The following is a 544,037-nucleotide window of genomic DNA, read 5'->3' as shown; positions in this document are numbered from 1 at the left end:
TGGCCCAGCCCAGGCAGTTATCGGGTTCTAGAACAACAGATTTTCAGGCTGCTGGGAGCCGCTGGGGAAGCCGTGTGTCTACCCTCCCTCCCAGGCCCCCAGGGCCCCTCCCCCTCCCCAGACCACACTCCCAGGCCCCCAGGGCCCCTCCTCGAAGTCTGGGGAGAGAGCAGACAGGTGGGACCTCTCCGAAGCAGGATCTCTCAGGCAGGATCAGGGCTAAGAAATTCAGCCCAGGGGCCCCGCTGGTCTCTCTGGACTGTTAAGGGCCAGCGACTGGCCTCCCCTTGCAGCAGAGCCTGGGCTCAGGTCCTACCCTGGGGCCCTGGGCCCCCCAAACAGGCCTCCTCTGACAGCATCCCCGTCTGCCTCGACCTTGGGTGCAGAAAGAGAAGTTTGCCAGGGAGAAGGAGGGCACGGTGCCCTGGGAAACCACCTCCCTCTGGCGCAGGACCGAGTCACCGTCAGGACTCGGCGGCCACGTGGGCAGGGGTAGGGGTCCCCGGGATGTTGCCCCCTCCTCCTCCCCGCCCCCGCCGCCCCAGCCAACACAGGCTCCCTAGAAGCTCAAGCAGAGTCCAGGAGGCCAAGGCTGACATCTGCCTCACCTCCGTTCACACCAGGTGGGGCCTTGGCCCAGGCCCAGTTTCACAGCCGGAGGCGACTCTCCCCACACCTTGGGGCAGGGGCAGGAGGCGGGAACAGCCCCACACAGCCTGAGGGACGGGTGCCACCTGCCGTCGTCCCCTGCCCCCTTCCTCCCACGGCTTCGGGATGCACGTGAGTGTGGGCGTGGGGATCCGGGAAAGCAGGACGGACGCCCGCTTCCCTGCACCATCACACAGTGAAGCAGGGGGCTGCCAGCGAGGACAAGAAGCACACAGGGCAGCAGGACTGCGACGCCATGTGCGCGCCTGTGCAGAGCAGTTTGTCTGTAAATAAAGGCCAGAGTGATCGCAGCAGAGACAGGGAAAGGGCACGAGAGGCCGGGGAGGCAGGCGGATTTCAGATCCCACAGGGCCCCCTGAGCTGGGGTACAGAGCTCGGACTCGACCCCGGGGACCAGGACAGCTGTCGGAGGCTGGAGTGGGATCCCCAGCACCAGATCTGCAGGTTTGAAAGACCCCCTGGCTGCAGCGAGAGGGGAGGGTGGGACGCAGACCTGCAAAAACATTTTGGGAGTGAAGGGAGAGACGGGTGCCTCCGGAGAAGCCCAAATGCCCGTGTAGTTCTCACTATGAAGATGCTGGAAGCCAAACTCCGACCAAGTGGAGGGCCCACAGGGTTTTTAAACTGTTTTTGAAAAGGGGGTCTTCATAGTCCAAAAGGCTGAGGCAGCCTCCAGCTACAGGGTAAATTGCAAACCTTGGAGACGCTGCGGGTTGGGTTCCAGACCACTGCGATAAAGCAAATATCGCAATAGAGCGAGACACACGCAGGTTTTGGTTTCCCAGGGCCTCTAAAAGTTATGTTTACACTATCCTGTGCTCTATTAAGTGTGCATTACGTCTACAAAAACAATGTACACACTTAAATAAGAATACTTTCTTGTTAAAAAAAAAACACTAACCATCATCTGACAACGTAGGGCTGCCACAAACCTTCAATTTGTAAACAACGCAGTGTCCGTGAAGCATCGTGAGGGAAAGCACAGCGCATGAGGGATGCTGGTCCCCACCCGCCTCCCCGTCCTCAACCCCCGTCCCCCGCCTCCGGGGGACCCGGTGCCCCGACACCTCGGTCAGTACTCTGTCCCGCTGCCTGGGATGTCCCCTCCCCACTCCCGGGTCTCGCTCCACCCCTGGCGCAGGGCCTGGCGCAGGCAAACGCTCGGTCAGGTGTTTGCTTTACACACGGCGGAGTCCCCCGCGCCCTCTTGCACACCCTGCCCCAGCGGGGCTCACACATCCCCGCACCCAGCACCCGGCTTGCTCTGCGATGCCCTGTTTACCCAGGAGGGAGGGCTGCCAATGGGCCTTTCTCACTGCCCCGCACACAGTAGGTACTCAATGCTGGTGAGAGGTCGAGTGACACTCTGAAGCCCTCGCCGTCCCTTTGAGTGACCAGAGCGCGATGACGCTCCTCTCTGACCTCCACCCCGTGCTTCCGCGCCGGGGGTCACTCCAGGGCCCAAGCCCTGGCTGCATGGTCACCGACAGCCTGGCTGCCCCTGCAGCCAGCCTCCGTCTGTCTCCACCCAGGAAAGTGAGGGCAAAAACAGCACGAGTTCCACCCGGGAAACGGGGGCGCACGGTCAGGGCTCTCACCGCGAGAGCTTGGCAAACGCCGAGTACATGGGAGCTGTGCTGTGCTGGCCCCACCCAGCGTTCTCGGCCCCGGACCCTAAGTCCGCCGTCCAGCACCTCGAAAGCCTTGCTCTTATGGGGATGAGGCATCCCAGCAGTCAAAGAACAAGAAGATCCGAAGTGAAGATAGCATTTTTTTAAATTTATAAAACGGAGGGATGAGGAAAGCAAAAGGGAGGGGAGGGAAGGCAGGCTGGGGTGGTGACGGGGGGGAGCACCGGTGTGCTCTGGTGTGGCCGGGCCACCCATCAGGGCCACTGCTGGCCCGGGCCAGCCCGGCTCAGGACGGCTCCTCCAGCCCCGCTAGACGGTGCCCCCCCCACCCCGCCCCTGGGGCCTCCTTCCTAGCTCCCCAGCAAGCCTGCCATGAACGTTCTGGAGCTGCCCTGCAGTTGGGGATGGGGTCCCTCGGAGGAAAAGGACAGACTGTCCTCAGGAACTCGGACTGACCATCTAGCAAAGTATGGGGCTGCGTAGGTCCCAGAGTTCCCTACATGCAGGTTGGGGCAGCCACAGCTGAGGCACAGAATTCAGGGACTGAATGAGGGCTTGTTAAGGTCATTGATTATCCAAATGGCGATGCACCTGAGGTTGAAAGGGGGCGGTCACACCGGGACAGCAGGGTAGACACTGGGAGGGGGTCCACCAGTGTCCTCAGAATGCTGGAAGTTTCCAAGTGCTTTACCTTGTTTGGTCTTCAAAGCAGAGAGAATTACCTCCTTTGCACGTGGATCTCCACCACTTTATAGGTGAATAAATCAAGACAGGGAGTGCTAACGAGGGGCCAGTAGTGTGCGCGGCATATGGCATGTGTCACAGGCCCCCTCGGCCTGGGTCACAGCTATCACCTCCCTTCCTTGTCAAGCCCTCCCACAACGATCCCCCAGAGCCAGCGCCTTAGCCCTCCTGACTGACCACCGGGGGGAAGTGTGGCTTAGGCCAGCTTGTGCCAAGGGCTCCCACTGCTCTGCTTCTGGCTGGGCAGAGAGGCGTCCAGCCCCGAACCCCATCTCATCCCCTGCTTCTTGGACCACTCCCGACCGAGTTCCCTGGAAGCAGACGCTGACACCGAGCTGGAGTATAGCGAATTGATCAGGGATTGACCCTTCTGGATAGAAGGGAGGGGACACAGGACCGGGCCCGGGGAAGCCAGGTGCCAGCGGACAGCTCTGGAGGAGAACCGCCCGTCAGGTTGGCCCACTTCGGGCCAAGATGCCAGGTGCTTGCACCTCCACCCCTCTCAGTCCCCAGATCCGGATCCGGGCTCCCCTGGGAAGGGTGTGACCCGGGCTCTCTGCCACCAGGGCAGACCACAGAGCTGACACCCTGGGGCAGCCTGGTGACCTCACTCCCCATGTCCAGGTGGCTGGCTCTTCTGAAAGGGGCTGGGCAGTTTAACAGTCCTTCATTCAGCAAACATTGCCGAGAAGCACCGTTGCAGGCGCTGCAGGTACACAGAGCAGAGAGTCAGGTCTGACAGCAGATCATCAGCTCGGGGCCATGCAGCCGCGGGTCCGCTGTACAGTGCAAGGACTGGGGCCCTGCGTAGCGTGCTCTTGACAATTACCTTCCTAAACCGCCTCACTGAGCTGTGGCTCCCATACCATGCAGTCACCCATTTAACGCATACAATTCAATGCTTTTTAATATATTCGTAGAATGATGTGACCATCCCCATGATCAAGTTTAGAACATTTTCATCACCCCAGAAAGAAAGCCCATGCAGATTAGCCGTCACTCCCCATTTTCCAACCACACAACCCAGGCCTGGGCAACCACTAATCAGTCCACCTCCTGTCTCTGTGCATTTGCCTGTTCTGGACTTTTCCTATCCGTGGAATCACACAACACGTGGTCTTCTATGACTGACTTCTTTCACTTAGCTTAATGCTTTCAAAGTTCGTCCGCGGGACTTCCCTGGCAGTTCAGTGGTTAAGACTTCTCCTTCCAATGCAGGGGGTGCAGGTTTGATCCCTGCTCGGGGAACTAAGATCCCACATGCATCACGGCCAAAAAACCAAACATAAAACAGAAGCAATACGGTAACAAATTCAATAAAGACTTTAAAAATGGTCCACATCAAAGAAATCTTAAAAAAAAAAGAAAAGAAAAGTTTCGTCCATGTTGTAGCATGGACTATTATCCATTTTAATGCCTGAATAATATTCCATTGTATGGATAGATCACATTTTGTTTATCCATTTATCGACTGAAGGAGTTTTTCCTATTATGAATAATGCAGCTATGAACATTCATGCACAAGGTTTTGTGTGAACATATGTTTTCAATTCTCTTGTCTGAGAGTGGAATTGCTGGGTCATGTAATCACGCGACCTTTAGCATTTTGAGGAACTCTCTTTGAGGAGACTCTCTTCCAAACTGGCTGCACCCTTTTACAGTCCCCCCCAGCATTGCATGAGGGTTCCAATGTCTCCACATCCTGGCCAATGCTTGTTGTTGTCATCTGTCTTTTTTTTTTTTTGTATTGTTTTATCTTTTCTTTTTTTCTTCGCTGTGCCATGAGGCTTGTGGGATTTTAATCCCCTTACCAGGGATTGAACCCAGGCCCTCAGCAGTGAAAACGCTGAGTCCTAACCACTGAACTGCCAGGGAATTCCCTGTCTTTTTTATTATAGCCATCCTGGTGGGTGTAAAGTTGTGGTTTTGATTTGCATCTCCCTACCTGCTAATGATGTCGGCATCTTTCAGGTGCTAATCAACAGCCTTATTAATCTTAGTTCAGAATTAAAATAATCCAGTGTAGGAGTTTTCACACTTGCTTGAGCCTTAGAACTCTTAGATGAGAGTTTACAGTAGGAAAGTCTAATACACAAAACAAAGAGACCCAGAGCTGGGGTTGGGGCGGGTGACAGGGCGAGAATGGACCCGGGCTCGAGCCGCCCTGCCCAGTGTCTCCCCAGAGCCTCCCCCTGATGGCAATGGCCCTGAAACAACTAGAACTTTATCAAGCATAGTTTGAAAACCACTGACTAGGGCAACATCACAAGATAACTGAGAAGACAGGGCAGTAAATAATAGGGGGTGACAGATCATCCAATGAACAGGACTGAGCGACCGTATTGTCTAAACGAAACAGAGCAACAGGATCTGAAAGCAGAACATCAGAAAATCCTGTCTTCATTCAACAAATATTAATCAAGTGCCTTTCCTGTGCCGGATTTTCTAGGTCCTGGGGATTACAGCCCCGGTCTCGTGGGATCTACATTTCCTCGGGTGGAGGCAGACAACAGACAAAACAACAAGAACATCGGACGGTCACTAGGGCGCAGCAGCGGCTGGGATCCCTGACGGGGACTGGTGGCTACTTCACAGGAGGAGGTCAGGAACCCCTGAGAAGGGGCCATTTAAACTGAGAGGGAAAGACTAGCAGGCAGAGGAAACAGTCGATGCGACGCCCCCGCTGGACCCGGTGTGACCTGCACAGGAGCCCCAGGAAAACTGGAATCGGTGGCCTCTTTGGGCCAGGCTAAAGGATTCAGATTTCAAGTGTGATCGGAAGTTGTGGGGCTATTAAACTGAAAGGGATATCGCTGGCTTCCCTTCCATTTTTTGGAATAAACTTTCGTCTAGGAGTGGCATTTAGAATAATTTTAACTTTCTAGAAAGACTGGGAGATAATACGGAGCTCCCATGTACCCGGCGTGCAGTGTCGCCCCTTGTTATTAACATCTTACGTTGGTACATTTCTCACCGTGAATGAGCCAATCCTGCTACAGGATTACTGACTCAAGTCCATACTGTAGGCAGATGCCCTTAGTTTTTACCTAATGTCCATTTTCTGTTTCTAGATCCTGTCCAGGGACCACGTGAAGTTCAATTGTCACATCTTCTCAGGCTCCCCTTGGTTATAACATTTTCTCAGGCTTTCCTTGTTTTTGATGACCTTGACAGTTTGAGGACTGCTGGTTAGATATTTTGGAAAATGTTGGGATTCGTCTGATGTTTCTCATACTATTACAAACGGGTTTGGAAGGCAGGGCTGGGGGTCAAGATCCATCCAATGGGACAAGCATTGATTTATTTCAGAATAGATGTGTGGATACTTGCTGTATACACTGGGTTATGCTCTAATCCTACTTTATTTATTTGTTGTTCAGGTCGTCCCAGCCTTGGCCATTGGGAGTTCTTTCAGCTGGTTCCTGTGTGCTAAGACAGCAGCGGGAAAGCCCAGAAGCAGCCCAACTTACAAGAACACAACGTGGTAAATGCATCTTCCAGCCCCATCAAGCCTCCAGCCAACATCTAGACTGAAACCTTATGAGAGACCTCAACCCTGAGCCTACTTATCCAAGCCCCACCAGGATTCCACAACCCCTAGAAACTGTGAGACAATAAAGTTTATTGTTCTTTTATTTATTTGTTTGTTTGTTTGTTTATTTTAAATTTATTTTTGGCTGCATTGGGTCTTGGTTGCTGTGCGCAGGATTTCTCTACTTGTGGCAAGTACTCTTTGTTGCAGTGCGCGGCCTTCTCGTTGCAGAGCACGGCTCTAGGAGTGCGGGCTCCAGTAGTTGTAGCTCACAGGCTCAATAGTTGTGGCTTGCAGGCTCTAGAGCACAGGCTCAGTAGTTGAGGCGCACTGGCTTAGTTGCTCCGCAGCATGTGGGATCTTCGCAGATCAGGGCTCGAACCCGTGTCCCCTGCATTGGCAGGCGGATTCTTAACCGCTGCACCACCAGGGAAGCCCCTATTGCTCTTTTAAATTTCTAAGTTTTGGAGTAGTTTGTTATGTAGCAATAGAAAATTTTCTTGGAAATTATACACATGAAAGCAGAAATAATAAACTCAATAGACAGAAAATAAAGTTCAGAGAATCTTCCAGAAAGTAGAGCTAAAAGGCAATGAAATAGAATATACAAGAGAAAAAATAAGAAAATTAGGGAATTAGTCCTGGCGAGTTAAACTTCTAAAAAACAGGGGTTCTTGGAAGAGAGAAGAGAGGAAATAGGAGTAAGAAAATCATCACTGAAACAATCCAAGAAAACTTCCCAAAACTGAATTGAAATATCCTTCAGTTTCCAAGTTCAAAGGGCACAGCAAGTGCCCAGGACAGTGTTTGAAAATAGAAATACACAAAGGCACGGCATAACTAAGTTTCAGAAGGTCAGGTATAAGGAGACCCTGCCAGTTTCTCTAATGTACAGAGAAAGGGGTCACATTCAAATGACCAGGAACCAAAACGGGTTCAGACCCTCCCTGGTGGGGCAGGTCTCTGAGAAAGAAAATGTGCAGGGTAACTTTTTTTTAGATTATTAAAAACTGAAAATATATATCCCACTCTCACACTTGGTGAATTGTTGGGCTAGGTATAGAATTCTATGCAGGAGATTTTTTCCTTCAAGAGACTTTTATATTTACCAAACAGAAACAGACTCACAGACATAGAAAACAAACTTATAGTTACCAAAGCTGGGGTGCGGAGGGGGGCACAAAGGAGGAGTATGGAGTTAACAGACACAAACCACGATACATAGAACAGATAAGCCACAAGGACTTACTGTGTAGCACAGGGAACTATAGTCAGTATCTTATAATAACCTATAATGGAAAAGAATATGAAAAGAATACATATATATATATAACTGAATCACTCTGCTGTACACCTGAAGCTAACACAATTTGTAAATTAGCTCTGCGTCAATAACTAAATACAAGCACTGTGGCTGCTCTGAAGAATGTTCGCGGGGGGAGGGGGGACGGGACTCCAGTCGAAGGGCTGAGTTAGTAGTGCAGGCGGGGGATGAGCGTGGCCAAGGCTGGGGTGTGAGGGGCGAAGACAGAGAGAACTGGGTACATTTGGAATAGTTCTGAAGCCTGATAAAAGTTTCTAGTGGATTAATATGAGGTGTGAGGGGTACAGAAGAATCAAGGGTAATTCCTTGAATTTGGGCCGCAGCAAGCAGGTGGACTTGCTGGCTCCTGAGGCGGGGAGATGCCTGTCCACCCCCACTCTGTCCCTGAGGGCAGAAGGCTGAGACCAGGGGAGCAGCGCCCCCAGGGCTGGGCCTAGCCAGAGGGTTTGTGGGGGGGACAGGGAGTCACAGGAGGGTAGAGGTGACCAGAGCAAATAAGGATAAATGGTAGGGGTGGGCTCGGCCACAGCAGGCCCAGTCCCGGTGCAGCCGGCAGGGAGATGGCTGCTCCCGAGACTGTCGCTCCTGACGGAGCCTCTGAAGCTCACCCTGCGCTCCCTTCTCAGGAAATGGCCCGTCCTCTGGATGCAATTCTTCTACTAAGGCAACATCTGCCTTCTAGCGACCTCCTCCCTGGTCCCTGACGTGTCCACTGCTCAACCGCGGTGCAGAGAACCCGCTTCCAGGCTTCCTCGCCCCACTTCAAGCATCAGAAGTTTTCCCTGATGAGCCAAGGCAAGGACAGCTCCACAGGCCACGGTGAGAAGGGCCAGTTCTGCAGTGGGTCCCAAAGACTGGGGTTCACAGCACTCTGGCCACCACAGAGCCCTTCAGCTAATCCACCACCGGAAAGCCTTGTAGACTTTTCCTCTCTGTTCTTGGGCCCCTTTCGCCAGCAGGACCGAACAGTTCTCCTCTTGGAACTCCCCTAGCTCTACTCATTCATTTGTTTTCTTTTTTTTTTTTCTTTTTTTTTTTGGCCACGCCTCATGGCTTGCGGGATCTAGATCCCCCAACCCAAGATTGAACCCAGGCCAAGGCAGTGAAAGCTCGGAATCCTAACCACTAGGCAACTAGGGAACTCCCTGCTTGTTCATTTTAATGTTAATGTTTATTGAGCAACGGCTATGCTCCAGACTCTGAGATTTAATGGTGAACAAGAGACACAAAACACCTCTGATGGCACTTATCTCACAGTGTGTCATATTATAGTCAATTGTGCTTTTATTTATTCATTCAACAAACTTTTACTGAGCACTTACTTACTTAGCCAGGCCATGTACTAATTGCTGAGTACACAATCTCTGACTGCTTTTGGAGGAGGAGACAGGACATCAACCCACAATGCTGAGTCAGTGTGGTAAGGGCTCTGATAAATGCATGGATGGGTGGATGGGTGGGTGGGTGGGTGGATGGGCGGGTGGATGGATGGGTGGGTGTATGAGTGGTTAGGTGGGTGGATGGATGGATGGATGGGTGGTGGATGGGTGGGTGGGTGGATGGATGGATGGATGGGTGGTGGATGGGTGGGTGGGTGGTGGATCAGGAGGAAGAGTAGAGAGAGAGCAGTTGAGAGGAGCTATAGGAACCGGCTGTGAAGGAATCAATCGCCCGCAGCTTAATTTCACTGGACTCTAAGCTCCCTAGCACAGAATCCGTGCCTGATCCAGCTTTGTCTTACACATATGTAAGTGCCGCCCAGGATTTTATTGAGTGACTACAAACTTGTCCCTGGTTGTGTTCAGATGCCACAGGTTCTGTGTTCAGCCTGCCCTCCACTCCCCAGCTGAGGCAGACCAGACATTGGGGTCTGACTTCCCTGTGTCGGAGCCTGCAACCTTCAGAATGGGGGGCTCCTCCCAAAGCCCCCGGTCCCGACCATCAGCCCCTCTGCACATTAACCCCTTGTGGGTGTAGCAGAGCCTATCTCTCCAGATGAAGGGCTGCAGGGAAGGAAACCAGAAAAGGCAGTTTTACCAGCTCCCCACCCACCTGCATTGCCCCAGTGTATGTTTCCAGGGAGAATCACAGGGTCCCCAGGCCACCCACACTCATCTTGTTCATCTGTCCTCCTGTCTCCCGGGATAACCCTGACTGGACCAGAGGGGGGCCACCCTGACTGGACCAGAGGGGGGCCACCCGGTCAGCGCAGTGTGACCAGCCCCACCCTCCACGGTTGCAGTGGCCCTGGGTGCTGCGCCAGGTGATAGCCCAGCTGAGCCCCACTGGGTGCGTGACTGGAGTTTGTTTGCAGAGCAGCACCCAGCTGAGCGCCAGCAGAGCGGCTGTCCTGCCCCCAACTCTGGCCCCAGGCCACACAGCCACGCCGCCCACACACAGGGTGCTCAGGTTACACCAGTGCCCATGGTCACCGGGCGGCCAAGGACAGGGAGGGAGAGCCATGCCCCAGCCCCCAGGTAGCCCAGGAGGCTGGGGAGCGAGGAAGGCCCCGTCCCAGGTCACCAGGACAGTCAGGCTGCAGCCCTGGTTGTTATGGATACAGAAGCCTGGGCAGCCTCACTTTCCCTTTCCCAGGACTCGCTGTCTGAGGCCTCATCCAGCCACTCAGGGCTTGTCCTCACTTGCCGGGCGCACCTGAGCCTGGCCTCAGTGCCAGCCCCAGCCCTTCTGATCTGGACCCCCTGGGATGGGAAAGCGTTGCAGGTAACAGCACAGCAGCAGTGACCACGGTGGCTGGGCTGCGCCCCCCCCACCCCCATGTTACCTCTCAGCCAACAGCTGACAGTTTCCTGGGCCTCACATCACATCAGCAAACCTTGTTCAGCTCTGCCACCAAAACAGTCCTGATCTGCTCCTTTGTCACGTCTCCACGGCTCTACCCTGGTCCACAGCACCGTCCCCTCCACCCTGGACCATTGCCACGGTCCCATCTGTGTCCCCTAGACCCTCACTCCCACCTGTGCTCTCCACGTGGCCACCAGAGTGAGCTTTGCAAGCATACATGGGCTGGGTTATCCCGCAGTTTAAAGAGATGGCTTCCCGTCTGCCTTAGGACCCCCCAGCTCCTCACTCGGCCTGCAGGACCCCGTGCCCCCAGGCACCCAGCAGCTTTAGTGCACCGCTTCTCTGCTTCTCAAAAACCCCACTGTGCTCTGGCCTTGAGGCCCACCTCCCCCTCTTGGGGCTCACAGCTCCCCAGACAGGTCTTGGCTCAAATCTCTCCCCTGCAGAGATGCCTCTACCCAACACGTCCCAGTCTGCCCTGCCATCCTGTCTGCAGGGCACTGAAATGATCTAGTGTCTCTCTTCGCCTGTTTATTACACAACTCTTTCTGCCTTGACTACAAGGCACCATGTGTTCACGTGTGCCTTTCCAACATGTCACACAACATACGCTCAGTAGAAACACTTTTGAGACACGAGTGATGCTGACAATTTAGGTACCTTCCCCACGTTTATGCCAAAGTCAAGGCCTGCTGGGCTTTGTAAAATATTTGTAACAATAGCAGATGGTTGCAATATTACTCAATACTGCAATAAATAATAAAATAGGAATATAATAGAATAGGAAATAATAAAAAGGAATGAAGGGACTTCCCTGGTGGCACAGTGGTTGAGAGTCCGCCTGCCGATGCAGGGGACACGGGTTCGTGCCCCGGTCTGGGAAGATCCCACATGCCGCAGAGCGGCTGGGCCCGTGAGCCATGGCCGCTGAGCCTGCTCATCCGGAGCCTGTGCTCCGCAACGGAAGAGGCCACAACAGTGAGAGGCCTGCGTACCGCAAAAAAAAAAAAAAAAAAAAAAGGAATGAAGTATATACAAGGAGTTGGATAAACCTTGAAAACATTATGCTAAATGAAAGAAGCCAGTCACAAAGGCCACATTGAAGGAAATGTCCAGAATAGGCAAATTCACACAAACAGAGGGCAGGGCAGCAGTCACCAGGGAAAGGGGGGGGGGGCAGTGGGGAGTGACAGCTGGTGGCACCAGATTTCTTTTTGGACAAAATGTCCTGAAACTAGATGGTGGTGATGGTTGCACAACTGTGTGAAAATACTAAAAGACACTCTACCTTGGGACTTCCCTAGTGGCGCAGTGGTTAAGAATCTGCCTGCCATTTCAGGGGACGCTGGTTTGAGCCCTGGTCTGGGAAGATCCCACATGCCGTGGAGCAACTAATCCCATGCGCCACAACTACTGAGCCTGCGCTCTAGAGCCCAAGAGCCACAACGACTGAGCCCACGTGCCACAACTCCTGAAGCCCGCACGCCTAGAGCCCGTGCTCCGCAACAAGAGAAGCCACGACAATGAGAAGCCTGCGCACCGCAACAAGAGAAAGCCCACACGCAGCAACAAAGACCAAATGCAGCCAAAAAACAAACAAACAAAAAACACGGCCTTGTCTAGTTCAAAAGGGTGAATTTTATGGTCTGTGAATTAAATCTCAATAGAACTGTTATTTTTACAAAGTAGTATATGGTTACTGTATGTGTCAAACTGTGCCGAGAGAGGAAAAAGAAGTGAAAAATCATCTTAAATCTCACCCCTGGAGGTAACGGCCGTTGACCCACTGGTGAGGTCGGTCCAGACATTACTTGGCGCCTACATGGGGGTGTCCGGTCCCTCACAGCCTTTTCTGAGACTGTTACTTTGTCCCTCAGGACCCCGGCTCACGTCAGGGAAGTCCGACCGCAAGCTTCCTCTGCTGGGGGGTCGGCTCAGGACTGTGACGAGAGGAGGGGACGCCCTGTGGTTTGTGGAGGGGCCCTCCCGCCCCTGCACCACAGGGCGTCTCCGACACAGCAAAGAACCAGTGGAGACCCTACAAAAACGGCACCAAGTTACAGACGCTCTGCTGGAACCTGCTTGCTTCTGTCTTTTCCTCCCAGCCCTGCACCCCAGACACCTCACCTCATGTTACCTCATGTAACACCTCATGTTACCACGGGGGGCTCCACCCAGCTCGGGTACCACCTGCATGACCCTCCAATGTGTGGGTGCCGCATGATTCACCCGACAGTCCCCCTGAGAGGCCACCTCTTCCAGGAAGACTTGGGGGTCCCCCGCACCAACCCACCAAGCTCCAGGGGGAGAACCGGGTGACCTGGGAACTCCCGATGGGGGGGCCTGTGCACCGCTGCCTTTGCTTCCTCGCCAGACTGCAGGGCCCCAGCGGAGAGCACACGCCAGCAGGTAAATCCTTATTAAATGAGCAAAGGAAGGATGAATTAATAAATACACCGAGGAGTGAAATTAAAGAGTTCATCGGAGCCTGGGACAGCTCTCAGGGGGTCTCTGAGGTTGTGAAAAACCACCTTCCCTCAACCCTTGGGTAATTTTCGAATTTATAAAGCATTTTCCTGCACATACCTTTTTCTTGTTTTTTTAAACATCTCTTGAATGTCAGCAGACAAGAAGGCATTATCTGCCCCATTTCTGCGTTGACTGAGCTGAAGTTCAGAGAAGTCGCAGGTCTGACCTGCCGTCCCCAGGTCCCCAGGGGTGAGCCCCCGCCTGCCCCCCACCACTGGGCTCACTCCAGAGCTGAAGAGTGAAGGTGGGTCTTCCCAGCCAGGGGGCCGCAGGCAGCTAAGTCCAGCAGGTGTGTCCTAACACCAGCCTGATTATCTGGGCTCCACCCATCACGCCCCAGAAACTGAAGAGTGCGTAATTTAAAATCCGGGTGTTCCAGTGTTTTACCATCGCCACTCCCGCTTCCCCGGGGGACTCCAAGTCCCCCTCCCAAGGTGCAGGGCTGAGCCGGGAGCCTCCCCCTCCCCCATCAAGAGGTCATTCCTGAGGACGCAACTCCGAGGAAGGTCACCCAGGGTCACCTTCTTCGTGCAGCCTGGGATGTGGTGCAGAGACCAGAGCTGACCCATGTCTAGAAATGTTTACGGCAGTTTGACAAATAACTTTCTGTTGACAGAACGAGAGCAGCAACAGAAAGGGCTTGTAATTGGTAGGTCTCTTTTCTTCCTCCTCATTTTTCCAGTCATTCATTTTTATTACGTTTTGCAAGAGCATGAGATTTGAAAATCAAATCAAAACGTAACAAAGCAAAAGCAAACTGGTCCCTCAGCACAACTAGCTGGAGAGGCTGGGGGTGACAATTCAGCCTGAGGGGACTGACCACGAGACCTCCAGCTCCCTCAGCCGACGGTAGGACTTGCTCACGGGATGGTAGCAGAGCTACATAAGATCTCGGGGGGAGCGGCTCCCCAGTCCCCACCCCTGCCACCGGTCCCTTCTGCCGTTTCTAGGACCATCGACTCTGACCACCAGAGAACCCAGGGGCGGACAGAGAAGGGGCCACAGCGGCTGGGCACCTGGGGGGGTGGGCAGAGTCGGGGGCAGCAGGGGGGCTGGAGAGCCCTGGTGGAGGGGCGTGCGGAGGGGCCCGCCTCCCAGGGAGCCCGTTCAGGAAGACTGTGCATCTGTTAGACCCTGAGCTGCCGGGGCAAGGCGGGGGGTGGCAGCCCGAGGTCCCACGTCCAGCAGCTGGTCCTTTGCAGGGAGCTTCCTGGGGTCCCTGTGGGAATCCTGCCATGTGCTTGGTAGCTGCCAGGCCACTGAGGCACCAAGGAGGGGGGGGCGTGGACGGAGGGGTGGGAGGGAGAGCCGTCGAACCTGTGGAGCAGCCGCTGCAGCTGTGGCCCGAGCACAGGCGAGACGGGGGCTGGAGTCGGGGGCCGCAGGGCAGCGACAAGGCTGCTTTCCCAGGTCCGGGCACTTGTTCCACTGGCCTTTGGCCCTGTGGGCCCCCGGGAAGTGGCCGTGGGCCGTGGGCGTGGAGGACACAAACGGGGAACAGAGAGCAGAAACAAGGTCTCGGAGAGACGATGGGAACAGCGGACCGGAGACCCGGGGACACGAGCCTGACCCTCCCAGGCGGCGGGGACCCCTTCGCCGGGGCCGCTGAGGAGACCCCAGAGCCTCGTCCCCACGCCCAAAGAAGGAAGCCCGAGAGGGGCGCTCCAGGGCCCTGCTGAGGAAGCCCCGCCCCCAGCACGCAAAGGCTCCTGGCAAAGGCGCGGGGAGCGTGAAATCAGGGTGCTGCGCCCCGGGGTGCCGGGGTGGGGAGGGGCCGCGGGGCTCGGTGCACAGCGTCAGCTGCTGGGCCGCCCAGGGGTCCCCAGTGGCGGGCGCGGCGGGACCCCTGCCCTGAGCCCCGCGATCCTGCAGCCTCTGTGCGCTGACCGCCCCTTCTGAGAAGCTGAGCCGGGAGGAGGGGGTGGGAGCAGATTCGGACAGGAAAGGGAAGGGGGTCCTGCTGGTCATCCCGACTCTTGTGGGGCGGACTGTTGAGGGGAAGGGGGTGCTGGAGGCCAGCCCCCAGGGGACGGATGCCGTGGGCCGTGGCGTCCCCAGCGGACACCGCCGGGATCCCACCGGCCGCAGTCAGTCCATGCTTGGCGACAGTCTGCTCGTCGTGGTCCCGGGAGACAACGCGGAAGGGCATCTGCCGTGAACGGGGCAGTCGGTCCCTTGGAGGAGGAAACTTCTCTTCCGACTGAGTCACAGCTCCCGAGGCCCTGACCCTCCCTCCCCTGCAGCCAGAGATAGCCCCGGGCTGGACACCCCGAGTCTCCTTCCTGGGAGGACGGTCTCCCCCCGGTGCTCCACCGGACGGGCCTCCCCACGCCCGCGCCCTCCCCTCGCTGCTTCTCCAGGTGTGACCTGTTGCTCGCCTCGCCCAGGGCACCCGGCTCTGCGGGGCCTCGCATTGGGGGCCGGCGGCTCTCACGTGGTTTCTACGCCCCACCCGACTCTGCCTCTCCCGGACCTCGGTTCCTCCGGGAAACGCCCACTGAGGGTGAAGAGTCTCTGGGGATTTGGACGTGACTCCCCGGCCCAGGCAGACCCCCTCGTCCTCTTGGACTCAGCTGAGAATCCCTGGCCCAGGGCGGTGGGAGCTGTACCGTGGTGGCCTGAAAAGGAGCCGAGCACGCTCCCCAAGGGCCTGAATCACCGCCAGTCCTGCGGCCCTCGCCCCACCCCCAAGGTCTCTGCCCAACCTGTCCTACAGGTGTGCCTGGCTCCGGGCCAGCAGGCCAGGGCCCAGCCACTTACGGGAAGGAAGGACGTAAACAGGGGACAAGGGGCAGGTGGAGGACAAAGGCGACCTGGGTCTTTGTCCCTCACTTGGCCCTAGGGCTGCCCACATCGCACCCAGGGGGCTGGCACCCGGGGACCTGGGGACCCTCTCCCCACTGAGGGGCACCACACCGAGCCTCGGGCTGTCCCCGTGGCTCCCATGGATCTACCTTCCCCTCCCCTGGGGCTGCCCCCGGCCCACCTGTGCCCCTCACGACCAGGGTCCCGGCCTCAGGCAAGGCCATCCAGCTCAGCCTGTGGCCAGGACACAGCTGGAGAGACAGCTGCTGAGTCACTGGCCAGACCTGGCTGTGGGGCTACTCAGGGGAGAGGAGGGGCTGTAGGTTTCGTGTCCCCACTTCCAGGAGCCGGGAGGGGGTAGACGGCGGGAGACCGAGGGCGTCTAAAAGGGCCTCAGCAACGTTGGCCAGGACCCAGGTAGGATGAGAAAGTAGTACCACCTTTACCGCCTGGCGGGGCTACTGCAGGTAACATGCTTGTGAGTGCTTGGGCCACAGGAAATAAAGCATTGCTGCAGTCGGTGAAGATGCAGCGACCCTTCTAGGTCCTGCCTGCCCCCCTCCTCCATCCCAGCCGGAGGACAGACCCTGGACCAGAGGAATGCGTCCACACGCTGTGCATCTGACACTGCGTGGGGGTGGGGGGGTGGGCGTGCCAGGGCGGCCTCTGCAGAGAGGTCATCTAGTAAAGACAAGGCAGGGAGGGAGCCGCCTGGGGGCATCTCGAGGGGGGTCTGCGGGCAGAGCAAACAGGACACACAAGGCCTCGAGCCAGGAGATAGCTAGGAGGCCAGCGAGTGAGTCAGCACCCGGGGCCTCATGGGGGCCCGCCAGAGAGGAGCCTTGGAGGGTCTGAGCAGAGGAGAGTCAAGAGCTGACGTAGGAGTTCCCTGGACCACTCAGGCTGCTGGTTAGGGATACAAGTGTATACTTACATGTGATGACATATTCTTATCTATAGTATATTATATATTAATACATAATTATTACGTTATTAGTTTTAACTTTTTTCAAATTGTGGTACAATATACATAGTATAAAATTCACCATTTTCATCATTTTTAGTGCACCGTCCAGTGGCATGAAGTGCCACAGTGATCTCCAGGATGGTTCCTCCTGAGCTGAAGCTCTGCCCCCATTAAACACCAACTCCCACCCCCCGCCCAGCCCCTGGCATCCCCATTCTACTTTCCGTCTCTGTTAATTGGACCTCACGTGGAAGGAATTTAGAGCGCTTGTCCTTCTGTGTCTGCTCACTTCCCTGAGTTGGTTTCTTATTCTTCCGCTCCAAGGGGATAACAATACTGCCACGACCACCGCGGGGTCATCCTGTGAAGACCCGAGCAGGTGATGGATGTGCAGACGCTCTGTAAACAGCAAAACCCAACCCGAGGGTCAGGACGGCTGTTGTCATCCTCCCGCATCAGGTCTGCCCAGCTGGAGGTGGGGTCGTGTGCTCACTTGTATCGGAGGGAGTCCTGAGCTTCCTTCCAGACACTGAAGGGACAGCAGGGGGGTCACCAAGTGCTGGGTGACTGCTGTCCCTGGGTCAGCTGGTTGGAATAGTCCCTCGGTTCCCCGCTGCCCTTGGCTGGGGTGGGGGCCTGGTGTGTGGACCCTGGGAGACCTCGGAGCCACCTGCTGCTGCTCACTGCACACCCGCCATGGTGTGGTGCAACAGGGCTGCCTCTGCTCACCCCGAGTCTGCTGTTCACTCTGGGGCCAACCCAGGTAGATCCCTGTGAGCAACTGCATGCAGCAGCCTTTACCCTTCACTGCTGCCAAACACAGTGTCACAATGGGGCATTCCCAAGGAATTTGGGGAACACAGAGGAGGACCTAACCCAGTCTGGGCAGTGGAGGAGGCAGTCAAGGAAGGCTCCCTGGAGGAGGTGACCAAATACCATTTCACCCTCTGCTCAATAATAACAGCAGGGAGGACAGGAATAAAGATGCAGACCTAGAGCAGATGTAGAGAATGGACTTGAGGACATGGGGAAGGGGAAGGGGAAGCTGGGACGAAGTGAGAGAGTGGCATGGACATATATACACTACCAAACGTAAAATAGATAGCTAGTGGGAAGCCCGTGCTCTGCAACAAGAGAAGCCACCGCAATGAGAAGCCCGTGCACCACAAAGAAGAGTAGCCCCCACTCGCCACAACTAGAGAGAGCCCGCGTGAAGCAACGAAGACACAATGCAGCCAAAAATAAATTAATTAATTAATTAAATAATAATAATAATAACAGCAGAAGAGGCTTAAGTGGAGCTGCTGTGTGCTGTGCTGTGTGCCTTACATGCCCGACATCAATTAATCCTCTCACTAGTCCCATGAGGTAGGAACCCTTAGCATCTCCACTTTACAGCGAAGGAAACTAAGGCTCAGAGAGGTTCAGCCACTCACTCGAGGTTATACAGCTCATAAACGGAAGCATCAGAATGGGATGTGAGGCTTCCAACGTCTGTCCCCTTGTACCCCAGGCTGCCTCTTGAAGGGCAGGGTACCCTGAGGTGTGGGCAAGCGTGCTGCCGGGATGGCTCACAGCTGTTCACAAGAGGGACCGAGGTGGTACACAGACAAACATTTGGTACACAGACAAACATTTCTAAACGTTTCGAAACGTTAACCCCTAGGAAAATGGTACATAGCACAGCAAACCCTTGATGACACAGAGATGTAAGGTTTCCTTTTGAATTAAATTTAAGTAAAAGGGGAGTCTTTTTGTAAGGTCTCAATACACGTCTAATTAAATTCTTCCAAGTGTCACATAAAAATATTATGTTTGGGCTTCCCTGGTGGCACAGTGGTTGAGAGTCCGCCTGCCGATGCAGGGGACACGGGTTCGTGCCCCGGTCCGGGAAGATCCCCCATGCCGCGGAGCGGCTGGGCCCGTGAGCCATGGCCGCTGAGCCTGCGCGTCCGGAGCCTGTGTTCCGCAATGGGAGAGGCCACAGCAGTGAGAGGCCCGTGTACCGCAAAAAAAAAAAAAAAAAAAAAAAATTATGTTTGGGGCTTCCCTGGTGGTGCAGTGGTTGAGAATCTGCCTGCCGATGCAGGGGACACGGGTTCGAGCCCCGGTCTGGGAAGATCCCACATGCTGTGGAGCAACTAGGCCCGTGAGCCACAACGACTGAGCCTGCGCATCTGGAGCCTGTGCTCCGCAACAAGAGAGGCCGCGACAGTGAGAGGCCCGCGCACCGCGATGAAGAGTGGCCCCCGCTCGCCGCAACTGGAGAAAGCCCACGTGCAGCAACAAAGACCCAACACAGCCAAAAATAAATAAATAAATAAATAAATTAAAAAAATATTATGTTTATCAGCTGGGTTTTTTTTTTCAATTCTGGTTAAAATATATCAATACATAAAATGACATCAACAATTTTGAAGAGTACGGTTCAGTGACATCAAGTCCATTCACATTGTTGCACAACCACCACCACCAAGTTCTCCAGAACATTTTCATCTTCCCAGACTGAAACCCTGTCCCCATCAAACCCTCACTCCTTTCCCCCTCCCCTCTCCGGGTCCCCACCCTTCTACTTTCTGTCTCTATGAGCTTGACTCCTCTAGGGACCTCACATGAGTGGAATCCTTCCGTATTTGTCATTTTGTGTCTGGCGTATTACACTTATCTCAAGGGGAGCCTATTTACAGGGGAAAACATTAGAAGAAATCACAGTTGAGGAGGTTTGCCGGTGTGGCAATGGCTCGGGGGTGACTAAAGGTAGGAAATCGTCAGATGGAGACAGCCGAGGACTAGCTCACCCCGCCTGCTAAGGACAAGCCCGGAGCTGGACCTGCTTTGCCGGGAAACGCAGGAAACGTGCTGGAACAGGAGGAAGAGGATGCAGGGGAGCAGGAGGAGGGCGCCACGCAGGGAATCAACCAGAAGGTGCCTGGCTGCCCAGGGAGACCTTGTGCTCCCAGCGTGTGGGGTGGGGCTGGTCGTCCACTCTGTGAGCAGCTGCCTGAGGGCTCATCTACATGCTACCCCCCACCAAGGCCCCAATTTCTCCCACCTGTCTCAAGGGGTGGCACCCAAGCCTGGGCTCCAAACTGCTTGGACTCAGACACGGCTAAGAAGCAAGCAGAAACCAGTGGTTGATGCTCCATATCGCAAGGATCTGAGTCAGTGAAGGAGATAAGCCCAGGGCAGGATTCGAGCAGACAGAAGACTGAGGCTGGGACATGCCTGGGGGCTGAGCTTCTGGGGTTGGAACATTGCAGGCATCTCCAGAAGGAGAGGGAGCATCCTCCCCGGCGGTGGGAGGTGCAGGCAGAGTCCAGAACCATGGCCAGAGTAGGCCAGCTCCTGACACCACGACCCAACGGGCCAGAAATGTCGACATGTGAGATTTCATATATATTCTATGTAAAGATATATAGCATAAGTATATATATAATATATATAATGACAGTATATATGTCATGTATATATAATGCATGTGTATACACATATAGTTTATTAAATTTATATATATTTTTTGGGGGGGGTTAAAAATAAATTTATTTATTTTATTTATTTTTGGCTGCGTTGGGTCTTCGTTGCTGCGCATGGGCATTCTCTAGTTGCGGCAAGAGGGGGCTACTCTTCGTTGTGGTGCGCGGGCTTCTCATTGCGGTGGCTTCTCTTGTTGCGGAGCACAGGCTCTAGGCGCACGGGCTTCAGTACTTGTGGCTTGCGGGCTCTCTAGAGCGCAGGCTCAGTAGTTGTGGCGCACGGGCTTAGTTGCTCCGTGGCATGTGGGAACTTCCCAGACCAGGGTTCAAACCTGTGTCCCCTGCCTTGGCAAGCGGATTCTTAACCACTGTGCCGCCAGGGAAGCCCTGTATATATGTTTTTTAAGTCCAGAACCTTGTGATATTTCTAGAGAAAAATATTAGCTTTCTAACACATAATTTGCATTTGCATTGCTAGAGGACCCTTTACCAATTTCTACGGTCAGTACATCTATTTCTGAAGACAGAATATTTACACAAGAGCTACAAGTGTCTTAAAAAGTGGTTCCGTTTTAAAATTCACAACAATCACAAGGAATCTTCTTTTGAAAAAGGACACAATTCTAATGTGAATGAACTCATCATGGAAAAAAAAAGAGCTCCAGCCGAATTCTTTTCTCTGCAACATTGCCCGGGGTGGGGGGAACATCATCTCTTAATGAGAAGAATTCTATTTCTTCCCCCAGCTGAGAACTTTCTGCTTCAAGTTGCTAATACCGTTTCAATATTTTACTTCAATTCCTGGGTCTGCTCTGGGGTGCGAAGTCTTTTCTGTGTCATGTAAAACCTAAAGGGGACAGAGAGGGCTGCGATCTTAAGTGGTAAAAAGTATTTTAAAAATATTTATCCTCCATCTTGTTTCAGATGCAAACATACTTTTTGAACAAGGTTAGATGAATAAACGTCCATGTAAGTTCATGTGAAACGTAGAACGTGCTTTGCCGTCAGGAAGTTGCCTTAGCAGCTGTACAGTCATATACACACAGATTTGTACAAGACTCATGAGCGGAGCTGCAGAGAATGAAGCAGGGGCCACCCCAAACCCTGGCCCTGGCCCGGGGGCCCCCTCTGTCCCCCACCGTGCCTCCCAGCCGTGCGCTCTGGCCACGGGCCCTGGCTTGGGCTGGTGAATGATCTCGCTGCTCTCCGGGCAAGGTCATCAGCTCCCTGGGAGGGCGAGGCCCTGCGGGGGAAACCAGCCGGGCCTGCACCGCAGGGCTGACGTCACCCACCCTGCAGGGTCTGCTGCCTGCCAGGCCAGTGGGCTCAAGCGAAGGGCACATTCCTGGCTGAAGTCCCCTCCCTCGCCGGCTGGTGGAAAGCCCTGGCCAGCCCTGGGGCCCCGGTACAGCAGGAAGGGCGGAGGCCTGGTCGGAGGGGCACTGGCGGGGACGGGCTGCGTGGCCGGAGAACTGACCGCTGATGGAGAAAACACAGGAAATGCTGTGCAGAAAGCCTTAAACTGGGAGTCTGCCAACCTCAGTCCTGGCTCTGCCGTACACACCCCTGGCCCTGTGCGGTGGCCCCAGCCCCCTTCCCCAAATGAGGACAGACCATCAGTTCCTTGGTCCCTTCTCTCTGGCTCTAAGCCCCTACCATGCGCCAGCTGCTCTCCGTGGAGGACCCTATTTAATCTGCAGAACAAGCCCAGACAGTGGGCAGGGGTGTGAGCCACATCTGAGAGACAAGGAAAGGGGGGCAGGGAGCCAGGAGTACCCAGCCCGGGCCCCCCACCCTGGAGGGCTGGCTCCAGCACAGGACCAAGATGCCATCCTGCCTGGTGCCCACATCCCTCCCTACGTCTCCCCCACCCGCCCAACCCCCAGCATCCCATACCTTCCCTCCCTCTGCCTTTTTGTACCCGTTCCTTGCAAACCCCAGGCCCTGTTGGTTCTCAGGGAGGAAGGCCTGTGATGAGCTGATTCACACACGCATCTCATCCAGCCCAAGAGTACAAAGAAGAAAATCTGTCAGGAGCAGAGAGGCCAACCTTTTACCCACTGGTTAGAGCTAAAGGTCTTCAGCCATGCCAGAGGTCACCAGTCAGGGGGGTCAAAGGTGATAACTAATGGCCATTAATTTCTTTAAGAAGTGTGAGGTGAGACATTCATTTGCTTGATAAATTGTGGATTGCAGGTGTGCCGTGCGACGGGCGTTGGGCGCAAAATTGGCAAAGTGCTGCTCCCTCACGGAGCTTACGCGTTCGTTCGTGGGGAGATAGACAGTTACCAACAAGATACCAAACGGCTCACACGGCATGTCTGATGGGGTCAGGACAAAGGAGAGAAATCAAACTGGAAGAGAGGATGAGGAGTGCTTGCAGGGCTGGGTGCAGAATGGGCTGCGACTTTCACTAAGGAGGTGGGAGGCCATCCCAGAGGACGTGACATTTAAACAGAGAGTCGGAGGAGGTGCGGGGTGACTGCTTGGGCACAGCGAGGGCTCCGGGGGGGAAAGAAGTGTCGGTTCACCGCCCGAGGCAGCGAGGAGGTGTCGGAGGGCAGAGCGGAGCAGTCAGGGGGGTGACCCCAGAGGTGGGGGGCCCCAGCTTTCCCCCCGAGGAGAAGGACGTGCAGAGGGTTTGGGGGATGCCGGGGTAAGAGAGCAGGTCCAGAGGGCGGAGGTGGCTGAAGTTGTTGGATTCGGGGTGTCCTTTGGTCCTAAGGCCCACGGGCCTTGCTTCCGGATAGAACAGAGAGTGAGAGAAAGGGGGGCAGTCTAGGCTGCCTCTTTGGCTTGATCAACTTTGCAGAAGGAAGACGTTTGCATTTATTCCACGGGGCTGGATGCTGGCGGCCGTCAACGCTTCAGTGGCATTTACTGCTGAGCCGAGTGACATCCCGATGAGAGGTGTGAGGACAGAGAGCGGCCACTCCCCAGCTCTGGGCGCTCAGCCCTGTGACCAGGGGAAGCAGTCAGGAGGGGAGGCCCCGAGGGGTGGCCCGCAGGCCAGCAAGCAGCATCTCAAGGAGGAGGGCTATCACGTCTCCCACCAGATCAGAGACGGAGCGAGGCCTGAGACCAGCCACCACTCAGCGTGCGAGCCGGAGTGGCCGCTGGCACTGAAGCAGCGGTGTCGCCGGAGGGGGCCAGCGTCTGGTGGGTCTAGGAGACCACAGGTACCCTAGGGGAGGGGGGAAATGGGCGGTCCTGGAAGGGGACGGGGCGGGGGCGGCGAGAGACCGCCTGGGGGTTCTTTTAAGATGGAAGAAATTAAAAGAGGAAATCTATGCCTGTGGGACTAAGCAAGTAAAAGGGGAAATTTCAAGGGCGGGAGAGAGAACTGCAGGACGTCTGTCCTTGAACAGGCACGTGGCGGGGGAGGGGAGTCATGCACAGGCGGTGGGGGTTGGGGGCGGTGCTCATCTGGGCCTGGAGGGGTGAAGGCGGCGGGCACGGGGTGGATGTCGGTGAGTGAAGGATGCCGTAGTCTGAGGTTCCGAGAGGTCTCTTCTGATTCTTCCATTTTCTCAGGGAAACGGGGAGCAGGGTCCTTGGCTGAGCGCGGAGGGGAGGGGATGGGACGAGGGGAGGGGTGAAACGATCCTCTAAGAGCCCCGGAGAGGTCAACTGGGGAAAGGCAGCCCTGAGGCCACAGGAATTTAAACCAGTGGCTCAATTTCAGTTCACTGGCATTTTAGGCTGGTAGGTCTTTGCTGTGGGGGCACTCCTGTATTTTATAGGCGCCTCTGCCCCCAGTGAAACCACTGCTCACCCCATTTTCAAACCATAAGCATTTTGCTGATGAAATGTTACCTAAGCTCCCTTCACTTTTTTTTTTTTTTTTTTTTTTTTTTTTTTCCGGTACGCGGGCCTCTCACTGTTGTGGCCTCTCCCGTTGCGGAGCACAGGCTCCGGACGCGCAGGCTCAGCGGCCATGGCTCACGGGCCCAGCCGCTCCGCAGCATGTGGGATCCTCCTGGACCGGGGCACGAACCCGTGTCCCCTGCATCGGCAGGCAGACTCCCAACCACTGCGCCACCAGGGAAGCGCTCCCTCCACTTTTGAAGTGTGCACTCCTCCCGCCTCGGGGACACCCTCCTCTCCTGGTCCGGCTTTCTTCCTACCTCATGGATCCCACTGTCTCCTCCTCCAACTGTCCTTGGACCCCCTCCCCTCTATTTTCTACACATTTTCCCTGAGTGATATCCAGACCTTAGCTTTAACTATCGTGTGTGTGTGCCTGATGACCCTCAAACCTGTATTTTGGGCCCATATCTCCCTCCTGAGCATCCCAAGCCCTCAAATCCAACAAGGCGAGCAGTCAGGTCGGCAGTCCTTTCTCCTGAAGAACGGTACCCACCTCCCTACGCCTTCAGTCAGGACCTTTGGGTGGTCCGGACTCTGGCCCCAGGTCCCAGCGCTGAGTTCCGTGAGGTGGACTCCCGTGGCTGCCTGGCCCTGTGCCCGCCCGCCCCAATCTCCACTGCCATCACTTTGCCCGGGTCCTCACCCCTCTCGCTGGGAACCGTAGCAGCCTTCTGGTTGCTGTCCCTGTCTTCAGTTTTACCCCATCCATCTCCCGCTGCTCCGCCTTCAGCAGGATGTTTCCAGAAAGCAATTATGACCCTGTCCCCCTGTTGCAAGCACCTTAACCATTACCCTCAGGATCTACACACCTCACAGCCTCATTTCTTGCCACTCCTGCCTGGAAGGCTGGGCTCCAATCCTACCCAATTTCTCACCTGTCTCTGTATAAACGGGACCAATTCTTGCATCTTCACCTTTGCACATGATGTTCTTTCCATCTGGATGCCTCCATCTCTGTGCCCAGCTAGTTCCCACTCACCTTCCCTGAGCCCACCCACTCCTGCTTCCAGGAGCTGTGCTCGGCTCTGTGGTTTCAATGTCACTTTGTAAGTACTTTCATCACATGAGTCGTCCAGTGTGTCTAAACACCTGCTCACTCATGAGCTCACGAGGGGAGAGTCCTCATCTTGGCTTCCTTTGTATCATCAATGCCTGGCACAGAGATTCTTAAATGAATCACCATTTTCAATAAGGCATAGTATTCTAGATTATAAATAGATGAGTCATACTGAAGTTAACCTATCCCAAATATTGGATGTATTGCTTGTTTCACATTTTTTGGAATTACTAATGTTTATTTTTCAAAATGGAGAAAACATTTGTCCTCTTTTTTATTTTAAGAACAGTACAAACTCTTTGTAAAAGAAAATTCAGGCAATATAGAAAGGCGTAAAAATCATGCATAAGCCCTCCATCCACAGATGGCCTTTGTCATCAAGCTGATGTATATCTTTGCAAACTGTTTTCTATGCATTCAGTTACCTCTACATTTAAAAACTAAAATTGAGACATATTGTACATGCTGCTTTATAAGCAGCTTAACAGTGTCTCATGAACATTCCATGTCATTAGATATTCATGTATCATTTTTTAATGATTGCATAGTGTCTTTCTGTATGCATATGGCAATTCATTTAATAAATCCCCTCTCTTTGGATGTTCTGGTTGTTATCAAGATGCCATGAGTCTCCTTGTGGATATGTTTTTGTACTCTTATCTAATTATTTGCTTAAAATATAATCCTTGACATAGAGAATAGACTTGTGGTTGCCAAGGGAGAGGGATGGAGTGGGAGGTTGGGGTCAGCAGATGCAAACTATTATATAGAGGATGGATAAGCAACAAGGTCCTACTGTGTAGCACAGAGAACTATATTCAATATCCTGTGATAAACCATAATGGAAAAGAATATTTAAAAAAGATTGTATATATATGTATAACTGAATCACTTTGCTGTACAGCAGACATTAACACAACATTGTACATCAACTCTACTTCAATAAAGAAAATTAAAGCTGAAAAAAATATATAGTCCTTGAAGTTGAATTGTCGGGTTGGATGCTTGCACATTTTTAATGCTTTGGCCCAGTTGTTCTCCAGGATGGTTGTTATACTTTTTTTTTTTTTTTTTTTTGCGGTACACGGGCCTCTCACTGTTGTGGCCTCTCCCGTTGCGGAGCACAGGCTCCGGACGCGCAGGCTCAGCGGCCATGGCTCACTGGCCCAGTCGCTCCGTGGCATGTGGGATCTTCCCGGACCAGGGCACGAACCCGTGTCCCCTGCATCGGCAGGTGGACTCTCAACCACTGCGCCACCAGGGAAGCCCTGTTATACTTCTAAGAGCAACATAAGGCACACCAATCCCCCCCACCAAGACCCATATTGGGTATTACCATGTGTTTCCTCTTTGTCAACCCTGGACGGGGGGAAATGTTTATGTTTCTATTCTCTTGGAGAATATTGAACATCTTTGAGGCCAGCAACTCTCAGATAATCACATGGTAGATGTTTAATAAGTATTTTATGAACGATTGATGGGTGAGTGAAGACAAGTGCACGAAGGGTACATAGCATCTGGGATACTGGACTTCGGTCAAAGATGCTGGATTTAAGTCCTGGTTCTGGGAACTCCCTGGTTGTCCAGTGGTTAGGACTTGGTGCTTTCACTGCCTAGGGCCCAGTTTCCATCCCTGGTTGGGGAACTAAGATCCCACAAGCCAAGGGGCCAAAAAACAAAACAAAAAAAAGCATACAACCCCCCCCCCCCAAAATCCTGGTTCCATGGTTTGTGCAATCACAGACAAGTCACTAAACTTGATTAAACCTCAGTTTACTCAGTTGTGAATTGGAGATCGTAATTCCTACTTCATATAATTACTGTGAAGTTAATGAGATATTGTCCTTTAAAACAATGCAAAAAGCATTTTGAAAGTAATACTTATATGTGGTAAAATGTTCAAACAGTACAGCAAGTTATACTGTAAAAAGTCTCCTTCTCACCCACCTTGACTCCCTCTCCTATTCCAGAAATAACAGGGGTTTATTTTGTGTCCTCCCAGAGACACACAGGATAACTAATTAGATACATTGTTATGTAGCTGCTTTTTCCACTTAATCTATTTTGGAGACTGGTCCACACACATTTACATGTAGCTACCTCATTAGTTTGAATTCACTGTAGTTTATTTAAACACTTTTTCGTGAGTAGACATTTAGACATCATGCTTAAGGGCATAAGATCTGGAATCAAACTGCTCGAGTCCAAGTACAATTTCAAACTTACCAGCTGTGAAACCTTGAGTAATTGGCCTTAGTTCTCTGTGCCTTGGTTTGCTCATCAATAAAATGGGGGTGATATAGACCCACCTCAAAAGGCATTGTGAAGATTTAGAGTTTGCATATGTAAAATACCATCAACATCCAGCATATAGGAACCGCTCAATAAAGTGACTTACTTTTTTGTTTCCAGTTTTTTATTATTTTCCAAAAAGTCCACAATGATTATCCTTGTACCACCCTGTCAAAAACCAATATGCACATTATACAATAGAGGGTGACCTTGATATGGATACAGAATGAATGGAGGGTGTGTTTCCACTCAGGACTAAGAAAGCTCAGGCCCTAATAACAAAAAAAAGTGAGATAAACTACAGTATCAGAAAGCTGAGTTCGGACTTCCCTGGTGGCGCAATGGTTAAGAATGTGCCTGCCAATGCAGGGGACATGGGTTCGAGCCCTGGTCTGAGAAGATCTCACATGCCGCGGAGCAACTAAGCCCGTGCGCCACAACTACCGAGCCTGCGCACCTAGAGCCCGTGCTCCGGAACAAGAGAAGCCACTACAGTGAGAAGCCCGTGCACCACAATGAAGAGTAGCCCCAGCTCGCCGTAACTAGAAAGCCCGCACGCAGCAACAAAGACCCAACACGGCCCTAAATAAATAATTAATTAATTGGGGGAGGAAAAAAAAAAAAAAAAAGAAAAGAAAGCAAGCTGAGGTCACAGAGCAACTAGGTAACCTAGAGCCCAGGGACAGATGGGCCCCTCCAAGGAGAGATGGGATGAGAACGGCTCACATGAGGCAGAGTGGGGGGCAGACAGCCCAGGGGATGAGAGTTTTGCTATAACGTATTTAACAAATTGCTAAGGGCGGAGGGAGGCTCTCCTCCACAGGCCTCCTCAGGGATCAGGAGAAAGATAGGGCGGGTGGGAGAGTTTAGAGAGCCCCCCCCCCCGGGGGGGAAAGGCAGGAGCCCCACCTAGACCCGCCCCTAGAAGAAGCAGGAAAAGGAGGAGGAGGAGAGAGGGATGGGCACAGAAGGGGACCTAGAACCTTCAGGTGCTGGGGAGGAGGGGCAGAAAACAGCTGAGGGTCTGCGGGGTCTGGGCAATTTGCCCCCAGGGACATTTGGCAAAGTCTAGAGACATTTTTGGTCTACAGAGCTGGGAGGACAGAGTGCACTGAGGGTTTTTGGTGGGTGGAGGTCAGAGATGCTGCCGAACTTCTACAAAGCCCAGGACATGCCCACAGCAAAGAGTCAGACAGCCCCAAATGCCAACAGGTAAGGAAGCCTGCGTGACAGGCCTGCAAGGTCTTCTCCACACAAGTCCTGCCACAGACGGTAGGGTCATTGCAAAGTTCCTACCCTGGAGGCCCAGGCACATGGGGCCGGCCCAAGAGGAGCCTGGACCAGGACAAGGGGACCTCCTGACCCCCAGCACTGTGCCACCGGGACAGCAGGCACCAAGCAACAACCATCTACGCAGAGGACAGCATGGACAGAACACCTTCCATGACACAAGTGCAGAGGGACGTAGGTGCTGAAGGCCCAGGGTGCAGCAGGGACACAGAGAAAGCCCAGCACCAAGGGAGGGGCAGCCAACCATCACCATCACAAAGCTCAGACTGACCTGAGCTCCTGCCCAGCTCGACTCAACGTTCCTGGACACACACACACACACACACACATACACACACCCGATCTAGCAGAAGAGGCACACCCATTCCCAGCCACATGCTGTTTATCTCATCCTCTACTGTTCTACACAGATGTCCAGCACTTAATAAAAAATTATGAGACACGCAAAAAAAAAAAAAAAAAAAAAAAAAGGAAAAAATCTCATTGTCAAAAAACAAAGTTACCAACAGAACCAGATTCATGTATAACTCAGATGTTAAAGGTTCTAGTGGAAAAAGTGGACAACAAGCAGGAACAGATGTAGAATTTCAGCAGACACGAAAACTGTAGAAGTCACACAGGGATGCTAGAGATAAAAAAGGACACTGAGGGGCTCCCCTGGCGGCGCAGTGGTTGAGAGTCTGCCTGCCGATGCAGGGGACGCGGGTTCGTGCCCCAGTCCGGGAAGATCCCACATGCCACGGAGCGACGGGGCCCGTGAGCCATGGCCGCTGAGCCTGCGCGTCCGGAGCCTGTGCTCTGCAACGGGAGAGGCCACAACAGTGAGAGGCTCACGTACTGCAAAAAAAAAAAAAGGACACTGAGAGGAGAATGGCTTCCATGGGATCATCGTGGAGGAAAGAAAGAAGAAATAAAAACACCGGAATTTGTTGTGAATCTCTGGACAAAGTCCTAACCTCTCAGAGCCAAAGGCGTCTCATCAAATTGAAAGGACTGATTCTTACCTCTGAGTGATTGAAAGGAAGAAAGGCGGGGAGGCAGTCGGTGTAAATAACAGCCTTTGGAAATTTCTTCTCACCCACTGATACCTAAAGTTGGTCTTGTGTATGTGTGTGTGTCTTGTTTCAAAATGGGAAATAGTTTAGTTCTTTTATAGTAATATTCACAGAATCTTTTTTTAAAGAAAATATAGTTATTTTCCATGATTCTGCCCAGAGATAACCACTAACATTTTTACAAAAGTGTATCATTCGACACACGGTGAATGCAAATCCACTTTCTTCCCACTTAATGGTACATCATGGACAGCTGCACATGTCGGTAAATAGAGGTGCCCAACCTCACTTTATGGGTTGCCTGGGAGGTGAGTAAATATCTCTACTGCAGCGAGTTTCGCAGCCCCCTTTGGGTGACACTCAGGTCGCTACCATTTGTCTCCGGTTACACCACCGCCACAGAGGGAGCCCTGGTACATGTATCTTTGTGCACCTACCCAATTATTTTCTTTGGAAAGAAGTGCTCAGATGTGAAATTGCTAGGGAAAAGTCATGCATGCTTTTCAAGGTTTTTAGACAGCTTGTCAAATTGTTCTTCGGAAAGTGTCTCCTAATTCCCACCTAGACCAACGGTTTATGCAGGCTTGAGTTTCTTCACATCCTCACCAGCCTAGACACCAGGGGTGTTCTTTTTACTCTTTGCCAATTTGATATATGAGAGGTGGTGTCTCTCCTAATCTTAAGCTGCTTGCATGTCAGACGATGCTACGGAAGAGTGTACATGCTCTGTCTGCATCCTCCAAACCCCAGCATTTGCACTGACTTTCCTCACGGCTAGAAATCAGCCAGGGCACCAAGCCTGCAATATAAGGACTATAAATCCCAGCATGCCCTGCAAACCCATGGGGTAGATAAGGATAGACCAAGGGATGTTGGGACTTTCCCCTCCTGCTGTGGCCTGGGTCACTGAGGCTGGCAGGTGTGGAGGTGGGCAGGTGAAACTGAGTCATTCGGGACACTGGGTGTGGTTTCCTGGATCAGCTCCAGAGTTGACACGAAGGTTCCAGTAACGGGGGGCTGAGCTGGACTAATTGCTGATGGTGCTGCCCCAGCCCAGCCCTGCACGTAGCAGGAGGAGAGGAGGGAGAGGAGGGAGGGGGAGGGGAGGAGGGGGAAGGGAGGAGGGGGAGGGGAGTAGATGGGGGAGGGGAGTAGATGGGGGAGGGGAGTAGGTGAGGGAGGAGGAAGAGAGGGGGAGGAGAAGGGAGGAGGAGGAGGGGAGAAGGGAGGGGGAGGGGAGGAGGGCAAGGAGGGAGGGGGAGGGGAGAAGGGAAGAGGAGGAGGAGGGGAGGGGAGGAGGGAGAGGAGGGAGAGGGAGGGGAGGAGGGGGAGGGGAGTAGATGGGGGAGGGGAGTAGGTGAGGGAGGAGGAAGAGAGGGGGAGGAGAAGGGAGGACGAGGAGGGGAGAAGGGAGGGGGAGGGGAGGAGGGGGAGGGGAGGAGGGCAAGGAGGGAGGGGGAGGGGAGGGGGCGGGGAGGGGAGAAGGGAAGAGGAGGAGGAGGGGAGGGGAGGAGGGAGAGGAGGGAGGGGAAGGGGAGAAGGGAAGAGGAGGAGGAGGGGAGGGGAGGAGGGAGAGGAGGGAGGGGAAAGGGAGGAGGGGGAGGGGAGTAGATGGGGAGGGGAGTAGGTGAGGGAGGGGGAAGAGAGGGGGAGGAGAAGGGAGGAGGAGGAGGGGAGGAGGGAGGGGGAGGGGAGGAGGGGGAGCGGGAGTCGGGACAAGAATGAGGAGGCTACTGTGAGTGCCTCAAAAACGGCACCTCGCTCTCCATCCTCCCACAGGGTCACTGGGAAGCATCCTGAAACCTACTCTGATGGAGCCTCCACCCCAGGCGCTTCTCAAACTGTGCATCTGGCAGTGGGGTTTCAGGCGGAGTCCGGAATCCATGGTGGGGCTGAGGAAAGAGGCGCAGGAAGCCAGGCTCCAGATCCTGATCTCAGGCCCTTATGGGCTGTGTCTTCACCCTGCACAGCCTCGGTTTCCCTGCCTGGGAGACGAGGGCCCATCCTGCCTCACAGGCCTGCTGGGAGGCTGACGGGGGTTTGTTCTTTGAGATCTCGTGGGCTCCACAGTCCTGGGTGGCCCTTCCCTCCTGGGCCCCCGCACACAGCCCGGTGGCAAGGCAGATGCTCAGTGAGAGGAGGGATGAGTGACCCCTCACCCAGTAGGTGCTGCTTAGGAGGCAGCTGTCGACACTGAGCTCACATTCTCACCGCAAGCTGTGTGCCTTTGAGCAAGTCACTTGCCTCCTCTGAGCCTCAGTTTCCCCATCTATGAAATGGGGCTTGTTCACCTGGGTCTAGTGTCCTGTTCCACAGTCATTGGGATTTGGTTACAATGCAGGGCTCACTGACTCACCTAGGGACACTGTTTTTCCTGAAAAGAGGTCAGTTTCGGGAAGACTCTGTGAAGAGGTGTTGCACAGATGAATCCCTCCACAGGGAGAGGGGCCGGGCCGGGACAAGGCTGCCAGGCAAGGGCGGCTCTTTGGCACCCGGGGTTAATCAGCTATGCCCAGTGCAGAGGGCACCCATATTCCAGGGTGTATGTGTGCCCTTGATATGTTGTGCACCAACTGGGCTAAAAGAGGTCTTGAGGTGAGAAAATTTGATGCTCCCAAGTACATATCAGGGGGCTCTGGTCCCCAGGCCCTCATAGTGGAGGCGGCTGGCAGGAATCCACATCCAGGTATGACCCCCCCATCACCTGTTTACTGATTGACAGCCTCAATGAGCCATCGTTTTGCAGGTGGAGGGCCTGCAGGACGAGCTCCTAGTCCGGGAGCAGTAGGTGGGGGGCAGACACAGATACTTCCACCCAGGCTGAGGACTTCCTGCTTACGGGTCACAGGGCCCTGCACGGCAGTGACGATGGTGGCTGCGGGGACCCACGGTTCTGCCTCCGCAGACTGTGGTCCAGTGGGGAGCTGGCTCAGCACAGCCAGATCTTCTGGTTAAAGAGAAGCCACCATCCCGTTATTGTGTGAAAATTGTTCTGATTTTAAATTTACTTATTTATTTTTGGCTGCGTTGGGTCTTCATTGCTGTGTGCCGGCTTTCTCTAGTTGCGGCGAGCGGGGGCTACTCTCCTTTGTGGTGCGTGGGCTTCTCATTGCGGTGGCTTCTCTTGTTGTGGAGCACGGGCTGTAGGCGCGGGCTTCAGTAGTTATGGCACATGGGCTTCCGTAGTTGTGGCACGTGGGCTCAGTAGTTGTGGCTCACGGGCTCTAGAGCGCAGGCTCAGTAATTGTGGCACATGGGCTTCAGTAATTGTGGCACGCGGGCTCAGTAGTTGTGGCTCACGGGCTTAGTTGCTCCGTGGCATGTGGGATCTTCCCGGACCAGGGCTCGAACCCATGTCCCCTGCGTTGGCAGGCGGATTCCCAACCACTGCGCCACCAGGGAAGCCCAATTGTTCTGATTTTAAAGAGTTGGCCACGTATTCCTGGTTTTCTGCAGCTGCAGATGCACCTGTAGCAGGAGGCATAGTGGGCGGCTCAGCGGCTCTGACGGGCAGGGGTGCTGTCCTCAGGAGTCCCTCAGGGCCCCGTGAATGCCCAGCTCTGCTGTCGCCACCTGGGAGTGGTTGATAATTTTTAACAGCTGGGCTGAATTTTCATTTTGCACTGGGCCCGACTTGGGGGCAGGCCGGAGCCCACCTGGCGGGGAGAAGGGGAGCAGAACCGCTTCAGAGAGGGGGGAGGGGGTGAGCTGATAGCTCAGGGGCTGGGGGTTTCGTCCACTGCAGGGGGCGCGCTGAGGCTGTGTGTGTGTGTGTGTGTGTGTGTGTGTGTGTGTGTGTGTGTGTGGCTGTGTGCGAGTGTGAGGCTGGGGGGCCTGAGTGCGTGTGTGCCCAGGGGGAGGGGGCGGCCGGGCAGGGAGAGGCAGGGAGAGGCACAGGGCAGCCAAGCAAATATTTATCGAGCGCCTTCTCTGTGCCAGGCGCTGCGGAGGCACTGAGATGAGTAAGCCCGGCCTTGCCCGGAGGCCCCACAGCTCCTGAGGGTGAAAGGGTGTAAACAGAGCGAAAAGAATGGAAGACAGGGAAAGCTCGGCTCCCCCGCGTGCGGGAGGGCAGCTGAAGAGGCGGAGCCGCCCCTCCCCCGCAGGCACGCCCCGAGGGGCTCCCGCACCTGCCCAGCAGCCCCCCGACCCCACAGGGGCAGTAAGAGGTGGGGACTCACGCCCCTGAGTCCAGCCGGAGGGGACCGGGGGACGGGCACGGCTGCCGGGCCCTGCAGTGTCCTGGGGCGGGGGGCGGGGCGGCAGTGTTGGGCGGAGACACTGAGGACCACGCCCCCTAGGAGGGAGCGAGGCCCCGCCCCCTGTCGCCCCCAAGCGCCGGCAGGAGTCCAGGCTCCGCCGACCTTGGACCAGCCTCCTGCCCCAGCCGGGACGCGGGGACGCCCAGTCCCCTCCGAGGGCTGTGGTGCGGAAGGAATGAGATAAAGGATGAGGAAAGCACCTCATAAACTGCAAACGGCAGGACAAAGGTCAGCGCGCCGTGCGGGCACTGCTGCCTAGGGCCCTTTGGCACGGGATGAAGGGCTGGGCCGCGGGCAGCTCTCCTCCCCAGCACACCCCCCGGGCCGCGTCTCACCGCCGGTGCCTCCTTCGGGGCTGAAGAAGCTGATGGAGGCGGAGGGTCCTGGGCGAGCTTGGGGTCCCGGAGGTGTGCTCTGGTCCCGGGGCTCCTGCCCACTCTCAGAAGGGACTCAGGCAACGTGGGTGACCCTCTGGGGGCGCGAGGACCCCAGATAACGCGGGCGGAGAGGTGAGCACAGCGCCCGCACTTGGTCATTTTCAAGAAATGAGGCGACTCTTAGGCCGGGACCCCCGATAAAGCAGCCGCGGGGAAGTGGAGACTGCTGGAGACTAAACCCCAGCGCTCACCCGGTACCCACTTTCGCAAGGAAACTTCTTCCCCAAGGGCTCCAGAGGACTCCAGCTTCTTTCATGACTCCATCCCCTCCTGAGCGACCTCCCCACCCTCCTAGCCCCCAGGCCCTGTCCTCCTGAGTGAGCCCCATGCACACACGTGCACAGGCACACACCAGCATACACCTGTTTTTCTCAGATCCCTTTCTTACCCGCATCCCTTTGGTGAATAATCTGATATTTCTAAGACAGCTAAACAGCCTTTCAAACGCACAAAATGGCTTTTTAAAGTGCTCCCCGAAACTCGAGGCCTCAGACTTAAGGAACTCCGCTCTGGGAGACGTTCTTCACGAGGACCCCCCACCTACAGCCCCACCTGAACCCAGATGTGTCATTTTGTGCAGACAGAGCAGCACCTTCTGAACTCTGCTGAGGACACCGTCAGAGGAGCCCCAACCCCGGAGAAGCCTCTGGGGAGACGGCAGGGAGCACGACTGCGTCCCCGGGGCCCCCTCCCTCTGCGTCTGTGACCCGGGCTGTCAGTCTCCTGCGTGGGGAGGGGGCCGCGCGGTGGCAGCGGTGTCCACGGTGCTACGTCGACCGGGCCAGGCATTCCTCCGCCCCCGAGTCCTCCTCAAGCACTCATCTCGCTTTGTTTGTTTTTCCCTCCGCAAGATCATAACTCCGATTCCACGTCCGACAACGAAAGCTTGGATTCATCTTACAGATATTCAGCTCGCAGCCAGCTTGGCTGGAATGCACACCACCTACTCCACAAGGCCAGACACGCAATCCCAGACTCCTTAGTGGATGCCAGGGCACAGCGGCCTGACAGCGGGCTGCAGAGGCCTGGCTCGGCCCAGGTCACCCCGCAGGTGCCTCGTGGCGGCAGGACAGCCCAAGCTGTGGGGAAGGATCACCCGTCCCCTCACTCTCCCCCAGCCTCAGCCTCCACCTTCACCTGCAGCCGGCAGACCCCTGCCCTGGTCCCCTCTCCCAACCCCATGGCCCACATCCGGGCCAGAGCTCCAGACTTTAGTATACAGGTAGCTAAGACAAAGGTTAGAAAAAGTCCACAAGGCACTTTATTGGAGGTCTCTGCCCCCATTCACAGGAGGAGGGAGCCAGGAGCCCCGTCCCAGGGGTCCCGGCATCGCCCTGCTCCTCACTGGTCCAGCAGAGGGCCTAGAACAGTCAATGTGGCCACCAGCACCTGGTGAGGGAGGGGCAGGAGGGGAATGTCTTAGAAAAAATAGATCTCTATGTACATGTCTGTATTTATAGCACATAAATTACGGGGTGCTCTGACCCCCGCCCGCGGAGCCCAAGCGCTGAGCGGGGAGGGGGAAGCCAGCCCAGAAAGAGGGGGCCCTTCTCAGGGCCCAGGGCCCCCAGCCTTCTCAGCCCGCTCCGGCCTCTGTCGGAGGGAGGTGTCCGCCACTGGGGTCCGATCGGGTCTGACGCGGCCCAGACAGAAGGAGCCGTGAGCGCAGCTACAGCCGGCGCACAAGTGGCCTCAAACACCAGGCTTGTAATTCCAAGAGGAGGACAGACAGCAGAGGCCACCTGCCCGTATGCCAGGACGACGGCCGACAGGAGCCAGAGCCTCAGCTTCTCTCCACGGCGCAGGGCGCACGCCCAGGCGTCCTGGGGGTCCCCTCCGGGGGTGCAGCCTCAGGTCCGAGCTTCGGTCGCAGGCCGGTCCGACCCTCAGTTCCTATGCCCGGCCACCTCCTCCTCCTTCCAGCCACTGGAGTTTTTGCCGAACTTGTAGACAAGCCGCCGGCCGTCCACCCGCTCCAGGATCTCCCGTTTGTAGTAGTACCTGAGGGGAGAAGGGTGGTCAGAGGTGCCCAGGCAGGGGCCCGCCTGCCAGGAATCCTCAGCTGACCTGCCCCGCTGGGCTGCAGCCCGGCCGGCCTGGGCCTGAGCCTGAGCCAGCTGCTGCACGGAGGAGTCTCTGCTCCTTCGCCCTGCTCTGTCCCGAGCACCGGGCCGCGCCCTGGCTTCCGTGTGGCTTTCGCCTCTGTCCTGGGCCCATCATGAAGCCACGTGATTTTAGGGTTGAGGAAACCTTAGCGATGGTCTGCGAGGAAACCAAGGTCCAGAGACGGGCAGCTTAATGGCTTCGATGGTGTGGGCCTTGGCTACTGCCCTTTTTACCACCAAGTGCCTTTCTCAGGACGAGCCTTGCAGGCGATACAAAGAAATGCTGCCACACCAAGTTCAGTGTGTGCTGCAGGCCGGCCAGCCACCTGCCAGGCTCCCACTCAGCCCACGAGGCGGCCAGACCGCGCGGTTCCTCGCTGCACGGGACTCACACCCGTCGGAAGGGGGAGGGTTCTGACGGTGCCAACGGCCGCCCCCGCCGGGCAGCGAGGCCCGCTCACCTCATGGCCCTGCTCAGCTTCTCATAGGTCATGCTGCTGTTCTTCTTCTTCTGGCCCCAGAGCTGGGCCACAGCCTCCGAGCGCAGGAACTTGAAGACGCCCTCTTGCCGGTTCTCCCACTTCATGAGGCCCTCGTTGAGCTCCGGGTGGATGAGGATGTCACGGATGAACTCCCACAGGTGGGTGCCTCTGGGGGCTACAAGGCCAGGCTCCATTAGTCAGTGGCCCAGGGTACCCCTGACCCCCACGACGGCTGCCCATCCCAGCGCACAGCCTACTGACGGCTGCCTCCCTCCTGGCCTCCCCCACTGGACAGCCGGGGAAGCTCCAGGAAGACCACGTCTCACACGGCACAGAGGTTTAACTCGCTCAGATACTGATCAAATGTCTGGCTGGGATGCAAGAGCGGTTGAGACACGGTACCGCATTGAGGGGCTCACAGTTTCGAGGGGTCACGGTAAAAAAGCAGATACAGGGCTTCCCTGGTAGCGCAGTGGTTGAGAGTCCGCCTGCCGATGCAGGGGACATGGGTTCGTGCCCCGGTCCGGGAAGATCCCACATGCCGCAGAGCGGCTGGGCCCGTGAGCCACGGCCGCTGAGCCTGCGCGTCCGGAGCCTGTGCTCCGCAGCGGGAGAGGCCGCAACAGTGAGAGGCCCGCGTACCGCAAAAAAAAAAAAAAAAAAAAAAGCAGATACAGCAAAAGGTGGTGAGAGCTCAGCAGGTGCAGGACCACAGAGCTGGCCCCGGCCTGGGGGACAAGGGGACAGCTTCCTGGGAAGAATGACCCCAAGAAGCAAACAGGCCCACTGCGTGTGGGAGGGGTTGCATGTGCGGATGAGAAAGAGCTGCGGGGGCCCTGCCGGTGGCTCTGGTGGCAGGATCCCACTCAAGGGCCAAGGCCAGGGGGCAGGGACTTGGTGGGTGGAAGGGCCACCCCTGCACGGCCCTCGGTGGATGGGCCGTCCAGCGACTGAGCCACTGTCCCTGCCTGAGCCTGCCCAGCACCCGCCAGCAAGTGTGCCCCTCAGGCAGGACGAGGGGTGGGCAGGAAGCCTGGACCCCAGCCCCATCCTTCCTGCAGCCCCCCTGGCTCCACGGCCACACGCACCATGAAGGACCAGCCAGGCCCTGCCACCCGGCAGTGACCATGTGCACCCTGGCCCCGTACGCAGGAACATGTGGAGGGCCCAGCTCAGGAGAGAGGACCCACCGGCCCCACCACGGCCCCCAGCCGTGCAGGGCCCCCCAACCGTACAGGGACCCAAGCCGCGCAGGGCCCCCTCTCACCACGCAGGGCCCCCTCTCACCGTGCTTGCTCTTCTTGCCCTCAAGACACTCCCGGGAGTCTTTACTCAGCTTTCGGGGCCGGCCCCGTTTCCGCTTCCCGTGCTTAAGGTCCTCCTTCTTATAGTCGGGAAAGCCGTCTGTGGGGAGAGGTGGAAGGTCAGGAGAGGGAGGGACGGGGGCTGCTGGGGGACAACCCCCCTCCAGGAAAACCCTGAGGGGGTGGGGCAGGGGGCCAGCCCCTGGCAGTGCTCAGCGGGACACCCACGGGGACCAGGAGGTTCCCTCCACTCACCCCCAGAGAAGAGCTTGCTGTCTGGGGCGTCCAGGTCCACGTCGCTTCCACCGGAGTCTGAGGCCTGGGGGCTCTGAGAAGCGCCAGTCCCTGGAGGGGCGGGTCAGAGTGAGCCCCTTCCGGTCCTCCCAGAAAGCCTGGGCTCTAGTGCGGGGCGCCAGCGCTCAGGGCATCTGGGGAGGGGAGGCTGTGGGCAGATGCCCGAGGGCTCACCTGCGGTGGAGACATCAGAGCTGCCCGGGGAGGGGGCCCCCGTGCCGAAGCTGCCTGGGTAGAAGGGGCTGGCCTGTCTGCAGTCCTCAAGCATCTCCTGGGCAAAGGGGCTTCCCTGGTCTGGGGGGATGTGAGAGTTCAGAGGGGGCCCTGACTCTCCCAGCTGGGGGTGTGGGGCAGAGAGGGGACAGGACAGGCTGGGAGGGGTTGAGAGAAGGGGGCTCTCACCAAAGGGGCCCTGGTCCCCCAGGGGCTGCTGAAGTGCCATGCTGTCCTTCTCCAGAAGCTCCATGATCCAGCTGAGCTCGTCGGGGAAGCTGGAAGCTGATGAGAAGGGGGTCAGAGCCCAGGGGTCTCCCCTCCCCTCCCTGGGGCTCTCTCCCTGGTGGTGCCCTTGGGCCAGTCCCCAGACCAGCCTCCCTAACTGAGGAGGGGGCGGGGCAGGAGGCGGCCTCCCCTCCAGGACTCACTGAGGTCCCACAGCTGGGAGTACAGCTGGTCCCCCAGGGGCCCAAAGACCAGGCGCAGCTCCTCAGGGGCGCAGCGGCAGAGCGCGGCCCCGTCCATGTCACAGCGCGAGAGGTCGATGGTGCTGGCGTCGTACTTGTGCTTCTCCACTTGGTAGCTGATCCAGTCCAGGACCTGGGCCTTGGACCAGAGCTGGGGCTGCTCCCCCAACCAGCTGGCCTTCTCTGCAAGGTGCCGGCACGGCAACGGGTCAGCCCCTTTCTGGAGCCAGCTGGGGATTCCGGGGGTCCCGCCTGGACTCTCAGAGCACGCAGCCAGGAGCAGGGCGGGCGGTGGTGCTCACAACACCCTGGCCAGCACCCCCGCCAGGCAGGCGCAGCCCCCAAATCCCAACACCCCAGCTTCTTACAGCTCACCCCAGCCCTCCCCCCTGCCCTTTCCCCCACTTGTCCCAGGCTCTTAGGTGGTTGTCTCCCTCTCCCCAAACGTCCAGCCCCTCCTGAGACCCACCTGTGCCCTCCAGGGACATCTGCGGGCTGCTGAGCGCCAGCACCAGGTCATCAGCCCCGAAGGCGGCGGCAGGGGGAACAGAGGCCAGATTGGGGTCCTCCGAGCTGTACATCGTACTGAAGTAGTTGCTAAAAACGTTGCTAATCTCACAGGTTGCAGCCATGAGGCTACCTGGGAAGGGAGGGCAAGGCTGGTGAGAGCCAGGGGCCCAAGGGCGTGAAGGTCAACATCTCTTAGGACACCCTCTCCTCAAGAAGGGCTCCAGGGTCTCAGAGCCCGGGGGACGGAGGGTGTGCTGGTGGGGGGGCACAAGGCCTCCCGCTGGGCTCCCTCCTCTGCCCTCCTGGGCCCACGAGTGGGACCGGCAGTCATATGGCCACTCTGTCCTTTGCAGGGACAGGCTCTCGGGCCCTCAGGACACCGCCCAGCCCTGCAACTCCTGCTTGGGTAGGCTCAGAACCAAGCTCCACCGGCCCCTCCCCAATCCCCGCGGGGCCAGGCGGGGGAATGTGACAGGCAGGGGTCCTACCTTGGCGGCCAAGGGTGTGGCAGGCAGGCTTAGGGGCAGCAGGCGGAGGAAATCCAGGGGGAAAGCTCCGCCAGGTAGCACTGACGCGCAGGCGGCGCTCCCACCGCGCTAAGTAGAAGCTCCGAGCTCCGCCTGCACCCGGGCCTTTATAGGTCCCCGCGGTAACCCGAGCTGGTGGTTCATTGGTCGAGGGGATTTCCTGGCCTTTAGACTGGGCTCCTGGCCCCAGGTGATTTGCATATTTTGTGCCACTTGGCCGGGATCCAGGCCGGCGGTGCTGGGAAATCAGGCCCGGCTGGTTTAATGATTGTCAGGGTCTGTCATCCCGCACCCTCTGGGGTTGGGCACAGGGCAGTGGCCTGGGCGGGTGGCAGGTGGACGCTGGGTGGGCATCTGCACTTTCGGCCACCCTCTGGCTCAGGAAATTCCTCTGGGGGGCCAGGCCAGGGATGGGCTGAAGCGGGGAGGGGTGAGGAATCTGGGTCAGAACTGGGTCAGGAAGGCTTCTGGCCCCCAAACGTCTGCAGGTCTGAGGACAAGGGGGCCTAGCAGGGAGGGAAGATACGGAGGTTTGGGGATCTTTCCCACGACGCCCGGGATTCAGGCTGGAATGTTCACGGCCTGCCAGCCTTGCCCAGGGCCCCAGCGTCCGCAGCATCCGCAGGCACAGGGCCACCGCTGGCACCCACTTAGCTGTGCCTGCCGGACGCCCTCCAAGCATCAGTCGCTGCAGCCCCTCTGGAGGACCTGGCTCTGCCCCGAAGAACTCACCTGGCCCCTGGCGGAGCCCACCGCGTGGGGCTGCCGAGGGAGGGGCCGGACCCACGTGGACGTGTTTACCCCTCTATCTGGCCTCCATCTAATCGCCACGCACACGGCTCAGCGGCACCTACCTGCTGCCCTCTAGCGTCAGAGGCCCGGCTACCTGGGCCGGCTCAGCGCTCATCAGGGGCCAGGCCGTGTTAGCAGGGCTCCGTCTAACCCTTACGAGAATCGTCAGGATGCGTGGTGGCAGCTTGAGGGTTGAAGACTTGCCCAGGCCACGCGGAGCTAGTTAAGTGGGGTTGAGGTTTAAATCCCCCAACTGGCGCTCCTTCCAGAGGCCCTCGCCCTCCCTGTGGGCAAGGCAACCCCTCCTACCCGGGTCCCCTCCACTAACTCAGCCCTAACCACAAGGGCCGTGTCCCGCAGACCACAGAGACCTGCGTAGGGACGGCACAGGCTGGTGAGGGGGCACAGACGGGTCCTGGGGCCTCTTCCGTTTCCCATCCGTGAAGACAAGGCCCTTTGGACTTACTTATCCCTCAGATCTTTACGCATCAAAGATGCAGCATCTGAGCATCTCTTTCCCCTCCTCCTTGGTTAATGCCAAGGTCCTGGGAGGCCCGGCCTCAAGTGAAAGGCCACGCCCCAGCCCCCCTTCCTTTAGCCCTCTGTAGGACTAAGAGGTTTGTCTCAGGAATCTGCCTCTCCTCCGGTCTCTGACACTGCTGGGTGCTGGGTGCCCCGCAGAGCAGAGGGCATTAAGGTCCAGGGTCCCTCCCACGGGCCACGGTGGGGAGCCGAGCTCTGGGGCAGCAGCTCCCTAGCCCTTCAGGGGCCTCCCCCACAGCCCGAGGCACGCCCTCTACCCTGTCCCTCGCCCTGGAATGTGGGAGAACCGGCTCCAGCTCCAGACGGCTCACGTGCTCTCCGCCAGCCCTCCGAGAGCCCTCCGAGAGCGCCTGGCTGGGAGAGGGCTGTGGAGGGGGCAGGAGAGGCGCTGTCGCAGGCCCACCTGGCGGGACAGCGGGGGACACAGCTCAGGACGCCTGGCTGTGAAGCTGCACTCAGGCTCCGGCTGCGGAAGGGGTCCCCCGGGGCTCCTCGGCGCCCCAGGGTCTGCACGGAACCAGGAAGGACACCGCTGGGCGCAGAGCTGAGCGGCTGGACACCGAGCAGGGTGCGGGAGGCGTCTGGTCGGCCCCCGGTTGTCTCTGCCTGTGACGGCGGCCAGGAGCGGCCAGGAGCCAGCGCCCGCGTCCTCGCTCCCACGGTGCAGGGCGCGCTGGGAGGTCTGTGCCGCCCGCCCACCCGGCAGCCAGCCACCAGGGAGACCCTGGATCTAGGAAAACAACTTCAAGATCCTGAAATACTTCTGTGCGACCCTCCCCTCGCCCCACACCCCACCCCAAGTCGCTAACTGCCTAGATCCCCACGTGGAAATCAGAGCTTAGTGCCAGGTTCTGAACAGACTACTGCAGACCACACGGAGCCCGTTACCCAGGACCAGGGAGGGCGAGGCCCCGCGAGGCCCACGGAGGGCGAGGGGCTGCAGGAACAGCACTCCAGTGCGCACGTATTAGCAGCAGCGGTAAAGAGGGAGGGCCGGGCGGGGCGCTGCACGGAGGGATGCGGCTCACGTGCAGGGCCTTCCCGAAGAGGCCGCCTCAGTGCCTGCTGTTTTTCACCTGCTCCTGTGGGAGCCCCACCTCCTCCAGCCCAGGCTCCTTAAGGACAGGGAGCAGGCGTCCTGCTCTGGGTCTCCCCCTGACCTGCTCAGAGCAGAGGGCGGGGCCTGGGAGAAGGGATTTCACAGTCACCAAGATACTTTTCACTTAAAAATATTTATTAAAATAATGATTAAACCTGAAAAAGGAATCACCAGAAATCAGCCCTTTGCACAGTACTTCTTCAAGAATCAGCAAAAAAGAAAAGAGAGAGAGACAAGAAAATCCTTCCTGCTTTTCCCAAGACCCAGGCGGGGAGGGCGAAGCCTGCCGCCCACCCAGCCCAGGGAGCATGGAGGTTCCTGGTCGCACGACGGGTCCAGAGCCGTCCAGTCAGAGCAGAAGCCCAGAGTCCCAAACACCAAGCCCAGAGAACAGGTTACCCCACGGGGACGGGAACTTGGGAAGCTGATGAGAACTGGAATTGGCAGCCTGCAGACGCAGAGGCCACGGTGGGAGCCTCTAGCTGCCCAGGGGCGCCACGATCTGCTGGACGTAGCGGACCACGTTGCTGTGCAGCTGGGGGGCTGTGGCCGCGAAGGTCTCCTTGGCGAGGGTCTGGGCGGCCTCACTGCCCCCCATCATAGCGTGGTACAGCGGGAGGGTGTACTTCTGCTTCCCCTGCAAGAGACGCGCGTGCTCGAGGCCTGTCAGCCTGCTCGGTGGTCTGCAGCCCCCAGCCCCTGCCCTGGGCCCATCTGACAGCCTCGTGATCAGGGGCCAAAAGGGATACGGGTATCATTGCTGGAATGAGGGGCTTCCCAGACACGAGGGCTTGTGTTCCAGAATCTTCTTGGCGGCCAAAGATCCACGCGGCTAGGTCTCGGTATTCACCCTCCTGGAGATGTCTACACTCAACAAAACCGAGTAGGGCGTTGGCACATGGGAGACTCCAAACTTTCAGAGCTCTAAGTGGTCAGGCACCGAGGCAACAGCTCACGGCAAAGGCTGCAGAGCCTAAACCTAAACCAGGACCCCAGAAGGACCACCTGCAGCCAAGCAGAAGGAAACCCGCACCTTCACGTCAGCAAGAGACGGCCACACCTGACACCCAGAGGCTGGGAAGCCTTCAGGGGCTCGAGAACCTGCCAGCAGATACCTGCCAACAGGTGAGGGAGTCTGCGCATGGCTTGTCCACAGCCCGGGTCTGGAATCTTGTGGAATGGCTCATCCTGAGAGCCGTGGGCCCCTCCGCGGCAGGGCAGCGCTCCCGGGTGACCTGGGTCCAGCAGGCCTCTGGACTCTCCCAGGCCACCGGCTTCCCCCGGGAGGAGGAGCCTACAATCTCACCTTCACTCACCTCTCCTGGCCTCCGGCCTCTCCCTGAGACCAGCCACGCTGATGCATGACCGTTCCTGCCTCGGGTCAGTGCTGGCTGGCTCTTTCCCTGCAGGCCTCCCCGGCTGACCTGCAGGAGCTCCCGGCCCGGGGCTTCTCCCCCAGGGCGGCACCACAGCCTGCTCACAGGACCCCGCCAGGCCCTTCAGCCCTGCTCCCAAGAGGGCGGTCCGAGAGGCCCTGCCTGCCTTGTGCGCGAGGGGGACAGTCAGGAGGTGGTCACGCACCTGGCTGTGCAGGAAATTGCTCACTTTCCAGAAATCCTCCTGGTGGTCGTTCTTGAGGACAATCTGGCCCCATCGCAGCCGCAGCTCCGCGTTCTGGGCATTTGAGATCTTCGGGTACGTCTCTCCAAGCTTTTTCACATTCCCTGGAGAAAAGAAACAGGTCGTTAGTGACTTCGCCAGCAGACCATGAGCTGAGGTGGCCACGTGTGTGCCCGAGGCCCTCCGAGGGCACCGGGAGGAGCTTCACGGGGGCTGCCGCCCGCCCGCTCTTCCTGCTTCCTCAGGCCCGAGGTGGTCACGCCTCGTCCTGACTTTGCTGTAATTCCCACGGCTCTTCCTCCAACCTTCCCTTAATACGGACTTCCTGGGGTCGCCCCACCTTCCTTCCCGGACTACAGCCTGCGCGCCTGCCTCAAATACCCCACCGCCAGCCTGCTAAACGTCAGTTTGCTCTGTTTTTCTGAGTTAACAGCCCTTGGCGAATACTACTTCTGGCTGAGCAGCAACAAAGCATGTGTGCTGAAGAGCTGCGGCCCAGCAGGTCCAGACCCCAGCCCCACGTCTACTGGCTGTGGGATGTGTTTGTGCCTCGGGTTCGTTCCCCAGTCCCTGGGGTCACAGAGCAGCGACGAGGGTTAGATGGCGTCATAGCCGGGGGAGCTTGGAAGAACGACCCGCACAAGCTGAGGACCCCACGAGCGCCAGGCTTCACGGTTTCCCGCCCCCCGGCACTCGTGCGGGCGCCTGCATCCCTCTGCCGACGCGCTCCTCGCCCTGGGCTTCTGTCCACCCGCCACCCTCCCTCCCATGCCCCGCAGCCACCTGGGACGAGCATCACAAGTCTCCCCCCAACCTTGAGCATCTCAAGTCTGTCTCCCTGCAACCTTGAAGGAACAACCCACTTTTTCTCACCGGGAGGGAGAGGAGATTTCTGGAGGATCTTATCCAGGAAATAAACCAGCTGGTAGGTCTTCCAGGCAGAGGTGGACACGGCCTCAATGGCCTTCATGTCCAGCTCCCCGGCCGCCCACAGCTGGGCCAGCTCCTCAGCTGGCCTCATGAGGGAGTCCCCGGGGGAGAGGTCAGGGAGGTAGGGGGGCCAGCCCGGGGTGTTCAGCCAGCGATCAAATTCAAATCCTGTTTGGCAGAAGTGGAGAAGATACCGTCAGAATTCCCCAGCAGCATCACGGTCCACCTGCCCAGGCAGCTCCCGAGACCTCGAGCCTCCGTCCGTCCCAAACTCTTCCCCCAACGCTGGCACCACTGCTCTGCACGATCACCCGCTCCACAGGGTCCCAGCCAGCGTGATGCCTAGACACTGTCTCATGGACCTGGCCGCCCCTTTCCACGTGAGCGTGTTCTGTGCTGCAAATCAGCCGTCAGAGCCACGTGCACAGGCAAGGCCCAGCCCCCACGACTAGAACGGCCGTGCTGATGCTCCTGGGCTCCGGAGCCAGCTGCCTGGGGTCCTGCCCGGCCCCACCCTCACTAGCTGGCAGGCAGGTGGCTGGACGGCGCCCAGCACGGAGCAGGAAGTGGGGACACATCTAACGAGCTGCCTGGCCCGCGACGGGCCACGCTCGCCCTCTCTTAGGAAGCAGGCCTCTCACACGCTCCCCAGGCAGGGCCGCTGCCCCATTCCTGCCCTGGGAGCCTGTCGGGGCGGGGGCAGCCTGGGCAGAGCTAAGGGTCTGACTACATGTGTCCAGGGACGGGGAGACCAGAGGACGGAGAGGGCAGAAGAGCGAAGTGGGGAAAGGGGGCCAGGGGGTGAGCGAGCTCCTCCGGTGGGACGGAGCCCCGGGGTCGGGCCCAAAACGCCGCCCCCAGGGGGCGCACCTCAGCCCCCCAAGGCGTGGACCAGACCCCACCCCCCACGACCACCTAGAAGCGGTGGGCCGGCTCTGCTCACCCGGGATGGAATCCACCCTCCTCCTCTTCAGCTCAGGGAAATAGTCCAAGAAGAATTCCAGAAAGTCATCCGCTAGGACACTTTGGAACTTAAACTCATCCACGTAGGCCTGCGAGGAGGGAGGGAGGGAGGAAGGCACAGTCGGTCACCCAGAGCCCCCGGCAGCAGGGCCCCCGCTTGTCTCCCCTCACCTCAGAGCTGATGTACCTTGAGGAAATCGTCAAACTGGTCCTGGTCACCCACCAGGTGGGCTAGGTAGGAGACAAAGCAGAAGCCTTTCTCGTAGGGGGTCTCGTTGTAAGTATCGTCTGGGTCGACACCTGCAGAGAAAGCTCTGGATTCAAAGAGCAGCCATGGAAGGGACCGGAATTCAGCTTCCCAGGAACAGCAAGGCCACGAATGTTCCGGGTCCATCCTGGCCTCTCTCGAGGGACTTGAAGATGGACCCAATGGGAGGACAAAGAGAGCAGGCCCAGGGGGATCGCGGCTGCCCCCTGCCCGGGGTTCTGTGCTCGGGGGGTCCTTCCACCAACGCCTTCCCAGCCCCACGGGTCACCCACACGCGCTGCGCCTGCCCAGACCAGGGCGGGGTGGGTTCTGTGCATGTTCTGGAGTAAACAGAACTGACTGCCCATTTACAGGAAGTTCATGGTCAGAGTCAGAGGCATCGAGGAACATGAGCTTCAACTGCACAGAAAGGTTTAAGTTAGTCACACGTGGAACTGAAGAAAAATCTTAGGAAACAAAAACCCATGACCTCAGAGCAGTCACGAGCTTTCGGGTGCTGGGTCACGCCCTCGGTGAGGCGAGGGTGACCTCGCTCTAGAAACGCTGCGGGGCTGACCTGACCGTGGACAAGGGGCGGCAAAGGGACAAGTAAATGACAGGGACCCAGACCCACAGAGCATCTCGAAGTCACTCAGGAGCGGCCCGGGGGCTCCTCCCTCCCGAGGGGGGCTGGGCGGTGGGCGGAGCGGCCCCAACCTGGCTCGATCGTCACGCGCAGCTTGTTCAGCGGGTGCCCCTCGCCCGTGACGTCCATGTGCTGCCGAAGCAGAGACCGCCCGGTGGCGGCTTCCAAGCAGGTGTAGGCGGGTCCTGCACGACAGGAAAGCGGCTGGCACCCCCCGCGGTGCCCACGAGGCCCCAAGCCCGGGGGTGGCACTCCCCAGGAACAGCAGGCAGCGGGGGCTATGGACAGCTGACTCCTGAGCCTGCCCCACCCACACTGCCCTGCTGACAGTGAGTGACCTTTCCCTTCAGCGTGCTGTTATTTGTGGAGACGGAAATTTGATCTCCCACGAAAACAGAATCTCCTCATCTGACTGTTCTGTCGGACAGGAGAAACTGTCACCCAAGATTTGTCTAGCATCTGAGTCTCCTTCTGGCTCTAAAGACGACTGAGGGAGGGAGTTCCCGGCGGTCCAGTGGTTAGGACTCCGCGCTTTCACTGCGGAGGGCCCGGGTTCAATCCCTAGTCGGGGAACTAAGATCCCACATGCCGTGGGAAAAAAAGAACAAAAACTGAGGGGACGGTGTTGGGGAGGGCCTGGGTGTGTACCAGCCACCGCCGCCGCTCGTGAGGTGCTCTGATCTGGGCCAGTGACCCCCCCAGCTCCCCAGCCTCAGTGTCCTCAGACGCACGGTGCACACGAACAGCTGCGTGCAGGAGTCCTAGCGGCCAGTACACTACTGCATTACATACTCTGGATGAAAGTGTAAACTTGGGAAGCAGGAGACAATATATGTTAAACAAAACAAAACAAAAAAGCCTTTAAAATGTTCAGGTCCTGAAATTATGTTTCTAGAAATTTATGTTTACTGAAATCATCTGAGATGCACGTGAACCTATGTAAAGATGTTTGTCAGAATATTATTTCGTTTGAAAATTGAAAACAGCCTAACAACTGCAGGTTGATTGAATAAATTATGAAGCCTCCACACTCTAGAGCTGTAGAAGAAAATTTAATGACTTGGGAAAATGTTTAACTTTATTATATTAAAAAAAGCAGTTCTAAAACCACGTACAGTCTCATGATCCACACACACACACACACACACACATACACACACACACACAGAAAAATGTTTGAAAGGATAACCATCGATTATCTCTGAACAGTGAGATTAGAGATAAGTATTTTTGTGTGTGCTTTTCCACAGGTGCCAAAATAGATTTTGATCAGAGAAATAATAAAAATAACAAAAGCACCTGATACACCATGGGTTTTCAACATGGAGGTTGTGTTGATAATGTATTTTACTTTATTTTATTTTATTTTATTTTTTGGCTGTGCTACGTGGCTTTCGGGATCTTAGTTCCCTGACCAGGGATCGAACCCATGGCCTCGGCAGTGAAAGCGCGGAGTCCTAACCACTGGACCACCAGGGAATTCCGAGAATGTATTTGAAAAGCACGGCTGGGCTCAATTTGAGGGTCTGCCCTCACCTACTAAGTGGCTGAGGGACATTTCCTATCCTCTCTTGAGTTGCAGTGAACTCACATGTAAAATGGGAATAACAGTATCTCCATGCAGCTGCTGGGAAGGTGGCACGTGACAGATCTGGTACAAAACAGGTGTTCAATACAAGGTGACGATGACAGTGATCTGACGACTCGCTCATTAAGCAAACTGGTACCTGGGCGACCAGCCCGGGCCACTCTCCCCCGGGGGACGCCGGCTTAGGGAGGACAGCGCACAGGGCAGCTCCAGCCCCAGCGGGAGGCACGTCCACCGCTACTTCATCCCGCCGTGTGTCAGTTTCGAGACTCCCTCTGCCCCCAGCCCCTGCTGATGCGTGACATGCAGTGAGGTGGGCACAGCTGCTTACACGTAACTTTGTCTCGAGTTGCCCGCCCTGGCTGTCACGGGCTCCCTGCACTACCCCCTCCTCCCTTCACTCCCAGGACCGGAGGCAGGTCCTCGGGGGCGGCTCACCGAACAGGACGGTGGAAATCCTCCTCTGGGCGTACATGGTGAAGCCTTCGTTCAGCCAGAACTCCCCCCAGTTGGCGTTGGTGACCAGGTTCCCGAACCAGCTGTGGGCGATCTCGTGGATGATGACGTCGGCCAAGGAGCGGTCCCCCGCCAGCAGGCAGGGGGTGACGAAGGTCAGGCAGGGGTTCTCCATCCCTCCAAATGGGAAGGACGGGGGCATGAAGAGCACGTCGTACCTGCCGGAGGCAGCTGTCGTGAGGGGCCCAGCTGCACCCCGGCCGCTGATGGGGGTGGCGGCACAGGACCGCGAGCCGGTCCTCAGTCCTGCCCCCACCCCTGGCCCACTGGGCCTCCCTCTCCCAGTGGGCACGCGCTTGGCTCCATCACACCCAGCTCCCCAGAGGCCCACACAGACCTAACGGAGCCTCTTATCTAGGGGACCTCAAGTCTGAAGATGACAAAGAAAAAGTGGGTACGGAGCTGCTCCCAGCAACAGGAAAGGCAAGTCAGCCGCGTCCCCGACAGCACATCCCCATCTCCAGCCCGGCAACTGTGGGCACGGGCACGCCTCTGTCACCGCAGTGCCTGCCCTCCCAGGCCCCTCCTCGGCCACAGCGGATGAGGCCTGGCTTATCTGCTCCCTGCTCCCCCACCCCCCCTGGATCAGGGCGGGGAGGGGGGAGGGCCGGCTCACTGTAACAACAGAGACATGAGAGTCCACAGGATACCACACCTTCCCCAAACGTAGGGTCCGAAAAGCTTCTCTCCCGTTGCCAAGAACTCTTCTATGACCCCGTCATACTCCTCCTTGGCAGCTGCGATGAGGCAAGGCTCGGCCCACACGCAGCTCCTGGAGACAAGGGCGCAGAGAAGGGAGCACTGTGCTCAGGGGCCACGGCGGGGCCCGTCCCGAAAGCACCTGCACCAACTGGGGTGAGGGCTGGGGGGGGCTCCTGCAGGTGACAGGCTCTCCCCCGGCCGAGCCTCAGTCCCCATCTGCAAGGTACGTGGTAAGGAGACGAGATGGGTGTGAAGGCCCTTCATACAGTGGCTCAGGTAGGAAATGCTGGTGTACCTCCGGAGAGATTAGAAAGGATTCTCAGAATCGAATCTTTGGAATTGAAAGAAACTTTAGAGATAAACCAATTCACATTAACAGAAAAGTGGTAACTGTCTTCACTCTTCGGACGGGCAGGCTGATCTACTTACTTTTAAATGGTCTAGCAACCCCCCCCCCCCCCCCCGCAAATCCACACGAAAGCAAACCTAGTACAGCAGCATGGATGGGCAGACAGGTGTTCAATGCATCATTCCTTCAATTTCCTGCAGGAATTTTCAATTATGAAATTTTCACAGTAAAAAGATGAGGAAACAGAGGTAAGGGGGGAAAAGAAATCAAGAAGATCCAGTCCGAAGGAAAGCCAAGGCTGAAAGGGGATGGGAAGGACCGAGACCATTCTCGGGATTCAAGGACGAGCTGACCCCAAGTTCAGGGGCCCTGCAGCCGAAGCCTGTGTCAAGGCCCCTCGATGCTCCATGGAGCGTTCCCTACACGGACATCCTCAGTCGAGGGACAGACGGCCAAGTGGGTGGGTGCGAGGCCAGGACAAAGAGAGCTTCCTTTCGGCAGAACTTCGGGGACTGTTCTAGCAGGAGGGGGAGTGGGGCGACCCGCGTCGGGGGTCCCAGCAGCAAAAGCAGGAGCCTCGTAGCGGGAAGGAAGCTGCACACGCAGGCGAGGAACCACCAGGGTCTGGGGTGACCAGAGTCCAAGGTCTGATGGGGGTAGGTTGGGGGTGGGAGAGGCCCCAAGCTCGGGGCACAAAGGGCTTCAGATGCCACGTGACACAGCTGCCCCTGCGGTCACACCGTCAGGCTGTGTCTAGGGAGCTGTGGACACAGGAAACATGCTCAGTACGAGGGGGCGTGAGCTTTCCCAGGCACAGCCGGGGGCGAGGACCGAACCTGCGGCACCTGCGCCCAGGGCAGCCAGACCCACAAGAAGCCCAGTGAGGACCGGCCAGGAGGGCCCGGGATCGGGAAGCGGAGGCCAAGGGCATGTCCTCGAGTCCCTGCACCTTCCACGCTGAGCAACGGCCTCTTACCCCAGGAGCTTCAGCGAGTTTAGGGGACTGGACTCCAGGCGTGGAGAAGAAAGAGCCAGTTGGCCAGCTGGGGGTGGAGGCCGCAGGTCTGAAGACAGGACTAACTGATGAAGCAAAGCCCAGAGGGTGGGGGTGGGGGTGAGTCAACGGGTCAGATGAAGATTGGCTTTAACAAAGAAAGGACCTGTCGTCGGGGTCCAGACGGACGAATGGGGGGATGAGAGCAGACAGAGGGACCCTGGACGTGCAGGGCACAATCGCACCCGACAGACCAAACGTCTCCACAAAGCAGGGCCGAGACCCTGTGCTTGGAGGGAGGGGCCGGCGTCTGAAGGGAGAACTGGGGAGACGGTTTAGGGGGCGCGAGGTGCAAAGGTGAGTGAAGGACGGCTGAGCGCATGGCAACCTCTCAGACGCCGGCGTCACCTTTTCTCTCGTTCCAGCTTCTCACCAAGAAACCAGAAATGTGAACGGGTACCACGCACAGCTTCATTATCTTCTCCATCTCTCAAAAGAGAGAGACGCTGAGTGGAGAAAGGGGATGGCAGGAGCCTAGGCCGGACGGGCAGCAGCAGGACACGCCAGAGGGCCTGGGTGTGGGCGAGAGATGACCGGTCACCACCCGGGCGGGAGAGAAGTCCCACCAGGAGAGGCTGGCGGCCCGGGAGCGAGCGCAGCCCTTCAGGGCGAGGCGCAGGCACAGCGGGACATGGTAGGAGTGAGGGTCCCAGAGGGTGAAGGTCCGCAGGAGGGGCAGAGAGTGAAGGCGGCCGCGCTGTGGGAAGTTTCTGATCCCGCCCCATTCACAGCGATGCCCGAGTCCAGGCCTGGGATGCGGGGTGCGGCCGTGAGTGGGAATGGGGGTCGGGGGGTGGGGGGAGAAGGCAGAGGAGGTAGAGAAGCCCTCAGGCCACCCTCAACCCAGGAGAAACCCACGTGGAGAAAAAGGGCACCGGGCTGAGAATAAGACCCCAGCACAGAGTCCAAGTCCCCAGGCACGACTCTGAACTGCTCCATCACCAGCCGGGGCACCACAACTAACAAAGACCTCCGGCCCTGTCCTCAGCGACAACGGGCTAGGCCGCGGACGCCCGCGACATTTCCGCCAGCACACAGATTTCTGTCAAAGAAATCAGGATGCTCTCAGTCAAGCTGGATCTCATCACCAGGATTCTAGGGATAAGAAGCACGGGATCTGCAACAGAAACCTTTGCACCTGGATTCCAGTTCTACCAACCACGTGACTGCACAAGGCTCTTTACCAAAGCCACAGTTTCTCAACTGCAAACTGGAGACAGCGATACGTCCCTCAGCATTGCTTGTAAGGGTTAGAAGGGACCATACGTAAAGGGGCCCCTGGGGACGTCCACCAGTCTCTCCTGCCCGGGCCTTCCCCCTGCGGTAACGGGGACTAGATGGAAGAGCCTCCTACTAGACAGACTCCCTCAAGACCCTCCGACGGGACCCAGGAGGCAAGGACTGTCCACGTGACGGGGGACAGGAGTAAGTCATCAGCACCAGTAAAACGGGTTCCGTCACCTGCATTAACGTACCGTGTCGTCACTTCAGTACAGCGGGTTCAAAAAACCCCCGCAATCCAGTGTGTTTAGAACAGACTGTTCTCTCATTTCCCTTAGTAGCTCCTACTCTTACTAACACAACCTCAGCAAGAGTAAACACCCTAAAAGATGCTCCTCCCCTTGTCTACTTTCCATGCTCGGAGGTCACCTACTGCCCTGTCCACCAGGAAGCGACCCCTCGTCTCTCAGGGCTGGTGCTGTCCTGAGCATGTGGCCGGAAGCAGACGCCAACGGGGCCCCCACCCATCTCTCCCTCTGATCTCACAGCCCTGGCGCCACTGCTGAGCCCAGTTGCGAAGCCCGAGGCGTGTAGCCAATCCAGCACCTCCAGGGGCTGAGGGCCTGGCAGAGAGATGGACAGCAGCGGGGCCAGGAAGAGCCACGGTTTCACATCCAAACCGACCCTCTCACTTCAGGACTATGCTCCGCTGGTGGGTGAGATGACAGCCAGGAAAAACCTGGGCTCCTGGTCAAATTTCTCTTTCAGGAAACCTTACAAAATCCTTATTTATCTCCACTAAACACATCTCACTTCACGGAGGCCCCTCTGCCAACACAGGTCCAGGCCTGTGTGTCTGGAGCAGACAGACAAGCAGCTTCCCCGGGCCTCTCGGAGGGAGACAGAGAGATCAAGGCCACACATTTCCAGGACTTAAGCGCCAGAGAAAATGGGGAGATTTGCTACAAAGATAAAAAAAGCAAATATGGTAGCAAGAAGGTAATTTAGACCTTAAAGATGCTAATAAAGATCATCTTCTAAAACTGCTGCTGGAGCTCCCGTCTCCCTCTGAAGGTGGCCCAGGACCACAGCCACTGCAGGACTGATGGTCTCAGCGCAGACACGGGAGGAAGACAGGAGGGAGGGGGAGGAAAGGGCACATCCTCTGGCCATTCAGGCCGCACCCTGTGCCGCAGAAAGGTCCCGGGCTTGGGAGGCTCCAACGTGACCCCAAGAGCCACCCCAGGAGGTCAGCTCGCTGGTCAGAGGCCTCCCTGCTCAGAAGTCGGTGCCATGTTGCCTGCGGGGTCTTGGTCTCCTACCTGGGTCCGACTTCAGCCGAAACCAGATCTCCGACAGCCAAAGCTATCAGATAGGACGGGATGGGCTGATACATCTGGAAGAAGAACTTATGTGGACCTCTCTTCTCCCGGGTGTTAGCACTCATCACAGCTGTGAAGCCATCGGGGACCTGACGAGAGAGAAAGCTTAGGAGAGTTCACCTGGACAGAGTCTGCTCTGGATCAGCTAGAGGGCGGCATGACCAGCAACCTGCATGGTGATGACAGTGGCCTGGGGTCCACCTTGAGAAGCACAGAGGCTTCAAAAAACTAAACTTGTGCCAAACTGATGGGATTTAGCACAGATAAAATTTCTGCAGGTGGAGGAGTTTTTCAGAGGTACCCCCCAATGGATGACCTGATAGAAATGAACTTTTCAATGCCAAGGGCAGGTACATTTGCCCTCAGCCTGCTCACCTCAATAAGAGCGGAGTATGTGCATTTCACCGCAGGAGTGTCGAAGCAGGGGAAGAAGGCGCGGTTCAGGACAGCCTGACCCTGCGTGTAGACGAAGGGCTTCCTCTTTCCTGCCGTCTGCTCCGGAGCCAACCAGCAAACCTAAGGGGAGGCAAGAACCTTTCGGAACTGACATCCTGCACAAGCGCAGCGCACGGCCAGGGCGGAGCTGGCCGGAGGGGAGGCTTAAGGTAATCCTCACGATCCTCCGCCCGCCAGTCCAGCTCAGACTGCGATGCTCTCTCCCCCAGTGTATTTAATCCCCCTGGAGTCCAGGCCAAGGTCTGACGTCCACTTCCCAGGGTGGACACCACCAAAGGGCCGCCCCTCAGTGTGTCCCATGGGCCATCTCAAGCGTTCCTGAGGTGGCCTCCGGCCCCCTGGTCCTGCCTCCCTCCTCTGTCCCCCCCCCCCCCCCCCGCCGTAGTAACTTCTCACCGAAAAACAAATACTGGAGAAGCTGTTCTTGAACTTGTGATAAAAGACAGAAAAGCAGAAGCTAATAGCAAGGAGTCTGATTGATGTGTGCTCTCCATCCCTCCAAGCTACCCTTTCAGAATAAACGTGTTTTACATTATAGGCATTGGCTATGATTCTTAACTTGTCTTCTGTCAGCCCTTAATCAAGAGCACATTTGAACGACTTTTACAAACCCAAATCCTGCCCACAGCGAAGAGGAGTTCCCCTGTAACACAGATGCCACCGCGGGGGGTGAGGAGGGTGTGTCAGCACCCACACCACGGAGAGGTTAGAACAGGGTCAGGTGACTTCAGGAGGGTTTCATAGGGGAAGCAAAACTCCCTGGCTGGACCTTCCAAAGTGGGCAGGATTTAGACGGCAGGAAGGAAGGGAGGAGAGTCCCTCCAGGAGGTGGGCAGCAGCGTGAGGACGGCGCGGGGGAGTGCAGCTTCCGGCGGAGGTGGGCACCCAGCCGGCAGCTGTGATGAAGGGCTTTGAGCACAGAGGCACTTGAGACCAATATCTTCCCCCCGGGAACGAGACTCAAGGACGAGAACATTCCCTGAGGTGTCTCTTGTTCTTTTTTAAAATTAATTATTTATTAATTTGGCTGCGTGGGGTCTTAGTTGCGGCACGCGGGCTTCCCTCTAGTTGTGGCCCATGGGCTTAGTTGCTCTGCGGCATGTGGGATCTCAGTTCCCCGACCAGGGATGGAACCCACATCCCCTGCACTGGAAGGCAGATTCGTAACTACCGGACCACCAGGGAAGTCCTGAGACCAATTTTTAAGAGGCACAAGGGAGACACAATGGGATGCTGGGGTTTTCTTTGCTTGAGAATGTGTGTGTGTGTGTGTGTGTGTGTGTGTGTGTGTGTCTGTGTGTGTGTGTGTCTGTGTGTGTGTGTGTCGTTCCAGAGTCCAGCACAGACGGAAGCAGGGGAGAGAGGGGAACGTCCTGGTGCAGAAACCCAGCAAGCTCCGCCTCAGCCCGGTGACTGGAGGTACGTTTGCACAGCAGCCATAAATCCTGTCAGTACTGTTGCCCTCAATACGACGTTACAGAAATGACACCTTATCTCTGTGAACTTCTGCTCAGTTTTGCTGCAAAACCGAAACTGTTCTAAAAAATAGTCTATGAAAAACAAACAAACCCCCGTAACCCCAGTCTAATCATGAGAAAAACAACAGACAAATTCCAATAGAGGGTATCACACTCCTCCAAACTATCAAGGTCACCACAACAGGAACGTCTGAGAAACTGTCACAGCCAACAGGAGCCAAAGAAGACATGACAGCGGAACACACAGTGGATTTCTGGATGGGACCCTGGAGCAGAAAAAGACACATTAAAAACTAAGGTTGTGGACTTCCCTGGCGGTCCAGTTGTTATAACTCCGTGTGTCCACTGCAGGGGGTGAGGGTTCCATCCCTGGTTGGGGACCTATGCTGGTTGGGGACGCATGGCATGCCGTGCGGCCAAAAAAATAAAATGAAATAAATTTTTAAAAAATTTCACAATTTGTATGGAAACACAAAAGACCCCGAATAGCCAAAGCAATCTTGAGAACAAAAAATGGAGCTGGAGGAATCAGGCTCCCTGACTTCAGACTATACTACAAAGCTAGAGTAATCAAGACAGTATGGTACTGGCACAAAAACAGAAAGATAGATCAATGGAACGGGATAGAAAGCCCAGAGCTAAACCCATGCACATATGGTCACCTTATCTTTGATAAAGGAGGCAGGAATGTACAGTGGAGAAAGGACAGTCTCTTCAATAAGTGGTGCTGGGAAAACTGGACAGGGACATGTGAAAGTATGAGATTAGATCACTCCCTAACACCATACACAAAAATAAGCTCAAAATGGATTAAAGACTTAAATGTAAGGCCAGACACTATCAAACTCTTAGAGGAAAACATAGGCAGAACACTCTATGACATAAATCACAGCAAGATCCTTTTTGACTCACCTCCTAGAGAAATGGAAATAAAAACAGAAATCAACAAATGGGACCTAATGAAACTTAAAAGCTTCTGCACAGCAAACGAAACCATAAATAAGACCAAAAGACAACCCTCAGAATGGGAGAAAATATTTGCAAATGAAGCAACTGACAAAGGATTAATCTCCAAAATTTATAAGCAGCTCATGCAGCTCAATACCAAAAAAAAAACAACCCAATCCAAAAATGGGCAGAAGACCTAAATAGACATTTCTCCACAGAAGATATACAGACTGCCAACAAACACATGAAAGAATGCTCAACATCTTTAATCATTAGAGAAATGCAAATGAAAACTACAATGAGATATCATCTCACACCAGTCAGAATGGCCATCATCAAAAAATCTAGAAACAATAAATGCTGGAGAGGATGTGGAGAAAAGGGAACACTCTTGCACTGCTGGTGGGAATGTGAATTGGTACAGCCTCTATGGAGAACAGTATGGAGATTCCTTAAAAAACTACAAATAGAACTACCATATGACCCAGCAATCCAACTACTGGGGATATACCCTGAGAAAACCATAACTCAAAAAGAGTCATGTACCAAAATGTTCATAGCAGCCCTATTTACAATAGCCCAGAGATGGAAACAACCTAAGTGTCCATCATCGGATGAATGGATAAAGAAGATGTGGCACGTATATACAATGGAATATTACTCGGCCATAAAAAGAAACGAAATTGAGCTATTTGTAATGAGTTGGATGGACCTAGAGTCTGTCATACAGAGTGAAGTCAGTCAGAAAGAGAAAGACAAATACTGTATGCTGACACATATATATGGAATTTAAGAAAAAAATGTCATGAAGAACGTAGGGGTAAGACAGGAATAAAGACACAGACCTACTTGAGAATGGACTTGAGGATATGGGGAGGGGGAAGGGTAAGCTGTGACAAAGCGAGAGAGTGGCATGGACATATATACAGTACCAAACATAAGGTAGATAGATAGTGGGAAGCAGCTGCAGAGCACAGGGAGATCAGCTCGGTGCTTTGTGAGCACCTGGAGGGGTGGGATAGGGAGGGTGAGAGGGAGACGCAAGAGGGAGGGGATTAAAAAAAAAAAAACAGCTAAGGTTGCTGTACACCTGAAACTTACACAACATTGTAAATCAACTATCCTCCAATATAAAATAAAAATTAAAAAACCACTAATAATACCTTGTACATGAAAGTTGCTCAATAAATATGTTATTATTTTTTAAAAAAACTAAGGAAATCTGGAAGAACTGTGGACCCCAGTTTATAATAAAGTATCGATACTGTCTCATTAACTGTAACCAATGTATCCGACTTGTAAAACACTAGTAAAGGGTAAACAGTGTGTGTGTGGAAGCGGCTTATGGATACTCTGTACTACCTGCTCAGTTTTCCTGGTAATCTAGACATCTATCTATCTATCTATTTAGGCTGCACCAGGTCTTAGTTGCAGCATGCAGGATCTTCATTGTGGCTTGTGGGATCTTTGGTTGCGACATGCAGGTGGGATCTAGCTCCCTGACCAGGGATCGAACCCAGGCCGCCTGCATTGGCAGCATGGAGTCTTAGCCACTGGACCACCAGGGGAGTCCTCCACACAGCTTTTTAAAAAATAAATTCTATTAATGAAAACAACTGTAATGAGTTGGCAGGAAGAGGCACCAGGCACAGTATTAGGACTTATATAAAGACAACTCATGTAACTATTGTCAGGCTTAGCTCAACAAACACTATCATCCCCTCAACCACAATTCCTTCTCGTCATCTTCGCTTGAGTTTTCTTTGGTTCTCGGCTTTGTTTTATTGACACGAAGAGAAGAAAATGAAGGAGGCTGGCAGGACACACACTATAGAGTCCAAGTCAGGGAGATGCTGCGACCCACGGTGTCCAAGGTGAGAGCCCTCCCTGGGACAGTGGCAATGAGAGGAAGGAACAGGCACAGTGCCACCAGTGGAGACCTTCACAGGGCAAAGAATAGTTCTTCGTCAAGCGTGTATCTCTGCCACCACGTCTTAAATGAAAGCTATCTAGTTCTGATATTTAATTTGGGGTGCCACTTTTGTTAGGCTCACCCAGGAGGGCCTAATTTTTCCACTCATCCTATTTAATTTCTGCCCCAAACCAGGAACCAAAATATACTAGAGCAACCAAACACATTTCCAGATGGCATGTTATCCCTAGAGGTCCCTGGGTTTCTCCTCTGACCTTAGAGGTCAGTCTACATTGCTTTGGACTTTAACTTTTTAAACAAGTTCTATCATAAGGTTCATTTACTGCCCGAATGGTGAAAGATGGAAACAGAACTGCCCTTGGAGCGAGTTGCAACAGCAAAAGGGGAAGCGCAACCAAATAAGCAAGCTTCCCTGGTAGGCAGGCAGCCAGCTGAGACTTGTAGCACACCCCATCCAAGAAAGGACTGGCAGCCACGCCCGGACATTCACAGATGTGGACACATGACCTTCCCCTTTCTGATAGCCAACATTTGCCGCCCCCTGCCCCCCAGTTAAGATTTGAGTCAACCAACAGTGAGAAAGCCAAGTTATTCCAAAGCCTGGTACACCCTAATTCTGGTTCTCACTTTTACTCAGATTTCTTTTTTGGGGGGGGGCGGGTACGCGGGCCTCTCACTGCTGTGACCTCTCCCGTTGCGGAGCACAGGCTCCGGACGCGCAGGCTCAGCGGCCATGGCTCACGGGCCCAGCCGCTCCGCGGCATGGGGGATCCTCCCGGACCGGGGCACGAACCCGTGTCCCCTGCATCGGCAGGCGGACTCTCAACCACTGCGCCACCAGGGAAGCCCTACTCAGAGTTTTTTGTTCATCAAATCCAGGACTTCGCAGGAGGAAACAGTACTAACTGCCCCGAGGCGTTAGGAGGGCACCTGGAACAAAGGACTGAGTCGGCAGCGGGTAAGCAGCCGGCACTGTCAGGCCGCCCTGGAGGAGAGCGGAGCAGCTCATCACCAGGGCCTAGCCTAGGCCGAGCGCAGCGACAACCCTGAGTTCTGTTCGTGAACCGTCTGCTGTCCAGCCTGGAGGAGGTGACCTCCTCGGGCAGATGTAGACTAGAGACAGCGGTGCCGTGGGAGGGAAGGTGGGGGGGAGCATCTGCATGAAGATGGGCGGGAGCGAAGGGATGGGAGGGGGGGTGGGAGGGGATGGGGGTGTCATCTGGATGAGGAGGGGGCGGAGGTATGGGAGGGGAGGTGGGAGGGGATGAGGGGGGTGCATCTGCACGATGAGGGGCGGGAGGAGGGGCCGGCGCGGAGCTGAGGCACTCACCCCGGGTCCCTCGCCGACGCGGTAGGTGAGCTGCACCCGCAGGCGCTCGCCGGCGATGCAGGGCTGCGGGAAGCGCACGCACAGGGCCTGGCCGTAGTGCGAGAAGGGCCGCGTGCACACCGGCACCGGCTCCGGCTCCGGCTCCGGCTGCCCCGCGTCCGGCCGCTCCCGCCGCAGAGCCGCCGCCGTCACCTCCACGCACGGGTGCGAGTCCAGCCGCAGCTCCGCGGCGCCGCCGGGCTCCAGGCAGCGCAAGTCCAGCACCGCCGAGCCGCTCAGCCCGCGGCTGCCCGGGCCCGGCCCCGGAGGCCCGAACTCGGCCCGCAGGTCCAAGTGCAGGTGCAGCAGCTCGAAGGCGCGGAAGTTGGAGGCCGATGCCACGTCCTCGGCCTGCGCTGAGTGCAGCACCCGCCCGCCGGCCCCATGCCCGCTGCCCGCCATGGCCCCTAGCCGCCGCTGGACCGGGCCGCCGCAGGCCCCGCCCCACCGCGCAGGCCCCGCCCCGCCGCTTGTCGTAGTCCCCGGCGCTTCTGCAGCGCACCCGAGTGGGCCCCGACAGGCAGCGCTGGGCTCGCCCCGGCACTCAGCATGGCCACGCCCCAAAGCTCAGACTACGCCCCGCCGTTCGCCATGGCCCCCGTGCACTAGTGCAGGCCCCGCTCCACAGACCACGCCCGGAACCGGCATGACCAAGCCACAAAGCTCAGACCACGCCCCGCAGCGCTGACCGCGCCCCGCCGATTGCCAAGGCCCCGGTACAGCCGCACCCGGACCCTGCCGCCGGCCCCGCCCCACCGTGCAGAACCCGCCCCGGAACGCGGCCGGGCCACGCCTCTCTTCTTGACTTTCCCCAACTCCCAGCTCTGCACCGGCGTCTCAGGACTTCCGACAGGCGTGCGGGGGGAGGGGGTACAATTTGATCCACCTTGGCCCGAATTCATCCCACTGGGATGTTCCCCAGTCCCTTCTCTACTGAGGTTTCCCGTGTCCTACTCCTCCAGGCAGGCCGCACTGAGCCCGATTGCAAGGGTCCGGGTTAGAGGTCGCAAGCTCGACGCTCGCCCAGTTATTAGGGCCGTGTCATCCTGGGCAAACCTCTCCCAAGAAAGGGGACTCTTTCCAAGTCTTCTTGTGCACCTGTAAAACAGGAGGAATTATAGCATCTCTCGAGCTAGCTGTGAGAGCTCAATCGAAAACAGCACGGGATTCCACGCCGATGGGGGTCCTCCCGGGACTCCGGGCGCGCGAGTCCTTTGTCCTTCCGCCAAGGGATAGGGACAAGCACAGCACCTTTAAGGCTGGGCGTCTGCTGTGCCGCTTGTCCCCTCCTCCTGAATGGGACAGCTCTTTGAGCCAGGTACACACACTTCCTGCTGTGTTTCTCTCCTGTACCAGCGGTTGCAGTAGCCCTTCTGTGACTAGGAGCCACTCGACGGTGAGATTTTTATGGATCAGCTAGGAAATGAAATTTTAAGAGACAATGTAGGGAGTTTTTCATAAAAGGAAATAGTATCCTAGTATGTTCTTCCTAGTTTTACACTGTTAAAATACATTTTATCTCATGAAATGCTTATAGTAGATATTTTTAAATTCCATATAAGGTCAATGTTAGTTTTCTTTTTTTTTTTTTTTAACTTACTGCCTAGTGAAATCCAAAAACTTTGGAAAACCACTTTTCTGTGGCATTGAGCACAGTACTTGGTACTTATTAGTCATTCAATATATCTACCCTCAAATTATTCATTCCCTTATGCAATGCGGGTTTGGTTGAGCATCTGCATACACCATCCACTGGGCTGGGTGCTGAGGATACAATTGAAGCAAGCCTGGCACCGTCCCTGTCCTGGTGGTGCTCACGGGCGAGCTAACAACTTAACCTAAAGACAAGGAAAAAGGTCACGACAACTCCATGTGCTGTGCTGTGACCTGGGAAGAACAGGAGGCTAGGGGAAGCAATGTTTCCAGGTAAGTTGCTGGAGGAGAGGGCCTTTTATCCTTTTTTTTTTTTTCCCCATAAATTTATTTATTTATTTATTTTTGGCTGTGTGGGTTCTTCACTGCTGCGCGTGGGCTTTCTCTAGTTGCGGCAAGCAGGGACTACTCTTCACTGTGGTACACGGGCTTCTCATTGCGGTGGCTTCTCTTGGTGCGAAGCACGGGCTCTAGGCACGGGCTTCAGTAGTTGTGGCACACAGGGCTTAGTTGCTCCACGGCATGTGGGATCTTCCCGGACCAGGGCTCGAACCTGTGTCCCCTGCATTGGCAAGCTGATTCTTAACCACTGCACCACCAAGGAAGTCCTGAGGGCCTTTTATCCTTGGTTGTAGAGTCAAACATCTGTGAAACTATGCTGTTTCTCCTTTCAGCGGTAACTTCTCCCTGGGGATAAGAGCAATCTCATCCCATCCATTCTCCTTCCTTCCTTCCTCTTCTCCTTCCCTCACTTTTGAATGCTTAGAATGCAACGTATCTTGGACATTTTGAAATAATGGCTGAAAATCTTCTAGAATCGATTAAAGTGTGATTCTAAGGATTTAAAAGTTACAAAAACTGCAAGCAAAAATATAAAAATAAATCTACACCTAGACATGTTTTAGTTAAACTGAGGAAGACCAAGACATAAAGGTCTTAAGAATACCCAAAGAAAAAAAGACAGGTTACTTATAAAAAAGCGACAAATGGAAATTGGACCAAGGGCAGACCTCTCATTAGCAACAAGAGGCCAGAAGGCATTATCTTCAAAACACTGAGGGAAAAAAGCCTGTCAACTTAGAACTGTATACCCAACTAAACTATCATCCAAGAATGAAGGCAGATAAATTTTTTGATGACAAAAATTCAGTGTTCACCATCAATAGACTCCTACTAAAGAACTTCTAAAGGAATTACTTCAAGAAGGAAAATTAGATGAAAAAAGGAATGGTGAGCAAAAAAAGTGGGAAAATTTAAACACTGTATAAAGCAACAATAATAAATATATATCAATAATGTTTGCATGAGGGAATCAGAATAAAATGAAAATATTAGACTAAATGTATATAAGAAGAGGGGGTGATTGAAGTCGAAGCATTCTAAACTCCTTGGATTATCAGGCGGAGAGGGAGAGGGATAAATGTGAGATTTTCTTCTTAGGTATGTGTTTTAAGATTTTAAAGAAAATCACTTAAGGAATGTAAAATGAATATAACTCACAAGCCAACAAATGGGAAAATATGTAGTATGATTTTTAAAAATCAAGGAAAAAAAGGAAATGAGCTGGGCAGGGGAGTACTCACCCCAGGCTGGGAGAAGCAGAGCTCATAAATCCCCAGATGTAGACTACTCGTCAGTTCTAGCTCACATATTGGGGATGTACCTAACAGCACAGCCTCAAACTATAGAAAGTCGAAGGTAACAGAATTACAAGGGGAATGGGCAAATCCGCCAACAGACAGGTTTACGTACCTCTCCCAGTAACTAACAGATCACACAGACAAAAGTCATACAGACATATAAGATCTGTACAAAAATGTCACCATCTTGACCTAATCAACACACACCAAACTTTGCACCTAACTATTAGAGAAAACACACAAAACTAACCATACATAGGCCATGAAAAACTCCCAACAAATACAAGAATCGATGGCACACAGAACAACATTCCTTTAACCACAATGCAATTAAGTTAAAACCAACGTTGGGAGCCAATTCTCCACGGATCACGTGCGCTTCTGCACATATTGCAAAAATGAGCCGCTGAGTGTCCTTTGTTCTGGACCATCTGGTCGAGGATGCTTGTATAGAGAGCCACTCTGAAAGACAGATGGTGACTTCCTCTGGAACAAAGGGTGAGTCTGCTTATCATAATGGTTCTTAACCAGGGCCGGTTTTGCCCACTAGGAGATATCTGACAACATCTAAAGACACATTTGGTGGTGCTGCTGGCACCCAGTGGGCAGAGGCCAGGGATCCTACATCCTACATTGCACAGGACAGGTCCCCACAACTGATTATCCAGCCCTAAACGTCCACAGTGGTAAGGCTGGTAAACTGGCTTACACCCTTCCAAGACAGAGACAGGGTCTTGCTTTGGAGCAAAGGGAAGTCACGCTCACTATCTAGTATAATAAAGGTAATGTCTCCCTCAGAGGCAAAAGCAGGAATGCTACTGCCCACTATAAAAGCTCAGGGCATAAGGAGCTTTTTATAAAAGCTCCTCTCCCATAATGCCACCCACTATATCCCTAGGCATCCATCTGGATCCACCCATATAATCCTACCCTATAAGAGATGTTAGAGGACGCTCTTGAGACGGAAGGACTATGATACCAGAGAGGAACTTGGGTCCACACAAAGAAAAGGAGCGCTAGAAATGGAATCAGTTAGATAAAATAAATCTTTTTATTTTTAATTGCTCTAAAACAGAGGTCAGCCATTTTTTTTCTCTAAAGGGCAAACATCTCAGGAGTTGTGTGGCCGCTTAACTCTGCTGTGTCGTATGAGGGCAGTCGCTCATAAAACGTGAAGACTTGGTATGGCTGTGCACCCATAGAACTGTCTTTATGGACACCAAACTTCATTTCGTGTCCTTTCCATGTGCCATGAAACGTTTTTCTTCTTCCGATTTTCTTTCCACCATTAGAAACATTTTGAATCCACTCTTCACTCACAGGCCTTACAAAACGAGGCAGCAAGGTAAATGTGGCCCCTGAGCCTTCGGTGGCTGACGTTTGCTCTCAACGATAACGTACTCTACAAAGCAAAACCAGCAGCAAAGTATCGTGTGTTCTAAAACTAATGCACCACAGGGTGGCGCTGTGACCACGCCGTCACAATCTGCAGACATTGCACCTAAGAAAACAGATGGGCTTTCAACAGATGCAGCTGTAACCCACGTGTTCCAACCCTGACTCAGAAATTCACTATTTCAGGCCAATTTCACACGAAGTGTTCAGATACTAAGGAAAAAAGGGAGAAGCAGATGGGATCTTTCTGATGAGCATTGCAACCTTGAAACTGAGGAAACCACTCCATTATTCCAGAAAAAGACCTAGGGAAAAATTCCTTCCTGTCTGCTTGTTTCTGCATTTACCTTGGTAATTAAAACCATTTTCGTGATTTTACCTTTTATTCTGGGTTCTTGTACACCAAAATTAGTTTTAGAATATGTATTAAACATTTCAAATAGGTATTTTAAGATATTTATTAGAATCTAAACTACCTGGTTTCTAGTATTTGCTAAACTTAAAAAAAAATCAATGTATAACTGATTCATTTTACTGCACACCTGAAACTAACACATTGTAAATCAACTATACTCCAATAAAAATTTTTTTAATCACATCTTATAAAGCTTATCAACGGATTTCATAAATTTCTATTTTATTAGGAAACAGGTGGTATGTGAACAGGTACACAATGGTAAAGTATTGTGAAGTTAATCATAGAATCTAGGTGATGGGTATATGTATGTTCACTGTGAACCTCAACTTTACAGGTTTGATATTTTCATTGAAAAAATGTTGGGGAAAAAGGTGGGGGAGAGGAGAGAAAACAAAACAAAACAAACCGCTCAGCATCTCCTCCTGCTGTGCAGTGACAACAGGACACGGAGAGGGGACGGGAAGCTGCAGGGGCGCTTGAGCTGGTCCCCAGACCACCAGGAACCAGCCCACTGGACAAACGGGGGAAGGCAGAGGACACAGCACACGAGGACGTTCTTGGGCGGTTATGAAACACCTGTGCCCGGAAACGCAGATGGCACGAGGCTTCCAGTAGAAAATCAGAGGCATGAAGTTTGCTTTCCCCTTTCCCTCTCCTCACCAGCCCCCCATCTCCACACTAGACACATAACGGAGACGGAGCCACTCGGCTCAGGCCAAGCCCCAGCAGGTAGGTGGGCAGCCAGGCTTTCCCCGGGAGCAGCAGCTCTCCTAAGTGCGGGACAGAGGAAGGGGGCATCCACCAAGGAGGAGAGGGGCAAGAAGCAGGGAAACAACTGGAAAGGTTTTCAGGGTTTCTACCTGCCGTCCCACATATTGTGGAATTAAATGTCAAGTTCGTCAAAAAGAACTGGCTTTCCATCTTTTTCAAGCTTCTTCTCTTCCCCCCCACCCCTCGTTCCAGAAAATTCATCTGTAGCCAAGGATTGCTTCAGATATGCTGAGTTAACCAATAAAATGGCAAAAACACGCCAGCATCACATACACACACCCGTCAGAGACTCTGAATTCACAAGAAAGAAACTTACTTTCCAAACCAATACGCCATCTAAGAGAAGTTCAGGAGACCTTAAGAAATGTAAAGCATTTTATCTGCGATTCAACATGCCCTCAGCTTTGAACTGTTCTGATAACATCTCCTTACATTCACTCCTGGAAGTCAAAAGGGCTACAGACTGAAAGAGAAATCCCAAGTACTCACAAATGGCCAATAAGCGCAGTACGTTTGTTACCAGGAGAACACAAATCAGAACCACAATGAGATACGTCACACATACTAGACTGGCTATAATGTTTTTATTTAAAGGAAAATAAAAGTGTTGGCAAGGATGTGGAAAAATGGGAACCTTCGTGCACTGCTGCTGGAAATGTCAAATGGTGCAGCGCTGTGGAAAAGTTTGGTGCTTCTTCCAAAAGTTAAACATAGAACTACCACATGCCCCAGCAACGCCACTCCTAGGTCTACACCCAAAGGAACTGAAAGCAGGGACTCAGATATTTGTATGCCCATGTTATTCACAAGAGTCATACGGTGTAAACAGCCCAAGTGTCCATCAATAGATGAACGGAGAAATAAAATGTGATCTCTGCATACCGTGCAATGTTACTCAGCCATCGAAAGGCACGAAGTGCTGGTTTATGCTGCACCACAGAGGGACCTTAAAACACGATGCTCCATGAAATAAGAGCGACACAGAAGGACGAATATCGTACGGTTCCACTTATACGAGGTACCCAGAATAGGCAAACTCAGAGACAGCAAGCAGACCTGTGGTTACCAGGAGCTGGGGGAAGGTGGGATGGGGAGTTTCTGTTGGTGACGATGAGGAAGTTTTGGGATACACAATGGTGACTGTTACACTGTACTTAAATTCCACTGAACTGTACACTTACAAATGGTTAAAATGATAAATATGATTTCCTGTATATTTTACCACACAAAGAAAGATCAAACCAGCACCAGTAAATTAAATCCTTACTATGCACGTGGCATTGGGCCAAAATACGCGTGTGCTCACCACGCCCACACGGATTTGCTCTCCGTTTCACAGAGGCAGGCAAATGGGGAGTAACAGCCTGCCTCCTGTAAGGCCGCACGGCATCTCCACCACAGCCAGTAAAATGGCCTATTCTGAAATGCTAATCCATTTTACAGGCCCCGCCAGACCCCAGAACACACCCTCCACGAAGATCAGCTTCAGGGGACTTGCAACACATTAAAAATAGCATGCATTTTACTTTCCAGCACCCCATAAACACCAAGCTTTTCCAGGGCTATTATGCCCTCCAGGCACCTTCTCATACAGCACTGGGTACACCAGAAGGAAGCTTTTCTGATGATCAAGAATCAAGACACAGTAGCCTCAGAGGTGAAGAGAGTTTTGTATCCGACACCCTCAAAACCAAGACGTGGCCTATTTTTTTACTTGCAAGGAGAAGGCTAAGCACTTTCCCGCAGGCTTCCAGCCCGGAAGTGTTTGCTGTGGACCAATCCTTGGTGACTGTACCACGTGCAACTTTCAATGCACTCTGCATTATTTGAATTCAAGGATGAAAAGTAGAACTCTGCAACTTATCTTAACAGAAAGAGCAATCACCTGGCGTTTTTTATTGTTTCACTAATAGAACAAAACCAGGCAGAGAGGTCCCCGAGGAAATGCTGGTCATGCTTCGTTGCTGTTTGCCATGGGTCCTTCATCTTCCAAGCACTTACTGTTTTTCCTTCTAAAGATTTCAGACATTTTGATCACAAACGCAATCCAAGTGTGAATAAATAAATGTATTATCTTTTAAGACCCTCCCCCGCCCCCCACATTCCTTTAAGTAGAAAAATGTGCTCAATGTCTCGTCACAGCCTATTTGGCCGTAGTTGTCCCACCTACAGTTTTAAAAACAGACTGAATTTGATCTTCTGAAATCCTTCCTTGAACCGCAGCTCATTCTGTTAAAGAAGTCCTGGGAGAGAGGTCCTACTGGTATTGTTGATAGTCCCCGAAAGGTGAGGATGGTAACTGGGCTGAAGGCAACTGGGAGGGGTCTTCAGCAAACGGAGGACCTGCAATTAAGAGGGAATTTAAACACCACCTGAATATTATGTAATTTAAAGGGACAAGTCTCTGTAAAGAGCAAACCAGTCGACTCAGAAAACAAAGCGCTACCTCAGAGCTGTAACCTGAATTTCTTTGTCGAGCTGCCCGATTCCCACGGGAGCGCCGTGTTAACGTACGGCAGCCGGCGGCCCTCCCGCTCCAGAGTGAGCAGCTCTCAAACGCTACACCAGCGAAGTCAGATGGAGTAATTACAGCAAGAAACAACATGCCAGTTTTAAAGCAACTGCTGAACAAGCTGCCATATCAGGACTGGATGAACCTCTCACACCTCCTGATGTATTTTTCAGTAGCTATTTAAAATTATTTTCACAAAGTTTAAGTACCTTAGTCATGTTTCAAGAGAACTCAGTAATACAATTTATACAACTAAGTAAGGAATGGGTCCTGAAATGGGAAGACACCGCCATCCCCTAGCTTGCACAGAACTAAGTGTTGTAGTATTTGCTTTCAAAGGATGGGACGGCCTGTGACCTAAGAAAAAATGTGGCTCTTTAAAAAGACTTTAATGGGAATAAGCACTTCTCTTTTTTTTAGGGAAACTGAGGCAGACTAAAAAACATCTGGAAGGAACAGAGAAAGAGGACAGTGGTAAAGAGGGCTTTCTTTCCAACACTTTACTCCAGTGATTTTTTTTTATATTCTAAAAATATCTGTTCATTACAGAAAGCTGGAGAAGACACTGGGTGAAAAAGATAAACCAAAAATAACCATTGTTACCGTTTCGATACAGTTTTATCTCATCTTTCTGTTTTAAGAACTCTTTCATGTAAGTTAACTGGAAAAATATGATTAACTTTTCGAAGATTTTTGCCCCCGCATAGCCTTTCAGAAACACTCCTCCTGTCTAAAATAAAAAGCACTTCTTTTAGTGAACTCCTTCTGAGGAAAGAAGCCTAAACCCAAGCAAACAAGGCTAAACCCTACAAGACAGTGTGACTGAGTTACTGTTCTATCAATTTCTGAATTTCTGCAAACATGGAACTTTTCTCACATCTTATATGAAGTCTTTCACACTAAAGTGCTAAACTAAAAAGCAAATTAAGAAAGTGGCCATCACGACAGAGTATTCAGTGAGAAATGAGGATTGAAAGCAGAAGCGAGGACCGAGGGCCCAGGAGCCACCCGGGTCATCCACTGGCCACGGGGAGGAGGCCTCAGAACCACGCCAAGACACCGAATCCCTCGCCTGGTGCCTCAGGGAAATCAAATAGAATTGGGAGCTGTGACCTGTCCCTAACTCTATGCCGAATCCTTTCCAAGCTCCAAAAATAACTTCCAACCAGTCTCACGGTTGTGCGTATTTCCTTCCCCAAACGCCAGGTCAGCTCTTCCCCGCAATGATCCTCGGTGTCTTTCTGCTCCCTTCCAATGCCAAGAAATAGTCCCATTTAGACACCTCACGTTTTCTAAGTTACAAGGATCTGCACACACTGGCCGCGGAGCAGACATTCCCTGGCCACGTCGTGATCACCTGTGGACTGCTAACCACTCACCATCTCACCTTCCCTGCACCAGCAAGAGCAAGAGGAGCAACGCATTACATCACCAGCGTCTCAGAAGAACTCTCCTTCCAGCCCTAAGTGACCCCCCCACCCACGGGTCACCTTCTCCCGCTACTTCACTTTCCTCAAGGAAGCAGCACAACCAGCTGACCTCACCTATCTGTGAGCATGTCAGCCTGACGCTCCCACTGCCCCCGGCAGCTACAGCGCCGCCCCACACACAGGCAGTAATAAGTTGGCGACCGACGGCCATCATTGCTCCACGTCTGCAGGGACCTTTCTTCCCGCACCGCTGAAATGATCGGCAATTTCTTAGAATGAGCAAGTGAGCACTGATAAAACCTAAGAACTCTAAGGAAAGAGCGACAGCAAGTCGTCTAGCCAAAGCATTCTGTGACTGAGATTAAACACAATTAACTGCACCCACAGCCGTGCAGAGCCGCGGCCTATTACCAGAACCCTCACGAAGCACGGCGTATTCACATGTGATGCAGAGATGTCAAACCACCACATTTTAGCAGACGTTGGGAACCCATGTCAAACGTCTGAGCCGTGGTGTTAGGCAGAAAGACGACTCACCGTTGGGAAACTGGGCAGAGGCGAACCTTGTCAACAAGATACCAGCTCCTTCGATGAGGGCTAGCAGAATGCCACCCATCGCGGCTGACCCGACCATGGCCACCGGTCCGTCTGAGCACGTTGAGAACAGAGAGATTACTTTAACAGAAATCCAGGTTAATGTAAGATACCATAAAGCGAAGACCTGTCCATAGGGCTCCATGCTACCCCCCGTTCCCAAACACCCTTTCTCGCTGACCGAGACCGGGGTCAGCAAACTGTGGCCCGCAGGTCAAATCCAGCCCACGGCCTGCTCGTGTAAATAAAGTTGTACTGGGACAGCATGCGCGTCCATTCACGTATCGTCTAGGCTGCGCTCATGACAGCAGAGCTGAGGACAAGTGACGGAGGCCCTCACAACCCACGAGGCCCACACATTTACTACCTGGCCCTTCACAGAAAAGGGTGCTGACTCCTGGGCCCACCCACCACGCCCAGAGGAACTCTAGGTCGCTCTGTGTCCCGAAGACCAGAAGGTGGATCTAAGCTCTTCACTCACAACAGTGCTGTGTGACAGGTACAGTGACTAATTCCAGAGGCTGAGGAGAGAAACCGCCCAGTCACACAGCTGTAAGTGGCAGAACCAGAACTTGAACTGCTCTTAACCACGGTTACCGGTTAGAGCCCCAGGCTCTCTCGTTCTCAACACTCCAAGTTAAGATGTCCTTTTACTCTTCCCCCCAAATCACCATATACCCTCACACTATACCAAGTTACCCGATGCTCAGTTTATCTATTACAGACGTCCCTAAACTCGGGCAGAGGCTGGTTGCAATGTGTGTGTCTATGACTGCTTACTTCTTGCTGCCAGGATGGCTCCTGTTAAGGCACCACTCGTGATGGAGTTCCAGGGATCTTCCTTCCCTCTGACTTGAACCATACTGCAGTCAATCATGGAAAACAGACCTCCCCAAACGGCAAAGCTACCTGTTTTATTTAAAAACAAAACAAATAAATTTCATTTTTTATATTTTAGTCTTTAAATGTAATAGTCAAAAACAAGCTTAAATAACAACACTCACTATATTCTTAAAACTCTCACAAACACATGCAAACAAGTTTGAATAAGCACCGAACAGGAGTCAGAATACTTATCTTTTTAATAAAGCTTGGTTTGTATTACATCAGCAGGGAAATCAGCAATGGCCCAAAGCCTAAAAGAAATAAGCCAGGCCTAAAAGAGTTGGGCTAAACCCAGTCAAACCCCCTTTCAGAAGAGTGTGTATCTGTTTAAAAAGTGTCCTCCTTCCTGCTTTCCTTTTACTAAAGCTTCACCTTACCTCTATTTTTCTTTTCTTCAGTCAGTGCCACTGAGCACCTGCTCTACGAAAATCACTGATGTGAACACAAAAGAAACCGGGCTATTTTGGGATGTACTCTAGGCATTAAGCCAATACACATAAAGGGCAAAAGGGTGATACAAACAGTTTGAATTATGGAACCTCGAGGGAATGGGAATTACCTTTCCTCTCTCATTTCTATTCTTTATTCCTCAAGCATGAAACTAAAAGCAACCCTAAGTCAGATTACTTTGCACTTTAAACTCTTCCTAAACACAGTGACTATTCTGTAAAATAAAAAACAAACACCCACACATACACGTGTATAAGTACACACAAAACATAGAAAGGCAACACCAAGATTTTAATTGTCAGCATCTCTGGGTGACAGATGATAACAGACGACTTCACTGCTTTGTGCTTTTATTTTCCAAATCTTCTAAAATGAATACACGTGACTTACACTCTATGAAGAGTTCTTACATTAAGATTAAAGAAAGAAGAAAAACTGCACTGAGGAGCCCGTGTCAGGTTATCCTTCACCCTCTGAAACCTCACAGAAGCAGGGGTGTATTAATAAGGACAATAAACTGGGTTCTGCCAACTGTGTGAACCAGACCATCACCAGCACCCTTCCCCAGAGCTCACCCTGTGAGTTAAATCCAGCAGATACAACCAGTTAAAGTATGCACGAGGGACTTCCCTGGGGGTCCAGTGGTTAAGACTCCACGCTCCCAATGCAGGGGGCGCAGGTTTGATCCCTGGTCAGGGGACTAGATCCCGCACACATGCCGCAACTAAAGATCCCACATAATGGCAACAAAGATCCCGCGTGCCACAACTAAAAAAAAGATCCCACATGCTGCAACTAAAAAGATCCCGCGTGCCGCAACTAAAGATCCCACGTGCCGCAACTGAAGATCCCACATGTAACTAAAAGAGCCCACATGCCACAACTAAAGATCCAGCATGTGGCAACAAAGATCCCGTGTGCTGCAACTAAAAAAAAGATCCCGGGCTTCCCTGGTGGCGCAGTGGCTGAGAATCTGCCTGCTAATGCAGGGGACACAGGTTCGAGCCCTGGTTTGGGAGGATCCCACATGCCGTGGAGTAACTAGGCCCATGAGCCACAACTACTGAGCCTGAGCGTCTGGAGCCTGTGCTCCGCAACAAGAGAGGCCACAATAGTGAGAGGCCCACGCACCGTGATGAAGAGTGGCCCCTGCTTGCCACAACTAGAGAAAGCCCTCACTCAGAAACGAAGACCCAACACAGCCAAAAATAAATAAATAAATTTAAAAAAATAAAATAAAAAATAAAAAAAAGATCCCGCATGCCGCAACTAAAAAGATCCTGCGTGCCATAACGAAGATCCCATGTGCCGCAACTGAGACCTGGAGGAGCCAAATAAATATGTTTTAAAAATAATAATAAACTATGCATGAGCCTCCTCATTTTCGGTCCAACACTAAATACCACATGCTACATACAGATGAAATAGTCCGTCCTAACTCAGTGGCTCTGTGCCCTGGGAGAGAGATATGTCCAGGTATATTAGAATTACCTCACCAAATTCCTCAAGCAAGGCTCTCCCACTCCCTCCCAAGGGTCTGATATCTCCCCACCCCAAGAATGACTGCCAGAGTAAGCTATGGTGGCTGATGAGAGTGGAGACTGAGTCCACACAAAAGTCTGGCCCCGTGTGGCAGCCACAGCCAGAGCAGGGCGAGGAAGTGTCCGCAGGAAGGACACTCCCAAGCATGGAGATCAGCGTGCCCATGTGGAAGGGGGGCCTGTTACGGGGTGCCCTAGCCCAAGTCAGGCAAGGAGGAAAGTATTCATATGAAAAGAGAAAGAAGAATGAACCTGTGGGGCTGGACTGGAGTTAGAGGTATCAGTGTGAACCCATGATTCCTAATACGTATAGATATAGAGAAACATAGATATAAACTTGTGTGTGTATGTGTATATGGTTAGTATGTGTTCATATATATACAGTACATTCCTAAGAAGGCCTGGGAACAGCAATGTCCCACAGCAATGATACACTTAGTGCCCAGATTTTGGCTTCTAAGTACCATTCTCAACTAGAAGGAAGCAGGGCTCCTTGGGGACGGCTGACTCCACACTCAGTCAGGGAAAGTACAAGATGAGCCTGGAACATCTTGTTCCAAAATACAAGGAAGGGCTGGAAGCATAATGGGGACACATCAAAAGCATGTCTCATTTCCACTATGAAAATACAAGACCTTTCAGGACACACCTATGACTTTCCCACACTGCCTTTTTCCCAGGATCTTAACTGGAAGAGCTCAGTAAATGCTCACTGAATTAAACTGGAAGTGCCATCCCAGTACTTTTAAAACTCAAGACTCCATAAAGATTCCTCAGTAGTTTCCTTAAAAAGGCTGATCCCAATTCACCCACACCACAACACACTCTTCCTCTATTTCACCCTGATTGTTTTTTAACCAAACCTTTATTCTTAGACTAGTTTCAGAGTCACAGCAAAGCTGTGAAGATGGTACAGCTCCCACGTACCCCACACCCAGTTTCCCCAGCATCTAACATCAGCACCGTGCGTTTGTCACACAACCCAATACTGACACATTATGAACTGACGTCCATACTTAATTTAGATTTCCTTAGTTTTTATGTCCTTCTTCTGTTCCAGGACCCCTCATAACGTTTAGTAGTCATACCTCCTTAGGCTCTTCTTGACTGTGACAGTTACCTGATGGTTTTTTTTATTCACTGAAAATGCATGGGATAGAAACAGCCTCTCAAGAAACCTGTTAAAACCTGTATGACTTCTGCATTTATCGAAGGTTCAGGGTTTGGTGTGTACTTTTTTCTTTTTTCTTTTTTTTTTTTTTTACTACTTATCACTCTTAAACAACACGGTAACCATTAAAACAAAGGAAAATTAGTCACTGTTTACTTTCCAGGGTGTACAATTATTACAAGGAGAAAAACAGGAAACAGATACACCATCACTTCAACCCTCGGAGCCTCAATTTCCTCATCTGGAAAATGGAGATAATAGTACTCACCTCCTATGTTGCTGTGAGGACTAAATAAAATAATCCTGTAAAACACCTGGAGTGCCTGGCACATGGCAGGCACTCAATAAACAACAGACATTGGCTACTATCTTCTAAAGAAAACAAATGCTATAAAAACAAAGAGGAGATTATTTCTTCTGATGCACAAAATCACTAAGCAACGACTGAAAGTGCTAAGTCCATTTCACGTGTTATACGTGGCCTCTTCAGCCTGACTGTACCTTTGCAAGCAAACATAAGCTCCGAGATTTCTTATTCTCTCTTCTCCCAGCTTCTGAATTACCAAACTTAAAGAGTGTGATGGACAGAATCGTTCTCCACCTTTGCACTGACCTCGGCACAATGTCCAAAAGCTAAGCCTGGAGGGAGTCCCATCAGTTCCATCAACCCCTCTCACACACCCTGATCCTTCCATTCACATCTTCTTCAGTTTCATGCTAAGCCAGAAGCTATCACTCCTGACCCTCACAAACCTAAGCTGTAGACACACTGTCTGGATAAGAGGGGAAAATCAAATGAAACCAGGCAAAAACAAAACCCCACTGAGCTTTTGAAGGACAGATTTTCAAATGGATGCAACAATTCAAGTTAACTTGCCAAATAAATCATAAATCAAGAATTCGCATAGATACTAACTTGTGACAAGCTGTTATTTAGACCAAACTAAAATCACTAACTGGTATAATGTAAAAAAGAAGAAAAAACCCCAGAATTTCACCTTCAAAAAAACAGGGAAAAAACCATCTGAAGTACAAATGGAAACACTCTGCTTACCTCCCAACTGTGGAGCCCTGGTTCTAACAGCTGTCAGACTCCCTCGTAGTCTGTGGTTTACTCCCTATAAGAAAACAAAAGGAAGCAACCAAAAATACATTAGGAGCGTAACACATTTCCAATCCACTGATGGGGCCCAAGTGACATTAGCAAACGGGTCTCAAGCAACGATGATATGAGACCATCCACCCACTTACCACCGGAGAATTGCGAAAACCTTTGATGGCTTGAAAGATCCCACCACCTATGGTTCCCATCGTAAAGGCCCCACCACAGTCGTCCACAATGCGCCAGGGGCTAAGAACAGGAAAGAGAAAAAAAAAAAAATGAGCGTATTTCTCATTTATAAACCATAAAACCCTCTTTGTTAATAAGGGATATACAACAGATTCCAGGGCAGGGCTCACTGCAACCAGTAACATCTGGCCCATAAAATACAGACCAAGATTAAGGATTCTAAACAGATCCACATCTATTCAGCCCAAGTCTTCTAAGCTACGGGCAATGGAACTGGCTTCAACTCCCTACTGCTCACAGCACGTTATTCATTCGCTCAACTACTAGTGCATCTATTCTAAGGCACCGTGAAAAGCAAATAAACAAGCATTAGGAAACTACACTATAATCAACGGTGACCCAGTCGCCTGGAGATCAAGGAAAGCTCTCCAGCTGTAGCGAAATTTAAAGCTGAGACCCAAGGAATAAAATTTCAACAGGCGCAGAAGAAGACACATTATTTAAATTTTTAAAAAATTATTTATTTTTGGCTGTGTTGGGTCTTCGTTTCTGTGCGAGGGCTTTCTCTAGTTGCGGCGAGCGGGGGCCACTCTTCATCGCGGTGAGCGGGCCTCTCACTATCGCGGCCTCTCTTGTTGCGGAGCACAGGCTCCAGACGCGCAGGCTCAGTCGTTGTGGCTCACGGGCCTAGCTGCTCCGTGGCATGTGGGATCTTCCCAGACCAGGGCTCAAACCTGTGTCCCCTGCATTGGCAGGCGGATTCTCAACCACTGCGCCACCAGGGAAGCTCACATTATTTAAATTTTAAAACTTCTTTTTGGGTTTACTGAGTCCAAGTTAGCATTTGGAACTTAACTTTGCATCAGATCCACTTAACACATTAGTAACCTCTAACATCTGATAATTAGAGGTTAAATGTGTAAACCCGGCTTCCAAATGCAGCACCCCAACTCATGGTGCACAATGACATGAGTGATCTGATCAGTAGAACAGAACCACTATTCTAGGAATCTGGCTTATTAAAAAGTCTGTGAATGGGAATTCCCTGGCAGCCCAGTGGTTAGGGCTCGGCACTTTCACTTGTGGTGGCCCGGGTTCGATCCTTGGTTGGGGAACTAAGATCCCACAAGCTGCGTGCTGCGGCCAAAAAAAAAAAAAAAAGTAAAAAGGAAAGACAAAGGAGAGTCACTAACTCTAAATGATCGAACCTAAATGATCCTATCATCAGTTAGAATGAAAATGAGTATTTAAAAAAATCAGTGAAGAATAGCAGGATTCAGAAGTATTCCAAGAGAGGACGTCCAAAACAACGGCAAGATGGAAACAGTTCCTGAAATAAGTCTGGCTAAATCAAGGTTCCTGCAGGGAAGCGACAGATACACAAAAGGAAGGTTGAAGCCAGACTCTAAATGTAAATGCCAGACAAATACAGGGCAACAGGGAACCAATAACTAACCACAAGATTAAAGTTATCATTTATTAAGTATCAACTATGTTTTAGGTGCCTTAGAGTGCAAATAACCTGATTTCAAGGAAGCTACCTTACTTTCTTATAGACTCCCTCATCTTTTAACTTTGCAGAAGAGTATTCCTGTCTCCTCTCCATTTTACAGATGAACAGAGGCTCAGATTAAGTACCTTGCCCAAGGTCATATAGGTAATAACTGGTAGACCCAATTTAAATACAAAATCTAGTACGCCAAAGGCCCCAAATTCTTTCCACTATATCCTACAGACTAGGGCTTCTGAAAACAAAACACATGATTAAAAAGTATTTAGGGGCTTCCCTGGTGGCGCAGTGGTTGAGAGTCCGCCTGCCGATGCAGGGGACACGGGTTCGTGCTCCCGTCCGGGAAGATCCCACGTGCCACGGAGCGGCTGGGCCCGTGAGCCATGGCCGCTGGGCCTGTGCGTCTGGAGCCTGTGCTCCACAACGGAAGAGGCCACAACAGTGAGAGGCCCGCGTACCACCAAAAAAAAAGTATTTAGGACGATTAAGTACCTATGATGTATTAAAAAGGACTGAACAGGAGGAAAGCAATTAGGAAACTACTGTAAAAGGCATTAAGGATGCCAGGCAAGATCCTGACAACAGGAAATGAAAGGTGGCAGGTGTGAAAGAATTCAGGCTGCCTATGGCGTTGGGGCAGGTGCAGAGGGAGGAGAAAGATGCTTATAGTTGGAGCTCGGATGACTTCACGAAACAGGCTAGTCCAGAAGATCAACGCAGTTTTGAGTATAAAACCAACCAGACAACTGACTGTACTGCTTCAGGACATATGAGAAAGCAAAGGGGCCACCTAATTTAGTAGTAGATGAAAATTTATGATTCCCATAACATCCTTAACCCAAGAAAGTCAAGTATTTTCCCCTCATGCCAACCTGTTTCACGATATCATACCCAAGAGCAGGTGACAAGAGCATGCTGAGTCCTGCACACCTGAGCACAACCCAGGAAGGGGGACCACTACCTTTGGAGAAGGTAAATTTAAAGAGGTGGGAGGCACTGAAACATACACTCTGTATCTTATTTCAGGGAAGAAAAAAAGCACAAAGCAGGCAACATGGCTAATGCTGGCAAGGTCAGAATGTAAAGCCCTGGGCCCTTTCACACAGCTGGAGAACACCTTGGTTCTTGCTCTTACAAAAAAAAACCACAGGTGATTAACCGAAAAATCAAGATGTGATTTTTCACTCATGACCTCCGAAGCCTTAAACTGTGTGCGTGCCTGACTCCTCTGTGCTTTCATTCCTGGGACCGACCGAGCGCGGGGCACAGACCACCCCACCTCGCTAAATGCCGAATGAACGGACCCCCGTCGCCGGCTTTTCGAGAACACACGCTACTCTCCCCGTTTTCCCGACCGCGCCGGCCCTCCCCCACGGGGAAACCCCAGCCCGGACCGCGGCCGCCGCGCCCACGCGGACCCTCCCCGGGCACCGCCCCCTCCCCACGCAGGCCGAGCCGCCCGAGCGCAAGGACGAGCCCAAGGTCGCCGGCGGGCAGAGGGGCTGCTCCCGACCCGCGGGCCGGGCAGGGTCCGGGGCCACACAGCCGAGCCGGGGCGCCCTCGAGTTGCCGCAAGGTCACCCGGCGCGGCCCCGCGGCCCCGCTGACTAGCCGGCTGTTCACGCCAGGGTGCCCACAGCCCCCGGCGCCGCCGAGCCCGCGGCTGAGAGCGGCCTCGCTTCGGGGGCCGGGCAGTGGCAGAGGGGCTGGCGGCGGGCAGCGGGCAGGCTCACCAAGGCTCGCGCGCGTACTCCTCCATCTTGACTCCGCCGCTCCGCGATGCCGGGCGAGCGGGGCGGGGCGTGGCCCGGCGGCGGAAGTGATCCCAGGCGGAGGGCGTTAGAGTGTGCGGGGATTGGCTCGCCGCCTCCTCCCGCAGCCAATGGGAGCCGGGAATAGGGCTGCGGGGCGGAAGGCGGGGCTCCGGGCGGAAGGCAAGCCTCCTGGCGGGGGCGGGACGCCCGGGGCGCCCAGGTGTGGTGAGGTACTCGTCACTGAAGCCGCGGGGCAGGCCGAAGACAAAACTGGTATTGCTCCGCTAGGGTTACCAGAACTCCCGAACACTTTTCTTTGTTCTAGTACCTGGCTGTCAAGTGTGGATTAAATGCTGACTACTTCGTCAGAGTTGGTGAAGCCCCACCGACTACCCGGAGCTCCTTTAGGGCGGGCAGTGCCCGAGTCCTTTAGAGTCTCGGGGCCGGACTGTAGTGGATGTTCCATAAATGTTTGTGAACATCTGGAGCGCCGTGTCCCGTGGGGGCCCTCGACGTGAGGGACAGAGACAACGAAGCCTCTTTCAGACCTCACTCCAAATGATCACCGGGAGACGTGAGGGGTGTTTAGCTCAGAGAAGAGGTAGCAAAAGGCTGGGGACCCCGGGCCCTTTGAGCTTGCAGCCAGCAAAACCTGTCATGTGACAGCTGCTACGGGACCCCTTCCCCACCCTGCACTTTTGAGGTTGACTTTAAAACTTGTATATGTTTTTTTCCTGGGAAAGTGAGTGTGATAAATAATAGGAAACTGCAAGGAAGAGTGACGTTCTCTCCAAAATCTTGGAAATAAGGTGAGCAAATAAACTGAATCCTCCGTAGAACCAAATGAAGACTGTCAGTAAAATGTGTCTCATACTGAAAAGAACAGTTCCAACCAGTCCTGTGGCTTGGATGCCTAAGTCCAAGAGGGCTTATTTGGAATGTGACTGTGATTAAGAACGCTTCAATCTAATTAATTGACAGCCTGAAGAGAATGTGGGAGACGGGCAACCAGGGACCTGGAAAGAGTCACCAGGCAGCAAGGGTCCTAGTGGGCATAAGTATTTCAGTAACTAGAGATATGCGTTCTCATGAGGTTCTGGTCTCACCAGGACCCAGAGGAACTATCCCTTAGCTCCTATTCCATATTCATTATGCAGTCTTCTGATTGTTATTTGGTTTCTGAATGGCTTTTCCTTTAAGAGAGAATGCTCATAACTATTCCTGTCCACTCGGTGTTTATATTGGTTTATGCATTCACCTCTTGTGAGGTTGGTTCCCTTGAATCAAATCAGTCACCAGGAGCGGTGATCATACCAAGTTGCTGAGTTTGCAAAGCTGACAGACTCTAGGCTGTGGTTACCCGGCTCACTTCATCCCAACAGTCCCTCTCCTGGAGCAGCCTACATTTCTAGAGGGCACTGTTCACGTGGCCAGCAAGCATTCTTGGACTTCTCACCTTCTGTTTTCTGTAACTGCAGCAGGTAACAGGGTGGAGCAGACAGTTGGGTCTGGGCAAGGCCTAGGACTTGGCCTTTGGCTAGAGAAGGAAGCTACCCCCATGCCCCCCACACCCCCGGAAGATATCCCCATCCATCTTGGAAGAAAAGAGCGTAGTGAGTCTTCGAGAAGTCTGCAGAGCTGGACGGTCAGTGACATGAAGGAATGACATCAAGACCAACAGAGGAAAGGAGAGGGGTCCTTGAGAGGGACCTGGCCTGAGGGGAGGGGAGTCTGAGATGGTGACCCAACACCCCTGGGCACGTTTGGTGACAGTCGGTGTGCTGGGCCCAGTGTGAGGCTGCGCTAGAACCCTGCGACCCAGGTCCTCCGGGTGTTGCTTTGGGGAAAGCAGCTCCCTGTGTGGACTGAAAGAGCTGCGACCTGGGGCCCGTTTTGCTATGAGATTCCCCCAACCGAACAAAGTGAAGGAAGGAAGCTCCTCCCTCAGAAACCACGCGGAGCGACGTGAGGTGGTCCAGCAGTGACTCTGATGCCTTTGCCCACCCCGTCCGTCCCTCACCCCACAATGAGCTTCCATTCGCCTTCTGCTCTTGGACAAGTAGAACTTGTCTTTTTTCTTGGGGAAGGACCACTTTCAGAGGCTAGGGTTGGGGACAGGGCCGTTTGATAGATATTAAGGGTGCAAAGGTTGTGCTGACCCGAGGAAGGAACAAGAGGGATTGGTAATCCCAAGTCAACTGTAAGACCCTCCCCTGTGCTCAGAGCTGCCTTAGTGTAAGGACTGGGGTGGAGAGAATACTAAAAATATCCACGTGGTTCCTACCCTCGGGGTCTTCAAAAGTACTTGGAGAGAAAGAATAAACACTTGAGAGATAGCTGTTGGGTCAAAATTATAAAATGCCAGCATGTGACAGAGAACGTGCTAAATGCTAGAGGCATTCGGAGAGGAGAGAGCCCTGGGGGCTGGCGTGTGCTTGCAAAAGGGTCCTGGGGGAATGGCAGTCAAGCTGGAGCCTGAAGATTGGGAGGATTCTGCTGGGTGAGGGGGGTCGGAGGGAGAGGGGATGCCAGCGACAAGGCACAGGAGCAGGAAGGACTCAGCGTTGTCACCAGGTGGGCTGCTGGTCCCACTGGGAGGGTAGGAAACACGAGAAGCCGGAGAATGAGGCTTTCTCAGGGGATAAAGTTCCCGGCCATGGAGGTGGGGAATTTGAGCCAGAGGGAGGGTCTGCTGTGTGTTGGGAGACAGTTCTCCACAGACCTCTCCCATTTCTACACATCCGAGCATCAGAAGCTCACCTCTGTCCGAGAGCGTTGCTGTAAGCAGGTCGCCTGGGACGGCTCCAGACGTGACTTCCTCTGGAGCAGGTGTATTTATGCTACAGGATGGTGAAGGGTCAGCTCTCTCCCTCCCCTCCCTGGAGCTGACTGTCTACCTTCCAGGTAATAATGATGAATTAAAGTTTTATCTACTTTATTCAAGTAGCTGAGGGAGTTCCTTCCAGAAGGATGCTGTCCTTTCGGTAGACGGTGAGTTCGGGAGAAGAACAGGCTGGAAGCAGCTTGGGTGAGGGGCGCGAGGGAGGAACCCTTCTCTCCACCCAGACCCCACCCTCGGAGAGGGGTGGACGTTTTCAGAACCCGCCTGCCACTTAGGGGGTCCTGGCCCCCAGTGGGTTGGGCTCCACTGAGCCAGAGGTTTGGGGACCTCAAGCGCTCCACGCAGCAGGAGGTCACAGGCCATGTATGTGGCTCCAGACCCCCAGCCCCACCTGGCCCGTCAGATTGCCATGGACAAGTGAGGCTGGCTCCACAGCCAGCTCTGGGTCTGGGGTTGCAGTCTGTGACTGGGGCCTGTTTGGGGTTTTAGCCGGGCGGGGGCGCCGTGGTGGGGGGAGGAGGCAGTCTCTTGTCTCTCTTCTGCCCTCTTTCCTCCCCCTGCCCTCCTTGCAGGAAGACATGTGTCCGGCCTGTGGTTTGTCTCCGAGCTCTCCTCTGGCCACTTCTGCCCATCCCAGGCGCGCGGGGCCAGGCCGGCGGCTTGCTTCAGAGACAAAGTCTGCTACTCCAGAGAAACTTCCAGGCTCCCTGAAAAGGAGAAAGCCGGTGTGGTCATATACTGAGCGTGAACAGACTGAGTGCTTACAGCGTCTGACGCTCTGCCGCACGCTTTGTGCGCATCACCTTGTTTGATGTTTAATACCTTCACAACCCTGTGCAGTATGTTTTTTTCTCAAGGTACTTTTAAGATTCTCGTTTTCCATTTCCTGCAGCTCAGAGAGGTTAAATAACTTACACAAAGTCACACATCTCAGATTTGAGCCCATGTCATTCGACTCCTGAGCCCGTGGCCTAATCTGCTACACTATACTGCCACCCTGTATTCCTGAAAATGTGACTTTCCTGGGGTCACTCGGCCCAGCTGAGAGCCACCCTAAGCATTAGTTAATTGCTTCTGGTCTCTGTCCCCTGACATGTACACAGGTTTTGGCCAGAGTTTGGGGTCCCTTTCCCTTCCTCCGTCTGGCACAGCAGTACTGGGTTTTCTCTGGAGACTAGGCCATCCCATAATCCCGATACTCAAGATGAATTTGTTTTGGGTGGATGGAAGTGGATTCTGAACTTGGATAACCATTGCCCCTGGAGAGTGCGTGGGGCGGTGGCCCCTCGCCGCAGGGGCCCAAGTCCTCCAGCCCCACAGGTGATGCCTTTTGGCTTTCAGGGTCTGCGGGCCGGCGCCCGGAGCCCGGGTTCTAGGAGCAAGAGGCTTTGGACCGAGTCACACCAGGAGAGCCAGCTGTTTGGCATTGTGGGACCGAAGCAGAGAACATGCTGGGCTTCCGTGCAGAAACCTTTGGTTAGGAGGCCGGGAGTCCTGCCTGGAAGTGTGGAAGCTCTGGCTTTGTTTTCTGAGTTTAGAACCAGCGGGGAGGAGAGGGCTGCTGAAACCAGGTGGCCCGGGGCTGAGTGACTTGGCTTTGGGAGGAGAAGGGAGAGTCGCGGGGGGCAGGAAAGAGCCGCTGTCAGCTGGTGAGGTCGAGAGGTTGGCTGGGGTGGCCCCAGAGATCAGGCCTCTTCTGGGCGGAAGTGAGAGCAGCGGCCGACAGACGTGAGGGGCTGGGGGGAGACGGTTCTGTCCACGCGCCCTGGAGCCCCAGGCCAGCCCAAGGCCTCGGCGTGCCCACTGGCGTGTCTCCCTCGGGCTCTAGGCAGTTGCTTCCTGCTCTCCTGGTTCACCTTGCCTTCTAGTACATGGAGTTTTCTACCTCAATAGAGGACACATTTAAAAGAGAACGACCACACTAATTATTCTTGCGTCTCTCTCCCTATAGCGCCTGGCCGGGTGGGAAGTAAACATAGCACCCTTGAATGAATGAATGAGTGAATGATGAGAACGAGGTGAGGAGAGGAGTGTGCATACACACGCGTGTGCGCGCCTGCGTGCGTGCGTGTGTGTGGAAGGTGGTTTCTGCTGAAGGACGGAGAGACAAAGATGAGCGAGGAGGTGGGGTGTGGAGAACAGAGCCTGGGCCAGGAGAGAAAGTGAGGGCTTACGACGCCTACAGACAGGGATCGTGTGCCCGCTGCCCGTCAGGCGTATCAGCCGCGTGGCTCACGTGTAACGCTCACAGCCATTCTCCGAGCCTGGCACCAGCGCTGTCCTTATTTTATAGGTGATGAAGCTGGCTCTCAGAGAAGGAGGTGGCTGGGCCAGAACCCCACGTCGGCTGAGCAGGGAGCCCAGAACCTAAGCCTGTCGGCCGCCCAGGGAGCCCGAGCTTGAGCCGTGAAGCCAGCCTCCCTGTTGTGCTCCCCGCGGCCCCTGCACTTCTCGTTTGAGGCATTTTGTATACTCTTTTTTTTTTTCATAAACTGTTTGAAATTACTTGTTTATTAACTGTCTTCACTGATAGACTGTAAGCTCCAGGAAGGCAGGGACCACATGGATTTTCTATCCTTAGTTTCATCCCTTGCTCTTGGCCCGGTGCCTGCCACGTGGTCTGTGCTCATCAGTATATGCTCACGACTCGCCCACAGACGCCCCGCCTCTGAAAAGAAACAACCCCAGGAGCCCCCCAAGCCCCTCCTCCCCCTTCCCCGCGGCCCGCCTGCTCGCCTCTGCCCTCCAGTCCCACCAGCCAGCCCCAGCTCCTCCCGGCCTTATCCTGAAGCGGGACCAGCCAGCCGTCAACGCCAGGGCCAAGTTTTTCTCCCAGACCATCCCTGGCGTCAGCAAGTGCCAATGGGTGACTCTCTCTGGCTTAGGGTGGACCGACGCCAGGAAAGATCGAAGCCGCTACGCAGTGGGTTACAGCAGAGCTTCTGGAGAGATTTTGTGGCAGGAGATTGAATGTCCCTGCGCCTTGTACAGGGCAGCAAGAGAGATGAGCAGTGAAAGCCCTTTCACGAAACCTGCCAGACCCATTGCAGTAGGGTCTCTCACGACAGCCCAGAGTTATATTTCCCTGGATTTGCACATGGTGGGGTCCTGCTGCCCCTCCTGATGCCCCCACGGAGGTGCCCCGGCAGAGGAAGGAGCCGATGGGATGGAGGGAGGTGGGAACCCTCTTCCCAAGAGCTCGTGGAGGCCGACCGCCCTGTCAGAGTTCCCTGACTTCTGCACCTCACACTTTCTTGCCCAAACAGCCTGCCAGTTTTTGGTCTAGGAGCACAGTGAGGATTTATTTTCCCTCTCTCTCTCTCTCTCTCCCTCTCTCTCTCTCTCTCTCTCTCTCTCTCTCTCTCTTGCTCGCAAGAAGTGGCCACGGCAGGCAGGGGCCTCTGATGCTGGGCCCTCCTCGGCAGGAGAGAACGGGCGGGTGGCTCGGGGCTTCTGGAATCGAATTCCTTCCTGGGGCTGTAGACACTGGGGAGTCCCCAGCACACTACCAAATACAGTAGAAAGGAGTCAGTGGAGCACGTGCTGACCACAGCGCCGTCCACCCCGGGTGGAGGCGTCACGTGTGCACTTGAACAGGGCAGGCCTGGGGCTGGCCGCTCGTGAAGCCCGCGTCCCGTCTGCTTGCTTTTCTGGCTCTCCGTGGCTCTTGCTTGCTTCTGCCAGCCTCTGCATTTTTGTATTATATCTTTTTCTCATTGCGTGGCCCCCTTGTCTTTAAAAGGCTAAATGCTCTGTGCTAAATTTGGTCACACAGCGCTCCAAGATTCCCTGGAATGTCCTCAAGTTTCAAACAGCTCTGACAGCGAGGCAAGCCCGCCCCCGCCCGGGGATTGGCCTCTCCTTTCAGGGCCGGGCCGTCCTGGGGCCTTATTGGCTGCTGGCTGGACCAGCCCGGGTCCACTAGCCCTGGGACTGGGGAGGTTGCTGCCCCCGTTCACACTTGGGCACCTGCAGCAGGCAGGGCAGGGAGCCGAGGTCCTCGACCAGCTGGGGGTCTGCTCCATCCAGATCGGCTCGCACCCCGTCCCGGCCCACCAGGACCTCCCCGCAGCCCTCGCAAGAGCAGCAGCCCACTTTGCCAAGATGTCCAAGGTAGCCAAGTATCGCCGGCAGGTGAGCGAGGACCCCGACATCGACAGCCTGCTGTCCACCCTGTCTCCTGAGGAGATGGCGGAGCTGGAGAAGGAGCTGGACGTGGTGGACCCAGATGGGAGCGTCCCCGTGGGGCTGCGCCAGAGGAACCAGACGGAGAAGCCGTCCACAGGCGTGTACAACCGGGAGGCCATGCTCAACTTCTGTGAAAAGGAGACCAAGAAACTCATCCAGAGGGAGATGTCCATGGATGTGAGTGGGGGGGGGGGGGCGGGGGGGAAGGGAGAAGAGGGGGAGGGGGAGGGAGGGGGAGGGAGGGGGAGGGGGGAGACCCCGACGCCACGATGAGGATGCTCTTTCCTTAGAAGAAGAGTTCTCGCTGGCAAAGGATTTAATGTTTCAGAACCGATTGTCACCCCCTGAACTGGCCGTGTGAGCTCCTTACCCCTATTTGCTGTCTCATGAAGCAGAGGTCGGATGTGTTGGGGGGACCTGCACCCACGTATCACGCGGGGCTGCTAGCAACTTGGAAGCTTGAGGGGACGCCCTTGGGGTGGTCACTGTCGGGCTGACCCCACCCGGACGCCCACACCTGGCTTTTTTCCTTCCCATTCATCCCACCCTCCTGGCAGGAAGAGAGACTGGGCTTGCAGTCTCCTGCCAGCCTCTCCTTGTGCAGAACAGCTCTCTTTCAAGGCCTCTGGGCATCTCGTGGCATGTGGACCATGTGAGGCAGCTGGTCAGATGGGCTTCCCAGGGCAGTGGAGACAGGCCAGGGTCTGTGCCTTCACCCACAGCTTCCGTCCGTCTCATTCCCAGGGGAGGTGGGGTCTGCACTTTCTGGAGGAGCCTCTTGAGGGAGCAGCCCCCCTTTTGGGGGTAAGGCCCCTTGGCTGGGGGATGAAGCTCTTTCCCAGCCACCAGGTGTTTTGCCACCAGAAGGGGACAGAGGAGGGGCAGGGGTGACCGCTAGGGAAGCGTCTGCGCACATCTAGGCTGAGCTTAAGCAAAGTGGCGTTCTGGGTTTTTCCCGGGTTTCCGCCGTGTGCTCATATGTGGGTTTTCTTGGGACAAAGTAGCCTGGCCTCGGCCGGAGGACGACTTCGCAGACACCCTTCCTCCAGGTCAGGAGTGTCTGCTGGGGAGACTGTTCTGCTGTGTGCTGCCTGCCCACCCCCCCGCCTGGACCTCGCCGGCCACCTCCCTGTGCGCCATCACCTGAAACTCCTGCGAGGTGTCCGGCGGGGACACTAGCCACAGTGCCCGCCAGTGGGCATGCATGGCCCCTCGAGGATGGGGAGCAACAGCAGAGGGGCAGAGGCTGGGGCAAGTGGGGGAGCTGGCGCCCGGCTATGCCCCTGCCACCCCGGCCTGTGTTTAAAGCTTTGCCAAAACACTGGTAGGGTAGGGGTCGTTTTGTAACACACAGAAATATCAAATCACCATGCTGTGCACTGGGAACTAACATAGCGGTAGCATTTTAGGTCAGTTATAGTTTATTAGCCTGTGGGCACGGTCCAGGTGCAGCTCTGACGTGCTGGGTAGATCCTACCACCTGGATGGGAAATGAGAGGATGCGGGGACTTGCTGTTGGGACACACAGGGAAGGGAGCAAGCCGCTCCCCGGGGGCTGGCCCACTGGACCCCTGGCACCCAGGCCCCAGGCTCTGAGCCCACAGCTGCGAAGGTCCCCGGAGGTGAAAGACAAGCAGGAAACGCTCCTGATCCCAAAGCAAGGAGTTTGGGCCGCAGAGCATGTGAGGGGCTTACCGTCCCAGGCCTCCCTCCCGGCTGGCCGGTTAGCACCAGGTGGACACTTGTCTCGCAGGCAGAGCCCGAGTCAGGGGACACAGTGACGGCTGTGGGGAAGGCACCCCAAGGCCTTTTCCCTTGGGCAGAGGCTGTCGGTCCTCCACACCCCACACCGCTTCCTCCCCCAGGCCGGGGGCCCATGCAGCTCGGCAGCTCCCGGGCCATGGGCAGAGTCACCTGTGTTACCTGGGGAGGGGGCACAGACCCGGGGACGCGGCTTTGTCAGCACCCTTAGCAAAACTCGAGCCTGGTACGAACTCTGCTTTGAAACACATGGTCTGAGGACCAGTGTCCCGCACTGTGACCTGCCTTGGTCTCCTCATCCCCACAGTGAGGGCTGGAGCATCCACCTCATCGACTTCATCGGGCTGGTGCGAAGCGAAAACTGCAGCTCCAACGTGTCGGCTCTCTGGGTCAAGAAGCCCAGGAGCCATGGGGCTGGGAGGGCGGTACTGGAGCGGCCTCTAAGCAGAGAGTAAGGGGCCGGCGTCACCTGACTTGATCACGGTGTTGTGGGCGCACTTTTTTCTTTTTTTGTATTTATTTAATTAATTTATTTATCTGGGCTGTGTTGGGTCTTCGTTGCTGCGCGCAGGCTTTCTCTAGTCGTGGTTAGCGGGGGCTACTCTTCGTTGCGGTGTGTGGGCTTCTCATTGCGGTGGCTTCTCTTGTTGCGCAGCACAGGCTCTAGGCGCGCGGACTTCGGTAGTTACGGCACGTGGGCTCAGTCGTTGTGGCTCGAGGGCTGTAGCGCGCAGGCTCAGTCATTGTGGCGCACGGGCTTAGTTGCTGCACAGCATGTGGGCTCTTCCCAGACCAGGGCTTGAACCCGTGTCCCCTGCATTGGCAAGCGGATTCTTAACCACTGCGCCACCAGGGAAGCCCGTGGACATACTTGTTAAAGGATCCTTATCTTTTAGATGCGGACACTAAAACACTTATGGGAAAAAAACTGCTAGGATTAGGGAATTTGCTTTAAAGTACTGTGGCCGGGGGGGGGGGAGTGGGCAGGGTATAGATGACATGAGACTGCCCGCTGGTAGACAGTTGCTGACGTGTTGAAGCTGGTGGTGAGTCCGCACTGTGCTATTCTACTCATCTCTCTACTTCTGTGTATATGTTTCAGATCTTCCACAGTAAAATGTTGTTTGTCTTTTTATTTAATACATAGAGACCAAGAGTGGAAGGCAGGCCCAGTTTGGGTCCTAAACTCTGGCTCTTCTTGGGGCGGGGTCCCCAAGGTTCATATGCAGACTGGGTGGGCCTCGCTGTGGAAGGGACCTCGCTCTGCTTCTCCCCCACCCCCTGCTGCCTCCAGGTCAGCTCCTATCTGTCCTTGGGTCTCAGGTACCACTTCCTCCAGGGAGTCTTCCCTGACTTTCCCTGCCCCTGGCAGTGTCCGGCACCTGGCCTGATCTGAGCGCTCCAACGCTACCTGTGCCAACCCACCCCGACCCCTCCTGTCCTCCCGTCACAGTGTTGCCGAGTCTGCTTTCTTGTGCAGCTGCTGTGGTTCTGGAGAACACGTGCTAGCCCGGCCCGGTGAGCAGGGGGTCGGGGTGGGCTTGACAGAGCTGACCCCTGGCTCCCCTCCCTCCCCCTAAAGGGGCAGAGCCCTAGCCAGTGTGTGCCTTCCCGGTCCTCCCGCCCAGGTGGAAGACGGCCCTGGCAGGTGTGTAGCCCAGGGTTCAGTGAAACCCTCGTCCTGGCTCAGGTTTCAGGAACCGGATCCCAGCGGGTCAGCTGTGTGTTCTCTTTCCTTCCCAAGTGGGAAAGAAGACCTGCTGCCTGCCTCCCCGTCCTCCTCCCTGGTCTGCCGGGGGCTGGGATTAGCACCTGCGCCCAGGCAGGAGCAGGGGCAGCTCAGTCGGGGTGGAGGAAGCCCTTCTGGGTTCTCCCTCGGGGAAAACTCGAGAACCTCCACAAGCCAGTAGCTGCTGGGCCCAAGCCTCTGAGCTCCCCGTGGCCCCTGCCCCCGCAGCCTCAGCTCCCGGCCCAGCATCCGTGGTCTCCCTGCAGGGACGGGAAAACGGAAGAGCCCAACAGCACCAGCAGGTCCCATTGCCCTTTGCTGTGTGCACTGGGCGGCATGGCTCCTTGCTTAAGGAGATTAACCCCAGTGGGTACACAACCAGAATAACCCCGGAGGCCGGGTGGAGGGGGCAGGAGAGGTGATGGGGAGGCACCAGCGGGCACCAGCGATGGCCCGGCCAGCTCAGAATCCCACCCTGGATCTGAAAGCTGCCTCTGTCCATCCGGAGTGTTAAAAAGCACACTTCTTTTTTGCGGTACGCGGGCCTCTCACTGTTGTGGCCTCTCCCGTTGCGGAGCACAGGCTCCGGACGCGCAGGCTCAGCGGCCATGGCTCATGGGCCCAGCCGCTCCACGGCATGTGGGATCTTCCCGGACCGGGGCACAAACCCGTGTCCCCTGCATCGGCAGGCGGACTCTCAACCACTGCGCCACCAGGGAAGCCCAAGCACACTTTTTAAACTAGGTGGTGGGATCCACGTGTGTTTGTCTTAGTTGCTGTTCTTACTCATGTATTATATAGGTTCTTCTGTATGTATAGAATGTTCAGTTTGATGAATTTTCAGCAAGTGAAGCTCCTGCTGCCAGCCTTGGGCTGCCCCTGAGCGCTTGCCTTCTCCTCAGTGAGTCAGCAGGGACGCAGCTTGGCTCGATGGGCCGGGCGGACAGGGAGGCAGGACCATGGCGACCTGAACACGCAGAAAGCGCAGCAGTGCTGGGGGATGCGGGTGGGCGGGGCTGGGATGAGCATCCCACTGACCAAGGGGAGGTTGCTACCGGATCAGGTAGGCTGGGGGCTCGGGGTCCCCAGGCTGAGGCAGGAAGGGGCAAGGGTGGGGCCAGAGCCCGCACCCACCATCTGCTGCCATCAGCCTCTCCCTCCACCCAAGAGACTGGAGCATCTGTGTCAGACATCTGGGGTGGGGGGGTAGTTGATATTCGATGCCTGCCAAGTCGGATAAACAGGAATAGCCTTTCCAGACCAGCCTGAGCTTGTTTACCAGACCTCTCCTGGCATAACGGGAGAAGGAAGCCGGGTCTGGATTCAGGGTCTGTCCCCCCAGGGCTTGCTGGCCCAGGACATGGGAGTGGGGGGAGCCCCCGGTGTCTGGAGCCCGAGGTGTCCAGGTGTGACCCAGCTCCTGTCCCTTACGAGCTAGAGAACTCGGCGAGTCCCCTCAGGAAGGAAGCACACTCACGGTGCTGAGGACCTTCTGGACCAAAGGCCTCGTTAACGTGGCTTCCTGAGTCGACCCCGTTACCTGTCAGGTGACCTTGGAGTGTTACTGTGAGGTTGAATTGGACCAGGTGCTGAAAGTGGCACAGGGACCTTCCCTCCTCTCCCTGAATCCTGCAGACTTCATGCCTGCGTATTCGCTAAATCGACTTCTTCTTAATCTCTCATGAGGTTAAAAACTACTGCGGGTGGCGGTGAGGACTTGATGGACGCGGGAGAGTGGCCCGGAGTTCAGTAAAGAGGGAGGCAGGGGTGGGGTGGGGGGTGGGGTTAACTACTTCCGGCCCCACCCCCATCCTGTGGCCTGGTTTCTTCCAGCCTCTGCCTAATTATTTTACCCCCAGGTTCAAGGGCTGAGGCGCAGGGCTGGACGCTGCTGGGGGAAGGGAGATGGGGGAGGTTTCGGGCCTGTGAACCCTCCTGGTCTCTGGGGTCCAGGGCAGAGAAGACCAGCTGGTCGTCCGGATGCTGTTTACAAACAGGAATAGAATGGCCTCCTGCCCCGCACCCTCTCCCTCCCACCCACCTCTTGCCTCCCCCAGGAGGGTCCACACCCGTCCTGACCTGAAAAGTGGAACATCCCGGGCGCAGAAGGTAGCAAGTCTGGAGGCCAGAACAGGGTCTCCAGAGGCAGCTGGACCTGGATTCAGACCCCGTCCCTTTGCCTTTCTGAGCCTGAGATGCCCATCCTCAAGATGGAAGTAAAGCCCACCATAGGGCAGTTGTGAGGTTTAGGCAAAATAGGGCACGGAAGGCATGTGGCAGGGAGATTTCCCTGACCCTGACGGTCCAGGAGTTAAGGCTCCGAGCTTCCACTGCTGGGGGCACAGGTTCAATCCTTGGTCGGGGAACTAGGATCCTGCATGCCGTGCCGTGCAGCGCGGCCAAAAAAAAGAAGGCGCTTGGCAGGCTGGGGGCTGGGGGCCTGGAGGTGGGGCCTGGAGCTTTGTCCCGCCTTCACTCTTTTTAGGCAGGGTTCATGGATCATGTTTGTGTTCCTAAGTAAGGATTCCACTAAATCATTGACTCTCCAGCTATTTCGTGAGTCCCCAACAGGCACTTTCGAAGCGCTAGGCGACAGTGGTAAGACGGAGAGGCCCTTGGCCCTGAGCTCACATTCTAGTGGGTGAGACAGATAATACTCATGGAGACCATATGCACACATCACATGTAACATCTCTTTGTTACAAAGAAGAATAACCTAGTTTCAGGAAAGAGTGTATAACCAACAGCCTCGGTGGGGGGAGATTCCTGCCAGGGGTCGGGGAAAACACTGCCCAGAGGCGACGTGGGAGCAGGCCTGGGAGGGACTGAGGGATCAGCCACGGGACGGTCTAGAAGGAACAGCAAACACAAGGCCTGTGGTGCTAGCAGGTGTAGCCTGTCAGAGGGCGAGCCAGGCCCTGTAACCGGAGCAGTCGAGGGGGGGATGAGTCCAGGAGTAGGCTGGGTTCAGGTGAAGCGGGGCGGGTTCAGGTGATATGGAGCGGGGTTCAGGTGATACGGGGCGGGTTCAGGTGATATGGGGCGGGTTCAAGTGATGCGGGGGCAGGTTCAGGTGATATGGGGGCGGGTTCCAGTGATGCGGGGGCGGGTTCAGGTGATGCGGGGGCGGGTTCAGGTGATACGGGGTGGTTTTCAGGTGATATGGGGGCGGGTTCCGGTGATGCGGGGGCGGGTTCAGGTGATATGGTGGTGGGTTCAGGTGATACGGGGCGGGTTCAGGTGATATGGGGGCGGGTTCTGGTGATGCGGGGGCGGGTTCAGGTGATACGGTGGTGGGTTCAGGTGATACGGGGTGGTTTTCAGGTGATATGGGGGCGGGTTCAGGTGATGCGGGGCGGGTTCAGGTGATATGGGGGCGGGTTCAGGTGATACGGGGTGGTTTTCAGGTGATATGGGGGCGGGTTCAGGTGATGCGGGGCGCGTTCAGGTGATGCGGGGGCGGGTTCAGGTGATACGGGGCGGGTTCAGGTGATGCGGGGTGGTTTTCAGAGGCTATGGGGGTGGGTTCAGGTGATATGGGGGTGGGTTCAGGTGATATGGGGGCGGGTTCAGGTGATAGGGGGCGGGTTCAGGTGATGCGTGGCGGGTTCAGGCGATGCGGGGTGGTTTTCAGGTGATGTGGGGGCGGGTTCAGGTGATACGGGGCGGGGTTCAGGTGATGCGGGGTGGTTTTCAGGTGATGCGGGGCCTTACAGGGCAGCAGTGGGAGCCTGGAGTTTTATTCCAAGTGGGGTGGGATGGCATTGGAGGGTTTTGAGCAGGGGAGAGATGTGGTCTGATCTCCATTTTCAAAAGGCAATGTACACACTGCTATATTTAAAATAAAATGCCTTTCCATGAAAAATAAAATGAAAGGATCCATTGCTCTGCCAGCTGTGGGATGCACAGAGGGCAGGAGGGCAGGACTGGAGGAGGAGGGCTGGGCAAGAGCTCAAGGATGTTTCAGGGAGAAGTGGTCAGATTCAGGAAATACTTCACAGTAGCACAGCCAGGACTGGCTGACATTTTGGGGGAAAGAGAGGTGTGAGGTGACCCGTCCTGCCTGAGCTACGGGTATATCTGGTGCCGCTTACTGACGTGAGGAGGGGATTTGAGCAGATGAAGAATGCTTGTGGAGCTTAGCAGCCCCCAAGGGGAGTGCTGGGTTGCAGGTGCGAGTCTGGAGCTCAGTGGGGAGAGCCCGTTTGGGAGCCCGAAGTGTAGAGGTGATGCTGAAGACCCTGAGCCGGGAAGAGGCACTTGGGGAGCGAGTGCCGGGGAAGAGCCAGGGCCGAGGACCACGTCTCCGCCCCTCCCAATGCTTCAGGCGCTGGAGAAGGGGGAGGAGCCCTGAAGGAGGCGCGGAGCCGTTTCTTAGAAGCAGGTGAAAGGGGCTCAGTTGGGGGGGCGCTGCCACGTCTGTTCCTGCTGAGAGATTCCGTAAGGTAAGCCTCGAGGATGGCGGGTCCGGCAGATGGAGCACACAGACACGGCTCTCTGTTTTTTCTGCATTTTGTTCTAATGGGAAGCAGCTGGAGGTAAACACGGATCACGAGAGGAGGTTTAAAAAGATGGGCTATGACAGCGTGTTCGGTGCTGCTGGGGAGGGTCAGTAGAGAGGGAGACCTGGATGGCGGGACGCACTACGGTGGGGCCTCACCTCCCACACTGGGGGAGGCGCGGAGGGGGGCACGATGCGTCAGGAAGGCGAGTGGGGGAGGGGGAGGGGAGCTTGGCCTCTCACATGGGGCCAGGTACCCGGGCTGCTCTGGGAAGACACGGCGCGGCCAAGCGGGGGTGGATTGAAGGGGAGAAGCTGGGAGGCTGGGGTCAGAGGTCAGAGGTCAGAGGTTATGCCTCAGGTCCCAAGAGAAATGCTCAGTGCTTCCTGGTGAGGTAGGGACACACAAGACGCCCCAGACATGAAACCCGGCCTTGAACATCAGCAGCAACAGCTGCCAGAGCTGTTCCAAGACCCAGTAGACGGTCACTCCGGGACATTGATCCTTTGTCCCCAAGGCCATCGTGCCCAGCGGGAGGTGGGGGGCTCCGGGCCTCTCGGCATGGCTGGTGGTGGGGCGAGCCCTGGGCTGCAGGCCAAGCAGGGGCCCCGGGCTCCTTTCCCGGCCAGACGGTTCACCAACCGCGCAGCCTCAGGTGAGCTCCGAACGTTTGCCAGCTTTACTTTCTTTCATTTTATTCTTCAGTGTTTTACCTGTATCTCATTGACAAGAGTGGATGTTTTTTCTAGCACACGTCTTTATTGAAATATAAAATACATACAGAAAAGTGTACAAAACACAAATACAGACTTTCCCATATTCCCACAAAGTGAACAAGAACTGGAGCGTTGGCGGCACCGCCCCATGTTCCTCCCCATCGCCACTCCCGTGCCCTCCCCATGGGAACCCCACCCTGACTTCTAACCCCGGGCTTAGTCTTGCCTGTTTAAAATCATATATTTAGAGTCACAGTGTGTGTCCTGTCACTCGTCTTTATGTTTGTGAGATCCATCCGTGTTGTCTGTAGCTTTGTTTGTTGCTGTTGTTTACTTTCACCGCTATGTAGTAACCTCTTGTATAAATATGCCATAATTTATTTATCGTTTCACTGTTAGTAGACCTATGGGTTGTTTCCAGTTTGGGGGATATTACAAACCATGCTGTTATGAACACTTTTGGGTGCACTTATGATTTAATTTCTGTTGGGGATGTGCCTGTGAGTGGAATTGCTGCCACACAGAAAACGCATAATGAAGTTTCCATTTCTTTGCCTGTGAATAGAGGTGATCCTATCTAATTTGGAGTCTGTATCAGGGTGGGGCACACAAGTTTGCAGAATGTCTAACATAGCAATTTGCAAACAGTAGGCACTTAATTAAGTGATAGCCACCGTTGTCATTTCTCCTGGGGCCCATCCGTGAGGGCAGCCGCCTGCCTTCACGTCCTGGGACACACCCTGCCCTCCCACACGCCCACCAGGCTCTCTGTTCAGACCTGGATGCCGCAGTGAGGCCCGGGTCAGGGCTCTCCACCCCGAGACTATAACTTTCCCAGAAACTGTGGCCCCTTCCATCCTTGGCCCCAGCGTAGACAGACGTCTCATCAGTGTTTGGAGCCTTTCCGGCTTTGCTCATTTGCCCCTTTAGCTTCCGTCTTACTCGGTCATTCTCAGCATGACCCTGGGTTCCCATGCTTCGGCCCCCACCTTCATCACCGGGCCGGCAGGAGACTAACCCTCTGGCATATGTGCCCCGCCCCACAGCTGCGCCCCAGACCTGGAGAGAATGACGTAGCGGGTACGTCGTCGGTGCCCGCGGCCAGGCCCTCAGGCTGCCTGGAAAACCTCCGCACCTCCCTCTCTTCTTCCAGAAGTCAGCCTTCCTCTAGGAACCCTCTTGTCCCAGCTCTTTTTTCACCCTCAGCAGATGACCTAGCGCCAGGTTTCACTGAGAAACTTGAGGGCTTCGGGTGAGAATACCTTCAAATTCCTCTTCTGCTACCTGAAAACTTGTAGGCGTCCATGTATGTAATCTACCCCCTTCCCTCTCATCTCAGCACGGAAAAGATGGCCCTCCTCTGGACCAGGCACTGTTCGGATTCTGTTCTCTCCTGTGTCCTCTGCAACCTTTGCTCCCTTAAACACCGGTTTTCTCTCAGTCAGTCTCTCTCTGTCTCTGTCTCCCTCTCTCTGTCTCTCTCTCTCTGTGTCTCTCTGTCTGTCTGTGTCTGTGTCCCACCCTCTGTGTCTCTCTGTCTCTCTGTGTCTCTCTGTGTCTGTCCGTCTCTGTCTCTGTCCCTCCCTCTGTGTCTCTCTGTCTCTCTGTGTCTGTCTGTCTGTGTCCCACCCTCTGTGTCTCTCTGTCTCTCTGTGTCTCTCTGTGTCTGTCTCTCTGTCTCTGTGTCTCTCTGTCCGTCTCTGTCTGTCCCTCCCTCTGTGTCTCTCTCTGTCTGTCTGTCCGTCTCTGTCTCTGTCCGTCTCTCCTCAGCCTCCCTCCCTGCTCTCTCTCTGGCCCCATCGCTCCTCCTTCACAACAAAACTACAGGAAGCAGCCCCACAGTCACCATCTCACCGCAGCTCCCTGGCCCCTCCACATTCAGCTTTGGGGGGCTGGCTTCTTAGTCCTCGTCCCGTGTGCCTCCTCTGTGCCATCTGACGCCACCTCGGTCCCTTGACACCCTGACCAGCGCGCTGCTTTCCTTCCCTCCCCAGCTGCCCCCTTCCCATCTTCCCCTGGTGTCCAGGCAGCGCTGTGGCCAGGGCTCTGGCCGCAGCCCCTGTGCCCACCCACTCCCTCTGGCCTAGATCTCCATTCTGAGTCTAGAGCATTCACTTGCCTCTTGTGCTCCTCGAGTGTCTCAAGTTCAACTAGTCCAAAAATAAATGAACCATCGCCCCACTCCGGGCCCGCCTTTCCTCCTCCTCTGTACTTTGGTGAGCAGGGGGGCCGCCTAGCCCCTCTGCCCGTGTCCCGGGTTCTCTTGGCGACAGAACCCTGATGCGCCGTCCTCCCCTGCGGTCCACCTCCCTGTCGCCCAGATCACGCGTCAGGACCTCGCTGCCCACCCCCTCCTCTGCCTGTGGAATCCGTCCTCCCCGAGCTGCCAGCGTCTTATCATAGAACGCAACCTTGACCCCGACGCTGTCCTGCGTGAGACCCCCTTGCTCCGCACGGCTTCCACCACCAACCCACACTCTGTGGCGGCCCAGGGCGCCCTGGGGAAGCCGGCACCTCCCTGACCCCGGCTACTAATGCTCCTCCCCTTGACTTTCACCCTTTGCCATGTCTGCACTTGACGGTGGCCCACACAGGGGCTTCCTGTCCTTCCTCTGTGCCTGTGCTGACCTGCCAGCCCAGATAATCCTCCTCCCTGGAGGCTCGGCTCCGGTGACATCCGTGACTTTCCCACACACGTGGAACGCCGTGTTCCCGCATCGCCTGTGTCCGTGTTTCCCCGCACATCTAGAGGGCGAGGCCTGACCCTCACCCAGCCCCGCGCCCCAGCAGTGAGTGCAGGGCCCCGCTCAGAACACATCTGAACGTTGAATGAACAGAGGACGGATAGTTGGCAAATACCATTCTCGTCCTACTTGACTGGACCTGCAGAAGTTATTTATTCATCTAGGCTCTTCGGAGACTACTGGAAAGTATGATTTTGTGTCCAGATCCTCAAATGGAGAGAGATTTGGCAGTGATTCCTTTTTTCCAGTTTCTGTAAACAGCCACTGAAATCGGTCCACAAGTTTACACCCTGCGGCCCCAGCGCTGGGAGAGGTCACAGCCGTATTTCCCCCTCAGTTTGTTCGGGACAGATTGAGACTCAAGGACTCATTTTTAACTTGTTCCATTTTTCTTCCTTCTCTGGATCTTCTCTTTGCTGGCTCTCCAGGGACCTGAGATCACAGGCTGACATTTTTAGCCTGACCCAGTCAAGTTCGCCTGTATCTTGGGGGCCATTGATACACCCTAAAGAGCATATTAATGATTAGCTCCAGACCCAGCCAGCTGGGGCTGTCAGGACCCACCATGTGGTTTCTCCCCTAAAATATCTGGAGAAGTTTGCGGCTTTGCCTCTTGATCCAGAGAAAGTGACGTGGCTCCTGCGGAGAACTGGCTCCACGCAGGTCTCCCCTTGGAGCGGGAGCGAAGGCCCGGTCACGGTGGCGCAGGCCCACCTGTGGGGAGGCTGGGGGTCTGAACACGGGGTGTGATAACCGGGAAGGTTGTGGATGGGCCAGTTCTGACCCAGGTAGACGCACACCGGCCCTCCTGAAGCCAGGACTGTGAGGCCAGAGCAGAGCTGGGAGCAGGTCCTTGTAGTTAAACGGTCAGCTTTTCTCCCCAGGGCTCTGCAGGGAACCAAGCCCTGCAGAAAACTGAGTGACGCTTTCCTCAGTTCCCCCAAAGATGCTAAATAGCTGGTCCCATTCTAAATACAGAGGAAAGAAATTCAGTACATACAGTGGACGCCTCAGGGCATTCTCCTGGAATCCCCTTCGACAAGGGCTGACTTCAGGCCATTTCCTCGGACCAAGTGTCCCCAGGATGGGTCACCTCCCCTACTCCAACAGTAGAGTCTTCTGCCTGCCTATCCCTGTGTATTATTTAGAAAGAATGTATTTCTAAATCACCGGGAAAGTGTCTACTGATGACCCAGATGCTGAAGACGCCAGTGTCCCAATGGTCAGGGTTCCTTCAGGTCAGGGGTCAGAGAGACTTTCTGTTTTACTCTCCGTCCCTGTAATCCTTGCCTTAAAGGCAGGAGGACACAGTGGTACCCAGAGCACGGAGGTGCTGTTTCTTCAAACAATAATTTATAATTGTAATGTCATAAGGCTCTATAGGCAATATCAAAACATAGGGGAAAAAGAGAAAATAGGGCTTCCCTGGTGGTGCAGTGGTTGAGAGTCCGCCTGCCGATGCAGGGGACACGGGTTCGTGCCCCGGTCCGGGAAGATCCCACATGCCGCGGAGCGGCTGGGCCCGTGAGCCATGGCCGCTGAGCCTGCGCGTCCGGAGCCTGTGCTCGGCAACGGGAGAGGCCACAACAGTGAGAGGCCCGCGTACCGCAAAAAAAAAAAAAACAGAGAAAATAACCAATAATTCTTTGTCTTATTAGCTAAAGGTGTCAGCCATGGTCACATTTCCTGAGTGCAGGCGTGTGTACACACTTTTCCTTTTGTAGCTGAGATAACTCTATGCACAAACACACATATTCACATACATTCTGTCTCCTGCTTTTTATTATTATTTGCTTATCATATTATAGTAGTCATTTTCCCATGTCACTAAAAATTCTTCCTGAGCATCGTTTTCAGAGGGTATTATGGTCCATCGTATGGCTGGGTTAAGCCATTTGCCTATATTTGGACACTTACATGGTTTCCAATAAATATACTTTCCAAGTCCCCAAGTGGATCCCCAGACGCAGGCTCCTTCCCCTGGCCTTTGGCGCCTGTCCCCAGAGAGACTGAGCCAAACCCCATGATAAACAGAGCCGCTGATACACTTCCCGACCGAGACTCGTGGCCAGATGGGCGAGGCCGACTAGGAAAGGGGAGAAAAGACTCCCTGATGGTTACTCCCGGGACAGGGACACGCGAGGCTACCCGTGCTCCTTCTCGAGGCTCAGGTTCCTGATGTTGGCACATCTGCCAGGCAGGGCAGCCCTCCATCCCCCCAGGAGCAGTCACCTGCGTGCACTGTGGCAGAACTGGTGTGCCTGGCTTCCCTTGGACTTGGGAGGAAAGAGTCGTTCCTACTGACAAAGAGAATCAAGTCTCCAGCCTGGGAAATTGCAGGTGTGGGCAGGATGTCAAGGAGGCGAGGGCACTGTCCAACCTCCTGCTTCCGAGGCCCTGCCCCAAAGGCATCCCAAGGTACCACGTCCTCGTGGTACCGGTTCCCTCCCCCAGAAAAGCAGAGGAAGGGTGTCTCGGCTCAGCTGATCCAGGTGAGCACTCAGTTGCTGTCCTGGGAAATCCGCTCACGAGCCCCAGCTGTCCAGGCTCCAAAGGGGAACCTCACACTTGCTGGCCTGTCCAGGCTTGTGGGTTCCCGCAGGCGCCGTCTGATTTCCCCTCCCGTCAGCCTTGCAGTGTAGATGGGATAGACAGGCTTTAACCTGCTTGACAGACAAAGGAGCTGGGGCTGAGGAGGTCACCCTGCTGGTGACCAGGGACGCTCTCCAACGCCTCCTTCTGACTTCAAGTTCACAGAAAAAGAGTCTGTCTCTCAGCCTCCTTTCTGAGCCCCCCATCGAGTGGCGGATGCCTGCCGTGCACCCGCCTGGGGCAGGTGCTATGCCTGGAAGCCCTCTGCGCTCTAGGGAGGGAGCTGGCCCGGCCCACCCTGCCCTCGGTGGTCCCAGGATGGCTTCTCCCTGATGCAGACCCAGGGCTCGCTCACCCAGCCTGCGGCCCCGGAATCACCACCCCGCACCCCCTCCACCCCAGGTCCTGCAGCCGCTGCGGAGGAGGCTGTGGTCTCTCCACTCGCCCCCTCCCGGGACGCTGGGTCACTAAGAGTCTTTGTGGATCACAGGAGCCCTTATTATTTAGGACTTTTATTGCTCGTCACAAGTGGGAATAAACAGAGGGAAGCAAGTGGCCCACACGGGAAGTGCAGTCACTCTGGATCCTGTACGGGGACCCCTCCACATGGGGCTGACGAGCTGGAGGTGGGGCCGCTGGGAGCCAAGTGTGAGCCACACAGACTCCCCAGACCTATCGGGAAGAATAAAGTAGCTCACTAGTAATTTTACATTGATCACATGTGGAAATCATTTTCAGATGGGCTCAAAACATGTATTTTTTATTTAAAAAAACAGGATTTGTTAGGAAATCATGTCATCAACCCTTCCTGCGTGTGTCCCGAATGCATATCTTCACAGAGGGAAGTCTGACGTGGCGTTGGGTGTGTGTGCACATGTGTGTGTGCATGTGTGTGTGCACACGTGAGCATATTCTTGGGATGCTGGGAAAGGGAAGGCTGTGATGGGTTCAAGGTCAAGTTTAGTCAGCGCTTAGACATTCCATCTGCAGGGTTAGTGACTCAGCCCCTTCTAATTCAAGGGCACTGAAACTTCAACAAACACATTATTATTATTATTTTTTTTTTTCTTTTTGCGGTATGCGGGCCTCTCACTGTTGTGGCCTCTCCCGTTGCGGAGCACAGGCTCCGGATGCGCAGGCCCAGCGGCCATGGCTCACGGGCCCAGCCGCTCCGCGGCATATGGGATCCTCCCAGACCGGGGCACGAACCCGCATCCCCTGCATCGGCAGGCGGACTCTTAACCACTGCGCCACCAGGGAGGCCCAACAAACACATTATTAAAATTCATTTCACTTGTTTCTTTTTCCTTTGTATTAATGTGGCTACTAGACCATTTAAAATTGCTGGTAGAACTCGCATTATGATTATGATAACTGATTATCATAATTAACTGATTATGATAATTATCATAATTAATTATAACTAACATAATTAACTGATAACTGATATGATTATGATAACTCCCCCCACTAGATTTTTTTTTCTTTTTAATATTTATTTATTTATTTGGTTGCACCGGGTCTTAGTTGCAGCAGGCTGGCTCCTTAGCTGCGGCTCGCCACCTCCTTAGTTGCAGCGCACGGGCACTTTAGTTGTGGCATGCAAACTCTTAGTGGTGGCATGTCGGATCTAGTTCCCTGACCGGGGATCGAAGCTGGGCCCCCTGCACTGGAAGCGTGGAGTCTTACCCACTGCGCCACCAGGGAAGTCCCCCCTGCCCCTGCAGCTAGATCTCGACTTCTCTCGCTGCAGTGGAAGGACTAGCCCCACCTCCCAGCTGTCCTGGGGCTTTAAGACTCAGCTCAGTGCTCAGGCTGGTCCCCAGCTCTGACCCTCCCCCCACCAGCGTGTCTCAAACGGGAAGACCCAGCCTTTTCACTCTACTACAAGGGGGTCCCGGTTCCCTTGCAGCTCCTTGGCCTCGACTGCGGGAAAGGAGCTGCCTCTGGGAGTCGTGACGACCCCGCAGCACAAAAGAGGGAACTTTCCAGAACGACCTGCAGGCGCCCAAGGCCTGAGAAATGGAGGCTCGGGTGTGGCATTTTCCTGGGGTAAAATCTGCAGGAAGGGTCAGCAGCCGGGGAAGTGGCACTGAAGCCAGCAGTCCCTCATCCCCATGGTCCCGTCGCGTCCAGAGGCATCGGGAGACCCCTCACGGTGGCTCGGCGCCCAGGATGGCACACGTGGCCTGGAACGTGGGGGTCCCCAAGGCCAGCAGGGCTGTCATCCGTTCTGCCCTGTCCTGTGGGCATGGGGGTCTGGGAGGCACATCCACCAGACCTGTGGATTATCTGAGGCCCAGAGGGAGCGTGAACTTGAAAACAGCGGAGCCAGGATCCACAAAGTTCTGGTCAGACTGGGATGACGGGCCCAGTATAACAGGTGGAAAGAGCCCTCAGAGGAGGGGACCTTGCTCCATGGGACCCTGGGGGTGGGACCAGAGGGCTTTCGGCCATAGCGTCAGCTTGAAAAAGAAAAAAAAAAAACAAAGGCTTGGCTTCCTCAGGAAGAACTGAGCTCTCTGTCCTTGGAACCTACGTGGTGGGGACATTATAGGTAAGGTTGGAATATTTCATTGCATCCCAGCAAGCATTTGTTACACGCAAAGCACTCGGCCAGGCCAGATGCTGGGGACAGAAATAAAGGGCCGGTCCTGCCCTCAAGCCGCTCACCATCTAGTCCCAGGACAGCGCAGAGAGGGCTACAGGGCAGCCACCCAGGAGGGGCTCCCGGGCCAGGGCGTGGGCTGCATGTTGATGGACCATTCAGAGGAATTAACTATTATTAACCTTTTAAGGAAGAGAACAGTATCGTAGCTCTCTTTCTCAAAAGTTGCCATCTTTTAGAGATACATACTGATTCGTTTATGCATGAAGCGATATACCTGGGATTTGCCCTGAAATAATGTGAGGGTGAGAGAAACACAGGTGGGCAGACAGTGATGACTGGGCTGCCAAGAGGTCATTATGCTCTAGTTTTGTGAACTGTTGAAGTTTCCCCAAATAAACAGTTAAAAAGAAGGAGGAGGGGACTTCCCTGGCGGTCCAGTGGTTAAGAATCCGCCTTCCAATGCAGGGGACGGGGGTTCCATCCCTGGTCAGGGAACTAAGATCCCACGTGCCGCAGGGCAACTAAGCCTGCGTGCCGCAACTACTGAGCCTGCACACCACAATAAAAGAGACTGTGTGCGGCAACAAAGATCCTGAGTGTCGCAACTGAGACCTGATGCAGCCAAATAAATAAAAATAAATATTTTAAAAAAAAATTTAAATTAAAACAAAAATGAAGAATGAGGCAGAGGAGGAGAGGGAGAAGGGTGGGGGAAGGACGAGGACAGTCAGGCAGGCAGGGGGGGACGGGACACTGGGCGGCATGAACAGCACCTCGAAGGCAGCCAGGCCCCGTGTCCTGCACGGAGACCGGAGTGCGGGCAGGAGGGGGCGGGGCACAGACGCGGGCAGCGGCCACGTCACAAGGGCCTGTGGGCCTGCTCAGGGGTCTGGGTCTCATCCCAAAAGCCAGGACCCATTGACCAGGTGACATTTCCGAGAGATGGCCCCGGCTGCAGGTGCAGGTGGCTTGGAGAGGGCAGTGAGGCGGGCAGGGGCCCAGTTGTGGCCCCAGCACAGCGGTGCCGAGGGTGCTGAGGTGTCAGGGAGGCAGGTGAAGGAGCAGGGTCCCGGGTCCGCTCCGGGGACGTGGTGTCTGCCGCCCCATCCTCCCTCCTCTTTCCCTATTCGGCCCGGCACTGGCTCCAGAATCTTCAGGACCCAGTGCAGAACCGAAGTGTGAGGCCCCTTGTCCAGGAATTAAGCCTTTCAAGATGGTGACTGGAAGCCTGAAGCCAGGCTCGGGGCCTGGGGCAGGGCAGAGTCCAGGCCTGTGTCCAGAGCAGGCGGGAGGGGCTGTGGGAGAGCCAGGCCCCCTCTCACAACTGGGCAAGAGGATGGCGTGTCCCTCCTGCCACCCCTGGGACCTCCGTGGGACCCAGGGACGTTACAATGACCTGTCAAAATACTATGTAGGGCTTCCCTGGTGGCGCAGTGGTTGAGAGTCCGCCTGCCGATGCAGGGGACACGGGTTCGGGCCCCGGTCCGGGAGGATCCCACATGCCGCGGAGCGGCTGGGCCCGTGAGCCATGGCCACTGAGCCTGCGCGTCTGGAGCCTGTGCTCCACAACGGGAGAGGCCACAGCAGTGAGAGGCCCATGTACCGCAAAAAAAAAAAAAAAAAAAAAAATACTATGTAAAATTGAGTTGCCACGGAAAGTTGGAATATGAACCCTAGATAACTGGGAGAGAGCAATGTCAAAATTGAAGGAAACGTTGGTCTCTTCTAATAGTCATAAGTACTAAAATTGAGACAAGCTCCTTAAAAATTACTAAACTGCTCATCTCACTCCCTGGGTCCCACTGAGGTCCCAGGGGTGGCAGGAGGGACAGGAGGGAAACGCTCCCATCTAAGCGGCGCTTTACAGCCTTCTCCAGACTCGCTGGCTTGCGTCTGCCTGGGACAAATTGCAGGCGCTCAGGGCAGCCCAGCCCGGCGGACAGCAGAGGGCCAAAGTGACTTGTTTGTTTCTACCGTGTTCTTTCCCAGTTTCTCCAAAAATGGGGTTTGCTACAAGCTTCCCACCCTGAGTCACCAGACCCAGCGGCCAGAGACAGGTCCCTTAGGTCCACAGAGACACTGCCGCTGAGCCTTTGGGGCAGAGAAGATCCACCACGGGACCCTTCCTTCCTCCCTGGAGGTGGCTCCTTCCAGCTTCACACAGCCCACGGGGGCCTGGCCAGGGCAGGCCCAGTGCAGCCGCGACCCACCCCTGACCTGGTGCCCCCTTCCCTGCAGGGAAATGCCGGTGGCCGCAGACAGGCCCCTCCCTTCTTTGGGTGGCTCTTGGAGCTCGTAGGAGGGGGCAAGGGCCCCAGAGTCACCCCCGTCCCCGCTGGCAGGTATCCTTCCCCTGGGCAGCACTTCACGTCTCTTTCACACGCAGTCCTTGCCCTCGAGGACCGCAAGCAGCCACGGGGCAGAGTTTGGTGAGGTGTTCGGTGCAGGGGCTGGACAACCGAGTCTCCACGTCACCCGCTTTCCAGAAGACGCCGGCCCTCCCTCCCTCCACGCACAGGGCAAAGCGGACACAGAGGCAGCCTGGCCTCGCGCTGGATGCCAGCAGAAAGTGCGCTGTGTCCCGGGTTCACAAAGCAGCCCCCACCCCGGGAGGTAAAGATGAACTGTTTACACTGGGGTGGAAGGCGGCGCCTGAGCCCCCCTGCCCTCTGTGCAGCCCTCATATTTATCACTGTGCTGACCTCATAGTTGCTGGAACGAGACCGGGCAAGGGTCAGGCTCCGTGGTGGGTCCTGGCACAGCGCCGCTGGGCTGCGTGATGGGGAGTCACCGCCCGTCTCTGTCTCTATCTGTCCCTGCTACCTGCTGCTGACCTGAAAGGTCTTGGTTTTTTGTTTTGTTTTTCTTTTTCCTTTTTTTTGCTATGAAACTGAAATATTTAAGGACAATTTTCTCTCCTTTTCTTTTTCTGCAACAACTTTTGTTTTTTCTTATCATAAAAGTAATCCAGACATTAGATAACTCAGACATTAGTTTGGGGGAAAAGTTAGATTGCTACCTCCTAACATACTCCAAAATAAATCCCAGCTGATTTAAAGATCTAAGCTAAGATCCCTCAAGGTTAAAAATTAGGGTAAGAATTTACCAGGAAAAAGGAGGAATAGCTTTCCAAGCAGTGAGAACATCGTTGCAAAAGCCCAGTCTGGGTCCCTGGAAGGCGAAGGCAAAGGTGGGGCTGGCGGGAAGGAATGCAAGTTGGGGTGAGGTCTTGGGAGTCAAGGCTTACCCTGGGGGACTGGGGAGCCACCAGAAGGTTTCAGGGAAGGGAGTGAGTTGGCAAATCTGTACTCCAGAAAGGTCCCGATGCTGCAGCGGGAAGAGTGTCCTGGCAGAGAGCAGGCCAGTGAGAAGGTCTGCAGTGACCCGGGTGAGAGGTGGCGGGGCCTGGACCAGAGGTGCATTGGTGAGGATGCAGAAGGTGGTGTGGAGGATGCAGAAGGTGGTGTGGCGGATGCAGAAGGTGGTGTGGCGGATGCAGAAGGTGGTGTGGAGGATGCAGGAGGTGGTGTGGAGGATGCAGGAGGTGGTGTGGAGGATGCAGGAGGTGGTGTGGAGGATGCAGGAGGTGGTGTGGAAGATGCAGAAGGAGGTGTGGCGGATGCAGAAGGTGGTGTGGAGGATGCAGAAGGTAGTGTGGAGGATGCGGCCTCATCTGCCTGTGGGAGAAGGTGTGTGTGTATAAAGCTGTCTTTTGTAAAATAGGTCGATTTCACAGCCTCCCCCTGACTCCCTTGGGGTGGGGAGCAGGGGCAGAGGGGTCCACGCCGCTCCCACGTGCTGCTCCACCCCTTGTCATCAGGATGGACTCGGGGACCCACCCACCAAGATGGAGCAGGTGTGGTGGCGGGGAGGGAAGAGGAGTTTGGGGGTGCATTGGGGCTCGTAAGCTGAGATGTTCATTAGACAGTTGGATCCTAGGGTCCGAACCTCCATAGGGGGTTCTGGCCCGGAAGTACAGCTTCAAGAGACACCAGGACATAGAACCCAGCTGATGCCATCAGAGTGGACCCAGGGAGAGTCTAAAAGAGCAAATGAAGGAGGCTTCAAGGGAAACCTTGAAAACACCCACGTTTAAGGGGCAGGCAGAGGAGGATGGCCTGGGGACTGAGAAGGAGCTGCCAGAGGGCCAGGAGGTGGCTCGATGGGGCAGGGAAGGGCTGGTCCAGAGTGTCACATGTTTTCCAAGCAACTAAGCAAGATAAGGAATAAAAGGCCTAAATCCGATTTAGCAACAAGGTCAGCGATGATCTGGGTGAGACATTTCCATGGAATGTTGGGGGTTGAGGCAAAACTGTGTTGGATCCAGAGATGAACAGGGATTTACAAAGAACTCTTTGGGGGAGGCTGGGGTAAAAGGATAGAGACAGAGGGCACCTGGGCGGGATGGTGGGCTTGAGGCAGGATCTGGTTGTCCTGGGAGAGGTGTGAGCACTTTTACAAGGCGATGGGAGGGGCCGGGGAAGGGAAGAGGTTAGGGCTCTGGGAGGCGGAGGTGCAGGGAGTGGGGCTGAGCCAGAGCCCCAGGCAGGGGAGCCCCGGACGGGAGGAGGGAGCGGAGCCACAGTGGGAGGGGGAGGATTCCCACAGTCGGTTTCTATTTCTATTTATTCCGGGACTTTAGTGGAGGAGGCTTCTGCTGAGACTGGGGGTGGGGCGGGTCAGGGGCCAGGTTTATATGGAGGAGGGCAGGAGGGGCTGTAGACTGGGCACATGCGCTCGGTGAGGACGCCTGTCTTTACCGGGAGCTCCTGTGCTGCGCCGCCGGGCACTGTTACAGCTTCATGCAAATTCGTTGAAGCCACTGGACAGCCCGGGAAGGACTGTGGTCCCCAAGTTCACGTGAGAGCAAAGGCTGGACCTGGGCATTCTGCCGTCAGAGCTGGGGCTCAGGAGGGGGTGTGTCCAGCAGCCTTGATGGAGAGCAGCACAGACGTGCAGTGGGCGAGAGTCGGGCGGGGCTTGCACAGTGGCTGTGACCACAGCAGAGGGTTTTATAAGGATGTGATTGACACACTCGGTACAAGGAGGGCTGGGTGGTGAAGCAGTCAAGGCAGCAGGTGTAGAGAAGCCAGAGCCTGGGTTTCGCTCCAGGGATGCTGCTTCTGGGTACAGATCCAAAAGGATTGAAAGCAAGGGGACTTCCCCGACGGTCCAGTGGTTAAGACTCTGCCTTCCCATGCAGGGGACGCAGGTTCGATCCTTGGTCGGGGAACTAAGATCCCACATGCTGCGGGGCAACTAAGCCCACATCCTGCAACTAATGAGCCCACACTCTAGAACCCGTACGTCACAATTAGAGAGAAGTCCGTGCGCCACAACAAAGAGCTCATGCGCCGCAACCAAAACTCCCGCGTGCTGCAACTAAGACCCGACACAGCCAAATAAGTAAATAATAAATTAATTTAAAAGAAAAAGAAAAAAAATGCACAACCTAAAAGTTGAGGACTGGGCTTCCCTGGTGGCGCAGTGGTTGAGAGACCACCTGCTGGTGCAGGGGACGCAGGTTCGTGCCCCGGTCCGGGAAGATCCCACATGCCGCGGAGTGGCTGGGCCCGTGAGCCATGGCCGCTGAGCCTGCGCGTCCAGAGCCTGTGCTCCGCAACGGGAGGGGCCGCAACAGTGAGAGGCCCGCGTACCGCAAAAAAAAAAAAAAAAAAAAAAAAAATTGAGGACTATTTTTTAAAATAAATAAATAATAAAGTATGTGAAAAGGATTTTTTAAAAAAAGGATTGAAAGCGGGGACTCAAGACACACCCCTGCCCAGCCATGCTCAGCAGCTGATTCACGCAGCCAAAAGGCAGAAGCAACCCAAGGGTCCATCCGAGGATGAGTGCATAGACAAGATGTGGTCTGCACACATAATGGGATGTTAGCCTTAAAAAGGAAGAAATTCTGAATTTGAGCTTTTCGAGGGTCCCTGTCCGGCAGGTGACCCCTCCATTTAGCAGGACCTCGTCTCACTCTCACCCACGCACCTTCCTCAGCAACAAGAGGGTCCGCGGTGATCGGGGTGAGAACTGAGTAGTCAGTGGGGGGCTCCAGCCTTGTCCTGAAGGACCACGTTCCAAGTGGTGGCCCAGAGGGAAGCCACTGGGGAAGCAGCCGGAAACTAGCCCATGGGTGCCAGTCCTGGGGGTCAGGTCTTGGCCTGAATGTAACCGGTCTCTGGTTTGGAAAAGCAAACGCAGCCTCTCCCCAGCTGCTCCGTCCTTTGGGATAAAGCGGTAGAGGTGGAGAGTGAAGCCATAAAGGTGGAATAAAGTGGCTGTCAGTGGCCCCCGCCCCGAGCCTCCCACCTTGGTCCCCAGGGCCGGCTCCCTATTTACCGCCTTCCTTCAAGAGCCATCCTTGGGGGCAGGCTCTGGTGCTGGCCGGCTTGTCTTGCTGCCTCTTGGCTCCCACCTCCCTCCCCAGCTCCGGACATCCTCGAGGCTGGGGGCCTAAGCAGACTCCCCAAGGGCCTCTGGGCCCCGTCTCGGGCTTGGCCTCCTCAGGAGAGGCTGTGGGGAGCGTAGAAGTGCTCCCCGCTGGCCCTGCTGGAAGGCAGAGCCTGGGCCGTCTTTCCAGGGGACAAGGGGTCACCTGCGTCCTCCCCCAGCAGCCCGGGCCTCACACTGCCCCGCCGGTCTGACCGGGCTCAGCGGTCTGCCTGAGCGGATCTGGGCTGCAGGGCTGGGGCTGGGCGGGAAGGCAGGTCAGGGTCCTCAGGACTGACTTCCAAGCCTCCGTCTATTTCATTTCTGGCCCTTGTCAAGCACACAGGCCCTCTGAATTTCAGTCTCGGTGTCAAGTAATGTGGGAAAACCAACACGGGAAGTAGAGGCCCGGGGTTGCAGACGCTGAGTCCTTCAGCATCTAAATAAGAAGTGCCCCCAGGTGCACACGTCCCCACGAGCCCTGAGCAGGTGGGAGCCTTCCTCTTTTGACCTTCATTCCCACGAGGCTGTTTCCCCACCAGCCTGCCAGCCTAGATGTGAGATCCAGGGGAACCAGGGAATGCTGGCTGCCCACCCCACCCCAGTCCCGGGCTCCTGGGGGATTCCCGCCCTGCCCTCTCTGCACCCCAGGGGCCAAGCCCGGTGCAGAGCTGTCCGTCTGTGTGTGCCAACGAGCAGGCACCCAGGGGACGAACGTCAGGTGTGCTCCATGTGCTTTACCAGGAGCTCCTGGTGGGGGTGGCACCCACTCCTCGGATGACAGGAAGGGCACTGAAGAGCCCGGGAGACCCGAGCTTGACCTCCAGCCTCTCACCTCCCCCGACACGCCGTCCGCAGAGCCAGGAAAACGTTAGCCCTGGCCACCGGCCCACGCGCTCCCCTCCCACACTCTGCCCAACGGCGGTGGGTTTTCCGTGTTTGTTTCCAAGATACTCTGACGGCGTGATAAAGGCTTGTAGGGACAGCGAAAGGCAGCCCGTGAGACACCAGGGAAGGTCATCGCGGGTGAGGCCCTCACCCCCACGTCCCCAAGCTTCCTCCTGCTAAGCCCGGAGCTCAGCTCGCTCTGCCTGCTTGGATGGATGGATGGACGGACGGATGGTCAGGAGTAACAGGAGGGATGGCTCAAGCCAAGCCCTCAGCGCAGCGTTCCAGTGAAACCCAGGACGGTGGGCTGTGGAGGAAACGGTTCAGACCCCCGAGCTGGAAGCCCGGCCTCCTCGGGGGCAGCTGTGCGGCCTTGGGTTTCAGTTTCGTCCTCTGTGAAATGGGGACGATGTCAGCCCCGCAGAGCACCGCACTGGGGCTGAGGGTTCCGGGAGGGGCGGCGGGCGTGGTGCCCTCTCCAGACGCTGCCAAAGCTGGGAAATGACTGGTTTCCTCACTGGGCAGGACAGGGGGTGCCTCGCCGTCCCTGGTGTGCGGTCCCCGGGATGGGCTGGAGCCCGGGTGTCCGGGCTGGCTCCTCTTAACCTCTTGACCTTGGCCCCTGGGCCCAGGGCCCACCAGGCACACACGTCCCCGGGTGTCCTGAGCAGGCAGGAGGCTTTCTTTTGGGGGTCGAGCGGCACAGCCTCCAGCACAGCTTGTTGTGTTCGCGGGCGCGGACGGGTGCTAACCCTATCCACCCATGGGGCTCCAGCCTGGGAGCACGGAGGGCCCTGAGCCTGGGCCTGTCCTCGCCTGGCATGGCCATCGTCCCAACAGGCACTGACCACTTGCAGGCCTTGTGCTGGGAGCTGCAGAGCTGGGAGCAGCGTCCTGGGCCTCAGAGAGTGCGAGAAGCCACCATGCTGCCCTCACAGTGAGTGGTCCAGACCCCAGCCCAGCAATGGGAATTCCACTCCCAGCCCCCGTTCTCAGGGGACTAACCAGGCACCAGTTATGGGCAGGAGCTGAGTGTCTGTATGAGCCCTGAACACCCCCAAAAAGTATGTTTCCGGGAATGTTAACCAAGGGGTGTCAAAGCCCTATGCCCCCTCCTTCCGTGCCCCCTCCCCCTCCCCCAGCTCCAAGCCACTCTCTGGGTCTCGGTTTCCTGCCAGCTGCCTGCAAAGCCAATGAACGCCCATGCAACTATAGGCAGAATTTTCCTGAACAATCCCAGTTTCCAGACAGCCCTGGAGGGAACCGGTAGCTTTCTAGGGGATGATCAGTTGTTACAGACCTGAAGCTCCGTCCAATGAGCTGGCCTAAGCCTCAGTAGAGGCTCCTGCCCACGAACCACCAAGGGAAATGGGCACCGCCGTCCCTCCCAGGACTGCCAGCCCCAGGAATACCGCGTCCCCTGAAAGGCAACGGACTCTGCTGAAACTTCTCGTTGGGAGAATCTAGACTCTTTCTTCTTGGTGGAAAACAGGGAGAGAGCTGGCCCTCCGTGCAGCAGGAGGCTGGCGGGAGTGAGCTCTCCGGGCCCCCGTGAACCCTGGCCCTGCCGCTGTGCTGCCCTCATGCCTGCCAGCCCTGTAAGGGAGCTGCCCTCCCAGGGGAACTTCGGGCGCCCCCAGCCCATGGCCGGCTCCTCCCTGCTCTCCCTTGTGGACAGACGGCCCTGACAGCTGCACTGCCTGACATCAGAGGTCACCAGGTGCCTGGAGAGAGCGGGGGCCAGGGCCCCAGCCCTCGGCCAGCCGGCTTCAGGGGAGAAGCAGGGGGGTGCGAGCTGGGCTGTGAGACACGGAGGGGCTGGTGGGAAGTGCAGGTGCAGGACAGGAAGGAGAGATGTTTGGGGGGCGCTCTGAGCACGGGAGCAGGACATGCCCCCTGATGCTTTCCTGGGAAATGGAACCTTGACCAGCAGCCCCAGCCAAGGCCAAGGGGAAATGCTGTCTCCTAGGGGCTCCGCTCCACACCTTTGAGGCTGTCAGCGCCCCCAGAACTTCAGTGAAGTCTGGGGAGAGAGTTCTGGCAGCCACGTCCCTGCCCCCAGCCCGGACACTCCAGACGCAGACCTTCAGGGGCCTCGCCACGCAGCCCTGGGGACACAGAACCCTCTGGGTGGGCATCGCCCTGCTCTTGCTGTGGGGAAGGAGCAAATGCACCTGAACTCAAGGCCGTGGCCGCCCCGCCCCCTTCGCTCCGCCCCCTCCTAGGCTCGCCGGTCTGTTCTGCACTCCCTCCCCTTTTGAGGCGTTTCCCAGGCTCCACCTGCCCTCTGGGGGTCTGTGACCCCTTCTTGCAGATGCCTCGGGCCAGGATTACTCTTCCTCAGGTGATGGGTCACAGGAAGGACAGAGAGGACCTCGGTGGCAGTCAGCGTGAGCTCGCAGGGCAGTGGTGGCCCGGGGGCTCAGTGCAGCACACCAGGCGGGGAGGGGGTCCTCATTTTTAGGGACTTCCTGACAGGCACGCACTTCCTTCCCTCTCCTGCTTTGGCAGCAGAAGTGGGAAGTGCTCCCCCCTGTCCAATCAGACGAGACTTCCTGGGGAAGTAGTGCAAGGCCCAAGGTGGGGAAAGACACTGCATCCTGCTGTCCACACCCGCCAAAGACGCGTCACCTGGATCCTGACCGTGTGAAGGTACACAGCAAAGTCATGAGGCCAAATGGCCTGGAGGGGCCGGGGGCTGGGAGCTGCTGCTTTCCCTGACCCTGACCCCGGACTCACGGCAGGTCCCTGCCACGTGTCGCAGGTCCTGAGAGATTGTCCGAGGTCATCCTTTCCACTCCCCTGCATCTACGAGGAAGTCCCAGACCACGCCTGTGTCTTCCCCTGACCTGAAAGCTTTTCCCAAAGGAAGAAAATAACTCTGCTTAGTCTCATCCAGAGGCCTGCAGACCGTTGCTCCATGGAGGTCCCTAGTTCAACTCAACCTAAACCCTCTTCGTCGAGGGGCCTAGAGACAGGAGCACAGAGTCACCCCCAGAGGTCACCAGGATGCAGCCCCAGTTCCAGCAGCAGAAGTCAGCCTGGCGTCCGCGTCACACAAGCAAGGAGTCGGCGTGCTCTGGGCCGAGGAACTTGGCTCCACGGAAGCCCGGCCCCGGGACGACGCTGGGCTGCTTCTCCTTTTAAGGCAACGTCTGAGCTCTCGGCCCCAGCCCCACTCATTCCTGGCTATTTGGAGGCAACGATGATTACTCAGCGCCACCCCGCACCCCCCCACCCCCGGCCTGTTTTTCATTAGGTTCTTTTTAAAGGGCTGGCGCCCCCCCTGTAGAGCAGACACGTGGCCGATCCCGGCCCACTAGGAGCCGGTGCGGGGAGCGCGTGGGGTCGGGGGAGAATCCCGGTGAAGACAACGCGGGGGCAGAGAGAGGGCTAGGATGTTGGAAAACAGTCCTGAGAGGCTGGGTGCGGGTGTGCAGGTTCTGCGGGCAGCAGGGGGTGGTGCCTTTGCCCATTCCCCCCACAGCCCCACGGGGGCGCTAGTGAGACAGGTCTGAAGTCGGGTTCTGGCGAATGCTGGCTGAAGCTGGCTAAGTTATCATCCCTCTGGATCCCCAGTTTCCCTCCAAGCGAGGCCTGCGAGCGGCATGGGAACTCTGCAGAGGGCAGCGGGACCGTGTGCCATGGGCACGGCCGGGGGCCTGACCTCCGTCTGGGGGGTGGGCCATGGCCCCAGCTCACCCACAGCTCCTTGAGGGGCCGGCATCTGTGATGGAACCACTCTGAACCCGGGGGGACAGGGAGGGGGAGAGGGGCTCCCTGGCCAGACGGTGGGTGGGTTCTTACAAATGTCCTAAAAGGGCTGAGCCACCGGGCCCCTCACTGGCCTCGTACCTGCAAGTTCCTCTCTCCCTTTCAAATCAAGGCACGGTCACCACCCCTCCTGGCCCAGCCCTGGAAGGTGCTCTGAAGGGTCACCCCAGTGCCGGGAGCCGGTGTGAGTGGGAGAGGGCTCTGTGCCCCATGAGCCCCGACCTGGGCCTGCGAGGCAGGAGGAGGGAAGTGGTGCCTTGCAAGGCCCTGGCTCACCAGGCCCCGTGCCCTGGTGGCTGCCTGATGGGATTCTGGCAGCGGAGCTGAATGAACCCTGGGGCTGGTCCCCGAGGGCATGTGTTTGTGGTCCAGGTGCACACTGTTTCCACAGGGCCAACCGGCACCCCGCTCCCTCCGCGACACACGTGAGGAAGGGCCACGTAGGCCGAGTGGGCTTCTGTCCCCAGAGCCACCTGGCTCCCGAGAGACAGAACAGCTCCCACCACTCAGACCACAGCCTCCTCCTCTTAAGAACCTTCAGAAGGACAGCGGGGCTGTCCCCGTCCAACCCAATCACAGTTGGACAGGGTTAAATCTCACATCGCATCTTAGGCAATTCAGCTGCTCCCGTGGCTCTCAGAATAAGGGGCAGGCTTCACGCCCCAGCCTCTAGCTCAACGCAGCATCCTCGCCACCGCCCCGCCGCCGCAGCAGGGGTCCAGCTCTCCCGAGGTCAGCTGACCTGGCGGGTCCCGGGCTCCTCACAGAGAGGGCTGGGCCTTAGCAAAGTGCTTACTAAAAAATAAGGGAAATAATGTGGACTTTTCCAAAAGCCACATGTATTTGATGCAAAGGTATGTCCTTTATTCTGTCTACTTTCCCTCTTTATTGTTGTCTCCTTCTTATTTCAATGAGATGAGGATGGTAGACAGAATTTACAAATACTCCTAAGTGATAAAATAAAACAGAAGCAGTCCTTTGTTGGTCCCTCCAACCTTTTTTTCCTCTAAAAAGCTCTCGGCTGTAAAAACCCCAGGACCTGAGTGAGAATCACTGACCTACTCCTGGAGGCCAGGGCGAGGCCCTGAGGCTCCCGCCCGGAGCACAGGAGGCAAGGGGAGCCCAGGAGCCCAGAGATCAGGACAAGTAATGTTTTAACGAATACTGTCAAAAATCAAATTTAACACAAAGCAAGCAATATGGACAAAAATCTAAAATTTTAAACAAAGACACGACCACTTCTAGGGATGTTCCAGCAAGGCTCAGCAGGGTCCACCTTCCCAGTCACCCACGACAGAGGAGGGCACTTCAGGCTCTGAGATCCTCTGGGGAGGAAGGGCCACAGCCGCCCAGGAATCCCCTTTGGGGCCTCACGACCCTGACGTTCTGTGAGTCCGACGTCAGCTCGGTCTCTGCACGTGACCCCAGGCCCCCGCACGGCGTCCTCAACGGAGGCTCCAGGCGGCTACATAAGTGACCCCCACGCTGTCCCCAGGCTCATTCCTCTGCCTCCGAGGCCAGCTCTTCATGTTTATTTTTCTTTCCTGAATTCTTAGGAGGGCAAGCAAGTGGAGACCAAGACAGATGCCAAGAAGGGAGAGGAAAGGGGCAGAGATGCCAGCAAAAAGCCCCTGGGCCCCAGACGGGATTCAGACCTGGGGAAGGAGCCAAAGAGGGGCGATTTGAAGAAAAGCTTCTCAAGAGACAAGGACGAAGCTGAATGCAAAGGCGCAGAGAGGCCCAAGGAGGAGAAGCTCATCAGGGGCCTCGAGAAGGGCCGGGTCAGGGCCGCGGTGGACAAGAAGGAGGCCGGGAAGGAGGGGCGGGCGCAGGAGGGGACGGCAGCCCCCAGGAAGGACGAGGAGAAGCAGGGCAGTGCGAGCGGAGACAAGGGGAGGAAGGGAGAGAGGAAGGAAGCAAGCCAGAGAGACGAGGCCGAGGAGGTGACGGGGCACAGGAAGGACGCGGACGCCCGGACGGAGGGCCAGGAAGTGGAGAGAGGGAGCAGGGACAGCGGTGCCAGGCCGGAGGACGAGAAGGCCAGAAAGGGGGAGCCCCGCCGTGCAGCGGCCCCCCGCGAAGAGAGCAAGAGTCCGGCGCCAGAGAGATCAGCCCCTGGAGCCCCCGCCGAGCCCGCCGCCGGGCCCGCCCAGGCTGAGGAGGAGGCGGCCCCCAGCGTCTTTGACGAGCCCCTGGAGAGGGTGAAGAGCAACGACCCGGAGGTGACCGAGGTCAACGTGAACAACTCCGACTGCATCACCACCGAGATCCTGGTGCGCTTCGCCGAGGCGCTGGAGTTCAACACGGCCGTCAAGGTGTTCGCCTTGGCCAACACGCGGGCGGACGACCACGTGGCGTTTGCCATCGCCATCATGCTCAAGGCCAACAAGACCATCACCAGCCTGAACCTGGACTCCAACCACATCACCGGCAAGGGCATCCTGGCCATCTTCCGGGCCCTCCTGCAGAACAGCTCGCTGACCGAGCTCCGCTTCCACAACCAGCGCCACATCTGTGGTGGCAAGACCGAGATGGAGATGGCCAAGCTGCTCAAGGAGAACACCACGCTGCTCAAGCTGGGCTACCACTTCGAGCTGGCCGGGCCCCGCATGACCGTCACCAACCTGCTCAGCCGCAACATGGACCGGCAGCGGCAGAAGCGGCTGCAGGAGCGCCAGCAGGCGCAGGAGGCCCGCGGGGCGGAGGCGCTGCTGGAGGGGCCCCGCGCCGGGGCCCCCGCCCGGGTCTCCCCCAGACCCTCCCCGCAGCGGTCCCCCAGGGCCGCCCCCAAGAACTCCCCGGGTAGAGGGGGCGCCCCGGCCGCGCCCCCCCCACCGCCGCCGCCCCTGGCCCCCCCACTCCTCATGGAGAACCTGAAGAACTCGCTCTCGCCGGCCACCCAGCGGAAGATGGGCGACAAGGTCCTCCCCGCCCAGGAGAAGAACTCCCGGGACCAGCTGCTGGCCGCCATCCGCTCTAGCAACCTCAAGCAGCTCAAGAAGGTGAGGGGGCGCGCTCAGCCGCAGCGCAGCGGGGGGCTGGGAGGGGGCTGGCTCATCCCACCGCGCTCTGCCCCAGGCTGGCCGCCCCGCCTCGCCCGCGAGGGAGCCTGGCCTTCCTCTGGGGGCTCCCTTTGGCCCCTCACCCTGCAGTGAAACCCGTTTCTCCCAGAAATGGAGAAGCAGCTCCAGACCCTTCCTCCCTCCCCCCATTCCCCAAACCCAAATGGTCTTTGTTTTCCTAATTCCCTCTCAGGACCAGCCAAGTCCTACAGGTCCGTTTATTCCAAAGGTCTTTGGGAAGCACTCCGTCCCTGGAGACCTTGCTTCTCAAGGCTCGGCCTCCCTGGGCGGTGGAGTCTCGGTCCTCTGCCCGGCTGACCCCAGCCCTACACGGTCACTCCTGAGACACCGCACAGCCTCGACTGTAATTCCAGGGTCATTCGATGGCCTCGGGTTTTCACAGAAAAGGGGAAGGGCCCCCTCTGTCCACACGTCAGCTCCTCCTGAGCCCAGCAGGAAAGGAGAGGGATTCCAGAGGCCCCCGCTGGGTTCCCTCCTCTAAACCGGCTCTGCTCTGCCCGGACAGGTGGAGGTGCCCAAGCTGCTGCAGTAGGACCGGGCTGCAGGCGCCATCCGCGACGCCACGCCTGCCCAGGCCCCGCTTCCCAGGGCCGCACAGACCCCGCCCGCCACGCCGGCTGACCTGCTCTGGACGTCCCTGCCCTGCCGTGGGAGAGCTGGAGGCCTGGGCCAGCTCCGGGAAGGATGCCTTCTCTCCTTGCTTTCCTTTTCTTGTCTCTGAGGCTCTCCACAAATGTCTCACACCTGGAGTTGAGGTTTCTAGACAAGAAGAGTCCTTTCGGCACGTGACCGACAAGACGGCACGCCTGGGGCCCATGTAGCTGGCAAGCTGCCAAAGTCCTAGGCTCCAGGAACGATGTCTCCCAGGGACCACGTGACCCGCCCGGGCCCCACTGCCCCGCTAGGGCCAGGATTCAGGCCTCTGAGGAGCCCTTGGGGCAAGGCCGCTGGGCTGCTGGCTCTGTGTGTGGGGCAAGCCTGGAGCACTGGAGGCCCAAGGGCCCAGGGAAGAGGGAGGAGGGGCTGAGGACACCCCCAAGCCCCTCCCAGCTAATCAGAGCACATGGCAGGGGCAGCGAGCCTGGGGGGGAGTGGGCTCCAGACAGGAGGAGAGGACACACAGCAGCTGGACCTGAAGGTTTGATGCCAAAGCAGACATTTCCTCACACCCACCTGCTGCTGTATAAATAGCTGTGTATCTGTTTTTCCATAAGATTTTGATAATATATACGAGCCTTTAGCTGTGCCTGGCTGTGCTCACCTCTGTGCTGTCCCGATGCTTACCTGGGCTCCCGGGAGGGCTCCAGGAGCTCAGGTTCCCTGCCATGCCCCCCCCCCCAGGTTGCCACACACAAGCTCCCATCCGCAGAAAGCAGAGTGTGGGGGAAAGACTCAGACAGAGGGGAGGGCTCCCGCTGGCCCGGCTGCCCGGGTCCTGGGGTCGTTGGGCAGAGCCGCGTCGGGGTGGCAGGCAGAGCGCAGCGCAGGGCGCTGGGATGACTATATTAGGTGTGTCCTGGATGCTCCTCCGCGACGCCTCCTCACCGCACGCTCCAGCATCTCCTCCCAGCAGCCCCAGGCCACTGGGGAGCAGTGCCCGCACCGCTGTGCCCCCTCTGCCCCACGCCCTCCATCCCCGATATAGCAAAAGCATCTCTCTGGTTTGATCCGCTCAAGGAGCTGCACCCCTGTCGCTGTGGAACTGCCACCTGGGTGTGGGTTCAGCTTCCCGTCTGCAGGGCGGAGGTGGGGCGTCCCTGCGCCGAAGCGGGACCCCTGAGCTAGGTCTGGCCAGAAACAGAGCGCAGCCTGGTCCCGGAAGCAGAGAGCTCAGATCCCAGGGCGCACCCTGCCCCCTCCCCCCACCCACGCGCCTGTCCCCCAGAAACCCAACCAAGGCCGGGCCGGAGGGGGACATACTGCCGCCCCCAAGCTAAGCGCAGCAAGTCTGCGGGCCGAGGCTGCAGCTCTGTGAGCCGGACCGACATCACCTCCGCGTCGCAGACAAAGCCTGGCCCAGAGTGTGACACAGGCCGCCACCACTCAACTCATCAGGAGCCCGAGCTCCGCCCCCGAGCTGCTCCTGGTGACGCCCCCTCCGGCACCGACAAGGGCAGGTGAAGGGGCTCAGGTGGCCTGAGCGACCCCGCCCGCCGGGGTCCAGATCCTAGAGCTCCAGCTGGACCTGTCGTTTTAGGACGTGACATACTTAACTCAAGATGAGCCGACAGAAAACCACCTTCTGCTGTTCCTGGGCCACCAGGGGCACCGCCCTCCCCCCTCCGCTGTGGCCTCCGCAGGCCGATGACGTCATCCCCTCCGAGCCTGGGGTGGGGGCGCAGCGCCACCTGGCGGACACCGCGGCCCCGGGCCTTCTGCCGCTCAGCGTTCCGAGCCCGGAGGGTGGGCAGCTGGACCTGGCGCGGCCCAACTGCGGGGAGGCCTGGGGGCGTGAGGTGGGGGGGGGGATCGGGAGCGTCCTCGGGGCGCGGGTGCTCTGGGATCAGCTGAATTGAGGGGAGGGGTTGCAAGGCGGGGCAAACGACCTGACAGCTGATGGATCCGGATTCAAACCCAGGTTTCCTGCCGACTTGGGCCAGGAGGCTCCCCCAGGGCCCTCCGGCCGCCGCACCCCGACCCCGTCCAGGGGTCCATCTGAGACTCTGGCCCCAGGCCCCGCCCGCAGGAAAAGTGCCCCCCCTCCCCCCTCCCCTCCCCGTCCCTTCGCCGGGCCTGGGGGTTGTGTGTACAAGCTGGGGCCCAGGCCCTGGAGGCACCGGGCCTGCAGGGCTATTGGGCCCACTTCCTGTCGTAGGAGGCCCAGGCCGGGCGTCGGAACCAAGGCCACTCAGGTGGCTTCTGTAAGAAGTGTAAGATCCGAACGCGGGTCACCCACCAAGATCACCCAGCCTGGATAGGCATGTGCCAGCTGCCTGCTGGGGAGGGGGACAGGCTGCTGGCCTGGGGAGGTCCCCCTCAGCCGCCTTGCCCGTGCTCTACCTGCCCTACCTGGCCGCGCACCTTCCTCCCACCCCTCGGCCCCCTTCTGCAGGCCTCACCCCCTCCTTTATCCCACCCGCCCTCCAGCTTTCCCCTTGCCCCACCAGCACTCCCCTTTCCTGATGACCTCTGGCTCCTGGCCTGAGTGTATTCCAAGTACCTGGGCCCTAGCCCTCTCCCCGTCTGCCTGCGCTGGGCTCAGCATGCCAACACCACAGCATCCCCCGCTGCGCCCACAGTGCAGGCCGGCGGGCTTCGTGTAAGACGCCACCCTTCCCCATCTCGGCTTCCCAGACCTCCCCTCAGGGTCCCCGCCGGTCCCTCCCAGCCTAGCAGGACCCCCCTTTCGCCCGATCCCTGAGGATCACGGCTCCTCCCACCCCACCCCCACGTTGTAGGGTGTCTGCCGGTTTTCCGGGGTGCTGGTGCAGGAGCAGCTGTGCCCCGTCCCCTGGTGAGGAGCTGGGCCACAGAGGACGTGGCCCTTTTGGAGACAGGGTGCTGTCTTGTTCTAAAAACTAGAGAACGTCAAGGGCCCTCCTCTCTGCTCCCCACGTGTGGAAGCCGCCCTCTGCCACCGTCTCCCCTTTTCTGAGAATTCTCTTATTTTCAGAGCTCTGCAGAGTTAATTGACTGGAAGTGTTGGGGGCAGCGTCGCGGGAGGCAGCTCATTGGGATAAACTTGACTCCCCTCCCAGACTACAGAGCAATTTTTAATTGGCCCCAGGCTGTTGACATAAGTATGATTAGTTCTGACCGGCACAGCCTTGCGTTCATTTACACGTCATTTCTTAGGGAAACTCAGAAATTTTATCTTGCAAACCTCCTCCACCTCCCAGCTTCAGGAGAGAGAGAGGGGGGGACGGCCCGAACCCTGGAGTGACCTGGTGAGTTCCTCTCCCAGCGTCTGCGGCCGGAAGCCAAGACACTCGAGGCCCCTGGCGCCTCTCGGCCCCATCCTCAAGGAAAAGGTGGACTTGCAGCTGTAGTCCCAGCTCTGGCCCCAGCAGCCCTAGCTTCCCCTCCATCTGGGTCAGGTCCAGGGACAGAGGTCTGACCCTGGCCCCAAGGCAGCTGGCCCAGGAGCTCCCCGCCTGGACTGTGTGATGAGAGCCTCCAGTGGGCCCCGGGCATGGTTAGCACAATGGCCATCCAGACGAGGCTGCCAGGGCCCAGAGGCCTGAGGAAACCGAAGGGCAAGCAGGTTGCAGTGGGGCTGGAGGACCACGGATGGAGGGGAGGGGGCTGAGCTGAGGGGCTTGGTAAGGGGGAGATGGCGGATTAGGTGGCTTTCCAAGCTGAGTTGGCACTTTTCCCGCTTGTATTAAAAACTGGCCCACGTCCTCGGCAGGCGAGGTCAGGGGGGCGGGGGAGGGGACCTGCCTGGCCCAGTAGAGACACAGAATTGGGCCTGGGGGCCTCGTGCCTTGGGTTCCCCTGGTGCTCCAAGGCAGCTGACAGCACCTGCCCAGCCTGGCTCCTCTGATGGCGAAGGGCAGACCTGACCAAGCTTCCTGTACCCGGTTCACCCTCAGGACAGTCCTGAGGCAACGTCTGCATTCTACAGATGAGGAAGCTGAGACCTGGCAACCTTGGGAGACATGGACACACCCGGGTCCGACGGGGGAGGGGCCCCTGGGCGGCCTCACTCGCCGGCTCCTCACGGGGAATGTGTAACCAACGAGCCCCCTCTTCCCTGCAGTGGCAAGATCCGCCTCCCCGGCTCTGGGAACCAGCCCGAGGAGCCCTCAGCCTGGGGGCTTCTGCCTGTGCTCCAGCCCTGGCACCCGCCCCCCCTGCTTCAGGGCTGTGGGGCTGCCGGCAGAGCCAGGAAGCTGTGCGTGGCCCAATGACACAACCCACATGACATGTCATTACAGCTTTAATCCAGCAGCCGGGGCACGGCCCGTGGGGGCGCCAGGAGGAGGGCTTCTGCCCACGGCCGGTGGAGCCCCCTCAGCCCACGGTGGGCAAACAGGAGCGGCCCAGCCTTCCCGGCTGGGGCCCTGGGAGAAGGACTAAAAGAAAGCAGGGGCTGTGACCCAGGCTTTCCTGTCCTTCCCCCGCCCCGGATAAAAATAGTCCACGCATCCCAGGCCCTCCCCACCCACCCCTCATTCACGGCCAAGTTCCAGCTCAGCTCCTGTTGCTCGCCCTGGGGCTCTGCTCGCAGAAGGTCTCAGGGCGTGGCTTGGTCTGGGCCTGGCGAGAAGAGGACCCTGCCCACCCCCGGGCCGGATGGAGGTTCAGGAGGGGGCATCCCTGAGGGACGGCGGAGGCAGAGACGCAGCTGGCTGCTCAGGCTCCCGGGTAGGAGGGCTGGGGTGGCATATATGGGGGAGGAGCTGCAAGCCAAGGAGACAGGATGAGGGTCACGGCGGCACGGGAGGGCGCAAAGGAACCCCTGACCGCAGGGCCACGCAGGACCCACGGGGCCAAGGCAGCCTGGAGGTCTGGGAGAAGGACTCCGGTTGTGAGGGGGCGGGGGTGGGCAGGTGGGAGCAAAGGGCTCACTTACCTGCAGGGTTGTAGACGGGGGGCCCCGCCGGGTAGAGTGGATACTGGGGTGCAGGACCACTGGGTGGGTACATGAAGCCAGGCTGTGGGGCTGCAGGGCCTGCTTTGGGGTCCTGGGGGTACGGGTACACCGGCTGCACTGGGATGCCTGTCATTGGGATCTCCTGGCCTAGATGGGGGACGAGGACCAGCACTCAGGGCCCTGCCTCCACGGGAAGCCACCCCCTCCGGCCCGGGAGGCCTTGCTGCCTCTGCTCCCAGACCCTGCTCGGCCGAGTCCAGCAGAAAGCCTGCGGGTGGCCCTGGCTGGTCAGTCTGGGTTCAGCAGTTTGCTCCCTCAGGGGGTTTCAGAGACCTCCTGGGCCAGAGAGCGCAGCCTGGGGAACGTCTTACCTGGGCAAGGAGATGGCCGCTGTGGGGCTGGAATCTTGCAGCCTAGCAGAGCTGCCCCCAACGGGGGTCCCCCCACACTGATCCCCTGCCCGGGAGTCACCGTTCCCACGCCCACCAGTCTGGGCTTATGTGCAGTCAGGCACACGCCAAGTCAGGCACACGTCCTTCGAGCACGGAGCGCACCGATGATGCTCACACTCCAGGCCCCACCCCAAGAGCTTCCTAAAAGCCAAGAGCATGCACAAACCCAGGGCATACACACTGATGCCGGCAAATGGCGCAGGCGCATTCGTGTATACCAGTCCAGCACTCACATATGCCCCTGCACGCTCCTGCTTCTGGGGTTACACGCTGGAAGCCCACGCTGCTGCAGAACCCCACCCCCTTGACCTCTGGTACCCACCGTGGGTCTCAGCCTGGCCCGGCTCAGGCTCCCCTGGCCCGTCCCACACGGACGCACCTTCAAACGGGCTCTGCAGCTGCTGGCGCCGGCGGTACAGGTAGCAGCAGGAACAGAGGAAGCAGCAGATGGTGGTGGCGACCACGGCCACGAAGAGAATCACGGCGGAGGCGATGCCCGCTATGGTCTTGGGACTTAGACAAAGAACAGGTCCCCTCACCTTCCAACCTCACCACGCCGACAGTAACACTGGGCTCGGACCCCTGGCCAGCAGGGGGCCACCACAAACCGAGATGTGGGTCTCCTGGTGGGGCTGTGCCCGACCGGTGTGGGTAGATCTTAGGGGGCCACTCTTCCCGGAAGGCCAGGCGGCCTGCTGGTCAGAGAGCGGCCGGCGGGAATGTGGAGTGTGTGCCCCCGTCCATGACTTAACTGGTTAGACTCCAGCACGGGAGCCCTGAAAGCCCCCTGGGAAATGATCCAGAGCTGTTTTCTCAGATCCCACTTTCATCACAGCCTCCCTATACCTGTTCTATATGTCAGCGTCCCCTCCAATAAGAAGTTTGAAAACCACTCATTGTGTCCCCCCTTTTTCATGGAGAGGAAACAGTGACCCACCCGGGACATGTCCTCCCCAAGATCATGCAGCTGGTGAGCAGAAGACCTGGGAATCAGACCCCCGTCTCCCACCTTCCGGCCAGAGCTCCACTGCGCCCAGAGCTCCACTGCGCCCGGGTGCGCAGGCCCGGAGCGAGGGGAGGGCTCAGCCCAGCCAGCGGTGACCACATGACGGTAACTAGCCGGCCCCTCCTGGAACTCCCCAGCCCCGGCGCTACAGCCCCGCTTCGTGCCCAAGCCGGAGCCCTGGGTGTGGGCTAAGAATGTGGAGGCGGACAAGGAGGGGAGGGGCCGGAGCCCACCTGAAGGCCAGGCAGTGCTTCTGCTGCCTCTCGGTGATGAGCAAGGTCAGGTCCCGGCAGCAGTACCGCTGGTAGCAGGTCCCGCAGCAGAAGGTGAAGAACTCGCAGTTGAAGCCCGGATGCCAGGAGCCATTCCGGTCCAGGTACCACAGGCAGTCCTCGCCGGCCAGCGCTGCGGGCACGGACGGGGGTACCCAGTGGCCGCCCAGCCCCACTCCCACTCCCCGGAGCTCCACCCTGGTCCCTGCGCCCAGAGGCCTCTGCCCGGAGCGGCCCCTGGGGTCGGCCCCACGCCCGGCACCCGCCGCCCTCCCCTCCCGCGGACCCCGCAACGCCGGGGCGCGGGGATCCCCCAGGGTCTCCGGGACCGCGCGCAGAGACCTCCCCCGCGCCCCCGGCCCCCGGCCCTTACCCAGGGGCGCCCCCAGCACCAGGAGCGCGATCGCGGCGAGCGGCGCGGCCCCGCGGAGCCCGGCGGGCGGCATGGCGGGGCGCGGGGAGCGGCGCGGGGCGCGCAGGACGACGCCGGCCGCCCAGCTCCGCGGGGCCAGCGCGCCCGCCGGCTCCTCTCCGCCTACTCTGGGCGGGGCTCGGCCGGTCGGCGCTGACCCTGCCCCCGCGCCCCGCCCGTCCGGGCTCCGCCCAGGACACGCCCCGGGCACGCCCCGAGCGGGCTCCTCCTTCCAAGTCCCCCCGGGACCAGTGGCTGCTGGGTGCTGCGGCCGGCCGGGCCCGCCCCCTGCCTCGGCCCAATCGGCGTCCCGGCCCCCAGAAGCCCGGATCCTGGTGCCACCTCCGAGTGCTCAGGCGCAGCGGCCAACTCTGACCTTCCCTGTGCGGGACCTCCTCTGCCCCAGTGTCCAGCCCGGGACATCCTGCGGCGGCGGGAGGAGACCGAGGAGGCGGGGGTCACCCCGCCCCCACCTCAGAACACAGGCGCCCATTGAGAGGCAGCTCAGAGCAGCTTTGTCCCCGCCGGGCCCACAGGCCTGGACCCTGCCAGCTGCGCTGGCTCCCTGAGTGGCCCCTTCCCCCTCCGAGTGGACAGCCCTGGCATGCGCCAGCCTATGGCCTCACCAGTCCGGATGGCAGGCAGCTGGGGCCACCTGGAGACCATCCAGTCCGACACCCTTGACAGTGAAAACCCCTTTCTTCACAAAGCAGCCCCGCTGAGATACTGCAGTAGCCAGAGGGCATAGGGAGGCCCTGCCCCCCACTCCCATAGTGGGTCATCAATCTCCTTGCAAATTTGTACCGAGTATTGCTAGCTGTGCCCCTGCTCCAGGGGCTCCCTGACCAGGAACATGCAGGGGACCAAGCTGTGGAGAAAATCCAAAGCTTCTCTTAGCCCCTCTGTGTGCATCCTTCAGGGCACTCAGACAGGCCCCTCATTTGGGGCTCCCCGGAATCCCACGAGCGAAACTAAGCTCACTGGTTGTATCAGTCCGTTTTACAGACAGAGATTTCTAGGACTCAAGGGTGTTGAAGGGATTGTTCAAGGTAATAGAGCCAGTAAGTGGCAGAGGCATTCTAAATCCAGCTGGCTTTGCCTACCGAGTGGGAGAAGGTATTTGCAAATGATATATCTGATAAGGGTCAAAATCCAAAATATACAAAGAGCTCATACAACTCAACATAAAAAAAATAGATTAAAAAAAATGGGCAGAGGACCTGAATAGACATTTTTCCAAAGAAGACATACAGATGGCCAACAGGCACATGAAAAGATGCTCAACATCATTAATCATCAGAGAAATACAATTCAAAACCACAGTGAGATGTCACCTCATACCTGCCAGAATGACTGTCATCAAAAATACAACAAATAACAAATTTGTTGGTGAGGATGCGGAGAAAAGGGAACAGTTGTACACTGTTGGTGGGAATGAAAATTGGTGCGGCCACTGTGGAAAACAGTATGGAGATTCCAAAAAATAAAAAATAGAACTACCATACGATTCAGCAATTCCATTCCTGGGTATTTACCTGAAGAAAATGAAAACACTAATTTGAAAAGATTTATGCATCCTCATGTTCATTGCAGCATTATTCACAACAGCCAAGATATGGAAGCAACCTAAGTGTCCATCGACAGATGAATGGATAAAGAAGATGTGGTGTATTCTTACAATGGAATACTCCTCAGCCATAAAAAAGAATGGAATTTTGCCATTTACAACAACATGGCTGGACCTGGAGGGTATTATCCTAAGTTAAATAAGTCAGACAGAGAAAGACAAATACTGTATGATATCCCATATGTGGAATCTAAAGAAACAAAACAAATGAACAAACATAAAACAAAAACAGAGTTATAGATACAGAGAACAAACAGGTGGTTGCCAGAGGGGAGGGTGCTTGGGGAGAGGAAAGAAAGAGGTAAGGGAGATTAGGAGGCACAAACTTCCAGTTACAGAATAAATGAATCATGGGGATGAGGAATATGGTGTGAGAAATATAGTCAACAGCTATGTAATATCTTGGTATGGTAACAGATGTAACTAGACTTATCATGGTGATCATTTTGGAACGTATAGAAATATTGAATCAGGACTTCCCTGGTGGCGCAGTGGTTAAGAATCCACCTGCCAATGCAGGGGACACGGGTTCGAGCCCTGCTCCGGGAAGATCCCACATGCCGCAGAGCAACTAAGCCCGTGTGCCACAACTACTGAGCCTGCGTGCTGCAACTACTGAAGCCCACGCGCCTAGAGCCCGTGCTCTGCCACGAGAGGCCACCTCAATGAGAAGTCCGCACACGGCAATGAAGAGTAGCCCCTGCTCGCCACAACTAGAGAAAGCCCGTGCACAGCAATGAAGACCCAATGCAGCCAAAAATAATTAACTTAAAAATAATGCTTAAAAAAAAAGAAATATTGAATCACTATGCTGTGAACAGGAACTAACATAGTGAGTGTTGTGGGTCAATTACAGACAACCAAACAAACTCATAGAAAAAAGAGATCAGATCTGTGGTCACCAGGGGAGGGGGGGAGTTGGATGAAGGCAGTCAAAGGGTACAAACGCCCAGCTGTAAGATGATAAGCACTAGGGCTGTAATGTACAGCATGATCAATATAACGAACACGGCTGTAAGTTATATAAGAAAGTTGTCGAGAGGCTAAAGTCTGAGTTCTCATCACAAGGGTCCATCAGTCCAGCAATCCAGGTGGCTCCCATGCCCAACAGCAGACAGCGAGTCTCTCCAGTGTCCCAGGTGTGGAAGACCCAACAGAATCTAAACAGGTTAGGGAAGGGCGGCCAAAGAAGGCGCTGCCCCGTCCTGGGCCCCTGTGGGCGCTGGCACCCCACCAGGAGAATGGAAGTGAGGACCAGGAAGCGGCTGGTAGTCTGATGGGGGCGGGGTGGGGGGCAGCGTACATCTGTCCTGACGCAGAAGCCGTGAAAAATGCCACAAAGACGGATGTATGGAGAGAGTTCCCAGGTCCCCACGCCTGACGGTGTGTCCATTCCCAGACCACAGGCTCTGTGAGTGCGGGGACCCTAGGGCCCTGTGCTCCCTGAGACCCCACAGCCCTCACTGCGGGGGCTCCCCCGTGGTTGCCGAGCGACTCTCCGATGAAGGGCTGCCCCGTTCCTGCCCCGGCTGCGCGCCCACGTGCTCTCAGAGCGCATCTGCTGGAGCCCCTCTTCCGCATCCCCTCTTTCCGTGTCTTTAGTTCTTCCTTCCTTAGGAAACAAAATTTTAAATCTCTCCTATTAAAACGAAATAAAGCAAAGCAAAACAAAACCTGTTTCCCGAAACTCATCCCTTTCTAGCTATTTTCCTGCTTTTCTCCTTTTTTCTCCAAGTAGTTCTCTTCAAACTTTACACCCCTGGTTCCTGCTCATCAGGACACCCAGCTCTCAGCAACATCAGTGATTTTTGTTTTTTTTCAATTTTTACTTTTTAGCTGCGTTGGGTCGTTGCTGCGCGCGGGCTTCTCACTGCGGTGGCTTCTCTTGTTGTGGAGCATGGGCTCTAGGTGCGCAGGCTCAGTAGTTGTGGCTCACGGGTTTAGTTGCTCTGCGGCACACAGGATCTTCCCGGACCAGGGCTCAAACCCGTGTCCCCTGCATTGGCAGGCGGATTCTTAACCACCGTGCCATCAGGGAAGTCCAACATCAGTGATTTTCTAATTGCAAAATTCTAGGAAAACTTTTCAGTGCAGGTGATGGGAGGTGATTGGACAAAGGCAGAGAGTGAGGAGGGGGCCGCGGGCAGGCCAGAGGCAGGCGAGAACAGGCAGCCATGGGAGGGCTGGCGCTTCTCAGCAGGGGATGCTGGAGCCTGGAGGCAGGGAGCTAAGGCCGGCTCTGTGGCCGTGACCGACCGGGACCTGTGTGCTGAGCCAGGCCTCCGGGCTGGGAGGGAGTGAGGGAGAGGCTTGGGTGGGAAAGCTGGGGGCCCTGGAAGGTAGATATTTAGGCCTGGAGGGGCTTCCCCAGACCTTCTGCAGGCAAGAGCACACGGGAGCATGGTCCCCTCAACAAGCTGGCCTCCCGGCCCCCAGTGAGCGGGACAGACACTTTCCTGGACCAGAGGAGGCAGAGTGCGTTGAGTGTGATAATCATGGCGATACTAACAGCTAACTCTGCACGTGAGTTTGAAACCGTGCACCTCAGACTGGGACTCGAACCCACGTGCCGGGACTCGAACCCGGCCAAAACCCACAGTCTTCCAACTGAGATCACACACCTGGTTTTACAACTTAATGAAGCTCAGGTTCTTGATGTCTCGTTGCAGAAAGAATTCAGTGAGAGAGAAAGTGATAGGTAAGAAGTGGATTTATTTAGAGAGAAGCGCACTCCACAGAAAGAGAGTGGGCCATCTCAGAAGGTGAGAAAGGCACCAGGGTATGGGGCTGTCAGCTTTTATAGGGGTGGGTAAGTTCATAGGCTAATGAGTGGGAGGAGTATTCCAGTTATTTGGGGAAGGGGCGGGGATTTCCAGGAAGTGGACCACCGCCCACTTTTCAATCCTTATGGTCAGCCTTGGAACTGTCATGGCACCTGTGGGTGTGTCATTCAGCTTGCTGATGTGTTACAGTGAGCAAATCCTGAGGCTCAAGGTCTAGTGGAAGTCGACTCGTCCGCCATCTTGGACCCACTTGGTTCTAATCAGTTTATGTCATGTCCTCAGGCTCTGTCAACCACTTTCAGAGGTTGTGCCCTGCCCCCTTCCCTCCTGTTTCAAGTTTGTCCCATTGTACCGACGCGGAAACTTGGGTTGGAAGAAGTTAATTTTCCCAGCTCACGGGGGGCTGGGATTTAGAATTGACTTCTGTGACTTCAAAGCCCAGGCCTTTCCACTTCACCTCCTGCTTCTCCTTGAACATGTGTAAGATGCTCCGCGCTGGGCCAGAGCAGTATTTGGGGAGACCTTGGTGCGCAGCCCTTATCCCCAGCAGTACTCTGTGTGGGAAGCAGGGGCAGCGGGGGGGTGGGGGTGGGTGGAGAGGGCAGGGCAAGCCCGTGACCCAGTTTGGGCTTGGCCCGGGGCTGTGGCAGTACTCTGCTGAGTCATCCCACAGTGGGGCAATGACCAGGGCCTCCTCCCTGCTGCCTGACGCTCCTCTTCAAATCAGAGCAGACTGGCCTGGGCATCCCTGAGGCCCCCCTTACCTCCCCAGGCCCCGGGGCACTGGGGCCTCCACTCCAGAGGTTCCTGCCCCTCCCGACCGCCTGGCCCATGGTCCAAGCTGAGCCATCTAGAGACCAGAGTGACTCCCTTCCCTCCTTCCCTCGCCTCTGGGCAGTCAGGCTCTCCTTCAGGAGAGCCCTGCAGGCACTGGGCCCTCCTCCACCCCACGGGCCTCTGTCCACCCAGCTCCTCCAGAGAGGTCATTACACCCTTTCCTCTGCCTGATACAATCTCATTGCACTGAAGGAACAGGGTCTTCTGGCTCCCCCTGCCCCAGGATAAACACACATTTCTCCTTCATCAGGTTTTTCCTGGTGTCTAGCTTGACTCTTTATTTTTTAAATTAATTAATTATTTTTGGGTGCACTGGGTCTTCATTGCGGTGCACGGGCTTCTCACTGCGGTGGCTTCTCTTGTTGTGGAGCACAGGCTCTAGGCATGCGGGCTTCAGTAGTTGTGGCTCGCGGGCTCTAGAGTGCAGGCTCAGTAGTTGTGGCATGCAGGCTTCGGTAGTTGTGGCGTGTGGGCTCGCAGGCTCTCAAGAACAGGCTCAGTAGTTGTGGCGCATGGGCTTAGTTGCTCCACGGCATGTGGGATCCTCCCGGACCAGGGCTCGAACCCGTGTCCCCAGCCTTGGCAGGCGGATTCTTAACCACTGCGCCACCAGGGAAGACCCAGGCTTGACTCTTTCTTGCTGTGAACGGAATGCTGTCTCCTGTGTTCATCCTCTCGGTGGGGGAGGGATGTGTGTGTGTGCAGGGGGAATGGGGACGGGCCTCACCGCTGCTCCAGCTCCAGGTAGGAAGGAGCGCTCTTCTCTAGGGGACTTTTGTCACTGCCTTTGCAGGATTACCTCTCCCAGAGTCCCAGGACAGTCTAGGCAGCACTTGGGCGGCCGGGGTCTCAGGAAAGCAGGCTGGGGTAGCCAGCCTGCCCTGCGTGGCTGGAGGAGCAGCAGAGGTCCAGGTCCGGCCAGCGGGCCAGACGGGTAGAGCCGGGTTGTCTTTAAATGGCACCTTGCTCAGCCTGCAGCCCTGCCAGCTGGGCAGGGTGGGGCAGACAAGTGCTATTTTGGGAGTGAGGGTAAGAGAGGAAGAAGGCTCCGCTGACAGGTCCCCTGTCTGTCCCCACTCCCTCTCTGGGGAGGCTTCACGGACCCTTCCTGAAAACAGACCCCAGGTGGTCTTCAGCCTGACCCCGTGTGAACCATCTGCGCAGATGCAAGCGGCCGGTCTTCCTCGGCAAGACCGGCTGTGTAAGGGCGGCTCCAGGTGCTGAGAACACCACTGGGCTCAGGATTAGACTAATCATGGCCCCCACAGTACCAGCGGTGAGGCAGCCCCGCAGTCAGAATCGCTGCAGGCCTTCCTCGGACCGGGAGGTGGCAGCTGGGGATTCAGCAGCTCGTCCAAAGCGGCCCCAGGGGATGAACGGCGGAGCTGGGATGCAGGATGCAGGGTCCCCGCTCCGAACCACCGGCCAGGGCAGGGGCCCCGCTCTGCCACTTCCTGGCTCTGCGAACTGGAGAAACTGCCCAGCCCCTCTGGCCTCGGCTTCCACGCTGTAAACGGACTAGGGTTCAGTCAGACCCACCAGAACCGCAGGTCAGCCGGCAGAGGCACTCCGGTCCTCCTCTCTCTCTCTCTCTTCAATGGAAAAAGGATTTGCTGGAGGTCACTGGCAGGTCACAGGCAGGGCCTGGGCGGAACTGGCCCTCCTGCCGCAGCCGGTGAGCGCAGGGGAGCCAGGCTGGGAACCAGGGGTGCAAGAAGGCCATGCTTCTTTCTTTCAGCCCAATGAGATCAGACTGAGTCTCTATCCTGCCAGCTGGTGGGGAGTTCAGTCTGTTGTCTCTATGGTTTGCTCCCCTTGCCAGGATCCTGAAAAGGTCCCGGGACCTCACACAGTGCAAACACGGGGGCGGGCTCTGCAGATGTGAGTTCGGGGGGCCTGCATGTCCAGCGGCCTCGACTTACACGGCCCAGGCACGGGGACCTTCCTGGGAGCCCCGGCGCCCCGCGTCCAGCCCTCACATCTCCAGGTGCTCCGCCAGGATCAGGGCAGGGTCCTCACGACTCACAGACCCGCGGACTTCTAGAAGTTCCCTTCCTGTCTTCTGGGACCCCTCCCCCTCTCTTCCTCCAAGATCCTGGGCCTAATCTCAGTTGATGCAACCCTTCAATCAAGGATCCAGAAGCCGCTTATCCTCAAACAGTTCTGCCTTCCCCGTGCAAAAGCAACTAAGGCAAGGAAAGTGCAAAAACTCGGCTATGTTCCTGGAATAAGTGGAGGGAAAAACACCTAGTGAAAGCAGATTAATACATCGATATAATGTCACGCAGACCAACATGGAAAAGCTCTGCTTAGCAGGTGGTAGGCAGGAGCCGCCGCCGCCGCCTCCGTTTCTGTCCCCCGCGCCCACGGCAGGACCCTCACAGAGCTGTCTTCCCAAAGGCTCACCAAGGCCCTAATTTAGCATCAGCATCTGTGAAACTGAGTCACTCTAACCCAGTGAGTCAGGGAGACGGCCGAACACAGCTCCCAGCGCCTGCGACTGTAGGGTGGGGAGGCAAGGAGCAGGCGCGCCCCCGCCCAAGCCCAAGGGTCTTCAAGCCGGTCCTCCTTACATGTAACCACAGCCCTGAGGCAGGGGTCAGTTCCCCGTTTCACAGAGAAGGAAACCGAGGACCGGAGGCTGTCGCTTGTCTCAGCCTGTTTCATCCGCCTGTAAACGGGGTGGACACAGCACCTACTCTGTAAGGTTAGAGCTGACCCTTGAACATGGGTCTGAATCGTGTGGGGTGCGGGTCCGCTACGATGTGAGTTTTTCCAACAGTAACTACTACAGGATCACCCTGTCCCTGGTTGGTTGAATCGCAAATATGGAGAACCGAGGGCCTCCTGTAAGTCCTAAGTGGGCTTCCAACTGCCCCGAACACCCTCCCCCCGAGCCACGGTCAAGGATCCACGGCAGAGGGTCTAAACGAGATCAACAGGTGACACGTAGAGCAGCCCTGCATTTTGTGCTTCTGAAACATCGGCAGCTGTCAGCCACCCTACAAGGGCGGCCTCCTCCATCGCCATTAGCCGTTCCCTTCGGGCAGTGGGCACTCAACCCAGAATTTCTCTCATAACATCCCCAGAGCCACCGCACTGTTTCTCATCCCCTACTAGACTGGCTCCTTGGGGAAGGGGCCAAGCCCCTCGAACCCCGCAATGGCCTTGCATGTGAGAGAGGCTTGATGTTTGCTGAAACACAATGCAAACAGAGGAGCCAGGAATCGGCTGTGTTACCATCTCCTCAGTGGTGACGGGTCCGCCGGGTTAGTGTCTTCCACGGGACAGGCCTTTAACCTTCCGGAGCGATGTCCTGTCTGCGCAAGTCCCCCAGCCCCTCCAGCTTCTTTCCTCGACACGATCCTGGTCCTCCAGCTGGCCTTCCCCTTGCAGATGGGCCCCCTGTGTCACGGAGTCCTCGTTGGGCACCAGACGGGACTGAGCACTGCAGGCCCGCTGCCAGGCACAGGAAGGTTGAGGTGGCCGTACGTGACGCTCGGGACGCTGCGCTGCGACCCCAGCCCTCGTCTATACTGGGGTTTTGCAGAGACGCGTGAACAGCTCCTGGCATCGCACTCAGTACTGGCACGGGATTGTGCAACAGCGGTGCTTTGGAATGCTTGGCTTTTTTCATGGATGCGCTTGTCAATCCGCATCTTTTGAGAACCTTACACAGAGATTCTGCCCACTTTTTGCAGCTTGTAGAGATGTTTGGACCCTATCTGAGAATAGGATCAGTGCCTCCCCCGCCCTTGCCTAGTACCTATTTCTTCTGTAAATGGCCTCAAACCCTCTTCTGGAAGGTAAGGCATAAAAAACCCTCATCAGCCACTTACATCAAAGGAGGGCTGAGGACAGTGCCCTGGGGCGCACCGTAAACCACCCGATGGGTTAACCTGCAGAGAGCTGGTGGACAGGTACCCACTCTTGCTTTCCTAATGCTTTTGCTTTGACCGTGTCCAGATGTCCTGTGGTGTGTTATTAAAATTAGACACTGAGGCCAGTTTGGCGTCACTCGTTCTTTCGCACTTCATCGTGCTCCCCGAGCAGCGGCGCTCGAAGGCCAGGCGTGCGCTCCTCGGCTTCCCTTCCCGCCTGTGCGCTGTTGTACCCGTGCCCTTCTGTCCACCGAGAGCTCTGTGAAGCCCTGGGCGAGGCCCTGGTGTCCTGGCCGCTGTCCTTCAGGGTCAGGGGGCCGGAAGGATCTCAGAGCAGCCACGGGCTCTTGCTCTCCAGCGGTCTGACCTTGAACTCCAGCCTTGCAGACAGGCAGCCTCACCCTTCCACACTGGAGCTGGCTCTCTGTGGCCAGAAAGACAGACACAAAGGAGGAGCGAGAGTGACTTTCTGTCAGTTCCCCGGGCCTCCGGCAGGCCTTTTTCACGTCCTGCCCTGACAACGGATGCAGTCTCTGAACTCTCTTCCTCAAGGATAGAATGGAAACGTCTAGGGGAACCAGCTGTCAGGTAAACGGGATGACGTGTGTGAACACGCTCCGGAAGCACGAGGAAGGGCCTGCACGCCGGGGGCTGCCTCGGCTCTCGCCCCCAGCATGAAGTCTGCGGGGCAGGGGTAGCCCCCTAAAGGCTGCTGCGACCCTTTCCTTCAGGACTCGAGTTCTGAGGCGGGAGGCCCGGTCCTCCCCAGAACCAGCGAGCGGAGAGCAGGAGGAAAGGACCTCGCTGGAGGGTCGCTGCGGCACTGGGTGCAGGCGATCTTCCTGGAGCAGGCCCGGCCAGTGTGAGCGCCCCACGCCTCCCACGCTGCGGGCACGAGACCACACCTTTGTGCCTAGCCGGGACATCCCGGCCTGGTGGACCATCAGCACCAAGCCCTGCCTCAGACCGACAGCCGTGGGCGAGCCTCCGAGCACCAGTGGCCAGACCTGCCGTCCTCTCGCCAGAACCACGGGGGGATGAGCAGTGGTCAGAGGCGGCATGAGCTCAGGGCCTGGCTGGCAGCCCCGGGCACACAAACACTACCCCCCTCCCAGGCCTTCCACTGCAGGTAGGGGGCAGTGACCAGCAGGGGCACCTAGTGGCGACGAGTCCCAAGGCTCCCAAGGCAGCCCCACAGAATCCGTGCCCGTGGGGGGTGGTCTTTCCTTCAGAGAGTTAGATTCCGTTTATATTCTATTTCCCGCTGAGACCACCACCCTAAAGGAATACTCTGCAGCTATTAAAGATGGGGCGCTGGGTGTGGGCAGTACCAAAAAAGGGGCTGCCGGGCTAATTCACCTTCCTCCCCCTGATTTCTTCTCCTCATTCACTTTGGAACCCACCACAGACAATTCCCAACTAGGAGAATCCATCATTTCCTCTAGGTCAGCTAAAACATACAAGGGTGTCTACTACACGGCTCTACCTAAGGCTTTCCCCTCATTTTAATTTTCCTTCTAAAAGGAATAGAAGGCAGAGGTGCTGAGACACCTTATACCATGCAGACTAAATTCATTTGTAAAGATTACTTTACTCTCCTAGAAAAATACACATTGCAAATTTGAGGGCTACAACTTACCCACCTTAGAGAATTCCTGAGGGAGAGGGGGAGCCTCTGGATATCAGACTGTGTGGGGATGCGTGTGAGAGGCATGTTAAATACGGTTGGGTCAGGTGGACTTCTTTAAAAAATCTGTTTTTCCCCCATTTTTTTTTTTTTTTCTAAAAAAGGAAAAACAAATTGCCAACTGACTGGCTTATCCCGTGTGCGTGCACGTATACAGAGGAACAGCGTCGGGGAGGGGCTGTGTCATGCAACGAGGCAAAACCAAGATGACCTCCTTCGACGGGGAGTCTCAGTGTCGCAGGAGGAACGGGGTCCCTGGCGCGGCTTCCCCTCGCTCCTACGAGGCCCAGCGCGTCTGCGGCGGGGGGCAGAAAACACCATTCTCTCCCGAGGGTATTCCTATCTGAACACGTCAGATGTCCTGCGAAAGGAAACAGGTCCACTTTAGAATATAACGGTCGTGACTTCCGGTGCTCCTCGGGTGAGGCCATGTACACATAACCCTTCTGGGCACTATGTTTCTGGCCCGGCCAGCAGAGGACTCTAGGAGCAGAGGCGGGCACAGCTGGGGACAAAAAGGTTCCAGAGACGGGCCTCTTCAGTGTACTTTGGGAAATGTCCTGTGCTCCAGCGTTCCTAGGTGATGGCCCTGGTGAGCCTGGTCTGTACTGTGAGCGTCACTCTGCAGAGGCCGCTCCCGGCTGAGAAGGAAGTGCATCTCAAGGCCAGTGAGGGCCGCAAGACGGTGTGCGTCGGGGCGGGAGGAGGACCGGTTCAGATGCCAATGGTCTGCAGAACCCGCCTCTCGTGGTCGTTGAGGTGGCCTGAGAACACCACGTAGCAGGGCTGCTGAGCAAACTGGCAGAGGAAGTCCGTGAGGTACGCCTAGAGGGAACGAGGGGGGAGGCGTCCCTGAGGGCGGGAACCACTGGCCTTCACACTAGTGCCGGCGCCCCGAGGGATGCTTGCCCGTCCTGTCCTTGGCTCTAGGGAAGGTTCAACCCAGAGACTGAATTCCACAGGGATTTCCCAAGACCACACCTTGCAATCCACCCCTAGGACTTCGACTACACAGCCCCAGGAAGCTGGATTCCAGCACGCGCAGAGGCGGGAAGCCCCTGGGAGCAGAGAGCCTGCCCTCCCCCAGCCCTGCCCACCGGGCAAGACGAGGTCAACCCGGAATGGTGCCGAGCCCTGCTGCTGGCGAGATGTGTCTCTGGACACCCTCACCTGCAGATCGATCTGATAGAGAGGGTCCTTCAGGGCATCAGGGTCGTCTTCCTCGTCATCTTCGTAGTAATCCTCCTCTGGAGAGACACCAAGCCAGGGAGGGTCAGGGCACAGGCACGGGGGGCAGGCAGCACCCACATGGCTGAGGTCAAGGGGTACACAAGCCCAAGGGACGTCCCTCGCGGTCCCACCGCTCGCCCTTCCCTGGGCGCCCCGTTCTCGGTGCTGGCGTGCGCAGGGCTGGCCTCGACGCTCACCGTATTTACTCGTGGCAAGAATATCGGACAAGAGCTGGCCCGCCAGGCCGTCCTCCTCCTCGTCGTCGTCCTCCTCCTGGTCCTCCCACATGTCGCTGGAGTCATCTGCACGGGGCCGAAAAGCAGCTGTAGCACACGCACGCGTCTCCCTCCCACACCCAGACCGGCCAGGACACGAAAGCCCTGTGGGCCCCAGTGGTGGAGGACCAGGCCAGATCCCCCCACCAAGTCCGACTGGAAAAACTGAGCGTGCTGGTGGGGAGAGAACAGGCCGAGAGGCTCTTCAGAGTAATCAGAGCCGGAAGGGCTGGCCTCCCGGCCACCCCCGAGGTGCTGCAGGCAGACCCTGGAGATCAGCACACCCAGTCGGCAACCCGCAAGCCCGGGGCCCGGCTGCTGGCTCGGTCTCCAGGGAGGGCGGGCACCTTGGCTCCACTCTGCAGGGGCGGCCTGGCGGGCGGCGTTGGCCTCCATGACGCTGGACAGCTCGTTGATGATCAGCTTCAGGATCTTGACCAGCAGAGGAATGTTTGTCCAGCGCTCAGGGTCTGCGAAGGAGAGAGGAGGCTCCACGTCCCACTGTCCCTGGGCCGCTCCCCCCAACCCACACCGCAAGGCTGCTCACCAGACACAGTGCACCGCCCCCTGGCTCTCCACTGCCCAGACCACACCCAGCCCTGAGGCACAACGGAAAATTAAATAACTTCATTCTGTGCCATGTTACAGGAGTTTAGAAGTCAGGAGAGATGAGAGATTTCAGGGACTAGAGGAGACAGGTTTTGCTGGTAAAAAAGCCTGGAAACCACGGACCTGCATAGGGTGGAGCACTCCAGGCCCTGGGAATTGCAGTTAGAGAAACAGCACAGGTGAGTGTAAACCTGCAGTTAAAGAAGGCAGCTCTAGGGCTTCCCTGGTGGCACAGTGGTTAAGAATCCGCCTGCCAATGCAGGGGACATGGGTTCGAGCCCTGGTCCGGGAAGATCCCACATGCCGCGGAGCAACTAAGCCCCTGCGCCACAACTACTGAGCCTGCGCTCTAGAGCCTCTGAGCCACAACTACTGAGCCTGCGCTCTGCAACAAGAGAAACCACCGCAGTGAGAAGCCTGTGCACTCCGCAACCAGAGAAAGCCTGTGTGAAGCAACGAAGACCCAATGCAGAAAAAATAAATTAAAATTAAAAAAAAAAAAGGTTAAGATGGTAAATTAAAAAAAAAAAGAAGGCAGCTCTGTGCTCTGCCCACACATCACCGGAGTCATGGGCCAAAGGCAATCAGACACAAAGGCACTAGAAGTGGGTATCCGATTCCCAGAATGAAGCTGGACGCTGGGGATCCTGTACCTGGGACTCCTGTCCACTTTCAGCAGCAGCAGGACCCACACGCTCCGCTCCACTGTTCACCTGGGGTTTTCTGCCGCTTCTTATCAAACCCACCACTAACAATCATGTCTGAACCACCTCCCAGCCCAGGTGTCCTGAGGCCCGGGGGTGGGGGCGGTGTGTGTGTAAGGGGAGCAGCGTCACCCACTCTTGGCCGCCTTGGAGCGGGTGCGGGTGCCCTCGTCCAGGCCGTAGATCTCCTCCCCCTTCACGCGGATGTCCTGCAGCCGCTTGTCATCCGCGTTGATGCCGTGCTGGAGCAGCTTACACAGCGCCACAGAGCTGGCGAGGAAGAGACAGAAAGGGCCGATCAGCTGCCCCCTTGGAGTTCACTCCAAGGAGACCAGCAGTTATGTCCCGACACGTGGAGGGTGAGGGTGCTTTCACAACTAATTAGGGGACAGAAGAGAGTCTGGCTGAAAAGGGGATCTCGTGTTCTTAAGGACGGTCAGATGAGAGCTGTCCCTGAACACAGCCGGAGTGGGTGAGCAGCACAGTGGTGTCCGCACCAGAAGGAGTGTGGGGCGATGAGACGCCGCGGATCAAGTCCAGGATAAAAAGTCAGAAAGCTGGGTTTATGGAGAAGAGGAAGCCGCCAGCAGCACTTGGCTGGGTGAAGGTGCAGGCAGGGGAGGGTCTCTAGCCAGCAGAGATCAAAAACACACACTCTACCTGCAACGACGATCTTTTGGGAATTTCAAGATGGCAGCTACTTGAATATACAGTTTAGCCAGAAAGAAACAGAGGGAAAAGGAATGCAACGGGCAGCTGGGTAGGTCAAGTCAGGGAAAGAGGCAGAACGCCCAGAGGAGGAGGAGGAGGAGGCCCCACCTGACTTTGCCCTCGTACTGCCCGTAGAAGAGGTGCTGCCGGCTGGTCCACTCGGCCATCACAAACTCCAGGGCAGGCTTGCCGGTGGGCCCCGGGAGGCTGCACAGGAACTCCAGGAGGGGCTCCAGCTGGGTGTGCACCAGGTGGGCGAACACCATGATCAGGGACTGGGGGGACAGGAGGACACCTGCTTCAGGGACTCAGGCAGCCAGGCAGGAAACAGAGGGCGGCGTGGCCGCTCCCTCGCCAGCGTCTCTGGGGCTGGGGCCGTCCTACCTGCATGACGCTGAGCGTCTCCGCCTGCTGCATCTTGCTGAGGATGGCACGGAGAATCTGGTCCAGGCTCTCCCCCAGCTCCCGCCCTGCCTTGGAGATAAGGGTGGACACGAGGCGGCCCACGAAGGCGGCGGTGAACTCGGAGGTGCGGGGGTCCAGAAGCTGGCTCACCACCTGCATCACGTACCACAGCCCGTTGTGGCCCTGCTCGTCGCGCCACCGGGCCACCTGCTCCAGCGTCACCGACACGTAGGCCCGCAGGCACTCACCGCCATTCTGGGAGACAACGGAGGGGATTAGGTCAGCCGCGGGCACACGAGCCCTCCATCTGCAGGGTCTGGGGGGCTCATCCCGCTGGAGTTGGAGCCACGCCATTGCAGACACAGGCGTGCACCACCCTGTCTCTGCCATGCCACAGTGGCTGGCTCAGAAACGCGCGCTTCTCATCAAAGGGAGAATGGACACGCACACGGAGTTCCAACCGTAAAGCTCTACCTCTGGTACTGAGCAAACAGAGCTAAGACACAGCAGTAACTGGGGGGACTGCAGGTCTTTGTGAGAATAAAGCAGACCTCACACCAACCACGCTGCCTACAGATTTCCAAAGGCTGATCCCTTTGCTGACTTCATTAGTCTGCACGTCTATAATCTCTTCCGCCGCAGCAACACCCAGACACAGACAGTAGGATGGCTGGCACTCACACCTTTGAGACGCACAGGACGTCTTGGTTTTAGCAGTCGGAACCCTTCCTGGGTCCTCTGGGTAAATACGGATTTGAGGGGTTTCTATCTCAAAGGCAGGAAATGGTGTCCGACTTCTCAGCCTGCTGCACACGCACCGCGGCTCAGACACCTGCGTGGTGATACCTGCACGGAGATACCTGCATGGTGGCGTTGTCGTCCGTGTGGAGGGTGCACTGGGCCACAGCAGGGAAAGCCTGGCAGATAAGCAGCTGGGAGAGGGGGGGCTTCGTGTTCCGCACGACGGTGGTCAGGATGTCAATGGCCGTCTGCAGGAGAGAAGTCGGGCTTGCCTCCGGGGTGGGCGGAGGGGGCCCAACAACAAGATCCTCACTGTGAGGAGCCCACCCACCAACCCAGAGACACTCATCATGAAAGGCACGTTTCTGGAAAAAGAAGACAGCAGAGGGTACTCTCAGTCTCCTGGCGGCAGCTCATCACTTGAGAAGCCACAGGGGTGGGCGGGGGCGGAGGCTGACTGGACAGCCAGTGACAGTGTCATCACGGGACTGTCCAATCACCGAGGGCACCTTGGGAACAAGAGCTCCCTTCTGAAAGCCTCGAGAACCACCCACTGTCCTTGTGGGTGAAGTAGCCCAGGAACATCACCCCACGAACGTATCACGCTGCTGGTCGGCGTCAGCGGGGTGGGATCTCGGGGGGCTCGTGCGGGGCTCGCTCGCGCTCTCTCATCCCCACCCTGGCCCCGTAACGACTGCCATACCGCACAGAGCCCCGCAGGGATCTTGTCTGCTGGTGCCTGCATGATGCTGACCAGGGTGGGAATCAGCCTCATCTGCATGGGGCCCTGGCAGGCTTCAATCTGGGACAGCTCCTTGAAGATGTCCTGAGCCAGCGAGGCGACCACAGGATCTGAAGTGGAGAAGGCAACACGAGTCCCCCCGCCTGGTGGTCTGTGTGTGCTTCTGCCTTAATGCTGCCTGTTGTTTGGCCCTAACCGAAGTGAACAACTCCTGCTTTTTTTTTTTTTTAGAAATTTCATGTAATGTCTGAAACATTTATATTAACATATTTCCATACAAATAACCCAAAGAGAGTTTAGTATTAGTTATTTTTTGTTTGTTTGTTTGTTTTTTTATACTGCAGGTTCTTATTAGTCATCAGTTTTATACATTTCAGTGTATACATGTCAATCCCAATCACCCAGTTCAGCACACCACCATCCCCGCCCCACCACGGTTTTCCCCCCTTGGTGTCCATACGTTTACAACTTCTGCTTTGATTACACATCACTGACCCGGGACCTACTGGGGCCACCTGAGTAACCTGAAAAGCAGGGAGAGCTGCTAGCTGTCTGGGAGACAGCATGTGTGTGATCACACGAAGTCAGGGACGAGTCAGCAACAGCTATTCCTAAAACAAAACCTGCCTCTTTTTCTGGGACAAATCTTTAACGTCTGTATTCTTGTGAAACTTGGACTGATTATGAAAACAAATGCTTAAGGGGAAAAAAAAGCCCCCACTGATACTGTGTTAAGACGACATCAGTCTCAGAAACTGCCCAAGCATTGCCTCGTCCCAGGTTCCCACGTGTCGACGAGGACCACGTACATCTCCTGGGGGTGGTCACCATGCCCGAGAACTCCCACAGCCATTGGAGGGCAAGAGGTAAAGCCTTCCAAAAGCAGAGCCTCGTGAAGAAATGCAACTTCAGCTCGACCTGCTTTGTGTAAGAAAAATACAAATGCCCTCCTCTATCTAGCATGAGACAACGTATGCAGTGTGCAGGGTACTAAGACACACATTAAAAGTTCACTGCAGCATTGTCCATAATAGACAAAAACTGTAAACAACCCAGAGGGCCATGAACAGAATGGGTAAATAAATGATGATATTTATGGAATAAATACTACGTGATGGGCAGAGAAAATGAGGACTATCTTAAGAGTGCAGTGTGGAACCCTCCTTAGGACACATTTTTAAGTGAAAAAACGAATTGAATAAAATGTTTAGTACGACATCACGTTACATAACCAACCCCCTTCCAAGCTTCAATACTCGCTCTTCAGATACAAATGTCCTTAATATTTCTAATACACACTCACTGCAGAAAAACTTAAAATGCAGAGAAGTATTAAAGGAAAAAATACACCTGTAATTCCACCACCTAGAGATAACTACTCTTAACATTCTGATGCATTTTCTTCTGGTGTTTTTTCTATATACATAACCACACAGACATCCTTTTCTAAAGCAAAACCAAAACTTGGGGTTATATTCTACGCATTTTGGAAAACAATCTATTCACTTACTACAAGGTGAGCGCTTCCTCGTGGCTTTAACAATTCCTTTGAGGTTTGATTATTAACGGCTGCAAAGCATTCCATTTTATGGACATAATTAATTAACCTCTCATTATTTCCAAATTTTTGCTACTATAAAAAACACGCAATGAACACCTTATTCATAAACCTTTGCATGTGTCTCCTCCTTCACTTTTCCTTTTCTAGTTAGAGTTCTAGGCCGCTTCTTTTAGGAAGCTTTTGATTTAGCTGCTCAATTCCCTTACTTTCCTGTCAAAGTCCTAGGTTATGCATATCTTGCTGGTTAGCTTTCTTCCCAGTCATGACCAGACGGCGACTGTTACAGGCACAGGTTCTCTGCTGTTTGTGCTGCTGGATCTACAGCGCGACCCTACTCTCGCTGACTCAAAGTCACACTCTTCGCTTCTACTGCTGAGACCACCAGAGCCAGGGCAGGGCTCGCGCGCCCCGCCCCCTGCCCCCTGCCCCCCGCCGCCGCGCGCGTACCGTTGCTGTACTTCAGGAAGATGGCGATGGTGAACGGGCAGATCCTGCTCTCCATGCTCGCCGTGAACTCTGGGTCCACCGTACACACGATGCACAGGGTCTCCATCACCAGGTTGAGGACCTCGGAGCTGAACTGAGCCGCCAGGTGCATTAAGCCATCCAGGATGCTGGGGAGGAAAGGCTGCAGCACGTGGGTGCTCTCCGAGACCTTCAGCTGGTCACAGTAACTGGAGGGCAAGAAAGAAGCAAGCACGGCTCACCAGTGGGTCCCTCAGTTCCTGGTGTTTCCAGTCAGCATCACGTGTGACGGCATTTACATGGGAAGCTTTATGAAGCTACTCCTAGAGCCCATTAAGTTTTTACATCTTTCTGTGGCTTTTTTTTTTTAGAACTATCACCACCACCATTTCTATGTTTTCTAATTTATTTCTGCTTTGGTCTTTGTTATTTCCTTTAAAATTTCTTTCATCCCTCTATTTCGTTTTGAAGCAAATCCCAGTCATGGTTACATCCAAATTATTAAGATATTAAGTCAAATGACTTATGATTCCTCAGACTATTGTTTTAGTCACATTCCTAAGATATATATATATATATATATATATATATATAATATATATTATATATATATATAATTTTCCAAACAGTGTTTTTAAATCTTTTCCAATACAACTGTTACTTAGTAAGAGACTATTTTTTAACTTCCATGTTATAAAGATTTTATACTTTTTGGAGTTTTTTTGCATCCTAAGATGAGATCAATGTATATAAACATTTTACACATACTCACAAAACTGGTGTACTATTTGCAGGGTTTAAAAGTTTGTTTTCAAAACAGAAACAGACTCACTGACTTAAGAGTACGAACTTCTGGTTACGGGGGGGTGGGAGGGATACACTGGGAGTTTGGGATTGACATGTACACACTGTTATATTTAAAATCGATAACCAACAACGACCTACTGTATGGCACAGGGAACTCTGCTCAATACTCTTTAATACCCAAGATGGGAAAAGAATTTGAAAAACAATAGATACATGTAGATGTATAACTGGATCACTTTGCTGTACACCTGAAACCAACACAACATTGTTAATCAACAACTATTCTCCAATACAAAATAAAAATTTTTAAATTTTAAAAAAGGAAATTTTATTTCTTAAAAAAAAGTTTGTTTTCTATTCATAGTTCTATCTTATTCGCCTCTTATTCAATCAATAAATATTTACTGGGTGCTGCTTACCATGTTCAATGGGATACAATTATTAAAAATATATCATCTAAGTCTTTACTTCTGTTATTTTCAGAACAGTAATAAAAGTCAATAAAAACATTGTTTCTCTATGTTAAAAAAACCTGGTGCAGAAACAAGGCCCCCCGACCCCAGGTTCTCAATAAATGGTTTTTCTTAACTTAATTTTTAAGTGTCTTACAACCATATTATTTGTGTCAGCTGCTGGGTTCAAAGATCCACAGTGACTAGTAAACCTGTGGGCTTAGATCTCAGATTTGTTCAGATTCTTTGTTTTTTGGTCCATAACATCTTTTTTTTTTTTTTTTTTTTCTTTTTGCGGTATGTGGGCCTCTCACTGTTGCGGCCTCTCCCGTTGCGGAGCACAGGCTCCGGACGCGCAGGCCCAGCGGCCATGGCTCACGGGCCCAGCCGCTCCGCGGCATATGGGATCCTCCCAGACCGGGGCACGAACCCGTATCCCCTGCATCGGCAGGCGGACTCTTAACCACTGCGCCACCAGGGAGGCCCCATAACATCTTTTTTTTTAAGCCACACTGCGCGGCTTGTGGGATCTTAGCTCCCCAACCAGGGATTGAACCCAGGCCCTTGGCAGTGGAAGTGCCAAGTCCTAACCGCTGGATTGTCAGGGAGTCCCTCATCTCTAACATCTCTGTGTTCAATGCCACCGTGCTCTAACCTAACTCCTCCTTAAGGGCTGGCCCAGCATCTGGCCGTGGGCAGCTCTTGGCTCGTCAGACTGGATTCTGCATCTGCCTCCACTGGGACTGGGCTGTGCCCTACCTCTTCCCGTGGCTTCTCATTTTAAGGGTTTACAGAGTCCGGGAGACCACAGAGTGCATCATCTGGCCAGATCATATGGGATCTTCTATGCCAAGCTAAGGAGGTTAGACTTTATCCTGGAAGCCAGTGTATATCAAAGTTTTTTTTTTTTTTTTTTTTTTTTTACAAATTACTCCTAACACCTAATGTCTTCTTTGCCCTACCCCACAGTCTTCAGGGAAAACCGACATCCCAGGAAAATGCTCTATATTTCTCCTGTGGCCTCATGGACCGTCCGGTATACTCTGACTTTCTTCTGGGTACCTGTATCCCAGAGTTCGAAGAGCACAACCAGAGCCATGAGTTTTAATTTTCAGGCACAAGAAGCTGAGCACACGAGCCAGGGCAGCCACAGTGGGAGAGGGAGGAAGGGAGGAGAGGCGAAGGAACCAAGCCCTGGCAGAGAGCTGGCATCTCCGGGAGTACAGACCTCTGTCTTTAGGTATAAGATCTAAAGGTACAAGATCTGTACTTTTACTATCACAGGGACTACAGGTAGGGTAGGCCTGGAGGTGGTAAACAGTAGGCTCCGTAGTGGATGTGTTAGTTTTCAGGTGCTTGTAAGATACCCATCCTGGCATAGCCGGTAAGCACATACATTAATTTGGAGCTCTGGAGAAAGGCTGGCATAAATATGATTAGAGAAAGGAGACACAAGTGGAAGTATCTGTCCATAAATATCTTGTTTTAGAAATGGTTTAAGGCAGTTTGCAATAATACATGCACCACGGCATGAATGAATATATTAAAACTGGGGTAAAAGAAAGAAAAGCCAAGGTGGTACGATGACCAGGAAAGGGTTGCTGGCGGCATGAGAATGAGCAGTTTCAATGGCATGATGAGAATATAAGCCAGATTGAAACTGGCTGGAAAACTGAAGAGGGAAATGGCCAAATGGAGAATCCTGGCTGTGAAAGAAAGCACAGCTAGCACCCCTTCACAGGAAGCTCTCAGCCTGGGGTCCACTCTTCCACACATGATGTAAAATTTTATAAACAGGTATGAGTGTCCATTTCTTTGCTGTGCATGTTCATGGCTTTTGTCACTTTTCCAGAGACACAGCTATTACACCTTTCCAGAAAACCAATAGTCAGAGAACTGAAAACTATTAAAAAAAAAGAGAGAGTTCTCTTCACATATTTTTTCTGATTATAAGAGTAATATAAAATTTAAACTAAATTTAAATTCTTTTCAGCTTTATTGCGGCGTGACCGACCTATAAAATGGTTAGCTATGTCCACTGAGGTGACTGGACGTACATGCACAGCGTGAAAGATTTCCCACGTCCAGGTCATTGACGGTCCATCATCTCAGATTTACCTTCTTCTGGGTGAGAACACTAATTTCTAGGTCCCGTTAAACGATGCAGTCACCATATCTCACGTTAGATCCTCAGCTCTTGGTCATCTGACCAACGACAGCGTGTACCCTTTTATCAATCTCTCCATGTTCCCCACCCTCAGCAACCACCTTCCTGCTCTCCTTTACAATGAGTTAGGCTTTTTATTATTTATTTATTTATTTATTTTTGCGGTACGCGGGCCTCTCACTGTTGTGGCCTCTCCCGTTGCGGAGCACGGGCTCCGGACGCGCAGGCTCAGCGGCCATGGCTCACGGGCCCAGCCGCTCCACGGGATGTGGGATCTTCCCGGACCGGGGCACGAACCCGTGTCCCCTGCATTGGCAGGCGGACTCTCAACCACTGCGCCACCAGGGAAGCCCTGAGTTAGGCTTTTTAAAAGATTCCACATATAAGTGATACCATGCAGTATTTGTCTTCCTCTGTGAGGCTTATTTCACTCAGCACCGTGCCCTCAAGGTAGATCCAAGATGCTGCAAATGGCAGGCTTTCCCTCGTTCTCGCAGCTGAGTTATATTATGGTCCACTGAACATGCACACATCTCCTTCATCCACTCAACCACCAATGCACACTCAGGTTGTTTCCATATCTCGGCCACTGTGCATACTACTACAATAAACACAGGAGTGCAGACACCTCTTCGAGATCCTGTTTTCATTTCGTTTGGATATATACCCAGAAATGGGACTGCTGGATCAAATGGTAGTTCTATTTTTAAATTTTTTTAGGACCCTCCATACTGTTTTCCACAGTGGCTGCACCAATTTACAATCCCACCAGCAGTGCACAAGGGCTCCCTTTTCTCCACACCCTCACCAACCTTGTTATTTCTTGTCTTTTTGACGATAGCCATTCTAACACGTTTGAGGTGGTAGCTCATTGTGGTTATGATGTGCATTTTCCTGATAACTAGTGATGTTGAGCACCCTTTCATGTACCTGTTGGCTATCTGTATGTCTTCTTTCGAAAAAGTATCTATTCAAGTCCTCTGCCATTTAAAAAAATCAGATTATTTGCTATTGAGTTGTATGAGTTTTTCATATATTTTGCATATTAACTGCTTATCAGATAAATGGTTTGCAAATATTTTCTCCCATTCAGTAGGTTGCCTTTTCATTTGGTTGATGGTTTCCTTTGCTGAGCTTTTTTAGTTTGATGTAGTCCCACTTGTTTACTTTTGCTTTTGTTGCCAAATACAAAAAAGCATTGCCAAGACAAATGTCAAGGAGTTTAACTTTTATGTTTTTCTCCAGGAGTCTTATGGTTTCAGGTCTTAGGTTCAAGTCTTTCATTTATTTTGAGTTGACCTAAGTACATGGTGTAAGATAAGGGTCCAGTTTTCCGAACACCATTTATTGAAGAGACTGTCCTTCCCCCACTGTATATTCTTGGCTCCTCTGTCATAAAATAACTGACCATATAAGTGTGGGTTTATAGCTGGGCTCTCTGTTCTGCTCCACTGATCTGTGTCTGTTTTTATGCCAATACCACACTGTTTAGATTACTGTAGCTTTGTAATATAGTTTAAAATCAGGACGTCTGATGCCTCCAGCTTTGTTTACCTTTCTCAAGATTGCTTTGGCTATTCAGCGTCTCTTGTGATTCCACACAAATGTTCGAATTGTTTGTTCTTCTATGAAAAATGCCACTGGAATTTTGATAGGGTTGCACTGAATCTGTACATTGCTTTGGGTAGTTTGGACATCTGAAAAATATTCATTATTCCAATCCATGAACATGAAACATCTTTCTATTTGTGTCTTCTTCAATCTTTCATTGATGTCTTATAGTTTTCTGTGTATAGATCTTTCCCCATCTTGGTTAAATTTATGCTTAGGCATTTTATTGTTTTTGATGCAATTGTACAGGAGATTGTTTTTTAAATTTCTCTTTGTGATAGTTCATTACTTCTTCTTTTCTCTTCTAATTGCTCTGGCTGGGACTTCCAGTACTATGTTGAATAGGAGTGGTAAGAGTGGCTACCCTTACCTTGTTCTTCATCTTAGAGAAAAAGCTTTCTTTCAGCCTTTCACTGTTGAATATGATGTTAGCTGGGGGGGTTGTCATATATGGCCTTTATTGTGTTGGGATATGTTCCTTCTATACACTTTGTTGAAAGTTTTTGTCATGAATGAGTATTGAATGTTGTCAAATGCTTTTTCTGCATCTATTAAGATATTCATGTGATTTTTTATTTTTCATTCTATTAACAGGTGTGTGACATTTATTGATTTATGTATGTTGAACCATCCTTGCATCCCAGGGATAAATCCCACTTGATAGTGGTGTGTGATCCTCTTACTGTGTTGTTGAATTCAGTCTGCTAGTATTGTGTTGAAAATCTCTGCGTCTATATTCATCAGGCATACTGGCCTGTAGTTTTCTTTTCCTGTAGTGTCCTTGTATGGCTTTGTTATCAGGGAATGCTGGCCTAGTAAAATGAGTTTGGAAATGTTCCCACCTCTTCAATTTTTTGGAAAGAGTTTGAGAAGGACTGGTATTAATTCTTCTTTAAATGTTTGTAGAACTTACCAGTGAAACCATCTGGTCCTGGACTTTTCTCTTATGGGAGGTTTTTGATTACTGACTCGCTCTCCTTGTTAGTTATTGGTCTGTTCAGATTTTCAATTTCTTTATGATTCAGTTTTGTTAGGCTGTATGTTTCTAGGAATTTATACATTTCTTTTAGGTTATCCAATTTGTTGGCATACACCTGTTCACAGTCGTCTCTTATGAACCTTTGTCTTTCTGTGTTATCAGTTGTACAGTTTCCCTTTTCATTTCTGATTCTGTACTTGAGTCTTCTCTCTCTTCTTTTTAGTCTGGCTAAAGTCTGTCAATTTTGTTTATCTTTTCAAAAACCAGCTCTTAGTCTCACTAAATTTTTCTAATATTTTTCTGCTCTTTATTTTATTTGTTGCTGCTCTCATCTTCCTACTGCTACCTTTGGGCTTAGTTTGTTCTCTAATTCCTGAGGTATAAAGTTAGGTTGTTTGAGATCTTTCTTTTTTCTCAATGTAGGTGTTTTTATCTATAAACTTCCTTCTTAAAACTCCTTTTGCTGCATCCCATAAGTTTTGGTATTTGTATTTTCCATTTTCGTGTGTTTTAGAATATCTTTTATTATTTTTTAAAATCATTTATTTATTTATTTATTTATCTATTTTTGGTTGTGTTGGGTCTTCACTGCTGTGCACGGCCTCTCTCTAGTTGCAGTGAGTGGGGGCTACTCTTCATTGCAGTGTGTGGGCTTCTCATTGCAGTGGCTTCTCTTGTTGTGGAGCACGGGCTCTAGGCGCACAGGCTTCAGTAGCTGTGGCTCATGGGCCTACGTGCTCTGCAGCTTGTGGGATCTTCCCAGACCAGGGCTCGAACCCGTGTCCCCTGCATTGGCAGGCAGATTCTTAACTGCTGCGCCACCAGGGAAGTCCCTCAGAATATCCTTAGATCACTCTTTTGAGTTCTTTGATCCACGGGTTATTTAGAAGTGTGTTGTTTAATTTCCATATATTTGTGATTTTTCCAGTTTTCCTACTGTAATTGATTTCTAGTTTCATCTCAACGTGATCAGAAAAGATACTTGGTATTATTTTAATCTTAAATTCACTAAAACCTGCTTCATGACTTATCCTGGAGAATGCTCCCTGCATGCTTGGGAAGGATGTATGTTCTGCTGCTGTTGGATGGAATGTTCTGTATGTCTATTGGGTCCATTTGGTTGAAAGTATAGTTTAAGTCCAATGTTCCCCTATTGATTTTCTGTTTGGATGAGCATATCCATTGTTAAGGGTGGGATATAAATCTCCTGCTATTATTGTATTGTTGTCTATTTCTCCTTTCAGATATTGATATCTGCTTAATATGTTTAGGTGCTCTAATGGCAGGTGCACATATATTTATAATTGTTGTATCTTCCTGATGAATTAACCCCCTTATCATATAATGACCTTTGTTTCTTGTTACAGCTTTTGAATTAAAGTCTACTTTGTCGGATAAAAGTATAGATACCCTCACTCTCTTTTGGTTTCTACTTACACGGAATATCTTTTTCCATCCCTTTACTTTGAGCCTATGTGTGTACTAAAACCCATAGTCTCTTTTAGGCAGCATATAGTTGGGTCTTCTTTTTCAATCCATTCAGCTACTTTGACTTTTTTTTTTTCAAATTTTTTTATTTTATTTTATTTTATTTTATTTTATTTTATTTTTTCGGTACGCGGGCCTCTCACTGTTGTGGCCTCTCCCATTGTGGAGCACAGGCTCCGGACGCGCAGGCCCAGCGGCCATGGCTCACGGGCCCAGCCGCTCCACGGCATGTGGGATCCTCCCGGACCAGGGCATGAACCCACGTCCCCTGCATTGGCAGGCGGACTCTCAACCACTGCGCCACCAGGGAAGCCCTACTTTGACTTTTAATTGGAGAATTTAATCCATTTAAAGTAATTTTTGATAAGTGAGCCCATTTTATTAACTGCCATTTTATTGTTTTCTGGCTCTCCTGTAGTCCCCTGTTCCCCCGACCTTTCTCTCTGGCTGTCTTCCTTTGTGAATGGTGATCTTCCATGGTGGAATGCTTTGACTCCTTTATCTTTATCTTTTGTGCGTCTATCATAGATGTTTGCTTTGTGGCTACCATAAGACATTTTATAGATATGATAGTCTATTTCACACTGACAACTTAACTTTGGCTGCATACAAAAATTCTACCCCTTTATTCTCTTCCTTTAATGTTTCTGATGTCATGATTTAACTCCTTTTATACTGTGTATTCATAATAATAATCACAAAGTATTTAGCTAGTTTTTATTTATTTATTTATTTATTTTTGCAGTACGCAGGCGTCTCACTGTTGTGGCCTCTCCCATTGTGGAGCACAGGCTCCGGACGCGCAGGCTCAGCGGCCATGGCTCATGGGCCCAGCCGCTCCGCGGCATGTGGGATCTTCCCGGACTGGGGCACGAACCCGTGTCCCCTGCATCGGCAGGCGGACTCTCAACCACTGAGCCACCAGGGAAGCCCTTTAGCTAGTTATTTTTAACACTTTCATGCTTTAACCTTTATACTAAAGTGGTTAACACACCACCATATTACAGTATCAGAGTATTCCGAATCGATTGTATACTCAGCTGTACCAGTGTGTTATATATTTTCACATTATTAATTAGCACCCTTACATTTCAGCTTGAAGAACTCCTCTTAGCATTTCTTGTAAGGCAGGTCTAGTGGTGAAGAACCCCTTCAGCTTTGTTGTCTGGGAAAGTCTTTATCTTGTCTTCAGTTCTGAAGGACAACTTTCCTAGCTAAAGCACTCTTGGTTGGCAGTTTTTTCTTTCAGCACCTAGAACATATCATCCCATTGTCTCCTGGCCTGCAAAGTTTCTGCTGAGAAATCTGTTTCTAGCTTTATGGGAGTTCCCTTGTATGAGAGAAAAGTTTTTTCCTCTTGCTGCTTTGAAAATTCCCTCTTTGTCTTTGATTTTAGATAGTTTTTACTACATTTTGTCTTGGAGATTACCCTGGATTGAAATTTTGGGGTGATATATTAGCTTTATAACTAGGAGGTAAAATCTCTCCTCAGATTTGGAAAGTTCTCAGACATTATTTCTTTAAAAAGCTTTTTGCCCCTTCTCCCTCTCTTCTCCTGGGACTCCAATAATTTGTAGACTGCTTCTCCTGAAGATATCCCATAGTTCACATATTCTTCCTTCTTTTTCATTCTTTATTCTCTATCCTCCTCTGACTGGATAATTTTGAAGGTTCCGTCTTCTACTTCACAGGCTTTTTCTTCTGCCTGATCCATTCTGCTACTGATGCTCTCTACTGCATTTTCTATTTCATTCTCTGTATCCTTCAGCTCCAGAATTTGTTTGGTTCTTTTTTTTTTTTTTTTTTGCGGTACGTCAGCCTCTCACTGTTGTGGCCTCTCCCGTTGCGGAGCACAGGCTCCGGACGCGCAGGCTCAGCGGCCATGGCTCACGGGCCCAGCCGCTCCGCGGCATGTGGGATCTTCCCGGACCGGGGCACGAACCCGTGTCCCCTGCATTGGCAGGCGGACTCTCAACCACTGTGCCACCAGGGAAGCCCTGTTTGGTTCTTTTTTTATAATTTCTCTCTTTGTTGAACTTCTCATTTTGTCTGTGAGTTGTTTTTCTGATTTCATGGAATTGTCTTTCTGTGTCTTCTTGTAGCTCACTGAGCTCCTTAAAAATGGCTGTTTTGAAATTCTTTATCAGATAAATCACAGATCTCCACGTCTTTGGGGTTGGTTACTGGAACATTATTGTGTTTCTTTTGTGATGTCATGCTTCCTTGGTTTTTCATGTTCCTTTATGTCTTGCACTGCTGTCTGCACATCTGAAGTAGCAGTCGCCTCCTCCAGGCTTTACTGACTGACCTCTTCCAAGTGTCCAATCTTGGATTTTTTTTTGCTCCAGTGGTGTGCTAGAACTTCTCCACTGGGCTTTGGACTTCGACAAAGGCTCTCTCATCTGTGGGTAACTGTCTCAGTCAGTGTTCTCCAGGAGGTCCTGGACCACGTCAAGATCCACAGCTGGGACCGAGGTCTGTGTTTCTATTATCTGACATACAGGTGGGTGAGATTCCCCCTGGGTCCCTTGGTGTACCGTGCCGATGACAGAACCAAAGCCAAATGGGGCTGTAGCCGGGACTATGGTCGGAAGTCAGTGGCTGGGATGTGGGACTGTCTTCTCAAAACAGCTCTCCTTGTCCTTAGATGGCACTGAGTTTGACAATCTCTTCACTTGGACAGATGCCAAATTGTTGTTGTGGGAGGGATAAGAGCGAGGGACATCTTATTCAGACATCTTGCCGACACGCCCCCCCACCCCCGCTCCCCCCACCCAGCAATGGTTTCTAAAGACACATAGTAATGCCAGCACCTCAATCTCTGCTTCAAAAGGTAAGGAGGTAGCGCAGGCAGGTGGAAGGTGAACTCTGCGTTTTTAGGGTTTCAAGCAATTCTTAGGATTCAACTGAGACTCTGTAAGTTTGGACTTGAAAACATCAATAGTCCCTGTGGTCTGAGAAGGAATATACATAAAGAACTACTAGACCCACTAGTACACTAGCTGTCACAAAGAGAGGTAAACTTGGGAAAAAATACGCAGCGTTTCCAGGCTACATTATCCCAAATGTGGTTTCCAATACAGAGACAATCAATCAACCAAATGACTCTAAGCCTGCTTCTAAGACCCTCTGCTGTGCCACCCTAGGCAAGTTAGTTCTCTCTCGGAGCCTCAGGTTCTGCTTCTCTGTAAGACAGAGAGTTGGTCTACATGATTCCAGAGCTGGAGTGAATTGAAAAGGAACGAGGAGTAAAAGGGGACAGGATGTATCCGGGACTCACAGAAGCCATGTTTCTGGTATGGTTTCTTTCCCTGTCCTTCCAACACCCATTCTGCAGGAGATCTTCAGAAATTTCCAAGCAACATAATCCACTGGACAACTGCTGTTTGGGACTTCTACCCTGAGCAACTTTCTCTTAGAACAGTTTCCATTGTCCTAAGGTGGCGTACTCACCCCCAGATGGCTCTCACTGCAGAAATTCGAACTGATGGGGGTTGTGTCTCATGAAGACCACTAACTGTTGCCTGAAGAAACTGCTGGATCAATTCAGGGGACATAGCAACAGTGAACCGACTGGCAGCCCAAAGGGCCCGGCCCAAGAGGAAAGGAGACACTGGGAGGAAGAGAGAGCAGTTAGGGGCTGGATAATACAAGTTTCTGCTACTGCCCGCCCTCCTCCCCACCTCTATTCCTCAGTTAGTTGCAGTAACTGGATACCACCTAACATACATAACGTAATGGAGAGAAAAAGCATGATCTTGAAAGATAAAAGCAAATGTATGACTTATGGCACAGAATCATTTCCCTAGTTTCACTTTTCACTACTTTCAAAGTACATTTTGAATATTCCTAGACTACAAAGCCCCCCACCCTTGTTCCCACCACAGCTCTCACCACCCCTTACCACACTGCTAGTCAGTCCTCTAGATGTCTTCTTCACTGCCAGTTTTTTCCTACTCTTGGACCACTATTGGAATACTATAAATTATAGCTCTGTCATGCTTTTATTTAAAATGTCAGCAAATTCCATAGCCTACCAAATAAAGCCCATCCAAATTCGCATGGCATTCGAGGCCCCCTCAGATCAGTGACTCTAGCATTACCTCTCATTTCCCTTTGTGCCTTCCAAACTCAGGCACACACCCCTCCCTAGGAAGTCAACATCTTACTTTGCCATTTCTGTGCTTTGTTTATAAGCCAACACACTCACCTCTCCTTGCATTATCTAACCGATCTCTTGGGCTGAAGTAATCCTAACTATCTCTGCCACTTTAAGCCCATGTCTTTAGCTTTCTAACATGATACAAATATATTTTTTGATATTCTAGGCACTGGTGTAAGGATTACTACCCCCTGCCTATTATAAGATGCTTGAGGACAGAGACTATACTTATTCAGCTGTCATAGGGCTTAACTTAGTTACCTGTACAATAAACATTTAGTTGATGGGACCTATTCAACAGAACCCAGCAAACGGTGCCAAATAACTACATACTAATTCATATAATGGAGAGTACCATCCAGGAACGCCTGGAAGTCCCAAAAGTTAAAACTATTTTCATAGCAATACCGAGACATTATTTGTCTTTTTTCATTCTCATTCCTTCTCGAGTATACAGTGGAATTTTCCAGAGGTTACTGATGTGTGACACCATGGTTCTGACAGCTAATGGAACGTATGCTTGTATTTCGTGTATTTTGAAAGCTTCTCAGTTTTAATTTCTATTATGTTAAATACTGCTACATGTGACTCACAAAAAAATCTCCTTGGGATCACTGATCATTTTTTAAAGTGTAAAGGGGTCCTGAGACTAAAAAGTTTGAGAATGGCTTGTACAGAAAAGCTTTGCTAGGGCAAGTTCTACAAAAAATATGCTGGTGAGTTTGAGAAATTCCAACACTGTCATTTACCACGTCATTACACTATGTCCATTAGGTGCCAGGCACTGTGGGGCAAAAGGACATATTAGACATGGCTTGTACTCAAATATCTTACATTCTAGTAGGAGAAAGAAAACATATTTGTCAACCACAACATAATGCAGCACGTGGTAAATGCAGAATAAATAGGAACATGCTCAGTGGGTCCTGAGCTCTGGACGCTCAACCATTTTAATTCTGTGACTCAGGCCTGAGATGCCCTATAACAGCTGGCCTAAGGAGAGGTGGAGGACATTTTCCAATGGCTTAAGCTACCCAGAGGGCATCCTATGGAGAGGAAGCAGTGAGTGGACTGACACGGCATCGACGACGCAGGGGTCCCACGACTTCAGTACTCAGGGAGGAAGCAGAGACAGCACTGTGGGCTCTGAGGGTGAGAACAAGGCACGGAGACCGTCGCACAGGGACAACGCCGTCTCTCGGCCGCTGGCCTGCGCTGCTGAGGAATCAGGCTCACGTAGTCGAGGCTACTTTTTAAGGCTGGTAGTGAACGTGGACATGAGAACGGAAACTTTAATCATGTCGACAGAAGAGCTTGAGAAAACTGACAAGAAGCACACAGAAAGGATGAGCCACACACAGGCTGCCTGAGGGCATGGGGATTTTGCAATGACAGAGCTTGCACCAGAGGTCTCAAGGCAGAGCAGCCAAATCTGCACTCTATTCAGACGCCAGAAAACATCCAGGACTCGAGCGCTGACTGGGAGAACAGTGTGAGAGAACAGCATGGAAGAACTATGAACGAGGCAATCCTGGTCTCTCAGCTGGTGAAGCTTGAGTCAAGGTCTCTGGGCAGTTTAGAGGTTCAGACGAGCTCAAGCTCTAGGGTGGAAGAAGAATGTTCACCCCGAGGTTTACCTGCCTAAGTGAACAACAGAACTGAGCTGATGGTGGGCCTATGCACGGTGCTGAAACCTACCTGAGAGGTTGAGGTCTGCAAGCACAACGTTGGTCAGGAAGCCATGCATGTCGAAGGGGATCCTGCCATTCTTCACGCTGTCGGTGATGATGGACTTCACCGAGCCGAGGGCCAACATGCACGCCTCATGGATCTTCCACCTGCCAAAGGGACACCACAGCCTGGTCACACAGACCCACGGTCAAAGAGACAGACGCTTGAGGGAAGCCAATTCAGGAAAGGGCATTTCAGCACAGCCTGACCCCAAAGTGCATTGAGCTGCTCTTCCGATCTAAACCTATAACTGAAAACAGTGTAATTTAATAATAACAGGTTTTCCTAATTAAAAACAAAGCAAGAGTCCTTCCTTTCAAACCTTTTTAAAACGGGGTAAAATAAAAGCATCTTAGCCAACTGTTTTAAGGATGGGAAGAAGTGCTTTAAAACAGATAATGCAAAGCAAGGACGCGCCTGCCTCCGACCTGATGCCCAGAGCCCGTCCCTCAGCGGGACGCCCGCTGCCCACTCTCACCAGTGTCCGGTGCTGCCATTCTTGGTGTGCTCAGCTTCCTGTAAATGCCGAGTTGCTGCGGCGGCCAGGGCTGCTGCGCTCTCATTCTGGAAATCAGTGGCCACAGCCTGGTGGGAGGAGAGGCGCTAACAAATGTTTCTGTGCAAATTAAACTGCAAGCTTCATTGCACACTGAATGGTTCCAACTCCTTCACATACACACGGCTAAGCCCAATTAGGTACATTCAAAATACAGCCCCTAATTGTATTAAGGTCTCTATGTTAAAGTAGTATCCATATTTCCGCAGTGCCCAAGCACTGTGAAGCTCACAAAATGGACAGCTCCCTTTGGCTACATTCAGCAGAGCCTAAGGGGTCAATGAGAGATTCAGCTTTGAATGGCAGGGGACCAGATATTTATTCTCTGGGAGCCTGACTGTGGAAATACAAGGCTCATCTACTAGCTGAAACTTGGTGTGGTCTTTCCTAGGTGCCTTAGGAACACCGCAGGATAACAAGGAGTGCTCACCAACAAGGAAACAACAAGAACAAGCCTCGCCCCTGACAGGCGGCAGGTGGCAGCTTCTTCACAGACCCTCAGCCTAGAGACAGTCCTGGGCTCCAGTCAGAGCCAAAGGAACATGAGCAGCCATCTGGGTGTTCAACCTCTCAGCCATCTAAGTTTTTTAAATTTGCCAACCTCTAGTTGGTGGTACAGCTTCTTGCTGAAGAGTGAATTAAACTGAGAAGTCCCTGATTCAACCACCCTTACCCATTAGAACACTATCCTCTGCACAATTCTTACACCTGATATTTACACGTAAATAAGAACCAGGAGCAGTGACTTTGGAGCTCCGGAGTCTCAGACGTCACTCGAGATGCTCTTCTTATCCCCCAAAAGCCTAAGACAAAGTCACCCAACAACACTGCTCAGCTTGGGTTAGAGATCTAGAAAGAAGAGGAATAGCTCAGGATCATTTGGCTGAAGTATCAAGGTGGCCCTCTTACCAGCAACAAGTCTTGGGCTGCGATCCTAACAGTATAGGAGAAAGTGTCATCATCTTCATCTTCCACAAACTGCTGGGGGTTGGCTGTCCACACTTTAATCTGAAAGGATGAGGAAGTCAGGTCTCTCTGAGGCTCCCATTTGCTCCGTATGTTCCCTCTTTTCATCCACACACTGGAATGGTTCAGCCTTTTGTTTTTATCTTGAACAGAATGCTATTCTTTTTGGTGCAGAGAAGTGAACCCTTTAACAAGCTGAGCAGCAAAGGCCGCTGCAGAAGGTGGCTGACTGCTGGCCCCTCCTACTGTAGTTGGCTGTTACCCCCAGATACGTCAATTTGCTGAGTCTAGTAGGTCTGATGGGTATTTAATGGAAAATCATGTCCATTCTTGTGTTGTTCACACGAGACAGGCATTATCATATTTTTTAATGCTCTTTTCTGGTCTAATGATTCACCACCAGGCTAATGATCTAAACTCTATTATATCTCACTACTTATAGAGAAAGGTAGGCTCTTCTGGATATCTGGGCCTTTGGTTGGCGGTCCTATAGATGTAAAAGTATTAGTACTCTGAAAGCCCAATTACCTAGTACAGGAGTTGATAAAACCCCAACACCCAGGGATTCGGCAACATAATGACATCAAAGCTTTCTAGAACTTCCCATGAAGTTACTCTTCAGGTGTCTCTTTTTCAAAATCAGTTGGTCACCTGACTTAGACCCCACATGCAGGCTGCACTCTCTGAATGCAAGCCGGTCACTGTCTCCCACAGGCTGTTACCTGCTCCTCGGTGATCTGCATGTATAGGATGAGATAGTAAATCAACTCAGGCAAGGCCTTCTTGACAGTGCTTTTGAATTTGCTGTTTTCTAGGAGAGCATGGACAAATTCAAAAATGCTAAAGACGAGATTTTCAAAGCCCAGGACTTCGCCTACAGGAAACACACAAGAGAAGCTTTTAATGACAAGAAAGCAAAAGGAAAGCACAGATGCTGGAAAGGAACTACGTCATCTCTGTAAGTTAATGAATAGTTAAAGCACTTGCTAATTATTATTCTCCAGGGAATGGAAGAAGGGGCTGAGGAGTCAAAGAAAGGGACTTGAGGCCATTAAGGACTCTTTGGTTTTTCAAGTAAAAGAATCAGGGAATGCCCTGGTGGTCCAGTGGTTAGGACTCAGCGCTTTCACTGCCGAGGGCATGGGTTCAATCCCTGGTCGGGGAACTAAGATCCCAAAAGCCGTGCAGCGAGGCACACACCCCCCCCCCCCCCAGCCCCCGCCAAAAAAAAAAGGAATCAGAAACACTGAACATATTTTCTACTCAGAAATTCTACGATTCATGAGACTCACGCAAATGCCTATGAGGAACAGTTCAGTGATTTTCCACTTCTCATTTCCCCACATCTAATACACTCAGAGGAAACTCGGTGAGAACACTCTCTTAAGAGCATGAAGCCTCTGAGTTCCCGCCTCTGTTCTGTCTTTTCCTGGCTCCCTTTCCCACTAAGGGGTACACCTGTCGAGATGAGACACGCCACGTACCATCAGAATCCACAGGGTCTTCTACTTCCTCTGTGTAGTTTACTTCTGTCCTCACATAAGTACAATGAAGAGTAAAGAAACAGAATCTGGAGGCTGCTCTAGACACGCTCTACAAGGGCATATGCCGTACACACCCCAACACCAGGAGCAGGCGTTTTAAGAAAGTGGAACCACGTGAACGTTAAGACCCAAGGCTAGATTCCCAACTATGGGGGTGGCAGGCCCCTTCGACCTTCTGGAAAGGATATAAAGCTGCACTTTCAGTGAGGGTGTTCCAAACAATAGGCAGAATTTGCTGCATGGAGGACACCATGTGCTTTGGGAAGTTTTTCACCAGGGCTGTCACTGCCTGAGAAGTTAAAGAGAGAAAACCCCAAGAGTTACAAGTGATAGGGGAGAAAAATCACTGATTTCAGACCACTCTTCAAACCCCCAGCATCTCCATCACAGTAAATATTTACCTTCAGGACTTCCATCTTAAACCCGCTGTCAGACGTGGGGCCGTCTGGTATCTGGAGGGCCTGGACGAAGGCCTCTGTGAACTGCTGCACCACAGGGAAGATCAGGACTTTGGCCGCACCCTGGCAGCAGAAACCAAAGTCAGTACTGGACGCAGCCCGAATCAAGGGCTCAGTGCACGCACCAAACACCGAGACCCACGCTGTCTCCAGACCCCTTCAGGCTCGGGCCTCAATCAGAAGGGTGTGGCCACAAGGTCACTGGAGGTGTCCCCAAGGCCTGCTGTGTCCTTATCCAACACTGGCAGCTCCTCACCAGGAGCTTCTTCGAAGCTATTACATAAGACCAGCTTCTCAATCCCAGGGACTGGTATTTTTCAGCTAGGCTGGCTCCACATGGGAGAGAGGTAAAAGAGCAGTGAAGTTCTGGGTGATGACTAGCGTGAAAAAGATGCAGGAGGAGGTGTTAGAAAAAATAAGGCTCAGACGAAAGGAAACTAAGCTACACGCAGATGAGGAATTTAACCAGAACATTCACTGCATCCACAACACGGCGAGTGTCCAACCTGGCATTGCTGTGCCGAAGACCTCTAGGCAGGCCATCTGTTACCAACCTAAAGGCTCACTCACCTTCTCCAGCTCCTCCATGTTACAGATCATATGGGCACAAGTGGTAAAAATCTCCACGGCTCGGGAACGGGTTCGAATACCATACACCTGGAAACAAGTTACAGTGTCGCTATGAGACTGGTGGGTGTGCATTCGTGCGTGCGTGCGTGCGCGCGCTTGTGTGACTAAACTGTGATTACTCAATCCTGACATGGGACTGGATCCCCTAAAGAGACAGGAAATGTCAATCACTCATGTCCAGGAGACAGACTTCTTCCATAATCCAGAGAATGGAAGGCAACACGATGTTAGAACTTATTAGAATCAGCCTTACATAGAGGCCTCTGTGGGTTAATTTGACAAAAATATGAAGCTGGGTACTGCCTGAAATCCCAACACAGTCAACGTATTTCTTTCAAAACACAGTCCTTGGCTGGGGCCAGAGAGGAGTAGGGAGGTTAACCAAACACATACAGAGTAAAGTAAGGGCTTATCAGGCACAGTGCAGGGATAGAATTGTTCCCAAGTACTCGGCTGAGGCGAGCAAGCTCGGGTGGACTGCCCCGTGCGAGGCCAAGGCAGCACCAAGGCAGCAGGGCTGAGATGTGAGGGGAGACTGCAGCTACTTCACTCTCTCATCACAGGCTTGTCCTCGCAGTTGTAAGTGAACGCCTAAGCATCATCCCAACTCAGCCTTTGTCAGTTCTTGTCTTCAGGTTTGGGGATCAGCAGCCAGCACACGGGCTCCCCCTGAGTGGGGCGGCTGGCCAGAGCCCGAGCAGCTCTGCCTGCTGGATGGCGCGGCTGAGACCCATACCTCGGCCATGGTGAAGATCTTGTACATCTCTGGGAGGATGACAGGAGCAACCAGCGGCATCTGGGTGTCCGTGACTTCCCGAGTGAATTCTACGAGAAGAAAGCCCTGCTTTAAAAAGACATTCCGTGTGAAAACTGTTGAACTGCTTCTAGGCAGCACACAGGGAGAGACGCTGGTTGGGAGACGTACCTGGGCGTACGGAAGCAGTGCCAATTATTGGTCAGAAGGGAAAGAGACCACAGAGATAAAGGAGAATACACGAGATTAAGAAAGAAAACCTGTAACGGAACTGTGTAAAAATCCCTGTGAGGCTGCCTTAGGAAAATTCGGAATTAATCTAGTCTGTGCCCACTGTCACCATCCAGGTGCACCTGGAGGCGTCTCACCTTTGTCCCACTTTCAATACCCTGCCCAAGAAGCTGTTCTGACGCACACAGTAAAGTCTGTGCAGGCTTACCTGGCTTGAGCTCCACCCTGCAGATGGGCACGGGGTCTACTGACCTAGAGGTCAGGCCACTGCTCAGAGGAAGAGAAGGGGGTTTATACCGCATGAAGGCGGCAAAGAGCACCCTGGCTGCGGAATGAGACTTGAGGAAGGTGAGGCAAATGTGGGCCCTGGCTTTCCCTTCACTTCCAAAACCTCACGAGGCACCGAGACAGCAAGCAGGGCTCTGGACGGTGTCACTGAGCATGGACTACAGTCCTCGAGCCTCAGTGTCCTCTCGTCTATCTGCTGCTTTACTCTCATGATCACTCTGGATAGTCTCAATTTATCAACACTTTACAAGCTTAAGTCCAAAGTAAGTTTTCTGAAGTCACTCATTAGGTCAGAAAAAGCACGGGATGCCAGCGACATCAGTCTCCAAAGTTCTTTGAAAGCGAAGAGAAAGCTGAGGCTCATGGATCACTCATTTCAACCCCTGGCGGCTGTGTTTGCATTTCCTTCACACCATTAGCCTTGGCTGTCATTTATAAACAGCGAAGTTTAATGGGAAGCCTTATTAAATTGGAGAGACTGGGACAGCACCTTAAACAGCCCTGACGAGAGTCAGACCTGCTCTCCTGCCGGGCTCCTGCCCCCACACCAGTGCCCTGCTCCCCGCACGCACACCTGAGCTGTAGCTGCCGGAGCGCGGCCCAGCCTCAAGTGAAGGCGTGTCAAGCAGCTATTTGGGAGTGCAGGCTGGCAGCGACCCACTTGCAGAAGAACACACACTTCCCCTAGCTCTTTCCCTGTGGCCGACAGAAAAGTCATCTCACTGAACAATGATTTCCTTAGTCAAACACAACAAGGGCTCTTGAGCAAGCCAACTGTATATACAAATGTACAACTATTCTTTTCTCCAGGCTTTTAAAAAAGAAGCTGAACTTTGTGTTGGAAGACTGGAAGGGAATAGGCTTCCTTTCCTTAGTAGAAAATAGGTCTGTTAATTGATATTTTGGCATCATGAGCTTGTAAAGAATCCTAGAAGGCTCATTCCACGGAGAGGGGTAGGAGGAGTCACCTGAATAATATGCCGTACAAGAGAAACAAGGGCGATAAGCAGGGCAGGGAACATCTGAGCAAGGAGCGTTTGACCTTTTCAGTAGGTCAGCTCTATGCCCTGAGCACCTGTCACATGTAATCAATAAAAATACACTGGGTGGTGCAAAAAGGCAGCTGAGGCACGGGAAGAGGGGGTTTGAAACAAAAGGAGGGGTGATTTGCTTTTGGACATAGAACTGGTATTATCTACTATCAATATTAGATGGACTAGTAAAATTGGGCCCAAATGCCAAGTTTAGTAAACTGACTGACACCCAGAAAAGGTTGAAACAGCATTCCTAACGATGTAAGAATACCTTTCAGGTAAGCTAGCAGATCACGGAGAAGGAGGTAAGACAGGGGTGAGACTTTCGCAAACTCATATAAACAGAAAGCAATGTGGTTTCTAACAGATCAGTACGATGGAGGTGACAGCTGGGAGGAGCAGCAGGGAGGGTGACACGTGGGGTGCAGGGGGCAAAACCAGGGCATGGTCTCCAATACCTGTAAGCACTCGCATGGCGCCGTGGACTGCGTTTAAGTCTCCGCTCACCAGCATCCCCATGAGCAGGTTGAAGAGCTGGGGCCAGGCTTCGGGCCAGTCCCAGTGAGCAATGGCTGACACCGCATAGGCCACGCTGGAGCGCACCTTGCTTATCGACTCTCTTAAGCCATTGGGCAATAGCTCCCGGATGACGATTTTTGCCTGGAGAGGAGAAAAGCCCACCTGCCATTAGACCAGGTTATAAGTGAGTGGCAGAGTCCTATCCAGTTCATGTGCTGGAAAAGCAATGTGTACAAGACACCACATATCTATGGAAAACTCCAATACGCCAACTGGACAAGTAATTCATCCAGAGAGTCTAACTATGGTCTCTAAACTTACGCTGTCCATTATGGTAGCCACCAGCTACATGCAGCCATTTCAATGTAAATTAATTAAAATTAAATGAAGTTAAAAATTCAGCTCATCAGTTGCCCTAGCCACATTCTAAGTGCTCAGCACCCATACGTGACTAGCGGCTGTACTGGACAGCACGGACACAGAACGTTTGCATAACGGCAGGAAGCTCCAATGGACAGGGCTGCTCTAGACCTTATACCTCAAAATTTCCTGGGGGCCCAGCATGGTTGCACAGCACTGGACTAACTAGAAATATTATTTCATGTAACCCTCAAACAACTCTTTAAAGTTGGAATTTTAGATATTTAGGAAACTGAAGCTTAGAAGTTAAAATATTTTTTGAGTATTTCATAGCCAGTAAAAGGCACACTGGCATCTGCACCCAGGTCCGCCTGGCACTCGAGCTCTCTCATCTGTAGCATGGCTCCCGCAATGCCAGCTACCAGTCACCCCACGGCCTTCTGATAGCTCCTTGTGGTCAGAGAACAGCCCTCACATCTCCACAGGCAGACAAGTCGAGTACCTCTCCTCACCCTTTCTGTGGTCTCAGGAGGCCTGAACCTCTCCGACTGGGCACACCAGTGAGTCTCCACGTACTGCTTCAAGATGACTGATGCCAGCTGTGAAAAGAGTAAGCCAAGTAGCACAGCAAGAAAAAGACTCTCTTCCCACATACAAACCATACACACTGCCCGATATATTCATCTGAAGTCTATCTAAATCTGGTATAAAATTCTAAGTTATTTATAAAGTGGCCTTATTCTTTCACTTTCCCATAAGAAAGTTTCACCACCAAGTACAGGGAAATTACTTATAAACTGGGCCAATCAGTCTCGACTTACCTGACGGATTGCCAACGCCCCCTGGGGATCTACGGTCAGCTCTGCCAGGTGAACACCAAATTCTGGAAGGGAAAAGTCTACTGTGAGTCCAAGGGCTCCCAGGAAAGCCATAACGGTTTACTGAGCTCTAACCCTGATGCCACAGGAAAGACTTCAGAGGAGCCTGATTCAGTGGCTGCAAGAGCGGCGATGGCTGCTCAGACCGGCTCCTCCAAGCAGGAGGCGCGGGGCAGGGCTGCTCGCGAGGCATGGTCCAGCACCTCGCACTTCCTCCAATCGCTGCACAGCCGTCTTGCCTCCCGTAGTATCTAACCGAACACCGCTGCTATCTAACCCCAAAGGAAAATTAAAAGGTGAGACTTCAGGAGTTGTCCAGATATACACCACCAGAGAAGAGATGATGAAGTCTAAGGAAATCTGGCTTCACAGGCTTAGTCCTAAAAATGCAACTGTTACAAGTGAGCAGTTTCTAACAAGCAACAAATGCATACTGGGAGGCTACAAACAACTCCGACTCCCAAATTAAAATTTAGATCCTTCAATGCAATCCCTATCAAAATCCCAATGACATCTTTTTGCAGAAACAGAAAAACTCATCCTGAAATTCATATGGAATCTCAAGGGACCCCAAATAGCCAAAATAATCTTGAAAAAGAAGACCAGAACTGGAGGACTCACACAAATCTACAGCAATCAATACAGTGCAGTACTGACATAAAGACGGTCATATAGATCAATGGAACAGATCACTCAATGCGGAAAGAACAGTCTTTTCAACAAATGGTGCTGGGACAACTGGATATCCATGTGCGAAAGGAGAAAGTTGGACCCTTACCTCACACCATAACAAAAATTAACTCAAAATGGGTCAAGGACCTAATAAGGCCTAAAACAATGAAACTCTTAGAAGAAAACATAGGACAAAAGCTTCGTGACATCATGACATTAGATATGGCAATCATTTCTTGGATGTGACGCCAAAGGCATGGGTAACAAAAGAAAAACTAGACAAATTAGACTTCATCAAAATTAAAAAATGTTGGGCCTCCCTGGTGGCGCAGTGGTTGAGAGTCCGCCTGCCGATGCAGGGGACACGGGTTCATGCCCCGATCCCGGAGGATCCCACATGCCGCGGAGCGGCTGGGCCCGCGAGCCATGGCCGCGGGGCCTGTGTGTCCGGAGCCTGTGCTCCGCAACGGGAGAGGCCACAGCAGTGAGAGGCCCGCGTACAGCAAAAAAAAAAAAAAAAAAAAAAAAAAAAAAAAATTAAAAAATGTTGTGCATCACAGGACACTATCACAGAGTAAAAGCAGCTACCCACAGAAGGGGAAAACTTGCAAATAGGTATGTAATAAGTCATTAACATCCAGTTACATAAAGAAATTTACCACTCAACAACAACCAAATGACCCAATTAAATGATGGGCATAAGACTTGAACAGACATTTCTCCAAAGATACATGAAGGCCAATAAGCACATGAAACGATGCTCAACATCACTAATCATTAGGGAAATGAAAAGCAAAACTGAGGTACCACCTCACATACGTTAGGATGGCTACCATCCAAAAAACAGAAAACTGCCGTCGGAGAGGATGTGGAGAAACTGGAACCCTTGTGCACTGTTAGTGAGAATGCAAGAGGGTACAGCCGCTGTGGAGAACAGTAGAGTGGTGGCTCCTTAAAATTTTTTAAATAGAATTACCATATGATCCAGCAAATTCCACTTATGGGTATATACCCAAAAGATAGGCAAGCAGTGTCTTGAAGAGATATTTATTTGTACGCCATGTTCACGGCAGCATATTTCATAATAGCTAAAATGTGGAAGCAACCCAAGTGACCATCGACAGATGAATGGATAAGCAAAATGTGGTCTATATGTACAATGGAATACTACTCAGCCTTTAAAAGGAAGGAAATTCTGCAATAGGCTAAAACAACTGCTATGATGGATGAACCCTGAGGACAGTACACGAAGTGGAACAAGCCAGTCACAAAAAGACAAGTACGTACGTACCCACTTCCATGAGGTACGTACAGTAGTGAAAATCATAAAGACAGAGAGTAGAATGGTGACTGCCAGAGGCTGGGGGACAGGGAATTGGAAAGTTACTATTTAACGAGTATAGAGTTTCAGTTTTACAAGAAGAAATGGGGATAGTTGGCAGCGAGGGCTGTACAACAATGTGAATGTATTTAATACCACTGAACTATGCACTTCAAGAAGGTTAAGATGATAAATTTTATATTAAGTGTATTTTACCACAAGAAAAAAAGTTTGAATTTAGATCTAATTTATACTTGCAAAGAAGTAAATTATCAAATATATATTTGTGAAAAGAGGAAGCAGAATGTAAGACCGAGAGCGCACCCTAATTTTCGCATCTTGCCTTCCAGGGCTGCGTGATCCAATATGGCAGCCATCAGCTACAAGTGGCTACTGAGGACCTGAAATGCGGCCTCCAAGAACTGATATGTGCTGGAAATGTAAGACTTGCACCAGACTGCAAACGCAGTATGAAACCAAATTCTGTGGAATATTTTAGTAAAGTTTATATCGATTACATATTGAAATAATACACTGAATACATTTGGTTAAATGATTACAGTATTAAAAATGAATTTTACCTGTTTCTTTTTTACCCTTTAGCTACTAGATGATTAAAACGTTCATGTGACTCACATTCTTCCTACTGGACAGCACTTTTTTGAGAACAGACAGCAGCTTTCAGAACTGCTTGGTCATGGCAGGTGCACAGGTTACAACAGGCTCACCATCCCACTTGAGAGCTGTGATCAGTGGGGTTAAAGCCTGGGCCCTGAGCTGCCGTGGCAATCCCTATCCAAATTCCAATGGCGTTTTCCACAGAAACAAAACAAACAATTCTAAAATCAGCACGAGGGAAGGGATGTGGGAACAGATGTATATGTATGACTGATTCACTTTGTTATAAAGAAGAAACTAATAAAAATAAATAAATAAATAACGTCTCCCATCAGGGCAACAGACTACTAATTTTGAAGTGGGACGATGAGGTCAGGCTGCTTCAGTTAGAAAGCTGGTTTTGCCCCTCACTAACCATGTCACAAATCCTCTACGTCATTTTTCTCATTTGTATATCATCTGTAGTAGTATCTACTGCAGAATTGGTATGAGATTATGTGAGCTAATATATATACTAACAAGAGTGTTTGATACATAGCAAGCAATCGATAAATGCTTTTTATGGTTGTGTACAGCCAAATTGTTCCTATAAATATTGTGACTATTTACAATTTTACCATTACCTTAAAAATTCCCACTTCTAAAAAAAAATTTAAAAAATAAAAAATAAAATCAGCATGGAACCACAAATGACCCAAACAGGCAAAGCAATCCTGAGAAAGAATAAAGTTAGAGGCACCATGCTCCCTGATTTTAAATTGTATTACAAAACTGTAGTAATCAAAACAGTGTAGTATTGGCATAGAAACAGACATACAGATCAATGGAAGAGAATAGAGAGCGTAAAAATAAACCCACACATACATAGTCAATTAATTTATGACAAAGGAGCCAAAAATATACAATGGGGAAAGGAGAGACTCTTCAACAAATGGTGCTGAAAAACTGAACAGCCACATGTAAAAGAATGAAACTGGACCACTATCTCACACCATACACAAAAATCAATTCAAAATAGATTAAAGATTTGAATGTAAAAGACCTGAAATCATAAAACTCCTTGAAGGAACCATAGGCAGTAAGTTACTTGACATTGGTTTTGGTGATTTTTTTTTCATTTGACACCAAGATTAAAGGCAACAAAAACAAAAACAAGTGGGACCACATCAAACTAAAAAGCTCTGCACAACAAAGGAAACCATCAACCAAAAACAAAGGCAACCTACCGAATGGGAGAACGTATCTGCAAATCATGTATCTGTTAAGGGTTTAATATACAAAATATATGAAGAACTCATACAATTCAATAGCAAATAAAACAACTGGATTTTAAATGGGCAGAGGACCTGAATATACACTGTTCTAAAGACCTAGAGATGGCCAACAGACACATGAAAAAGATGCTGAACAACACTAATTATCAGGGAAATGCAAATCAAAATCACAATGAGATAAACTCACACCTGTCACAATGGCTATTATCAAAAAGATAAGCAATAACGGGACTTCCGTGAAGGTGCAGGGGATAAGACAGGGGGTGCGGGTTCGATCCCTGGTCAGGGAACTAGATCCCACATGCATGCCATAACTAAGAGTTCGCATGCCACAACTAAGTAGCCCTGGAGCCACAACTAAGGAGCCTGCTTGCCACAACTAACACCCAGCACAACCAAATAAGTAAATAAGTATTAAAAAAAAAAAAAAAAGGATTAAGCGATAACAAGTGTTGACAAGAATGTGGAGAAAAGGGAACCTTTGTGCATTGTTGACGGAAATGCAAAATGGTGCAGCCACTATGGAAAACAGTATGGAGGTTCCTCAAAAAATTAAAAATAGAGCTCCCATTTAAGGCAGCAATTCCACTTCTGGGTGTTTATCCAAAGAAAATGAAAACACTAACTCAAAAAGATATATCCAACTCATGTTCATCGCAGTACTATTTATAATAGCCAAGATGTGGAAACAACCCAAGTGTCCACCGATAGGTGAATGGATAAAGAATACGTACGTGGTATGTATGTATATGTATGAGTACAGATACACACACACACACACAAAATAGGATATTAGTCAACCATAAAGCAGAATGAAATCTTGCCACTTACAACACTACGGATGGACCTTGAGGGCATTATGCTAAGTAAAGTAAGTCAGACAGAGAAAGAGGAATACCATATGATCTCACTTATACGTGGAATTTAAGCTCACAGACGAAGAGAACACACTGGTGGTTGCCAGAAGCTGGAGATGGGGGGTGGGCAAAATGGGTGAAGAGAGTCAAAAGGTATAAATTTCCAGTTATAAAATAAATAAGTCATGGGGAAGTAACGTGCAGCATGTCAACTACAGCTAATAATACCGTGTCCCATATTTGAAAAGTTGCTGAGACTAGATCTTAAAAGTTTTCATCACAAGAAAAACAAAAATTCCGTAAAAAAAAAAAATCAGTTGTTGTGCTATTATTTTTATTGCCCATCATGAGTACATTGTTCCATCATGAGTACATTGTTTGGCTTTCTTATCGATGTAACTAAAGTTACTTTCCATGGTAAGTGCTAACTATCACAACTAGATTCCACTGAAATAGCCATCCAAAGGGTATTTATGCAATACAAAAGCTTAATATCAGGAAAAAGTTGTTCCAGGCAATGTTCCATGTTCAAGGCTTATCCAGGTAAGCAGGTGAAAAACTACTGAAAATAATCTATGCCTTTTAAAATAATTAATTAATTAATTAATTTTTGGCTGCGTTGGGTCTTCATTGCTGCGTGCGGGCTTTCTCTAGTTGCGGCGAGAGGAGGCTACTCTTCATTGCAATGCAGAGGCTTCTCACTGTGGTGGCTTCTCTTGTTGTGGAGCACGGGCTCTAAGCACACGGATTTCAGTAGTTGTGGCACACGGGCTCAGTAGTTATGGCTCATGGGCTCTAGAGCACAGGCTCAGTAGTTGTGGTGCACGGGCTTAGTTGCTCTGTGGCACGTGGGATCTTCCCGGAACAGGGCTCAAACCCGTGTGCCCTGCATTGGCAGGCAGATTCTTAACCACTGCGCCACCAGGGAAATCCCTATGCCTATTTTTTTTAATGTTTAATTTTGAAATAATTTTTAGACTTAAAGTAGTTTCCTCCAATGCGTGACAGTCTTATTCTTTCCTTGTTTTTTATGACCCGACCACTTTTGATAAGTAATGGTCAGTATTTTGTAGAACACATCTTGATGTTCATTCAACTGACGTCTCCTCATGATCAGATTGAGGTCATTCATTTTCGGCAAGAATATCAGGGAAGTGATGCTGTGTCTTTAGCGTATCATAATGTTGATAAATTTTCTTATTGGTAATGTTAACCATGACCACTTGGTAATGTGGGGTCTGCTGGATTTTCCACTATAAAGGTACTGTCTCTCCCTTTACAAATGACAAAAATCTTCAGAGAGATACTTTGAGATTATGTTCATATCCTGTTTCTCTTCAGACACTCAACTGATTGATTTTAGCATCTATCTGTGGATCCTGCCTGCAACAATTATTACTGTGTTGTTTGTCCTGTGGTGCTTTTGTATTTCTTATTCTCTTTACACTTACTACTTACTTCCAATTCTTTTGTAAGGAAGCACTGTCCTGTCTCCTTCATTTATTTCGACCCATGTGGACCCATGCTTGTTCATTTCACTCCATGAGTTTTTTTTTTTTTGGCAGTACGCGGGCCTCTCACTGTTGCGGCCTCGCCTGTTGCGGAGCACAGGCTCCGGACGCACAGGCTCAGCAGCCATAGCTCACGGGCCCAGCCGCTCCACAGCATGAGGGACCTTCCCGGACCGGGGCACGAACCTGTGTCCCCTGCATCGGCAGGCGGACTCCCAACCACTGCGCCACCAGGGAAGCCCCACTCCATGAGTTTTAACCCAACACTCTCATTATTTGTTCTGTTGCCCAGCTGTTCCACTGTGGCCACCAGCACACCTTCTTACAGGCCTTTCCACATGTTCCCATCGTTTTTCAAGCCCTTCCTTACATGCTGTTATCACAGGATATTCTAGGCTCACCCTGTATTTTCTCTGCCTAAACCCTGGAATCAACTATTCCTCCAAGGAGCCCTGGTGCTTTTTAGTGGAGAATGCTATTTAGAGATCAAGATCTGGGCGCTACGTGTGCTCACTGCTTCTGGGATGTCACTGCTCCTAGGCCCTCTCAGAGAACAGCACTACGACATATATGTATGCATACTAACCTACGCTTACACATACATCTGTCCGTCCATCCGCCTGCCAATCCATCCATCTATCTACTGATAACACAAATGCCAATCCAATATCTCAAGATTCACCCTGCTTGTCCTCCTTATTTGTAATGCTTTCTCTGATAGTGATAAATCTGGCTCTCATTATCTACAGTAAAATTACTTATTTGTTCAATCTTAGTATACACAGAAGCTAATTACAGAACTATTAACACTCCTGTGAAAAACAGATATATTAACTGGAGTACAATTTTTGTGTACAGTCCTTTTTGACTTGAGTCTTACATTATGCAGTCAAAATACTATTTTCCAGGGACTTCCCTGGTGGTGCAGTGGTTAAGAATCCACCTGCCAATGCAGGGTACACGGGTTCGAGCCCTGGTCCAGGAAGATCCCACATGCCGCGGAGCAGCTAAGCCCGTGCATCATAACTACTGAGCCTGTGCGTTGCAACTCCTGAAGCCTGTGCACCTAGAGCCCGTGCTCTGCAACAAGAGAAGCCACCGCAATGAGAAGCCCAGACACTGTAATGAAGAATAGCCCCTGTTCACAACTAGAGGAAGCCCATGAGCAGTAACGAAGACCCAACGCAGCCAAAGATAAAGAAAATTTTAAAAACCAAAAACCAAAATACTGTTTTCCACAGTTACTTAGGTTAGTTCTTTCCTCCCACAACGCCTAGTAGTAGTTACACTGTTCATCTGTAATACAGTTAGGTTCATTTGTTACTAATTGCACCCTTCCATTGTTTGGTTTTAATTATTTACTTATTTTGGGGGGTATGTAAAACTTTATTATGATTCCAGAGTTAAAGCTACACAAAAAGGCATATGCTCCCTCCTCATCCCTACTAACTTCCTTCCATCCTTTCCCCAGCAGCTCCACGTAGGTGACCAATCAGTTTCTGGTTTATCTTTTCTGTATTTCTTTTGCATACAAGCAGATACATGTGTATTTTCTTGTATCCTCTTGTTTACATGAAAAGTAGTATATTACACTCTTTTGCACTTTGCTTTTTTTCAGTTAACATTATAATCTGGGGGCTTCCACGGTGGCGCAGTGGTTGAGAGTCCGCCTGTCGATGCAGGGGACACGGGTTCATGCCCTGGTCTGGGAAGATCCCACATGCCGCGGAGCGGCTGGGCCCGTGAGCCATGGCCGCTGAGCCTGCGCGTCCGGAGCCTGTGCTCCGCAACGGGAGAGGCCAGGACAGTGAGAGGCCCATGTACCGCAAAAAAAAAAAAAAACAAAGAAAACAAAAAAACATTATAATCTGGAAACCATTCCAAAACAGTTCCTCAAGATTCCTTATTCTTTTTTACGGCTGCATAATATACCACTGTATGGATACACATACTTTTTTCAGCCATCTTCCTATATATGGGCAATTGGATTGCTTCCAATTATTTTGCTTTTATAAACAATGTTGCAGTAAATAATAGTGTTCAGTATGTATTTTTATATTGTTAAATGTGTATCTTCAGGGTATTTTCCCAGAAGTGGGACTGCTGGGTCAAAAGTAAGTGCATTTGTAGTGTTGTCAGGTGTGGCCAAATTTCCCTCCAGAAGGACTGCACCAATGTGCATTCCCGCTAGCACTGTTAAAGAGTGTTTCTCCAGGACTTCCCTGGTGGCGCATTGGTTAAGAATCTGCCTGCCAATGCAGGTGACACAGGTTCGAGCCCTGGTCCGGGAAGATCCCACATGCCGTGGAGCAACTAAGCCTGTGTGCCACAACTACTGAGCCTGAACTCCAGAGCCTGCAAGCCACAGCTACTGAAGCCTGCACGCCTAGAGCCCATACTCTGCAACAAAGAGAAGCCACTGCGATGAGAAGCCCACGCACTGCAATGAAGAGTAGCCCCGGCTCGCCGCAACTAAGAGAAAGCCCGCACGCAGCAACGAAGACCCAACGCAGCCAAAAATAAATAAGTTTAAAAAAGAAAAAAAAGTGTTTCTCCACCACCTCACCAACAGAACATGCTTTAAAAATTTTGCCAGTCTGATGGAGGAGAAATGATATCTTGATGTTGTTTAATTTGTATTTCTCTAAATCCTGAGGGACTTTACACTATTTGTGTGTGTTTGATGCCTTCTTAATGACACTTAGGAGGAGGGGTGAGTTCTCTGTCCATGCCCCACCCCTTCATTGTTCTATTGAGGTTTTGGTCCTTTGTTTCTCAATTTTTAAGAGTTCTTTATATATTAAGGATATTATCCTTTTGTCTGTGGTATATGCTGTGAAAATCTCTCACTTTGTCAGCTGTCTTCTGACTGAAAAAAATTTCATCTCTATTTCTTCTGAGCTTGTTTTGAGATCCAAGTTTCTAATGTATAATTTCCCTTCTCTCTCAGGAACTCCTGTTCACATCTCTTGCAGGGCAGGTCTGCTAGTAATGAAGTCCCTCAATTTTTGTTTGCCTGAGAAAGTCTTCAGTTTTGAAGGCTGATTTCAGAGGATACAGAATTCTAGGTGGTAATATTTTTCTATCATCACTTGAGATATCTCACTCTACTCTTCTCTCGCTTATATGGCTTCTGAAGAGCGGTCCAATGTAATTGTTAATTCTTGTTCCTCTATGGGTAAGGTACTATTTTCCTCTGACTTCTTTCAAGATACTCTCTTTGTCTTTGGTCTTCTGCAGTTTGAATATGATAGGCCTAGGTATAATTTTGTTTGTTGGTACTGACTTTTTATATGGTGTTTTTTGTCACGAAAATTAAAATTTTAATGTAGTCAAATTTACCAATCTTTTACTGCCTCCGGATTTTGAGTCATAGATAGAGAGCATTTCTTTATGCCAAGGATAAAGAAAAATTCACCCATACTTTCTTCTAAAACTTTTATGGTTTCATGTTTTAAATATTTAGATTCCTAATCATTTGAAGCTTTTTTTTTTTTTTTTTTTTTTTTTTTTTTTTTTGCGGTACGCGGGCCTCTCACTGTTGTGGCCTTTCCCGTTGCGGAGCACAAGCTCCAGACGCGCAGGCTCAGCAGCCATGGCTCACGGGCCCAGCCGCTCCGCGGCATGTGGGATCTTCCCGGACCAGGGCACGAACCCGTGTCCCCTGCACCAGCAGGCGGACTTTCAACCACTGCGCCACCAGGGAAGCCCTGAAGCTAATTTTTTTGTATGGTGTGAGATACTGATCTAATTCCAAACGGCTACCCAATTGTCCCAGCACCTTTATTAAAAGGTCCATCTTTACCCCAATGATTTGAGATGCCACCTTTATCAATACTGCATTTCCATAGTTACTCGTGTCTACTTCTGGACTTTCTATTTTATTCCACAGTTCTATCTGCCTATTTGTGTGCCAGTGCCGCACTGCTTATTTTAATTATAGAGGCTTTACATAACGGTTTAATGTCTGGTAGAACTAGTCCCTCCTCACAGTTTTCCTTTTTTGGTGTTTTTGGAGCTATTTCTTCCAAGCTTATTTCTCTATGAACTTCAGAATCAACCTTTCTCACTCATCTAGAAGGCTGAGTTGTCCTATCCAAGGACAGCGCACACCTTTCCATTTCATGTCTGCTTTTAAGGCTTTCAGGAATGTTTAAAAAGATTCCCCTAATAGGTTTTTGCACGTTTCCTGTTAATTTTGTTCCTAAGTATTTAATCTTTTTGTTGCTATTGTAAACGGTTTTTAAAAAACCACCATTATATTCTCTAACCTTTCACTGTTTGTGTATATGAAGGCTATTGTTTTTTATATTTTAATTTTTTGTATTTTTAATTTATGCTACCTTACTGAATTCTTAAGATTCTTAACTCTTTCTTATTACACCCTTATTTTAAGCTTCAGTTACTGATACAACCTTACGGCACCTATCATGTCACTCAGCAAAGGAGAATTTTCGCAAGACCACCGAAAAAGCCGCCACATTCTTTCTAAAGCATTTATTAAGTGATTAAATCACAAGCAAACACTTCACACCTGCAGAATTACCTCTAAAGATACTGAAATCCATTCTAATTCTTAGGGTTAATCTGGCTACTTCAGCCTCTGGTAAGTCTAAAAAACCCATTTTTAACAGAATAAACAGTAGGTGCCTACAACCCAAAGATATGGGAATCAACTTTCCAAATGGACTAAAACACAGATGAGTCAGACATAATTTAGGAAGACCTCTTGGATACCAACCAATGTTCAAGTTTAATGGAAAAAAGCACTCTAAAATGCATGTGTGGGGTTTTCCCTGGCGGTCCAGTGGTTAAGACTCCGAGTTTCCACTACAGGGGGCATGGGTTTCATCCCTGGTCAGGGAACTAAGATCCCAGCATGTCGTGGCCAAAAAAAAAAAAAAAAAAAACCCAAAAAAACAGAGAGAGAGAAAGAGCACTTGTAATGCTCTGTAAGGCTCCCAGACTTCCTTTGACTTCAGATACTTGATGTGACAATGGATGCTAACTTTATGGCCCTAAGTCTGCTAAGAATGTCACTGTCTACCCAGCCTCAGCTCCCTGGGTACTGTCAACCAATTCTGGTGAGCCTATATGAGGTCCTTCAGAATGACTATAAACATATTCACAAATTACCTAGGCCACGCGGTGTTTTCTTTTACAGCACTGTTTCAATAATTTTTGCATGGAGCACTCTGATGTGCATTTTTAATGTTCCTGCCAAGAGTACAATTTCTGGATCATCACTACAGGGACAAAGTAATGAGATCAAGATAAACAAAATCTTTAATCATAAGGTGCGAAAAAGATACTGAGGTATAAAATAGGACTTTTTTGAGGAGGGTTTGAAACATGAGTGGAAACTATAAAGCTTAAACCAATCTGAATAATTTCCTCCCAATAAGCACAGATGCTGCTGTCGGGTCCACGCCGAGGCTCACAGAAGGGAGAAGGAAGCAGGCCTTCTCCATCAGTCCACACTCCCACCGACCAGAGGAGTCATTACAGCAGGAAGACCGGGCAAACTCTACACAGGGGTCCTTTCTCATCAACCTGAGAAGTTCAAGTTCACTCTTTTTAAAGAAAAGCTTAGTGTGAATACGTGTTTTCCATCTGAGCGCCAGGAGGTGGTCATGCTCTGGTGAGGATCTCACAATAACTGGGAGCTCTTCATTCTATAACATAATGTTTAAATTCCTCTTGTCAGGAACCTATCAGAGATCACACCCCAATTTCCACCAATCACCGTGCTTCACACACACATCTCTGAGACTGTAAAAGATGGTGAGAGGGAGAGATCATCAGAAGATTAAGATCCATGTGGGAGCCCAGAAACCTAAGTCAGCCAGGGGATTCATACCCACAACAAGCATTACAGAATGGATTTTCTCTGAAAGTTTATTTCCTCCACGTAGGAAACTAGAAGGTCGAAAGTTCGAAAAACATGATTCTCTGTTCAAAAGCTTTAATGGGAAAGAAAACCTTCAAAGAGTATCATCTAAAGACAAATTTTTAAAACAGAATGGATAAACAGAATAGATTTTCTTCCCTACAGGCTCCCGGAGTTTCAAAAACAGTGACATGATCAACTCTGGGTTGGAAACCCCCCCAATTCAAAGACAAAGAGCTCATGTGCATTAGGTTATAGAGAGATATGAGGGAAAATATCAATTATTATTTTGTTTAACCTAATTTAGTCTGTCCAGACCATATACCCATTAGAAATACAGGATATCAGTCGCCATGAAAGAGTTTCATATCATAAAATTTAATTTTGTTTTTAGTTCGTTTACTTTTAATTTACGTAAAAGCCATATGAAGCATCACTGACAAGACGTGACAGTGCGGGTGATGAACTCTGGGCTCTATAACACTCACAGGGTGAAAAGCCAGAAAAACCCCTCAAGTTCTCTGACGTACTTTACCTCTGATCAACACCACTGCCTTATGCACTGATGACTTCTGTGAAGGAGGAAAAATCCTATATACAGATATTCACTTAACAGAGATCATACAATATTGTTTGATGAAGTATAACTAAGTCTATCCATAAAGAAAAAAGTACTTATATTTTAGTGTGTGTTGGGGGATTTCCAGTTTTTCTGAAATTAACAATTTCTTTAGAAAGCATTAGAAAGAACAGCTGAATAACTTACTTTGGGATGATTAAGGGAGGGAAAATACAAGAGACATAGACAGACAGAGCTGTTTTATTCTGTCTTGCTTGAAAAGGACCAATTCCAGATTAAACTAAGATTCAATCTATGAAGTTAGGCCAAAGGGGGACATTCTCAAGTGGGCTGTATGAAGTTAGCTTTCTAAAGCCATTTTCGTTAAGAAATTTAATTTCTCTAGTTCCCTTTCCCAAGGTGAATAAAGACAGACCTGTTCGATTTGTACCCTGTACCCTGGGTTTGTACCCTGACTCTAAGTGGTTCTGGATTCACCTTTAATCCAACCCAAAATGGTAGCCTCTGACTTCCTAAGGAATCTTTTGCCTGTCTCCTTAATCATTCTCTGGCCTTTTAGTCTCTGCCGCCTCTCTGGTTTTCCTCGCTCCTCTTTCTCTCATTTCACCCCACTTGGCAAAAACACGATCCTTCTATAACTTGGCTGGGAAGGGAAGATCCAAAGGAGAGCATGGAGGAGAAAGGATAAGCTGAGAAATACATGCTCCTGGTCTTAAGGGTCGACTGGAGACATGAGGCTTGGACAGTCAGGAAGGCTCCTACTAGGAAGAACTGGGGACAGGGACTGGCTGGGAAGGAGGGAGTTCTGAGGAGAGCTCTGGAGAAGTCCCCCTTTCTCACAGGGTTTTTCACAAAACCACAGCTGAAAGGAAAAAGAAAACTGCACCACTGGCCTTTTTCCGAGCGTGGCCGCCTTCCGCTCGGCTCAGTGCCCGCCACACGCCCAGGAGTGCGTCTGGATCCTGGAGGGCTCCCTTCGCAGGTGACAGTGCTTACGCTACACTGGAAGAGAGCCAGAAAAGCGCCCATGAGAACCAGAAAGCAAACTTCCACCAGCAGGATCGTCTCTCTAGGCACCTAAGATGGGGGATCAACACAGGTATCTCGGCAGCGTCGGATGTCAGGAAAAGCGAGGGAGAGATAATCCCCCCTCCCCAGCTCAATATAATGGTGGTGGGAGGAAAGAAAAGATGTATCTTCTGTGACATATATGCTGGGAGCAAGACAGAAAAGACTAAGTCAAGGCCAAATGTCTTCACTTCTAACACACAAAAGAAATAACTAAAAGAAGAAAATGACCTAGAGTCTAAACCTAGTCATATAAGAAAGTCTCTGCTACACTGGCTGGCCTGGAGAATTAAAGCTTCAGAACGAAAGCAACACATCCCACCACTCCGGTGATGCTGCTCTCAGAGGACAGCAAACAGAGAAGAAAAAAAAGGAAATAACTTCATTCTAAGATATAAAAAAGTCAAGCATAAATACTCCAAAAAAAAAAAAAGAGCTGACATTGTCAAAAATCATGATCTTGTAATAAGTCACCAAAAAAGAGCTCATAAAGCTGAGTAGAGAACATTAGACTTTGACGTAAGAGACCTTCGGCAGTTCACAAACTATCCTCTTTAATTACCGTGTTTATAAGATGCTGGATATGATCCCACCTACTAAATAAAATGGAATTAGAAGAATGCTCTAACACATCAAAAAGACCAATTCTTACTTTACTGAGGTAGAACTAAACTCCTACAAACCCTGTTGATAAAACTCAAAATCTCAGTCTTCCTAAGGAAACAAAAGGGTACCAATTATCTGTTGGAAAACTGTATAGCAGAGGAACCTCCAACTTTCAAGTAATAAGTTTCTCAGTTCAGGATGTGAGTGCTGTCTGAAGAAGGTGGCTAGTGGCACCATCTCCTCTGCCACTTAGCCCTGTGAAATAGGCTTTCACTAGTCAGAAAGGTTTGCTGGGTTTCCCTCAGATTCCACGTGACTAGGGAAAACAGCAAGCACAGGGACTTAAGAAAACCATCCCAGGACACCAGGCTGGTGGGCATAGCCTATCTTCATCCTTTCAGAATTAGCCCACTATACGAGTCAGATGGATCTCTGACATACACACCGTTTCTTGGCTTAAGAGGACAGGTTCCCATTCTGGAAAACATGGTAACTGACAATGGGCAAGTTATTTCCCGGAAAATACCAGCTGGCAGACCGAATGACCCGGATGTCCTTTGGGCTCCAGCACCTCAGTTTTCTAAGATAACTGCTTCTTAAAATCTCCCCTACTCCAGAATCTGGTCAGAGCACGGCAACCTCTCTTATCTGTCCACTTAACAGAGAGTTGACAGCCGACCTGTGTCTTTCCCCCCAAATTAAATTAGAAATTGTTCCCTTTGTCAAAGGGAATAGACGGGTTAATGTGAAGGATCGGTTGGGACCAGGCTCCCACGCGAGGCAATAATAAGGCTCATAAAGACAGTGTGGTTATTTGAGGAGACAGAGGGACTAGAAACAACCAGATCTGGTTGTCATCCAATCTTGGGCCTCTCGGAACCAAAAAAGGATGGAAAGAACACACATACTAACAGACACCAACTCCCAGATTCCCCATCAACTCCAAGTTTTAAGGAAGTGTGTTTCCTAGGACCAGAAAGCAAGGTTTCTTCTACTAGGATAAAAGGAAAACACGAAGCAACTCCAAAGGAGTGGAAAAGATTCATTCACTTGCAAGAACGGCTGCTCGCCTAGGCCTGCAGGGTGTTCTAACAGTGGGAGCAATGCCCTGCGTGCTTCCTCAGGCCAGACTGCTGGCGAAAGCCGGGCTGGGGAGGCACGTGCTCTGCTTTCATTAAAGGAGAAGAAACGGGCCGCGCAAAGGGAATGTGTGACATTCAGACTGAAGAGAAGACAGGAGGTACTCTGGACCCCATGGCAAAAAACAACTTGTGAAAGGCCACAAGAAGAGGACAGGAGAGAAGCAAGGTACTGTATCTGAGGAACGGATCACCGTCCACCATCTCAAAAAGAGGTTACTGAAAGGGGTGGATTTCTATAGTTTTTCAATAAACAAAAGAAATTAGACCATTTAAAAACACAAACAACCCCCAAAGGGTCCAAAGTACCACATTCAACTCCACAGACTTGATTCAACCCTGCACATCACATCCCAAACCTGTGAGTCACGTGCCTTCCTACTGGGTCACCAACAGCAGGCTGCTGTGTCAAAGTCTCTCCACGGCTCACAGCACACTGGTAGCAGGTTCCCGGTAAGGTATGGGGTGTGTGTGTGGGGGGTGTGTGTCTGTGTGTGAGAGGGAGAGAGAGAATCTATTCCCATCAGTGGCCTAGATCAAATGCAAAATTCTGTACTTCTGTTTACTTTCTTATTTTGAGACCCAAAAAGATGAAGCAGGAGAGTAGAACTTCAAGAAGATCTCAAGAAGATGATAACTGACTTTGCCTAGATGAGACCATGGTGTTGGCTAGCGTCAAAGGGATCAGAGCCCAATCGGAGCTGCTGCTGGACAGTTGAAACACGAGCGAAGGTTCACCTTTTGTAGGAAAGCACCGGACCTATGCCTGGGGCACCGGGAACCCTGGGTGTCACTCAGGGAAGGTAACGGACCTTCAACTTTATTCTAGTAGCAACTTGAATGTGATGAGGTTCCTCTGCTCTGTCAGCCTGGCTCCTTCACACCCAAGGGCGGCAGGGACGGTAGCGTGAATAAAGGAATTTCACCTAGTCGGCTGTAATAACTCCTACAGGTCAATCTGCGCACAGCTCCTCTTATAGGATCTGACATTTCACAAGACAATGACAAGTACAACTGGGCCTTCACAATGGTCCTTAACCCGCTAGAGCCCAAATCTCAACGTATTTCCAATAGAGATAATTTAGTTCTTCAGGAACTCTCTCATGCTGCGGGAGAATATAAAATTAAATTTAAGTGAGCTTTGTCTTAAGTTCTTTTCAATAAAAACCCTCAGTCCATAGGCGGGCCAAGTCCTACGGACACTCTGAGAGGTGGTGGGACCGTCCTGCTGAGCTGGAGGAGTCCGCAGGTTTGGAGTTCTGCCAGCGAAGCCCCGACAGGCCAGACGTATTCCTGACATAAACCCCGAGCGGATTTCCCTCCTCCTGTTTCAGGATCTAATGCTCTTCGGAGCGTGGCTGCCCTGGGCCTGGAGAAAGGCCCGCTCGGCAGGAACTGAAGGACAACCTCAAGCCAACGGCTTGTTTTCTCCTCCATCACTTTCAAGCTTCCAATAGGAGGAGGGGGACAAAGACACAAAGACAAAGGACGATCGGCTCCTCCGAACAGTGCCGGCCGCTCCGAAAACCGGCGGGGACGCGGCGGGGAGGGGAGGCAGACGCACAGGCGTGATTGATTCCCGGGGAAACGTGCGGAGGCCCCGCCAGGCCCCCAGCTGACAGCCTCGCCCAGGCCCGCCGTCCGGCGGAGAACGCGCCCCCGCCTCAGCCCCCGCCCCCACTCCGGCCTCGCGCCCCGGCCCGGCGCCCCCGGCCCCGCGCTCCGCCCGGCCGGGCCCCAGCGGCCCCAGGCCTCCCCGGCCCCCGACCTCCCCGGGTCCAGCCTCCAGCCGAAGCGCGGCCAGTGGTCAGCGCGGCCCAGACCCGCCGCCCTCGCGACGGCCCGCCTCACTCACCCTCCGTCACCTCCAGCACCTTAATCTGCTCCTCGGCGGCCGCCCGCACCTCCTGCACCGGGGACAGGATCCCGGTGAGCGTGTCCACCAATGCCTCCTTCAGCCCCTGGGCCACCGGCCCCGGCAGCCCGGAGGCCGCACCAGCTGCCGCCGCCGCCGCCATCTTGCTCCGCGCCGCGCGCCAGCCCCGCGGCCCAACCCGCCGCCGCCGGACGGCTCCTGCGCGCGGCCAATCCGCGAGGCCGTGCCTGCGCACTGGCCGGGCAAGCGCGCGAGGGCGGGGCCGCGGCCCGAGCCTCCGGAGACAGCGCCACCTGCCGCGGGGACGAGAACTGCACCGTCTCCGCAGGAACCTGGCCGGGGGGCCAGGAGGTGGGGTTTCTCCTGCGGCTTAACGGCGGCTGGGCAGCCTTGCCGGGAGCGCAGCTCGTGACCTGTGACTCCATATACACGGGTCCTTCACGCGTAAGGTACCAAGTCAGGAGAGGGTGGGATGGGGATGGGTGGACGAGGCTTTAAGGAGAGGGTCGGAATTAGCTCCTCTTTCAAACCAACCGCTCTTGCCCCGAAACAAGTGAGAGTCTTCATCTCTTAGCCTCAGGAATCCAAAGGTCGGGAGAAGGAATCTGCGTGGACTGGGCAGTGGGGAGTCCATTGGTTTTTCAGGTGGATGAACCCAACCTCAAGGTTGGACTGTGGCTGGCCAGGAGAGAGCAGCGTGGGAAAGGGAATTCCATCCAGAGTAAGTGCTTACAAGTCCTATTGAGAATAAGTCCTACTAGCTGAGAAAGTATAAAGTTTTTTTTCCAGGGAAATTATGGCTGGACCTTACAGGGTGGAGGGATAAGTAGTTAATATGGCCATCCTGGGCTGCTCGGGGACATGGCTCAAGGTGCAGAGGCACTCCTAAAGCCTGGAGCAAGCGGAGAGGATTGTTGAGAGGGGTTAGCAGTGCAGGGCAGGGCCAAGCACGTGGCAGCACAGGGATGGGGCTGTCGTTGGAGTGCCAGGGTCAGAGCAAATTTCTTAGTAAGCTGTTCAGATTAAGTGCCTTGAAAACGTTTCTAAGAACCATAACTCCTTCCCAAGTGGCAAAGAAAACCAGTTAGCAATTCCTAGCCCAGTTCTAAGACTTCAGAGGCTAAGCTGGCCACAGGAATTAAGTCACCTCGCCTGAGTATTCTTGCGAAAGAATGATTCCTCGATTATTTATTTTGAGGAGAGCTCTAAACCCACTTGCCACCTCTTACTAGAGGGCAGAGGTGGCTTGTGTCACCACAATTTCATAGGGGAAAGATGCCCTTTTGGACGCCACAGTTCCACAGTAGGGCAGAGTAGGACTTCCTATTTTCCTTCTTTCAGTGGCCAGGAGAAGCAGAACTCTATTAGAACAGCTTCTTTTCTCAGAGGTTTAGTCACTTTTACCCCAAGAAGAAAACTTAGGCAAGTCCAGAGGGTGGTATGTTTTCAAACATCGAGGCAGTGGATGGAGGATTCAAAGAGCCCCGAGGTCTGGGCTGGACGTTTCGAGTTCTGGTGAAGGAGGCTGCATCCAGTCTGCAAGCAGGACCCCACCCCACCCTCAACCAAAGGGGCCGAGAGGGTCCTACTTAGGGCTGAGGATCAGATATTCAGGCAGGTGGCTCTTACCTCTGGGTTCGGCAAATGACCTTCCCGATCAAGGCACAGGCCAGAAGATAAATGGAAACAGAAACCAGACAGAGGGAGCTGGAGAGAGCTATAGGACAACACAGAAGATAGCTTTATTGAAATGCAAATGGCATCAAACAGGTGACTGTTGGTGGGAGGAGACATGCCTGATGGACAGAGGGCCCAGGTGAGGGGCCTCCGGCAGTGATGGAGGAAGGCCTCTTCTGCGGCCCCGGCATGGATTTAACTTTCAACCACTTTGTTATTTAAGATTAATCACCGAGGGCACGGCCCAGCTCTCTTTATGATTGTTACCGCAACTATGTACAACGGCTCACTTTCTCTACATCAGATATAAAGGGGGGGTAGGTTGAAAGACGGAGGGCCAGTGATAGAAACCATAAACACACAGACACACACATATCCAGGTTTGGGGGTTTGTGCACAATAAATTAAAAAAAAAAAAAGGGTTGCAAAGATTCCTGCCCACCTTCCACCTGAGGATCGCCATGCGTTTGAGAAACAAGATTCCATCACACAAACAGCGCTGCCTAAAACAGGACGGGTGCGTTAGGGACAAGGAAAGGAACCCAGCAGGGGCTGGAATTCATTTGAGAAAAAGATTGTTCTGTTAAAAAAAAAAAACACCAAAAACCAAAAAACAGCAAGTGGGAGGCCCTCGCACAGCAGTGGCCCAGAGACGGGCTGGGATGGGACTGGGATGGGAACCCCTGCCTTCCCATCCACATCTTCTGTCTGGAGACACAAGCCATGGCGTGGATGCGGGGAGACCCCACAGGAGCTGGACGAAGGGCCCGGGGTGACTTTAGTGCAGCGCTTCACTGGCCTTCTCATCCTCCTCCAGCTGCTTGGTCCCTGAGCCCAGGAGGCCCAATGCCAGATGGTTCTTCGTCTTCCACCCACAAGTGCTCTCATGAGGAAAACGGACAAACTTGAAACAAAACCAGTTGTACGCACCTCATCTCCCACACGGCCCCACCAGCGGGGGTCTGTGAGTTTGGAAAGATATGAAGCTCCTTTCAGATTAAAAAAAAATTTATTTATTCTATCGCCATGAGAAGTTGTGTGTCCCGGTGCTGGGAAAGGATGGACGACCCCGACGACTTGGTGCTCCACTGCCTCAACCTTTCTCCTGCGGACTGAGCAGGGCCGGGGTGTGTGTGTGTGTCGGGGGCAGGAGGTTCTGGCAGGTTCTCAGACCTGGCAGTGCCCTTTAGAACTGGGGCAAGGGCGAGGGATGCTGCTAAGAGAACAAGTTTTCATGGAAATGCAAGTCACATTTTTAAACCGTTCTCATCCTATTACATCACCAGAAAAAGGCTGAGTAGACACGTCACCCAGCAGAAGAGCTACCTGGAAGAGCTCTCCCACTGCGTCCCCCTGGGAAGCCCCTAGGAATCTCAGAGCCATGACATTTTTCTCTGAAGGTTGTGTTTGACTAGGAGATGCAAGCATTCCCCCCTAACTTCTACCCAAAGGCACACATACCCGTCCTTTCTGTTAAATGAAAGGAAAAACAGAATCATGAGGAAGCATGAGAACACTGTGAAACTAGTGTTAAAGTCTGAATTATAACCTAGGACCTTATTTTTGGTCCTAAAGCCCCAGTGTGGGGACTCTGACCCTTGGCTTTCCCTAACACAGTGAGCTGCAAACTGTAGTGTGCAGCAGAATTACCTAGAGGTTCGTTAAAACACGAATCACTGGGGCTTCCCTGGTGGCGCAGTGGTTGAGAGTCCGCCTGCCGGTGCAGGGGACACGGGTTCGTGCCCAGGTCCGGGAAGATCCCACATACCACGGAGTGGCTGGGCCCGTGAGCCATGGCCACTGAGCCTGCGCGTCCGGAGCCTGTGCTCCGCAATGGGGGAGGCCACAACAGTGAGAGGCCCACATACCGCAAAAAAACCCAAAAACAAACAAACACACGAATCACTGGGCCTTCTCCCCAGTTTCTGATTCAACAGGTCCGGGATGGGTTCTGAGAACTTCATTTCTATCAAGTCCTCAGATGCTGCCAACACTGCTGGTCTGGAAACATATGTAAGAACATATTAAGAAATGAAAGAGGTGGGCGTCAGCTCCCAGTTCCGATGCAGAAAATATAGCAGCACAAAATATGTTGTTTTGGCAGAAAGCTATGAATTTGAGTAGGGAATGTCTGTCACGGGGGCCTATCCAATTAACTCACTTTTGTCGAGAAATAAGAATAAATAGTTGAGAGGAGGCAAAAAAAAAAAAAAAAAAAGAAAGAGGTGGGAATTCCCTGGCGGTCCAGTGGTTAGGACTCGGCGCTTTCACTACTGTGGCCTGGGTTCAATCCCTGGTCAGGGAACTAAGATCCTGCAAGCCGAGGGGCACAGCCAAAAAAAAAAAAAAAGAGAGAGAGAGAGAGATGAATCAAGGGACCAAGTGTTCACTTACTTCCATGACCATGCCTATCACAGAAAACTCTCCATGGCATAACCACTAAGAAAGAACCAAAACACCAAACTGGGAGGATTCAGTACACATAGGCTTAATTTTCCACTGTGTTGGTATTTCTGCAGCTTCCAAATTTCTCTTGGTGTCCTCACGTTCAGACTATGCCGTCTCTCGCAGGGTCTGTGGCTGGAGCACTTGCTCCAGGCTGGGCTGAGCTGACACACACACATGGACCCTCAGCAGTGGGCAAGCCAAGGTGGTGGCCCCCTATATCCCTGATCAGGTTGACTGAGACATCATGAATACATAAAACGGATTCAATTATAAAGGGCATCCTCAGGCTTTGGCCTTCTGGGAACACCGTGTCCCTAAGACCATTTTCTTATGGCCTCTTTGGACCATAAGTGGGGGCCATGGACCAGAACTCACTAGTAGTTATCAGTCATCATAGGAGAGTACTGGGGTTCCACTAGTGAACCCTCTGGAAGAGCACATTTCAGCCCATCAGTTGAGGGGGGCTGCTTACTAGTAGACTAGAGTCTACTTACTAGCTTCAGCTTAGGTAAGGCCCAGGATTAAGGAAAGGGAAAAAAGTATGATGAGAAGTTACATCTGGTGGCCCAGATGACTTTAGCCCTAGAAAGAATGCCTCGTTAAATGTGTGATTACGACAGGCGCAACTTCCTCTCCCAAACGCCTTGCAATAAAGGGTCCCTAAAGTAGCATGGAGGCTCGCCCTGATCCCAGCTTACAGGGCCAAGCCCCACTCATGTAGGCAACTTTCACCCCTGTGCAGGGTTGGTGTGTGTGAGGTGCTGGTGGGAAGGTGCAGGTCACCACTGCTTTCTTCCTCCTCTTGGAAAAGTACAGGAAATAAAGGGACCTCAGAGATTGAAGAGTGCCCCTCTGAAGACTGGGAGTCTTGTCTCAGGGAGCTAGGAGTGAAGAAACGGTGAGATGAGGCCCAAACCAGGAAAACCAGAAAGCAAGAAATAAAAAATTTTTTAAAAACCACTATTTTGTCTTGGGTCCTTAAGGAGTATGGATAGATGAGTGAGAAAGTTGGTAATTCAGAACCAAAGCTTAGCCTGTCAACCACTAAGGACTCTGCAGTAGGGGCTCCCCAGGACCTCAGGAAACCCCACTTCCCTGCAGCTTCCCGAGGCTTTGACCACGTGACAAAGGTGCTGGGATGACACTCAACGCACACAGAGATAAGCACCGAAGAGCTGCCTCAAAGCAGAGGTTTTAAAAAATACTCGATGAAGCTCAGAAGATAGGAAACGGCAGCAGTCAACTGCTCTTGTGAGAGAGACACACACAAGACATCGGGTCCTCTGCTGGCCTCCGTCACCTAGTACTTTATTTTTCGTGCCTAGGCAGGGGCTGAGGACAAATACACTGGACAAAATGCGTTGGTCTCCTTCATCCAGGAACGAGGGGCCGCGGCCGCACCTCTGCCCTGAAGCGGGGCTGGGCGTTGAGCCACGTGGTCTGCTCGCTGGCTTTGGTGAGGAAAGGAGTTGGGGGCTGGGGGTGGGGGAGGGCACACACTCCAGTCCTGGAGAGGCCGGATTCTTCTCAAGGTGCTGGGCGTTGAGAGTTTAGCCCTGGGACCCAGCTTTTCTTTTTTGAGGGATCCCAGTGGTCTCGACCAAGAAGCAGGGGTGTAGGTGGCAGAGAATGCTGTGGATCTGCACGTGCCACTCATCCAGGGTGGAGGCTGTGGGGCTCGGGTTTCAGCTCCAGAGGACTCTGGAGGAGCGCCCCGAGGGTCCTAGCACCGTGAGGAGTTTCGGCCTGCCCCAGTCGCCATGTCACCGTGATTCCTGGGGGATGATCCACGCCCACAGCCGGGGACCCCGGTGGACAAGTGGAAACGGGCCCAGGCTCCAGAGGGAAAGCGGAGGGGCAGTGCCACTTCGCCAGATGGGATCCCGCTTTCTGGAGGCAAGTGGCTGGAGACCCGGGCTAGACGCAGCAGCCAGCCGAGAGCAGAGCGGTGGATCCGGGAACGGAGATGAAACGCCGGAACCTGAGGCCTCCAGAGCCAGCCTGCTGAGGATCCACGTAAACTTCGCGGTGGTATCCACGGTGACCAGGGAAGCGGGAATCGCTTTGGGGGTCTGAGGCAGTTGGAATGGAGGAAGAGGGTCACCCCTTTCCTTTTTCTCAAGTAGCCAGTTAACGCCCATGACCGAAGGCACTGGCTGGGCAGCACCGAGAACAGAGAAAGGCTCAGCCCCCGGGTGGAGACGGCGCTGGGAGCCTGAGCCCGGCCACGGGGCTGCAGCCGGGGAGGGGCCACGAGAGGCCAGAGCCCAGAGGAGGCCCGCTCGGGTGTCTCCCCGTCCTTCCAAGCTCGAACGCCCAGCTCCGGGGCTTTCCTCCTCCTGCACGGCAGAGACCTTAAGGCACTGATGTCAGCACCATCCTTGGACAAACAGCCTCTTCCCGCTCAGAATTGCATATTTTCCGGCTGAGGTGGGGGTCTCCACGGCTCTAGCAGCATCAGCAGACATCGTCTCCAGCAGAGACGAGCCCGTCACCCATGGCAGCCACCAGGTGAATGCAGAAGCTTTTGAAGGGAGCAATCTGGACCACCTTTTGGACCTAAATGAATGTGAGTCTTCTGATGTGAAGGTTCAGATGCAGCTGCTCCTTGGTTTGGCGGGACAGAGCGATCCTGGTGAGTGATGAGCGTGCCTGTAGGTTCTGATAAGGTCTTGTGCTACTTGGGGGTCTGAAGAGCAAACACTTGGGCCCAGGCTCATCACACATCCCTGGTCTGCAGAGCCCCAATCCGCAGCCTCACCAGGCAACCCAGTGCGCTGGACAGCTGATCACGGGCTTCTCGCTGGCTGCCTCCTGGGGTTTTGGCTCCATTTCTCAGGTGATCCTGAAGGTCCAGAAAACAAGGGGATGTATGCATTTAATGGAAGTTAACATTTCCTACTAGAGTATGAACGTAAGGGCCCACGGCTTTTTTTTTTTTTTTTTTAACCTAGTGACTTGTACACAGTAAGCGCCCTACAAGTGCTTGTCCAATGAAGGAATTAGGACTGCCGAAACTTCAGGGCAACTTCTGCAAAAAGTGGATCCCCTTGGAAGGCAGATCTCTGCCACCAAATCAAACTCCTTATATTCTGATTGGGAGCATCTCACGTGGATGTCCGCTCTTAAGGGACTAGTCACTTGTTCTAAACCAACAGTAAAGGCCGGCTGGGTATTTTGGATTCAGTTGGGCAAAGCGGTCGCCATCAGAATAGTGCAGTGAGGGGCTCCACAGGCCACAGGACAGAGAGATTTCCAGTTTCCGGTTTTCCTCCAGTCCACGGGGAAGCTCAGATTAGATCTTGTATCAGGGTGAGGCGATGCGCTCTCCTCCAGAGGCTGGCCGCCGGGCTCCAGGCAGAGCGTGTGTTTTCTCAAAAGGGACCTCGACGTCCCTCTTGTCCCACTGCTGAGCCAATGCTACATGTCCCATGTGAGCCCCAAGGGTGGCAGACACAGTGGCATGGCAGGTGTCTAGCTGGTGCCAATCAGGTGGCATTGGGCTCTCCAAAGAGCGACTTGGAAAAGCAACGTGAGCATCTCGTGGACGTGGGAGGAAATGGGAAAAAACAAACCAAAAAAAAGAGGAGGAGAATAAATAGGCAAATGGGAGGGGGAAACGGAAACAAAACAAAAAACAAAAATAAAAAGTAAAAAAAGTAGGGTTTATTGACTCATGCGTGTTAAATTAGAGGCTGAGACGGAGCCGGCGGTGCTTCTCTGAAGGCTGTGGTGGCACCTCTGGGGTCTGGCAACTTCTCAGATCACAGCCGTCTCGTCGGTGCCCCCATGTGGTCCAGAGGGCAGGGCGGGCGGCACGCTCTCTGCCCAGGCAAACGGATTTCCTCCCTCCAGCTTCAGCTTTTTTTTTTTTTTTTTTTTAAACCCTTTACAGATTGATTTCAACGTTTTTAAATCACATGCTTCTTTTTCTGGGCTGCAGCCAAATCTCGGGGTGTGGGGAGAGCTGTTGGCAGTGGCGATGGAACTGGGCAGGGTCCGCGGGAAGGTCTGGGGAGCTGCCGCCTCCCCCAGCAGATTCCCCCACGGCGCTGTGTCTCTGAGTTGTCTGTGAGCATCAGTTAGGAACTACTGCAGGCTTGTTTGATGTCTTCTGAACCCCTCCCCAGAAAGCTCAGGAATTTGTAATTGAGACAAGAAACCAAGGAAAAAGACCCAGGATCATCTTTTCCCCAAAGTCACAAGAGGAGGCCAGGAAATGTACCTGGGGCACAGGTCCACCCACCAGTCCCACCGGGAGTTCTTGAAGGTGCAGCACCAGGAAGCCGCCCCCTCCTTCCACCTCCCCCTTCCTGTCCTCGTGGCCAGAGAGCCAGCGCCCAGGAGGAAGCGGGGAAGAGGAGGCTGCACGCAGCAGTGTCCGCGTCCTGCTGTCCTGTGACTGGCCGCCGGGCCCTCAGAGCGTGGCCTGGAGGTTGGGGTCCAGGATGCTTTCTCGGTCTGGAGACTCGATGTAATTGGCAGCCTCCTGAAGTTTCAGCAGCATGGCCATCTAAAGAGGGGCGGAGAGACAGTTACGGAGAGTTGGGACTTTGGGAAACACAGAAAATCAGACTGTGGGTCTGGTCCTGGGTCTGCAAGGGGCTGAGAGCCCAGAGAGTTTGCGGCTGGTTCAGGAAGAGGCCAAGATGACTGCTTCCACCCTGTGTGTAAGCTCGAATGCGGGGACCAGCCCTCGGGAGTGCAGGGCAGGTAGGGTGCTGCTCTGGCCGTGATGTGCGGGGAAGGCCAGAGGGCAGAGCCACCTCCGCCTTGCAAGGTGCCAGCACTCCCTGGCCAGTCCCAGGAGGAGGTGGGAAGGGCCCAAAGACCGTCTAACAGCTCTCCTTGCAACAGACCATGGCCCAGCGGCTGCACCCAGTGCCCTTAGGACCTGCTTCTCCCTAGCTCCCACCCCATTGCTTCAGCAGGGCCTGAGCTGTGCCGCGCGGCACGTGGGATCTTAGTTCCCCGACCAGGGATCGAACCCGCACCCCTTACACTGGAAGTGCGGAGTCTTAACCACTGGACCGCTGGGGAAGTCCCACCTCCCGCCCTTCTTCCCTCAGTTTCCCTCAACACTTCACGACTCTGACTCTCCATTCAGCGAAGGAAGCCTCATTGCCTCTCTATGGCTCTGCCTTCCAGCCTCTGTTTCCATGATATTAGCACCCTCCCGATTTAAAAGCCTTTTGACACAGAGGACATCTGTTTTCTACAAGGTCAAAATTTAAATAAAATGTCTTGGGACTAAAGTAGAGGAATCTCCTACTCGAAAAGGTAAAATTGCAAGGTCCTGGAGTTTGTGCACCTTAAGTTTTTCAGGCCATCTGCCAAATCATCCTCCAAAACAGTGACTGACAAATGCCCCCACCAGCAGAACGAAGGTCCGAGCTTCCCCACACACACAATTCTGCAAATGTGAAACAGTTATCTCCTTGTTGTAATACACGTCTCCTCAGTGATTAAAGAGGGGAAGGGTCTTTTTCTGTTTTTATTGGCCCTTTTTTTAAATAGTATTTTTAAAATTAACTTATTTATTTATTTATTTTTGGCGGCATTGGGTCTTCGTTGCTGCGCACGGGCTTTCTCTAGTTGCGGTGAGCGGGGGCTACTCTTTGTTGCGGTGCGCGGGCTTCTCAATGTCGTGGCTTCTCTTGTTGTGGAGCACGGGCTCTAGGCGCGCGGGCTTCAGTAGTTGTGGCTCGCGGGCTCTAGAGCGCAGGCTCAGCAATTGTGGCGCACGGGCTTAGTTGCTCCGCGGCATGTGGGATCTTCCCGGACCAGGGCTTGAACCCGTGTCCCCTGCATTGACAGGTGGATTCTTAACCACTGCGCCACCAGGGAAGTCCCTTTATTGGCCCTTTGCATTTCCTCTAGTCAACGCCTGCCCCTTGCCTCCTTTGCCCATTGCTGTTCTGCGTGGCAGTTTTGGGGGGAAGGGTCACGTGTTCTGGGTGTCAATCCTCTCTTGGTTACAAGCACTGCAGATATTTCCCCTAGTTTGTCACTTGTCTCAGCTTACTTTCTAAGGGCTCCTGAAGTCCCTGGACCGCAGCAGCCCGCAGGACGGCACCAGGTAGCAGAAGCAGCAGCAGGGCAAGCACCCATGGGTCCCACCGCTCTCCAGCTCTGGCCGCCGTTCCCACCTGCGCTCTGCCTGGACCCGGGTCTTTGCTAGAGGACACACACCTTGCTGGTGGGTGACACTGTGTAGCTTAGCCCAGGGCTCTGATGGCCAGAGTTTCCCACCCCCTGGCCTCATGCTTGTCCTGGCCTCCGGGTCCCAGCGGGCTGTGGACGAGGGTTCAGTTCTGTGACACTCTGACTTTTGCCTTAGAGCAGCCTCTACTCACCAGCGGGTCAGAGTCCAGGGAGCTGGGGGTGCTGTCCTTGACCGTCCTGTCCTCAGGGGGCGAAGCAATGCTGTGAGGGCCCACGGTGGGTGGGGGCAGGTGGTACAGCTTTGACTGGTCTTGTTGGGCTGACGGCCAGGGAAGAGTGTCCCGGACCCACTCGACGGGGTCCTCCCAGGCGGCTTTCTGCCCGTGAACCTGGAGAGAAGGAGAAATGAGATCACTGGGTGAGGAACCCGCAGATGACAGGCTTGGTCGTGGGGTCTCCTGATGGTGCGTGTACTTCCTCAAACGTAAAGCTTGAGGCTCTGATCCCTGTGGGATTTCCTTTGAGTTTCCCAACAAGGGAAGTAAAATAAATTGGCATAAATTGGTAGAAACCATTTTGGAGGATAATTTGGCAGACTGCATTAAAACTTAACATGGACAAATCTTACGACCCCACGATTTTATTTTCCAAGTAAGAAATTCTTTCAGTTTAGTAATACCTTTTGAAAGAAATTTCACCTTTGTTGAAATGAGATATTATCTGTGTAAAAATGATGTAAGTCGGGGGACTTCCCTGGTGGCGCAGTGGTTAAGAATCCACCTGCCAAGGCAGGGGACACGGGTTCAAGCCCTGGCCCGGGAAGATCCCACGTGCTGCAGAGCAACTAAGCCCGTGCACCACAACTACTGAGCCTGCACTCTAGAGCCCGCGAGCCACAACTACTGAAGCCCGCGTGCCTAGAGCCCGTGCTCCTCAACAAGAGAAGCCACTGCAATGAGAAGCCCCTGCACTGCAATGAAGAGCAGCCCCCACTTGCCACAACTAGAGAAAGCCCGTGCGCAGCAACAAAGACCCAACTCAGCCAAAATTAAATTAATTAATTAATTAAAAAAACACAAAAGAGCTTTAAAAAATGATGTAAGTTGGAAAACTATTAAGAATAATGCAAATTAAATGAAATAATGATACACTGCATCTCTAGAAATCTACCATATCATCAGGCAGTGTCTATCACAGTGACACATTACTTCTATGGATAATACATGACCAGTAGGGTCTAGTCACCACATCACAGGTCATTGGATCATGCCCTAATTAACAGGTGAGAAAACTAAGCAGGTTTTAAAAAAAATGACATTTTCTTTTCACACCAAGTTCTTATTCTAACTTTTACTTTTACAAGTGTTTTCACGTATTTCATTTGCCTTCACAACACTGCCAGTGATTTAGGCAGAACAGAATTTATACCACCTCCTTTTTTACACATGAGGATATTAAACAGTTTAAGTAACTTGGCCAGAGTAACATTTTTGTTAGTAGTTAGTAATGAGCTAAGGCTGTAATAGGGTTTTACTTAATTCTTTGCTCGATTATTTCTCTATCTGCCCTGATCCCTAGAGCAGAGCCAGAAGTCCTAGGGCTGGACACACGGCCCCAGGGTCAGTGGTCATTTAACGATTCGCTGAACGCTGGCCGAAGGCAGGAAAGCAGCGTGGCCTGTCCAGTGCCTCAGCCGACCTGTCAGGAGGAGACCCTAAAGATCTCCGTGGCCCCGTGTCTAACCCTGTTTCCGCTCTGTGAGGTGGGCCAGCCTGGAGTCTGGGCTGAGCGGAGTCGAGGGCGGGCTCACCTTGATGCCATCCTTGGCCCCTTCCTGCAGGTAGGGAATGATGGAGTTGTTCCATAGGTCAATGAACCAGGTCCGGAAGTCCTCAATGCCAATGGGGCAGGACAGAAAGAAGCAGGGGCCTGGGAAGAGGATGGGGCCGTGAAGACGGCTGAGAACCTTGCTCTCCCTGGTCATCTGCCCCCTGGACTCCTTTACACCAGGCAGAGGGTCTCATAACCACAGGGTCGAGAGAAGCGCAGGGCTGGGCTACACTGAGACTGAGGTCAGGACGGGCGGGAGCTGAGAGCCTGGCTGTAGCCTCGTGAACGATGCCTCCCTGGGTGGACGGGAGGTGGGGGAGCGAGGGGAAGCTTTAAACTCCCCCGAGATCCCTTCCCCCTTCTTCCCAGTAATCGTGGGGAAATGAGGGCGAGGGGTCAGCTCTCTGATGGCTGACTCAGGGTGCGGAGTGCGCCGGGGGCGCCTGCGTGGTGACTCGGGCACGGGGTCGGTGACTCTGTGCACTGAAGACGTGAGAAGGAAAGGGAGTGCCCCCGACCCCGGCCCCCAGGTGTGGCGCGGGAGGCCTTGGCAGGGCGGGCCATACCGATGAGGAAGTCCGAGGTGCTGTGCTTCTCCAGGAAGGTGTGCAGGTGGTACCACAGCTTGGGCACCCAGTCCAGCACCCGCAGCAGCTCTTCCCTGTTGGCGTTGACGTCGCAGTCCGACTCCACCAGCTTCCTCCTCAGGTAGCGAACCAGGAAGCCGTTGGCGGGCTCCACGTTGTTGGAGAAGGTCAGCATCCTGCGGCCAGGGATGCGAAGGGTGGGGCGGAGTGCGCGGGGGCGTGTCCGGCTCATCCCCCCTTCCTCCCACCAACGCCCGTGGGGTCCGCTGAACTCAGGGCCGCGGCAGAGCTGACTCAGATCGGTGACCCCCCTCAGGTAACCATCTGACCTCACTGGCCTGGACAAGGGGCGTGCGGGCACAGAACCTGAACCTCAGCCACGAAGCCGCACCTCTCAGTTTTACAGTCCTTTCCTGTCTCAGGGGTCCGTCTCCCCCTGCACTGCCACAGCACACACACCTGCTCTCTCCCCAGCCCACAGGGCTGCACTACTTCTCTTTCCTTCTGCTGCTCCTCTGGCCACATCCTGGATTGAGCTGGTTTACAGACTCGGGTAGGGTTGGAAGGCTCATCCAGGGCCACAGTCCTTACCTGAAGCTCAGATGCAAGCCGTGGTTGGGTGTCATTTTCACCGGCTGATTAGTGGTGCCTATAATATAGGGACTGTGGGAAGAGAGAGAAAAGATTTGCTTAGACTTGTCTGAACACTTGCTTTCTGCCACGTACCCTCCCCCGACGCCCATGGAAAGCTCATGGCTTGGGCTGGACCGGGCTCTCCTGCTGCCCACTGTGATGAAGCTAGTCCTGACTCCAGCTTACCACTTGTGATACTTGCAGGTCAGGGCCCCGTTGACCAGCTCGCTGATGGAGCCTGCTTCACTCAGGTCATCCAGTAGGATCACCAGGGGGACGTCCCCAATTCCTGTTTCCCGGTCTATCTGGTTAGCCAGGTTGGAGAGATACAGCTGCAGATCCTGAAATGAAAAAAAGGCAGTGGGTGAACACTCGGTAGCAGTGAGCCCCTGGATGAGCCTTGAAGAGAAGGGTTTCAGAGAAGCTGAGCTGGCTCTGGAGGCCCTGGGGCCTTGGTCCCCGTTTGACGCGCTTGGACCTGGAACTACGGAAGACACCACCCCAGACTGATCAGCAGTGGCCCCTAGAGCCCACAGGGTTGGGGAACACACGCTTTTCTTCAATGGATATTACACCAGGAACCACGCCTAATGGACGTGCCTCCCCGTGGGGCGGAGACGGGGGCCAAGGTGTGACGCCACGGCACAGCGTCGGGGGGAACTGGGGAGGCAACAGGACCTGGCAGGGGACAACACAGTAGTGACAGTTCTGAGTGCTTCCCTAAAGGGAGCCCACAGTCAGAGACAAATCCTAGAGAGAAGGGAAATGAAAGAGAAGGGGGGCACTGACGAGGCGGGCAGAGGGCCACTGGGACATGAGGGGATGGAGTGTGGACCCCGGTCCCTGCTGGGGTGGGAGCTCCCGGAGGCCCGGGGAGGGAGGAGGCTGGAGCAGGGCTGAGACGGGAAAGGGGGTCACCGAGGGGCAGGGAGGTCGAGGCGGAGGCGAGGAGGGGAGGGAGGACGGGCAGGCTGGGGGGCGGCCACCTTGCAGGACTGCTGGTGCATGTTGAAGGTGCTGACGATGCCGTCGGTGACCTCGCGGCCGGAGCGCTCTACCAGGTACTCGGCCAGGCGGTTGGTCAGGTAGGTCTTGCCGGTGCCACTGGGGCCGGAGAGGACAAGGCGCCGGTGCTTGAGCAGGAGGCCAATGTAGTGCTGCATCATGGGCTTGGGGATGAGCGTCTCAAACACCAGGCTGTCCACACACTTCTCCTTGAGACCTGGACCGCAGCCCCCGACGGTGTGAGCCTGGGCGGGGCCCTGAGGCTCGCCTTCCTCACCCAGGGACCCCGCGGGAACCCCCAGGCCTGGCTCTGGAGACGTGGGGCAGGCCGTGCGCTACGGGGGTGGGCAGAGGGGAAGCCCAGGCCGGGCAGAAATGTCCTGCAAACAACATCCCTGGAACAGGTCGGGACCGGGCTCGTTCATCTTGCACCTCACGGCGACCTTCACCCTATAGCCCCTCAACCAGTTCTTGCTCAAGGAACGCATGACGGACCACCCGATGGTCTCCACCCCCCAATCCTCAGCCCCACACCCAGAAGCAGGGACTAACCTTTGAGGGAGACTGCTATGTTGTTGACCCCTCGGCGGCAGGGGGGCAGCTCCGGGGGCTCCGCATCCAGGAGCCGTTTCACGTGGCTGACACTGTAGCCGTGGATGGACTCGGTGCTTAGTCCCAGCGTCGAGGCTGGGTCCATCTTAGAAATGTAGTCCTGACGGGACAGGAGGGAGAGAAAGGAGATGCACAGGACACACACACAGACGTGAAGGCCACGAGGAAGGTAGTGCTACAGGGCACAGAAGTCAATGGGGAAGGGGAGGCGCGATGTCTGTCCCGCTGAGCACTCCTGCACAAACCTCAGAGGACCCCAGACCCCAGTGTCATCAGAGGACCAGCACACCCTCCGAGTTCTCGCATCCCTTACCTTGAACACCTGGAAAACAGCGTCATCCAGCAGCTTCCAGTCAACCTTCCCGCTGACCTTGCTGCACCCCAGGAAGAACTCCTGCTGCTTCAAGTCCTGTGAGGCCAGGGTGGACGCACGTGAGCCCAGGGCAGACGGCTCCAAGGAGGGGAGAACGTAAAAGGCCTTGGGAGCTGAGTGCTGTGGGTTCGGGGGTCCTTAGAGCCCAGATGTCCTTGGGTAGAAACGACAGTGTCACCGCCCGCCCCGAAGTTCCTTACCCCTTTGATGATGTGCTGTGGGGGCATCCTCACCACCACCCGAAGAGTCACTTCCTCCTTTGGACCAGAGGTGCTGATACCATCCATGGGAGACAGGTCTGGAAGTGAGAAAGAGGACTGTTGGTTTGGGGGTATCCACAGGCGTTCCTACATCTTCCTGCCACTAGCCTTTCCAGGTAAGTTTTTATCTAACCCACAATTGAAACTGGAGACCAAGCCTGAACAGTAATTAAGGTCTTAGGACCACAACCACCCGCGGTGTCTCAGGACACCGGCAGCGGCTTGGCGGTACGTCCCGGAGCCAAGGAAGCCGCACCAGAGCGAGCGGGGCGAACCCTTTCCTTCTCTCCCGCCGCCCAGGGCCTTATCCCCAACAGGTACCTGTATCTGCGAGGCTCGGGCTGAAGGGATGGGTGAGCGCCAGGCCCAGGGAGCGGCGAGGGGATGGCAGAGCCGAAGATCCCGGGGCCTGCCCTGGAGCGGAGCTCGCCGAGGGTCCCGGGGCCACCTTCAGCCGGTCGTTCTCAGCTTTCAGCAGGTCCACCTCCAACTGCGGCAAGAATGGGGGTGTGTGGGGGTGTCGTCTGGAGCCTCGGCCGCCGAGTCCCGCGGCCCCGCCCCGTCCAGGAGCCCCTCCCCGCCCCGCGGCCCCGCCCGGGACTGACCTGCATGTTGTGCATGGTCTCCCGCAGCTGGTCCAGCTGGTGGGCCGAGTTAAGGGCTTCCAGGCGGATGTCCGTGAGCTTCATCTCCTTCTCCCATAGCTCGGAGCGCAGCTCGGACACCTCCTTCTTCTCCGGCTCCTCCTCCTCGCTGCCCTGGAACAGCCGGGCGTGGGGGGCCGGGGGAGCGGGGCCCCTGGAAGGAGGCAGGGAGCGGCGGGCGTTAGCCGCTGAGCCCACGGGTGGCGGTAACCGGTCCCACTGCCCGGGGAGAGGGCGCTGCAGTGGGGGTCACTCACTCGGGGGCGTCGGTGCCCGCGGAGGACGAGGCGGAGGACTTGATGGAGGGCGAGGCAGTCTCCGTAGCCTGGTGCTGCAGTTTGGGGGACGAGGGGGCCGAGGAGTCGGGCGTGGCGATCTCCTCGATGTCAGAGTAGGAGGAAGCGGACTTCGGCCCCTTCTTTATGCTGAAAGCTTTGTTGAAGGAACTTCGGAGCTAGAACAAAGCAGATCCGGGGAGAGAGCAGTCAGGGCTCCGCGCTGGAGACGGTGAGGGCGGAGGGGCTTCTGAGGCAGAGGCCAGAGGCAGGGATGTGTCGGTAAGCAGGCCCCCCCCAAAGGCTTCACTGGCTTCATGGAATACGGACGGGAGACTCGCCTAGGAATTCGGGCTGAGAGAGTGGGACTGGCTGCTGTGCTATGGGAACTTTCTAGGTCTTCCCTCCCCCGTGGGGGAGCCGCACCCGTGAAAGGACGGAGGGGAGGCCCCGGGACACAAGGCGTGTCTCTCGGCGACCCCATCCCACCTCCCGCAGACCAGCAACTGCTCCGTCTGCAGCCTGGCTCACCTGGGCCTCAGGACCCACCTCTGAGCAGGGCTCATGGGATCAGAATCTACCCGCCAGAAACTTACACTACGATTCTGTGCAATCAACAGAAGGGAGCGGAACCAAGCTTCTTTTAGTGCCTCCTGTGCTCCGCACATTACAGGATGGTGAAAACAACCAGATACAAGTGCTTTTGACTATTTCCACTCAAATGTCCCAGAATAAGGGACACCTCCCAGCATTTCCTCCAAGTACGCAGGGGATTATAATCTGACCGTAACTGGCTTGGTCTTGGGTGTTGATGAGCTGGGTGTTAGGGATGAGGGAGGGAAACCAGGGTTCTGTCCCACACCCGTCACATGCATCCATTTAGCATGCGCACACACACAGGGAGACGGAGCGGCAGCCGGACACAGAGAGTAAAGGAGGGGTCAAAGCAAACCAGATCGCTGGGACAGCAAGAGAAGGGAGTGCAAATCTGAGGGCACTCTTCCCATGTGTGTCTCCTGGAGCCTGGGAAAGCTGCAGGTGGTGGCTGGCGCAGGCGGGGCGTGTCAGGGTCTCTACCAGGCGGGACGTAGGAAGACCCATCTGGTGATGGGGATGTGAGGAAGGGAGTGTGTGCAGGGGACATGCCAACACGTGGCTCAGAGTGTCAGGAAGCACCGTTCTCTGCAGAGGTGGAGACCTGGGACTAGGACTCGGGCTTCCTGATTTTCAACCCGATGAAGACTTCTCTAGCCCCTGCCTCCCGGGAAGCCGTGCATGCTTGTGTGTGTATGAGTGTATATGTGTGTACCAGTGTGTACGAATGTGTTTGTGTGTATGAGTGTATATGTGTGTACCAGTGTGTACGAATGTGTTTGTGTATGAATGAGTTAGTGTGTGTGTGTGAGCTGTATGTGTGTGTGTACGTGTGTGTGCGCATGCAGGAACAGGTCCCGTGACACCCGTCTGCCGGGAGCACCCACCCTCTAAGATCACCGAGATCCTAAGTGGAAACAGTGCTCTGCGTGGTTCCGTGTCCCCAAAGCAGAACTGCTGGGCAGTGCATTGTGTGGTGTGAGGTGGTGAAGGATTCCGTGGTCAAATGAGTTCCGGAAACAGTGGATCCAGCGAAATGAACCGGGACTCTGTCCTGAGATACGTGCGTGTAGAAGGCAGCGTTCCTCAGATCCGAGCATCTTGAAGGGCTGGTGTGGAACTCACCTGGGGCGATGCTGCACTAAGACTCAAGTCTCAGTAACCCCCTGCATTCAGATCCTTCCTCCCTGTGCCCCTCGGTCAGGTTCTGGGGGAGGGAACTGCTCCCTGCCTGCCGCCCCTTCTGACCAGGGTCTGCAGGAAGCTCCGCATACCCCTTTCTGCCCATCACGATCCCACCTCCCTAGCTTTAGTCCCCTGGGGCCTGCCTTCCGGAACGGGTCTCTCGTCTGTGAGCTCCCTGAGCCTCACTCACTGAATTAAGCATTTGACACTGCTGGATTGTTACCAGTTTTATATGGGCAGTATTTTTGTCTCCCTGGCAATTCTGCAGACTCCTTGAGCTCACAGACTCCATGTTTCCTGTCCTCACAACACCCAGCACAATGTTGGGAGAGGGTTTGAGTGGACCTTAATGTGTCTGGTTTGTCATGGAAATTCTGGGTTCACTTTCTGTTTGTCTTAGGCTTTTATACCCTAATCCCCGAAAGGTCTTTGGAAACCCCATGGCTGCTCAGAGGGCTTCAGGCTTTAGAGTAACCTGAGGTCCAGTGCTCACCTCTCTCTGGTTCATCTCACTCCAGAGCTAAATCTTGAGGCTACCCCCAAACTGAACTGGCCTCTGGCAATCTCTTCCATTTGGGGCTTCTAGGGTTTGATGGATCAAAAGATCAGGGCGCTAGCTTTCCGGACAGGCGGAGCGTGGTCTGACTGCTTTTATAACAGGTGGACTTTGGAACGGGGTCGGGGCGGGCAGGGGGCAGAGCCTTCCCGCTCGACGCCCGGCCAGACCTCTCCTCTGTCCTCGTGGGGCGGCCGTGGATGGACATGCGGGGGGGGGGGCGTTAGGGGCTCGGCGGAGATGGTCACAGTTAGTTTCGTGAGTGGCCGTCTCTATTTAGGGGGAGGGGCTTGCTCTGGAGATGGGGAGGGTATGGCAAAGGCAAAGAGAAAACGGAGAGGAGTGAGTGTCTTACCTCGTAGACCTGGAAAAAAATAGGGATTTGAAGTCAGCATTTTGAAGGAAAAAAAAAAAAAAAGAAGCAACACTTAATCACTCGTTTCACACGGTGGGCCCTGTCTGGACTACACAAAGGTCTGTGGGGGGGCTCATCACACGGGGACAGCGGGTGGCACATGCCCTCGTGGGGCCCCCCTCCTCCACATGGGCAGCAGAGGGGCTGGAGATGTTCTCCATCTGCCTCGAGAGTGTCAGAAAGGGCATCCCAAGTCGGTTTAGGGTTATCTGGGAAACAAACAACCAACCAAAACAACACTCTCTGGACCGGTCAGGTAATACAAAGGTTCCTTTTGAGGTAATCTGGAAAGTTCCACAAATACCTCTCCAAAAAATTGAAGAAATGACCTCCAGGAGCATCTAGAATGAGTGGCTTTGTTCCTAAAATCTTCTGTCCACAGTATGGGAGTGGGTGGAGACAGATGGGGCGTCCCCTTCTGAATGTATCCTTCTGTTGCCCATCAGATGTGTGCAGGGCTGGAGGGGATGGCTGGCGGGGGGAGGGGGCAGGCAGCTGCGGCAGACCTTGCTCTGGGCAGACGCCACCAGGGGCTCCTATCGGATGGGACTCATCGTGGTGAGTTCTGGAAGGCTGGCTCCCGTGCTGAGGCGGTGTGGTCCCCCAGCGTCCCATGCGGCTCCCCCAAACCTTCACCTACCCAGCTCTTCTTCTTCTTCTTCTTGGCATCGGCCTCCTTGCTGCTGCCGATGCTGGAGTGACTGGTGATGCTGTTGAGGCTCGAGATGCTGTCCGAGGAGTTCTGCCTCTTGATCCGGAGTTCTAGGGGCCAAGCACAGGGTGCGAACACAGACACGGTGGGTTTAAAGGAGACGGCGTGAGGCTTAGGGCAAGTCTCGTCACAGGAGAAAGAGGAGGAACCACCACCTCCTCGTCCACACTCTTCATGTTTTTGGATCATCTTCTCAACAAGCCTTTATTGACTGCCAATCACGTTTCAACATCAACAAAGGTTAAGGGATAAAAAAAAAAAACAAGTAGGAAATGATCCCCGTCCTCAAGAGGCTCCCAGTCTAGTAGGAGAAAAAGCAGCACAGAATCCAGTGCACTCGGCTTGAGCAGGTGTGACAAGGGGCAGCCCAGGCCAGGCGTCCACAGTCCTATGGAGACGGGGACCTGACACCCTCAGGACTTTCTCCAGGAATATTGGCTGGGGGGTCCAAGGCCAAGTGCCCCACATTTAACCCAAAAAGCTTTAGTTTCCTCATCTGATGGGCAGAAAAGTTTTTCAGCTCTCTAAGAAGGTCTGCAATGGCACCAAACTGACGCCCTTTTCTACTACGGAGAAGGAAAGGGTTAATAAAGGAGAAGGCCTCTGAGTGTTGAAAGAACCAAAGCTCTTCAGGCGGGAACACTGGAAAATGATTTTAGGGCTGGAAAACGGTCCCTGCAAAGGCTGTGCAGGGAGCTGGTTGTGCGCTGGGGCTCCTCAGGCTGGGTAGCAGGGCCGGGGAGGGGGCATCAGCGAGGGGGATGCTGGAGGACAAGCCCGGCGGGGCGAGCCCTGGGGGCCCCTCGAAGGAAGTCTGCCTTGTGCCGAGAGGACTGGAGTTTTAAAACCTTATTATGAAATCATTAGAGGTTCACAGGAAATTGGACAGAAATGGGTGGGGAGGTCCCCCACGTGCACCTTTGACCCAGCCTCCTCCAGGGTTAGCATCTTGGGTGACTATGCGCAATGTCTCACAAAAACAAGGAGAAAGGCAAAGTGGCAGGACCTAGCCCAGAAGGACGGGGCTAGAGGTGCCTGTCTGCAGCTGTTCCCCTGTTCAGTGCAGGAGACGTGGCTGGTTCTTTTCTCGCCTCTCCTTGACCAGCAATGGATGTTTCAACTCTAGTTTTCCCTTCATACCACAGGGAAAACAAGATCCTAGGATCCGAGGAAGGAATCACCACGCTCCCAAAGCACATGGAAAACGCTTCGCTCCATGACCATCAAACCAAGTTTTGCTGTAACCTAGCGTGCCTCCAGTTTTTTTAAAAGGTATGCAAACTTCTCAAGGGAATATGCTTAACTGAAGTAAAGAATTTTTCGTTTGTATAAAAATGGAGCTATGGGGCTTCCCTGGTGGCACAGTGGTTGAGAGTCCGCCTGTCGATGCAGGGGACACGGGTTCGTGCCCCAGTCTGGGAAGATCCCACATGCCACGGAGCGGCTAGGTCTGTGAGCCATGGCCGCTGAGCCTGCGCGTCCGGAGCCTGTGCTCCGCAACAGGAGAGGCCACAACAGTGAGAGGCCTGCGTACCGCAAAAAAAAAAAAACAGGTAGTGAGCCAGATTTGGCCAATGGGCCAGGATTTGCCAATCCCTAGTTCACATTTTCCTCCAGAACGTGTACTGCTTTTGTGATAAATTTAATTTACAATTAGTTACTTAACAACAAAATGAAAGGCAGCAAAACAAGTATCTATCATCTGTTACTTGGGGGTCCAACTAGCTGTGAGCCTGTCAATTAGATTTTTCAAATATGCTATACGGTACTTTTAAGAGCAAAGGACGTGCTTTAGAATCAAACAATCTTCAAAAAGTTAAGAAATCTTTTGTGCATTTAAAATTTTGTGCCATGTACATTACCTACTTACAAGCAAAGTAAAGTAGGCATCATTGCTTTAAGCACGAGTTCTTTGACGGCCAAGTTGAACCTGGGTCAAGAAGAATGAGGGAAACATGAAAGCAAAGGACAGGATTCACTTATCCATTCAACACACATATAGCTGAAGAATCAGGTGTACTTGGGAAACTAGAAATAGCTCAATGTCCCAGAGCCATCGCTTAGGAGCTGTGTTTGAGCCAGTGACTGGTCTTCTCTGATCTTATTCTCAACTGTAAAATATATTTTATAGGGTTGTTACCTGCAATAAACGAGTTAACGTAAGTACAATGCTCAGAGCAGTGCCTGGCGTACTGGAGGTGCTCAACAAAGGCTGGCTGTTCCTGTGGTGGAAGCTGGGGCAGAGCCCGCAGGAGAAGTGATGGGAGGTGTGGATGCGGCCAGAGAGAAAGCGCATCCTAGACCAGGAGGAGGGCGGTGCTCCTGCTGCAGGGTTTGCATGTGTTCTCTTTCCCTTGAACTTGCTTTTCTGAAACGTTTCCAACTCACAGAAACACTTAAAGCACAGTACAAAGGAGGACACCCACAGGCCCTCCCCACCCTATAACAACTGTGATGTTTTACTTGTGCCAGGGCACAGTCTCTCTGCATACAGACATGTGCACACACATACGCACACCCACACACAGAACATTTTCCTGAACAATTTGAAAGCAAGTTGCAGACGTGACCCTTTACCACTAAACACTTCTAAGAATAAGGGCGTTATCTCACAGCATCAGCATTACACCTAAGCAAATTCAAATTGCAATGATTTCTGATGTTAACTGATGTGGCTGGATCACTCTGAGGGCAGAGTGACAGGAGGACGGTAGCAACACAAGACTAGTTAGGAAATTACTGTGATAACCCAGAAGAAGAGTGACAGCCTAAGCCAGGGGAGTGACAAGACAGCGGAGGACAGACAGACAGATCTATGTGTGAGTTATTATGTGTAGCAGCTAACTGACCACACAGGGTGAACAGGGAGACGTAAAGGATGACGCTCCTATCGGTGGGCTCAGTGACCAGGCAGGTGTTTATACCTGAAGTGGGCAAAAGTGCAGAAGGGAGAGCGTTAAGCAGTTGGAAATAGAGGTATGGAATTCAGGAGCGTGACACAGATTAAGAAATGGGACGTACAGACGAAGAAGTTGTAAAACCCGTTGAGTTAATAAATGAACTCAGCAAGTTTGCAGCATTCAAGATGAACATACAAGAAAATCAACTGTATTTCTCTATACTAGTGATGACTAATCTGAAAATGAAATTAAGAAAACAATTCTATTTACCACAGGATCAATCATTAAATTCAGCAAAAGAAATGCAAGACGTATACGGAAGGCTGCAAAACACTACTGAAAGAAATTAAAGTGTATCTAAATAAATGGAAAGGCATGCCATGGTCATGGAAGACAGCATTGTGAAGACGACAATACTTTCCAAATTCACATACTGAGCCCATACAATCTCTACACCAAAATCCCAGCCAGATAATTTGCAGAGATTGACAAAGTGACCCTAAGATTCACATGGGAAAACAAAGGGCACAGAGTAGCCAAAACCATCTTGAAAAAGATCAAATTTGGAGGACCCACACTTCTGATTTCAAAACCTACTACAAAGCTATAGTAATCAAGGCAGGGTGGTACCTGCTAAGGATAGACATAAGAATGAATTAATGGCATAAAACTGAGAATCCAGAAATAAACCCATATATTTATGGTTGACTGATTTCCTGCAAGACTGCCAAGATAAGTGAATGGGGAAAATAGTCTTCTCAACAAATGGTGCTGGGACAACAGGACAGCCACTTATAAAAGAATGAAGTTGGACCTCTACCTCACACCATATAGGAAAAGTAACTCAAAATGGACCAAAGATCTAAATGAAACAGCTAAAACTACATAAAACTTTTAGAAGCTAACACAGGAATAAATCTTCATGACCTTGGATCAGGCAACAGTTTTTTAGATACAACACCTAAAGCGCACACACACACACACACACACACACACGCACACAAATCGAAGAAAAGAACACATCAATTACACTTCATCAAAATGGAAAGCTTTGCTTCTTCAAGGTGAAATGGAGCAGGACCCTGTGGTCCTTGCCACCCCCATGTCCTCACCCTGCCTTCTGTCTGTGGAAAAACTTTAGCCAAAGAATAAGTTTAATGAGAGAAGTGAGAAAATGCAGAAACAAAGGAAAACGGTCAAAGGAGACCAAATAATAATAGTTTAGTCCTTAAGCATGGTCAAGGACATTCAGTCCCTCCTCAAGGGCTATAGATAATATTCTGAGCCGTACCCTGTGAGCTGTCTTATAGACGCTGAAACCCTGACCAGGTGGAAGAAGTTAACTACACGATGAGCAGGCTGTAGCCATGAGATAAGCTGCCACAATTCCAAGAACTGCCATCAAGGAAATGGGAACAAACAGACCCTGGAACTGAAGATTAACTGTACGTAAAAGAATCAAGATGACGCTGGTCAGACCACCGATGACCAATTTCAAGATGACCATCAGAGCTGACTGTGCTGTTTCTGCATGGAGCCCCCTCCCCCTGCCTGTAAAAGCTATTGCCCACTGACTGTTGGTGGGGGGAGTCGGCCTTTGGACAGGGGTCCGTCCTCTTCACCGGACCGCCGGCATCCAAAGTAAAGTAAACTTTCCTTTCCACCAACCTGGCCTCTTTATTGGCTTTTGAGCAGCGAGTAGCCGGACCCCACTTTTGGTTACAAAGGGACAGTATAAGAAAGTAAAGACAACTCACAGAATTGGAGAAAATATTTGCAAATCATATACCTGATAAGGGGCTAGCATTCAGAATATATTAAAAACTCTTAAAACTCAACAGTAAAAAGAAAACCTGATTGAAGAAGAGGCCAAGGATTTAAACAGACATTTCTCCATAAAGAGATACAAATGGCCAATAAGCACGTGAAAAAATGCCCATGATATCCTTAGCCACTGAGGAAATTATAACCCAAATCATAAGGAGATACCACTTCACCTCCACTAGGATGGCTATAACAGAAAAGGACAACAGCAGATGTTGGCAAGGATGTGGAGAAACTGAAGCCCTCACGTTGCGGGGCAGAAGGACGAGGGTGCGGCTGTCTTGACGAAGGTTGGCAGTGACTCAAGACGTTGACAGAGCTACCACAGGACCCCGCAGTTCCACGGCTGGTTACACACTAAGAGAACTGAACACATACGTTCACACAAAAACTTGTGCATGGATGTTCATGGTCGTGTTATTCGTAACAGGCAAAAAGTGAAAACAGCCCAGTGTCCACCAACCGATGATGGATAAACAACATGTGGTCCATCCATACAATGGAGTATTATTCAGCCCTAAAAAGGAAGGAAGTCCTGACACATGGTACAACATGGATGGAGCTTGAAAACATTAAACTAAATGAAAGAAGCCAGCCACAAAACACCACATACTGCATGATTCCATTTACATGAAATGTCCAGAATAGGCAAATGCACAGAGACAGAAAACAGATTAGAGGATGCCGGGGCTGAGAGGAGGGAGGAAGAGGGAGTGACGGCTAAGGGGTTCAGGGTTTCTTTGTGGGGTGATCAAAATGTTCTGGATTTAGGGCTTCCCTGGTGGCGCAGTGGTTGAGAGTCTGCCTGCCGATGCGGGGGACACGGGTTCATGCCCCAGTCCGGGAAGATCCCACATGCCGCGGAGCGGCTGGGCCCGTGAGCCATGGCCGCTGAGCCTGTGCGTCCGGAGCCTGTGCTCCACAACGGGAGAGGCCACAGCAGTGAGAGGCCCACATACCGCAAAAAAAAAGAAAAAAAAAAAAAAAGTTCTGGATTTAGATAGTGGTGATGGTTGTAAATACAACCTTATGAATATTCTAAAACCCACTGAATTGCACGTGTTAAAAAGGTGTGAATTATATCTCAATTTAAAAGAAAAAGAGATTACAGAAGCTACCGGATAGACGTGAACACTAGGGAGAGTGTGCACAGTCAGAAGAAAAAGCTGAGGCTGGAGCCCTGGACAAGGTGTTTTCCTTGTGATGAGAAAACTCTTAGGATTTACTCTCAACCGCTTTCATGCAGCTGTCTGTGTTAATTGTATTAATCACGTGGCACCTTGCATTCTTAGTACTTATTTATCTCCTACCGGAAGGCTGCACCTTGTGACCACCTGCATCCACCCCCAGCCCCCCGCCCAGATCACCCCTCATCCTGACTTTCTCTAGCAAAGCTTGACTGGCTGTTACATCCCAGGCTAACCCGTCACTTGAGCCCCACGGAATCCATGTGATCTCTGTCTCATTTGAAGAGTCGATTCATTCCCCTCGGAGAACCGAAGTGAGGATCAAATGGGGTTATACACATGTCTGCACACGCACATGTTTATGTCAAAGCGGAAAGTGCTAGTGTTTTAGACTACTTGCTAGGGCACTTTTAGGTTCATGGCAAGTTTGAGCAGAAGGTACAGAGATGCCCCACTACCCCCTGCCCCTCTACACGTACGGCCCCCCCCAACTATCAACATCCCCACCAGAAGCTACATTTGCTACAATCGATGGACCTGCACTGACACGTCACCATCCCCTGGAGCCCAGAGTTTACACTGGGCTTCGCTCTTGGTGGTACATACTGTGGGTCTGGACAAACGAATAAGGACACATATCCCCCATCACCGTAGGCTACAGAGTGCTGTCACCGCCCTGCAAATCCTCTGCCTGCCCACCGCCGTTCCCCGCCCCCAGCCCCGAAAGCCACAACCCCATCACTGTCCCCAGAGTCTCCGTCTCTCCCGGAATGTCACACCGTCGGAATCACACAACACGCAGCCCTTCCTGACTGGCTCTTTCAGTCAGCAGGGTGCCCTTATCACGGTCAGCACCTTCTCGTAGTTTGATAACTCGTTTCTTTATAATGCTGAGTGACATTTCGTGGTCTGGCTATGGCACAGTTTATTCATCCTTTCCCCTACCGCAGGACATCGGGGTTGCTTCCGAGTTTTGCTGACTGTGAATAAAGCTGCTGTAAACATCCATGTTTAGGTTTTTGTGGGGACATAACATTTCAGCTCCTTTGGGCAGATACCAAGGAGCGTGACCGCTGGGCTGTACAGCAGGAGTACCTTGCGTTTGTGAGAGGAAAGTGCTACGTTAACGACTGTCTTCGACAGTCACTTGAGGTCAGAGGTGAGGACCCTCTCCTCTCCCTCACCGTCTGGGGTGGTGGGGTCGTGCCCCGCTGCTATCCACTGACCGTCCGAGGGCCCTCCCCTTCTAGAAACCTGAGGTGGAGAGAAATCCTGCAGTAAGCCTCTTTCTAGCCCAGCCCTGTGGCCGGAGGGCCTACCTTTGGGTGTGGCTTCTGAGGCATTGAGGGCCCCCTGAATGACGGCCTGGGCCTCAGAGTTCTTCTTCTTCAGAAAGTCTATGGTTTCCCGTAAGTCCAGTAGCTCAGTGTCCTGAGAGAGAAGCGAAGTGGTGTCACGGGTGGGGCTTGGGGACACCTGCTCTGTGCCCGGCCAGGGGCTGGGCTCGGGACTCTCCAGACCCGATGGGGAGGGCCGGGAATCGGGGCAGGTGGAGGACCCAGGGCGGCAGGAGGGAGGGCGCCGGCCTGGCCTGGCCGTCCCCCAACCCGGGCTCTCACCTTCTCCTCGGCTGTCTCTGCCAGGTGCCGCAGACGGCATGTCATGCTCACCAGGCTCTGCTCAAAAGCCGCCACCAGGTTGGCCTGAAACAAACACGTACGGGGGTTCCCCAGGTGCCTGGGTTTGGGGAAGGGAGGGGACGTCTGTGGGAGGCGGCTAAGCTGACTGCGGGTCTCCGAGCGGACCAACCGCGTAGCGGCTCTTACACCTTGCTTCCCTTTCTGGCCCGAAGAACATTCCTGGGGGGCCCGGCTCCTTGAATGATGAAGCGGCACAGACAGCGTCAGGGTGGGGCAGGTCTTTGGAGGCGTCTAGAGATGCGACACCTACTGCTTGCAGAGGTGGGACTGTCCCCTGCTTCCAGGGGGGCGTCACCTCAGGGCCCGTCGCTTTATCCTGGTGTAACTCCTCCCCCAGGGCCCCATCACTCCCAGAGAACGGGTTTGGGACAGCTTCCCAGCCCCGCGCCCAGGGGGCCTCCATTCTTCGGCTCTGGCTGCTCTTTGCCTGATCCTGGGGCTGGAGCGGTAGCTTGGGCCACCTCGCGGCAATTCCAGAGTCTGGCCACTAGGTGTCGGGCCGGCTCCGCGAGGGGCCCCCAAGGACCTGGTGGGGGGCAGCAGGGGGAGAGGCAGGAACTCCAGCTCTGCCAGCAGGAAGGCCTGCAGGGAAGGGGGGCGTGCTGAGGCTGGGACCAGAGAGGGGGACGCTCGCCCCGGGAGAGGAACGGCCGTGGTTGCGGGGGAGTAAACTGTGGCCCTTCGAGGGACGGGCGCACTCCACACAGAGCTCTGGGGGCCGGTAACCCCCGCTTCCCGTCGGCCAGTGGTTCTGCCTCCCTGGGGGTCGACCCCAGTGTTCGCCCCCTGTCCCTGACACAGGCTGGAGGCCTCTCTGGTCCGGGCCGGGCTCCTTGGCAGGTCTGTGCCACGATGGGGTTACCTCCACCTGCTGGACCGGGAGCTCCTGCCTTCCTGGCCTTGGGTCGCCTCTTGTTTGGTCCCTACATCCCTGCCCGTCTGTGAGCACACGCCTCCTCGTGACCCCGGCTCCTCGGGGCTTTTCCGTGCCGGCCTCTTCCCGTCTGGGGCTCCCCCTCCTCTGGGGGGGCTGCCGCCCCGCATCCTGTCCCTCCTCTGAGCCTCCCTCACCCCCAGCCCCACGAGGGAGCCTGTATGCCCTCAGGGCTCAACCGGGGGTCTGAAGAAAGGCTGGCATGTGGGAGGGGGAAGGCGTCCAGGCTGTGCCCAGCGTGGGCAGCTGGGGAGTCCCGGTGAACAGGACACAAGGTCTGGAATTGGGAGACCCTGAGAACAGCAGAGAACCTTCCAGAATCCAGGACTCTGACCCTCGGCGAAAGCCTGTCTCCAAAATTCAGGACCGTCGTGTCTGAGCGTTTAGTTTGTCCTCTCAGCCAAAGGGAACTTCCTGTTCTAAGAGAGTCACCTTCTACATTCATTCTCTTGGCTCTGGCCCAGACTGGACAGCACGACACTGACAGGGTGTAAATGAGCCAGACGAGCTCGTGCTCTCTGACACCCCTCCCCCGCTGCCGGCTCCCAGACATGAATTTCCTGGGCTCTGCCAGATGTGATGGCCTTGGGTGAGGCGCCAGGGACAGACGAGATGGGTCTTGTTCCTATTAGGATTCTTGTGGGTCCCCAGTTGTGGGGAAAAGGCTTGATACGAGCTTCGTGCAAGCCACTAAGAATACAGCGGACCAACTGAGAGTTTGGGAAAGAGAATAAAGAGAACAAAGAGAACCACCAGCGTGGTGAGGACCCCGCTGCCCGAATGTACTGGAAACACGCAAAACCGCGGTGCAGGGTCTTCTACCTGATTCCAGTGAGATCCAGGCCTGACAGCTGGGCTCCCCAGAGAGGAAGGGAAGAGAAAAAAACCAGCAAGGACTGCGGAAATTGCAGACATGGTTACTTTGTGCAAACACTTGGAAAGCTCCGCAGATCCGGCTCAGCTGTTGTTTACAGCTTTGGGGGAAAATGGCTCTTATGTTCTCTGTTTGCAGCTCGGTCGCTGGGGAGAGGCTTCTGCGGCCTAGTTTGGGGGGCAGCTTCATTTCTCCCCATCTCACAGGGTGGAAAAACCGAGGCCACAAGAAACGCATTCTAAGCGGAAGTACTCTGGGCAGGGTGAGGGCGGCGACAAGAATGCGGGCTCCCCAGCTAAGCTCAGGGGCCCAAGAAGCCAAGGCAGCCGTGGCCGCGGAGCCGGAGCCCGGGCTGGCCTCCTAACAGCGTTGCCGTTCCCAGGTGGGGTCCCACTACCCAGCCGCGTGCCTGCCCGGCGACGGCGTGAACAAAGACACGGGCAAAGGCAGAGGGTTTCCAGGGATCTATGATTCTAATCCGTGACTATTTCTGTCCATGGCCAGTGGCAAGGCTGTTCCCACCTGCACGCAGAACCACTGATATAAACCCTTTTCTCTTTCTCTAGGGGCTTCACAGACCGTCGGACGGGCGCTCGTCCACACCTATGAATTAGGGTGGGGGTGCAAATGGCTCCTCAGAGACATCTCGACTCGGAGGAGGAGACCAGTCCCCAGATCCTCCGCTGCCTGGAATCAAAGCCCATGGGACACCTTATGAGACAGTTCTCCTGGGGCTGAACTCATCTAGTTTGGGCCCAGACAGCTGCCCGGCTGTCCCCTCCCCGGCACTCACGTTGGCGGAGAGCTGCGATGTCAAGGTGGCTACTTTCTCCTGGGACGACTCCAGTGCCCTGCGAAGCTTCCGGATTTGCTGTGAAGGAGAGGGAGATGCACTTACGGTGGCAGGAGAGGTGTAAGGCTCGCAAGGAAGTGGGGTGCAGGGGTGTTAGGAGGCCAGGCGAAGGCTGGGGACCCTACCTCAGACTGCATCCTCTCCTCGGCCTGGTGAAGGAGCACAGAAGTGGGGTCGGAGGGAGAGAGAGACAGAGACAGAGACACAGAGAGAGAGAGAGAAAGGCCATTACTACGGAGGCAAAGGCAGCGCGCAGAACTCGAGGAAGCGAGACGCAGAAGTGCCAAGAGGCTGAAGCCCTGTGGCCGGGCCTGGCTCTTCACCAGGTGGGCTCAGACCCCAGACCACGGTTCCATAAAACAGACCTCTGGAGCAGAGGTCACAGCCACCTCTGCCATTGCCAAGAAGGCTAGGAAATGAAACTGCTGATCTGAGGACTAACCCTGTCGCCACCAACTCAAAGAAGTAAAGCATTAGGGGCAGAACGAACCTGAGGACCAGCTTACGCCTCACGGGCTGACGCGGGCCCAGGGCCCACGAGGAACATGCGGCAGATTCTGCACACAGCGAGGGTTCTGGGGTCCCTGAGCGCGGCCCACCCTCCCGGGCACAGAACGCCTCCAAGACCGGGGGATTCTCCGCATTACAAAGGAGGTACAAAAGGCGCCAGGGTCGCTCAGGGATTGGCGGTGAGGCCGGAAGGACCACCAAGGTCTAGAAGGGCCCATTTCGTGCCCTAAGCTCCAGGGGCCCCCACCCCGCCCCGCCCCGCCCCCAGGAGGGTCCAGGGCGCAATTTGGTGCTGGGGGGAGAAGCGAGGCTCTTACTGAGGAGTAGGTAGAAGAGGCACTGGAGGCCAAGGACAGCACTGAGCCGTGAACTGCAAGAGAAGCAGAACGCAAAGGGTTAGCAGAGCGCTCGGCCGGGGAACCGGGGGAGGGTTCCCGGGAGGAGCGCTAAGGCGGGGGTTCGGGCTCTGATCCTGGAGCAGAGAGGGAGAACAGAACAGAGGACGCGGCTGGCTGCCCCGCCGAGGACTCGAGCTCCGGGCAGAGCTGGCCTGCCCACTCCGGCCCGTGCTCTCCGATAGCCGGGCCAAGGGCCCCGTGCTTGGCCTGCTCCTCTGAGGGCGCAGGGGTCCGGGAGAGAAGATGCTCCCGGGCACGGGTCCCCACCTCCCCCATCAGGAAAAAGCAGTGTCGCTGCTGAGGAAGAGGCAGTTCTCGTCAGAGCTGCTCAGGACGAAACGCTGCTGCCTGTGCTTCCTCTTGGCAGCGGGGGCCGTTCAGATGAGAAAAGTCTCCAAGTGCAAGACACTCATTCTGATTCTTCATGAACGACAGCCCTACTGAGAGAACCGGAGCGTGTCGGCAAGGAAGGCCCCCGGGATGAGCATCCTGAAGTCACCAAGTGTCACCCCCAGAAAGCCGGGCTCCAGCTCTGACCACCATGCCCAGAGGGCCGCCCTGAAGCTGGTCTTCGGAACGTTCTTGAAAGAGGAATGAGATGCCTAATTCTCGTAAGGCTTTAAGAGCTACCTCTGCGTCCCCGTAAGCGGTCCTGTCCTCTGATGACTGGGGGGATGGGAGGACGGTGGCGGCGTGCTCCGAGGGCGCCGTCTAAATAAGCCTTCCACGCTGCCTCCCCTCCCCCGCCCCCAGGAGAGGCTCCATCCCAAAGCCCCAGGGCTAGACGGTGCCACCCAAGGTTTCTGGGCCCCCAGACCCTTCAAAGGGATGGGAAGGAAGAGCTGAAATGGCCCAACTGGATGTTCTGGGAAGCAGACATGTGCACGCTGGCGGCAGCGGTGGGCGAGGGGACCCAGCAGAGCTGGAATGAGCGTGAACCGCGCTGGCATGAAGTCTCACCGTCGTCCGTGGGGTCTCGGAAGGATCCTGACCGGATCATCCCCTTGGGTCTCTCGGCCAGGGACAGGGTGCTCCCCATTTGGGAGCCGCTGTACAGCGCGAAGGCCGCCTCGTGGGTGGGGATGCTGTTGGAGCGGGTGATTCTTGGCGTGGTGGCCGCAGTGGGACTCACTGGAAGGACAGAGGGGGGGACAGGAGAGGGAGGGGAGGGCAGGAGAAGAGGCAGGGGCATCAGCTTTGGGTCCCGGGGGCGGGGCGCCAGGAGCAGAGGCGGATGGAGGGGCAGAGAGGAGGCCGGCGGGCGGCGGGTGTGCAGGCGGCCGTGCCTGGGAGAGCAAGCCCTACGAGGAGGACCCTGCCGCTGAACCAGGGGCGAAGCGCGTGTTTGAACGCCCTTCCCTCGGGCCTGTCTGCCCCGGAGAGGTCGCTTTCGAAGGTCAGGCTGGGGGCCTGGCAGCTTTTCTGAAACCTTCGCATCACTTGGATGTGCCGATGAAAATGGGGTGTCGTGTTTCTCTAACACACAACTGGCTGCCGGGGAGGCCTGAGAGTTCAGAGCAAGACTCAGATCCGAGTGACGAAGAGAACCAACGAGATACAGGGGTCAGGCTGTGGGGCGCACGGCCGGGCACCACGGAGGGGAGCGGGACGCCCCATAAAGCACGCCGCTCTGGGCGCATTCACCAGAAACACGGCCGGTGCCCAGCATTACCCTGGCTGGAAGGCCAGAGCCGGCGAGTGTGTCCGGGAGGCTGTACAGCCCTGCTGGCCCACAGCCCCGCCCCCCCGGCCCCTGCCTCTCGGCGTGCATACTTGGGGTGTGGGGGGGCTCCTTGGACACTCCGTGGACGTCCAGTCTCCAGGAAGACCCGGGAAGAAGACAACCCCACCTCTCTTGGGGCCCTTTGGCCTGTGTGAGGTGATGATCGTGGCTTGGCCCGGCCCCTCATCCCCCTGTGTGGTCTCCATGGAGACGGACAGCAAGCTGGCCCCGCCTTCGTTTTAATGGCTCTCAGGGACCAGATGACCTTCCCTTTAGCACCGCGCCCTTCTCTAGCAAGACGACCCCGACTCCTAGTTTTCTCAGATTCCCCAGTCGTCCCACAGGTGTGTCACAGGTCCTCAGGTTTTGCTTACTGCCTTCCTTCGCTCCGCTGAAAGAGGCAGTGGATTTGGAGCCGCAGGAAGGAAGCAACAGGCCGGCCCGGGCACTGTCCTCAAGGGCCCCCGGCACTCGGCCCCCTAGGAAGCAGGGCCGTGAGCCCCAGCCTTCGCCCCTCCCGTCTCTGAAGCACAGTCGCCTCCTCCTCACAAGCTTCCCCTTCTCCTCAGACACCAGGAAGGGAGAGGCCAGCGCGGGTCTCCCTCAGCCCTGCCTCCAGGACTGGACGGTCCTGGCTTTGGGGCAGACCCACCTCTGCACTCGACCGCTCACCCCCACACTGTGTCGCGGCGCTGGGAGCGGCGGCTCCCTTCTGGCTGCACCGGGTTTTGCTGTGGGCCTCCCTTACGGCTCTTCCACGCCAACAGGCAGACTCTCTGATGCTGCGAGGACCCCACAGCCTGGGCCCAGGGGCCACGTCTCAGGTCAGGGTCTAGGCGCACTCGGCCGTGCGTCTCATGATGGATGGATGAACTGAGACCCGTGAATAGGCCGCCACGGCGCAAACCAAGTGTGAGGTGAAACCCAAGGCCCCGCTGCCCTGCCTGCCCCCGGCACGGCGGTGACTGCGGACACTGACCTATGGTGGTGAGCTGGCCCTTGGCGCCCAGGGACATGGACAGCGCAGGGGGCGATGGCAGCTCCGGCTGGTCGTCGGACGCAGGCGGCCCCCCGGTGCTGTGGGAATGTCGCCACTCCTTGGCCTCCTCCTGGGGCTGCAGCTGGTACCTGCGGGCGGCGGGCGGCAGCTTGGTCTGGGCTTCTACCCCCTGAGCTCAGAGGTGGGCTCCAAAAGCAGGACGAGGAGGTGGGAGCCGTCGGGGCTGGGTGTTGGGGGGGAGCAGCATCCTCCCGGACCTTGGGAGGGGCGGAAGGGCTGGGGACATCCCTGCGGGGCTGCCCGAGCTGGGCCGAGATGACGGAGGCCCGGGACAGAGCTCGGTGTTCGAACCTCCCAGCAGCAGGAATCACCGGACTGCAGGACCTACTGCCCACCTGAGTGGCCAGAGGTGGCCCGCTCTCCCTCAGGCTTGGAGGGGGGGGTTCTGGCGGGACTGGGGCAGACGCCACAGGCTGGTGCAGGGAAGTGCGTGAGTCCCATGTGCAAGCCCGTCTCTCCTCTGTCACCAGAGCCCCAGCTACAAGGTGACGCACACACCACAGTGAGCCTGGGTGGGCGCCTGGGAGGAGGTACGGGAACCAGGTACACGTGACCGGCCCAAAGGGGCACCGCATGCATGACTGGAGCCTGGGACAGGGCGAGTTATGGTTTTTCATACCAGGAGCCCCAGGTATAGGAGAGAAAAACACACGTAAGGGGTATTACCTGAGCCCCTTCTTGGGAAGAGTATTCCGATCCCGTTGATTACTGTGGAGGAAAAAAAGAGAAGCATGTGGGGGGGCTTCCCTGGTGGCGCAGTGGTTGGGAGTCCGCCTGCCGATGCAGGGGACGCAGGTTCGTGCCCCAGTCCGGGAAGATCCCACATGCCGCGGAGCGGCTGGGCCCGTGAGCCATGGCCGCTGAGCCTGCGCATCCGGAGCCTGTGCTCCGCAACTGGAGAGGCCACAACAGTGAGAGGTCCGCGTACCACAAAAAAAAAAAAAAAAAGAGAAGCATGTGGGTCCATCTTAGGAGCTAGAGTTTGGGACCGGAGGTTTGACGGATGCAACACTGGGACCCAGGGCATCCGACTGTGAGTCCCCCGTCTCCATAAACAAAGGGGAGGTCAGCCACAGCCGCCTCTGGGCTCACAATTTGAGAAATTTATCTGAGATGTTTGATGTTTTTCTCTGATTAGCTTCCCACTCCCCCTCCTCCCCTCCCCTCCCCGGCACCGCTTCCCGACAACCAAGGATTGAACCCGGGCCCCGGGCAGTGAAAGCGTGGAGTCCTAACCACTGGACCGCCAGGGAATTCCCTCTCATTAGCTTTTTTTTTTTTTTTTTTTTTTTTTTTGCTGTACGCGGGCCTCTCACTGCTGTGGCCTCTCCCGTTGCGGAGCACAGGCTCCGGACACACAGGCTCCGCGGCCATGGCTCGCGGGCCCAGCCGCTCCGCGGCATGTGGGATCTTCCGGGATCGGGGCACGAACCCGTGTCCCCTGCATCGGCAGGCGGACTCTCAACCACTGCGCCACCAGGGAAGCCCTCTCATTAGCTTTTTAAAGATCATACTATGGTAGATGAAAACCAGGATGTGACATAATAGGGATGATCTGGGGCCAATGATGGGGAAGCAGAAGCCTCGGACGGCAGGTTAAACCAGTCACGAGGGCTTGGGGAAGTCACTGAACGTCTGGGTACTGGTTCCTCACATAGCAGGTGAGAATCAGCATTTATTTATTTATTTATTTAAATTTTATTTTATTTTATTTTATTTATTTTTAATTAATTAATTAAATAATTAATTTTTGCTGTGTTGGGTCTTCGTTTCTGTGCGAGGGCTTTCTCTAGTTGTGGCAAGCGGGGGCCACTCTTCATCGCAGTGCGCGGGCCTCTCACTATCGCGGCCTCTCTTGTTGCGGAGCACAGGCTCCAGACGCGCAGGCTCAGGCGTTGTGGCTCACGGGCCTAGTTGCTCCGCGGCATGTGGGATCCTCCCAGCCCAGGGCTCGAACCCGTGTCCCCTGCATTAGCAGGCAGATTCTCAACCACTGCGCCACCAGGGAAGCCCGAGAATCAGCATTTAAACACAGAAACGAAATCCTGTTTCATAAGAGCTGCTGAGAAGCAGAGGTTACTTAACGTGCACACAAGTGTTGAAGGTCACAGAGCAGCAGTCAAACACACCCGGAGGCAGGGGTGGGCTCATCAGGCTCGGCCCTGCCCACCTACCTGTCCAGCTGCCCGGTCCTGGGGCTTCCGCTCCAGGTCAGCTCTTCAGTGTCCTCCTCTGCGGGGGCGGCGGGGGGCGCGGGGGCCGCGGGGACGGGGGCGCTGCTGGGGAAGGCGCCGGGCAGGCTCATGGGCATCTGGAGGGACTCCATGCTCCTGTGCAGGCCTGAGAGCTTGGGGTACATGCGGGTCTCTTTGGGGACAGCGAAACTGCTCATGAGCTCCAGGCCCTGGGAGAAGCTGGCGGAGTTGATGTTGAGGATGGGGGCTGGGCTGGGGCTGAAGCAAGAAGGGAGGGGGCCCCCGGCGGCCGGGCCCGGAGTGTGCACATCTGGGAGCTTCGGCGCGTGGGCGTCAGTGGACGCAGGCAGATCCAGGCTGTTGGAGTTGACCTTGTCCAGATTGGCTAGGGAGGGTGGCTTGACAAAGCTCTTAGCCGTGGCCCTGAGAGAAGTGACGATAAAACAGGACATTTAGGATCACGGAGTTAGAGAAACAACAGGCAGGTGGGATCTCAGCCAAATCCTGGTCCTGTTTCCTCGCTTTCGGGCTCTTTGCAAAGCACGGGGGGCTTCTCTCAATGCCATTGGGAAATACGGGGGAGGAAATCTGACCTGGGTACCATCAAGTCTTAACGAGGGGGCAGCACATGCGAAAGGGAGACAAGGGTGGGTTTACGCCCAAATGGATTGTGTGTGTGAGAAAATAAAGCAGCAAAACCACCCGGGCAAGAGCTCCAAGAGGCTCACAGCACATCGGGGGTTACTGAGAACAGCTCCGAAAGACGGAAGAGGCGCCCGGCACCCGGGGAGCATGGGGGAGGCCCAGGGGCAGCAGGGGACAGGCCGCCCCGTCTAAGGAGCGCCAGAACCCTGGGAGGATGCCGGGCGGGCAGACAGGAGGAAGCGCCCAGCCTGGGTACCTGAGGGGGGTTGGCGGCAGCTCTGCCGACTTGGGGGCCGGGGAGTGGCTCGCGTGGCCCTTGGGCGTGCTCTCCGGGGAGCCCACGCTTTTCAGGGACACGCTGTCGGGGTCCAGGGCCACGGCCTTGGCCTTGGCCTTCTCCTTCTCCCGGTCCGTCTGGTTGACGGGGGCTGGGGTGGCCCGCCCGCCGGCCCCCTTGGAGGGCTCCTTCAGCCTGGAGGGCGTCAGGCTGCCCTGCCTGGTGCTGAGGAGACTGGGGTCGATGCTGCTGCTCACGGGCCGGGGGCCAGCCCGCCCACCGGTCACGCTCATGGAGCTGGATTTGGCCGGCCGGGGCAGGCTGCGGTACTGGATGTTGGAACGGGCGCCTGGAGCCAGGAAGCCGGGCTCCGCGCTGTTGGGCACGTCCAGGCTGGTCTTGCGTCCGTTCGCCGGCTTGACAGGGATGCCCGAGGACTTCTGGACCTTGCCGAGTGTGGCTGAGCCCCCGGTCTGCACGACGGTGGCCGTGCCTGTGGCGGGAGGGGGCTTCTTGTAGCCGAAGGACCCCGACGTGGATGGGCGCGCGATGCCCGAGGGAGGCTTCTTGGCGTCACCCAGGCGGTCACGGCCGGCGTCCGAGGAGGAGCGCTGCAGGCCGGCGCTCTTCACCGCCAGCTTGCCCTTGTCGGCGGCCTTGCCCTCGGGTTTGCCTGCGGAGGGCAGACAGGAGTGAGCTGAGGCCACCATCTCCGGCCCTGGGAGGAGGGGCGCCATGGGCGGGTGAGCGGGAGCCCGCAGGCTGAGGACCCTTCTCGCCAGAAGGGAGGGGACTCTGGGCGGGACTGGCCTCCGACTGATTGTTTTGTTCTTTGTTGTTTTCCACCCCCAGGGTAGGGTGTCCCATTCTGGTTGAAATGGCAAAGGCGATCACAAAGATGATCAAGAAGGAATGCCGTCGAACACTGGTCCAGGGAGAGAAGGGGTGGGGGAAGCAAATGGACGGGACTCAGCTGTGTCTGCCGGTGGTTAGGGACTAGAGGGGGCCCGACCGAGGCCGCGGGTCACCACGGGGCCACTCTGGGAGCGGCATGATTCTGACCCGGCCAGGACCTCCCTGGGATGGCAAACAAGCCCTCAGGAAGACAAGTGCATCACCCGCATGTCCCAGGAGAGGAGAGGGAACCACTGGACAGTGTGAGGCAGGTCAGGCCAGGCTCCCCCCTCCTCTACATCTGGGCCTAGGCTTTAAGCACGTGGCATTTGTATGCCCACACCTGCACGACGGACATCGTGCTGCCCGTCTTCCCTGACTCGGGACGGCCTGGAGACTAGGGTGGACAGCACGTGGAAGCAGCGTGTGGGCTGGCCGTCTCCCAAGGGTTAATGGCTATGAGGAAGCCAGGGAAGCAGGACTTGGCCCTGGGCCCCCCGGTCCCTTGTCACTCGGCTCACCTGCGACCTTGAGGGCGCTCTGGGCCGTGTGAGTGATGGGGGAGGTGACGGCCACCGGCGGGGTCTTGCCCTTCTTCAGGGACCCGGGGTGCCCCAGGGTGACGGGCTTCTTCAGTTCCCCAACCTTGGATGGGTCGTCGCAGCTCTCGGGCCGCTCCCGCCGCCACTTGGCCGCCCCAGGCTCCATCTTCAGGCTGCCGCTGTCGTACTCCAGCTTTCTGGGGGCCTTTTCCTCCGACTCACTGAACCAGTTCAGCGCGCTCTCTGCCAGCGAGCGCTTCTCGGAGTCCGTGCGCAGCTGGAGACGAGAGAAGGCAGAGTGGACGCTCAGGTGGGGACGGGGGGACTGGGCCGAGGGAGGGACTTTGGCTGCCGGGTGGCCTGACTCTTCCAGAGCAGACAGTGAACCAGCCTTCCGCCCGCACCTCCAGGCTGCCAGAGGACAGCACACAGATCCCGGGCTCCTCTTCCTCTCCAGGTGGGACAGCACTTACGGGCATCCCTCCGAACTGGCATGGGCGCTCGATAGAGGCCCGCCCGCCAGGAAAGCAGCTCACGCCTTAGGTGACTGCCCGGCAGCTAGGGATTTCTTTCCACCAGCTCAAGAAGGACTTGGCCAAGGGCACGTGGGAGCCAATCCCACAGAGCAGGTGAGCGGACGTGCCACCGCGCGCACAGGCACGGCGCGGTCTGCCCTGTGGTTCTCCTGCAGAAGGGGGCCTAGGCATGCGCGCTCCCACGTACCACTATAGTCGAGTTCCTGCGAGAGGCTGTCGGCGTGGAGGGCAGGGAGTTGAGTGAGGAGCTGGCGTTGAAGTCTTCCGAGCTGAGGTTGTCAGAGGCATCGCTGAGCCCACTGCTGATGGAGCTGCTCTCATCCCAGCTACAGGACAGGAGAGAAAGGTTAGCAGTCAAGGCGGAAGCCACGGCGAGAAATACAGTTACCATGAGGGCAGAATGGCTGCACTCCAGCATACAGACCGGCCAGGAGGGGAAAAGCTTGGGGGTTAGTCCTGCGTTTGCCAGCAACGCAAAGAGTGATGTAAACTTCCCTGTAATTTGGTGATGTCCTTTCATAAAAGGAGGGGACTACACAGGGAGCTCTACTCAACACTCTGTAATAACCTATGTGGGAAAAGAACAGGAAAAAGAAAAGATATATGTGTTAGACATACACTGAATGAAGTTGCCCTACAGCTAAAACAAGAACAACATTGTAAATCCACTATACTCCAATAAATATTAAATTTAAATTAAAAGAAGGGACTAGCTTTATCTGGTCAAGGAAGATGTTAAATCTCCTTAACAGAAAGGTGTATTATAGAGACAAGGTAATTCTTGGATCGATCTAATCACACAAACCCATTTCCCGTCCCTATAAAGAGCCTCCATTCTTAGAATTACTATATCTTTATTTCTAGATGTGTTCTCTAGGTATTTCCCCTCCCTTTTCTACATTTTTCCACACCTGATAACCAGGGCCGGAAAAAGACTGATCTTTTCTAGAGCCGCTTAGACCTATCACTTCTCACCGCCCCCCTCTTTATCAGGTTCACCCCATCCTGGGACAGGGTCCTGCTTCTTAAGAGCATGTACTGCTCTTCTGGTAAGTGACCCACTTTAGGTGCCGTGGCCAAGCAGAGGGGCCAAATGTGTGCTGAATGGTTTCATTTCTCTGCCAATTGCTTGGAATATCAGACTTGTGGTACCCGGGAGAGATGTCGTTAAACATCTGTCTGTACGTCTTCATATCGAGAACCCTGGTCCGTATATTCAGAGAGGCTGACACAGCCTCGGTCATTCTCCCACAGTCACTTGGCTATTGATTTTTGTTTGACGAGTTTCACAGTCAGAACGTTTATTCTTTTTTTTTTTTTTTTTTTTTTTTTTTTTTTGCGGTATGCGGGCCTCTCACTGTTGTGGCCTCCCCCGTTGCGGAGCACAGGCTCCGGACGCGCAGGCTCCGGACGCGCAGGCTCAGCGGCCATGGCTCACGGGCCCAGCCGCTCCGCGGCATATGGGATCCTCCCAGACCGGGGCACGAACCCGTATCCCCTGCATCGGCAGGCGGACTCTCAACCACTTGCGCCACCAGGGAGGCCCAGAACGTTTATTCTTAACATCTGAACGAAACGCCTCCTCCTCTACCGTTCATACCAATCTCCTCTTGGACCATCCGCGCTTGCTATCACAAGTTTCTTGTTGTTCACATATTATTTTCAAAGCTCAAATTCCATCTCCTACAACCTTTTTTCAAAGGTCCCATTTCCCAAGCCTTTCCCCATTTCTGTTTCTTCCTTCTGGACCTATTTCTTCCTTCTGGACCCTAAAAAGTTCTTCAGAAATTCCGTGTTCAGTTTTAGAGCCTCAAACTGAACATAGGACTTTAGTAAGACTTTACTAATTCCGTGGGAATTATCTCTAAACCGTCACATCTCCGTCCACAGTGAGTTTGCTCATCAGCTTCACGTGTGTGCCGAAGAGGCTTAAGATGTTTTCCGTGAATGAGCTGGTATCTGGGAAACTTCTCCCTTTAGATTTATTTTGAGTTTCATATCATGGAACAAAAATCAGACACACAAGTCATCTAAGTGCTTGGCCCAGATTTCAGCTGGCCTCCGTCTGATTTATTTGCTGGGAATAGGAAAGTGGGTGGTTGGGACTTTTGGCTTGTTGCTCTGCAGGGATTAATCCAAATACATTGAGAAAGAGCAAAGAAAGCACGGGGATTAGACCACACTACAGAGCGAGCTGGACTTTATTACTAGGAAATACGGCCATTATTAAATGACAACCCACCTCTTCTCCCCCCCACTTGTGACATATATTAAATCTCACATTTGTCCTGGGCTAAAATAACACCTCCCCTGAACCCCATATTGTAGAGAACACATACTGAGCAGGAAAGATCAATTCTGGTTTTAGGATCCTATCACCCTATCAGCTCTCCTGGGTCAAGATAAGATCTCTGGCAAACAAACAAGTTCCAGCGGTCAGACACACAAGAAGCCTGTCCTTGCACAGAGATTAATTATGGGTAATCGAGGCCTTGGGGCAGAGAAAACTCCTATGGACAAAGAGGATTTTGCAGTCCACCAACCCCAAAGAATCCCTTCCTTTGCTCTGCATTGACAGAAAGCCCAAAGCTAAGACGGGGGAGGGGTGTTTATCTTCTCAGAGACTCAGTTCCTCCTGGCCACAATGACCTCCTCTCCCAACTCACAGACTTTCTTCTGTAGTAAGAAAGTTCCAGCCTAATTACTGGGCAAGGTTGGCTACAGGATTTGAAGGTTTCCTTCCATTTTTCCACGGACTGGGGGCAGGGCAGGGGCATGGCTCAGGAAGTAATGGGGAGCAGCAGGTGAAGCTCTGCTCAATCACCTCCTGCTGTGCGTACCGGTCCTCAGCCCCAGGGGTTGGGGACCCCTGACCTAGAGAAATTCCTTTGCAGGCCCTGAACAAAAGGAAAATTCTGCTGTCATGACTGAAGGATTAAGCGTGTCCATTGGAGTGAGCATATTTTCTTTCTTAAAAGAAAAATTAGACAAGTAATAAATGCTCTAGTCAAGACTCAAACATTATGTAACAATATAAAGGGAAAAAGGAAAATCGCCCCTTTTCTGCCCTCCCACTTTGACTTCTAGGGTAACCACGGGTAACGGTTTTTGTGCTTCCTTCAAGAGCACCCCCATGCGGCCCCCTGTCCACAGCTGTCTGCGCTCTGCATCCGGGACCACACCCCACCCTCTGGAGGCTCTTAAGCTGGAACCTCGGGCCTCCTCTTTGTTGGTTTACATTCTTGTTTTAGTGAAGTACCTCTTCCAGTAGGCTCCTGGAGAAGGGTGCTTGGGAAGCAAACTTGATAAGATCTGACACATTATAAAATGTCATTATGCTATTTCACGTGTGAGATTTTGGCCAGGCATTGAATCCGAGCTGAAAATAGTATCCTTTCAGAATGCAAAAGCATTGCTCCATTGCCTAGCCTCTACTGTTGCCATTCGGATTCCTTGTCCCTAGAATATGACCTGTTTCTTTGTTTCCTTTCTGGAAACGTTTAGCATCTTCCCCGGTGTTATGAAGTATCATTAATGATGGGGCTTGGTGTGGGCTGTGTTTACTCATTGAGTTGGATACCCTCCTGGGCCCTTTAAATCTAGACGCTCATGCCCTTCAGCTCTGGGAACTTTTCTCTGATTATTTCTTTGATGGTTTTCTCCTCTCCATTTTTCAGTGCTCTCTTCTAGACTGTCAGTTATTTTAGATGATAGATTTTGAGGTTGATATTCTGATTTTCTCTTATTTTCCAGCACTACACACACACACACACACACACACACACACACACACACACACTCTATTTTTTGGGCAGTGGCCTCAATTTTATCTTCCATTGCCTCCATTTCTGCTACCATTTTTCATTTCCAAGGGTAATTTTGAAAACACCATATCAGTCTTTCTCTCAAGGACACAACCTCTTCTTTTAACTCTCAGAGACATTCATTCACTCATCCATTCGGAGGGGCAGGTTTACAATCTCTGCCTAGTTTCTAGCTCCAAGTTGCTTTTTTCTGTTTGTATTGGTGAGACTTCTGTGTTACAGACCTTCTCGGATCTCTGACGACCCTTGGCTGTTTCCTCATCTGTAAGACTGGGACCCTCATCATAAGTTCCTTGGAAGCTCTGTGTACACAGGTAGGACTTGTCAGCGATGGCGTCGGTATAGGGAGATGCAACGGGACTGATTCATGTAAGTTTCTTCTCTGGGGCTGCTCAGATGTCCTAGAGATGAATCTCCCACCCTCCTGCCTGGAGGGGATAAGACCTGTGTTCTGAGAGCTGAGCTGGGGAAGGTCCTGGGGGCCTCAACATGCAGTATGCGAAGTTTCACTCAATACTGGCTCAAAATCTAAGCCTTCACTGTGCCAGGAGCCCACAAGTGCAGAGACTCCTGTTCTATTCTCTCCAGAGTTTCCGGTCTTCCGTCGACTAGGGGAACGGCTGTAGCCTTCCTAGGAGGAGGGGATCTGAGAGTCTGAGGGTTTCTTACATAAATTTCCAACCAGTCCTCCTGTTTTTAGTTTCACCTCTTCCCCCTCTAAAGGTACCTGATGTCACCAAGTCAGCAAGCTTTTTAAGGGTCCTGGGATACAAACAGAGGTGCTGCACAGTTGTCCCCACTGTGGGCTCAGGACTCACCTTCGAGCTGATAAATCAGTTCACACCTGCCATTCTGATTCCAGCTTCCCCAGATGTGGCTAGTCTCTCCCTTCTAGTCTTTGTCCCTGTGGTTTATGATTAAAAAAAAAAAACCCAAACCCTTTATGGTCATTTTACTCTTGGGGGTAGTTGTGAAATACATTAAACGAATTTTATCACAGCAGCAAAATTCCCCTAAATGAGCTCGATCTTTTGGATTTGATGTTCTGACGGCTAGACTTTGAGTGGAGCGAGGAGAGGAGATATTGGTGTTGGAATCAGGAAGAGGCAGAAGGGAATTCCCTGGCAGTCCAGTGGTTAGGACTCGGCGCTTCCACTGCCGAGGGCTTGGGTTCAAACCCTGGTCAGGGAACTAAGATCCCTCAAGCCTTGCGGTGTGGCCAAAAGAAAAAGAAAAAAAGAAGGAACCATCTAGATGAGTGTCTGGGTTTTTAAAAAGTGTTTATTTATTTATTTATTTATTTAATATTTATTTATTTATTTATTTATTTATTTATGGCTGCGTCGGGTCTTAGTTGTGGTACTCGGGATCTTTCGTTGTGGCACACGGGCTTCTCTCTAGTTGTGGCACGTGGGCTCAGTAGTTGCGGCACGTGGACTTAGTTGCCTCGTGGCATATGGGATCTTAGTTCCCCGACCAGGGATCGAACCCAGGGCCCCTGCAGTGGGATCGCGAAGTTCTAACCGCTGGACCACCACGGAAGTCCTGAGCTGAGTTTTTGAAGAATCAAGAGCCGTGGGAGAGAAGAGGCTGGGTGGACCCTGTCTCTCCTGAAACATGGCTGTTTAAGGTGTAAGAACAGAAAGTCTTTAGAAGAGTTTAAAAAATCTACCAGCTAGTGAGTCAGAGGACCATGGAGTACCTGCCTGGCCAATCAAGACAGCGGTGGGGGGAAGGAAAGCGGCTTAAATACAGCGCCAAAAGGAACAGACAAAGTGGAGTCAGGGCCCGCCCGAGCTCCGGAGGGCTGTCATGTACCACAAAGAATCTCTGCTCACTCTAAGCTGGGTTTTGCTCTCTTCCTTCTGTTTCTCTCTGAATGTGTTTCTCACATAGATCTCAGGTGGAGAAAAGAGGGCTGGGCAGCAACAATCTAGGTCTAAATTTACTAGCACATAAGAAAAACAGAACGCAGAGAACTTAATATTCTTTTATAATCCAATCTATTTATAAGTCCAAACAACAATCACTAACGGGTAACTGATGTATAAGAGAAATGTTCTTTTGAGCATTTACACCATTTTACACAATTTACTTTGAATGGTGTACAAGTTTTCATTCTGGGACGGTTACTATAAGAACAATGACACTTCCTCGTTTTCACCCACCCTCGGAATAGAAGATGAAAAGAGTCTGAATAAGCACCCGAGAGACTGAGTCACATACAAATAACAAAAACATCCCTTGTCAGGGGATGTTTCTAACGTGCTCGACAGGGGAGAAGGTAAATTAGGGCATTTTCTCTGCAGGGTGTTTATTTCCCCGCCTCCTCGTGCCCCTTAATCCTCACTCCAAGTCTCAAACTTCTCATTTCCTGTTTCCGCTAGAAGTATGACTTTTTCCTGTCATCCGACCAAAACCTTCGATGCGTCTTCAACGCCTTTTTTTCGCCTCCCTCCTTGAGCACCCCATCCTCCCGCTCCCCACTGCGTTATTGGGCTGGCCAAAAAGTTCATTCAGGGGCTTCCCTGGTGGCGCAGTGGTTGAGAGTCCGCCTGCCGATGCAGGGGACATGGGTTCGTGCCCCGGTTCGGGAAGATCCCACATGCCGCGGAGTGGCTGGGCCCGTGAGCCATGGCCGCTGAGCCTGCGCGTCTGGAGCCTGTGCTCCGCAACGGGAGAGGCCACAACAGTGAGAGGCCCACGTACCGCAAAAAAAAAAGAAAGTTTGTTCAGGATTTTCCGTAACATCTTATGGAAAAACCTGAATGAACTTCTTGGACAGCCTAATGCTACCGGCCTGTCCATCTTTTCTTCCTTTACGCTTCTCCTGCTTTTGCTCTGGTTCAGAGCCTAACGACCTCTCAGCTGAAGCTCTGTGAAAGGCTTCCATCCCCCCCACTGTCGACAGAGCTTCCCCTCCATCCAGTACACACTGAATATCATCAGAAGCCCGACCCAGCGCTTCCCCAAACCTTCATTAGCTCCTCACTGCTGAGACAATCGAATCAAAACTCTACATCCCGCTGCCGCAGACCGTCCGTGAGCCATCGCGAGCGTAGCGTATGACAGAGCACGGATAGATGCTGTAGCCAGGCCCTCCGAACTCAAGTCCTGTAAACTCTGCTTGGGGTTAAGCTCGCTGTCGACGTGGCAAACATCCACCGAGCTGACATTTACAGGGTGGCGTCAGCTGTGTGGACACTTGACAATGACTGTCCAGAACAAAGAGGGGAAAAGATGTAAATGAAACATGAAATCGGAAGCACAGACCACAGACACGAGAGGACTCAGAGTAAGGGGTGACTTCATTCTTGGACCAAATCCAGAAATACGGTCCCGCCGTGTAGGACGCGGGTCAGCACGGTGCTCAGCCCCTAGTCTCTGCTCCTGATTCCTAGTCCCTGCAGATTCCACCTCGGTGGCCGGCGGGCTCCCCTCATGTCTTTTCAGAAGCACAGGCCTGCAACGCGGAGCTGCTCCCCTCACCGCTGTGCGATGGTCTGTGTCTGCGGAAGATTCTGGAGCCCTGGCATCATCACGGCACTCGACAGGGATGCACATAGACCCGATCTGCCTCGGTGGGCTTCCCCCCAGCTCTGCATCTTGAAATCAAGGCCCACACCAAACACCCAGTTTTCTCTGAGGCTTTCCGTGATCCTCCTCGTCAGGAGAAATCACATCCTCTTTTATGTCTTCTTAAACTCACCTCTAGCTCCATTAGAGCATTCTGCCTTTAGGTAGTTATGTCTGTGAATCCCTTTGCTGGACTACCTCTCCCTGAGGGGTAGGACTGTGCCCCTCATGAACAGTGTCTGTACATGGCGGGCAGACTTGAATTCCTGGCTTGTGAAAGCAGGGATGCATAAACTCAGAGAATGGGTTACGGTTTGGAAATGCTTCACAGCTGTTCTCTAAGAATGACCGGTAGTTTATTTCCAAAGAATGCTCACTTCAGTGGGAATTGATAAAATTTCTTTGTAGAACTTTTAGATCTCTGCTTAAATTCTCTGTCTATTCAAGAATGTAATCCACCTTTTCTACCAGATCCTTAAAAATACCTATTAGAAATATTTGACAGGGACTTCCCTAGTGGTCCAGTGGTAAAGAATCCACCTTCCAATGCAGGGGACGCAGGTTGAATCCCTGGTCAGGGAACTAAGATCCCACATGCCGCGGGGCAACTAAGCCCGTGCGCCACCACCACTGAGCTCGCGCACCTCAACTAGAGCCCACGTGCTGCCAACTACAGAGCCCATGCACCCTGGAGCCTGTGCACCACAACTAGAGAAGAGAAAAAAAAAAAAAAAACCCTGCATGCCACAACTAGAGAGAAGCCCGCAACCAAGACCTGATGCAGGCCAAAATAAATAAATAAACATCTTAAAAAAAATATTTGACAATCCTTGTCTGCTAATTCCAACAACAGAGTCATCTGTTGGTCTGCTTCTATTGACTATTTTTCTGCCAGTGATATTTTCCCGTTTCTTCACAGGTCTCATAACTGCTTATTCTATGCCATGTGTTTAGTGGATGGCAACATGCCCACCTAGAAAACGACGTGCCCCTTCCTCTGTCAGGCTGCTAGGCCTGAGGGCCGAGTCGGTCTCATCTGCGGTAGAGCTAGGTCCGGGTTTTGTTGTCACGTTGGTTAAAGTTGGTTCCAAACGTCCTGGGGGCAGGATCAAGGCTGTCCTTCCTATGGGGCTTGGGACGTGACCATGGTTAAGACCCCAGAGGTCTCTCCACGCTTTACAGCCCAGCTGCCAGCTTGCAGGACCACCGAGTTCTCTTAGCTGGTGGTGGCCACCTCTGTGCACTCAGAGAAGGGCCCTGTGCCTTGCAGGGGGTCTCCTCCCCGCTCCTGCCCTGCTCTTAGCTTCCTCTGGGCTGTGCTGCTTCCGGCTGCTCCGTGAATGCCCCGTGCACCCCAGATGGGGAAGCGGTGTCTGTCCCATCTTTCTGCCCTGCCCTCGGTCATTGGCTCACGTCCGCTGTGTGCTCTCAGGGAAGGCCCTGGGGGAAAGAATTAAGGGTGGGTGGGGACGTACTTGCTCTGTGACTAAGTCTCCTTGTAGCCAGTTCGCATGTAGACTTTGAAAGTTTGTACAAAGTCCAGCTGTTTTCTCCTTATCCTCATCTCCGGCGGGTTAACCCTCTGCCTCCCGCCGGGGCCCTCAGATGAAAGCAGCCGAGCATTCTTTCTCTCCCAGGAAGGGTTCATCCTCTCTGGAATTGAGTTTACTTAGAATACTTTGCATCTTTAGATACTTATTTTTTTCTTTCCTAAGTTATGTATGTCACTTCTCCAGCTCCTTCTTGCTGTCAGGTGGGAGTGGCAGTGTGTGGTGACCTTGTACCATTCCTTCAATAAATTTCTAAGCCCTCCGTCTAGGGCTGTAAGTGAGCCAGCTGATCCCTCTGCTGTTCCCTTGCCCACTTCCTAGCACCGGGGTACGTGGGTGCAACCATCTCCTCTGTGGGGCGAGAACAAGGACCGTGGCGGGGGCGGGCAGCTCAACTGGACGCTCCCTGTTTGTGTCTGTGCCGGCCCAGGGCAGTGCACAGGGTGGGGCGCACCCTCCCCCTGGGAATAGCACCAGCACTCGTGTAGCTCTTGGCCGCCCCTCCCAGACGTCTTCCCGCAGAACTCAAGTGGCCAAGGGAGTCAGAGGGCCAAGGGTGTGGGCTAGCGGATGGGAAGGGCGGGCCGGCTTGTGATGCACAGGAAAATTCCTTAGTTCTCCCCAGCCCAGCACGGTCCTCGGAAGGCAGACCCGAACACTGAATCGGCATTCCTCTGGTCCAGAACATACGTGCCTGGTGAAGCAGCAGACACACCTCTCTGGTTATTTACCACTTTATGGCTCCTTTACTACTTTAAGGTTTCAGAGCTCTGAAACCTTATTTTCTCCTCTGAGAAATATCCGCCATACAATAGGCTGGTTATAAGAGTTGGGCTGTTTTTTTTTGTTTGTTTTTTGTTTTCTTTTGGAATCATTTTTTAATCGCAGGTAAAGTTTACGGAATTGGGAGCCTGATGTTACAACCCCAGCAGACGCCGAGGCCTTCCCGCTCTCCATCTTGGTATCACTGCCATCTGAACGGAAACATGCCCCAGGACAGCAGGAAGCTCTCTGACCACACAGTGGACCCGATTTCCAGAAACTGAATTCCCAGATGCTTGTAAAAAGAAGCCGGAGTCAGACCCGGGAGGCTTTCAGTGCCCATCGCTGAACCAACGAGGGCGACTCTATACCATGAAACCTACAAACATCGGGCGAGCCAAGAGTCACCAACACACGACCCTTGCCACGTCCCCCTGGCTGGGGCTAGTAGTCGGCTGCCCAGGCCAGGCAGTTAAGCAAGCAGCAGTGAGTGGTGGTGAGTCAGCATAAATCAGGCCCAGGGTGGAGGCAACCCGACAGCCAGGGTGTGCGAGCGTGATGCGCTGGCTCCAGGGCCCCGGGGCCTGCATGGCTGCGGCTCAAGACAAAAGGAACATCTTACTAAGCAAGTGCCTTAGGTGATGCCCCCGGACGGCTCTGCAGCCCCACAACTCAAACTGCTGTACTTCAGGGAACCAGAAAGGAGGACATGGAGTTTGGTCCAGGACCAGCCCTGTGGGAATAAATACGTAAAGAGACTCCAAGTTACCCTGTCCTCTTGGGGAGGCTGCCCGGAGGGCTGGGAGTGGATATCCTGATCCTTGCTCTAGTTTGGAAACATCCACGGTTTCCCTGGGAGGACAGCACTTAGAGTTAGGATACAGCTTTCCCTGCTCACCATCTAGGATGGAAGGTAACGGGCTGAACCACATGACACCGCCAAGTTTGTAGGTAGAAGATGGGTGACCGGGGGCACGTCCATCTGGTTCAACATCACACGTGTTTCCTTTTGAGTCTGGCCTGGGCTGCAGCACTTGTTGGCTACAGAAGTGCGGTAGTGGGTTCTGAACTCTTAACAAGAGGAAGATGCCGAGTTCTGGGATCAAACGACAGAGGTGACAACCTGTCCTGGCTGAGGCCTAGTTCGGTGCCTCTGTAAACAAGGGAACACACCTTGGACTCCCCTCAGTCCAACGTTCCAAAGAGATCCCACTCTTCACTGTCTTTGATCCTTTCTCCTCCAGGCATTTTCCTGGAGGTGAGCCACTCGGGTGACAGCCAGCCCAGGGCCTCCCCAGAGCTCATTCACAGCCACGGCGATGCCTCCTAACAAGGCATCTGGTTGGTGATGCTCCCTGTCTGGCCCCTTCAGCAAGTGACCCTCCTGCCCCTTTGGTTACCAGGTGGTCACCTCCTAGGTCTGTGTAATATGGTAGCCACTGGCCACGTGCAGATACACACTGAGCACCTGAAATGTAGCCAGTCCAATGATGTGAGATGTGCGGTACGATTTCAAAGACTTAGTACCAGATTCCAAAGACTTAGTGTGACAAAAGAATGCACTATATCTTATTAATAATTTTATATTACATACTTAAATGATAATGTTTTAGATATACTGGATTAAATAAATCATGTTATTGTAATTAACTCCACCTGTTTTACTTTTTTAAAATGTGTTTACTATGACATTTAAAATTATATATGTGACTTGCACCATGTTTCTACTGGAAAGCGCTGTCCTGGAGGAAACTCTTGGTCAGTGGAAAGTCAGCTTCGCAGAGCTGGGGTTCATTAGCCGCTACAGTGGTTACAGTTGGTCCATGACCTGAAAAAGCTGTGGTTTGCAGTTAAACGCCAATGGTGCTTCTCTCGATGGCACCAGATGTGGCAGAATTGCTGGGCACATAGACTGAAATATTGGCCACAGTCCTGAGCATTCAAAAGGTTAAAGAGGATAAGTGATTTAAAACGGAAGAAAAAGAAGACAAGATCACAGAGGAGTCAGAGTGAAATTGAGCAACGGTGTGATGTTCAGTTTTGAAAATGAATCAAGGCCACGTAGAGAGACCGACGTTCTGCTCAGGCACCGGCAAAGCTCTCACCCACCCGCGTGGCCTCAGCTCTCCAGGGCGAGCGCAGCACAGCGCCTGCTTCATTACATGTCTGTGGTTTGGCCGAGGCCACGGCAAGCCAGCCTGGTCTGGCCAACAAGGATGAACTGCACACAGAGAGATTTAGAAGAAGAGGGGGTGGGGCAGAGAAGAAGCCAACGTAAACGTCTGGAGCTCACGGTCTGCCGAGTCTTAAGGGTAAAGATCACCAAGCAGAAGGAACTCTACAGCACCAGGTACCCAGGGTCCGATAGGAAACTGGAGGATGTGCACGATTAGGGAGATTTATTTGGCCCCCTTGATATTTTGGCAGCTTAGCTCATACCTCTACCCCAGTCCCTACGAAAACTGATGGTTTCAGCAACCTGTTAAAGACACTTCCTGAACTCCAGTTTGAGGAATTCTGTTCAACTCTCGAATGCTGAGGCTAACTTTGTGAATGATGATGGCTGGGGACCCTAAAATTCAGATTTCATCTCTACAGACGGGTTACCCGGCACTACCAGCACAGACGAGAAATGAGAGAAAACAGGCACCACCGTTTAGGAGCCCATCACTGTCGGAGATCTGGTGCAACACCTCCGTGATGAATTCTTACGCAGACCCAGCAGGGAAGAGTACAAGGAGGAGCATCACAAATTCAGAAAATATTTCCTGGAGATCAAACCCAGCTCAAGTGAAAGCCGAGAAAATTAGACCCCATGCCCTACTGTACCTTGATCATCCTACCAAATTGTGAAGCCACCCATTTCCACTGTTGCCCTTGTCTGTTAAGTCCCTCAGTGAGGGCCAAAGTTCCCCGTGCCATCTAGACAGGGTCTGGTGTAAATACACACAGACTGCTATGCCACCGAGAGTGTAGAATGGCTCCTCCTGTGCTTTACTGGGAGGGGACTTCTATCCACTGGGTCCCAGTTGTAGCTCCCCTCACCCCTTCTTTGCCAAGTCAACCACCGTCAACACGGCCAGTGAAGTGCACTCTCCTCTCCTAGAAGGTCGACGTGTTTTCAGTGGGGGCAGTGGGATCACAGGCCCGTCCTCAGCAGAACCCCGTTCAGTCAAGCTAAAGCCTGTGTCTGAATCTGAAGAGATGCCATCTCAGCAGCAGCAAAAGAATGACTTAGCCTGCTAGCTTGGAGTACTTAATTGTTCTGGAGAACTGGGTGCTCCTGTACTTAATATACAAAATTCTAGGCGTATGTGCAACGTTGTGTTGTCTGATCATACCTTTGGATTCTCAAATGTCTATGACCCGGAAAAAATTTTTAAAAAATTATCATCTTGGCTTCTAACACCCTGCTTCAAGCATTGCTTTCTTGGTTCTGGCATTTAATCTCTGCCCTAAGGTTAAGACAGTTTCTCACTCTTAGACCATCGTTATAGATGGAAATGTGTCCCCCCCAAATCCTTATGTTGAAGCCATAACCCCCAGTGGTTATATTTGGAGATAGGACCTTTAGGGAGGTAATTAAGGTTAAATGAGGTCACAGGGATGGGGCCCTAATCCAATATGATTGGTGTCCTGAGAAGAGTAGGAGACACCCGAGCTCTTTCTCTCCACGGGAGGACACGGAGAGAAGCCAGAAGACAGGTCTCACCAGGAACCAACCCTGACGGCCCCCTGATCTTGGAATTTTAGCCTCCAGGACTGTGAGGGAATTAATTTCTATTGTTTAAGCCACCCAGCCTTTGGTATTTGGGTATAATTAGCTTATTTTTTATTTATACATTAAAACAGTGGACCCTGACCACCTCCATGATTCAGGCAGTTTTCCATTCAGGGATTTACTAACACGAGGCTTTTGATCGTGATACCATAGGTCATTGCAGCTGAAATAAAATACCCAAGTCCATCAGCCGGGCTCAGTAGAAGAAGCTACGGGTTGAGAAAAGCAAGGAGGCAAGCAGAGTGGAAGGAATGATCATTGCTGCTTTGACTTGGCAGGGGTACAATCCTGGAGAAATGTCATCTTTTTACGATGAAACCAGGCTCTACATGTGCTCCCCTAATGACACGCTACGCAAGTATTCAGTCCTGCAAACAGCTTGGCTAGCACTTTGTGGGACAAAATGGATGCAACTGGATTAGAGGAATCAATATATTTTAATGGGATCTTAATGTGGGAAAGGGTCATTGCAGGGTGGTGGGCGAGACAGAGAAGTGAGAAGACAGGGAGTAATGAGAGACCGTTTCCGAGGTGTGGGTTTAAGCTTTGCCATGTCAGCTGGCAGGGCTCCGCACAGGACAGCAGAGCAGACAGTCGAGCTGTTTAACGGGTCTCCCTGATGAGGACCAACTGCGGGTGAGAATGCTGACTCGGCTGGCCGAAGTTTGTTTGAGTTCTCTCCTGTTTCAGAGATCTCCCTTTTCGCCTGCCCCAAGCCGTCCCCCTCCTCTCCTACTTTCACAGGGGCAGGAATGAAAAAAAAAGGCACCTTTCTCTCTTTCAGACGTTTCCAAGTGAGGAAATGTAAATCCTACAGAGTCAAAAATAACTGGGAATCTGAAGAAAAGGGAAAATCCTCCCGGGATGCCATTCAATTCACCTCGGGAGGATGAACGGCAGCCCTTGGGGGCAGACTCTGGAATGCTGACCCTGCACTGTCCCCACTGCGCTTAACTCCCAGAGCTGAATTCGCTTACTTGTCTTGGCCTCAATTTCCCCAGGTGTGAATAGGTCATTCCACACCTACGAAGTGAAATGTTTGGGAAGTCGAACATCTGGGAAGATAATTTTGATTCTTAACTTGGGCAAAGCAAATGCTGACAAGAACGAAAGAGTCACAACATTAAGGTGTCAACTGGTGAAAAGTGATCCTGATTTGAGTTTCCATCAGAAAGAGGCTCTAAGAACAGTCAATAGGGCGCTGCTTGGAACCAACATTCCCTTCTCTTCCTAAACCGACACAGATGTCCCATTCCGTAGATTTCTGGAAAGGGGTGAAAATGCTGTTTGTTTTAACATTTCGGAAGATACTTCCTGCTTCCTCCCCACTTCCCACCTACTCTTCCTCAGGGAAGAGTCACCCAATTCCCAAATCCCCGGCTGATGGAAAGGACACGACACAGCAGTGTTTGTACCTCTGCATTTTCTTTAAACCAGTCAGGAATTAAAAGACGACTGACGATACTCTGAAAAGTAGGACAGGTTCAGGCTAAGAGCCTAGAGCAGAGCTTGGCAAATTTTCCCTGTAAAGAACCAGACAGTTACTAGGTTAGCCTTTGATGGCCACACGTTCTGCTGCAGCCACTCCCCTCTGCCCTTGTAGCAGGAAGGCAGCCACAGACAACACGTAAATGAATGGATGTGGCTTTATTTAAATGGACAATGAAATTTGAGTTTCATATAATTTTCATGTGTCACAAAATATTATTCTTCTTTTAATTCTTCCCCCACTCACTAAAAAATGTGAAAACCATTCTTTGCTTTGTGGGCCAAACAAAAACAGGCGGTGGACCAGGCACGGCCCAGAAGCCCAAAGTTTGCTGACCGCTGGGCTAGACCAAACTAAAGCGAAAAGGAAAATAACAGTTCCTCAACTGACAAGTCTCGGACCAAAAAGCAACTCTGGACTAAGAAAGACCTCTGCTTTTATTCCCTTTCCGTGCCTTTCTGATCTAAGCTGCTCGGTTTACAAGTCAAAACACGATTTTTCTCCCAGCAATGTTACTGGCTCCTCTTGACTCAGGAAAATAAAAGGTTGGGGGCTGGGGAGGGAGGGGAAAAGAGAAGGAAAAAAGGAGGCGCTAGGATTGCTTGCCCCTCACTGCCAATCCCCCACTGGAATCGGGCAATGCCTTAAAGTAGGATGGGAATCAAACATATTTGCAGCTTTCAGAATGATTTATGCGCAGTTGACAGAAGCGAACGCCTTTTTCAGTGAGAAGCACAGAGCCTGCCCCGGGGACAGGATGGAAGGAGTCAGGCAGAGGGCATACGCCCTGGCGTTTCTGTCATGGTCACGGCAACAAAGAGGTCCTGATGTTCATCTTCAGATGTCAAACTACCCTGGGAGCATACAGCGGGCATCCGAAGAGGTGAAAAGGGATGGGAAGCAGGCCCCAGTCCACACTCCGGGCTGAGGATCCGTGCACTCTGAACAGTTTCTGGCAGCTCTGGAGGGTCTGGGCCAGACTGCTGGTGTGAGATGCTGAGTTGGCAGTAAACACCCCCAGCCTGTAAGCTACTCTCTTGGCGGAACGAGGCTTCCGCCACAAACCCCACTGCTGCCGGGCCTCCCCTTGGAACACACCACTCCCCTCTACTGAATTCTCTGTATCACATTCAATCTTCGCACCCCAGAGTCCCTGGCACTCCATTATCACCTTTTTTCTCTTTTACTCCGTTAAAACTAAAAGTCCACTTTCCAACTTCTTCCTAGTGTTTGTACATAAACTGAGGCAATCGTCTTTTTTCTATTTGCTGAGACTCCTCGTCCAGTCAAAAATCCTGATTCAAAACAGAGGGCAACGAGCCACCCAAGTTTCCTGTCTGTAACTATCCTAATGCTGTCCACGTGTAATCTACCAAAGAAAAACAAAACAAGGAACGTTCAAAGGGAAAGCCAGCAAAACAGAGACAAACACACATTCCAAATCCTAAGACCTAAAGAGAAACGTCCCCGCGTCAGCCTGCCTGCCGGCACGCTGGCCCCCTCACCCCACCCCCATCCTGGCAACACGCGGTCAGAGACCCAAGTGCCCTTTACGTCCACCAAGAGGATCAGCTCAGGATAAACGCAAAGTTTCTGACAGCACAACACCTGCAGTGCACACACAGGGAGTGTCATCCGGATCCTTAATTTGTTTTCCTTTCCACGAACAACACTGAGAAAGCAATCCATAGCAGAATGCAAGCACCTCTTGCAGGAGCTCACAACCTCTTGAGATCCCTGGGGAGAAGTTCAGCCAACAACCTTGGACGAGGACGGTTACTCTAATGCAAGTCAGATGCAGGGTCGCACAAAAACTGTTGTACCTTCACTGAATATAAAGGAAGAGAAACATCCCGGGCTGGGTGGAGAGTCATAAATAAGATACAAGATGAAGCTGGTTTCCAGGTTCCAGAAACTTTTGATACAGCCTACTTAGGTCCCTTTGGAGTTTTGACTTCAGTGACTTCGGCTGGATTTCTTCATTCCCGTAACAGCTGCAATTCCTCTTTATGTCGTATCCTCGTTTAAATTCCAATCTCAAAGTGTCGATCATATAGAGTGGCAGTGGCCATAGGTGTAGGAGTCCAAGGTGATAACAGTTTTCTCTCCGCAAAGAATCAGAAGCTGAGGCCTCAAAGGAGCGTCAGCGTATTGCCAGGGAGGCTTCTCAATTTCTTACTGGGGAAGCTTATCTGATGCCGCCGTTGGCACCCTGATATCATTCTTTCAAAAGAAATGGTCATGAGAAGGTAGGAGAATTTAAGGGTACACTTCATAACTGAACATTTGTTAAGCTGTGTGGTTCCAAGAGTAAAGACTTCTGTTGTAGCAAAACAATCCGAGTATAAGTCGGCTGAGGCTGCTCTGTGCAAAGTTGCTGTTCACTTAACCAGCAGGCAGCTGGGGTGTGACCCAACAGGAACCATGATTTGCACCCACCTGGTCAGACATGGCCAACAGGACTCTACACTGCTGGACACACACGTGGCAACACCCTGCACTTGACCAAAGCAAGGTCTGCAGCTCTACTGAAGACTCAAGGCTTTCCAGAAAACACCCTTAAATGATGCTAATGAAAGTCATACTACCGCCAACATCAGAAACGCTGGAGCCGAGGTGATGGTCCCCTTCAGTCTGTGGAGTCAGAGGAATTACCAAGCTCACCCATTTGGTTGTCTGTCTATAAGCTTTGCTCAAATCACAGCAGTTTCTCCTCTCTTCCACCGCCTAATGCAGTGTGGAAATCCAAACAGTGACTCTGAAATGCTCACTACTAAAAGGCATCTTTAATACGCTGCCTTTTAAACTGATCCATGGCACCTGCTTCTGTCAGAAGCGCCTTTTACATTATCTTCTAGTGGAGATGCCAGATTGGCGCTGATCCAAGCACATATTCTAATCTTATTTTTCTTTGTGAATGTCACCGGGTTACGAAAACAATAGTTACCACGTGTCCAGTATTTAAATATGTGTTTGAGCACTGTGCTGGGCACTTACATAGAGGTACAACCTCATTTAATCTTCGTATTAGCCTGGAGTTCGATATTACTTCCATTTTACGCACGAGAGGAGAAACTTAAGTAGAGCTGCGTGCCCGCCCATGGACCCACGGCTTCTGTTTACTGTCAAGATCTGTCTGACTGTTAAGACCTGCCTTTAACCACTGTATAGACTATAAATACTCCCATCACGAGAGACATCTCTAGTTGGGGGTGGTCACAGACTAGCAGAACTAAATCGGGCATCTGCTCGGATCTCTAGGGACCCGTCTGGCGTCACTCTGCAGTGTGTTATTGGCAGCATTCCAAACGGTGCTCCACTGGAGGGCGAGATCACTCACCCGCCTCCAGGGGCCCTTTGCACAAAGAGCTGGTCTCCGGGTCAGTCATAATCTGTATCTGCTCCACCGCTTTTACACCGCACCTCAAGTTACTGAGGTTTGGGATTGAGAATCGTGAAGAAGAAATAAGGTTAGTCCTAGACCTCAAAAGGCCTGAAAACCCAAACATGGCGTTCCTGAGAGGGGTCTCGGTAACTGGATGAGGGCTTGAGTGCAAGAAGGCAGGGCGGCCAATCCGACAGGCCCTCCCACGTGCTTACACAGGCTCCCGCCCTTTGCAAAGACCAGCGGTCCATGTGCCCCTACGGGCCCGCCGCAGAGGGGTGGGAGGGTGCCGGGCAGCTGGAGACGACTCAGGTGCCTTGGCCTCGGGGGGGCGGTGCTCTGTGGACCCCTGTCCACCACCTTCCCCTCGTGGGGATTCATCGGGACCCACGTGGCTCGAGTGTGAAGTCCAACCTCCTGGACGGCGCTTTGCAAAGGGACGATGGGTAAAACTCAAACGCCCCTGACAGCAAGGGCCAGGACGCTGGGCGAGGCCCGGTGGACACTGCGGTGACACCTGCCTCCGCCGGGGCCTTCAGGGCCCTGGGGCAGGGGTGACGGGCCCCTAACCGGGGGTCAGCAAGGCCTTTCCATGGCCACATGTCCCCGGGACACAGTCACACCCTCCCCTCCGAGACCAGGCTGGCCTGAGGGTCCACTAGCGCCCCGCCCACTCCGTCCTGCCCTGTCCGTCAGCGGCGCGGGGGCTGCCAATTGGTCTACTCGCGGAAGGTCTGTGCCCACCCTTCCCGCACTCTTCCTTCCGGCTGCCTCGCTCCTGTCTTCTTTCCTGCTCCCTTCCGGCTGTGTCCCTCCGGCTATGTGCCTTGGGCACTCACCTGGGTTCCTGCAGCTGGGAGGGTCGTTGGTTTCACAACAACAATCCCCTACACTAACCCACCAGAGGCCAACACTTATGTAGCCCCTCATGTTAGCGAAAAGCCGTCCTATGTGGAGCCTGCCCAGAACAGCTTAAAAATGAAAGCCAGGGGCACAATTTGCAGGGACGTTGCGTGCTGAGCTCTTTGAGGTCCCCTGAGAGCTCCTGAGGTGGGAGCCCCGCCATGGCTGCGGGAGACCCTTTCCTGCCAAGAACGCACGGCATCTGAGCTGACGCCACAGTATGCAGGGGCTCATGGAGGGCGCTTCTCTCCAAACCCAGCCAGTGGTCAAGTGTAAGGCCAAGTCGTCCTGTCAGACACCACGTGCTGGAATTTAATTAAACAGGGGCCTTCTCCAACCACCCAATTATGGGCTGAAATGTAACATGGTGCGATTGCTTCTTTCTCCATTTATGAAACACGCCGTGTAGTTCCTCATCAATGCTGTCCTGGAGGGTGGACTGCGGTACTTACACCGCTGTGGCTCCCAAAGAGACAATTTTACAAGTGTTTACATGATCATCTTCTGCCTCGAAACAGCCACCTCTTAGATCCGTGAGGGCCCTTCATTTGGGAAGACAGTCACGGGCAGACAACCAAGACAGCTTTCTTTGCTTGGGGGGATATGGGTTTCCAATCTGTTTTCAGACCCCAGACCTGAGATGCTAGGTAAGGTAACTTTTAATTCGAGCCTCCCTTCCCCTCAAAACAACCCGTACATTCTTTCCTGATATAAAGATTTCCACAACAGCATAAAATGAGCAGTTAATAATAGGTCCCAACATGTGAATTAGAGTGGTTTCCAAAAATAAAGCTTCATGGAGGAAAAATCTGCAAGCTGCTGCTGTGAGGTAGATGCAGCGAAAGAACAGTTTCCTCACACCATGGAAATCTGGATGTCCGCACACAACTGGCAGACACGGGTTCTGAACACAGCCCTAGGAAATGATTTTTGGTGTAAACCGAACCCTGACTTCTCCCTACCTCGCCGCTCCGTCTCCCTCTCCTCAACCAACCTTACAATTAAACACCCAAGGCCTGTTCCTCAGTCTCAGTCTTTCCTTACATTTCCAGAGAGCAAGACGGAAAAAAAAAAAAGGCAATGCTATAATCTGTTACCTTCTCTGCGCTTTGTCTAAGGTGATGCCTGGGACCCCGTGTTGTTTATGAAGTCTTCTTTCTTGCCAACCAGCCTATAAATGCTTACGTCCTTGAAAACCAGAGAATAGGAGCACTTGTTCAGGATTTCAAAAGAAGTGCTCCCGAGAGGCCCTCTGGATTTGTGCATGCTGAATAGCTCCCCGCACCGAGATTCTCCGCTCTTACCAATTCTACCAAGGAACACTGGGCAGGTTTATCCAAAGAAATCCCAGCACTAAGAAAGCCCATTGACTAAAAACTTTGTCTCTTTAATCTAGGTGTTAAGGAAGGCTGAGCTGTCACTCCCACCGTGGGGGGATCAGTGATGTGGCCTCGGTGGGCACTGTAATTGTTAGAGACCTTTTGCCTTCATCTTTATCGCCAAATTAACCGCCTTCTTATCGGGAGCCATTTAGTTCACGGACTGCTTACTCTCGGTGACATATCTTTGTTGAGGGCTCTGAAGATTTTCACTTCAGAGCGCAGGACGGCTGAATACCACATTGTGCGTGAGGGTCAAAGGTCAGCATCAGAGGAAAACCCAGCTAGTGCATGTAAAAGACCTGCGTTTTATGGGTGAGTTTTCTCTGCATGTGAAAGTAAGCCCATCTCTCACCTACTACAAAGCCTTGAACAAAAAGAATGCAAAGAAAAGGAATCTTAATTCTCAACCGACAAGGAGATGAAGTAAAGATCTTAGACCAGAGGAACAAACTACACACAGGTGTTCAGGCACGGTAAAGAGACACGCATTCCCTGCCCTGGGCATGACATTCTGCCCGCTGAAGGATGAAAGATGAATGGAGGAAAAAATAACAAGGAACGGAAAAGGTTCAAACTTCTCCAACCCTCACCTGCAAATGCCAGAGACAGCAAACAGTTTTGAGAGGCCGATGTCCTATGCAGTTTTCACAGATCAGGTACTGAAGCATCTGTAGTGCTTTGCAAACAGACGTGCCCAGCCACTCTGGGAACTGCTTATTGCTCTCAACACTCCGAGAGTGGATTGCCGTCATCCCGTAGCAAATCCTGACCCATCACTCTCCACCCAGACATTCCCTTCTCTCCGAACCATCTCACGTGGGCCTCCCCACGGCGGTGGCCCTAGTTTTCCTGCAAAGAAGGGGAAACTAAGGCTGGGAGTTTCGCCCTGGGTCCCGGAACAAATCAGTGGCAAAGTCAGTATTAGACTTCCGGTGCTTCATCTCTTCACTTCAGCATGGAAAACGTACTCCAAGACTGGCTGCATACAGATCGTACACTTAGCCTTCCCACCCCCGCCCCGGCCCCTCCGCTAATGCTTCCCTCATGGTGTCTCCTGCCACGTCACCTCCCCAAGGTCGAGAGGGAGAACGGTTTTTGTTACCTACAGATACCTATCTTAGGAAAAAATAACAATCTTGAGAACACAGGAAATGACCAGCTAGGAAATTACTTGGGGTATTAACATGCTTTTCTTGGGCAACTATAAGTTGGAATCTCTGTTCTGAGGCTTTCTGATCAGTCTGGGGCTTCTGGCATAATCCTTAAAGAAGTCCAAAGAAGGAAGACTGAAATTAAAAGAAGAGAAAGTTAATCAAAATCCAACTGGTTTTATTTCTGGGGAAGGAGCCTTCAGGCAACAGATGGGAATGAAAACATCCTGTTATTTCTTCCATTCTTCTCCGACGCAGGACAGATGCAGAGCCACTGCAACTCCGCTGCTGTCCCGAGGGGGCTGTGCTGTCCCGAGGGGGCTGTGCCCAGAGTCCCGCCTGCCTTTCAGAGACCTGGAAGAACAAAGCCCTAAGGGGGTCCCCTTTGGAGGTGACAACCGTTAGGTCTGAGTAAATATAAAGTGCATCAATCACCACCGGAAGGAGCTGAGAATGAACGGACAGACGAGGTGACTTGGGGACCAACGACAGGCGCCCCGAGCCTCCCGTGGGGCGAGCTCAGCTCTGTGTCACATGGATCTGAAGAGAGACAGAAAAGAACGAAGCTGGTCGTCTGCAAGCCCCCTTTTAAGGAGAGGAAAGCTTTCTGCTAACATCTTTAGCAGAAGCCCCCATGTATAAGGCAGGGAACCAGAGGGCTGCTCTGGCGGCCCCCCTGCCAACGCGCGGGTCACCCAGGCCCCTGGTGGGGTGGGCGCTCTTCTGCACTGCAGGACGCCCAGGGAAGGCCCCTCCCCACCGTCCTGAGGGCTCGCTCCGGTAAAATCCTCGCAGACTCAGCCTTGTTACAGAAAACTCCCCAGAAGGGCGCCAGCGAAGCTCAGTGCTGGTCAAGGTCCCAGAACCCGCAAGGCTTTCCCAACACACGTGTGTTTTCCACCCCCGCTCTTCACGGCCGGACCCACATGCAGGAGGCCATCCCGCATCAGTCTTTGAAGTGGGGCGCGATTCTCATGGCACAATTTTCTCCCCATAACCTTTAAATCCTACACCCAGTTCCACCACCGTTTTCCTAACAATTTGCCTTTTCAAGCCCCCTAAAGTCTTCAGTGATGTAGTTTTTTTATTTTTAATATTTATTTATTTATTTGGCTGCGTCGGGTCTTAGTTTTGGCGTGCAGGCTTCTCTCTAGTTGTGGCGCACAGGCTCAGTACTCGCGGCACGTGGGCTTAAGCTGCTCCGCGGCACGTGGGATCCAAGTTCCCGGACCAAGGATCGAACCCACACCCTCTGCATTGGCAGGTGGATTCTTAACCACTGGGCCACCAGGGAAGTTCCAGTGATATAGTTTTTATAGAAACAACTTGCTTTTCACACTCACACTTCATCAAGTTATGTAATAATTAGATGACACGATTTCAATGGGCACAAACAGGTTTGGGAACAAACAACTCTCTGTAGGCCTTGGACATGCCAGGCGGAGCGGGAGGGCACGGGGGCGGGGGCGCAGGAGCAAGTCAGGGGCAGGGCCCCGCTATGTCTGGTGCCCAGAACCACTGCAGGAAGGTTCTGACCTTTCCTGCTTCCCAAATATTCCTCCTTGCTTCACCGCTGGATTTCTTTGCTAAACGTGAAGACCAGAGGTGGCCATGACAGAAATCAAAATTCAGGTTATTTCTGCATCTCTGGGCCCACAGCACAACTGCATTATTTTACTGGTAGAATCGTGGTGGGTTATAGAGTCCTGCTTCGACTCTGTAAGAGACATGGAGTGGCTGGGGGCTCGCCGGAGCAGACCGTCACTGAGGCCGGGGGTCCTCCAGGAGCGGCAAGGCTTCTCCCAAGGGGCTTCGGACTCTCTGGGGATCAAAGCTGCTCCCACCATGAACTGCTCTGTGCAAATTCCCAGACGTGCTTTCTCGATAGCAGGAAGGCACCTGAGCAAGCGATGCTTTCCTCCCTGCCGCAAGGGTTTCTGGGAGCGAGGCGGGACTGGTCCTCCACCCGCTGGTTCCGAGGCCTGGGAGGGCAGATTGGTGGAGGCTCTGAGGGTCTCGGCTGAGGTAACCGAAGTCTAGGGGCCTAGATTCATCTCCCTTTCTATACAGCCCCCATCCTCTGGGACCACAGCTTTGCCTGGGCTTTCCATACAGCCTCCAGGACAAAAGCACTTGAAAGATAATGCAGATACAGGGTGCATCTACGGAGGAGGAAAGCAATTTCTATAATGCACAGGAGAAGACAGGTCTTATTATATATATATCCCCTCATTCACAGTTCATTTATAAGAGCTGGCCCCGTTAACAGTGGGCCAAGGAAAATGGAGGAAAACTAATCAATTAACATACAGCTCATTGTACTTTGAAGGTAATTCTAAAATGCATTATAGCACTGAGAATAGTGGCCTTCATGGGTTTTCCTCGTTCAGAGGAGCCACCTTTGCAGGAGAAGGTGATTCAGAAGTCTGCCCCAAGAGCAGCTCGATGCAAGCCCGAAAGGCAAAGTTGTTAAGCACGAAGCCCATGTATGACGGGCCCACCCCCGAGGGGCTGCTGTGGGAGCTGAGTTCTGGAAAAGCAACGCCCCAAAGAGAAGCTCTCCAAAGCATCAGGTATGGAAATCTGGGTTGGGAACCCAGGGCCTGGAAATTACAAGGATATTTACCTAGAACTTATGAGACAGAAGCTTAAATGGGAGAACCAGTACAAATTATGGGAATGGAACACATACTTAATAGAGTAAATAGGAAGAAGTGGAACAAATATCCAGAATGTGGAAAGACACCTCGGCGTTAACGAGGGTTTCCTTCGGGAGCTCTTCCCAGACAGAGGCCTCCGTTCCCAGATCTGACGGACCGGCCATGCTTTTCCGCCTCCCTTAGGAGAGAATTAAGGAACCAGTTCCAGGATGTACACCTCAGTCGCTGTGTACAGGGGCTCAAACTCCAGACACCCAGGACACCCAAGAATAAATCCCAAGGATTTGTTTTCCTTTTGGGCCTCTGAGCCATAATTCTACCCACTGGCAGAAATACTACTCCTGTTTTAAAGCTGTTAAAAATCTAGTCTTAAAATCACACAGTTGGCAGGTCACCAGGATCAAAACCTAGTCGTCTGGTATAGCCTTATAGAAGCATTTCAAATAAGCCGTGGGAGAATGCTCCAAGCTGAAAAACAACATTTTCATGCACACACGCGTGTGAGTACACACACCCCTGCAGGAGCAAGCGTGCACCGGACACCTGCCCACACAGCCTCAAGAACGGGCCTGGCCAGACATCAGAGATGGCGGGGGATGCGCCCTCATTCCAGTCTTTTCCCACGTCACCCACTGATCCCGCTGCCCCGTGAAGTCTTCCCAAGGTGCCTCTTGGGCCCAGGGCCTCTCCCTCTTCCTGCATAACTGAAATCCTCCCCCCAAATGTCTTTCCAGTCTGCATTTGAACTTTCCGTGACTTCGCCACACTCACTGCCCTCCTAACTGCTGCTCCCTGACCTGGGTGTAAATCTCTTCCGTTTCTGACTTGCTTGCTTCCTATTTCCAGCTACTGTTACTCTCAGTGTTAGAAGCCAACATCCCACTCTGTTACAAGTTAATCGTACCACCATGTGGATTGAAGTAAGTTGTCTGTTGTTCCCCTTGCAGTGATCAGAACAATTCTTGGCACACAGTAGGCAATTAATCAGTACGTGCTGGTGGAGAATTGATCTGCTTTTATTTCACATAGCCGTTTGACCCTAAAGAGCGAGCGTGACAGGGCACAGGATAAATATGGTATATCCGCTAATCCCAAACTCCCAGTCCATCCCTCCCCTACCCACCCTTCAGAACTATATTCAATATCCTCTGATAAACCATAATGGAAAAGAATATGAAAAAGAATGTATATATGTATCACTGAATCACTTTGCTGTACAGCAGAAATTAATACATTGTAAATCAACTATACTTCAATAAAATAAAATTTCAAAACATATGATGTATCCACATCTGACCTGTTATATAAGCCGTCTTGATGGGACCCTGTTGGCTATTTGCTATCATCATCAAAAGACCATTATTAATTCCATATATGCATCACTTGAATAAGAGTCCCTGCCCCCAGGAATCTGTGACTGGACAAAACCACCATCATGTAATGAATGACTACGGGGGAAAAGCATAAATAGGTAAGCTGGAAAGCAGTTTCCCTGGAGGTCGGAGAAGCTGATATATCAGCAGCTCTTGTTTACAGAAAGCGACCGTACCTGAGGGAGCCCCAGTGTTCTCGAGCTTACAGAAAGCACCAAGCCCCTTAGCCCGACATCCAGCCCAGAGTGGGATGGGCAGAGAAGCTAGCCAGGCTGTGTATGAATTTCTGCTTCACTACTTACCGTCTGTGACCTGGGACAGGCACTGCCCTCCGCGAAACACACCCGCAGCCCCCAAATGGTCACGTCACCACCAGCCTTTCAAGATCATCGTGCCACCACCAGCCTTTCAAGATCGTCATGCGGAATAAACAAGGTAAAAATACAACACCCAGCTCGACACCCAGCAGGGAAGGCAGGTACACGGCTTCCCTCCAATCTCCTCTTCTGAATAACCTACCTGCTACTCAAATGGCCCCGGTAGCAACATATTAAGGAGGAAAACTAGTTTATGAGGCAACTCACATGTGCTCCCCCCTCTGTGAGCACACAGGTCACACCGAGCATCTCCTGACTGTGCTAACAGGACCAGCGGCTGGGCGGCCATGCGCGTGCACACGTGCACGGCGGGGGTGGGGTGGGGTGGGGCTGAAGGGGTCATGATGTTCTTTCCTCCTCAACATGTTCCCCCAACAATGCGTCGGTCTTCAATAGAGGCTTCACATGGCCAGGAATGTCCAGGCATTTACTATTTCTAGGAAATTCCCGAGGCATCCCAAGACAGTTAGGCTGAGGATGCATTCTCACCAGCTATGCATTCTCCATGGGGGTAGCATTATTTCACTCTGCTTTAAGGGCAAGGGCGAGGGCAGTCTGTTACCCTGGCCATGAACTTAATGTGAGACGACACTGGGTCCAGGTCCAGAGGAAACAAGCCACCTGTGCTACCGGATCAAAGGTTTTCAGGCAGGATTCCTGGTGGGGGCTGAGCAGGTGAGAATGTATACAGTTGTCTGTCTCAGAGGATTCCATCTCAGACCAGGAGTCTGTGTGATGGGAGGTACCCCGGTGATGGCGGGTCTGGGCGGAGAAGCTGGAAGATGACACAGAACCGCTCTACCGAGGAACGCTCCTCCCTCTCTTCTCGAAGGAGCTCATGTTCCTCTGGAAAACTCTTACTTTACTTTCAAGGCTCAAGGAAAACGCTACCTTCTCCATGAAGCCCTCCTGCCTTGCCCGCTTCCAGCTACCGCGTGTATGAGCAGGTACCACAGTGACCGCCTCCCCGGCTCCTCCACAGACTGCTTCCTCCTGCATGATTGCTTCTCACGTGTCTTACGATTCCAAATACCGTATGTATGTGTCTGCTACTTCTGTTAGTCTGTTTTCACTGTAAGACTCCAAGCTCCCTGATGGCAGGGGCTGCGCACCACTGTGTCCCCTGTTCCCAGCACTGTGCCTGCATCTGGGGGGCGCTCGCGACACTTTGTTGAATAAATGAGTAGATGTGAGCTCCTTGGGAGTCCGCTGTTCCTCCAGCACCCAGCACGGTGGCGGGTCCAAAGTTACCACACAGTAAAGGCTGAATAAATAACGGCTGGTTTTTTTTAATGATTAAGTTTTTTTCAAGTTTGCCATCGAGAATAGGATGTATAAATACGCTATCTTAGTTAGCACAGAGCTCGGACTGAATAGAAATCTGAAGACAAACAATTAAGAATTTACGTAAAAATCCAAGATATATTCTAAGCCGAGACCTGTTTAGTCTGTTACACTGATGGGCACCTTCGTTAGGGTCCTAGCAAGATGGCAGGGAAGGATGCTGAGGGAAAGAGCGGCCTGGAGAATCGAGGAGGGAGCCCTGCTGCCTGGGAGGGACCTTGGCTGTGCGATATCATCCGGGAAGGCTCAGGTGTTGAAAGCACTCAGCTTGTCACATCATCTCACTGTCATTCCCACGTCCCACGAGGTGGACGGGTCAGGAGCTCGAGAAGGAAACTGAGACAAGAAGCCAAGCAACTAAGGTCACAAAGTGAATCAGCAGTGGAGCCAGAGTCCGGATCGGGTTGGTGGACTCCGAGTCCAGGGCTCTTCCCACGACACCCACCAGCGGTCAGGCCAGCTCTCACTTGACCTCTGTGAGGCTGCTACTACCCGCAGCTTCTGCGGTTTCAGCGTGGAGCATCCCCCGGGCCCAGATTAGTGTCAGTGAGAATAGGTTCCTTGGGGCAGGGTTTAAAGGTTGACTATAGAGTCAGGCAGATCCCACCACTGGGATCTCAGGTAGGTTCACTGAACCGCCGTGTGGCTCAGTTTCTTCATCTGTGAAATGGGATGACAGTAAAATGCACCTCCTGTGCTTGCTGTGGGATTAAACAAGCGTTTACAAAGCCCTCGGCACAGGCGTTGTCTGGAGCGTCTTGTTATAGTGGTTAGAAGTGACAGATGTGCGCACAGGCTGCCGCCACACCCAGCCTTCCTCTGCCCTCTCTCCTCCTGCCTCCCAATCAGAGGGCAGGGCTCTGCAGGGAGAGGTCCAGCCAGCAAGTGCAGCCTGCCCTTGGCACGCAAGCCTAGCCCCGTAAAACCCTCTAAACCGGAAGCAGCCACTGGCTCTGCTGTCCCGAGGCGTTCTGTCCCCGCACAGGGGCTGGTTCTGTGCCAGGTCCACACCCTCTGCCCCAGGGTCTCTGTGAGCAGGTCCCATTCCCAAGGGTCCCCAGGCTCTAGCTCAGGGTCCTTCCCAGGAGGGAGTCCAGGAGGGCTGAATGGGACCGATGCCTGCACTCCAGGTTTCCTGCTTGGGAGACACTGAGGACCAGGTTTGCTGGGGCAGGAGAAGTCAGGGGTCTCCAGGAGAGACCCTAACACTTGAGATGTGCGAGAACGGCACCAGTGGAAACCGCCTCCCCCGTAGATGCAATATTCCCAGGCATCTGGGGAGGAAAGGCCCAGGACTGATCACAGCTCAGCTCATCAAAAGCTGGTCCTGGAGATACTGGAGGGCCAGTTAAGCCATTCACCCCGAGACCTCACTCACATCCTCCCCAGCTGTCTCCTGCAGAGTGCGGGGGACCTGAGCCTGCAGGGAAAGCGTCTCTTTGATCCCTGTTGGCCCCAATCAAACATCATTTACAAGTTAGGCTCTGAGCTGTCCCCAGAGTGAAGGCTTAGGCTAAGCCCTCCCTCGGTGGATGAGAGCCAGGGCAGTTAAAGTTTACATTTGAACTCTGGCAATTCTCGGCCTGACCTCCAGTTTATGACATCCCCTCTTTCCTTGCCTACTAACTACCATCCCCCTGAAAGCTTTGGGCTTGCGTGAAAAGGAAACCACAGGCCCAGCCCAGCCATACCCCAGCAGGCAGCTGGCAGGCCGAGTAGGTGTAACTCGACCTGCTGTGTCCTCAGGCTAGGGCACACCTGCCCAGAAGTCGGATTCTGGTAACAAGCTAGGTGAGTGAGTACCCAACAGCTGTGGATTCAGGACCGGATGCTGAGCTCACTGTACAGAGCCTGGGTCTCCCGGGGTGGGGCGGGGTGGAGCAGAGGAAGGGAGCAGGGAGGATTCCACGTCAAGGCGTAAAGGGGTCACCTAGCAACGGCTGGTGGAGGAAGAAAGGCGTGGTGCGTTCAGCGGAGGGTGCTGGGATCAACCAGGAGATTTTCACCTCTTCTGCCATGGGGCTGGGGGGCGCTGGGGGGAGAACGTAACAGTAGAACCAGTGCAACTGTAACGGTCCTCAGACACGCCCCGTGTGGATCCGGAGTGGGTTCTGAGCCGGGGTGGCAGTGGTGGAAGTGGGGTTAGGGGAGGTTAGGAAGGCACCCTCCCCTCTGCCTTCGCCAGGGCCAGGGACTCAGGACTCGCCCGGGATCCCACCAGAAACAGGAATTCCCACAGGTCCCTGAATAGACCTCTGTTCTCTAGAATATTCTCTCTTCATGAATTGGTTCCTCTTACAACAACCCCAGCCCACCAGTCAGCTCAGCAAAGTGACTCCAAGCGTCCCAAGTTGGAGGCCAGCAGGACAGGTTTCCGAGGGCCTCCGGGTGCTGGGGATGCCCCCCTTCACCAGGCCTCACCCACCGCTCTGCTCTGACCCTGAGCCTGCGTGGGCAGAACTGCAATGGGAACCTCGGGGGACGAGGAGCACAGGGTGCAAGTCAGGGGTCTAGGGGCTGGGGGGGTGGAGTGGTTACAGCAAGCGGCATCCGGCCTCCCGTTCCACTCCCCAGTCCCCAACTTCCTTCAGCCCGGCAGGTCCAAGGGAGGCTGAGGGGAGGGAGGGTGCACACCGGGGTGGGAAGCTCCCAGGAACACCAGACAGCAGCAGCCCTCTTCCTCAGGTGGCGGGAATTCCCTAATCCTCTCCTGGAAGCGTGGTTTCTAAGCCGGCTGGCGGGGTCCCTGGGCTGGCCACGGTCACAGGGGTCACAGTCACTGCCCCTTAGTGGGGAGCCTCAGTGCCCGACCCTCACCTTACAGGGCCGGTGTCTGTTCCCCAAGCAGCCGGCTCTCATCCCCTCCCAGAGTAGGGTCCCGGGCTTCACTCCTCCCTGAGGGATCCAGTCGGCTGGGGCGTCATAAATTCATCCCGGCGCCCACTCAGGTCTCAGCCTACACCTCCACCACCTCCCTTCACCCCAGAAGACCCCCAGAGCTTCTGGGGCCAGGGGAACCCGGCTGGGGGCGAAGCCCCCTCGCTTTCCCCTCCCAAGGTCCCCAAGACCCCCGGCCCCACCGCACTGCAGGGAACCAGGGAAGTTCTGCCCAGTCGTGCTATTGTCCCAGGTCCGTCCCGGACCCCGGGGATCGCACGCGCCCCGTTTTCCTCCCCCTCCCGAGACCCCTCCGCACCCCGACCTCCAACCCCAAGGCCAACAGGCCAAACGCTCGGGAGCCAGAGGCTCAGGTGGCGCTGCCGTCCCCTAGGTCCGCGACGCTAGGGCGGTCAAGACCCTCCTGCGTGCGGACCCCACCCCGCCCCCGCAAGGCTGCGGCAGCGAAGGGCCGGCGCGCGGCGGGGCGCTTACCTGCGGAAGAAATTCGTCCTTCCCGCCCTGGGCAGTGGCAGATGCAGCATCCTCCCGGCGCAGCGGCCCTCGGCCGCCGGGAACCCCGCCGCCGACGCCGCACCCGCCCGGCCGGCCGACCAGCAGAGGTCTGAGTGCGGCCACGCGGACGGCCGGAGACCCGGGACCAGCCCTCTCCCTTCGCTCCCTCCTCCCCACGCCCGCCCGACTCACCGCTCCAGCTGCACTTAAAGCGACAGAGCCCCACTTCCCGTCGCCGCCTCGGGTCCCGAGCCCCGACCGCGAGCGGGCCCTTTAACGCCCGGAGCAGGTAGACAAAGAGCCGCCGCGGCGCGGCCGTTCCGGGGCTCGGGGGCCGGGAGGTGCGCGGCGGCCGGGGCCTCGGTCTCCGCCGGGCGGCTGCGGGTCACATCCCCCTCCTTCCCCCCCGACGCCGGCTGCGGGCCACCACCACCCCCCCGCCGCGGGTCGACCCGGGCTCTTCCTTGGGCTACGCGGGCAGACGCGTGTGGGCATCCCAGGTCTCTGGGGACAGGGGGCCCGCGTGCGCTGGTGGGCACGGGTCGGGGAAGCTGGACCCTCCCCGGAGGGCTTCCTCCCAGCTCCCTCCTGGCCCCTTTCCAGGCTTTTAAATCAGACCAAGTAAGAGCCCGGGATCAGTACAGCGCCTGCAACAAGGTCGGCGGGGGTGCCGAGGGGGTGAAGGGAAGACGGGGTGCAAGAGCCAGAGGCTGCTCAGTAGCCGTCCTCCTTACAGGGTGGGCGACCTCCTGAGAAGTGCCGACCACTGGCGGGGGGCGGGGCTAACCTTCCTCCAGTGGGGGGCGGGGGGGTTGGACAGGGAGGCGTGCACGTTGGGGCTGACTGTGGGGAGAAAGAACAGGTCACACCAAGCAAGGGTCTGTGCCTGCATCTAGGAGGCATTTCCAGTTGACTGATCGGGAAGAAAAGGATCCCAAGATGTAAAGATTTTAGAGTAAGAAAAAAAGTGGGATCAGTGGGAGGGCTCTCCCACAGAGCGCCTCTCCCCTCGGGGAATTCCTGGTAACTTAACCCCCCGTTGCGGAGGAAGGGGCTGCACGGGGGCTGCACTGCTGCCCCCACCTTCTTCCAGCCCATCCCTGCTCCTGGGAGGGGCTGAGTGTGTTAAGTCGCTCCCAACCCCAAAGTGACCGGGCAAAGGGGAAAGACTGTGTCTTAGATATGGACAGATTACATCCGCAATTTCTTAAAGCAACAGAAACAACGCCATTGATGGTATTTTTTTAAAGGCTCGAAGGCCTGAGCTTGAACCACAGAGCAGCAGTATCTCTGGGTTTGGGCAGCGTGTGTGACAGCCCCACGCACAGACCCAGGCCGGCGTGTTTCCCTAGGCCTCTCATCTCCGAACTTCGGCGGCCCCAGTACGAGTCACACTCCTCCAGAGCCCCTCCGCACTCCCCGCCTTCAGGGAGGTGTGGACGGTGCTCTGAGGATGGCCCTTCTCCCTAAAAGCCCGCCTGGCTCTAGTCCTCTGAGTGCCCAGCGCCACTGACCTGGGGCTGCAGCTCTAAGGGGTGAACCGCTGCTCTGGAGGGTGGGAAACCTCTCAGAGGGAGCTCTGAACAGTCTGAGTTGGGGAGGGGTCTGTTTCTGAGGGTGCACACACTGCGGCCAAGGTTTCTAAATATGCTTTGAGCCCAAAGGGGAGTAAAGAGCTGCAGTGATCCCAGCACCGAGCTGTCAGGCGACCCCCTAGCATGGGGGGGAATCGAGTTCCATTCCCTTTACTCTCTCTGAGTGGTTTGGGTGGTGAGATTCAGCAAAGGTGCACCAGGGTCCAGGCTGTGCAGCTCTGGGGGGAATCCGAGCAAGGCAGGCTCTGCAGCAGCATCTCCCACCTCACGGCCCCGGGCCAGGCCCCACCCAGGCTCTTCTGTAACTTCCCTGCACCCCATCCTCACCACCAGCCTAAATGGAGGGTGAGCCGGATGGATTCTCTGCTCTGGGGCCCGCCTGGGTCATCTGGGGAACAGCTTACACGGGACGTGCACCGTGAGGGATTCTCTTTAGCTTCAGCCAGCATGAAATCCCGGGTAAAATGACTTTGTCTCAGCCAGAGGAATGTCACCAGCAGGGGATGTTTTTCTCTAGATCTAGCTGTGCGTTTTCCATCAGGTTTCCTCCTTTGTGGCTTTCTGGGCAGAGCGGGGAGGGAGGGAGGGAGGGAGGGGAGGCCTGAAGTGGGTAAGGCACAGGGGTTTACTTGGAGGACTAGATTTTTGTGCAGGGAACTGAGCCGTCCGCTTCCCCCTCCCCGCCCCTCCCCGCCCCTGCCCGCCACACACACACCATGACGGACCTTCACAGCCCTGCTGAGCTGTGGGCCTCTCCCCCTGCATCACACCCAGCCGCCGCCCACCCTCCCTGCAGCCCTCCCCTCCCTGCATTTCACCCCCAACAGCGATGGGGGAACTGGCCAGAAAGAGAGCAAGTCAGCCAGCAGCTCAGCCCAGGGGAGGGGTCCCAGATTTCTGAGTCCCCTGCTAAGAGGATTCTGGGTTGGAGGATCTGTAAACCGCCTCCTCCTTGGAACTGGTTCCTGTCAGAACCCAAAAAAATCTGAGGTTTCCCTCCATAAGTTCCTCTTTCTTCCTCAAGGAGGAAGCTGGGCTGCACGGAGACCCTACCTTCCTCCACCTTGGGACCCACCCTCCTGCTTGGTAGAGGCTTCCACAGGGTAAGGACAGGATCCCTGGAGACACTGCTCCTTAAATAAATAGGATGCAAATTAGCACCTGCTATTCTCAGCCACCAGGTCAAGGCATGTTGGGTAACTGGACAGCAGTGCTGTGTGGGAGCTTCTGTGAAGACAGGAAACTGCAGCCTCTCGGGTCAGCAGCCCCGACCTTGCCCATCACGGGGGTGTGGCCAAGTATGGGGTGCGGTGGCCCAGCTGCTCTGACCACAGTGAGGGGCACACAGGGGTGACTGAGCTCTTCTTTCTGGGTCCCAGGCTGCAGAGTTGTAGCCTGCGGCAGGGTGAAAGGGGGAGACACCTGCTGAGAGGGAGCTGAGAGCTAGGCTCTTTTCCAGAAAGAAAACCCAGCCAGAGAGGAGAAGGGCCCGGCAGCCTCCTCTGTGCTCCTCTTCACAGAGCCCTCCGGAGCCAAGATCAGGTGTGTCCCCTGTGCCAGGCCCAGCAGAGTGGCTCTTTGCAAGGGGGAAACTGAGGCACGGGGAGGCCAGGAAATGTCCAAAGCACAGGACGGGGCCCAGACTAACACGCATGCATCTTTCAGCCTGATTCCCTCCCCTACCCCTCGCCACACACACCTTGGATCTCAGTCCCCAGGGCTCTGGACCAACGTTCCGTTTCCAACAGAGACATCCCAGGAGACTGTGGGAGGCCCTGGTCGTCTCCCTAACAACAGTCTCAAGGCAGACGGGGCAAGATTAGAGGCAAGAAAAGAAGAGAACGACTTGCCAGGAAGTGCCACGTGGTCTGAGTTCCCGTTTCACCTGTCTGGGCCCTGACCGCACCCCTGATTCCTGGTGAGCCGGGGAAGTGAGACCCCTCAGAAGACTAGGTACCAGGGCAGGCTCTGTCTGTGGACCGATGCCTACTCCCCTCTTTCCCCTCAGTTACGTGGCTGTTCCCTCCTTTAGGTAGGAAAGCCTCTGCCCCTGCACAAGTCTCGGCCAGCAGACAAGCCCCCTCGGCCCACGGGGGAAGCTGGGCCCGGAGACTCCTGCATGTCCTGGCCGCGCGCACCAAGCTGGTGGCATCTGGGCAGACAGAACAAAGAGCATTTCACCACACAGAGGGGTGATGAGGATCAGACCAGCATGCGGGGGGGCGGGGGGCGGCGAGTTAGCCGGTGTCCACACTGGTGGGGCCTCACGCTGTCCGTGGGGAATGACCTCACCACATCTCTAATCCCAGCTTTTACAAACCTACCCCCGGGTCCCCCGATGACCCCACTGAATTCTGGGGAATCATCTGTTGTGACCTTGATAGGAGAAATCTATAAAAATCATTCCCGGCCTCTGGGTAGCACGTTCACATCATAAAATAGGATTTCATTCTCAAACAACCTAGCGAACTAGGGTGAGGCAGGTGTTGGTCTACTCTCCACTTGCTTTAGGACATTCAGGCTCAGGAAGGTTGGGAGCGTGGCCTTAGGCATTCTGGCCACAGGCACAGGAGCCGTGATGACGTGGGTCCCAGGCCAGGGGCTGTCGGATCCCTGGTGGACTTCTTGGCCTCTCAGGGAGGCCCGGGCCTTCAAGGGCTCCCTGTGCATGACCCTGGCAAGCTCTGTCCGCTCTGGACCCATCAGGGCTGTGCCTGAGACCCGCACAGACGCACTTCTCATGGCTGGAGATCTGGAATGTCAGAGCCGAAACAGCCTTAGAGCTCCTCTGGCTCGGCGCCCAGGTGTTCGCGAGGCCCTTCTGCAGACCCAGGCCGCCTGGCTCCGGGGCGGGGCTGCCACTCCTTTCCAACTCCCTCCCCAGGGCAGCCTGGGCTCTGAGGGAGAGGTGGAGGGTGGGTGGGAGACCAAAGCCCAGTCCCAGGTCCGGCTGAGATGTCCCTGGGGCAGCAAACGAGCCAGCTGGAGGAGGGGGTCCCACTCCCAGCTGTGTGACTGCTTCCCAAATATTTACACAACCTCTGAGGAGGCCTGCCTTCCCTGCCACCCTGCAGCTGGGAGAGGCGGCGTCCCGCCAGCTCGCACACAGTGGGCAACTGTTTCACATCCTCCCAAACCTCAGCGTCTCTGTGTGGTTCTGAGAGCGCAGGACAGATGGGGCGGTGGGAACGGAGACAGCAGGAGGCTGCCCGCCCTCCACAGGGCCTGCCGGACCCTTAGCTGCCCCCGGGCAGACGCGAGTGTGTGTGTGAGTGTGAGACCCCCCCGAGGACAGCGCAGTGATTTCAGGTTGGCCGAAGCGCCCGCTGACCCAGGTTCCCCGTTCCTGAGCTGGGGCTCCAATCTGCCTCCCGCCCCACCCCGCCCCGCCCAGATGATCCCAGCAGCTTCCTTTCGCTGCTGGGCAGCCGGGCAGACCCTTTGCAACACGCGTCAGACCTCATTGCTTCTCCGCCTGGAAGCTGCCTGTGGCTGCCCCTCACCTGTGCTACCTGGCCCCTGGCTACACCCCGACCTCATTTCTGATCACCGTCTGTCTTGTTTATTCTGCTTCAGCCACACGGACCTCCCTGCATTTCCCTGAACACGTGCCCATTCTTGCCCCAGGGTCTTTGCACATGCTCTTCTGGGCATCAGTTACTGGAGAGTTTGCCCTGACCACGCTCTCCGACAGCCCCCACCCACCACTCTGTGCCTCACCTGCTTCACCTTCCTTTATGGCGCACAGCACCACCTGACCTACCACGTATTTACCTGTTGGCTTGTTTGCCTTCTCTCTTTTGTATATGAGTTTAAGAATGATGACTTTTTCTCCTGCTGTTCCCCCAGGGGTCTGTACAGCAGGTCTCCAGAAGCACTTACTGACCCTGTGAATGAGCAGCATGAGGTGGGCGCTGTCCTCCCCTTTCCTTTCAGACGGCGAGGCTAAGTCCCTTATCCAGGGTCATGCAGGCAACAGCGGCAAACTGGGGATAAATCCGGGGCAGCTGGACTCTGCAGTGCCCCATCGATGGCGCCGGCCTAGCTCTCAAGAACAGGAGACTAACCACAGGGACTGCAGGAGCCACAAGGGACGGGACGGCTGCTACCACCCAGACCGCAGGGGCGACCGCTCGGAGTTGGGAAGGGCAGGACCTCACACGGGGACCGTCCGAGGAAAGGTGAGCATGGGCACAGGGCGCCTGCCGCTCAGAGGGGGACGGTGACAGGCAGGTGACAGCCGTGCCTCCTCTTCTAGTGACACTCTGCAGAAAGCTGCGTCCTGGGAGCCTCTGCTGCCGGAAGGGCCGCCACCGGGCTCCGCCCACGGAGACAGCATTGCTCCTGAACTCTGCCCCTGGTCATCAGACCCACAGGGGCCGAGACAGAAGCCAGACAAGGAAGAGGAGGCTGAGAGATCGAGAGGGGTGGCCAGCGAGAAGCGGGGACAGGAAAGGGGCTGGACGGGGCTGAGCGGTCAGGAGCAGAGGGCAGCGGCTATGGTGGAGGCGTGTCCCCGGGTCTGGCTGGAGACGCCCCACAAGACGGCAGGGACAAGGCACGGGGCAGACCCCTCTTAATATTTATTTACTTATTTGGCTGCGCCGGGTCTTCGTTGCGGCATGCTGACTCTTAGCTGCGGAACGCATGGGGGGGTCTAGTTCCCCGACCAGGGATTGAACCCATGCCTCCTGCACTGGGAGCGCAGAATCTTCCCCACTGGACCACCAGGGAACTCCCTGGACCCCTCTTAATACGAGCCGGCCAAGGCGGACAGAGCAGGCGGGCTGGTGAGACGCTGGTCCCTCCACCTCTCAGACGCTCTCCGGCCTGTCTGGCTGGCGCACGCCCTGCCCTCTACCAGGGAAGCCGGTGTGCACACAGCCTCTTTGTATCCAGCCCCTCACACACGTGTCTGGGTGGCTCTCGCCTCGCCCCGTCTTGGCTGCACATCCCGCGCACTGGCTCTGTTTACCGCCCGCACCAGCCCCAGCATGAGCTTGTCCACCCGTCTCTCCGTGACCCTGACCTGTGGATCCGTGAGCACTGGTCGGTCTCTACCATAGCTGCCCGCCTGCGGCCTCTCAGGGCCTGACCCGTTCTGCCTGTTTTCCAAATGCAGACCTTAATGCGTCCGCCTGTGCTACAGCTCCAGCATGGCCCCAACGTACGGGCAACAGCAACTCAGTCCCGCAGCCTCTCTGGGGCAGCCCGTGTACAGCTCAGTGGGTGGGTGCCCAGCCTGGCCTGCTGGCCTTTCTTCAGCCGCAGTGAATGGTCCTTTGCTGCCTGGCCAGAGACATCTGATACCTCAGAGGCCAGAGCTGGCCCCTCACGAGCGTCCTGGGACAGCTCAGCCTCTGAGCCGCGGTCAACAGAGCCTGTGTTCATGAGGCGCGCGGCGCTCCTTCTGCCCTTGCCCTGAGCTCCCGGCCGTGGCTGCTCTGTGGTTGGCAAAGCATGACCCTATCTCCTTGAAGACGGAGCAGTCACTTAGGGGCCTTCCGGGAGGGGGCCTCCAACAGCGTGGCCTGCTGGGTGTTGAGGGGAGCTCCTTCTGCAGTGGCAGGAAGGCCTGTGCCCCCCGCCCCCAAGCTTAGGGACACACATACTACACACACATGGAGGCAGCGGGCGAGCGGGAGAGAGCACGGGATGGGGAGGGCGTGGGGAGGGCAGGTGTCGGAGACGCCTGGTCCTGCTCCCGTGCTGCCAGTTTTAAGTTATGAGCTCCTGGCCAGCCAGTGAAGCCGAGTTCCACTTTCCTCGCTTGTGAACTGGGGGAAAGAATACCTGATTCACAGAGCTGTTAAGATTAAATAAGACAGTGCCACATAAATGTTGTGTAAACCACATGTGCCGTGCAATTGTTAGAGAATTATAAAAGCACAAGTTACTACAGCACAAATTATACACACAAGTTCCAGGACGACCCCGAGTCGGGTAGCAGTCACACTGCAATGGGGTGAATTTGGGGAGGCTTCCAGCAGGGGTGGTGGGAGGAACCGGGCACAGACAAGTGAGCGACTAGGTATCAGCCCCCAACCCCCGAGCTGGGAAAGTCCCCCTCTGCAGGCAGCCTTCAGACCTTCAGAGCGTTGGTTTTCTAGGCGCCGACAGAGAGAAGGGAGGGAGGTAACATTTGCCGAGCACCTGCTGTATACCTAGCATGTTATTACAATGTACTCCATAACATCCTCACGACGACCCTATTCCCGTTGGACCAGCCCCCTCAGAATGGACGCACAGCCTCCCCAAAGCCTCAGAGCTGGGATCTGAGCCCACTCCAAACGTGGGCTCTTCCTGTAATATCAGACTGCATGGAATTTCCAGCACTCCACGAGCCCAGCTGGCTCATCCCAGAACATAAGGTGTGTGGGTGGGGAAAGGAGGAGGCCGACGATGAAGAAGAGACAAGTGGACAGGCAGGCAGGCGGGCAGGACTGGTGGGGAGGTGCCAGACCCGTCTCAACGGCTTCCACAACCCTTATCCGTCTCGACTGTCAACCAGCTTGTATATCATCAAACTCGGGGAAAACCCGGCAGCTCAACTGTAGGTTACTAGGACACACCAGAGGGGCCCCTCCTCTGCCTGCCTCCGTCGCCTTGGCAACCAGCACACATCCAGCTGCCCCTCTGGAATACCTGGCTTACTCCAACCTTCCAGCGACCCTGTTGGGTCTGAAGAGACCCTGTACCCCCTCGCTCCCAACAGACCAGGAATCTGATTCCACAGCCTCCTCCCTTCCCATCTTCCCTCTTTATAACTGATGTCCCTTGTATCCCACCTATGTCCCCTCTGTACTTACTGTTCCTGTAAACACAGACACAGCCGCTCTGCAGGCACCTGTGACTCTCAGCTTGTGTGAAGTAGCAGAAAACACCAGGATGCAATGACCCTGGGAGCCGCCCTCAACCAGTAACGACTGGGAGTCGAAAGATAAATATCCAGGCTTCCTGGCCCTCTGGGTGGGCATGTGATCCCCCAGAAGCCCCAAGCCCAGCTGACCTCAACAGTGGTCACACAGAACGCCTCCTGCACTGGCTTCCTTCTCTCCCCGACCTACTTCCCCACCCCCATCAGTGCTTTCTGGAATCACCTCCCAAATAAACCACTTGCACGCAAATCTTTGTCTCGAGGTCTGCTTCTGGGGACTCCATCCCAGGACACACTTCATGTACAACACACGTGTTTGAGTGAGGTACAGACAGCCCCGTTAGCCAGGTCACGGCGGGAAAGGAACCATGGTCACTTGCGCGGTCCTGTGTGCAATTAGTCTGCTACACTGCACAGCCACATGCTGGACCCGTGGCCGGGCGTCTCCAAGCCACACAGGGGCACCCTTTGCCACACGGTAGCACTGCATGAACAGGCAGAAGTGGGTCAGGATGCCGCCATCCTGCTTGGTAAACCACTTAGTTTGTCGTCCTCCCAGTGAGGCTCAGAAACATCATGTTCAAGCATGAAGGTTAACACACACTTTTCCAAATACTGTCTTATCTTTCAGAAGGTGCGTGTGACAGCTTAGGGCCACCAGCTTGCTACCATCAGTCACCAAATGGCTAACATCTAACACTTATTATATACAAAGTAAACACGTTCACTAATTCGGTGCTCGCACCAGCCTTACAGACTAGGGTACCACCACCCTCTGCTTTTTCTAGACAGGGGAACTCGGGCAGAGGGAGAGCAGGCACCCACAGCGACACACAGAGCTCATGAGCAGAGCCAGGGCTCTGTCTAGCCGTGAGCCATACTCCACAGCACTCTGCAACCCCGCCAGTCCTGGCGTGCCATGTTGGCAAGCCTGTGCCCAAAGGCCGGTTCATTTAACTCTGCACCACAGGACGGAAAGAACATCAAGACGCTGTAAAAAAGCCAAACAAGATCACCCCCCTCAACAGAGTCAAAGCCCAAACTCTGTGAACTCATCTGTCAAGCTGAAGAACTCTTATGTGGATACTCTAACAGCCCCTAATTAAGACAGAGGCCACCAGTTAAATGAACAGAACCGTAAGTTGAAACCAGAATAAATATTTCAAGCCGACAGTTCTTCGTACTTTTTAGAGCACTCTTAACTCTTTTCCACTTGATCCTCCCAAGGCACAAATGATGACCTTTTTACAAATGAGCGAACGGAGACTCAGAGGGGTTGGGGACTTGCTTAGTGCCACACAGCGAGCTAGAGGGGGGCTCAGGAGGGCGCCCCGGATGCTCAGATGCTCCTTCCCCTGAACCCCAGAGAAGGTCAGCCGAGGCCACGTGCGGGAAGCTGCAGGTCATCGTTAGATGTTACCCCCAAAGAGGCAACAGCCACTGTCTGCATCAACTACACCTCACTTCTGCTGCTGGCATGGATACAGCAGGCAACCTCCTCCCTTTTAGATGTGAAGCCCTTCAAGGGCAGGAACTGATTCCTTCCTGAACTTCAATGCCGGGTCCTCCCCAGGATGGCCCCCTACCCCGCTGCCCCAATCCTTGTGTTCCACGGGCAAAAGCCCGGCCTGGTCCAGCCGCCCACGGGGTAGAATGCCTGCCAGGAAACAGAAGAGACAGGGGCAGGGGAGGAAGACTCTCCTCCCTGCCCACTCACATTCCAGAGTCCTCCTCTCTCTGCACAGCGCCCCTTGCAGGAGGATTCTGTCCCTAAAGGGGGCGGGTTTGGCATCTTGGGATCAGCCACCTGGAGCCCAGAGTGACGTTTCTTCTCAGGAGGGGGCTGCCCAGGCCCAGGCCACTCAGCAAGGCGGGAGCGTTTCTTTAAGGCTTGGGCTCCTGCCTCTGGGAGCAAAAAGCCAGCCTGGGAGGAGACCGGGGCCTACAGTTTATTTTATTTGACATTTTTCAACGTCAGGACACTTCAGCACCAAGGAGGAAACGAATCCCATCTGTTCCCAAGCTCCTGAGCACGGTTCAAGAGGACAGGCTGGGGAAGGAGGGGACGAAGAGGGACAGGACAGGAGCAGCCAACCGCCACGCGGAGCAGGGACTGCCCGACGATGAAGCCCCGCCGTCCCCGGGCACACCCGCAGGGCTCTGTCGAAAGCTCTGCGGCCCTTGGTCGAGGTTGCCAGACAGCGGTCCTGCCAGGACTGCAGAGATTACTCTACACCAGGTGAAGGGCGCCCCCGGGAGGGCGTGACAGCAAGGCTGCTGGTGACGCAGCTGGGGTTCCTACCCACCCAGACCACCATTTACACAGACGGAAGCGGAGACAGTGAGAGGCACGTCCAAGTCAAAGGAGGGAGGGGCTGGAGGGCACCCCCCCCCCGTACGCACGCCCCCCTTTCCCCGCCGGAGCCCACACTCACCTCTGTAGGTGCAGCATCCCCACCTCCCACCCCAACTCTGGGGGCTAGGCGTGTGCAGATGGCTGTGGAACTCATCTCCTTATTTAGATTAAATTCCAGACCATCTTATTTTTAGAAAAACAAATTCCTTTTCTGTTTTCAGGAGGTAAAAATGTCCTGAGCTGTCACCTAGGACAGCCGGCAGCCAAGCCGATGCCGTCCACGGCGTCAGGCGCTGGATGCCACCCTGCCAGGACCACGCAGATCAGTCCAGGTGCCAAATTTTTAAGAGGATCGTTGACAACCTGAGAGCTTCCACAGGAGGGTAACGAGGACAGGTGGGATCTGGAAAACTGGGTCATTTCAGGAAGCACTGAAACGAGCTGGGGACTCTTTCTTTTGTAGAGAAGAGACTACCTGAACCACCATTAAGAACATGTTGAAATGTGCGGATGAAGACTTCCACTTAGTCTGTTTTTCTCAGATGACAACATTTGAACCAATAGGCAGAAGTGAAGCAGATTTCAGGTGAATACTTAAACGCTTTTTTGTAATCTTATGCTATTTGGAGTGGAATAAGCACCCCCTGGCACTGTGCCCACCCAAATCAAGGCTGAAAGAGGCTGTCGGGGTTACTATGAAGAAGATTTGTTAACTTTATGGGAAGACAGACGAGCCCCCAAATCACTGAGAAGTGTCAGAAAAATACGGCTACCTGAGGTAGGAGAGGTAGGCCGGGCATGAGACTTGGAATTTATATTTTTAAAAAGCCCCCGCAGGGGGCTTCCCTGGTGGTGCAGTGGTTAAGAATCCGCCTGCCAATGCAGGGGACACGGGTTCGAGCCCTGGTCCGGGAAGATCCCACATGCCGCGGAGCAACTAAGCCCATGCGCCACAACTGCTGAGCCTGCGCTCTAGAGCCCGCGAGCCACAGCTACTGAAGCCCGTGTGCCACAACTACTGAAGCCCGCGCACCTAGAGCCCACGCTCCGCAATAAGAGAAGCCACCGCAATGAGAAGCCCACACACCGCCATGAAGAGTAGCCCCCGCTCGCCGCAACTAGAGAAAGCTTGCGCACAGCAACAAAGACCCAATGCAGCCAAAAATAAATAAATAAATTAATTAACTTTTTTTAAAAAACTAAAAAAAGCCTCAGCAGCTATAAAACTCTTGGAGAAAAACATTGGGGAAAAGGTTCATGACACTGGATTTGGCAAGGATTTCTTGGCTATGACACCTACAGTGTAGGCAACAAAAACAAGAGATAAACTAGACTTGATTGAAATGAAAAACTTTTGCGCATTAAAGGGCACCATCAACAGAATGAAAAGGCAACCCACAGAATGGGAGAAAATATGTGCAAAACATATGTCTGATAAGGGATTAATACCCAGAATATATAAAGAACTCCTACAACTTAACCACAACAACCAAACAACCTGATTAAAAAATGGACAAAGGATTTGAATAGATATTTCTCCAAAGAAGACATATGAATGGCTAATAAACCCATGGAAAGATGTTCAACATCTCTAGTCATTAGGGAAATGCAGATTAAAACCACTTCATACCCATCATGATGGCTGTTATTAAAAAACAAACACATGGAAAATTACAAGTGTTGGCGAGAATGTGGAGAAAAGGCAGCCCTCATGCACTGCAGGTGGGGATGGAAAATGGTGCGGCCACTCTGGAAAACTGTATGTGGTTCCTCGAAAAAACTAAAAATAGAGCTACATATGATCCAGCAATTCCACTGCTGAGAATACACCCAAAAGAATAGAAAGCAGATTCTTGAGGAGATATTTGTACACTCATGTTCATAGCAAGCAACCCAAATGTGTATCGATGGGTAAATGGATAGACAAACTGTGGTCTATACATACAATGGAATATTATTTGGCCCTAAAAGGGAAGGAAATTCCGACTGCTATCACATGGATGAATCTTGAGGACATGATGCTGAGTGAAATAAGCCAGTCAGAAAAAGATAAATACTGTGTGATTTCCAGTTCTGTGAGGTCCTTAGAATAGTCAAGCTCATAGAGACAGAAAGAGGAAGGGTGGGGCGGGGGCTGGAGAGGGGGCTGGGGAGTCAGGGTTTAACGAGTGCAGAGTTTCAGTTTGGGAAGATGAAAAAGTCCGAGAGATGACGTCAGTGATGGTGACACAGCAAATGAATGTAATTACCAGCACTGAACTCTTAAACTTAAAAGCAGTTAAGATATTAGCCACTTATAAAACCATATTTTACTATAATTGCTTAAATATATAACTTCAAGTATATGATGGTTTTAGCAGCTGCGTTCCCTTCCTCATCCTGGTTTGTTGAGCTTCAGTTTGAAGAATCTGCCTTCCCTGAGCTCACCCAGATGGGCAACCCGGGAAACGTCCAGGCATTTGGATGGAGCGGGGAGGGCTGATTCCGGGCTGAACAAGGGCTTGGGAAGAGCCCCAGATGGGCGATCCTCCAGCAGGGGATGGACAGGGGGCACCGAGAAAGCCTCGTGGTCACTGCCATCCTTCACGTCTCACCTGGATGGCCCGTGACTGTGTCAGCTGGGGTCGGGGGGAAGGGGTGAGCGAAAGCCCAGCGGTGAGCCTCACCTGTCCTGCTCGCCCAGTGCTGAGACTTCTGGGAGTCGGGAAGTGAATGGTCATGGGCAGTGGCCAATGGGGAAGGGATGGGCTGTCACTGGTAGGTGAGAAGGGAATAGCCCTGCCTGTTTTATGAGTAGGAAAAGCAATTTTCTTAGGAGCAGGACGTCTTCTAAGTTACAAAACCTGGATGGAAACCACAGGGGGAGAGGGAGGACCAGAAAGGGGCTGGGCAAGTGTGGCTCAGGTTTGCTGGAACCTAGGATGCCCTGCTTCTAGTGAAAAAACACAACACTTAACTGTGAAAACACATAAATGAGGAGTGATTGGTTATATTAAAATTACCGGGGGTTATAAATGGATTCCCCTCAACTCTGACTGCTTAAGGGCATTGAAGGATGGGTGCGTTGACAGTGCTGGTGGGGATGTCAACGCCAGAGCCCCCTTAGAACTGGCTTGTTGAGAGTTGCTGCTAATCGCAGACTGACCGTAAAAACTCACGTGAAATTACCTTGGCACCAGCACTGCAGTTCGCAGTGAGGTCTACTTTGTGGGTTCCACCACTCTGTTCTGTATTCCCTGCGAACCCCACGCTTCCCCAGGCCTGACGGGCATGAGTGCACAGGGAGGGAAGTTCCCATCCATGCCAGTCTAGTGAACTCTGCTTTTGCACTGATTCAGGAGCACACACACTGTCCAGAGGAAGGAGGACAAAGAAAAGGTGCTAGAGGCTGGGTAAAAGGTGTCTTTCCTGGCTCCCCCGCCCAGCACTCCATACCCACACACCCCTGAATCTATGTCCCCAGGATTGGCCAGCTGCTGCTACATCTGTCGTTGCTGCCGATTCTGATGGGGCTCTGCTGCACTGCCCAGTCCCTGAGGGCAAGCCTGGGACCCTCAGAGGGCAGGAGTCCCTCCCCTCCTTTAGAGGGGGATTTTAACAATAACAGTAACAATAATAATAGCAATAAAAACAAACTAACATGGATTGAGCATTTACAGAGAGCCAGGAATTATCCCAAGCACTTTACGTAATTAATGCATTTAACCCTTATCATCACCCTGAGATAAGTTCTACTATTATCTGCACTGGGCAGACAGACAAACCAAAGCCTAGAGAGCTTAAGTGACTTGCCCATGCTCACAACTGGTTAGGTGCCAGAGGTCCCACCACCTGCTTCAGACTGGCAGAGCCCTGGACGTGGGAGCTCTCTGCCCTGTCCAGCTGGGCGATGTCAGAGGGCAGGGACCTAACACTTCCTCAGAGGAGAAGAAGGGCTTCCTGGGGCAGAGGCTGTGCAGAGCAGCACCAGACGCCAAGCTCTCCTCCACCTAGCCCAGCCTCTGCACCCTTGAGGAGCTGGACAACTGTCTCCGGCCCCAGCCCCATACTGGCGGATCTGAGCAAGAGGTGGGCCGGCCCCTGGGGCTTACAAGAAGTAAACAACCCCATTCATGAGTCACTTGTTTTGCTCCAAAGCAGCCTGTCATCAGGACAGGCCCTGCCAGGTCCAGTCCTCCCAGTACATCCCTGGGGTGGGGAGCAGTGGACAGCCTGGAGCTCAGCTACCTTCCACTCCCTTCCAGCTGTTTACTGGGGAGAGGTAGTTCCGAGGGGTGTGGGGAGGGGCACTGCGGCTACCCGTGTGGTCCCTGGGAGGATCCAGCAAACCAAGAAGGGCGAGTGGAGGTAGAGCCAGCCGGAGATGCCTGAGAGCTTCCAGAAACTGTGCAGTGCTCTGGTCTCAGTTCTTGGACCCTGAAGTCCCTAGCAATTCTTTCTTCCTGTCCTCTCCCCTCATGTCCCAGACTGCCCCCCCACCGGCAAGCTGCTCCACCCCTGCAAGCTGCTCCCCAAACCCAACCCCCTAAAAGCTGCTCCACAAACCCACCCTGTCTACGGGGCAGAAAAAGATGAGAAGAGGAAGACGGGAAAGAAGGGTTTGACGGAGGGTGCCGAGTCTGGGTCAGACTCGGAAGTTGCAGCGCTGGCAGAGGTTTGCAAAGGAGGAAACCAGAGGAGGAGAAAGGGGGCCAGGGTGGGATGGGGATAGGGGTTGGGGCCCAGCGTTGGAAGGAGAGCTAGTACTGCGCTCCGCTCTCCAGCGCTCCCAACACACGCCCTTGGCTTCTCTTCTCAGTAGTCCCTCGAGGGAAAGGGACCCTCTCACCCTGACTCTCAAATAGGGAGGTCAGGCTGTCCCACGTGCACGCGTGCAGCAAAAGGATCCTCCAGCGCCCGGACCACAAGCGGGTCGGGGGCGGAGACCAGACGGAGGGCGGGGCTGCTACAGAATGACAGCCGCAGGGGCCAATGAGGGGGCACCTTCGCTGACCAATCAGCTCCTCAGACGTCGCCCCTCCCACACCCCGCCCAACCTCAGCAGCCTCGCGACCGCCCACACGAGGCCCCCCACTGTCTCCTTGTCACAGCACAGCTTCCTTCCCCCCACGCGTCCGTGGTCCCCTCGCCCTCCCTGGGGTCCATCCGCCCTTCTGGCGTCCGGGCGCTGGACTGTCCTCCCCCCAGCTGCCCACAGGCCGCTCCTACCCGGTGGTGATGTCGTCGTCCTCCGTCATCGTTTTGCCCATGAGGTCGCTGTCGCTCATGTAGCCGGACTTGAGGTCCACGTCGTCCGAGTCCAGGGACTCGACCAGCTCCAGGCGCGAGATGTGGCCAAGCTTGCTGGGGGAGCGCATGGGCATGGTGTGTGCGTAGTGCGCGCGCTCCCCGTGCATGTACCAGGACGGTGGCCCCTCCGAGCGGCAGCTGCCGCCCACCGACGGCGCGTCCCCGGCCTGCAGCCGCGGGCTGGACTGGCCGTAGCGCCAGGAGAGGGGCGACGAGCGGTTGGACAGGCTGGACACGCTGCGGGGGTTGGCGTCGTCGCTGTCGTAGCAGGTCATCTCGAGGGAGCTGGGCGGGCGGAAGGGCACTGGTTACTCTCCAGTCCAGCGCTCTGAGCCCCGTCCTCGGGCGGCTGTAATGCCTCCCTCCACTCTCCCGCCCTCCCGCCTCTGCCCGCCTGCCCGAGCTCCTGGGCCTCCGGGAGGCCTCTTAGGGTGTATGTTGCCCTGAGGTGTGTCAGCTCAGGTTGGCAAAGGAAGAGGCCGGTGAGAGCTAGGGAGGGAATCCCGTACACAGTAAGGGCACAGGTTTTATAATATGACCTGGGCTTGAATCCTTTTCTACTATTTATTAGTCAGGGGGCCGGGGCAAGTCATCAACCTTGCCAAGCCTCCATCTCCTCATCTGTCAAATGGGGATAAAACTATAATAGCAACTTTATCATATATAGAGTTGTAAAGACCTAACACGGTGCCTGATATACAGAAGGTGTGCAATGCACGGGAAGGGGCCCACGAGACCTGGGGGAGTCACCTGAGACTGGAAGGCCTCGCTCATTCATTTTGTTCAGGGAGTCTAGCACCTCTTTTCTGTTAGTGAATTCAGGGCTAGTTGCTTCCCAAACCAGAGACAGCAAAGTCAGGAGTGGGGTGTGGAGCATGTAGGTCCCCGAAAGACTAGCCCCAGCCAAGGCATGGGCATCTGGAGAAGCAGCGGAACCTCACCAGAGAACAGAGCGGCCTTAGCTGGACAGAGGGGAGAACGTGGGAAAATGGACGGAGCGGGTGAAGCCTCAGGCCCTGCTTGGCCAGGCCAGGGAAGCAGGTCAGTGCTAGATGGCCTGAGCCCAGGGGGTCTGGAGCTGGGGAAGGAGATGCCTCTCTCCCTCAGGGGCCAAGGTGGCTGCTTGGACAGGCAGAGACCCACAATGCCCCCCCAAGCCTAGCGGTGGTGCCAGTCCAAATCGACCACCCATGGGGTCTCGGTGGCTTGGCCTAAGTAGAGCCAGACAGAGTTGAATAAATGAGATGGGCTCTGTGGGCCACGAAAGCTGGGCAGGAAAGGAAACCTGAGTTACAGAGCTCAGGAATCCGTAATCTGCAAACACACCCATTTCTCAGTCACTCTAGGGGGTCAGATGGAGTGAGACACTGATTCCTCTCGTTTTTGTGAAGTTCCTTGAAAATAACAAAATCCTCCAAAATTGTCTCTGTCAATCCTGAGAAAACAGAGTTTTATTTTTTGATCAAAAACTGGAGGGAGCTGTATGGGCCTTGACCCTGATGGTGGTCCCTGCAGAAGTCCTGTGGGTGAGCAGGGGACCAGGATGGGCAGGGCAATCAGTGACCAGACTTCCTGGCCTGGTCCACACCCAGCTTCTCCCCTTGGGACTTCCTGTCTGTCCTGTGTGGTACCCTGGGTACTTTCCCTTTCTAGTGACTCGGACCTCGGGGGAACGGCAGTTCCCTGGGCGCTTGTGGTCCTGGGGGAGGGGGGGGCAGCCTGCCTCACTCACCGCGGCGGGTTGCCCTCTGCACGCCCTGGCGGGTGCTTGGCACTCAAGACCGCATGGGCGGGGGTGAGCCCAGGACGGACGAGCAGGCGAGTTCTCGAAGTGAGACTCAGTACGGGGCCTTGTGCAGCAAGTAGGGGCTTAGTAAAAACAAGCTGACTGTGACAAGGGGGCGAAGAGCAGAAGGAAGAGGACAATGACGGCCCTGGTGACAGGACGATGGAGAGCTTCAGGGGAGCCTGTTTTATAGCAAAACTAGCGTCGCGTGTGGGTGTGCCGAGCGCCAGGTCCCTCGGTTCTGTTCCCGGCTCGCGGCCTCGACCTCACTGCTCCCCTCGGTCCCCAAACACACCTCCAGACACCTCTGAGTCGGTGGCGGAAATTCTAGCTCAAACTTGGGTCCCTGATTTCCAGTCCTGGATTCCACCCTTCAGTCTTGCTCCTCTCTGGGGAGGACGTTTTTTGGGGTGGAGGGCATGGTGGGCCTGGAGCAGGCTGAGGGCGCAGTTCCACTTCCTCTCCGGCCGCAGCCCTCTGACCCAGACTCACTCCTTGCGGGGGGACAAGCCAGGGAAATAGAGGAAGTCGGATAGGAGGAAACGTTTCTGAAAAGGAACCGAATCTAGAGGCAGCCTGTGAGCTCCAGGGTGAAAATAACCTTGCTGGACACGCTCACTGGACTGTAAGCTCCTCCAGGACAGAGCCTGTGTTTGTCCTACACTCGGCCGGCCGGGCTCTCAGCTCGCTGGACGCAGAAGCCACCCTGATCCGCTCGTGAGACTCTGGCACGGGACCCCTTCTCCGGAGCCCCCGCTGCACCTTCTCTAACTCAGGGCATGTGTACACGTCCTGTCCACTCCCAGGGCCGAGGGAAGGGCTGATTGATGGGAAGCACTTTAAAAAGTAAAAGAACCGTAAAGATTCAGGGAATCATTGTTCTGGCTATCAAAGCGTGAACCAGGAATAATATAAACCAAAGCCTAAGATAGGAAGTGGCTCTGGGTCCACAGTAAACAGAAAAACCAGCTTCAGGGCTCTTGGTTCTTTTCCCATAAAGGGAGAGAGAAGCCAGAGGCCCGAGGCGCTGCCCACACACCCGTCAACTTTAGGCAAAAGGCTTCTGGCCTCCTTCCCACTCTGCTCCCAAGCAGAAAGCAGCAGAGCCTGCCTGGGGTCAACGTGCCTTAACCTGGGGGGCTGGGGGCTCAGAGGTCGGGGCACCAGGAGGCTGGGGGGCTGGGGGCTCAGAGGCAGGGGAACAGGGGGCCGGGGCTGCTGCGGCTGCCCTTTCCCTGTGGCTGAGTCATCTGGGGTGTGACCCTCTCAGGAACGGAGCTCTTGCTGCCTTCTTTGGCATGGGGCTGGCGGGTGATTTGGTGCTGAGCACTGTTCCAACAACCTCCCTGGCTGGGGGAAAGAGGACATTCAAGATTTCATCCACTGGGTCCTTAAAATAGTGAGCCAAGCCAAGCCAGACCCCTGTCCCACTTGGGTTCTGCTCAGGGCTGGGAGGGCTGGAGGCTGGACACAGATGTAAAAGGACCTGAGTCCCAGGGCCTCCCAGAGCCCCACCATCCACTTTTTTTCTCAGCCCTCCCCGATCACATCCCTTTCATCACTATTTGGGGTCCTGCTGGCCCGAGCAGAGGTAACCCCAGAGAGAAGAGGCTTTGCTTCATCATGTAAAATATTTTAGACATCTGGGAACAAAGGGCTGCGTGTCCAGATGGGATGGGGCCAGGGAAAGAGTGTGGGAAGGAAGGAGGAGGGAGTCTCCGCAGGGGAACTGGAGCCGATGGGTGGGAGCCACTGAGGCCAGACTTCAGCTCCACCTCATAGTCACAGCCACCCCACAAGGAAGGGATGGCTGAGAGGTAATGAGTTCTCTGTCACTGGAGGTATGTAAAGTTGGTCTGCATATAACTTGGCCACACACTTGGGCTAAGAAAAGCCCTTTTCACACTGCCCCTAGATCCCAACTTTGCTCTCATTTTCCAACCCCAGGAGATGGGGAGGAACTGGCTTCCAGGCCCCTTCTCCACCTTCCTGCTGCACAGCCCCCAGGATTTCTCAATCCTGGCTGTTTGCTCTCTACCCCCCGGGGTGTAGCCCGGCTCTCTGTCCCCCTTGGAGCTGACGGCATGAGCTCATCCAGGCAGCCCAAGGGGGAAATTCTGAGTCACGGCAGAGCCTGAGGCCAGGACACCGGGCAGGGAGATGCTGCGGGGGCTGTGAGGCTCGCGGGGGGCAGGTGGAGGGGGTCTGCGTGGTGTGGAACCTGGGCCACCGTGCTGGCCACCGGCTGAAGGGCGAGAAGAAGGCTGGTTGTCAGAAGGGCACATGGAAGCTCCAGGACAGGAAGAGAAGGGTAGTTAATGACCCCTGTGACCACGAGGAGACGGGCACCCAGCAGGGACATGGACGTGGGAGATCACAGCCTGAGCCCCGTGGCGGCTCCGGCTTCCCACCCCGCCTCCAGCGATGCTCCAGCTTTAATGAAACGAAACCCGAGTCTCCAGCAGGAGGAGACACCAGGCAAGGCCACGCTCCTCCTGTGGACACGCGGACGTGGCCCCGGGGTCTGGGCGCGCACGGCTCGGACGCCCACCGACCTCGCACGCTCGGGCCAAGGTCGCAGGCCCTGCCCCCCAACAATGGGAGGAAGAGGGGGCAGCTGGCTCTCACCTGTGTGTCACCTGGGACCCTCGCAGGCTGGACATGGTCTCCTCCAGGTTCTGTCGTAGATCCAGGACATTCTGCACCGTCCTCTTTCTCTGGGACTCCGGATCTAGAGTGGGGAGAGGAGAAGCTGGATGAGCGTAGAGGACTGACTGCTGGGCCGGGAGGTGGCAGGTGACCATATCCCCAGGGGACCGGTCCCGGGGGCACGAGGGTCTGCCTCTCAGGCCTTTCTAAGGGCCCTGGACATGCCCTGGAGTCCTGACGTCCTGGGCCTGGACGGGGGCTGCAGGCACCGGCCTTCAGTGTCCTCCCAGAGCCCCGCGAGACCACCCCAGCCTGGCGTCACTTTGGGGGGCCCCGCTTCTCCCAGCAGAGGCCCCGGCCCAGACCCCCACAGTCAGGGTCAGCCGGAAGGTCTGCCCGAAACCCCGTCTCTGGAGATGTGTTGGTAAATGTTTAACAACTGGCTCTCGGAGGTGGGGATGCCCAAATGGGTAGTGCTGGCCAGTTTCTGGGGTATAAGTACCCCACTGTGAGGCTGCCAACGTGATGTCGCTGACCCCAGAGTCAGGGGGAGGGGCTGAGGGTTGGCTCTGGGAGCTGGTGTGAGCCTGCCCCAGGCTGGGAGCATCTGCCGCTGGGGTTCAGGGGAGAGTTTGTCCAGAGCCCCTGAAATGCTGGCGGGCAGGGGGCAGTGAGCAGCCATCTTCCGGGGCACAGGCCGAGTCCAGGGCATCCAGACCCCAGGCCAGCGGTGTGAGCCCAGGTGAGGCTGTGTGGGTGCAGCCCCACTGCAGACCCTGCACGATCTGGGTCATGGAACCCAGCCTTGGTTTCCAGGCAGGACTTTAGCCTGGACAGAGGCGACTCCACCACAGCAGACAGAAATGTGCCCCATCGCCTTCCCAGGGCGGAAACATCCGAAAGCCTGAGGGTACAGAGCATGAAGAGACTCAGGGGCTTTCCCCTTTCCTCCACCTATCCATCCAGGGAGCCTCGATGAAGCAGACACCACAGTCCACCCTGCTCCACGGCTTATTGGGGACCTGGGACCCACAGTCACTGAATGCAGGCAGATCCCCCAGTGGGGAAAACCCCAGAGCTCTGACCCCACAGGCTACCGGGCCCCCGATCCAGACCCTCGGGGGTCCTCGCCCCAGAGCCCACGGGCCCTCCCCAACCCAGACCCAGCAGGAGTGTGCAGCTCTGTTAGCTGCCGAAGGGGACGTTTCTGAGTCCCTTCAGGAGGCACTTTTCCCCAAGACTAGGTCCGGCCGGCTGGCAGGCAGCTGCCCTGCCTGTCTGGTGAGCAAGGTGAGGGCTGCAGGAAGCCTTCCTAGAGCCTCGGAGGCACCTTTCCAGAGAACCGGCTCCACGCTGAGCCCAGCCACCTCCCTTCCCTGGGGGCCTGGGGGCAGCGGGCAGGTCTCCCGCGGCACGCCGGTGGGCGCCAGTGCCTGTTTATCCTGGCAAGGGTCACGTGTGAGCTGCTCCGTGGCTGTAATGATGGCTTGGTGTGGAGAACAGACAGGGACCCTGTCTGTACGTATATTTTTAAAGCTTGCTCCTAAAAGGCCTATGTGGGGACCAAGATGGGGTGGGGGGGCTTCTGGGCCAGGGCAACGCTTTCCATGGGTTTGGCAGAGGTGAGGGAAGAGGTGCACGCGACTCCGAGGGGTGAGCGTCCCCGAGGAGGGGACCAAGGCTGACTCGGACACCGTGTGATCCAACCCCAGGCAGGCATCAGCGAGGCGGGGCCTCGCAGCACATGGGGGAGCTCTGCGCTGTTGCCTCATTTCACGGAGGAGAAACTGAGCCTCAGAGACAGGGTCCCACGCCTCACATGGAGCACAGGGCACAGTCAAGTCCAGGAAGAAGCTCACACTTCTTTGCATCGATCACAGGGCATCTCGGCATCGCTGGCACCAAGCCAGTGGTGGCACAGAGTAGGTGCTCGGTGACCGTCTCTAGAATGGATGGGTGAGACCACAATAAAAACACATAAAAAAAGAATGGATGGGGCCTCCCTGGTGGCGCAAGTGGTTGAGAGTCCGCCTGCCGATGCAGGGGATACGGGTTCGTGCCCCGGTCTGGGAGGATCCCATATGCCGCGGAGCGGCTGGGCCCGTGAGCCATGGCCGCTGAGCCTGCGCGTCCAGAGCCTGCGCGTCCGGAGCCTGTGCTCCGCAACGGGGGAGGCCACAACAGTGAGAGGCCCGCATACAGCAAAAAAAAAAAAAAAAAAGAATGGATGGATACGTGTCCCATTAGGAAGACGTCTTGTTTTCCACAAGAGTCCTTGGAAGTGACTCAGTCCAACATGGTCACAGGAGGAACGGGAGCCTGAGGTCAGGGACGGGGGCGGGGGGACGACTGGCTGGAAGTGCAGAAACGTATCAATGAAGAACATGTGGCATCAGGCTGCCACCCCAGGTGTAGGTGGGCATGCGGGGGTGGGGGGAGGCGGGGGCAGAGTTGGGGACAGAGCTAGGGGCCCTGGCTCTGCTCTCTGCCCCAAGGCCTGGAGAGTCTGCAGAGGTGCCCCCCCACAGCTCCCTCCGAGCCCCAGCAGCGTCCCCTGGTGGCCATCTCGGGCATGCCACCCTGCTCGTTAAAGGCTCAGCTCAGGTGCAGCTGGTGGTGAGAGTCTGGCTGTGTCCACATTCTCAGGTGACAGGCCCATCTCAGGGGGTGCAGCGGGAGTCCCAGGACGAGAGGACTGAGCTGCATGTAAGGGAAGGCCTCTGTGGCTCAAGGAGCTGCAGACCCTGTGCCTGGGCCGGGCGTGGGGGGGAGGGGGGAGGAGGGCACTTTGATATTCACATCCCTGACCCCAGAAGCAAGTCTTTAAATTTTTAGCTTTAAAATATGAATAAGCTGCATTTGCAAAGGCATTCACCCCCCCACCCTACCCACCTCTGACCACCAACCCATAACAAGCTTCACCCCTCTCCCACCGTCTCTGCAGAGATCAGAGATGGGGCGGGGAGGCAATCGGAGCACACGTGACTTTGTGACGATGTTCTGTTGGCTGAGTCGTGATGCCTCCACGCGTCTGTCAAATGTCAGGTCTGGGTATGGGGGAGAGGCTGGAGGAAAGAGAGCGGCGGTTGGGGGGAGCCCGGGAGCTCCTCTCCGGCCCCCGTGTGGGACAGGGACGCACTCAGGACACTCCCAGTCTATGCAGTACCTTCGTGCAAATGAGGAAAAGGGCCCCTGCAGTGTGACTCAGCTCCCGCCACAGAGCACACCTCTCCCCTGGGCTGGAGGCCCTGATCAGGACACACCTCACAGCCTTCCTCCGGGGGCCTGGCTTCTCAGCTCCTGCAGGACAGGGTCCACCCGCAAGAGGAGGGCGTGGTGCATGCCTGAGTAAGCATGTGTGCCTGTGTGTGTGCGGGTGCATGTACGTGTGTGTGAGAAGCAGGGCTGGGGGGAGGCAGGGTAGGGATCCCAGCAGTCATGGGGTGACGAGGAGGTGGGGCGGGGAGCGCAAGTTGTCCTGACTGCTGCTCCCAGCCTCACCCTGCAAATGGAGCAGCCGGGAGGATGTGTGTGCTCCCCGAGCTCAGAAGACGCAAGCGTCCTGCAACCCAGCCGTCACCACGGTAACGCAGTCGCCACAAACAGCATCCTCCCAGCACGCACGGGGGCGGTGTTTCTTGTAGGAGACCACAGACAACCTGCTGGCTCCATCAGGAGTCCCTGGGGTAAGGACCAGCCACCAAGGAAACCTGACATCAGGTGCGCATACGTGCACACACACACACTCGTGCAAATGCACGCAACACCCACTCACTGAGTGTGCACCACACGGTGGGCTCAAGACTAGGCACTTCCCATGTCTGTGTGACTCCAAAGCTCTGTTCTTTCCAGGACAACACAGGGCCCCAAACACGCACACACGCCTCCAGACACACACCTCCCCAGGGTCCAGCTGGCAGTGGAAACCGTCACATCAGAATCACGCACACTCCACTCTGCTGTCCCAAAGACGTGTGCGCGGAGAGAGTTGTGTGGACGTGTCCCCTACCGCAGGTGTGGAAGGAAAAGACCAGGGCACAGGGGTCACTGGAGCTGGAGACGGGGCGGCACCCCGGGAGGCTGATGGCAAACAGGGTCCCTTCTGCTCTGGAGTCAGAACCAGGGAGACAGGCTTCTGGAGGGCAAGACCGTGAAGGGCCAAGACCCGGGCGGGGTGGGGGGGAGTGCCGTCGGGTGGTGCGGTAGAGGGAACGCAGAGCCTGAGGCATGCCCTCCCAGCACGTCTGACCTGGAGCGAGGCGTCTCACCACTCCTCTGAGTTGTCCGCTCTATTAAAGAGAGAAAACAGCGAACCCGCCCGGTGGCACAGTCGGGAGAATTAGAGCTGAACCAGGCGCTTGGTGCCCAGGAGGTTCTCTGCACGAGGCAGCTCTAATGTGTCCGAAGGTACAGCGGGGGCGGGGCGGGCAGTGGGCACACTCAGACACCTGCAGGTGGCAGTGCCGCTCCTGCAGGTGCAGCTCAGGTGGACCCCACCTTCTCCGCTGGGATTCGCTCACACGTGGCGGGGTCACCAGGCCCACCTCCCCCTGCACTGCAGCGATGGTACATCTTCATCCCCAGTCCCTGCGAGCCCGTCTCAGTCATGGGAAGTGCTGGGCCTCAGGGCCCTTCTTCGGCCTGTGATCTGAAACCTGACGTAATGGGCACGAGGATAAGGACCCCAAGAGATTTAGGGGCCTGCAGGAAGGAGGAGGGACTCAGCAGTCAAATTTCCCCAAGTTCTGTACAGCTTTAATTACTGGCTGACAGTTAGGTGAACCACTGTAACTGCCTGGTGAACTCTTAATTACTTGCACTGCGTCTTGGAGCGCATGTTCACTTTAGCCCGGGGCAGGGCCCCCAGAGGACTGCATCTGGGTCCAGCCTCGAGACTGGCTCCTGTTCTGAGTGGCTGCACCAGGTGGGAACCAACAGGAGGAATGGAAGATTTTCAGGTCCTGGCATTTCAGAGCTCGAAAGAAGCATCTCGTGAATGGGAAAAAAAGCACATCGCTCCAGCCCAGAGAAGAAAGGCTTGGGAGCGTCACCAGGTGGGGGGTGGCAGGCCCAGTGGGCTCCTGGCCCAGGGCTCCAGCACCGGCGGCCTTGGACTGGCCGCTCTGTGTTGTCCTGGGGTCGATCGCATGGAGGCGTGTCACCAGCAGGGGTGACAGCTGCATTAACTAACTGAGATAGTACAGAATAGATCCACCTAGAAATCCAGGCTAAAGGACCTGGGACGGGCAGGACTAAGCTTCTCACACACCCACACCCCCCTCTCTCAACAACTCCCAAAACCAAAAAAAATAATCTCTCCTGACCCTATTAGATCCCAAGGGTAGTGTCCAAGTCTTCTCTAAATTCTAAAATTCATCACAGTTTGGGATCCTAGTACACGTAGGTCAAATACCATTATAATAAGAGCCAGTTACAAACACAAACTTCTCTCTGACAAAGTGATCTCGGCTCCAGCCAGGGGTCCCCTTCCCCAGCAACAGTTAGCAGGAGATCCTTGGGAGTCTGTGTCACCACCCGACAACCAGTGTCCGTGGATGATCGTCCTGTGTGGACACGGAGCCCCACGTCTCTGGGAGTCTGACTCATTTCTGTCCCTCTCCTCTGCTCAAGGACATGACCTTCAAGGTCCAGCCCGGGAGGGCACTGTGAGCCCACCCCCGGTCCCCACACATGCCAGGTCTCTGCTCACGGCTCACAGGTCATACCAGGCGGGTTCTGCGGACTCTGAAAGCCAGTAACTCTGCCCTAGATGGACTGCCAGGAGCCTTGGCCTCTGAAGGCCCAGTCCTGCATGAGGCTGGCACGGGGCTGAAACCGCAGAGGACTAAGGACGCTGCACACAAACCTCCCTGCCCTCTGGTAGAGCCCAGCAACCCTCCTTCACCTCCAGCCACTCCCCCACTCCTTTCCTCACCACCTTTTTGAGCCCAGAGGCCCCAGAAAGAGCCCGGAGTGGCCCTCCGTGCAAGAGGCTCCCACCTTCACCACCGTGCTGGCCTCCCACGTAAGTCACAATACTGTCGGAGGCGGCTGTCACAGAGCCCTGCAGCGCGGCAAATTCCGAGCTTCCTGCTGAGGACTCCCGGGTCCCCATCCTCGCTCCAGAGAAGCCTGAGCCCTCTCGACCAATGAGTGCCCGCCCGGAGCCCAGCAGTCAGTGGCCCCAGAGCACCCAGAAAGGGCCAGGACGACAAAGCAAGGTACCGGCCACGTGCTTGTGTGAGGCGAGGAAAGGAAACCAGGAGGGGCCAGAGAGGGGGCACGAAGGTCTCCCCTGGCCCAGAATCACCAGGCAGGGCTCTCTGCAGATCCCCGACAGTTTTGACTTTGCTTGAGTGAGAAGACTTGGCTCTGAGACCCTCAGCGACTTGTCTCCAGTGGGCACTGGGCCAAGAGGCAGTGTGAGGTGGGGTGGCGGGAAGACGAGGGCAGTGGCTCGGGGCCGGTGGAGAGCTCTCTCTTGGTTTCCCCCAGGCACACGCTAGTCGGCTGTGGGGCCTTTGGTAAGCTACCTCCCCTCTCTGGGCTTCAGTTTCTCTGTGGATTAAATAAGGGAGTTGGGGCTGGGCATACCCAAGGCCCAAACCAACTCTGACAGCCTGGCTGTGTAGCTCTGTTGTTGGCTAAAGCCTGTAAAAGCATCTTTTCCTCCTCCCAGAGTGTGCTGAAGAGGCAGGTGCCAGGGTATCACCCAGAGGCTACGACTCAGCAGCTTGGAGACGGGGGCCCAGAAATCTGCACCGCCCAAGCCCCCTCTGTGGGTGACGCGATGCAGAAGGTAGCGCCTGAGAGACCCAGACTCCTTGCCGCAGGCCGCCAGAGCAGGCGCCCATTGAAACCAGGGCTTCCATTTCCCGATGCCAGGCCGCCGGGCGCTGTGTCCGGGTCCTCCAGCTCAAGTCTGCTCCCTTGGCACAAACGCGCTGTCCCTTCCCTGCGGAAGTCCACTCCCGCATCCCCAGGCCTCACCTGAGGGGCCCCCTCTGTCCCGCTCCTCTGGGGACGCCCTCCCCAGGCCACCCGGCCGCGGCCTCACTGCGGAGACGGGCCGCCAGGGGGCGCTGCCGGGCCTCAGGCGCCGCCGGACGCTGCCGCAGTGCTGCCGGGCAGGCAGCGTGGGCTCCAGGCTCTGGGCGGGCAGCGCCCAGACGCTCTCCTTCCCTCTGCGTCCTGCTCAGCACAACCCCCTTCGCCTGGCTCTGCGCTCCGGGGCTGACGTCCTCCCTGACCCCACCCTCCTTGGAGAACAGCCAAGGCTTTGCAGCACCTACTCTGGGGAGCCTGCCCGCTGGGATAGAGGCTGCAGTGCCTGGCTTCTGGGCACCCGTCGGCTCCACTCGGCAAGCCTGGACGTGGGGCTAGAGCTTCGAGAGACCCGGCTGGCCTTTCTGCTGCAGGGGCTGCAGACGGAGTGCCTCTGGGGAGTGGAGCAGCCTTCCCATCTCCCCGCTCTGGCCTCACTTCTGGCAAAAGCTGGCCTGATGAGGGAGGAGAGTCATCCCTGCCACCCCACATCATGCCCAGCCCCGCCCTTCCTCGGGGGAGTGGCCGCCCCTCTCTGCAGCGGGCGAAGGGCGGCCCCCACGGCCGGCCGGTCAGCCCGGCTCAGCCTGCACTTGGAAGAGGGCTTGGACAGCAGTCCTGCCACAGCTACTTCACGTCCAGCACCGTGTGCCTCAGAGAAAGACGTGCTGGTCCAGGGCGGCCAGGGCCGAGGGCCAGGGGACCCGGAGAGGGTGCCCGCCTCCAGCTCTGGCTGGAGGAGTGCCGGCTTGCTCCTTTCTCTTCTGCCTCATTTCCCCCTGATCCTTCGGTTACAGGGTCATAGAGTGGGTTCTTGACGTACTGAGCCTGCCCTCATTTAAAGACCTGAACCCCAGCCTGGGCGCAGAGGGCCAGCCTCCTGCCGACGATGGCCTGCCTGCCTCGCTCGGGGACGTGGCCCCCTCCCTGACAGGCCCGGCTCTCCTGCCCTGTAACCCTCATGGTTTACTGGCAACGTTCTCACAGTGATGCTGCCCAGAACCTTCACGTGACACCCGGCTCCAATGAAGTCGCTGCTGCTGGGAGCGGAGTGGTTGTTATGGCAACAGTTCTCACATTAGCAAAGACCATCTGCAGGCAAAGCGGGGAGGGCAAGGAGGAGGATGCGGGAGGGCTAGGGCTGGGCCCAGGTGTGGGCGACAATTGCAAGGGGCCCTGGGGGATTTCTGGTTGTGAAACTAGTAATATTAGTATCGGCTAAGTGGGCTAAGTCCTCCGGCACCTGCCAGGCACGTTTCTAGGGGCTTTTGGTTTGTAGCCCACGTAGCTGTCACAACGGCCCTTTGAGATGGTCCAATTATCACCCCCATTTTACAGTTGAGAAAACTGAAGCCCAGAGAGGTTAAGTAAGCTGCCAAAGGCAGTAAAGCCAGGATCCCAACCAGATGGTCTGATTCTAGAGATATTATCACCTGACACTATTGTGGCCATGATCCACAAATGGACATATGTATACAGTATGTTTACGGAGCCCTGATTCACAAAGCATAACAGTCACCCTTTTAAAGTGCACAATTCAGTGGGTTTTAGTACATCTGTAAAGTTGTGCAGCCATTGCCACTATCTGATTCCAGAACATTTGTATCACCCCCAAAAGGAACCCCAGACCCATTAGCAATCTCCCCTTGCCCCAGCCCCTGATCTACCGTCTATCTCTGTGGATTTGCCTATCCTAGGCACCCCATAGAAATGGAATCGTAAACACGTTGACTTTTGTGATTGGCTTCTTTTACTTTCAAGGCTCATTCACGTATCGTGTGTCAGTACTTCATGCTTTTCGTGGCTGAGTAATGTTCCGTTGTATGCATACACCCTATTTTATTTACCTGTTCATAATTTGATGGGCATTCGGGTCATTCTTGCCTGTTTTACGAATAAAACTGCTATGACCACTCATATCCAAACTTCTACATGGACACGGGTTTTCATTTCTCTTGGATAAATGCCTAGGAGCGCAACATGGGGTCGTACAGTAACTCTGTAACACCTGAGGAACCGCCAGGCTGTCTTGCGAAGTGGCTGCACCATCGTCCCCACCAGCAGCGTGCTAGGCCTCCGACCTCGCCACGTCCTTCCCAACACTTGTTACTGTCTGAATGACTCACGCAGTTGAGCATCTTTTATATTGAAATGAACTAAAATTAAATAAATATTAAGACCTCAGTTGCACCAGCCACACTTGAACTGCTCAGGAGCATCACCCTCATGCCAGCTGGTGACCACCACAGCAGAGAGAGGACAACTCCATCACCCAGGAAGTCCTCCCGGGCAGCGCTGCCGAGCCTGCCGGCCTGGTCTGTACTAGAATCACGGCTTTTCCATAAGGTGTTTGCCTTTGGTGCACTTCGAGTTCAGCAAATCTGCTTTACAAATGGGGCCCACCTTGAGGTTTGCAAGGCCCAGAGTGAGTCGGACAGAAAGCTGCCAGAGCACAGCATCCGAGTCAGTGGCAGCCTAGGTGAGGGCGGGCTCCCCCTGCACTGCGCACTCTCACTCCCCCTCCCACCCGAGTCTCCAACATCACTGCCTTTCCCAGGACCCACCAGTGACCAAGTGACAAGAGGCACTGCCTCTGAAGGTGCCAGCCTTGCTGGGGGCGGGCGCCTCACACGTCAGTGCTGCTGGCTGTAGGCCCCCCGGAGATCTCCAACCCCGACCTTCCAGTCTCCCCTGTAGATTCTGCCCCTCCTGGCTCCCAGGGAGGGGCCACACCACAGCGAGGGGACAGTCAGATGGACAGGCTACCACTGCCTTTGAAGCCCCAATCGTTCCCCGAGAAGCTGCTGGCGTCCCTGCACAGGGGGCCTGCGGCCGACAGCCAGCACGGCCGTGGGAACTTCAGTAGGAACTTAATCTCCAGCCTCACTCCGCTCATCTGTAAAATGGGACGATGGCCCCGGGACAATGGCGACTGGGCTGCGGGTACAAGGTCGGCCAGCCTGTGTGCCAGCGTGGAGGACGGTGGGTGGTAACACTCGTCACGCGTCAGAGCTGGGGGGAGCCTCAGAGGCCATTTGACAGAAGGAAGAACTGAGGCCCAACGGAGTGGCAGTGACCTGGTCAGGATGTCAGAGCCATGCTGGGGGACAGGGGAGGTGGCCAGGCTGCAGGGAGAATTCCAGTGGGGACAGCTGGGGGCAGGGCATGGCCATGCAGGGCTGCCCGAAGGCGGAAGCCCTCTTCTAGGAGGCTCCCCACTCCCCCCAGTCCGGTGAGAACATCTGCTCCCCATCAGACCTGTGGTCCGCCTGGCCCGGCCGCCTCCCTGGAGGTTTCCCATTTCTGAAAAAGCCTTCTATGTCACCGATCCCCTCGACCCTCTGCTGCGCCCACCCACCCCCCGCCCCCAGGGGGACCCTCAGGCTCAGCCCATCTGCCACCAACGCCTCCAGGGTAGCCCCACCACCCACCAAAAGGACCCGGCTTAACAAAGGCCAAGGCGCCCCCCCGGCCCCCGAGGTTGGGCACAGAGCAGTGAGGCGGGGAGGCTCATTTTAAAGAAGGCTTCTGATTGGGGGTGCAGAGAAATCGGCATAAACCTGACGAGGTCTGCTGGAGCCACTGAGGCGCAGGCAACGTCCTCTGAGGCAGGAAGGGAAGGGAACGGTATCTACTTAGTGCCTCACACGCTGAGCATGGCACCGAAGCTCGAATGTAGTTGCCCCCACTTTACAGATGCCGGGCTCAGAGAGGCCGCTTAACTTCCTAAGGTCACACCGCTTGTGTAAGTGGTGTAGTAGGAATCTGAATCCAAGTTTGACTCTGAAGTCCATGCTTTTCCCAAAATAAATTATAACGGACAATGAGGACAACGGAGCAGGAGGCCCAGAGGCCCTTCCCGACCGACATGCTGGGATGGAGCGCCGTACAGGTCGCAGGAAGAGGCCCCTCCTGCTCTGCTGTGGGAATGCACGAGGGCAGGGCTGCCAGGAGGCTGGACGAGTAGGCCTCGGGCCAGGCCAGCGTCTCTCTACCTCCAGGACTTGGGGCCGCGGCCAGTCCCCTTGCTGGCAGGCAAGGTCCTCCTGCTGGGCTTTGTCCCAGTTCTGGAACCTGTGGATCATCTGGCCTGGGAAGAACCTTCCTAGAGTGTCTGGCAGGCAGGCTGTGTGGCCCGCTTGCCAAGACTGTGGCTGTGCTCTGGGCCAGGAGACCCTCCGAGCTCCCCGTCTCCAGCCGGGAGCCTGGGAACTTGCTGCGGCCAAAGCAGAGCTCCAACACCCTCTCCCTCCCCCACGCCCCCCCCCAACCGCCTGCCCCGCCCGCAGCAGCCGGCCTGTCCCTGGAGGAGCCGGCTAGTCCCTACACGCTGGAAGGGTGGGCTTCAGAGCTCCTGCACAGCCTCTTCTGGGCCTTTCTGGGCCTCGGTTTCTCCTTCTTCGAGAGCGGGCCGCCGGTCCCCACAGCCTGATGCAGGGGGAGGGGAGGCGAGGGATGAGCTGGGAGGGGCTCGTGCGCCGTGCGCCGCTGCCCCCCTCCAGGAGGACCAGCCTCAGCTCCTGCCTGGTCCCGTGCTGGGCCGGGGCGAGGCAGGGTCCCTCTGGCGAGCCTTGGACCCACTCAGTGTGAGGCCAGGGAGGGTCAGGGAGAGGCAGTGAAGACACCGGGCCTTCTTTCAGCCTTCACCCAATCCCCCAGGGCCCGGGCTGCAGCCACTGAGCGGCTCAGGACTGGTCACCACCTGAATGGAACCGAATTCCTAGGGAAAATGCCCCTGGAGAGCGTCCCAGGCCTGTGCTATGACACACCCTCCCAGTGGGGAGCCCCGGCTCTTCCCCACACCCCACGTCCCCACTGTGTGAGGGTTCTCGGAAGAACGCAGCAGGCCTTCCTTCTGCTGGAGCCTTCTAGAAGGGCAGAGATGGGCGAGCGTTGAGCTGAGTGAGGTCCAGCTTGGGCCAGGAACCACACTCAGGGCTCAGGAGGGCGGCCGGGGGAGGCCAGCCTGTCTGCAGGAGCCCTCGCGGCTGGAGGCCGGGACTGGGCAGAGAGTGGGTGCGGGCAGTGGTGCAGAGAGGCCCCCTCGGGACAGGGCCGCCAAGCGCACCCGGGTGGACACAGAAAAGCCAGTGTCCTTTGCTTTCATCCTCCCCCCTGTGCAAGGGAATGTCCTGAACCCACCAGGCCAGAGCAGGAGGCCTGAGCGCAGAGAGGCTGGGGCAGGGCTGGGCCCGGAGGGAGGGTCTCCAGAGGAGAGGGGGGACCAGGAAAGTAAGCCCCGAGGGCCTGGCCGGGCTCGCCTCCTGGAAACACGCAGGCCCTCTGGCAGAACTGAGCTCACCTGTCCCTCTACCGTGGAAGCAATATACTTAACATGTATTAGGTGCCTACTGTGTGCCAGGCCCCTTCACGGTTCTGACGCCATTTAAGCCCTGTGCTGATCCTGTGAGGTGGACACCAGGAGAGCGGGCTCTGCAGCTCGGGATGAGGACCCGGCTCCTCTGAGCCCAGCACCACTCTGGGGACTACATCCCAACCATCACAGATCTTCAGTGATAAAGCATCCAACAGAACACAGGGCCAGGGGAACACAGACCCCCCTCCCAAGTGGCTTCTAATGTCTGTCAGCGGATGGACCTGTTCTCAGGGACATGATGCTGATGGCCAATAAAAACCACCATCCCAGGGCTCGTCCACGGCCTGGCTCAGCCTACTGGCGGTCCAGGCCACCATCTCCTTGCAAATGACCCCCAGCCCGGCGAGGGCAGGAGGTCCCAGCAGCTGGTGGGCCCTGCTCCCTCTCGGGAGTCATCCATCATTAATGAGACCGAGGGTGCAGGGGGCTCGCCCCAGGCTCAGAAGGAGGGATGGGAGGAGAGACGGGGGTCAGCCGCGCCCAGGTCCAGCACCGGTCAGCACTTCACTGCTTCCTCCTTCAAAGGACAAAGGGAGCCCCTGGCCCTCCGCTTTCCTGCCCGGTGTTCTCACTCCCCATCATACAGCAAGCAGCTCCCCTCTGCCCCCACTTCTCAACGGGGGGAGCCCAGTGATGACTTGGGGCTCTGCCCTCCCCCAGCTCTCCGTGCTCCCACGGCTGGTGGTTGCCATGGGAACAGCGGGCCAGGGCTCCTGGGGACCAGGGTGAACAGACTCGACTGCATTGATGTCTGTGTGTCTCCCCGCCCCCATGGGGGAAGACTGCAGCACAGGAGTGCCAAGCCCAGGCCGGGGGCTGGGGAGGGGCTCAGGTGGCTTCAGACAGACCCTGCTCCCACCCACAGACCAAGGAGTCACAGGCCACGCCATCCACGCCACGTGGGACCTCAGTGCCTCTCAGATGCCATTCGAGTCCTCGGCCTGGCGTTCAAGGCCCTCTACGGGAGGTAGCCTGGTTTTCCACCTTGACTTCCTAGCCTGGGTAGAAGTCACTCGTCCTGCCCTCGGGTCCCCGCTGGAGCCCGGGCAGACTTGTCCATGGCCTGTGCACCCCACTTCGGTCCACACGACTTCACTGTCTGTCCGCCTCCAGGGCAGAGACCATATAGCTTCCCATCCCAAACGCCTAGCACCTGCCAGGTGTGGCAGGTCCCCCGTACAGCCTGCTGCACGTACGACCTCTGCCATGCCTGCCCTGCCCCAAGGGACTCTCAGGTTCACAGAGGGGCAGGGAGCAGCCTCCTGCCCCCAGGTGCCCCCAACAGCCGGCGCCTCCCGCACTGCCACCCCATCTTCCTGGCTCAGGTCCTCCAGGACACTTCCACGCCAGCCCCGCTCCACTCCCCACCCACCTTCTGGATTCCTGCCTCCGCCTCAGCAGCTCCCCCTCTACCGGGGTCTCATCCAGGCCCAGCCCTGCTCCCACCCACGGGCGGACCTCGAGGACACCCCTCGGGGCCCTTGTCTTCCTGCCCCTGCTCAGACACAAATCAGAGGGAAACGGCTCCCCTAACACCATAAACGCTTTCCGTGGAGCTCAGGAACTCACTCTAAAGATTGTCCTGCATTTTCCAGGCCACTATAAACTCCCGTTGTCCGGGAGCCGCCGTGATCCTCCCTGGGAAGGCAGACACATATTTCACTGGACGTACGGCTCTTTAACACGCATTGAAAAAAAGCTCCAATAAAACTCTCCATCCCAGACTCGTGAAACTGGGGCTCCAAGGATCCCTTCCCTGCAAGGGTCCCGACAGCCTCCCAGGGCCGGCTCTTAGGCGAGGCTCCTTGGACTCCCAGGGTGCAGTCTCCCTGACGTAGCCCTCAACTCGCCGTCCCCCGGCTGCTTGGGGACACTCTTCAGCTGTGTCGTGTCCCCTCTGCACCTCAAGGGTCCAGAACACGGGCTCATCAAGCAAGCGAGTAAGCCATGAGCCAGCAGGGAGGAGCGAGGAGGACCCAGCCCCTCACGGCTCCACGCCCAGGAGGAAGACACAGCCCAGGGGACATGCAACACGCATGTGTGACCCGGGACCGAGAACAGACGGCGCGCTCCGTTCCAGGGTCTTTGGGTGGGAACACTGCTCCCTGATTCTGCAGTTAGAGCTCGGACCGCAGCCAGGGAGGGCAAAGCAGGTGACGTCTGAGGCTCCAACTCCAAACAAGGTAGTGACTTCTGGAGGCTTGTGTTCAGACATACTCCAGGGCCCAAAACACCCTTCCAGGTCTACCAAGAAGGGGTGCTGTGGTCAGTCAGTGGAGGCTTTAGGAGACAGGCAGCCGGCCCTCTTCTGAAGGGTCTTCAGAACAAGGCCTTCTACAGCTCCCTGAATCAGAGCTGCAAAGCCGCGGTCTTGTTCCTCATCCCCGGGACAGGGAGCGGGCGGCCGGCACCCCTGCAGCCCCTGTGCCCTCGCTCGGTGCTGGTCTCTCACCTGGGACACCTGCACCCCGTGAGCACACGCTGAGCACCTGTGCATCAAACACCGGGCTAGACTCCAGCCATAAGAGGCTGAAAAAAACCAACCAACCAACCAACCAAACAAAAGCCTGTTTCCTTGGTTTGGTCCCCCAGCTCCTCTTCCAGGGAGCCCTCCCTGATGATGCCCCCACCCAGACTTCATCGCCCTTGGCACGGGGGCTGAGCACACCGCTTGCACCTCTATCACTAGGTTCTCAACTGGGGATGGTGTTGGAAATGTCTGGAGACGTTTCTGATTGTTACAACCTGGGGTGGGACGCTCGTGGCATCCAGTGGGGAGAAGCGAGGGATGCTGCTAAACATCGTACAACGCACAGGACAGCCCACCTCCAACCAAGAGCTATCTGGCCCTAAAGGTTAACAGCGCCGAGGCAGGCCTGTCACAGGACTGTTGACATTGAGGCCCCCTATCTCCACTGCCTAGATTTTAAGTCCCTTGAGGGCACGATCCGTGGACCATAACATTTGGAGTCGCTCACGCCAGATGCCCTGAACGTATACGTGAGACCTTGTACCCAAGTGCGATGAGCATTTTCCCGGGGAGAGGAATCTGAGACCAGCAAGGTTTAGAGGTGCTGACCTGGGGCCCCGCCCGGCGGCTCGGACAGGCCACTGTGCAGACCGTGGCCAGTCCCCGGGGGAACAGACTCCCCTCGCCCCCAGGTGCTCTGGGGCCCCAGACACAGCTTCCATTACCGCTCAGACCTCTCCCCGAACTGGGGTTGCGATTCTGATCAGAAAGGGCAGCTCAACCAGCAGAGCTCCCCTCCCTGGGTTCCACCACCTGCCTCTGCTCTGAGTTCAAGACGATTAAATTATGCAAAGTAACTTCCGACAAAAAGGAGGGCCTTGGCCTTAAAACTCCTGGAGAATCCCCCGTTCAGCGGGTGTGCTGAGATTAACTGCTTCTCGGAGGCCCATGAAGACCCCCCCACTAATCTGCCGGTTGGTCACGTAGTTCACACCCAGTGCCCCTCACGTTCCCATGGGATAAACCAAGGCCTTAACCTCAAGGTCGGGGGAGCAGGCAGCAGGTCTAGGGGCCCAGGCCCCAGCCTTTGCTGCTCCCCAACCAGCTTCCTCATTAATGGAGACAGACTTTATCAAAGCAAGAAGATTCGGGCTGCCCTGGCGGCACAGTGGTTGAGAGTCCGCCTGCCGATGCAGGGGACACGGGTTCGTGCCCCGTTCCGGGAGGATCCCACATGCCGCGGAGCGGCTGGGCCCGTGAGCCATGGCGGCTGAGCCTGCGCGTCCGGAGCCTGTGCTCCGCAACGGGAGAGGCCACAACAGTGAGAGGCAAGTCAGGGACAGAAGAGGGAGATAAAAGGACATTTGACCCCCTGCTGTCAGCCAGAGACCCTAATGAACCCTTTGCTTCCGAAGACGATTATCGGACAGAATAATTCATCGCTAGAGATTAATTGGGCTAATTATGTTGCCTTTCAGAATCCCCTGAATAATTATTTTCTACAGGGCGGTGTCAGTGATAATTGTGCGATATCTGAGCCTCTTCCCCCAGTGAAAGGCCTGCAGAAAGGAATCCCTGGCTCTGAACGGTGGGATGGCTCCGTCTCAGCTCTGATCTGCTTGGAAGGTGCCCATATTTCACGTGGAAGCTGTTTTTTCAGGGAAATACTACCACGTCTAATAACCTTCCTCCACCCTCACTCAGCATGTTCTCCGAACACCCTGCTCTTCCCAGGATGTTCTCCTTGATGTGTCATGGGGTCAGGGAGCCCATGAGCTGTGTGACCCCCCCGTCCCCCCCAGGGGGACATGCACTTGCCCCACAAGCCTGCCAGCGCCCCCTCTCCTCTGGCGCCGCTCCCCCCAGAGCCACCCTCAGCCCACCCACGACCCAGGGCCCCCAGACCCCTACACGTCAGGACAACCCGCTGTACTCTGACGCTCCTGCCTTCTCTCCCTCTTTAAGAGCCGACAAGCTGGTTATGTGAATAACTATAGAGGCTGAGTGCACAGCAAAAGAATCTAGTGTTTAAGTAACACAATGAGGTTAATGTGATACAGGTAATAACCCGCACTGTCGCTTTCCAGTTCTGGGGCGATTAGACAGACAATGGCGGGGCAGTCATTCTCCTAACTGCGTAGCCGAATGAGGGGTGCTTAGGGCAGCATCACCAGAGGTGGTTACGGGACGATGCGACCCCTGGTTCCCACCTCCTCCCACCCGAGGAAGGGCTTGGGAGAAACCGGCTTTCCCCCGCATTCTCCCCATCAGCCTCCGGTCTGCAAATGAAGTCGGTTTAGGAGGAGTGGGGGCCACGTTAGTTTAAGGCTCCAGGCTACTCAGAACCCATATCCAGGGTGGGTAGGTGGTGGCTTTAGAATCAGACAGATCTGAGCTTGAATCCTGACTCAACTAAGAGTAAGCCAAGAATGTAAGCCAAGAATCTTAATGTTCAGGAGTCTCTTTTTTTTTTTTTTTTTTTTTTGCGGTACGCGGGCCTCTCACTGTTGTGGCCTCTCCCGTTGCGGAGCACAGGCTCCCGACGCGCAGGCTCAGCGGCCATGGCTCACGGGCCCAGCCGCTCCGCGGCATGTGGGATCTTCCCGGACCGGGGCACGAACCCGTGTCCTCTGCATCGGCAGGCAGACTCTCAACCACTGCGCCACCAGGGAAGCCCCTCATTTTTTAATTTCTCCTACAAAATGGAAGTAATTAAATATCTACCTCTTAGGGTTATTGGGATGATTAAATCAGATAACATCTGTTAAGTCTTAGCACAGAGTAGGTACTGAAATAGTAGCAGTTATTATTAGTATTATGATTATTACTGTAAGTGGGAAAGTCTATCCATCTTGGTCCACTTTGGTTATAAGCCTAGGGGTCTGCAGAGGGTCCTCAGCTTTAAGCTCTTACCAGCCTTCCACCTTAATGGAGGAAAGTGCCAGACAACACAGCACTCATTTCCACTCCCTTTGCTCGGAGCTGGATAGATGTCTGCTAGGTTGTGTGGTGATATGATTTCAGGGAAGACAAATCCTGCCCCAGGATGTGTCTTTTTTTTTTTTTTTTTTTTTTAAAGCAGTCTATAAAACTGTCCTGTAGTAGCTGCCTAGACTCAATCAGTGAAATATATTTGCTTACATACTGATGGTAGAATCCTTAGAGCGAGGGTCATTGGTTAATCTGTGGAGTAATTTATATAATACTGTGTATATTGGCAAAGGAGACCTTCCTAAAAACTGTGTGGTGGGGCTTCCCTGGTGGCGCAATGGTTGAGAGTCCGCCTGCCGATGCAGGGGACGCGGGTTCGTGCCCCGGTCTGGGAAGATCCCCCATGCTGCGGGGCAACTAGGCCCGTGAGCCACAACGACTGAGCCTGCGCGACTGGAGCTTGTGCTCCGCAACAAGAGAGGCCGCGATAGTGAGAGGCCCGCGCACCGCGATGAAGAGTGGCTCTGGCTCGCGGCAACTAGAGAAAGCCCACGCGCGGAAACGAAGACCCAACACAGCCCAAAATAAATAAATTAATTAAATTAAAACAAAAAACAAACAAACAAAAAGGTTATAAAGACTTCCCAAGGGAGAAAAGGAAGGGCATTTAGGGTGAACCATGCAAGGAGCTGAAAGGTTTCTGTTAATGGGTAACTATGCATAATCGCAGAATACCTTCCAAACGGGAAGGGGCTTCTCAACTGAGTGACAGATCAGCTGCTGCTGGAGCCTTCTGCAGGGCAGCAAACGTGAGCTCCCTCCTGCCCTGGCTTTTCCTGTGGAGGGTAGCGGGAAGGTATGAGCCGGTGGGGAGGCAGGCTGCAGGGGTTGAGCCATTCTCCAAAAAGAAAAGGATAGACTGCAGCCAGGAAGCCATCTCAGGGCTCCTTAGGAGGCAAAGATGGCAGGATGAGTAGCCAGAGAAAAGTCTACTTACAAAAGCTCCTGAAATAAGCAGGTGGATTGGGGGGTGGGGTGGCGGTGGGCAAATGCAAATGGTTGCAACCTTGCAATAAAATCACAAGGTTGTCAGTTCAGCATAAAGAAACATGGTTAGAAATGCCCGAGAAATGCACTCAAGACCAAGTGCGGGTAACAAAGGGGCATCCGATGCTAGAGTCAAGGCCTGCACCCCAAATAGTCAAGATGCATTAACAGATCTCTGAAATTTGAAAGCATCGTGTCCCGTACTTTAATCAGACTGCTTTCCAAACACCCTGACTGAAGAAAGAAGTGTTTTGATGGGGACTCTGGGGAAGGGCTGATCTGGACAAGCCACGCTGGGGGGGCAGACAAGACGGCCCCCAGGGAAGAGTGCGTATCATCCCCAGAGGAGGAGTGAGTATGGGGGACGGGGCTGAGAAGAGGGGCAGAGACAGGGAGGGGGCAGGTGCTAAAGGCAGCCCTGATCTTGCTTAGGACCGGCATGACTCCCTCCCCTCCAGGAGGACAGGACAGCTGTCACCTGATTCTTCTTAGGTCTGTGCCTTTCCACACCCTCTTTCCCGGCTCTGGAGCCTCAGGAGAGTGTGAAATCAAACTCAGTGAGCTGAGGACATCCTGTTCTGCTCATCTGCAGAAAAGTCTCAGGCACTCCTCACAGGGACATCCTGCAGAAAGGGAGCCACAGATGTGCTGGGGTGTTTAGTTTAGGTGTGCTGTTAGACCTGCGGCTTCTCTAAGAATCCATCAGGCATCACCATGGTTCCAGTGTAGGACATTCCGACGGATGGGCCCGGGACAGTGGACTTGAAGAGGGAAGCGGCTTGGGTTCTACTTCTTGCTCTGCTACTAGCTATGTGTCTTGGACCTGTTTCTCATTTGGAAAATGATCCAGAAGTCATTTCAAGCTTTGTGGACTCTGTTTAGGGACACACATGCCTTGACTGTCACCGCAGGGGACGGAAGTACTGGTTGCTGAGCCAAGGGGGACAGGCAGGGCTGTTGCGAAAGAGTCTGCTGCAGGTAGTAATGGATCCCAGACAATTTGGCCTCACACCAGGAAGTATCAGGTGTTCTGGGAACCAGATACAGGAGGAAATGAGCAGAAACACCCAAACATGGGGTAATGGACACATTAGAGAGGATTATAGGCTGCTTCCCACAGAGCATCACCTGGGGGAAGGTGGAAGCTAATGTGCCCACAGCCCCAGGGGTAAGAGACGCTGCACATCTGTGAGGTGGCGGGTGTACCTTCTTAGATGGGCAGCACCTTTAAACTTAATTAAATGTAAGACACATCTGCATGCTTGCTACAGTGCCTTTAGAGTGCAGTCTTTGCCTTGAAGACTGTGATTCAGAAGAAATAGGGTTTTAAAAATTAAAAAGCCACATAAAAGAAAGGTTAGAATGAACCATGTGGTTCTAGACTGGAGTTGGACAGATTGGTATTAACTAATGTCTATTATTTTCATTATATTAAATACAATTATAGGTATGTGTGTTACTTATACTCAGGTTAGCATACACACATATATGTCCTAGCTCCGTCCACTGAGAGGGTCTAGAAGCAGTGACGCCCTAGGACCAGTGAGATCACCAGCACCTAGATCTTGGTTTCTAACACCATCCTCCAATGAAAGGAACAAGGCTCCTTGGAGAAATGGCTGATTCTTGGAATGGGGCAGGGAATATACAAGATGAGTCTGGAGCATCTTGTAGGGCCCCAAAGCAAGGAAATTAAAAAAAAAAAAAAAATCAGGGTATGTCAAAGGGACAAAGGTACCAACTGAAAGCGGTCGCCCAACAGCCAATGCTGAAACAGTTTGAGCAAAATAAACAATGCAGTATCAGAGTCTGACTCAAAGAATGAAATAAACATCCACGAGTGCACGCTCACCTAACTAAACAAATGGAGAACAGAGAAATCTCCTGCACAGAATTTACGTGGATACCCTCCATGGCAGGTGGCAGAGCCTAACTGCCCCCACTCCCTGACTGTGGCCACTCCAGGTAACCGCCTTCTACAGAGTGCACCATGGAAAGAGAGGGGAGGGTGACTCTGCAGTGGGGACACACAACACTACATCAGCCGGACGGTCAAGGTGAACAGCCACGACAGATCACGTTAGGAGTAAATACCCTTCATCTGATGCCGTGAGAATGACACTTTACCTCCGTGGTCATCCAGCCTCTGTCTAACCATCAGACCCATGTTGAAGGACATTCTACAAGACACCTGTCTTCTTCAGAACTGTCAAGGTCATCAAAACAAGGAAAGACTCGGGAATTCCCTGGTGGTCCAGTGGTTAGGACTCTGCTCTTTCACTGCTGTGGGCCCAGGTTCAATCCTTGGTCGGGGAAGTAAGATCCCATAAGCCACACCTCTCGGTCAAAAAACAAAAAAAACAACAAAAAAAAGCAAGGAAGGGGGCTTCCCTGGTGGCACACTGGATGAGAATCTGCCTGCCAATGCAGGGGACACGGGTTCGAGCCCTGGTCTGGGAAGATCGCACATGCCACGGAGCAACTAGGCCCGTGAGCCACAACGACTGAGCCTGCGCGCCTGGAGCCTGTGCTCCGCAACAAGAGAGGCCGCGATAGTGAGAGGCCTGCGCACCGCGATGAAGAGTGGCCCCCGCTCGCCGCAACTAGAGAAAGCCCTCGCACAGAAATGAAGACCCAACACAGCAAAAATTAAAAAAAAAAAAAAAAAAAAAAAAAAAAGGCAAGGAAAGACAGAAACTGCAACTGCCATGGCCCAAAGGAGCCTAAGAAGACAGGCTTAAATGGAATGTGGTCCCTGGATGGGATCCTGGAACAGAAAAAGGACATCAGGTAAAAACAAAAGGAAATCCATACAAAGCATGAACCTTAGTTAGCAACAATGTATCAGGACTGGTTCGTGAGTTGTGACAAATGAACCACAGTAACTAAGACGTTACCAACAGGTGAAACTGGGCGTGGGGTACGTGACACCTCTCTGTAACATCCTTGCAACTTTTTGGTAAATCTGAAACCATTCTAAAATTTTCAAGTTTATTAAAAGATGAAAAGCTGCATGGGAACCTCCCTGGCAGTCCAGTGGTTAGGACTCCGTGCTCTCACTGCCGTGGGCCCCGGGTTCGATCCCTGGTTAGGGAACTAAGATCCTGTAAGACGCGTGGCGCAGCCAAAAAAAAACAGCCGTACAGACAATTCTGAGGCACAGTCGGACAGCCAGGGGGATGTATCATGTGAAGATACTGAAGAGAATAAAGTAATGAGGACACGGCCCTACCAGCGAGGGGCTTAGAGTCTGACCAAGGGCAGAATGGGGGTCACCGCCCGACAAGAGGACAAAGAGTGAAAACAAACAGTTTCAACTGGTGGGCGCTGCCACGTGGGGTCCAAAGACCCCAGGAGAGGTTCCCGGTTGGGGTGGGGGGAGTCAAGAAAAGTATCTTTAAAGGACGGGTGAGGTTTTTGTAGGGGAAGGTGGAGGCAGTGGGGGGCTTCAGGCTGGGGATGTGGCTAAATCCAAGATACAGAGACCAGAACATTGCGGCAGGCTCTGGGAACTGCAGAGCCTGACCTGACCAAAGACGGGCAGTGTCCCCACGGGGTCCACGGACCACCGCCCTACAGAAAGCCCTGTGAAAACAGGATCCCGGGGGCACACGCTGGGAACTCCGCATCCCACTAACTGATCCTGGTCAGTCACGAAGCCGCTGAGTACAGGCTCTGAGAAGTCCCACAAGAAAGAAACCTGTTCAACCCCGTTCAGCCCAGGGTCTTGCATCTTACAGCAGAGCCAATTAGCAGGTCTCACTCAACTTCCTCAGGGAAATGCGGGCAGATGGCTTGGGCAGGGAAGAGGAAGGGGGGTGGGGGGACCAGGGGGGCAGGAAGGCGTGACTGTGGAGGCCCCGAACGTTAGGATGAGAAATCAGAACGTTCTCCTCTGGGAGCCACTGGAGGACCCCCATGTGGGGAGCAACGGCGTCTCAGCTGGACCTGAGGAAGGCGCCCCCAGAGCGGCATCTGGGGGTGAACGGGAGAGAGGGGAGCCAGGATGCTTCCATGATGGGGTGATGGCGTGAATTAAGACAATGGGTGGGGGAGGTATTTCCAGAGGTGGAAGCAGCCAGACTTGGTGAGTGATGGAGCCAAGGGCAGGGGCAGGGCCAGGGAGGGAGCAGAGAAGAGACGTGGGAGGCCCCCCACCTCCGGGAGGCACCCCCACCCCCCGGCTGGGACAGGCTGTCTGCAGCGCAGCCCACCCTCCTCCTTTCTCTGTCTCCAGAGACCCAGATCAGAGTGCCACCTCCAAACCCCACTGGGCAAACAGCACAACAAAATTAATTTGAGCAACAGGATAAAATCGTAGCGCTGGATCACAAGTCAGAGTACAGATAATCATGAGTGTGTGTGATATAGATCAGTGACGGAGAAACAAATACATCGGGGAGGAAAGCCAGGCCTCCATACGGAAGAATTCCAAATCATGCAGGTAGGTTACGGTCCACACAACAGCACACAGCCTGTGCTCCCGCCGGCACGGCTCCGTGGCTCCAGACACCGGTTCAAAACCCTTTTCCACCACTTCCCAGCTGGGCGGCTCCAGGCAAGTTACCCAACCTCTCTGTCTCAGTTTCCTCATAGGCAGAAGGAGAACAAAACAACGCCAACTTGTAGGCTTATTATGAGGAGTTAACGTATGCAAAGTGCTTAGAAGGGTATCTGGTACATGGTCTGTGCCTGGTTAGCATCAGTGGCTGTTCTGATTGGACGGGCTGAAGGAAGGAAGGAGGGCACACGCCAGCTGCTCCCAGGCAGGGGGGAGGAGGGGTGCTCGGAGTCCAGGTCCAGTGTCAGGACTGGGCTTCCTTTCCCTTCGCGGGGCGTGGCTCTCGACGCACCAGTCATCAGAGGCCTGGGTTTCTCACTCGCCCAGCACTTCCAGGCCCTGGGGGAGAGCTGTGAATGCCCCCCACCATCCCCGCCCCAGGCTTTGTGAAGAAGGTGCTAAGAAGGCCAGCTGGCCGCCTGCAGGCTCTGCTTGGGGGGCATCCCAGACCCCCAGCGTCTGAGGCCCACTGACCACTGCCTTCCCAGCAGCCTCCCTCTCCCCAGCATCCCATGCAGGCCGGAAGCAGATGGAGGGGAGGGACTGCCAAACCTCTCCCACCCCAGCTCCCCCGAGGCTCTGGGCAGGGCCCTTCCTCCCCCAAGCTTTTTTGTCCGCGAAGCCGCTGGGTTTGGGTTGGAAGGAGTGTGTCCTTGAGTCTGAGAGGCGTGTGGTGAGTGGGGGGAAGGGCAGTGAACCCACAGGAGGAATGGAGCCTGGGGCTCTGGAAAGCAGCCTCTTTTGTCGGAGGCTGGATGCAGCCAGAGAGCTCAACAAAACTGCTGATAAAGCCATTCCTGTCTCCCTGGTTTCTTCCTTTTTAGGGTTGCTGAAGTCCCTAGGAAAGCCACCATAGGAAAAGAGTAAAGAGCTCAGCTTCCAGTTCTGGCCACACCGCTGACCTGCAGCCGAGCGCCCACCTTCTCTGGGCCTCAAGCTCGTCATCTGTGAAATGGGGGCAGGAGCACCTGCACCTCAAAGACTGACGGGGAAGGCGGAACAAACTCTTCCACGCACAGGGTCCTGAGCACAGGAGGCCCGGGCACGGAGCTCGGGGAGGCTGGTCTGGGCAGGAGACCCCAGAGGCCTGGATTCGTGTCCTGCGTTGCCACAAACTCAAGGCCGTGTCCATTCATGCCATGGCTCCCCATCCGTCTCACAGGGATATTCATACTCGTCCCACCCACCTCCCAAGGCTGGGATGAGAAGGATGAGCCCTCACACTCCTGAGACGTCTGATCTGCTGTGTCTCTGTTTCTGCTCCACCTCGAGGGGCCACCAGGTTACAAAGCTCCCAACTTCAAGCACACGGGACAGGGCCGGAAGCAGAGCCAGTCCGAGGGCTCGGTGAAGCTTCCTTAAAGAGGAGGCGATTTTCAAGGAAGGGAAGAGACCACCTTTGAGAAGCAGAGGGGGAGCCTCCAGAACGAGGGATGAAGGGGTGCAGAGGAAGGGGACAGGCACAGGCGCCCCCAGCCTGGCAAAGAGGCCCACGTCCCCCGGAGGGAGGCCCGGGGTGCCGCTGAGCGCAGGGTGCTGAGGACCCTGCGGGACCAGGGGGAGCATCCTTGCCGGCTTCCCACCCCACCCCCCACCCAGAGCCTCCATGTCAGGTGCACGCCTGGGGTTGGGCAAAGGACCCCGGCCATGTGAACATGTGACATCCCCTCCCCTCCAGTGGGTGGGGCTCAGAACCAGGATTGAGTTGATTTCAAGGCAAGCGAGAATGGGACCTTTCCTGGATGCCTGAGTTGTGGGCTGACATTCGTTACACACAGATGCCAAAGTTTAAAAAGTGTGGCGTGCCAAAAACACAGTCCACGAGATTATTAACCACCTAATGATTCTGGTACAAAAACGCTTGGCAGGAGGGGAAGAGGAAAGGTTCACAGGCCGGGAAGGGTTTGGGCCGGAGCCCCTGAGGCTGTGCTCCCCTTTCAGAGGCTGCCTGGACCCTCGCCTTGAGCGCTATGGTGAGACCCTCTTTCACTGCACCCTCCTCTGCTTGACTTCCTGGGCTCCCTGACCCCTCTGCCCTCGAGGTCCCAGCGTGAGGACCAGGCACAGGGGGGCTGCTCCCAGGGAGCCCCTCTGCAGGGTGGGCAGCTGGGCTCAGCCTTGCTCAAGGAGGTGCAGCTTCCGGGGGCAGCGGCCACGGGGAGACCACGGTCTGCAGCGCCTGGCCTCCGACCTCCGACCTCCCTGCTCTGACCTCAGCCCCGGCTCAGAAAGGGGGGCTGCAATCAGGTCCTTTCGGCGCAGGGGGCCTGAAGCCTGAGCCGGTGATTTGGGAATGCATTCTTCCAGTCACGAAGGACTACTTATGGGCTGGGCCAGAAAGCGATTCTTTTTTTTCTCCCCTCTTGAGGACCCCCTCCTGCCGTCCAGCTTCAGAAAATGGTTCCAGGTGGCGAAGCCCCGTGACCCGCAGTGGAACTCGAGCCCCAGAGGCTGGCGGGGGTCAGCAGGGGGCTGAAGGTGAGTTATGTGACGCGTGTGGGCATCGGCTGGGCGCCTGGAAGCACCTCAAATTCCACTGCTTTGTTGTAAACCTCTTCCCACTTGGTGACGAAGGGAAAGAGATGACACTACACATGCTGGTTCTTGGGTAACTGGAGGCGCCCGGGCTCCGTGCTGGGTCACCGTGGACAGCAGCAGGCTCTGCTCAGTGTCTGAGCAGGCCTCGCGCGGCTCCCCAGCTGCCCAAGAAACAGGACGCTCATCCCTCCACTCGGCACTGAGGAAGCCACGGCTGGCCACCCCGCCTTGTGACTGGCCAGAAGGGCCTGTCAGCCGGGACGCTGCAGGTGAGGGGCCGCGGACGGGCTGCAGAGGGACGCGGACCTTGCTGCTTCCAGAAGCAGACTTGACCCGGGAGGCGGCTGTGAGACTTTCCCCAGAGACGGAGGAACGTCTGGCCGTGGAGCCCTGGGTACCTCCTTGGTACCACCCTCCACCAGCCCCAGAGCCCTGGTCTGGGCCCGAGAGAAGCCCTGGCTAAAGGAGGACCCAGACCAGGAGGAAACTGCTGCCCAGGGGCGCAGCTACCCCTCCTCGTTGCTGAGACCCCTCCCCCATAATACTTTTTGGTTTTAGACAAGTTTCCATAGCAACTCAAGTCCCTATCAGCCAGAGGGTTACCATGGCGACTGAACTTGGCTCTGCATCCACAGCTGAGAAGGGCCCTGGGCCCTCACACTTATCTGTCAAGCAAGGCTCACAGGAAACCAAGTGAAGGGAGGCTGGAGGCCGGAGGGCCAGGCTGGCCTCCGGGGGTGGAGGCGGCGCAGCGCTGCGGTTCCCACCCTCCCACCCCCGGCTCTTCCCCCCACACCCTTGTCCTCCCATTGAGGCGCCTTCAGACCATCAGTGCGCTTCCCCCAGGCCCTGCTCCTCCCCTTCTAGGAATCCTCCCTAAGCCCTTCCAGGCAGCTCCTGGGCAGCAGTTCCGGTCCAGCCAGGGCTGGTCCTCAGCCGCAGGGAGCCTCCCTGAGCGCCCGCCCACCCGCCCAGGTGTGTCACTCCCACTGTCCACGCCCAGCCGCCCCTGTTAACGGGTCTTTTCTCTGGGACCTTCTCCCCACGAGACTGGAGGCCTGTTTCCTGGCTTTGAACTCTGCACAGAGCACGGCTGAGGGGGCAGAGCTGGTCATGGGGGCGGGCGGCGGGCTCGATGCTCCCAGCTGTAAACAGGAGGAGGGGCCTTCTGCAGGGCTGAGGTCCAGTCTGGAGAACCTGTGTCTCAGCCTCCCTCCCATCCTCGCAGCAGAACCCAGATCTGAAAAGCCGGTGCTTCCCCCGTCCACCCCGCCCAACGCCCTCTCGCTGGGCTCCGCTGTGCACCCAGGCCGGTCTGCGGACCCCTGGCCCACACACCAGCAGCGCCCGGCTCAGATCTTAAAAGCAACCCACCAGATGCGGGGACACACTCACTGTGCTCTGAAACGCATTCTCAAGACTTCAGTTGCACTCTCATAGAGCCTACGACAGTCAACTCATTAAAAAAACAGTGCAAGTGTTTGGTTAAGCTTTTTTTTTTTTAGCCTGCAAAGAGTGCTATGTTTAAAATTACCAGCGGTGTTATTTTTAAAGGCTAGAGTTCGGCTTCTCTTTCCACTCAGAAAGCTCCTGCTTGCCCATCAGCCACGGGCAGAGCTCTGTGCGGGGCCTAATGAGCACCCCAAAGGGCTTCCGGCTCCCCAGGCACCCGCATCGCTCCACGTGCATCCACACGGTGGTCCAGCCTGGGCGGCTGCTGGACTGCGAATTCCCAGGGCCCCTCTGCTTTGCAGGCTGTCTATGGCCCACACCCAGGCCTGCCCTCCAGAAGCACCCGCGCCTGGCTCTGACAGCCAGAGCATGGGTGGTGGGCTCCCCTGGTGGAACCACCTTGTTTTTGAGGCACCTTGGCAGCCAGCGCAGCCCAGCTGTTGAGCGTGTGTCACTTACTAGCAGTCTCACCTTCAACAAGTAACTTAAGTTTCCTGGCCCGTAACAAGGGCTCGATGACGACAATCACAACACCGACCTCAGTGAGTGGGTGTGAGCATTAGCTGGTCTAGTCTAATAAAGTGTCTGGAGCACCGCCTGGCGCAAGGGAAATGCTGTTCCCCAAAGTCGGGGTTAGCCCGCCCCCACCCCCATTCCCAGGCCCTTCTGTGCTTGGAAAGACGGTCCCTTCAGGGCAGGGCTTTTCAAATTGCAGGTTACAACTCATCTGTGGGTCGTGAAATCAGTTCAGTGCATTGTAACTGGCAATTAAAGAAAAACAGACACGCACGCGTTCAACAAAACAGAACATCAAGTACATTGGACACAGTATGGTTTCAAAAACCTTTTGACTCAATGTGTATACACTGGATTTGCTAGAAGATGTATTTCCTATTGGAGGTCAAGGTAGGAAGAAAACCCTCTAAAATCCACAGCTTGAGGGTGTTGTCAGTGACGACCTCCGTGTGAATGAGTTCTTGGTTCCATCCTGAGGGAACGTGGGGAAGGGGTGGAGAGCAGGAAGGGGAGGATGAAGCCGCCAAGGACAGCCCGCGTCTCATGCCTTCCACCCTCGCCCTCCGGGAGGACTGCAGAAGCTTCCTTTTAAAAGGTTCTCCCTCAAGATAGCCTGAGGTTATTGCTAGAGATAAAGGCTGGGTCCACTCCGTCATGGCTGCATGGTTCCCACGGACGGCAGACAAAGGCCCCTTTGGGGGCAGGTCTGCTGACCCGACAGCAGGCGGTGGAGGCCTGACCAGAGACACGTTGCCCACACAGAACCAAGGGCACGTGCCTCCCACGATGTGGTCTCACACGGTTCCCCCAATAGCGCTCTGAGCTAGAAAGGGTGGGGAAAACATTACACTCTATTGACAAGAGATGAGAAAACTTGGGGCCTAGGAGGGCGTATGATTTGCTCAAGGTCACAGAGTAACAACTGGCCCCAGAGTCCACGCTCCCAGTTTAGCCCAGCCTAAGCTAGACCAGGTCTGCACAGAGACAGGTGTGGACGGGGTGGGGGAGGAGGCAAGGGGGTGTCAGCTTTGAAGAGGGTGCAGCTTGGCATGTCTGGAGCGCCCCGTTCAGTGCACGAGAAGAGGGTGCGGACAGCGGGAACGACGAGCAGAGTGAGATGGGACACGGAGACGGAGCGCTCGGTCACGTCTTGGGAAGATGACAAAATCCGAGGGCAGGGACCACCTCCACGTCCTGCCGTAACCTCACAGCACCCAGCACGGCCCTGGGCTCGGTAATCCTTGTTGCCTAAGGAAGTGCAAAGTAGGCTCCCTGGAGGTCACTTTAGCTCGAGTGACCGGCACAGCGGGGGCAGAAACCATTAGCACAGCTGGTGCCCCGGTTTACGGCAGACGGAGTGACTGCTACGGCCATCACCCTGGGCACCGTCATGCCCTAAACCACCACAGTCACCAAAAGCATGACGCCCACCACTACCCTGTCTACGACCATCACCAAGACCATCACCGCCACCGTCAGGGTCACGACCACATCTGCCAGCTCAGGACACCGACTGCCCTCTCCCTTTCCTGAGCTCAGTTTCTATGAATCTCGTTCAGCTGAGACGAGCTCACATTTAAAAACAAAAAGGTATTATTGTGCAAAAAACCCCAACATGGGGCTTCCCTGGTGGCACAGTGGTTGAGAGTCCACCTGCCGATGCAGGGGACGCGGGTTCGTGCCCCGGCCCGGGAAGATCCCACATGCTGCGGAGCGGCTGGGCCCGTGAGCCATGGCTGCTGAGCCTGCGCGTCCGGAGCCTGTGCTCCGCCACGGGAGAGGCCACAGCAGTGAGAGGCCCGCGAACCGCAAAAAAACAAAAACAAAACCAAAAAACCCAGATGTTGTTCTTGGATGTCTGTGCTTTGCACCGAAGAGACTTTAGTATCTAGGCAAGATGAGGTCCCCACCCCTTCCCCAGAGTGTCCCCCACCCCGCCCGGGGCCTGCGGGGTCCCATTCACTGCCCAACTCCTGCCGCCTGCTGCGTGTCCCCCGGGGGCGCCAGCTGAGACCTCCCCGTCGGGACCCCTTCACTTGTATCCGGAGTCACTTTTGAACGACACGAACCTGATGTCACTCTCCCCATTTACACCTTCCCTGTCTTCCTGCTGACACAGGGACAAAACTGAGCCTGGCCCAAAGCCCTCCCAAGCCCAGCTTCCCAGACTCGGGCGGGGGCCCTCCTTCTCCGAGACCTTCTTCCTCTTTCCTCCACGCCCAGGTTCCCTCTGCTCTGCTGCAGGCCCGCTGCACACCCTGCCCTCCGCCTGGCTGCTCCCCTGGCCCCAGGATGGGGTGGGGGGGGGAGACGCCCCTCCTCGGGGAAGCCCTGCCCGACTGGCGGCGCCTCCAATCTAACCATCGCTCCCTTTGCTTCGCCCACAGGGCACTTACCGGGGCGACTTAAGGATTCCCTTCTGTGACTATGTGCTTAAGGTCGCCTCCCCACCAAACCCAAGTCCATGAAGACAAAGGATGGGTCTGCTTTGTTCACTGCGGTGGCACCAAAGACCACGCCGCCGCCTGGTTAGGAGCAGACGCCCAGGGCCTGGTGAGGGTCCCCGTAACCCCAAAGAGCACCAGGCTCTTTCTCCTCCAGGTTACGGGCTGAGCCCAGGGACGGGCCTGCATGGGATGCCACTCCTTCGGGCCGCCATCCTGGGCTCCTGCCTCCTGGCGGGGGGGGGGGGGGGGCCGTCGAGCCTAACCTCAGGAGACAGAGGACAGTTGCTTGTGCCGCCCCCAGCCCATCTGCCCCTCTTCCAGACTCCACTTTCCTACGCTCAGAGCTGCTTGACATACTCCGGAATTTTTGTTTGCTAAGGAGGGAACCAAGATGAGAGTGGGTGTGGGGACAGATCCCCTTCCAGTTCTGTGTGGTTCAGGCTGACGCGAGTGTCAGTTGGTGTTCCCTGAACAGCCGAGAACAAGGGGGAGGGACAGGATAAAGAAGGAGGAGCCGGGGGGGTGTTGGTGGCTGGGATGGGATGGGTCGGAAAGGTGGTCCAAGTGACAAGACGGTGGGATCTGGGGCCCCTTCCCTCGGCTCCGGCCTCGGACCCCCATCCAAACAGGACTTAACCTGTGACAGGTGGCCTTCACCTGCCCATCCACTGCTTTACGTGTGAGCTCAGGGCAGCAAAGGAGACTCCAGCTGCAAAGTGACAGGACGCCAGACAAGGAACACCGCTCTCCCCAAATCTCAGGGAGAGGGGCCGGCCGCGGCGACGCTTTCCTGAACGTTTACCCCGGCACAGGTCACCGAGATGAGGGCATTTGCCACGTGATGGCAGGAACCCCAAACCTCAGCCGTCAGGCTGGAAGCAGGAGGCAGGGCCAGCTCTGGCCCCTTCATTTCGCGTCTCCCCCAGTGAGAAGCACCAGCCCGGAGGGCTTCACCCAAGCCTCCTGGCCTGGGAGAGAGCCACGGTGACCCCTGCCCACTGCGGCTCTGACGGCCAGCCAGCGGCTCCAGGACTGAGGGTGCTGGGGGCACAGTGGGCACGGGCTGTGCCCAGGCAGTGCCCAGGCGCCCGGGGAGGGGTGCAGGGAGGCGACCAGAGGAGGCCCTGAGCTCAGCAAGGCAGGAGGGGTGGGAGAATGGCGGTGGGGAGAGAAAGGAACAAATGTGGGTGGGAGGTCGCTGCCATCTCTTAATCAAATGCAAATGTCAGGCTGACGGCACGCAACCGGACTTGCCTAATTTCTGGGTCTGTAGTTTGGGCGGCGTTTGGAGAGGAACGAGCACCCTGAGGAGAAGCTTCCTGAGCACAGGCTCCGTGCTGCGCGCAGAGAGGACCCGGGGACAAGGCACCTGGGGGGTGCGCCTGGGGATGAGATAGCACGACGGAGGCAGGCCCCAAGGACACCCCAAAGAGAGAAGGGGCGTTCTGGAGATGGAGGGGCCTGGCTGCAGGGGGTGCGGGCTGAGGGCTCGTGAAGGCTCAGGAGGGAGGGCCCGGAACCCAGGGGTCGGAGGACAAAGGATGCTGGGCTGCATCTCCCTCATCTCTGATGCGCCCTGAGGACAGGCTCTCCTCCCCCTACGACCCACACGGTGAGCGCGGAGGACGGGCAATGATGAGGCAACGTCAGATTAAGAAATGACTCTTTTAAGCCTGGCAGCCATCCAACAAGGTAGCTACAATTTGACCTGTTGAACAGGTGAGGAAACCAAACCTGGCCCAGGGCCTCAAGACCAGTTAACACAGAGGCGGGATTTGAACACAGGTTTGTCTGCCCCGTACCCTGCGCGTCTGACCACTGTGCTCTGTGTCTTTCCTTCCAGGACCCCCATCAGAATACACTGAGCTGCTACACACAGCTTGCAGTGAGAAGCTGGGACCTTTGTGACTGTGATTCAGAGATAGGATTTCAGCAGGAAACCCAATCTCTGTGCTCTGTGGGAAAGTGGCAGGAATCCAGCCCCTGCCCAGCCCCAGGCCAGGCTGGGCTCCTCTAGGGCAAGTCCCTTCCCATCCCCCACCGGAATCCCACCGCTAACGCCAGGCCAGTGGGGCCCCAACACCCAGGCCCCAGCCTCACGCCTGTGGTAAGGGACGGGTCAGCATCACCCCATCACCTGTGCTCCCCTGAGATAAGGAAGGAGCCAGGATGTCTTGGCCTCATCCCTCCCCAGATGTCCTCCCAGCTGTGTGATAACAAGTCGGCAGGGTGGATTCCATGTCTCAGCCCTGGAGGACGTTTCAAGGACCACCAGAGGGGCTGTTGGCCGAAGGAGGGCCTGGAAACGGGGCAGGACGATTCCAGAGGACCTGGGGTGGGGAGGGGACAGATAAGGCCACCACAAAGCTCTGGGTCAGGCCTGAGGCCCCATCCCTCCCAGAAATGAGGGCACTGCCAGCTTGTCTCTGATCTGGACAGGACCCGGGCCTGAGCTGAAGTCCAGGAACAGGTAATGAACTTGAACACAAGGTGCTCCTTCTGCCACCTTCACACACCCACCTTCAAGCCCTCTTTTCATACTGTTTCTGCTATTTTCTTTTTATCACAGTCTCAACAGCCACTCGGCTGAGGAATGACCTTAAACACTTCTGATACAGCTGACTTCTGGAGAATGTGTTTTCCCTCTCTCCTGTGATGGCTCTCAGGCCCCCCACCCCCCAGGGGAGACTGGCAGATCTCTGGCACAGAGGAGCCCGGAGCCGTGGGCACCACGTTCTGCCTCGTGGACCAGCGGCAGGCGTGCGGGTCTGTGGTTCAAAAGGCAGCAATCAGGTAGGCGGGGCAGTAACGCAGAGCAGAAGATGCTCAGTAAGGCCGGCCCCGCCCCCTGCAAACCCGGCTGCCCCTGCCTCCCCGCCAGCCCTGCAAGACTCTCCCTGTCCTACTAACTCCCCCTCCACCCAAGCTGGCTCCAGACACAACCAAGACACTGAACTGAACAAAACTACCAGGGCTGAACGGAAGCCAATCCGTGAGTGACACCATTGGGCACACTGGTCGCCACCGGCTCTGCGGAGCCTCGGGATCAGGATGAAGAAGCCAGGGGTCTGGGGCCTGCGGGGAAGGCGGCAACAGAACTAACTGTATGGTCATCGGCGGTGCCAGGCACCCTGACGCCCTCTTCTATTTAATCCCCACCGTTACCCCCGCGCAGGGCGCGTGAGCTCCATCCTATAGATGAGGGACGGGTTCAAGGAGGGCGAAGAGCGGCCAGCAGGTGAGCATCAGGCTTGATGTGGACCCTCATCTGCACGACTCAGAGCTGGCGCTTTTCTCTTAGGCCAGGCAGCCAGGGCCCCAGAGATGCTGGGTTCCGGCCGAGGGCGGACACGCCGTCCCCTGCGGCTCTCGGGCTGGCCATGGTCCTGCCAGGACAAGTGTGCAGGGGGGTGACGTGAGCACAGCTGTGCTGAAAGTGCCCCAACCACAGACCCCACACACTGTCCACAGCCTGGCAGCAGGGACCAAGGGGGTCCGGGGGACGTGCTCGGCCGCCTGTGCCACCAAACTCCTGCAGGAGACCTCAGAACAGGGCCATGCTGTTTAGAATAAAGGACAGGGCGGCTGCCCAGAGGATCTGCCGTGTCTGTGGAACTCTGCAAGGCCAGAGCTCTCCACCGGCGAGAGACCCGGTAGCACCGCGGTTAAGGAGGCTGGCGCTCAAGCCGGCCTGCCTGCGGGCGGCTCCAGGCTCCTCACTTCCTGGCTGTGTGACTGGGGAAGTTACCTAACCTCTCAGTTTTCTCATCGGTAAAATGAGAATAAAAACAGCACCTAACTCACTAAGTTGTTCTTGACGGTTAAATGAATTAATATACGTACAGTGCCCAGCACAGTCCCTGGTACATATCACATAATGATTGACAGATATTATTATGAGTCCCTGGATCTTCCATGAAGCTAACACCACCGCCCCCACCCTCCACTTCCTGCAGATGCAGCATTCGGCGGAATCTAATCTAGAAATCAGGAGCCAGTGGCCACGGGGGAGCAAGGAGGTGGCGGGGAAAGGAGAAGCCAGGCCCTGAGATGAAGACAGGGCGGAACCTGTGGCCTCAGCCCCGGGCCAGCCCTTCCCTCCCCGAGCTGCCAGATGGCAAGTCTGACCCCTCTTTGACCACCAGGGAGGCTGAGGCATTACGGGGCTTATTCAAGTTCCACACTTACGAGGGACAGGTCCAGGGTTCACAGGCAGAGGGGTCAGGGGAACAGCTTATCCCAGGCGGACACAGAGGGCCCCGTCTCCTCCCGGTCAGTCTAGTCATCCTCATTGTGGCCATGACCTTCCTGTCCACGGGGTAAGCCCTCTCCCCATAGCCTGCCTGCAGCTCTGGGCATTGCAGCCCCAGCACCGGCCACGGCTGCCCCGTGACTGTCCGTCTGTGGTCTGCTTCCCAGATTGGACATGCTGGGACGCAGGGTCTCGGGACCCGAGGAACATTTGCCGAGGGCCGGAGAGAACTGATTCTTACAGATGGGGGCTCTCGGGACCGTATCAGCCTGAAGGCTCTAGATTGTCTACAGGGCAATGGGGGGCAGATGTGCCTACTTGTGCCAGAGGCAAAAAGAGTCTGGATGAGCCCGAATCAAGCCTCGGCTGAATCTCAGCTCTACGTGAACGTGCCTAGTGACCCCGGGCTCCTCTAAGCTTCTTCACATCTAAGTCCGTGTCAGTGTGGGGTTTCCAGTCGACAGCGACGCACCAGGAGGGTCACACTGGCTGCTGAAGATGAACAGCTCCCACACCTGCGGCAAATGAGCACTCTTCCTCCACCCCCGCCCTGCCCCCGGGACCCCACTACTCGGCACCCACGGGGTTAACTCCCAGCGTTAACAGGGAGCCCCAGACACCCCCAGTTCTGCAGCCTGGCCCATGAGGATTGTGAAATAGTCTGCATGTGACCCTTGAATAGTGTCTCATCGTGAGGCTGACCTGGGTTCCCACAAAGCGCTCAGCACAGCTGGCAAACAGTGGGTGCCCACTAAATGCTAGTCATCACGGTTGTCAATCCCCAGTGATTCCTGCCTCTGGGTGTCCCGGGGACCACCACGGGGCCTCGGGAGGGAGGCTGCTGACCCACCTGCAGAGTACAAGGCTGATCGGCGTCTTGGGCACCGATGTTTCTTCCCAGGAGCTCAAACCCTGCGGCCAGGCCCTCGGTGGCCCCCAAGCCACGGGCTGGGCGGAGGTGCCCAGCAGGGAGACCTTGCCAAGCATTCAGGAGAAGCAGGGGCGGCCTCTCCAGGCTGCCCGCTGAGCCTCAGGCCGACCCCACCGGGCGGGCAGGGCGTCGGGCGGCCCAAGGCTGAGCCCTGACCCTGGGGCTGGGGAGCGGCCCTCGCGCGGCCCCTGCCGTCCACATGACACAGCAGTAGCACCGCCTGCCCACCCGCCCAGGGGGCACCGCGGCCTTCGCTGCTGTAACGCCCTCCCCGCGGGGCCGGATGAAGGGAGGCCAGGCGGTGAACGCCCCGGCACCCCTCAACGCCTCATCACCGTCGTCCGTGGAAACCCTGAGCCATTGTGACACGCCGGCGTCCTCCAGCAGCCCTGAGCTCCTGGACGCCTGGGGGCACCCGACTCCAGGACAAAGCCAAACACCCCAGCTCCCGGGACACTGGTACCCCACGGCAATGCCCAGGGCACGGAAACTGGTCCAAAGAACAAAGGAGGAGGAGGATTTGCACTGGGTACAAGGCTCCCCACCCTCCCCTGGGGCACCACCTCGAGCCCTCCTACCCGGGACGGCCCTCGAGGACCGGCTGCTCCTGGGGCTCCCAGCCGGCGAGCTCCAGTCCAGTCCTCCCACCCCCTCCAAGGAAAACTGAGCGGCGGCTGGAATGCCTTCGCCCCTTAGGCCAAGTGTTTCTGATCCCTTTAAGCAGCTCCCAACTCCTAACTCCTTCAGGAAGGCTTCCCGGATGCAGCAAGTACCCTGGAGCCAAAACGCAGTGCTCGCCCTACGCACGGCTCCCTTTTCACGCCAGCCGAGTAGCCGAGTTTACACGCTGCCGCCACGTATGGTCTGATGCAGCTCTGCGGTGGGCTATGGGTCTAGGCTCCCCCTGGGGCTGGGGCAGGAAAGTACTGACCCCTCAGGCCTCATCAGAGCTGCTGCTCATCAAAGACAAACTTTCTGGGTGCAGAGGCGTCCTCCTCTCGTCCCTCCCATGTGGACACTGCAGGGGCAGCAAGGGCCACGTTCGCTCCAGCGAACAGATGTGTAACTTGCGAGGCCCTGGGCTGGCTGGTGTGCTCACTCAGAAACTCTCTCCCAGGACCGATTCCAGAACGGGGACTCTTTCAGGGGCCTTTGGAGGCAAGCCCTGAGAGCTCCCCGCCAAAGGTCTGCCCAGAGCCTAGTGCAACCCCTGGGGCCGCCCCCGAGCTGCTTGTCCATCTCCTTCCCCACCTCTCCCGCAGCTGCACGGTACCCACGAGGAAGCCCCCCGTTTACCTCCTTCTTCCGTTTCCGGTCCCTCACATCTCTGCTGCCGGGATCCCAACCTGCATTTCAAAGCGCAGGTCACTTGTCCACAGCGTCCCCTCCTGCCCACTGAACCGCACTCACCCCACACGCCGACCGGCTCCAGGCCACCCTGCTCTCCCCCACACCCCTTCCCAACTTTTCCGTAGCATCTGCCCTGCACGGGATGAGCAGGAACCCTTATCTCCTCACCCAGCAGGCCAGCAGCTGGCGAGCGGGGCCCGAAGCCGCAACCCCAGGAGCTCGTGCTTTGTCCACAGCGACTGCTTGACAGCAATCCTGAATTAAATGGAACTGAACTCAACACTGGGGGGGAAGGGGTCTTGAGGCTCCTGGAAGCTGACATCACAGGGGTCAAGGTCAAGTCCTGGCCCTGCAGCCCACCTGCTCTCCTGGCTCGGGCGGCCAACCCACCGACCAGTGTCTCTGTAGCTCAGTTGTAAGCGCGGGGTCACAGGATCACTGTGGGCTGTAGGTGACTCATTAAACCTAAGGGACAAGAATCTCATGCCCCGCATGGTCTGTGGGTGCTGGTTATCGGTAGGTCATCACTTTCTCTGGGCCTGTTTTCCTCCCGTGGAGCATCAGGTCCCAGAGCCCTGGGGAGGCAACTCTGCAGCCTGGGTGTGCTGGAGCCCGCGGCCTATGGCAGCTGAGGGTTCTGCACAGAGAAGCCAGGCCTCCCGGGTGGCTGCCTGCGCCCCAAAAGGGAAGGCCTGCTCAGCGGTCACCAAGGGCAGAGGGAGCCTGTGTCCTCCTCAAGGTTCTTTTCTGGGACAGGAGCCAGGCAGGGAGCCCCAACCCCTGCGGTCTCTGCCTGGGGGTCTCTTTGGGGGAAGTTGTTCCAGCCTGGTCGTGGTTCAGAACCTTTCACGCCTGGGCAGTTGTGTGCGTGCACACACGCACACACATGGACACACACACACCCCTTCGGTCTGTGCGTAGCTGCTAGGGGCCGAGTGTGCAAGTGTTTCTGTGCACCGCTCCACGTGACACACCCAGTCCCTGTGCACCCTCGTGCACACCCTGACTCCCAGCCCCATCTGCGTCCCGGGGGTTTACGTCTGGACGTGAAGGTTTACGCGCAGGTCTCCCCACACACTTGCCTATCTTGCGCTCTCAACCTTCACTACCTCCCTACGCAGCCCAAGGTCACGGCTGATGGCCTGGCTCTCCAAGAAAACTCCAGCGCTTTTCACCAGATCACTCCCAATGGCAGCGCCCCAACTGGACACCCTTCCAGATGAGCCAGCTTCCCCAGGGACCAGCCTGGGCACACAGGGCCCACACCCTGGCTTCGCATGCCCGACGCACGTGAGCAAGCGCTCTGGGAAGTCGGTCCAGAGCCAGTGCTGCTGCTCGGAAATTAGAAGACGGTGCAGGAACCACCCGCTGCAGAGGCCCTGAAACATATCATCGGGATGTCGAAAATAGACCTGACGAGGGCTCAGGCCAAGGCCCGCCCTGGCCACCGGCCAAGCTCTGGCCAGAGCTGAGCTGGAGAAGAGCCGCGTGGTAAACAGGCAGTGCTGGCGGCGAGAGCCTGGACGCTGCTGGAGCCCGAGCCCTCGGGGTGAACCTGTAACGTGCCCAAGGTGGTGCCCGTGCTCTCCCGCCTCAGTGCCAGTGGGGACCCCGCACCTGCTCGCTCCCCCCACCGGCCGCACCCCTGCAACCTGCCCCTTCTTCTGCCAGAGGCCCAGGTGCCGATCCACCCTTCCGGGCATGCGGCTGCGACCTCGCCAGACACGTGCTGGGCACAGCTCCGGGAGACAGACACCGCTCCCGGGGTATCTTCCCGGTCTGAGCCCTGATGCCTGCTGGTCAGAAGGAAGCCTTGGACCCAGGCGGCTCTGGTTTTCTCTCCCTGCAGGGGCCGGGTCCCCAGGAGCCACAGTAGGGGAAGTTGCAGGGGGCGGTGCCCGCTCTGAGGGCTGACGCAGCCTTCCAAGGCTTCCACGCAGGAGCGCAGCCTGCCCACACGGGGCCAGTGAGCCGCGCCCGGCCCCCCGGCCTTCCTGGGCAAGAGAGGGAGGCTGCGGGCCCCGGGGACATCAGACGCAGCTGGGTAATGCAAACAGGCTGTGGGAGGAGGTCAGCCAACACAAATGAGAAGCATGTGGCATCCACTTCCCCTTGGCTGGCAGGCCGGCACAGGCCTCCAGGCCGAGGGAGACACTGTGGGAGGGAGCCCAGGTCAGCCAGGTGCTGGGGGGCAGACCTTATGGGGGATGGGGGGTCCAGCTGGGGGCTGGACTCTACGGGGCCCAGGAATCAGGGGAACAGCTCGGCCCCTCCTCCTACCAAGTCTTACTGCAAAAGAAAAGACAGACGGGAGAAAGAGGAACAGGGGGCGAAGGGAGGAAAGATGCGAGGGAATGCAGTCAGGCATCTGAGAGGCAGGCCAGCCTGACCCGAGAGGATCCGGAGAGCAGGTCTGCACCCACAGGTGGAAACTCTCAGGAGACAGAAACTCTGCTCAGCGGGCTTTCTAATAACGAGGGCTTTCCAGGAAAATGAGGTAGTGAGCTCTCTGTCACCGGGAGTGTGTAAACAGAACACCCACTTGCCTACAACGCTAGGAGGGAGTAATTTCTGCTTTAGGTGGGTGGCTCAACCAGACAATTTCCATTGTGTGTTCTGTGAATCCCAGGGGGGGAGGCGGGGGCTCTGCACGGAGAGGGTTCTCTCCGGCTGTACAAGAAGGCGCCGCAGAGCAGCAGGGATGGGCCTGGGGGCTCTGCTCAGCTGGGTCAGTGCAGGACCCACTCTCCCTGGAGCCCCGTGGAGCAGCCTGCACCCCCAGCCCTCGAGGTCAGAGGCTGTGGGCTGTGGGCACGGGTGTGGAGGGGCGGCCCAGAGCAGGGCGAGGCTGGAGGTCTGCAGAAGACAAAGCCTCTGGTGTTGGCAGCTGGGTGGGGACAGGCCACGGGGGTGGGCGGTTGTGCCCGCAGGAGATGTCAGGGGGTGGGACGAGAGCTAACGGTCAGCAAGCAGCCCAGGATTCCAGGCGACTTGGCGCTGTTCCGCCTTCAACCCCCATCCAGGAGGGCCTGGGGCCTGAGGGTGGAGCCTCTGCTGACCACCGAGGGCATCTCCCTTGAGAGAAGCCCTGGGCACTTCCCCTCCACGTGTCCTTGTCCCCAGAGCACAGGAGCTACCCCAAGGCCTTCCCGTCCCCCATCCACAGGGCCAGTGGCTGCCCGGGGAGGGGGAGGAAGACGGCTTTGGCTGCAGCAGCCTGAGCAGGGCAAGGCCCAGAGGCTAAGAGCAGGACCCCACGGGCCCCGGTGGAACCCGAAGCCTAGCCCTGGACCCGGGGAGAAAAGAAACGTCCTCCCCAGCGCTACCCTTGAGGAGGCAGAGGCCTTGCAGCGGGAAGGGTCTGTGCCAGCTGCCCCTCCGCTAGGCATGCACTCACCTGCAGGCCTTGCCTTCCTTCACCTGTGGCTCTACAAGCCCGGGAAGGCTGCAAGTCAGTGCCCTCACTCTCCTGCCGGGCCTCTGGGGAACCACTGGGAAGGCACCAGGAATGGCCCTGCGTGTGGAGCCTTGGGCACGAGAGTGTGGGTGAGCTTGCACACGTGGCCTGGCTGCTCGGGCATTGGATCTTGGAGGACTCCCAAGAATCCTCCACCCACCGACCCCCCAGTGCACTGAATAACAAGGAAGAAAACCATCTGAGAAGCCATTTCTCCCCTCCCCCTATTCACAGCATCCCAGAATGTAATCTCTAGAGTAACTTCCCACCCCCCCACAAAAAAAGCCACAACAACCCACTGGCTTAGAAACGGATAATTTCCTGACTTCCTTCCCCTGCTCTGTTTGGCCTGCGCCTCTGAGGGCCTAACGGTTGTCACGGCAACCCCTCACGTGGGTCCAGACACTTTCTGAGGAAGTGGGACCAGGCCGCTCCAGCCGCCTGGGCTCCTTTGCACCTGACCTGGTCCCCTTGCCTGGAGGGCTGAAAAGGGGGTGCAGTGTGCGTGGGGTCACCAGACCACTTGGAGGTCCTCGGACCCAGGTCTGAGGAGGTGGAGGAGTGTGGTCAGGATGGCATTGTGTATGTAACTGCTCTGAGTTGAGACAGGCTCTCTTAGGCACCTGGGGCCCTGTCAAGGTCCGACCACCTCCCTCTGCACCCCTCCCTAATGCCGACAGGTAGGAGAGAGCCATGGAGCAGCTCTGCCATTCACAAATGGGGAACGTGAGTCCCAGAGGAGGTCACAGAGCTTAGGACTTCTGCACAGGGAAGTCAGGACTGCAGCCTGCTGCCTGCCCCAGACCCAGGCCAGGGGCCGGTGACCTTCGCTCTGGAGCCGAACTGCCTGACATGGACTGTCTACCAGGGTCCGAGGCCATATGATCCCTGAGACAGGCCCCCTTCCCTGGACGCTCACCCCTCAGTCTTCCAAGTTTCTAGGGTTTCCCAGTGGGACCCTAGTTCTTTGGCAGCTTCCACAGCGAGGGAAGGGCAAGGCGCCTGCCTGGACCATCTGGGCCCCAGCTGATTTCTGGCAAGCGGTGATCAGCTTTCATTCCCTTTCATTCCAGAAAGGCTCTTATTCGGGGCTGCCTCACGCCCTCTCCCTCCAGCAACCGGGGCTGGGCAGCTTCCGGGGTCTGAGATGGTCCCAGGGAGTAAGCGTGTCCTGACTTGGAGCCTCACGGGTGTAGATCCTGCGTCCTTCACCATCATCCGGAGGCAGAGGCGTCCACTCGTCTCCCCAGGGGCCACCCTGCTCTCCAGGGAGGGTCCTGACGACCCGGACACCTTCATGGGTTCTCCTGTTCCCCGACTCCACACAGGAGAGGGGCTCTCCCTGGCCGTCACCTTCTCCCTCCTCCTCCCCTGCCCTCCCTGCTCCACCCTTCAAGGCCCCCCGCACTGCCCTCCTGGGGCCAGCCCCGCCCGGGGTCAGTCCAGCACGTTCACCAGACTTTCCACGCCTCTCCCCGCAACAGCTCCGCCGTGGGGTCATCAGGGCCGGTCTGGTGACCCATGCCCAGCACACACCAGCTTGGTCAGGTCCCTCTTTGCCCGCTGACTCCCCTCCCTCAATCAGGTCCCCTACACAGAGCTGCGACTTAGCAATCACTTAGCAATCAGGACAGCCGTGCAGAATCTGCCTTCCCATCATTGGCTCAAGGAAGACTCCAAGCCCCTCGAGGCTCTGACCCTGCATTTCCGGACCGCCTGGGAAATGGGGCATGTTCTCCCCCCACTCCCAGGAGCGCTTTGAGACATGACAAGTGCTGAGTGGGCGTGAGGGGTTACCGCAAAGCCTCTCCCCCCGCCCTCCTCTCCCCTCGCCCACCAGCTCTACGACTATCTGCCGGGGTTTCTGTGGTCACTGCCTCTTGAGATGCAACTAAGAGGGCTTCAGCCAGGCAGCTAGGTCCTGGGGCAGTGCAGAGACTGCAGGACTGGGGAAGCCCTGACCTTGAAAGGGGGCTGTGCCCTCTGCTCTTCTGTGTCGCTGACACTCCCTCCGCTGCCCCCAGGGACAGCCCCCGCCTTCCTCTCCCCTATCCCACCCCACCCCCTCTCAGCCCTGCAGGGAGTGTTCTCCCCGCCTGCCCCTGCACCTCCCCTGGCCTAAGTCACAGCTCAGTACCACCTCCTTAGAGGGGCCTAAGGAGGCCCCGCCCCCATTTTCTCCAAAGCCTTCCTTGGTGCCTACAATTACTTTCTTTCTTTTCTCCTTTACTGTCTGTTTCATCCCGTTAGACTGTAAGCTCCCTGAGGGAAGCACTCGGCACAGGGGGGGAGGGGTGGGGGAGGGGAGGCCGCCCCTCGGCTTCTGCCCCCACCCTCATCCCCACGGGTCCCTGCCTGCGGAGGCCGGGCCTTCAGGTCGCTGCGCCCCCGCTCTTTGCCCTTGTCCAGCCCCACGACTGCTCCTGCAGAGCCGATATGCGGCCTTCTCTGTGAGCCTCTGAATCCAAAGCTCCAAATCCCTGCCCTGCTCGAGGGTCCCTCGTCCTGGCCCACACGGGGCCTGGGGGTCCCGGGAAGGTCGCGGTAGGTCGAACCCGTCTTCCCAGCGCTGCCTTCTCCAGGCCGCCAGGCGAGCACCTCACCCCCCATTCCCACGCGCCCCACCTCGTCCTGCCCGTCACTCGGACCGCAGCCCGCGTCGGTCCCGCCCCTCACACGCGCACGGACACGCCCCTTCCCAGCCCCCAGCGGGGCTGGCAGCCCGCCTGGTACCCGGGAAGCTCGGGTCCCTCGGCGCCGGAAGACCCACATCCCCGCCACCGCAACAAGTCCGCGGAGCCACGGCGGCCGCCCGTCTCCGGGCCTCGCCGCTGTCCTCTCGTGGCCCCGGCACGGCCCGCGCCGGCTCCCGAGGCGCAGCGGCCTTGCGTCCCGCGCATCCCGGGTCCCTCCCTCTCAGGGCACAGGGTCCCCGGGGAAAGCAAGCGCAGTTCCGGGCCCGCTCCGGGTTTTTTGCTTAGGCTCTTCAGGCTCGGAGAACAATGGGGCAGCTCTCTGCGCTTCCTCCGCCCGAGCGAGCTTTGTTCCTCCCTTCCCGCCCGCTCGGCTTCCATTAGCCAAAAGGCAAAGGCTTCCCAGTCAACCAGGAGTCTCCGCGCGAAAGCCCAGACCCTTCCATACGCCCTAAAAACCTGGGGGTGGGGTGTGGGGTAGGGGTTTGGCCCAGGCCTGGGGCCGGGGCCGAGGTACAGGACACGCGTCCAGATGCGGGCAGCTGGCTGCCCGCCTGCCCCCAGGCCCCTGTCGTGTCTCCTTGCCGGAGCCCATACCCGGGAAATCCGACTCGTGCTCCCACCGGGGATCCACAGAGGAAGCGGGGCCTCAGCTGTGCTCCGCGGCCAAACAGCGCTCACAGCTGCTTTCCCCACATCTGTGCTCTAGGTCGGCTCCCGCCGGCCGCGCCCCGGCAATGCTGAATGCGCTCTTGCCCAGCACAGAGCACACACGGCAGAGGGCACCACCAGCCCCCCAGGTTTTGCCGTATTAAGATTCTAGACTTTAAGATCCCAGGAAGCTGATGGGCTCTATTTCTGAAGAGCTAAGCCCCCCACCCCATTGTCCAGCCTCACCTCCGGCAGGCCAGAGCAGAGCCCCAGCCTGGGGACATCTCTCCCAAGGCGCACTTCAGCCATATGCACCTGGGGATGGGCCAGCCCTGTACACCTGGGCGCAGTGTCCCCGCATAGCCCGAGCCGGGGTCTAGAGAGCCCCGCCGCTGTCCCCACACCTTCCCTGGCAGCGGGCGAGGGGAAAGGCCGGGGTGGGGAGGGGAGGCAGGACTCACCCAGCACTTGGCTGAAGAGCAGCTGCTCCAGGTCTCCCAGCACGGTCACCACGAGCTCGGGGTCCACCTTGAGGAAGGCGCGTTCCTCCTGGCCCTTGGCGGGGGGCGCGGGCCCGGAGCCCTTCTGCGCCTTGGCTTTGCTGGAGAGCAGCTCGTCGTCCGACTTGCCGTCGTCGCTCACGGCCGCCTCGGGAGCCTTGCTGAGCGGCTTGACCTCGGCGTAGGGGCCGCGCGGGATCCGGCTTGGCTTCCCCAAGCTGGGGGCGAGCGGGGCCAGGGGGGTCTTGGCGCCGCCCGCCGGGCCGCCCTTGGCCTGAAAGAGCGAGTGCTCGGACTTGGACAGCGTCTTGGACATCAGCGGAGCCTCGCGGCCTTTGGGGCCCGCCTTGCCTAAGCCCTTGGGCGCCTTGGCCATGTCGTCGCTCCACTCGGGCTCGTATAGCTGCATCTTCTTCTCAGAGTCCGTGAGGAACGAGAGGTTGGTAAGCGACTTCTGCTTGCGCAGGTTGGAGGCGGGCGGCCCGCCGGGGACTCGGCCGTCCACGCTGCCGGACTTGAAGACCTTGAGCTCCGCCGCGCTGGCCTTGGCCATGCCGCCGCCGCCCGGCGCCTTGGCGCGCTTGGGCAGCATGCCTCTGCCGTCCGCCGCCGCCTTCCTGCCCGCGCCCCGAGGCTCGTCCGCGCCCTCGTCGCCGCCGCCGCCGCTCTGCTCCACCTCGGGCTGCACGCTCTTGACGCTGCCGCCCAGCATTCTGCCCGCAAGGAGCGCATGGACGATCCGCGCGTCTGCAGGCACCGGGGGCGGGGTGGGGGGGGAGCGCGCAGGGAGGAGGAGGCGGGGGAGGGAGGGGAGGGGGAGAGAAAGGACGGAAGAAACCGAGGAGGAAGGGGAGAGGAAGGAGGAGGGAGCGAGGGAGCGGGGAGGAGGCGAGCCGAGGCGCAGGGGAAAGAAACGCGAAGAAGGAAGCCGGGGAAAGGGAAGGAGCGGGGAAGCCGTGGAGCGATGGGGCGGGGTCGGAGGAAAAGGGGCGGGGCGGGGAAAATACAAATCAAAATCTTAAAATCAATCAAAGAAGAACGCAAGCCCCGCAGCTGCCCGGCGCCGGGACCCGGTCCCCCGCCCGCCCCCCGCCCGCCGGCCGGTGGGTCCCGTGGGTCGCGCGCCGCCCGCCAGCGGGAGCGGAGGCTGCGGCTCGGAGCGCAGGAAGGAGGGGGGAGGCGGAGGAGCCGAAGGAGAAGGGGAGGGGTGTGCGCGAGCGCCGGGAGGTGGGGGGGAGGGGTGTGCGCGAGCGCCGGGAGTGGGGGGGAGGGGTGTGCGCGAGCGCCGGGAGGTGGGGGGGAGGGGTGTGCGCGAGCGCCGGGAGGTGGGGGAGAGAGTCTATTTCTGGCTCGAGAGGGGGTGGTATCTGCAGCCGAGAGCCAGGGGCGGATGAGTAGAGGGTAGGGGGAGATGAAGGATTCGACCCGGTCTTCTCGCTTTCCCCGCTGAGGCGGGCAGGTTCCGGGGCACGGGTTGCCCCCTGCCGCGCCCGGAGGTGGGGGGGGCGGTGGAAAGGTTCCGTTGAGCTGGTGTGGGAGTGCGGGTAAAAGGGGCTGAGACTGGGCGGCTCGGGACGCGGAGGGAGAGTGGGCTCGTGGGGCCTGGGGGGAGATGCGGCGGACGTGGAGAAACAATATCCAGGTCGCCCGGGAAACTCCCGGCCCCCCACTTGCCTTCAGCCTCTGAGGCTCCAGGCTGCCCTCCCGAAGTGCAGGATGCCTCCGGAGGACGGGGGCAGGGGGTGGACGAGGGTGGCTTGGAAAGACGGGGCCCAGGGTTGACTGGGCAGGGGCCTCAGGGCGCTGGAGGCAAGGCCTGACTCGGGATCTGGAGACTGGGTTCCCGGTGACTGTATGACCTTGTCAAAGTCACTGCACACACACACCCTCTGTCTTCTCTCACGATGGTTACAGTACCAGCTTCAGAGCTAAAGGGACTTTGGACCTGCAGAGCGCTTTGTCAAACCCAGGGCATCGGGAGGAAGCCGAGCACTGGCCCCTTGCCTGCCAGATCTACAGTGGAGCCTGTGGAGCACCTAAAGGAGACATTGTCCTGTAGCCCTTCTCCCTCCCTGCCCGCCGGGCCCAGGGAAGAGAGATGGGGTGGAGCGGGGACTGGAGGCTAGAGGCTGACGGAGCAGGCAGCCGTTTGCATGGGGCTGTCCCTCAGTAGAGGGCGACACTGCCCATTCTCCACGGCCTCCCAGGTCAGGGCCAAGTTGCCTAAGCAAAACGGTCCTCTGGCAAGAAAGTGAGGGACAGGAGAAAGGGAGGAGTGGGCCCCGGCGGAGCCACACACTGGGGAAGGCCCAGCCCTGAGAACTCTTTGCCAGAAAGCACTAGCCATCGGATACCTGCCCACCTCATCCCCAACCTCCATCTCTCTAGCCCCAGGCCCCCCTTCACCCTAGAATTGGAGTCTCCTGCTTCATGCACTCTGCTAGCGCGCATCACAGCCTGCCTGGCGTGAGAGGCATTTGTGTACGTGTCCGTCTCCCCCACCAGCACCCACGCTCTCAGGGATGGAGCTGTGTCAGCACCTTGGTGGAGCAGATGCTTCCCCTGTGTTGGTAACGTGGATTTGGATGCCTGAGGGCTGTGCTCCGGGCCTGCTCCCTGCATGGCTCCTGGGTCCTGTCCCCAGGACTCTGTCTTCCATCATCCCAGGCCTGGACTGAGACACTCTAAAGTCTGCAAGTCCAGGTGTCATGGCAGAGAGGATGCCCTGACCACGGTACTGAGCACAGACTTCTCAGGCAGAGGGGTGTTTGGTAAGAAACGTGGACCCTTGGCTGGGCATTGGAGAAACAGGGAAAGATGGCGATTCTGCCCTCAGGGAACTCAATGTCTGGCAGGATATGGAAGGTAACAGTACAAGACCTGGGAAAATAATACTCATTTTCATGGGAAACAGCAATGTCAAGCACATCACCACATTCACTGCAGGCAGACAGACGGAGGTGGGCGTATACTGATTACAGGAATGACAAGGGGGAGACTCCCAACCCTGGAGAAGAGAGCTCCTGGCTGTCTCACCGATGCTGTAACCCCAGGGTCTGGCACTTACTTAGGAGGTCCCCAATACATATGAGCATAGCAGTAAGAGGTCGTGCTGGCAGGTGGGAGAATAGGTGGAGGAAATCTCAGAGGCTTCCTGGAGTAGGAAGCAGTATAAATAGGGAAGGGTTCAAACCGGGGTGGGGGGGGACGGGTGCAGGGTCAGGGGCAGTGAGTGCAAGTTCACTAGAAGGTCCCCTGGCAGAGGGCACAATGCAGACTGGCCTCTGGGCCTGTGTCCAGCACTTAGGAGACTCAGGGGTGGACTGCGATCGCGATTTCAGATAGGGAGTGAGAAGCAATAGGATGGGTAAAGGGGCTTAAGTGGCTTCATGCCAGAACTTGGTCCGGGCACAGAGAGTGCCCAAAGGAGGAGGCCAATCAGGAAATCTTCCCTCTGGGCACACACGAGACACTCATACTTAAGCCCAGACACAAGATCCCAGCTCGAGGAGGGGATCCAGCCCCATCGTCGGTGCCAAAGGTCTGGGTGATCATGTGCTCCTGCCCCCAACACAGGCCGCTTTTCATGAAATCACGATCGCTTCTGAAGTCCTCATCCTTACTCAGGGGTCTCCTCCAGTTTGCACAAGACACAGCTAATTCAATCATGAGGGAATCTCACCCATTCCTAAAAAGAGCAGCTGAGAGTCTGGGGACACTTGTTCCCTAATGTACCAGGTTACGGTAGTTGGCTTGCTGTGTGTATGTTCTCCTCCTGCACATAAATTCAATCTCCTCCTTAGCAGACAAGGAGAAATGAACTGGCTGCCATCTGGCCAAAGAGCATGATTTGCGCTGTGGTCCATCCCAGCCAGTGCGCGCTGCTGTAGACAAGGTCCGGCGCCTCGTCCGGCCCCTCGGCCTCTGGTACCCACGTCTGTAGGTTCCCTCCTCCCACGTCAGTCCCTGGAGTTACTCTGACGCTAGCCCACCTGTTGCGCTGTCCACTTGCGCTTCCTGGTCCCTGGATGCCCACTGCCCCGGACCTAATCCTCCTTCCTTCCTGGTGATCTTACCCCCTCATCGGCTCCTGTGTTTCAGCCTGGTCCCTGCCCCCTCTCTTTATTGCCCTGTGTCTCCTCTCGAGGGATATCACATGCCCCAAACCCCATGCCCGTCCCCTTCCTTCCATAAACGGCTCCTGAAATTTTGCCTCCTTCTAGAAAAGAGGGTTTTCCAGAAGACAGGGACCAGGCCCCCTCCATCCTACCTCTGCATGAAACACCACCTGTCGATTTATGAGACAGAAAACACCTTCCATGCTCACCGCCTGAGCTTTCAGTGCTGATCCCCATGAGGACCGCTCCTCCCTCTGTCCACCTGGTACCGCTCACCTTCCCGCTGTCCCTCTCTAAAGGGTCTTGCTGTGATCACGGGGTGGTCCCTTTAAATCGTCACCTTGGCATCCTGGAACTTATAGACGCTCCCCAGACAGGCCTCTCCCTCTATCTGGCGGCTCTCTTTATTCCCTTCACATCCCCTGAGTTTCCCACCATCCTCTACTGCAGTGGGAGCACTCAGCTGCCGTGGCAACAGCCATTCCAGCATCAGTCGATAAAGCCAATATATGCTTCCTCAAGTGATTCCTAAAAAGAGAGGATCCTGCCCTGTCACAGCACCCCCAATCCCAGACTGGAGCCCCTCCCACCCTGCCCCGTCCCCTCTCCCCACTCTGCAGGACCGCCTGGCTGGGAGGGTCCAATGAAGAGAGAAGGCGAGGGTCTGTGTGCTGAGGCAGAGGCCCGGCTGGGCAGGGGGTGGGTGCTGATGATGCAGTGGCCTGTGGCGGGGACTGGACCCTGCCCGGGCTCCGGAGGGGACTCGGGAAGGAGGCTGGTTTGGAATCATGAAAGTCCCCAATCTCCAGCCCCCCGAAACTGTTCATCACCCCACTCCTCTCTCTCCAAAGGCATTGGCAGTCTCTGCAGTGGGCGTGGGATGAGCGATTTGACCACATCTGTTGACCGATAACTTAAAACAACTTGAGGAATGAAGATACAGGCACACGGCCAAGGACAGGCATGCAGTGTGATGTTCCATCCCCCGCCCATGACTGGAAACGGGTGTAGCCCTGGTTGTGAGAGGGCATTCTGGGATCTGCCCCTGGGTTTGAGAGAGGATTTCTGGGGGTGGGGAGTGAGGAAGAGAGGAGAATTTGGGAAGGAGGGCTAGGCTGCCCCAACCTGGTTGACCTTGAAAGGTGACCTTGGGAGAAGGTGGGATCTGAGGCTGGGGGAGTAGGCAGGTGAGTCCACACTTGGTTCCCTCGAGGGCTAAGGGCAGAGCAGAGAAGAGGGGAGGGTTCTCTTGATTTCTATGCCCACAGTCAGGATCTGGAGAGCAGGGGCTGGGCACTAGCCCACCCACCCTGGGCACCTTCTTTAAGGTGTCCCCACCTGACCCCTGTGATGAGGTCCTCCGTCACCTCCCGACACCTCCACCTCTGTGGAAAGCCCTCCAGCCACTGATGCCCGCTTCCTTCTGCCCTTTTCTCTTCCATGTCACCCACCCTCCATGTCCTTCCACCTCTCAGCAGGGACTTCTTGAGCACCCGAAACATGCACGAGGCCAGGCTGGAGGCTGCGGAGGTGGCTGATGCCCGAGTGGCGTCTCGTCTGCAGCCGGACGGCCAGCCTCCCGGTGCTCACATCTGCTCAGCGCCTCCACACGCCAGCTCTGACAGGTGCCGCGGGTGCAGCAGAGAACGGGACAGACAAAAGCTCTTGTCCTCATGGGACGTCCAGTCCAATGGGAGGGACAGGCAATAGACAGAAACGTCAGCTCCTGAGAAGTGCTAAGGAGAAAGGACAAAGCAGGAAGGGGAATGTGAAACAGCTGTGGGCAGGGGGTGACTATCTGATTCGGTGACCAAGGAAGGCTTTACTGAGAAGGTCCATTTGAGTAAAGATCTGAAGAAGAGAGGGGACAATCTCTATGGATATCTGGGGAAGAGGTTTCCGGGCAGAGGGAACAACCCAGGCAAAACCCTGAGGCAGGGTGTGCCTGGTGTGTTCGGAGAATCGCAAGATCAGAGGCACATCCGCTAGAGAGAAAAGACGGGGCCGGCGGCAGGCAGTGAGGTCAGGATGTGATGGAGGCCAGGGTGCGGAGGCCTCAGAGGTCCTCGCTTGGCCTTTCACTCAGTGAGATGGGAGCCCCACCCCCCGGCAGGCTTGGAGCAGAGGACGGGCACAGCCTGGCTCCCCCTGGGAAGGGTCCCTTGGCTGCTGGGCGGGGCTCCTGGGCAGACTGCAAAAATCAAGGTGAGAGATGACAGCAGCTTGGAACTGGTGGTGACTTGGGCGGTGGTGAGGAATGGTCAGCTCTGGGCATCTTTGGAAGCCGTTAGGGTTTGCTGATGGACCAGATGTGGGTCTTTGGGAAAGAGAGGGGTCAAGACTATCCCAAGGACTGGGGCCTGGACAGTTCTGTCGGTCAAGGTCGGGAAGACTTGAGGCGCTGGCGTGGAAAGAGGATTAGACCCTCTGTTTCTCCCGGCCCTTCTCAAGGCCAAAGGGCCCTCCTGTGCGATGTCTCTCCTGACCCACCCACACGCTTACTGCAGCCAATGCAATCATTTCCTGGCATCCAGCCCACATTCTTTATCCACTCCTCTGTGATTCCCAAGGACCCACCCTTGGTTGGCCGACGGACGATGAACTTTTCCCAGAACCCAGCACGGCTCTGCACACAGTGGGCTCTCAGAAATATCTGATGAATGACGATTGCTGGGATGAATGAATGCGAGACTCAGAGCAGATGTGTGGGGACTGTAAACAGCAGTGACCTCTCGGTACCCGTGCTGAGAGACAGCGCAGCTGGTGCCCAGTGGCAGCCAGGCCCGGGGACAGCGTCCCAGCCACATCTTCCCTCCCTACCCTACAGCCCTGGGCCGCGGGGAGGCGGCAGACCCTCTCTCTGCCCCTTTGAGGAAGCTCCAGTTCTTGTGACCTTGGGACAGGTCACAGCTGAGACCCTCTCCTCCCCCATCTCTGCCCTGCACACCTCTGGGGGACAGGGCGAGAATGGGCAAGAAGTCCTCACGTTCCCTCGCGCACCTAGCAGTCCCACCAGGAACGTGAGCCCCGCCCTCCCAGGCCACCTGGAGGAGAAGCAGAGCCGGTGGACACAGTGGTCCAGCATGGATGTACCAGCTGGCTCGCACCTCATCCAGGAAGCCCTCCCAGACTGATCCTCTTGCTTCCTCCCAGCCTTTGCTTTCCAGGGCCTTGGTAGCTGAGACGTTTCTGTGGACTCTGCAGGGCCCTGGCTCAGCCTCTCTGGTCCCAGGAGTCTCCCTAAGCTTCAGGGTTGGGGGTTTTTCCTATGGGCTCTAAGGTCAGGAGTGTGGGCCCAGAAGAGATTTGCTGTCCGCCTGTGGTGGGGAAAATGAGGCCCAGCAAACCCAAGGCTGGGAGTGGAGCCAGGGACCGTGGGCCCCAGTCTGCCTTCTGGCCCAGCGTCACAGGGAGCACTTCCGGGAGGCTGAGGATGCTGAGGAAGTCTAACTCCAGCCCACGTTCCTGGGAGCTCACAGCAGCCTGGACGCATCTGCCCTGAGCCTCCATGCCAACAGGACGGGAGTGAGCCTGCCCATCCTGTGAAGTAGGGGGGCCGAGACGAGCCCAGGGAGGACACAGGGCCTGAACCTGAAGCCCAGTGTCCCCAGCTGGAGGGCAGGGCTCTCCCAGGCTGGGAGGGTGTAGGGCCTCTGCTCAGAGGCTGGGTGCTCTGGGTGTGCAGCCCCACAGGGAGTGGGGACTGTGGCCGGAGGGCCTCAGACCCGGGAGGTGAGGTCCGATTTAGGGCTGGGCTGTGACTCCCTAACGCCCCCAAGCATCCTGACCCCTAGGCTAGAACACGGGACCTCCGTCCCTCAGCAGGGGAGCCCGGGCGTGCACAGCGAGGCACTGGGTTCCTGCTCCTCTTCTAAGCACCCCGCCCAGGACCCCTGAGTGCTGACGCCCTCCTCCTCCATTTCAAGCCAGAACTCCGTGATGGCGGGCGGAGGTGAGCTGGGGGGCTCCCCAGGGAAGGACTGTCCCCCAGCCTCTGGTATCAGCAGCCAGAGGCCAGTACTGACCCCCACACAGCACTCGGCCTCCCTCCTCCGCCCCCGGGAGCCTTGCTGTCTGATGCTCTCCCACCCACCCTCCGGTCCAGGCCAAATCCCATGCCTGCACCTTGGCTGTGTGTGCCCTTCTCCCAGGTGCCTCTTCTCTTATATGAATTCAAGTCCAGTTCACCCTTCAAGGCCCAGCCTGGGGCCGCCTTCTCTAGGAAGCCTTCTCTGACTACATCCCACGCTGATCTTGAACTTTCCTCTCTACCGATTACAGTCAGGGTGCCACGTGGTCAAATTCTGCCTAGCTGAATCCTAGGGAGAGATCCTCCCCCTCTAGCTAAATTCTAAGCCCCCCATTATAGACTGCATGTTGGTATCCCCCCCCAAATTCATAGACCGAAACTCTAATCCCCAGCGTGATGGTATTTGGAGATAGGGCATTCGGGAGGTAATTAGGTCACAAGGGCAGAGAACTGGCAATGGGATTAGTGCCCTTATAAGAAGAGGCGTCAGGGCGCTTGCTTCCTCTGAGCCAGGTGCGGACACAGCGAGAAGACGGTTGTCTACAAGACAAGAAGAGAGCTCTCACCAGGAACTGAAATGGCTGGCACCTTGACCTTGGACTTCCCAGCCTCCAGAACCCTGAGGAATACATTTCTGTCGTTTAAGCCGCCTGAACTACAGTACTTTTGTTAAAGCAGCCTGGGCTGACTACGACGTGTCCCTACATGGGGCAGTTAAGAAGGGCTCATCCCCTGCCGCAGGAGAGGGGGTCTTAACCGCCACTAAGCACCTGCTATTGCCAGGGACCCTCTTAGACCTGTCACTTGCACTGTTTCGTCAAACTCTCTGAAGCGGGGACTATCATTATCTTCATTTTACAGAGAAGTATGCTTGTCCAAGGTCACCCAGCAGGCTGCCAGTGGAATCAGAATTTGAACACAGATCTTCGGGTCTCTCACAGCTTCCCACAAGTTCCTGCTGTTTCTCGGGACTTGCTGAATAATTGCACGTGAGCCCAGAAAGGAGGCCTGGGTCCTGGAGGGGGTGTGGGGACTGGGAAGGACCACCTATCCAACCAGGAGCTTCCTGGAGCCCGGATGCCCACCGCACCTGGGGTCTGCCTGGGTCCAGGACTGCATCACACTCGGACTGGCCCACAGAATCCTGGGGGTGGGGGACAGGGTGGAGGATTCCTCCTATGGACCCAGCTGCTTGTCCACAGCACCATGGGCCCTTCATGGCTCAGCCTTGGGACCTCTGTCCTGAGATCCTTGTCACTTGCAGGGGACGTGGCAACCCTAACACATCCAGGACCCCTTGGGAACTTCCTTATTCCCGAGTCTTGGGGGTCTCGGGTTCGCTTCAGGACTCGCTATGTGGCCTTAAGAGAATGCCCACATTCTCTGCACTTCAGCTGGTCAGGAAGACATCAGGTCGGGGTGGAGGTGGGCTTCCAGCACGGAGAGGCAGGAGGAAGCCCCTGACCCAGAGGACTCGGGCTGAGTCCTCCTGAGACCTCCCGCTCCCGGCTAATGCAGAGACCAGGGTAAGAAGTCTGGATGTTTCCCACACGGGCTTGGCTTGTATGCTGCCATGGCAACCATGCCCACACACCTGCTGGGCCGTCCACTGCATAGTGGGCCTCAGAGCAGCTCTGCAAGGCCCAGATACACCATTCTGAGACCAGGATCAGCCATCGGTTGTCATGGCAACCACGGGCCTGAGAGGTGGGGGGTGGCGGGCAGGAACTCTAGCCAGGGCAGGAGGAGGGCAGCGTGTGCTGGCTGTGCCCTGCGTCATGGGGGATGGAGACCCGTGAACTGCCTGTATGGGTATGTGTCCTCTGGTGCAGGCGAACCTACGGTCCACTCTGACCCGTCCGTGCAGGATTGGCTGTCCTAAGGTCAGAGGAAGCTCAAAGACAGTCGTACTCCGTTTTCTGCTTTAGGGCAGAACTGGTCCGTTTGTAATCAATCCTGTTACCTTGCTGTGGGCCAAGAAACCCAAAAGCCAGATGAGGAAAAACACAAGGCCCAAACCCAGGTTGTCTGGCCAGCCCTGTGATATCACTGCTGCAGAGCAGAATTTCTTAGTCTGGGTTCACAGACCAGATACAGAAGGCCCATAAAAGCAACCATCAAATGCAGGTTTTGTGTTGTGAATACGTCCATTTGTCTGGGAGGCGGATTGAGTGTCCACCAGCTTCTGAAAGAGGTCCTTGATGCCAAAAAATTAAGGACAGCTCTAAGAGGAAGGAGAAAGCTCTGCCCACCTGGGCCAGGGAGGGCTGGGCCGGCTGAGTTAACGAACCTGGCCTCTTCCTACCTGGAGATACACTCCCATCCGGTGGCTGCTCAGATGACACCTCTGTGTTTTATTAGAGTTTTGTTAGGTTTTTAAACAAGGCATTAAACGTAACAGAAGAATGCCATGGCTCCTGTCTCAATGAACGTTAAGGGACTATTCACTTACAAACTGCCCTGCAGATGCCCAGAATACCCACTGGTGTGGGCTGCGGAGTCCACCTCCCTACAGCCTGACCCCATCCCCAGATGCTTCCCTCCGCTGCTCCCCGCTGCACACGCCCGCAAGCTCTGCCGAGCCCCAGCCTCCCAGGCGGGAAGGATGCAGGAGCTCACAGGGTCCAGCTTCTGCCCTGGACTGTGAACCTGGGCCACCGGGCTCCACTGCCCCTGGGCCTGAGCCTCCCTCCTACTGGAAGTCCCTTCCCTCTCTGACCTCAGCCATTCTCCCCCCAGAACCTGCTGGCTTCCCTCCCGCCCTTTGAGAGAAGGGACAGCTAGGTGCTTCTCTGCCCTCCCTGCCCCCAGGGCTTGGGCGACCCCACGCCCACCCACCCTCCCGCTGCCCAGACCCTTTAACTATCTTCAGCTGCCTCTGAAGCTCCCGACACCATAACCCAGGAGACATACACAGGAAGGCAGGGTTTTGATTCGGGCTGCCTCTTAAAGGACTCGTGTGGATGAATATTATGACTGGGGGGATTCTCAGCTTAATCCTCCTGGTCCCTGCGTCCGTGTCCCCTCACTCTCCACTGTGTCTCCCAGAGCTCCTTCTGGGTGAGCTGCTGGGCATCTTCTTGTGTGGGGGGGTGTCTCTCAGCGGGGACCCTAATCCTATCATCACAGGGGTGGGGGAGCTGTGGGCAGGGATGTTCTGCGCCCATTTCTGCCCATTCAGTGGTGCCCAGGGCGGACTGAAGACTTGCATGTCACTGGCTTGGAGGGTGCTCTCCACCTGCCTGGGCCTCCCCAGAAGTTAGGAAAGGACGGGCCCACCTTTGCCCACGGGGAGGGGGCAAAGCCTTGTGAAGCCAAGTCTTTAAGGGCAACCCTGGAGGTGAGGTCTCTCCACCGGTCACAGAGGGACAGTGGTGGGAGTCTAGCAAACAGCTCCTGCCATGGCTGAGACTTCTAGCTGCCCCGCGACCCCGGCTCCCTCAATAACTGCCCCGAAGTTGTATGGGGTGGTCTGATTTGGAGAGATTCCCAGTTCATCTGAGGCCAGAGAGTTGAATCTCAAAGCCCTGCAGGGAGGAGCTGAGTCCAGGACAGACAGGCATGGAACACAGGGGTGAAGCTCCAGGAAAGCCACAGGGGATGTTTATCACCTTCCCTCCCACCATCCTTCCCAGCATCAAAGACCCCAGCTTTCCCAGCACTGAAGGTGGCCGCTGCCCACATTCTCAGGGGGAGTCCCGAAGCCAGAGCTGTGCCCTTGCTCACTGGGATGCACGCACACTCCAGAGCTGGGGCTTCTCCACCACGGGGCCTCTGTGCAGCTCATGTACAGTTGCACAGGCTGAACACTGCACAGCTCAACAGCCACAGAAGCTCCACTGGGCAAAGTCTGTGCCTACTTTGTCCCTGGATGTACCCAAGTGTCTAGAGGAGGGCCTGACATGTAGTCAGCGCTGGATAAAAATTTGGTGAATGGGTATAATTCTCTGGAGTTGGGCAACACAGGGGCCCTGTGTTCTTGGGCGGAACAGGAAGCAGGGAAGCTAGGCCCTGCCAACCCTGTGTATTGCTTTTCGAGTGCTCGTGGGTGGTAGTTCCGGGGGATCTGGGCTGCCCAGCCTCTGCTATTTTTGACCCTCCACTAAAATGGGCCGAATCCACTGCCTGGAGGTGAGCCCCATTCCCAGCCAAATGCTGACGTGAGAGGTCCCCCAGGCTCCCCCCTCCCCCTCCACTCCTCCGAAGAAACAGAATCCAGATGCCTCCAGTTTTTAGGTACCACACCCCGCTCAGCAGGCTACCCTGGATGACCTCACTACCTGGCCTCTCCCTCTGCGGCCCTCCCCAAGCCAGACCCGTCTCACTGGTCATCTCACAGCCTCCCCAGCCTCCCTCGGTGCCCAGGACCTGGGATGTGTCCCCTGCCCCCAGGGAGGTCACGGCAGGCATGGCCCAGAGTGTGACCTCTGAAGCTGGGCTCCAGTCCTGGCTGGACCACCTTGGGATGTCCCCTACCCTCCCGTCACCTGTTAAGGTGGGCACATTAGGAATGGCCCTCTCCCCACCCCAGGGCAGCAGCAGGTCATGCTCAGCATGCGCTGAGCGGCTCCTGTGTGCCGGGCAAAGCTTCTCAGCACTTTGCTCGTACGGGGGCATGTTATCCCCACAAAACTCTCGGAAGAAGGTGTGGGTGTCATGACACAGGCATAGGGAGACCAGGAACCAGCCAAGCCTGCACAGCCAGCAAGCAGCAAGGCCGCGATGCCAAGCAAAGGTGTGGGTCCCCACCTCGCCCAGTTGTTGGAAGGAGTGGAGGCGTGTAGCGCGGCGCCTGGTTCGGAGGAAGCCCCGCAGAGCCGGCACTGCCATTCAGTGTTACGATTACCTCCGGTCCCAGGTCCTGGAAGGCTGCTCCATCGCAGACGCCTACTCTGTTTATCCCCGAGCTCTATGCCCCTCCAGCCGTACAGTGGCCCTGACCCGCTTGAGCCCTGAGAACACAGCTCATACCGCCTGCCCAGAGCTTGGGCTGGGTTTTCTAGTCAATTGTCTGTGCGTCCTCTCTCCACGGATGGCTGGGACACAGGCCCGGCTCAGCCCGAAACTCCCCAGAGGGTGGAAACGTGAAGCGGGGTCGGGAGGGGGGCGGTGTGAACGCAGCATGAAGGACACAGGCTTGGGAGGCAGAGGCAGTGGCATCGGGGCTTGGCTCAGGTCGGGGGAGGTGGTGGCGGGGACTGGCTCGCGGGGACTGGCTCACCGGCCCGTCCCCTTCCCGCCGCCTGGCAGAAGTGAGGGAGACCCAGCTGAGCTTGAATCATGCCACCGGCAGCAGACGGGAAGGCAGGAGTGACCCCGGAAGAGGGTGACCTGGACTCCAATCCTAGCGCTGTGCATCCTCAGACAAGTTGTCTGCATAACCTCTCTGAGCCAAGCTCACTCATCTACAGCAGAGCAATGCTTCCGCCTCAGAGCGTGTGTAACGTGCTTACAAAGGACTTTGAGCCTGGTGCCGTGCCTTGCACACAGTAAGTGCTCGATAAGTAGTAGCTGTCATCAGCATTTGGTCCTCCCTGCATCTGGGGAGTCAGAGGCAGTGGTCCCAGTTCCAGCTCAGCTGTCACGAACCACGCACGCTGCCCTGAGCAGGCCATCCTCCCTCCCCGGGCCTCTCTCTCCCCAGAGAAACTGAGGCCGGCTTTGGGTGAAGCTATAGTCCGTTTCAGCTTTGACCCCCAGGGCCTTTGAGCCCAAGTCCTCTGCAGTCCTGGGAGAGGCTGGTGGGCCTGCGGCCATCTGGGGGCCCAGAGCAAACCCTCCTCAAGGGAAGTTCCAGCCTCCCTCCTGCCCTGGGAAGACACACCAGATCTGGAGTCTTCTCTCCCAAACCCACACAATGTGGAAAACTTGATTGTGGCTTAAAGATGGAGTCGACTCAATAACAGAGAGGGATAAGGAGAAATGCAAACAAGCCCAGCGTGAGGCCAGCTCCCGGGCCCCTCAGCCTCGTGTGAGAAGCCAGGCGGGGGCCAGGTGAGGGGGGCTCGTTCCCCGGTGACACGTGGTGTGAGGATGAGAGAAGGTCCCTTCATTCCCTGCCCACTCAGCGCTCACACACGCCACGAAGTGGAAGTGATTAAGACGCCTGTGTCGACCTCGGGGCGACCCTTCCGGTCCCTCGCACACGGCCTCATACGTGGGCGCCGGGGACATCGGCACTGGCTTCCCGACTCTCCAAATTAAGATCCAATGGTGGCCCAGGCACCGTTTGTGCTGACGGCAACCAAGGGGCGCGTCAGCAGGGGACCAGTGCCAGGCTCTCCCTGGCATAGCTGGGTGGGCACGGGGAGGGTCAGGGCACCAGCACAGTTGCCCCTACACTGCCCGGGGCAGAGGAGGACAGGGCAGCTGCCGGTGGACGGTGGACGGACACTGGGACAAACGAAGGCCATGCCCAGCACCCTGCTTGGTGGCAAGTCATCATGGGAGATTCTCTTCCTGCTACACAAAGCTGGCTCCCTGGTGGTTTCTTGTTTGAATGAGAGAAGTAACAAGTGAGAGGCCCTCCTTTCGGCCCCCCTTCCTCTCGTCTCCTCCGTTTCCTCGTTTCCTCGGGCTCAGAGAACAGGCCCCCCTCCCCCACAAAGCACAGGCAGACCCCAAATCTCTCCCCGTTCCACCTGTCAAGGAGCTCGGGGTATCCTTGGCCAAGATGGACACCGTGACCACAGCTACAGCCGGAGTACAGGTGGCGCGGGGGCCTTGCCCGCATCCCGGGAGACTTGGGGGAGGCAGGGGGCTCTCTTCTTGCCGTGAAGCCCACCTCCAAGGCTGCCCTGCACGCCCCCAACAGAGGACCCCCCCTGCCATCCACCAGACACCTCCCATCTAGCTGGCGAGGGGGGTCCTGCCAGCTGACCAGCCCGGTGCTCCCGGGGGCAGCGTGCACGGATGTTAGTGTGAAATTCCTCTCTGCACTCATGGCATGGTGACGGTGAGCGGGCGCCTGGGTATTCGGAGGCCATCAGGCCCTAATGATGTGGCACACACATAAGGAAGCCATGACACTCGCAACACTGCAGATGCAAAAATAGAGCCTGCATAGTTTCCTGGTTACCGCATCCTGATGCTCAGAGGCTTTTGGTGCCAACGAACGGAGGTCCTCTCCTGTCCCTGCAGTGCCCTGCTTCCCCTGGGCCTGCACCGCTGTGGAAGCGCATGGCTTACTTTCTAGACGCCCGTCTCTGCCCCACGAAGCCCCTCCGGAGGGCTTGCCGTGGAAGAGGGGCTGCTGCTGCTCCCAGCACTGACAGGGACCAGGCCGGCAGAGGGCTCAACAGGGACCCCAACCACCTGCCCTGCAGGGAAGGCAGGAGTGGCCACCACCGGTGTCTGGTGACTTCAGGGTCAGGCTGTGCTCTAAGCCCCAGCTTTGCGCACTGTTAGCAGGGCCCTGAGATGAAGCTGTAAGACAAATCCTGTGGACCACCTTAGCTTTGCCAAAAGCAAGTTCATTCCTGTCTTGGGGCAAGCCCCCCTGCTGGGAACGAAAGGATGGAGCTGGTTCCCGGAGTCTCACGTACCTCTGGGGTGACCACAGCCATCCTCTGGGGATTTTTTTTAATGTCGCAAGAAAATCAACACACACACCCAAGCCCTGCTAAGAGTTTAGACTCGGGCCCCTCTAGAACCCAACCCCCGGCTCATGAGGCACTCATTCACCCCTCACGGTCCCTCCATCCAGAGATCCCCCACTGAGAACCTGCCGTGGCCAGAGGCGGGACGGGCCCTGGCAAAGGCCGTGTCCCTGCCCTCGGGGGAGACCACCGTGTCGAGTTCTGGGGGTTCTCTTGGCAAGTCTCACATTCTGCTTCCCAAGGTGTGTTAGCGGCATGACACGCATCGGGGGCAGATGTGACTACAGGAGGCCACAGGGAAGTGACCTGCAGGGGAGGGGTGGTTAAAAGTGGTCCTGGGGGGGCTTCCCTGGTGGCGCAGTGGTTGAGAGTCCGCCTGCCGATGCAGGGGACGCGGGTTCGTGCCCCGGTTTGGGAAGATCCCACATGCCGCGGAGCGGCTGGGCCTGTGAGCCATGGCCGCTGAGCCTGCACGTCCGGAGCCTGTGCTCCGCAGCGGGAGAGGCCACAGCAGTGAGAGGCCTGCGTACCGCAAAAAAAAAAAAAAAAAAAAAAAAGTGGTCCTGGGGGAGGGGGCGGATGTCCGGCTGTTGGGCAGGGGGCCCTGGACTGCCTACCAGGTGCCCAGCACCTCCTCTGCTCTGGGCTGGGCTCGGACCTGGCTCTCGGTCGTCAGTCTCCTAGCTTGTTACTTTCTGTCACGGCCTCAGCGACACCCACCCTGGGCGTTGGATAAGCAGGGTGCCCACTGGCTACTTTGCTGCCCCGACCTTGCAGTACTCCTGGGTTTGGTGGACCGACCCTGTGTTGAATCAAGCACAGCACGAGCTCAAAGTGCAACTGACATGCTGGTGCCTGGTTGTCAAGCGGGGCCACTTCTCCCCTGTGGGCAGTGAGGAGAGTTCTGGCCAAGGGCGCCCCCCACCAGGAGGAGGTCTCGCCCCCAGAGCACTTACCCACGCACGAGAGGCTCTCCTCAGTCCTGCTGGGGGCGCTGGAGTAGCCATCAGCAGCCCAGCTGCCCTGGCGGAGGGGGCCAGGCTCCGGATCGGTCTGGGCCCTGCGGGACAGAGAACGGCGGTCACTCACAGCGGAGGCCGCCCTGGCCTCGAGCCTCTCCCCGTGGAGGTCAGTCCTGCCCCTGTGGTGCCCTGCCCCCCGCCCTGGGCCGGCCCCCTCAATGGGCATATGTGTGCCCCTTGCCCTGGCAGGCAGCGGGCCTTCTAGGCAAAGTTAGGCCAGGGGCAGGGGTGGGGGCACCCGAGGGCAGGGGGCCACCTGTTGCCCCCAGGAGTCACCCTTCTGGGTCCCCAAGTCCCATGAACGCAGGGCATCCGCAGGGCGGAGGGACCCCTGGTAACTCAGGCTCGCGGCCTGTGTCCTGCCCTCAGGCTGCCCTGTGCACCCACGCGAGGGGCTCCATCTGCAGCTGAGGTCACTGGACCCTCGGGAGAGCCCAGGGGGCCCGGACCCCAGCGTCCAGGCAGCGAGGAGGTCGGAGGAGGAGGAGGGCGGGCTAGGCCGGGGTCACCTCGACTCCCGGGGGGCCGAGTCCTCGCTGGGCCTGCTGTGGCAGCAGGAAGGAAGGGCAAGGTCGCCGGGCCCGTCTCCCAAGTGCACACAGGCCTCCGAGCACAAGCCCAACTGTGCACTCGCTCCCAGGAACAAAGGCTCTAGGAGCTTTGATTATAGGCAATTACCCGGGCTCTCCAAGCCGGCCGCCTGCCCCGCCCGCGTCTCCAGCTAAATGGACCCTTTGGCAGCTTGGTTTGGGGGGACACAGGAGGAGAAATCGATGCCTGACCTGGGCCGGGGGGGGGCGGGGGGGGGCAGGGTGAACCTGCCTCCCTCTCTCTCCAGTCTTGACCATTTCCAGCACCGAGATAGCCGGGACTCTGGCTGTGTAACGCAGAGCAGGTCTCTCCTCTCTGGGCCTCACTGTGTCACGGGGCGGAAGAGATGCCCTCGAGGCCCGGATCAGCCTGAGAGTTCAGGGCTGTGGGAGGTGTTTGCCGGCTCTCAAAGCCACGCAGGCAGCCGGGAGCCCTTGACGGCCTTCAGGCCCCTGCGCCGGGGATGGCGACGAGCAGGGTGGGGGACCTCAGAGGAAGCAGGAGACCCCGTTGCCCTGGGAAGGATGGGGCCACTCGCCATGGGCTACTGTCAGTTAAATGTCGAGAGGCCAAAGAAAAACTGGAATTGCTAGGTTTCTTCAAAGAAATGAGCATAAACTTGGGTTTTTAAAATAAGGGATGCTGGCACTTTCCTGGCGCAGGGGTTAAGAATCCTCCTGCCAATGCAGGGGACACGGGTTGGAGCCCCAGTCCAGGAAGATCCCACATGCCGCGGAGCGGCTAGGCCCATGCGCCACAACTACTGAGCTTGCACTCTAGAGCCTGTGAGCCACAGCTACTGAGCTCGCGTGCCGCAACTACTGAGCCCTCGTGCCACAGCTACTGAAGCCTGCGCGCCTAGAGCCTGTGCTCCGCAACAAAGAGAAGCCACCTCAATGAGAAGCCCACGCACAGCAAAGAACAGCCCGCAGGCAGCAACGAAGACCCAACGCAGCCAAAAATTAAATAAATACATAAATGAATAAATAATGCAGTGTCTGGGGGGAGAAAGGGGATCCTAGGCCACGCAGAACCATTTCACTGAATAACGTCACACACATAAAGAGCTAAGCACCGTGTGACCCCGAGCAGGCAGGCAGGAACCACGGCTACAAACAGGAAGACCTTGCTGTGGTGCTGACCACCACCCAAGGGCGAGCGAGGGGCACACGGGCCGGAGCGCCCATCCCGGGCCAGTGAGGAAGCAGCCTCAGCTGCTCTGACCTCAGGAGCTGCACACTTTTTTTTTTTTTTTTTTTTTTGCGGTATGCGGGCCTCTCACTGTTGTGGCCTCTCCCGTTGCGGAGCACAGGCTCCGGACGCGCAGGCTCAGCGGCCATGGCTCATGGGCCAAGCCGCTCCGTGGCATGTGGGATCCTCCCGGACCGGGGCACGAACCCGTGTCCCCTGCATCGGCAGGCGGACTCTCAACCACTGCGCCACCAGGGAAGCCCAGGAGCTGCACACTTTTACCTCCTCTTCCTGTACCTCCCCGGCTCGGCCAGGCCCCCGTGCCCCTCCCTTCCCAGCCGGAACGGACGGCACCATCTACGCCAGACGTGGTTTGGAGGTTGAAGCAGAGAGGAGAAAACCAACAAGCCAGCACTCCTGGCACCGCTAACCGCACCCTCCAAACTGGGGTCTGAGTGAAGGTCACCCCGGAGGGAAGGGGAAACCCCGTGGGGAAAGAAACCCCTGCTGGGGCTCTTCTCCCGGAGGGCACAGGGCAGTGAGGGAAGCAGACGGTCCCGGGCGTTTTGCGCCTTCTCTGTCCCGGGAGCAGGGCTGCCCAAAGGGAGGCTGTGCCTGGACGTGGGGAAGGGCCGCACCCGGACCCTTGAGAGGCACTGGCTGAGGAGACAGGGAAGACGCCTGCTGGATTCGTTCCCCAGAGAAGCAGGTCAGGCAGGAGGGGCCTGGGGATGGGGAGTGGAGCCCGACAACCCCGGCTTCTGCAATGGGCTGGAGCTTTGCAGGGCGCAGGGGTACGTTTCCATGAAAACAGGGTGTCTGTGACCCTAGGGGGCCGATGGCACGTCCTTGCCCGGGTGGCCCAGCCCGGCACTCAGCAGAGGGGCCCACGGCTCTCACCTATTGCCTCTGGGGTGTCCTTGGCCCCAATCTTTCGCTGCCCAAACCACAACCCTACTGCAACCCTAACCCGCGGCCTAAAAGGGGCAGGTATAGGAGGCTGGATGGTGAAGACCCCTGCTGAGGTGGTGCGACGCTTTTCAGTTTAAAACACAAAGAGGCAACAGATGTTTGCTGAGCGGAGGAAACCTGTCTGTTCAGGTCACATTGAGACTTTCAGAAGAAAAAGTCCTGACCTTTTTGGAGGATGTCAGATTCTACATCTGCCAGGGGGCTTGTAGGGTAGATAATGTAAAATCTTGAACAGCTGAATGCCTAGACACTTTCCCCCAAAGATGGATTCAACAGGAAGGAACTCAGGGAGGAGAAGCAAGTCCCAGAGTCCACAGGGAAGCAGGTCAGGGCTGGGAAAGGACCCGTCCCAGGAAGGTGTCTGATCAGTTTAAGAATGGAAGTCCAGGAGGTCACGGGGAAGAAGTGTCAGGTGTGCTGGGCAGAAGGGATGATCTGAGGGGCAGGGGTCCCCGGGGGAGGCCTGCTTCGGTCGTGGGGGTAGCTGGGATCCCTGCAGTGCCGGGAAGCTCACTGCCGGTGGGTAATTTGTGAGCCTCTCTAGTTGCTGGAAAGTTCTTCCTCCTGAGCTTCAAGAGTCTTCCTACCTTCTAAGCACCATGACGTGGATTCAGGGCGTTGGAGCCGCACCAAGTGAATCTAAGTCAGCTTACAACACGACAACCCTTCATGTCTTTCAAAACAGCTCTGAGACCCTCTCTCAGCCTTCCTCTTCCAAAGCAAACTGCTTCAGCTCCGTTAATCATTCCTGTAACACCTTTTCGGATCCCTCACTGACCCGTCCGTCTTCATCTCCATGTATTTTCGTGCACCAATGTCCTTTTAAACTGTGGAGTTCGTAACTGAATGCAGTGCACTGGAGGAGGTGGGACCTGCAGACAAGGTGTTGGGGGCCCAGCTGTCTGTTACGTGGTGAAAGGGAGCCCAAGACCTTTCAGGGATCAAGTCATACTCTTGGCTTCGAGGGAAAGGTGCAGCTTCCCTCACCAACCCCAGGCACTCCAGCCTGGGAGACCCAGTGTCCAGGGAGTGTCTCCACCCAAACCGTGGGAGAGCTTGTCCTCGAATCAGCACAGAGAGAAAACCCAGGACATTCGGGTAGCCGGGAAGGCACTTCCTCTGCGTTTGAGCACCTCTAACCCATGTCATACTTAGGAATTACAATGTCGCTTACTTAAGGTGGCCATTTCAGTGAAGAGTTATATTTTTATTAAAGAACCACAGTTGACGGAGGCATTTTTCTGTGCTCTCCACTTGTGGTGTCTGAAGAAAGCAGGACAGGCCAGCTTGTTAACCATGCTGGTATGAACGGTGGCCTGGCCACTGCCGACGGTGGTGACGTGGCCCAACGTGACCACGTCAGAAAGAAGCACGTCTGAGCGCCCTGGGGACAGATACGCACAGGCAGCGTGGAAAGTGGAGAGAGAGAAGCAGCAGACAGGCAGATGCGGGGCACCAGCGGGGGCGGCCCGGGGGGCCGTGGGGTTTCAGTGACCACGGACTGGAGGCACAGCCCGTCACAGGATCCCAGTCTAACTCAGTGGTGGCAGCTGTCCCACTGGTGAGTTGGGCGAGACCGACCTGCCTACCCGCCTACCCAGGTAACTGGCTCTTCAGCACCCACGGCACCCTCCTTCTGAGCCTCTTTGTGGCGGCGTCCCCAGAGTCGGGTCCGGGTCCCCCTGTTAAGGTCCTAACCCCGCCCCAGCTCTCTAGGCCCCGCCCACCTTCCATTCTCTCCACCAGCCCCCCTCCCTCCGCGGGCTCCGCAGCTCACCTGTAGCGGAAGGGGGCCACAGTAGCGGTGACAGGCTGACTCTGCTGATGGACCGAGGAGAAGCTGATGACCCCCGGGGCGGGCGGCGGGCGTGCGCCCTGCACGGGGCTGCAGACCGGGGAGCGAGGCCCCGAAGCTGCCCGGGCATCAGGCTCCGAAGACCCGGGGCCCCCAGAACTTTTGTAGGGTACATCTCTTTGATCTTTTCCTGGGTGGTGAGATGGCTTTCGACCTTCGGGAGCCCCTGGTATTTGAGTTTCTGCACGAGAACTGGTCCGGGAGGGGCTCCTGCCCCGGGTCTGGCGGGTCAGAATCCCTTCCTGGGCCACCCTCTTCTTTCCTTGGGTGCCCTGCGTCTCCCCGGCGCTTCTGGACCCAGCCCGGCTGGAGAGGGCTGCTTTGGGGGTCGCCCTGGGACTGCTCCAGGGGGAGTGGGCGAGGCTTTCAGCCCCCTCAGCTGACTCCCTCGCTGCCCCAGAGGCCTTGGGGGAGCCTCTCCCCCGGGAGGCCTTGGGAGACGAGCCTCTGGAAGGGCCCCCCGGCTTGCCCAGTCTTGGCGAGGCCGCCTGCTCCTGGCTCAGGGCCAGGCCGGCCTGGTGCGGCCGCAGCCGGGGAGAGGCGGCCGGTGTATGAGTCCTGGTCTGGGAAGCAGCTCGAGGCACAGGGATGGAGGAGGCGTAGTGAGGGCGGCCGGCAGAGTTCACACTGGCCGTCCCGTCCATGGTCAGCAAGGCTGGCGCCAGGGCTACTGTGCTGCAGAGAGAATGGGGACAGTTAGGCGGTGCCCTCGGGAAGGGGCACTGGACTCCCGAGGTCACATCCTGACTCGGTCTCGGGCCCAGCTCGAGGCGAACCCCTCTACCTCCTGCAAACACACATGTGAAAGTGCTCGGGGATTGTAGTGCCCTGTACAAACGGGGTAATCTGAACTTGACTCCGTTCCTGTCCACCGATCGGGGCAGACTCCCCTCCCACAGCCCCTTCCTTCTTGGATCTCTCATTGTACCTGAGTCTCGAATGTTCTGCCCACGGTGGACTGACTCCCTGTGCCCCCAGCTTGCTCCTGCCACCTGCCCCTTTACCTAACGCCCGGCTCTCTCCCAGGACACCTCTCCAGTGGAGTGTAATCTCCCAGATCCCACTGGGTCCGAAGGCAGGGCAGCCCATCACAGTTACATATCCTAAACTTGTACCGCCGCCCTGGTCAGGGCCCTGCCGCCTGGCTCACATGAGCCTCTGTCACTGACACCACCCCTCCTGGTCCCTCCCCACCATCCCCACCCACCCACTCTGTCCCCGGAGATGTGGGCACCCAGCTCACAGCCTTTCTTCCTAGCCCCTTCCCTACCCACCTCCTGACCTGGCCAAACTGATCTCCGCCCCTTCCTCCGGTCTCAGAGATGTGTCCTACCCTGAGATAAAGGCAGATCCCTCTGGGCACCCCCTGCCACCTGATCCTTCTCTTCCGGACCCCGATCTATGAATTACCCCATCTTTCTCACGTATCCTTGACCAGCTTCCCCTCCCCGCCATGTTAATAAACGAATTAATTGATCTATTAATGGCTTTCATTTCGAAGGGAATTAGAAGCCGGCTACAAAGACATGGAAAATCAACTCCAGATGAAAGAGTTCCATGTAGAAAATGAAATCATGAAAGAATATGCAGAACATATGCATGGATGGTCTCGTAATTCTGTTGTGGGAAAGGTCTTTATAGCATCACATCAAAGGTAGGAGTCATAAAGGAAAACACTGATAGATTTCAGTTCATAAAAATTAAAATCCCTGTATGGACAGAAAAGCCCTTTCCAAAGGTTCATACCATGAATACACTGAAAATATACTCACAACATATATAAGAGACAAGGAGTTAATAATACCTTTACATACAGGGAGCTCGGCCAAATCAATCAAAAGCAAACACCCTGTAGAGGAAGGGGTCAAAGGGCTGAACAGGAAATTCATAAAATAATAAATACCTTTGGCCAGAACATAACAAAAACAAAGGGCTTCATTAAAATTGAAGAGATGAAAATTAAATGTTATCATTGGTTGCTGTCAAATTTACTATCTCTTAGAAAATTATAATTTCCAGTCATGGTATGAGTGCAGGACCACAGGGCCCTGACACACGGCCATGGGAACAGCCCCAGAGCCAGAAACTTATCCCTGGGGAATGATGACAGATGTGAGCAAATGTCTATACGAGGAGGATGCTCGCAGTGACTTGGGTGGAGAAGGAGACAGGGGACACTGGCACAGAGGAAAGGCCACCAGAGCATGGCCGGTCCACCTGAGGCCACCGGGATGTGCCCTTCCCTGCTGTGCAGAGAGCTGCCGGCCACAGCACGGACCACAGGCTAAACTGTAAGAAGCCAACGGAGACCCTCGAGCGTTGATGGATTTATAGGACTAAGCTTGAAATGACCGTGGGAGTCTGTCTGCTCTGCTGACAGATGGAGTGATTTCCAAGAGACCCAGAAATGCCATGACCCCTCCCCCTTTCCTCTACTTTGCATGTCCATGACTTGGTACCAGTACTGGATGACGTGAAGCCCCCCACCTCCTCTGGCACAGAAGGAAGGCAAAGCCCAGTGTGACCAGGGGGCCACAGCCAGCTGCCCCACCCCCAGTGTCTGCCCATCACCTGGACCCACAGGGCATCATGTCCAAGGCTTGCCTGACCCCACTTCTGCCTCATGTACCCCCTGACCACCCACCAGCCACAGCCTGGAAGGACACTCTGAGTGGCCCCCCGCCTGCCCACACTCTCTCCTGCAGGGCCTGCCGTGTCCCCAGCCCCAGCAGGCCCAGGACAGCCCTACAGGAGGGCCTGGGAAGTGCTTTTGTAAAGGCACTCAGAGGGCATCAGGCAGGTGCTGCCTGCAGCTGTGAGAATTCCAGTCAATGTCTTAGCCTCTCCACGCCCAGTCTGCAAAATGAGGGAGGGATAAAACCTAGAAACCACAGTCGGGTGGGGAAAGAGGGAGTCTTTAAGTCAAGAAGAGGACACCGTGCCTCAGCCTGGCCTCAGGACCTGCAGTAGAACCTTCCCCGTGGAGGTGAGAGCAGGTTTGCTGTGTCACCCCTTCTAGCCACCGCCCCAGCGATCAGCTCCACGCACCTCTGGCGATGCCTCGTAGGACCAGAGGCCCAAGTGCGGACCTGCTCACAGGCTCACGTGGACCTGAGTTGCTGACTTGGGCCTTGGACACAGGGCTGAGCCACACGCTGACCAGCAGGGCCAACCAGCTGACCACCTATGAGCAGGGCCCCAGACCACAGCTCTGCATTTCAGCATCCCCAGGTTTAGTCCTGCACAGGTGGGCACAGTGCCACATGACCCGCTGCTGCTTCTCCCCTCAGCCCCAGTGGGGGCACAAAGCCACGTGGTGCCTCAGACCACCCCTTCTGGGAGCTGTATCTGCGACAGGATCCGGAGCTGCATCCTGGCTCTGCCTGCGTCTCTCCTGGGAGCCCCGTCCCGCCCGGGTGGTGCTGCCCACGAGCCCCACTCACCTGCATTGTCCTCAACGCACCCCCAGCTCCCCTTGATCAGACCCTCCCCTCCCCGCATCCAGGGGCCCCTGCCTCTGGGGCTGGCCAGGTTTCCAGCCAGAGAGCCCTGAGGCCGTGGAGGCTGCCTCTTCCTCACTTGCTAATGGAGCAGATGCAGTTGCTGCTTTTGCTCCATCACCAATTTTTCCAAAGCTCGATGGGAAGAGGATTTAAACTGGTCCAGTGGCAAGTCACACCTGGGCAAGGGTGGGGATCGAGGAGGAAGACCCCGGGGTTACGGGTCTCCAGCAGGGGGCGCGGTGCTGGGGAAGAAAGGGGAGAGATGTTCTTGAGGGTGGGCTCCTGAATCCCGAGGACAGCACCCGCGCTGCGTTCTAAATGGACCAAATGATCTGGGGGACTCCCGTGCCCGCCCCGGGCTCAGGCTCTCCTCCTGGGAAATGAGGGGACCCCCCTCTGCCTCCCTGCTGCCCCGCTTCCTGTCCAGAGCAGGCTGGATAAGGTACGGGGGTGAAGAGGTGTGCTGTACCAGCCCTTGTCCTGGTTCTCAGCGCCAGACAGAGACGTCCCGGAGAAGCGGGACGGTCTGTCTCCTTGGGGCGGGGCTCTGTTCAAGTCACAGTGCTCGGCTGTGACCGCTGCTCATCCCTTGGGTTGCCTCCCACATGTCTGGGGAGCCTCAAGGGCAGGAGGCTGGCGGGGCTGGCCGTGAAAGCAAGGAGCCCGCTTCTTGCCGTGTGTGTGCGTGTGTGTGTGCGCACGCGTGTGCGTGTGTGTGTGTCTGGTGTCGGGCTCCTACCAGGTCCTCTGCCGCTAAACACGCCCTTTCTGCTCTTCCACCCTCCAAGTGCCCTGATCTGAAGTTTCATGCCACCTCGGTGAGCGGATTGAAGCCTCGGGGGTCCCTTAGCACTCTCGTTCTGGGGTCCTCATCACAAAGCTCATTGCAGCCACACAAGGATCCACAGCAGGACCCCTGTTTTCGCCGACTGTGGTGCCGGGGACCCCCGAGGGCTGAGCCCCGGGTTCTGCTCTCAAGGAGTTAAGTCTGCCCGGGAGGAAACACGGCCACCCTCATCACGGCACGGACGTCGTGTGGACAGACGCGAAACCAAGCGCCGTGGGGAGCGTGTGTCACAGTCTGCAGACGAGGCGGGACCTGGGAGGCTTCGGGAAGCGGCAGCAGTGGGGTCGGGGCTGGCCGGGGGCGGTTTCGGGTCTGGGGAGCAGAGGGTGTGATGGCCGCGCCCCTACAGCCCCTGCGCTTCAGAGAGACTCTGGTGGGCGGTGAGTAAAGTGCTGGGTGCAAAGCTTGTTTGCCGGTGGTGCGACCGCAGGCAACGTCCATAACCTCTGCCCCCTCATCTGTGACATGAGGCTGAGACTAGACCTGCCTCTCAGGGTTGCTTTGGAGACTACGTTAGTTATAAGCGTAAAGTGCTTACCACAGTGCCTGACAACGGGTAAGGGCTACGATCACATGGACAAGGCGCCCAGCGATGGAGACGGGGCCGCCTGGTCTCCCAGAGCCCCCAGCAGAGCAAAGGGGGATCAGAGCACCTGCCAGGCCCAGCTCAGAAGCCTGCGGCATCAATAGGAAACACGCCGTCCCTGTGGATAGGACGGCACCCAGTGTCCTTCCACCAGCAGGAGGGACAGGAGCACGGGCGAGGAGGGAGTCCCGCCCTAGAGTCAGGAAGAGCTGAGCTCCAATCCTAGCTCCGCCTCGTCTTGCTACGTGGCTGTAGAGACGTTCTGTAATTTTTCTGAGCCCAGAGACCTCATCTGCAAGAAGCAGTCTTAAAGATTAAACGAGAGAATAAAGGCGAGGCACCTAGCACAGTGCCTGGCACCCAGCAGGTGCTCAAGAGATGGCAGAAATGGTGCTAAGGACAGCTGTCCTCCTCCCGGAAGGGAAGGAGACAAATTCACGCGCCGAGGGGGACAGTGTCCTGGGTACCAGGGGAGTTGAGAGGCTGGGGGCTTCCTGGGTGGGGCGGCCCGGTCCCAGCACCCCACCCCCAGCAGGCACGTTCGCCTCCCCCCACCGCCAAGGGCTTCGTGTGTATCAACTCGCAGTTGCCCCACTCCACAGGCAGGGACACCAAAGCACAGAGACGTACGGAAGGCGCTGGTAGTCACACAGCCAGTAAATGGCGGCATCACGTAGGGCCGAGGCTGTCGAGCTCTGGCCAGGGCTCTGCCTGCCCCGGCTCTGCCGCCCGCCCGCCTGCCCCCAGCCGCCCACCTTTCAGCCGGAACCCTTCTGGCCCCCGGCCCCAAGGGGACAAACAGGGCTACGGGCTCAAGGCTCCAAAGACCCCAGAACCAGGACCCCCTCTGGCCTACACATGCTTCGCTCAAGCTCAGAAGGAGGCGAAAGCGGGGGCGAGAGGAAGGCGAGGAGGGCGTCCCCCCGGGTCTGCGGTCGCCGGGCAACATCGAGAGGCCCTGGTGCTGACCGGACAGCTCCTCCCGTGGGGGCGGGAAGGGGCCGCGTCCGCGTGCTGTAAACGCAGCCGGGGGGGCCCCTTTCAAAAGGGTCAGAACACTTAACCACAGCACTCAGAGGTGAGATGTGCCGAGAGACAGAGAAAAAGACAAAAATAAATACACAGGAAAAGATATTTAAAAAAGGAAAAGCCTGGGAGGTGGGACTCCCGGGTGCTGGTCCCATGAGTCCACCCGGGGCTGCGTGAATTGGGGCAAAGCATTTCCGTTTCCCGGTGCGTGGAGAGGGAGGAAAAGCTGCCTCTCAGGAAGAGGGGGGAAGGCAGTGGACTGGCGCGTGGAAAAGAACTCGCTGAGGCCAGCTCTGCACCGCGGGAGGTCCTGGAGGCATAGTCCCCACCTCCTCACCCCACCCCCGGTGCAGGTCCGGCTTGTGGTCCTCAGCGAGTTTCTTGTCGTGCTCCCTCATCTGTACAGCTGGGATCTTCATCATCATCCCCATCTGATACAAATCAAGTGAGTAATGACAAGAAAATCACTTAAGACAGTGGCTGGCCAGAAAAATCACTGAAGAAATGCTAGTTAAAGTCAAACAGGTCATCAGCACGGGGTTTATGCCTGTTCTACCCAGATTTCCCGCCGGAACCTCTGTCACCCATTCCAGTCCCAGTAACATAAACGCTTCCCTCTAAACTCAGTTTCTACGCCCTTATTATCTGTAGGACAGCCAGTTTCTACGGGATGGGGGTAGAAGGGCAAACAAAGTCAGACACGGTTCAAAGTAAACCTTGGGAGGTGTCCTTTCTCTGAGGCCCCTCGAAGCTGAGGTCCTCCTGCAGGATGAGGAGGGACGGCCCAGGGGCGACATTTCCACAGGCGGGAAGGTGGGCGGAATGACCTTCGGGGGCCGGAAGCACAGACAGATCCCTGGGCTGCAGCCCTGGACCACGGGCAGGTTTCCCACCCCAGCTGACACGTCCGTTCTTCCACCCTGGAACCCTGACCTCCCACGGCCAAACCCAGCTCGGGCCTCACTTCCGGTCAGAGGCCCAGTCTGGTCCCCAGAGACAGAACCACCCCAGGGGACAAAGAGGCAACTGAGCTGCCACAGCCCTTGGACAAACGCCACAGATACAGTGATCCCGCTCACTCGCACCCACCCATGTCGGTGCAGGGACACACACAGCTGTATGCACACATACCCTCTCACACACACACCCCACACGCGCCTACACGCTTAGATGCACACACACACCCTGGCTCCGGCTTTCTGCCCTCTCTCCATGTCCCTTGCTTCGCTCCCCTTTGGCCCATTTCCCATCCGGCCGGGAGGTGAGGACACCCTCCGTGTCCTCCCGTCCTGGTCCATCTCCAGTGCTCCCGGCTCGCCGGCAGCGCTCGCAGGCTCTCCCTGGAAAAGTGGGCCCGACCCCCAACTGTGTGTGCACAACTTTCATCCCACGTGTGTGGGCCCCAGACCGTGTCCAGCTCACGCGGGCTATGGATGAGGAGGGAGCCAGGGGAGCACCCCGTGCGGAAAGGAGGAAACGCAGGGCCTGGGCGCCTCCCGGCCCTCCTCCCCCCACCCACACCCGCGCTCTGGCTCCACGAAGGACCCAAGACCAGGCGTCATGGGGGTTCCCAGGGCTGAGGACAGGCCTGCAACACCGTTTACTAAACGTTCCTCTCTCTTGTCCAGCCTCTGCCTGCCTCTCAGGACCGAGATGACGGAAGACCTGAGCTGTGGGTGGGCACTGGGGCTGCAGTAGAAGGATCTCAGGCCCCCCCCGCCCCTCCTCTTGGCCTCTAGACCCGGCTTTGGACTCCAGCAAACTGGGGCGGGGCGCCATTCAGCCGGGCCTGGCCCTTGGCAGAGAAGGCGATCACCCCGGTCAGCGTGGAGAGGACAGGGTGGACAGCCAGCGGTGTTGTCCCTTCCAGGGGCCATGGGCAGACTGGGCACCACGCCGGCAGGGAGCGAGGAGAAGGGTCCGCTGGCTGGGACGTGGCGGAGGGTGGGGGCGGCTCAGTCCAGCAGCGCCCGCCTGGCTGGCTCCTGGCTCAGAGTCGGGGCCCGACTGTCCCCGAGCAGTGGGACTCAGCAATCCCCTCCCCATCTCCAGCCCCAGAGCCAGGGCTCTGCCCACACCCTCGGGGATTCCTTTAGCCTAAAAACTGCAGACAGCTCTGCTTTCTGGCCAGATGGCAACAAGTTCTCACAGAGGAAAAAATGGGACCGGCTGTGATCATCTCGGGCGACGTGAAATAGGTCAGTTTCCTGGCATTTACAGTGAGTGGTCAAGCTCGTGCCGAGACCCACCCAGCCCCGTCCCCGGGTCAGCTTCCCAGGACTGAGCAGCTGCCTGGATCTGCTTTCCTGCAGCAACGGCATCTCTGCTTCCCAGAGAGGCTTCTCCAGCCCTTGGGGTCCTGGCTGAGTCCAGGCTGGGTCCAGGCCGACAGGCGGGAAGAAGGGAGACCCCAGAAAACCCGACGGAAGAGGGGCTCGCCCACCCCCTCAGAATCTCTCACCCATCTCTCTGGGCTGGAAGTTCTTCCCAGGGTCTAACCTCCACTCTTCCTGCTCAGGGTCCAGTTGCCTTCCTGGTCCCCATTCAGGGGGCTGTTTCTCTGGCCTCTGAGAGAGAAGCCCACCCGAGCTCCGGGCAGGCCCCGAGCCGCAGCTGAAGGCTCGCGTGTGTCAGCTGGGTGGCGTTTTTTACTGACCTGATCCATGTAAACGGCTCCACTGTCAGGATCCTTGGTTCCTTTTCAATTAGCCAAGAGAAATGACTTAGTGCCAGTGAAAATCAATGATTTAAAACTGCCCCACAGGGACTTCCCTGGTGGCGCAGTGGTTAAGAATCTGCCTGCCAATCCAGGGGACACGGGTTCGAGCTCTAGTCCGGGAAGATCCCACCCCGCGGAGCAACAAAGCCCGTGCTCCACAACTACTGAGCCTGAGCTCTAGAGCCCTCGAGACACAGCTGCTGAAGCCCGCGCACCTAGAGCCCTTGCTCCGCAACAAGAGAAGCCACCGCAATGAGAAGCCCGCGCACTGCAACGAAGAGTAGCCCCCACTCGCCGCAACTAGAAAAACCCTACGCAGCAACAAAGACCCAACACAGCCCCCAAAATTAATTAATTAAAAAAAAGACTGCCCCACTAAAACAAGAGTGGATACATGTATATGTATATCCCAATCACTTTACCGTACAGCAGAAACTAACACAACATTGTAAATCAACTATACTCCAATAAAAAAAATTAATTAAAAAAACCAAACTGCCCCACAAATCACAGGGGGCTGGTGGTCTCCACTGTAAGTGCCTCCAGGGAGCTGAGCCGGCCTGGGGAGCACGTGCAGCCCAGAGCCGAAACCCCTCCGGGGGCTCCCAGGGCCCCTGGCAGGGCCCCTGTAACGCAGATGAGAGCTTGGGGTCTGTGTCACGAGGGTGCAAACGCTCAGACCCTGGAAGGTGCCCCACGACTGTCCTGCCGCACCCCGTCTTTCTCTCTCTCCCTCCCTCTCTCATGACACCCTGCAGGCCAGTCAGTCACTAGAGGTCTGGCTTCCCAAGTGACTGCTCAGCCTCCAGATGGGCCCCGGCGCAGAAGCTGGTGGAGCCTGGGCCGGGGAGCTGACAGAGAAACTGGAGCCCACGTGGCCCCCCAGCAGCTCCATCTCTGTCACACTCACTTCCTTCTGCTCCCTCAGCTCCAGTGCTGGTCCAGGGATGGCTGGTCCAGCCAGGCGGACGGAGGGGAATCACCCAACAAGCGCCACATACTTCCAGGCCCCAAAGCCCAGGGCCACGGGGCTGGGGCAGGAGGGGTCTGGGGGATTCTGGACTGCTCTTAAATTAAGCTCTCCACCTGGAGACGCTGCCCCTTGGGGAGTGTGGGCTGGTGCCCGCTGTGGAACACCAATCCCATGGTGGCCTCTGGAGGGGCTGGACTGCAAACCCACGTGAGGTGCAAGTCAGGCCTCCTGCCTCGGGCCAGTTACACGAGCAAAGACCCTGGAGGGCGAGGGTGAGTGGGCGTGGGGGTAGCTGGTGGCAGCCTGGGAGTCATACCCCCGGACTGGACTCCAGTGCTAAGCATCTCCCTGAGTTGTTCACGTCTAGGCCTCAGGTTTGCCATCTGGAAAGTGGGGCAGGCAACTCCAGCGTGAAAACGGGGTCAGGTCCTTCCAGAGGGGCAGAGAGAACACCCCCGCTCCTGGCGCACGACGTCTCCACGCCGGGACAATCCCCCTTTCGGCAGCAGCACATCTGCGTGGGAGTCACGCACGGAGGAGTGGCCAGGCCTGGCTGTCGCCCAAGGCCCGGGTGCCAGGCTGCAGGAGAAGTGTCCCTCCCCCGGCAGACCCCAATCTCAGAGAGCGGCTGTGAGGCTCCCAGAGCTCAGCTCCCCAAGGCCCAGGTGGCCGGCAAGCTCGCGGGAGACCCGCCTCAGCTGAAGCTGGGGGAACCCCCTTTTCTCTCTCACTACTTGGGGGCGGACGCAGGAGCCCACACCCAAGGCCCCACTCGTGACCGTCTGTACCTCCCAGAACAGGGGCTCCGGGCAGGCTCCCCCCGCCTGGAAGGCTTGCTCAGGAGCTGGACCCGGGCCAGGCGAGGGGGGACATGTGGGCGTTTGTACTCTTAGACCAGAAGCCCACAGCTACGCAGATCCGCCGCTTACCCTGAACGACAGCTGTAACGTCTGGTAACTTTTTTGGGGTGTTGCTCAGGGCCTGGTTCTGCTATTTATAAACCGTGTGGCTTTGCAGAAGTTACTTAAATCCTTCAAACTTTGGTTGCTTCATTTGAAAAACAAGGGTAGTGACACCACGGAGTTGATGTAAAAATGAAATGAGATAATGTGTCTTAGTCCATTCGGGCTGGCTTAACAGAATATCATAGACCGTGGGGCTTACAAACAATAGAACTTTATTCCTCACGGTTCTGGAGGCTGGAAGGTCAAAGTCAAGGTGCCGGCAGATTCGGAGTCTGGTGAGAACCCCCTTCCTGGTGCACAGATGGCATCTTCTCACTGTGTCCTCACGCGGAGGATGGGGCAAGGGGGCTCTCGGGGGTCTCTTTATGGGGGCACTGATCCCATTCGTGACCTAATCACATGCCAAAGGCCCCACCTCCTCATACCGTCACCTTGAGGGTTAGGATTTCAACATAAGAATTTTAGGGGACACAAAAATTCAATCTAAAGCAGTGTGAAAAATGCTTAGCGTGGTAGCCCAGGGGAAGTGCTTAAAAAGGGCAGTTCTTATAAAAAAAGTAACATGCTCATTAGGAAAAACTTGGAAAAATCTACAAAAATATAAAGAAAAATTCTATCCCCTACTAGCCGATACTTAGCCTTTTCTAAGTGTTTCGATTTCTTCCAGGCTTTTTACAATTCACACGCATACATATATTCATCATAAAATTGTGATGATACTATATACATACATTTTACACCTTTTCGCTTACTATGTAGTAAGCATTTTTACTTTTCATTTAAAAATCTTCAGACATTTTTTCAGAAACATACTTGTTAATTGCCGATAAACTCTTCTGTGACTGCATTAACCAAACCCTGCTTAATTATCGCACTGTCACTAGCCATTTAGGCCGTTTCCAGTTTTCTACAATTTCCTGTAACACTGTGATAAACAACCAGACCAGCTCTGCCTGAGCCTCAGATGACTTCCTCAGGCTACATTCCTGGAAAGGGGATTATTGGGTCCAAGGGGGGAGTCTCATAAAAGGTCTCAGATACAAACTGCAGATCACTGTTCAGAAAGATTCACCCCACTTGTCTTCCCCCAACAGTGTCTGACTCACTGCACCCTTCTCCGAGTTGTCTGGTACAGCAGTGGGGGTGGGGGGTGCAGCCTCTGTGGGGAGCCTGGCCCTCCTTGCGGCCACACACGCCAAGAGCTTTCACAACGTTCTCGAATAGTCAGGCCAGGCAGGGGAGCAGAACTGGAGGCAAAAATGTGGGCCGGTGCCCTGCCAGCAGAGCTGCTTTGCCTCCACACTGAACACAGAGAAGAAAACGAACTGCTCGACTTTGGGGCGTCAAGTCAGAGGCTGGGAGGAACTTTCCATCTGTGAAGAGCACCAAATACTGGGACTGGGGCCTGTCTAGTCCTGCGGGGAGGTTTGGAAGGCAGAGAATGCTCACGGCCAGGTTCACGGGCAGCACGGCAGAGGACCCGGGCCTCAGAACAGCCGTGGAGCACGCGGCAGTACCACGGAGGCGGAGCCAGCGAAGAGGGGAGATGGGTGGGTTTGCCGAGGCCCTGCAAGTGCCCTCCAGGCCCTGGGCTGGAGGGGTCTTCTGTGCACCATCCGCCTTGAACAGTAAATACTGCCCAAGCAGGCCCTGCTGTGGCCGCAGGACAGGAGGTTCTGTGTTCAAACATCTTTGCCCTTCTGAGGGTCCTGGGAGGCCCCCGCCATGCACCCAGGTCGGCAGTTCCTCTGTGCCCTAACTGACCCAGGCCCCCTCCCCTTTCTTTTCAGTCCTTCCCTTTTCTGAGACCATCCCCGACTTGCCTTGCAGGTGGGTTGCGAGCCACATGGGGACCCCCTGTCAGGCCCTTGGAGACGGTGGCCAGAGGAGCCGGAGTGAGCCCCAGCCTGGGCACCTGGGGATCCGAGGCCTCCTCACCTCCTCCCATGCCTCCTCCTTCCCTCCTCTCCCTACGAGCTTCCTCCAGCCCTTTAGGGCAGGAAGGCCAGGTGGAGGTGACGCAGCGGCTGCCGAGATCGGCCAGTGCCTGGAGCTCGGCCCACCGGGAAAATCCACACGGTTCACCTACCCACGGCCCCTGGGCAGGTGCCTGTGTGTCCAAAACCCTGTTTATGGTACCCCCGCCTCCCACGCCTGCCTTGGGTCTTAGCCTGTCCCCAAGTGCTGCTCGCTCCAGGCGTGGCCCTGTTCAGACACACGCCTCCCCATGTGCTCCTGAAACCCCCCCAGTCAAGCAGCGATCGAAAAATCCTCCCTCTTCCGCTGCCTTCCTGTACTGACCCACAGAAAGGTGCTCACAGGCCCCGCCCCACTCTGTCTCAATAAAAAATGTCTGTGGCTCTCATCCTGGGCCCTTGAGAGAATCTCCAGCCCCACATGCAGGCGGTCAGCCTGGTGACTTGTCATCTCCTAGGTTTTGGTTCAGGCTACTTGTGACCCCCCTCTGGGGACCCTGAGAGCAAGCAAGTTACTACTGGCAAAACTGCACCAATGTCCTGGAACACAGGGTCTCACCACCTCCTGCTACCACCACTTAATTTCTTTTTCTCTCTCTTTTGGCAATACTTGTTGTCATGGAGATTCTAACACAATGGGGCAGGTAGGAAGCCTGTTGCTTGGCAACGAGATGCTGGAGGTACCGGATTGGCTGATGAGATCTGAGGGAGCAGCAAGGATGCTGAGGGAAGGTGGGAGAGTGGAGAAGCACCCTGGGGGAGCACCAAGTTCGGGGCGGGGGGAGGGGAGCCGACGAGAGGACCAGGTGAAGAAGAGAAAAGGGAACCCGGACGTCCCCGGGGTCTGGGTCACCCTGTGTATTTGCTCTGGTGCCCTCAGTAAAAACAAGGCAAAATAAACACACAGTACTGTATTTTCATAGCTCTGTTTACACTGCAGCAGGATGGATGGAGATTTCAACAAAAAGAAGGTCCTACACATCAGAGTGAGAAATGCTACAGGAAGACCCTCCGGCACAGCGGAAAGAGCAGGACTTGAGATCGAAAATTTGGATTTGAAGCTCAGCCCCACCCATTCCTCGATGTGTGACACCATCAAACGATAGCGTCTTAGCGTCAGTTTTCTCATCTGTCAAATGGCAACAGCAGCTTGCACCTCCTAGGGCTGGTGTGATGAGCGCCAACCAGCAGGTAGCGGGAGCTCAGGAAGTGGTCGCTAGGGTCACTAGGGGGGCCTTTTGTGACCCACCATTCCTTGTTCTCTTAACCACCATCATCATGACCAGGATGGAAAGGTCACGTGGAATGGAGAGAGCCTGGCTCCCAATGCCCAGCTGGCTTCCACCCAGACTCACGCACCTACTGTCTGAGACCCAGTCAGGCCCCCAGTCTCTCTAGGGGCCAGCTGTCCGTCCGTGAAATGGGGTAATAGTCTGTCCCTTGGGACGCCATCAGGAGGACCAGATTCAAGTGGGCTCATGACAAGCCTGTGCCCGTCCTGAGCCCCCAGTGGGTGCCCTAAATGCCCTAAAAGCCAAGGCACCATCCCTGAGTCCATGCCCAGGTCTGTGCTCCGAGGCGTAGAGCATGGCCCCAGACTTTCAGTCTTCCTTCAAGGAAGGGATGGCTCAGCAGTGCCGGGTGCCCTTCCCAGCACCCAGGTCACACGTGACCCCAGAGAGAGGAGAGAGAGCGCGTGCGGGCGCACAGAAGACGAAGCAAAGGCACATCCTCCAGGCTAATCGCCAAGCACGTGAACGTGTCCAGAACAGTGGCTTCTGTGGGCAGACACAGAGGCGGCAGCCACAGGCGAGGACGGACCACGGCCACCCCTGCACGCGTCATAGCGAGGCGGCGGGTCCAGGCTGGGACTCTCTCAGGACTGCCACGCGGGCGTCCCCAAGTCACAGAAGAAGAGGAGCTCAGGGGGGCAGGGCTGACCTGGGTTACCTGGGCAGGTGGAGCCTCGGCAAACTACTGGCTGCCTCGCAGGACGGCGACTCTGCAAACTGCTTCGGGCCCGTAAAGTTCTGGGATGATTCCTGATGTGGAGCCTGAAGCCCTCCTGCTGTTATTTTTTGGTCCTTTCCTCAGAGAGCAATGCAACGGGCTGAGCAGGGAAACGGCTCACCAGCTTCAAGGGTCACGCCAGGACCAGGGAGGGGGGCAGACAGGTGGTCACACAGCCGCCTTGCTGTCTGCAGCTCGCCCCAGCCCAAGCCCCCAACGCTGAAGCCCTCTGTGGTTTCGAAGCTGACTTTTCCAATAATGCCACAGGCATCAGAGGGATGCTGGTACCACTTCTGCTGGGCCTGAGGCAGGCTTGCCAGGCTAGGGCGGCCGTGAGTGTGGGCCCGGGGGCCTGGGGACAGCCTGCCCTCCTGGGGTAGCCCGGCTTAGAGCAGCCTCCGCGTGGGCCCTTTTCTCGGGAGGTCTCAGCAGGCCTGGCCCTGGGGCCCACACCTGAAGGACTCTAAGTGATTTCACGGTTTAGGAAAGGATTAATTCAAGAACACAGTTACTCCGGGTCTGACAGCGTTCAGGTCTTTTTCTCCTGCGCTGGGAGGAAACAGGGAGAAAAAAGCTGTGATTGCAGCAACAAAAGAGATTCAGGGGAGCAGCCCTCTGACACTCGTGGCCGGCGTGATCCTTTTGGACCCCTGAAGGGTGGACGTTTGCAAAACCCTTCCCTCTGGTGGGGAGGGGAGGGGCAGGTGTGAGCCCCAGACCGGGGGCAGGGGCAGGGGAGCAATTTGTGCCCAAGGCGGGCAGGGCTCGGCAGTCCAAAGGGCTTGTGGGGACCCTGCTGCAGCTCCCATGAGTGGGTGGAAAGGGGTGCGGGGGGGCCTCCCCCACTTTAGCTTCAAGTTGATCTGTTTTAAACCTTGGCTCTCCACGTGAGATTCCATTTAGACGATGTGTTTGAAGACTCCTCCAGTTGAGTCACTCCCTGGAGTTGGATGGGGATCGGTGACCAGTAGGGCTTTAATCAGTCTGTCTTGGACCAGAAGCTGGGAGGGGAGACCCCCTGGGGGTCAGAGGGCTCAGAAAGAAGGAAAGGGAAAAAGCAGGTTTACTGACTCAACTTTTGCAGAGGCCCTGGGAGGGGGCCAACCTTCAGACTCCAGGTAGGGGACCACTGGAGCTGGAGGGTGGTCATTTCCGGATAAACCGGATGCAGGAGCTTTGCCCCTGGAGGGCACTCTGCTTTCCCACGAGGATGGAGGGATCAGACACCGAAGCAGGCTAAGCCTCACTATTCTTGAATTTCCTGACTCATCTTTGTTCTTTTTTTGTCTCTCCCTCCACCTTTTAAAAAATAAAGTTTGGGCTTCCCTGGCGGTGCAGTGGTTGAGAGTCCGCCTGCTGATGCAGGGGACACGGGTTCGTGCCCTGGTCCGGGAAGATCCCCCATGCCGTGGAGCGGCTGGGCCCGTGAGCCATGGCCGCTGAGCCTGCGCATCCAGAGCCTGTGCTCCGCAACGGGAGAGGCCACAGCAGTGAGAGGACTGCGTACCGCAAAAAAAATAATAAATAAAGTTTATATTTTGAAGTAATTTCAGACTTACAGAAAAGCTGCAAAGATACTACAGAGTCCCCGTGTGCCCCTCATCCAGCTGCCCTCATGCTGAAGCTTCACATATCCCGGTACATTTGTGAAAACAAAGAACTTAACATCAGCTCATTACTGTTGAGTAAACTACAGACTCTATTCAGAGTTCACCAGTTTCTCCACCCATGTCTTTCTTCTGTTCCAGGAGCCCCCCACTGCAGTTAGCTTCCCCTACATTTAAAAATTTTAAATTTCGTTTGCGAAGTCCAGCCTGTCTGCACCGTGCTCCAGGGGACGAGGAGAAAGCATCTGGGCTGCTGGCACTTGGGAGTGACGGGGCGCGGGGGATTCTGGGCAGGTCTCTGCTGGAGCTTTCCTCTGCGCGAATGGACGTCATTCAATGGCACTAAGGCTTTTAAGGGTGACTGTGGGGTCTCTGTCCCCAAGAGCTATAGGGATGAAGAGACCACAGTCACAGATGAGCTGCCCTGCTCCAGACCCTTCCCCTCCAGGGCACACAGCCTGGCTGGAGCTGCCCCCTTGGTTCAGAGCCCAGGATTTGGCCTGATTTCACAACTCAGCCTGTTTCTGAGCACAGAAGATTTGGTGATGAACAGCAGGAAGAGGGAAGCTGAGAGGGGCCTGCATCTCGGCTGAATTGTTTCCAAATAAAGTGTAATTTTTCCCCTCTCAAGCTCTCCCTGGAGATGACTGTGGAGCTTAAAACCCACTAAATCTCTCTCCTTGTTTATGGCACAGACACCCCCTCCCTCCCTCCCTCTGTACCTTAGCATGGTCTCTTTCAGATCAATTACGCTAGGGGTGCTAAGAGTCAGAGCCCGTGCTAGGAAGCCTGCCTGATGGTTCCCTGCCCCTAAAAGGGGCTCACGGGAAAGGCTTTGATTTCCTAGAGACACAGATTTGTGGGGAGGAGCTCCCAAGACTGGAGCATCAGAGCAGGCCCTGAGTCCGGCATTTGGGGGGCTGGTACCCTGATGCAGAACTGCCAGGAAACCCACCCCCCTGTGGCAACCGTGGGCCAGGGCCTCTCGAAGCCCCCAACCAACTTGTTTTGTGCTCTGTGGCCTATGATGGGGTCTGTACCTGGGCCAGCCAGCGACAGACTAATGGACTCAGGTGCTTGTCCCTGAGTGCAGGTCACGGGGAAGCTGGCTAACGGGCTTTGCAGATATAAATCCTTTGTTCCCCATTGCCACTGAAAAGAGGGCTTTGGAAGAAAAGGAGTCCCCTTCCAGCCAGAAAGATTGGGTTGGACACAAGAAAATGACACGGCAAGGATCCAGGAAAGACCGCAACAAGGGATCCAAGAGCAGTGCGACCTTGTCATCCCAGAAGGCCCACCCCGACCCGCTGTGGGATCCTGCTTCCCGGGGGACCACCCTGGACTGGTAAAGTCCACGTAGGAGGCAGCCGGCCAGCTGGCAGAGGTCTGCCTTGTTCTCCTCGTGGCCACGTGGGGCTAACAGAAGCCCCGACCCCTGGAGAGGGTCCAGAAGTGCTTCCTGAAGGGCAGAGCCCTCCTGATTCTAACGCCTCACCTGACGATGGTCACCTGTCCAAGGAAGGCAATGGGGGTACGATGCCCCCTGGAGGGCTCTGACGGCCCCAGAGAGAGAGCACACCTCTCTCCCATCTACCCATCACCAAGCTGGAGCCGCAGAGTGGGGCTGGTGTCCTAACAGGGCCTCTACCAGCCAGCAATCAACAGTCAGCAGGACGCCTGCCCTCACCTGCCGCCTTTGCTTCCATCACCCTGGCTCCATCCATAAGGTGGGGATGCATTCGACGCATGATGAACTTGAGGTTTGGAGAGTGTGAGAGATGGTCCAAGGTCACAGAGCTACAGCCAGGTTCCCGATTCCAGGCCAAGGATGTCTGGTCATACCTGTGGTCCTGCCGGCTTTTCGTGACCCCTGCACCCCCGTGCCACGGCCCTAACTCAGGTCCCTTTATTTCTCACCAGGACAGACGCCTTGTTCTCCTGCCCCGCGGCTGGTCCACTCACACCATTTCCTCGCTGCGGCCACAGGACCCGGCCAAACTGTGGGGCTGACCACAACTGCCCCGTGTAATCAAACCAAGCTTCTTGGGGGCCCCGAGACCCCCCTCGACTTGACTTCTCTCATTTCCCAGCCTCACCTCCCAGCCTCTCCCTCTCGGACTTTACCCTCCAGTCTTAGCCCCCCGCCTGCCCCTACCAAGTGGCTTCAAGTCTTCCTCCAGCTAACTTCTCTTCACCCTTCCTGCTCAGCTCGGATATCGTCCCCTCTGAGAACCCCCAGGCCCCCTGGCACCGTCTGCACAGCTGGTTCTCTGTCTCCGTGGGTCTCGGGCTCAGCTCCAGAGTTCAAGGGATGGAGGAGCCTGAGACTCCGGCACCAGGTGCCCTGAGCTCCGCTGCTCGTCCAGTCCAGGTTGGGGGGTGGGTCCCGGGGCCCAGGAAGCCAGGCTGGGCAGGGACGCCTCACCTCTGCATGCTGAGGGGGCCATGTGAGGGAGGGAGGAAACGAGAGGCAGCTGGGGAGGAAGCAGGCCGGGAACGTGTCCCCACTGATCAGGAAGCAGGTGGGACGCTGTGCACAGCTTCCTGAGGCCTGGGGGGAGGGGAGGAAATCTCGCCCCTTTGCTGGACCGGCTGCTGGGTGCCCCCAGCTCGGCCTCCAGACCCAGTGGGCACAGCGGGAAGGGGTCTTCTCGAATCCTCCCCTCGGGCTGTAACCAGAGGCCCCCGGGGCGTGTCAGCGGTTACGTGAGGCTGTGGTCGGCACAAGGAGACTTACCCGGAAGCCCCGGGTAAGCAGCTGCCTTCAGGCTGGGGCGGGAGGTGGCGGAAGGTGTGGGGGGCAGCGGGGCCGAGGCTGGCATGTGTGTGGCCTGGGAAACGCCGGACGGTAGGGGACGGGCAGCAGGCGGGCTGCAGGAGGCCTGGACCTCTCCCTCTCCTCACCCCCTTCACCCACCCCTTTCTCATCCTTCCTCTCATCAAAGGCTCCTGCTCAGGGGTCATTTCCTTTCATCCCACCCCAGACCCACTGCTTCTCTCTTGTTAAATCCCATCCCACCTGGCTGGGAGCTCTCCTGGGCGGGACCGTATTTGTGCATCGTTGCACCTCCTGCACCCATGTACACAGTAGACGCTCAATAAATGAGGTCCAGTAGATGGCTACATGGACCAGCCTGGGAATGATGGGAAAGGACCCTCACAACCAGCCTGGTGGGAGAGGTGGGCCTGCAGCTGGACCAGGCCTACCATTCGGAGGAGGAGTAACAAGGCCGACGTTTACGGCCACTCCCCACCTGCTCGGCACCTGCCTCAGCCCAGCTCATCTTCACAAAACCCAGGAGGCAGATAACCTCACCCTCTCATTTTACAGCGGAGGAAACCTGGGTCCCCAGCTACGTGGCGGGTCCAGTGGCCACCGCAGCAGGCCACTCCCCTCCCGGTGATACAGTCAGACTAGAGGCATGAGCGACCCTCCGATGCGCTCGTGTCCCTCCCTTGGGGCCACAGGAGGTGGAGAGCGGAGCAAAGACCTCGCCCTTTGCTGATGCTCAGAACTGGACGCATGCTGCTTCGCTCCCCTACCCGTCCCAGTCCCCGTGGAGGAGGGGCGGAGACCCTCTGCTGGGTGTTCCCCTTCTCTGTCTGACCCCCGACGCTGGTCTCTCAATCCCTGGGGCAGAGAGCGGCCAGTGGGCCACAGAGGGCCCCTGGGAGAGCCTCCTGCGGGCCAGGTCCCTGCTGGTTTCAGCAGGCTCCGTGCTGGACAGCTCCCAGGGCCCCGGCGGTGCAGCTGCTCAGGCCTGCTGCTCTGCCTGGGTCTCTGCTCGGTCTCTGCTGGGCCAGGCCAGCTACGGCGAGGGCCAGCTCCCTCCCTGCTGCCCCCCCACACCCCACCTCTCCCGACCCGACACGTGTCACAGGGAGAATCCTGCCGAGCTGCCCTCAGGAGTTAGGCCCACCTCCCGCCTGCCTTGCCCGCCCCCTCCCTCTGTGGGAACCCAGCGGCTCAGCCGTCCTCCTGGTGAACGTGGGCTCCACGGAGGGCTCTGCTAGAGCCTGGTCTGACCCGGCTCCTCCTCGGCTACTGGTCCCGAGCTGGCCTCAGTTAGTCTGACCACAGACCCCTACGCAACCGGCTCTGAAGGCTTCTTCCCGCGGCCTCCCCAGACCCCGTGCAGCCTGGGCACGGCCTCGTCTTCCCATTCTGGCGCGCCTCCTCCCTTCCTTTCTCCTGGGTCGTCCCAAGAGCCCCAACCTTCCCAGCTCAGGGGCCTTGGGGCGCACAGCGCAGCAGAGAGGAGCCCCGCCGGCACAGTGCCGGGGTGACCACCCGGGAGGGACTTTTGAGCCTCCTGTGGGGGCCGGGGTGTGCGGTCCCATCCCCGCAGACAGACCAGACCCCCCGGCTCCCAGCTCCTGGCCTCTCAGGATGCTCATGCACTTGGCCTCTTCTCCCACCTGCTCTCGGGGTGGTCCCACTACAACGACCCGTGGGGCCAAAAGTGAGACTGAACACCCGCTCCATCCCAGGGGCCTCGGCTGGCCCCAGGCTCCTGCCTCCCCTGCAGCCGGGCTGGAGCAGAGGCGAGAAGGGCAGGGCCGGCGGGGGGAGGAGCCTGCCCCGGGGCCCTGGGGTCCCCAGCCTGAGGGTGAGCGCAGACAGCACCCAGGCTCCGGCCACGCTGCTTGCCCACCCCCACCGGAGTACCAGCAGAGGCCCCGTCACCGAGACGCACTAAAGACAGCAAGCACGGTGCACGCCCGGCGCACAGAGGCCAGAACTGCTGAGACGAGGAGGAATCAGAAGAGCACGGGGCCAGCAGGTGCCCAGCACTTGGATACGCTCTCAGTTCTGGATTTGGTGCTGCAAACCTCTGGCTCATCTGTGTCTAGGCAGTGCCCCGGGGCCTGACGACCTGGGGGAAAGCTGACTAGGGCCAAAGACGGCAGTGGTCCAGGTTGTGGAGCCTGGGGTCCCCGGGCTGGGGGAGAGCAGAGGTCTTAATTTAGGGGCCTTCAGTTGCCCCGCGCCCGCCCCCTCCAAGGGAGGGGAAGTTGTCTCCGGCCTGGAGCGGATTGAAGCCTGAGAACCAGCGTCGCCCCGACCTGCTGACAGGCATGGTGGGACTGATGGATGAGCCAGGCCTGCGCTGCAGACTGACCGCGGCTGGGAAAGGCGTCAGGCACCGAAGGCCGGCGAGAGCCAGGCGCGGCGCAGGTGATTGGACACCTCTCCGCCCGGCCCATGCTGAGCCGCTGAGCGCTCGCGGTCGCAGCCCCTACTCAGCCCCAGAGACCCAAATTTCCGCCTTCCGAGGGACCCACTGCTTGTGGCTTGGAGACGTCTTTGTTGTGTTTGTCCACAGAGACCCCTGGTGATGGGGAAGAGGGTGAGGGGACGTGGCCCCTAGCTGAGAACAGCAGCCTCTGAGAGTGACGGGGCCACCCATGGAACCCAGTCACCACTGGACTCGCACCTGGTCTGCAGGTGCAGCTCCGATGGGAGATAATGTTCCCGGGCCACCTGCCCCTCCAACAGCGAGCCTCCGTTTGGCCATCTGGGCCACAAGACCTGGCTCAAACCAACCTCACGTCCCGTGGACACAACCTTTCGCCTCGTCCTGCCACGCTTCACAACTCAGCCTTTAGAGCACGATCCTAACACCGCCTCCTCCAGGAAGGCCCCCATCCTTCAATTCCCGATCCCCACTCACTGTCGACCCTTCGCAGCCACTAAGGGGACAAGCGAGCAAGGCGTGGCCTGCAGAGCACCGGCCTGGTGGTCAGGGGACCCTGCTGTGTGCTCTAGGGAAGCCCTCGCCCACTCTGTTTCCTCTGCTTCCTCAGCAGCAAAGCGAGGAGCTGAGCCAGGCGCCCTCCAGACCCCACTCTAGGCCTGGCGGTGGTTTGCGCCTCCCTCCCCGTGTCCCCACCTTTGCAAAGTGACCGTAGGCTTTCTCAGGGCAAGGCCTGTGTGTCTCCCTCAAACCCTGATCCAGGGTTGTGTCGCCACTGCTGGTTCCGCCAAGATTTGCTGACGGCAGACGTCGGGGGGGGGGGGGGGGTGCGTACGGAGCAGTTGGGGCTGAAGGCAGAGGAGGGGCGAGGCAGGCAGCGTTTGGAACAGTAAAGGCCCAAACCTAGAGAGCTGGCTTCCCGCCGGGTGGGGCAGCTTCCCACACCTCAGGGCCCTCCCCCTCCCCCAGGGGGAGAGGAGGGGGTGCAGAGCGGGGAAAGGAGCTCAGCCTGTATCTGTGCCTCATCTCGCCCCAGACCGTGAGAGGCGTGTCCGTGAGGGAGGTGGACATCTGGGGCTCTGGGCCCGAGTAGCGGCTGCAGCCCGGAGCTCGGGGATGGCGCTGTCGTTCCAGTCTCCCCACCTCCTGACTCAGCTTTCTCCCTCTCTCGGACCTCGCATGGGGGTGGGGGATCCTCGGCCACAGGGAACGGCGCACCTGGGGTGGGCCCCGGGGTGAGGCTGTGGGTCTCCTTCCCAGAGGCCAGCACTGAGGGCAGCAGCAGAGCTGCAGAGATTTGCATACATCTGCATACATCTGCATCCATTTGTTTGTGCTGCTTTCCCCAGCGCCAACCTGCTCCCCACGCCGCCCCCCCTTGATGCCAGGCCTGGTCAGCCCCTCCCCAGGCGGGAGCAGTGGGGGCCCACCCAGCCATGATGGAGCGCTGGGCTTGGCCCTGACACTGAGAGGCTGTGCAAACGGCCCTTTCCCTCCCTACCACCTGACAAAGAGGCCCTGGGGCACACTTCTCCTTGTGGGACCAACCCGTCACTTGCTGCTAAGGGGTGACAACCACGCAGCCTCGCTCCTCTGCCTCTTTGCTCCCAGGTGACCCCCTGGTGCCTTGAGTGGAGGAGAAAATCCGGAGTGTAGAGCCAGAGAGACGCCTTAGGGATCTTGGAATCCAAGAGCCTGTCTTACAAGGAGGCAAAGGAGCGGGCTGGGAACTCAGCCCCATCGTCCTCCTCAGAGCAAAGTACATTCTCGTAAGAAGAGAGGTGATGAAGAAAAAGACAGGTGCCAGGCTGGATGGCGCTGAAGCTGCAGAAACAGGAAGCAGCAGAAGGGCACCAGGAGCGCCAGGTGGGGGTATCGTGGGTGAGCCAGTCACAGAGTCGGAGGTGCAGTCAGGCCGCGGACTCCTAGCTCTGCCCAGGACCGCAGGACCGTCCAGCCTCACCCCTTCCTTCCCGGTGCCCGGCCATGTGCTCAGCTGAACAGGTGGAGGGAGGCCTGGCTGACAAAGCTGATGAGCCTGAGGCCCAGCCCAGCCCCGGCTGTGACCAGATGCTCTGCCCTGGCCCCCAGCTGCCCCCCAACCAAGCAGCAGTCCCCACCCCCCTGCACACCCTCCCCGCTGGTCTCAGGCACCTACCACCTGAGTCCAGAAAGGCAAGGCCGGGGTTGCCGGGGCCAGGAAGCAAGGGATCAACAGAAACTTTCTGAAGAGCTGGAAATGTTCTAAATCATGCTTGTGATGGCAGTTAAAGGACTGTATCCGTCTGTAAAAGCTCGTTGGGTTTCATTTCCTGTAAAGTGTACCTCAATAAACCTGCATAGGTACTAAGTCAGGCAGGGCCTCACTCCTGGGGACATTTTAGGCTGGAACTAGAGGCAGCAGGTGCCTCGAGTCGGAGGGCTGGTTACACTCCCTACCCGTCCTTTACTAGTGACATGGCCTTGGGCACTTACCAACCTGGCCTCGACTCTCACTTTCTGATCTGTGAAGTGGAGACGCTGATGTCCTCCTTATAGGGCGGCTTTAAGGAAGAAGCTATACAACTTAACACTTGGTGATGACCCCATAGTATGTGCTCAGGTAATAACAACAACAAGTGTTCTCTTCCTTGTTTTACATATATTAACTCATTTAATATCACAGCAACCCTACAAGGTAGTCAATATTATTATCCTCATTTTCTAGATGTCTATTTCTCCTTTGCTTCTCTGGAAAGTGGGAATTCTCAACCTGTCCCCATCCAGTTCTCTTGGGTACGCACCAAGAAGTAGAATTGCAGGGTCAATTGGCCTCTCCGTGTTTAACTTTTTGAGAAATTGCCAAACTGTTCTCCAGAGCAACTGCACCATTTTACGTTCCCACCAGCAATGTATGAGGGCGCCCATTTCCCCACATTCTTGTCAACCCTCGTTATTGTCTTTTTGATAACAGCCATCCTAGTGGCTATGAGGTGGCATCTCATTGTGGTTTTGATTTGCATTTCCCTGATGACTAATGATGTTGAGCATCTTTTCAAGTGCTTGTTGGCCATTTGTATGTCTTCTTTGGAGAAATGTCTATTTAAGTCTTTTGCCCATTTAAAAATTACTATTTGTCTTTTTTATTGTTGAGTGTAAGAGTTCTTTATATATTCTGAATACTGAACTCTCCTCAGACATATGATTCGCAAACCTTTTCCCCACTCTGTGGGCTATCTTTTCACTTTCTGGATGGTGTCCTTTGAAACACCAAAGTTTCACATTTTTTTTTAAACTCTTTATTGAATTAGTTACAATATTGCTTTTGTTTTTTTATGTTTTTGGTTTTTTGGCCATGACGCATGTGGGATCTTAGCTCCCCGACCAGAGATCGAACCCGCACCCCCTGCATTGGAAGGTGAAGCCTTAACCACTGGACCTCCAGGGAAGTCCCCCAAGTTGTAAATTTTGATCAAATCCAATTTATGGATTTTTTCCTTTGGTGCCTGTGAATAAAGAATTCTGTGGAGCCTTTTCTATGTTAATGCGGATAGATATTCCAAGAGGCAGCTGGACTGGACTGCTTTTCCAAACTGTAGCTGACCACAGGGACCCAACTGCGTGCCCCCTTCACAGGACATCCTGCAGCAGTGGAAGCCACAGGACACGCTCTGAGATGTGCGGCTCCCGGGCCCTCAATGCTCCACAGAAAAGCCCTCGGCAAAAGACGAGGCACCGCAAATCCAGAATCCTCAAACCTGGGGCATCCAGCCCAGGGCCCAACCTCAAGGAGCTGCTCAGATCTTGAGAGACGGGGTGGGGGGTAAAAGCGGGGCCCCCGACGACGGTCCCAGTGGGGAACCCGGTCAGGGAGCATCGTCTTATCTGCCGGGCTTGGCAGGGAAGGGCTGGGGAGGCGGGTGGGAGGAACTCAGTCAGCTGCTTCCAGAGTGAGGACTCCGAGGCCTGCCTCTCACTCGTCCGAGCTCCTCAGTTTGCAGACGCAGGGCCTCTTCCCCCCACTCCCTCCCTCCTGGGGCTCCAGGGTCTGGGCTCCCTGCCAGCCAGCCAAGAGCTTCCTGGACCCCCTCCAGCCCTGTCTGCTCCAGACTCTCCCCAGACCCCTCTCTTTGGATGACTCAGGAGCAGACTAGCCATCTGTGCAAAAGGCCCAGGATCAGGACCTTGGTGAAGCATCCGAGCTGTCCCAGCCTGTCAGCCGACCGATGGGTAAGCCCAGGCCAGCTTCTGTGGACTCAGGAGAGTCTAGAAACGGGCCCAGGAGGGGTCTCAGCGGTGGCAGGGGGCTCTGCTGCGCACAAGCTCATCCCAGCCTGGAGCAGCTGCTGATTTAACAGCTGTGCTCCATCTCTGGGCTCAGTTTACCCAGTGCCTGAAGATTATATAAACTCTTTTATTTTTCTTTCAGGGTCTGCACACACATCTCAGGCAATCTCTCAGTCACACTGGAGACCAGAGGGAATGTGGTTCTTTCTCATTCATTCTTTCCTGGACAAACCATGATTCCAGAGAAGTTAAGGGGTCAGAATTCAGACCGCTTTGTCTTAAGTTAGGTCACTTCTCCCGCTGCATTCAGCCCCATCTTGTAAGGAGTCCTTTAGGTGGGCAGCCCTCTTAGTACACGGGGTCATGGAAGGAGCAGTGGCTTTGCAGCATCATCAACGTGGAGTTCAGCCCAGAGTCCTCTGTGTACTGGATGTTTGGCTTTGGACAACTTATTCAATCTCTTTGGACAACTTATTCAATCTCTCTGAACCTTATTTCCTCACATTTAAAATGGGAAAAATGATACACGTGCAAGTCCTGGCACATGCTAGGGGTTCAGTAAATGCTCATTTCCTTCCTTCTCAAATTGTGTTGTATAGAAGAAATCATCGTGGGTAATGGGATTTCTCAGTTGGAAAGGATCTCGGAGGTTATCCAGTTGGATTCCCTAATTTTTCAGAGGAAGAAACTAGAGAACAGAGAGATTAAGTGACTTGCTGAAGGACACACTGCGACATGGGGCTGCAAATCCTATTAAATTCAAGTCCCTTTGGGCAGTTCAAGGTCCCAGCCAGCAGATCCCCCAGCACAAGCAGCTCTGGTCATCAGGCCATGTACACGCTTCATCTAGAAGCACAGGGTCTCGACTGTGGGAAGCACTGTTCGTACACAACTGGGTAAGACCCGGGGTGTACACAGTTACTCAAGGGAGCCGACAGCTCGAGCAGCTTCCCGGGCAGAAGGGCGGGGAGGAAAGGGTTCCCAGGGTTCAGAGAAGGTCACCTGTCTGCCCAAGGTCACCCAGCGAGGCTGTGACAGAGCCCTTCCCATCAGCCCCAGCTGCCTGCGGAGCTGGCTCTCCTAGGACCACAGCGTCCCAACGACAGCCGGGAAGGGGTTAATGCCAACCTCCACTGGCCTCTGCAGGTGCTGCTCCTGAGAGAAAGCCCTCAGCAGAGTCTGCAGATGATACAGCAGGAGATAACGAGCTTTCTGTCTTAACTGCAGCCGAGAAACAGGCTGGGCTTGTTGGTGGCCTGGACAATTAACACAGCTGGGCACCGGGATGCTGGGTCCTGGCGGGGGCCTTGCCCCAACAGGCCCTCTCCAAGTGCGGGGATCAAGGCCGTTGTCCCCACACGGGTGAGCCGGGTGCAGCGGGGGCCAGGCCAAGCAGAGAGGAGCCCCGGGACGCCCACATGGGCTGGCCCCGCCCAGGCCTCGGCGGGGGAGATGCTGAGATAGGTGGCACACGGGCTCCAAAGGCTGGGGAGACGGGGAGCAACCGGCACTGGAGCTTGACATCAGGAGTGGGTGTGAGCTCGGACTTCACGAGGGGAGCGGCTGTGTCCAGGGTCGGGTCCAGCCTGTTGACGGCGTCGAGGGCTAGGCCCCGGGTCACCAGGCCGGGCGGACATGGGCCTCGGCTCCCTCCCCGAGGTCACCGACGCTCTCCTTGGCCCCTTGCAGAGCACACTTCCCCTGGGGTCACCAAGCCCTCAGAGGTCCCAGGCACTGCACAGGACTCCCTTCCTGAGCCCCTTGGGCCCCAGGCCCTGCTCTCTGCCCCTGCTCACGCCACGCTCTTCCCCGTGTGTGGCGGGGGACAGCCGAGCCCTGCAGGAGCCTGGCCCGGGGTCCTAGCTCCGGCTCCTGGCTGAGTCCTGCCAGCGCAGCCCTGGCACCGGGGGCCTCCCTCCCTCCCCCTCTCCCTCAGGAGGCAGCGTGGGCGGCACTTAGGAGGCCCCGGGCCTGCCCAGCTGGCCCTCTGGCCCCACAGGTGCCTGGTCCTCCCGCCAGCAGTGGAAGCTACTTCCTCCTCTGTGTATCCCTCACAGAGCGGGCTCCCCTCGTGATGCTTTCCTCCTGGGAACGTGGAACGTGGTCCTGGTAAGACTGATCCAGCCTCGCCAGGGGCCTGCTCTGACCCTCTCCGCCCTCCTCTCAGCATGGTGGCAACTCTCTGATCTCAAGTGTCAAAGCCTTCATGAGTTTCACTTCCAGCTCCACGTGATGTTCCCCAGCCCATTCCTCTCTCCGGCTTTAACGTCCTGCTGAGACATGTCTGTCGTCCTCACTGGGCTGTTCAGACTCTCCAGACCCAGCGCGTCCACAGCCGGACTCCTCCTTCTCTCAGCCGGGGCTCCCTCCTCCTGCCTCCATTCCACCCTGCAAATCTTGTCTCCTAAGTATCCCTCGCGGTCATCCCTGCGGTCCACCTCCACCACCGCTGTCCACGTCCGACCCTCGCTTGAACCCTGACAGAACCCCGCTCGCTGGCCTCTGCACTTCCTGTGTCATCCCTTCCAGGATGACTGGCCAGGAATACAAATCCGACTGTATCACTTCACGCTTACACCTTCAGGTTAGCACAGCACACAGTGCGCTCTGTGGTCGTCCCCACTCCCTCCCTCTGCCAGCTTCCTGGGTTTCCTCACAGCCCTCCCTTCCAGCCATGCCCCAGCCTCTGCAAACAGCCTGCAGGGAGCTATCTGAACCCTGGTGCTTTCTGATGCCTCTAAGCCTTTGTACCTGCTGTGTTCCCTGCTGGAATGCCCTGTCCTACCGTGTCCAGCCAGAAGTCTGCTTATCTTTCACAGTTTAGCTCAAGTATGACGGCCTCTAAGAAGCCAGCCCTGCCCCCACCCCACCGCCTTCCAGCCTCCAGCACACGGCATCTAGTCTCCCAGCAAAATACTTAGACTGCACTCTTTGATCTATTCGTTTGCACATCTGTCTCCTCTTCTTTGAGCTCTTTGAAAGCAAAAAATTAATTTCATTTGTCTCTGCATCCCCAAAGGTTGGCATAGCCAGGTGTTCAAAAATAATTCTGGGAAGCTGTGGAGTACTTCTCCCTGTTAACCCATGAAGTACAACTAAAAACCCTGGACGTCATACATAAAACAAACACAAGAGCACCCTAAAAGGTGGAGAGAAAAAGCCAGATTGGAAGGGAACCTCCCGAGGTTCTCATGATGGTGAGGTCCCTGGGTTTTCTTTCTGCCTCATGTATCCCAGACTTGGAGTTGAAGAAGCCAGCAATTCAGTGACGCCAACGGGCACAAACGAAAAAAGACCCAACAAACGCCCGCTCTCTCCAGCCAAGGGACCAGGAAAGAGGGAGCCTAGCAAGATAGAAAACGTGTGGACAATAACTGCTCCATTCCAGCCCATAGCACAGTTCAGCCACCTCCACCCACACCAGCAAATGCTGAGTGGGGAACAGAGGCCACCCTCCCTCCCCAGGCGGAAGCTGCAGTGAGACCCCTGACAGGGTGGTGTCAGAATGGGCCAAGTTGGAGCAGGACCCCCCCACCCACTGGTACTGAGGCCACGACCCCCAGTTCATCGTCAGTGGAGACCCAGGGCGGAGCTTGGATGCCCACCCCCAGCCAGTGGCAATGAGGAGCAGAGAACAGAAGATATAAAGAACCAAATGGGAAATTTCCAGCTGAAAAATAGAAGAGTTGAAATAGAAATCTCAGTGGATGAAATCAACAGCAGAACGGAAGAGATGGAACAAAGAATCCGTGAACTAGAAGACAGAACAACAGAAACTGCCCAGGATGAGCAGCAGAAAGAGCCGCTCAAGTATGATGAAAAAAATAAGCATATCCTTAGGGACCAGAAGACCTCATTCATGTCCTCATGGTCCTAGTAAGAGAGGGGAAGGGGGATGGAGCCGACAAAGTACTCTAAGACAGGGGTCCACCACCCCCAGTCATGGTCCGTGTCCTGTTAGGAACCGGGCCGCACAGCAGGAGGTGAGCAGCAAGTGAGCAAAGCTTCATCTGCTGCTCCCCATCGCTTGCATTACCACCTGAACCATCCCCCCAACACTGGTCTTTAGAAGAATTGTCTTCCACGAAACCGGTCCCTGGTGCCAAAAAGGCTGGGGACCACTGCTCTAAGACATAACGGCAGAAAATGTCCCAAAGTTGGTAAGAGACATAAACCTACTGATACAAAAAGCTTAGCAAAAGACAAACAGGATAAACCTAAAGAAATTCACAAGACACATCACAATTACACTTCTGCAAACTAAAGACAGGAAAAAAAATCTTGAAAGCAGCCAGCAAAACAGGAAACCTTATCTACAGGGAAAAAACAATTGAAATGACAATGGATTTCTCATCAGAAACCGTGGAGGCCAGAAGGAAATGGAACAATATTTTTCAAGTACTAACAGAAAAGAACTATCAACCCAGAACCCAGTAAAAATATCCTTCAGGAATGATGGGAAAATCAAGAACATTCTCAGATGAAGGGAAACCAGGAGCATTTGTTGCCAGAAGAAAAGAATGGCTAAAAGAAGTTCTCTAAACAGAAAGGATATGAAAGGGAAGAAATCTTGGAATATCAGGAAGGAAGAAAAAACCCATTAAGCAAAAATATGGGTAAATGCAATAAGGCTTCCTTCTCTTGAATTTTCTAAATTATGTTTGATGTTTGAAGCAAAAATTATAACACAGTCTCATGTCCTAAATGTATATAAAGGAAATACGACAATTATGTTATAAACAGGGGAAGGTAAAGGGATAGAAAAAGAAGTAAAGTTTCTATACTTCCCTCAAATTGGTAATAAGAAAACACCAGGAGGCAGTGATAAAGTATGTATATGTAATTTAATACCTGTAGCAACCACTAAAAAAGCTACGCAAAGATAATCATAAGACTTATTGTGGTGAATTCCCTGGTGGTGCAGTGGATAAGACTCAGCACTCCCAATGCAGGGGGCCCAGGTTTGATCCCTGGTCAGGGAACTAGATCCCACATGCATGCCACAACTAAGAGTTCACATGCCACAACTAAGGAGCCCATGTGCCGCAACTAAGGAGCTCACGTGCCGCAACTAAGGAGCCCACACAACCAAATAAATAAATAAATAGATAGATAGATATTGAAAGAAAAAGACTGAATGTGAAAGACTGAAAGTTTAAAAAAAATAAAGACATTGTGGTGGTCATTTTGCAATATACATAAATATTGAATCATTATGTTGTACACCTGAAACTAATATTATATGTCAATTATATCTCAATTAAAAAACTACAGGGGCTTCCCTGTTGGTGCAGTGGTTGAGAATCTGCCTGTCAATGCAGGGGACACGAGTTCGAGCCCTGGTCTGGGAAGATCCCACATGCCATGGTGCAACTGGGCCTATGAGCCACAACTACTGAGCCTGCGTGTCTGGAGCCTGTGCTCCACAACAAGAGAGGCCGCAATAGTGAGAGGCCCGTGCACCACAATGAAGAGTGGCCCCCGCTCGAGGCAACTAGAGAAAGCCCTCGCACAGAAACGAAGACCCAACACAGCCAAAAATAAATAAATAAATTTTTATATATATAGGAAACTACAGATAAATTAAAATGGAATTCTAAAAAATGTTCAAGTAACCCACAGGAAGGCAGGAAAAACAAAATAGAGGCATAAAAAACAGAGAGAACAAGCAAAAAACAAAAAATAAAATGGCAGACTTAATCTCTAACACATCAATAATTACATAATTGTAAACAGTCTGAATATATTAATTAAAAGATACAGATTGGTTGAATGGATTAAAAAACAAAATGCAACAATATGGTGTCTATAAGAAACTTACTTCAAATATAACAATATAGGTGGGTTGAAAGTAAAAGAATTATGTAAAATTAATCAAAGAAAAGCAGGAATGAGTATATTGATATCAAATAAAGTAGACTTCAAAGCAAAAAAGATTACTAGAGACTGAAAGGGATATTATAATATAATGATAAAAGGATCAATCTGCCAAGAAGACAGCAATCCAAACTGTGTATGTACCAAACAACAGAACTGCAAAATATGTAAGGCAAAAACCAATAGAACTGAAAGAAGAAATAGACAAATCCACAATTACAGCTTGATTTTCAACACTCCTCTCTCAACAACTGGTAGAACAACTAGACAGAAAACCAACAAGGACAGAACTCAACAACATCATTAACTAATAGGATCTAGTCAGCATTTATAGACACTTCATCTAATAACAGCAGAATACACATTATTTTCAAGTGCTTTTGGAACACGTACTGTAGACCATATTCTGAGTCATAAAACAAACATCAACAAATTTCAAAGAGTAGAATCTATGTAGGGTGTGTTCTCTGGTCACAGTGAAATCAAACTAGAAATCAGTAATAGAAAGATAACAGAAAACTCCACAAAAACCAGAGTAAACAACACACTTCTAAATAATCTAAGAGTCAAGAAGGAACTCAAGAAAAATGAAAAAATAAATTGAACTAAATAAAAAATGAAAATACAACATATCAAAATTGTGGAACACAGCTAAAGCAGTGCTGAGAGGAAAATTTATAGCATTATACGTACATTAGAAAAGAGAAAAAGCCTCAAGTCAATCATCTAAGTTCTCATCTCAAGATCCTGTAAAAAGGAGAGAAAAATGAACCCAAAGCAAGCAGAAGGGAGGAAATAGTGAAGATAAGAACAGAAATCAATGAAACTAAAAACAGAAAAACAATAAAGAAAATCAATGAAATAAAGAACTAATTCTTTGAAAAGATCAATAAAATTGACAAACCTCTAACAACATTGACAAAGAAAAATAGAGAGACTACATAAATTATGAATATCAGTAATGAAACAGAGGATATCACTACAGACTTTGCAAACATCAGAAGGATAATAAGGGAATAATAAAAACAAGTCTACACAATTTGACAACTCAAGTCACAAATAAATTTGACAACTTAGACAAAATGGATGAATTACTAGAAAAACACAAAATACCATAACTCATCCAATATGAAATAGATAATTTGAATAACCATTTAATTATTTAGGAAGCTGAATTCAAAATTTTAAAACTCCCCCAAAAGAAATCTCCAGATGGTTCCACTGGAGAATTCTGCAAATATTTAAAGAAGAAGTAACACCAATTTTACATAATTTCTTCCAGAAAATAGAAGAGGAAACACTTCCCTCTTTTTGAAACTTTTATGAAATGAATTACTCCAGTACCAAAACCAAAGAGAGTACCAAAGAAACCCCACTGTGGACCAATATCCCTCATGAATATAAACATGAAAATCCTTACTAAAATATTAGCAAATAGAATTCAGCAATATATAGAAAGCATTATACACTGTCATCAGATGGGGTTCATTGCAGGGATGCAAGGCTGGTTCAGGATTCAAAAATCAATCAATGTCATCCAGTATTTTAACAAGATAACAAAGAAAAATCATGTGGTCCTATCAATCAATGCAGAAAGAACATCTGACAACAATCAATGCCCATTTATGATTTTTTAAAAAACTCTCAGAAAAATAGGAATAGAGGAGGACTTCCTCAACTTGATAATCTACACGAGTCCTACAGCTAACGTACTCAATGCTTTACCCCTAAGACTGGAAATAAGGCAAAGATGTCCACTCCCATCACTCTTATTTAACACAGTGCTGGGAATTCTAGCCAATGCAATAAGGCGAGATAAAGTAATAAGAGCCATCAGATCAGAAAGGAAGAAAAAAATTATTCCAATTTTCAGATGACATGACTGTGAAGAAAATCCCAAGGAATCTACAAGAAAAACTCCTAGAACTAATAAGTGAGTTCAGCAGGGTCACCAGATACAAGATAAACATGGAAAAATCAATTGCATTTTTATAGACTAACAATAAACACATAGAAGCCAATATTTATAATACTACTTGCATTGCTACAAAAGATATGACACCAAAAGCACAGGAAACAAAAGTAAAAATAGACAAACTGGACTATTTCAAAATTTAAAACTTCTGTGCGTCAAAGGACACAACCAACAGAGTGGAAAGGCAACCTATGGGATGGGAGAAAATATTTGAAAATTATATATCTGACAAGGAATACCTGGAATATATATAGAACTCCTAAGATTCAACAACAACAACAACAACAACAAACACAATTTAAAAATGGGCAAAGGACTTGAATAGACATTTCTCCAAAGAAGATATAAAAATGGCCAAGAAGCATATGAAAAGATATTCAAAATCACTCATCATTAGGGAAATGCACAATGAGATACAGCCTTACATCCACTAGGACAGCTACTATAAAAAAAGAAAACATAGAAAATAACTAGTGTTGGTGAGGATGTGGAGAAATTGGAACAGAACCCTTGTGCACTGTTGGTGGGAATGTGAAATGGTGCAGCCGCAATGGAAAACAGCATAGCAGGTCCTCTAAACATAGAATTACCATATGATCCGCAATTCCACTTCTGGATATATAACCAAAAGAATTGAAAACAGTCTTGTAGAGATATTTGTACACCATGTTCATAGCAGCATTGTTCTCAATAGCTGGGCTGTGGCAGCAACCCAAGTGTCCATCAATGGCTGAATCGATAAACAAAGTGTGGTACATATATATACAATGGAATATTATTTGGCCTTAAAAAGGGAGTAACTCTGAACACATGCTACCACATGGATGAACCGTGAAGACATTATGCTAAGTGAAATAAGCCAGTCACAAAAAGGCAAATACTGTGTGATTCCACTTCTGTGAGGTCCCTAGGGTCAAATTCATAGAGGCAGAAAGAGGAAGGGTGGCTGGCAGGGCCTGGGGGAGCGGGAAATGGAGAGTTGTTGCTTAGTGGAGTTTCACTTTTATAAGAGGAAAGAGTTCTGGAGATGCCCTGCATAGCAGTGTACCTCCACTTAGCACAGCTGAACCGTACACATAAAAATGGTCAAGACAGTCAATTTTGTTATGTGTATTTACCACTAGTTTTAAAAAAAGAAATACTTAGGAGCAAATCTAATAACACATGTACAGGTTTTGTAGGCTGACAACTACACAATGCTGATTAAGAAATCAAAGATGATCTAAATAAATGGAAAGACATATCATGTTCAGAAATTTCAAGATTCAACACAGGAAAGATGTCAGTTACTCCCAAACTGATATACAGGTTTGACACAATTGCTATCAAAATGGCAGCAGGGGGCTTCCCTGGTGGCGCAGTGGTTGAGAGTCCGCCTGCCGATGCAGGGGACATAGGTTTGTGCCCCGGTCTGGGAGGATCCTACATGCTGCGGAGCGGCTGGGCCCGTGAGCCATGGCCGCTGGGCCTGCGCGTCCGGAGCCTGTGCTCCGCAACGGGAGAGGCCACAACAGTGAGAGGCCCGGGTACCGCAAAAAAAAAAAAAAAAAAAAATGGCAGCAGGAATTTTTGTAGATATAAATGTTATAAAATTTATACGGAAACATAAGGGAACTAGAATAGCGAAAACAATTTTGAGAAAGAAGAATAAAGTAGGAAGAATCAGTCTACCCAATTTTGATAATTACTCTATAGCAATAATAATCAAGGCTGTGTGTTATTGGCAGAGGGGTAGACACAGAGATCAATGATGAACCGAAGAAGGAAGTCACAGATAGACAGGCACAAATATGACCAGCTGATTTGTGACGAAGGTGCAAAGCAATTCAATGGAAGAAATATAACTTTTTCAACAAATGATGCTGGAGCAACTGGACATCCATAGGCGAAGACATGAACCTCAAAAAGAAGAAAAAACAGAAAAAGAAGAGGAAAAGAGAAATGAACCTCAACCTGTGTTTTACACCTTACACAAAAGTCAATTTCAAATGGATCATGGGCTTAAATGTTTAACATAGAACTACAAAACTTCTAGGAAACAGGAAAACATCTTTGGGATCTAGGTCTAGGCAGAGAGTTCTTAGACTTGATAACAAAAGCACAATCCATAAAAGGAAAAGCAGAAAAAATGGACTTCGTCAAAAATTGAAAACTTTTGCTTGGCAAAAGACGCTGTTAAGAGGATGAAAAGACAAGCTATGGAGTCGGAGAGAATACTTTCCAATTACACATCCAGCAAAGGACTAGTAGTACGTTGAATACATAAAGAACTCTCAAAACTCAATAGTCAAAAAACAAACAGTTCAATTAGGAAATGGGCAAAAGATGTGAAGAGACATTTCACCAAAGAAGATACACAGACTGTTAAGTAAATACATGAAAAGAAACTCAGTATCCTTAGTCATCAGGGAAATGCAAATTAAAGCCACAGTGAGGTATCACCACACAGACATTGGACAGCTAAAATGTAAAAACAGTGACACCACCAAGTGCTGAGGGGGATGCAGAGAAACTGGATCATTTGTATGCTGCTGGTGGGAATGTAAAATGGTGCAGCCACTTTGGAAAACAGTTGGGCAGTTTTCTTAAAAAACTAAACATGTGACCGCCCACAGCTTTCCTCAGGTCCCTGGCACAATTCTACATACTTTTCATATAAGAGCTCATCTAACTACCTCGAGAACCTGGCAGATGCCACTATTGTCCTCATTTTACAGATGAAGAAACAAAGTCCCAGAGAGGTTAAACGGCTTGCCCAAGGTTACACAGCTCCAAAGAGCAGACACCAGAACTTGAACCCAGAAATCTGGCCCTAGAGTCCACTCTCAGAGCAGCTGTGCTGTCGGGGTCTCTCTTAGAATTTCCTGGACAGAGCTGCTGTGGGTTGGGCTGGACCAGGCCGTCTAGAGACCGGGTGGCCCCGAGGGCTGGCTCGGGGCAGCTGGGGGGCTATGGCCGGGTCTTCCCTCACCCCACCGGGCAGAGTGGGCAGGGGCTGACCCCACCACGTACAGCTGCCTTCTGGGAAGGGTGGGCTCTTGAAGTCAGTGGAGGCCATGCAAAGCCACAAAACTGCCTGGGCCAGCGGCTGGCGGCCCTACTGCTGAGCTGGTCTAGGCTTCCTTGTGGCCACACCCAGGGCAGCCACGTCTGGGGCCGACCGCAGGGGAAGGCAGGCCGGCAATGTGGGCATTGCTCTCTCATTATGGAGGGTCCTGACTGCAAGACAGCAAGGGGGGTTGTGTGTGAGATGGGAGGGGGTGACAAAAACTCTGTGTGAGGGATGGTGCCAGGAAAAGCCGGTCCAGAAGAGGGCAGGGCAGGGGCTGCACACGGCTGTACCCGGGGTCACGTGGCCCCTCTTCCAAGATTTGCTTTTGTTCCCTCCCTCCCTCTTTCCTTCCTTCTCCTTGAGAGAGTTTAAATATGGCATGGGTGCATGCACATGTGTACGCACACACACACACACACACGCACGCACACACAGCCTCATCAGGAAACAAACAAAAAGTTCTCTGGGGTCAGCAGCCGTATTCTGGGCCAGCTCCCCGCGGCCTGCCTTGGCTGGATGTCCCGCTGCCTGTACGTCCTCTGAATCAGTCAGGGTGTCTGGCCAAGTTGGTAAATTCCTCAGGGACAGGCCCTGTGCACATGTAATTCAATCTGAGCTTGACCAACACAAATAAACACTACATCGGGGTTTTAAACAAAGTTTGATTATTTACTTTTGAGGGGAGGGCCCATCCGTGGAGGCTCCCATGATGACGGCGGTTTCAGGTGGCCTGGCCTGGGTGCCGGGCTCACAGAGCCTGGCCCGGGTCCGATGGGAAAAGCCTGGATGGGATGGGGAGAGGCAAGAGCTGGACAGCTGCGAGGGGACACCCAGAAGGACACAGCTGGACACCATGCCTGAGGGCATCTGCTGGGGCAAAGAGCTTCTCGTCCTGGAAACACTAACCCTGCATGTCCTCCTGCAGTTAGAGAGGGCCCTGCAAGGCCTCCTTGGCACCCAGTGAGGACTTGTTGGAAGTAGGTCAGACAGGCATTAAAGTCCCCATTTCACTGACGGCAGCAGAGGCCTCAGGATGGAGGAGGAATTCGCACCTGGGTCTCTGGACTCCAGTCCCGAGCTTGTCCTGGCCCACGATGTTCTCAGGAGCTAAGAATACAGCTTGGGACCTGCAGTGCTGCAGGCTGGAGAGGGTTTGGTCACCACACGACCGCCACGCGGCACCTTGCACGCCTCAGCCTGGAGGTGTTCCAACATCCCTGCTCCCCCAGTGTCCTCACCATCCCATCACGAACCCCCGACTTTTCTACGGCATCTCTGATCACACTCATCCACACACACGTGAATAAAACACTCTGTTGTAAAGGCCTTTGCTCCGAAGGTGCTCAGTGGACGTGAGCCGCATGGACAATTACAGGGAGGTGGAAGGATGACAGGACGAATGAACGAACGCTCCCCGGGATGCACGCGGCACAGCAGATGGTCCCCTCCTGCCCACGGCTGGACCGGGATGTCGTCGGCACCCCTGGTGCTGGGCCCGCTCACACTGTTTGCAGCCTTTCCACTGTGATAAACGATCCTGCAGGGAACATTCTTGCTGCTAGATCTCTGTACACACTGATGATCACTTACTTAGGGTAAATTCCTAGGTAATCCCCCTTTAATAGTGGGATAAACAAAACCATATTAGGAAGGGAAACTTACTGCACAAGAAAAATAAAACTATAATAAGCAATTCCCGGCAAAACAGAAGGCTGGCCAGGCCCCCTGTTCTTGACTGTGGACCATCTAGGGGTCCCTGTAGTTGCAGTGTTGGGGTCCCATAGCCAGAGGCCCAGGGTCCTCACCCCGGGGCCCCCTTTGCCCGGGCCTGGCCCCTCGGCTGTGCTGCAAACGCGGGCAAGTCACCCCCCACCCCCGCAGAAGCCCAGAAGTTGCTCAGTAGATGCAGACACTGTCTTCAGGCAGGTGAGCCAGGACGGCGCACGGAAGGGAGGGAGCTGCCACTTATTGGTCGGCACCTACAACCCGCCAGGCTCTGTGCTTGGAGCCCTGCCTGCACGACCTCATCCCCATCTCATGTCATGCTCACAGCAACCCCACCACTGCCTGGGCGGCGTCACTGGTGAGGACCAGGCTCCAGGAGGTGGCCCGACGCCCCCCATCACGCTGTGGGCACGGGAGGTTCCGGCCTGGCCAAGCCCAGTGCCGCAAGACAGTGTGGCTCGGGGTGCACTGAGAGCACACACACTGTCACCAGGCCACGGTCACCAGGCCTGGCAGGGACGGAGCAGCCCCAGGCACCTCCGTCCTGGCCGGGGCGGGGTGCACGTAGACACAATGGAAATGGGTGCCGAGATGCTGTGAGGCTCGGTTGCCTTAGCAACGGGCAACCAGGGTCAGCGGCAGAGCTGGTGCTAGAAAATAGGCCACGCTGTCCGGCCCGGGTTCCAGGGACCGGAACTCCCGGAGGCCACGCGCTCCCACACCTGCACTCACGGGAGCAGGCCCGCGCTCAGGGGCGGGAAAGGGCTACCGCCACCCAGGTCTCAGCACTCAGCCAGCCTGGGGACACCCTCCAGCAGAAGCCAGGTGGTGAACAGGGCGGAAAAGCCCTGTGTCCCGCCCCCGGGCACGAGGCAAATGTCCCACAGCCGCTCTGAAGACTCACCTCCTGTCTCCTCTAAAGACAGACTCCGGAGGGCGTGCGCCCGGCTGCGGGGCCCCTTCCCACCAGCCGACCTGTGCCTCCTGGGACTGCAGGCCAGATAAGGACGGGGTGTGTGGCCAGATGCCCCCGGAACTGGAGGGGACCGGATTCAGGGCTGTCTTGCCAAGCCCTCCTGACCCTGGCAGCTGCTTGCTCTTTGGATTTGCTGCCCTGCAAGGGAGGGAGGGGTGGCCCTGGGCACGGCCTGCACGTGAGCCTACTAGGAAGGGAACCTGCTCTAATTTTTTGTTTGGTGTTTTCCAGGTCAGGTTAATCAGGACACAAGAGAGGCCAGGGGCTTCCACCAGGACGGCTGCAGCGCCACTATCATAATAAACACATCCTAGTAAACGATCTAAACACTAACTTATAAATCGTAATGAATAAAACAGATACCGTATTTTAGGGTTAGAACATCTTCACATGTATTACCTCACTGGGTTCTCACAATAATCCCGTGGGCCAGGCGGGCAGGTGATAGGTTTCCCTTTATTTTGCAGGTAAACTGCAGATGAGGAGTAAACTGACTTGTGGGCCACCAGTGGTCGGAAGCCTCCAGGGCCTGGTTCTTTGCCCTCTGCCAGGGTCTCGGAGGGGGTCCAGCTGAGCTAAGGAAGCGCTCTGACAGGGAGGCTGGAAGGACTTACTAATGCACCCTGAGGGGGGCCCCCCACCCCCGGGAACAGCACCCTTTTCTTTGTGCTGCCCCACAAGCTCCCAGCATCACTGCACTTTCCCTAGATGATTTTTTCCACCAGAATCATCCCATCAGCCCTTTCTCGAGCTTAAGGACACAGTCCCCTTCCTGCAACTACTCCCCTGCCCCACTTGCCCCAATTTAGGTATGAACTCCGGGTCTGTGGGAAGAATCCAAGTGACCTCGGTTTGTGGCAGATTTGTGATGTTTATATTCTTCAACAATGCCTTGTGTCAATCACTTAGATTGTGTGCATTCAAGCCAGGCCTAAAATAGCAAAAGAACGAAAATACACCTGAAGGACAAGAGACATCCCAACATGTAAAAAAGCTCAGGTCGGGTCCGTGGAAAGCTGTAGTTTTAATTTTGTTTCTTTACCTTTTCTGTTTATTTTTTATTAACTTTTTGGAAACCACCTTAAAATTAGAGAAACGTTCCAAGTTTTAGTACAAAGAACCTTCCCCCCTCCCCGAACCATTTGAGAGTAAATTGCTGACTTTAGGTCATCACCCCACATTACGGTAGTGTTTACTTCCTAGAGCCCGTACCTTCTACGTAACCACCACCCAACCTTCACGGTCAGAAAATTAACACTAATGCATTGTCGCTGAAGCCTTGTGTTCTTTTCAAGCTCTGCCACTGTGTACAGTGTCCTTTGTAGTAAAGTGACCCCATTCAGGCCCACGGACTGTATTTTGGCCCTCCCGCCTCTTCCTAGGTAATTGTTTAAACGCAGACACACCCTTGGCAGTCTAGAACGCCCCACACGGTGTCAGATCACAGAGGGTTGCTTCAACAACCCTGGAAGTGAAGAGAAGGTCAGGGGCCCATGACACCCTCTGAGTGCCCCTGGGGCTGCGTCAAGTGCTTCGAGATCCCTGGAGTCATTTGCTTCAAGAACAGAAGGTGATGTCAGTTCTGGACATCAAAATCCTTCACAAATCCAAGCCCCTTTGGGGCCGGCCCCAGCATCAGAGGGGCTCTCACTGGCTGTGATGCCCCGCACCGTTGCCCTGGGTACCAGGAGGTGGCAGGCAGACTCCCCCTGGAACAAAGCCCATGGTGGCCCACCCAGCGTCAGCCCCAAGCCTGGATCATTTGAGCATCTCTGGCCAGGGCTGGCTGTCCACCTCGGACAAGCCTCCAGCCAGCTCAGCCCTTTCCTCAGGGCTGCTGACAGGGCCCAACAGAGGTCCTGGGGGTGAGGGAATGGCCGGGGTTTGCCCAGTGCAGGGAGGAAACACGCTTCTCCCGGGTGTCCTGCTAACAGGAAGCAGCTGGGAGGGGGTGAGTGGAGGGGGACCCACCCTACACAGCCATCCGGCCCCAGGGCTCTGCCTCCCCAGGGTCTAGAAGGCCCCCCCGGAAAATTCTGTGTGCGCACAAGGCACGTCTGGACTTTCAGACCAGATAGACGCTGGGGAAGGGGGGTCAGTGAGCAGCCTGAGGCTCAGAGCCCCTGCAATGGAGCCCCTCTGAGCACACACCCTGGGACAGGCTCCATGCACACAGGTGTCACTCACATTCTCTTGTTGAATCCAGATGACTTCATGGAGTGACTGTCATTAACATTCCCACTTTACAGGTGAGGAAACTGAGGCCCGAGGAGGCAAAACCACACGCCTAACGGCCACAGTGACTGTTGAACCCACGTCTGCCCAGCCCATCACGCAGGCAGCATGTCTGGGTCCGTGTGTGCAGGCAGCACGGAGGTCCTCGCAGGAACTGCACGGGGCCCAGATGGGGCCGGACGTGCCACCGCCCAAAACTCAGAAGGGACAGATACAGCATTGATCAGACGGGGATCAGGGCCGCAGCTTCAGGGGGCGGTGGAGGTGGGAGTGGGTGCTGACGCTGTGTTAACAAGTAGGCTTTGGAACGTTCCGGGAAGTACAGATTCAGGCGCCAGGACTCTGGGATGAGCAGCCCAGATCTTCCCAGGGGACCTGCCACCTGGGGACAAGAAGAGCTGTCCCCGGAACACGGCCACCGCACGAGGGGTTCGCTCTGGGCTGAGGCCAGCCCCTCCCCACGCTGCAGGGGCAGGGAGAGCCCGTGGCTGCTGCGCCCCCCGCCCCCCCCCCCCCGCACTCCAGCCCGCACCGTCTCCCTGCTCTCCGGGGGCCCGCCACGCCTCCTCTGATGGCCGGGGCAGCCTCCGGCCCAGGACTCAGGGGGTCAGAGCGCCTGTCGGGGTCTGATGGAGGACGACGGTGGGACACAGCTGACCGCACAGCCAGTGAGAGCGCTCGGGGAGGCTCCGTCTCCCGGTCTGACCCTCGTGTGGGTCCGCACCGTGTAGAGAAGGGCATTCCAGAAGTGCGGCCGGGGACCGTGTGCACGCCCGGGTGCAGACGTGGCTGGGGAAGTAGGTGTGTGTGGAGCCACAGCCCTTACGGGCGGCACTGGCCACGTGGGCTTCGAAGGGAGGTCCCAGGGAGCTGTGGGTCTCACTCCTTGGGCCTCAGACGGCCCGGGGCACATGTACACACAGCTGTCTATACACACAGGGACCCCGATTGCTGGTTTAATCAGACCAGACAGAGCCCAAGACACCTCGCTGAGCTGCGTGGCAGCAGAGCTGGGGGTGCGGGCAGAGCCCAGCATCTTCCCAGCCCTGAGCCACCTGGTAGCCCCTCTCCCCCGAGCGGGCTGAGAGCCCCGTTCATCGGCGCCCCTCTGACCACAAACACGCCTCGAGTCTGCGGACAGCCTCATCAGAGAACCCAGCAGAGACAACCACCTGCACCCACAGAAGCTGTTTCCCCACGAGCAGGGTGGGGTGTTTGTCAGCCCCCTGCAGCCAACTGCTCTGCCCAGTGTCCCGCAGGAAGGGTAGGGTGTGGGGAGGGCGCGACCCTGATTTCCAAACTCCACCTGGTTCCAGATCGTAATCAGAGTCCCGTGAAGAGCAGCTGGTCATCTCTTTTGTCTTCCAGAGGTTGGGGGTAGGGGTGGTCTTTTCCAAAACACCGACTAACGAAGCCAGCACCCTGTGGTTTGGGATCCCAGACCGCCGAGCAAATTATGGAACACCCATAAGAAGAACGTTCAAAAGCGTGTGTACGGAGCTTTGCTTGATATGGAAAATGCCTGAGAAAACATTAAACAAAAGACACAGAACTGTAGGCAGGGAGTGACACTGTGAGAGAGGAGCCTGCCTGAAAAGAGAGACCAGCAGGGAGGTAACCTGTCACTTCTGGAGGGGGTGGCGGCTATTCTATTGCCCCATCGTGAGCTCCAGCAATCAGCAAAAAAAAAAAAAAAAAAAAAAAATTGTTAAAACTTAGAGGGGAAAGGAACCCTGGCAGGGAGTCTGTGGTGCAACACTGTTGATTCCCAAGGGAAGAGGGGGTCTGTGTGTGCCCGTGGTGGGCTGGGGAGAAAGCCCCGCGAGGGCTAGTACAGCCACGGGACAGCGGGGCCCTGAGGGGCCGGGGGAGCAAGAGTGGGGCGCTGGGGAGTGCGGTGGGCTTCCTGGAGGCCACAGGCCTGGTGCGGACCTCCGACTGAACTGGGGTGAGGGTGGAGCTGCCGGGTGTTCGGGGGGCGAGGGGAGGACTCCTCAGGGAAGCTGTCAGATTGTGTGTGTGCTCGGGGTGGGGAGAGGTCCGGATGTGATGGGAGGGCCCAGAGCCGAGGGGGAGGACACAGGGCATCTGAGAGAAGGACCGGACAGGAGGCGGCGGCATTGCAAGTTGGTCTTTTAGAGAGAAGCCTGAGAGGGGCCGCGGGGCGTGTGGGCGTTGATTTTGGGCTCGGTTCAGTGAACGGGGTGGGGGGGTGTTGGGGGGAACGTCCGGCTCCTCTGGTGACGCAATGCTGGTCAAATCCTCTCCTTCGTGTGCCCGGGGGTCTGGCCTCTGGTCGTGGGAGCCTCAGTGTCCTCCGGGGAGGCGGGGGTGGGTGACAGCCTCCCACTGTCCTTGGATCCCCGGGGCTCCGCTAATAAAAATGATTGTAAAACGCTTTGCAAACAGCAAGGCTGCTCACAACGGAGGGTTTCTTCCCCACAGAGGGGCTTCAGTTCCCTCGGGGGTCCGCCTGGAGCCTTGCTGCCCTCTGAAGAAGGAGCCCTTCTGTTCCCCCGCAATCTGGGTGGATGCCGCATCCCCGGGAGAGCCTGGGCCGGGCCCCGTGCCCGCTGCTGGCAGCCGCCCTCGAGCAGCACAAGGGGACTTTGTGTGTCTCCTCGGCCTGGAGCTGGAGCTGCCCAGACCCTCTGATGGTGAGGACACCGGGGCACAGGGAGAGTGACACTGGAGCTGCAGCTTCTCCCTCAGGAAAGCAGCTGAGAACTAGCGGTGACGCTGAGACAACAGCCAGACAGACACTCTCTGAGCCCTTCTCCGGGGCGGCCCGTTTACTCGTATTAACTCCTGTCAACAACCCTCTCTGTGATGGGGACCCCCTCCCCACCATGGTCCGGGACCGCAGAGACGCCCTGATGCTCAGAACTTGTGAACACATTCGAAAGGGTCTTTGCAGATGTGGTCAGGGGTAAGGGCCAGTGAGGAGATTACCCTGGATGAGGCGGGTGGACCTGATCTAATCCCACAGACCCTTCAAAGTAGAGCTGCTTTCCCACCCCGCTGCAGAGACAGAGAGAGGGTGGCACGCGGAGGGCCCAGCTGAGGCTCCTTAGAAATGGAGGCAGGGCCTCCAGCCAAAGAGTAAGAGCAGTTTCGAGAAGCTGCTAAGGGAGGCCACGGGCTCTCCGGGAGCCCCCAAGGGAACACAGCCCGGCCACGCCGGATCTTAGCCTGGTGGTTCCCTGTCGGACCTTTGACCTACAGAGCCCTGGGGTCACAGGCATGTGTTGGGCAAAGCCACCAAGTCGGTGCAAATCTGTTAGAGCAGCAATGGGAGCACACAGCTCCGCCTTGCAGGTGAGGGACCGCAAGGGTAAAGCACTGCTGGCACCAGTGGAGGAGGATTAGCTCAGACCACGGGTCCTTTCCCCAAGGGGAGCCGCCCCCGCCCCGACGGGCCAGACCCCGTGCGAGGCCAGCGAGAGCTGGGGCCCCGCCAGGCGGGTCGGCCTGCAAAGCCCTGCTTGTCAGTTCCATGGCTCTTCCCCGGTTCCTCGTTTTAGCCTCACGACACCTGTTCAAACAGGAGTCAGTGCCCTTACACTGCAGATGAGGAAACGGAGGCTCAGAGAAGCAGAACAGGCGGGCCGGGGGGGGGGGGGGCGTGTCAGTCCAGAGTCAAGTGGCCCCGTCAGGCCTGGAGCACACACTCCAGGCGTCCGATTCTGCCTGGCCTCAGGATTAGGGGGCTCTGGGGTTCACCCCGCCATGCCCCTGCACCTGCAGCAGGGAGCTGGATCCCACCGCCCCCAGGCAGCATCCTGGGGCGAGTGATCTCGTGTGCTCACCCCTGGCCCAGGCCTGCCCACTCCTCCCAGCCTGGGCTGCCCCAGAGTGATTTCCTGGGGCAGTGACCCCCAGTGTGGGCCCCTGTGTCCGGAGAGGCTCCTCCCAGGACAAATGTTTCTTGCTTCTGTAGATGCTGGAGTGAGCCCAGGGCAGCACCCCCATACTGCCTGCTCAGCACGTCTGCACCCACTGCCTACCCTGTCACCTCTTCATGGGTCTGTCACCTCCTCACACATTCCCCCCCTCCCAGGGCTTCCCCACAGGACAGGGCAGCTGTGAGTCGAGGGCCCAGGCCATCCATCCTGGCAAAAACTGCTCATGAAGCCCGTGCATTACCTCATCGACTGCCCACCACCTGTGCTGCTTTCACCCCCACTTTTTGGAAGAGGAAACTGATGCTCAGACAGATCCCATGACGTGTCCCAGATCATCCAGGCACAAAGGGCCCAGCATCCGGACTCAGGTGTGTGGTTTCAGAGCCCACCTTCCTTCCTGGCGACCTGCTGGTTCCCTTACAGACAAAACACCAGAGACAGGACCAGCCCGCCCTGCCCTGCCTGCACCCCCAACGGCCAGCTCGCCTCCAGCCGCCCCAGACTGGAGTCCCGCCCCTCCCCCTTAGCTCAAGCAGAAGAGGTGCCGGGGCCTGTTCTGCACATTCCCAGGGTGGCCTGCTTCCTACGAGGCTTTTAAGCCCCACCCAGCGGGAAGATTGGGGCTGGTAGTCACAGGCGCTTTTATAAAGCAGCCAGTCCTGCCAGGATCCCTTCATCTTTTCCTGCTGAGATGCAGCTGTGCCCGAGGGGAGGACACCGCTGCCCTCCCCCACCCCAGGCCAGGCCCACCAACCCCGTCCCTGTGCGGCCAGCTGCGGAAGGGCTGCTGTGATGGGGGGCGGGGGGGTGGTGAGTCCCAGAGCCTGGAATCCAAAGCCTCCCAGGCCTCCATCCAGCCCGGCCAACTCTGCATGTGCACCCCAGATGCCTCCACTGAAGAAACACCTTCTGCCGACAAGGACCCGACACCGGGGTCCAGGGCTGGACACGGCCTTAGAAAAGTGCCCTCAGAGCCCACCGAGTACGTGGTGCCACTACCTGCCCCTCAACGACTGTCAAACTGAACTACTCTTAACCCTCAGGTGCCTTTGTTCCAACCTTGAAAATCTTGCTCCCAGTCTGAGGGCACAGAAGGAAACACAGCCCCTGCCTGCAGAGACAGCGCCCAGTCTGATGGGCAGGGCCTAGCTGCCAAGTTTACAGAGGCCGAGGATGCGTGGGGAGACAGCCCTTCCCTCCAGTAAACCCCACACTGACGCGGGAGAAAGAGCCCGGCCCCAGGGGAGCCTGCAGCCTGGGGAAACAGCTTTGGTCCCTGGGACAGAACGTCTGGGGCAAAAGGACTCGGAAGGAAAACCTAGACACACGATGATGGAAAATGAAGCTAACGTCCCTCGAGGGCCTGCCATGTGCCAGCTACCACCCTGCAGGTTTAATCTTTAAGCCTCATCATTTACAGCCTAGGACACTGAAGCACCGTAGTCAGCTACCCAGCCACGAAGTAGCAGAACTGGGATTCAAACCCAGGCCTGTGCCTGCCCACATCCCCTTTAGTACAAAGCATGTGTGCAGGGCAGGGTGATTCCCCGCATTCCCCACGCCATCCTTTAGGCTGGGAGCTGCTGCTCTTTCCCATCCACAAATCACCGCTCTCACGATATTAAAAAATCACGACGTTTAGGACAATCCATTCATTGTCAACATCCCACCGTCCCAGCAGTAAGGGGACTGCCGACACCCTCCCTTTAAAGCAAAGAGGAGGACTCGGGGCAGGGCAGGACCTCCCGAGGCTCCCGGGGTCAAGGCAGGGACTCTGGGGTCTCAGCAAGAGAGGGTTCAGAGCACCAAGTCCCCACCCCAGCTCAACCCCAAGCCAGTCCCTGGACGGACGCCCCACTCAGGACCTCTGGAGGGAACGAAGACTGGGAGCAGAAGGGAGGGCCCTCGGGGGGTGGAAAAGCAGCAGGATGCTGACCCCTCCCCAGGCCCACTGTCCGCTGCGTGCCCCCAGGGCTGGCCTGGAACTGCGACCTGGCCTCAGGGCTCATGACACAGACCCCGGAGCTTTCCACAGTCCCAGGAAAGAGGCCCTGCAGGGAGCAGAGGCAGCAATGCAACAGATCTGCATTGTGGAGACCCTGGTTCCCGCCGTGGGACAGTGACTTGGGCCCTAATGGACCAGGAGGAGGGTTTCAGGGAGTCCCGGTGTCTCAGGGCCTGCCATGGGGCAAGGAACCCAGGGCCCAGCGCCAATCCAGCCCCCTCTGCCCCACTCCGGGGTGTGCCGTCCCCTGGGCACCCCAAACCACCACGGATGCAGGGTCACTGGGCTCCTGCCTGCTGATTGCTGGCCCAGGACGGCCAGAGCTGGGCCGGCAGTGGGATGAGGAAGGGACAGCCCCCAAGGTTTAGAGCTGCCCGCTGCTGCCCTCTGCCCACTGCCCACACAGGAGAGGGCGTGGGGACTGGGCTTCTGCTGGGCAACTGCGCCCTCTGGTGGCAGCGGTGGGAAGATGCAGGACCTGCAGACAAAGGGCGAACCCCATCCCTTCTCCAGCTCCCAGAATCCTCTGCACTGCCCTCACTTACTGGAGGGTGGCACCGGGCCCTGCCCGGGGGGAGGAGAGTGGACAGGCACCACCCTGTTCCCGAGGGCTCCCAAACGGAATCCCCCAGGAGGGAGGTGACCTTCCACAGCTCCAGGCGACCGGGTTCCCCTCCCTCACACTCCGGCCCCAGCAGACTTGCCCCCCTGCCCATGGCTGGCCCCAAAGCCCTGCTCCCAGCTCCTCGACCGAGAAGCCAGCTCTCCTCCAGAGCCTCGGCCTCCCCACCCAACACAGGGGTCCAGGCAGTACCCCCACCCCCCGTGGCGGACCCTCCGAGGGCACGGGGACAGTCCCTCCAGCTGGACCGGAGGTGGTGGGTCAGGGGCGACGTTGACCAGAACCGGTTCACGCCAGCAACTTCTCCTCCCAGCTCACGGAAGCCTCCCACGGGCCTGAGCGGGGAGGCCCGACAGCACCCGTTACGGAAGGAACTCCCCTCCACGGGCCAGGCGCCGCGCCTTATGTGGGTGAGGTCATCCCACCCTCGACCAGTCAAACGAGCTGGGTTCAGGTGGTCCCCACTGTGCAGGAGAAGGCGTTTGGGGGACGCATCACCGGCACAGACAACTGGAAAGTGGCGGAAGGGTAGGAGCCCCGCTGCCCCACCTCCTTCTTACCCTCCGCCCCCGCCCCGGCCCCCCAGGAGCCCTTTCATCCTCTTCCTGGTGCAGACACAGCCGCCCTGTGCCCCTTCACCCCTCCTATTGGAACAGACCACGTCTGACAGTTCGCAGCGTGACTACAGTAAAGGGACTGGGTCCTGCCGTCTACTCCTGCGCTTTACTTACTCATTTTTTCCAGTCTAAGTGGCACGGGCCAGGTAGTCCTCACTTTACCCACCTGAGAAGTGGGAAGATCAAGAGGTATCTCTAACATTTGACCCCAGCAGAGGAGGCTATGGGTGAGATCCTGACCTGGTTCTCCCTCCGGCTGACCCCGGGGACCCCTGGGGCAGGTGCGGCTTGGCAGGTGACTGCCCCAAGGCGAGTTAATGTCCTGATGAAGGCCTGACGGGGCCCCGAGACTGTAGCGGACTGGGCTGAGGGACGCAGGCAAGCGTGCAGCCCAGCCTTGGGTCTCTTCCCAAACCACCGAGCGCTGCCTCCCAGGAAGGGGGGCGCGGAGGCTGAGCTTTGCCCAGATCCCTCAGAAGGCGCCAGATCACCAGCCACCGTGGCTGAATGACCACGGCTGGCACGTGGCATTTCAACAGCACTGCTGGTGGCCTGGGGACGCAAAGGTGTCTCAGCCTGACACCCCCTGAGCTTCTGGACAGAAACGACAGCCTACAGTCCCCTCCCTCAGTTAAGGGCGCCTGTGCTCGGGCAGGGCCAGGAGTCGGGGCTCCTCCCAGGCTCGGGCTGACTCGCCATCGTCCCCTGCCCCAGGGACGAGCCAGCGTCCGAGCTTTGGCCGGTGACGTTTGCCACTGCAGAGACCTCAGCAGAGTCAAGCCTCTGTTTTTCCAGGGGGAGTGATGACTTTCTAAGGCTCTTTAGGGAGACGGCACTGGAGACCCTCACATGTCTTCAGCACAGGACACGGGAGACAGTGCTCTCGGCCGGCCAGGTGTGGGGCGATGCTCCCCAAGGGCCCAGAGTCTCTGTGGAGGGGACGAGGGCTGCTCTGAGACGACCAGCACCCCGGAGGCCCTTCCTGGACAAGGTCTGGGCCCGAAGAACAGAGGTGAAGAGTCTGCCTGGAACGCCCCCCACCCCCTTCACAACCACTCTCTGCCTGACTCAGTCCTGGGAGCCAAGGGCACTCACTGCCCAGGAGGTAACCACCCCCGCCAGGGCCTACGATTCCTTCCTCTGTCTCGCCGCCCCCACCCCCACCGGCCCTGAGCTGCCTCTGCGGCGCTTGTGAAAACCAGGCTGTATCGCTGGTTTGCTTTCTGGACGCCTTTTGTAACTGAGCCTAGATCACCTGTCCTGGCGCCCAGCACGGTCCCGGCGAGTGTTCGGTGGATGCATGAGAGATGCTGAGTCAGTGAACACGGCACCTTCAATCCTCGCTCCACCGGAAATCCCGCCTCCCAGCCCAAACCCCTCCTGGGCCTTTTCCACGGGCTGTTCTCATGAACACAGACCCCAGGCAGAGCCAGAAGCCAGTCCCCCGAGCAGCCCTGAGCCACCCACTGACCCATCGCCCAGCTGCCTCTGCAGAGCCTTTCCTCCGGGGCCGGGGGGCCCATCTGTCCCCTGAACTCCCTCTAGCCTCTCCCTTTTCTGGCCTCTCTTTCGGAAACACCTTTTTCCTGTCCTCAGGCTGCTGTGTTTCCTGCCCAGGAAGAGGGCCTCTGCATCGGAGAGTGTTATTTATAGCAGGCCTGCCTCCTTCCAGGCCTCACTAGGTGAGGGTCAATGGCCCAGGGCTACACACAGAAGATGCTCAGGACTTGCCAGGGTCCAACCACCATAGGAGGGAAAGGGCAGGCCCAAGAGGGAGCATCTTCTGATGTTCGGACGGGTCCCTGGCCCAACCTCCCCATACCTCTCAGGGACCCCACTGCTCTCCCAGGTTCCCAGACTTGAAAACTCAGAGCCGCAGAGGCAAAGACTTACAGGATTTAGATCTGGAGGAGAAGCTAGAGACCAAACCTGATGAGGAAATGGAGACTCAGAGAGGGGAGGGAATTCGAACAAGGGCAAGCGACGTTAAAGCAGGTCCTCCAGCCAAAATCACCCCCCGCCCTGGCCTTACACGACACAGCTACAGAGGAATTGGTATGCCTTGCCTCATGCCATGTCAGGAGGCAGGTGGTATGTGAGGGGCTGCATTGCGTCATCAGGAAAAGATGGTTGAAGGTGGGTGCTGGTGGGATGAACTGGGAGGTTGGGATTGACATGTAGACACTAATATGTATAAAACAGATAACTAATAAGGACCTGCTGTATAAAAAAATAAATAAAATAAAATTCAAAAAAAAAAAGAAAGAAAAGATTGTTGAAATACTAACCCGCAGTGTCTCCAAACGTGATCTTATTTGGAACTAGGGTCTCTGCAGATGTAATTAATTAAGACAAGGTCACACAAGTAGAGTTGCCCTCATAAGTAGAGGGAAATCTGGACACAGATGGACGTGAGGGCCCACAGGGAGGAGGTGGCCACGTGGTGACAGAGGCAAAGACCGAAGTGATGCATCTACCGGCTGAGGGACACCAAGGACGGCTGGCAACTCGGGAGGCCGGGAGACGCAAGGAAGGACCCCCCAGCGCAGGTCTGCGGGGGAGCACAGCCCGGCCGACACCTGGAGTCCAGACTCGCAGCTCCAGGAACCGAGTCAATAAATCTCTGTAGTTTTAGGCCACCCCGTTTGTGGCACTTTGCGATGACAGGTCCAGCAAGCTGACACAAGGGGCTGGTCCTCTTTGGCAGACGAGGACTCTGAGGCTGGGGCAAGTCAAGTGCAGCGCCCGGGTCCAGGCTCAGGGCAGCAGGCTCGCTGCCTCTCCATCCTGGTCCTTCCCATGTGCAGCTCACTCCCTGCGGCCTGCTGCTCCCCACCAGCTCTCACCGCCTCCCTGCAGGGCTGCCCTCTGCGACTGTGACAGCACATCTGCCGGCTGGCTCTCCCTCCCTACCCATCCGTCCACTCAGAACCTCTCCTGGGAGCCCACCGTGCGCCAGGCTCGGAGCACGTGCTGGGGTCCCTCCAGAGACCAGAGCTGAGCTGGAGCTCCGGGTCAGACGCCCTCTCGGACCTCCGGTGTCTCTCCCCACCGGCTTTGTGCCACCAGCAGGGCCGGATGTTCCAGCTGTCCCATGATCTGAACCTTCCAGGAGGGAAGGTAGCTCCCAGCCCATGAAGGAAAGAAAAGGCACCAGGGCCACGTACAGGGAGCCACGAAACGGGGTGTGGTCTCGGCACAAAGAAGACGACACTGCCAACCTCAAAGACCTCCAGCTCATCTTCACTCTCAAAACCCCAGCAGAGATCCTGGTGATGCGGGTAGATGTGACTCCTAGAACAGGAAAAGCATTGGAAGCTTCCCCCAGAAACAAACCGGTTCGTCCCCACGGCAGGAATTAAAAGGAACAAAGTACATCATTCAACAGGGGTGAGTCTCAGAAGCAGTATGTTGAGCGAAGGAAGTCACACACACAACAGAACCCACTACATGATCCACGTACGTGAAGTTCAAGATCGGGCACCATGAATCTGGCGATAAAAATCAGAACAGGGAAACAATGGTGGGAGAGGTGTCCTGACCGGGAGGGACAGGAGGAAACTGGGCTGATGGAAATGTTCTGTATCTGGACTGGGGTGTGGTTACCAAGGTACGTTCATTTGTTAAAAACACATGAGACGGGACACCTATGGTTTGTGTATTTCACTGTTTGTAAATCATACCCCAATTAAAATACAACAGAATAGGGGGGAAAAAGGAGAAAAGGGTTCCTTCCCTCTGAGTTGGAGGGAAAGGCCAGCCCAGGGCCCAGAGTGTGGGGGGTGCCATGGACTGTGAGGGGAAGAGTTTTCTTCCACTGCTTTCCAGGCTGGAGTCTCGCTCGGGCTCTGATCAGCCCGCGGCCAGCCTGAGGCGCCAGCCACCTTCACTACACAGAGGCGGGTGGACGTGAACAGAGTAGAAGGCCCCCGTCCACGGGCTGCTGAGCACCGCTCTCCCCCCGCTCATACATCAGGCCCTCCTTCAGCCTGAGGCATCCAGGCTGAGCCCTCCCTGGTGTCCTGCTGCCATGGCGACCACCCCAGCCTGGATTTGGACTCCTGGGGCCTGAGCTCATCCTTTCAAATCTCCCACCTTCCCATATCCTCTGCCTCGTCCACACCTGCGACCTCTCCTCCCGAAGCCGCGGCTGTGTGTGATGCCCTGGAAACACAGCCTGGGCCAGCGGGTGGGCAGGCTCCGCCAGAAGAGCCCCAGGTCCCTCCACTCTCCCAGCCCCCGCCGAGAGGCCTGCAGACTGGAGCCCACTGGGGCCCAGAGGGATCACACATCTTAAGAGCCGCACCTCTCCCCCCTCCCCATCTGGCCCTGGCAGGGAAGCATCTCCCCATCTGGCATACAAACACCCCTTTGGGGATCAATCCACCCAGAAGTGTGGTCTGCAGGGCTGGGGCACTGAGTGCTCGCGGCCTCCTTGCTTTGCCCTGTCAGTGGCCCAGCCAGCGTTTACCCTCCGAGGCCCACATGCAGGGGCCACAGGGGCAGCGTGGGGCATCCGACAATAGTGACCAGCATCTGCTCCAGCCAGGCAGCTCCTGACACACTAACCCTGACCCTGACCCTAGGACGACTCTCGCCGTTCCATGGCGTAGCAATGACTGTCCCCATCTTACAGATGAGGGGCCGGAAGCCCGGAGGGGGTGTCACAGGAGCCCGGGTCAGACTGATCCCCACCTCCCACCGCAGAGGCCCCAGGAGCAGCTGAGGACCAGGAGGTGGCCTCTCACCCGCCAGGGAGAGTCAGGACCGGGGCTCCCCTTGGCAGGAGAGAGGGACGGACACCCACGAACAACCCACCCCTTCCCCTCGAGGCATCAGTGAGCAAGGATTTCCTGAGCCTGACTCCGTGCCGGGACCCAGCCAGGCCACCTCCAGCTCGAAGGCCAGCCTAGCGTGGCCCAGCGGGCTTTCCTCTGCCCTGGGCGGCCTCTCCCAGACACATCGGCCCGCCAGCCCCCACCCGGATCCCAGACACGGGGCTTTGTCTGCGCTGGACGTGGTGCCAGGGTGTCCCGGGCCCTCTGGCCAGCTCAGCAGGGCCTTCCCACCCTCTTCCCACAACTACTCCAACCCTGTGGCCACGTTCTGGGCCCCCCTAGTGGCCAAGGCCAGCAAAAGGAAGCGGTGGGATGACTCAGGGGTGACGTGGCCTCCAGAGACGTGCCCCTGTGATGACATCTGGTAGGGAGATCGGTAACGGCGGAGAGGTCTGGATTCACAGGAGATGTGGACCTCGGGAGGGGCCGGTGTGTCAGCTCCAGACCAGCTAACAAGCCAAAGAGTCTCAATGTATTGCCAGATGAACACAGGCTAAATTCATGCAAAATGGTTATTTTCAACTCTGAGGAGAAAATGAGAAACAGAACTCAAAATATAACACTTTGACGGTGTTCCTTGGACCAACTGGGTAAAATTTGCAGGAGTGATAAAAGTGGCACCCAGAGAGCCTCTGCTACTAGTTCTCTGGGTGGTTACCCACACAACCGGGGATGATACACTAATAACTCGATTCCCTGCCTTGCCACCTTTAGACAATATCTACCCTTATCCGACAAAATAGTAGAAAATAAGAATCTTTCTCTTTCTCCTTCTCTTCCTCCCAATATTTTATTTTCATTCCTTTTATTGGTTATTTCCCACCTATAATCTTGAGTTTTGTTTTCTTGTTTTAGGACACTTTGACGACTCTCTTGAACCCCCAGCTGGATGAGACGAGAGTACTGGAGAATCTCCTGCCCGCTCCCCTGCCCCCTCCCCTTGGTCACATACGCTTGATTCTCCTTTGTCCGGCGACAAGCAGCCACACTGAGCTTGCTTCAGAGGGAATGCAGGTCACTTATGGTGTCTGGACTACGGGAGTGTGGTTTATACCAGCCTCGGAGGCTCCCAATCTCACTTTCCTCGTCTGTAAAATGGGGACAGCATAAGCAGGTCCTAATGCCTCACAAGACAAGATGGGGAGGACAAGGAACGTGAGTGACACTTACAAGGCTTTTTGTAAATAAGATCACACGACATGCAGCCTGGAACGGTAATGATGGCTCACATTGGCGGGGCCGCTTGGATAACTCTCCGAACCTCAGTTTCTTCACCAGTGAAATGGGGAGAAGATTAGTGCCCGTCTCGCTAAGAGGTTGTAAAGACAAACTGAAATCATAAAAATCAAACTGCTTTGTACTCAGGGCATCCCTGTCCCAATTTAAGGAGTCATGACACCAGTTCCCTCTTTCGCGAGATAAAACTGCAGCTCAGGCCCCAGCACATCAGGCGGAGCGGAAATGCACAGCTCTCTAGAGGGCATTTGGGGAACAACTGGGAAATCTGAATGTGGCCCATTTGTTAAATATAATAATGCTATTAAATTCACTATCATTGGGTGTGATTGTGGGGCTATAAGTCCTCACTCTCAGGAAATGCATGGGCAATAGTTAAGGGTTAAATACCACCATCTCAGCAAGTTATGTTCAAATGGCTCGGGAAAGTGTTATTATATATACACTGATGTGGATAAATGGAGAGAGAGAGACACAGCATCGGAGCAAAGCGTTACCAGTCAGAGAATCCAGTCGCTGTCCTATCTCTCACCTTCTCTACTGATTTGACATCTTTTCAAAATAAAACATTACAGGGAAAAAACTTTCTGGGTCGGAAGCACCCTAACTGTCGTGGCGCCTTTCCTGTCCCCAGGGAAGCAGGGGCGGGCCCTGACTCCGCAGCTGCCACCATCCTCCCCCCCCCGAGTGCGTGCGTGGCATGGGGGTGCTGGGGAGGACCCAGGGACTCCCAGAACCGCCCCAGACGAGGGCCAGGCGGGCAGCCGCCGGTGGGTCCCGGCCGGGGCGTCAGCTGTCTCCTTTGTTAAAGGAGAACAGACAGACAGTTGGCATCTTAGCAGCACCTGGAGCCCAGCCTCCTGCCCAGTCAGCTCAGTCATCTGCACCAATGAGCTTGGCGAAGAGGCGCCGGTGACTGGCTTTACAGTCACCTACCGGGGACCTATTCTACACTCCGCTCCAAGTCTGCAGAAAGCTAGGGAACAGCAAAAGAACACGAGGCAACACACACAGGAAAGGGCAAAAGACGCCACCAGCCTCTCCCTGCTTTATGCCTTATCCCGTGTCCCCAGCTGGACAGCCAGCTCACAGGCTCTGGGGGGGGCGATCCACACGTCAGAAAGAGAGCTGCCTTCCCGGCTGATGACGGGCGATCTGCCGACGTGCAGGGAGCTCGGGACTGGAGAGCCGTCCTCTGTTGGGAGGGAGATGGACCCTGGCTTCTCCTAAGGGTGATTCGTGCAACAAGGAGGGTGAGGGGAATCTCACCCTGACCGTCCCTGGACCAGGGCAGGCTCCATGGGCTCACGTGACCCAGTCACTCTCCGAGTGGATTTCCCAACCTGGCCAGATCACAGGAATCACTGTGGTGGAAGGGTGGAGATCAGGCGACCGGGGAACAGTGTCTGAGGAGTGAAGCATTTTCATTCAACTCTCCCTGGGGAAGAATTGGAGTCTCCACCAGGTGCTCTGGCGGCCCAGGTCCCACAGACAGCACTGAGGCCAGTGGGGAGAATATGATTCCAATCGCTAATATCTGTGGAATATTCATCACGTGCTGAGGACTTTGCGTGCAAAGTCAAGACCTGAACCTTGATTCCCAGTCTGCCTCACTTCATGGTCCAAATTCTTACTATGACATCATCTGTCTTCCCAGAAGACACCTGAGATCATACCCAGTGAGGATGATCTGAAGGAAACAGGGCAGAGGAGGAGCCCGGGCAGCGCGTGGCACCTGCTTCCAGACCCTGAAAGGCTGTCACCATGCAGGGCAATAGCACTTGCTCTGCGAGGTTTACTGCTAGCCCCCCACTTTATTTGGGGGTGCATTTGGTGAAGCCCATTCACCTTTGGTATCTTCACCAGAGGCAGTCACACCCACGAAAGATAAACCCAGGAGGAACCCTGAAGGACAGAGCATTCAAATACAGAACCAGATGGTTTCAGCACACAGTCGTGGGGGGTCCCCAGCCGGAGGACCCTGGAGGGGATGGTTTAGAGGCGCCTGTGGTACCTGGAAAGCAAACACGGGGCTTCGTGACATGGTTCTTTCCAACTTTGAAAGTTTAGTTCTACAGAAGTTGGCATTTATTCTTTTTTTTTTTTTTTTTTTTGTAGTACGCGGGCCTCTCACAGTTGTGGCCTCTCCCGTTGCGGAGCACAGGCTCCGGACGCGCAGGCTCAGCGGCCATGGCTCACGGGCCCAGCCGCTCCGCGCGGCATGTGGGATCCTCCCCAACTGAGGCACGAACCCGTGTCCCCTGCATCGGCAGGCAGACTCTCAACCACTGCGCCACCAGGGAAGCCCGGCATTTATTCTATTTACAAATGGATTTTAAAGTCGGGGAGGGATGTAAAGTGGGTCAGTTTTACTGTCCAGATGGGGAGGGAGTTGCGTCACTGAAAGCGGTGACCAGCCAAGGGTTCCAGGGACGAAATCAGCTCAGCCGCCAAGCGGTCGTAACCCTCACTGTGCATCAGAGTCACGAGGGCAGCTGTGTCCAAACCAAGGGAAGCTGACATCTGGGGCTGGGCCCAGGGACCCGTCCGTCCTGGTCAAAGCTCCCCAGTGAGTCCGACAGGCCGTCAAGATGGAGCCACTGAGCTGGAAAATGCAGCTCACACTGGGGTGGCCTTGGTGCCCTCCGAGCCCCATGAAGACCCGGAGTCAGTTCACGTCCACACCTGGGTCAGCTCATGTCTACACCTGGGTCAGCTCATGTCTACACCTGGGTCAGCTCATGTCTACACCTAGTGAACTCATGTCTACACCTGGGTCACTTCATGTCTACATCTGGGTCAGCTCATGTCTACACCTGGGTCAGTTCATGACTACACCTGGATCAGCTCACGTCTACACTTGGGTCAGCTCATGTCTACACCCGGGCTCGTCAAACGTCTCTGACACAGGGGCAGTGGTTGAGCGAGTGTTTGTAAGTCAAAAAGATCTGAATCAAAATCCCTCTAAGATGTTCCCTTTGGACATGGGGTGAGGTCCTTTAACCCTTCAATGCCTCAAAGTCCTGACTTTTCTAGTTATTACGAAGTTTTCACAAATTCACAGACATAGAAAGTAGGTTGGTGGTTGCCAGGGGGTGGGGGGTGGGTAGAAGACGAAGAGTTACTGTTTACGGGGACAGAGTTGTAGTCTGGGAAGATGAGAAAGTTCTAGAGACGGAAGGTGACAACAGTTATACAACAATGTACTTAATGCCACCGAACCGTACACTTAAAAGTGATTAAAATGGTCAATTTTGTGCTATATATATTTAACCACAATAAAAATCTTTAAATGTTTAAAGTACAATAACTATAAAGAAAACTATAATAAACATGCACCCACCCACCCAACTACAGAATGTTAGTACTTTGTCAAATTTTCTTCAGTTTTTAAAATAAAAAAATGAAATTTTGCATATTTTTTTAAAAAAAGCTTTCAGAGGGATTTTTCTCAGGAATTCAAGGGTACTTCAACATAAGAAAATCAATGTAATTATCAAAACACATGATGAACTCAACTGACACAGAAAAAAAGCATTTGACAAAATCCAACACACTTGCATGATAAAATACACTTAGAAAAGCTGGATTAGAAGGGATTTCTTCAACACGATAAAGAGGTTTTATGAAAAACCCACAGCAAACGTTCTACTCAGCGCTGAAGACTGAAAGCTTTCCCTCTAAGATCAGGAACAAGACAGGGCTGCCTGCTCTCACCAGCCACTCAACGCTGGATGGGAGGTTCCAGCCAGAGCAGTCAGGGAAGAAAAAGCAGTAAAAGCCATCCGCACTGGAAAAGAAGAAGTAAAACTATCTCTATTCACAGTTGACATGACCCTGCATATGGAAAACCCCAAAGAATCCACCCATACAAAAGCCAAAAGAGCTAATAAACAAATGTTCCAGGCGACAAGATCAACACACAAAAATCAATTGTGTTTCTACACACCGCAGTGAACAATCCAAAAAAGAAACTGAGAAAACAACCCCACTTAGGAAAGCTTTCAGAGTATCGGAGGACTGGGCATCAGAAGAGTCTCAGGGCCCCTTGAAGTGGGGACATCTCGTTATTAATGGTCCTTGGTGGAGGAGCATGCATCAGTGAGCACCTTTAGTTTTTCATGTGTTTTAGTGCGTCTCTTACTAGAATCAAGTAGAGCAAACAGATCTGATGGGGATGATGGTCTGTGCAAGAGAAACGGAACCCCAGCCGCAGGCAGGCCAGAGTGACCTGGGGCTCGGCCATCTTGCCTCCCTTCACATCTCAAGAGCCACAGGAAGCTGGGAAGCAAAATCCCAGGCCCCTTGGAGGAAATCAGGCCTGAGTCAGCCTTCCTAGGAGGGGGAGGGAACAGACGAGGCCCAGGAAATTGTTTACATAGGGGGGGTGTTTTCCACTTGAAAAGTTGGTGGGTTTTTTTCTTTTTTAAGTTGAAGAAGGAACTGGAAGTGTTTTTAATGATCGTTTTGTGACTCGGGGCCAGAAAGATGGAGTGTTTGCCAAGGAGAGACACACTTCTCAGTTCTAGACGCTACGCGCTGGTGGTTGGTTCCATGACAGAGATGCTCTCCTTCCCCCTTGTTTCTGTCCCTCTCTCTTGCCAACAGCTATGGAACATCTTCTGAGATCTACGGATGGCAGTACTAGGAAGAGAAACATTCTGATGCACGGAAGTGATTGGCTGAAAGGGAAGGAGCCCTAGATGGGGAGCCAGAAGCCCTGCTGTTCTAGGCTGGCTTCCGCAGCCCCAGCTGTGCAGCTTTGAGCCCTTCCACTCCCTCCTGTAGGCCTTGATTCCCCGCTGTAAAGGGGAGAGCAGGGCAGGGGCTGGGAGGGGAAGACCTCTTTAGACTAGTGCTTCTGAAGGCCAAACCCTTTAAGAATTCAAAAGAACTTTAAAAGAAAAGGGAAGTGACATTGATGGAAAATGGAAAGATGAAAAGAGAGACAAGTTTGAAAAGACGGACAAGAGCTGTTTCTTCTCTAGGCCATTCTTTCCCGCTGGGCCAAAGCTGGGCTAATACCAGAGGCTCCCAAGGACTCAGGAGGGGGCCAGGTTTGGGGAGGGAAGGAAAAACAGCATTCCTGTTCTCAGTTTGCTCAGGCCAGGACTTCCCAAGGAGATTCCAGAAAAGGCCTGCATGCTTAAAGCTTGCCCAGCTGTGAACAAATCAACCTCATCATGGACCAGGTTTTCAGGGGAAAAGGGGGCTGGGGGGATGGTGGTGGAGGCAAATCAAACGACTCCCAAAGAAAGACATAAATAAGAATAAATGGGCACCGGAGTTGGATGGGAGACCTCTGGGTGGTACCTAAAATTTTTTTCCCCAATTGTATTAATTTGGCAAACATTTGAAAGATGCCTGCTGAGTGTTGGGCGTGGTCAGACAGGACAGCGGGCAGGAAGGCCTCCACAGGGAGATAAAAACACAAAGCAGAATGGAAACCTGCCCCAGGGGACTTCAGAGTAGGGGCTGTTCTCTCTAAACCTGGGGAGCCCGGGAAACAGACCCTAGAGGCTGGAACACAGATCAGAAAAGCCCTGGCCATTCTTTCGTGCTCCATGGTACACAAGTCAGGAACGACCTGCTCGCGGGTCATCCAGGAAGTGAGCAACACAGGCTGATACAGACCTACAAACTGATCAGCAACTTTCCCCTAGAAACCACTGGTGGAAGCACGGACCACTGTAAAGCTCATCTCGGGCGAGGAAACTCACAATCACTGCGACTCCCTGTCTCATTTTCCCAGTTTAATCCCAAAGACACACAAACCCAAATTCAAAGCAGGATACAAAAAATTCATAAGCAGGCTGGAGTCATCTGTGTCTTTGGCCTGAAGGGAGCCCAGGTCGACCTAGTGGCAGCTCCGCCTACTCGGGGGAGGGTTCTTTGTGTGAAGTCCTGCAGCCCCGTTAGAAAAGAGTCGCAGGGGACACCGCGTAGGGGAACAAGACGCAGGCAGGATGCAAACCCAGGCAGACCCTCTACTTCTGCAGCGCGAACAAGGCCGCAGGCTTCTCAGCTTGAATTTGAACGAGCCAATGGTGTGCCAACCGCTGAAACGGGAAGCCAGATAAACAGCACATTATCGAGGGGCATCCGGCGCGTCCCAGAAGCCGGCGCCAGCTGCGCCCCGGGCTGTCTTAACAAAGTGCCATTGACTCACCAGCTGATGTTCCCATGTTGGGCTCGGGGACAAGGAACCCTCTCTGCAGGGTGGACGTCACCGCTGCACACCATCCCCACCGCCCCCACTCACGCCTCCCCTCTCTGCCCCCTGCAGACTCCGCCAGTTCTTTATCTTCCGACCAGTTTCTGTCGGCTCTGAGAACAGAAGGGACTCCAGGGCCCAAGCACCGGGGACTCTTAGGTGAGCTCCCAGAGCGGCCACCCTCTCTTTTTCCCTCCCTCCCAGCTGCTCCGGGAAGCTTTCTCAGGCGTGCCAGGAGGACAGCCTCCGGGGCCCGTGAGATGCTTCTCAGTGCATCCCGGGGCCAGAGAACGTTTTCTGGAACAGTGTGCCAAGGTCACCTGCCCAGCTGTTCAGCTCGCTCCGCTGGGGTAGACGGAGAAGGTAGAGGTAGGTAGGGGTGTGTGTGTGTGTGTGTGTGTGTGTGTGTGTGTGTGTGTGTGTGTGTGTGTGTGTGTGTGTGTGTGTGTGTGTGTGTGTGTGTGTGTGTGTGTGTGTGTGTGTGTGTGTGTGTGTGTGTGTGTGTGTGTGTGTGTGTGTGTGTGTGTGTGTGTGTGTGTCACTTTCAACAGCAAGGCAAGGGAAACCGAGGCTCAGAAAGGTTGGACTTGGGTGGCCCATGGTGAGTCAACTCCTGGACCAGACGCGCAGCCCCGCGGGGACGCTCAGCCTCTCGCGGGCGCAAGCTAACTCCCCCCGGGGCTCGGGCCCTCCTGCCCCGCAGGACCCGCCAGCCCAGTCCCGCAAAGCGGGGAGCATCAGACTCGAACCCACCCCGCGACCGCCCGGTCCCTGTGCGGGCCACTCACCCGCGCGCCTGCGCCCCGGGGCCCCGGGTCCACGCATCCCGACGGCGCCGGCCAGGCCCACGTCGCGAGGAGAAAGTTCTGAGGCTCCCGCGCTGATCGGCCCCCCCGGAGTCTCGGCGTCCGCGCTCCGGTCGCGGGTGGCACTACGGCCGCCGCCGGCCCGGGCCCCACGACGCTGAGGAAGGCGGCATCTCGAACAAAGTGCGTCCCCTGCCGGGCGCGGGGCGGAGCCTGGTGACCCGCTGCCCCGGGCACACGCCGGCCGCCTCCCCGGGCCGGGGGCGGAGGCTGCGCCGCCGAGCGCCCCGCTCCCCCCGCGCTGTGCCAGTTGAACCCGCAGAGGGGCGGAGGCGCCGGGCCCTTCCAGACTTTGTCATTGGAAAGCTATTCCCGTAACCCTTTCCTGCCTTCGCCTTCCGTCCCGCCTCCGCGGCCGCAGAAAGGCGGAGCTGGGTGGCGGGGCAGGAAGCCTCCGCACAATCAAGCCTTTCCTCGGCCGGGACCCGCCGCTTCCAGGCCCGGCCGCCCCACCCCCACGCGCCCTCGGGCTGCCGCCGGCCGGCAGTGCTTAGGAGCGCGGACAGAGGGGTCGGCCGGGCCTTCCCACCCCCTTCCGCCCGCGCCCCCTTCCTTCCTCTCTGTTCTGTTCCGCTTTCTGGGCTGGGACGCGGATGCAGAGGGGAGGGGAGACCCCAGAAGGGCCGGGCATATAGTAGGTGCTCAGTAAAATGCGCTGGGCTTTGCCCCACCTCGCGACCCTGCCACGGCCCTTTCTCCTTCTAGGGCCTGGGAGGGGGAGGAGGGGGAGGAGGGGGAGGGGGAGGAGGGGCAGGAGGGGGAGGGGCAGGAGGGGGGGGAGGAAGGAGGGGGAGAAGAAACGACCAGACCCAGAGAGAGTGGCTGGAAGTGGGGCCTCGGCCAGAACCCAGTGCAGCCTGGGCAGTGCGGCCTCCACCGACCCTGCCTCCCGGGACAGGTGCCTGGGCTTCTGGAGCAGGCTTCAAGCTCCGGGAGAAAAGCAGCAGTGCGACCAAGGACCCACCAGATTGGGACCAGAGGCGTCGCCAGCTCCAGCCAGCAAACATGATTGATTATTTCCGGGGCCAGCTCCCTGGGAGGTCTCCCAAAGTTTCACCAGCAACGGGTCAACCCGAGGGGAGCAGGGTCAGCAGAGTCCTGCCCACCCCCGTCCAATCAGTCAGTCAGGTCACAGTGGCTGTGGACCTAAGGGGGTGATAAAGGGACACTAGACAGTGGACTGGTAGTGACACTGAGGAAGTTCCCAACTAACCAGGGAAAAGGATTTTTATATGGTCTTTGTCCTTGAAAAGAATGAGTTGCCTTTTCTTCGCTGTCTCAGAGGGATGCATGGGGCGAGGCCTTGCCCTGTGGGTACAGTGGCTGGAAGTGTGGGCTCGAAGGCAGGTGGCCTGGGTTCATATCCTGGGTCTGCTCCTCATCAGCCACGGGAACCAGAACGGATTCTTTAACCTCTGACCATTTCAGTTTCTTCATCTGTAAACTGGGGTAATGACAGTTGCCATCTCCTACGATTGTTGGAGAGTAAGTGTGATAATCTAGGTGGCACACTCAGAAGAGTGGCTGGCACTACTCAGTAAACATTAATTATTATTTTGATCTCTGAGTCATGCAACCCTGCATCCAGTTTGGCATTCAGCCATGTGCTAACTGGAATCTCTCTTGCTTTTCACAGGCTCCTCGGCCTGCAAAGGGGAGCCTGGTCCTCTCGGAAGAAGCACTGTCCTTTCTCGAGGGCTCATAGGGTGGGCCGGCTGAGTTCCTCACCTCCTCGGTCTAGGGACCAAGGATTACACAGCAGGCTTGCAAAGCAGTTTCAGAGACTGAACTGCCCTCTGGTCCACGGTGAGGCTGCACACGGGGCCCCACCCATACTGGTAATGGCAGGAAGATGCTGTTCCTTGGGTGCTGAATGGGGAAGAAGGCTAAAGCCATGGTTTTCTTTTTCTAGTTTATTTATTTATTTATTTTTGGCTGCGTTGGGTCTTTGTTGCTGCACAAGGGCTTTCTCTAGTTGCGGCGAGCGGAGGCCACTCTTCGTTGCAGTGCACGGGCTTCTCATTGCGGTGGCTTCTCTTGTTGCGGAGCACGGGCTCTAGGCCCGTGGGCTGCAGAAATTGTGGTGCGCGGGCTCAGTAGTTGTGGCTCGCGGTCTCTAGAGCGCAGGCTCAGTAGTTGTGGAGCACTGGCTTAGTTGCTCCGCGGCATGTGGGATCTTCCCAGACCAGGGCTCGAACCCATGTCCCCTGCATTGGCAGGCGGATTCTTAACCACTGCGCCATCAGGGAAGTCCCAAGCCATGGTTTTGTAAGGGTTAAATCTCTTCCATTGTGAGATCAGTATTTCTCTCCCATTCATGAATGGCTGATCATACCAGTCCCCTGACCCTGCTCCAAATGTCCCAGTCACAGACCTGCAGCAGTGAAGTGTGTCTGGATAAACACGCTGGCATATGGACAGGTAGGGGGGTGGGCAGGGGATAAACAGACCAGCTCTAGTTGTGCTGAAGGGCAGAGGCAGTGACAGCTCCTGAGAGACAAGGTGGTGGGACAGGGCGGCAGAGAGAAGCCACAGGGACCGTGGATGCAGAGCTGCCTGGGTGGGAAGTCGGGTCCCCCCAGCCCAGGAGAGGCCTCTACCAAGTGCCTGCCTGTGAGCAGTTTTCCTCCAAACACAGTGACGACTCTGTTGCTCTAAATCAAGCAAATGGCTTTTCCTTAAATATGAAAATCAATAAGAAGTAAAGGCAAGGGCCTGGCCACCGGGAGAGGAGAGTGGAGGGGCTGGCCACAAGGGAAACGATGAGATTTAGGCTCAGGATCATCCCCCCGCCCCACCGCGAGGCAGCCTCCAGGCCCTGCTGACCCCCCTGTGACTCCTTAAACCCGACAGCTGCCCCTGGTCCCCTCCTCCATCCACGGCTTAGAGCCCATCCTGAATCAGGGCAGGAGATTTGTTAACGAGAGGATTAATGTCAATGTGACAAATAGGTTTTAAAAAATCAGCCCAGGAGCCTGTTGTCACCCCGTGGTCTCAGACCTGGCTTGAGTTGAGATGCTCTGGGAGCCCCAGCAAGCTCAGCAAGTAGCATTTGCAGGCCTGGCCTGATTTCCTGGGGCCTCTGCCCATTTCCTGCCAGCCTGAGCTCTGAGGACCGATGCTAATCTGTTTTACGTTTGCGATCCGGGAGTTTGCACTTTCAGAGCTCCCACGTCCCATGTGGCCCGCGAGGTTCTGTCTGCATCTTCCAGCTCCTGTTAGGCGTTCAGAGCCGTCTGTAAGGCAGGGGTGGGAGCACAGCACATCACTTTATTTCTTGAGCCTTTAATAAACGTCGTTAGAGGGAGCCTCTGGCTTCCTCCTTGGAAGAACAGTGGAAAAACACTGGGTGTCAGAGGACCTGAGTCCACACTCTGGCGGGGCCCTTGCCGAAGCACACGCTCATCTGTAAGCGGGGTGACACCCAGGGGACACCACCGCCTACCGAGGCCTGGGTGAGCGTTCAGTGAGAGAGCTGAAGAGAAGATGGGGTACGCAGTGCTGAGCATTTGCCAGCAGAAGCGCGATTATCAAACAGAAAACACATCTCCTACCCCGGCCCCACCCCATCCCACCTGCATCACATCCCCTGGGGTATACGCTCCGAAAACCGAAAACCGCTTTTTTTTTTTTTAACATCTTTATTGGAGTATAATTGCTTCACAGTGGTGTGTTAGTTTCTGCTGTATAACAGGGTGAATCAGGTATACGTAAACAAATATCCCCATATCTCCTCCCTCTTGCATCTCCCTCCTTCCCTCCCTATCCCTCCCCTCTAGGTGCTCACAAAGCACTGAGCTGATCTCCCTGTGCTATGTGGCTGCTTCCCACTAGCTATCTATTTTACATTTGGTAGTGTATATATGTCCATGCCACTCTCTCACTCATCCCAGCTTACCCTTCCCCCTCCCCGTGTCCTCAAGTCCATTCTCTACGTCTGCATCTTTATTCCTGTCCTGCCCCTAGGTTCTTCAGAACCATTTTGTTTTTCTTAGATTCCATATTGTGTGTTAGCATAATGGCCACCATTATGCTATGTTAGAGAAATGTTTTTTTCTCTTTCTGACTTACTTCACTCTCTATGACAGACTCTAGGTCCATCCACCTCACTACAAATAACTCAATTTCATTTCTTTTTATGGCTGAGCAATATTCCATTGTATATATGTGCCACATCTTCTTTATCCATTCATCCGATGATGGACATTAGGTTGGTTCCATGTCCTGGCTATTGTAAATAGAGCTGCAATGAACATTGTGGTACATGACTCTTTTTGAATTATGGTTTTCTCAGGGTATATGCCCAGTAGTGGGATTGCTGGGTCGTATGGTAGTTCTATTTTTAGTTTTTTAAGGAACCTCCATACTGTTCTCCATAGTGGCTGTATCAATTTACATTCCCACCAAAAGTGCAAGAGGGTTCCCTTTTTCTCCACACCCTCTCCAGCAGTTATTGTTTGTAGGTTTTTTGACGATGGCCATTCTGACCGGTGTGAGGTGATACCTCGTAGTTTTGATTTGCATTTCTCTAATGATTAATGATGCTGAGCATCCTTTCATATGTTTGTTGGCCATCTGTATGTCTTCTTTGGAGAAATGTCTATTTAGGTCTTCTGCCCATTTTTGGATTGTGTTGTTTGTTTCTTTGGTATTGAGCTGCATGAGCTGCTTGTAAATTTTGGAAATTAATCCTTTGTCAGTTGCTTCATTTGCAAATATTTTCTCCCATTTTGAGGGTTGTCTTTTCCTCTTTATGGTTTCCTTTGCTGTGCAAAAGCTTTTAAGTTTCATTAGGTCCCATTTGTTTATTTTTGTTTTGATTTCCATTTCTCTAGGAGGTGGGTCCAAAAGGATCTTTCTGTGATTTATGTCATAGAGTGTTCTCCCTATGTTTTCCTCTAAGAGTTTTATAGTATCTGGCCTTACATTTAGGTCTTTAATCCATTTTGAGTTTATTTTTGTGTATGGTGTTAGGGAGTGTTCTAATTTCATTCTTTTTTTTTTTTCTTTCTTTTTTTTTTTTGCGGTACACAGTCGTCTCACTGTTGTGGCCTCTCCCGTTGCAGAGCACAGGCTCCAGACGCGCAGGCTCAGCGGCCACGGCTCACTGGCCCAGCCGCTCCACGGCATGCGGGATCCTCCCAGACCAGGGCACGAACCTGCGTCCCCTGCATCGGCAGGTGGACGCTCAACCACCACGCCACCAGGGAAGCCCTAATTTCATTCTTTTACATGTAGCTGTCCAGTTTTCCCAGCACCACTTACTGAAGAGGCTGTCTTTTCTCCATTGTATATTCTTGCCTTCTTTATCAAAAATAAGGTGACCATATGTGCGTGGGTTTATCTCTGGGCTTTCTATCCTGTTCCATTGATCTATATTTCTGTTTTTGTGCCAGTACTATACTGTCTTGATTACTGTAGCTTTGTAGTATAGTCTGAAGTCTGGGAGCCAGATTCCTCCAGCTCTGTTTTTCTTTCTCAAGATTGCTTTGGCTATTCGGGGTCTTTTGTGTTTCCATACAAATTGTGAATTTTTTTGTTCTAATTCTGTGAAAAATGCCATTGGTTGTTTGAGAAAACTTGCTTTTGAGTGATAGAAATCTGACTGTCTACTAACAACCCTCATCCTCTCTGGCTTGATCCGTTAACCAGCAAGGAGCTTCACGGGAGTGGGATGGGGGTGTGTGGGTGTGGCAGTTGTCCCCATGTGGCTACCCTGGCCTCAGGGTGCCAGGCCCCTGTGTTGATGGTCTAGACGAGGACCCGGGAGGAACAGTCTGTGAGGAAGAGCTGGCACTGGGCTGCATGTTTCAGGACAGTGAGGCTTGCCTTATGGGGAAGATGTTTTTTTTCCTTTCTATCACCAGGAAGTGAGCCATGCTGACAGCCAGTCATGGTGTTTTTCCAAAGATGGCTTTTCCAGAGGGGTGCTTCTGGAAGGGACCAGCAGGGTAGGAATGTGGTGGGCAGGGAGACATGCTTCCCTTTCGGGAGGCTGGCTCTGGCTGGAGCTGCCCCGAGAAGATAATAACAGTCCGACTTACAGAGCTCTTGCTGGGTACTGACTGCTAGTCTAAGCCCTTAACATCCGTCTCATTTTTGTCTCTATTTTGTAGGTGAAGAAATTGAGGTTGAGATCTTGCCTGGGTCCCCAGCCGGTCAGTGCTGGAGCTGGGACTTGCATCCCGGCAGCCTGGCACCCGAGGCCACGTGCCCTGGTGCCATGCAGATCCGCAGAGGAAAGGGGGGCTTGGAGACCATGTGGGGCCCGGGGAGGGGCTCTGTCACTCAGCAGCTGCTGCACATTTCTTTCTTTCTCCCTTCTTAATGGCTTTTTTGGAGTATAACTGACATACCATAAAATTCACCCCTTGTAAGTATGCGAGTCCATGATTTGTACTAAAGCTACAGAGTTGTGCAGCCATGACCACAACCAGGTTCTAGAACACGTGCTTCACCCCAGACGCTTCCTTGCTCAGTTGCTTTAACGAGTCTCAACTCCCTTGTCTGTAAAGTGGGAACGACACCGCCTGCCTTGTAGGCCTGTCCCAAGCATTAGATGAGCATGTAAGTGGCGTATGGTAAATGCATGAGTTATTACCATTCTGGTCTCTTAGAGTCACTTACGTACAGACTTTCAGAGCTGGGTGTGGTCTGGAAGGCTGTCAAATCCCACCCTCTCCTTCAACATATACGAAACCAAGGTGCCAAGAAGGTCAGCAACTCACCGCTAAGGACACGCCGCTCAGGACACGCTGCACGTTGAGTGGCGGGGCTGGACTGGAAGCCAGGCCTCTTGGTTGGGAGTTCGGTGCTCTCTTATCTCCCACGTGACTTTCCCCTGAGGCACAGGGGAGGTGTCATTGCCACACCCCCCTTTTTGGGGGCCCCCAGGGCAATGCTGACCGGCAGGCATGGACTGCCGGAGTTTACTTGTGCTGGTGGAAGACTGCCCAGGACTCTGGCCTTGGAGAGAGAGTGCAGCGGGGAAGGCTGGGTGCAGAATCCAGGGACACGGCCCAAGGTGGAGGCCGAGGCAGGAATGTCCACTGTCGGGACAGAGGACGCATTGATTCCAACCACCCACAGGCTGGCCAGCTTCATGGGCACGTGCACAGTCACACGGGACCCCATGTTTGGTTTAATGCTTTGCTGTTGCCCCCTTCAAATTCTTACCGAGTTTTTAAACAAGGGACCCCACATTTTTATTTCACACAGGCCCCCATAAATTGTGTAGCCAGTTTTGCCCACGGGACAGAGAGCAGAGCCCAAGCTTGACTCTCAAGGTCCCAGTAAGGAATAGTATTTCTCCACCCAGAACTTACTTACATATGAACTATTTCTGTACACGACACGATCGTGGAGTCTTAATATTGAGCATTAAGAGAAATCAAAGTGGCAAAACAATCAACACACTCTGATCCAAGTTATGTCAAAAGATGCCCCACAAAACTATATATTTCTAGGTGCATTATACCTGTATGAAAATATGTTTTTAGAGAACTCTGGAAAGTCTCCAAACTGATAGCAGTGGTTACTTCTGGGAAAGAGTCACCCAGGGCATTGTTAATTCTTTCCGTATGTTTGAGTTGCTGGGGGGTTTTTCACAAGGAGAATGTATTCAGGAATTACATAATGACAGGTAAAATGGTAAGATACTCCTAGTATATTCTGTGAACATTTTCTTATATCAGTAAATATTCTTAACACCTTAGGGAAGTGTCTTGTGGGACTTCCCTGGCGGTCCAGTGGTTCGGACTTGGTGCTTTTCACTGCCGAGGGCCAGGGTTCAATCCCTGATCGGGGTTCTAAGATCCCGCAAGCCGCACAGTGTGGCCAAAAAAAGAAAAATTTCTTGAGAGGGAAAAGGAGGGACATGGGGACACTGAAGCGTGGAAGGTAGAGGAAAGAAAGAGCTTTGGGTGAGTTAGGGCTGCGGGGAGCAGGCTGGACACGGGGAGGGGAAGGCTGGGTGTGGAAACCATCGCCCAGATGGTCCGTGGGTGCTGGGCGTGACCCCAAGGATTTGGAGGCCGCGCGGCCCACTTCCGTGGCGGGCGGGTGACAGGAGGCGTTAGGGGCATGAGTTGCCAAGTGAACCGGGTGACGAGGTTGTCGAGGTGACTTTGGCTGTGGTGAACAGAGGTGACGGAGGCAGGGGCGCAAGGAATCTCCTCCACGGGAGGAAGGGATGGGGCCCCGGTGTGGGATGTACCAGGAAATGGGAGGTTTCAGGCAGGGTGCCTAGTGGACAGAGCGCAGCTTTGGGGTCAGGGCTGTAGTCAAGCCTCAGATTCACTGCATCCTCACTGTGTGCCCATGACCTGGGTCTGTCCCCTGGGAGACAGAGGACGCTGACAATGCACACCTGGCGGGGATGTTGGGAGGATTTGATGAGATGATGTCGGTGAATCATTGGACCCAGTGCCTGGCTCCGAGTGGGAGCCCCAAATGTCCCCCCTTCCCTTTCATTGACTGTAGTTTGAGGCGCTAACGTGGCCACAAGTATTTGCATGTATGAAGAGCCTTCCTTCCAGTACCTCCCTCCCCATTTTCTAGGCGAGCTGCCGAGAGCCTCCTGGGTGCAGCCCGCAAAGGCTGAGCGGAGCCCGCCGGGAGGGGACAGGAGCTGGCTACAGCCAGAGGACTGGACAGTGAGACAAGAGGACGCAGGCCTCCAACCCCCGAGCTGCAGGGCCAGTGAGGCTGCTTTGGGCAGCTCGGCCAGGGGTCCCACATTGAGATCCTGGGAGGGGGATGCTCTGTGAGCGCTGATACCAGTTCCCCCACATTTCTCTCCCCCGGCCCTTTGGGCTCCCTCGCCTCCGGGGGTGTCCCCGCGGCTGCTGCAGCCTTCTCCCCTGGGTGTGCAGATGTGCCCTGCGGCAGCTGGAACGCCCACGCGCACCTGTTGCCTGGATCAGCGGCCGTAACTACTCCAGGGAAGGCAGGCCAGGTGCCGGGCTTTGCCGGGTCCTCCTTCCTGCAGGCGGGAAGGCGGGGCATCTGCCTGTCCTGGCTGCGCGTGGAGGCCGCCTGGAAAGTGCTGGGCCTAGAGTCTCGAGTCTCGGCACAGACTGGACCCTCCTCCAGCCCGGAGCTGCTTCCAGCCATGCAGCTGTCCCCTCGGTCCAGCTGGTTCGCTGGGGGCTCCCACACTGGGGCGGGGAGGCTGGGGAGCGGTCCCGGGGGCAGGGGCGTGGTGAAGTGGAGCAGCAGCGTGGACCCGAGGGGTCAGAGGCGACCAGAGCTGGGAGGAGGCGGACAGTGAGGCCAAGGGCAAGGGTGAGTCTGGAGACAAGAGCTAAACTCGCTCCGCGTGGCTTCGCTGCAGAGATGTCGTTCTGGAGATGCTGGGATGCAGAATCCCCTTCTCAGCTGAGTGTGCGGGGCTGGCGTGTTCCGGGCAGGCCTCGTGGGAGCCCGCACAGCCATGCGGACTGCCGGCCTTCATGGAGAGCGCGAGTACCCGGCCAGGAGCCCCGGGTCTCTGAGAAGAGCTCATGGGGCAAATCCAACACACACATCTCTGACATCCAACCCACACATGGCATTGCACATGTCAATACACGTGAAAACCTCCCAGGAGAAAACCGGGCAGTGAGTCAGCATCGCTGACGTCTGGGTCACACATCCACTCCCCTGTCAGTTGGTCTTTGAATGAACGTACCCCTGCCTCCCACTCAGGGAAGGGAGGTTTGAGCCGGTGATGCTCAGAGATGCCGAGGTCCCTATAGGAAGCTGACCTCCAGCTCCCGTCTGCCTGGACCAGCCAGGACCCATAGCCCAGGTGGCGGGTGGGTGGCTCCAGCCACACGTGGGACACTGCTGACCCCTGCTGGCACTTTTCTCCCCGTAGCCAGCAGGCGGAACCCGAGGGAGAATGGAGTGTCAGAAAAACCTTGCCATCCGTCTGGGAGGGGGTGGGAAGAAATAGCCCCGCTCAGGCTCCTTTGGTGAGACCAAGAAGAATTAGAACACAACCCAGACCGTGTTTCTGCGAAGAGTGAGGTAGACTGGCAGCATGTCCTCCCAGCCTCTGTGGCTTGGTCAGCTCCTTGCTACCCATTCCCTAGAACCTAAACCGAGAAACCATGAACAACACTCCACCAGCCAAATTCAACTACTCAACCGGATAAAAAAGGAAACAATGAACTTTCAGCTTAACTTATTGTGGGTCTGATGCACCCTTTGGACCTGGGGCTAACGGGATAATTATGGCTTTACCGTCTCCTTTTCCATGAGAGGGGTTGGTGTTACACTCTTTGGGAAACTGCTACCGAGAAAGCTGACATCTGGAGTATTTGCCTCTGTGGCTAGATATTTTAAAGATCATTTTGTACAGCCTAGGGATGCAATTTAAGTCTTCCAGAAACTTTACTGGAATCGTCCCCGGGACCAAAGGAACCCCAGACTCCAACAATTCCGACAGAATTAGTGTGGAAGCCCCCGGGAGAAGGGAAGTCACTCCTTTTTAACCCCCTCCTCCTCTGCCCCCCATCCTAGCAGCAGACCAGAGTTCTCCTTCGCTTCGTGGCTAGCCTCCTTCAAGGGTGCGTGAACTCCCTACCACCAACCTCCCATCACCATCAGGCCTCCGCTCTGGACGCGGTGCTGAGGCACTCCAGCAAAGGCAATCGTTGGCCTCTTGAAAGCTAAATCTTAAGTGCGTTTTCCAGCTCTCATTTTTTTTTTTTTTTTTTTTTTTTTTTGCGGTACACGGGCCTCTCACTGCTGCGGCCTCTCCCGTTGCGGAGCACAGGCTCCGGACGCGCAGGCTCAGCCGCCATGGCTCACGGGCCCAGCCGCTCCGCGGCATGTGGGATCCTCCTGGACCGGGGCACGAACCCGTGTTCCCTGCATCGGCAGGCGGACTCTCAACCACTGCGCCACCAGGGAAGCCCTCCAGCTCTCATTTTACTTAATCTCTTTAGCATCTGACATCTTAACACTCCTTCATCATTTATTAATCAAAAATTTTATTGTGAAATATTGTAAACATGCCAAAGGTATGGAAAACAATATAGCAAACATACCTGTTGCACCCGTCAAGGTTCTGCAGAGAAACAGAACGAATGGGATACTCATTCATTCATTTATTTACTGACTTATTATAAGGAGCTGGTTTGGGCAGTCATGACAGCTAGTCCCAGGTACTGCCGAGGGAGCTGGTAGCCTGCAGACCCAGGAAAGCCAACGGTTTAGTTCCAGTCTGAGTCTGAAGGCCTGAGAACCAGGTGAGCCGATGGGATAATTCTGGTCTGAAGGCCAGCAGGCTTGAGACCCAGGCAGAAGCTGATGTCCCGGTTTGAAGGCAGCCAGGCAGGAGGGATGCTCTCTTATTCGGGGGAGGGGGGTCAGCCCCTTTGTTCTGTCCAGGTCTTCAGATGATTGGACAAGGCCCACCCACATTAGGGAGGGCAATTTGGTTTAGTCAGTCTACTAATTTAAATGTTAATCTCATCCAAAAAACACCCAGAATAATTTTGGCCAAATATCTGGGCACCCCGTGGCCCAGTCAAGTTGACACATAAATTTAACCATCACACCTGTGAACACCATACAGTGTAAGAAATGAAGCAGTGTGAGAACATAGTTTAAGCTCCTCCCCTCTTGAATTTCTCTCTCCCCACAGAGGGGATACTATTCTGCCCTTGGCATTAACCATTCCCATACATCTCTTTATGCTTTTACTATGTTATACACTCTACGTGCATAGACTATTTTAACTATACATATGAAATCATACTGTGTGTGTTCTTCTGCAGCTTTCTTTTTTGACTCAGCATATACTGTCTGTCTGGGTCATGGATGTTTCCAGAACTCCTCTGGCTCTCCTGAACTGACCAGATCAGGTGTGACTAGGACACCAGGCACAGTTTTTTCTTTTCTTTTTTTTTTTAAATCTGACTCTGTTCTTCTTCCTTCCTTCCTTTTCTTTTTTTTTCTTCTTTCCTTTTTACACTGTGACCAGATACTATCAGGCACTGGACATGCAGAAGTTGACCAAGACACAATTCTGTCCCCAACTTCATGCTTCTCTGTAGCCCTTTGTAGCAAAGGAAGTTTGCTACAAACCACGTCTGTGCAGCCCAGACTACGAAGAATAAACCGAATCCTCCTAAAGTAGCATAAAGCTGCTCACAGCGGGCTCGGGTGATGCCCGCCAGTGCTCTAAAGTGGAAAACACGGGCGATGGGCTTTAGCATTCTGCGTCCTGGAGAGAGGGCTGGACCAGTCCTCTGCAGGCTGGGCCCCAGGCTCCGCAGAGAGAGGGGCCGCGGTCCCCTTCCCTTGGGTCTTGGGGCCCAAACGCGGTGCCTCTGGAAGCTTGTTTCCGAGACATTCGGCTGCTGCCGAGGGCCAGCCCCACCCCGATCCCCCTCCCCAGAAAGCCATGCTCGACCTCGCCATCCCAGCTCGTCCAGCCTTTGAAGCAGGCTCACCCATCCTTCCCTAAAGGCTGGTGGGTGACACGGAGGGTCCTGGGCATCCAGGCCTGTGCCCAACCAGCCCGTGGGCCCTCGCGCCCCGCCGTGGTCCTCGATCTCGCTCCCTGCACGCTGCGGTGCCATCCTGCCTTCTCCCGGCGGGCTGTGTCTGCTCTCCGAGCCAGGTCTCACTCTGCACAAGGACCACTCCCGGCGCCTGTGTGACACCCACACAGGGAGTTACCACGTGACCACGGCCATACCTCATCTCTCTCCCTGTGCTGCGGTTTCTCCTTACTGGTCGCTTCCCGCTTTGGGCCCTGCCCGTGGCTGCTTGAGAAGACTCAGCGGGGCAGAGTCGTTGGCTCTACCTGGCCACTGGCCGTGGTGACACCAACTGGATTCTTCTCCCTCTGGGAGTCCGTCTCGGCAGAACCTCGCTGGACGGGCCCCCTCCCCCAGAGGCCACTACTCCCTTGCCTTGGTCAATGCTGGCCGCCAGCCAGAGTCCCCGACACGCCCTCGGGAGGGCAGCCTGCATCCACCTCTTTCTCTGAGGCTCCTTTTCAGAGAAATGTTTTTGCAAGTCTTAGTGAGGACAGCTCAGCGGATACTTCTAAACCCTCATGTTTTCTCTTGGCAACATCCCATCAGTAAAAACGTTCTTTCTTAGGAAATGCATCTCTGAAGGCAGCATAGCTGAAGGGATCCACCTGGAGTGACCTACCCACCTCTGGAAACTGTCTTTTCCCAAATGGGCTGTGTTTCCCATCCCACATGCTCTTCTAGAGCCTTGCCACGGTGCACATCAGGAGGCGGGGTCTGTGTCCCCTTTCCTTGAAACTGGGTGGGGCTTTGGGACTGTCAGCAGAACACGGGGTAGGGTGGGGGAGGGAGTTCTGTGCGCCTTCTGAGGCTGGTTGGCAAAAGGCCAGACAGCTTCCTCCTGACTTCCTCTCTCCCAGGACACTTGCCCTCTTAGCCCCGCCTGGCCGCCTGGCGAGTTTACACATAGGGGTCCCCGCTAACCGTCCAGCTGCCAGCCAGCATTAGCCGTCGGCCACGTGAGCACAAAAGTCCCCCTGATGACTCCAGCTAACCATCACCTGACTGCATCACATGTATGGTCTGAGCAAGAACCATGCAGCTGAGCTCATAAACCCCAGAACCACGAGAGAGAAAAGTAAGTGACTGCTGTGGGTTTAAGCTACTGAGCTTGGGGCGACTCGTTACGCAGCAGCAGGTACCAGAAGTCTGTCCGCTTCCACGTGGTCCAGCTCATGAGTAGCTCAGGTAAATCTGTCCCGGATTCCTGCAGGGGAGCCTCCCTCCTGAGCCCCCAGTGCTCTTTGCTGTGCCGGCCTCCTGCATCACATCCAGCGCCCACATGTCCCCTGGTCCTGGGAAGCCCCGAGTCTACAGCCCAGCACTTGGCACATAGGGGGTGCAGCTCGGAGGAGATGAAGAGGATTCCGGGCAGAGAGGAGGGCCCTGAGCCAAACAAGCGTCCACTACCTTCAAAGGCCTTTTTCTCTGACCAGCGTCCCAGGACTTTTGGCTTCTCTGCTAGGAGCCTAGGATGTCTCAAGTGAGAGTCAAAAGAATTTAAGAAGCAAGTGATCCCAGAGGACAAAGGATGAAGGGCTGCTTAGGCTAGGAGGCCCCTGAGGGTGTGATTCACAAATTGGCCGGCAGGTGCCAGCCTCACTCCCGGTTCTAACCCTGCAAACTGGAATGAACTCCTTGGTGCTGGAATTCGTAAAACATAAAAAAACAAAGTAAAGCCAAGCACCTCTCCAGGCAAGTCGCATGTGAGCTACAAAGGAGACCGAGCCACAACCCTGCCCTCTGCGGCCGTCCTATAAAGAGTAAACCCTGTCTCTTGAGCTCATCTTTGGGTTGTCGTCCAGCCCTTTCTTCTGTCTCGGGGGCTCATTTCATACGATTGACCCTGATGGACCAGAGGCGTCCAAGGTCTTGCCTAAAGCCTGGTTATTTTCAATCTACTCACTGCTTACACCTCTGCTGTCTGGCCAGATGACCACAGGGAAGTTGGAGGTCCTCGACAGGAGGACAGGGTGTTCAACAGATCAGGATCAGAGGAGGCAGGTCTGCCGGAGAGACCGCCCGGCCACACTTCTCCCGGGAGCGGGCCTTCCTTTCCCCTGTCTCCCGGCGCCTCCTGTCTCCCTGCCCACACCGGCCTGGTGTGGACGCAGGCCGCTGAGAGGGACGTGGCCTCACAAGGCCATCGGGCCAGGGGGGCGGGGAAGGGGAAGTGGTGGATTTAACTGAAAGTTATCCAGCCTGTTTCACAACACCCTGAGGACCCAGCCCCGGGCCTCCCCCGAGGAATTTCTGAATCACCTTCCAAGCTCCCTGGAACATTCCTTGTGGTTCACAGTGTAAAGGGCAGCTTGAGGATGGGAACACATTCCCCGGTTGCAGCCCCCATGGTACCCTTGTTCCTCTCCAGGTGGATTTCCCCCTTTCTTGCTTCCAAGCATTTTATCCTCCTGACGTTTACACATGGACTTTCCTGCCCTTTCTTTGATCTTTGGCCATCAGGCTCATTTCTCCTGCAAACCCCGGGAGGCTCTGGGACCCCTCCTCGGGAAACATGAAGACAGGCACTGAGGGTCCTGGTCAGGAATGCAGGGCCATCCCTCAGCCCCCTGTCACAGCCTCAGCACTGCAGAGCCAGATCTGATCCAGGCAGATCCAGCAAGATCCAGGCAGATCCAGGGAGATCCAGGCAGATTCAAGGAGATCCAGGCAGATCCAGGCAGATCAAGCCTGGGAAGAGCCTTAGAGCCACCCCAGGCCCCTTGCTGGGCTTGTCACAGTCCAGGGTCCACAGAGGCTGGCAGGACACCCTTTCCAAGAACCTCTGTTTCTCTTACTGTAAATAATTTTCAACATTATCTTTTTATTAAAACAAACACAGGCATCTGTGAAGGAGAACGCGAAATTTAAACAAACTTTTATAATAAAACCAAAGACTTCAGAGCCCTGGGAGTGAGCGATCCTGACAACGCTCTGAGCTCCCGGGAGCAGCACGTCCCCTCTCTGCTGGCAGGGGCACCTCTGTGGGAAGCTTCGAGAGTGCGGAGCTGGTCCCAGCCCTCACTGCACACACACTAGGAAAACCGGGGTCTGGATCACGGTCACAGGGTCACCAAACTGGTTACTGCCCAGTGGTCACCTACGTGCAAAAGAGGTGAAAATAGCCCTACAACCTTCAGCCACTGGGGAGAGTGAGGGGGGCTGCTGTAAAGGGCCCAACGGGCAGTTGGTGCTCGGCAGTTATTTGTTAGTATTGATATCATTTATTCTCAGTCTTATTGGGATGTAATAGACATAGAGCACTGTGTAAGTTTAAGGTGTGCAGCATAATGATTTGAGTCACATACACCATCATCAGCATAAATTCGGTGACCATCCAACATCTCGTATAGCTAGAATAGTAAAGAAATAGAAAAATGTTTCTCCTTGTGATGAGACCTCTTAGGATTTCCTCCCTTGACAGGTTTCCTATGTAACAGACAGCAGGGTTCATTATCACGTTGTACGTTACATCCCTAGTACTTATTATCTTATACTGCAAGTTCGTACCCTTTGGCTGCCTTTATCCAGTCCCCCTCCCACCACCCCCTGCCTCTGGTAACCACAAATCTGGTCTCTTCATCAGTCTGTTTGGTTGTTTTTTGAATCACGATTGACCGACAGCACTGTTACCTCCTGGTGCACAAACACAGCGATTTGATACTTCTCTGCATCTCAAAATCCTCCCCATGATCTGTCTGGTTGTCACGAATATTATTTATTTATTTGGCCACGTTGTGCGGCGTGCGGGATCTTAGTTCCCCGACCAGGGATTGAACCGGGCCCTCGGCGTCCAGGGTGTGGAGCCCTAAGCACTGGATGGCCAGGCAATTCCCCATATTATTATTTTAAATGCTTGATGACGAGCTGAGACTCACAATACAAATTCAGCCCTGGTTCCTTCAGAGTGTCGTGGCCCTGATGATCCAAGGGCCTTGCTCTTCCTTGGGGGTCCGTCTCAGGCTGTGAAACAGCTGTGACCACCCCCAGGCGTGTGGACCACGTATTCGTCTGCGTCTTTCCTCCTCGACCCTCACGTTCCCTGTGCGCCTGGGCAGCTCCCGGCAGAACCTCAGGCCTGCAAGCACTCACTTTCTCCGGGAAAACTTCCTGACCATGTGCTCCCCCCAAGACAAGAATAAAGCATGCAGGGCGATCACATGGCCTCGTTTGCCTGGGACACTCCTGCTGCCCCAGTGTCGTGTAGACACATCCCTGTGCTCTCCACTCAGCAGCCTCCCAGGAGGCAGGGCTCAGGACACAGCTACCAGTTTACGAGGTGCTCCAAGACCCTCCGGGAGAATCCAGGCGTGGCTGCCTTTCCCTGGACCTTCCCTGAGGACGTTTCACAGCACAGGTTGGCTGGCCTCATTGGGGGAATCCATCAGCAGCCCCATCGCCCAGACAGGACAAACCCAGACCAAAGAAGGAAAGGCAGGAGTTTGCCTTTTTGTAAAATCTTGGGCAAGACTCCAAAGCTCCTCTCTCCGGGATCCAGGGAACTGAAGGGAGATGGGATAATCCCGCGAGACCGCCACCTCTGGACAGCGAGCCCATGGCCTCTGACCCTGATGTCTTTTGGCAACGTAACGGGCCTGTTGATTTATCGCTCACGCGGTGCAGGGGTGACCGGGAATTCTCCCGGGTTCTGCTCTTACATCTTGGCTGGGTCAGAGGAGAACGGCCACCCAATCTGCAAGAGATCCTGGTCGGTGCTCCCAGTCTTGGGGGACCCTGTTTGTATGGAGGGCCCGGCCCAAGGAAAGATGTTTCTTAGGGTAGAAAGTAAGAAAAGCCTAGATAAATATAATACTCCACTTTCTGGATTATGAGATGCTTGACTTTACTCCTGGAAGAGTTGATTCAGCCACCTGGGGCTTTAAATGAAGCCTGTGAGGGTCTGAGGCCTTGATACCTGTGCAGCCTGGAAGACGTGGCCGCTGCATCTGTGGGTGACCTGGGGGAGGGGCAACCAGCTGCCCAGCAGACCTGCCCCCAGTTCACTGCCTTGGGCAGAAGGAAGCTTCCTTCGCACAGAGACGCTGGAGCCCAAGAGAGCAGCAGAGAGTGACCCACATACAGGTGCACAGCGGGCACAATCACAACGAAAGGGACACCCAGGATCTGGGCAGGCCCTGCTCCGTCTGTGTCTGCATTCAGTGCAAATGGGGTAATTCAACCTGGAGGATGAGAGGGAGTTTCCTTTCGACTTAGAAATGCAGTGAACAAGCTACAAAAACTGCAAACTAGAAGGAAGTGCTTTGTCTCCCGAGGCTCTCCCAGTCCTGGGAACACCAGCGTCTCAGATTTTCCTGATTCTCCGGGTCCAGATCCACAAGGCCCCAAGGGCAGTGCGCCTTGATTGGGGCGGGCAGGACCGTGGGGGGAGAGGATGGCACCTTCCTTTAAAGCCCGGCTCTCTCTGCTCCCCACCGGGCCTCCTTCCCAGGGGCCCCCGGAAGCTCCTTCTCTCTCCAGAGCACTGGGTTTCTGAGCTGTACCTGCGTCCAGGAAAGAGATGTGAGCCTCTCCGCCCTCTGAGATGCCGAGAGCGGGCTTGCAGGAAGGGCTGGGAGGTGGCAAGGGCAGCCCACCCACCCGCAGCTGCCCCTGGGCAGCTTGGCGAGGCCCAGATAAAAGCCCAGCTGAAGCACCCACTCCTCAGAGCTGCTGTTTGGGGGTCGGAGGGGGGCTCCTTCTTTGGATAGCAGGGGAGATTGGGGAAAGCTGGGGGACAGAGCTGTTTGGGGGGGTTACACTCATTGAAGGGCACTGCTGAAGGCTTACTGAGCCCATACGATCTGTTCCCCCCGCCTCCCCGCCACCAAAACAAAAAACACTTCCCTCTGGATTATACCCCCTTCACAGATGCGGAACCTGAGGCCTAGGGGCGGGACCAGCTAGTACACGGAAGGGGCGGGCTCACAGCTTGGCCTGTCTTACCCGGCGCCCCACGTGACACCTGCCACCAGGACACCAAACGCGAGACTACCTCCCTTCCCCCCGCACTTTCTCTTGTGGCACAAGTTTATCAGGAGTCTTATCTCTTGGATCACGTGTGTTTCCACCCTCCTATTAGGCTGCCGGGAACCCCTGAGAAGTTCCAGGCACGTGTGAGCCGCTGCTTCCTCCGCGGCGGGGCGCACCGGGGGTCCCCAGAGCGCAGCCGGGACGCCTCGGGCCTGGGGGCCGCGCTGCGGGACTGCGCCGTGACATCAGCGCCGGTGCGGTGACATCGGCGCCGGTGTGGTGCAGTGTGCAAAGCCCACTGGTTGGCGTGGCCCGGACACGCCCTCCCCGAGCGGAACAAAACGCCGCGCGGGCCGGGCGCGCCCAGCCCCGCTTCCAGAGCGCTGCCGTGCCGCCCGCTCGCCCGCCCGCCGTCCGCCAACCGCCGCGCGCCCAGCCGCCGCCAGGTGAGTGCGCCCCGGCCCCGCCGCGCGCAGGGCGCCCCCGGCCTTCCGGCCCCGCCGCCGCCCGGGAAGCTGCGAGGAGGGTCGCAAGGAAAAGGGGCGGCCGGGGCCGGCGCGGGCCGCGGAAGTGGGGAGAAGTGGCGGCGGTTGGTTCTCTTTCCAGGAGGCGCGGGACTCCTCCCCGCCCCTGGCTCCCCGGGACACAAAGGGCCCCCACGTGCCCCTGACCCGGGACGGCCCGTCTCCCCACCACCTGCAGGTCCCGCGGCGGGACAATCGGCGATTCTGCGCGCGCACTGAACTCATTGTACAGCTGGGGATGAGGGCGGCCGTGCCACCCACCGCCTGCCCCCTGGACAGCGTGCCGCGGGCAGGGTGGGGGAACATCTAGGTTCAGGGCCCGCCTGAGGCAGCTGTGCCCCGAGCCCAGGTGTGAGTTTCACCCTTAGGAAAGGACCAGATGGCAGCCGTCCCCGGTCACCCCCCACCACGTTCACACCCCCCCTCGCCCCTTGCCTTGGCGCTGCGTGGGGACCATCACCCCAGCCTGAAGGAAGCCACGGTGTTTGGTGGCCTCAGTCCCTGAGGGCCGGGGAGCAGGAAGGGGCTGCTACCAGCACACTTGAAGCAAGCTGCAATATGTTACCCAACAAGCCGCCCCAGGCAGGCGTCGTATCTGCTCTCACAGGCCGCAGAATATTCTGCAAACGCCTGTCCCATTTGCTGTGCTCTAATCAAGATCTGGGTCTAGGCGGGAGGGTGCATGGGCTCAGCCCTTCCCTAGAGGCCTGGGCTCTGGCCACCACCCCTGCTCCTGGGTGTGGATGGATGGGCAGCCCCCTGCCAGCTGAGAGGGCTTCACCTGGGGATCCTGTCCCAGTGGCTCCGGGAGGTCCCGCGGGCAAAGTGTGGCCCTGACTGACCCTGAATACTCAGCCGACCATGGACAGGGGACTTCGCTTCTCATGCTCAGCTTCTTTGGGGGGTGGTACAGGGAGGGCATGACACAGGCCCGGAGCCCAGAGGGGCCAACTACTGTCTTGTCCCTGGGCCTCGCCCCAGCCTTTCCCCTGCCCGCGCCCCCCAGAAGCTGAGGTGGCTCTGTCAGCTCAGAGTGCAGCCTGGGGACCCCTCCCGGTGGGATCTGGGGACTGTTGTGCCCCTACTTCTGCTCACTTGCAGCCTCCTGATGTTCAGGGTGGGCTCGGGCTCTTTCCAGAGAGACTGTCCTTGTGGCTGGATCCAGCCCTGTACTGCCCACAGCCTCCCAGGGAATGGCCCAGTCCCGCGGGGAGGAAATCCGGGCGGGAGACAGGCAGGCGAGGAAGGAAGTTTATCCTGCAGAGGGTGTGCTGTGGGCCAGGGAGGGGCAGGGGCAGCGCTGCCGTGTGGAGGGTCTGAGGGGGCGAGAGGGACGCAGAGGCGAGACTGAAGAGCGGGCCCACCACCTCTGCTGCGGCGCTGCTAATAAAACGTGAAGCGCAGCAGGGCCACGGCCTTTGCCTCCGGGTGGTCCCAGCACCTGCCTTCCCAGCCCAGGTGTTTACTTTTCTCAAGGCAAACATTTGCCTGCTTGTGAGCTGGTGAGTCCTCCCTGGCCCCGAGTGTAGTGTTGGCACTTGGTTGGCGAGTGGTACATTTTTGGTGAATGAAGGGGGTAAGAGCGGGCGGCTCGCGGAGCTGCCCTACTGGACACATGTGAACCTTGCAAACGGGTGCTCTGGTGCCCGCCGGTGCCCCTGTGGGTGGGCTTGAGGCCCAGGTCGGGGAGGAGAGGGACTTTCTATTTACTCTGGGTCTCCTGGTGGGAAGGCAAACTGGGAAGGCTTTTTTGAGAGGCTGCTGGAATTTAGATATTTCTGTAAGCCGGCTTATTGTGAAAAGTTGGCTTGAAGAGGGCAGAGGAATCCTGCATTAAACATTCTGAGGTGCTGGTGAGAATAGAGGTCACCGGTTGCCACCACTCGGGCGTTCTGGCAAGTAAGAACTGGACAGCAAGCATCAGAGCTGGCCCTTCCCAGAGAAAACAGTAGGCAGATGTCTGTGCTTGTTGGGCCCCAGGGACTGGCCTGTATCCTCCACGTGTGTGTTATCTGGGGCAGTCTGTGAGGTGGGGAGGACGCTCCCCATTTTACAGACGAAGAAACTGAGGCTCAGAGGTGATGAGTAACTTGCTGGGGATTGCAGCTACCATTCAGACACAGGCAGACTCCTTGCAGACCCACGCCCAGTCATTCGCGTTACAAAGAGCTTTATGGTGGCTCATAAACTACTTAAGGAAGATGTGGCTTCGCCCGGTGAACGTGGATGGAGTCACGTTAGAACGCACAACCTCTAGGTCTTCCCTCTGCCGCATGGATGGAGAGGAGGAGGGGGCCCTTCTGGAAGTCGGGGCCTGGGTCCCAGGTGATATGCTTTCACCAGGTCTGATGCGTGTTTGAATTTTGGTGCCAGGTTTGCAGGAAAGAAAGGAAGCCTGGGAAAGAGCCTGCTTGAGGAAAAGACACACACACACACACACACACACACACACACTCTGGAGCTGGTGGGGAGGTTGGGGAGGTGCTGGATACCTGCAGGAGCAGCTTTGCTGCGTTCCAGCGGGCAGGAATTTCTGTGGTGGTGATGGGGCCGCACTACGCAGCTACCCAGGAATTTGTCTGACGTCAACACTCAGTGATTCCCATGTATGGTAAGGAGTGTAAACACCGAGGCAGCTAGCATTTCCACCTCTTCCCAGGGGCCGGAGGCACTGTCTGATTCCTGCAGCGACAGTGGATCACAGGCTCAGCCCTCGCCCGACCCACCAACCCCGCAAGGGCACCCTCCTCTGCAGTGCTTCCGGCTGTCTATACAGGAGCCGTGGGGGCAGGGGCTTCCCGAGACGTCAGCTGCAAACAGCCTGTTTTATAAGCTCTAAGGGCTCCTGGGTTTTTTTTTTTTCTTTTTTTTTTTTTTGTGGTACGTGGGCCTCTCACTGTTGTGGCCTCTCCCCTTGCAGAGCACAGGCTCCGGACGCACAGGCTCAGCGGCCATGGCTCACGGGAGCAGCCGCTCCGCGGCACGTGGGATCTTCCCGGACCGGGGCACGAACCCATGTCCCCTGCATCAGCAGGTGGACTCTCAACCACTGCACCACCAGGGAAGCCCCGGGCTCCTGGGTTTTGGTTTTGCTTTTTAGAAATTAATCCAGGAAAATCGTTCAGACTTCTCCAGCATGGGTAACCAATTGTCACTAAGGTGGCATCGTTCCAGATAAAAGCAAAGACACTTATCTGTTGGTTAGTCTGTGAGACCTTGTTATGATATAGGACTTCCTGTGACAGTGTGGAAATACTTAAAATGAATTCTAGACCCCATTTCTACCTTGGTTGACGTTTGGACTTCTGAAACCCGGGGGTGGAACGGTCTGTTATATGAGGCACTGGGGGGCAGGTACCACCCCAGCCCACAGCCCCACAAGGGCCTCCAGGCCTGGACTTGAAAAGACAGAACTCAGAGAGGGAGGGAGAGAGGGAGCCAGGGTGACAGTGGAGTTTTGGGAACCGTGGGCTCTGGAGGGATCGCAGCGCAGCGGTGCCGGCCAGCTTCTCCCAGAGGCTGAGTCACGTGCAGCGTTCCCAAGAAATCCCGTGAAGCTGAGGCCGGGCTTGTACCGCATGTTGGCCCTTCATCCCCCCAGCAGTGACCATTCCTTTCAAGGCAGGACCGTTTGCCAGGCTCTCAGATGGCACCTCTAAGACCTGGGCTCTGAACCCTGAGTGGCGGGTGCCCCCGACCCCTGCCTCTGCTGCCCTCCTGACGTGGGTGTGGGGAGGAAGGGCCTGAGCAGCGAGCTGCAAAGGGTGACAGCTCCCCTGTGTACCTGGCTGGATGCCACACAGCCAGGTGATTGCCAGTAGGCGGACACCTGATAGGTCTCCACCAGACTGCGTGGGTGGGGACCTCAACTCTGTGCCCAGAAGTCACCCTTTGGCCCTGGGGGGCAAGAGGTTTGGGAACAGGAGAGGTGAGGGTTTTCCACTGGAGAAATAAAGACATGGCATGCATTGTCAAGTCAAACCACTGATTTGAGGAGAGGAGGCCTTCCTCAGACGCTGGCAGCCAGCGGCTAAGGGTGGAGCATCTCTGAGATGGCTTCTGAAACTTGAAACCTGACCACACTGGACCGTCACCTCAGCCCGACTTCCATAAGATGTGGGGTGAACATGGGAGTCTTGCCCTGTGTCTGCTTCTCCCTCCGCTGCCCTGCGAGCCCCGTCTTGGGTCTCTGCTCTCAAGACAGAGGATCTGAGGAGATAGCTGCATGAGAAGGAGGGTACGGCACACCGAGCCGGTCACTCGTCGGAAGAGGTCAGTCCTGGGCTTCTAGCTTCCCACTGGCCCTGGATCCTGACATTCCCGGTAAATAGCTTCCCAGGTATGTCCAGCCGTTCAGCAGAAAGTTGAAGGCTGGTTCTCTATCGAGACTGTCGACATGTGAAGTGGGACGAACCAGACCTCTCTGGAGGAACCCACTGCAAACCCAGAGTGGCTGATGTGATCACAGGGACAGCAAAGCTTCTTGGTCACCCAGAGCAGAAGACAAAAGAGTTGATGTTAAGACAAGGCTCTGCTTGCATCTGGGGTGCGGGGGTGATTACACCCCAAGGAAGGGCGGGGCACTCGTCCCTAAGTCAGGGATTCCGGGTCCCTGTTTGGCTTGCTACTTCTCAGGCCTTGCTGCTCCCAGATGTGGCCTGACTGGGGAGGAGAGCGGACATCCGGCCCTCGTCTGGGCCCGTCCTGCGGGTGGTGGTCAGGAGTGAGCCTTTACAGCACACCAGGCCCTGGGCCATTGCTTTATCATTTCTTTCCTGATCCTCAGAACAACAGCTTAAGGAGTGAGTGGATGGTCCCATTTAGAGACACAACCATGTCAAAGCTCAGACAGGAAAGTCACTTGATCGTTCGGCTGGGAAGGGATGAATCCAGGTCCCTTTTTCCTGACCTCTGAACTGAGCCGTCTGAACTCTGACCCAGAGAACATCTCTCCTCCCGTCGGCTGCAGGGCCTCTGTCCTCAGAACTGAGAAGGCAGCTGAGAAGGAGCCGGGCGGCCCTATAGGAACTCCAGAAGGTCTGAGAAACAGTTTCCTTTTAAGGCAGTTGGGCCTCCTGTCCACGGAGTCTGGCTGACAAGAAGACGGGGCTGGTGGGAAGGAGGCGGCCGGGGCTCCCCCAGCTGAGACTCCCCCCGCCCACCCGTAGATCCCTCGGAGGGGTCCTCACGTGGGCAGGGGGAGGGGAACCTGTCCAAGGCGCCGGGCCCTGTCCCTCCTCTGGGCTCCCGAAGGGGACCCCCACCAAGTGGCCTGGCTGAGGAGTGGCCCAGCCGGGAGGCGCCCCAGGCAGATTTCACCCCTCCTGCCCTGCCCCTGGTTCCCTGGGCCCTGCTGGCTGTGGGCCCCTGACCCGGGGCCAGGGAGAACAAGGATGGCCTGTTGGATATGTGGGTCTCCACGAGGGAGAAGGGCTTTTGTGTCGGGAACAAAACACGGCTGGGAACGGCTCCCACCACGTGGTCGGGGAAGCCTCCTCCCTGGGGGTGTCCTAGGGGCTGGAGGACGTCCTCTGGGGGTTCAGGGGGTGGAAAGCAAGGGGAGGAAGGAGCCCGGGCGTCCTGGACGCCCCCCGAGTGCAGCCCCCCTGAATACGATGGCACCAGCACAGTGACTGGGTGGCTGGACCCGGCTGGGTCCCAGTTCTGCTTCCTACACCCTGGTGACTGCAGGGGGGGTGGCCCTGGCCTCCCCAGCCCTGTGTCTTCATCTGTGTCACGGGCGTGTCCCCAGCCTCAGGTCGCCAGGAGAAGTGGATGGTGTTTGCAGACTGCCCGGCGCACAGTAGGTCAGCAGGCTCGGGGCAGGCTGTCTGCCGGGTGCCGCGAGCAGGGGGTTGGGGGTCGCGTCTAGTCACCTCGTCAGAAAAGCCGCATGCCTCCGTGTGAACCAGAACCTCTCCCAGGGCTCCCCACCCAGTGGCCGTCCCGGTACCGCCCCGCAGGGACCGGGAGTCTCCAGGTGGCTCAGGGGTCTGGGCTCTGCCCTGAGCACCTCCCTGGGGTCACTCGGTGCAGCGGTGGCTGCCTGACTAGAACGGGGCTCTGCAGCGAGGGCGGCGTGGGGGACGGTTAGGCAGGCAGTACCGACCTTGCTTCTCCCACCCGACTGTCCTTCCTGGTTTGCAGCGCCCAGCTCTGGCTCAGCAGGGCAGAGGGGCCCGAGGAATGGCGGGGCCTCAGAGGCTGGGGATGGGGCTGGCCCTGGGGCTCCAGGAGCCGAGCGGGGCCGCGTGCCGTGAGAGCGATCCTGTCCTCTGGGGGTGTGGGATGTGCGCACGCCTGATGAGCTGTGGACGGTGCAGAGCCCGGAAGGGGAAGGCTGGCCCGTCCAGACCCACGGAGGTGAGGACGGTGGGCGTCCGCCCTGTCCAGAGGGCTTCCACATGCGTGGCCCCAGGCTGGGCAATTCAATCACCAACCCTGAGGATGTGTGAGGGGCGGGCGGTGTAGCAGGAGACAGAACTGGGAAGGTACTCCGGGCAGGCTCTCAGGGTGAGGAGTGAGCGTCCCCTTTGGTGCCAAGAAGGTCTGCAGGGGCGCGGGGTGGGGGGTGGCTTCCTCCTGGGACGGCTGGTCCCCCCTGGAACCACAACCCCGGAGCCCATTGCTCCCCCTCCTCACTCAGGGGAGGGGGGCTTGCTTCCAGGACGTTCTCTCTGAAGATCAGGATGTTTTCTTCTCCAGAGCTCCCAGAACTCCCTTCTGTCTCCTTGGCCTGAAATGCATAGCTGGCCCATCCCCAAGCCCGTAACCTGGGCTGGTCAGCTTAGGTCCAGGCCATGTGCCCTGGCTGAAAATCAGGGTGGTTCCCAAGGAGAAGGGGACTGGAGCGTGGTGCCCCCTCCAAGGGGGTCGTGGGCCAGCTGAGTGAAGTGAGTGGGAAGAGGCCTGGAGAGGCAGGGGTGTCAGGGTTTGGGGTGAGCAGGTAAAGGGGGCACAGAGCAGGTGCAGCCGAGAGAGGAGGAGAACTTCTCCCCGTTCTAGGGTTTGGGAGAAGATTCCTCAGTGCTGGAGAGAATGGTTGGGGTTCCAGCAGCAAAAAATGGACAAGTCAGGAAAAAGAACAAGTTAGAGAGAAAAGGTAATGAGTTCAGGTGGCTCGTGTTGAAATCAAGGTGCTCATGGACCATCCAGGTGGAGGTGCTCCCGTGGCACCGGGTGTACGAGCCTGGGCTCAGGGCAGAGGTCAAGGTCAGCGATGAATGGAAGTCCTTGGCAGGGGTGGCCTCAGGTGCAGTGGGACCAAAGGAGACTCGGGGGAGAGAGGGACCAGGGTGGGAGCAGAGGAAGCCCAGCCTCCAGGACACGGGAGGACAGAGCAGAGGCCATGAAGAGTGACTGACCAGTCGCTCCGACAGAGCCTTGCTGGAGGTTCCCACGGTCCCGATAATATTCCGGCCTGCGTCCTCGGAAGCTGGTGTCCCCAACACCCCTTCCCCACGTGGAGCCCGCACACACCCACTGAGCATTGTGAGGGCCTCGGGCTCTGCAGAGATGGAGGGCATGGACCAGCTGTGGCTCTCAGTATTAGGGGAGCCGATTTATTGAACACCTGTGTGCCAGGTGCACACACCTGTACAAACACATGTGTGCAGGGGACTTGGTAGTGAAACTTGACTGGACCTCCTTCTTGAGCGGAGGCCTGTGTCCACTGTCCGGGGGAGAAGAAATTTTCCTCCACCCTCCTAGCTTCTTCTGACTGGAAAAAAATTAAATTGACACGAGACAGATGGACAGGAGAAAATCAAAGTTCAAGAACATGTCTACATGGGAGAGGCCCAGAAAACCTGAGTAACTCCCCGAAATGGCTGAAACCCTCCCCTTAAATACCATCTTCAGCTAAAGACAAAAGAGGAAGTTGGGGGTAGTGGTTAGGGACCTCAGAGGGGACGAAGGCAATTTACCTGGAGATGGAAAAGCAAATGCTTGGTGAGCGAGTGTTTGCCGAGCCAGCAGACACAATGGGACAGAGTGGACTCTGGTCTCCAGGCCCTGCCGACCCTCGCAGCACACCCGGCCCGTGTTCTTTGCAGAGATCTCTGGCTATACCTCTGTTTGGGGAACGGGCCCTCTATCGAAATTCTTTTAGGCAGTTGGGGGAAGGTCAGTTTCTTCCTGAGTCTCTTGGGCCTTGATTGTTTTCAGCTTGAAATAATCTGCAGGACAGAGAGACGTTTGGGGATGGCAAGTTTTGTCCCTACACTGCGTCAGATGGGAAGCTCCGGGCGGTGGAGACCACGTCCCCTCTGCCCTTGACCCCGACTCTTTAGCTGCCGGAACGTCCCTGGTACCAAGAGGGTGGGCTCTGGATGCCCCATGCCTGCGTTCGGCGTTTCCATGACGCATATCCCGGGGGGGTTGCCTCTCCCCTGCCCACCCTCCATTTCCCAGCACCCTGAGTCCTACTCACCCCATCACCCATCTCGTACCCGCAGTCGCCGGCGCACCCCATAGAGTCCCCCACCCCCGCCCTGTGCACTTCTGTCCAAAGAGCTGGAAGGGTCGCTGTCCCCTGGCAGCCAGGCACCTGTTGAGAGTGGTTGAGGTGGGCCTTCCCTGGCCTCGGGCTCTGCGGGCATCTGTGTGTGTGCCGCTCGGGCCCTGACCTGCAGTGTCGTCTCCCCTGTGCCTTGGACTCTTGCACTAATAGTCGTCACCGCACACTCAGCACGTGCCAGGCACTGAGCCACGCCTTTGACACGCCGTGTCTCACTGAATCCCCGGAGATGATCTATGAAGAAGCTTTTGCTTTTATCCCCGTTTTACAGATATGGAAATCAAGGTTTAGAAAGACCAGCTACCTTGTTCAAGGTACACACAACCAGTGAGTGGCAGGGCCAGGACTGGACCAAACCCATCTGGCATCAGGACCCCAGCTCAGAACCAATACCTAGAGCATCTCAACGTTGTCCCAGGCCGCCTCCTCCGGACTCACCTGGGTGCTTGTTAAAAATTCGCGTTCTTGTACCTCATCCTCAGAGGTCATGATTCATCAGGTCAGAGTTGGCGCTGGAAAATCTGATTTTGCAAAAGCCCCCCACCTCCCCCCATTCTAATGGACTTTTAACTGTGCCTTGTGTGCCTGCCTCCTGCTTTGTTTTTGGTTTTGGTTTTTTTTTTTTGCGGTACACGGGCCTCTCACTGTTGTGGCCTCTCCCGTGGCAGAGCACAGGCTCCGGACGCGCAGGCTCAGCGGTCACGGCTCACGGGCCCAGCCGCTCCGCGGCATGTGGGATCTTTCCGGACCGGGGCACGAACCCGTGTCCCCTGCATCGGCAGGTGGACTCTCAACCACTGCACCACCAGGGAAGCCCAAGAATGGTTTTTGTGTGTGTGAGCTATATCTTATATACAAAAGAGCGTATAAAACCTGCATGTGTAGTTCAAAGAATAATTACAAATAATTTTGTAATTGTACAAAATTACAAAGAATAATTACAAATAATTACATGTGTGGTGATCACCACACATGGCTGGTGCCTTAGCAGCCCCCTGGGTGGCCCCCTTTGAGGTCACAAATCTAAGACAGTAGTTTGTGATACTCATTCCATTGCTTTTCTTCATAACTCTCCCACCCATGGGTCCCTCCCTTGACGATAGAATTTTGCCTGCTTGCGGGCCTGACACAGATAATTTGTGTTTTATGAGTTCTACCGTATCTGCTTCTTTTGCTCCAAATTCATCTTGGTGAGATTCATCCATGTGGACGCACGTAGCAGATGGTTCGTTGTTACTGCTGTTATGGCCTGTATCTTGTGCTTGCGTGTATCCTTTAGACTGCCGGGCACGGGGCTGAAAACACAGCGGTTGCTCAGCGATGACCTGTGGGCTCTGGGGTGGGAAGCCCCCAGGTTGCCGTTCAAGGAGGGCTCTGCCCCCCCAGCTCCCCCCTCGGCCTCTGTCCCTGGTTTTTCTGTTGTGGGCCATCTCCGTCTCCATCTCCCCGGGGAATTAATTCCAGTTTCTGCGTCCACTTTCAGAATGCCGAACTGGGGAGGAGGTAAGAAGTGTGGGGTGTGCCAGAAGGCGGTGTACTTCGCTGAAGAGGTTCAGTGCGAAGGCAGCAGCTTCCACAAATCCTGCTTCCTGTGCAGTGAGTACGCACCCCTCCCAGGCCCTGCTGTTGCCATGGGGACCGGATGGGCCAGTCAACACCCCGGGAACTGGCCCCCCGGAACTGGGAGGTAAACAGCTTGACATTTGGCTGGCACGCAGCTGGGCGGGGAAGCACTTCAGGGCCTTTTTGTTCCTCAGAAGCTGTTTTCTAAGGGAAGGGCGTGAGCTGGCCCGAGCTGGAGGGGTGGCGGAGGCTCAGGGGCTGAGTGCCGAGCAGCGAAGACTCCTCGGCCGGGAAAACTTCCCGCTCACTCTCCCTTCTTTCTCTCCCTGCCACGATCCTGGCGTTTAAGAGGAAGACACTTTTAGCCCAGAGTTTCATCAGTCTTTGGACCCAGATTACCCCTTGTTCAATGGCAACAGAAATCACAGATGCAGAGGACAAACCAGTGGGGAGGGGGAGGGCAAGAGAGGGGAAGGGGATTAAGAGGTCCAAACTACGATGTGTCAAATAAATAAGCCACAAGGATATAGTACACAGCACAGGGAATTGAGCCAGTATTTTATAACAGCTATCAGCGAAGAACTTTAAAAGTGGTGAATCACTATGTTGTACGCTTGACACGTATATAATACTGTCCATCAACTATATTTCAATTAAAAAAACATTTTGTCAAGGCAGCAGCCTCAGGGGCAGCTGCGTCTAGGGAGGAGCTGGGCTCTCCCCCACCCCACCCCCCACCCCCCACCCCCCACTCCCACCCCTGCAGCTCGAGGCCTTTCCCCGCACTTCCCATCCCCGCCTGACAGTCTGGAATAAGAGGAAGAGACCCGCTGCTGCAATCACAGCCTGGATGAACAGGAAGCCAGGCAGTGGCCGCCATCCATCCGGGAGCTGTCGGGTGGTCCGGGGGATGCAGGGCATGCAGAGGCCGCGGTGCTGCACTGGCCACGGCCCGGGAAGTGGCGGATGGAGGGAGCCTCCCCCTTTTCCTGAGTGACGGGGTTCCTTGCGACAGCCGAGGTTCTGGGTTAGAAGAAGAGGTGACCTGCGTTTTCCTGGAGCCCAGACAGAGGGGGAGGCAGGGAACTGTGGGGTTAAGCTCTAGGTTTCAGAACCAGTTGGTCAGGGTTTGGATGTGAATTCTGTTTTTGTTCTCTGCGTGGTGATGGGCAGGTTACTGGATCTCAGCGTTACAGGATAACAACACCTACGTCACGGCGGCAGGGGGATGGGGGGTGAGGATTAACAGGGGAGGGGCTCGGAAAACAAACAGAGCAGTTGGAGCAGTTGTGAGTGTTCAGTAAATGACAGCAGCTCCCTGACACACACACACACACACACACACATACATACACAATGCTCACATACATACACACACATGCTCACATACATACATGTACACACACCACACACATACATACCACACACACACATACATGCTCACATACATACACCATACATACCACCACACATACACACACCACACACATACACACACACACACAATGCACAGACACACATGCTCACATACATACACACCACACATACACACACCACACATACACACATGCTCACGTACACACACACACATACAACACACACCACACACACACACACCACACACACACACACACACACACACACACACACGCGGCCCTGGGGGATCCCCAGCAAGATGGTGTGGCTTGAGGACCTCGCAACAGCGGCTGACATCTCAGCCTGTCTGGGAGGTCTGGGAATCGGGCCCGTGCCCCCGGCTTCACACGAGCAGAGTCGGGAGAGCTTGGCTGCGTTGCTTCCAGGAGCTCGTGGTCCAGAGCAGGGTCCAGACAGGCCAAGGGCCACCTGCTCCCTAGATGAGCATCAGATCCCACCTGCTGTGGGTGGAGCAGCCAGAAGCCCCGCCCCATGCAGCCACTGAGACTGACCAAGGGCTGCGGGTGGCCAACAAGCTTGGGTGGGGCCTTTGGCGTCCAGCCCGGAGGAGGCCACCAACAGCAGTGTCATGTAATCAGCAGTTCTCTGCACTCAGGACTTTCCGAGCTGTTTAGTTTTTTCAGAGGGAATAAGAGGGTTTGGCTCTGGCCAGGGAGAGGGTCCAGACTGCTGGCCCCAAGGACCCCTCTCTGCCCTCAAATGTTGCTTTAATCACGGGCTGAAATGGGCCAGCTGGGCAGGGAGGCCTGCAGGCCTGCCTGTGGAGGAGTGGCCGCTGGCCGGGAGGTCCAGGGAAGCCAGGAATGCGGGGCGCGGGGGGCGGGGTACAGGAAGGAAGTGCAGGCCCGGGGCAGGGGTGGGGTGTGGAGGACCAGAAACAGTTGTGGGAGGTCAGGCTGGGGAGCAGGGCGGGGAGGGCTGCCGTAGGACTACTAACAGCTATAGGTCAGCCTCCTGTGTCTCTGCGGTCTCCGGCTACCGCGGAGTTCCTGGGCACTGGAGCTAGAGGATGTCCCCAGTCTGAGCATCTTCACAACCTGCTGATTCTCGGGGCCTAGAACAGCACCGGGCGCGCAGGTGTGCTTACGAGTGGAAGGAGGGTCACTTCTCTTTCAGTGACGTGGGCCTAAGTGTCCAGCTGGAATCAAGAATGCAGGATCACCCTCAGAATCAGGGGACCTTCACTCCAGAGGCAGAGAAAGGCCAGCAGGGTGTGGGCCTGGGTGGCATCAGGGACCTCAGCCCCTTGCTGGCCAGGCCTGGGTGAGTCCCAGAGAGAAGGTCCTCTGACCGTCCTGGTGCTTGCCTCTGGTTCCTACTCAGGTTGGCATCCACGATCCCTTTCCTGGTGCCTGGGCTACGCAGGACGCTGCCCTAGACGGTCGGAGAGAGCAGCCTCCTCCCTGGGCTCGGCGCGCAGGGTACAGCCTGGTGGTCTGAGGAGGGGCCGCCAGTCCCCATCCACAGGCATGCCTGCTCTGCAGGGACCTGCCCCGAGGCTGCTGCTTCTCCGAGCTGTGACGGCTCCCACCTGGGGCAGGTCAGCCCTGTGGGAAAGCAGAGCAGGTCTGGCCTCTCCCCGAGGTGGCAGCTGCTGGAACTGGGCTGCTCCCCAGAACCCGGAGCACCGGGGTGCTCTCAGAACCCCGCACGCCCCCAGCACCAGCCTCCCTCACCCGCAGGCTGTGGTCCCATGCCCGGCCCACCCGAATGGGCTTCTGGGCTGGCAGGGAAGAATCAGGCCCGGAGGTCAGGCTGGGCTCCAGCCGGGCCCTGCTGCTGGCTGGTTCTATGAGCTGGAACTTTTCTGTGGGCCCTGGTTTTCCTTCCAGAAACAGAGAATTACTCTCTGTCTTGGGGTGGGGTGAGGGGGCCCTGGTCTCTCACCTGGGGCTGCCTCTACCCTGTGGCATCCGGAGTACATTTTCCCAGCAAATGCACACAACCAACCCGTAATTAAATTTTTCTGTTTGTTTGGTTTTTGCTTAACATGGTTTGGTAGAAATTGATTTAGGCCTTCCTTCAAAATTCCCCTTAGTGGAGTTTCTGGAGGAGTCTACAGGTGCCCAGACTGGACCGCGGTGGAGGGCAGAGGCCAGGGCCTCTGGGAGAACAAGGCAGAGCGGAAGTGGCAGCGAGGTCGGGGTGTCCCCCTGTAGAAGCTGGGGCTCAGGCAGGGGGCCGTCTGGAGGGCTCAGTCGTAGACCCTGCAGTCTCCTCTGGGCTGAGCCCCTGGGTCTCCTGCTGGCAAGGTCGCTCCGAGGAGACCTCTGCTCCTCTCCGTTCTGTCTCACTTTCTGCCTCCCCTCTGGTCTTGGAATTTCCAGGTCCGCTTGGGTCTTACGGGAAGCAATTCCAGGCCAACTTCCCACCCAAGAAGGAATGTTGGAGCCCCACCCCCTGCTGTTCCTGGGAGCCAAGCCCTAGGGAGGCGGTGGGAAGATCCATATTTGGGTCGCCTGAGTGCCTGAGTGCCGTAAGGACGTGGGGATCTCAGGGGCAGGACCAGAGGGTCCTTATTTAGTCTGAAATCTCCAACCTGAGCCCTGGGGGCAGAGAGCCGGCCTTTAAAGGCAAGGGGATGGCTGGGAATTCCCTGGCGGTCCAGTGGTTAGGACTTGGCACTTTTACTGCCAAGGGCTCAGGTTCAGTGCCTGGTCAGGGAACTAAGATCCCGTAAACCACACAGCGGGGGGGAAAAAAAATCTGAAGGCAAGGGGATGGCAAGCTGGCCAGAGCTGAGTGGAGCACCTCTTTGCAGGGAGGAGAGGCCGGCTCCTCCAGGGGTTCCCCGGAATCCATCTTCAGAAGCACGTGTTTGAGGATGTGGTCCAGGTGGACACACTGAATCCCAAATCTGGGGACCTTCGTGGGACCCAATTAGAATCATAGGACAAGACCTAAAGAAGCAGTGGAAGTCGGGTCTCTTGAGAGAAGGACTTGGGGTTGGAAGCCGATGATATTTGGAGGCCTGACCCCCCTCCTTGTGTTCCCATGGCACTAACTGTATCACACTATAGGAGCAGCGGACGTTTATGATGGCCTACTGTGCACAGGGTACTGTGCTAAGTACTCCCCGGGTGAGGGCTCATTTAATTCTCACAGCTACCTTTTGGGGGGAGGCTGTCATCCGCATCTACCAGTGGACACGTGGGCTGGGAAGGGGCGGGGAGAGAGATTGGGCTCTGGGCAGCTGACTCTACATGACCCTGGGCTCTGAACTGTTTTACTCTGGGTCGCCGGGCACAGCCCTGCTCTGAGATCCACAGGAAGATACAGGCGGCCCGCAGGCTTTCCAGTTTATCCCATTCCAGCCTCTTAACCTTGGAGTCAGGAAATTCCTCCCAGCATCTGACCTCAGTCCCTCCCGTGGCAAAGTGGTTCTGAGAGAAGCAGTTGCAGATCTCGCCATCATCGTGTTGAGCACAACCTGTCTCTCATTTCAGAGCCCGCCATGCCAGGCGCTTAGTAAATATTGCCCGTGCCCTCTGGGAGCATCACTCCCCCTACACCCCTGCCCCCAGGCCTGTGGGGTGTCCCTTCTGGATCCCGTCGCTGGAGGCAGGAAAGCCCTGCCCTTCGTCCTGCCTTTCTTCTTTTCCTCTTCGGTCGGGACACGTGACCTCTCTCTGTCAAGGGCAGAGTGAAGGTCCAGCAGGCTTCCTGGGGCTTTGGGGGTCAGTCTAGGCTCTTGGCTTCGGAACCCGGGGACTTCTGAGGGCACAGAGGACCAAGGACGGCCCATGCGGTTCCTGGTGGGGGGCGGCTCGGCCAGCATCCTTAGACCCCCTCCTCTCTCCTCCCAGCTCCCTGGCCATCCTGACCCCTGTCACCAGGCTCCTGAAAGATCGGGATATTATGTGTGCGGGGTCCCAGAGAGCTTCGGCTCTTGGGGTGCTTGCAGCGACCCGACTCCCCGTACCCGCTTCCCCCTGCAGTGGTCTGCAAGAAGAACCTGGACAGCACCACCGTGGCCGTGCACGGCGAGGAGATCTACTGCAAGTCCTGCTACGGCAAGAAGTACGGGCCCAAGGGCTACGGCTACGGGCAGGGCGCGGGCACGCTGAGCATGGACAAGGGGGAGGCGCTCGGCATCAAGCACGAGGAGTGAGTACGCCCCGCCCAGGCGTGGAAGCACCTACTGTGTGTCAGGCCAGCCAGAGGAGCGGGGGTCCAGCAGGGAACGAAACAGGCCAGGCTCTTCCCCGTACTTCCATGGGCGTCAGAGCTGGGAGGGGCCCTAAGAATTCCTGAGTCCCGTCTCCTCTTTCCACAGATGAGAAAACCCAGCCGGTCTCGGTAACTTGCTGGGGGCCCCTACAGCCAGGGAGTGTGCGAGCCGGACCAGCTTGCACCCCTGCTCACGGGGGCGTCAGTTCCCTTCCCCGGAATCACGGGGTGTCACTAGGTGCCCAGCACCCACTGACCACTGACCTGCTGTGAGTGGAGGTGCTGGCGGTCAGCCTGCCAGCTCCTTGGCCCTGGGGTGGGGGGGGATGGACGGAAGTGACGGATGAGTTCCCACATTTCGGCCAAGGTCACTGCCCCAGTGGGGGTGGTCGGTCAACAGATTTCTCCTGGAAAGACTCTCATAATCGGCCGGCCGAAGGAGGGGGGGACCGAGGAGGGCAAGTCCTAGCAAACGAGGTGTTCTGTGACTCCGGTGTTTTAACTGGGGGGCTGAGCGAAGTCTGACATGCCGGTGAGGGTGACATTGTGCCGGCCCTTGGTGTGTCCATCTGTAAAGTGGGAGGTGAGCCTACAGGCCCTGGCAGCCGCGGCCTTGTAACAGGCTGGGCCAGGTGGAGGCGGGGTGGTGCCCACACGGTGCCAGACCCCCGCCCGTACTGCTGCCTGTATGTCACGTCACTGCACGTCCTTCCCCACGCAGGGGCCCCAGCCACAGGCCCGTCACCAACCCCAATGCGGCCAAGTTCGCCCAGAAGATCGGCGGCTCTGAGCGCTGCCCGCGGTGCAGCCAGGCCGTCTACGCCGCCGAGAAGGTGATTGGTGCTGGGAAGGTAAGGCGGCTGCTGGGCCAACGGGGGGTGCGGGGACGGGGGCCGGAGCTCTGCGAGTGCGACCCTAGCTCTGCTCAGCCAGCCCGAGCCCCGGGCTGCAACTCCCTCCCTTCATTTCAAAGCCCCACCATGAAGGGGGAACCTTTGTCCCCTGCTTGCTTGTCCCCTGTGCCTTCCGGTCTCCAGGGGGCTGAACCCCTCCCCGATCGAGTGTAACAGCCTCACCCCTGGTGGAACTGATTTTTAAGCGCCTACGGGCACTTCCTAGGGAGCTGCCAATCTATGGGTGTCTCTAGAATCAGGGGCCGCAGACCTCTCAGGGTGCGTGGACACAGCCCTGAAAAGAATATGCACACTTTTGTGGGATCCTGTCTCTCCCTGGGAAGACGATCCATAGCATTCGTCAGATTTTCAAAAAGATTTATGATCCAGAAATGTTAAGAACCACTTGAAAATCCACATACATCCTGTTTCAGAGGATGTGGACTCAGAAACCCACCCATGTCCCCGCAGGGCAGAGCTTCCCAAGGTTCAGGCCTATCACAGCCTCCTGGGAGGCAATCTTTTCTAACTGCCTCGCCTGCCCCTCCCCCTCAGTATTCCGATAGTCGCCGCCCAGGTCACCAAAGCACAGTGGGGTCCCCTCCCTCAGAGAGGCTGTGGGCAGGGGTCAGGATTTGCAGCCTGGGACCAGCAGTCGGGGACCACTGAAGAGGCATATTCAGGATGGGTGCCCAGAGGGGGTTTCTGGACCTTCACACGAGGCTTGGCCAGGCTCACAGGGTCAGGTGTGCAGCCACGGGGCCTGGAGCCTGTCTGCAGCTTCTCTGGACCTGCGTCTTGGCCTCCGAGGCTTTTCAACCTTGAGGAGGGGCCGGGGGCGGGGGTGGATGGGGAACTCACACGTAGGACAAGTCTAGACCCAGCACTGGTGCCTGCTGGGGGGCTGGGGGCGCCGGGGTCTGGAGGCAGGAGGCAACATGTGCGGGTCTGGCTGTCAGGAAGCCAGAGGGCATGCAGTGGCTGTCAGGAAACCGGAGGGCACGCAGTTTCCTTTCTCATCTCCACCCCAGGCACGGGCGGCCGTTCGAGGGAGTCTCTTTGTCCTTAAAAGGCCTTGTTTTGTCCGGTCTGCTGCTGCCGGCCTCTGGCTTTCCCGGTTCTGCAGAGCTGTCGTCCGCTTGGCTGCGCTGCCGGAGCTGGTGGCTGATCTGGGTTTGGCAGGCTCCCGCCAGGGGTGCAGACCCAGGCCACCTTCCCCAGGGAGGCTGTTAGCTGTGCTGCCTGTGAGCTCCTCGTAGAAGCACTAGGGGCTTCTGTGGCCCCCAGGGAACGAGGCTCCTGGGCCTTTCCCTGCAGGTTCAGCGCAGCTCGTGGACGCTTTCTGCTTCCAGTGGTGCTGGGCGCCTCCTCTGTGCCAGGCCCCGGCCCAGCTGCGCCACCCCTCCTGCCATGGTGACGGCCTTTGGGCAAACCAGGCACCTGTTCTAGGATCCAGAGGCCTGGCGGATCCTGAAAGCCTGCCCTGTGGCCAGGCTGCGTCTGTCTGGTCCTCACATCCGGCTGCGAGGGCGGCAGCGGTCTCCCCGTGAGGTGTGAGGAGGCCGTGCACCTGGAGGTGATGCTAGGGCAGGTCCGGAGCCCTCGCCCGCTCCAGTGGTCCCGGGCAGGATGGTCCGGATGAGGCTGGGCCGGCCCTGACGGTGGGAGCTGGGGAGCGGCTGCCTTGGCGGTGGTCCCACCCCTTGCCTGCTGCCGCTGCCCACCCAGCGCTTTCTCCAGGAGGTGGGGTTAGGGTCCCTCCAGCAGCGGGGCTGGTCAGGCTTCTCGAGTGCCTTCATCACATCTAGGGGAACGGCTGGGGGGCAGCCCTAACTGCTTCCTTCCCTCCCCAGTCCTGGCATAAGTCCTGCTTCCGGTGCGCTAAGTGCGGCAAAGGCCTCGAGTCCACCACCCTGGCCGACAAGGATGGCGAGATTTACTGCAAAGGTGGGTGGACCCTCCCCCACGTCTTCCCTTCCTGGAGGTCTGAGGGGCAGAGGGCTGAAGGCCTTGCTAGACCCCTTCCGGGCCTCCGAGTCCGTTCCAGAGCGTCTAGTGAGACCCTTTCCCGTTAGCGCTGAGGGGGAGCCCGGGGGAGGAAGTGACTTGGCCAGAGTCACGGGCAGATCGGGGCAGGCTGGGGCAGAGCCTGGGCTCCAGGCTCCCGGCCCAGAGCTCTGGCAGCAGATGACACTTCTCCCGGGATTTCAGACGCAGGGGAGTGGCCACACCGTGGAGCTGTTGGAGTTGACGTGGAGGGGGCAGCGCTGGTGGGCTTCGCTGCTCCAGGGGCCCGGCCAGGCGCTGCGGTTGCGGGAGCTATGGTGGGAGGGCCGGGAGGTGTGGCTGGGGGCGTCCTCACCCCTCTGTTCTCTCTGCAGGATGCTATGCTAAAAACTTCGGGCCCAAGGGCTTCGGCTTTGGGCAGGGAGCTGGGGCTCTGGTCCACTCTGAGTGAGCCTGCCCGTCGCGTGCCCAAGCCTGTGCCTCTCATCACCACCCCCTCCTGGCAGCCTCACGACCTCCACGATCCGTCCTCCCTTCAGCCCTGCACGCGTCACTAAGGACTTGAACTGGGCTGTCTGGCTCCCTTTGCTTCGGGCGTCTGCCGGAGGCCTCACCCCTCCAAGGCGCTGCCTCCGCCTGGGACCTGCTGCCCATCACTAGCAGGAGGCCTTGGGGCTCTGGGTCTCCCCCTGGGCCCACACACCCCTGTCCTCAGCCTCTGAGCTGCATGTCCGTCATCAGTGGAGCCCAGCAGGCAGGGAGCAGGACCGGGTGGGGTGGGAAAGGCTGTGCTTCTTGTCGGGGAGAGGGCTCCCTGGGGTCCCTCAGAGCTGGCCTGGGGAGTCCCAGCTCAGGAGTTCCTGGGGGACACACAGGCAGGCGCACACCACAGGGGCCACCTGCCCTGCTCGGCCTGGTGCCTTTGAGACTGGAGGCAGGTGTCCCCCCCTACTCGGGCGGAGAGCAAGCCAGGTCTAAGGGCCCCAGAGTCAGGATGTGGTATGGCCTCCCCAGGCTCGAGGTCCCTGTGGGAAGGGGACCCTAATGAAACACTCCAACATCGCTGCACTGTCAGAGGCCCAGACCTGAGGGTGCATAACTCTGCCCCCAGCCCTGGGTCCTGAGGCCAGGGCTCTGTCCTTAGCACGCTTGCCTGACCCTCAGATGTGGAGGGAGGTACACGCAGCCTGTCTTCACCTGGACACCCTTCCCCTGCCCCCAGCCTTCTCCAGCGACCCCTCTCTGGCCACGCCACCCAACCCTTCCAGGCCCCCAGGTCCAGAGCAGCAGGAGGGTGGGGAGGGGCCAGGCCCCGCTGCCCCCCAGGGATGGAATGGGGCTGCCCTCTGGGCCGTGGGCTGCAGCGCGGGCTGTACTCAAGCTGATTCCACACCCAGTCAATAAAGCTGTCAGAACAGAACTCTGGTGCCCTGTCCCGTTTTGGACCCCCGTGGGGCTGGGAGGGGACTTGATGGGAGCAACCAGAAGTTAGCAGGAGGTCGGGTGGAAGGAAAGTGGCCGCTTCCTGCTTTGCTGGGGCTGCTTCCTCCCTAGCGTCCTTGGAACTGAACCCGCTGTCCCGGAGTGACCCGGCCAACCCAATCCTGCTGCCACATCTGGGGGTGGCAACTGTGTGGGCTTGGAATTTGAGGGGCCCAGCAAGGCCCCCAAACTGTGCTGAGAACTTTCCCCAGCTTGGAAAGTCGCAGAGTGAGAGGGAATCTCAGCCAGAGGAACGTGCATGTCAAATCCAGAACGCTCACTTCTGCCCAGGAGGAAGGCAGTGGAGTGAGGGCTGGGAGTCCGAGATCAGGTCCAAGATCGCTGTGGTTGGGCAGGGCCTGCTGCCTGGCTCACAGATGGCCGTCTTCTCACTGTGTCCCGCCCCACTCCCCACCCCCACCCCGCCCCCGCCGTGGCGGCGGTGGTGGGGGGACCCATCTCCAAATACCATTACCTGGGGGTCAGGTTTCAGCACGTGAATATGAGGGGTGGGGAGGACAGCATTCAGTCAATAGCTTTCTGCCCCCCAAATTCATGTCCTTTTCACATGCAAAATTCACTCACTCCGATCCAATAGCCCCAAAGTCAACTCTCCTTCCAGAGACTTAAAGTCTCACGTGGTGTCGCGTACACTGGACGTGGGAGAAACCCCAGGTCTGAGGCGTCCTGAGGCAAATTCCTCTTCAGCTGTGAATCTGTGAATAATATGTGTTCTGTGCTTCCGAGGTACGAAGGTGGGACACACAGAGGATAGACATTCCCGTTCCGATAGGGAGAAATAGGAAAGGAGAGAGGAGTGACAGAACCAAGTAATTCCAAAACTGAATGGGGCAAGTTCCACGAGACCACAAACCTTGAGACCAGTCCTCGGCCTTCTGGACCCATGTGGTGGGGCGGCTCCTGGTGGGCCCCTCACCGGAACCCTGGGGTGGGGGTGGCCCTCGCACTTTTTTTTAAAACGTTTTTAGTTCTTTTATTTATTTATTTTAAATTAATTTACTTATTTATTTATTTTTGGCTGCGTTGGGTCTTCGTTGCTGCACGTGGGCTTTCTCTAGTTGCGGCGAGCAGGGGCTACTCTTTGTTGTGGTGCATGGGCTTCTCAATGTGGTGGCTTCTCATTGCTGAGCATGGGCTCTAGGCATGCGGGCTTCAGTAGTTGTGGCTCACGGGCTCTAGAGCACAGGCTCAGTAGCTGTGGCGCACGGGCTTAGTTGCTCAGCGGCATGTGGGATCTTCCCGGACCAGGGCTCGAACTCATGTCCCCTGCATTGGCAGGCAGATTCTTAACCGCTGCACCACCAGGGAAGCCCTTTGCCCTCACACTCTTGTGACGGGAGTGGTGGCCCTGGTCTCTGAGTCACCCTCTGGGCCATCCCCCCATTGTCCTGGGGAACAGCACTTGGCTTTCTTGAGGGGCTGACCTGTCCTAATCGTAGGTCACTCAGCCGCACCCTGAGCGCTCTGTTTCTGCAGTAGGGTAGGCTGGGAATGTCCATATCTTTAAGTTCTGCTTCCTGTATGCTCTGTGCGAGGCCAGCCTCCAGGCACTTCTCTCCTCTGGCGTTTCCATTTCCTGGGAGGAGCCAGGCTGGTCCTTCCACACTTTGCTCAGAGCTCTCCTTGGCTAAATACCGTTGCTCTCAAGTTCCACCTTCCACAAAACACCAGAGTCTGAACATGCTCGAGCCACGTTCTTTGCTACTTTATAACAAGGGTCCCCCTTGTCTCCTTTCCAATAACACACCCCTCATTTCTGTCATCGCAATGGCCTTTGTCATCCATATTTCTACAACATTCTGCTCAGAATTACTTCCTCCTTATTCCCTGAGACAACTCAGGCTTTCTCTCCAACTCTCTCTTCTTTCTGAGCTCTCACCAGAATCCCCTTTAAGGGTCCGTTCACAACAATGTAGGTTTCTTCTAGCAGACGTTTCCAAACCCCTCCAGCCTCTACCCATCTACCCAGCTCCAAAGCCATTTCCATGTTTGTAGGTGTCTGTTACAGCAGTAGCCTACTTCCTGCACCCATTTCTGCCTTGGTCAGTTCAGGCTAACAAAATACCATAAGTTATGTGGTTTATAAACAACAGAAGTTTATTTCTCACTGTTCTGGAGGCTGGGAGTCCAAGATCAAGGTGCTGGCAGATTCAGTGTCTGGGGAGAACCCACCTCCTGGTTCATAGACGGCCGTCTTTCTGCTGCGTCCTCACATGTGTACCTCACAAGGGGGTGAGGGGGCTCTCTGGCTTTTATGAGGGCACTAATCCCACTCACGAGGGCTCCTCCCTCAAGCCCTAATCACCTCCCAAAGGCTCCATCTCCTAATACCATCACCTTGGGGGTTAGGATTTCAACATATGAATTCTGCGGGGACACAAACCCTTAGTCTCCGGTGGGTCACCTCAGCCAAGTCCATGGAAGCGCAAACTTTTTGTAAGTGAGCTCATCTGAGAGCTTGCAGTGTCCTTCATCTGAGGGATGCCTGTCGCACGTTTTGGGGCTGGGCTTCCCTGCCCACAAAGTGAATTCACAAGACAACAATAAGCAGCTGCTTTAACAACAGCAAGTCTGTGCATCATGTCTGTATGACCAGATCCAACAGTGGCCTTGATGGATCCCTTCCCTGCCTCTGGGAATGGGCCCTAAACATACAAGATTGGTAGAGACCAGTCAGTGCTATAGAGCTCTAGGTAAGTGCGAGGTGAGCTCCCGGCGGGGCAAGGGCTCCATTATCTTGGTAACGTCTCTATGTCCAGCCCAGGATGTGGCCAACCGGACATTCTCCCAGAGGGTTTGTGCACCAGGGAGGATGGGTGGTTCCACAAACAGATCATCCGACCACCGGCTGCTCTGCGAATGCCCACAGGAGTGGCTGGAATGGGACGTCTGGCCCCAAAGCTGGGCACAGGCTGCCCTCTGCTGGCGGCTTGGGGGCCCCTGGCGCCCCAGCACAAGGCCATCTGCTAGGCTCCTACACTAGCTGTCAAGCTCAGGAACACCGGTCATCCAGAGTAGCCATGGTGCGGAGGGGGCGGAGGCACCTCCTGGGGGTGAAACTGGGTAAAGGCAGAAGGCTGTACCCAGAGGCCGGTGGCTGGCCAGGAAGCCCCTAAGGGCAGCGTGGGGCGGGCAGCAGGGGAGGAGGGGAGTGGAGGCCCGCCTGCAGTGAGTGAAACCCAGTTCCCCTAAAACCGAGTCCCCCTGCCCAGTTCATGATTAATCTCTCTACCCAAAACTTTATTTCCCTGCTTATCCCACCCCTCGGGCCTTCTCCGAGTTCCAAAGAGCAGGCTCAACAGTTAATGATCAGGACAAGATCACAGGCCTCCTAGTTCCTCCTGAAGGGATGTAGATAAGAATCTTTGAGTCGTTCTGCAGAATCTAAGACCCCCACCTGCTGGAGGATGGTGGCTACATGCTGACCACAAGCATGTAGACCCCAGACAGATTGGAACCAGAAGGCTGATGGTTGAGATTCCCAAAATATCACCCTGTTACCTCACCACCAACCAACCAGAAGAAGGTCCAGGAGCAGATCAGACATCACATAACCCTCTCCCCTCACACTGCCTTTAAAAACCCTTGCCTGAAAGCCTTCATCTCTGGAGCATGAGCTACCTGTTCTCCTTGCTTGGTGCCCTGCTAGTAAACCCTCACTTTGCAGCAAACACCAGCTGTCAGAATTTGGTTTTCTGTGCTGTAGGCACACAAGCCCTTGCTTGGTAACGTGGGGGCCCCAGAGGAGGAGGGGGCTGCTGGGAGGGGCCGTACCTTGCAGGTGGCGCCTTGTGGTAGGCCGAGAAGCGGGCGTCCCCCAACCCTGTTCCCCAGGGTCCCTAGCACCCCACTTCCTGCACGTAGGTGCTCACCTCTGGACGCAGGTGAGTTTCTCCCTCGCAGGATTTGCATGCTCGTAGGGCCCTGTGGTCTGCCAAACCCAAATGACCCAAAGGAAGGGAGGCCGAGGGTCTTTGCCCATTCCGGGATTTCTTCTCATTTCTGTGACGGCTGAGCGAGGTGTCCAGGGCCCTTCAGGAGATGCATCTGTGGGAGCAATGCCTCGTTTCAGGAGGGGCCACGCTGTGGGCTCTTGGGATAGGACGGGAAAGCGTGGTCCCTCCTGGGGGGAGGCGGCTGAGGATGGCCGGAGGGGTGAGGACAGGGAGAGGGAGAGCCGGGGGTGAGAGCTGCTCTCAGATGTGGGAGGAAACCCCCGACGACTGAGCAGGGTCTCGTTCCCAGACCTGGAGGTGCTGACCTGTGGAGCAGGGGAAGAGCCACCAGGGATCAGTGACTGGACGATTCCGGCCCCTGCCCCTCCCCTGGCCCCCTCCCCTTGCCCCCTCCCCTGCCCTCACCTCCCCGGCACCCCTCCCCTGTCTTCCTCCGCGCTGGCCCCCCACCATGGGAACCACTGCCATTTACCAATGACCAAACCGACCGCAGCTTAGGATCTGGCTCAAGGTCAAATGGCAGAGCAGGACAGAAACGCGGATTGCTGGATCCAGGCCCGGGCCCTGCACCACGTACCTGACACTCTGCTTGCAAAGAAACTGCCTCAGGCCAGGAGGTGTGGGGTGCGGTGTTGGGACTGTAGCAATAGCCAGTACTCACTGAGCACATCCTATGAACTCAGGCACCGGTCTGGGTGTTGTCTGACAAGACCCCTCCACCAGCACTGAGCAGTGGTCATCTTATCCCTTTATTCTAGAAGAGTAAACCGAGATGCAGTGAATTGTATGTGGCTTACTCAAAGTCACTCCCAGGGGCGGGGCTGAGAATGGAACCAGCTGTGTGACCCTGGGCCCACCTCCTCCCTCTGGGCGTCAAACTCTCATGTGTGAATGGAGATGTTGGCCTCAATTAATTCCAGAGAAGTGCTGCTCAGGCTTGAGAAGCTCCTGGGGATCTTGCAAAGGTGCAGATTCCAGTTCCGCTGTTGGGTGGGGCCTGAGACTCGGCACCTCTCTCGGGCTCCCAGGGGAGGGAGGTACTGATGCTGCTGGTCCCAGGACCACACACACCAGCCGGGCTCCGGGACCCGCCCAGCTCTGATGTTCTTCGTTTATGGGCCTGGGGAGACTTGCCCCAAGGCCGTGAAGATTCCGGAAGCAGGTTATGGTGAATAAAGCGCTTAGTGGGCATTTTCTGCTCCTGGCCAAGCCCCTGGCCCTGGGCCTTTGACACTTCTACTCTGGGACCTCAGCCTGACCCCTCGGGAGGGATCAAGGGCTCCATCCTGGGCCACGCAATGTTGCCTCTCCCTCCAGAAGGAGTGAGGGAGGTCCCTGCTCACCCTGCCTCGTCCCAGAACACAATTCACACCCAGTATGACTCACTGTGACATTCCTTCCCACCAATCGCCCCGAAGATCATAGTCAAGAACATGCTAGGGGCTTCCCTCCCTCTCCTCAGCCCCTCCGCCTTGAGCCATCTCTTAGCTTCTCCTTGACCCCAGTCCCAGGTTGGACAACTCACAGCCTTCTCTGCCTGGTCTTGACAGTGGCACTTAGAGGAAGGTCTCAGTTATCAAAGTAATACAAGTGAAAATTCATAATCCTCGCTCTGAAACTCAAAAGCAAGCAGGAAAACCCCAGCACCACGGTCCCCTCAAGTAGAAGGAAATCCTGGGGACATTGTGACCTTTCTCTCCATCCTTCTTCCTCCAGCACGCCGCTACCCCATGTGATTTTAATGAGGTCCTATGAATGGTTGCCCTTTAGGAGGACAGGGAAGAGCCACCCACCAGTGCAGGGAATGTCAGAGCTGGAAGGGGACTTATGAGTGCTGGGACAAGCCCCGCACATGACCAAGGAGAAGCCTGCTGGATACCATTCTAGGTGCAAAGGTGTGGAAGCGAAGACGCCAAGCTAAGTGACTTTTGTCTCTGAGGTTGCGGGACTGAAGGAGTGGGAAAAGGTACTTTCTTGTCTTGAATTTTTTACAGCAAAAGTGCATTCAAGTATTACTTGCGCTTCAAACACTTTGTTATTGTTAAAAGACAAAGAAAGCCATGAACTAGAAGGCATTCTGTGTGCCCAGCTGGTGCCCTCAGGTTGACTGAGGCCTCTAGTTCCCTGGGCAGCAGTCAGGCTTCTTCTGATGATCTTGCCCCTTGACCCAGTGTCCCCGAGGATGAGGGTCGTTCCAGGGAAGCCCCTTTGCTCCTAGAGCAGGGGTATCCAGATGCTTGGATGACGTGGGAAAAGGGAAAATTCTGCAGGCCCCGACCTGAACCCACAGTCCAATCTCTGCCAGACCCAAACTGGGAGCAAATGTGTTCAAGCCCAGACTCAGCCGCATCAGTGAGTGGGCAGTGGGCGCTCTCAAGACGACAGGGAGCCCTGGTGAATCAGGAAAGTTATTGGGCTGGAAAGTGATTAACGGCTGAGCGTGGGAGGGGATTTCCACTGAGACAGCCCAGCCCAGGAGCAAGCCTGGGCGGTGCCCTGTTGACATCTGTTGCAATGGTGCCCATAAAACCCAAATCGCTGGAGACTTGAAACCTTGACCCAGTTTTTCTCTGTTGCCCTTTAGAAAAACAGAGACCCGAGGAAACCCCAAAGCCCTAGAACTAAGCGCTCTACATCAAAGGGGTGTGGGAAGGTCAGGAGAAGTCTCAGGGAGAGGAGGGCAGCGAGGAACTGTGGACTGAGGTTGCGTGTGTGTGTGTGTGTGCGCGCGCGCGTGCGTGTGGTGTGCGTGTGCGTGTGGTGTGTGTGCGTGTGGTGTATGTGTGTGCGTGTGTGTGTGTGTGGTGCGGGGGAAGCAGGCTGCGAGCAGACCCACTTTCCTGTCCCATCAAGGTGAGGGGAGCTACCAGACCTCAGGGACCTGGGACTGCGAAGCAGACAGGGGAGGAGAAGAGATGCTCCTCTCCTGTCACCAAAGGGGAGACAACCGATCCCCCCAGAAACCGGCCAGACTTTCTTACAAATCTAACACGGGCTGGGCAGCCTTCGTTTTATGGGACCAGGAAACTGAGGTCAGAGAGGGGACAGACTTGTCCCAGGTGTCGTGGAGTTGGGGCCCCGTCTCCCGGCTCAGTGCTCCGTCCTCCACACCGGTGGTTGGGGCGCATCAAAATCACCTGGAGTGGGGCTTCCCTGGTGGCGCAGTGGTTGAGAATCTGCCTGCCAATGCAGGGGACAGGGGTTTGAGCCCTGGTCTGGGATGATCCCACATGCCGCGGAGCAACTGGGCCCGTGAGCCACAACTACTGAGCCTGCGCTCTGGAGCCTGTGCTCCGCAACAAGAGAGGCCACGATAGTGAGAGGCCCGCGCACCGCGATGAAGAGTGGCCCCCGCTCGCCGCAACTAGAGAAAGCCCTCGCACAGAAACGAAGACCCAACACAGCAAAAATAAATTAAAAAAAAAAAAAAAAGAATGCAACACAATTCTAAAAGAAAAAAAAATCACCTGGAGGCTGGTTACAACACAGGCCTCAAACCCAGAGTTTCTAACTTGGCAGGTCCAGGGTGGAGCCTGGAACTTGCATTTCCAACAAGTTCCCAGGTGCTGCTGCTGACACACTTGAGAACCGCTGCTCTAGACCCTTGTCCAAGTATGTTCCGTGGAAGCTTCTAGAAAAGCAGAATCTCAGGTCTCACCCCAAACCTACTGAATCAGAATCCGCATTCACAAGATTCCCTAGGTGAACTCTTTGTACCTTGCTGTCTGGAAGCACTGTCTGCACCGCACGGCCTCTTCCTTCCGGGGAGTCCAATCCAGGCAGCCTGGAGGGGCCGTCCAATCCCAGTTGCCAGGGGTCTAGGGGGAACCTGGGGATTCCCGTGCTTCCCAGGGCGGGGGATGGGTGAGCGAGCCACAGGGGTAGGAGGGGCTGCACACCCAGCCCAGGGGCTACTCTGCTGTGGTGCCCACCCCCAACTCCAGGAGGCCCTGCAGTGCCCACCTGGGGAATTGCCAGGCCAGTTTTCTAGCTAGCCCCAGGGATTTTATTTTATTTTAAAAGTATACGTAATACACATGTATTTAATGTCATGTATCCACCATTACAGTATCATACAGAATAGTCTCACTGCCTTAAAAATCCCCTGTGACCATCTGGTGGTTATTATTATCATTCTAAATCATATACCTAGACCTCTCCTTATTAGTTCATTCACTCTAGGTAGCGTCTATTGACTCCTGACAATGAAAGAATGGGAAACTCCGCTGTGATCCCTTTTCCTCCTCCCAGTTATTTTCATTTACATTTCCATTTCATCCACTCACTCAACAATTATGTGCTGAGGCCCCCCTGTGTGCCAGGCAACAGTCTAGGTGCTGGATCTACAAGGGTAAAGAAAACAGATAAAACTCCCTGCTGGCATACAGCCTACGTTCTAGTAGAGGAGACATACAATAACTAAGGAAAATATCAAGACTTGTAGATGGTGACACGTGGTATAGAGAAAAGTCAAGCAGGGAAGGGGATGCCGTATGTGTGCCTGTGACTGTGTGTGTGTATGTGTGTCTGTGTGTGAGTGTGACTGTGTGTGGGGGGATTTAAACAGGGTGGTGGGGCCGACCTCGCTGAGAAGGCGATGTCTGAGGACAGAGCTGTGTGAGGTAAGGAAACGAACCTAGAGAGGCTGGGGGAGGAGCGGTCCAGGCAGGGAGGAGCCCGTGGCCTTGTGGGCAGGCTGGTGAGGAGACTGGCTGGGGGTGGGGGAGGCGTGGGGTACAGGTCAGGGAGAAAGGGGCAGGCCCCCCAGGCTGCATCACCGAGGGGCCTCAGGCTCTGGAGGATTGCAAGCACAGGGGTGATCCTCCCTTCAGTTTAAATTTGTACCGTGTTAATATACATTCTCTTTGTAAATATAATGATCTTCAGTGCTTGTCCTATGGACTGAGCCTCACAATGAATGAACACTAAAGCGAATTTATAATAAGATTAAGTAAGCATTGTAGAAAACAGCAGACATTTTACTCCTTGAGCCTCTCTGGGCCCTGTCCATCCCATCCTGTTCCCATCTTCCTTTCTACCCCGTCCCAGGCAGCCACCTGGAGTGGACCGGGCGCCTTATTCCCCACTAGGGAGGCTCAGAGCACCTCCAGCCCGCTGCTCCCTGGGACCATTTTGCAGTCCAGCCCATTCCAGCTGGATGCAGACGGACTGACGGTGCAGACCAACTTCCCTGGGAGGGTGGGTGCAGGGGGCAGAGGGAAGAGCCAGCCCCGGTTCTGTCTAGCAGTCCCCTGGGGAGTCAGCAAGTCCATTAGAATTGAGTGAGTGTCTCCGGGACTCAGCACTGCCCCAGCCAAGCCCCAGAGGCTGAGTGAGAGCTCCATTCCTGGGGGCAGTGTACCCAGGGACTTGGTACCCAGGGGCCGTGTTCCCTGGTGGGGGGTACAGATGCCCTGGCAGGCAGGGAGCGCCAGCACTAGCCCCCTGCACCCTGCCCCTCTAGATCCTTCTGAGGCTCAAGTAATCCAGCTTGAGTCTGAGCCTCTCCCAGATGGGGCCACCAGGCAGACACCAGTCTGGGGGAAAGGTTTAGAATGAACCATCTCCCCTCGTCCCCGGGGGTAGGGGTGGGGGGCAGGACTCCCAGGTTCCAAGGACCTACACAGGACACCGGGGAGATGTGAGGCTGGGAACCGGACATTTAATTGGTAACGACCTTTCCAGCAAATAGAGTATGCCCTGCTGAATTTCCTCCCGTGGCCTCCCCTTTACCCAGTGCTTCTGTCTTTTTTCGGCCATTCTCCTATGTCCAAAAGCCTGGCACCCCTCCAGCCAGGAAGCTGAAGAGGGCAGTGTGGGTGGCTGGTTCATGTCTAAAAGGAACGCTGTGTACCCAGATGCTTACAGAGAGGTGGCGTGTTGTCAGCAAAAGATCCTGGGTCCTCTCAGCCACCACACAATCTCATCCCAGCTTTGCCATTTACAAAGCTGTGTGACCTCATCTAGGTTGCTCGGCCTCTCTGATCTCATCTGCCACGAGACTCAAAAACACGTGAGAGCGCTCTGTAAACTTTCCAAGCCCGTACGTTTGTGAATTCACCTGGGTCTGGAGAGAGCACCAATGTGTGCCAGGCCCGGAGGGGAAACGACAGCGATAAAACAGTCAGGAACAGAGCTGGTCTGGAGCCCTGTTTCCTCAGTAGGATTCTGGATCATGCAGGACTGTGCTGGGTTGGTGCACTCAGGAGATGCCTATGGAGGGATGGAGTGGGGGGCGTGGGTGTTGGAGGCTGGAGAGAGGGCCACAGGAGGGCATGGTTGGCGGGCAGGCTGAGACCTTGGGGGTCCCTCAGGCAGGGCTGCAGGCCCCCTGAGCTCCCTCCACGGCCGCCCTCTGGAGCTGTTTCTCTGGTTGCCTCTCTTCTCTCATGGCCTGACCACTCCCTCCCGCGGAGGGGCCTTCTGGGAGTTAGGAGGGTTAGCTGGCCCACGTGTGCGTGCGCGCATGTGTATGTGTGTGTCTCCTGCAGCACACGGGCTGCAGAGCTGTGGGTGGGAAGATGAGAGCTCCTGACTTGGGTGCTGCCGGGGAGGGCGCCCTCCCCTCCACACTGGACCCTCTCTGTGCCCCTTAGGCTCCACATCAGTGGGCAGGAGGGTGGAAACACAGGGTGTGGGTACAAAGAGGCCTTATTACTATCATTATTATGGGAATAAATCATTATTCCCATAATAAACTATTACTAACATGTATATGAATAGGTCCCTAAGAAATGGGAAGTCCTGGAGGAGCTGACCAAGATGGGGCGGCATTAGGACCCAGGGAGCCGTCTTCCAGTGCCGGGCCGGGGTCCTCATCGTCCTCTAAAGTCAGTAAAACTGGGGGAAGGGGTGGAATAATTCTTTTTTTCAATTATTTATTTATTTTTTTGGCTGTGCCTCATGGCTTGCGGAATCTTAGTTCCCGGACTGGAGCCCTCAGCAGTGAAAGCTCGGAGCCCTAACCACTGGACCACCAGGGAATTCCCTGGAATAACATTTCCTGAGACTCTGAGAGTTACCAGGCTCTGTCCTGGGCTTTTCACAAATGTAATCTAACTTATTCACTAGAGCTCGTGAGATAAGAATCAATTAATCCTCCCATTTGACAGATGAGGAAACTGAAGGATGATGAAGTTGCCCGAGGTGGGCGGGACACAGCCCCAAGGCGGAAGGGTTGAGGTTGGAACCCAACTCTACAGAGCTGGTATCTTTACACCATACTCTCCAGGCAGAAAAGGGAGGGGAGCCTTCTTCCCGCCCCCTCCTTCCATCTTCAGCTCAGCATCCGGGGAAAAGTCCCTTCTTGGGGGGGCGCAGGATGGAGGGAGGTTGATTGAATCTGCGGAGGGGAAGCAACAGGCCCGGTCGCGCTTGGCCTGGGGCTGACTCCACCAGGCACGGTCTAGGTGGGCTGAACTGCAGGCCCCTCCAGTGTGTGCCCAGGATGCAGGCAGTGCCATTGCCAGGTGATCCGTGGGGGGCGGGCCCCTCCTCCTCCACCGCGGGGAGGGGAGGCCGAGGCACCTCAAGGTTCTGCTTTCCTCAGCCGCACTGGATGGGGGCAGGCGCAGGACAGTGGGTCGTCCAAGCAGAGACAGCTGTGGGCAGCCTGTCTGGGGCCCAAACCGAAAAATCTGCAGATGGGGGAGGAACCCAACTTAGGCTTGATTCCCCCCCCTTCCCCCGCCCCAACCCCAGGATCGGCCTCATTTTTCTGATTGCGCAACGCCAAGGGGGAGCTGGTCAAGCTAGGAGAGGGGGCAGAGGCTGGGGGCCAGGACTGCCGCGGCCTGGGAAGCTCCAGCAGCTGTCTGGCAACCCCCATCCCGTGCGAGTCCCAACCGGTGCCAGTGCGCGACCACGGAGCAACCCCCCCTCCCCCACAAGCAGCGACCCCCTCACGTCTGGAAGGCGCCCCCTCCTCCTCCCCCTCACTATCCCCCCCTGAGTCCAAGGCCTGGAGGAGCTGTGGTCCCCAGAAACGGCAGCCAGGAGGCCTGAAGGCGCCCCGCCCCCGGGCGCGCAGGGGAGAGGGGCGAAGGGGAGGGGAGGAGAGGGGAGGAGAGGGGAGGGCCGGCCGGGCAGGAATGCTCCGCGCAGGAGGCGGGAGGCGGGCGCGGGACATGTGAGGGCACATCCCGCGAGCTGCCGCCCGACGCGCAGACGGCCCGGGGAGCGAGCGGGCGAACGGCCGAGAGCGGGCGGGAGGGCGCGGAGCAGCGGCGGGGGCCGAAGCCCGGCGCGGGAGGCACCGGGCGCGCCGGCCGGGCCGCAGGGAGAACCGGCGGGGCGCGCCGCGGCCCCGGCCCCGCGCGCTCCCATGACGGCGGCCGTGCTCCGGGAGGGCGTGTTGGAGAAGCGCAGCGGCGGGCTGCTGCAGCAGTGGAAGCGCAAGCGCTGCGTGCTCACCGAGCGCGGGCTGCAGCTCTTCGAGGCCAAGGGCGCGGGCGGCCGGCCCAAGGAGCTCAGCTTCGCCCGCATCAAAGCCGTGGAGTGCGTGGAGAGCACCGGGCGCCACATCTACTTCACGCTGGTGACCGAGGGCGGCGGCGAGATCGACTTCCGCTGCCCGCCCGAGGACCCCGGCTGGAACGCGCAGATCACCCTGGGCCTGGTCAAGTTCAAGAACCAGCAGGCCATCCAGACCGTGCGCGCCCGGCAGAGCCTCGGGACCGGGACCCTCGTGTCCTAGACCGCAGGCTAACGTCTTCGCTTCCCGCGGCCATGGACGCGGTGTCGTGGGTCGTGTCAGGTGAGTTCTTGGGGTCTGAGCTCTCCTTCCCTCTTGCCCTCCCGCGCACCCCCACTCCAGCATGCCTCCTCAAAGCTGGCCGTCCTAGGGCCAGTGGGGAGGGAAAGCCCAGGAGTCGACCCTGGGTGCCTGGGCCTGGGGCCAAGAGCCGGCCTTCCCCCTGGGGCGCCGGGCAGGGGTCCTGAATGTGCCCGCAGTGCCTGAGAGGAAGATGGGCAGGATAAGCACCACCCTCCCCAGGTTGGTTCTGCCCTGACTCAGGTGGAAGAGGCTGGCAGAACAGACCTTCAGGCGGCTGGGCCTCTACCCCCACCAAGGCAGGGCTCCTGGGCTGTGGCTTTCAGGGAGCTGGGGAGGGCGGAGGGGGGATGAGCTTGCCCCCCACCCCTTTCTGCTGTGATGACGCTTGTCCTGGAGCCTGACCGTGGGATTGAGGCAGGAAGAAAGCCTCCCTCAGTGGCAGGGTTCTCAGGGTTGGGACCAGAACCAAGGAGTCATAGTTCCCATGGTGGGACCTTGGTGGGAGCTGGGATGGGCCTGGGAGCTCCACTCCCTGTTCTCAGTGGTGGGTTCTGGGTCCTAGGGCTGAAATGTTGGGAAACCAGGAGATGTGGGGGGGGGTGCAGATGCCAAGGAGGGTGGGCCTGTCCACCGGCCCCAGAGTGCCCGCCATGCTGGCTGGGCCGAGAAGGGAAGCTGGAGGAGGGGGTGGGGGCGGGTTTGTGGTCAGCAAGGCCCAGGGGAGGGCCCAGGAATAGAACCTAGAAACCGTGGCTCCTGGCACTACGCCCTCTTCCCCAGATGCCGCTCCCTCCCGGGGGAACCGGGCGCAGGTTGAGGAAGGATCTAGTTGTCATTTCTCCCGTGGAAACCTGTATCCCCCTCGCCCCAGTACCACCACCCTCCTGAGTCTCCCTGTCCTGCAGCTTCTCACTTCACCAGGCAGGGTCCATTGAGCCTGGTGGTCGGTGCTGCACACCCCCCGGCCCTCCTGTTAACTCCCTCTCGTGGGGCAGTGAGGGGTCACTGAGAGGCCAGGCAGGAGGCAGACCTACTGTCCTTAGAGCTGATCCTCTTTGATCCCTCAGGCCTCAGAGGCCGGGAGGAACAGCTTCCTGCAGTGATCACAGGGTGTTGTACAAATGCTGGTTTCTCCTGAAATATTGGAGCAGGTTGGGAAGCTCTGGTACAAACAGCTACTGTGGATACTCACCGCCCCAGTGTCTGCCCTGCCCTGACTGCTGTTCTTTCTCGCCAGCTTCCATGCCCCCTTTGGCTCGCGGGGCGTGACTGTGCTCCATTTGGTGAGGTAGAGGCCGTGGACGCGTGGAGGAGGCGTTGGAGCGTAAGGGGCGGCCGGGGCCGGGGAGCAGGTCAAAGGCCCCAAGGGGCTGAGGATGAAGATCCAGCCCCCAGGTACTCAGACTCTCGCTCAGGACCTTCCGGCCACCGGCCTGGCCACCGGCCTGGCCTCCGAGATCGTGATGGAGAGCTGGCATCCAAGCCCCCTCCCGCCACGGCCCTGCGTCTCTTCTGCAGACTGCTAATCAGCCCCCCCCCGGCTTGGTGCCATGCCTGGAGGAAGGCAGTCCCCCGGGGGCGCTGAGCCAGCGCCCCAGGACTCGGGAGGCCAGGCTGGCGCTCAGAAGAGGAACCACCTGGGCTCGCCTCTGGATTTACTTTGGCGGGGGTAGCTGATGGGTCTGAGGCCCACACCTGGGGGTCATCTGCTGCTTGGGTCCTTCTGGGACCCCCACCCATCCAGGCCTCTCTTTGCACAGTTCTTCCCCCCTCCTGCCCCTCTTCCCCCACTGCGGTACTAGGCCTGGAGGTGGCGGGGTGGTGAGGGGGTCAGCCATTACCATTTCACACCCGTCCACAAATGCAGATGCCCTGCAAAGGGCAGTGACCACACTGTTTGCTTGCTGAGTGGAATTCTTTGCCCGCCGCTAAGACCTGGTGCTTGGAGCATCTGTGTCCTCACCCCACTTTCCCAGTCCACACCCCATCCTGAAATCTCCAGCCTGGGGAGGGAGAGACCCTGCAACCCAGGGGACATAGACTCAGAGGTCCTAGGGGAGGGGCCATGAGGCCTGCACGGGCCCACTCGGTCTCGAGAGATGCCCCTCTGCCTGCTCTCCTGGGGGGGCGGCTCTGCATTCTGGGTAGGGCCTGTCTCTGTCATTTACACACTTGGGCCTTGTACGTTAACACCGTTAAGTCTTCTCTACGGGATGGTTGAAAAGGAATACTTTTAGCAGTGGGGAAACCGAGGTACAGAGACACAGCTGTCCTGAGTTACACAGAAACTGCTGATGGGGTAACCCACGTCAGGCCTCCCCTGTTGCCAAGCGGTGGCTGCTTGAATGTCCCCTGCAGCAAGTCGGGCTCCCTCAGTGCTTCCACCCTGTTTGGTCCCCATCAGATTCCTCCTCCTGTCCGATCACGATCTCTGTCCTTTGTCCCCGTCCCTCAGAGTCCTGTGCGGCTTCTTGCTTATCTGATATGTGAACTACATCTTAAAATCAAATGAGAACTTACAAGTTACCAAGGAATTTTTACAGATATCTCATTTACGATCTCCTTAGGCTGCATACCCAGCCCACGATGGCAAATCAGCATCACTGTCTGTGCCAGCTAGTGTGCTGTGATCAATTGGTGATGTCTGCCATGAGCTTTGGGAGGAAGGTGGGGAGGTTGGGAGCTCTTGTATACATGTGTGGGGAGAGCATGGTGTCTGCCACTGGTTTCCTTGATTCAAGCTACATGAAAGAAAGGCTTAGCTTCTCCATCCTGCTCTAAAACAGCAGCCTCTAAACTAGAATCATAAATAAACAAACAAACAAATAAATAAAACAAAACAATCCTTGCTCTTTCCACCGAGCCCAAAGGTGACTTTGATGGTGATGGTGATGGTGATGGTGAGGATTCAGGGAGGCGTCCAGACACTCAGACATGGGAACGTGTTTGTGCGCAGGCGGAACCGGGGTGCAGGACACACTCATCCAGCAGACATGCCAGTGCCTCTGGCAGCCAGGTGCTGCACTGGGTGCTGGGGCGTGGAGATGAAGAAACACCTGATCCGAGCCCAGAGCCCAGGGCGAGGAAGTGCCTGCTGTGCCAGTAGAGGGGTGTGAGCAGCCCAGGCGGTGTCCTTCTGCCCGGCACGGTCCTGTCCTCAGCGGAGCTTGCAGGGGTGGTTCTGGAGCTTGGCAGCTCAGGACAGCAGGGGGCACAGCCAGCGTGGGATGTCTGTGGGGGCACACGCAGTGCAGGGGGAGAGTGGGCTCCCAACTCCTGGCCCTCCCTGATTTTTGGGAACAGCCAGCCCTGTTGGTTCTAAGTATGCTTTGGTTCCTATCCAAACCCAGCTTCGGCTGTTCCCCTTGCTAGGAGGTCCCAGCCCCTGTAAGGGGGCTGCTGCTGCAGGACCCCAGCACAGACCCTCAAACAGACTCTCAGCAGACACTAGTGCCGGTGGCGGGTGTTGGGATGGGGATGATCACTTGAGCCCCGGAGCTGCTTGGAGGCGCCAAGAACTCACAGCACGGGGATCGGGGCTTGCACAGTGAGTTTCATTTTTTAAAAGATATGTGACCTCTCTGGGGTGTCTCTCTGCTTCCTGGGATCAGGGGTGTCTTCGTCACTCTGGCAACTGAGTTTGGGACAAGGAGCACGGGCCCTCACCCCAGGAGTGCTCGGCTGGACCACAGAGCAAGGTCAAGGTCTTCTGGGGGCACAGAGGCCCCGACAGTGCCAGCAGACATGCATGAGATGGAAAAACTTCGCTCATTTGGGGCCCCGAGGACGCCGTAAGGCCAGGGCGGGGCAGTCGCCACCATCTTTCCATTTGCCTCCGCAGCCACTGCTCACCCCTGCCCGATCTCTGAGTCATCAATGGGAAAATGAGATGGGGCAAGTCCCAGCCTGGCGGCAGCTGGGAATCCACTGAGGCTGGGTGGGGAGGCGGGGGAGAAGGGCCCGGTTGGCTCTAGTCAGGTGAGCTGGGCTGAGAGCTGAGCCTTTGGCAAGAGCCAGCCTGTTGCAGGGAATGGGGACGAGTGCAAAGAGCTGCCGGAAGCAGAGGGTCTACAGCAGGAGGGAGCGGGCATCGCGCCCGTGACCCTGGAGGCTGGCCTTTCCCGGAAGCTGGGGTGTAGAGGCACCTTAGCGGCCGCCACACCAGGCCCGGGTGCAGGGACCCCGGCAAGACTCTGATTCGCTGTGCGCAGAGCTGCCAGGAGGCTGTACGTGAGCCCCGGCTGACCTCCTCCCAGCCACCTGAGTGTCCCGCCCAGGACGCAGTTCATCCTCCCGATTAAAACCTCCTGAGGTTTCCCCGGTGCACAGGGAGGAAGTCCCAGCTCCCAGGAAGTGTGCCCTCCGAGGTCAGGGCTCTTTCCAGTGTCTGTCCCCACAGTCCCCAGCCGGGGCCCCTGCATGGGAAGCGCCAGGTCCCAGGACTGGCTGGGGGCCTTTGCTCACCCCCCACCCCCTGCCATGGGGAGCCTCCCCGCTCAGTCCAGTCCAAGGAACTGCTCTCTGCTCCTCAGCCACGGCTCTCCCGTCACCACACTGCCCGGCGACAGCCGGTCACTCCCGTCACTTGTATGTTCCTGCTGCCCCCGAGTTCCTGGGACAAGGCAGGCGATTCATCCTCACGATGGCAAACGGTAACCGAGCTTGCTCCGTGGGCACTGGGGGTCATGGAACGTCCAGCCGCTGAGGTTGTGGATTAGGTCTTACATTCAGAAACTGAGGCCCAGAGAGGTTATGTGACTTGTTAGGAGTCACACAGCGGCCAACTGGCAGAGGGGCCAGGATTCGACTGGGCAGTGGGCCTCTAGATATATTGTCTGAATCCACACCAGGCGAGTACTTCTCACAGGATGAGCGGGTGAGTGACAGGGTGGGTTTGCCCGCGATTTCCTGGGAGAAGGGAGCTCACAGGCGGGCACTGAGGCCTGGGGGCCGCGTGAGGGCCAGAAGGGACCCTCCACAGAGTCAGGTGGAGGAGGCTGCAGGGGTGGAGGGGTGACTGCAGCCAGGCCTTGAAACAGGAGGAGACACAGCGAGGTGTCCCCGGGTTGGGAGGATCTGTGGGTGCCCACAGGATCAAGGCTGGGGCAGGATCCCCTGGAACAACGGAGGGACCCCGGGTGGGGGGAGGGGCATGAGAACGCTGGGGACAGTGCCGGTCCTGTGTTGGCCCAAATGCTGTTTGTCTCATCACCTGGGTACAGGGACCCCATCCTGCAGGGACAAGGGCTCTGGGCTCAGCGGACGTGACCCCATGTGGCAGCACCCTGGTCCCAGAGCCCCACAGGTAGGGCTCAGCCCCCTGCTGGGGTGACCAACCATCCTGGCTTGCCTGGGACTCTCCTGGTTTTAGCACTGAAAGCTCTGTGTCCCAAGAAGCCCCTCACTCCTGGGCACTCTGGGACCGTTGGTCACCCCGCTCCCAGCCCTGCCCAGGGTCAGGAAGCCTGGCCTCTCCCACCCTCCCCATCTCAGCAGTCAGCTCCGCCCACAGCCCTCGGCCCTGAGAAGGGACCATGCAGAGTCCCGGGCTGTGAGCTACTGTGCGATGGCCCATGGGCTCCTCCGACCCCTACGCTGGCGCCAGCAGACTTTCCTGCCGTCCTCAGAGGACGGTCAGGTCCCGGCTGCAGGGAGGAAGGAGAACCAAGTGTCCTCCGGGCTCTCCAATCAGCTCCACACCTGCTGCACCAGTGCCGCGACCGCGCCACCTGCCAGGTACTGGAGCCAGAGCAGGCGGACTGAACGGCGAGGAGGGCTGTGCGGTGGGGGCAGAGCTCTGGGGGTGGGGCGGGATGCTGGGAATGTTTCCGGTGGTCCTTCCAAGGGGGTTAGGGGTCTGACTCTCAGGGGGCGGAGAATGCACAGGGGGAAGACCTGGCCTGGGCCGAGTTGCCAGGGCTGGAAAAGGTGAGGTGGCACAGAGCCTGGGAGCACAACAGGTGAGCACAGAGGAGGTGGCTGACTTGGAGCCCCCGGCCGTGATCTCCGCTTCTCTCTCCAGGCAGGGGGAGCCCATCTCAAAGCCCCTGTTCTTATACACACACACCTTTATTTTATTACATTGAAGAAAAATGTGAAAGGACAGAAAATTATAAAGAGGGAAACAAATATCATCTCTGTGTTCCCATCTTTGAGATAATCTTTGCTAGCATTTTGGTATATTTCCTTCTACATTTACTCCTATGCAAATATATATGCAATATATAATTATTATATATGATTTGTAATACGTAATTATTTTTCACACATGGGTCATTATGTGTATTATATCTTGATTTTGTTTGTTTGTTTGTTTTTGGTACGCGGGCCTCTCACTGTTGTGGCCTCTCCCGTTGTGGACCACAGGCTCAGCGGCCACGGCCCACGGGCCCAGCCGCTCTGCGGCACGTGGGATCTTCCCGGACCGGGGCACGAACCCGTGTCCCCTGCATCAGCAGGCGGACTCTCAACCACTGCGCCACCAGGGAAGCCCCATGCAGATTCTTTAGGAGAGTTCTTAGAGCGGCACGGCTGGACCCGCTGAAGAACAGGGTGGGTGCCGGTGAGCTGCTTCAGAAGGGCTGGTGGTCGCAGAGGAGGGAGACCTGGGGGCAGGGAGATGGGTGTGGGGAGCCGTTGGGGGACTGGGGGGGTCAGGGAGACGGTAGTGAGACAGCAGCCGTTTAGGAAATGCCCGCGTGGGCAGTGACTCAGGTCACCTACGTGCAGGTGGCCGCTGACCACCAAAGCGCTAATCACAGATGCGAGTGGGAATCCCGCCGTGTCTTTCTGGCCACGCTACTTGGCTCCCATTAAAACGGAGACGATGATGGTCTACTTCCTGGATCACTGTGAGACGTGGTGGAGAGAGTGCCTGTGAAGGACACAGCACACAGGTGGTACACATGGCCATCTGTGAGCACAGCCGCGTAGAAATCCTCCCCGCGACCTTGCCCGCCTGATCCCCATCTGGGGGGAAGCCGCATGTAATTAATGTACTCAGGACCAACATTGAGCCCTCGGGGTGCGGCCTAAATTACACACAGACTCTGCCAGACTTACCTCCTGTCCAGACGAGGAAGTGCCACCAGGAAGAGTGGAAGCAGGGGCCCAGGGTTGGGGAACCCAGGCTCTTCCCATTGCCCCCCGGGCCCCCTTGGTTAGCAGGAGTCTGGAGAGAGAGAGCAGGTCAGGATCCGTCAAGATTCCCCGTCATTAGACTGAGCTGCGCCGCCACGATCTCCACCGGGCTGCGCTCCAGTGGCCCAGAGCCCTGCACACACACGCACACACGCACGCACACGCACACACACACATGCACATGCACATGCACGCCTGTCCCCCTGCCCGGGGACACCACGGGCACAGGAACTTACCCACCACGCCTGAGTTCCCAGAGCCTGTCACCCACCAAGCCCACAGGAGAGGGCAGAATGGGACCCAGGCCAGCCCTGGGAGCCTTGGCTGGCGCCCTGTACCGAGGGAGGTGGGCCTCCGCGCTAATCAAGATGGATAAAAGGACAAACGGAGCTCAGAAAGCGGTTCGAACAGCAGCAATTAGTTATACTTGACTGGGGTGTTCGGGGCAGCCGTTTGGAGCTTTCAGCTATTTGTGCAAAGGGAGACGTCAGACACCATGCTTTCCCCACTTCCAAACCGCGAGTGACAACATGCATTCCCCCCTCCCGTGGGTCCAGCCACAATGGTCTGTTTCTCCAGCAAGCCCCCTCCCAGCAAGGTCTCTGAAGAGCCCTCCTCCATCCTCTAATCCTTGTCCTCACCCTGTGTTTCCACCCAGGCCTCTGAGTCTCAGGAACCTTCAGATGTGATCTTGCTGTGTTACCACAACAGCCTGTGATGCTGGACGATTTCCTGATAGATGACGTGGTGGATCTTGGGTTGGGGGAGAGTAAGCGCTTGGGGTGCAGGAAACGCAGGGCTGCTGTGCGGGCCTCGGGGCTTGGGGCCCAGGCGCCTGGTGGAGATCTAGTGAGTGGAGTCTGCTGAGTGGTGTCTGACACACACACACACACACACACACACACACACTCTCTCTCTCTCTCTCTCTCTCACACACGGCGAGCTCCTATGCGTTCACTTAGCCTCAGAGGTCAGGGTCCTGGCTGCAAGGGCGACCTCATTCCTCCATTTCCTGTGTCTTCCTCAGACTGGCACTTGCCTTGTGCTTTTCTTTGCCAGATTCCATCTTTATCAAATACTCCCTGCAGAAGGGGGCCCACGTGGGCAGGTGTCCTCGGCCACACTCTTACTGCCTGAGGCCGGTTTTCACAGATGTAGACAGAGAAATAATCCTCTCTTTCTCCAGGGACACTGTGCGAATAAATAAGGTCAGGACACACAAGTGGGCACATAGTAAAACGTAAACTCCTGGGCCGCACTCGGGCCGGACGTGGGTTCCCTGAGGTCTGCTCTCTGCCCGGCAGCCCTTCTGCTCTGGTTTCTCAGTCGACCGCCACATTCTTCTTGAGCCCCGTGCTCCCGCTGACCTCGCTGGTCCCCGCTGTTCCTCTGAGACCCGGTTTGGGAGTCCCGGTGGCAGGCAGACCCTAAGCAGCCCCCATTGTCTCCGCCCCCTGCCGGACTTGTGTGGACCCCGCCCCTCGAGAGCGACTGGCCTGGTGAGTGGACGGATTGTCACGTCTGCAGTTAGGGCCACGGAAGAGCCTGACGCTCGTCCCGCTCATTGCGGTGCTCTCCCTGCCTCCTTTCGACGAAGGAAACGTCCGTGTTGGACGGGCCCACGTGGCAGGACTGAGAGTGGCCTTTTTTTTTTTTTTTTTTTGCGGTACGCGGGCCTCTCACTGTTGTGGCCTCTCCCATTGCGGAGCACAGGCTCCGGACGCGCAGGCTCAGCGGCCATGGCTCACGGGCCCAGCTGCTCCGCGGCATGAGGGACCTTCCCGGACCGGGGCACGAACCCGTGTCCCCTGCATCGGCAGGCAGACTCCCAACCACTGTGCCACCAGGGAAGCCTGAGAGTGGCCTTTGACCAATGGCCCACAGGGACCTGGGTCCCAGCGACAACCATGTGAGTTTGGAAGCAGGTCCCTCCTGGTCAGACCTTGAGATGAGACCCCCTCCTGGCCGACAACTTGATTGCTGTCTGTGAGACACACCCAGGAGGGTGTGCCCAGGAGGGAAGAAACTGAGGCACAGAGCATGGTCTCATATCCTTAGCATCGTATCCTCACCCAGCAAGGGAGGCCCGGAGTCTGAACTTCCAGACCAACTTCCCTGCTGCCAACGGCTGTCCTCACATGAAGGGAGGTCGGGACAGACAGAGCCAGCCCTGCCTTCCCGTCCTGGCATCTCCCTGCTGGCTGCCCCCCACCTCCCCTGGCACCTGCGTGGGAGGCCTGGCCGCAGAGCCGGCCTCTTCTTTTCCTTTCCCTGAGAGCAGCACCTCTCCCCAGGGCAGGTGTGGTAGCCCGGCAGAGGCGGAGGCTGCTAAGTCCCCCGCCAGACCACCCACACCCACGGACACCTGGGTCCCAGGCACATCCTGTGGACGTAACCCTCCCCAGGCCTGCTGATGGCTCCCTGGGCCTGGGTCTCTGCTCACTCATGCGATGCTGGCAAACGGCCCCAGCGCTGTTTCCTGAGGGACTTAAAGCTGCCCACCCTGCCAGAAGCCAGGAAGGGCGCGGGCACGGCTGGCGGGGACCCTGACAGGAAGGGTGTGCCCCGGGCACATGCGCCTCCTCTTTGGTCACCACCAGCACCCAAAAGGCCTTTGTTCAGGACTGAACTCTGTCGGGCCCTGGGAGGGACTGTGGACCAGCTGGAAGAGCCCGTCCTGGCCCCAGAGTGGGGCTGCTGAGATCTGTTTACCCATCTCCTCCCTCACCAGTGTGTGTCGAGGGAGTTGGCCTTGTGTATCTTTGGCAGATAGTAAATCCTGTAGAGATGACCCGGGTGATGCTGAAGGTTTCCAGCTGTCCCAGATCATTTTCCCTCCCCACCTCTCTGTCGCTGGATCCACTGGGAAAGTTACAATGGTCTGAAGGGTGTGAAAATGCTTCGTGAAGTTGGGACACGGCCCACCACGGGGATCATTATAATTAGTCTCCGAGGAGCTGCACCAGGACAGTCTCGTCTCCAGGTGGCTGGGGAGGCTGCCTGCTAGCACGTGGACCATAGTGACGGTTTCCCTGCTGTGTGGCTGGTGACCAAGTGTCACGGGGCTCTCATCACTACCATCTTGTTAGATCTTCCCACCTCCTGGAGCAGAGATGAGCCCTTCTCACTCTGCAGATAAAGAAACACACTCCAGAAACGTTGGGTCATTTGCTCAAAATCACGTAGCGCTTGCCTGATGTTGGGTCGGAACTGGGGTCTGTGGGCCGAGAACGGGCTGGGGCTGAGCCGCAAGGGGACGCCGGGGAGCAGCCGGCCGCCGGGAGGGACAGTGACAAACCCTGAACGCCGGGCCAGAGTAAAGGTTGGGAGTTGACATCCCTGCCTGGGTGACTTAGGTTGGCGGCTGGGCTATAAGTACATTTTACTGAAGGCTAATGAGGGCTGGGACTCTGCGGGGTGCACAGTAGGAACTGTAAATAAGTCAATTAATAAAGCAGCAAAGGAACACAGGTGGAACAGAGGCTGTGAAGACAGGGTGGGAGCTGAGGTTTTCGGAAGGGAAGGGGCCGGGGGCGGAGCCACCACGAGGAACAGAAGTGCTGGCTGGGCCCCGTGCTGGGGTGGGACGGATGAAACCTGGTCCCAGCGCTCCAGGGGGTGGCGTGCGGTGTGAGCAGGCCACGACCGCTTGGCCTGGCCCCATGGCCCTGATCTGCCCTCCCCGGAGTCACACCAGAAAGACAATAGTCCCAGAGAGACTCCTTCTGGGGACAGGACAGGCGGTGCCAGGCTGCCCGGCAGGACAAGGAACCCTTGTGCGCCCTCAGCCCAGATCCTTCTACCCCCCTCCCTGGCTTTGGGCGGTGGTCGGAAGTTCAGATCCTGGGCTGGAGGAGGCTGGGAGCTCACGCCAGGGGCCGGTGCTGGGCCGGGTCCCCTGGAGGTCTGGGGAGCAAGGCGGGGCTGGGCAGCGAGCCGGAGGGGCAGGGGCTGGGTCCTGGTGCGGCTCGAGGGGGCCTGCCTTGACCAGAAAGCAGCCTGATGCTGAGCTGTCCAGCCCTTCCTCCTTGGCCCTCACAATGGCCCTGAGCACAAAGGGGAGGGATGCTTAGTCCCACCTTACAGATGAGAAAACAGAGTTCAGAGAGGTGGAGGGCTCTACCCGAGGCCACCCTGGGGTTCACACCAGCGCTGGTGCGGGGACAGGACCTGGGTGTGTGTCTGAGTGTATCCAGAGGCGGAGACCATCTGAAGGGTGGGGAGGGAGCCCTCCTCCCACCCATGGCTCCACCTTCCCTCTGCTTCCCCTGCTGCCTCCCCCTGGCCAGGCTCGGCCTCTGGGGCCCAGACTGAGCCTGCAACACCCCGGAGAGGGGGCCAGGGTCCCAGCCAGACGACTTTCATTTACTCAGCTTTTCCTTGAAATTCCACACACTCTGGGCGTTTGGCGGGAGCCTGGAATGCTCTTCATCTGAACAATCTGTCTTTCAGGGCGCCTGCATCAATCACCCCATTGTTCCTCCCATTTCCTGGACTGCTCAGGCTGGGGGGCACTCGGCGCTGGTGAGGGGGGCGCCCCCTGGTGTCCCCATCTGCAGGCACTCATTGCGGTGCCGGAGCTGTGCTGCTGACAGCAGCCTGAGGGCATCTTCCGACCTCTGGGAGGGGAGAACCCACGGCGCAGGCGGTCAGGCGCTTCATGCCGAAGGGGTGCAGCTGTGAGGAAGGACACGCCCCGGGTCCAGGGCCAGGGTTCAGCCTGAACTGCCCCCAACATCTGTTCGGCCTTAGGTGACTCAGCATCCTCTCTGGGACTTGAGGCCTTAGCTGTAAATGAGAAGCTATCCTGGGGCTGGTGCACACGGTGCTGCAGTCATGGGCGGCGCCCGGACACAGTGCACATGGGGCTGCAGTGGTGGGCGGGGCCTGGGGCTGGTGCACACGGTGCTGCAGTCGTGGCTGGTCTGAATCCCGGCTCTGCCACTTGTTGGTCAGGTGTAGCTGTTTGCCTGGATGAGCCTCAGTTTCTTGCTCTGTAAAATGGGCTTAATAACAGTCACTGCTCATTATTTGTGGAATCCGTATTTGCAAATTAGCCCACTTGCTAAAATTTATTTGTAATCCCTGATCACTACTCACGGGGCCTTCATGGTCACTCACGTGCAGGGGGGCGAAAAATGTCACCTGCGGCACATGTTCCCAGCTGACGTTGAGCAAGACGATGTCTGCCTTCTGGTTTCCGTCTCATACTGTAAACAAGTATCTAGTGCCACGTTTTTTGCATATTTGTGATTTTGTTGGTGATTCCAGTGTTTAAAATGGCCCCCAAGCTGATGCTGCAGGGGTCTCTGGTGTCCTGAGCTCAAGGAAGCTGGGACGTGATTTTTGGAGGAAACACGTTAGATGGGCTTCGTTCAGGTGTAAGATCTAGGGCTGTTGGCCACGAGTTCAATGTTAATGAGTCTTCGGTACATGTTAGATAAAGTGTCTTTAAACAGAAATATACATAAAACAAGGTCATGTGTTGACAGGTTGGTGAAAACGCTGTGACCAGAGGCCCCCAGGAACCCAGCCCTGTGTGTCCCAGGTGCTGTGGCTAAGGGTTTGTCAGGTGAGAGTTCGGTGATGGTGGAGGTACCTGAAGCTCTGAGGCTTGGCTGTGTCCAGTTGGCCAGTACCTCTGGTAGTTATTACTGGTCCATGATGCCTGAGTCCACAGATCCTTCTCCTGACCTCTGAGCCTCCTGGGGTGTCAGCTGTCTAGACGTGGGACCACCCGCCTCCCACTGCCAAGGGCACACGTGGGACCTCACCGCCGGCTTTGCTCAGGCTTGGAGCTTCCAGGCAATGCTTACTCCATCTGGTTTCAGCATGAGACCCTCGGAACTCTTGATGCCCACAGAGGCTCTCCTTGGACGTTATCTAATTTCACTCTCGCGACAACCCGTGATGGCAGCTTTTTTTAAAAAATTAATTTATTTTATTTTTGGCTGCGTTGGGTCTTTGTTGCTGTGCGCGGGTTTTCTCTAGTTGTGGCGAGCGGGGGCTACTCTTCGCTGCGGTGCAGGGCTTCTCATTGCGGTGGCTTCTCTTATTGTGGAGCACGGGCTCTAGGCGCGCGAGCTCAGTAGTTGTGGCTCACGGGCTTAGTTGCTCCGCGGCATGTGGGATCTTCCCGGACCAGGGCTCTAATCCGTGTCCCCTGGACTGGCAGGTGGATTCTTAACCTCTGTGCCACCAGGGAAGCCCCCGTGATGGCAGCTTTGCAGTCTCGGTTTACAAACGAGCCTGAAGTTCAGGGAGCCTAAGTGGCCCGTCCAGGGTCACCTGGTCGGTGGGTCAGCTCTGCAGAGTCAGGAAGTTCCCTCCTCCAGGCTCCCCTGTTAAGACTTCAATGCTCTGGGCATGGTCAGGGCCACACCTGCTCACTGACACTTTAGTGACAATGAAGGCATTGAGGTCCCCAGGAAACTGGCAGAGAGCCACGAGATAAACGTCTGAGCACCCCTCCCTACGCCTCTGCCTCCACCCCGGGCGGGGGCTCACAGCTCACCCAGGTCACCCCACGACTCTGCCTACCCTTTGCCTGCAGTCCTGGTGGGCTGGGTCTCCAGCCCCACAGTCACCACGGTTACCTTCCTACATGTGCTGTGTAACCCCCCTCCCCCCTCCCACCCATCCATCCCTCCCACGCCTTCTCAGTGAGTTTAGTTTTTATCTGGTTAAATTAAAAGTCTTTACATAATTTGACTATGTAAATACTTTTCACAACAGAGCCGGCATAGTATATTATGATTAATATTCCCTTTTTCCAGCACCATGATTTTCTCTGAAGCTGAGTTCTGCCTTGTTTGCATTTGCTTGGTTGTCTGTGTGTTCACGACTCAATGAGCTTCCGTTTCTCCGGCGGCAGAGAGAACTCAGTTCACAGGAACCCACAGGGGATCTGGGACAGCTTCCTCCTCCCCTCCCCCTCTTTTCTTTTCTTCCATGACTCGCCCGCCCCGCCCCCGCTCTAACCTGTGCTGGTCATGCTGGGCCTCCGCCGCAGCTGCTGGTCACTGGGTACTTCCTCCCCACCCACCTGGGACTTCCCTTTGCCTCTGCCCTAGTGACTCCCTCCCTGTTCCCGGCACCAAGCCCTCCCCTTCTGTGGGTTGTTCCTTCATTTTGGTGAAACCCAGCCACCAGCAGCTTCTTTTTTTTTTTTTTTTGCGGTACGCGGGCCTCTCACTGTTGTGGTCTCTCCCGTTGCAGAGCACAGGCTCCGGACGCGCAGGCTCAGCGGCCATGGCTCACGGGCCCAGCTGCTCCGCAGCATGTGGGATCTTCCTGGACCGGGGCACGAACCCGCGTCCCCTGCCTCGGCAGGCGGACTCTCAATCACTGTGCCACCAGGGAAGCCCCTCCAGCAGCTTGTTGAGAAAAGAGACACGAGAACTCTGAAGCTTGGCATATTTAAAAACATCTTTCCTCCACCGTCCCGGTCAGTTGATGGTTTGGCTGGGCATCTGAGGCATTCTAGTTGGAAATCATCGTCCCGTAGGATTTTGGAGGCATTCTCTATTGTATTCTGGTTTCTGGTATTGCTACTGAGAGGCCTGTAGCTGCCCAGGTGTTCAGGCTTTTGTGTGTGACCACTTTTCTCTCCGGAAGCTGGTCTCCTGGTCCTCGGGTTTCTGGTCCTCATGGAGCTGGGCTCATCGCTTCAGTTCCGAGAGGTGTGGGCTCAGCATCTCTGGTGACTGTCTCCTAGGCTGTCTGACCCTCCACAGCTCCAAGTAGTAAAATACTGGGCCCCCTGGATGGGCCTTTAATTTTCTTATCCTTCCTGATCAATTTCTTTTTCTACTTTCCAGAAGGTTTCTTCCACTTTCCCACCCAGCCCGTCTACTGAATGCTTTATTGTTGCTATCGTATTGCTAATTTCCGAGAGCTCTTTTTATTTTCCGAATGCTCCTTTCCTTTTTTCTACAGCATTCTCTCCCATTTCACGGACACGGTATCTCCTCAATCTGTTTCTGAAGTTTTGTTCCGTTCCTTGCATTTTGTGCTTTCCCCAGATTACTTTTGAATGTTTTAGTTCCCTTCAAGTTAGACGTTTTCCTCAAATATCTGGCGGTCCCTCAATCCATGCATACAAAGGAATCCGAAGCACTCAAAGGCCATTGGAAGCTCTGTGTGTGGGTGCGGCTGGGGCCCTGCGGTCTAACTCCAGGGGTCCCGCGGCCTCACTGCAGGCCTGTCAGACGTCAGTGCTTTCCTCGGGATGGTTGCTTTTCCTGGATTAGAATCTCCACCCTCTTGCCAGGGCGTCTGAGGCTGGCTGCCAGCGTTTCCGGAGCAGAAGTGGGAGGGGTGACTATTACCCCTCCATCTGTGAACTTTGCTCCGTCCTCTTGTTTTCAGTGTGATGCCCGTATCCTGAGCTCTGCCTGCGCCTGTGTCATTAACTGTGCCGACACCTGCTGTCTTCCCTGCCTTCCAGGGCATCCTGATGATCTTGTTCTACCCACATCTCTTTATCTCCTCCTCTGAATTCCTTCCCCTGCCTGCCTTTGCTTGTCCGACCCCTCGGGGTGTCATCCTCCCCCTCTCTCCCCCTCCCCCTCTTCTCCTATCCCCACACCCTGCCCGTATTCTCCAGGCCTTCGCTGGATGCACTGGTGATTCCCAGTCTGCCTGTCCAGGCACCATGTCCCCCTGGAGCTCTGCACTGGGATATCCACCCCCCCCCCCCAGCTACCAGCCAGGCTGCTGGTGCGTCCCCTGAGCATCTTGGGTGCCGTCTGCCAGGGTGGACCTCGTCAGCTTCCTCCCAAACCAGCTCTTCCTCTGTGATGTACTTCTGCTTCCAGTTTAAGGCACCACACCCATCCTGTCGACTCAGCCGATTGGTCCACATTCTTTCCTTCACCTCCCCACTGCCTCTTTCCCTCACCTCCCAACACACACCGGTCAACAGCTAGAGCTGACGATCATCCTCCTGGATCTATCTTGCTCATAAAAAAATGTTGTCTGCCATTCCGGTAACAGCAGCCACTGCAGCCGGGCCCCCAGGCTGTGCCCTGAGGGGATTCAGGATGGAGAAAAACAGGATACTGGCCCTAGAGAGCTGAGATGTGTATCTCAGGAATAATTTCAGTGAGCCCAGACTCTTACATCTTCCCATCCATAGAAAGGTCCCCAAATATAACACAACTCATAACTTTTAGTTCGTGTGGTTTTCCTCAGTCGCAGTCTTGTCTGTTTCATGGCACTGCTGCTGCCTTAATTCAGGTCCTCCTCAGCAGCTACCCTTATCATTATTATTATGGTACTACTGTATTTTATATGACTTATATTTAAATTTTTCTATATTTGTTTATTATCATTATTATTGTAATTGCCTCTGAACTGGTCGCTTGGTCTCCAATTCTTCCACCCTCGGATCCAGCTTTTATTCTGCAGTCTGCATGAACTTCCCAAAATTCACATCTTCCTGTGTCACCCGGTCTATAGCCCTTTAACAGACCTCTAGTAAATGCACAGAGTCCAGGTCCCTTGGCACTTGGGGTGCAGACCAGGTTTTGGGACTTGTCATCACCCCACAGCCACTCCCAACTCACCTCCTGCTTGTCCCCAGCTTAGTCCTTCACACTCTAGCGAGAGCAAGCTGCCTATAGTCCCCCCCCCCCCATGCATTTTCCTGCCACTGTGTCTGCTCAGACCACCCTGGGTCTGTAATGCCCTTTCTCCTTGGTTGCCTGACAAACTCTGATGTTTCCTAAAAAACCTGGTCTCCTCTCAGAGAATTCATCACACCTCATCAGTACTACAATAAAGCACATATGGTATTGAGTGTTATTACAATTGTTTGGGGAGTTTTTTATATATTTATGTGGACAACAAAGCAGGAGGTGAAGGCTCGCGTCTGTCTAGATTTTAGTCTGAATCATGAAGAATTCACATTTATCGAGGTTGGGGAGTGGATAATAGGTGAGGTGTAGCAAGTGTGCACTTCACCCCGGGTGGGACCCCCTGAATTATTGTGAGGTGATTGTCCATGGGGAAAGGTGTTGGTGAGAACGAATATCATTTTGTCACAGGCTCTGAAATACCGTGGTTCCCTGGCCTCCATGCTGCTCTGGGACCTTAATATCCTTAGTGTAAAAGCAGCAGCAATTTTCTTCATACCTTTGCTTCTTAGGCATCAGAAAACGCCCACTCCCTGCAGACCCCGCTCAGCACCGCCCTCTAGTGCCGGCCCTTCCCCTACAGCGCTTTCTCAGCATCACCCGGTCACCGCAGAGAGGAGCCGGGCGCAGGGGTCCCCTCTCTGGAAGGACTGTGAGTCCTTGGGGACAGCTGTGTACACACGACTGGATCGGACCCCCCCCCCACCGTGTGTCCTTGACTGGGTTTCGGAGGGTCTTGGAGCCCCCAGCTGTGGTGTGCCTGTGAACGTGGATGACTTCCAAATGACGTGTGTGAATGTTACGGATTTCAAAACTTTCCAAAGGAAGTTCTAAGTCCCCTCCCAAATAAAGAACCCCTTAACCACTTAGATCCTCAGGGGGACTTTTAGACGCAGGTACCCTCACGTTAAGGAAGGTAAACCACTGTCAAAGCAGCTACATGGGGGTCACAGTAACTGCACTGCAAACGCGTCTACCATAAGCTGTGTTTGTTGGTCTCTGGGTTTAGCGCTGGGCTCAGCCCAGCTCACCTGTGTGAACACGTGTGGACAGCAGGGAAGGCTGAGCGCGTGATGGATTCGGACCCGACTGGGGACGCCTGACTGTGTATCAGCGGAGTGGGTGGGTGGGGAGGGGTGAAGTGGAGAGAAGGAACATAAACGACCGTGTGTACGTGGTCGCTGGGTCACGAGTAAGTCACACACGCACACTCACGCGCCCCGGTGCGCCCTCTGGTGGCGATGATGAGAACTAAAATTTAGGCAGTTTTCTCGCCCAGAAGGACTGAAGTGAAAACCCCAGTTTCATGCGGTTCCTTATCAAAGTCTCTCTAACTTGTCATTTAACGCGCATCTTGTGAAACCACGAAGCCAAAAATCCCCAGGTTAGCCGCGGCCAATCCACACACAATAACTTGGAAGTTAAGAATTTCTTAATTATTCCTGTTTTTGGCTGCCACTAGACAGGAGCAAAAATCATACTTCACTTTTTGTTGATCATTTTTCTATTTTTAAGCTTTATTTGATAGATAAAATAAATTAATCAGGATAATAACAATAATAATCTGCTAAAAACAGAACAGTGGTTCTCACACTTTTGGGGCTCAAGACCCCTTTACTTTACTGAGGGCTCTAAAAATCTTTTGTTTGTCGGTCATGATTACCAATATTTACCATATTAGAAATGGAAATGGAAAAGAATTTCAATATTGATTGAGTTATTTAATAAGTATAATAATAAGCCCATCTTACATCTTATTATGTAAGCCCAAATAGGTTTACATAAGCCTGTGTAACATAAATAAAATATTTTTAATAATGTTATAAATAACAAATGTATAAATACAAATAAAATACATTATCATTAGTTACTATAAATAATAGTTTTAATAATAAAATTACAAAGCAAAAATATCTAACAAGGGACTTCCCTGGTGGTCCAGTGGTAAACAATCCGCCTTACGACCTCAGGGGACAAGGGAACTAAGATCCCACATGCCACGGGGCAACTAAGCCCGCGCGCCGCAACTACTGAGCTCGCGCGCCTCAACTAGAGCCCGCGTGCCACAAACTACAGAGCCCACACGCTCTGGAGCCTGCGTGCCACAACTAAAGAGAAGCCCGCACAGTGCAATGAAAGATCCCGCATGCCGCAACTAAGACCCTACGCAGCCAAAAATAAATAAAATAAATAAATAATAAATAAATCTTTTAAAAAATATATCTAATAAGAAGAGTGGCACTGTTTTACACTTTTACAAATCCCTTTGATGTCTGGCTCAATAGAAGACAGCTAGATTCTCATATCTGCTTCTGCAGCCAATCTGTTGTAATATGTTTTGTTTGAAGTTCACAAAAAAATCCAGCCTTACACAGATATGTAGTTGGAAAAGAGAGAAGTAGAATATTTTAATCATCTTTTCAGAGAATTGTGAATACTCTTCTTGGGTTACTGTATCAAAACTCAACAGGCGGAAGTTTCTTGAAGGTTAGTTCCAATGTGGAATCTGAAACCATATTAACGAAGTCTTCATTCTTCAATGAAGTTGCATTAAAACCCACATTTATCCTGCACTTTGAATGGATCTCTTACAGGGTGATTATGTAACACTCCTCATTGGTCATTTGGAAAACATGCAGATCTTCCCAATGTGAACACAGTTCATACATCATTCAGCGAGTCTGTAAAAATTTCATTCTTTAACACCACTGCCAATCTTATCAGAGAAGTCTACATATTTGGGAAACTGTCGAGCTCACAATGGCAGATACAAATTTTCCCAGATTTGCATTTTCTCTTGAAAGCTTGAATTTTTTAATGGGCAGCTGTTTCCCTCGAGGTGACAGGCCCACTGTATTCACTTTTGAGAAAAAAATCTACCAACATTGAAGTCCGACTAACTATAGTTTTCAATCAAGTGAAAATGACACGTGAAAGCGGCGGCTTCCATGTCCTCACACCTACAAGCAGACAGAGGACCAGCTCACCGTGTACCAGCTGTGTTCAACAGAGCTCCCTTAGCACTTTGTTCTGTCTCATCAAGGACACTCTCACGTGAAACTGGCTTTGCCCCAGTGAGCGCATGGTGGGAAAACAGTCTGCTGCGGAGACCTTGATTCCTGCTGTGGCATCAGCGGTTTTACCTGTGCCTGCCTTTGCTCCACCTGTTCAAAAGTCCATGATGGGGAAGAGATGGGTCTGCCGGGAGGATCAGGCTCACCTCTGCCCTGCTGGTTTCCTGCAGCCTGCATCGGGGTGCAGTTCTGTGTCTGCAGCATCGTGTCCCCTGCTGGACCGGCCAGGAGCAAGGCAAGGGCAGGACTCTGGGTTGTGGACCCTCCTACAGACAACCCCTCTGACAAGGAGAGGAAACGCGGGTGGAGGCCGTGAGCGGACCTTTGGCTGGGTGTCTGCACTGGCAGGGGGAGGGCACACACAGAAGGGGCCTCCGCTTTCCCAAGGCCACTCCCACTCCTCGGCCCCAGCGTGGAAAGAGCGGGACCCCCGAAGCCGGCCCCAGAAGGAGGTCCGGGGCTCTGGAGAGGTCATCTCACTCTGGCTGGGTTTTGAGGGAACTTCCTTAGAAGCTCTGATCTTGAGAAGGCCCCTCTCTAGCCAGCTCTGCCCCAAGGTGTCTGCAAAATCGTCCTGGGGTGAGAGGGGTGGACGGAGAGAGTGCAGCGCCCTCTGCTGCGTTGGCACCCGCGTCCCCCCGGCACTCCTGGCCCCGGCCTGAACGCGAGGTGGAGGGGGTGGGCATAGCCCACGGTGACCTCTGAGGGCTCAGCTTCACATCCACGAAGGCCCAGCTGCCCAGCTGCTGTCTCCATGTCTGTCTGAGCTCATTGTTGGAGGGGAAAACGGCTCATCACCTGTGTCACCGTCAGCCAGAGTTTGCGGCTGCCCCTCCCTGGGGGAGGGGGCAGCTGGGGCCTGGACACTCCAAGTGCCAAGAGCTTGAACGAGAAGCTTCCCAGCCGACCCCTCCCCCGGGCCCCTGGCCATGGACACCCCGACCATATTCCAGGACCCCAGGAAAAAGCAGGATCCCTCCTGAGCCCTGAGAGGCGATTTCCTGCACTGTCTTTGGTCAGAAGGCTCCTCTCCATGTTTCCATCCGTCCTTTCCTTTACTCCATGAGCACTGAGTAAGCACCTACTGTGTGTCAGGCACTGTGCCGGGCGCTGAGTATACAAACAGGAGTACGACGTGGGGCTGACACTCAGGTTTCTCCAGATGATGAAATAGATGAGTCAACGGGTTAAGTGCAGGGAAGGAGGGATGCACCGGGGCCTGGAGGAGGGCTCCTAGGCCGGTCAGGGTGGTCAGGGCAGGCTTCCTGGAAGAGGCAATGCTCCACTGATACTTAGAGGCGGGTGGGGTGAGAGAAGGGCCTTCTGAGAAGCATCTGTGGCTCCAGGAGCTTCCAGAAGTCCCGTGTCCGGAGCTGAGGGTGTGTGGAGGCGGGGAGGTTGAGAAGAGGTCACAAAGGGTGGGCGAGCCCACTGCGGGGTTTCCATTTCATCCTGAGGCCACTGTTGGAGGAATTGGGGACGGGACCGTGTCCTCACTTTAGGAGGATGGTTCAGGCAGCCGCAGGATCCCGGAGAAGCTGCAGCGAAGTTGGCAAAGTGGGGTGGCTGAGCAGAGATGGCAGAGGGCAGATGGGGGACTCCAGGCAGGGAGCAGGGCAGAGCTCGGAGCTCCGCTGACCGTGGGGCGGGGGCGGGGGATGGCCCTCAGGTTTCTGGTCTGGCGCCTGGACGTGGCTATGCCATTTTCTGTGCCGTGGTGACCAGAGGAGGGGCAGGGGCCGAGGGGGCGTGTGGAATGGCCGCTGGGCACACGGGCCTCACCTCAGGGCCCCCGGGCAGGAGACACAGATTTAGTGCCAGGGCGGCTGGAACTCTGTCCCCACTGACTCACCCTCCCCTCTTAGCTCTGGGACTAAGTTTGTCCCTCTGACGAAGACGAAAATCATTTCTGGGAAGGAGGACCAGAGTGAAAGGGGTGAGGGGGGTGTCAGGGCACCCAAGAGCACCCTCTAGGCCCGGCGGCAGAGGGGCAGGGTCCCAGGCTTGCTATGGAACCCCAGGCCTGGGTCAGTGCCTGGGATGCAGGGGGCCTCCCGCAGGTATGAAGAAGGAATCAACAAGCGAACGATGGTGGGGAGTGTGGGCGCCCCCAGAGTTCAGGCTTTGGAGAGTCGGGGGCAAAGGCAGGAGATGGATCAGGGCAGTCCTCGGCTGGGCTGTCTGTGCCCGGCTCACGGGCTCTGTGGCCGGGGGCAGGTGGGCAGCACAGGCTGAAGTCCAGACTTCCAGCCCCAGGGTTGAGTCTGACGGGGGGTGAGGTGGGGGGTGCCGACTTGGTTTACCTACAGGGGTTCTTCAAGTGTGGTCCCCAGACCCGCAGCCGCAGCAATATCACCGAGACCTTGTTAGAAATGCAAACTTCCAGGCTCCACCCCGGACCTGATGAATCAGGAGCTCTGGGCCAGGGACCCCAAATCTGCATTGACCAAGCCCTGCAGGAGTTCTGATGCCCTCAGTCCACTGGGCCAGCAGAGGCCTGGGCTGCCGCACGCCACACTGTGTCCTGAGGGGACAGATATAGGTTAGAAGTCCCATCACTGGGGGGGGGCGGCTGTGGAGGGAGCTGGGTGTGGAGAGGTGACATGGGGGGTGCAGGCTTTGGAGGAGACAGTGAGGAATGCTGACGTCCAGCTGAGCAGGGACTCACCCCCTATCTCCCGGTCCGTCACCGGCCCCTCAGGCCTCCCGGGAGGGGAGGGAAGGGCCCCTTCTCAGGGGTCTCAGCACTGAAAACTGTCTAAAACCAACCTCCTACAATTTGGTAGGAAGAGAATCAGTGGGTAATTCAGAACATCACTTGTGGTTTTCGTGCAGGGATGAATTATACGGGGCTTGGGAGTCCAGGGCCCGCACGCTCACTGGCTGGGGACAACACATTAAGGCAGTGACGGTGGCTCCTGTCTATTGCCAGACGTCACAGGGCGGGGCTGGTGAGGGAGCACAGAGGCCTGGGTGCTGGTCTCAGCTCTGCTTCCTCTTCGCTATGGGGCCTTAAGGGAGTTGCTTAACCATTCTGGGCCCCGTCTCTTCATCAATAAAATGGAGTTCATCACAGCACCTGCCTCAGGCTGTTCTTGGGTGGCTGCCGTGAGAACATCCCGGCTGACATTTGTTAAGCGTTTGCAAAGCCCTCTGTACAGGGGGCCTCATTAAGCCTTGCAGGGACCCCCGAGGCGGGCGCTTTACCCCCATCTCCCAGGTGAGGAAACGAGGTGCAGACACCACCCTGATGGGCATCCCTGTGCGTGGCAGAGCCGTCTGCCTCTGAGCTTGTGCGTCCACTCACTGCGTCTCTAATGCCTTGCTGGGGAGCATGGTCTGTGGCAGGAAATTGAGGGGTGACTCCTTTTCGGTTCTTCGTTCCTTCTGCCTCGCCTCCTCTGAGCTGCCCCTGGGCCGGCTGGTGGGCTCAAGACAGGGGTGGGGGTGGGTGGAGGAGCCAGGAGGGGCTTGCGGGCTGTCCCTGAGGGGCCCCTGGCAGCAGGGAGGCAGGTGGGCCGGGCCTCGGCCCCTGCTAAGCTGGGTTCCTCCGCCTTGCAGAGCAGAGCCTGGCCAGAGCCCGGCTGACGGGTGTCGGCCATTGAGGGGAGGGTCATGGTCCCCACCCACGGCCTCACCGAGCTTTGCTCCCCTGGTCAGACACTTCCTTCCTTGCCTTGTGGCCACCCACCCTGGGGAACAAGAGTGACACTGGAAGCCTGCGGACCGAGGCTGCAGCCACTGCGGGTCTCCTCCCGCCCCCCCCACCCCCCGAGCGGCCCCTCCCCCTGGTCCTCAGCCCTTTGGTCTGACAGTTGTACCGCGAAGTCACAGATCTGAGAGGACCCCGGTCACACAGGCCGGCTTCTGGTCGTGGCTGCCGCGGACTCCCCCTGGACTTTAAAAAGAGGCCCAGGGAAGGCTGCCAACCTCACCCCGAGGATGCCAGGCCCGGCCCGGTCACCGTACATGGTGAACCAAGTTTATGGATGAGGAAGCTGGGGTCTGGAGGACCCCGTGCAGCTGGGTTTTGGGGTGCGGTGTGGATGGCCTACAGCTGCGGGTGGGGTGAATGCTGGGTGGGGAGCTGAGGCCAGCCCCCTACCCTGGGCCCAAGCAGGGGCTGTTGATGAGGCTGGAGTAGGCACAGGATAAGCTCTGTTTCAGCATCTCACACAAAACGGCACAAAATAGACTTCTAGAGGGCAAGGGGCCGCCTCGGGAGACCACCAGAGGGACGAGGTTCTAGGGGTCAGGGCTGGGGCCGCGGTGTAGACGTGTGGATTACTCACCTTACGGAACAACCGGGCAGGCCTGAGAGGGGCCGAAACGCTGGGTACTGGGCGCAGGGGTGGGGGGTGGGGCGGGGTGCTGCATCTGTGTGGGGGGGTTCTGTGCGCCGTGGAGTCGGTCCGGTTACAGTGTCAGGGTTAGAGGAGGTGGTGTTCGGGTCAGGACTGGGCTAGAGTTCAGGTCCGGAAGTGACCGGCTTTGGGGCAGTGTGACGGGAGCCTGGGGCTAGGGGTTGGAAGGCCTGACCCCGCTATGCAGCCTCTTTTCTCTGGGTCACCGTCCGTCTTGGGCACAGTGACCGGACTGGACGGTCTTCCATCCTACGATCCTCTCGGAGGTACCAGAGCTGGCCAGGGGAGGCCGGGCCCTGGGGCAGGACTGGATTCTGGCCGGGAACGTGGGAGGTCTCTGGGCCTGGGTAGGCTCTGCTCTCTGAGCTCCCTGAGCCCGCCTGGACCATGACCACGGGCCCTGCCCAGCATCCCAGAGGCTATTCATTTCCTACTTCCAAAGCTGCACAAGTTTAGTGTCTCACATTTCTGGAGGTCAGCTGCCCAAAATCAGTCTCACTGGGCTGAAAGCTAAGGCGTCGCCGGGCTGCTCCCTCTGGAGGCTCTGAGTGAGAATCTGTTTCCTGCCCGCCTGGGCTCGTGGCCCCTTCCTGCTCACAGCCAGCATCCTCCCTTCTCTGGCCTCTGCCTCTCTTGTCATCCCCTACCGCTGACCCTGACGCTCATGCCTTCATCTCCTAAGGACCCGTGTGGTTAAGTGGGACCCCCGTGGACGATCCAGGAGAATCTCCCCGACTCAAGCTCCTTATTTAATCAGATTTGCCAAGTCCCTTTTGCCTAGAAGGTGACACAGTCCCATTTTCATTAGGACATGACATTATGGATTTTTTGGGGGGTGGGTGGTGCATTGTTTAGCCGACCACGGGGAATTCTGCCTGCGCCTCTCCAGGCCACGGACCCTGATTCTGGCTCTGTGTCTGGGGAGGCGTGTCTGTGCCAGACTCGGCCTCATAGCCCCGGGGACAGCTCCTGTCCACAGGCAGGATGGGAGGGGATTGACCTGGCCCCTGGGCAGATGAGTTCTGAGGTGGGAGGACCTTCTGAGGACAATTTTAAGCAAGCACAGGGGACAGGATGCAGAGGCACTGGGACAGAGAGCGGGGTCTTGGGGCTGCCACTTCCAGCCGGGGGCCTCACAGCTGGGTGTGGGCAGCCTGCAGCCGGAGATCGCGGGCCTATGGGTGGGCTCTGGGGCCTCTGCGCCCACCCCACACAGAGGAGCAGGTGCCAGGGCAACAGGGCCTAACAGCCCCATGTTTGAAGACCATCTCTGGGCAGAGAGCAGGAGAGGCCCGGGAGAGGTGGGTGGGCGTGAGGGCACGGGCTTCCTTCCCTCCATGGCTGAGCAGGGCTGCAGGCTCGTGTGGGTCTGAGGGTGGAGGCAGGTGGGGTGAGGGAGGTGTGGGTGGAGTCAGGACACGGGGGCCTGGGACAGGGGTCCTCATGAAGCCTGAGGATGAATCAAGCCTCGCCGAGGCCGCGGTTCCTCGTGGTCCCTGCGGAGGGGAGTGTCCGCTGGGAGGGTCCCAGTCACCATGTCTTTCTGAGATCATCTGCTCGCCTACTTTTTAGGTTGTTTTGCCCCTATTTCACTCTTCTATTTGTCAATCTGTTCTCTTTGTTTTTCCTTTTCAAAAAGCGGGATAATCCACGCAGACGATTCATTTTGTTTTTGCGCATATTAAGGTTTTGTATGAAAGTTATTGCAAAAGTTATAAACCTAATACACCAATGCAGTAAACTCCCACAGACTCATCCCCAGCCCCTAGATTCCTTCTCTGACCCCCAGCTGCTCCTCTGGTTTCCATCCCAGCCCCTCCACCTGGAATCCTGTACCTCCCCCCGCCCCACCATATAACCTCCCAGACCCCGTTCTCTCTCCCTGGCAGCCTTCTTGCATGGAGGCTTCCCAAAGGTGACCTGACCAAAGCCAAATCAGAGCAACCTCTGCTGGCCCAGGGGGAGGGGCCTGTACCCCTCCACGGCACTTGGGTATGTCCCCTGAGGGCACCCCTGTCCACGAGCTCTGTTCCCACCCGACTGACGCTTGGCTAGAGCTCCCCAACCTCTTGCTGCTGGCAAGGCCTTTCCTGGCCTCCGAGAGGGGTCAACGTCCTGCTTGTCCTGCCCCAGCCCGGGCTCCTGGCCCACGAGATGACCAACAATAATAGCCACTGGATTAGCATAGCAGGCATTGTCTTCCCCTGACCGTAGGGTGGGTATTAGGTGTTCATCCATCATCCTAAAAATAACCAGTAAACAGGTGCAGCCCCTGCACACCAGCCCCCTGGATGCCGTTGGCATGTGGCTGGTGACAGAGGCTGGGTCAGGGGAGAGAGGGAGTTAGTTTCACCAAGTTCCAGGCACGGGGTGTGGGGCGCCGTTTGGAGCCTGGGAAACCCACCAGGAGAGGGTGCAGGGCACCTGTGGACCCTCAGACGCCACGAGCTTGAAGGCCAGCTCAGCCCCAGGACCCTCACTGGACCCCCTCAGCACTGTTTACATCACCCCCAGGTCCAGGCGTCTCCCCGGCGCACGGTGTACCAGAGCCTCAGAAGATGCCCGAATGTCAAGCCTTTTGCCCTCTTGGAGCCTGGGCTGTGGGGCCTGGTTTCCACATTCCCTTGCGAGGGACGCAGGGCCAGCGAGACGGCCCCCCTTCCCCCGGGCCTCCCGGTGCCCTGGCCCCATCCCTGCTTGGAGCCCCATCTAGTCTGCTATCCATTCCCGCTTTCCGGGGCTGCCGTCTCCTAGGTGGTGGCCGCTGTGTGCACAGGCGCCGTGTCCTCCTGAGCCTGGCACACGTGTGTCTTCAAGCCCGCCGGCTGCTGCGCATGCTGCGGTGTCCCCTTCGTGAGGTGTGTGTGGGGTGGGTGGGGAGCGGGGGAGCGGGGAGGGGGGAGGGGCTGCGTGTCTGTTCTATTTTTACCCGCCAGTTGCTGTGGGCCGTAGTTTTCATAGCTTCCCCTCCGCTTGCCCCGCACAGTCTGCAGTCAACCGCAAGGCGAGACCATCTCACCCACGGAGACCCAGGAAGGTGAGTGTCCACCGCCCGGGCAGTGGAGCTGGGGCTCCGGACTCAGGAGCAAGCGAGGACTGGGATGGCGAAGAAGATGGTCTCGCCTGTGCCACTGGGTTTGTGGGTAGACGGTCCTAAGACTGTCCCGCAGCATTTAGTAGAGTAGGGCGGCCTCTGCCCTGCAAGACTGTGGCTGGAGGTGAGCCCCCTGCCCGTTTGGAGCCGTGAGCAGGATTTTCCAGGCTGCCCAGGGAGCCCCCGGCAGAGCCTCGAGGATCTTTTCACACCGCAGCCCAGCCGTCCCAGGAGGGAGAGGGGCGCGTTGGGGACCAGAGGGGCAGAGGGGCTGCTTTTGGAAGTTGAGGGGGAGCTTGGTGAGCAGTGCAGGGGGCGACGCCCGGGTCGGAGGAGAAGGAGGAGAGAGGGCAGGACTCGGGGGCCGGAAGGCTGCACCTACGCCCACCGCCACCGGCCAAGGAAGCCGTCCTGCCTCTTTGTTCTTTGTCTTTGACAACTCGCTTGGCGCCCTTTGCTGTCTGCACAGCGGACAGAGCGCCAGCCAGCCTCCTGGCTCTGGCGCAGAAGGGGGGCTCTTGGGGGAAGGCAGGGGGGACAGCACTGGGGTGGGAGCTCGAGAGCCTGTGAGCACACCAGTGAGGACCCGAGGCGGGGGATGGGGTGGGGGGGAGGGTGGCGGGTGGGGGTGGGGCCAGGAGACTGTCCCCAGCAGCTGTGGGCGGGCTTTCCTGTTCAGAGCTCAGGGTGCTGGGGGGTCCACAGCCGCAGCCTTGTCAGCACTCAGTCAGGGAGGACCGGGATGCCCTTGAACTGAGGTCCAAGATCGGGGGTGTGGGCGCGCAGGGGGAGGAACACAAGCCTGAGTAGAAAGTTGTGGTCCCTTCCCTGCTCACACCCAGTCACGTACACACTCACACTTACGCACACAGACCCACACAAAGCCTCAGTCTCGGTCTCACCCATGGGGCCCGGGGGAGGGCAGCCCGGGGAGCCCCACCTCCCACCGTGGGTCCCGTTATCTCCCTCTTGCTGTTGGGGGCGCGGCTCTCCCGCCCTCTGAGCTGCTGGCTACATCCTGAGTTCTTATCTTGTCTCTGCTTGTCTTCCAGGGGCCCTGTCGAGGGGTCCCGTCTGGTGGGTGCCAGCGCAAGGCTGGGACCCCCTGGACTGGTGATTGTCAGCAGGCAGGCTGGGGGCGAGCCTGGAGCTCGGCAGGACGCCTGGCCTGGCCGGAATGGTAGTGGCTGTCTAGGGGGTGTGGACACGGCCGGAAGCCCCCCACCCCCCACACCCTGACCGAGGACGAGCATGTCCCTCCTCAGTGAGATCTGTGCCCCCGGGCACCGGGCTGCAGGGGCTGGTGACGGAAGAGGGGCCCGGGGTGGGGAGGGCTCTTCCCCGGCTCTTCCGCTCTGGACCTCCTCGGTGTCTTCAGAGGAGTGCGGCCCTAGAATAAACAGCTGGTGATAAATCTAACTGCAGCCAAGCATCTCGGGAATGTGCGGACTGTTTCCACTCCCCTCTGTGCCCCAGGGTGACAGCTGAAGCTCTGGGTCACACTCCCTCCACCCCCGAGGCAGTGGCAGATGGGGCGTGGTTAAGGCTTTCGGATGGGAGATTGGGGGGGGTGGCTGAGCCCCACCCAGGCTTCCGGGCACGAGGGGAAAGGGTGGCATCGAGTCAGAGGCAGAGGCGGCTCTGGAGGAGGTGACGGTGGCCACTTTGCACGTGTCCTTCAGGGTCAGCCTGCCCCTACCCACACCAGGCTCTGGACCAGATCCAAAATCCTGGCCCTGTGCTCAGCCTTCCCCTGGCCCCACCCCTTCCCTGATCCTCCACTTCATAACCCAGCTCGGGGCTCCCAACCCGCCTGCACACCGGCTCCCACCCCAGCCGTGCCCCTCCCTCCCTGTGTCGTTGGCACAGTGCCCCCCCCCCCCGACATCCGCTGGAATGCTCTCTGTCCAGCCCGGGCCATAGGGTGGTCAGGCCTGGCTGCGGAGCATCCCCCTCTACGGCTCGAGGACCCCCTCCTCGGTCTGAGCTCCAGACTCTCGGACTAAAAGGGGTCCCAGGGTCCCAGGTCAGGGGGCTTCATACTGTGCTCCACGGGCAGAGGACCTCACAGAGGAGCATGGGGGTCCTGGGCTAACGCCCCTTCTACCAGGGCCAGCCGCTCTATTGATTGGACTTGCTTTGAACAAAGGGTTCAAGAACCAAATATTTGATGGAAAACAAGTTCTCTAACCCCTGATGTTGCAGAGGGAAAAGCTGGCCCGGAGAGGGTTAGGGTGAAGACCAGAGTGGGACACAGGGTTTTGCCCTGGCTCCTGGCCTGACCCCCCTGCAGGGCCCCCTCACGGACCTGTCCCAGCTCATCACCATCCATGTGAATGGCGCCCCCTGGAGGTGTGCCCTGTGGTGGCTTCCTGTGGCCTGTGCTCACTATTCCAGACCCTGCCCTCTCTGAGACCTTCATGACCACCCACTGCCCACAGGACAGTCTGTCTCACCCTGTCATTCGAGGCCCCGTGAGCAAGCACCCAGCCCCCAACTCCAAACGCATTTTCTGTGTATCCCATTCTGTTCCCCACAGGTGTCGGCAAACGTTTTCTGGAAAGGGCCAGCTAGGAAATATTTTAGGCTTTGCAGGTTACGTAAGGTTCTGTCGCATATTCTTCTTTGCTTTACAGTCTTTTAAGCCAACAGTCCAGTCCTGGCCTGTGGGCTGTAGTCTGCAGATCCTGGTCCTACACAAACGCCCAGCAGAACCACTTTTGATTCTCATCTTGTTTCTTTGCCTTTGTAAGGTTTCTCTCCCCTGTGAATGAGTGAGTAAATGAATGGAGAGAAACAAGAGCAAATGCACAAGTATTTACCCCATCCTGACCCGCTGGAAGGCGATATGTCTGATTTTGCCTTTCTGCTATCGGACCTTCTCTCCCAGGCTGGGCGGCTGACACAGCCCCACGGCCCAGCCAGGTCGGGGTGAGGGCAGGAACTGTAACTCTCCCTCATCCGTGCTTCCTTCTGCCCCAGGTGCCGCTCCAGGTGCCGCCCCACCACCACCATGCCGGAAGTGTGAGTAGTATTGCCTCCCCACCTCCCGCCTCCCGCCCCAGGGCCCAGGAAGGCACGTGCCCTTGCTGCAGATTTCACATCATCTGTTCGGTCCCTGAAGCAGTTCCCCGGGAGACCAGATCCTGAAACAGGCACAGTCCTGAGAGCCGGGGTCCCCAGGGTCCACGTGTCCTCCCAGGCTTTGAGCAGAACTGGCTCCCAGTTTGTTGCCGGAAGACCCTCTTGGCCTGTGTCTTAGAGTTTGTGTGCACTGATCAGATGGACGGATCACAAGCCCCAGGCCATGATTTAACATTACCCAGTAGATGAACAAGCTTTGGGGAGGTACCTACTCGCCCGGGCCGGAAGTTTTCACAGCCTAGGAGGTTTCCATCCTCCCCAGTGTACAGTGGCTGGTGTTTCCCAAAAGGGCCTCCAGTAGCCCACAGGGCCTGAGGGTTTCTCTTCTATTCTGCTTGTCCTCGAACTGGTCCCCCTGCACGATGTCTGTCTGCTTTCTTTCTGCTGTGCTGTCGGCTGTCGCGTGGATGCTGTGCATTGTTCACACTCACTCTGTCTTCTGCTCTCCCCCCCGCCCCCCGCCCACCCTGGCCTTCCTGTGATGGATGCCTGCAGCGAGGTGAGTAAGACTGGGGGTGCCTCTGTCCTGGTGGACGTTAGACAGGTGACGGTAGGGTGGGCATTTGAGGAGAGAGAGCTTGGGTCGAGGCCTGGGGAGGGGCGCTCGGTGGCTGAGCAAATTCCCTGGAGAATATAAACCTTGGGGGAAGATTCTGGACATGGGGCTCTTCAAGGTCCGGCGGGGGGCGCCCCAGTGCATCGCGTCCCTGGAAGGTGGTCCTGGGGCTGGGACCACACAGAGGTGGTGTGACTCTGCACCCATGCTGACCACCGAGCAGTTCTCCCTCACCGGGTCTGAGAGCGCGTCCAGCTCTGGGGGCCTTCCTGTCCTTGCAGATCTACATTAGAAAGGTGGGAGGGGATCATCCTTGGGTTATTCCAGCCCCGCCCACCACCGGACACAGAGGGAGGAGCAAGAGAATCCTGGCCCTCCCCTCGGGTCTTAGACAGCCCTGCCCCCATAGAGCCCAGGTCTGTTTAGGCTGCTGAGGACACACAGCCTGTGTCCCGCCCCGCCCGGGGTGGGGACTGCAGCTGGGGAGCTGTGGACTCAGGGCTGGCAGGCTGGGAGTTAGCAGCAGGGATGGAGGGGACACTCGGCAGAGATTCTGCTTTTCCATAGTCGTGTGAATCTCTAAGTTTCACTGAGGCTCATGTGAAAGTGAGTCCCTGGGGACTGATGGGCAGCGAGGTGGTGGGGAGACAGTGAGACACTTCCGTGGGTGCAGGACAGCGTAAACCGCGGCTGGAGATGCTGGTGATGCTCATAGCGACAGGCCATTCCCTCGCAACCACGCGGACCGGACACACAGCAAAACCCTTGGCTTTCGGAGAGGAAAAGACAGACCACCCTGAATAGCTGGATTAGAAGCATGTCCCAGGCACGAGAGCCCCTTCATTTTCTCCCACAGGGACGGCTCAAAGCCGATTGCTTCTACTTTACGCACAAGAATAGCAAACCCAAGCTGTGGCCGGGGCTCAGCAGAGTAGCTGCAGGTGGTGGTGGGGGCGGCGGTCACCAGTAGCACGAGAAGTGACCGCCTGTGTCCAGGAGGAGACAGGAGGCCTCGGAGTTAGGGATGGAGCAGCTACCCTCTCGCTTCCCTGGGGGACGCTGCCACAGGGCCAAGACGTATTAGGACGTATCTAGTCAGCAAGAGGTGTCAAGCATTTTTAATAAGAAGAGAAAATATTTGTCTTCATAACTGAGAGCCATCTATATGGATTGTGTCGACATCAAGAAAAGTTTTGACGTCTAAAGAGACGAGCTTCTTTCTTGAGGGAACTCACGGCTTACTTCTCTGACGTGACACAACATTGCCCCGGAGCGCCAGGCCGCGTGCCTCATGCACGCTGCTCGAAGCTGGTGCTCACCCATGATCTCATTCTGTCTGTAGTCCCTCTGTGGACCGGGTAAGGTGGGTCTCAGCATCCTGACTCACAGATGAGGAAGGGGGGTGCCCAGACCCCGTGACCCACACAGTGTCTTGCAGGATTCAGCCCCTCGGTCAGGGAGCTGAGTCTCTGAATCTGAGGGGTGCAATCACAAGATGAGCTTTTAAGGGACCCTGAGATGAGGATTCTGGGTAAGGATGGTGACAGGCTGGCGCTCATCCCGGCCTGCTCCAGATTTCCGGATCTGTAGCCGCCACCTCACCCGTCTCTCCTCCTCTTTCTCCTCAGAGTAAACCCAAGATTACTGCCTCCCGCAAACTTCTGCTGAAGGTGAGCAGGGTCCCGGCTCTTGGGAGGCGTCCGCGGAGGCAGAGGGGTGCAGTGTACCTCTGCGGGGGAGGGTCGTGGGAGGTCAAAGAGGAGGGAGACCAGAGTGGGGAGGAGGTGGAGGATGAGGAGAAGGGATGGAGGAGGAGGGGATGGAGGAGGGGATGGAGGAGGAGGGGATGGAGGAGGGGATGGAGGAGGAGGGGATGGAGGAGGGGATGGAGGAGGAGAGGATGGAGGAGGGGATGGAGGATGAGAGGGGATGGAGGAGGGGATGGAGGAGGAGGGGATGGAGAAGGACGCAGCAGAGGGAGTCTGGCAGGAGCCCGGAGCCTGTGGTCAGAGGGTGGGAACCTGGCATTCTGGTCCTGGCACCTACCCGGGTCTTGGCAGGAGGCGGGACCAACTTCAGGGTGGGACCCCTGGTGGGGGCACAGGGCTTGCTTTATTCTGGTAAGAGATTCTTCCTTAGGAGCTCTGGGGCCCAAAAAGATGAGAAATGGTAAGAGGAAGAATTGAAGGACGTAAGGCCCGGGGTCCAAGGGCGCGGGTGCTCGTGTGCGGTCCCCCGGGGTTTGCGTCACGTGGCCGCGCACACACTCCCACTCTCGGCTGCCGCCTCGCTCACAGGCGCCCAGCGCTGCCTGGGCCGGGCCTCGTCCGGGGCTGGGCTGGCGCTGGGGGGCGCGCCTCCGCTTCAGGCCCCGCTGCCAGGTCGGGGACGGGCCCCGCTCACCGGCCGTGTCCTGCGCAGAGCCTGATGCTGGCCAAGGCCAAGGAGTGCTGGGAGCAGGAGCACGAGGCGCGGGAGGCCGAGAAGAAGCGCTACCTGGCCGAGCGCATCTCCCCGCTGCAGACCCGAGGCCTGTCGCTCAGCGCCCTGCAGGTGGGCAGGGAGAGGGGCTCCCGGCCGCGGACCGCAGGCCAGCGGCAGCGGCTCTGACTGGCTGGGCTGGAAGCTCTGTCCTTTACAAGTGGCTCCCCCTTACCTGGTCTCATTAGTCTTCACAACGCCGTGTGGCGAGGTCGGGCTGGGGTGGGGCGTTGGGTCCCATTTTACAAGTGGGAAGGGAGCCTCAGCAGGGAGAAGGGGCTTGCTTGTTGGGGGGGGCTGAGCAAGGGCCAGGTCGTGTATCAGAGTAGCGTGACGGTGCAGAGCGGGGAGCTGGGCAACGCTCGGGAGGGCCCACTTCTCCAGACTTGCCCGTCCTTCCCCTGCAAATAGGCCTTTAATGTTGTTATAACACTGATAAGAGTTTAAACACCAGTGACTGCAGAGTGAAGGGCCCGGAAGGAAATACACATCTCCTTTGACTTACGATGGGGTTATGTCCCAAGAAGCGCAGCGTCAGGTGAAACTGTCGTAGGTCCAAAGTGCACTGTCTACACCTCACCCAGCGCACATCACAGCTCACCTGGCCCAGCTTAACCGTGTGAGGACCACTCACGGTAGCTGAAAGTTGGGCGAAATCAACTACCAGAAAAAGCCTATTTCATAACAAAGAGCTGAATATCTCATGTAATTTACTGAAGATGAGAAAGCAGATGGTTGTCTGGTACAGAATGGTTTTAAGTGTGTGGGTGGTCACCCTCATGAGCGCGGGGCTGCCCGGGAGCTGCACTGCCCAGCACCGAGCATCACAGCCTGGGAAGGATTCAAATTCAAAATCCCAAGTATGCTTTCTACTGAATTTGTACTGCTTTCTCACCATCATAAGGGCAAAAAAATCATAAGCTGAACCATCGTAAGTCAGGGACCATTTCTTTAAAAAGACATTTATTTACTTATTTTGGCTGTGCCAGGTCTTAGTTGCGGCATGCAGACTTCTTAGTTGTGGCATGCGGGATCTAGTTCCCCGACCGGGGATGGAACCCAGGCCCCCTGCACTGGGAGCTCAGAGTCTTACCCACTGGACCACCAGGGAAGTCTCACCATTTGTAGACCAACATGTCACGGATGGTTACCTCCAGGCGGTAACCTATGTTATTACTGCCTGGTGGTAATAATTCCTATTTTATTATTAATTAAATAATAATAATTATTATCACTAATTATTCCTATTTTATTAGTAGTAGTAGTAGTATTTTTTTGTTTTTTTGTTTGTTTAGGCTGCACCGCGCAGCACGCAGGGTCTTAGTTCCATCGAACCCGTGTCCCCTGCATTGTGAGCACGGAGTCTTAACCACTGGACCGCTAGGGAAGTCCCCTTATTTTATTATTTTTGCTTAATATATAATTTTCAAAATTTCTACAATTAACTTACATTCTTTTTATCATAAGAAAATGTTTTAGCGATAAGTACCCTCGGAAAGGAAAACAAAGGACTTCCATTCAGAGTGAGGGGGTCCACCAGCCCCTTCCACAGCTCAGGTCTTGCCGAGGTGGAGGAGGGGCCGGGCCCCCGGCTGGGAGGTGGAAAAGGGGGGTTGGGGGCTGAGCGGCTCCCTCATCTCCCTTCCTGACTCCCCTGCTTCCCCAGGACCTGTGCCGGGACCTGCACGCCAAGGTGGAGGTGGTGGACGAGGAGAGATATGACATCGAGGCCAAGTGCCTGCACAACACCAGGGAGGTGGGCCGGGCTGGAGGGTAGCAACACCAGGGAGGTGGGCCGGGCTGGAGGGTAGCAACACCAGGGAGGCGGGCCGGGCTGGAGGGTAGCAACACCAGGGAGGCGGGCCGGGCTGGAGGGTAGCAACACCAGGGAGGCGGGCCGGGCTGGAGGGTAGCAACACCAGGGAGGCGGGCCGGGCTGGAGGGTAGCAACACCAGGGAGGCGGGCCGGGGCTGGGGGTTGGCAGGGGCACAGCCGGAGCAGGCTGGCTGGCTCGGACAGGGTGGTGTGTGGGGAGGTAGGCGCAGCCGGTGCAGGTCAGGTGGGTGGCGGGTGATGTCTGGGGGTGTCGGGTGGGCACTGACGTGTCAGTTGTGGACCAGGCCCCCCTCCCACTGCCGGGTCTGGGAGTGGCACTTAGGAAGCTCTGGTCCCTGCACTCCATCCCCCAGGGCTGGAGTTGGGCAGAGAGAAGGTGACGCTTTTCACACAGATGAAAAGCACAGACTTGCTCCAACCTATGAGGTGGGCTCTTCAGTGGAAGAGAAGTCTCCCCTTTCATTCACTCACACAAATAACCACAGCCTGTTAGTAACGCCTCACCTTGCAAATGGCTTTCATGTGCATCGGCCCTTTGACCCTCCCTGAACCCCTTTGACCCTCCCTGCACGCCTGTGGACGAAGTGGTGCTTTTATCTGCACCTGACAGACGAGGACGCTGAGGTTCAGAGAGGCTGAGAAGCTCGGCCCGGGTCACACAGAGGGGGACCTGGCATGGGCCTGGCCTCTGACCCCGACTCCAGTCACTCAGCACTCCCCCAGCAGGGGGCGCAGGGCGTCAGCTCCACCCAGACCCAGCTCTGGTGTGGTGGGGGGAACGCGGAGGGACAGGGCTCCTGGACCTGGCGTGGGCTCCTGTTCCAGCAGAGGCGGGGGAGGGACTGGAGCCACTTCCCTCCTTCCCACTTCTCCCCAGCAGGAATGACGCTCTGTGGGTTCACGGGTCTCCCCAGAATTTCCTCCTGAGGTTGCACCCTGGAAATCCCCCAGGGGGCTCGGACATGGGGTTTATCCATCCTGCTGGGCCAGGGCTGTGCCCTCAATGAGCTGCTCTGAAGGCTCACCGGGAAGGGACTGGTTAGAAGCGGGCATAAGAGGCAGTGGCCCGTCCCACTGCAAACAGGGCTTCCGAATGACACTTCTGTCTTCCCTGCATGGCCGCCATGGCCGCCACGGCTAATGGAGTTCCCTCTCCGAGTGCCACTCACCCCTGTACCAATAGAATAGGTTAGAACAGAGGTGGCTGTTTGCAAGGTGACAGATAGTGGGTCTGGGCGTCCCCGAGGGCCTGGCCTGGAGCCTGGAGAAGTGGGGCCTGGCTGGGGCCCGGGACCCTGAGCTGCCCCCTCCTCGCAGATCAAGGACCTGAAGCTCAAGGTGCTGGACCTGCGCGGGAAGTTCAAGCGCCCCCCCTTGCGGCGTGTCCGCGTCTCGGCCGACGCCATGCTGCGCGCCCTGCTGGGCTCCAAGCACAAGGTGTCCATGGACCTGCGCGCCAACCTCAAGTCTGTGAAAAAGGAGGACACGGAGAAGGTGAGCCCCCGACCTCACCCGACGCGGCCTCGGCCAGCCCTGCAGGCCCCGCAGGAGCCCCGCCAGCTGGCAGCACGTTCCAGGAGCCCTGGGAGACCAGGGGAGGCCTCACCACCCTGTTCTGGGAGAAGGAGGGCTGGGATGTCCCACCTTTTAGGGGAGGCTGACTTCCCATCACCCAGCTGCTCCTGCGCAGGGAGGGCCTGGCGCTAAGTGTCCCCTGTGTGGCCGCCCACAGGAGCGGCCTGTGGAGGTGGGCGACTGGAGAAAGAACGTGGAGGCCATGTCCGGGATGGAGGGCCGCAAGAAGATGTTTGACGCTGCTAAGTCCCCAACCTCCCAGTAGAGGTAGGCAGAGCCAGCTCCCCGCTCCCAGGCCCCAGTTAACAGGGCGGCAGGGACGCCAGGACAGTGGCTGGCGGGGAAGAGGAGCCCTGAGGTGGCTCAGTCCTGGTCCCCCGAGACTGCGGGCACGGGCCCTCACCTGCAGCATGGCGGTTGCATCCGCTCCGTGATCCCCCAGGTGTATCACCTGGGGCGCAGATGATCTGGCCCCTCCCGGGCCTGCTGGATCCGAGACTCGGGGGTGGGATCAGCCCCTGGGTGACTCTGATGCCAGAGCTTAGAACCCCTGGATTCCATGACCCCCAGGGCCTTCCAGCTCTGACTTTCCAAAGGTCTAAAGCACTTTTAACTGCCTCCTGGGGAATCCTGCAAAGTGCCCAGCACTGGTCGGGGGGCTTCTATTCAGAGGAGACAAGGCCACCCACTCTCTGAGGAAGCTGCTGGAGAAAGCAGCAACGTTAGGACACGTGAAGCCCTCTGTGGGCGTGCGGAGGGCACATGCAACAGTGCAGGGTCTGTCCGATAGCCCTGTCCGTCTGAGAAGCCTCCTGGAGGGGCACGCTCTCCGAGGATGTGACGGGGTTGCAGCCACAGGAGGGCATGTCAGGGGCTGATGGTGCAACCAGAGCTCAGAGGTGGGGATTAGCCACACGTGGGAGAAAGCCCAGGCGGACAGGTGCGAGGAGCCCCGTGGGGAGGAGGGTGTGAGAGGGGGAGAGCTGAGGCTCGTCGGAGCCCCTGTGGACAGCAGTCCAGCCTGGGGGCCGGCGTGAGGCCTGGGAACTGAAGGCTGCTGCCTTTCTGTCCCCCAGGCAGCTGGCCAAGCTGTGCTCCGGGTGCCCTGCGGCTCCTTCCTCCAGCCCCGCCCGCCGGCCTCTCAGCATACCCCCCTGCACTGCAGAGCGCCCCCCCTGCTCCCACGCCTCCCCTCCAGCCTGAGCGCCTTCAGGCGGGACTGGGATTAAGAGGGGAGGAACGGCAGCGTCTGAAGACCTCGCCTGGCTGGCGGGTGGGCTCCCTGGGGCTCCCGGCCGCTGTGGGGAACCAGGCCACGAGGAGGCATGCACCCTCCGCTCTGTATGTCAAGCGCCTGTGGACGTCACAGCCTCTCCATTAAAACCAGTGTCCTGGTCACTTCTGCAGCTCTGGCTGTAAGCACCTGGGGGAGGGGGAAGGCAGGGAGCCTGTGAGGGAGGCTGTGCTGGGCTTCAGGCAGCAGCTCAGGTCAGCATGGAGGGCCACCTGCTGAGGTCTCCCTGCTCCCCCTTCCATCTGGTCCGGTGACACCACATAGCACAGCCTCACCCCCAGGGGGCTCAGCTCAGCCCAGCCTGACCTGCAGCTGTCAAGGGGCCCCTCCATTCCCAGCCCCTGGCCCTGCTGCTCTCACAGGGCCGTTCCCCCGGCTCCCCTCTCCCGGGTGCCCTGGTGTACCTGACCCTCGGGGCTGAGCCGTCAGGTCAGTGTCCTGCTCAGCACCTGGCCCAGCCAGGGGGATGCCCTGCAGTTCCACCCCGGCCACCAGGCAGCTCCTTCTTCACGCCTGCCCTGGGCTCTCCCGTTGGGCCCTGGGCCAGCCCTGTCCACCCGCATCCACCCTGCCTGACTGTCTTTCCTTCACACTCCTGACGGACCATGTCCCCCAGGACTGATTCTGTCCCGAGGGGGGGGGCAGTCAGTTGTCTGTCCTCCAGGTCAGGTCCTTCTCCATCCCACTGACATCTGGACCAAAGCCCGGTGGGGGGTGCGAGTCTGCTGGGGTGGAATGGGGGGCCTGGGGGCACCCCTCCACACACATGGAGGACAGCGGCTCCCGTGGAGCAGAGACCAACGTCTGGGCCAGAGAGGGCCTGGCTTTTCCGGGCAGTGTCATGTGACTCCTGAGATCTGCCTACGAGGAAGCAGCTGGTCCCCAGCCCGCCCTTGGCTTTTCGGCCGCCCGGCACTGGTCCCAGGAGAGGCTGGGCCGTGTGGAGGGCCCTCCACCTGCCTGTGGGCCCCTGTCCTGCCCTCTGCTCCCAGTGCATTATCTTCCATGAATGCCAGAAGCTGGGAGCAAAGTGCAGCACCAGGGGCCCCTGGGCCGGGGTCTGGCTCCCGGCCATGCACCCGGCCGGCCCCTGAAGGACCGGTGGCCTGAGATGCGTTGGGGGAAGAACACTGCCTGGGTCCTCGCTGCAAACAGCTCAGCGGGCAGAAAGGTGGACGTGCTCAAAGAAAACAACTCCTAGAAACACGGAAACTCTCAGGCACAGACACACCCAGACGCACCCAGACACACACACACACACACACACACCTGGAGAGCCCAGCGGGGCTGGTCCAGGCACAGAGCCTGGCCTGGGTCTCGCGCCTGGCAGCCACACACACACCCCCTTCCCTGACCCACAGGTCACTGCGGCCGGCCTGGGTCCGTAGCGTGGCCTCCCCCCCTGCTTCCTCTCAGCCCTGGGAGATCCTGGCCCCGAGTTGCAAAGGCAGTGCTCGGTTCCGCCCCCCTGACTATTGACCCAGGGCCCAGCACACTGGGGTCCCCACCCTGGCCTGCAAAGCCAGGCCTGACTCAGAGCAAACGCCTGGTGCAGAGAGCCCGTGGGAGGAGGGTCCTCTGGGAAAGGGCCCCAGCCCCACCCAAAGCCCTCCGGGAGGATGTCCAGTCCGTTCTGCTTCCTGGCAGGGCCAGACCTAGCCTGCCCCCCGTGCAATGGAGCCCTGAGTGGTGATGGCCAGGGGGCTCTGTCACAGGACTCCTTGGGGTGGCAGTGGGCGGGGCTGGCTTAGTTGTGGCCACAGCAGGGCCTGGGTGGAAGGCGTGGTCTCTGGAGAGAGAGAACCATGATTCCACCCGGTCCCCACTCACCACGCAGGGACCCAGCCTGGACACGAGCAGAGCGGAGCCGGAGTTGGGCCCCACTGAAGACCAGCGGCCGCAGCCCTCACTCCACTCCAGGCACTGCTCTCTGCACCTGAATTAGCTCATCTGACCTTCACGACACCCCATGAGACAGGGACCACAACCACTCTCATTTCACAGATGGGAACAGTGAGGCACAGAGAGGTTAACACCTTTCCACGGTCACACGGTTAGTGAACGAGGGGCCGGGACCGAACTCAGCTGGTCTGTTCGAGCCCAGACTCTTAGTCACGACCTAATAACATGCCTTATCAGAATCACATCACTACGTTCTCACCAACACCCAAGGAGCAGACCCTCTTATTTCAGATTCACTGACACATGAGGAGACAGGTTGGGAGAGCTGAAGTCACTCACCACGAGTCACGGGCTGTGACAGCTGCAGGCTGGGGACAGGGACCTGGGTCAACCTGCCTTGGGGGTCACCCTTTTCTGGGATCAGACTTGCCTCAACAGAGCCCGACCTGTAACTTTCCAGAAGGGATGTGGCCGGGGACGAAGGGCAATGCATACGCACCTTGGAGTTGGCCTGTCCCCAGAGAGGAGAAAACATTCAGATGAGATGCAAATGCACCCAAATGGGCAAAGGGGCCGACTTTCTCCAACAGCAGGGACGTGGACCTATAGCAGCAGCTGGAGGGGGAGCTCCTGCCTCCTGGAAGGGACGACCACGGCAGAGCGCCACCTGCTACGCCCCTGCCTGCCCCAGAGCCCCAGGAGGCCAGCCGCCCCCCAGGTCGCTATATACACGGGGCAGGAGGCCGAGCCCACTGTCTGTCTGGGGCCCACCTCGCAGCAGGATGGTCAGGGCAGGCCCAGGCTCAGGGCTGCAGGGACTGGAGTGTCCCGCCAAGGAGGAAGCCCGTTAAACATTAGCCCCAACGGCCCCCCACGAAGTGAGTCAGGCTCCCCGCAGGGCTCCCGGCTGGCCAGGTTTGTTCCAGGTGGGTGACCAAGCTGCTGAAGCCTGGGACAGGCCGCTGGGACCAGTGCGGACGGCAGCCGCCTCTCCTGACCCCAGCAGGGCTCCCTCCTCAGCAACCCTAAAGCCGGCCAGCGGGCCCTCTGCTGGAGGTGGGTGACGGGCACTCTATCCCGAGACACACTCCTAAGCGGGTCCCTGAGGCCACAGCTGAGCAGCGCAGCCCCCATCTGCCCGTGGCTCTGGTGCACAGGGCTGTAGCCGGCTTCTGGAGGCCCAGAGAGGGAGACTGAATTGCTCAAGGTCACAGGCCTAACCAGGGGGACAGAACAGGGCCCTGGACTCCCCGTAGGTGGACAGAGCTCTGGTCTCCCGGCCAGAGGCAGTGGTCTGGGGGCCTGAGCGGGTGGCCCACCTCTGGCCCCGGGTCAGCACCCACCTGGCTCCACCGGTTGACACGGGCTGGGTGAGCCCCACCCTTGGCTCTGGGCTCAGGAGAGAAGTATGGCCACACCTAGATGCCAGGGCAGGTTTTCCAACCCAGGAGCCCCGGGGAGGAGTGTGTGTGTGTGTGTGTGCGTGCGCATATGCGCTCGTGGCCGTCCATCGGAAGGGGTGAGCCTGGTGTGTGTGTCCGTGTGCCCGTGAGGGTGGTGGCTTGCTTGCCCTTCAGTGTGATGGATGCCCACATGGCCCTCGTTTTAGAATTTTCCGGATGCAATTCTCCTGATTGGATCTCTGTGACCCAACTTTCTACTGCTCCACTGCCCGCTGAGGAAACCGGGTTACTGCAGTGAAGTTTCCATAAAGCTACATGTATTCAGTGAAAAGGGTTCTCCTTTTCTCAAGTAGGCATGCATTCATTCTATTATTTTAGTATCAAGATACCCTGTACTTAAGGGGTGGGAGCACAGGAAGTGGTGATTGTTGTCTTCTAATTTCTTACTTCAAAAAGCAAAATGGTGGGGCTTCCCTGGTGGCGCAGTGGTTGAGAGTCCGCCTGCCAATGCAGGGGACACGGGTTCGTGCCCCGGTCCAGGAAGATCCCACGTGCTGTGGAGCGGCTGGGCCCGTGAGCCATGGCCGCTGAGCCTGCGCGTCCGGAGCCTGTGCTCCGCAACGGGAGAGGCCACAACAGTGAGAGGCCCGCGTACCACAAAAACAAAAACAAAGACAAAAAAAAAACCAAACAAAAAAGACCCCAAAATGGTGGCAACACCATTTGTGTATTCATATTTTAAAAAGTATTATTACTTGGTGAAACCCAAAGCCAGGGAACCACTGCCCTGGATTCTTTAGGGTGTGGGTCTTACCTCCCAGTCACAGTCAGGCTGTGACTTCCAACCCCTCTGGCCTGGGGCCGGGGATCCCCTGGTCTCCACTCTGGCCTCTTTGGGGAAAAAGAAGCTGCCTTATGTCCTGTGTAGACAGGGGTTGGGGCTGGGGATTCCAGAGCCCGATGTCTTCCTTGGGAGGGGAAGAGAGAGGGGGCTCCCTCCTCGCACCGGCTGGGGAGTCTTGAAAACTCCCCTCCTGGACCAGGGGATTCCCAGGGTGATAAGCCCTGCCTTCCTGGATTCTCCCCAGGGGAAGTGGCCAGCACAGGCGCACAGCTATTAACAGATGCACAGAATTATACGGTGAACACCTCTGTGTCAACCACTCATTTTAAGAACTAGGGAACTGCAATTCAATATCTTGTAATTATCTATAACAGAAAATAATCTGAAAATAAGTAAGTAAATAATTACATAAATATATATGTATAACTGAATCAGTTTGCTGTACACCTGAAACTAACACGATATTGTAAATCAACTATACTTCGATTAAAAAAAAAGAATTAGGTTATTGCAAATGCTTTTGAAGCCCCTGCACACCCCTCTCCAACCATAACACTTCCCCTCCACAAAGGTAAAAGCGATCCTCAGTTTTTTTGTGTGTGTGGTACGCGGGCCTCTCACTGTTGTGGCCTCTCCCGTTGCAGAGCACAGGCTCCGGACGCGCAGGCTCAGCGGCCATGGCTCACGGGCCCAGCCGCTCCGCAGCACGTGGGATCCTCCCGGACTGGGGCATGAACCCGCGTCCCCTGCATCAGCAGGCAACCACTGTGCCACCAGGGAAGTCCGCGATCCTCAGTTTTGCGTGCTTTATTCCCCTGGTTCTCGATGTTTCTGGCTCCCAAAACAATGCATTGTGTCTTTTTGTCAACCTGACATAAATGCATGCTTTTGTTTGTTTGTTTGTTTAAATAAATTTCTTTCTTGTAACTTTGCTCTGTTTAGATTATGTAGTTTTTGTTCAGTTATGAGAACAATCCTTACAGGATGGTGGATTATTGGCTAGCTTAATGGATGGAATAAGAAAGTGGAAAATGTAAAATGTCAGGAAACATACATTCAGAGCTTAGATAAATTTGTTCTCTGAACCTAAACTGGCTAATCCATTAAACACAATCTCCTCAGAAAAAAGCATGAAGATTCTACTAACTGATACATAGGGCTTCCTCATTCCAATAAAAGTAGATATACCAACTAATCTAGAAGCTAAGCTGAAATACAAAGAAGAAATCCCATTTAGAAGAATACCCCAGTTTCAAGATAAAATGCATGCATTTAAATGCGGTTGAAAGTTGGCACAAGATACTAAATTCTTTCCCAAGATAGAAAGCACAAATGAAGATAGGGGAGGAGTCTCACTTTATGATCTTGCTCTCAAATTGCTTAGCATGGACTTCCCTGGTGGCGCAGTGGTTAAGTAATCCGCCTGCCAGTGCAGGGGACACAGGTTCGAGCCCTGGTCCGGGAAGATCCCACATGCTGTGGAGCAACTAAGCCCATGGGTCACAACTACTGAGCCCACGTGCCACAACGACTGAAGCCCGTGCGCCTAGAGCCCGTGCTCCACGACAAGAAAAACCACCGCAGTGAGAAGCCCGTGCACCGCAACGAAGAGTAGTCCCTGCTTGCCACAACTAGAGAAAGCCGGCGCACAGCAACGAAGACCCAACGCAGCCATAAATAAATTTTTAAAAATTGCTTAGCGCTCCTCCACTTGCGAATACACTTGAGACAGTAGGTGTGGTTGCACCTGGAGAGGACCCCGAAGCGGCGCTCGCTGGGGCTGGCTTTCTCATAGGCCACCTCCATGCAGATCCCACACACCATGTCCTTGCTGCGCTGCACAGCAGACGAGCGCTCCATGTCCTTCTCATGGGCCTCGAAATGCATGCTTTTGCCTTGAAGGTCATTAGAGGAGAAGATTGTAAAATTCTCCCCTGTGAAAGAACGAAATGATGAAATACCACCATTTACTCACACTTTTTCCTGTGAATAGACCTCTGGGTGGTTTCCAGAGTTTTGCTGCTATAACCAGTGCTACCTTGGATGTTCTGAGCTCCTGCTTGGTGCCCATGGTCAAGGTGCCAGGCCATCAGCACTTGCTGGTTTCCAAGTACACTCCTGCAGCAATGTACCATCAGGGTGACCCAGATCCTGGAGAAGGGTCCTAGACGCTGAGAGGCTCCGACCTAGCCTCCCAGGTGACACAGAGGGGATCTCGGGCTGTCTGGGGTTTCCTGTTCTCCTTCCAAAAGCAAGTTAGTGCAATTCTGTAAACCTACCACGCTAAGTGCTAGTGTAGACACGGGGGTGAATGAAACACTCCTGCTCTCCCCAAGACGCTTGGGGCGTTGAACCACGGGCACGGATGCCCTGAGCACCACCCCTGCCCTTGTGACCGTCCCCTTCTCCCGCCCGCCCTGCACAAGTCCTCGGGTGCCGTGGAAAGTGCAGGCCAGGCTGTCCTGAGCCCCGCCCCGATGTCCAGCCATGTGCTGGACAGCTCCCCGGGCTGTCCTTGGGGCCCTCACATTCCAATGGCTGAGGCCAGGGACGCTGCTGAGCTCCTCACAGGGTGCAGACAGCCCCACACCAAGAGCTCTCAGGCCCCAGGTGTCAATACTGAGGCTGAGGCCCCTCGGGCTAAGGTCACCAGCCTTAGCCTTCACTGACCCCTTAAGGTAGCAAGTGGGAGTCACCTGGCCTTCTCCCCTCCACCCAGCAGCCAGCCCCATGACCATTCGGCCTTCCAGGCCTCCGGCTAACCCCTCCTCCCCTCCTCTGTGCTCAAGTCCTTCTTTTTATGGACTGAAAAGTAGTCCCCTCGGTGGTGGTCTCCCCCCTGAAGCCTGGTCAGTCTTGCTCTCAAAGTCTCGGGGGCCTTCCCACTCAGAGGCCATCTGCCTTGTCATTGTCAGCTATTGTGCAGGGTCATGGCCAAGTCCTGAGCTCAGGGCAGCATGAGGACCCCTTTCCCGGTGCCGTGACGGCCACACGATGCTTCGGGCACACGAGCCCCTCTCCTTGTGGAACCACCTTCCACTCGAGACCCCACATCTCCGTTCACGCCCCGTCCTGTAGCGGGTCCCCCGCCCCCTTCTCTGATGAGTGAATTCCACTCAACCTTCAAGCCCGACCCAGATGTTCCCTCCCCTTGCAGGCATCCCCAACCCCTCCACTAGAACAAATCTCTCCTGATGACAGTTTCAATTTTCATCACAGCCTGTCTTGAACATGGCTTGGATGTAAGGACGCTTAGGAGTACATGTGTGTACCTATGCTTATGCACACGTGTGTGTACGCATGATTAGGAGCACATGTGGATTAGGAGAACATGTGGACGTGCACCAGCATGTGCGTGCCTCCACTGCCAAGCTGGGACTGTCTTGGGGTCAGGATCCGAGTCCCCACCATCTTTGTGTCATTGAAAGCCAGCGCTGTTTGCTGATTGTAGCAGGTAGAATTATGTTCCCGCGCAAAAAAATGGTCAGTCCCTAAGCCCTGGTAGCTGTGAATGTGACCTCACTGGGAAATCGGGTCTTTGCAGATGTGATCAAGTTTAAATGTGGTCATATTGGATCAGGGTGGGCTGTAATGCAAGGACTGATGTCTTGATAGAAGAGGGAACTTTGGACGCGGGCACAGAGACACCGGGACGGCTCCCTGGGACTCTGAAGAAGGCAGACATGGAGTCACGTGGCGGCAGGCCCAGGGTGGCCAGCCACCAGCAGCAGGACGACAAACGCAAAGAAAGGTCCTGCCCTAGAGCCTCTGGAGGGAGCATGGCTCTGCTGATGCACTTCTAGCCTTCAGAACTGTGGGAAAATAAATATCTGTTGTTTTTAAGCCACCTAGTTGGTGACACTTTGTCACCACAGCCCTGACATAGCACCAAGCACAGTGCCTGGGACACAGGAAGGGTCTAGTGAATACACAATGCCTGCCCTCAAGGAACTTTTGGGGCACTAACATGCCCATAATTCACTTTTCCTTACTTCTGGAGCTGTCTACACACCAATCTTCCGTGTCTTTGGGTTTTTGTGTCCATAGACAGGGTGCTGGAGTTTGGGCTTTTAGAGACACCGCTTACTCTCTGCTGGTTTCATGAAGTGTCCCTGGAAAGGCCAGGCTTCAAGTGACTGGGATCGTTTGTCCTTCTCTGTTGAGATGTTACCACTGACAGACCACGGGAAGGACATTCTCTAGGTCCCCAGGGGTCAGCAGGCTCCCCAGGAAGTGTTGGGCCCCAAATCCCAGCATCCAGGGACCTGGGTTATTACCAGCCAGGCGTCTTTCTCTTTCCCTGGAAGAGCCAATGGCCCAGGGCCTGCCTTGGCCTCTGCAGGAGTCTTGTCAGCCCTCCCACTGCTCACCCCAGGATCACCAGCACGCAACCACGGACTCGTGTGATCCCCACAACCTGGAAGGAAGCTGGGCAAAGTATCATTCTTCCCACTACACACATGAGGAAACAGATTTGCCCCACGTCACATGTTTCATACACGTCAGAGCCCAAAGCCCCGTCTCCAGGCTCCCAGTCCAGCTCTCATTCCTTGAACCTCACTCCTCACCTCCTTTGGCCAAGAAGGAAGGCTCCCTGGAGGAGGGGGCATTTGGGGACAGAGATGCCTTAGCAGGCTAGCTGTGTGTGTGTGTCCCAGCTTCTGCTTAGAGGCTGGCTTGCCCTTTACTGGGAGATCTCAGAGCTGGAGGGTATTGTAGAGACCAGCAGCTCGGGATCAGTGCCACAGGGAGGCCAGGCTGGTCAGCGAGACCCAGCAGGGCAGACGCTGTCAGTTCCACCTCCCTCTTCTCCTGCTGGTGCCTAGGGCTGCACCAGTTCTGATGCGTCGGGAAGATAAGACTCCGAGACTTGGGGACTGACCATCCCTGGTCTCCCTGAGGCCGGCTCCCGGGCGGGCGGCGCGTGGCACCCGGCAGCCGGATGCGCACTTAAAGGGAGCCAGGTGGTGCCTCACTTGCTCCAAACTCCAGTGCTAGTTCCCTGTCCACTGCTCCCTTCCGGGGAAAGCCGAGCTTCCCCCGCCTGGTTCCACACCCAGCCCCTCCAGCCCAAAGTCCAGACCAGCCTGCGAGGAGACCGCCTCCGACGTCTTGGCTTTTTCAGAGCCGGAGGCACTCCAGGGTGCGCAGAATGGAACCCAGGCTCTCCTTTCGGGAGGGGTGGGCTTTGCTCCGGGCGTGCCTGCAGTTTTGCGCGCGGCACAGAGGAAGCGCGCCCCGCGCTCTCCCGGGGTCTCGGTGCGGCGGGCCGGAGCGCAGAGCCGGGAGGGCTCTCCAGACCCCAGACGCGCGCCGGCTCCCACCTGCCCGCCCGCCTCCCGTCTGGGATTCTCGGGGCCGACCCGGTTGGCGGGCGGAGAGCGGGCCCGTCCCCGGGCCCCGGCCCCGGTCCGCGGCACTTGCTGGAGGGAGCGGCCGGGAGGGCTGGTCAGACAGGTCCGGAGCAGGAAGTCCCGTCCCCGCCCCGCCCCGCCCCGCCCCGCGCGGCCCGGGCTCTCGTCCACCCGGCCGTCCGTTCGTGCATCGGTGCGGCGGCCCGTCCAGGGCGCGCGGCCGGGCGGCTGGGGCGGGGACCGGGGCGGCTCCTTCTGCGACGCGCCTACCCACAGGCCAATCCGGGGCAGCAGGCGGCCCGCGGCTGCGCGGGACGCAGGCCTGGGGGATAAGAGGCCAGGTGAGCCTACCTGCGCCGGCGGCGGGCGGGTTGTTCGCGGGGAGGCGCCGAGCGGACACGACGCACGCGGCGGGCGCTCGGGCTCCGGCGGCATGTCAGTCAGCAGGAAGAACTGGGCCGCGCTGTCCAGGTGAGCCCGGGGGCCGGGCCGCTCCTGGGGGCCACAGAGCCGGGGCCACACCTGAAAGCTCGCAGGTGTTCCGCCTGCCCCACCGCCTCCTTCCTCCGCTTGGGGGCTGAGGCACAAGCAGGGTGCCTGGGGTGGGCCGTCGGCCCCTAGAGGCCGGTTCGGGGCACTGGGGAGGCGTTCCGGAGTTACGGTCCAGCCTCATTTCCCAAGAAGCCCCCCTGACGGCCCGCGTTTCTCTGTAGAGAGTTTGAGGGGCCCCGCCCGGGGAGGAGGGTGGGGCGCCGTGCCAGGAGCGGGACAGCACCACCGTGGAGCGCTGGTGAATAGCACGGGGTGGGGGGGACACAGATCCCCTCCCACTGGTGAGGCGCGGGTTCCGAGTGTGGCGTTTTGGGCTGGGGTCTGGGCTGGGTGACCTCACGATAGCTTATGCCCCCCTCTGGGCTTCAGCCTTTATTTGTGAGCTTGTCCTTCCCAGGGCCTGGGCACTGGGTGTCTTATCCCTGCCTGCGGGACATCCTGTCAGGATCAGAGAAGCCTGGGGGCGTGTCCAGAAGGCAGCCCCCTCATGTGGTTGGTGACCCCTGAACTCCTTGGGGCCACCCTGCACCTCCCCCAGAGGTGCTTCCATGAGCATCTTCACCTGCAAACCCCCCCCCCCCCCCCACTGCCCCCTCAGGAGACTGAGGCCCACGTAGTAGATGGAGCGGAGCCCGGAAGGTTCTAGCGGGTAGAAGCTGACCCCTCTCAGGTGGGCGTGTGGGTGGAAGCCCAGGCTGCCTTTACAGGCATGGAGCAGCCCCTCCCAGGCCTTCCCCAGCAAGGCCTCTGGCTCTCCCCACCCCCTTCCCAAGGGCTCCAGAGCTTCTCCAGGGCCGGGGGCCTCCCAGACCCTCAGATCTCACTGCTCTGAAGCACTGTTGCCCGGTCACCCCGCTGCAGAGGGGCCCGCGGGGTCTAGAGAGGGGAAGGATACGCCCCAAGAAACGAGGAGCTCTGTGCCCTGGACAGGGCCCCGGCCGCCTCAGAGGCTGGACACACCCAGGGAGGGTCTGTACTGAGGGTGGAGCTGGGGGTCAAGGTCTCGGACTCTGTGTGTGGGTCACGGTGCCGGTGTTGACGTGGGAGCGTCTCTGCTTCCAGGCGGGGCCTGTCTGTGTTGGGGTGTGTAGTGCGGACACGTCTGGGTGGATGGTAGGTTCTGACGTTGCCGAGTTTGGACCTTGGGAGTCCAAGTCCATTCGGATGTCCGTTGAAGACCACAGTGCAGGGCGTTGGGTTAAAAACACAAAGCAGGGCTTCCCTGGTGGCGCAGTGGTTGAGAGTCCGCCTGCCGATGCAGGGGACATGGGTTCGCGCCCCGGTCCGGGAGGATCCCACATGCTGCAGAGCAGCTGGGCCCGTGAGCCATGGCCGCTGAGCCTGCGCGTCCGGAGCCTGTGCTCCGCAGTGGGAGAGGCCACAACAGTGAGAGGCCCGCGTACCGCAAAAAAAAAAAGAAAACAAAACACAAAACCCACAAAGCGGACATGGCTGAGTCAGGAGCCCCCCGTCTGCTGGGATGTGTGTGACTTTGTGTCTGAGACATGCCCGGATGTGTGTCAGGGTGTGTGCCAGGTGGCCGTGGGGCGCTGGAACTTTTAAAGTGCGAGCAGGGTCTGGTCTTAGCTGGTCCCCTGCTCAGATGGCCCCAGTCTCCCGTGGCTGCAGGGGGGGCCGGGGGGTGGCGATCGCCAGGCAGCGGGAAGCCCCGGGGACCAGCCCCGGCCCCATCCCCTGGCCCTCCCCAGCCCTGTGGGCAGGCACAGCTGTGACCAACGCTCACCCCATGAGGCAGCTGGAGCCGAGGACCCTCCCGCCCTGCTCCCTGGCGAACAAGCCTCAGCTGGCAGGAGGGAAGGGCTGTGAGTCACTGTCAACGGAGCCTCCCGGGCCCTCCTGGGGTCGGGTTTGGGGGGGCGCGAGGAGCGTGGCCCCAGACAGGGCCCAGGTGGGCAGCTGAGGGCCAGCCTGCCGCCCGTCCTTGGCGAGTAGAAATTCAGACGCTCTAGCCCCGGGGCGGGGCAGTGGTGAGCTGCCTGGCCGGGTGCCCTGGTCAGCAGCCTTGCCGTCTCCTCACTGGGCTGGCCTGGTGAGGGTGAGGCGGGGCGGGCTCGTCCGCGGGGGCCGAGGGGTGGGTCTGGGCAGTGGGGGGGGCGTTAATCATCTCCCTGCCTGGGTCTTGAGCTGCGCTGCCACCTCCCGAGCTGCTCGGTTCTCCCTGACACCTCTCCCTAGACCAGCAGGGCTAGAAGGGACCTCATGGACCACCCAGTGTGGCCCCTCGTCGCGTGGAAGCCCTCAGGGGCTGCAGACTGGCCCAAGGTCACGCGGCTAATCAGAGCTGCGTCTCTCAGCCCGGTGCCAGGCCTGAGCTCCCTTTTCTCCTTCCAAGTTCTGCAAATCCTAGCTCCTTGAGCCACAGAATGCTCTGGGGCAGGCTTCACACCCTTCCCCTGCTGTAACCAGGGCAGCTGAACCTTGGTCTGTCATATAATGGGCTCCTGTGTGCGATTCAACTGGGGAAAGCAGGGTTCTCCTGGTAAAGCTGCCAGCACTTAACACCCCTGCACTCAGCTGCTGCTGAGTGGGAGGATAGACCTCAGGGAGAGTGGCCCTTGGGAGGGAGCAGAACCAGCTGTGGCCTGAGCAGCAGGGCAGAGGTCCTGCAGAAGTCGTTAAGGGAAAAAGAGGTCCCTTGCCCTAAGAATGGAGCTGGTGAGGTCAGGAGTAGGGTGGCTAGCAGTCCTCCCTGGAGGCAAAGAGAAGGATGTGTGTCCCCAGAGGAGGGCCAGGAGGTGGAGGAAAGGGCTGTTGAGAGGGGGCGGCCGCCCAGGGCTGCGGCATCAGCTGGTGACAGTGGCTGGGACTCCCTGGGGCGCGGGACCTACACGGTCCACCCTGGCCTGGCCCTGGCGCCCGAGAGGGCGACGTGTTGGCTGCTGGGTTTCCCCAAACCTGCTTCCCCAGGCTGCGCCACGAGCTCAGGCCTGCGCTGGGCTGGAGGGTCCCACACCTTCCGAGGCCCTCCCGAGCCCCTTCCTCCCCCTGCCTCTGCACTGCTGGGCTCCCGAGAAGGGGGCAGGGCATCCTTCCTGGCCTGTAGCCTTGTGCTTAAGAGGCTGGCCTGTGTTGGAAGCTTGGCTTCTTCTTTTACAAGCTGACCTGTCCTGGGACCGTTATTGACCTCCACGAGCCTCAGAGTCCTCACCTGCAGAATGGAGGTGACCCCCCCCACCCCATCCCTCAGGTTGCCGGGGGCCTCTTGTCAGAGGTATCTGGGAGCCGCTGGGAGCAGCACCCAGTGTTGTGTAAGCACATGTCAGAGCCCTCACTTCTGCCTTTATTTATTGATTCGTTAGTCACCGTAGTCAACAAATACTTGTGCGCTCCTGAATGAAGGCCCTTAGTTGCTGTTTGTTTATTCCTGGGCCTCCTGCGGAGCCGCCCAGAAGCCTGGCCTTCCCCCCTCCCGCCCTCTCCTCCCCATTTTCTCCTCTTTAGAGGAGGAGCTGTTTGCTTGGTGGAGATAACGTTTCTCCTGGGGTGGGGGTGAGGGGTGACCACGTCACCTGGGTGAGCGGTGGGGTCTTGGGGCAAAGCTGGGGGTCACTCGAGGCCCCGAGACCCTCAGGGCGAGGACCCGCCTGGGGTGAGTCACTTCCCGAGACCAGGCTCTGACAGATCACACACCGACTTGTCCCAGGTCCCACAGACAAACCGGTGGCTCCCCTGAGGGCTGAGCGGCCTGTGTGGGAACGGGCTTGCTCAGGCCCAAGGAATCCCGGGGGCTCCAGCCCAGACGCGCCTATCGGGGGAGGAGCCCCCGCTCGGTGGGCCGGTCTCCCTCGGGGTGGGGGTGGGGTCCCTCAGCTTTGCAGGGCACAGCTGACCCCAAACTGTGCACTCAGTTAGGTGGGTCCAGAGGAAAGCGAGCTGAAGTGGGCCTTTCTCATCTGGACCCGGGCAGCAAGGAAGGGGTGGGGCATTGGGGCCTGGCCGGAAGGAGCCATGGGTTCCCGTGGAGTGAGTGGATGAATGATCACGGAGGCCCCGGGAATCTGGTTTAAACCCCGCGGTCAAGGCCGTGGGTCCTAGGTTGGAGCCCTGCCCCATCCCCACGCAGGTGGAGTACAGACCTGAGAAGCGGGAGGAACTGAGGTTTTCACCCAGAGCTACCCTGACCCCAGACTTGGGCGGTTCTGGAAGGCTGCCTGGGGCAGTGGGCAGATTGCCGTTGGGGGGTGCCTAGGATTTGCTCCCCCTTTGCGCTCTTGCTTATCAAGGCAGAGATCTGGTGAACCGCCCCCCCCCCCCCCCAGGGAGGAGGAGCGCCCTGCCCTCTGAAGTCGACACTTGCACTTGGTTCCACATTTGGTGGCGCTTGTGCGTTCCGGGTGGTGCCGTGGTGGACGCGCCCCGTCCTGCGGTCTTTTCTCTCCCTGCAGGGCAACTCCTCCACACTTTCTTTTCAAACCTTTCATACCCTCTCCTCTCTGCCTCATTTGCCCATCTTTGAAAAGAAAACAGGACTTAAGATCTGTGTGTTTATTGTATGTAACCGACACCTCAATTAAGGCAGCCGTCTTTGCATCCACGTCCTTCTCCAGGTACTGTGTCATCTTGGTGGCTTTTCTTCTCGTTAAACCTTCTCAGCAGAGTTGCCGGCCGTCACCAGCTCCTCTTTCTCGGGTCCCCTTCTCCCCTTACTTGTCCAGTCGGGCTCTTTCTAAGGGTCCGGAAGCCTCTGTGCTCAACACTGCCTCCTGGTGGTCTTGCCCTTCCAGCGGTGTGGACAGGGCTGGCTGCTCTCCAGGTCAACTCCTCCCGGGTTTCCTCCTTGGCTCCCTCCTCTCCCACTGCCGCAGACATCTCACCAAACCCCTTCCTCCCTGATGGTCCCCATCCTTCTAAGAGCAGCGCCAGGAACTGCTCAGGCCAGAAAATCTAGTTTGCCTTGTTTTTTCTCCTTTCCTCGCCCCTCATCCCCATCCAGCCCATCAGCAAACCCAGTTGGCTCTGTCTTCAAAACGTGTCCCGCATCCATCCCTTTTCCCATCTCACTGTCACCACCCCAGGTCACGTCACTGTAGCTGGCGCCCTGGCAAGGGCCCCCCACCCCCACCCCCGGCCCAGTCCCTCTCCTCCGCCTCCTGCAGTCCTGTCACCATACAGCAGCCGGAGAGGTTTAAAATAGTGACCGTAATAAGTCTTACCACGTCCCCCTTGGTGTGAAACTATCCAGTGTCTTCCCGCACCCTGGAATAAACCCACGCTCTCCCGCGTCCCCGGGCCTCCTGCCCTGGCTCCCGTCCCCTGAGCACGGCCCTCCGGCCGAGGCCTGTGATGTGCTGCCCCCTCCCCCTGCCCCAGCCCCTCTGGTCCTCGGGGCCCTCTTCCCTCCAGGCGCCTTGTCTTGTCCTCAGTCTCTTCCTGACGTTTTGTTCACGTGAGGGCTCCTTGCTCCCTGTCTGACTCCCCGACCTGGCACGCGCCCCAAAGGGCAGAACCCCGTCGGGCTCCTTCCCAGTCCCCGGAACCTGCCTGCCTGTAGACTGAGCTCAAAACATGTGAGTTCCGTGACGATCAGATCAGCAGATGTGATGCTGGACTTGGAAAAAAGGATCAGGGCCGTCGTGTGGGGGCTCCTCTTCCTCTTAGGGGGGAAAACGGAGGCAAGGAAGGTACCTGCCCGCGGGCAGGAGGACCAAGCGGAGGCCCTTCTGACCTGGGCCCCAGACCAGCACTGGGGGGCTACTCCCAGTCCTCACGGCCTAAGCTTCTCCTGCGGCTCTGGGTGAAGCATCCCCTCCCTCCCTCTGACCTCCAGGCTTGCTCGTCCCTCCCCTCTGCCTGGACCTCGGGTTTCTCCCGGCCCTGGCCTGACCCCTTCCTGAGATTCAGCCCACGTTCAGGCTCTGCTGGGGCCTCTGCTGATGCACCAGCCCCAGTAACCTTTCCCTCCCTGTGCAGAGCTGGGGGGCTACTGGTGGACACACTTGTCTTTCTCAGTATTTGGCAGGTGTCTCCCAGGCAGGGGCGCTGCCCCAGTCTGTGAAGCCGCAGTTTCCGACGGGGCGCTGGCCCAGCACAGTTCCTCGGGGATATTTGCTCTTTGGTTGGGATGGAGGGTGGGGATGGGTCGGGGCGGGGGGGTGGGGGGATAGGTGGATAAGGATTACGGGTGGGCAGGGCGGTGGAGGTGATGGGGGAGGGCTGTTTGCAGGGACAGGAGGTTGGATGGCTGCGTGATTGAAGGCGGGGGTGGGTGGCCCTGTGATGCAGGAACCAAAAGCAGGGTGTGGCCCCTGCCCCCGGCACCTGAGAGCTGGTTCTCGGAAGCCGAAGAGGCTGCCGGGGCTCCTGGGAGGTGAAAGGAGTGCTGCCGGGCCCTCCCCGGCTGTAACCGGTCTCAGTGGGGAGTCTCCCCCTCTGGAGAGCCGAGAAGTCCCACAGGGAGCTGTGTAGCTGAGGACGTTTCTCTGCAGTTGTCCACTGAGGGATTTCATCTAATTCCCCGGACCAGAGAGAGAGGGCAGCTTGTCAGGTTCACCCACCTCCTTCAGGCAGAGCTGCGCCTGCCCTCCCACGTCCCTGGGCGCCCCGGAGCATGGGCCCCCATCCCACTCGAGGGTCCAGGGTGGAGTCTAGCCCAGCGTCCCCCTGGGGGTGTCGCCGTGCAGGCTGGGGTGGCGGGCCGTGTGGGCTGCACTGACCCCTGTCCCCCACCAGCCTGGCCAGGCAGTGGACCCTGGAGGATGACGAGGAACAGGAACGGGAACGGCGGCGGCGACACCGGAACCTGAGCTCCACCACGGACGACGAGGTGGCCCAGCCTGCCCAGGATGGAGCCCCGGCAGCCCCAGAGAGGTGCGGGGTGGGGAGGCGGTGCTCCGGTCCCGGCTGACGGGCGGACCGGCTGCCCCTGCCTGGAGAACCAGGCTGGACTTCGTGGGTCCCACACTCGTCAGGACAGCCAGTGGGACCAGTGTTCATGAGACACGCAGCCTTTGCTGGACGTTTTGTGAGCGTAACTCAGTCCTTCCAGGCTCCCGAGAGGGAGGGTCCTAACCCGTCTCACAGGTAGAGAAGCTGGTCGGAGAGCGCACGGGTTGTCCCCCTGGAGAGCGGGGGCCACGGGTGTCGTCCACGTCTGTCAGGCCCTGTTCAAGCAGGCTGCCTCCCTCTAACCCGAACCCTCCGTGGTCCGCCTCTGACCGCAGGAGCGCGGGGGCTGGTCTGGCCACCAGATCTGAGGGTCGAGAGGGGAAGGCGGAGGAGGGCCGTGTTCACCGGGTGCTCCTGTCTGTCAGGACAGCGCCTGCTCCTGCCATGAGTCTCCTCTCGCCTCCGAAGAAGCCCAGTTTGCAGCCTGGGAAACAGGCTCAGACAGTGAACTATCCTGCCCCAAGTCGCACGGCGAGCAGGTGGTGGGGACGGAAGAGTCTCCTTTGCTGGGGGCTGAGGGCCTCTCATGTTGCCCTTGTTCCCCTGGGTCCCCCAGAGGAGGGACCACAAAGTGTGCATCCTGAGCTGCACCCACGTGGCTGACGGGGCCGGGAGCAACGTCAGAGGCCCGCCCATTAGCTGTGTGGCCTGTGCCAGCTCCCTGACTGTCTCTGGTCCTGATCTAAGCCATAAGGGGCGGGGCCTGGCACAGATGAGGTGTTTGTTGATTGGGGCTGAGCATGGAATGGTCACACCTTTCAGGGGTTTATGCATTTCTTTTAAAAGCGTCATGTGCTTTGTTCAAAGGATACCTTAGAAGCCCGATGCGTAAAGCAGATAAAAGGGATCCTGATTTAAGCGATGGTGGTTGGGGGGGGGCACGGCCTTCCTTCCTCGCCCCTCCCACGTGGCCCCAGAGGCATCTTCACTGGGTCGGAGGGCACCCCAGGGTCTCTCCCACCTCTGCCGGCCTCTGACCCTGTCTCCCGCCCCATCTCCCATCTTTCGACTCAGACTGCCGAGCGTGGAGGAAATGGAGGTCTCCCCCCGACCACCCCTAGACCCCAGAGGTGAGGACGAGGACGGGCGGGCCGTCCTCAGGGCACGGCAGGAGCGGAGGCAGAAGCCGCGGGAGGCGGAGGTCGCGCGGGCCCCCGTCCGGGAGCAGCTGGTCGCAGAGGAGGAGGACGGCGTGGGCACCGGGCAGGCCAGGCAGCTGCCCCTGGCGCCCGAGGAGGAGCTGGGGTTGCTGCCTTGCCGGAGCCCGAGCCGGGAGCAGCGGAGCTCCTGGGTCCGGGAGGAGGAGAGCTTGGTGGGCAGGGAGCCGGGATGCAGCAGGAAGGGGGGCTCAGAGAAGCCCTCTGCGCCAGAGAAGACATTAGCGCCTGCAAAGAGCCTGGACGCCAAGGAAATCTCCGCCTCCGGGAAGACCCCCAGCCCTGAGAAAGTGTCTGTGTCCCAGAAGATCGCAGTGTTGGAGAAAAGAACCATCTTGGGAAAGAGGTTGGTTCTGGAAAAAACAAGTGTCTTGGAGAAGCTGCCGTCCCCAGGGAAGACGTCGGACTCAGAAAAGAGACTGACGTCTGAGAAAGCAGCAGTCTTTGAGAAGACCCCGGCCCCTGAGAGGCGGCTGGCCCCAGCGAGGGCGGCGGCCCCAGGGCAGCCCCAGGCCCAGGAGCAGCCAGCCTCTGCGCGGAGCCCGTCCACCCCTAAGGGGCAGGGGAGGGCCGGCCCCGAGCAGGAGCCCCCGTCCTCGGCGGGGCTGCGGGAGCTGGGGGCAGAGCGTCCGGCTGTGACTTGCCACCTCCCACCCATCACTCTCCAGGTTGGCGGTGCCCCTGCCCACCCTTCTAGTCCTGTCCCCCTGCCTCTAGGCCGGCCTTGGCTGTTTCTTCCTCTCTCCCTACCTGCTCCACCACGGTCAGGGTAGCGGACCTGGGAGGAGGCACGGGGCTGTCTTGCTACCTGCTTCCCCCTGCGGCTCCTGGGATGAGCCAGGCCAGTGGTGCCCCCGTGGCAGCTCGGGCTCGGGGTACCCTGGCCTTCCGTGTGATATTCCCCCTGCTCCATCCAGATGAAAACCCCTAGCGAGGAGGACGAGGCGGACACACCCTCGCCCACCCAGGCCACCTACAGCAGCTCCCTGAAGCGCGCCAGCCCCAGGACCATCTCCTTTCGGGTGAGGCCTGGGTCCCTTTGTCTCCCATCCGCTGGAGGGCATGCCGAGGAAAGCAGCCCCCGTTACGGCCCAGGGCCCTGGCTTAGACACCAGGGACGTTGTACGCAGACACAGGGCTTTTGGATGCCCGAGGGTGGCCAAGAGCAGATGGGGTTGGATCAAGTGAAGCACCGGTTAATGGCTGGAGGCGGGTGTGGACGAGACCCAGCAGCCCCAGGTGGTGGGCACAGCTAGCGTGCAGGAGGGCGGCGCAGGCGGACTGTGGGGAGAGCCTCTCCTCCAGGAGGGAGGTGGGTGGGAGCTGTCCCGGTGCCCGCCACCCTGCCTTGCCCCAGGAGTACAAATCACGTGGACCGGGGCTGGTCCTCTCGCTTTATGCCAGAATTTACTCCTGGTTCCTCTGTTTACTGGGTCACTCACTCACTTTTTGACTGACCGCGCGCTGTGCCAGGCCCTGGGGAGAGGCAGGAGACCTGCTGCCGGCCGGTGCCTGTCCCTGCCCTACAGGGCTTGGGGCGGTGGGGAAGCAAGCGGGAAGCGGGTGGTTGCAGCTGCCCCAAGAAGGCCTGGGGGCGACAAGGAGGGGCTGCTGACCCGGCCTGGTGGGTGGGGCCGCGTCCCAGACCCTTTAATGGGGGTTGGATTGGGGGTTGAGCGGAGGTGGGTGGGAGGCCCCAGGAGGGGGATGTGTTCTGAAGCTGAACCCTCCCTTTGAGGAGGCCGCGGCTGACCCCACTCACGGGCACCTTCCTTCTCGTTTCAGATGAGCCTCCGGAGAGACCACTCAGAGGCAGCCTTAACCCGCAGGTCAGGGGCCCAGAGGCTGTGTCCTCTCCCGTCTGCTCCATCCTGCTTGTGCTGCAGGGTTAGCGGGAGGGACTGAGGCCCGAGATGTGGCACAAGGGGAGGGATGGGGGTGCTGCTTGGAGGAGGCGGGGCTTGGGTGGGGCTGTCCTGAGGCGCAGGGGTGCGGAGGGAGACTGACCAGTGCAGGAAGGGGACACAGCCGCTTCAGCAGGCAGGGTGCGGGCGCCCGGGACTCTGCAAGCTTGATGAGTGCTTCCACCTCCCCCCGACCCCCGCCTCCGCCTCCGCCCACAGTGTCTGTGCAAGCAGCTGGAAGACTGTGTGTTTTTTTTTTAAAAAAAATAACCAACAACAAATGGGGTCTGAAGAGCAGCTGTGCTCATGCGTTGGGAATTTCATGCTCATGCATTGCATCCGTCTGCCCCCAGCCTATCTCTAGGGCAGCAGTGCTGGGCGAGGCCTGGGGGTGGGGATGGGCGCTGGGGTACAAGGCGGATGAGACACGCTGCTGCCCTCGAGCGGCTCACATCAGACATGAAACGTGCAAGAGCCCCACAGCACGGAGGTGCCGGGATGGGCATGGGAACTGAGGGCTGGAGCCCCTCATGGCTGCGGGAGCTCGGCCCTCGAGAGCTGGGGGCTCGGTCCCAGAGCGATTGGCATCTGAAAGGACTTGAACTAGAGGGAGATTTCCAAGCAGAAGGAAGCTTTGGATTGAGGGGACAGCATGAGGAAAGGCGTGGAGTGTGACACGCACGGTGTCCGGTTGGCGGGCTCCTCAGCGTGGGGAGAAAGGGGTCGGGGGGACACTGGTGTCAGGAGGGCAGGCACGGCCAGGTCGTGAGTCTTGTACGCTCGTCCGGTGGCCTGAGGACAGGATGGGGTCGGTCGGGGGTGGGGCGACCTGGTGGCTGATGTCCTGCTGAATGGACTGTTTCTAGGGAGGACCGGGGAGCCCCCGGAGTCTGTAGATCGTCACCTTGGCCAAGTCATCATGGTCTCACTCGGTGACTGAGGCCACATTCTCTTTGCCGAAGCGCTGGGGGTGTGGGCGCAGGCCTGGTCTCCCTGGGGGCGGGGGTCTCACCTGGCTTGTCTTGCCCTGTCTTCCCGTCCCGCAGCACCAGCATGAGGCTCCCGGCCAGCTCCTCCACACTGGGCCAGAAGCTGGAGAGATACCACACAGCTGTACAGGTGGGCGAGGCCGGGAACCTGCCTTGCGTGGTGGGCGTGGTCGGCGCCCACCCGCAAGGGTCAGCGGCCTGTGCTCTCCGCTCTCAGAGATCAGGGTCAGTCAGGTCTCCGGGCCCCTCCCGCGCTGAGTTCTTGGTGGCTCCCGTGGACGTCGCCAGCAAGCGCCACCTCTTTGAGAAGGAGCTGGTGGGTCAGGGCCGAGAAGGACCAGCCTCCAGCCGGAGGGTGAGTGGCTCAGGCCGACGACGCTGGGTGTCTGCAAAACCCGGCCCCTGGCCTGGACAGTGCCAGACAGCTCTGTGTCTTAGTGCGTCAGTTTGGGAGAACCTGCCGCTGACTTGAGTTCCCTGCCACTCCTGCTCGCGAGCCCCCGTGCCCCTGGCTGTGCGCACAGCCCCAGTGAGGGGGTGCGGGCCCAGCGCCCTGGGCTGGATGGGTGTGGGCAAGGCACAGGCCTCTGGAGACGCCCACCCGACCCCGAGACGGAAGCTCTCTTTTCAGGAGGACTTCCGGCTCTCAGGGGTTGTGACATCGAGGCTCAACCTGTGGATCAGCAGGACCCAGGAGTCAGGAGACGGGGACCCGCAGGTACCCCGGCCCTCCTGAGGTCTCACCACGGGCCCTTTCATGGCAGAATGACCTGTCAGAGGAGGGGCAGCCGCAAAAGTAGTGGAGATATTCTGGGCGTGGGAACGGCGTTGGATAAGCCTGCGGGCCAGAAGGCAGAGAGGAGGGTCTGGGGTCCTCCCTCGGGAGGGGCAGGGGTCTGGGGACCCCGGTGCCGTAAGCCTGAGCCTCTGGTCTCCGCCCTGATGCCTGCAACCAGGAGGTGCAGAAAGAGTCGGCAGCCGCCAGGAGGATCCAGTGGAGGAAGAAAGCAGACCCCTCCCTGGATGCCGAGGTGAGGTGGGGGGGCTGCCCTGCGGAGACGCCACACGCCCAGCGCCACGCACACCGACTGGCCTGTGTTTGCATAGCCCCGTTCTCAGGCTGGGCTGTCCCAACCTGGGGAACGCTGGCTGCACCCTCCGCTGGCTTCGCTTCCCCACAGCTGTGCAAGCCCCTACCCCCCTCAACCAGCAGATCTGGGGCCTCTGGCCCAGTGTGGGTGCGGGGCTTGGGGAAAGGGGTGCCTTCCTGTCCAGCCCTAGGAACCCGTCTTGTGCTAATAGCCCTTTGCCCCGTAGGTGTGAGAAGCCTTGTCTCGTCACCCCGCTCCCTTTCTGCCCTGGACCTGGGACCAGGAACGTCGGGGGCACTCAGCCAGCTCCTTCCCTGCCCAGCCTCTGGGGCAGGTGCGCCTGGCCCCTTGTCCTGCTGTGGGCACAGTGGATCTTGGGCTCCAGCGCCAGCCTGGGCACAGCACGACTCTCGTCCGCACCTCAGGCCTCAGCGTCCCGTCCAGAGATGGCTCTTCCTCCCAGTCCCTTCCAGGGTCAGGGGCGCCGTCCTGCAAGAAACCCCGGGTCCCTGCCTGGTCCGAGCCCAGCAGGTGTCTCCGTGTACCTCTCAGAGGCCTGTGCACCCGCTTCGGCCAGGCTGGAAGCATCGCACTGTCTTCCTTGGCCCCGTCCCCTGCTTTGTTCCCCCTCACATCCCCACCTGCTGCTCTGGCCAAGCCATCCTGTGCTCCCCTCCCCCTGTTCTCAGGAAAGAGCTGATAAACTCATTCACTCTCAGGTGTAAGTGACTGATACTACTTTAAAAGCGCTTCCTCCCTGGAGGCTTTGCTGTTAATGGGGACCGTCTGCAGCGTGCGGGGAGGGCTGTTTTGGCTGCGGGCGTGCAGCGGGGAGGCGTTTTCCTCATCACGTGTCCTCATGTTTCCGGGGGTTGCTACCCAGTTGTCTAGCATGGTGACCTGAGGGGGGGCAGAACTGCCACAAACAGTGCCAGGCCTGCTGTTGCATCCCAACACACACGGTCCCCAAATCCGGTCCTCCGTTCCTCTAACCTCATGGCTCCTGTGGGCTTGGCGGACACTGGGCCAGCTGAGAACCTAGGACAAAGCAAACTCAGAAAGTCTGGTGCCTGTCAAAGCCCTTTGTGCTGTAGTGATAGAGGTGGACGTGTGTGCACAAGCGTACGTGCGTGTGTGTGTGTGTGTGTGTACGTACACACACGCGTGCGCATATGTATTTTCTTTTAATCGTTAGAACTAAATTAGAACTCTGTTCCCAAGTGCCCCGGAGCCAGCTGCGGGAACACGGGCGCAGAGCCCACGCCCCTCTACCCCCGGCCCAGGCCCACCTGGGAAACCCCAGGACTCCTCAGAGCACAGCTGGAAGGGTCACCAGGCCCCCGGGCCTGTGGGGCAGACACGGCCAGCCTTGTCCAGCCTCTGTGATTCTGAGTGAGGCTCCTGTCTTGCATCCTGGGGTCCAGGGCACAGGAGGCCCTCGGGGCCCCGTCCGTGACCCCAGGCTGGCCCGTCTCTCGCTGTGGGCTTCCTGGGGCCGGCCCTGTGCCTGCCCGGAGCCGGGGAGCAGCAGGACCTGGAGGGCCTGCCCGCGACGCCTGCACCTGCCACCGACTGGAGTTCTAGGATGAAGCCAGGGGTGGGGCAAACGCTGCCCGGAGACGCGGGCCCTGCCAGGCGGGCCCTGCCGGGAGCTCGGGGTTCAGATGAGGGACCTGCAGGGTTTTGAATGCTCCCGTTCTAAACTTGGGAAAGTCCCAGCAGGTGAATTTGTCCAGCACAACTGTCGTCTAACCCTCCCTCCAGCGTGGAGACCCGAGAACGGGCCGAGGGGCTGCGCTTGGTCCTGGGGATCTGGGTGTCCGGTAGCTGTTGCCCTCGGGGGTGGAGCCCTTGGTGCCCGCAGCCGCGCACTGGGGTGCCCATCAAGGCTGACTGCTGGGCAGGGTGTGGGGGACAGCACCCCACGACTCCTGCCCCCTTGCACTCGTGCATCCCACACACGAGGGCCCTGCACGCACCCTTATCGGGGGATGGTCTGTGAACCGGGAGATGGATGCACGCCCAGGATGACTTCAGCTGGTGACAGTGTGAAGACAGAGCGTGCAGCCTGGGGGTGACTGGGTGACAAGGTGGGGGGAGGCCCCTCCCTCCGGGGACAGAACTGGTCCCCACCCTCCCACCCACACTCCGAGCCCTGCCTGCCTGCCTTCCTGCCCGGAGACCCGGGACCTCACAAGCAGCCTCTCCTCCTGTGGGTCCTCAAATGTGCAAGCTCCATACCAGCATCTGCTTCTTCCAGTAAAATTCTGGCCAAGCACCATCTGTTTTCTCTTCCTTCCCCTCTACCGTTAGCACGAGGGGGTGACGTTACATCTGTTTGCAGGGACGGGGCGTCCACGGCAGGTCGGGTGTGGTGGCTGGAGGGTGGCTGGACTCGCAGCTGAGTGACTGCTGCCCACGGTCCGAGTCAAATTCCCACCTTAGGACACTTACCGAGAGCCTCACACAGTGAGTCCAGGGATGCCAGGAACCTACCAGGTTTTCCCCGTGGGGATTCAGGTGGCCAGATCTGTGTCCCAGGCATCCGTGCAAGCAAATCACGTCCCACTTGAAGGACTGTTGAGCTTACAAGGAACCCACTGAAGTAGCTCAAGTTACGGGAGGACTTAGGCAAAGCGATTCCTCAATTCCAGGAGGTTCCAGGCCAGGACACAGGGCAAGGCTAGGTCCTGGCGGGCTGCACCGGGAGAGCGGGGGGTGGGGCGTCGCCCCTCCTTCCCGACAGCTTGGCTGCACTCAGTGTTCCTCCCTGTTGCCCCGGGAAGCCGGCAGCAGGCATGTGGCCTCGGCCTGTCCCGCCCTGGATCTGCTGGCAGTGTACAGGGCCACATGGCGGGGATTGAGCCTGGAGGAGGGGAATCAGACCCCTGGGCTCAGAGGCCACCGGGGACCATGGAAGGACAGTTTCAGCTGAGTGACGGGGCACGTCTGATAGCAGAGTGGGTGAGCAGCACGTGGAGGACCCTTTCAAGGACGTCGGTGGTGGACACGGCGTGTGGCTCCCAAGGCAGCCACACACGTGCAAGCAAACACCAAAGCCCTGGGTGCTGGCCTCACGGACCTTGTAATCGAGTGGGTTTAGCAGATCGTAGTCCCATGGGGCCTAACTCTAAAGCCGTGGCGGCGTGGACTTCAACCGTCTCCCCTGCCCCTTCCCTCAACCAGCTGCCTTTGGAGGAGAACCCTCCTTCTTGGCTGGACGTTCGACCTTGAATCTGACCTCCTGTACTGGGTTTAATCCCTGCCCAGTAAGGAGGGCTCGCCACGTGGCTTGGGGGTCAAGGAGAAGACCCACTCTGCAGATGTGCTCACTGAGGCCAGCAGAGCCTGCCTCCCCCACAAGGCTGCTCGTCCTGCTCGAAGCAGCCAGTAGCCTGGAAGGCGTCCTCATCCACAGCATCACTTCCGTCGAGCTGCAGATAAGCCCTGCTTCTGCTCCCGAGACCCCCGCCCAGAGACTGACAAAGCGCCTTGTGCCCCCGGCCCTGCCCCCAGCCTGCCACCCCGCCGCTGGCATCCACTTTATTGGGATTCTCAGGAGGGACAGCTGGTTTGTGTTACATGCCTGCCGCCTCCTGTCCCCTGCCTATCTGTCCTGGTTTTAAATAGCTTATCTGAGCAGCTGGACGACCACATGGGCTTATATGGCCTGGGGTGCATGTTCCCTCAGCCCTGTCCCCGGCACCTGCCAAAATAGCAGCCAGCAGCCCCGCTCCCCCTGCCCCCGCCGCCCCCCCAGGGTGTCTCCTGCTGCACATTCCTCCACCGAGGGGCTTGGCTCCCCGCCGACTGCGTGTCTGCTTAAAGCCCTCTCCATCCCCTGCCCTCGTCCAGACCCTGCGAGGCCGTGCAGACACCGCAGGACCGGTCTTCGGCGGCTCCTGCTCTGGGTAAGGCTCGGGCAAGCTCTGGAGAGGGGAGGGGTGTCCTGCGGCCTGGCCCTTCTGTCCCGAGTCCCCGGGTCCTCTCTGAGAGGGTGTCAGAGCTGGGGGAGACCCCGTTCCCTTGGGTGCTTCCAAGGAGGTGTCGCAGGGACAGGACCCTGAGACTAGTTTAACTGGCCCTCAGTGAGAGCTTGGAGGCTTGGGTTTGAGTCTGGGATCTGTCACCGGAGGGTGGTTTTGCTGGAAAGTCTTGGGTGAGCGGCTTTCCTTCCCCGGGCCTCAGCTTCCTCATCGGTAGGAGGGATAGATAATTGCCAGGACTCTAAATACATGATGCTCCAACCCACAGGGACTCCCCCTCCAGGCAGAGGGCCCCTGAGCCTTCCCAGGGAAGGGGTCCCTCTCGATCCCCAGAGAGCAGAGTGAGGCCTTGTTCGCATCAGTCACAACAGTCCTTGCAGCCGAATGCTCTTTCCCGGAATTCGGACACTGTCCTGAGGCCACAGGGACCCCTGGAGGCCCCTCCAGGCAGACACGGGGTTAATCCGACCTCCCAGACCCAGGACTGCACACCTCCCCAGGCAGGCCACGGGCTGAGCAATGGGGAGAGACCCCTTTGGGAGGCCCCTGCACGGGGGGTGAACCTAGCTCACCGGGTTAGAAAGTTAACCCTGAGTCCAGCTGCCCCCCACCCCAGGGTCCCTGCGAGTGTGACCCTTGCCCCATCCACCTCCATACACCCCCGGGGAGAGCGCTTACTCTAAGCTCCGGAGGGTGAACCATTCCCTCTTCTGGGCAGGCTGAGGACAGACAGGGAAAGGGGCTGCCTGGAGCGCGGGGAATTTCAAAGCACATTCCTGTCCTAGTGCAGCTGGGAAGCACCTGACCTCCTGAATTCCTCCTCTGACCCGGGTCTTATAGGGCAAGGCCTCCTCCTCTTGGGGCAGAAGAGGAATCTGAGAGGATCAAGTTGCCCACTGCCCCGGCCTAGCTCTGCCGGTGGGCTAGCAGCTGCAGGCTTAGGAAGATTCCAGTTGAATGCTGGGGACAAGGGCTGAGGGATGGGACCCCCATTCCTCTGTTTTATAGACAGGTTAACTGAGGTCCAGAGAGGTTAGGCGACTTAACTAAGGTCACTCAGCAAAAACTGGGTTTTAAACCCAGCTCTTTTGACCGCATGGCCAGCATTCTCTCTGCCTTCTATCATTTTTGCTTTACTCCCCAAGAAATGTGCCCCCACTCTCTTGGCTGTGAGGGAAACCGGCTAGGAATCAGTCTGCGGTGGCAGGTGGGGGCCCGGGCGTGGGCATTCTGGTACCTCGCCTGCCGGGTTCTCGACTGCCTCCAAGCTGGAGCCCTGCCCGGGCCCATCGCCTTCCTGTCACCAGTCCCCTGAACAATTGTCTTGGCTGCGTCCTCTGCTGAAAGCCCCCCCACCCCACGGCCGGCAGGCTATTTTTAGGAGCTGGACAGTGCTCAGAGGAGCAGGGGGCGGTCTCCGGGGCTGTGCCCGATGGCTCTGAGCCGGTGGGCGGGCGGGCAGGAGAGGAGACAGAGACCCCAAGCCCCAGTCTGGCCACGCCCCTTCCTTGGGGAACCTCCCTGCGCCGAGGTGACAGACTCCACCCGGGGTTCGGGGAGGGGCTCCCCAGTTCTCGGGCCACTGGTTCTGGCTACTTCCCTGGGCCTCCAGGCACTGCTTCATCTGCCAGACCCCCACCCACTCTGGGCTGGGGGCTCTTCACCTGCCAGTCTCCCCGCAAGGCTCCATTTGAAGACCTTCTGGGGTGTGTCTTCTCAGGACACCCTACACATCGGACATCTCTTCTTCTCACCCACTGCCACCTTCACCCGGAGGAGCCAGCTTCTGGGCAAAGCTCCCTGTGCCCGGCCCCACCCTCACTGCCCCACCGACTCCAGCGAGGGGGGCTGGCGTGGAGGGCTGGCGAGGGGGGCTGGCTCGCTGCAGCGCTCGCCCTGACCCAGCAGGACTGGACAAACTGGGGCAGGTTCAAAAGAGGAGCCAGTCCGAGGCTGCGGCGGTGCTGGGTCTGAGGAGGTCTTCAGCCAGAGGGGCCGCGGGGCGGAGGCTCCTTCAGAGCTTCTCGGCCTCAGAGGGGCTGCCTTGCGGGGGGCATCACGCCACCCTCCAGAGTTGTGGCTCACTGCGTTTCCGCAGATGGGTGCCTGGGGTGGATCTCGGCCGGGACAGTGGGGTGTGCGGGGACAGGTGGTGTGGGCGTGAGCTCCGCTCTCCATGCCACTGTCGCTGCAGCCTGAGTCGGAAGTTGGTGGCTGCAGCGCCGGGTGCCAGTGGGGCAGTCAGGAGCAGCCTGGCATCACCCCTTCGGGGAAGAGGGGACTGAGGTGTAGGGAGGTCAGCGACCTTTCCAAGGTCACAGGTAAATGTGAGATGGAGCCAGCGTTCAGAGCCAGATCAGCCTCCCAGTCCCCTGCGGGCAGTCTCCACCCCTCCCTTGGCTTCTCCCCGTCATTGCAGGGAAGTGACAGTAAAACGCTTTCCTGGGTGTCAGTCTGGTCCTCACAGACCTCTGGGCCGGGCAGCCAGGATGCGGGCGCTCTGTCTGCGCTTTGGGAGGACTTGCCCCAATGCTCAGCTGACAGGAGAGTCTTGATTTTCTGTTCCTAGTGCAGTGGGGGGAGAATCTCAAAACGAGAGCTTCCCCAGAGAAACTCCATTGAGTTGGACTTTTTATTGAGCCGGTGTAGGTAAACACGCTGCTGTGAGAAATGATGTAGACGCACACACACTGCCCAGTGTCCCCCGCGGTACACTTGCACAACCAGGTCCAAATCACAGCCGGGACGTGGAAGCACCATCCGTGATCTTACTCGGATTCCCCGCTCTGCTTCGACTTTGTGAGCGTGTGTGAGTGTGCGTGTGAAATTCTCTTCCGTTTTAGCCTGTGCAGGCCCGAGGATCCACCACCAGAGATACTGAGCAGTTCTAGAACCACAGACAGACGTCCCTCGTGTGCCTTTTCCTACCACGCCCACCTCCCCCCAAGCCTCCCCATGACCCCGAAACCACCAATCTGTTCTCCGTTTCTACAACTTTGCCATTTTGAGAATGTTCCATCTCTAGATGGAACCACATGCCTCGGCTTTTCCTCCCCCCCAGGGAGAGTAATTCCCTGGAGGTTTGTCTGGGGTGTCAGCTGCACCCCCGGTGTGCTCCTTTCTGTTGCCTAGTTACCATCCATGCCATGCTGTGCCGCTCCCAGGGGAGACTGCGCGGATGGAGCAGTGCTTCTCCCCTGGTCGCTGGGCAAGGCTGGGAAGGCTGGGGAAGCTTAGAGCTGGGGCTCAGACAGTCACCACGTGGTGCAGCTGTTGCTGTGCCCCCGACAGAGGAGGCAGCGGGCTCTGCTGCCGTCACGGGCAGATAAGGGGCGGGTGGTCGGCGTCTCGGACGGACTGTGGGCCCAGTGTTTCTCGCAGAGCCGGGAGGCCGGGCCTCCACCCATGCTGACTGTTCCTCTCTCCGGAGGGAAGCGGAGACCATGTCGGACGCGGAGGAGGCGGTGGACAAGTCCGAGGGGTGAGTACCGGGGTCCTGCTGGGGGGCCGTCTCCTCCGTGCACCTGGCCTGGGAGATGCCGGGGTGTGGGCCGGGGCCGCGCCCCTCTGAGGGCCCGGGGAGAGCTGCACCCCTTCGTTTCCAGCCCTGTGCCTCTGGGCTGCCCCGCGGGGTTGGCAGTAAAGACCCCATTCCAAGGGCAGCGGGCTCCTGCCGGGAGTTGGGCCTCCTGAGAACAGAACAGAGAGGTTCCGAGGCCGCAGAGCGACCGTGCCCCAGGAATCCGCCTCAGAGCCCTTGTCATCACTGCCCCGGGCAGCCGCTGTCCCTGCGCCGGGGTGGGGGCACACACTGGCGGCCAATCAAACAGTCACCTCCTGCGGGGAGTGGGTGCACAAGAATGACACGAATGCTGGCACAGCTGGGACCCCGCGGACCTCCCTCCTGGGCGCGGAGCGTGGAGGGCCGGGGGGGGGGCTGCGTGGAGGGGCCCCGCCCACCCGCGTGGACCTGGACCCTGGGTGGAGGGGGTGCACAGAGCACAGGGGACCAGCAGCTGAGCCAGGTTTCCTGGGGGTGGTCAGACAGCGGGCCCGGAGGCTGGGCCAGACCAGGCCGTGCAGGTGGGCAGAGCGGGCGGAGGCCAGCCCCCAGTGCGGAGGGCAAAAACTGGGGTCATCTTCAGGAAAAGGCCAGGGTGTGGTGTGTGGGGGTGTGTGTGGGGTTGTACACGTGTGTGCAGTGTGCCCTGTGCTCCTGACGGCATCTCCCCTCGCACCGCAGGGAGCAGGAAGGTAAGCGCATGCCCCACGCTCACTGGGCAGGACAGCCTGCTTTGAAACTGATGATCTCTTCTCTCTTCTCTTGTGGCCGCGCCTCATCCCCGGAGCAGAAGAAACCATGGAAGGTATGGGGGACGGATGGGGGGGAGGAGGGGTGGCGTGGAGGGAGCGCTCGGTCCCCGCCCCTCACTCTCAGCTGAGCAAAGACCCTCCACCAATCCCAGCTCCTAGCTGGGATCAGCCAGAACCCTGGTGCTCAGGTCTTGGGGCAAAAGGTTTAAACCTGTCTCTATCGCCCACCAGGTGGTTCACACGGAATCACTGCTTTTTTTCCAATGAATTATTTTTGCTTTTTTTCTCTAACTTTTTTTACCATGTAAAGTTTTAAATGCACATAAAAGTGGTAAAAATAGAATAATGCACCCCCATGCACCCAGCACTCAGCTCAACAACCATCAACTTACAGCCCATCTTCTCTCAGTCACTCCGTCTCTGCCCAGTACTTTAGAGCAGACAAATCATGCCCAGACTTCATAGCGTCCCACACGTACATAGTTCAGTGTGAATCTCTAAAAGACAAGCACTATTTAAAAAACATAACCATAATACCATGATCACACCTAAAAACGTTCAGTTTAGTGCTTTTTCAAGTGAGATTATGAAGGTGTTCAGGTATCTGAGACACGTCAGGTGGACGTGAAGGCATTGTTACCTGGCGGAGGTCCACTCCGACCCTCGGATCTTTGCCCTTCCTACTTGTTGATCATCATAATTACCATGGTCCTCTCCTCAGCGTCCCCCTTCTCCCGGCAAGCACCCAACCTTCCCTTCTTCCTGAGCACTTGACACCTGCCAGTGGTCAAGAGGCCTCTCTCTGGCCCTACCGTGCCCCCAAGTGGCCCAGCATGGCCCTCGGGCCCCTCAGGCTTCTACCCCCGGGGAAGGGTGGATCCTGCCCCTTAGAGGCTCAGCAGATCCTCAAAAGCATCATGTCAGCATACCGTGCATGGACATTAGGGGGAGGGTCTCTGGGAGAGAACCACGGGGCTCGGGAGCTGACCCATGTTCCCGAGTGTTCTGGGGAAAGTGGGGGCCTCTTGCATTTGAGGCTGTTCCAGGGGTACCTGACAAAGAGGAGACACAGAGACACTCACAGGAGAACCCAGGGGGGGCCTTGGGAGTCAGTTCTCAAGGAACACCACTCACATCAGAGGCTATTTGAATATTTTTTGAATCAAAAATCTAGCGCCACCTTCAGTTGTGTTTCCTACAGAGACTCTCCACACGGTGGGTTTTCCTTTGCTTTGGGGGATTTGCCAGCTCCTGGCAACAGGTTTTGGGGGGTGAGGTTTGAGCCATAGACTCTGGATTTGGTACCAATCTGCCTACTACTCACAGCAGGATTTGGCTGTGAATTAACAAAATAATTCTCCACTGCGGTGGGGGTCTGAGTCCCTGGAGCGTCTGCCTTGCTTGCAGTGCATGGCACACCTGGCTCCCTGGTAGCTAAGTCCCCGGCTGCCAGCGACCAAGAGAGCCAGGTCTGGAAGGGTGTCCCTAAGCCTACGGGATGGACAATCCCAGGGCCTGTGCTTCCTTCAGGAGATAATCGTTCTACAGGCAGTCGGCCCTCCTAGAGTGGGAGTGCTGGGCCGTGCTTCCTTGCATGGGGCAGCTTCCTTCCAAGTCTGTCCTGTGCCCGGCTCTCCTGGAAATTGGAGGTGTCTCGTGGGTCCCTGAGAGGCTCCTTCGGGGTCGGGGTGTGGAGGGGTCTGACAAGGGTGCGTTGTTCCCACTCTGTCCCCGTGAGAGGGGGAAGGCGGCCCTGGGGTCTGGAAACAGGAAGTGGCCAGATACCCCGAGTGCCCCCCATGGCCCGGGCACAGCCGAGCATCACCGAGAAGGGAGTGCACTTATTTCCCCTTTGCTGATCCCTGAGGCTCAGGGAAGCCACCGGAGCAGGTCTAGGAGTTGGTGGGTCAGGGCCTGGGCTCCACGGCCCACACCCGTGCCACCATGTGCCGTCCACTCCTGCCCCGTCCTCCTGCTGCCAGGCTAACCTGTCTCGCCTCTCCCCTCGCGGCTGCCGCTCCCCGACCTCAGAAGAGGAAGCCCGGAGAGAGGACGGGACAGCGGTGCAGCTTTGCCTGTCCCTGTGCTCCCACCCTGTCATCCCAAGTTGCCCCCATGAGGAGGGGCCTGCATTGGGGTGGGGACCATTGTGGAGCGGCCGGGACCACACCCCTTTTCGTGCTTCCCGAGAGGGACTGAGGCTGGCCAGTCCCCCACCCGCTCCAAGTCCAGGATCCAGAGGGGACCGATGTCCGCTCTGCTGCACACACACTGTTGTGTGCTGGCTCCTCCCTCTTAGGGGACAGCCCCCGGGCAGGGCGGCCGGGGTGGGAGGGGCCTGGGGACCGAATCATGGGGAGAGCAGCTGGGGGGCTGGAAATAGCCCTAGCAGAAAGGACGGGATGTCAGCCTGCAAGTGAGCATGGCTGCAGGTGGACGGGGCGGGGTGGGGGGCACAGACACGGACGGAATTTTAGCGGGAACTTTCTGTAGTGACGTCTGAGGATGTGGGGGCAGCTGGGGCATTCCCCTTGGGGGTGTTGGGCGCCCACTGGGTGAGGTGGGAACTGAAACATCAGACGGGGTGGGAGAGGTGTTAACAAGATGGCCTGAAGGTGGACCCCACACCTGGCCATGTCCTTGCTAGCCAGCCCTCCCCTCTCACCCCTTCTGGAAGGATCTTCTTTGAGGTAAGGGTCCTGCAGGGGTCAAAGAAGAGGACTCTCCAGGCCTCAGAGAGGACTCAGACCTAGAGCACGAGTGGAAGCGGGGGGTGTGGAGGCCGGGTGTGGAGGCTGGGTGTGGAGGCAGGGTGTGGAGGCAGGGGGTGGAGGCATGGAATGGAGGCTGGGGGTGGAGGCGGGTGTGGAGACAGGGAGTGGAGGCTGGGGGTGGAGGTGAGTGTGGAGGCAGGGGGTGGAGGCCGGGTGTGGGGGCATGGAATGGAAGCTAGGGGTGGAGGCCGGGGGTGGAGGCAGGGGGTGGAGGCAGGGGGTGGAGGCATGGAATGGAGGCTGGGGGTGGAGGCTGGGTGTGGAGGCTGGGTGTGGAGGCTGGGTGTGGAGGCAGGGGGTGGAGGCAGGGGGTGGAGGCATGGAATGGAGGCTGGGGGTGGAGGCTGGGTGTGGAGGCTGGGTGTGGAGGCCGGGTGTGGAGGCTGGGTGTGGAGGCAGGGGGTGGAGGCAGGGGGTGGAGGCATGGAATGGAGGCTGGGGGTGGAGGCGGGTGTGGAGACAGGGGGTGGAGGCCGGGTGTGGGGGCATGGAATGGAAGCTAGGGGTGGAGGCCGGGGGTGGAGGCAGGGGGTGGAGGTGAGTGTGGAGGCAGGGAGTGGAGGTGAGTGTGGAGGCCAGGGGTGGAGGCCAGGAGTGAAGGCAGGGGGTGGTGGTGAGTGTGGAGGCAGGGGGTGGAGGCAGGGGGTGTGGACATTTCCATGCTGGCCTCACCCCCCCCACCTCCAGGCTTTCCAGCCCCCCTGCCAGGGGTCCACCACATGTAGGGCCTCAGTCAAGGTCTTCATCAGCACCCCCTGCAGGCGGATCCCTGTGCCTGGTGCCATGCTGTCGAATGTGTCTATCTACTCGGAGTGCCTGCCTGGGGCGGGGTCTACACCCTGCCAAGCAAGTGGATGAAAACAGAAACCCCTGACTCTTTGGACCATACATACGTCCACATGCAGGGCGGCTCCTTCACCCACACGCAGTTCTGCTTTGGTCTCTTTCAAATACAGATGAAGGGTCTCCAGGGTCTGAGCCCGGGACAGGCGCTCCCCTGACCCCTGTAGTGCCGCATCGGGGCACGGGGTGGGGAAGGGGGGCTGAGTCGACAGAAAGAGCCCGGCAGACAGCCCCCACCCCTTCCCTGGTGCCGCCCAGCACCCGCCTGGCCTTCCCAGAGGCCTCCAGGCGCAGAGCCGGTCTCCAGGCCCCTGAGAAGGAGCTGATAGTAAATGTTTTAGGCTTTGTGGCCACCTGGTCCCTGTGGAAGCCGCTCAGCTCTGTTGTTGCGTGAAAGCAGCTTGGGCCGTGCTCCAATACAACTTTATTTAGAAACAGTCTGGGGGCCAGATTGGGCCATAGTTTGCGGACTTCTGGTTTAAACCGAGAACAGAGTAGCCCCCGTCTTGTCACATCAGTCATTCCCAAATTCATGTGGAACCTGGATGTCGCTGGCCCCCTCCCCACACCTCCGCCCCGGGCTCTGCCTGCCAGCACGAGCGTCTTCACTGTGTCTGGTTCACTTCTCCAGAGCAGGAGGAGGAAGTGGAAGAAGAGGCTGGAGGCGGGACGGATGCGGAGGAGACCAACACGGAAGGTGAGGCTCCGCCCGGGCTGAGGGCGCGAGGGGCTCTGTCCTGGAGTCCGGGGTGGCGAGAGCCCCAGAGCCACTCCTACAGCAGCAAGAAATCCGCCTGGACCGAGCTTTGCAGCCTGGGCGGCCACTCGTCCTGTCGGGGCTCAGCCCTCGGTCGCCCTGTCAGTAAACGCTGGCCACGTGCCCCTCTGGTGCCCGGTGGTCTTGGGCCCAGGGCAGGTGCAGACAGACAGCTCCGGACCCCAGACCCCCACAGGGCACACTGGCTGAGGACCTGTCGCGGGGAGGCTCTTGGCAGGGGTTTGAGCTCAGAACCAGGACCTTTACTGATTTCTCATGTTCTGTTTAGAAGGTGGAGAAGAGGAAGATAAAGAGGCTGAAGGTGAGGCCCGCTGGGCATTGGGAGGAGGTCCTGGGGGCCTGGGAGCCCCTCCAGCAGCTTGGGGGAGACCCCAGAGAGGCGGGGGAGGGGCTGGGGAAGGCAGGACAGAACTCGGTGACCATGCGTGTTTGGAGGTCGGGCTCCTCCTTGCAGAGAAGCTGCCTCGGTGGTGCCCAAGGGAGAGCGGAGATGTCCAAGGGCCCAGGCAGGGCAGTGGTCACAGCCACGTCCACACACAAGGCGCCTGGAGCCCGGCTGAACCACTCGAGGGTGGGGAGTCTGGGGGAGGAGATCCCAGGCACGGGTGGTCGTGGTGTGGGTCACTGCTGTGGTCATTGTTGGCCGGCAGCCTTCCCCAGGGGCCCACGTGGCCCCAGTCACGCCTCTGGAGGGGCACAGCCAGTGGGTCTTAGGGTCGCACCCCATCAGCTTCCTGGTCCTGAGCCGCCAGAAGGTCTGGGGGCAACCAAGGAGGCAGAGGCTCGGGAGGGGACTCTGGGGCCAGGACCCCCAGGGACCGTGCCTTGGACCCCTCCTCACTGTGAGGCCAGCACTGCTGAACGAGAGGGCTGTGCGTGCGTGCATTTCCCGAGGCTCCCCCGGGGAGCAACCCCGAGACGGAGTGTGGGGTTTGCAACCCTGCGGCTTAGTTCTTTGGGTGCTCCTGCAACCCGGGGCTGGGAGGGACTCCCAGGTGGACGGGGAAACGGAGGCCCACAGGTGCCCGGCTCCTCAGGGGCAGAGTGGGACCAGACCCAGGCCTCCTGACCCCGTGGCCGTGTGCTTCTCTTCTCTCCAGATGGCCCAGTGGAGGAGGCCAAGCCCAGGCCCAGGTGAGTGGTGAGGCCTCGGGGGCAGAGGGCCCATGAGGGAGAACAACCAGGACAGGACCACAGCGCCCGGTGGCACAGCGGGCATAGACCACCACGTATGGTTTCACAGGTTGTGCACTGCACAAGAGTCTCTGCCGTCTGCTGCCAGGGTGTGTGTGTGGTGGGGGGATGGGGGCTGAAATCCACCCACACTCCATCACCAATTCTGGGCCCTGCCCCCGTCAGCACTGTGTCCGTCTAGAGGAAGATGATGAACTATCTGTGGCCCTGGGTGGACACCGTGTCCGACCAGGAGAGCTAGGACTGCATCCTCACTGGCTGAGGTGGGACCGGGGGGAAGAGGGAAGAAAATTCGGGGGAGCCGAGCAGTGAAAGTGTGTCAGCCTCGGCCTGTGGCTTCAGAGCGTCACAAAGGGCCACACAGGGCAACTTGTTGCCACACACGTGACACTGCCTGGGAGCTCTGGGTGCTGGGTGGGATGGGGGTTTCGGGAACGCCAACGCCACCAGCTGATGGCGTCTCAGCACACACAGGCGTCTCCCCGCGGTGCCTTCCGGCTTGAGTGGATGGTCTGAAACTAGCCTGGCCCGACAGTCCAGCCCCTTCCCCGTTCCCCTGCTGGTGTGAGCGCTGCAGTGTCTCGGTTCAGCCCCACACAGACGAGGCAGACAGGAAACCAAGGCCCAGCGCCAGGGGCCTGGAGTCCCACGGCGAGTGTGGGAGTGGGTGGGGACCAGCACGGCCTCCTGGGCTCCTGGGGAGGCCCCGTGGGTCAGCCAAGCTGTCACCTGTGCAGCCTCTCTCCTTCCTGGCTGGTGGTTTTGAACCAGGCGCTATGTCTCAGAGTCTCGGCTGCCTTGAGTGAGATGAGTGGTCCCTAATCTGTGGGTAAACGTGACGGCACGTGCAGGCGCCGTGGGACCCTGGTGCTGAGCGGCCTGGGGGCTCCTGTGTGCATGCCACGCTGGTGTTGCCGTGCCGGTGGCTGCGCGGTGGCGGCCACGTTTCTGCAGGGAGGAGAGGACCTTGCCCGCCCAAGCAGCGCAGCTCCTTGGTCCAGGGAGGGCTTGGTGCTCATGCCTCCGTCTGCCCACCAGGCTGTTCATGCCCAACCTGGTGCCGCCCAAGATTCCCGACGGAGAGAGAGTGGACTTCGACGTGAGTGGGGTCTCGGAGAGGGCAGGCCCCCTGGGAGAGAGCTCGGGACCTCCTGGCGGAGGGGTGGTCATGGGCGGGGGGCACACAGTGCCCAACAGTGTCCTGGGTGCGGCCCCTCCCCCCTGGCATGGGGGCGGTGGGCAGCCTCTGAGCCCCGCCCCCCCCCCAGGACATCCACCGGAAGCGCATGGAGAAAGACCTGAACGAGCTGCAGACGCTGATTGAGGCGCATTTCGAGAACCGCAAGAAAGAGGAACAGGAGCTGGTCTCCCTCAAGGACAGGATCGTGGGTGTCGGGCGCCTCCCGGGGCCGGGAGTGGGGGGTCCAGCGAGAGCCCCTGAGGCCCCAGCACCCTCCCCCCCACCCCCCACCCCTGAGGGCTGGAGCTGAGTCATCATCTCTTCCCCCCACCTCATTCCCCCCGGGTACCCCTCCCCGACACTGCCCCGCCACTCACGGAGGGAAGATGCGGTGACCTCCGGAATCCCGAACCACGCTCCCGGGGACAAGAGGCTATTCGGCTTCCTTTCTCCTCTCTACCTCCTGTGCTGCTTGGCCAACAGCAGGACGTGGCCTCTGTCTCCAGCACAGGGCAGCGGCCAGTGGGGGGACACTCAGGGGACACGGAGAAGCCCACCCGACATTTTTCAGGCGTTGAGGTCAGTCCCATAGCGGGCGCTCCCTCCGCAGGAGAAACGGCGGGCGGAACGGGCGGAGCAGCAGCGGATCCGGACGCAGCGGGAGAAAGAGCGGCAGACCCGCCTGGCCGTGAGCGACCCCCGCCCGGCCCTCTGTTCGCAGACAGGGACTCGGTCAGGGACAGCGAGCACCCGCTGGGCGCTGGGCGTTGTCTGGGCGAACTAGACAGAAAGGCACTGAGCGTTTAAGGACGCCCCCCCCCTCATCCCTGCCCAGCGCGCCCCCTGGGAGCTGAGGTTCCGTGGCCCCCGTCCTGTGCTGCTGCCAGGGGCCCCGCCTCAGTGATGCCGCCCACCCCTGGGGCCTCCTGCTCCTGGCCTGGCTGTGGTGGGCCTCAGTGTCAGGAGTTGGGACCCCGCTCGCTCAGTCCCATGTCCCCGGCCAACAAACTCCAGCACCAGGCCCCATGCCCGGAGTGCCCTCAGTCCTCAGCACAGTCTGCGTGGCCACAAAGACCACCAGCACCAGCCCAGAATCAGGGTGTCCGGCCCCCACCCCTAATCCACTCCCTCCCTGCCGGAAACCAGGAGGAGAGGGCCCGCCGAGAGGAGGAGGAGAACCGGAGGAAGGCTGAGGATGAGGCCCGGAAGAAGAAGGCTCTGTCTAACATGATGCATTTTGGTGGCTACATCCAGAAGGTGGGGGGCCTCCAGGCGTCCTGTGTCGTGAGGAGTGACTGTGCACGGGATCCTGGGAAGAGATGTCCAGCTGCTGTTGCGAGACCGAGTTCTCACGCCAGACCCGAAGCTGGCTCTCGCGCAGCTGGCTTTCCCTGGGAGGGGCTGCTGGGATGAGCGCTGTGGGCAGAGCGCAGAACACCATTGCCCCTCCCAGCCCTAGCCCCACGGCGGCTGGTGGAGCCGGCAGGCCCTGTGCCCCGTCTCACATCCACCGTGTGTGGCCTCATGCAATCCTGGGGCCTCAGTCTGCTCATCTGTCAAATGGGGTTAATGTCCACCCGCCTGCTTTGAGAGGGTCAGACGAGCTACCCTGGAGTGCGGCTAAGGGCTGCCTAGACGCAGGCTGGTTTGCTCCTGGGAGCTCACCCCCACGCCCTAGTGCTGGTGCCCATCCCCACCAGCTACTCCATTCCCAGGGGCGGAGAGATGGGAAATTGAACTTGTCTGTGCAGCAGACGCATCAGAACATTTTCTTAGATTTCCAAGTCCCCAGCTCAGAACTGGGCCAGCCTCCTGGCCCCTGCGCCCCACGGCGACCCTACGGGCGGGGCCCTGCTGTCAAACATCCCCACCCCACCCCGGACGCACGTCCAGTAACTAAGGTGGCCTGCGGCGCGGCTGAACCCTCTCCTTCCCGTGTCTCTGCCTGTGTCCCTGTGCCCTCCCCTCTCCCTGTCTCTGTCACTGTTTGCATCTTTCTCTCTGGGTCTTCCTCTTGCTGTCCTGGCTCTGCAGGCCCAGGTGGGTGCCAGTCCTCAAACCCTCCTCCTCCTCGTAGTTTGGGGAGCCCCAGGAGGGGGAGGCGTCGGGCTGGGGGGAGATGTGGGGAGGTAGGGGTCCAGGGAGCCCCCACCTGTCTGTTTCCTGGGGAGCCCAGGCAGTGGCTGGCCTGGGGGTTGCAAGGCCGAGCCTCTGTCCCCGCTGGGTTTGGGGGTGTGGGGATAGGAGGGGGTGCTCACTAACCCATTCCCCTGCTTCTCACCCCCTCCAGACGGAGCGTAAAAGTGGGAAGAGGCAGACGGAGCGGGAGAAGAAGAAGAAGATTCTGGCCGAGAGGAGGAAGGTGCTGGCCATCGATCACCTGAACGAAGACCAGCTGAGGTGGGAAGACCAGCTGAGGTGGCGGCCCGCACGCTGGGGCTGCACCCGCGAGCGAGGGGCGTCGGGCCGAGGGCAGGGGCACCGGCTCGCCGGAGCCGCCAGGAGGCGCTGCCGCCCCACTTATTCCGTCGGCGGCTTGGCGGGACCGCGACGGGCTGGCCGGGGCGGCAGAGCCCCGCTCCCCTTCCCCACCTGCGCACGGTGTCGGTGCGCCCCCCACCCTCCGCGCTTCGGGGCTGTGTCCTGGCGGCGCCGGTGCCCCGTCCTCAGTCCCGGGCACTGCTGTCAGCCGGGGTGGGGGCCTTGGCAGGCCTGGAGCGGGGGGAGGCCGGGAAGGGCAGCGGTCCGGGGCCCCTCCTTACTGCCCGCGCCCACGGCCTGTGCAGGGAGAAGGCCAAGGAGCTGCAGCAGAGCATCTACGACCTGGAAGCGGAGAAGTTTGACCTGCAGGAGAAGTTCAAGCAGCAGAAATACGAGGTGAGCCGGCCGGCCCCGTCCGCAGCCCCACACCGTCCTGCTCACCTGCCCGCCCGCTGCCTCGCGTGACGGTGCTCAGCGCCCACCGCTGGGCTGGCTGGTGCTTCTGGAGTCTGAGGGTTCGCTGGGGCTGAGCAGACACTTCCTGGGGTTCCAGCCCTGGGGTCTCCCCACTTCTGGCCTCGAGGCAGCTGCTCAGCCCACTGAGCACGTACGACGGGGGACCAGGATGCACGGGCCAGGCCTCCCGGTGGAGGTGGTGGTGGGGACCTCCCCAGGGACGCAGCCCCTTACTTCTCACCGTGATGGCCCGGGGCCCTAGTGTGCGGTCCTGGGAGAAGTAGGGGGGTCCCGGCAGCACAGGCGCCAGGCAAGAGAGCGGCTCAGCCCACTGGTCCTGCCCACCCCATCCCCAGGCCAGCCGGGCCCTGAGCCGAGTGGGTGCTGGCAGGGTCACTCTCTCTTTCCTCCTTTTCTTACAGATCAACGTTCTCCGCAACAGGATCAATGACAACCAGAAAGTGTGAGCATCCGACCTCCATTCCCCCCTTGCCCCCTTCCCCGTCCTTCCTGTCTCCCAGGCCTCGCACCCCTTCCTCCTCTCCTGTTGGGTCAAAGAGCTCCCCCCCGCCTGAGGCTGCTGCCCTGCTGAGCCTCTGGAGGCGGCTCCAGGTGGCCCCCTGCCCCTCTCAGCCCTCAGCAGCCCCCCACGCCCCCACCTCCCCACCATGGAGGGCTGCCCCGCGTCCTGTCTGACTGGGCCCTGCTTCTCCTGCAGCTCCAAGACCCGCGGGAAGGCCAAAGTCACCGGGCGCTGGAAGTAGAGCTGCAGCCTCCTCAGAGGCCGAGCCTCCTTCTCCCAGGATCTGCTCCCCGCTGTGTCCCCGCCCTGCACACCCCCGGCTCCCCGGGTCCTCCAGCCCCGGAGGCCGACTCCTTCCACAGACCAGGAGCTGGCCCAGCTGGAAGCCGCACGCGTGCCCGACCACGCCCCCACACCCACCCTAGCCAGTAATAAAGGCCACCAAGCACCCACGGCATCCTGTCACTTCTCTTTAGAAGGAGGGAAACTGAGGCGCACCCTGGCCTCCCAGGGACTCGGGGCGGACAGCAGCCCTCAGGGACACAGGCCCCTGGACCAGGGCTTTCGACCGTGGCCCGGGGATGCCCACGCTTTCCCCAGCCTGGGCCGCAGGGCAGAGAGGCTGTGATGGGAGCCCCTGGCGGCACCTCAGGGCCCCCAGGCTTCACGAGTGAGTCACTCCCGGGAACAATGAGGCCTCTGTGCACACCTGCTGTCTTCCTCTCTGGGCCGGGGTGCGAGAAGCGGGCGGAGGAAGGAGGCGTTTCATCAGGCGGCTTCTCACGCCTCAGAGGCCTGGGCCCGTCTGCGGGCCCCGGTTCCCCCCACCACCTGGAGGTCCTCTTGGGCTTGAACTGGGAGCCGGGGTTGCAGGGTCCCTGAGCTGAAGAGGACGGGGCCCTGGTCCAGTCGGCAGAGGACGCGGAAGCCGCGGGGGAGGGGGCGGGCCGCCCTGCGCTCTGGGGCCCCCTGCACGCTGCTGTCCCTCCGTGCGGGGTCCTCCGCTCAGTTCTCACTCCTCCACCGGAAGGGGCACTGTGCACACTTCAGGGTGGGGTGGGGCCTCCCACCCTCTTCCTGGCAGAGTGAGCTCGTTTCTCCCTGCTCTGCACACCCTGGCCTGTAACTGTCACGGTCACGCCACCTCTTACGCACGGAGGGCAAGTTTCCTGTTCTCTGGGCATCGCCCTTCCATGCTCGAGAGACGTGTGGGCCTCTTTGTCCTGTGCTGTGTGCCGAGCCCCATGGTAGATGCTGAGATGAAGAGGCTATGGTCCCAGGGCACCTGGGAGGGGTGGGGCCTGGGGTCTTGGCCTCATTCCTTGTTCATTCACTGATTCATTCAGTAAAGGTCTCCTGAGCCCCAAATGTATGCGAGCTGCTGTGCCGGGCAGGGGCGCTGTGATTAGACAGGGCCGCCCGGCCCTCAGGAGCGCGCAGCCCCGTCGGGGAGAGACACAGCAGCAGAAGGCTCCAGCTCCGCGCGATAGCAGGGGTGCACGGGGGCTGAGGCAGTGCAGACCAGGGCCCCCCGGCCTCGCCCTGGCAGGTAGGAGGGCTTTCTGGAGGAAATGGTGTCCTCACCCGGCCCCAGAGGGTGAGGAGGAGAAAGTCAGGGGGTGGGGCGGGCAGGGAGGGAAAAGGTGCAGCACAGACATAGGCCCTGGTAGCAGGGGCCAGCCTGACGCGCTCACGGAGCCCGAGGGCTTGTGGTGGGACCAGGAGGGCCCCCTGCACCAGCCCGAAAGGGCAGGGAGGCACATGGCAGGACCTCGGGCCCACGGGGGGCTCTCACCTCTGCCCCCAGGAGACCCACCGGAGCTCCTGGGCACGGCCCCCCTCACGCTCCCCAGTCGACAGCTGCATCAGTGTGCCAGCCCCTCCTCCGTAATGGTCCCCTCTCCTGCCACCAGAGAGAGGGGCATCGAGCCCAGAAGTGGACACCAGAATTTTCCAACCACCACCAAGTCCCCATGGGCTGCGCTTCCTGTGTCCCAGCATCTCCCTGGAGCAGCAGGACGGAATGATGGTGAGGTCTCCATGCTGAGCGCTGCACCTCCCCTCCCGACAGGGTCCTCATGCCCGTCTCTCTGCTCCAGTGGACACGGTCTTGCCTTTGAAAACCCCATGCAGACGCGGACGCGGAGGGCAGCCTCGCTGCCTTGCTCTGAACCTCCCTGAGGCCAGGTCCCGCTTCTCTCTTCTCCTGAGGTCCCCCGGTGTCCAGGAGAGGCCCTCGGGTGCCCCAGCGCCATCCCCATGCAGAGCTGGCCATGCTCTGACTGTGGCAGGTTGTCCAGTCCCCACCCTGGCATCGTGAAACGAGCCCTACCCTTGACCCGAGTGCCGCCTCTGGCTGGAGGCCAGCAGGCCCCTGTGTGCCCTTCCGTAAGCACCATCCATAAGCGAAGGGTCTGGGCAGGCGGGCTCACCAAGGAGAGGGTGAGTGACGGCCAGGCCCAGAGCCTAGGGCAGGGGCCCCTCCAAGTCCAAGGCAAGGGTGTGCGCTCTCCCCATTCTCTCCTGAGAAGCGGGGGGACCAGGACGTGTGCACCGAAACCCTTCGATGGACTCAGGATGTGGAGGCGCCCGGGGGGGGCACAGGATGTGGTGGTGCCCGGGGGGGGGCGCACCCGCCTCCCCCTCAGCTCTTCCTTTATTCCATCACTCTTGTGCTGTCCACGCAGCAGGGGCAGAACCAGACGCTAAAGGTGGGGGATGGCCAGGAGCCGGCCTGGGTGTCCTGACCAGCTGCCCACCAGACACCCTGACCCCTGCTGTGCCCAGAGTCTCCCGAACCCCAGGCGCCCCAATCCTTCCGGGCCCCACCTCGCCCTGCTTTGGCCACACCCCTTGCCTTGGGGATCTGTCGGCCCCCTGTGTACGCACGTGCTCAGGGAAAATGATCTCCGGGCTCCGAGGCTCTGGGTCAGAGACGGAGACCCTTCCCGTCCCTCAGGTTCTCTCTCCACACTGGTGCACGTCCAGGGCACAGCTGGTTCATATTGTGCCCACTTTCAAGGTGGAAAAGCTAAGAGACAACAATGGGCTCTCCTGGGGCCTGCTTGCCTTGAAACCCAGCGCTTCCAGCTGGAGACCACGTCAAAGTCCAGCCCTGCACTTCCCAGCTCTGTGGCTTTGGGCAAGTTACTTGCCTTCTCTGTGCTTGAGTTCCCTTATCTGAAAAACTGAGCCGCACCTGTGCGGTAACCAGCACACGGCCCATCAAGTGTGTGATGAATGTGGGCCGCTGTCTCTGCTATTTTGGCCGTAACCTGTCACCGGCCCCCTCCAGGGCTCAAGGTGTGTGGAAGCCAGGTCAGCAGCGCTGGGCCCTGGCCGGCCCTCCTCGTGCGGGGTCTACGGAGCCCCCCGAAGCCTCTTTTCTCTCTGGGTTCCAGGTCAGGCCTTCTCCTTTAGATACCCCAGTGGCTGGGGGCAGCATGACCCCGCTGCTGCTGGCCGTCCCCGCCTGGCGCTGGCTGGGTCGGCGCCACTCATCCTGCCAGGAAGCCGCAGAACTGGCTCCCAGCTGGGGCTCCACCCCTGATACTGCAGTCTGGTTTCTTGAAAGGGTGGGGCAGGGCCCGCCCTGGGGCCAGGGGGTGCTGGTGGCGCTCCTCCTGGCCAGACTCTCCCACTGGCCCAGGTGTCTGTGTCCCTGCGGGGTCGCCGTGGCACTGGCCTCTCTGGGCTCGCTTCCCCTGGAAGTCCAGCCTGCCCGCCAGGCCGACCCGGGCGGAGACAGTGTGAACTGGAGCAATGCCTGGGAGAGGGCAGGCCCACCCCTTTCCCCACACACAACACGCCCTCATGTGTTGTTCACTCTGCCCCGTGCACGCCTGTGCTGGCGGCCTTACACGTGTCCTCTCTGGCCAACCACCCACGGTCCCCAGGCCACATCCCCTGTCGATGGGGAAACAGGTTCAGAGGTTTAGGCGCTGTCTGAGGGCATTCACTTAGTAAGTGCAAAGCTGGGGTTTGAACCGGATCTACGGCTCCAGAGCCAGGACGGCCTAGCTCACGGGCCTTGCTGCTGGGAGCACCCCAAGCCTCCCCAGCTGCAGAGCGCCCCCTCCCCCCGGGAACCCTGGGAGCCCGCTGGGGTGGCCTGGGTCAATGCGGGGCAGGAGGGCAGGGCTGGACTCTGCTTCCTCCCCGCCAGCCCAGAAACAGCGGCCCCTCCTGGCAGCCTCTCTGCCCCCTTGGGAGCTGGGGGACCAGACAGGGGATGTGCCCTGTTCAGCACGGAAAGGCCAGCCTGAAGGTGGCTCTGGAATGAGCAGCAGATGGGGACTTCCAGGGGTCTTTGCCCAGAGGGGCGGGGACTCAGTCAGGGACCTCCCCCTTCTCGGGGTAATGACAGCCCATCCTTGTGAGCACGGGGTTGGGGGGTATCAGGAAGCACCTGTCACTGCTTTGCTGCTGGGTCACCCCGACTGCACAGAGAGGGACCCCAGGGTGGAGGGGCTGGGCCTGGCTGCCCTGTATTGCTGGGGTGACAGGGACGCCCCAGGGAACGCTTGCAGCCCCCGCAGTCCAGCCAGATGGAGCAAAGCTCTTCTGTTTGCCCAAATGTCCGGCACTCTCCCACCGCCGCCCTCTCTTCCCTGTCCCTGGACGGCCCTCCTTCCCGCTCTCCTGTCCATCCCTCGGGGCCTCACTCGAGTCACGGTTTCCCCAGCAGTCTTGCGGGGAAGACCAGCTCCTGTGGCCTCCCGGGCGATGCCTCCCTGAGAGCCCCACGCTGAAGGCCCTTCACTCTGGACCTGTGATTCAGAGGCGAGGTCTGGGCGCCCCACGCCCTCCCCGCACCCTCCCTGGAGCCTCAGCTCCACCCACCCACTCATCCCCGGTTCTCAGCCTCCACCCCAATGGCTACAGGAATTTAAATGGCTCCCATTGGAAGACTCAGGAGAAAACTGTTTCCACCTGGCGCTAAGCGCCCAGGCCCCAGGGGGCAGCCCCGCCCCGTGGCCCGGCACTCCCCCAGTCCCAAAGCAGTTTCCGCATAAAGTGGGGCCCAGCACTGGCACCCCGCAGGAGGCGGGCAGGGCTGCTCTTCAGGAAAACGGAGGGCCGGCTGGAGGGAGTGTGGGTCCCTGGAGGCTCCGGGCTGAGAAGTGCTGAGATGAGGCTGAGATCACGTGCTGGGCTTGCAGGGGGACGGTCGGGAGACCCTGTTGAGCACAAGCTGCTGCACCCCTCCCCTCCCCCCCACCCCTCCCCTGCCAGTTCCCCAGAGGAGCAGCCCACGGGTGCACGTTGCTGAGAATGGAGGGAGGGGTCACTTCATTTCTGCTCGGTGGTAAAGGACAAGCAGTTTTTTTTTCCTCTGGACTTGAAGTAGTCACCCCTCTGGCTCCACATCTCCTACCTTCTGGGGTTGAGGGCAGGCGGTGAGTAGTGGGCATCACTTATAGGCCGGCTCCACGATGACACAGACAAATGATGTTAGATCAACATCAGGCCCTTGCTGTGTGCCGGGGCACCGTGCGTAACTCACGTGCGCCATCTCAGTCCCACACCGAGTCAGGGCCCCCATAAATAACACCCTCTACATGAGGGACTGGAGCTCAAAGAAGTTGGGTGACTCATCCAAGGCCATGCAGGGCAGGACCTTTGTGGTTTTGATTACGATTTTTAAATTATTTGCATGGTACACTTTGTACCAAATTGGGTATCTGATAGAAACCAAGGAAAGCGTATTTTCAAGCAATTGCTTCTGTATTTTAGCCAACAAATGTTTGAATAATTTCTGATTATATGATGCAAAGTCTGCGTGCAGCAGTCCTGATGGTGGGAAACAGAGTGTGAAATAACATTCACATCTGTGTATTGCAAGCTTTTGATGGCTCCCCGGGCACCCTGCTGGGTCTGGCTGGTGAGCGTGGGGTCTTGCAGCTGTCCTTGCTCAGGTTAACATCGGCCTCACCCCTTTCCGCTGTGGTGGTTGGTTTTCTCATCTCTCTCCTTCTACCCTGGGAGCTTCCTGGGGCCCTGGCTTAGTCATCTGTGGAGCCCAGTGTCTGGCCCCATATGGTGAACGGATGGAGGAAGAGGTCATCCTCATCCAGCCTGTCTGGTACAGGAATTGATCACCTGAACATCAAATATTGACGGGGAGGGAAAATAAGGCAAAACTGTCACATGATAGCTGTACTAGCTTGTATAGTCAAAGCACTGAATCAACCCCGAACAACTGAAACTAGAAAAAGAACAACTTTGATCCTGAAAGGTCGAGACGTTCGCCTCACTCACGTGACATCAGCGTGAGCACCGGGTCTGCCTGATGACCAGCCTTTCTACCGTGAGGCTCATCCATCCTTCCGTGAATCCAACACACACGCAGTGAGCACAGAGCCTAGGGCAGGTCGTGACTGTTGTCGGGGTCAGAACTGGCAACAGGGCAGGTGCTCCAGGTCTTCATAGACCGGGGAGAGAGAAAGTAAACACATTAAGCCGATGAACAGATAGATACTAATATGCAGATAGAGGTACGCACATGTACACACTTAGACACACACATGTGGAACGTGGGAGCCACGGCTGGGTTGGCGCCCAGGGTGAACAGGCGTCCACAGAGGGGGAGAGCGGAGCTGTCGGGGATCAGAGGGAACGCAGGGCAGGGAGGCTCGTGTGACCCGGGGACTGAAAGAGCCAGGCAAGAGGAGGCGGGAGAGGAGTCAGGGAGGCCGGCAGGGTCCTGGGGGCCGGGCGAAGGGGGTCGATTTTCCTCTGAGTGTGATGGGAAGTCACGGAAGGTTTCAGGCAGGAGGACACACTTTGGTTTACGTTTCAAAAATGATCACTTTGATTACTGTAGCTTTGTAGTATAGTCTGGAGTCAGGGAGCCTGATTCCTCCAGCTCTGTCTTTCTTTCTCAAGATTGCTTTGGCTATTCGGGGTCTTTTGTGTTTTCATACAAATTGTGAAATTTTTTGTTCTAGTTCTGTGAAAAATGCCAGTGGTCGTTTGATAGGGATTGCATTGAATCTGTAGATTGCTTTGGGTAGTAGAGTCATTTTCACAATGTGGATTCTTCCAATCCAAGAACATGGTATATCTCTCCATCTATTTGTATCATCTTTAATTTCTTTCATCAGTGTCTTATAATTTTCTGCATATAGGTCTTTTGTCTCCTTTAGTAGGTTTATTCCTAGATATTTTATTCTTTGTTGCAGTGGTAAATGAGAGTGTTTTCTTGATTTCACATTCAGATTTTTCATCATTAGTGTATAGGAATGCCAGAGATTTCTGTGCATTGATTTTGTATCCTGCTACTTTACCAGATTCATTGATTAGCTCTAGTAGTTTTCTGGTGGCATCTTTAGGATTCTCTATGTATAGTATCATGTCATCTGCAAACAGTGAAGGATACTACCAATAAAATATACCTAGAATAATGAAAAAAAAATCACTTTGGCTGTGAAGCTGCCAGAAGGCACGTGGGGAGTCCAGGTGGGAGGCTGTTACCGTGGCGACGGTGGGGCAGCAGGTGGGGCAGCTGAGGTCCTGGCTGGGGGTGGAGGAGATGAGGAGATGGGGTTCTGAGATCGTTGGTGTAGAATCTTGTGGCGAGAGTGCCCTGCAGGTTGCTTTGTTTCCAGTGCGCAGGTTCTGATCCACTCCCCAGGCCCGCCTCACCTGGTCCCTCCAGCATCACCCCAGACCCGGGAGGGCCTGGTGGGAAGAGCAGTCTGCCGCCCGAGGGACGTGCCCCCAGACCAGCTGCCCTGAACCAGAGCTGCTCAGAGACGCACCACAGCGAGATGGGCATTTGCCCCAGAAGTTGAGCCCGTTCAGGTTCCTTCACGAGGAATGTCTTGCTACAGGAGAAACACACACGTAGTTGGGCTCAGCCGTGGGCTTTGGGATGCAGCCATCCTGCGTTCTGCCATGAGGGCTCCTGTGGCCCAGGACTGGAAACAGTGCCCGCACCCCCACCACTGCTGCTCTAGCCACAGTCGGGGTGCCTGGCACCCCGGCTTTTTGCCATGATCCAGGGCCTGTGAGGCCTCTACCCTGGGTGCGTCCTCCGTGGGGCAGACCACACCACCTGTGTGTGCCCCGGACACCCCCAGACCCAGGATGGGGCCCAGGGGTGACTGTGTGTGGCCGGTGGGGCTTGGGGGAGCTTGGACGGGGGGCTGTGATCGGGCTCAAGGTCCTCCCAGAGTCAGAAGAGATGGGCTGGAAGAAACAGGTTGGGCCGCTGGCCAGGGCCTCGGCTACCACGGCTGTGGAGGCCTGGCTTTTCCAGGGCTTCTCCCGTCCATGGAGGCTGAGGTGTGTGTAGGGCGCTGTGGGACCAGCTGCAGGGGACAGGATGGGGAGGGGTCACCGTAAGCTCTAGAAAGGTTCAAAGTAGCTACCCCTCCCCCAGGCCAAGAGAAGGCGGTTTGGGGGGCTTGACTGTGGAAAGCTGGGGGGCTGGGAGCGTGGGGTCCCGGGCGTGGTTTAGTGTCCCTGAAGAGAAGTGGGCACATCACAGCATGGCCCAGAGCTGCAGTCCGGTGAGTCTGCCGCTTGGACTGGCCCCTCCACGACCCACCTCTCGGTCGCCCTCTGGCCCCTCTGAGCCTGCAGACGATGAAGCACAGGACCCGATGGAGCCTCTACGTGGAGGGGGGGGAAATGGCCTGATACCCGTGGGACCAGGGAAGAGCTGCCGTCTCCTTTCCCTGGCCCACCTCCACGAGTGGGGTCCGCGGGGAAAGAGGCATGGGGGATGGCGGAGCGCAGGCCCTGTCCCCCCAGGTCTGTGCGTGCTGGCGGAGGGGAAGGCGGGGCACTGTGAGTTGAATATGAAGCAGGCGTTTGAGGTGGGTTAGGATGGAGTCTTCAAAACTAAGATGTGACGTTGAAAGAACCAAAACGGCTAAGTCCGGGGCCTTGACCCACCACCCTGCAGGGAAGGGGCTTCCCTGGGGCTCGGTTGTGGCCGTTACTGAGATAAAAATGAGACTTTCATAAGGAAGCCTCGCCTCTTGGAGGTGGGCATCCCTGGCACAAAGGCTAACCCTGCCGTGCCCTCCCCTCCCCGTGGCGCTTCCGGCCCCTTTCCCCTTTTATTATTCATTGTCTGCATACTGTGTGTTTTCGCAGTTTATCTTGTTTTTCTTCTGTCTCCATTCACTGTCAGCTCTAAGAGACCCAGGATTTGTCTTTTTTGCCAAATTCCTATCTGAATCCCCAGCATCAAGAGTGTGGCTGGCACACGAAGTGCGCAGGAACTGTTTGTTGAATGAATGAATGAATGCCCGTCTATCCCCAGGGAGTTGAGGCTGGCACGGGACGGGCCACCCATCCCCAGTGCTCTAAAAAGGTCAGAGAGAATCTTGCTGCTGGGAAAGGAACAGAGAGATCCGTGGCCCCGGGGCCGGGGCAGTTGGATATTTGACACTCAAAAGAATTTATCACTGGAAGGGAATTCACAGAGTTTTCAGCTGGTGGCAATGGAGAGGCCAGGGCTGCAGGGCCCTGAGTGAATGGTTGTGGGGACCAGTAGGAAAGGAGTTTTTCCCAGGAAGGAGATCGGGCTGCCTTGCCAGCCGACAGTGGGACCATTGTTCTGGCCATCAGACCCTATCCTGCACCTGCTGGGCCGGGGCTGGGCCGGTGGGTGGGGCAGGTGGGGAGTGGGGAGCCCAGGAGCCCGTTGTTAAGGGCACAGCCTCTGAAGCCACCCGCCCTGGATTAGTCCCAGTTGTATCACAGACTTGCTAAGTGACCTTTCTGTGCCTCTGTTGCTTCGTCTGTAAAACGGGGTGACGTGACCACTGGGTCTTTGTGAGGATGAAACGAGCTTCTTTAGATCTGAGAGCTCGGAGCAGCAGCTGGCGCACAGGGGAAGCCTGGGAGTGTTTGCTGGCATCTCGGATACTGTGTGTGTCCCCTGTCCTTCTCCTTCCCGGGGGTGCCCAGCCCCCTCTGCCTCCCCTCAGATTCCCCCAGCTTAGGCTCCCCTCACCCAGCCCCGGGCCCAGGGCGGGCCTTGGCCGCCCCTCCTTCCTGCCCTCTCCCTCCTGAGTCGAGCCTGGGGCCGCTGGTCATGGGAAGATGGGCCCACCCTGCCCTGCCCTGCAGTCCCCAGCCGCGGGGGGAGCCGACGGCACACCCCTCTTCCAAGGAATTAGGGCTTACCTGGGTGGGGTCCCCAGGCCTTGCATGTGAATTACTGTCACCCTCCCCGTGGGGTCCGGGGCAGACTTGGCCAGCTGCTCGGCCTTGGCGTCCACCTTCTGGGCCTCCTCTGGGCCTCCCACCCTGTGCCTGCTTCAAGTCCGGGCCCCCAAAGCCCTCGCTGTCAGGCTCTCCCCACTTTCCTATGATTCTGCAGCTCCAGCTCTGCTTCCTGGTACCTTTTCCTTCCGGTCTCCCCTCTCTAGTAGGTCTGCTCTTCCAGGGAGCCTTCCTGGACTGGCTAGGACCTCGCTGCTAAGGGTGGTCCACAGGCGGGCAGCAGGAGCACCCCTCGGGGGCTGGTGGAAACGCAGAGGCTCAGAGCCTGCATTTTAACCAGATTCCAAGGCGCCACATGCACGTCACAGCTTGAGAATTACTGAGCGAGGTCACTCTTGCTGTTCCAACCCGACAAGACAGAGATTCTGGGAATCTGGGTCAGCTGGTCAGGCTGACTGGGGACAGAGGAGGGGGCATCTCAAATTCTGTAAATAATGATGCAGGTCTGCTCGGGCCCCATCCTGAATCCGCCTTTGACAGCAGCCTGCCCACCAGCCTCTCCTGCTGGCTGAAACCTGGACACACCAATTCCCCTGGGAGGCTGTCCCCGTCGTGGGACCCTCTCAGCTGAGGCAGAGGCCCCCTCAGGCCATGCCTGGCTGGTCTGCCACTAACCTGCTCCAGGGGGATGTCTGCCTGGGGCCCCAGAATCTCCCTTCACCTGGGCTGAGGCAGACTGTGGCCCAGACTGGCTCCCTGCAGGGAGACAAGGTTGGGGGGGGGCTCACATCACCTCCTCCCTCTTTCTCTCTCTCTCTGTTCCCACGTGTGCAAGCACTTAAAGCTTCTGGGGGTCCTGAGTGAAGAATGCTAACTGCTTAACCCCATTTAGAGTCTCCAAAACTTAGACCTCCTTTGTCATTTAGCACCTAAGAACGTCCTGTGGGAATAACTTAGGGAAATGCTAATCTGATTCCTTTCTACACACATGCACACATGCACACACAATGCACACATAAGCAATGTACACGCACACACGCACACATACACGCACACGTGTACACACAATGCACACATGCACACGCACATGCATGCACACATGCACACACACGCAGGCACACACACATGTATGCACATACACCAGTTACGAAGGCTTTCATGTGAGGCTCTCTGGTGCTGAGGAACCCTTGCACCCTTGGGAGGTGGGAAGCTCACACTGGGGGAGCTTCTCCCTACCGCCCCCTGGACAGCGGCCGTGGGGTCGAGGCGACGTCGCCTTGCCCAGGGTCTGTGGGGCAGATTGTCCTCACCAGCTTTTGTTTTGAGTCCCAAATGCGATGGTTCTCTCAAATCCACCAGCCTGGCCTGGAGCTGCCACCCCTGCTGGCTGTAAAAGGGCAGAGGGAAGTGCCCTGTCTTGCTCACCTGGAGGGCGGGTGGCAGCCTGGGCTTCTGCTGGCACTGTGGTTGGATGGAGGTGGAGCTGGCAGGGCCAGTCCTCACCGCCTGACTTGCCAGCTTCATCGGCCGGGCCTCCCGCCTCAGGCAGACGCTGAGGCGGGAGGCTGTGGGGTCCGGGCACCAACCCTGGGTACCCCCGCTCCTGCCTGGCCGGGAGCTGGGGCAGGTGGGGGCCGAGGTTCGGGCTCACACAGTCCCCGGCGGGCAGTGTGGGAGTTGGCCTGACTGTGGGCAACTGCTGTCTACATGCAGCTAAAGGGGGGAAGAGTGGGAACCTGGGCCTCAGACCACGTTCAAATTCCAAGTCTGTCACCTACTAGCTGTGTGACCTTGAACAAGTTACTCAGCCTCTCTGAACCGTAGTTTCTTTATCTGTGAACTGGGAGTGGTCATGCCTACCTTGTGGCATCGATATAAAGATTTAGGTGACTAATGTGTGGTTATTGCTCTGTAGGTCTACCTGTCCCCGTGGCCCAGGTGTCCTCCAGGACAACTTCAGGCCCCAGAATGCAGGGATGCGAGGCTGGGGAGGTCCAGAACGACACACTAGGCTCAGCGGGGGTCCCCTTGGTCATGGAGACCCAGGTGAAGTTTTCTTTCTGAGAGAGGTGCAGAGGGTGGGATTTTCATGGCCTTGTGTGGAAGGGATGGCATTTATGGCCCAGAGATTCAGAACCACTTGATAAATGCCAAAGTGCTTTTATATTAATTCACCAGTCATGAAACTTCCAAATGGTCGGCTAAAGGGCGTGAAGTCCTTTCTTACATGGGGTCCCTGTTGATCCACCGTCAGGCGGCTCATCGGCATTGACGTGTGTCCCCAGGAGGGCTGACATGCTGGTCGGTGACATTAGTCCTCTGCTGAGCCCGTGGCAGTTTCTGAAGGATGACCAGTTAGGCTGGGGGACGCTTGCTGGGGTCACTGAGGCACAGTTTGCCCTGTGGCCTGCTCTTATTAGCCCCATATTCTAACCAAGCAAACCGGCCGGCCCCAGACGGGGTGACCCTCACAGTATTTCTGGGATCTGATCTTCCATGGATCAGTACTTTCTCTTCCTCAGCACGTCGGTCCAGCAGCCCTGGCACCAGACGTGAGATCCTAGGAGGCCTCAGGCAGCACAAGCGCCCGAATCACTGGAGCTTGAATGACATACAGCGGAGCCCCCGTGTCCGGCTGCTTACGGGGTCCTCAGCTCTGACACTGGGCCCCAGGAGGCCGGGTCCCGCGCTGCTTGTGTCGCAGCCGAGCCGTGTGGCTCTGGGCCAGCCTCCCTGGGCCTGTTTCCTCTTCTATGAAGGGGACATTAGTCCCCTGAGCTCTGCCTGCCTCACCAGGGGAAGCAAACGAACACCCAAAGGCTTTGCAAGGTAACAGGGTTATTTTGTGGTCCCTTAAGTAAAAAGCCTGTTGTTAGGATGAATAAGTTCTGTTCAGTC

The 544,037-nt window shown here is 56.3% G+C and overlaps 12 protein-coding genes and 1 long non-coding RNA gene across 20 annotated transcripts; 7 read left to right on the top strand and 6 right to left on the bottom strand.

Annotated features, from left to right (window-relative positions):
• Positions 1-36,628: 36,628 nt before the first annotated feature.
• ELF3 (E74 like ETS transcription factor 3) lies at positions 36,629-40,242 on the bottom strand. Its single transcript, XM_060088696.1, has 8 exons — positions 40,080-40,242; positions 39,572-39,793; positions 39,330-39,425; positions 39,102-39,221; positions 38,889-38,978; positions 38,617-38,733; positions 37,309-37,504; positions 36,629-36,743 (listed from the first exon to the last, which is right to left on the bottom strand). Exons 1-8 carry the CDS (start codon positions 40,240-40,242, stop codon positions 36,629-36,631), a joined length of 1,119 nt encoding a protein of 372 aa, XP_059944679.1.
• Positions 40,243-43,198: 2,956 nt separating this feature from the next.
• RNPEP (arginyl aminopeptidase) lies at positions 43,199-60,917 on the bottom strand. Its single transcript, XM_060091506.1, has 11 exons — positions 60,445-60,917; positions 54,675-54,815; positions 54,240-54,388; positions 50,247-50,363; positions 49,514-49,749; positions 47,559-47,672; positions 46,782-46,894; positions 46,575-46,683; positions 45,575-45,799; positions 44,663-44,805; positions 43,199-43,718 (listed from the first exon to the last, which is right to left on the bottom strand). Exons 1-11 carry the CDS (start codon positions 60,883-60,885, stop codon positions 43,560-43,562), a joined length of 1,947 nt encoding a protein of 648 aa, XP_059947489.1. The 5' UTR covers positions 60,886-60,917; the 3' UTR covers positions 43,199-43,559.
• A 7,303-nt stretch (positions 60,918-68,220) lies between these two features.
• On the bottom strand, positions 68,221-79,549 carry TIMM17A (translocase of inner mitochondrial membrane 17A). Of its 2 annotated transcripts, none has more exons than XM_060088694.1 (6): positions 79,478-79,549; positions 76,195-76,294; positions 75,998-76,061; positions 71,677-71,805; positions 70,840-70,977; positions 68,221-68,703 (listed from the first exon to the last, which is right to left on the bottom strand). In XM_060088694.1, the coding sequence occupies exons 1-6, from the start codon at positions 79,501-79,503 to the stop codon at positions 68,618-68,620; spliced, it is 543 nt and encodes a 180-aa protein (XP_059944677.1). In that variant the 5' UTR covers positions 79,504-79,549; the 3' UTR covers positions 68,221-68,617. The 2 variants fall into 2 exon arrangements, with proteins under 2 accessions (XP_059944677.1, XP_059944678.1); XM_060088695.1 differs by having other exon boundaries at positions 70,840-70,950.
• Positions 79,550-79,704: 155 nt separating this feature from the next.
• On the top strand, positions 79,705-84,806 carry LOC132483401 (uncharacterized). Its single transcript, XR_009531068.1, has 4 exons — positions 79,705-82,402; positions 82,913-83,197; positions 83,682-83,816; positions 84,634-84,806. It is a non-coding gene; the product is annotated as an uncharacterized LOC132483401 (long non-coding RNA).
• A 1,468-nt stretch (positions 84,807-86,274) lies between these two features.
• On the top strand, positions 86,275-118,612 carry LMOD1 (leiomodin 1). The gene is made up of 3 exons (XM_060091503.1): positions 86,275-86,705; positions 115,840-117,285; positions 117,872-118,612. The coding sequence occupies exons 1-3, from the start codon at positions 86,445-86,447 to the stop codon at positions 117,896-117,898; spliced, it is 1,734 nt and encodes a 577-aa protein (XP_059947486.1). The 5' UTR covers positions 86,275-86,444; the 3' UTR covers positions 117,899-118,612.
• A 3,618-nt stretch (positions 118,613-122,230) lies between these two features.
• Positions 122,231-125,111, bottom strand: SHISA4 (shisa family member 4). The gene is made up of 5 exons (XM_060091502.1): positions 125,009-125,111; positions 124,597-124,768; positions 123,737-123,870; positions 122,885-123,052; positions 122,231-122,711 (listed from the first exon to the last, which is right to left on the bottom strand). The coding sequence occupies exons 1-5, from the start codon at positions 125,079-125,081 to the stop codon at positions 122,665-122,667; spliced, it is 594 nt and encodes a 197-aa protein (XP_059947485.1). The 5' UTR covers positions 125,082-125,111; the 3' UTR covers positions 122,231-122,664.
• Positions 125,112-135,746: 10,635 nt separating this feature from the next.
• Positions 135,747-182,505, bottom strand: IPO9 (importin 9). Of its 2 annotated transcripts, none has more exons than XM_060091504.1 (24): positions 182,312-182,505; positions 164,864-164,925; positions 164,555-164,641; positions 163,622-163,823; positions 161,593-161,681; positions 160,797-160,883; positions 160,170-160,289; positions 159,957-160,057; positions 159,709-159,767; positions 158,947-159,098; positions 158,168-158,266; positions 157,181-157,287; positions 156,670-156,809; positions 154,263-154,422; positions 143,288-143,514; positions 141,241-141,389; positions 140,657-140,785; positions 139,776-140,051; positions 139,500-139,666; positions 138,817-138,950; positions 137,715-137,837; positions 137,290-137,394; positions 137,033-137,109; positions 135,747-136,687 (listed from the first exon to the last, which is right to left on the bottom strand). In XM_060091504.1, the coding sequence occupies exons 1-24, from the start codon at positions 182,472-182,474 to the stop codon at positions 136,577-136,579; spliced, it is 3,126 nt and encodes a 1,041-aa protein (XP_059947487.1). In that variant the 5' UTR covers positions 182,475-182,505; the 3' UTR covers positions 135,747-136,576. The 2 variants fall into 2 exon arrangements, with proteins under 2 accessions (XP_059947487.1, XP_059947488.1); XM_060091505.1 differs by lacking the exon at positions 182,312-182,505 and adding an exon at positions 178,537-178,640.
• Positions 182,506-190,103: 7,598 nt separating this feature from the next.
• On the bottom strand, positions 190,104-400,499 carry NAV1 (neuron navigator 1). 5 transcript variants are annotated; one of them, XM_060091497.1, is made up of 33 exons: positions 400,196-400,499; positions 381,277-381,492; positions 338,374-339,126; positions 333,777-333,880; positions 317,036-317,821; positions 272,837-272,939; positions 268,342-268,707; positions 221,543-221,681; positions 220,799-221,096; positions 219,363-220,056; positions 218,441-218,884; positions 216,933-216,974; positions 216,186-216,334; positions 214,444-214,614; positions 213,403-213,455; positions 212,701-212,724; positions 212,516-212,593; positions 209,834-209,917; positions 209,534-209,645; positions 202,232-202,353; positions 198,824-199,020; positions 198,528-198,720; positions 198,244-198,412; positions 197,863-197,960; positions 197,603-197,698; positions 197,230-197,389; positions 196,659-196,894; positions 195,859-196,013; positions 195,631-195,702; positions 195,019-195,215; positions 194,433-194,551; positions 192,814-193,011; positions 190,104-190,970 (listed from the first exon to the last, which is right to left on the bottom strand). In XM_060091497.1, exons 3-33 carry the CDS (start codon positions 339,093-339,095, stop codon positions 190,875-190,877), a joined length of 6,477 nt encoding a protein of 2,158 aa, XP_059947480.1. In that variant the 5' UTR covers positions 339,096-339,126; positions 381,277-381,492; positions 400,196-400,499; the 3' UTR covers positions 190,104-190,874. The 5 variants fall into 5 exon arrangements, with proteins under 5 accessions (XP_059947480.1, XP_059947479.1, XP_059947481.1 ...); XM_060091496.1 differs by lacking the exon at positions 381,277-381,492; XM_060091498.1 differs by lacking the exons at positions 212,701-212,724; positions 381,277-381,492.
• Positions 400,500-419,113: 18,614 nt separating this feature from the next.
• CSRP1 (cysteine and glycine rich protein 1) lies at positions 419,114-439,311 on the top strand. Of its 2 annotated transcripts, none has more exons than XM_060091494.1 (6): positions 419,114-419,225; positions 429,305-429,417; positions 434,760-434,841; positions 435,713-435,842; positions 437,738-437,831; positions 438,266-439,311. In XM_060091494.1, exons 2-6 carry the CDS (start codon positions 429,306-429,308, stop codon positions 438,340-438,342), a joined length of 495 nt encoding a protein of 164 aa, XP_059947477.1. In that variant the 5' UTR covers positions 419,114-419,225; position 429,305; the 3' UTR covers positions 438,343-439,311. The 2 variants fall into 2 exon arrangements, with proteins under 2 accessions (XP_059947477.1, XP_059947476.1); XM_060091493.1 differs by having other exon boundaries at positions 434,760-434,928.
• Positions 439,312-451,450: 12,139 nt separating this feature from the next.
• Positions 451,451-454,019, top strand: PHLDA3 (pleckstrin homology like domain family A member 3). The gene is made up of 2 exons (XM_060091492.1): positions 451,451-452,105; positions 453,364-454,019. The coding sequence occupies exon 1, from the start codon at positions 451,674-451,676 to the stop codon at positions 452,043-452,045; it is 372 nt and encodes a 123-aa protein (XP_059947475.1). The 5' UTR covers positions 451,451-451,673; the 3' UTR covers positions 452,046-452,105; positions 453,364-454,019.
• A 31,538-nt stretch (positions 454,020-485,557) lies between these two features.
• Positions 485,558-489,294, top strand: TNNI1 (troponin I1, slow skeletal type). The gene is made up of 4 exons (XM_060088693.1): positions 485,558-485,689; positions 487,284-487,373; positions 488,772-488,948; positions 489,187-489,294. Exons 1-4 carry the CDS (start codon positions 485,564-485,566, stop codon positions 489,292-489,294), a joined length of 501 nt encoding a protein of 166 aa, XP_059944676.1. The 5' UTR covers positions 485,558-485,563.
• A 10,965-nt stretch (positions 489,295-500,259) lies between these two features.
• Positions 500,260-513,125, top strand: LAD1 (ladinin 1). The gene is made up of 11 exons (XM_060079017.1): positions 500,260-500,297; positions 507,069-507,206; positions 508,299-509,109; positions 509,359-509,463; positions 510,227-510,270; positions 511,392-511,464; positions 511,552-511,689; positions 511,966-512,052; positions 512,291-512,370; positions 512,454-512,572; positions 512,794-513,125. Exons 1-11 carry the CDS (start codon positions 500,260-500,262, stop codon positions 513,123-513,125), a joined length of 1,965 nt encoding a protein of 654 aa, XP_059935000.1.
• Positions 513,126-519,854: 6,729 nt separating this feature from the next.
• On the top strand, positions 519,855-531,195 carry TNNT2 (troponin T2, cardiac type). Its single transcript, XM_060088692.1, has 14 exons — positions 519,855-519,892; positions 520,655-520,665; positions 524,974-525,039; positions 525,389-525,421; positions 526,221-526,254; positions 527,353-527,413; positions 527,583-527,699; positions 528,105-528,182; positions 528,641-528,751; positions 529,529-529,534; positions 529,785-529,894; positions 530,281-530,371; positions 530,854-530,894; positions 531,150-531,195. The coding sequence occupies exons 1-14, from the start codon at positions 519,855-519,857 to the stop codon at positions 531,193-531,195; spliced, it is 843 nt and encodes a 280-aa protein (XP_059944675.1).
• Positions 531,196-544,037: the final 12,842 nt, after the last annotated feature.

Source organism: Mesoplodon densirostris, chromosome 2 (assembly GCF_025265405.1).
Source record: "Mesoplodon densirostris isolate mMesDen1 chromosome 2, mMesDen1 primary haplotype, whole genome shotgun sequence".
NCBI classification, from domain to species: Eukaryota; Metazoa; Chordata; class Mammalia; order Artiodactyla; family Ziphiidae; genus Mesoplodon; species Mesoplodon densirostris.
Note: the sequence above shows the minus strand (reverse complement) of the source record. Positions and strands in the feature narration are given on the sequence as shown.

What these genes read in the sequence shown, in the direction of transcription:
- ELF3 (XM_060088696.1), bottom strand. Translation starts at nt 40,242, where the DNA reads ATGGCTGCAACCTGTGAGATTAGCAACGTTTTTAGCAACTACTTCAGT. An exon ending in GGGGGACCAGGGCCCCTTTG is followed by an intron (nt 39,222 to 39,329) that starts GTGAGAGCCCCC and finishes ACATCCCCCCAG; the next exon opens with ACCAGGGAAGCCCCTTTGCC. An exon ending in AAGCTGAGCAGGGCCATGAG is followed by an intron (nt 36,744 to 37,308) that starts GTGAGCGGGCCT and finishes TTCTCCCCTCAG; the next exon opens with GTACTACTACAAACGGGAGA.
- RNPEP (XM_060091506.1), bottom strand. Translation starts at nt 60,885, where the DNA reads ATGGCGGGCAGCGGGCATGGGGCCGGCGGGCGGGTGCTGCACTCAGCG. An exon ending in TCGGCTGAAGTCGGACCCAG is followed by an intron (nt 50,364 to 54,239) that starts GTAGGAGACCAA and finishes CCTTGTCTCCAG; the next exon opens with GAGCTGCGTGTGGGCCGAGC. An exon ending in GGACCCTACGTTTGGGGAAG is followed by an intron (nt 49,750 to 50,246) that starts GTGTGGTATCCT and finishes TGCCTCCGGCAG; the next exon opens with GTACGACGTGCTCTTCATGC.
- TIMM17A (XM_060088694.1), bottom strand. Translation starts at nt 79,503, where the DNA reads ATGGAGGAGTACGCGCGCGAGCCTTG. An exon ending in GAGTACGCGCGCGAGCCTTG is followed by an intron (nt 76,295 to 79,477) that starts GTGAGCCTGCCC and finishes TCCTGTTCTTAG; the next exon opens with CCCCTGGCGCATTGTGGACG. An exon ending in GTTTTCGCAATTCTCCGGTG is followed by an intron (nt 76,062 to 76,194) that starts GTAAGTGGGTGG and finishes GTTTTCTTATAG; the next exon opens with GGAGTAAACCACAGACTACG.
- LMOD1 (XM_060091503.1), top strand. Translation starts at nt 86,445, where the DNA reads ATGTCCAAGGTAGCCAAGTATCGCCGGCAGGTGAGCGAGGACCCCGAC. An exon ending in AGAGGGAGATGTCCATGGAT is followed by an intron (nt 86,706 to 115,839) that starts GTGAGTGGGGGG and finishes CTGAATTCTTAG; the next exon opens with GAGGGCAAGCAAGTGGAGAC. An exon ending in ACCTCAAGCAGCTCAAGAAG is followed by an intron (nt 117,286 to 117,871) that starts GTGAGGGGGCGC and finishes CTGCCCGGACAG; the next exon opens with GTGGAGGTGCCCAAGCTGCT.
- SHISA4 (XM_060091502.1), bottom strand. Translation starts at nt 125,081, where the DNA reads ATGCCGCCCGCCGGGCTCCGCGGGGCCGCGCCGCTCGCCGCGATCGCG. An exon ending in AAGCACTGCCTGGCCTTCAG is followed by an intron (nt 123,871 to 124,596) that starts GTGGGCTCCGGC and finishes TCTTTGTCTAAG; the next exon opens with TCCCAAGACCATAGCGGGCA. An exon ending in GCTGCAGAGCCCGTTTGAAG is followed by an intron (nt 123,053 to 123,736) that starts GTGCGTCCGTGT and finishes TCCCCCATCTAG; the next exon opens with GCCAGGAGATCCCAATGACA.
- IPO9 (XM_060091504.1), bottom strand. Translation starts at nt 182,474, where the DNA reads ATGGCGGCGGCGGCGGCAGCTGGTGCGGCCTCCGGGCTGCCGGGGCCG. An exon ending in CTCCTGAGACCACAGAAAGG is followed by an intron (nt 163,824 to 164,554) that starts GTGAGGAGAGGT and finishes TCTCCTCTCCAG; the next exon opens with GCAAAAATCGTCATCCGGGA. An exon ending in AGATCTTCACCATGGCCGAG is followed by an intron (nt 160,884 to 161,592) that starts GTATGGGTCTCA and finishes ACTTGTTTCCAG; the next exon opens with GTGTATGGTATTCGAACCCG.
- NAV1 (XM_060091497.1), bottom strand. Translation starts at nt 339,095, where the DNA reads ATGGACGGGACGGCCAGTGTGAACTCTGCCGGCCGCCCTCACTACGCC. An exon ending in GTGGCCCCCTTCCGCTACAG is followed by an intron (nt 333,881 to 338,373) that starts GTGAGCTGCGGA and finishes TCTGTCCCGCAG; the next exon opens with GGCCCAGACCGATCCGGAGC. An exon ending in GCAGGAACTCGACTATAGTG is followed by an intron (nt 221,097 to 221,542) that starts GTACGTGGGAGC and finishes TCTCGTCTCCAG; the next exon opens with CTGCGCACGGACTCCGAGAA.
- CSRP1 (XM_060091493.1), top strand. Translation starts at nt 429,306, where the DNA reads ATGCCGAACTGGGGAGGAGGTAAGAAGTGTGGGGTGTGCCAGAAGGCG. An exon ending in CTCGGCATCAAGCACGAGGA is followed by an intron (nt 434,929 to 435,712) that starts GTGAGTACGCCC and finishes TTCCCCACGCAG; the next exon opens with GGGCCCCAGCCACAGGCCCG. An exon ending in TGGCGAGATTTACTGCAAAG is followed by an intron (nt 437,832 to 438,265) that starts GTGGGTGGACCC and finishes TTCTCTCTGCAG; the next exon opens with GATGCTATGCTAAAAACTTC.
- PHLDA3 (XM_060091492.1), top strand. Translation starts at nt 451,674, where the DNA reads ATGACGGCGGCCGTGCTCCGGGAGGGCGTGTTGGAGAAGCGCAGCGGC.
- TNNI1 (XM_060088693.1), top strand. Translation starts at nt 485,564, where the DNA reads ATGCTGGCCAAGGCCAAGGAGTGCTGGGAGCAGGAGCACGAGGCGCGG. An exon ending in TGTCGCTCAGCGCCCTGCAG is followed by an intron (nt 485,690 to 487,283) that starts GTGGGCAGGGAG and finishes CTGCTTCCCCAG; the next exon opens with GACCTGTGCCGGGACCTGCA. An exon ending in AAAAGGAGGACACGGAGAAG is followed by an intron (nt 488,949 to 489,186) that starts GTGAGCCCCCGA and finishes GGCCGCCCACAG; the next exon opens with GAGCGGCCTGTGGAGGTGGG.
- LAD1 (XM_060079017.1), top strand. Translation starts at nt 500,260, where the DNA reads ATGTCAGTCAGCAGGAAGAACTGGGCCGCGCTGTCCAG. An exon ending in GACCAGCCTCCAGCCGGAGG is followed by an intron (nt 511,690 to 511,965) that starts GTGAGTGGCTCA and finishes CTCTCTTTTCAG; the next exon opens with GAGGACTTCCGGCTCTCAGG. An exon ending in CAGGAGACGGGGACCCGCAG is followed by an intron (nt 512,053 to 512,290) that starts GTACCCCGGCCC and finishes GCCTGCAACCAG; the next exon opens with GAGGTGCAGAAAGAGTCGGC.
- TNNT2 (XM_060088692.1), top strand. Translation starts at nt 519,855, where the DNA reads ATGTCGGACGCGGAGGAGGCGGTGGACAAGTCCGAGGG. An exon ending in GGAAGATAAAGAGGCTGAAG is followed by an intron (nt 525,422 to 526,220) that starts GTGAGGCCCGCT and finishes TCTTCTCTCCAG; the next exon opens with ATGGCCCAGTGGAGGAGGCC. An exon ending in ATCAATGACAACCAGAAAGT is followed by an intron (nt 530,895 to 531,149) that starts GTGAGCATCCGA and finishes CTTCTCCTGCAG; the next exon opens with CTCCAAGACCCGCGGGAAGG.